The 542,491-nt window shown below is 41.3% G+C and overlaps 5 protein-coding genes, 1 long non-coding RNA gene and 1 other non-coding gene across 20 annotated transcripts; 3 read left to right on the plus strand and 4 right to left on the minus strand.

Annotated features, from left to right (window-relative positions):
- The first annotated feature begins 25,424 nt into the window (after positions 1 to 25,424).
- On the plus strand, positions 25,425 to 84,032 carry LNX1 (ligand of numb-protein X 1). The gene is made up of 10 exons (XM_035547737.1): positions 25,425 to 25,516; positions 50,703 to 50,944; positions 52,536 to 52,691; positions 61,318 to 61,520; positions 63,442 to 63,813; positions 68,701 to 68,849; positions 74,366 to 74,541; positions 75,912 to 76,128; positions 82,963 to 83,121; positions 83,897 to 84,032. Exons 1-10 carry the CDS (start codon positions 25,425 to 25,427, stop codon positions 84,030 to 84,032), a joined length of 1,902 nt encoding a protein of 633 aa, XP_035403630.1.
- A 1,472-nt stretch (positions 84,033 to 85,504) lies between these two features.
- Positions 85,505 to 130,692, minus strand: FIP1L1 (factor interacting with PAPOLA and CPSF1). 7 transcript variants are annotated; one of them, XM_035547759.2, is made up of 18 exons: positions 130,388 to 130,692; positions 129,719 to 129,758; positions 127,235 to 127,292; positions 124,397 to 124,500; positions 122,150 to 122,214; positions 121,013 to 121,120; positions 119,992 to 120,122; positions 119,637 to 119,705; positions 116,897 to 117,006; positions 106,808 to 106,901; positions 105,615 to 105,768; positions 105,149 to 105,172; positions 100,385 to 100,411; positions 99,795 to 99,849; positions 97,989 to 98,044; positions 90,645 to 90,849; positions 86,550 to 86,687; positions 85,505 to 85,828 (listed from the first exon to the last, which is right to left on the minus strand). In XM_035547759.2, the coding sequence occupies exons 1-18, from the start codon at positions 130,467 to 130,469 to the stop codon at positions 85,681 to 85,683; spliced, it is 1,668 nt and encodes a 555-aa protein (XP_035403652.1). In that variant the 5' UTR covers positions 130,470 to 130,692; the 3' UTR covers positions 85,505 to 85,680. The 7 variants fall into 7 exon arrangements, with proteins under 7 accessions (XP_035403652.1, XP_035403642.1, XP_035403667.1 ...); XM_035547749.2 differs by having other exon boundaries at positions 90,645 to 90,870; positions 130,388 to 130,691; XM_035547774.2 differs by lacking the exon at positions 105,149 to 105,172 and having other exon boundaries at positions 130,388 to 130,691.
- A 3,315-nt stretch (positions 130,693 to 134,007) lies between these two features.
- Positions 134,008 to 331,270, plus strand: SCFD2 (sec1 family domain containing 2). Of its 2 annotated transcripts, XR_007708235.1 has the most exons (10): positions 134,008 to 134,752; positions 140,201 to 140,369; positions 169,268 to 169,395; positions 187,324 to 187,499; positions 221,179 to 221,428; positions 312,866 to 313,011; positions 317,012 to 317,146; positions 325,016 to 325,135; positions 329,623 to 329,774; positions 330,525 to 331,270. XR_007708235.1 is itself a non-coding variant. In XM_035551480.2 (9 exons), exons 1-9 carry the CDS (start codon positions 134,023 to 134,025, stop codon positions 329,713 to 329,715), a joined length of 1,947 nt encoding a protein of 648 aa, XP_035407373.1. In that variant the 5' UTR covers positions 134,008 to 134,022; the 3' UTR covers positions 329,716 to 331,270. The 2 variants fall into 2 exon arrangements, 1 of the variants encoding a protein (XP_035407373.1); XM_035551480.2 differs by having other exon boundaries at positions 329,623 to 331,270.
- Positions 331,271 to 332,792: 1,522 nt separating this feature from the next.
- Positions 332,793 to 336,230, minus strand: RASL11B (RAS like family 11 member B). Its single transcript, XM_035551494.1, has 4 exons — positions 336,032 to 336,230; positions 335,891 to 335,947; positions 335,242 to 335,318; positions 332,793 to 334,407 (listed from the first exon to the last, which is right to left on the minus strand). The coding sequence occupies exons 1-4, from the start codon at positions 336,153 to 336,155 to the stop codon at positions 333,940 to 333,942; spliced, it is 726 nt and encodes a 241-aa protein (XP_035407387.1). The 5' UTR covers positions 336,156 to 336,230; the 3' UTR covers positions 332,793 to 333,939.
- A 29,084-nt stretch (positions 336,231 to 365,314) lies between these two features.
- Positions 365,315 to 367,928, minus strand: LOC118250512 (uncharacterized). 2 transcript variants are annotated; one of them, XR_007708236.1, is made up of 5 exons: positions 367,903 to 367,928; positions 367,429 to 367,587; positions 366,543 to 366,653; positions 366,030 to 366,135; positions 365,315 to 365,595 (listed from the first exon to the last, which is right to left on the minus strand). It is a non-coding gene; the product is annotated as an uncharacterized LOC118250512 (long non-coding RNA). The 2 variants fall into 2 exon arrangements; XR_004779472.2 differs by lacking the exon at positions 367,903 to 367,928 and having other exon boundaries at positions 367,429 to 367,690.
- On the minus strand, positions 366,260 to 366,377 carry LOC118252409 (small nucleolar RNA SNORA26). Its single transcript, XR_004780127.1, has one exon. It is a non-coding gene; the product is annotated as a small nucleolar RNA SNORA26 (small nucleolar RNA).
- A 4,580-nt stretch (positions 367,929 to 372,508) lies between the features above and the next one.
- On the plus strand, positions 372,509 to 403,831 carry USP46 (ubiquitin specific peptidase 46). 6 transcript variants are annotated; one of them, XR_004779477.2, is made up of 12 exons: positions 372,509 to 373,823; positions 374,731 to 374,852; positions 384,474 to 384,554; positions 385,419 to 385,632; positions 387,307 to 387,536; positions 391,157 to 391,233; positions 395,215 to 395,298; positions 395,584 to 395,781; positions 396,270 to 396,348; positions 397,333 to 400,780; positions 402,280 to 402,342; positions 402,432 to 403,794. XR_004779477.2 is itself a non-coding variant. In XM_035551750.2 (11 exons), the coding sequence occupies exons 2-10, from the start codon at positions 374,772 to 374,774 to the stop codon at positions 397,432 to 397,434; spliced, it is 1,146 nt and encodes a 381-aa protein (XP_035407643.1). In that variant the 5' UTR covers positions 372,509 to 373,823; positions 374,731 to 374,771; the 3' UTR covers positions 397,435 to 397,482; positions 400,678 to 403,794. The 6 variants fall into 6 exon arrangements, 4 of the variants coding, with proteins under 4 accessions (XP_035407643.1, XP_050566425.1, XP_035407667.1 ...); XR_004779474.2 differs by having other exon boundaries at positions 397,333 to 402,342; XM_035551750.2 differs by having other exon boundaries at positions 397,333 to 397,482; positions 400,678 to 403,794.
- The last annotated feature ends 138,660 nt before the right edge of the window (positions 403,832 to 542,491 follow it).

Genomic DNA, 542,491 nt, shown 5'->3' on the forward strand with positions numbered 1-542,491 from the left:
TAGGTACAATCTAGTGTTCAATGAAGTCAGTGTGGGCTGAGGGAAACCTGCTTCCCCAAAGGGTTTTTTCCCTCGTTCTCTTACAAAAAGGCAGGGAGCAGCGTGGTGACCAGGCACAGCTTGATGGCCGTGGGCACTCATGCAGCCCTGTTTGCTCCTAGAAAGGCTCTGCAGAACTTCATCGTCTGAGCTGTGCGAGAAAAGCAGCTGTCAGCCGTGCGCAGATGTTAATGCATTTCTTCCCCCTGTGCTAAACACATCTGTGTCTCTTCAGAGAGTTTCCATCACTGGTAAAGGCCAGAGCTGAGTCCTGTGACTGCAAGGTATTGCAAGTTTCTGTAGACCACAGGTCCTTGATAATTCGTGCCTGCGTGCTATAAGTGGAGTCCTTGCACGGGAATTTAAAATTGCATTTGCTGAATTATGCTGCAAAGCCACCTGCAAAAACAGAACTTCCCAACACAGAAAGAAGGATGCTGAATGCCATTATTTAAATAGCAGTGCAGATAAAGAGTCCCAGCCTGTGTCAGCATCCCACGGGTCAACACAAAATATCTCTGTTGGTTTTGGACCGACTACTTGCCATGGAGCAAAAACGTGCGCTGGCTTGTAACTTATTCAGTACTAAACGAGGGAGAGATTGAATAGGTGTGGCAGAGGACAAAAATCTTGACAACTAGGAACTGCCACAGCTGTATTTAAAGTAACAACACGCAGAAGGGGGCTAAGAAAGTAAATGTGGTTTGAATTCACCATGTCAGGAACAAATTAAAACAGTGTGGTAAAGTATCCAAAGAGAAATGCATTTGGAATTGCTTATATGCTGAAGCTGGGAGTCTGGGTAATAAGTAAGAGGAACTGAAATTTCTCGATAATGAAGATAAATTCAACATAATTGTCTCATCAGGTTTCAGAACCAGAGGGGCCAGAATGTGAGAATATTGAATAAGCTGTTTAAGAAGGCTAAGGGAGATAAAAGAAACAGTGTGAAATGAATGACTTTTTGTATGACCCAGTGGCTTATATCTGCCTGACTTAGAATCAGGAAGTGCAGGACCTTAAAAATACAGTGCAATATGCTGATTATCACAGCCCAGGAGCAAGTAGGGGTGGGAGGTTGTGATATTATAAGTCACTGAATTGAACCTGAAGACAGGATTAGCTACTACCACTTGTAAGAAAGAAAACTGTGCAATTATGGGGAACTTTATTTTGGAGATTTGATGAAGATTTCATTTGTCTGTCTGTAAAACAACACTAGAATAGCATTAAATACCAGATGATTGTTCTATAAAACAAATGGTGTCTAACCTGGCATGGAAGAATTCAACTTTTGGACAGGCTGATGATAGATGTTGTTAAGAGAACATATGTGGCAAAAGAAGATGAAGTAGAAATATGTTTACACGTGTACAAATGTGTTTAAATAGGTAAATGTTTGTTTATGCATATCTGTACATGTGGGTGTGTACGTATCTGTACACATCTACAGATGTATATGTGGGTATGAATATACACAGTACTTAAATAAAGTGTATGGCTATATATTGGAAAAAAAGGGCTAGAAAAGGAGAGATAGATATCAGTTGATATTTGTATGTTATTAGGTATGAAAGTTACTAGCAAAGACTAGAAGAAAATCTATTCTTGGCAAGTAAAAGCTGTTCTGAAAGAGTAATGTTACATAAGGAAAAAAAACGTAGCAGTTATGTAGGCCCAGCAAGGGTTGAAGTTGTTAAAACTGTTCTTAAGAAATGCTTGGATGGCTGAAAAGTTCATTACAGATTTCTGGTTTACGTTTGGAAAGAAACAAGATGATGTACGTATATCATGTGAAGATGATTAATTATTTTCCAGCCCATCAGCAATTAAGAGAATGTCAGATAAATCTACTTTGGGATAACAACTTTGAACCAGTAGACATTGTATAACCTGCAGATACGCAGCCTAAAAAAAAAAATAAAAAAAATAGAAAGCTGAGGAATTGTCTGACCCACTGATGTTAATTTTTAATAAATTTGGGGGTGTTTGAGAAATCTGCTAAGACTGAAAACATGCTCATGTTTTGCCGATGGTCTAATGGAATAAATGGGATAATTCTGATAACAGCAGGGCAGTTAGCCTAGCTTCACTTCCAGGAAAGTAATAGACAAGCTGATATTGGAATTTAAGTAATAAAGAACAGGAATATTATTAGTGGCAGACAATGATGTTTTTATTGGATAGAGGTCTTGTCAGGTAAACTTGGCTTGCTTTTTTTTTAATGTAAAATTACCTGTTTGGTTAGTAAAGTAACTGTATAAGCACAATAGATCTTGAAAGGTGTTCAGCTTGACATTTCTGAATATTTTGCTCCAAAATGAACCATTTTGCATCCTTGCATAAGCATATGTCAAGCAGCTGAGAACTGGTGTATCAAAAGCAAAAATATATGGGGTCATTAGAGCAAGTGTAATGCATGTACTGGTACCAGATGCAGACACTGGGTGGGAAGAGACCTTTCAGCCAGCTAGGAAATGTGATTGATGTGTGATTGATGTGTGATTGATGATGACAACCTGAAGCAGTGTCATCAAATTAGCAATAACTTATCCATGTGTTTTTACAAGTACAAAGGATTAATTCTCAGAACAAACTACTGAAGAGACCAGCAGACTCCCCACCTTTCTGGTCTTCAAACCAGGATGGCACACTCTTCTAGAAAGACTCCTGATGGGGCTAAACCCGAGGCAGTGGGATCCATAAAAGGTGCAGAGCAGGGGACAGGCAGCCTGTGACATGTAAGAAGGTGGGCAAGATGACCTCCTTCTCTGTTCTTGAACTCTAGGAACTCTTGAACTTGAACTCTAGGAACAGCTCCTACAAACCTTTCTGGGAAAGTCAATGCAAGGATGGACTGTGCATGCTATGTATCTGAACATACTTTTAGTATAGATGCTTTATCTTAAATGATTCATTTATTGTCTATAACAAAGTATGGGAGAATAGGTGAGATGCAATTTTGTGCCAGAGACTTCTTTCGTAATTCCATGTGAGCAAGTCACTTAACTTCTGTGCCTCAGTTTGCCCCCCTCAGAGAAAGTGAACCTGTTGCTTTCCTCTGTCCCTCCCTCCATGTCTGGTGGTAGAGAAACCTCCAGAAGGTACTCTATGCAAACACGTTCTTCTGAAAAAAAGCACAGGTAATCTGAAAACTGGGGGCTGATGTTTCTAATGGATCAGGGTGCTTCCATCTCACAGAAGGCATTCACACTACCTAGGTCAGCAGTCCACCCGTGCCGTGAACTTTGACAAGATAAATGTAATTGTCCCGGGATTGGTTATGCAATGAGCTTGCTTTGCAATTTAACTAATGAATGTGCTGAGAGACCAGATTAATCTTTTAACTTCAGCAATTTCTCCCAGGGGAGAACATACAGAGCCCGGCTATCTGTAATAGTATCCCCTCACAGCAGCCAGAGTGATTTTGCCACTTGAACATTTGTGTTGCTTATGTATGTACAGCTCTTGTTTTCACAGATTTTTTGAAGGAGGTGGAAGGACCGGGGGCTTCACTTGAGATCACACAGCTGGGTCTGCAGGCTTTCGCAATCATGGCCCATGCTGATGGATGTTATGGGAGCTCTTTGATGGGATTATTTTAACTGCTGGTATGGCTGGGTTTTGTCCAGTCATGCCATGCTCAGTTCTGTGCTCTCTCAGCCTAGGACAGCTGTTCATTTCAGAAAACAGTAGTTCTAAGTCTGATGCCATTACTCGTTCACTAATTGAGGACAAAAGATAATTTTAATCCTACGGTCTTAACTACTTCATTATGTTAATGTTCTCCTTCCCAGGAGTCTTCTATAAAATTTAAAGGTGCAGCATACAGAAGAGACAGTAGATTTCTATGACAAGTGAACCATGACTTCCCAGAGTAACATATAATGTGTAAGATCCTTGCCATCTGTGATTTGCACCACGTAGGTCAACTTTGGAAGTCAACATCCAATTTAAACTGTCACACTGCAGAGGACTGCTAGCTTAACATCAGTGATTAATGACTGTGGAGTCCACAGTCTGATTTCCAAGCAGACTGTCAATGGCACTCAGTAATCCCAAGAGAGTCCATAGTACAAGCACTTGGCAATCTTTCCCTTCATGTTTTGTGATCCAATTCACAGTGCTGATTTTCCACAAAGAGGAAATGAGGACAAGACTGGACATGGAAACACTGGCCTTCATTCTGGAGTCATTTCTAAACCTGATTTTTTTCCCCTGTGGATGGTGGCATCCCTCTGGTATGCCTCTACACACCAAGGCATAGATTTGGTGCAATCCCATGTGAGCACACTGGATCAGATGCCACTACATGTGCCCATGCCAGATGTGGATGTGACCTGCCATCATGTACTGTAGGGAGGCCAGCTTCAGCCCAAGGGACCCCGTTTCCTCCTGACTAGTCTGTCCTTACCGCCCTGAACTCCTCATGCCCTGTCGCATGACATCCTCCTGGTCCCCATGCCACCGTCCATCCATGGAGGTCATGTTTTGCCATTCTGGGGACACCACAGAGATGCTCAACAGCACTGGGGATTCCTTGTGCACTTAAAAAAGTCAAACGCAGCTCAGCTTTGTGCCAGATCTGTAGGATCAGGGATGTAAGGCACTGGAGACTGGCCTTGTATCTCCTATTTGCAAACCATCCACTGGCCAGCCCAGAGCAGGGGCTGGAAGAGGGGTCAACAGCATCTGCTATGTGCTCCAGTATCATGGGGCTTCAGAGGGTGATGTCCATGGAAGGCAGCACGTGTGAAGGAAACAGGGGATCTTTTCAGAGCCTGACACAGAAGGTATCCATTACAATATTATCATCTAACATTTGATTATGACAATTTTCCAATGCACGCTTGCACAACACGTACTGCAGTGTACACTGAAATCACTCAGCTGAAGTAAATAAATGAGTAAGCCTAATACAATAGAGTTTATGGCATGTTGTTCTCCTGGAAATAATTTCAGCAGCAGTGAAGTATGGAATATCTGCAACTGGAAAGGCCTGTCCTTACACCCATTTTTGCATGGGTTAAGACAAGCTGCTCAGATTTGTTTTAAAATACCACAAAGCAAAATATTTGCCTCTTTTTCATCTGCAGTGTATGAAGCTGTACCAGGGAATAAGAAATTTACAAAGTTGGCCAGATCTGTAAGACACTGCTGTTATTTTGATGCAAAAGAATGAATCATATTAGGAAATACTCCCAATTTTTTATGTTGTTGATGAAGAAGCTGTAACAGAGCATTTAGCCAGCTACAGGCAAAGGAGAGAATCTTTATGTTATGTAGTAAACCACCTGTAGCTGAGAGGAGATCCTCCCCAGAGGCTGAAAGACATATTCATCAGAGGACCTTCCACCTAAAGGTACAGCTCACTAGAGCTTTGTTTCAGAGCCAACACATAAGTCACCTTCTGGGGAAACAACTACCTATGTGGTAGGAAGCATTAATGCCATCTTCTAGAGTAATGACTTTGGAGAGGAATGGGTGCCCAAAAGGGCTGTTTGGGGGAGCAAGGGAGAGCCTTTCTTTTAACCAGAAGCTTAGAGAGTACGGGAAAGAAAATAGGAGAGCATGTTGAGAGATGGGAAAGACCATTTAAGCAATCCAGCAACTCTGCCATGAGAACAAATGAGTTTGAACTGGCCCTTGGTCTGGAAACTTAGCAAAGCCTAGTTTCTAAAATGGAAATGAAGTCTGAAACTGAGAGTGTCTGATGTGGTCAACCTGTGACAGCGAGGCGCTGGGCCTTCTGATCAAGGCGATCAGCCTAGAAGAGACCTCCCACGTGAGGAAGGATTTAAACACATGCCTTGCTCTGTGGGGATGGATTTGCTAATGTTTAAGCTTCTGTAGCTTCAGGATATTTTTTAACAGTAGGTTGCATGTGCATAGTTCAATCTTGCAGACAGCTGACACATGGGGCTTGGGTACCTGGCCTTGTGACTGCTGTGGGCATCTGGCCCCATGAGGGCCATGTCACTTCACGTTGCACCCATCACAGGGCAGGAGCAGCAGCACTTCTACACAGTGCCCCAGCTCCAGCTCGGTGCTGCTGCCCAAACCCGAACTGAGCACCACTGGGCTGGCTCCTCAGGGACCTATCTCATATCTTCTCCAGCAGCCTCGTGCAGAGGTGCTGTGCTGGGCAGGAAAGGCAAACGTGACTGCAAGCAAGCGTCCGACAGGCTAAGAGCATGACTGTCATGCTCGCTGGTAGGACTTGACAGTTCCCTTGATGATTTCTTAAAATAAATATTTAACAAGGGATTTTATAATCACAAGTAGCAAGCATGCTTTGAAAATGTTTGAAGGGAAACAAACTTGCATAGAATGAATTGGAGGCCAAGACCCAGTAGCCATAGATGTTTATATCAGAGGCTAGGGATTTCCTTCTGTCTTTTCAGCACACACTGGGCTTGCCTTCTTCAAGTCCATCTCCAAAGCTGCCTTGCTTCCTGAGTAACACTTCCTTTCTTAGGGGAAAATGCTTATGACGGCTGAAGTCATTGCATTTATCAGTGATTCATGTAGCTGGGAGATCAGTGCTTCTTTTCATCCACTGGAAATATTGCATTTTTGATCCCACTACCATCATAATTAACATTCATACTCAGCTGTTCATAACCAGGTATCTGTACACCACCATCTTATCCCTTCCTTAGGTAGTTTTTCCCTTGAAAATCACTAAGGCTTTAAGATAGTCTTTTTTTCCCAGTGTTCAGAAACTTAGCAGAGCTTATATTTCCAGCAGCTGATTCCCTAGTTTACAAACTGCTCTCACATGGTTCACTGCTTCACCACTGACTCCAAATGTGCAGGAGCAAGGTGAAGATCCAGCTTGCAAAGCATGAGGGTGGGCCCTGGGTTAGAGCTCTTCCTGCTCCAAGGGGAAAGCCAAAATGAATCTTTTGTCTTGAAGCAACTTTTAAGACAGATCACTGGGCTCTATTAAATGTGAACCGAGTTGATTGTACGGCTGCAAGAAGAAAAGAAACTCAAGGCAAAGCCAAACTGAAAATGGACTTTGGTATATGCCGGAAAGAAAAGCAAAGGCTTCAAATTACATTGTTGTCTGAGCAGCCTGCACACGCTTATCTTGCCTCCAGGAGAAATAATTGGGAGGGTGTGGTTCTCTAAACCTTGAATTGCTCAGGTTTATGCAATTCAGCTTTTCTTGTTGCCTCCTGTGATGCCACAGGCTTCCCTGTGAGACACGGCTGGCCACCGCTCTCCTCCTGCAGGGAGCGGGCTGAGTGGGATGCGGCACCGCTGCCCTGCCACCCCTGCCACAGCCCTGTGACCCAGCACCAGCGGGACTCTGCCAGCAGCCCAGCCAGACCCGTGAGTTTAAAGACTTGCATTGCTTTCTGTGCTGTTCTCTCTTTCAGCCTACAGGTTGCTCCAGGGGAGCAAACGTGCAAGGAAATTCTCAGGCAAACCAAGCAGCCCCCTTTGGGCAGCGGGGAGTGGGTCTGCTTCTCAGCCTGCATACTGGGAACTGCCACACAGCAAGGCAGAGACAAGTTTTATTGCCTCTGCCACCAGTGATTCACTGTGCCCATAATGTAATGCAGGGATGAAATTAGCTTGCCTGTATGTTGCTGCATTTGTTGGTAGCTGGTGTTAGGATGCTGCTTACTGGTGCACTAGATTTGCCATGCCTAATTCATTGCCTCTTTCTTAGCTAGATGTGTTTGGTTGTCTGTCTTCCTTTTGCTAAGAATCTGTGTCTTCAGGAAAATATGTTAAAATCTAACTGATTACCCAGGGAGAGGTGTTGTTTGCATTGCAGAAGCTTTACCCCAGTGTTCTATTCAGCCTCTGGAAACCCATTTCTCCCCCAGGTTAAACTCCAAGAAGTCTCATTGGAGCCATGGGAGGCAAACCAAGGCTAAATTTAGCTTAGTATCTTTAGCTTATGTTCTTCTTCACTTATTTAAGCTTATAATCAGTTCTTAGCTCAAATTGTCCTGTCATCCAGTACTGATATACACAATGGTTGAAAAACTGTATATATGTGTGAATATATGTAATTTCTGACAAGTTTCCTTTCTACGGATGAACCTGATCATTTCTGTGAAAGCATAATGCATGCACAGACGTGCCAACAAAGAGCCCAGGGCTGCCATGAGGATACATGGACATCCTCACACCCTGAAGAATATACTTGAAGTAATTGGCAGACTAGACTGAGTGCATAAATCAGTAGGACTCATTCAAACGTTTAGAGCTAAGCACATTTTGAGGTGTTTTTAATGAATAGGGATGGACTGCTTGCATCAAGCTCATGGGTGCTTTGATGTTTACAAAGGAAAACAAAAAAACAGGAAAGTTAGACTTTATGATGCCTTTATGATAGGCACAATAGACTGGTAATTCATGCTTTCCCCAAATGTCCAGCACTAGGAAAGGGTTCCTCCACCAGCAGGAAAGGCAGGAATACCTTAGGTGACTGTACTGAGAACCACACGATGCAGCTGTTTTCCCCCAGTCTCCTATAGAAATAGAGCAGAGCACAAAATCCCTGTTCATCCCGCCCTCCAAAGGGCTTTTTGTTTGCTCATTCAAGTTCAAGCAGAACACATCAAGGCAGCTCTACCACTTTATCAAAGCAGCACTGCCTATTACCTTCTGTTGTTAGAAAAACAAAGGGCTTTTTTTTTTTTTTCAACTGACAATGATTTAAAAAAAAAAGGCGGAAAAAAAAAAAAGAAAAAAAAAAGCTAGGATTCACCATCAGGCATTTGGAAAAATTGTTGCCTTGCAAGGAGTGGTATCCTCAGTACTCCAATCCACTTTCCTGAGACTGAAAACTCCTCTTAAGAAAGCAATCTGTTACTAATTTACTATTTTATGCTCTTCCACCCCAAACCTCAGAGGCCATGTATATTTTCCAAAAATATAAATTGAATCAATCTGGAGAAACTTGTCTCTTTATTATCTCTTTCTTGCCACCTGAAAATAGTCTTCCTCCCACTGCTAATGTCTTTTATTTGTCTGTGGTCCTGTACAAGTGTCCTCCCCACCTCTCACGAGTTGTTTTTTGGAAGGATGTTCCAAGCCCATGTGTTTGAGCGTTAGCTGCATCAGGCCTTCATTGTAGCACAGACTTGGAAAGAGGAATGTCCCTGGCTCCGGGTTGTGATTGTCTATCAGAATTGAATTGTCTTCTGGAAGAGGTTTGAAGGGGCTGGCATCTTCCCCCAGCAAAACTTTTCTTTTGCAAATGCAAATAAATCTTGCTCACAGGATGAGATGACAGATTAGCCTCATTTCGCTGCAAACCAGGAAATCAGGCAACATTATTTCCAGCAGGAAGGTAAATTACTGAAGGTTTTCCAGATGCGAAGAGTCTCCTCCAAGCTGGCTGCTGTAGGGCTGCTGCCAGGTATTTCTGAAGCTGTTGCTCCTGCCTCTGCAGCCTAGCCTGCCTGGCTTGCAGAGGCAGAGGGAGGGCTGCAGCTGATTTTGATGGACTGTTTCTTGTGGCCAAAGCTTTTTGGGGATTTAAGGAGTCCCCTCTCTGGTTAAAATGGCCAGATTCTGGCATCATGCAAGACTGCCTGGCTTTGCACTTGTCTGGGATGCATGTCCCCCTCTTCCACTGAAATTTTTGCTCTTAGAAACTGGGATGTGCAAAGGCGCAGCTGATTTTCCCCAGGCTTTCCCCAAAGTCTCAAACCGAGTCTTTAAAAAGGTCATTACAGGAATCATATGAATCGAGGGAACTGAACACAGAAGCAGAAACTTTCACCTTTGGTAAAGTTCAGGGAACAGTTAGTAGGCAGCTCCGGTCAGGTGCAACTGCCTCTGACTGCATGCTATTGCTGTCCCTCTGAATAAACATCAATTAGCCCTTGACAAGAAATCAATGAGCTACATGCCCTGAAACTTCCTAGCTGCATAGCAGCCCCTGGCAGCACTCTCCTTGGCCCTTGGGTTTTACTTTAACATACCTTCAGCATCCTTCTTAAAACAAGGAGTCTTAATAAAATGATGTTTTGCATGTGTCAGCAATTTCTTACTAAGGGATGGCAGCTACTTCTCTGCCTGGACTGATACATCTTTTCAGAAAGTGGCTTTTCAGAATGCAAGTAAATTTTGATCTGATTTTGGATGTTATTCTCGTTCACTTTTTGCTTTCCTTTCCTACAGATACATGGTATAGGTACCATTGAGACACTGATTTTAAAAAACGTGGGTGATGTTGCTGTTTTATTTGCTGTTCTCCTTCAGAGATGGTTTGTGCTTGTAGCTCTTTGTGCTACATATTGAGCAGTACCAGTCGACACAGGATTTCGCAAGCAGAGCTTAGTGCTGGAAAGCAACTTGTAGCATAGCTTTGGCTTTTCATAGCTTCAGTCTGAGGAGTCAGCTAATCATACTACTGCTATTTAGGAAATAACATAGTTTACATCCAGGCAAAAAAAAAAAAAGGGTCTGAGGCACTGAAATAGCTATGACTTGTAGAAGGAATTTGAAATAATAACCAAAAAAACCTTTGCCTGCGTGCATGCAGCAGATCACATCTGAGCACGTGGCACGCGCTAGCAGGAAGCAGGACACTCTGAGCATGTAATTCCTAATTGGGTTCTCATCAGGGCAGTAATCAGCACACGAATAGTCTCCACACCCACCAGACTGGTTCTGGAAGCAGATCTAATTCAGCTGCAGACTTAGCTATCTTCCCCTGGCTGGTGTCACTCTCGTGTCCTGGCTGACAAAACTTCACAAGCCTCTTCATTTTAAAGAGAATGTTACGATGCCATCAGCAGCACACGCATGTTAATTAGCAGTGGACTTTACGGCGGAGTTCCCATGAAGCCCAATTAAAACAGTGATGAATCAAGCCCAGTGAGTAGTGCTGTGCTCAGGGATGTTGTTTCCCAGCACTGGGCACAGGAGGCAGAACCAGGCTCTGGAGGACATGTTTTGGTAGCTGAGAGCCCAGTCACTTGTAATAAACAGAATTTATTTGCTGAGACATGTGTTGGACAGGGATCTTAGTCATTATCCTCCTTCATGCCAAAAATTGCCCTGGAACAGCAACTATTTCACAACCCTAGCTGGAGAGCTGCTCCCCCTGCCCAGATACCTCGTGTTTCCCCAGTCCTTCCCATGTGGGATCCAGTTATATGCCTCAATGCACAGCTTACTCCCAAAGGCTCCATCTGCATGGGCACTGTCAGCACCACTTAATAAGAGAGATAAATGAGTGAAAGACAGTAAGCTATTTGTTCAAGACCCAAAAATCTACCAGCGTTAGGACAAGAGAACAGATAGACCTCAGTAGCTGGGCTGCTGGGCTCAGCCTTTTCATCATGCAATACGTTTACCCATTTCAAGCAGTGCATTACTCTTAAATGCAAAATTCAGCACTCTGCATTGCAGCACTTGCAACCTCATCTGAACTTCTTCCCCCTGAAATTTCTGTTTCCAGCTGCATATTTTGTGTCTGCCCATTATTTAAGGGGCTATCTCTGGGCCATGTCACTTTCCTAAGTTGTTGACATCCACTTGTTGACTAGCCTACTTGGGTAGTCAACAGGTTTTTAGTTTGTTTGTTTGTGGGTTTTTTTTGGTGGATTCAAGTGGTGGAAGGATGAAAAAAAAAAAAAAAGAGATACAGATATAATTTAAGTTATAGACATTTTCACATTTACAGGTTTGTATCTTAAATTATAGATATAAATACTATAGTTAGAGGCAACATAAGTAGAACTACAACACAGACGATTAAATCCTTACAGGTGCCTGTTCATAAAGTAGAAGATGCAGTCCAATGACAAATCTGGGGTATTTCCATTAGATCACATCTAAGACCATCCGTGTGACCACATCACTACATGAAGACACGTGCCAGAGGCTGGGCATCACCACGGGAGCCCAGCCCTGCAACCTGGGAGCAGCCAGCTGCCCCTTCCCTGCTCACCCAGCCATGCTGTGGGCTGATCCTAAAAAAAGGTTCCCACAGGGTGTTGTGAGAACTCATTAAGTAGTTTGTAAAGCATTAAGGGACTCCTGGATCAGAGGAGCAGCTCTAAAGGCACAGGGTAATTAAAGCAGTGCTTGCTTTATTATACGTTATTAGCAGGGTTATCCATCATCTGTTCAGCACTTTGTAGTTATTAAATGTTATCTCATGGTCACATGTGAGAAGATGCTGCTTAGTCTGAGGGTGGCAGGCACTGTGGCTGTGGGAGGAAGGTCTGGGTGTCCTTGGCTGGGGATGCCCTCCCTTGCAAACTCGCTGGATGATTTGGAGATGGGGCTGACTTTTGGATGCAGTTTTGCTCCATGTTTGCCATGAGGTGGAAACTTGGGCTTCTGAATTACTCATCTGCACAAGCCTGAGCATTTTGCACATGCCTGAACTGCTGAGAGTGGTTCAAATAGTAGATACAGTGGCAGAACATGTCTCTGCAGGCTACAGGGAACATACAGAGACCCAGGGGACACTGGCCTGGATTTATTCCACCCCATTTCAGGCATAACATAGAAGTCACTCTCTCTGGCACACAGAGACATGTTCATCCCAGTTAGCACCCTCCCTTAAGTGTGCTTGAAGTTAATCAGCATCAATATAGGTAAATGTCCCCTTTCCCATTGCTCTCCCCCATGAGCCCATCTGCCTGCCTCGCCTCCCTGCCTCACCCCCCGCTGTGCAGCAGGATTGTGCCCCACCGTGCCAGGAGAGGAATGAGAGGAGAGATTAAGGCTTATTATGAAGCTGTATTAAGTTAAGACTTTCACTTTTCCATGCATTTTACTGATAAAAAGTTTGTGTTGGCTGAGTTATTCTCATATCACAAAGCCATGAGTGAGTTGGACAGGTCATTCTTCATTGTTACCAACAGAAATAATCATACAGCAAAAACGCAATGGATTTTGTGCCACAAAAGAGATAAAAACTACTTTAAAGCCTTTCAGAAGGTGTTGTGTTTGCATTTATTTATTTAGTTATTTTATAACCGCTCTTCATCCCACAGATGGGGAAGTCTTTATTTTATAACCGCTCTTCACCCCACAGATGGGGAAGATTGCTTACTTGCTGTCTAAACACCCACTATTTTCAAAGCATGGGAAGCAAAACACTTTAACCAGGACAAGCAGAACTTCTCTGAGACTAAATGGGCACTGCTGGCAACCACGGTACCAGCCTCCAGCCATGCCTTCCACCTACCCCAAGCACAATCACACCCTTTCCCCCATTGCCCCTGCCTCTTACCCCATAGCCCCTTACCCCTTAGCCCTTACACATGAGCAGCAGCTTGCAGTAGAGTTGAGGGTCCTTTTCCCCCTGACAGACCACGTCACAGGGAGGTTTCCTGTGCTCTTTCAGCTGGGCCAGCCTGGAGAATAAAAGGAAGGGCATGTAGTGCAGGAGGTGGCATCTTGCTCTTCTTGAAGAGGCTGGGTATAGTTGGCCTTAGGAATGTTGCAAAAAAGTGCATTAGCTGATTAGAAAGCCATAAAACAAAAGGCATACCTAGAAAGAAAACTTTTTTTTTTAGGTAGATACCTCTATTAGAGGTATGGGCCTTCAGAGTGCCTGGGCTGTCATGCGTGGTAAAGCATGAAAGGTCAAACAGGGGAAGGGAGAAAGAATGAGGTTTTGGGATTGCATATCAGGGGTTCTGTGGGCAAATGAATTAGTGACCACTGTTCCCCTGTGGCTTTGTCTAATATGATGTAACTCCAACATTATCTTTTCTTGAGGGCTGGGTATGCAAAATTCCCTTGTCCTTCTTGTCATACTCTGGTATCCAGTATGATTTGGGTTCGTTCTACAGCCTTTCTTTTTGTGGGAACATTGCTTCTTTTCTCCTACCCAGACAACTATTCTCAAGGCAATGGTGATAATTTGAATGGTGATAATGTGTAGGGAGGCTTCTGCCATTCTGTCAGATTTGGCTGAACCTGAAAAATAGATCCAAAAGATATTGGGGAGCAAAAGAGCGAGATTGAACAAGGAGACTCAAAGAGAGAGAGAGAGAACGAGTGCAGAACCGCCCTATTTCTTTAGGAAACATGGTGGTAGCAATGTAATTGCCCATGGGATTAACAGCAGTTAACATCATGGAGTTAACACCAAATTCACACAGAAGGTGCAGAGGTACAAAGGTAATGCATTTTATTCCAAATTTTGCACTTTATTTTGTGATTGCAAGGTGTTATGTCTAATTGTCATGGTGTACCCCGTGTGGGTCCATACACACCAGGGGCTGGGCTGTCTGGCTTGAGGAGCACTTTGCTGGAGCACCCCATAGCTCAGGAGTGGTCTGCAGACCCACATTTCCTTGACCTGAAGCAGAGGAGGAGCATGGGCAGGTGGGTGTCCCCCATCACAGAGACACATCTGGGGCAGGATCCAGGGATGAGCACCCTTGCACAGTTCGCACGGATCGTTGTACCAACTCCTTGCTACCAGCACCTCCAAAGACAGCTGGGGCATGTGGTTATTCAGCCACACAGGTACAGTTTTATCATTAGGTCAAATGCCTGAAAGCAAGCTTGTGGTATTCGTGAGACTGTCTTGCCAAAGCCAGCTGGAGCAATCAGCCAAATCGGAGCGGTAATGCACCTTTTGTTACATAACTAGCAGTACAATTTTATAATTTAGGATGTGAAATGCCGATGGCATTTATTATGTCAATTAGGATGAGCACATGTTTAGGAAGCACTTTAGGAGTCAATCATAATTGCTCGCATAGTCTTGCTTCGACTTCCTTTGGGTAGGCAGAACGTGTGTGCCCAAGAGGCAGTTACCCACAGCCCGTCAGTTCTGCTACAGCTCCCCTTTGTACGTGGAGCCTGAGCTTGTAGCATAAAGAGTTGGTCCCAGCCTGGGTTTATCGAACTTCAAAACAAGCAAGGAACTGAAATTATTGCCTCCACCAACACACGACTACCTGAGACATGCTAGCAACAAGTCTTCTCTGAAGTACTACCAAGGTAAGCTCATTCATAGGATGCGTTCCTTGTAGTTTGGGAAGAATAACCTGCTGACACATGCTGCCTTACTCAAACCTTCCTTTTACTCAATCCTTGTCCAGCTGTTCCTAATATTCTTAAATTACTTCTGGGCTGAAATTTTTCATTTCAACATGCTGAGTAAAGTTTTGTATCCGTGAAATTGCCAGAAAGAGCAACTCAGGTTTGTGTGGGCGTGCGAGAGACAGGCAGACAAAAAGGCAGAATATATTTCCATACATTCCAAAGAAAAGTTTCAGATTCGTAATTCCACAAAAAAAAAAAAAAAAACTTTTTCCAACATTGGTTTATTCTGTAAATTCCAGCATGAGCCACAGAGAAAACTATCTTTTCAAACAATCTGGTTCTGGTTTTTGAAGTTATTGTGCATGCAGGCACAGTATGACATTCCTGTTAGGTTTCACAGCTTGAGCTACAACTTAAAAAGTGGTGGTTATTCACCTACTGCATTGTGCCTTTGGATTTCTGTATTCAGTTTGAAATGACTTTCATCGCTGAAAGCTTTGCAAAGTGCTTTGATGGTTATAATCTCTGAGAAGGACTTTTTGACTAATAATAACTTTGAAAAATCAGCTGTGTAAGAGGAAAGGTTTTGGAGTTCCTGTTGGTTGTCTCAGAGATAGTCTGTGCTGATGTGCTGAACAATTACAATTATTTTCCTCTAAGAGCCACCTCTAACAGTCTTTCCTATAATCTCAAATTCTTATCTGGTAAATCAGTACCAGATCTCTGACTCATCTCCAGCTACTGACTTTTTACCTGGAGGTATGCATCTCACCTCTGCCCATAACAAATCTCCGCTGGAGATGGTTTGCTACTGATTACACATCAGGCAGGGAGAAAATGTTGTGACTTTTCTATGGGTAGAAGAGATTTAAAAATATGGGAGAGAGAGGAAAAAAGAGGAATATAATAATACATGTAGGATGAAGACTGGTCGTAAGACATGAAAATAAGCTTTTTACACACCTAAATGGTTTATGATTTTCCTATGAACAAAGTTTCAAATCCAGGCAGGCTGATTCACCCCATTGGTTTTAAATGCAGCTATGCCAAAGATAGTGTAAATTGTTATATGAGATTCTCTGTTCAGATCTTTGGAATGTGAGTTATTGTCTTTTTGCATGGAAAATACTATATAATATATATTACTGAAGGATGGGCCACTGTTTGATGGTTTCCACAACGTTTATCTAGTATTTTGAAAAAAAAGGGCTGCCCGATGGCCTCCGAAATAAGTACTACCTTTCACAGTGAAGTCAGTGTAACCTATAAAAGAGTTGAGGAGATGCAATTAGTGGCACAAAACACAGTAACTGGGAGGCCTGCTAGCAAGAAGATGGTTTGATGAAAGATGATGAATTACAACAGCATTAAAATTTCTCTAACTAAAGGCAAGTAGTTTTACATGAGCATCCAACCTGCTGCCTTATTATAAAACCCTGAATGAGAAATAGGCACAGCGATTTTGCAGCCTGGATTCTCATATGAGTAGCAAGGGCTAGGCTCTCTGGCATATTGCCGCAGCTAATCCTAATCCTGAGTAACCTGGGAGCTCTGAACTTTTGCTGGAGGGCAAAGGAGGATCTCAGCTCCCTCCTGGCTCTGATCCCCAGTGTGGGTGAGCCACTAGATGGGGACAAGCCCCACAGCTTCTGACCTGCCTGGGCTCAGCCACTAACAGCTGGGCTGAGGCGTCATTAAGGAGTTAACTCTATTATGGGGAAAGGTGCAGTGTTATGTGGCTCCTTTTCATCGTTAAGAAGCAAGAAGTCCACCTCAGGAATCTCAGCAAAATGGTCTGAGTATTAAGAAAATGAGGTGCTTGCACCTTTGGAGTGGTTTCCTTATCAGCCTGCAGAGCAGCCCATCTGGCCATATAGTGTCATGCTGACAGCCTGTTACTCTCCTGTAGGGGATAACACCCCATGCTGGGGTAAGAACAGCAGGATAACTATGTTATCATGGTCCAGCTCATGAGAGTACGGCAGCTGTCAGTAATACCTCTGCCTCCTACAGCATGATGTGAGGGAGACAGGGCACAAAAAGGAAACCTCTTTTAATCAGTGGATATAGTATTTGTGCATGTGCAGACAGTACAAAAATAGAGCAGGAGCATTAATATGTGTCACTTAATTACACACACATATTAAAAGAAAAAAAACCCTAATATTTGGCGATCTTGCTGTGCCATTCATATTCCCTTCCCACACTGGCTGCCCTTTCCCTTGACTCAGAGGATTTTGCTATCCCCAAGCCACGTTGCTTGAGCTACTGGAGCTAAACCCCCTACCTGTTTTGCATCTTACCTCTGTTTTGTAGTGATGCCTGCTCACTGCCTTGTCTTCCACCATTCCAGATACGAGCCAGTTGCTGCCCTTGCAGGCTCTGTGTTAGTGTTTCTCTGGCCTTTAGGTGCCTGTTTATCCCTCCCTGTGCTAGCTGCTTCCTCACTGCCTTTCATCATTCCGTACTTTCTCTTTCAGCCCTGCTTACTCATCTTGCAGAAGCTTCTTCCTCCTTGCACTGTGCTACTTCCCCATGCAGCACCCCCAGCTGCTGGGTTAATGTTTGACGGGGCGGCTGATGGAGCTGGTGCAGCTCAGGAGCCTGCTTCTCACTGCCCTGGTGGTCTGAGGGTAAGTCCAGATTTAAGCCTTAGCTTGCTTATACCTGCCTCACGGGAATGGGACAACTTCAGGCTTGTCTGCACAAGTGGATGAAAGGCATTCTCTGTGCTCACTCTGCATTTACTGCCCATGCTTTTTGTCTGTGTTTCTTTTGCTGTTCTCTTAAACACTTCTTGTGGCTGTAAATTCCTGAGCGCTGAAGACCCATAAGATGCAAACTCCTTCAACCTGGCACAGTGTGTTGGATAAGTTTTTAAAAGGTGTGTGACCACGATATTGGCTTTCACTGTGGTCACTGGGAGTTGCCCTGATGGGAAGAAAACAGGGACCTGAGTCGTTGAAAACCTCTGTCACGGCAGTGAAGCAATAAATGCTGGTATCGTCTTCTTGGACACGGCACCAACACCTCTAAAAGCTCCTGCTGTCAATCACCTGTACACTCTCCGCACACATTTCTCTGTCTATAAGCTGAGGTGATGTCCTCACCCTGCTGAGGCTGCCCATGGTGTCAACACTGACACACTGACACCACCTCGCGCCCCCCTCCCCCCTTCCCTTCTTATCCTTCCGCAAACATGGACCTTGAAGAAGACACTTCCAACCAGGTAATAATTGTTGTTTTTTTCACTTAGCTATGGTGTACCATCCACCTGTATGGGGTTCCTTTCTCAACGTGTGTTGCTTTATTCATAGTTAATGGAAGATCAGCAGATCAACTTTAAATCCTCTTTTCCTTCTCTTCTGCATAGCTCAAGAAGAAACATTAGCACAGCTAAACACCAAGGCTTTAAGCTTCCTAAAAGGATATTAAATTAATTATGTAGCTTTGTTATGACAATGCATAAATGTTTTAAACACAAACGACTGCAATATATTGCAAGCAACTTCTGCCTCTGGCCAAATTTGTGTAACACCTCCATTCAGCACCCTCCATGCTAACTCTTTTGGTGGTATAGTTGCCTCCCAAAGGCTGACAGTGATTATTTCATTGCTTGTGTACAGTAATTTGAGAAGGTTCTTCATGGGTGAACACTGACCAGATTATTAGCCAGAAGAGGCTGATAGATTTTTTCCTTTTGAATTGAAAGGAACTTATGTTATTATGTAGTCTAAAATTTCTAAATTGCACAGGCCATAGGACTTGAATTAAGTCCTCCTAAAAGTTCAATGCCTGTTATTAATTAACATGGATGTTTTTGTTTCTCTGAGCCACAGCAAGTATTTGTAATTTATGTAGACCTTGTAAAATTCAGGTACAGTTCCCAACACCTGCTCTTTCTCATTAGTGACACATTATTAGCGTGTCAGGTCCATAACGAGTATCTGTAAGGTGGCCGGGGGGGTCTGGAAACTTTGAAGGACATAACATAGAGCAGGACTTGTGCAGCTTTCTTCTTGTCCCTGTTGCTTTGACAGTCACAGTAACTTTCTCTAACACTGTAATGCAGCAGATGATCAGCAGCTCTGGAGTCTCTGCTTGTGAATCCTCTTTAAAGGGCAAATGTGTTGGGTCTCCCCTCATTTCACCAGGTGTGAGGCATCTCAGATACACATTGTTTTGCCAAGACTTAAAAACCAATGCGCAGTAACCTCTCTTGACTTGCTGCTGATGCTGTGTGGAAAGCTGTGTAGTGTTTCATCCCTGCCTGTGCCTGCGTTCTTCCTCCACACCCCACATGCCAAGCGAAACACTGGCAGGTCCCCACAGATATGTTTTAAATACCCAGAGAAACAGGTAATAAATGCAGCCTTAAAGAGCCAAGAAATCAGGGGCCTGTCACCCTCCTGAACCCAGGATCTTCCAGCTAAGATGCTTGGGCCACAAGGCTGTGTCTTTGCTGCTGCTTTTCCAGAGTAAGCACACGAGGCCTGTTGTGCAGTATAGCCTACATATGGTTTGAATTTTGTGTTCTGTTAGAAGAAATATTCCACCTTGCTGCATGCCAGCAATGCCATGGATATTTCAGGGATGGCTCTGTCACTCAAGACCACTAGATGCAAAGTGGCAGCGACCAGAGCCCCTGCATTACCTGAGGTAGCAAACCCCTGCCAAATTTCCCAGCCATTTTAACTACTGCATTGTTAGGAATAGGCTGGATCTAATTCCATATCTGCTAAAGCCCATGCTGACCTTCTTTTTGTGTGTGGCAGCAGATCCAGGTGTGTCTTCTGATAGTAAGAGAATGAAGTTCATAAAGCAGTGCTATTTTCATCATGTTCTGTTGATTTTTACTTCATTTTACTGCTGCTCTCAAACCCACAGTCCCACAAACTGCATATTGCCGTTCTTGCAAGTGGTGAGAGGTTGTGACTGGCTTGTTACTTCTCAAACAACTCTTTGTGTCTTCTCTCTTATTGGAGCTTGTCAGTACTTTATCTGCAATGATATCTTTTGTCTTTTTCTTGATTCATTTTGCCATGTGTCACCTTAATAAAGCCAACTAATATAGTTTTTAATTCCTATATTAAGACAGAAGGTATATTTGTTTTCTGCACTACATAAAGATGTCATTTTCTTCACAAAGTTCTCTATATAAAGTTCTGATGAATATTTTTACAAAGGGGAACATTTGCTACAGTGTAGAGTATTTTAAATATTTGCAGGAATTCAAATATGTGATGATTTTAATTCAAATGAAGCTACTGCTAAGCAGGAGACAGAGTGTATGCAGACCTTAGTCTTGCAAGCAAAAAAAACGGTATTATACAGCCACTTAGCATAACAGCTATATAAGAATAGGATCCAGCAAAGCATTGAAGCGAATGTTTGACATTCAAGCATCTGGATAGAGTTAGTGGGGCTATCATTTTACCTATATGTCAGAAAAACCCTGCCATGTTGATGTTTAATTTCTCAGGTTTAGAGCCCACAAGCTTTACATAAAAATAAGGTTTGTTTTTATTTTAAATGAAAATGTGCTCTGTCATAGTCAGATTTTTTTTATATTCTTTCCCTCATTTGCCCTCAAACGTGAGTGTCTGAGGCTGACAAATTGTCTCAGCAAATTAAGTCAAGCTGGAAGCAAGGGTACAGTGCTACGTTAGAGCAGCAAATAAGATTTACATTTTCAAGCAAGAGTAGTAATTAGGCCATTGCATATTTTATGTCTTCATGTTTATTTTCAAAGAGATAGATCAAAATAAGCATAGATGTAATGAGACGTAAGTAAGTGCTTCAACGAGCAGTCAGGGTTCATCAAGTAAAAGCTACAAATTACTGCTCGGTTTTGCTGCCACCCACAGTGTTTACATCTTTGAAATACCAGCAGGCAGGTGCCCTGGCCAGAGCTTGCTCGTCAGCACTGTAGTAAGAGAAATAGTACAAATCTAGGCCTGTAACTCAAATTATTAAGTGAACAGGCTTAATTTTTGTTCAGTGGTTTTGAAGATCAGACAGATCCATCACTGCTGTGTAAGAGGATGGTCTGGAGAGTCCCAGGCTCTAAATCTGTATCCTGCGTCTGTGTGCACAATGTCCGTGTGCTCATGTGGGCTAGGCCTAGGTGCTGCTTTCCCCCTCTGCCCTGAGCAGGTGGCTTGGGCAGTAATCATTATTCTTACCCATGTTTCTGCACAATATTGCAGTGTTTGCCTATGCATGATGCTGCTTTTCCAGCAGAAGTAATGTGACCACTATAAAAAAGTCATGTGATGGGAACCATAGTTATATGCTAATTTAAGGTTTTCAAACCTTACATGCCAGCAGTATTCTCGCTGTTCTGATGTCTTTCTTTACAGTGAGAGTAGTTTTGTCAGTTGAGCTAGACCTAAAAGCTAAAAAGTTCACTGGAGTTCACAATCTATTACTTTTCTCTTCTTTGCTTAATCCTCCCATCCCAAAGATGCAATGCTTCCCTAAAAACTCCCAGAGTACTTTATATCCAGGTACATACCATAAATACACTAAGAAAAAACAATCCAGAACATAATTGTTTGGCTTTCTTCCCCACAGATCTGATGGCACGCAGGCCTTGCTGCTGCTCTCACGAATAGAAACCAGGTTGGGTGCTTCTGTCTGCCCTCTTCTGAATTGCACCAGTTCTGAGTATGAGCCAGAAAGAAGAAGAAATGGAGGAGAGGTCCCCGCCGCTCTGTGCCACCTGTGGCCAGGCACATTTACCAGAGGAAAACCACTTGTACAGCTACACGGAAGAAGTCGATGACGATCTGATCTGCCACATCTGCCTGCAACCTTTGCTTCAGCCGCTAGACACGCTCTGCGGTCACACCTTTTGCACCGCCTGCCTTACGAACTTCCTCTTGGAAAAGGACTTCTGCCCCATGGACCGCAAGCTCGTGGTTCTCCAGAGCTGCAGGAAGTCCAGCATCCTTGTGAATAACCTCCTGGACAAGCTAATGGTTAGCTGCCCTTTCACAGAACACTGCTCAGAGGTTGTGCAGCGCGGTCACCTCGAACAGCATTTCCAAACCCAGTAAGTTTTGGCTGAGAGGTGGTGGGTTTTTTTAATTGCTCTGTCTTTTACTTATCGAGAGGAAAAAGTATCTGCAAGTAATGCTGATTAAAATAGACTTAATGTATAGAAAGATTTATCAATTTCAGTCCCCGTGAGCACCTATGCTATTATGAGTTTAGAGCTGAATTTCTATTTGACAATATCTCACTCTTTTTTTAAAATCAAATCCATTCCAGGTACTCCATGCTCTTGTTAGCAGTTCTGAGTGGATACCTTGTGGTTAGCTGCATAATGGAAGCGTGTATTTAGTCATCCGAAGAGATCTGCCAGTTTGGGGAAGCTGAGCTACCATGAATATTTTAGTGGTACATTACGGCTTTTGTAATTGCCCTTTCTTCAATCCATTTTTGAATCGCAAATGACCTACATGTGAAGTAGAGCAGAAAATATTCCAGTTTGGTCTTTGGAGCCACGGACTCCTTCCTTCCAGGTGAGCACCGGCCCTGCACAGGCACCAGGGGCCTTGCACAGGCCCGGCCTCCCCAGCATGGCATGGGGGAGCAATGCTCACCATGGTCACCTCCCCAGGGGCCAGGACACCCTCGCTGAAGGAGAAACAACCCCCGGGAGCAGCTTTGTTCCTTTGCAGGGGGAGAACTGATGATGAATGATGCTCTATTTGACAGGGAAAAGCACGTGTCTTGCGTCTTCAGCCTTCCTTGCAGCAGGCAGGAGTGACGAGGCACCTTCAGGGCTTTGATTTCCGACTGCCTTGGTGTAGCCCAGATAACAGCATCTTGAATCCAAGGAGAGCTGGGGTGTAAGACATGCCCTTTTCTGTGGCCTTTATCTGTTGTTCAGTGAAATGATTTCCCCTCTGGTCCGCAGGTGCGACTCACGCTCCTAGGTGAGGAATTTATTCAACATATTCACTGCTTATGTCATGGTTTAAAAAGTCGATCATTTTGCATCTCTAAAACTTAAAAAAAAAATAAAAAGGAAAGAAAAAAAAAAGAAAAAGGTGGTGGCAGCTGTGCTCCACAAGATTAGTTTTCTGCTTCTAGAAGAAGAAATTAGCAAAGTTCCCTGCGATTTTCTGCCTTTGTACAGTAATTCTCTGACATGCCACAGATACAAATCTGAAAAGCAATGCAGGTAAAGGGACTGACAGTCTGCTGTGAGCTGCTGTCACAGAGATTATGTTGCTCTACAGATTACAAAGATAAAATCTTCAACCCCTAGTGCAAATACCTTCCATTGTGATATATATAACTGACTTTAATAGATTTTAGATCCTTCTTTTTGACTTCACTTTTTCTTGAGATGACAGATCCATGACCATAAAATTAATTAGAAAAAATATGCAGAAACAAAGAAAGGGACATTTTGTTTTCTACACAGAAGCCACACAACCAGCATAATTCCTGGCTTCTAGTGTTGGACATGTGCAAATCTCTCCAGTGTCTTGGCTTCTCTTTCTCACAAATAAAGGTGCCCTTCACAAACATGCCTAGCAGAATTGTACTGTTGTGATTGGTGTTTTAATCCTGTAAAAGTCCAGCAAGTTTTATTCGAATGATAATCACCAAATGTCAGTGGCCTGGCAGGATCTCTGAGTTCCTGATGAGGCCTGAGGCCTACCAGGGCAGGTTTAGTAACACATCTCCACATCCTCTTTCTGCATCTCCTCCCTTGTGCCAGGCTCTCCCCACTAACTCCCAGCCTTGAAAACGCGGAGCAGAACTGTGGTCTCCACGGCCATTAAATCGTAAAGCCTCAAGGTAGCACATGACAAGGTGGTGCTACACAGCTTCTTCTGTGCCACCCATGACCACATTTTCCATACTGAGGACAGTTTGGAGGGCTGAGTTACCTTAAGGCTAGAGGGCAGAGGCATATAAATAATAGGGTACCTTTGCTGCTGAGGGTTTCACTAAAAACCATGAGTCTTTATGGTTTAAGCCAGTTGAAGGTTTCACAGAGTCATGCCTTCACTGGCATTCCCACCCAAAAGAATTAGGAGGGACCCATAAAGGAGATTTTTGAAACCTTGTGTTTGCAGAAACAGTGCAGTACATTTCATTTTTAATGTAGCATTTGTTAATAATCACCAAAGATATTTTATGCTTCTGCCTAATTCGATTCAAAGAGGAGCAGAGAAGCATTTCTTGCCACCCCACTCCCAACTCACGGCGGTGCAGGAGAGGAGAAGGGCACTGTGCTCTTCAGGCACCAGCTGCAGCATGCCCAGGCACAGTGCAGGCTGAGCTGATGGGGTTCTCTTAACAGTGATGAATCAGTAGACAAAGTGTCTGAATTCGCTGATTAGAAACAAATAAATAAATAATATTACAGCAACAACAGCCTGGTGCCTTTGGACAGAATGGCTCAGATGCTGGCTGAAAAAAATCTCAACTGAGCATGATCTGTGTTCCCAGTGAAAAAATCAGACTCTGTTAGAGTCACCAGGGCAGTTGGCAGTCCCCATGTTTCTTGCACAAATCAGTCTCAGATCATTCCTGGTTCTCAGAGAGAAAATGAAAGCTTGCCCTGTTCAGGGGTGGGGTCACTGGTGGGATGAGGTGAGCTTGCTGGTTTTTATGCTTCGTAATTGAAGAGAGGATTTGAATTTTTTTAAATCTCCAGTTACCACAGAGTAGACAACTGAAAGCATCCTTATTGAAAATGTTTGCTCTTGCATCCTGAGAGAGAGAGAGAGGAAGAGAAGAGACATGCCCTTGGCTTACTACATGATTTATGTTTGCACAGAACCATCTGACTGGATGTTGAGAATTCAGACCGCGATGCAAGCAGCCAGCAGTTGGCTGCAATCCTTTGTGGTGTTTTACTTTAAAAAGGTGTGGTCTTCTGCTGTAGCTCGCTTCCAAACTCCACGGGGGGCACATTTCCCCCGTGTCAGACAGCTACACCCTTCCGTGATGCAGTTCAGCTCGTAACCCATCTGCTCGTGGGCAGTGATGTAAATGTACCAGCTGGCTCCAAAGAACCACTCTGAATCCTGCAGGAGGCAGGTCTCTTCCCCGAGCATCGCTCTGCTCTGCAGCATAAGTCACTGTCTCGCCAACCATGCTGTGCTGTCCCTAAACCCTCACATCTCCCCATCTGAGAGTCAGAACGAGTAATCCTCTTACAGGTCAATGATTTTGCAGTGTAGCCTCGTTTGTGGGATTTAAGCTCGATTCATAACGTGCTCCGGTTGCGTTGAAATGGAAAGGCTCGCTTAGAAGGGGCTTGGCTGGCACGACAGCTTCACGGTGCGTGTCCCACCAGCACAGAGCGAGTGGGAAGGAGGAAACCTAGCAGCAGTGCCAGCCCTGGACTGGGAATGAAGGCTCTCCTGTTACTGGTCCTACCTTGGCTAAGCCCTGCAAACTACATAGACAATGTGGGCAACCTGCACCTCCTGTACTCGGAGCTGTGAGTACGCGCAGTCGCGCTGTCCTCGTGCTCTTTGTCTGTCTGTCTCACCTGAGCGGCGGGGATGTTCTCACCATTGTGGGGGTCTGTCTGTCTGTCTGTCTGTGCCTGGGCGTATGTGCAAAGGAAATCTCACAGCATCTTGCCAATAGTCTGAAAGAAGGCTGCGAAGCAGCTGCTTCACATCCCAAGGGCTAATAATAGTAATATGTCCCCCTTGCTTTCTGCTCCCGAAGTGTGGAAGCAGCTAGGGTGTACTGAGTGAAAGAGTTTTTTTATCCTTATCAATGTGCTCTGCTGTGCTGGCGTTTCCAGGGGTTGTTGGGTTTGTTTTTTTTTTTCCATTTCCGAATCTCTGTTTCTTCTGTACTTGCCAAGAATAGCTTTGCCTGGGAGCTGGGCATAGAGGAGGGCATGGTGCTGGGCACCCCTGGTAGAGCTCTCACCGTGTGTACATGCATAATGCTCTGTGTGTAAATCTGCATGCCTGTAGCAAAACACTGAGAAGCCTTTCACCAGAAATAATTCACTGGAGACAGGAAAGAAATTTCCTGTATTTGTGCTTTTGCCCACAGCAGAATGTTATTTTCTCTAGTTTAAATGTAGCAATGCATGCATATATCTACAAAAAATATCTTAAAAATAATTCCCAAACCCCACAGCTGATCTTTCCAATCCATAAAAGAAATATTCTGTGGTATCATCTCTAACTGACACTAGTTTAATCTGTGCCTGAATGTTATTGTAATGGTTAATGGGGCCTTTATGAATAGAAATACATATTTGTTCCAGTATGTTTTAATCAGTCATGTTTTGTTTGTGATTTAAGAAATTATACATTCTGAGATCTTCCTTGAGATAATGAATGAAATGGCTAATTCTGCTCAAAAGTCAGAAATGACTGTGCTACGTCTACAGTGGGAATGTTTCAGTAACAGTTGTGATTAGTATCAATGAGACTAATTTCCAGATGATTTGGTCTCTGCCATTACACAAAAAAACAGAGTTTTGCAGAAACGGGAAGTCCCCTTTTGAAATGCTCGTGTGATATGCATGGTAGCTATTAATAATTTAGTCATTCTTTGTACAACCGCTCAGGATTTCTGTATGCCATGGGTGCTTTCAAACATTTAATAAACCTGGTTTTGAGGGTTGCAGCTATGCCCTCATTTTAATTAACTGGCATTTTGTTAAAGAATGTTAATTAAAAAATAGAGTAAAATAAAATAAACCAGTGAATCCAAGCAGGCTATAGGAGCAATCAAGCTCAAACAGAGCAGATGAACACTTATAATGGAAACAATGGCATCTGGGACATCTAGTTTCCAGGAAAACAAACTGATGAGATTAATCAGAGCACAGGCGCACGCACAGCTTCCTTGCTTTTCTTGGGGAATTCAGGTTCACTGACTCTCCCAGGATAAAGGGTTGTGATGCACAGTAGCTATTCAGCTCTTATTTATTTAGCCTTCTAACCCACAGAGATGCTGTTCTCATGGATGTAGGCAGTCGGTCTTAATTGAGCGGGTGTGGGCTCGGGCTTGGACGTGCGTCTTTGGGTGTCAGCAATGGGAGGTGGAACGTCCCCGGACCAGTGCCAGCCCTGGGTGCTGCCCCATGCCCTGCTCACCGCCCCGTCACCAGCCAGGGCGGTGGGCAGCAGGATTCGCTGGGGCTGGCATAGCCCAAAAGGGCGCCACATGGTTTGAGCTCATTTCAGGAATCTCTCCTCCTCCGCGTGAACTCTGGATGCTGCACAAGGCGCTGACGTACTGATCGGTGGGACGGACACAGGGTACTCTAATAGCAGTGGTTGAGAGAGGAAGAGGGACAGTTTCCAGTCCTGTTTAATCAATGTATACGGATGTTAGGACCTACAGGTTGTTACTTTGGCTAATCAGGCACTCACATACAGGATATTTTCCATGCCAAGTTTTGTGAGACAGCGTGGGCACCAGCATCCAGGACATGGGGACACAGCTTTGCTGTCCCAGTCCTTTTAAAATGCCCTGAAGCCTGCAGAGGCACATCCATAAATCCCTCCCCACAGGCAACCAAAAAACCCCCACCATATGTAGCTTATCTGATGGCTTTCCTCACTGCTCAAAGCCAGACCATAGCAAGCAGAAAACCTTTTTTTCATTATCCTACTCTCTTTGCGTGCTGGCCAGCACAAATACTGGCCTTGGTCAGGACTCATGATTTGGCTGGCTGGCAGCCACCAGAGATACCAGCCAGGGGAGGGGGCGGCAGGGCTGCAAGCAGCCTGGGAAGAGATTTGGAAAGGTGGGGGATGTGGTTGTCATCACCAGCATCAGGGCAAGAGGCAGAATAAGGGTGCTGGGTTCGCATCACCTTCCCTCTCATACAGCCCCTCTCTTTTACCCTGTTCAAACAGAGGTTAGATTATTTGTGTTGTGCTGTGGGCGTTTGCTTTGGTTCGAGGGTATTTAGCTCCCTAAGTGCAGAACAGGTGGTTTGGGGAATAGGGACTACAGCATAGCCCAAAGCCTGGCAGGAGATGAAGGCTCTGGAATTCATTTAAGAAAAAGGCTATTTGAGGAGAGTTGAATAGGAGAAATGAAGTTGGGGAAAGGCTGTGTCAGACCCTTGCATTTCAGCTGTGTGCCATGCAGGGAGAAAGAGACGTGTGTGTGTGTGTGCGCGTGTTGCAGTGACACTTGGTGGGACAGGTGTGGAGTGCTGATAACTGCAGGTACGCTCAGCAAGCAAATAACGTGTCTCCTGACACTGTTGCCCACACGAGAAGCACTTCCCTGGCCATTGTCTGTTGTGCCTCCTTTGCCCCCAGCACAGATGTCTCTCTGGTCCTCACTCTGTACCAAGCTGTTAATAGCAGCCCTGGGCAAGCCAGGGTGCTCCCTCCTGTGGGATAGTCCATGGCAACACCTGGCAGAAGGACATGAGAAATCTGTGTTTTTGTCCCCTCCTGAAGTCCTGAAGGAGGATGTGGGATGTAGCCACACCAGCCCAACATCTCTTGGTATCCGTGGGGTCTGCAAGACCCTCCAGATCCATGGCACTGCCCAGGGTCTACGTCTTCTCCTTTATGTCCCTGTAAAGCAGCTTCAGCAGATACAAAGTCTCTTTCTTATCTATATAAATAAAATTGAGGGAAAGCAGGATGCGAGAGCAGGCAGTGAGTGACCTCACCTTGTCCATCCGAGGACTTCTGCCACATGGACAGCATGGGGTGGTGTCCAACCTAATCCCCTTCAGCACGTGGCCCTACTGACCGAGTGGCCGCCTGGGCAGCGTGCTCAGCACAGGTCCTGCGCCAGAGAGCCCGTGGCAGCTGTGTTTGCCATTCTCTGAGGATTAAACAGCCCCTTGCCTGACTCAGGGCTGCTAATACACTGGCTGGAGGCACCCCACTAATTTAAATCAAGACTTTTATTTTAAATCTGTTGTTAGAGCAGAAGACACAGCCTAACTGCTACACCCACATGCAAAAAAAAATCCTTCTTTTGTGTCTTACTGCTCTTGGGTTTTACATGAAGCACTCAAAGGAATCCCACCAAATTAACGGGATCAAGTTTCCCCATATAACTTTTATGTGATAAAGGCTCTCCTACATTTCAAAACAGCACTTTGGCTGGAAGAGACAGTAAAATCTAGTTTCTCTGTTCATCCAATTTAAGAGGAGGCACGAGTGCCAGCTGTCTTCTAGTGTCCTTGGGTATGTCTGGTTTTTGGTAAGCACGATGTAGCTCAAGCCATTAGGTGAAGGAGGAATTCCACAGTGAAAAACAAGAGAGGAAAATTATAGTATCTTTTAGAAGGTTGCTTTCAATTCAGCTAATCCCCTCAAGGCTCCTCAGGTTCAAAGTCAGAGCAATACTGCATTTACAGAAATGGCCAGAGCAACATTTAAGTACTGACCTTAGAAAATCCTCCCACACGTGGTGGCTTTGCAAAGCCCAGTGGGGAAACGTGGGTCTGGCTTCAAGCCTGCGCTCGGGAACTTAGGGAGGGCAGGGTACCTTGGTCAGCTGGGCTGTGTGTGTTGCTTGCAGTATTTGGGGCAAAAATGATAAGGCTGGGACACCAGCCTTGTGTGCTAGTCCTCTGCGAAAGCCACGTGCTGCCCTCCTTACTCAACGCAGATCTGTGCGTGTGAAAATCTGTGCCAGAGCTAAGCCGTGAAGTTAATTAAAACTGAAAGTGTTGGTAAGGAATGCTTAAAGTGAATGGAAAGATTCTTGAATGAAAATGTAAGTGAAATGTCTGCAATATCTGCATTAAACAGACAGGACAAAGCACATTCAGATGAAATGTGAAGAGTCCTTTCCAGTAGAGCTGGCTGCCCCTGAGGAAAAGGGGGCAAAACCTGCTGTACTGTTCTTAAAAGATGGAAGGAGCTGTAGTCCAGACTCATGGCATTGAGGCACCCAATATGAATTTGTCTAGATACATCAGGTGCTGTATTCAGGAGTATTTGATACAGACTACGCTGCTGGCATAGGAGAAAAAGCAGTTGCCTCCGTTGAGCGTGACTACTTGAGTCCAAAGACAAGCTCCAGAAACCAACCTTCTTTGAAAGCTTTAAGAATTGGTTGATTCTGCCTGAGAATTTTGTGTGCAATGAAGTTGGCCTTCCAGTAATGCTTTGAGAAAGGTCGTGCTTTATTCCTTACGCACGTGCATGAAGCTCACCTTTCCTCCTTCGCAGCCACCTACACACACCTGAGATGAGAATTAGACCTTGCACTCTGCTGGCATGTTTTCCTATGGCTGGAGCCTTCTCACACCTTTGGAAAAGCCTGATGCTGGCCAGTGTCAGTCCCAACAAATGAGCTTCGTTGCCAAAAATAAAACCTGTGCCAGCAGATAAAGTGAAACCATGCCAAGGTGAAAAGGCAGTGCAATAATTATCGTTGGCAAAAAAGTTTCTTTTCATGAATGAATTATGCCTCAGTTATGTCTGAATTTTGTGTAGGCTGCTTGAAAGAAGTGTGCTTACACTCTTTGCCTATGTAAAACAGGAGCACACTTGGGGCAAACCTTATTATCCCTCTCTGAGACCAGTTGGGAACAGGCATCCCACTTTCAGATGCGGCCAGAACAGGGAAAGCACTGGGGCAGGAAGGGGCAGGGTGAAGGGAGTTGCAAGAGGTCGGTGGTTGCACACAGGCAGTGGACACTCGTTTCTCTTCTGTCATTAAGCCACCCTGGCCGTATGCTGCAAGTTTGGCCGACCTCCACATCTCTCTGACAATTAACCTAGTTTAGCACTGGCACTGGCAGCATGACAAGGATATTTTTCCTTGAGCTATTTCTCTGACAAATCTGGCAGAACTGGGCTGCCCTGTAACGCAAGGATAAATGCCAGTCTTGCAGAGCTCTAGTGCCCATTGTAGATTAAATCCTGCTCTGAATACTGGTTCAGGGATCAGCTACAGCACAGCAGGGAAGCAAACTTGTAGGTTTGAGGGTCTTGTCTTATTTTTATTTATTTTTTTAGTGTTCTTGACTTGTGGGGGAAAGCTGCCTTCAAGGTTCCAGTCAACAGAGCAGCATTTTGTGACCTGCTCCATGAGCAGAGCCATTGCTCAGGAACTAGAATTGATTTTCTGCATCTTGGCATGTGACTGCATGTCCAGACTGGCCCCCTTCAACACTGTAGTGACCAGGTGGATGAGGATGCCAGCAACACAAGACACAGAAAAACAGATTTTATACTGACATCACTGACAGTACTGGACTAACAGCACAGACGGTGGGTGTCAGCATAGATGGCTGCTTGGGGCTTCATATTTTAAAAGGAGGGTCCAGCCTTGTCCCTCTGCGTTGGACTGGTACCTCAGGAGAGGTATCTGTTAGTAAATGATGTTTCATATAATGACTAAAACCCCACTGTCATTGAAGGATTCCTGGCTTGGAGCTGAATCCTCTTTTGGGATTAAGAATATGAATTTCATTTTACACCATCCCTAGGCCTTGGCAAAGTTGCAGTTGACGAAGACTGAATATACTCAGTGAATCCTTGGACTATCTCTAGAATATGTTTTATGCATTCATATGATTTATTAATTGACAACAGATTCTGAATACAGATTGAAGCAAGTTCAGGAGCAACCTAGTGAAATGACTGGAGATTACAACAGATGCTGTACAACTTTTACACACACACACAAAAAAAAAAAAAAAAAAAAAAAAAACAGTGGATTGTCTGTAACTTCAACATATTTTACAACATATCCTCCCAATATGAGGTAAAAGAGGCTGACTGTAACAGTGAGGAAGTTGAGCTGTATTTCCAAGAAGTTCTTTTCTCCTTTCTTCTGAATTTCTGTTGGCAGCACTATCAAACTTTATTGATAAAGTCTTGCGTTTCTCAGCACTCTAGACAAGCAAACAGATTTGTGAGGATCACACATAACAATGACCCTATCTGCCCTGGTTTTCATTCTCTCTTCTTTCTGTTAAGATCCTGGACACTTGGGTGATGAGGAAATAATCACCATTGACTATTCTGTCCCTGAGGAGTTGTCCTGCTCCATGGCACTGCTGTGATACATGGAGACAAGTTAAGAGAAGAAATTTGCAGTTGCTAGAGCCATGTTGATTTTTTAGTTGCTCTTTCTCACTTTTATTTGCATTTACTCACCAATTATTATCTACCTAGGTAATGTAAAATAAACAATTAAAAATGTCTTTAGTGGTATACATTTCAGGTAAAAAATTCAGTCATCAATGTATTACTGTAGGAGTTTTCCTCTCTTGCTCTACTGAAGTCACATTGGCAGGAAACAAGAGTTTTAGCCAGCAAGTCATTTTATGTGCACATATTGGGAAACTTACACCTCTCCATACATTGCGCATTGCAGTCCCATCATTCACTAGACAGTGTGTAATATATTCTTAATGTAGAATTTCAATAATTTAGTAACCTCTTAAACAGAGAAAGAGGGGAGTATGACCTGCTCTGAGGATCATATTTTCCTGTCTCTTCTGCAGACCTTAGAGAACTGATAAGATTAGTAGACTGATGGCCTTGTTATGGTTAGTGTTTTATTAATAACAGCCAGTACTAATTTTGAAAGCATAATTAAGGGTATTTTCTTTTCTCCTCTCATATGTGATAAGCACTACTCTTATATATTATTCTTAACATTCAGCTAGCACTGATAAGGTCCTGCTGTTCTTTTACCTTCCATCGCATGTAAAACAAGTAATGGAGTGGTTTCAAAAGAGCATCCGCGGAGGCCTCTTCACTTGTAGATTTTATAAGTCAGTAGTACAAAAGGCCATAAAATGTCCCATGTAGAGCAGGCTTTTACAGCAAGGAGATGGGCATGATTAACCAAATCTGTGCTGGAAGACCACTGGAAGCAGAGAATACTCTGTACTGCTACTACTATATGAGGATGTGTAGGCCGATATGGATGAGCAAGGCTGTTTCGCTCAATATGTACAAGCATCTCCTGCCAAGAGACTGAATTACAGTCCGAAGTAAGTGCTCTCTATGAAGAGCACATGTTGCAACACCGTCCTTCTCCAAACAGGTTTTGCAGTGGGAACATGAATCCCGAGAGGTGGTCAGGACTTGACTCACTAGCTCCAAAGGATCCAGGCCACCAGTTCTAGTTTGAAGATTTGGCACATCTCTCCTGGTTTGTCTTTACATCAGGAAGATGACAATGCAGGAGAAGGGGTGAATACAAATTCTGTCCCAAATGCAGTGTGTACATGCTGGTGCTTTTGTCACTGGGATCGGTTGCAGGGGTGAGCACAGTTGAAAGCACCTGTTGCTGTTACTTCGCCCCAACCCAGACCATGATGGAAGCATTTATACCAGTAATATTAGCTGAGTCGATAGAAATCCTGAGGAGATTCTGCCCATGGTGCCTGCTGTGTCATGTGAGTCAAAGGTATGGACATACAAATGTGCTTTCCTCAGAGCCGTGTCTGTGTACTTTTCTTGGTGCCAATTTTAAAAAGTCCCACATTTACATTTTGCATATCTTGATGAATTTTAGTGGGCTGAGTGTGCACCATTTCTAGCAAGCCTCCTGCTTCCAGTTTCTTCCCTTGGAGGGGATTGAATTCCAGCACATTCGTGCTTTATCCTTCCAAGACATGAGTGTAATGAAGTTGGACAGTAATGGTTGCTGCATTTCACTTTTTTTCTGCTCTGTCCCCAGTGGTCTAAGCATCTGTAGGTTTGAAGGCACTTACAGTTATGGTCTTTGAGTTCAAAATAAATCAGAAGAGAACAGACCAAAACAGGACAGAGCATTTAATAAGATATATAGTATACATATAAACTTGCACTTAATATGTTGAGCTGACAAAGCAAATAAATGCAAAGTTTTGCAGACTTGCCTTTTTTGTAATCTAGGCTTGAATAATAGTAACATGACCCAAGTGAGCAAAAGAAATTTATAATGGGAGGCCAAGAACAAGTAACCGTCTTCTACAACTAATGAACTGTAATCCATACCAGAGATTTCCAAAATGCATTTGTTCCTCTTCCACCTACCTCCCAGCAGAATCAGCCTGTCTTCCTTCCTCTTTTCCTTCCCTTTCTTCAGCAGATGCTAAGTTATATCCCTCATACTTTTGCTAACTCAGCACTGGAGAGAGGGAAATAGCTGCATTCTTAGGAAGAAGATGCATTTCACAGACTTGTGATAGTCTCCTTGCTTTCTGTTAAGGTCTGCTAATTGTTGTTCAGATCTTTCTGTGCTTCACATAGCCCGTGCTTTTCAATGTCCCCAGCAAATAGAGGTTGACAACCAATGCAAAAAATACCATAGTGATTTTGTGCCCTGTGGTGCTTTACAACACCAAGAGAACTCACAGCTGACAGCATGAAGGTTTTTTGTCTGTGATGAGAGCTTGGTTTGCCTGCATGTCAGGTAAAAATAACAGTTTGATCTTAAATAGGTGCTTATCTTTTTGCAGTGTTACATAAACTCTCTTGGCACCACCTGACAAGTGTGAATTGGCTGCATTTACCCTATATATGTTTTGAGAGAAAATGCAGGTTTGCAACCCTTTATATTTGAGTCTTTTGGTTCCTTAGACATGACTTGTAATGCTCGCCAGTCTCTGTCATCACCAGTATCGGGCTGTGCTTTGGTTTTGTTAACCATTTTTCACCTGACTGCTCCTGTCTACCCTAAATCTTTGTCTTTCCTTTGCTACCTCTAAATTCATGTTTTCTTTACACCTTTGCTCTTTGCCTCTCCCACAACCTAGCAATGAACTGTTTGGCAGAGCAGTAACCACGGATCAAGGTCAGCAAGGAAGTATGGCTTTAAACACTGCATTGTGTGATGGCAGCACCTATCTCCTGCCTGGTGGAGGGAAGAGAAGCAGAGACTAAGAGAAAGCAATTGAGCTGGTTTAAAAATATAAGACTATCTTCGACACAGGCTCTATTGTAACCACTACAATAAATACACAGAGTCAAGGTCAAATAAGGACAGATGTTGCTGGCCCTGGATTTAACTGTGGCAGGTGAATAGAGATCACCCATCCATAACCTCAAAGTCACTTGACAAGTTCAGGGTATCAGTCCATGGAGAGACAGTTCTTCCTGGGCTGCCCTAGCCCTGTCCTCCTCGTTGAGGTGATGGTGAGGCCCTATCCGCTCTGTTCTGTCGTCTCCAGTCTCCTGATGCCTGTGAAGGGGCTATTCTCTTGAGGGTGCTGTCTTGTTCAAGAAGAGTAAGAAGGAAAAGGAAAGAGAGAAAAGGGCTGATTGGACCAGCCAAGGACTTGTGTGGCCAAATGTAATGGTGCTGAGCATTCTGAGCCATGTGTCTTCTGTCTCCTCGCACTATTTCAACACTGCAAAACTCTGAGCTGGTTATGCTTCTTATTTTAAATTTATGGATTAATGTATGAGTAAACTGTGAATTCAAGCTGTGGAGCTTAACGTCAGGAAAACATGTGGATCTGAAGGCTCAAAACAAAGAAAGCTTTATGGATTGACCAGGTTTGGTGACACACTCTTTATGTTAACTCCACTTCAACAGTTCTGGTGAACTTTAAACATTTACCTGTTAGACTAAACATAGGTTAAGCCAGGCTGTGAAATAACTCAACTGTAGAGCTGACATCTGATCAAAATCTTATCTACTGATCTTCTGCCTAGCTGAATTACCACCTGGACCAAATTCCTTAAAACAGTTACACACTGTCCTTCAGAAACCACTAAAAACAATGAAAATAAAGTAAGTCAAGGAAATAGGGATTGTAATATACTCCAGTTCCTCTTACCTAGTTAATTTGTTTGGTTCGAAGACCGCATTTCTAGTTGTTACACTATCTGCTATTTCAGTAGTCAGAGTAGTCAGGCAGAGGAACCTGTGGAGGATGGAAGAAGAAGTGAAAAGAGCAGTACCAACACGCTTGGATTAGTTCTTTACAGATATTATTCCATTGACCATTGACTTCATTGACAAATGACTCCTGACTTTCATTGGAATGAACTAGGAAGAACAAGGTTTTGTGTACATGGAGAAATATTTGTTTTTTACATACCTAGGGAGGTATGGAGTAGTAGAGATCCAATTGTATATGTACATTTTTGGGGAGGAGTGGGTGGGTGGAGGAGCTTCTAACCACTCTGATTCACACTACACTGTTTTTAACAGAAACAACATGTTTAAAAAACAGAACATCCCTTGAGGATCTGTGGGTGAACGAGTTGAAACAATACAAATAAAATGTCATGGGCTCCAGCTTCTGCAATCTCTATGACAAAAAGATGTCCAAAAAAAACACCCTGTGTGGGGGCTTCATCAAACCTCAGACTCCACTTTCCTGTCCCTTATGACAATGGTAGCTGCATGACAACAGATCTTACAAAATTGTGACTTTCCTCCTGCTTTTTTTTTGTTTGTTTGTTTTTGTTTGTTTGTTCATTTATTGTTGAAATTTATCTTCCAGGCTTGGCAGACACAAACTCCAGAAAGTCCCTTTTAAAGAGGATGTTTTCAGGAGAGTAGCAGGACTGACAATAAAATAGTGACCCGTATGACCTCTGCGTGGTCAGGTCTCTGCAGCTAAAGCTCAAGAGTGGGGGAAGGTTCCCTGTTTGTCTCCAGACTTGAGCCAGTTCCTTGTAAGAGTCGTCCACATCACAACAGAAGGCTTCAAGGGGCTTAGGGTTAAGGTTAAGGAGTGGGAATATGTAGCTAAAGGCTAGCCATGGATCCCAGATCCCTCTCCCCACACCAATGGCTGTACATAGAAATGGGGATGAAGCAGTAATTGTTTTTGCATCTCTGTTTCACCGTGATGTCCCAGGCAGAAGGAAACAGAGTTCTTCTGTTGGTTGTAGGGAATTGATATCTCAATGTTTGGGTCTTCATTCTAAAAGCTTCTGTGTGTTTTTGGGTATTTGGTTTTTTGTTTGCTTGTTTTCCCTCTCCTTCTCTTTCTGGCAGTGCTGGAGAGTGGGATTTGTCTGGCACCATATGACACTCCTCCCTCCCTCTGTCCCTATCCTCCCACTGACTTGGGGAGCCCTGGGTACTGAGGAAGCCAGGAGGCAGCCCCAGGCCTGCCCAAGAGCCACTGTGGCTTCAACCTACCATAGTACAAAGAGCAAAAGAAGAAAAGGAGACTCTGGAAAGGGCACTGAGGAGAGGGGAGGATAACAGCCACTTCCCTGGCAGGGCGACTGTAGGCAGCACAGCTGTTCTTTTTGGAAATGTCAGAGAGGAAGAAGAAAGTGTCAAAGGAGTTGTCATCAGCAGACAGCACTATAGGTGTCTCCAAAATAGTGCTTCGCACAGTCAAAATCCTTTCTTGAAAACACTGCCCAGGAAGCCTGGGTCTGACTAACTTTACAAATAATGAACACCACTTTAAAAACAGACACGTAAATCACAAAATCACTTAGGATCCAATTTCTCTCTGATGAATGAGAGCACAGGAGTGGCTTTGTGCAGTCTGCAGCAAAACCAGCAAAATGATGTCCCTGGGTTCTGCAGCACCTTCATGGTGCAAAATGTGACCTCAGAGACTTTTTGAAATCCTCCTAGTGTATGCCCATGTAGTGAGCCATGGCAGCTTCTTCTTTCAAGAAAATGCCATTTTCTCACTGATCCTGAACCTGCACGAGACACAGCTGGCCAAGTGACGCACCTTTCAGTGACTTGGGTTCTTTTGTTAGGGATGCAGCCAGGAAAGTCTGCCTACTAATCAGGAGACCTCTTTTTCCCTCTTAAGTTTATTAGAACATTGTTGTTTAAATTATACTTTAAACATTCTGATTAACAGAAAACAAATTATCAAAGGAAAACAAACAAACAAACAAAAAGATCTGTTTGTCCCCCAGAAGCAAAATGATCTCTTGACTCACTTCCCTGTGTTACTTATGACCATGAGCATGAATCTCTGTGCCTCAGTGTGCCTGATTCTTTGTGGGTTGTAGAATGGGCAGACCTGAAAACAAGACATAATTGTGCTGATACCATGATTGTACACAACCACTGTCTAGTGTGAAGAAAAGAGGTCTGGATGCAGAGTCTGGAGTTACAGGGTGCAGGGGCATATGGAAATGAACGTCTAAAATGGGCACCGAGAGGTCCAACAGTTTCTACTTGGTGTCCAAAAAAATGGGGGCAGAGAAGAAAGGGCAGATATTCTCCTGAAGAGATGCTCTGAGCACACAAGAAAGTTGATCTATAATAAAGCCCATAAGCTGCAGCTGATCCATAATAAAGTGACCGTGCTGCTCTTACTCTAGGGCAGCTTCTCTGGTGAATGCTCTTATTTCAAAAGAGGGATGTCTCCAGGGAAGCTATTCTGGGATGTGTGTTTCTACACATATGATTTACATAGTGTGGCTAAGGTATTATTCCACAACCACTACAGCAATCATGTATTTCCCTCCTGCAGACAACCCCTTAGTAAGCAGCACCATCTCTGGAGGCCTATGTGGTTGACCTTCGTGGAATGGCTTATGTTCAGTTTTGGAAGGTCTCCTTAATGCCCATGTCGAAGTACTCAGCAAACCCTCCTGCAGGATGCTGTGACATCTTTAAGTATCTTTTAAGGAAATAAGAAAATAATTAGCTGTGAGGCTGTTGTTTTGTTTACAGTCACTAAATTTTTAGGTATTTCTTTCCCTTTCTTCCTCCTCCTCTTCCCTGTATATTGCACCCTTATAAACACACTGTGCTGAGTGCTGAGCATCTGGCTTTGCCCTTCCAGGCACAGCCTGTGTTTCACAGACATTTAAGGAGTTCTTCAGCCTTCAGAAGGTACAACAAGCTAACAATAGATAAACCACCAAACACTGGTCTGAGGCACTGCAAAAAATACTAAAACGAAGAGCAATGTCTCAATTGCTAGTATACACAAATACATTACTGATTTTGTTTAGTCTGTCTAGGTCAACATTTCTTTTTATCCTTGATGTTCATGTCAGTGTGGTGGTGGATATTTTGCAACCGGAGCAAATTTGATTATTGTAGCTGTAAGATTATTCTGTGTTACAAAACTGGTCAGTTTGGCTGGATTAGCCATCTGCATTGACAGGCTGCTGGGGTAATATCTGCATGAAGTGAATAGAATTCAGTTTATATGTGTCTGGGTGCCAACAAGTCCGATGCCCCCAGCATGCAGCCGTCTGCCAGCGATGTAGATGTCCAGCTGGAGATCCTGGCTGTGGGTGATAGCCTGGGTCACCTTGAGTCATGACGCAGGTAGTGTGTCGCTGTGAAAACGAGCAGGCGATGAGGCACAACACGAGTGTGCTGCTGGAGTTCAGGCTGCCAGCTCCCTTCTCCAGGACCAGGGTCACCTCACTTGGAAGAAGGCAGGCTGTAATTATCCCCCTTTGGAGCCGATAATGAACTGACATCATTTCCTACGCCACCTTGGTTTCCCTTCAGGGGGGCCGTCATCACAGCTAACAAGACCCAAGCCTCCTCGACCTGTGACGTTAACAAAATCACAGCCTGCGCTGGAACGGCCTCGGGCTCAGAGGCTGGCTGAGTCACCGCAGTGCCACAACCTGTCACAGAGCGTTCACAGCTTGGATCCGCTTCAAGGCAGCCTCTCACATTGCAGTCCGGGCCCTTTTTGTAGGAGCAGCAAGGTCAAGCAGGTTGTACCCTCTCTTAGGACAGCAGGGGCAAGGCCACCATCCTGGACTGCCCAGGGGAATATGACTGCAGCTCATGCTCAAGGTTCAGCTCTCCAAACCTGCTGCCCAGGTTTGCCCATGGTGTTCTAGGTGCCCAGCTGCATGCATGAGGTTTATATTTTAATTTCTAAAGCAAAAATAGTTATTCGGGCTTCAATATTGGAATGCATGGCTGCAACAGTGTAAAGGGGAGAAGGAAAAAGCAGCTTCCTAAAGACCATTTTGGGATTTTTATTCTATTTTCTGTGTTTTAACAGAACAAGTGTATAAGTTAACGTGTTTTGTAATGGGACAGTGTAAAATAACTGCCTCTTAGCCTGAGTATTTCTTAAAATAATTGAATAATAATAACGAAAATAAAATGAATGAAAACCATGCAAAAATAGCATGCCATCTGAGAGAGCAGAAATGACAAGGAAAACTTGAAGAAACCTATGGTATCTGCAAGCTAATGAATACGATGAAGCAGCAGTCTTATCAGCTTGGGCTAAAAGTGAGATAAGGTGCAGAAATGATTTTCTCCTTCTCTTACTTGCCTTGGGCAGGGAATCCATTTTGTGTTGTTGGCAGTATGGTACCCACTTATGAAGGCATCTGCTGTCATTAGGGAAGTCCAGGGTTGGATCCCTGCTCCCACAATAGCTTATGCATTATCTCTGTTGATTCACCACTTGCACCCTGGTGGTCTAAGAAAAGAAGACAGGTTTTTTTGGAGAGGTTCTCAGACTGTTTTCATCAGAAGTATTTCTGATACTTCTGTTACGAATGGTGATTTGAGAAAAATATTTTTTCATAATTTTACAGCACCATATAGTGAGCATTTCCTACCATGTGAGCTTTCAGAGGATTGTAAACAACATTCCAGCCATACTTGTACTGTGGCTGGATACAGACTTTCTGGAGTCTTTAAATGCTTTTACAGTGTGTATTTACTTTAATGGAAGGGTGAAGTATCTCACTGAAACATCTCAACATCTCATATTCACCTCAGTGAAACCATAAAGCCACAAGCAGTAAGGACTTTTGCATGCCCGTTGGGTTTGGGAATTTTTGTTCTGAAAACCGGCTCCTAACTTCCCTTTGGTCCATCTTCTTCCAGCCTTATTTGCAAAGGGGAGGACTGCAGAGGTAGGGTGAGCAGAAGTCAGGATGATGATTCTCTAGTATGAGATAAGCAAAATGTACTGCTGGCTGTTATCCTCACAGAAACGTCATGTAACGAGATATTCAGTCAACAGTGTGACTTGTGTACTTCTTATGCCACTGTCAAAACCTGTTTTGGTTGAAATCCTGGAAACTGAGTTGTGATACAACAGGAAATGCTTTCCCCACCCCTACAAGGAGACCGTGTTTTTTTTAGGGTTTTATGTAAGGTGATTCATGAGTCACATGCAGTTCACTTCTTACAGGAATGACTCCAAGTCCTTATTGAATATCAGACACTGAATTTGATAAGAGGGGAAAACTACTTTTTTAAAATGGAAAACATTTGTGACATCTTATGACGCATCTTACGATGGCAAAGATGTTTGTTCAGCACTCAGATGGGCACCTGACAGGTGTTTTTTTCTACTTCTGAGAAGGCACGTTAAGACCTCCTTTTTCTGACCTTCCCCAAGAGGAAGCAAATTTCAGAGAACAATGTTTACCAAGATGTGTTAGTGATGTAATTTAGATATCCATGCTGACCTAAAAGGAACCTTATGTGATTTTCGGGTCGCTGAGAGGCAAGTGCCACCACAGCCAGACCTGTGGGTCACCCTTCATAGCATGTTCTGTCAATAAGAAGGTATAAAGACAGCAATCATTACTTAACTGACTGCAGCCTCATTGTTTCTTGTAATTTCAAATTCCAGTGGAGACAACATTAGCAAATCCAAGCCTTGGATAGAAACCACTTTGAAACTGATTGCAGTGTTCACCTTTTGTTATTTTACATCTAGAATCTTATCTGCATGTATCACTGCTTTGTGCCAACAGAAGCCTCAGCCCTGCTTGCTTGTTGAGTCTGTGGCATAGCAGATATTGTAATTAGTTATATATTAAAAAAAAAGAAATGCGTGTTAAGTATACGTAAATGCAAAATGTCTGTCTGGGAGGCACTACTGTCTGTATTTGAAAGAATCGAGCTACACTGATCTTGTCATTCCCATATCATCAACCCTGTTAAAGAACCAAAATCCCTGGTCCCATTGCGAGCATATTTTTCTCACTGCATCATAAATTTTTTATAGTATAGGTGGGGATAATAGGAGGTGAAGGCAATGCAGAGATGCTAAGTCCCAGGAGACTAGTTATACCTGTTGAATATAAACCAGTGATCAAAACACTGAATAAACATGAAAAACACATGAATCAACAGAACCGGTGTTTATTCTTGGCATTAATTATATGGGTGTCCATATAGTTTGAAAAACACAACATAGAGGATTGTATTATGAGTATTGCAGTGCCTTAAGAATCTCTTTGGCTTTACACTTGTCATTTTTACCCCAGACAACTTGATTTCAGAAGCATTAGCGTTTCTTTTGAAACTTCATACAAATATTGATTTCTCCAGGCTCATTTTATTAAATCAGGTAGATATTCAATGATCCTTCTGCATTCTCATTGTGTATCATCTCAATTCCTACTGTAAAAAGATTTTATTACTTTATTAGTACAAGGCAAAGTCAGTGGTCAGGATTTCCTGCAGAATACCAGTGCCACTCTTTGAGCAGCCTTGGGTTAGACATGAAGCTGACAGCTGCTGATGGCAAGAGTTATGTTACGTTCCACATACCCAGCTAACACCCCTTGCGTGAGATTGCTCCCTCGTGCGTGCCATCTGTAGGTAAAAAAAAAAAGGTACAGGTATTGATAGGCAGCTAAGTTTTCCATAAATATATCTCTTGGGGTTGTTTTGAGTTTATATTTTTCACTTCCTTTTCACACAATGTTCCAGTTTTACCCTTCTTAAGGGCAGGGGAAGGCTGAGGTTTCTTAAGAGTTTTGCATAGAAAACAGTGCAATTCTGCAAGGTGATGAAAGCACCTGATAAAGTTTTAATCGAGCTCCTCCAGCTTTGCTGAAGTCGAGGAGTTTTAGGAACTTTAGGATTTTAGTACAACCCTTAAACAGGATTAATGATGTGTTGTAAGATGTTGAATGCTAGAAGCACTAGAAGCCATTGGCAAGGTTTCCAGGCTCTCACTGTCTCAAAAATGCTGTTTCCATTATGCTGTGTCTTATTTTCCCTTTCATTTTGCTCTGAATGTCCCACCCATGTACTCATAGGTTCCTTGCTATGCTGGTACCAGAGCACCTGCAAGGAGCTATAGGTAGTATGCTACTCCTCTGTTTCCCTGGTTTGTATCAGCTGGTGTAAGCAGCGTGCATAAAATATGTTTAATATTGTTAGATTACTCTTGGAGAACTTTGGTATTTAATTGAGGAAGTTCAGTATAAATAAATACTGCAGTTCTTTTGCATCACACGAGACCATTGCGGTTCTTGCTTGCTGCTGGCCAGAAACTTCCCTGTGACCAAAAAATGTTTGTTTACGGTAATCTAGGAGCAAATAATAACTAATAGGCTGACTGCTGTCTTTCATGATGGTTAATTCCTCATTTTTTATTGTTCATGGTCTACTTGTGTTCTACCTTTAAAAGCAGCACAAGAGCTACAGCAGTGCCTGGGCTGCATACCAGCAGTGCAAGCATGCTGCTGATGCTCTTGTGTGCTCACAGAGCACTCCTGGCTTGGGCGTGGGTGGGGAAGGGGCAACAGAAGGCTAAGGCACAAATTAAGTTGTAAATTTTAGCTTCTGTGAAGTAGCAGTTGTGTTAGGCAAGACGCACGAGCTACGCTAATCCCTGAAAGAAGCCAGCATTTCCAGCCCGTGTGCTGACTTGCCCATCTAAGCTGTTGCTAGCAGTTTACGGCTCCATTTCCCTATGTGTAACACAGCTGCAATTTTCTGAAATGGCTTAAGACTAGAATTTGAAACAGTGCTTGAGTCTTGAAGAGAAATCAGGATGACTGTAGTTTCAAAATCATCAGCGACAGAGTAATGGCCTGGGAGAGGTGTCAGGGGAGAGAGAGACCGTAATCTGGACCAACAGTTTATACACAGCCCAAACAACAATGGGGATCATTGCACAACTATCCCAGCCATGATTTTTGCCCACAATTGCAGGCAACTTGTCTTGTTTACCTGTTCCTTCCAATTCCCTGTTCCCATGACAGGGGTTAGTGGGCCTTCCTACATATTTCATAATAGAAGTTAACGTTGGTGGTTGAAATGCAACTTTTTGCTTTCTAAAGAAAAGGGGTTGAAAATAAGCTTAAACATGACCATATGTTACATGACACTTTGGTAGCATGAACACAAAATTCAATCTTTACAATTCACTTAAGAATAAAAATGTGTTCCAAGTTCTTTCAGCTGCCCTGAAACCTAGTAGGAAATCTGGAGGCTCTTCCCTCAGCATAAACAGTCACATTTAAAATGGGAATTTGGTTCCTGCTGCAGAGAGCAGAGTGCTTGTTTAATTTGTGTCTGGCTTTGGCTGTCTGTTCCCTGTGTAGCCTTGGGAACTGTGGGAATTGAACTCTCGTCTCTTCTTCCATTCTTCATCGATGCAAGACTCTTTAAGGAGACTGTACCAAAATCTCTAGCCTTCCCTGCTCCTCATCCTCAGCAACTAAACCTTAGGAATGGGAGCACATCCTTGTAGCTGATGGCAAACATAGGCATTATAAACAACGCTCAGTATGTGTTTTCTTCATACTCTCAGAAAAGCTTTTTATTAATCTGTTGGAACTATAGGTAAAGAGTCGTTTGTCTCATGGTACACCCAGATTCATACAGAGTAGCTGATGTGGAAGAGTAAATATACAGCTCTGCCTGCACACGTTCCTTATATAATATAAAAATATATTTTTTTTGACAGCATCATAGTGCAAGAGCATTGTGAAAATGACAGCCCTTCCCTGAGGTCAGATCTTTACGGATAGGACACAGCACAACATTAGGCTTCACTAGTAAGGTAGTTTCAGAGTTTGTTGAATTATGATGGCTCCATTAAAACAAAAAGCATGAAAAAAAAAACACTAGGAAACTGTAACAGGTATGATATGCGAAGTTAAACTGAAATAATAGATATTTGAAAGGTTTTTCCTTTCTTGTGGGAAAGTAGTTAAGCTAAATAGCTTTGGCTTAAAGAAATAAATGTTATGAGGATCTTTATAAATATTTATAGAGTAGTAATGCAGAAATATAGAACGACTAAATCTGCTATGTGTTTATACTCTAGCAAAGGTCTCTGGTTGACAATAGAGAGGGAATAATATGAGAACATCTCTCTGACAGCCAGACAGAGAAGCCATTTGCCTCATATGAGCTTCTGTCATGGTTATCACCGTGCTGACATGGAGAAGAGCTGTGTTTATGGAAGTGTAGGACAGAATAGCTCATCCTCAACCTGCTGGGGGCTATGGGGATCGAGTCGCCAATACATGCCTCCTTTCCAGCCAGCGCTGATTGCCCTGCAAGTGCCCCAGGTGTTAGGAATTGGTCTGTGAAAGTGTGCTTTACATACATATGTGCTCATACAGTGTGCTGTGGCTTTTGTTTATATGGTTATTGACACATTGAAGTGAAAGAGCAATAGTAATCAGGACAATTTCTCACTTAAGTTAGATGGAAAATGAGCATTTTTTCCCCAAAGAAATGGCAAGCCTCTGGCACTGCGATGCAGGAGGCCATCAGAGAGCACAACCAAGTGCACAAGTGCCAGGGCAGGGAGCACATAGCACCGCAGTGGCGAGCATCTGGAAGTGTTGCTGGCATTATTATGCAATTCAGGTGCAGCTGCAGGAAACAGTCTGTATCTAGTTATGTGCTTAGAAATGGTTTTTGCAGCCTTACTTTCAGTGAGTATTGGTTGGAAATGGTAACCCAGGAGTTTAAGCATTGCTTTTTAGACTGTTCATCCCCTTCCTTATTGAGAAAGGTTTAGTGGAGGCAGGACCTTCTTGGCCATACCTGGTGGTCACAGTAGCCTGAGGAATGCTTCTGACATGAAACAATCCTTTATAAAAGGCAGAAAAGGCAAATCCATTAAAATAAAATTTATGTACTTATTTATGAAGCTTTTCTCATATGCAGAGTTCACACAGCGGTTAATCCTTGCAAGAATGCAGAAGTATCAAGGAAAAAGGGTTGTTTCACCACACTGTACTGCTAATCCCTCATTTCCAGCAGTGATTTTTATATATAGCAAGAAGAGGGTTTTGGTATTCAGGACCAGGATTCACAAGAGACAAATTTCTGAGCAGAGATGATACAGCATCGTTGGATGCAAGGAGCAGCAGGGTTTTAGTCACCTTCCTATTAAAGATGTTGATGGCCTCTTAGGCACTGGTATAGTTGGTCTGGAAAAGAGATTATACATTTGCAATCTTTTAGCTTAGATCCATGTGTAACTCTGGAGTTGGCTGGAGTTTATGTACCTCATTCCCCTTTCATTTTTGGTTCCAGTTCCTGGTGCACTGTTGGCATCAGAAGACTTGCCGTGAGTTCTGCCTGCGAACTGACCAAGTCTGCTCGCTCGCTTAGGCTGGAGTTTTAGAAGGCTTTAGAGTTTGGGCATCTGACCTAAAATCCATACAATTGGTATTCGGGTTTCGTTTGGACTGCAGTCACTGCTGGTACACACACTGCACAGTTGGCCCCTGTGGGGCAGGAATTGCCAGCACCTCTTTTCCCATGAAAGGCAGGAGTTTGTCACCAGATTCACGTTGCAAGGTCTCAAAAGCGAGGCTATCAGCACCAGGTTATCCAAGATGCTCCTTGCTCATGGCCCTCAGTGTCCCCATCAGCCCTTCCAGCAGATCATTTCAGGGTACCAGAGCAGTCGGGGAGGGCTGTGTGATGCAGTCGTGGTGTGATGCACATTGTTGGTACTTCTGATCCAGGGTTGTGTCAAGCCCAAATTACAGAAGGACAAGACTGCTTGCAGCGAGGGCATAGCTGAAACATGCTTGTCTGCCCTAATCAGGGCTTAGCTTCGGATCAGCGATGACAGCCCATTATGCAGTATTTTCTTCTGCTGGGCAATTGTGAGTGCTTTGTATACATTATTCTTAATTGCACTCAGACAATGTGTCTGCCTCCGCTGCGCTAAAACAAAACAGTACCAAAATATGAGCGGGCTGGAAGCAAGGTCAGGCAAGCACGGCGGGAGCTGGGCAGGGAGCGCCGCTTCTCTGTTTGCCTGTGCCAGAGCCAGCTCTCCAGCGCTGGCTGGCTTCCCAATATGCTCCCCAGAGCCACTGCCTTTCCCTGCCTGGGCAGTCAGGTGTGAGCTGGGGCAGCCTGAGAAGTGATACAGACAGAAAGCAGCACGTTTGTAAAAGAGAAAATATGTTATAATTATATTTTTTTCCCTGTTATTTTCATTCATTTATATCACTAGAAGTGAAAGATCAATATGGTTCCCCTTGTTTATGTTTTGTCTTTATGCTTTGCTCCCGTGTCAGCCTGGGTAATAGAAATCCTTGTGGTCAGCTTCACTTTCAGGCCCTCCCTGCTCTGCTGTGTGAGTTGGGGACGCTGCAAGGGAAAGGCATCTTTGTTTTGAAACCACTGCTTTTGTTTGAATTTGCAAATAACGTGGACATTTTTCTGTTGGCTGTGAGTTTAACTGAAGCTTGTTTTTACAAGCATTAGGACCAAGTTAAGGCAGACATGTGGTTTTGGATCCCTTTGCTCCAGCACTTGGGATGTGCTACCACTGGAGATGGGATCGCAAAATCCTCCTGCATGCAGAGCAGGGCACAGGCACGGCAGTGCTGCTGCCTGCCTTGGAGCTGGACAGGTCTGCAGCCCCGGGTGAAGGTTCAGCAGCCACCATGGCCTTCCAAGAAAGCTCACGTGAGGTTTTGTGGATTTAGGACCAGAAGGGAGCTGTTATGCTGAAGCTGGTTCGGCCTGGGTTTCATTGGAGGTCATGGACAGAGAGTGAGTGGAGTCGTGGCTCCACTCCGCCTGGAATTTGCTGCCGCAGCAGGGGGAAACAAGTCCTTCCCCGTGCAGAGGACAACCATCGTGCAGCCAAGATTTCATACAGTGTGCTGCTGCTTGAAAAAAGAGGTCATGCAAACAGGAAACAAAAACAAAAACAAAAAGTCTGAATTTCCCATGCATACCTAGTGACACTGCTTTAAAGGTATAAGCTGTGCAACACACATTTTTCATGTCTGTTTTTATCTCTCACTTTTGGACTTCAATTCGTTTTGATATCATATGGCTGCATGGAATTCTTCTCTGTCCAGAACAACTGAGAAGCAACATAAATCTGCAGTTCACCTTGGCCGCCAGACAGCGTTGGGTTCACTTTACGACTGGCCCATGTTAATCAGGTATCCTGCTCGGATTTCCATCCCTCTCTTCCAGCTGTAAATCAGGCAGCTGATTAATAATCATAGCGAGGGAGATAATTAGTACTGGCATGTAGCTGTTTTATGGATCTCTCTTTTCTGGGAGCCAAAGCCAACCATATGGAAAAATGTAGCTGAGACACTATAAATATGATTCCACTTAGACAGTTGTCTCTTTCTGTTTTCTGTTATCACAGCAGTGTCAGCACAGGGAAAACAATGAAAGTGAAAAGATGCTGTTGCAGATTTTATTACAAGTTTGAGGAGTTTTTTTCATTCTTCAAGGACACAGTATTAATCTGAAGAAAGAGGGCTTGCTTTGTGCTCATTTATGCTGCCACAATTATTTAAGAAATAGATTCAGTGCTCATGCTTGAAGTGCTTAGGTTCTCTTTTAACTATTTCTAACAGAATTAGAAAGATATGCTTTGTGCTTTGTGCCGTGATAAGTTGTCTTCTCCAATAAGCCACATCTTAAACTTTGTCAGCCCTCTCTGCATTCAAAGTCTTCTGCTCCTTGCATTTGGACTGCTGCTGCTAAATGTAGTGCAGTCAGCAGCAGCAAGAAAGGATTTCACAGAAAGTGAAGGCTTCAGCAGCACCATGCAGATGGACACCAGCAGCAGCCGAATCCTTGCAGGTGGAAATCTTTGTGCAGAGCCTCTTCTGATCTTCGTGCTAATCTTCATACAACCCAACAACAATGGCAAAAGATCTGCCTTTGAGGACCCATTCAGTGGGCTGGTGCCCTAACATAGGCCACTGAAAATTTACTGGCAAAGAAAATAAATGGGGAATAGGAATATCTCTTACTTTATTCTGAATCTTTGCAGGATCTCTGTAAGGCAAAGTCTGTTTTTGAAGAACAGCAAACAATTCACCCCAAAGCCATTTTCTTGTGTTTGTTTTGTTGTGGTAGAAGCAAGAAAGTCAGACCTCTTTCATGGGAGAAGGAATAGGAAAATGCCTGCTGAGGTGGAGGCAGGAGAGCTCCTCCCTTCCTTTTCGCATTATTCTTGCAGCCTTGTCTTTGAATAGGTGCCCCAAATGTTTTCTTGTTGGCCTTTCGAAATAGTTGAGAAACCTTCTCTTCCACGAAAGAGTATTTTCTTTTGAGACTTGTCTTTTTGCTTGTTAAAGGGTTTAGAAATAACTTCTGTCTCTGCCATTCCCATCCAAAGATTAAAGCATGTACACAACTCACACAGCTGCATCAGTGTGATACAACGTTTTTGTTTTTTCCTTTTTAAGAGGGAATTTTTCAAAAATGGTATGAGGTAAGTGATGGTAAATCATAATTTAGTGCTAAAAAAGTTTTTAATTAAATCCTCTCTTAAAAAGCCAATATTGTAAGAGAAATGAAACTGCTGCTCCAAAGCTGACACAGAGAGCTCTGTGACTCGTCCTCGTCTCATCTTTCTGTCCCAGGAACCGCTTCCATAAATCATTTCTCTTCCAAGGCCTCTGCTCAGCATACTACTCTTTCTTCTGACACTTAACCCACTAGCGCTGTGTACTGTATGTATTATGCATTGCCTTTTGTGCCTGCCGTATATTACGAAGAGCTTTCAGTCCCCAAGGGTTTCTGCATCTATTTCTGTGAGTTCATCCTGCGGGGCACTTTTATGAAAGTCATCAGTTCGCTTTTGCTAGGAAGAAAGGGATAATTGTAACAGCAAGTAGGCCAGGCTCATTAGATCATGATTAAAAGGCTGATTCTTTTTTAATGCGGTGAATGAGGTTCTAGTGGGTGGGCACAGGGTAGAAGTGGCGCTGGAGATAAGTCACAGGTGCTGTCTCCTTGGGCCACTCTGTCTCTTTTTTTTATAGCTTTAATTAAGTACTGAACCATGCAGAGCACAATGACCTTTAATTTTCTTGAAGTGACTTTCCTTAGGAAGTCTTGATAAAGAAATGCCACCTGTGGTCCCACACCTGCCATCTGGGATGATCCCAGAGCAGACAGGTGAGGTTACAAGTCAGCTGTTTCTGGGAGCACGGGCATCTCTCCACCAGAAATGGAGGATTTTGTCACTGCCGAGTCAGGATGTAGGAGCTGGATTTTAATCTTGAATTATTTTACAGCTGGCCTTGAGCTCCCCAGACCAGGAAAATTGGAGGGGGGATGAAGGAGCGTGGTGCTGGGCTCCTGGTGCCACAGCCCTTGTAGGCTGGTCAAGGAACAGGCCAGAGTCAGGTGCCTTTTATTTCACCAGCAGAAATAAAGAAGCTGTCAGGCCTCACCCAGCTCTCCTTCATTAACCAGAGGCAAGGGGGAAATTACAGGCTGTAGCCCTGGTGCAACGAGCCACTTGCTATCCCTGTCCTTTTGGCCCCACAGTAACTAATTATACACGGGACTACAGGCGAGGCTGCAGCTCTCTTTCTTCCCTTGACCAGCAGTAGACTTTCCATGAAAATCCAGCTAATTTAGAGGACAGTTTCCCTTCTTTTTCATTGTATAACGTGACAGGATGGGCGATTTTCCTTGCTGGTCAGTGCCCATGTTTCCTCATCCCCTGTGACATTCGCAGTTAGCACTTCGAGTGACCCTGCTAACTGCGGTAAGCAGGCAACACTAAGTGCAATTCATTCTCACATCTCCCTCCCCTCCCTTCTCCGCAGGTGCAAAGGGGCATCCCACTACGGCCTTACCAAGGAGCGGAAGAGGCGTTCCCAGGACTGCTCCCCGGACCACGGCTCCAGCCTCACGGTCGCTGCCCTGGGCCCTGAGCTCTCAGCAGCTGCGGCCATCGCTTTAATGACGGACGAGCCAGGGCTGGTGAACCCAGCTTTCAGCCCCACCTCGGAGGACGGCCAGTCGGGCAGCAGCCCCAGAGACCTGTACCGCAGCAACCGGAGCAGGAGTAAGAATGCAGGATAAGGGTTTCGGGGCCTGGTGGCCTCTCCCAGCACTCATTTTCTGTGAAACATATGTTGTTGGAAGGTTTAAAAAATAAGAAAGAAAAGAAAAAGTGATAGTGTACACTTTAATTTTACATGGCTTGTCAAAATGTACGTTCAGTGACCCAATGTATTTGAGGTGAAAAACAAATTTTCTTGCCCAGGGGCAGCATCAATCTGAAGACTTGCTGCATGCAGGCAAAGTACAAGTCTTAAAAAAGATTATTTAGACAAGTCGGCTCGGTTGGAAGAGAAATGGCATGTGTGATATATCAGGGACACAATGCAACCGTGTAATGGCTTCACCAAAACGCAGTGGCCCAAGTAACCCCCATAGACCATGTGATGGGCACCTACCCAAAAACCCGTTGGGAACTGTGATTGGCAGTTTCCAAGTATTTTCAGAAGAACAAACTTTAAGAAGCACCTGAGAGACTGGGGAGTGTTTGCTAGCCTCCCAGAGCAGTGCATTTCAGAGGTCCTGCTGAAATAACCACAGGCAGGGACAAGATGCACCAGGAGATCTTGCCTTAATTCTTTACCCTATGTCAAAGTACATGGCTCTGATGAGACCTGACCAAAGTTTGATTTGGAAGTGTTAACAGTGAGATCAAATCTCGTATTTGAGGTCTCTGAAGCCAAAATTATGTTGCACAAACCTTGTGTTGCACCAGCTCTGTGCTGGGATGAAGGATGGTGAAAGTTTAGAAGAGCAGCACTATCCCCTTGTGCACACAGAGCGAGAGAGAGAGATGGAAAGGGAAGGAGCAAGAACACCAGGATGAAATTAAATCCCACCAGTTTTATTGAGTTTAGAGGCCACGGTCTGGTTTGAGGGAATGTTGTGTTATTAGATTACAATGTTTGGCTAACATGCAGAGCTCAAAGAGACAGAACAGTACCAGCCATGAAGATATCTTCAGCAGGATGGAAAGGAAAGCGAAATGTTTTGAAATGATTATGACTTTTTTTTTTTTTTTAGTCTTGTCTTACCCAAGTTAGAAGATGTGACTTGGTCCCACCTGATGATCTCTGAGTTTTTGACATCAAACTGCTAGCTGTTTTTGGCAGCTTTGGAGGCACTGCAGGGTTTTGAGGCAGTAGTGGGTTTTTTATTCAAGAATAGTTTTCAACAACGACTTCCGGATTTTTATTTTTATTTTATTTTTTGTCAAACTTATATAGCTTGGCAAGGGCAGTGTTTCTTCCTTTTATATGCATTTTTCACTGGATTGCAGTTGATTCTGCCTTGATCAAGGCTTATTCTCTTCCAGGCTGCCATGCACACACACTTGCAGGTACAGGTTTATGTGTGCAGCTGGCAACGCAGACGGGGAGGTGGCAGTCTTAGGGTGTGGGACAGTGGTAGAATAATTGCACCTAGATTCAGGTGGATGCAATCTTGGAGAATCAGCTGGAGTCAGATGAAACACTGAAGTGCAAGAAGCCTTGTCATTGCTGTCGTGCCCTGTCATATGCAAATGGATGCGGAGATGATGTGTTTTTTGCATGGTGCTGCTGAAATGTATTGATTCATTTTTCCTGCTGTTGCAGCCCGTCACTTTGAACGCTCCACTATAAGAAGCAGATCTTTTAAAAAAATAAACAAGGCATTCAGTGTTCTTCGAAGGACTAAAAGTGGAAGCGTGGTTTCCAACCAGGCTGACCGAGAAAGGGAGGCTGTTGGGAACTCTGCTGCTGGAGAGGAAGGTAATGCTTTGTTCTCCTTGTGTTATCACTTAAAATGGGGCAGGGGACCCTGTGCATGTGGGAACTGGCTGACTGTGATGACATGTCTTTCATGTGCTGGGGTGCACATGATTTAGAAAGAAAAAAAAGCAGAAAACCCAACCTTTCTGTATTTTCTTCCTTTAAAAAAGCTGTTAGTGAATGGCAGGGAAGAAGAAAGCTGGACCTGGGGGACCTCATGTAGGGCTATGGTGGTAACTGCCCGCGTGCTACAGCCAACCCAGTACCTAAGGCATGGGACCCACGCGTCTGTGTCCTATTACTGGAGCTGTCATTGATTTGCTCTATCATTTTGTTTAAGAGGTTTCGCCAGCATGTTTCTGTTTTCCCCCTAAAGCAAATGGATCACAGTGATCACACAGTATGGGAATCTCAGGTGTTTCTGCTAACGTTTATGAAGCACTGGAGATTCCCAGTGGAAGGATAATAGGAAAATGTAAAACACTGTAATTATTCCTGGACTTCTGTAGGATCTTCAGTGGACAATTTGTATTGCCTCAGCCAGGCAGGTGATGAAGTAAGACTGTTCTGCTCTTAGACAGTGGAAGAGGCAAGTTTCTCTGACGTATGTCAAGGATGAGGGGTCTGGCAGGCAGTAACACGTAGCGTTTGGTGTTCTCGAATCAATAAGCAAACGTTACTAATTGCTTTGGACCGTAATTATGAAGCCAACATTAGCATTCATACACCCAGAGGAAGTGATGATAGAGTAGGAATCATCATCTTAATCAAGGTCTTGACTGAGTTCATTATTCCTTTGCTTGACGCCTCAGCACCTCACCTCTCTCCCCAGATAAAAAGTCCAGGGTAAAGCCTCTAAGAAGGCAGCAGATCCAAATTCCCTTTACTCTGTGTATCATACTGTCATTGAAACACACAGAAAATAAGGACAAAATGCTGCCAAATGCTGTGTTTGGGCATGGAAATTGTATGACTGCTTTCTACCTAGGCTTATAGTTGACATCGCTAATAGTTCCACTGAAAGTTTGGTTTCATTTCTAGAGACCACAGGGGTGATATGGATGCCAGTAACACCTAGCTCGGTCCAGATGGTAGCAGAAAGAGGTGTGAGGATGATACTGGTCTTTACATTTCCAGCAGAATGAAAAGCACTGTTATCTCCTTTATAAGGGATATAGAATGAGGCCCCAGAGTGGTGATCTCTCTGTCAAGATTATCATTCTGTACTCAATTCTGTTTGTGGTGTCATTCTTCTGCACCAAGCATGCCTGTAAACTTCCAAATACGTCCTACCACACTGGAAAAACCAGGTAGACGTGTAATTATTTAATGAGCAGTTACTCTTATGCATGAGATCACAGAAGCTCGGTACCCAAATGACAGTATTAATTACACATGCAAAGAATGCATTTTGATTATGCTGTTCTGGAATTTGGTCTTTAAAAAATATGCAAGCAAGTTGCTTGCAGCAATATAAATACAACTTTAACAAGAATTTCTCTTCAGTCCTTTGCAACAGGTTCTTTGTGCAATGACATCTCAAAGGCACTCTCTTTTTGTTGGAAGAGGAAATGAATATAATTCTTTCTGTTGCAGTTATCATCGTCCTGCCAGCCGGGTGCTGGAAAAAAGCAGCCCCATGTGTCTATCTTCCCATTTCTGCTCCAGTCTCCCAGGAGCTGGGGTCCTCCCATGGGTGGTGGGAGGTCCCCATGCTGGGCGTGAGAGCACCAGTTCCTGCTGCTGCCTTGCCCCATGTTTCCCAGGTTCGTGGCTGACAGCACACCCTGGCCATGTTTCTTGCTCCAGGGAATCAAATGGTGCCTCTCCTCCTCTCTGTTGACTCATCTCCTCACCAGGTTTAGTCCTGGGCAGAATAAAGCTGAGATTGCACCAGCCTGACAGTGAGCATCAAATGAAATAACCCTTTCTTGCTGGTATAAAACCCACTTCTTGATAAAGCAGCTGTCAGATCAGCTGCCAAAGCTCAATGGTCTCTGCTTACACCTCGTATAGGCTGTCTGTCCCCCATTTTCAAAATCCCCTCATCTTAGTTCACGTCTCCACTTAATATGTTTTGACTTAATATGTTTTTCAAAAGAGCTCTGAGAGCAAAAACCATAGTGCGTACCTGTGTGTTGGCCCCAGCATCAGCAGCACAGGTGGATTTCTGCTGCCACATCACTTTTTTGCCTACTGCAGTGTGTGTAGGTGCCTCTAATCCGAAGCTGATATCTCTGCTGGGCCAGTGCTCGATTGCAGTGTGACTGTGAGGGGTGTAGGACAAAATCATCATTCCTGATGTGGGAGGAATGGTGTCCAAATAACCATGACTGTGCTTAACTTAAATGCTGAATGCAGAACTGGGTTTGGAAAACTCCTTTGCTACCCAGGGACACTGAACAATATATGCAATGGCAACTGTATTTCTATTTACAGCAGAAGAATAGTTACATCCTAATGCTGACTTATTACTGCAGGTGATAGCAGTCCTTTAATGTGAAAATGACTTCACGTTTTCCATTTGCAGCATGTGGTTTGGTTTGTTTAAGCAATGTTGGGTACACGCAGTTTGGATTTAAATGATACAGGCTTTCTTTGTTCCACTGTTTTAATGTTTTAGTGATATTTTCAGTAGAAATCATTTGTTGTCCAAAACAAAGAAAATGTAAAAAATTGAATGAAAAGTGCTAACAGTGAAAAGAAAATGTTTTGGAGAAGAAGGTGTTAAGATTTTCTCATCTTTAATAATTTGGTCATTTGAAAATGACTCAAGCAAAGAAGCATCAGTCTGCGGTGTGGCATCCAAGCTTGTGACATTTACCTGAGAGTAATCTCACCAATAGCTCTCAGAGTTACACTAGATGATCTCTGAAAGTCCCTTCCAACTGAACTGTTCTGTTCCATTCTGCATGTTCATAGCTCTCCAGGTCTGAAGTAGAAGTTAGGGAAGTGTAAAGGAGATCATTTCATTCTGAGAAGTGAGAGACAGCGACAGGGACATCCTTCCGGCAGTGATGCATTTAAGACATGATATCTTTTGACTGGATCTACTAGTGTAAATGACCTTGGCAAGCCACTTAAATGATAAAATATCTCCGAGCAAAGACTGCTCTGGTTTTGCTATGCTTATTTGTATCACTGTGCTCTTAGTTTGGCATCACACTCTTTAAATTCACTTCCAAGAAAGACTATATATACTCTTTACTCAAACTGATCTACAGGCATAAGCTGTAAACCAGCTAGCTGGTTAGGAGGAAAGAACTGGGGAATGCAATTGCAAAAACCTCTATACAATTTTACAGTAAAAGAGAGCCATACTGCTGTTTTTTGAAAACATTCATTAGTTCCATTTTGCACTCCAACCATTGTAAAATAAATTGAATTTATGATTGCTTGAGGATGTCAAATGCTGTTCAAAGTCAAACTAATTCTTCATAGTCTCATGGTTGATGCAGAGCTACCATCTGTTATTGCTTTGCTGCAGACAAGACCCAGGCAGCCCTGGCAGGCAGTGGTAGGCTCACAGAACAGCCTCTGCTGTTACCTGGGTGCACCTCGTGCCTGCTGTTCAGCCTGGGTCCTGTTGTATTTTGTGTGTGTATATATGCATGTATGTATATATACGCATGCATAAGATAGATATTATAAATACTTATGTGGTTTGGAAAGGTACATGAAGAAAAAGAAGGTAAGTGAAATGCAGAAGGCTCCAGGTACCAGTGTCTTTTTCAGCCATTTCATTGCAATAAGTCTCCTAAAGTGCAGAAAGAAAAGCAGATAACGTGGTCCAAGGACAAGACAGCATCCTGACTTTCCTCCCAGGAAGGCTGCACCCTGCAGAAATGCTGCACTGCTCCTGTTTTCCCCAAGTTTGGTTCAGTTTCAGTTCCAATTTCCCCAAAACAGCTGTTGGAAGTACTGCACAACCAGCTGAAAGCACTCTGCTCTAGGGTGAAGAGCCAGGCAATCTCCAAATGAAAAAGATTGGCTCCGTAGCATTTCCTCCATTGCAGACAGATAAACTGATAAACTTCACCTGCTGTAGATAAAACACCCACAGCTCTTGAGACACATTCAACTCCACAGCAGTTTCATTTTAGTTCTTTCAGTAAGAGGAATGCCCAGGAGGAAGGAAAGGCATTACAGCTGGCATTGCCTTCTACCTGCCCCCTGCATCGGACCAGCATCCCTGGAGAATTAATGGAAGGGACTAAATCAAAGGTTGCTCTTTCCAGGATGATAGCAAGCCACTGCGAGAATGAAATGCTAAATGGAAACCAATTGGAAAGGAAGAGTTGCAGAACTAAGTCCCACACCTGTGCAAGTGACATTCACAGACAAGTATTTTCCAAGGACAGGTTATGCAAGTTTCATTTAAATTCTGGTGACCAGATGCCAGGACACAGGAGGGTGTCCCTGCAGAGAGCCTGATTTGTGGAGGTGGGCTGCAGGCATGCGAAGTTCTGCCGACTTCAGCTAGCACCTCCATCAGTCAGACCTTCTGGTCTAAGCAAGAGACACAAACTGTGTTTACACAGTGAGCTTTGATTAATCTGGACCCAGGCGTCACAGCAAACACTATGCAGTGCTTTGTACTGTGCAGTGCTTTGTCAGACTGGATGCTGGGGATGGAGGCAGAAGTTGTTCTGGTGGCAGCACTGCCAGCAGGAGCACAGTGCACGCGGTATTCAGCTGAAACCCAAGCCCTTAAGGAACTCTACCATTAAGTGCTGTAAACTGTGGGGATGAAATATTAAGCAGACTTAAAAGCTCATATTACAGACTTGTGGTGAACATAGTAAAGAGTGCTCGGTGTCCCGCGTTGTACCAGTCAAGCAGAGTTTAACATGTAAAGCTAGCCTCTCCTATGCTATTTGTTACTGTCATGGGACCTGTGGAAATATCAATAAAATTGCACGCTGGTATAAGGAAAATATTACTTGAGGAATAAGCACAGACAATATTTCTGAATGCAGATGACATTTTGTTATTATTGACAGATTCAGAATGCTCCATACCATTCCCGGTGACAAAAACACAACACTTGGTGGGAAAACCTGCAAGAATCACCAAAAACAAGACAGAAAGTTTACTGCTTTCTAGATTCAGCAGCTCTTCGATATTTAAGGACTGGAAATATAAAATGGTAAAGAAAGGTATGCAATATTCCAGGGTTTTCCTGCTCTGGAAAACCTGTCAAAGCAAATAGAGAACTTTACCTTAGAGTGTAAGGGATGGAAATGGGGTGTGTACAAACCAATGCTCCAGCCCCACAACGGGCTGCATATGTGTGAATAGTACAAGCCCTCAGCCCGCTGAGAGCCCCTTAAATTTGGTGGGGCCTGCTGAGGTCCTATTCAATGTGTGCAACCAGGTGCTGGAGCAGGACCCAATTCTTCTGGGTACAGTACACACATTACAGAATTTCAAGTCAAAGTTTTCCAGGCACATCGTCATCTTTAAAGAGGCAAGGTAGGTTTTGATGAAACCACACAATGTACAGTTTGGTGAAAAGGTGATCACGAGTTTTCTTATTCAAAAAATATGTATTGGTGTATTTTATACATTTAATTTGTCAAACATTAATTTTTCAAAATAAGCAGTTGCCTTTTGCTTATGACAGTCTAGGTTGGTGATAATGTAAATATCGATGTATATGTCTGGGGTGGAAATAAGTGGCAAATCTTTAATGAAGAGAGTGAACATTAAGTGATCATCCAGTTATTTTGGTTGCTATGCCCATCCGAGGAGAAAATGGTGCAATTTATTAATTATATTCAATAAAGAACACAAACAAATCAAACAAAGATATGAGGTAAGGCAGTATATCTTATGAAAAGAGAAACCTGGTGACTTGCACACTGGCAAGAAAAAAGCAGTGGGAAGATTTGTTTTGCTGTAGACTGCACTCTTGAGAAGGAAATTAGTTATTAAAAATTCTTTCAAAGCATCTGCATAAAGTCCTATTGAAAGTCAGCCAAGTGCCACTGCAAGATTTAATAAACCAGTAAAAGCATTGCTCAAGAAGCAAAGAAACTTACATCAGTTCATATCTTGTGTAGGGTCTGTTCACTGCCACAGTGCTCTGATTTTTTTCTGGGGTAACTAGAGACTGCTATAGTGCGAAAGTATTAACAGCTGGTTCAGTCCACAGCTCTCCATGGTCAAGAAATGTGATGGATAATTCCTGTAGAAAAAGTTTTCAGATTGAGATACAGGAGAATGAGCGTTCAAGTCAAAAAAATGAAGTTTGTTAGGACCTGAGGAGAATCATCGTGCAAAGGGAAACAAAGAACTGCTTTGGTAGTTTGCAAAATATATGGAAATATTTATTTATTGCATTTCTATGCAGATAAGAATAGTGGGGCATCCAGACTATCCTTTGTATTGTTACAAATGTATATCCTCATAGTCACCCTGAGAGTGTAAATGTACACGCTTATTCTGATGTGGGGACCCTCTCTTTGCCAATTTTTGAAGAATGCTTGTGTCTCTAATTTTAAACACCTCACTTAGATGCTAGTTAATTGGCTGTTTTTTCTTACTTAGCAGTGGAGGAAGTTAAGCACCTCCTTTGGGTGTCCATGTTCTATATGGGATGACAGAGTGACTTGATCCCCAGATTAGGCATTTGGGTTAGAGGCCCATGTGAATCCACCCTTGGGGCTGGAGAGAACCAAACAAGCTACAAACTGGACAAGTAATGTCCAGAAAATAGAGGAGTTGGGGGAAAATATTGTGCCTTCCTTTCTGGAAAATTTAATTTGCAGGCAAAACTGAAGTAGACCAGTACAGGCACAGAAGCTGTTACAAGAGTGTAAATTAAATGGATGCTTGGAAATTAGGCTGAGTAAGGCTGTGTAATTATCTAGACAGATTTTTATTAGCTGTCAACTCTTTATAAAACCACAAAGTCAAAGTCTATGCAACCAGTAGGTGCTTTTCACAGACGTGGAGGAAGACAGCTTCCCGCCCTGAAGAGCGTATGGTCAAAGAAGCGGTAAGGGGTGTGATGTGGTGTTTTTTAATGTTTTTTTTTTTCCTACTCTTTCTTTCCCCTTGATCTCTCCCAAATCCTTTTGGTGTATTTCTGTTTTGTTGCCTGGTAATTCTGTAGTAGATAATATTTATTCTATCTCAGATACTGCTCTATTATTTTTCATTTAACGTTTTCTGTTTGATTGCTGTCTGGTAGCAATCACTGTATTTTCATTTCTAAAAAAGGTTATTGAAAAAAATATTAGCACTTAGTTTTTCGACGTACAGGTTTTTCATATAGGCTCTGGCTTGGACCCTCTTAGCAAAAATTCAAAAGCTTTCTCTCATGTGTGTAGGGCTCAAGACAGTTGAATGTTGCCACACTTGTACTAGATAACTCACCGGTGCTTTTACTTGAGCTTCACTTGAAGTTGAACGTGGATTAAAATTGTGACTTGCCTTAGAGGAAAGAAAGTATTAGCAACGTGCTGTGCAAACAAACATGACAGCTTAAAAGTAGGGTTTGGAAGAGGATACTCTCCTCTGGCACATTACAAATAGATAAAAGGACCCCCTCACACCATTAGTCCCTCTTTCCCACACCCAGATTGCCAGGGCCAGCTGAGCAGTTGGCATCATTCCCTTCTACCCCACAGCTCCATAAAACATGAAAAATAAAAACCAGGGAAAATGTTGTTCTTCTTCCAAGTGAGTTGACTGTTACTAAAAGCAGAGCTGCTCGTCCTCATCAGTTCAGCAAGGCGTTAATGTGTTTGGGTTAGGCATAGGACCAGGCCTGTGGAAATACCACCCCATCACAGTGGGGTCTAGGTGTATTTATTCAAGGCCAGAGAGATCTGCAGTTACATTTCTCCAGGCCATGGACAATGATGTGGAAATGTCACCTCCTGTGTTAATGGTAGCAGATGCGTGCTCATTTGAAGTTCCTTTTCTCAATCAGGTTTTAGGATAAGCCTGTGGTAGATGTGATAGAGTTGGCTGGCCAGCAGCAGTAATTTTGCTTGTGTGTATACACTTTGGAGATCTATCAGATCTTCTGAGAACTTTCCCTCCCTGTATGTATTGTGGTTTTCATACAGACCCCTTGCAGTAACAGCCAGTTATTGCTACTTCTAGAATTCAGCAGTGGTGAAAGGAGAGAGGTCTGATAGGGAAAACCACTGTTTGCTTTGGTTGCCCAAGAAATCTTGCCGTTCTGTTAGCTGGAGGTTAAAAAGAAAAAAAAAAAAAAAAAAAAAGGCTTCATGAGATGTCACAAGCCAAGCACTCTGGTGACTAAGAATGTATTTTGTTCCTTTAAAATATATATTTTTTATAGTATAACTGTTTTTGTTGTTTTATTCTTTTATTAATCACGTATCATCTATCTGGATTACATCAAAGGCTTGAAGCTGTGTTTTGTGGAGAAAAGAGGAAGCTTGAATGTATTAATTAAAAAAATAAATAAATCCCTTCAAGTCCACTAAGCAAACATATGCATCCTTTCCTCACTACTTAGTATAAATCACATCCATGCATAAAACTTAGTTTAGGTTAATGGACAGGTACTTGAAGTAGTACAGTACATGTTTTAATGAAGCAAAGCTGTGATGTCAAATAAATACCTTACAACGTGCATTTCCAGGTTTTCCCAGATTGTATCACCTGATTCCAGATGGTGAAATTACCTGCATTAAGATCAACCGAACCGATCCCAATGAGAACCTGGCCATTAGGATTGTGGGAGGCAGTGAGACTCCTTTGGTTCACATCATTATACAGCATATTTATCGTGATGGAGTAATTGCCAGAGATGGAAGATTGCTGCCCGGAGACATGATACTAAAGGTACAGTACTATGGAGGTACAAGAGAATAATAATAATAATAATAATAACAACAATAATAATAATAATAATAATAAAGGTATAAGCTTTTTGTCCTGTTTCTACTGAGCTGTGGGCTTAAATCTCACATAGTGTGGTTTCCATTGCCTTAAATCCCACTTACACCAGAACAGCTGAACCAGAACCTGATCTGGGTTATGTCCTTTCTGTGTCAGCACCACACGGTGTGAGACCCTGCCTGTTCTGAGCTGCAAGTGTTGCCCCATCACAGTCACAGGTGAAATCTCTAGGAACAAACTTGAACGGCATTCAGGCATTAGCTGTTGGCTGCTACTTCTGCTCCCATTTCTATAGAAATGTGTAACAGATGAACAAGAATTAGGCCAGATGGTTAAAAAGCATGTGTCTTGTGAGCTGTGGCTTCAGCAATAGCTTTTGAATGAGAACAGTACTCTCAGCTGCCCCATTGACTCGGAGCTCTGCAAGGATGCTAAATTATATTCATAGTCCTTGGAAGAAAAGAGTGATAACAGAAAATGCCTGTTTCTTTCTTTACTTGCTCTGAAGGTTTGATGATGTATATAGTTGGAGTGCACAGGCATACTTAAAGTGCAGCTCAAGCAGGTACACCTCAAGCAGCTTAAACCAGTTAGCTCAAGTATTGCTGACAGCATAGCTAAAGATGGCAGTGTGTTTATTCCAATTGACTCAGCACAGGTTTCCAAATTACAGGTAAACATTAGAGCAGACTGCTCTGCTCGTTGAAGGCTGATGCTGCCATGGGTGTACTGCTGCATGAGTGTTAACCAGGTGGTGCCTCTCAAGGGGGCTTCTTGTCCAGTTGCCAGAGCAGAGCAGCTGAGCTACAGCACCACTGGGCTGCCCAGGGATCCACCGAGGAGCCCTGGCCATTTCAGTTCCACGCTCACGTCACATGTAGTACCCAATCTGAAGTTAGTTCAGCTGCATCAAAAGAGGTGCAGTCCCCCGCCAGACCACAGCGGGGACAGCCCTGCCACGACCACACAGGCGGCTTGCAAAAACAAAGCCGCGTGGAGCACTTCTGTCTGTGTTGGGGAACACTGCCGCTGCACTTTGGAAACATTTCTTAATATTTAAGGAGTTCAACCTGAGCAACGTGAAACTACATGGAAATAACTTGTGTGAGTCAGGTTTTCCAGCAGTCTTGCAACTGGTTTTCATTTAGTGGTGATAAAGTGCAATGACCAGTCACCCTTATACATGCAGGCATGACAGGACTGGCTGGAAGCTCTCTTTTTTTTTTTTTTCTTTTTTTTTTTTGAGCTAAAATAAAGAAGAGGCAGTTTTGCGGTTTTACTGCTGTCACAGTTAAACCTTACCTGGAAAACATTGAGAAGCATAAAAAGCCTGATTCTCCAGTGTGATATACCAGCACAATTGCTAGCTAAATATCCAGGACATTTGACCTTGTACTTGAGGCTCTTTTCTCTATTTTAGTTAGAGATTCATTACCAGGGCACAATTTTTTTTCTGTAACTAAAACAGTTGGGAGAATGAAGTACAGAAACAACAGGAAAGTGGTGGGAGTGAAAGGAAAGGCTGGCAAGGTGATTTGAAATCAGAAGCTAGTGGAATAAAACCAAGATATATGAAAGGATATTGGAGCTTGGGGGAGCACAATAATAAAGCTGAAAAATAACAGTTATGTCTGGAGACTATCAGAGAGAGAGAGGAAAAAAAAAAAGGCAGAAAGTGTCTGTACAGTGCGTCCTTTCCTTGGGGAAGACTGCTCTGCAGCACAAACTTGGCCTCCTGCACCAGGCAGTTTGAAGCAGCGCACGTCACCTTGTGTGAAGACATCTGTGTAAATAGGCCAGCCGCCTCCTTTGCCAATTCAGATTAGAAGGCCTTTTGCTGATGATTTACGGCTCTCCCTTCCAGGTGAATGGCATGGACATCAAAAACGTGCCTCACAACTACGCCCTGTCGATCCTGAAGCAGCCCTGCCACGTGCTGCGGCTCACCGTGCTCAGGGAGCAGAGGTACCGCTGCCGAAACAGCGGGCTCGCTCTCGAGGCCCCCTGCAACAGGGACGACAGCTTCCACGTCGTCCTGAACAAGAGCAGCCCGGATGAGCAGCTGGGCATAAAGCTGGTCCGCAAGGCCGACGAGCCCGGGGTGTTTATCTTCAACCTGCTGGAGGGAGGCGTGGCGGCCCGTGACGGGCAGCTGCAGGAGAACGACCGCGTGCTGGCCATCAACGGGCACGACCATCGGTACGGCAGCCCGGAGAGCGCGGCCCACCTGATACAGGTCTGTCAACGAGGCTTTGGGAACAATTTCTGAGCCTGGCTAGAGCCAAGCGGTGTGTTTTTATTATCTTTTGCAAAATTAACGGGTGTGCATTTCGGGGAGGGAAGGAGATGTGCCAGGCTCAGGTGGGAATTTACACCTGTGAAATCTCCCTGGCGTCCCTGTGGGTACAGGGATGAATGTGGCCATGTGCCATCTCCCAGGGATGCCTTCTGCAATCAGCTCACCCAGGGGGCTTTGTGGTAATGAAAAGGCCAGTGTAAATCCCTACATACTCTGTATCAGCAAAGAGTGCCTTCTGCCAAAAGGCAAACCAGCCTGTGGCCCAGGCTGGGTCCTGGCCCCCTCCAGGTCAGATGGGAACAAACCAGAGCAGGTTAAGGCAACCGATGGCAAGTTTTGGGAAGAGCATCATCACTGTGTAGATGCTTCTTGCCTATATCCAGTATATGGAAATCCAGATGTTTTGCAAAAAAATAATAAAAAAAAAATTGACCTGTTTCCATATTTTTTATAAATCTCTATTTAGACTCGCATGGAAAACTATAAAGGGGTGCCTCTGTGATGTGCTTAACAGTCTTACTACAAAAGTGTCGCTGTGCCTTTCTCAGCTACAGAATCAGTCAGCTTCTGCCTAATTTCCCTTTCAGAAATATTTTCATTGGATTTATTTCTTTACAGCCTACCTTTAAAAACAAACAAACAAACAAAAAAACTTCAACACAAAAAGCAAAGCCAAGAATCTTTTGTTGTTTTTATTTCTTATTTATAGCAGTTGTTGTTATTGTGCAACTTTTCATTTCATTTGGAGGGATGCAGAGTGTTCACATGTTGAAGGATTTCATGTGCCTCAATAGCACGATGTCAAATCAGGCTGGATGCTCCCCATTTCAGACAGGTATCATCAGGGTAACACAAGCCTGGCTGGAAGAAACATTCAAATCAATGTATTTTGTGGAAAGGATTTATCCTTTAGCACAGGTTCACAGATGGCTGTAACTAAATTTAATTGAAAAGTTTATGGCATGGGTATGGATAAAACCATTAGCTCGTACGCATGCTGGGAGCAGGGGCTCCTAATCCCCCTCAGGCAAGCAGGCGTGTCCTGTCTGGGCAACAAAACTGCAACCCTGTACATAACACCAGTTGTTGAAATGTTGGTCCAGCATCTTTCTGGATTACATTACATAGATCACTAAGTGGGAGCAGAAGGTGGTGGGGGTAGGGGATGAGAGGGGTGCTAAATCCTCCAGGGGGAAGAAAGCCTGGAAAGAAAACCTTTCTGAAAAATTGGTATTCTTGGAACAGTTCTTTATGGCTACAAAACAAGGCAACAGTGCTTCATAAGCAAAAAACACATGCAGCGTAGACATGAAATGGAAAGAATGACTTAATGAGACCATTCACACACAAGTGTTTGAAAACACTACTAAAGCTCTTATTGGGTTCCAAAGAGTGGATGTTATTTATAATAATGCTTGAAATGCACACCAGTCTCTGGGAATTTAAACAGCATGCCCATCAAAGGGGAGCCTCAGGTTTCCAAACAGCAAGGATTACATTGCACTGATGTGAGCTCTATGAATCACTTTTGTCTAATGCAAAATTCCCAGAACCTGTGTCTTTTTTGTCATGTTTTTTCATCAATTATCATTTGCCTTTCCTGTTTCCATGTTATGCCAGAGAAAAGCCGTTACACTGAGGCCACAAATGTTTTGCATTTGCTTCTTACACGACATGTTTTTTTTTGTCCTCTCATTTCTTGACAGTACCCTGTCTGTGGAGATCTCAGCGTGTGTCATTCACAGCACATTAAGATCTTCAAATTAACAGTGCTGGAAGCTTCAAATATGAAATCAGTTTCCTTAAAAGCAGAATGAACCTTCTCTGATATGATAAAAGGTGGTGGTGGCTTATTATGCCGAGCATAGCTGAGAGAACATCAGATTTCTGCAGACTCTGATTAGTTTTGACTTCTAAATAGTGATTAATTGAGAAAAATCTGATCATTCAGGCCTGTAGCAATTATACATTAGCATAGGCAAAACAGCTGATAATCAGGAGGTTAGGCGTCTGGGTGTTTATATGCTCAGTCACAAGAACCGAAATGAAGAAAACGTGTAAGTGCTAATTGGGAGCGTGCACACATCGTAACGCCGGGGAGCTCGCTACTTCCCATTTGCTGCATCATCTTTAGTCATAGCCTTGTGTCAGATGCAGCATTTTTAATCTAAAGGTGTTTCTGTGCAGCCTCTCCATGCCAGTGGCCCTGCCGGCCACTGTTGTGCTTGGATATATGCATCTCCAGGGGAGGTCACAGTGCAGGTAACTGGAGATCTTCTCAGGCTGCATTACCTAAACCAGGGAAAGAGCTCCCAAAAGCAGAAGCAGAATCAGGCTGGTGCAAAAGAGACCTCTGGAGGTTTCCAAGCCAAAGCTTTGCAGAGCATTCCCCACTTTGAGCTTGATTTGTTTTGGCCGTAACATGAATTTTAATTCTAGTGGGCTGCTTCTGCTATTACCTGTATATGGGATCAAAACAAACCTTATTTCTTTAATTCTTGCTTCAGCATAAAGAGCAGAGATGGAATTGTGGGGGGAAAAAAAACAAGCAGTAAAAGGGAAGGAGGGAGAGAGATCAGGATGAAGCAGCAATTAATATCCCGATCAGTAGAAATGTTAATGGGTTTGTATATGGAAGTATGTAAATACAAAAGCTAGTGGTCTTGTTTGGATAACTTTTTAAAACACTCCGGACTTCTGAGAAATTACTCAACTTGACTGACCTGGAGACAAATGTGACATTGCAATAGAGACTGTGCTGAACTTTTGCTAGTCGGTCTACAGGGAATTAATCACATTTACAACCTCCCTCTAAATAACCAATTTTGAGACTAACCATGTGGCAGCAGATGAGTTTTAAACAGAAGTTGCGTAAGTTGAAGTTGTTTGTTTTAAAGAAAACTGTATTTTCATGGGGGTCATATGCCCTTAGGAGGTTTAGTCTTGTATTGTTCAGTTATATTTCAGCCATCCTACAAACTAGGAGCTAGGGTGGTTTCATTTCTCCCAAGATACATCAGTCAACTTTTGGGTACCAGATGAGTACCCAAGAATACTGGTCTCAGAGTTCAGGATTTGATGTTATGTAATAATAAACTTGGTAAAAATACCTAGCAAGTTATTTTTTGATATGTGCTCATGTACCAAATGATGAAGCTGTGGAGATTTTATTTGCTGGTGGAAAAACCTATTTTGCCCCAAAGTACTGGTAAGGTAACAAATAAATATGAGATACCGTTTTTCTGGCAAATAGCATGGGCTGAACACGCAAACTTCAGGCTTGAAGTTGGAGGATTGGGAGAGGTAGTTTTTTTTTTCTTTTTAAACTGTAGTGACATTTTCAAAAGCGCTTTTAATAATTCTCAGCTTGTACTACTGAATACAGCCTCAGAAAAGGCAAACTGAACTATAAAAATGAAAATCCCAGGGGCCTCCTCTAGCTTCTGTTAATTGTCTGTGGGAGATTTGATTTCAATAGCGTTAACTGGAGCTGGGCTTGGTTTCCAGCTGCTTGTTCAATGCCAGCTTTCCTTGGAGCTTCTCCCCAGCAAGCAGGGAAACAGCGCTAGCAAGCATCTCTGGGGGTCTGATGCCCCAGGGGCTCTGGAGATGTTTGCAGGGGTCTCCACGTTAGATACTGAGCTGTTCCTTGGAAATGAACTGCAAGCAAGCAGACAGGAGTCCCTCTAGAGACCAGTTTTTAAGAGCCCCTCCTACCTGCCACAGCACTGTGGTCCCTAGCCTGGATAGAGGAAGATGAGAGGATGAATTTTTTTATCTTCTGGGTATGCTCCTATAGCTTTGGGGCCTTCAGCTCGGTCTGTTGGTTTGCCCTTATGACAGGTACCTGATTTACCACACTGAATTCCACTCCCTCTCAGCTTGGTTGCTGCACCACTGTTGTCTTGAATAGATTTATGTGCACCTCTCTGAGGGGAGAGTTAAGCCTTCTAGTGACACAGATGACCTCACAAGTGCTGGTTCAATAACAGAAAATCACCTGTACACAGAATTAACAAGGCCAACATAGGCATACACACAGAACCTGAAAGCAACAAGCAAACATAACTCACTGGAGGCTTTGCAGCATCTCCTAGACATGCAAGTACTGTGACTCTGTTGTGCAGAAGTATTTTGAGCTCTGATTTCGGGTTAATTTTTTTTGCAGTTGCTGTTCCTAAAGTGAGAGTTTTGGCTACTGTCCCACCCCAAGTTCCATTACTCTGCAGGCTTGTTTGTGTCTGCTCACTCTCTCTCTCTGTGCTCTGGCACAGTGGGATTTTTACCTCTCCAAATGGTGCCACATCCCTTTCTTTAAGCTGCCTTACATCTGTCATGCCTGTTGCAGGCAGGTGGGCTCAGCTGCATCATTTATACCCCACTTTCACCAGCCGAAGCTGGAGCCCATCCCTCGTTATAGCACTAGCTTCAGGGAGCAGCAGCTCCCAGTGTCTGTTTCTCTCCTGTGGCAGGCAGGCAGGCTGCTGCTCTGTGTTGGTGCACACAGGTGAGCACAAGGACTGCTCGGTGACCCCACCACCATGGGTGGGATCACTAGCTGCAGCCAGATTTGGGGCAGACAGGAATTTTCAGAGTTAACACCAGATTTTCAAGTTTTAAGTAGCTGGCAGTAAATTTTTATGGATTTTATTAACCTGAACTGCTTATAAAGCTACTGCTTTATGTCACTGAGACCACGTGAGAGGGAAATCCCAACCAAGCTTAAATGGGATCTGTGTTTTGTGAGCCATCCCTGGTTGATTTACCCGGGATTATTGTGGCAGAGCAGTGGAATTGGGATTCACCTTGTACCTCCTCCCGCAGGCAAGTGAGAAGCAGGTTCACTTCGTGGTGTCGCGGCAGACCCGGCAGCAGCCCCCGGACATCCTGCAGGAGACGGGCTGGAGTTACGGCAGCAGCCCCCAGCCCTGTCCTGCTGAGAGGAACAACCCCTGCAAGGTGAGGGCACATCCGTCCTTCTGTCCATGGGAAAGGGGGACCTGGTGGGCTGCTGGTGTTTTGGAGACCCGCAGTGGTGTTTCTGGATCTTGTCACTGCAGGGAGATGCACTCCAATGAAAATAACAGGTTTGTCTGAGGTTTCTCCATCTGGAGCAAAGCCTGCAGGCTAAAAGCTTTCATAGATCAATCTGAGATTCCTATAAGCTTCTTGAAAGTTACAGTTATTATTAGTCTGTTGCTTACTTCTGAAGATACCCGTGCTATGACCCAGCTCTAAAGCTGCGGCTGGGAGGTCCTCTCTCTGGCCATGGCAAGCGCAGCAAGTTTCTGGTGGGTTTGGTCACCAAACATGCTGGTTTGGGAGGCTTGTGCTTGACTGTGCCACTGCTGTATGGCCCCAGGGGACATCATCTTTACAGCAGAAAAACAGCAGGAGTGACCTCCACTGCGAGCACCTGGGGATCCAGGTCTTGTCCTTGGGCTGAGGAGGACAGGGACAGAAGAGTGTGGTCCTGGTCCAGGAAATGTCAGCCTGGGACAGAAGGGATTTAGGAGCTTTCTTCTGTGTTTTAAAAACTTGTCTGCATTGAGAAAAGTGAATCTGAATCAATTACACTCATAATTTTAAGTAGGACTACTGCCACTTCAACCAGATTAAGCTGTTGCATGGAGGTGCTCGTGATGAATGAAAGTGGCTTTTATTTAACACCACGGGTAATCACAGCAGATTAACCATATTTTTACCACATATAAGAATATCCATGCAGGAGCTGAGTTTCTTTATTTCACTAAATTTCAGTCATATGCCTGGTTAATTTACATTAATCTCTCTGAGTGTCACCATTATGCAAAACCCTCATGAGCTGGTCCATACCAAGGGGGGCATGAGCAAGGAAGACAGCCAGGGCTGGATTAAATCCATCCTGCCTGATGGGCAGCCAGAAGTGTCCTTAAAGAGACTTTTGGACTGAACCAGCTGTCAGACTGGGCGTGCAGCTGTCAGCCAGGAGAAAAACCTTGCTCTGCATTTCACAAAAGCTTAAAGACGCCCATTCTCTGCAGGTTTCCTTTTGCTTTCTCTCTGTTGTTTATTTGTTTGTTTTAACTATATTTATTTGGTGGTTTTTATGTGTAATATATATATATATATCAGTGTATCTTTATTGTTAGTTTTGAGACTTCATGGAAAAACAATCCCAGCCCTTGGTAAGGATTAACAGGGGTTAAACCATGGAGCAGAGCTGGTGCTGGGTAGCTACTAGCCAGTAGCAAATAGTGCCCAACTAATCACGCATCTGCAAAACATTACTTCCTAATGAAGTAATGATTTCCTTAGGGAGATATGTGTAGGACAGCAATTAGGTCATGATGCTGCTATATGATTTCTCGTGATGCTTGGAGCACCTGCTAGCTCCACCACAGAGATCTGATTAATTGATACCACGTGTGATTATTTGGCAACATGGCTTGTTTTCCATACACTGCCCCAGATCCCCATTTTCTCTTCCTGTACCAAGAGGTATTGGATGAAAATTGGTAAATTCAGTGTTATTTGGGGGATCGGTGAGATTGAAAGGCCACTGTTGACCTTGCAACTGTCCCCCTGAGGCTAATGAATCATCTTTTGAAGAAAAGGTTGTGGCTTTTAGGGGGATTTCCAGTTTGCCACAAGACATACACACTCCATAAGCAAGTAAGCGGGCAACCTGCTGTGGGTTTCTGCCCAGTGCCACAATTTGGGCACTTTCCAGGGAAGATCAGAGACAGAAAAGAAAACTGAGCTGTTACCATCTCGCTTTAGGTCTGTGTGTGGGTACTGGAGAGCTTATATCAGAGAAGATGCTCTGGCAATAGATCAGTAGATCAGTACAGCCAGTGGTCATGTTTTGCTTCAGGCCCTGTAGCATTTTGGGCTGATGCAATCGCTACTGGAGTGTTATTTGCCCTTTTATAGGGTACAAGCATGTCAGTTTGAATATCTCCAGCTTTTTTTTTGCTGAAGGTTTAACTGAACATCATTTGCAATTCAAGATTTTTAAACTCCAAGCTTTGGCAGACTTAAAATGTTATTTTTGTTTTTAATAGGCATTAGAGCAGGAGTAATGCTTGCAGGCCTAGGGTCTGCACAGTGTCCTAACACAGCACATGCTCTTGCTCAAACACAAGGTAGCGCTCACTACAGTCAGGGGAGTTTGCTATGTGTGTGTGGTTTGGTGAATCCGCTGCCTGCTGCCATCAGTGGGATAGCTTTATTACGTGTGGTTGATAGACAGATTGCTAACTGACTTGGATTCTGAATAATTTTAATTGTGTTTCCCCCCGCCCCTGACCCTTAGGTGATATTAGCAGGTCAGGAATCCTCTCTTTGAGGGAAGCAGCTCTCCTGTGCACAAACATGGGCTGCAAGCTGCTCACAAGCCATAGCTGCCTTCGGTGCCAAGAATAAACTTCCAGCAGCCGCTTTGTTCAGACGATGGCTCAGGAATCGCTTTTGGCCAAGCCGTTGCCCTCCCCACAACCTGCCTCCATCTGGAAGGAGCGAGAAGGCGGCTCCCTTTCAGGCCAATGCCAATGGCAATGGGCCACACAGTCAAGAGCAGGGAGAGGAGGACAGTTTGTAATGGCCACGTCCTTCTGTAGTGGCAGTGATGGGGGCTGTATGGCGTGCTGGGAGACTGCTCCCATACGGGGTCTCGTTAAGCTGTTCTCTGGTGTGCAGGGATACGGGACGTCCAGCCCAAATTGTTGTGGCTGCTGCCTGGATTCAGAAAAAAAAATATCAGAAACGCTTGCTTGTGTAGCAGAGGTTGTTGAGCAGGGCTGTAATGCAGAAATTGGCCAGATTTGATTTCTTTGAAGTCAGTGGGAGTTTTGCCATTAATTAACTAACACTTATTTTTAATTGGAGCTGTTTTCTTGCTCCTTTTTGACAAATTGCCAAGCATTTAAATGAGTCCATTGCGCTGTTGCTTGAGCAGACGATGTTCTGTGACCATCCAGGCAGGTTAGCCTTCAGGTGAAATGCATCTTCCAAACAGACGCAGCCACATCCTTTGCCTGCAAGGCACACATCGTGGCTTTGATGCTGTGATAATCTGCCGTAAATGTTTATTTTACAGTAAACATACCCCCCAAAAAAAAGAAAATGTAAAAAGGAGAAGATGAACTGTTATGTTTTTCTTCTGACCTCTGAGTTCATTTCAGAATGACAGAGGAGGACAATTGTTTGGGAGAGAATGCACTGAAATGCAGTCACTGATAAACACTGCCTTTTAACTGGCTTACTCATTATCAGCTGTACCTCCAAGAGAGCTCTACGTGTGTTTACTGAAAAAGGCTTTACTTTACTTTCATCATGGCCTTCGTCTCAGCCAAGTTGCCCTAACTCCTTTCTATCTGCAGTCATGTAAAAAATGACATGCAGAAGAGTCACTTCAAAGAAAACTGATCTTGCATGTTTCAGCATACAATTACATGTACTTATATAATTTTTCACTGAAATATAACAGGAAAATTTGTCAGCACCACTTTGAAAGCTGCTTGTCTCTGCACTGATTCCTCAAAAATAGAGCCTTAGCTGATTTATCAGCCAGTGTTTTGGGGGTCAGAGACATGATGGACATAGTAAAAGTAACAGGATTGCTCTGAATGCTCAGGGTTGCAAGCTTACTTACAACTTCATATTTTCTTACAAAATTTCATACCCACATATTTGTGAAAATTAGTAGTGCCCCTATTCCACATGCTGCAGAAAGTGCCTGCTTCTTGGTGGAAAGGCATTCCTTTTCTAGAGGAAAACGGACAATGTTTTGCACAAACACGGATGAGATGTTACTTTTAGTTTGCACAAAGTTAGAGCTACCAAGTTTAAAACCTGTAAGCCTTGAAGATGAATGTGATCTTCTGAAGGATTAAGATGACCTGAACTAGGACATTTAAGTTCTCTAAAAGAGAATGTTGTAAAGCCTTCAGAAATGTTTAGGTTCGGTTGCAAGCCATAAACCCAATTACTCTGACACAGTGCCAGTGCTCTGCAGGTGGTATGTCCAGACAACTGTATCAGTTTGCTTTTTGTCCCACTGACTAAGACAAGATCTTTTTTCATGGAATTCTTTGCCTTTTTGTTCCTGAAGCTCTGTGGCTTCCCTGAAAATTAAGCTGTTCCGGTACTACGTATAAAGAAGCCCTCCATGTATCCGTCCCCACACCACATAATTCCCATTGACACTGTTCTTTTCTTACTTCCTATTCCCATAAAAACCTCTTAGTGCTGTCTTCCTTCCTTCCCCGTAGTCACAGTGGGAGAAGCCGTGGGCTTTCTTGCTCCTCTTTCTGCACTGCTGGCCCAGGAACCGAGGTAGAATGTCTTTGTGGGATCTCAGATTGCTTAGAAGAGATTAATGTGGCTTTAAATGAGATTTATAGATTCTTTTTGCATACTGTAAATGTGAGGTCACGCTTGTGAATGAGAGGGGGGCAGGGGGTTACATTCAAAATGTATTTAGCAGCATGTCTATTCTAGCTCCAAGAGGGTTTCTGCAAGAGGGACTAGGATCTTCAGGAGCTGGTGCCAGGAGCACAGCTTATGAAATGCCTAAACAAGCCAAAGCAATTAACATTTAAATCCAGATTTTGTGTAGCTCTTCTGCTAGAAATGGATGTGTTGTAAAGGTACCATTCAGTCCACAGGCTGTGCTGAAGCTGTGTTCCCTGTGCATCGCAAGGTTACCCGTGAGTTTGTTTCACCCTTGCTCAGAGACTAGCTCGCGTGGCCAGTGGTGTGTGTGTAACACCACTCTCCATTTGGAGACAGGAGCAAGAGGATGACTGCCCTCAGACAGCAGAGGTGGCTCTCATGGAGTGACCTTTGAAGCACAAGGACTAGGAAGAGCACCCTGGAAGCTATCTGTCTTCACTCTGTAAACGTCTTTCTCACTGAAATACATATACTTCTAACATGTTCTAGCCAATATACTCCTTAAACAGAAACATAGAAATTTGGAAGAGTAGATGAAGACTGTCTTCTCATCTGTCCCAAGATCTTTATTGCTTTAACCCAGGTGTACCGTTTCTCATAACTATACAGGTGATGTTCAGATTGCAAGCAGGAAGATAAAGATGATAAACTGATAGTTAAAGATATGATGGTGACATATACTGGTGATCTTAGTATCAAGAACTTTTTTTTCTTCTTTTTTTCCTTTTGGAAAGTTGTATTCTTTATCTACATTTCAAAGACCTACTCCTACTTCTCTTGGTCTCATTGCTAAACTGCTTCTGAGTTCAATAGGAACTGTGCCTGACTAAGGTACAGGTTATTTTGGCTATACCTCTGACTCCACAGAGCCTAAGCCCTGGGAAAGTTATGCCAGCCACCCAGACTGATATGGCAGGCAGTTGTAAAGTGCTTTGGTGTTCCCTCAGTCCTTCCCGATGAATATTTGCTTCAGTAGAAAATGCCTAAGCTGTCAGGGAGGTCCCCATGCCCACTGCGTGTGTTTGTTTTGTTTTCCCCATCCATCACAGAGCACCCTTCACGCTGTCACCTGCCATGAGAAGGTGGTGGCTGTCCGGAAGCATCACACAGAGTCGCTGGGAATGACAGTAGCAGGCGGAGCAACCAACCGGGAATGGGATTTGCCTATCTATGTGATAAGCGTTGAACCAGGAGGAGTTATCAGCAGAGACAGCAGGATAAAAACAGGTAAAAGCCTGCTTTAATTCAAAGGCTTGCTTTGAAAAACAGGGTGGTAGTACAGAAGCATCACACCCTGACACCTTCAGCTGTCCCAGAGATTTCTCTTAGGAGATGACAGATTAGAGGGTCTCAAGTTAGCTACTAGAAAAGGTATTATACACAGCGGTAACCATCTCTGTGAAGGGAATATAAACATAATGTGGTAGGAAACAAAATCATTTTTCACAGGAAAATGGGCTTGCACCACCATCTCCTAACTACTGAAATCTTTGTTATGCAACTTTCATAGTGTTGTGGTTTTGGTGTTGTTTTTGTTTTGTTTTGTTTTGTGTAAATTTTTGAGCTTGTTGCCGTATCATTTATGAGTTTTAAAAGATACAAAGGAGCAGAATTCCTGTCACACATGAAGCAATGTTAATGCCTTGTGGCTCAATATCATGTCTAGAAACATTGTCTTCATACCTTCATTTGGCTCTTGACGTAACACAGCATGTGGAGACACTGATAGCTTCTCCTCCTCCATGTGAATAAGTCACTGAAGTAAGATGAGGAGCACATTTTATCAGCATTTTTTCAGGAACTGGTAGAGAGCACGGGAATGGTGAAAGATCCCACTGTTCTCGGAAGCTATGTCTCCAAGAGCCTGCACTCAGCTTCACCCAAGTCACTGACCAGAAGCTGGAGCAACTTCCTGAGTGCATAAAAGGTTTTTTTGCCCTGCTCCTCAAAGCACCGAGGCAGTTGAAACTGGGGCAGAAAAAGTCTGGCCCAGCCCCTGGAGCCTGCAGCAGCATGCATATGGATATCCCCCTCGCAGGAGCTACAGTTTCTAATCCAAACACGTATGACATGGCAACAGGAGCAAACCAGCAGCTTTTCCCCTCTCCTCCTGCTGAGAAATAACTGCCTCTCAGTGGGTTGCATTTTCCAAAAAAATATATATATTCATCATGAGGCAGACACCCAGCATGGAAAATTCAGCCTGGTTAATTTGATAAAATTAGAAACAAATGAATACGTGATGTTATAACAGCGCCATAAGCCTCCAGGGTTTTGAGCAGCCTTTAGACTGTTGCCTGCCTCATCACAGCAGACCATGAGGAGAGGTTAATGTTCACTTAGAGATGCTGGGATGACCAGTGAGCATGGTCCAAGGTCTGAGGAGGATGCAGATGGGGTGCAGCAAGAGCACCCTGGCTTTAGAGTGGGGTGTCCCCCTGCAAGGACAGTCACAGCACCTACAGTCAGTGGATTCGACTATGCCATCAACAGTCTCATCAGGCAGCAAGATCTTGGCTCTGGATTTTTCTTGTTATTGCTGGGGATGTGTCTTAGAAACATTTCCAGAGTGTTTTTAATCACCCATTTCATCACAGGTGACATCCTCCTGAACGTGAACGGGATCGACCTGACGGGGGTCAGCCGGACGGATGCCGTTGCCCTGCTGAAAAACACCAGCTCCTCAGTGGTGCTCAAAGCCCTGGAGATGAGGGCGTGTGATGGCCAGGAGGAGAGCAGTCGCCGTCTGCCCCCCGAGGCCACCGAGAGCAGCGAGTGGTCGCCTTCCTGGGTGATGTGGCTGGGGCTGCCCCGGTAAGTCCAGCAGCCCCGTCCTCCCCCTGAAGGGGAGTGGGAGGAAAGATTTATGTTTTCTGGCAGTCCTTCTCCCTTTTGGCTTGATTCATTGCACTGACGTCTTAATTAAATCCAGGCTCTGTCAGTCTTTCCTCTAAATACCTCCCTTTTGTAAGTGGGTATGTGTACATGGAAAAATAGACACGCAGATCCTCTTGCAAGGGAGGGAAGTATCCTGAATTGTTCCAGTCCTGAAAACTTATCTGGCACATAGGGAGTGAAAGGAAAAGCTTATATGGATACAGGATCTTGTTAAACCGGGGCCTTGGCTCGACCACCCTGCAGAAGGCAGAGCTGCCCCTGCTGCTGCTCCCTAGCTGCACAGCCCTTAATTCTCCCTCGCCAAATGCTGCTCAATTGTTCGCCTTTACCCAGAAGTTACAGAGTGCGTGCAGTTGGCCAGTATCTCCAAATCACTTCTCTTCACCCCACCCCTGACTGAAAGGAGTACATTTGTCACATCCAGGAAGCAGCTGTGTTGTTGTTTCAGTAGGGATAATGAAAGCCACATCACATGTGGTGAACTTCTCTCCCGCTTGGTGCACGCAGCAGATACCTGCAGCTTCAGCGACATTTTGTGAGGTGTTAACTGAGGATGTGCTCTGAGTCTGTGGATACACAAAGCTAGCATCACTCCAGTGGGGAACTGCCTTCCCCAGCCTCAAGGAAAGAAGAATTCAGCCTACTAGCTATTTTCACCCCTATTCCTAAAGCCAGTATTGTCTCAGAAAATCTCTTTTTCTTCCATGAAGAAAACAGTCTGCAAAATAGGTGGGCTTTTGCTTACAGGCACAGATTCAGGACATGTCCTCGTTCCCTGCACTTGCAGAGCAGGTTAGATGCTCTTCCTCCTTCTGGCCTGAGCCATTTTGAGCTTCTTCACTTTGCAGCAAGGTCTGCTGTGATGGACAAACGTGCCTCACACAAATGTGTTTTGGGACCTGGTATGGAGCTAACAACTGTAACACGTGCTCAAGTGCTGCAAAAGCAGAATGGCTGTGTGTCTGACCACCACGGGTGAGAGGTTCTTCCTCCAACGGAGAGGCCTAGGTTTTTATTTCTGTGAAAAAGCAGTGAACTAATGGCCCATAGCTTGCAACCCCAGGCAATGGTGAACTCTTTCCTAGTGTCCCTTCAGAAAGGCAGGCCTAGCGAGGTCCCCATTCCTGCTTGCTGCTTTTGCGCTCCTGGGCGTGACAACATGAAGGCAGGGGTAACGTTCCCAGCAGAGAGGAAGCAAGCAGACTAGGCCTCGTGGATGCTGAATTCTGCAGTGCTGAGTCTTGCCTTCAGTCACCACCCATTGCTAGATGGGCATAAGCAATTGCACCCTGCCTATGCCTCGTGTAACCACAACTTTGCTCTGCTGTACAGACAACCTGAGCTGCCTGATCTTCATCTCCTACCCAGAGCCACCCAAAGGACGTATTTCCTCAGTGAGGCGACTGAGATGTATGACACAACTCCACAATGCTGCAGACTTGCACCCAGTTTTCTCATCCCTCAGTACAGCTTTGAAGTGTGACAGGAAAAGGGTGGCATTTTTTTTTCCCCATTTACAGGCAGTATCTAAGCTCGCCATATCCCCCTCTTCCACGCCTGCATGTGTGAAGCCATTCCCACCCACTCAGTCTGAAGGAAAATTAGCCCCAATGTCAGCAAGTCTGAGAACAGGAAGCTGATTGTAATCGTATCCCCAGCTGCGACGCCAGGCACAGTGCGGCCCTTCTCTGCCAGGCCCAAGCAGGGGATTAATATGCCAGGCCAGCACGCGGGTCCGACCGCCAGACTGAGACAGGGACCAAAACTGATCAGACGTGACAGTGACAAAGGTGTGCCTCATCCTTGGTAGTAGCTAGCTGGTTGACACAGGGCACAAGGATCAGATTTGGATTTGCTCATTGCATACAATCAGAGCCTTCATTCTTCCCCCAGCGTGAATGCTCTTACCCTCGTACTCTTGTACTGATCCTCCAGGGCCCACACCAGACATCTGGAAGTCCTTCAGCAAGTTCCCTCACTAGAACGTGTGTCATATTAACTCATTTCCCCCCAGTCTGAGCATTTAACCTTTCCCTATCAGTCCTTGAGTTTGCTTTTGGCAAGGATCACAGCCCAGTAGATCTCAAGGTATTTCCAGAAGTCTCTCAGTTTTTTTTCCAGGCTGCTACAGAAAGTGATTCTCTGTCCACATACACTTCAGACAGGTCTGTCTTGGTAAAGGTTAAGGTGCTTCAGTTAAGGTTGCCTTGTGTGCAACTGTGGGGCAGGAAGGCTGATGATTCACCTATCTTAATTAAAACCACGATGATGACAGTAAAACCATCCCAAATTCCAGAGGGACTGCTCCAAGGTGCCTGAGTCTAAGAACAATCAATACAGCTAGGCTGTAGGAAAGGCTATCACTACATAGGGTCACGTAAGGTACTTGTGAAGATGGATGGGGCACACCTACATAAGAAAAACTGAACAAGTAGCAAAGGCAAGATTTCTTCCGTGTTCAAAAACAGAGTTTTGATGAAAAATCTCATGAAGCACGGTCCTATAAGATGTGCTGTCTGAGATGAGATAAGCTAAACACTAGAGGATACCTACAGACCTCCTTCCACAGCTGATGAAGTGGCTGCTATTGATATTAGTCTGTTTTCTATGTGATTAAAGAACGGTAGCTTCCTTACTTTGGAGGCTGGCATACTGTAAATGCCTAGTTCTGTACTAGTAGCCTGTTTCCCAGGGGTTGAACACGTATTACAGAGATGGACATAGACAAGAGGCACACAGTTTTAGGGAATTATATTTCTGAATCAAGTCAGTAGCAGCAGAATCATCTAGACAGGTTATGGGACTCCTCGTACCAAAGCTCAAAGCCTTGGAAATGCTGTCTTGCACAATTTCACGTTTGTGGAACTCACTTGAATTTCGGTGATCTTACAATTGGCCCTGGTTAGTTTTCTATGGTTTGATAGTACATAAACAACTCTTCTTTCTGTAGTACAATCCAGTGCAGGGTGGTTATAAAATAGACGCACATGTGCATCTGACATCTGTCAAAACTTGGACTGCACAGGCACAGGGGGGCTGCGGGCTGAGAGGCGGTAGGAAACAGTGATGCAGAAACTTAAGCATTCCAGCCTGGAGCATTATTTCAGGGTAGCTAATTTAATTGTTTGTTGTTGAGGAAGACAGGTCTCGTTTATTGTTGGAGGGAAATGTTGTTAAGCATGCACAAAGAAAATAATGCGTAGCAGCTGGTGAAAAGCATTTCCCCAGCCCTGTGATGTTTCTTCTACTCTAGCCTGGTTTCCCGCTCTCCTTTCTCTCTCTTCATGTTTCCTTCCCCCAGCTAGCACTTAAAAATACTTTATAGATCATCCTGTCATAACATTTACAAACACTAGTACTTCACATGAGTGCTTTTGTTCATCTGCAAAGTGAGATGAGAAAGACAGGGGTAGGCCGGAGTCGTTCTGCAGACCAGGGGTAGAACTGGATCTAAAACGTGGACTGGGAGGGAAACTCCCCCAAATTTACTCTGTCCCAGTTCTGATGGGACTAATTCCCACACATCTCTCCAGTCCTCTGCCAGATACTGTAACAGGGCAGGAGGGGAAGTGTCACGGGTTTGAAGTCTGTTATTGCTGAAGTCACATTGGCTTTGACTCCCAGAGCGTGAGGCTACTTACCCTTCATGAAGGGAAGGAAGGAACTGTGCATTTAACTACTTGTAAATAGGCAATTTCAAACTTCTTGTGCAACAGTAATTGCTGCTCGGCTGTAGTATTCCTTCAGATAGGACCCTGTGTCTAGACACTGCTTATCCTCAAGGCTTGAATCTGTGACAAGTTCACACACAAATTACTCCCCGTCCTCGGCTTTCTGACTGCTGGAATACTTACAGATAGTGGCAGAAGGCCGCAAGCTGCTTTGTTCCAAGACAGAAGATGGTTTGCTTTGGACCACTCACAGTGTAGTGGGTTATGGCAGTTATCTGGGTCAAAACACACAGACTGAGGAGGTTCATTACCACAGAAAAATAATCTACTCAAGCACACTAAGCATCTTTGGATGACGCAAGTACTGTTTCATTTTCTCTCTGTGGCACTTCTGAGCTTGTCTTGATTACTACACAGCTGTAAAGAGCCAAATGAAATACCTCTCTTCTGGCTGCTCTTTGCTCGGGCAGACCAGGCATCCCTGCTTGCATACAAACTACTGGAGCAAGCAGGAACAGCCTGATACGTAGCCTGGCAATGCACATGCCTGGCTCCCAGCATCCCTTCCACATTTCCAGCAGCACTAATGCGTAGCTCATGTATGAGCTCATGTCAATCTCCAGCTATGCCCAAGGTGATGGGTTGGTCCTGACACACTGCCCAACACCCCTGGCTGACTGGGGAGAAAATAGGAAGAACGAGAGGAAGAACTTGTGGGTCAAAATAAAGCCAGGGAAATCACTCACCAATTACTGATGTGGGCAAAACAGACTTGGGGAGTTAAATTTAAAATATGTAATTACCAATTTAGGTATTAGGATCCAAAGATGACAAAGTTGTAAACCCTTAGGGAAAGCACCTTTCCTCCTGCTTCCTGGTCTCTGCTGTCCTTGCTGTCAATGCAGCCTACAGCCAGCCCCTTCGGTCAGGCAATGGGTGGCACAGGGGGTCAGGGTCAGGACATGGGGGTCCATCCCCAGAACAAAACAGCTGTGCTGATGACAGCTATGCTGATAAGGTGGTTTCAGGTCTGTTTTCAGGTGAGTGGGAGTAATTTCCTGGTCTGGCTTCGGCAGGTCCCCGCAGAGCTGCAAAGTAGGAACATCACCAGATGATCAGAGGAACACTCAGTGTTGTACTGGCAATTAATTCCAAGGTTAATCAAGATACTGGAGCTAGATGTACCCCATTCATCCTAAAAGAGATTAAAGTTTTATGTTCTGTAACATCAGAACATCACTTTCTGATTCAGCTTACGGTGCAAGGGCAATGGGCAACTGAAAAACAACCATCATATTAAGAGAAAAGTATTTTGGGGCTTGGTAATTAGGTACACCACAGAACAATGATAATGCTAGTAAGCCATGTCTATTTTAGTTAAATCTAGCATGCTCTTTGAAAAAAAGCATGCATTTATGCCTTCCAGACTGATGGAGACCATGTAGCGAATGAGGTTACAGAAGGTTGTACAGGATGCATGTAAGCCTCCTCTTCACTGTGTTTTCTTCTCATGTCTTCACCTGCTCGACTATTTGCTTCCTATGGCATCAGAATTTAGTTTATCACCTTTCAATTTTGGTAATGTCCTCTTATAATGTGGGGCAGCAGAGCCCCCTGCCCTGCAAAACCAACACTAGGTAATAGCACTACCGGCTGAATCCTGGCATTGCTTGGTCATGACCTTGGTAAGTACCATCAAACACAGAAGTCTTAAGTGATTTTGCACATTTAAAAAGTCCACAGATGGTAAAGTAATAATGCCTGGCTGCTGAGGAAAGAAACAAACGTCACCTGTTTCTTACATTAGCAGCCAGTGAGTGCTTGTTCAAATATTATATACCTACCATCCTGGCAGCAGGTGAATATTTGTAGGTCCCGAGGGACTAATCGAGTATTACTATAAAATTCTGCTCTGAAACAGAGCAAAAGTATTATTTGACAAAATGTAAAAAAGCTAGACACATTAGTCTTTAAGATAAGGTTATTAATCCTTCTCCAGAAGAAGGGTCAGCTGTTTCTCAGAAACCTGAGGCGTTCCTGAACGGAGCTCAGAGCAGTTGCTTGCTGAAGGCCAGCCCGACACTTCAGATTTGGAACAGTGAAAGGGTTTTCAGGCTTTTCAGTCATTCCTGGGCAAACAGATAACAATGAGTGGGTTAAGTAGTGGTTAAGTAGTAAGGACCGAAAATACTGTTGCTCTGTAACTAATGAAATTATATATTTGTTTTCTGGTTGGTTAGGGAAAAAAAATAAACGGATGTTCAAAGTACTCAGAGCCATATGCAAAGTGTAGGAGTCTAATTACGATACTACTCTCACTTTCCCATATTTGTTGTTTCAGATAAGCTTTGAATTAACATAATTTACAATATCATAAATGTAAAAGACAAAAGGCAGGAGAGGCAGATTTCACCTTACTTACCATAAAATACTGCTAATTGTTAGAGTGAGGACAAGCTATCCTCTCAACAGCAGACTCACTCCAAAGCACAGACTGAAACGTACGGGCTTCTCTCATCTTCCATGCTGCAACTTACCATGCTACTTGACAAGAAAAGCTCAGGATTCCTACTTCCAGGGGTATTCTTGCTTGAGTGACCGCTGAGATTTCTGTAATTCTGGTGCAATGCATTGGCCTTGAAATTTTTGTTTTAGATTTGACATGCACCACAGTCCTAGATGCCTGGCTACTTTTGACACAATTAAACACAACACATACAAGGCTCTTATCCAGAAGATAAAACAAGTCACTGGATTGTCTGAGGCAAATGAAATATAGTTTCTGGAACTACAGCTTACAAATACTAAATGCAGTCTCAGTTAAAGTGTTTTTCTTTGTCACTTTCATGTAAATATTTTAAAACCAAGATTAGCTAGTAATTCTACTTCTAGCATAACTGGCTGTAGAAAGCAGCATTACAAAAAAAGAAGGAAACTGTAGGTGTTTACTACTGTGGGGCTTTGGTGTTTTATCTCTCTGAAACACTCTACGAGCATATTAAGAAGCAGATGCATCGTTAATGATTCATCCAAATTCAAAGTTAACCAAAAGACATTTAATTAGAACGGTTTCTTTCAGGTATTTGTACAGCTGCGAAGAAATCATATTACGAAGAAACACATCCGGAAGTCTTGGCTTCAGCATCGTAGGAGGCTATGAAGAACACACTGGGAACAAACCATTCTTTATCAAATCCATTGTTGGGGGAACACCAGCATACAATGATGGAAGAATTAGGTAATGATAACTGTCTAATAAGTAGCAGCAATCAAGTAAGGCTTTCATCTAGATATATTTTTAAGCAAAAAATAAAGCTTACTTGAACACACTTGTAAGTGGGGAAAAAAGGAATCACAGATAATTAGGAAGACAAGCATGCTTCATATTAGTGCATTAAAAATTTATAGTGAGCTCAATGCAGTACAGAATTAAGCTCTGTAAATAGGACACAAGTGCCCTGAACTTCAACAGATTTACTTTCATTGTAGAATGTTTTTAGATGTCTAACAGTCACTAGTGTAAGTAAAAAGATACATCAGTTTGAACTATTTCTGGGGTAGTGAAAAGAATGTCAGCACAGGGAATCTTCCCTATGTCCCCAGCTCAAAAGAAACAAAACAAAACAAACAAAAAACAACCCAAACTCAACTTCCCTGCAAACACCAATGTAATTTAAGAGAGTAAAATGCAGGATGGAGGAAATGTATCAAGTCTTAAAAATATTTTGTTTAGAATATAGCTCATTCACATCTGAAAGCACTATATCCTATTTTCCTTCAAATATGTCTAATTAATTATAGTTACAAAGAAAAGGAGGGAAAAAACAGGGAAAAGCGTGAACGCCAAACTATTTTCACCTGTTCTATTCCCTCATTTATGAACTGTGGTGAGCCGAGAAGGAATAGCGATGCTCACTTATACTCCTTCCCCACAACTTAAGGGCACGCTTTGTCATTTGCAAATAAGAAGTCACCTTGTTGAATTTTCTCCTATTTACCTTTGTTTTTTTCAGATGCGGTGATATCCTCCTTGCTGTCAATGGCAGGAACACATCAGGAATGATGCATGCCTGCTTGGCGAGGATGCTCAAAGAACTGAAAGGAAAAATTACTCTCACAATTGTTTCCTGGCCTGGCACTTTTTTATAAAACGAGTCTTCACAGAGAATACAAGAAATTTAAGAAAGAAAAAAAAAAAAAAAAACGAAAAGAAAAAAAACAGATGTCAGCCATGTTTGCTTATTGGGGGGTCAAATGCGTGTTTATAACGAAAAGGTTTGGGAAATTTCAACCTGCATGTCAAGAAAAGTCGAGCTAAGGCAAAGCAAGGAGACATCAGAGAATCACTTCAGAGTGATTTAAGCTACAGACTTCGTTCCTTCCCCATGTTCTCAATTTTTTTGTGTTTTGCTTTATTTTTTTTTTTATATATATATATATTTAATGCATTGTAATAATCATGGAATTTAGGGAGCAGCAACTCCTGCTCACTCACTTTATTTTGATTTATAAAAAGAAATCCTCGAATAATTTATGGAAAAATTCCTTGCAGTTTTTCCAATTGCAAAAATCAGGTGAAGATTTTTATCCAACACACGAATAGCACTTTGATTATGTGTACTTTCTCATGGTCAGCATGAAGCTGGTATTTTCAAGACTTTCAAGTACTGTTTGTTAGTCTGTAAAACTGTGAACTACATTTCTAAAATTATTAAAAATAACTGTAACTGTGTATTTGTACAGACATTATTTTCATCCAAAACCAAACAAATTGGTCTCCCTGTTGGCTTCTGACTAATACTATTTAATCAAGGATTTTTATATAGAATATAGAATGAAAAAATTCATATAGAATTATCATTTTCAAATAACTACACTGCACCCTACTAATATCATCAAGCACGCTGATGAGGCAGTGTAATTTCTGCAGGACTGCCATGCCAATCTCACAACACTGTGCTAGAAAGAGGAAATCTGAAAGCGATGACGGACTTGTTACTTTTTTCTTAAAATAGTTCTTCGCCTTTCTCTGCAAATTACCCTTGTTTCAGTCTTATTTTTTCTCAAAAGCTAGCAATGTGAGGAGGCTATGTTCGTTCACCTTTATCGTGTTAGTAACAGCTGTCCCCCAGAACAAAAACTAAAATGAACTTTCTCTTAAGCCCCTGAAAAGCAGCAGGGATGATTATCCAGCTTAAGTCTTTCTTATGCACCCACACAAACCAGACATAATTACCAAGTGTATGATCACCACACTCAGTGTTCCATTGGACTAAGAACAGTCAGCACCTTTCCCCCCTCCCCTAATTTTTTCATTACACTTTAGTATGAAGTTCTTGAAGAGTCTGCAATTTCTGCCTGTCCCTGCAGTAAAGGATGACCTTTTCAAATATGATCTCCAAAAGCTATGTTAAACTCACACTGTTCCAGATGTTGGTGTATAATAAAGTGAATGCACACTGCTTCTAAAGCCAGCAAAAGAATGACCTTCCCACTGGCTTATGAAAAAAGGAGACAATTTAATACAAAGAGTTTAATCCCTACATATGTTGAAAGAGCATAAGCCTCTAGATGCAAGATATTTTCTCGACGTTTTTTAAGACAAAGTCAGTCCAGGAATCTTAACATGAAAAATTTATTCTTTTATTTTCAAAAAAACCAACCAAGTAACCTTCGATTTCATACTAACAGAACAAGATTAAGAGCAAATTATTTTAATACCCAGAAAAATAACAAGATTTATAGTAATCTATTTCCGGCACTAATATATATGCAAATAGGCAAAAATCACACAAGCCTATTCGACAGGGGCAGCTTCAGTGTTTTCCTGTTCAGGAGCAGGTTCACTGCTGGCTTCTTTTCCTTCTTTGCTTCTTTTAGATTTTTTGTGTTTGTGCCTTCTGTGGCTGTCCCCTTCTTCACTGTCATGGCGACGTCTGCTGTTACTAAATAAAAAGAGGGAAAATATACCTCAAGCAATTGCATGAAACTTCAGGCCCCGTATAATGACACAGTACAGAAAACCTGCCTTTGCATTCGTATTTGAAAACAGGCACCTGCTTCTGTTCTGTCCCATATAGTACCTGGATGTCAGAATCAAACTGAATTTTTCATGTAATGGTACATACCTCTACACATCCCCAATTTTTTACTGAGATTTTTGAGTAATTTTCCACATTTGTAACCCGTATTCTAACAGCAGTATTATTAGCAATGTCACATCACTACTAGCATCCTTAAGATTCAACATTCTTACTGATCCTCTTCCCCTGAATTAACCTTTATTTCTAACTGAAACAGTTGAACCATTTCTGCAGAGTGAACATAAGGGTTATTTTACTTACTTTGTAAGAATCATTAAATTCTTGTGTTAACGCTGCTGAACGTCAGCTTCACTCTGCCTCTTTCTGACAAACCACTTTACCCTTCTTTCCCCAAATTCACTTTTGATCACTAGCTAAGACTGTCACATACATCAATCAATATGCAGTTACCCAAGGCCAACACTGCTTTTTGTCTGTCCACATTTGATATGGCAGACTTGTTCCAAGTAGTACATCTAAGTGTTTACAGCCTTTCCACGAAACTCCAGTTTGTTTGGGGTTCTTCTAAAAATTTATTTTTTTAAGCTGGTAAAAGTCTTTCGTATCCTATTAAAAATCAAACCTTCGAGATGACTTGTGTCTAGTCTCTTCTTTCTCTCTGTGTCTTCTCTCTCTATGTCGGTCATCTTTCTCTCTGCTTGTTCTATGGCGGTCATAGCCTCTTTCTGCGTAGTCTCTATATCTGTATCGTTCTTCATCGCTGATTAAAAGAAGATGGTCTTTTCAGGACAGTAACACTAAACAGTATATATACATATATATTTAAAAATAAATTCTCACATGCTCTTGAAATAAATGACATACATCTTAAAGTTGCTTCTGGGTTTCTAAACAAAACCCGCAACGTATGTTAAAGGTATACTAAAGCTCTTTACCTTAACCATAGAAGTCTAGTATATGATATCATTTGGAAGAGGGATCGTTTGATAAAAATGGAAGGCAAGAAGAATGCAACAGTGTCCCATTAAATTTATACTGGAGTTATCAAGAAGTTAGCTTAAACCCGTATCTGAATAAAGTACAATCCTATGTAAACTTCAGTAATGTCTTCAGGTTAGTGTGTGTAATGCTCAACACTTACCAGCCTACCTTTTGACTACTACAAGCCAATTCAGTAAATTAAATCCTATTTTTGGTACCACTGATCTATTTCCTTGTATCTGCTTCAAGAAAGGAAACACTAGGTGCAAAGAAATGGACAGTAAAATATGCTGTGTTTTGGGTGGCTTTTTACATTAATTTCTCTACAATGCCAATGCTGTCCTCCGCTCCTCTCTGGGATTACTGCCCTGGGCTGCCCTGCCACAACGCTAGTAAGAAAATTAGATACTACAGGCTATACAAGAATTTCAAGCCTTTAATTCAGAATCTGTTTTCATATTTTGTCTTGATAAAAAGGACAGTTCTAAGAGTTCAGTGAAATTTAAAAAAAAAAAAAAGAGTAGTAACGGTTGTTAGCTAACACCACTCATGCTCTGCATTAGCACAGCATGAAAAGGCACGCTTGATCTTTTCTCTACCAAGAAAATCCTACCCAGATATAGTACCCAAATGGAATTTAACAACCAGACTTCAATAAAAATTAACTAAGACTTCACGTAATATATAAATAGTTGCAGTAACAGTGGTTTGGAAGATCCTTACCTAGTCCTAAAGAAAGGTAGAACATAACCAAGCTTTCTGAGGTAGCAATTACAGCAACAATCTAGATACTATTAAGCTGACAAAAGTCAAGTGTTTCTTGCTTTTCTTCATGTTTCTTTGCCAACATTTACCATAAAATGAAGTCTCTTCACGAGTCCTTGAGAGCAGCAGAACCTTTAAAGTTCTGCAGAAAAAGTCAGACAGATCTTGCAAGGAGAACAGCTCACCTCTAGAGATTTCTCATGCCCTGCAGCAGTGAGGATTTAAACCAAAATGATTTTATCTGCCATAATTTGGACGTAGTGGCCATTTCCCAGGTAAGAACGTTACATCAGTGATCATTATAGCAATGCATAAAAACTCAGAGAAGGGGGGGAGATGTCTGAAGCAACAGCACCGGTCTTTCTATGAAACTTTGTATAATTGTATCTTGAAGCAAAATTCAAGAATTAAAAATTAGAAATTTAGAATAGTGTAGAGAAGCATCAAATAAAACTCAAACTCCTAATTTTCTAGGAGACATTAAAAATATTCACATACCAAAATCAGGAAACTACAGCTACTGCTAAGGAACTCAAAGTTATGACTTATGACTAAGTAACACGACTGCATTGATTAACGACTACATTAGTACGAAATCCTAACTGCACTTACAACCACACATCTGAGAGCAAGCTGATCCTCAAAAGTACACTTGTGACAGATCACAGGATGGCTGAGGCTGGCAGGGCCCTCTGGAGGCCACCTGGTCCCAGCCCTGCTCCAGCAGGGCCACCCAGAGCTGGCTGCCCAGGACCATGTCCAGGCGGCTTCTGAAGATCTCCAAGGAGGACACTCCACAGCCTCTCCGGGCTGCCTGTGCCAGGGCTCCATCTCCCACCCAGTTAAAAAGTTCTTCCACTTATACTTTTGTGATAGCGGCCCAGATGTCACTATCGTTTCTTAGATTTCACAGACCTCATAGCTAGTGCAGCTCACGGCATTTTGATGTTTATTGCACACAGAGCGCTGAGTCCTGCTCAATTTGTAGTCCACCTGGACACCAAGTCCTTTCCTATAAAGCTTTTTTCTAGCCAAACAGACCCTGGTCTGCTCTGCTGCACTGGGTTATTGGTTTTCATGACCTCAGAAATATATTTTTAAATTACTAAAGAACCACCATAAAACAGTAAGCTATCAATCAAATGCTGAACTTTTCATTTTCAGTAGTAACCAACTGATGTGAAACTATCAAAACAGAAACAAAAACGTACTCTTTGCAGAAGGGATCACCATCAGAAAACACAGCCTTTTCTCAAGGGAACAGAGAATGAGATACATTGTGAAAACGCACAATTTCATCTGAGGACAGCAGGGCAAAGGTGGCAGAAAACACAGAAAACTGAAGGTTCATTTTTAAACCACATTTCAGTTATACTACTGGGGTAAAAATAATCTCATTTTTTACAATTTTAAGAAATTCACTTTTTTTTAAAATCTCAAAAAGAACTGCTAAAAACATATATGGCAATAATTTCTGAGCAATAAAATGCTAAAGACGATCCTTACTCCAAATCTCACAACAGTATTTCTTAAGTTTAAACAAAGGCAATTTAAATAAAAGCAATGCATCCGTGCTGTCTCTAGAATAGCTCACATTCTCTTCCTTCCTTGCAGCTTTTTTGAGTGCACAAAATTGAAAATAAACCTTTTTTAAAAAACAAAAAAAAAAACACAGTATGTCTGCATGTTCTGTCTTTCTTAAACTTCCCCCACCTTCTCTGTGATTCCCAACCCAACTTATGTGAGTTAAGGGCCTCCCATTTTCTTACACGGCCATGTGGCAACAGCTTTGCTACAGATGGTGGATAATTTAGTCACATAAAAAAGTCGAGGCCTGCTCTTCCCCCTCCTTTGCAGATAACTCTGGCAGCAGCACAGAGATTTCTCTAGGCCTGGAAGCTATTAAGGTTCATTTCAAGCACCCTTGAATGACCAGGCTCCTTTCTGGCCTTCAATCAAGCTGTCTGAGGAACAGATGTTTAGATTGGTCTTGAGTTCCCAAAAACTGACCCTGTAACACAGCACACGCATGCAGGAGAGGACATCACTGCAGTAATCTCGGCGTGTGCCTACATGGAAAAGCAGCTTTCTCGCGCCCAGTTTGGGTCTTTAGTTAACAACCACCATGCATAAAAGTCTCATCTCTCAGCTGAAGTCATGTCGACTCCGGGTGTTCTCATTCCCCACAGTATAACGCCATTAGCAAAAACAATCAGCCCAGCAGCTAACGTATATTCCCCACAAAACTGAAACTTAACGAAAAACACTGAGAAAAGCAGTCTAGATGTTCACCCCCAAATACTGAGCAAAGTAAATACAGATATGTCTATATCCAACAAGGCAACGTGAATCTGTGGAGTCAATAGCAAGTTCAACATTAAACGCTTTGTACATGTGCACATGAGCCACAGAACAGTTGCAGATTTTTTCTTTTTTAAGCAATTAGGATTGAAAGCCTGAAAAACAATAATTATCTGCCTGAAAGCGAACAAAAAAAGGTTCTTAACCTTAAAGTAAATTTTTAAAACGGTAGGAGCGATTATAATCCAGCTAGCGCTAATGACTAAACTACCCATCTTAACGGCTAAACCCAAGAATTAAGGTACAATGCTGTACCACGTTGCTCTTGGCACTTAAATGGCAACTAAGGTTCATTTAACACTTCCACGGATTTTTGTAGAACTGAGGTCAAAGAGAGCTGACTATGTCACTCATACACCGTGTTTAAATCCCACCTTTAATCCATAAAACACTATAACCAGCTTGGACGTTCACCGTAGTTTTGGCACTTGTGTTTTATGTTTAGAAAATCAATTATAGTTTCCAATTGAAAAGGGGGGAGGGAAGGAGGCCACACCCTCTATTTCTTTGGAGTATACAGCTGGACACTAACCTTTAAGGCTGAAATACACCACATAACATGGACACAGTTAGGAGCAGAGTTACAGCATGCTTAAGGTGTTGCACCAACCTGTTGAACACGCTTGGAGTCGGACTGTGATCTCGGTCCCGTTCTCTGTCTCTGGTCCGTTCTCGGTCTCTGTCTCGGTCCCGGTCTCGATCCCGATCCCGATCTCGAGATCGCTCCCTCTCCCGTTCCCTATCCTTCTCTCGCCGTGCATAGTAATCCCACTGTTTGCTGCTATCCATAAGACTAGACCATGAAGGAGCAGAACCTGCAAGGTGCGGAAAGGTGACTAAAGAAAAAGACGCTGGTATTAGAAAGAACAAAATCAGATACCGTAAGAAAATTGCAATACTACTTCATGCGTGAACACAGACGGTTGCTAGCCTCCTTCAATGACATTTTCCAAGCTTCCTCTTTCACATGGAAGTTAATTTTGCACAAACCCTGCATTTTTTCCATGATGCTAATAAAGGCCTCTGGCACTCATTTAAATACTCATTACGAAGATGCAAAGAACTGGGTTACACATCACAACACGTCTAAATCCCTCTGCACTATATATACACACATACATATATATTTTTCCTAAGGTTTGCTGATAGAATCTGATTTCATGTCATCAAATGGCTTTGTTTTGGGGGAACGATAAAAACAAACAAAAAAATGCTTTTTGAAACTTAGTGGCTCTGAAAGCCTAGTCCAGAAAAACTGGGAAAAGGATACTTCCAACTTTCTCTTTAGATGTTATTATGTTTGTATGTTTTGTCCTTCAAGACCACGGTATTTTAAATATAACATTTTTGTTGCTCATAATGTTCTCGTTCACTAATTCATATTGCACAGTGCGCTTTGCCACCCTTTTCTGATTACAGAACGTAACCGTAACTTTAGAGGTCTCGTCCATAAATTCATTCTGGGAAGAAGAAATAACACTCCTACTTATGCTTCGTAAGACACCATTTCCAAGGAATACTCAGCACAACCACTATTACTACTAAAACATAAGTTTCAGAAAGTGACGTACATTGTTAAAAGATGATACACTGAAGAAGTGGAGAAGGAAGTCACAACACAACGCTGTCCCACAACCCTTCTTGTAACCAGCACTGGGAGAAGGGACATGATTCTCCACTGCTTCCTGCCAACTCAGCTGTACTAAACAGCTCCTCATCTTAATGCCCCAATTGTTCTGTCTTGCTCTTCCCCTCCAGAAGCCCCAAGGACACGTCCTATTACTGAAAAATAAGGGCTGTAGTATTTAACTGGAAACAGCACTCTCTAGTGGGCTTAGAGTACAGAGGTCACAGATTCTCACTTTCTGCTTATCTGCTTTCCTGCCGAATGATAATGCAGCCTTCCACAAATAGCCTGAGTTCCACTTCATTATCAATAATATGAGAACAATATTCGCTTGGCTCCACAGCGTTATAGAGACGTCGATATTACAATTAATGTAATCATCCGCTGAACAACGCCATCTGCATTACTGATGCTGTATTTAATTACTCCCAAGCCATAAAACCAATGTGTTCTCCGAACAGCTCTGCTCAGACTGCCTTGCCTACCACGGCTGGGGTATGCCTACCCAGCAAGCTTTGGCAGAAGCTTACAGCAGCGGTTTGCCAAGTGTCCAGAGGAGGAATACAAAAGACCTTTTGAGCAGGCAGAGCAGGAAAAAAACACTTCATTGTTAAAATACATTTGCAAAGAAAAGCATTATAATTCCTTTAAAAAAGCATTTTTATGAGGTTTTGCTTCTAACAAAATGCTTGACACTGGTTCACTTCAGGGCTACAGAGAACATGAGGAGTTAACAGAAAAAAAAAATACCCTAACACAACAGTTACGTTGTTCATTATATTGCCAAAACTGAAATTCTTCTAAGGAAAGCAGCCAGAAATAGCAAAAAACAGCTGGACTTTAAAGACTGCTAATTTCCTTGACTTGCCACTATGTCAACAACATACGTATGCTCTACGAGGCTTGAATACACTGGCTGACAGAATATCCTGGTCTAAAGTACGAACTTCAATTTAACTTTAAATGTACCACAAAACAACTACTTTTTTATTCAGGATAATATAAACTTCCACGATCGATTTGGGTTACTCCCTCACATCTGCAGTAATTCTCATCAGACAGAAGTATGTCACTTCCACCCCAATAACCTGAGATTTGATACTCTGAAAATACATTTTATATCTAGAAAAATTCATTTTATACCTAGATTTCCACCAGTAATTATTTGCAACACACAAGGATTTCAGGGAAGTATATTTTCTAACATAAATTGGTGTTTTGGGTTTACTATTTAGAATCAAGTAATTTGTCACTTTTAATATCTCTGTATGGATTCTTCTAATCATTTCCACAAAAAGAAATACAATTTTTTTCAACGCTCTGTTCAACATTTTTATCAGTGATGTGGATGCAGGAGTAGAATGCATCCTCAGCAAGTTCACCACTGATACTAAACCGGGAGGTGCTGTTGACTCTCCATCTGCGAGGCCTCTCGTCCCTCCAGAGCTGGACAGATTGGAGCACTGGGCCATCAGCGACAGCCGGAAGGAAATGTTTCTTTACCATGAGGGTGGTCAAACACCGGAACAAGCTTTTTAGCAAGGTGGTTGATGCCCCATGCCGGCCAGTGTTCAAGAGATGCCTAGATACTGCCCTCAGTGATACGCTTTAACTTTTGGTTAGCCCTGACGTTGGTCAGGCAGCTGGACCAGATGGTCTTTGTAGGTCCCTTCCAACTCAACTATTCTACTCTAATTCTGAAGTTTAATTCTGATTTTATTTTTAAACCACAAAGAGAGGGAACTTGACACAGACAGTCAATAGTTTTGCAGATGGTGTAAAAATTTAAAGCTGCATGGTGGCACATAAGAAAGTATTAACACATCTTTGTGCCTCAAAAAATACTGTCTCTGGAGCTGTTTCTGTAATGCTAAATTTGTTGCATGTTCACAATATACAAAGAACATTTAGAGCACAAATAAAAAAAAAAATCTTCAGGAAAAAGTAAACAACCATTACCAGTACAAGTTGCTTTACCAGCAGACCAAATGCAGTGCATCTATTGACAGATCAATGAAATTCAAAGATCTGATGGCAAAGGTAGCACTGATTCACGAAAGGATTTAAAAACAAACTGAAGAAACTGCATTTGATGCAGCAGAAGAGCACAAACACAAAAACTTGCAGCTGTAAGAATATACTTAATATTATTATTTTACTACGCCACGTTCTTACTGAGCTTACAGTCCAGGGCAAAGACATTGAAGCATGAGATTAGCAATTTTAATAGGCACAAGAAAGGCTAGAGCCTTAATCAAGACTGGTGTTTTTGCAGTGCGTTTCCTATACTCATCTTCCATCACAATTCTGAAAAAGCTATCAAGCACACTGACTGGTAAAAAAGATAACAGGTTGGAGATTCAATGGAATCAAGTACTAAATAAACATCCTTCGCAATTCTGACATAAAATGATCTGTACCCTACTGCACCACCGAGCCCCCAATTTACCTAAGTTCTGACACAGTGAGAGCACTGGTAAAATAGGGGAAAAAAAAATCATATGGGCTAGGGATCATGTAGTGAGACAGGGACTGTGAGGGGAAGTCTTCACTGAGAGTACACTTGCAACAGCAGCTATCTGCCACTGCGCCTCTAAAGATCCAGAGTTCTGTATGACAGACACAGTTTGAGACAGACAACTTGCTTTGTAAAGCAGATAGGAAAGCTTTGGCTGCACTAGGGGTGCCAGATACATTGGGAAGATAGGAGCAGCCAATGGCAGGAGGCACTCTCGTTGTTTTCATTATGGCAAAAATATCAGCTGAAACCAAGAAGAGAAAAAAAGCCAAGTATTTAAAGCTTGTCTAAATACAGCATTTTATGAAATATTCTGAAGTAGTAACTCCAGAGTATTACAGCGGAACAACTGTTCTATATGCTCATATCCTGAATTTTTCCTCCCAACATTAGTTTGAGTATTACTAAGATATTGCTACTTCACTTAATATAGGAGGTAATACATTGTTTTCCACAAGAGCCCCTAACTTTATAATTGTACTTCAAATATTTGGTGATATCACCTGCACAGTTCCACCTTAGAACTTAACCACTTACCCCATCAGAAGTTTTATAGAGGTAGAGGCCTAACAAGAAACAAAGATTATTTTTAGGAAGGTGAAAACTAGAGCAAGAATGTGGTAGAGAAGGCAGTTATACTCTGAATTGTGAATTAACTGTTGACTTGGGCTGTTTTTTTTCCTACCTCCTGCCAAGGCCCGTAATGATGGTAGAGGTATCTTTTAATGTGAACTTATAAGTTCAACACGAACATACTGCTTGTTATGATAAGGACCACTAGAAGCACACAACATATTGCTATAAGAATTTATTCCTTTCTTCTCTGCAATATTATCTTTTTTTCTCAATTACAATTAAACTTCTGAGTTCTACGAAACTAATTACTCAATAAAACAAGTGGCACTACAAAGCCACATTTCTCTTTGATTAACCTCTCACACAATTTGACTCCTTACACGTGTGGGGTATTTCAGGTTCTCATTTCGATTTGGAGATGTCACTGATACGTCAGATGACTTTGGACTTTTAAAAACTTCTGTTTCTTTTCTCAACTTTTATAACCTTATCAGAAGGGATATGAAGAAAGATGTGAGAAGGAATGAAACTCATCTGCTAAGCAAAGTAAGTAAAAGCTCATGACCAAAATATCCAGATGTTTTATCACGTATTATTTAGATTTGCTGTTTTGTAGTTGGAAGTTAATTCAAGTACACCAAGATCCCTTGTTTACTCAGACATGTTCCAGAAGCTGACAGCACTACAAGTGCTGTGCAGATAGGAACTGTAAGACCAAATAACTGTAGTAAATCAGGAAACACAAAGGAAAGTAAGTTCAGACCAGATCAGTGTTAACTATCCTGTGGGAAACTGTGGTTAAGCACACTCGAATAACACCAGAATTTGTAACGTCAGCGGGAACATTCTCATCTTTGCAAACAAGACTGAATGAGTTAAAACCTATTGTATCTACTTCTCTCTATTTTTCTGCAACAACTGAGATCAGCTGAGGAGCTCATTAACAGCCACTATGTATGAGCATTAAGAAACCAGGGATGGCATGCTTTTATAACCAACTAATCACACAGCACAGCGATAAGGATCATGTATATGGGTCTTCAAAAATGGAAATCAAACTCAGCACTAAGATTTGTCCATGGGTATAAATAAAAAAAAAATACAGCAAGGCAAATTTTTTTTTTTTTTTAAACTAGGTAGAAAAACCAAATACCTTCCATGTCATCATGCCTTTTTTTTTCCTATAGAAAATGCTTTAATGCTACATGATGAGGGGGAAGGGAGGAAGAGGAACTGACAGAAACCCTGACTTAAAGGTTTTTAAGAAATAGATCTAATCTCTGGGGAAAAATTCTTAAGTTAATTGCAATAATTTGAGAAAAAACTTGAACAAGAAAGACCGCATTACATGCTACTCCTTAATTACCTTTTCTGCCTAATTTTACAATCAATATTCACACCTCTCAATCAGGAAACATGTCTAACTTGTCTCACTGGAAGAGCCAAGAATACATCATACTTCAGAGGAAAAAGAAGGAGAAAATATAAAAAAAAATTCTTAACACTGAAAAGAAAGTGAGGCATGTATGCCAATATTTTGATTAGATCACATCTGACTTCTATTATGGACCTTTGACTAATATCTCCTATCAGCTATGTTAAGGAAACAACAAAAAAAACATTGGTTGCCCTCTCAGACCCACAAGTCCCTCTAACTCTCAGCCTTTTTCTCTTGTGCTGCTTGATCTCCATAAGCATACAAAAGCAAACATCAGTTTTTAACCCTGCCAAAGAAACTTCACATTCTATGTCAGCATGATCATGATGACATTCATCTTTTGTATATAGATACTGAAACAATATAACCATGCCAACACCCTGAAAGCCAGCATAAAAGTTAGAAATATTCTTGTGGCCCTGGCAGTAATTGACAGAATTACAAATTCTAACAAAAGAGATTCCAAAGTGAAAAACACAGCATATTAGATGAATATTAGATGCAATGTACATACTAATGACCGACCGTAAGACTCCTTTCCTGATGATACTGTGCATGACATTACTTGTTAAAACTTCAGCAAATTAGTCAACCAGGCCATGTTAGTTGTCTGCCTCAGCTTTACTTTTTGCTACGATTTCAGCAAAACACAGTTCAGTTATTGCTAAAAAATAGTTAGCATAAAGCAGCTGTTTGCTCACATCAGGAATTCTTGAAAAACATAACAAACTTCCATGCATGAATTTAAACACTTGAAAACTGATGATGTCAGAAACCCCTCGATGTCAACAAAGTATCATTTGTTACTCCAAAATCTGCTCCAGCTCCAAGAAATGACCAGCCATTCACAAAAAGTCATTTATATCTACATATATCCTCTGAAGACTTCTCGATATTTGGGAGCTACACTATCGGAACATTTGATCTGTGCTGAACGTTTTGCATCCTGGAACTGGACAGAACTTTCCCTACAAATTCTCCTTCCAGCAGCCAGAGTCTATAGGAAACAAAGAGCAAGGAGGCAGAAAAATCATCAGGGAGAAAAGGCACCAGGCATGGGGCTGGATAGCAGATGCTCTGAAGGCAAAAGTAGCAATTGGCAACACGCTCACTTCACCTTTTGATTTAGGCTAGATGAGGAAGATTGTATTTTAGTATTTCAATCACTCTTTTGGCTCAAGAAGCAGAGCCATGTGCTGCATAACAGCATCTATAGCATAACAGTGCTACAGAACAGGAATTTCTATTTCAGTTCACTCTTACTATAACACCAGAAGATGATGTTTTTCAACTTCATTTTTTTTCCTATAACATTAATCAAAAATGAAAAATTCCCTTCTTCAAGAGGCTAGCTAAAGATTATAGTATCTTAGACAATTTTTCGAAGGAGAAGTATGTCACTCAGATTTTTCAGTTACTGGTACTGCTGGTTAAAATTCTGACAATATCTCAAGATAGTACTTGCTCTCCTTCTAAATCCTACCAGCTCTTGGGAAATTCTCCCTGACTTCTCCCTCTCCATAGTAAGATGCGTTATTTTTTAAATCTCAATTCTGCAAAATAAAAAAGCAGCATGTAAAGATATCCAGCATACAACTAAGGAAAACGACAGTGTTAACGAGCAGCTGGTAAATTCACAACAGTTATCTATCAGGTAAAAACGGTGGGCAATGAGCTTTCAGAAGGAATTACTGAAAAGGACCTGTTTAGACTCTCAGCTGAAATCCTGGTAAGCCTTTCAAACAATCTGATAGAGTGCTGATCAAAAATTTTCAAAGCCAGCAAACGTACTCACCACTGCCATACGAAAATGCACGAACAGAACGACTGTCATAGCCAGAGGAATGTCCACTGTAGAGAAGAAAATACATGTAAAATCCAGTTTTATTATTAAAGCTAATTCCATTGATAGATATATACTGTTGTTATTATTTCACTGAATTCTTACCATCATACAGACTAAAACAAAGTATCTTTTATAAGTTGATTTAACTCTTCCATTTTGAGCATTAAAGCAAGAAAGCAGTCTGTCAACAAATGTTACTTCACTTTTTAATACCAATGACAACAGCATTCTCTCACCTCTTCTTAAAATTAAAAAGAAAATCAGTATCTTCAAAACAAGTATTAAACATGAACTCTTCTTTGTATTTTCCATTATATTTTCTTTTTCAAATATTGTTCTGTATCTGTGCAGAGATAAGCGATCTCCAATTGTCTGAAAGTGCTCATTTGTGAATGAAGCCATTCTCACTCTTTCTTAAAAAGTAGGTATGGAGCATATCTATGAACAGGTGGACTTCAAATGTGTAGTTCTATAAATAAAGTATTAAATTGACTACATATTTTCTATGCTGACTTCTCTCACAGGTAGCCAACTCAAGTAGGCAAAAAACAGGAAGGTTAAAATGGATGATATGTGCACAGGACATAATTCAAACATACAATTCTTTGATGACTTTTAGCACTTCCTACATAGCTTGGATGAATTATCTTTGCTGTATTTAAACTGAACGTTATTTCTGTTCTTCAAGGCAGCGCAACATAAAAAAAAGTCTGGGGTTAGTTTAGTTTAAAAGCAAAACAAATATAGTAATAATGAAAGGCCACTGCAACAGTGCAACACTTAAAGGTGTAAGATCTAGTTCCCATGTACTAAAATCAAGTGGATTTTTTTCCACACAGTTTCAGAAACTATATAAATATTTACTTAAGTAAACACAATGACTACTGCTTAACTGTCAGAAGCAGCAGTCACTCACAACAACTGTCACTAGGAAATAATAAATTTACTTTCATGCACATCAAATGCATTGTTAGTTTTTTTCTAAATTAAATCAGATGAGGATTTTCTCTGAGATTTACCATCATCATCCTGTAGAGTATACGTTAACAGAATTTTCAATTTCAAAGGAACAGATGTGTGCACCTTCTTCCAGTGAAATCCAAAGGACTGGCAAGAGGCTTGCACCATCTTCTTAAGTGAGCTTTGTATATGACCTGGTTTTGGCCTACAGCAAAATATAAATATTTTGAGGGCTGTGCTGACCACTTTTTTGCTGTTGTTTTGGTTTGGTTTTGTTTTAAGGTACATATATATATAACAGGTATTGAAAAAACACTATTAAGCCTATTAAATCCGAACATTTACAAGTAAAGCAGAAATAGAAATTTGGATTCTGTAGAACTCTGACATTTCCGGTAGCTTATGAGGGTGTGAATGTGTGGCCAAATTGTTTATTTACATTTATATAAAAGGATATGGTAGCTGTAAGGTGAATTATAAGGTTCACCTAAATAACTCTTCAGACTACTAAGGACTACAATTGTTACCTTAACTTTGTTCTTAAGTCTTGGCACTGATACAGTATCATAACTCAATAAAGCTAGTAAGTGGTCAAGGAACCTACTTAAAACAACATTAAATGTCAAAGATGTGAGACTAGTAACACTTCTGGAAAAATACTGTAAAAATCAGAAACTGTCTTCCCACAGATAGACAAAATCCACCGGATAGTATAAGAGTCCTTCCTAATATCTAATTTACTGCAGCTACAGAATACCAATATATTGCTTTGTAAGATTTCAAACAGATAATCACCTTTCTATCGTGGGTATGAGGGAAGGTGGAGGACCGCCAGGTGGTGGTGGAAAGCCTGTAGTAAGTAATCGGGGAGAATGGGGGTGGTAGGAAAACATAGAAGAACTGGATTAGGCATGCAATGGCCAACACATTTCAGAGAGCGTAATGCAAATCATTATCACTTAATGTCTAAATAAGTTTATTTGGTCAAACAGATATTTCCAGCTTAACAAACGCAGAGTTCTAAGTATCAGCAGTTTAAATTAAATACGTCATTCTTAAAAAATACAAGAACTGAGAAGCATAGGAAAATTCCTAAGTAGCTACCAATACCTTATAAACAAAATCACAACTGTTTTATGCGTAACAGCAAAAACAAATGGAAAGAGAAGAAAGAAGCAGACTTTCAAGAAACTGGCAGATAAATCCACTTGCCAAGAACATTTTCATACTTTTCTGCCTTGCATCAAAATAACTGAGCATACATCCACAACTTTATATTTATAAACTTTTATCTACATATAACTAAAAGAAACTTGATAAGTTGTACATCAAGGAAGGTGTGGTTTTTTTTACCCAAATGTGGAAAAAAATCTAAGCAAGTTTACCTGGTGGTGGTACTGTTATTGGTATACCTAAAAAGACAACAAATAACGTATCAGTTATAGTAAATGTTTATGTTTATCATCTGTAGGTCTAAAATCAGACTGAGCTATCTCAGCATACATGATCAAGAGGAATAACTTATTTTCTGTGTTCTTGGATTAAGATTTCACATTAATACCTACCAATACGCTTTTATGCGAGCCTTGTGCAACCTGCCTTCTTACATTACTATTCTTAAGAATCTTATTTAATTAGAAACAAAAATAATGAAGAATGACTCTCTGTAAGAAGATCAGAAGTAAATCCATAACCCTAAAATGTTAAGTATCCAGAAAGAAAGTAATACTCCACAGAACGTATCTGCTTCATTTTATATTCCATAACTAGATGAAAGGAAATGTAATCGGCCCCTGACCTTTAATAGCTTAGTATAGGAAATACAATGTCCACATGGACAAAATACTATGGCAACAAGAAACATTACAGACTTTTCAGTCAATGCCATGCCAGACTGCAATTAATCATTCAGTTGCTACTTGGAGGGAAAAAAAAAAATGTAAAGTACTCTATTTTCTTGTAAATATCTGGGAAGGGAGCATCCCTTAATACATGCACATTCAAAAACTGTTATAACTCTGTTGGTTTTCTGCACATTTAAAGCTTCACTTCTAAAGCAGCAGTAGTTTGAATTTAATTTCACATGACTCCAGACCATCTTCTAGAACACTGCATTTTTTAAATGTAAATTTGTAAGAGGCCAGAAGAAACTATTGGTAGTTTGAGGTAAATCCCATTTATGCATATTTCAGTAAGTGAATTAGGCAATTACTGAAACATTACTGAAACAGAAGTAATAGTTAACCTTTCATAAAGTCCCAAACAAGTTGTCTCTTCCTTCTCAACTCTATCAAAAAACTCCATTTTGCATTAATTTGGATAAAACACAAGCAAATAGAGGAGCAGTTCGAAGTGGTAAGCTGGCAGAGCAATATTAATCAAGAAACTCATAAAACAGTCGTGCTCTCTGAACTCTTTCAGTCCTTATTATTGAGAAAAAATTGAGAGCACTTTGATTCTACTAGACACTACAAATCACCAACTGAAAAGAAAAAATGTGTGTTTTTCTGACAGATCTAAACCTTTTCTCCTTCCTCCTTCCTTCTTCTGAAGGGCCAATTCCCTTTTCTAGAAGAGACCACTACTCCTCTTTAACCTCTCCCTGAATGAAAGAATATTCAAGCTGAGGAAGAGTGATCAATTTCACTGATTTCTGGTGATTTCACTGACATGAATTCGTATCAGCATTAGTCTTAATAGTATTAAACAAATTATGAAATAAAATTCTTGCCCAAACATGAAGGTGTAAAACCTCATTTCTCAGCCAAAATTTAAATCAAGTGATAATAAACCCCAAAAGCAAAACTTCTAAACTGCAGCAACCATTAACTTGACCAGCACGCAAGATTTCCAGTGTGTACTACCATTGTTAAGAACACTGGAAATCACATAATAAAGAGTTTGAAAAATCTACTTGAAAAATCTGAAAGAGGAAGACTGGGAACACAAACTGTTGCGTAGCTTAAGAATTTTCTATTCATCTTTTTTGATTAACTGTCCATCTTAAAATACTCTTCATGAGCTTGCAGCATAGAACATATATTAAAAAAAAGACAAAATTACTCTAGCAATCTTGAGAACACTGTTCTCAAAACATTCTCTCAAATTAATTTATTTATTAGCTATACCTTATGTTAAAAATATCTTTAAATTGCTGCATTAAAAACAGTATGTTGTTAGCACTGAGGATGGCTCTTAGCAGCATGCACAGAATGGCCTGGATAGGCTTCAGCTAATACTCAGTAGAGAGGATGAAAATCTGATTCAACAACTAATATATTCCTCAGAAATTCATCTTGGGCAGAAATACAAATAAAAATCTCAGCAAAAGATTTCAAGCCAAATGAAAAAATTCACTTGAGAGCCATTCGAACAAAGTTTAAAGAGACTAAATACAACTGATATCCGACTGGATGTCCAAATAATTTTAATGAATTGGTTAATTCAGAATATTATACTGAAGAAACAAAGGCATTTTTTCCTCTAAAATTTTGATGAACTTTTTAAAAATCTTGATTAACAGTTATATCATTTTAAGATGGAAGCTAATTTCCTCGATGCTATCAGAGTGAAGTGAACATTATCCTATATTCCAAGTTAGCAAGCATTACTATGAAGATCTAAAAGTTTGGTTTTCCCCTTGCCTTTTTCACTACAGAAGAAGGTGACAGAAAACAATGAACAAAAAAAATCGTGAACTTCAGGTAATGGAAAATTCTCTTCACTACTTTGCCTTTTATTAATGCAGTGAAAACATATTTGAGGTATGAAAACATACTCGAATCATCAGCAGCCAATTAATTCTTTTTAGAAACAAGAAAAAAGACATCTTGAGTCACTTCTTGTAATGTAGGAACTATACTTGAGTATCAGTGTAAGAAGGAAGCTTAGCACAGATCACCTCACTGCATTGCAGTACCACAAGGATAAGCCTGGACAAAACCTAAGTATTCAGAGGTGCGTCAGAAGCAATCTAAACGGCATCAGCGCAGAATTTTACCTAACGTGCTCAAATTTGCTTTCAGGACACTCTATCCCAATCTACCAACTCAAGGCTGGTAAATATTTAGAGAACACCAAGTAGGTTTTACTAAAGGAAAGCAATGACACATGTGCTATGCTTGCTGAGTAAGGAATCAAGCATGATAATGCTGCCCTGACTTCACAACATTTTTGCAAGTTAGCTGAACTGTGTAATAGCCCACAGCTACGTAGTACAACTTAACTCAGTAAAAACTTCTTTTGTCAGGCTAAACTAAGCCAAATTGTCTCTTACTCATCACAAGATAAAAGAGTACACTTAGACTATGGGCTGAGCAGCCGTACAGTTAATTGCTAAGCTTTGGTGGAAGCCTAAGCAGTCAAACTTCCCAAAACCATGCAACACAAGTTTAATGCTTCACAGTAAGTTTTTCCTAATCTCAAAAATACATGTCACACAAAAATACGTCAACTGTATGCTTAAACCACAACACATAAAACAACATTTAAACTTGTTAAGCAGGCTGTTAAACAGAGGCATCCACATTCTTCTTTAGATTTACATTAATCCAACATCGCAACAAACCACGAAAACTAAAACCAACACATTGTTTGCAACAGCCACCGATCTCCTAGCAGTACTTGAGAATTTTCTGGCTTTGGCCATTTGAATAATTCCAGGACTCATTCCTCAAAGAAGATTTGAATCGCAAGAGTGAATGAATTCAGAACGAGACCTAACTTCAAAGGAAGATCCTTTTTCAAAGGGGCTTTTGGAGGATGTTTTATATTTGGAATACTTAAATTTTCTGGCAAGTAGTCCCAGTTTAATATTCGGTAAGAATGGGCTTTCTTCCCTCCTCCTCCACTGAACTTAGGAGGGATGGCAGATTCTATTTTAGGAACAGCTTTGAAGATAAAGAGCTGGCAACAGCACAATTAAAACACAGCCCTGAATAAACTAAATCCACAGCTCTTAATCGTTATTTTCAAATCCACTTGAGGCACGGAAGGATGTTGAAGGAGACTTTCTGAACAAGTGTATGTCATAAACCCGTCTGCAAAACACAAGACTAAAGCTAAACCTGCTTGCTAGATCTGTAACATGTGTGCATTTCTTTCACCTTTAGAAAGCTCAACAGGTGAGGGGTTTGATAAGAACAGTACAGCACAGCTCTATGACATTGCTGCACCAGGAGCATTCGTGGTAGGGGGTGAATCCTGTCTGGTTTTAAATCATATGCAGCTTTTCTGTGCTACAATTACAATTATAATAATAGTTACTTCCTAAAAACCTGCAAAGCATTCCATAATCAAAGTTTTAAATACAGTTTAATACTAGTTAGCATTAGGATTACATCCCTCTCCATTCTATTCCCTCAGCAATAAAGAAACTTCACAAAATTGCCAGAGCAGTAGCATATTCTCTCTTCAGATATCGTATTTTTACATTTACGCAAAGTAACTCAGAACATTTTAAAATATTTCCCCCTTCTGTACCCTAGGCTGCATCATTTTGTGCATAATGATCACTGATGAGAGCCAGAGCTTGACATGCAGCAGGAGTTAATAGTTTTTAGATCACCAGCAAGTGAACAAATCAACATATTCCATGGGAAAGGATTTAAATCCTATCGAGTCCCACACAAAATCACTGTACAGAAATAATATTGTTGCTTCCTTGCTTATACATGAGAGAATTAACAAAGACGCTTTTAAAAGATTCCATAAGCAAATGAAAAAGCAAGAAAACGTTCAACAAGACTTCAGTACAAGTCAAGAAAAAACACAAGGAACAAATGGAGAAAACAAGGAAAGGGGCTCCAAACGACATCACCTCTTATGTAACAAACCCTTCATTTTCCTACTCAGATACTTCCCGAAGTTTCTGCATCTATCTTGACTTTTCACTTTTTACTTTTTAACTTAAATTCCTTAACAGGACAACACTCAGGTAGCTGCACGAGTTGCACAAATGCCCTTGATGCGCTCTCATTTTAGTAAGCATCAGTAAATTCCAAATATTTAACAATGAGCAGAGTTTTCAAAAAGCTTTGATTTCTCTAAGATTCACAGACCCAGAAAGCTGGACAAAAAGATCAAGTGCTAATTAGATCTTTAATTAAAAAAAAAAAAAAAAAAAGATGCAGCACAAATGCATTTCTTACCAGACTTCCAAGAATTCAGAGATACTGTGAGGGGAAATAGGAATTAAAGATTCCGTTGGTGTTTGGACCTTAGACATCAGAAAATCCAACTTTTGACACAAATTCTTGTTATGTCATGCTTTTAGTTCAAAGGTTTCCAGAATCATTTGTTAACACGTACCTCTCAATAGCATTAACAGTATTTGAATCACAGAAAAGAGCTTCTCACTTCAAACATTCTCAAGGACACAGGAGCCAACGTTCAGTATTTAAGAAATTATTGACTACATGTGGCTACTCTTACTGAGAAAGTAAAGACATCCATTTCCATTTCTGCCTTGCAGGTATATTCGTGAGGAGAGTACAACGCAAAATTCTGAAATTCTACACACGCAGTCAAATCTGCACGGCATGTGCTGTCTTTAATTCACTATCATCAAGCATCAGTCTCTCGTTTCCCATATTGCATGTGGTGCAGGATATTTACCTGGTGGGGGAATCAGAGGTGGAGCAGTACTGACAGTTGGAGGGGGTGGGAGGAAAGGAGGTGGTGGAAGGTGGGTAGGTGGAGCTCCTGGAGGGAAAAATGGAGGTGGCTTGGTAAAATTGTCTACTTCAGGATTAGATCGTTCTGAAAGAACCTGTAAAATATCAAACTATAGTTACAATTGCTACGTAAAAAGGGTAGAAGTCAGGTTTCCTCTTTTTCCTACATCAGGAATATATTACTTATGCACCTAAAGGGCCATATTCAGACAGTTTAAATTCTACCTCAATCCCTGCGTTCAGTATCCCACACTTGCTAAGTACCTCTGAGGGCCACTAGGGTACAATGAACGTAGGATTTTAGAGGGAATATAGGCCATCTGAATATGGCCCAAACCATCTTAAATTTGTATGTAAAGCAAAACATTTCTTAAAAAATCAATATAAAAGGCATGAAAAAAATAAGATTTTAGATTATTTAAAACACTGTGAGAAGCTCAGCTGCAAAACACACTGATGTGTTTTCAGTATAAGCACTAAAATCCATTATTATTTTCATTGTTTAACCTTAACCTAAGTTGGCATGGAAACGCAGCTAGAGCACCAAGCAAACGTGATTGTTCTCCACAGGTAGAGTCACAAGAGGAGAAAGTGTGTTTGACCTTAACACATGTAGTTGTTTTCTGAAGATAATCCAAGCCCATAATGACTAGTATTATAACTTACGGTAAAATACTACTATGTATATTTAAAAAAAAAAAAAGCACAATCAACAATTTACTCCTTCAAAACATATGTCTAAAGGACTATTTCTTCAAATGTGTATCAAGAGATTTTCAGCATGTGTCTGGCAGGAATAGGGGCGGAATACACAGTCAATTTAAATATTTATCTTTATCATATAGTAAACAAAACTTTATCCCATGCGTATCTAGCAGAGACGGTGCTGTCTCCTGGACTGTAAGTCTGCAAGATTGTTTATTTCCTTCCAAGTACACTAAAACATTTATCTTTAGAGATATATCAGATGTTTCATCTTAATGTACTTCAATTAACCACCATAACTTTCTTCCTGAAATTAAAGCTACTTCTCTCTTTCTCATTTATACACATTGGAGCGTTTTAATCAGTAGCTAAGGTGAAAGCAAAAATGTCTTTTAGTGGAAGATAGTGTGCAAATCTGCAGTATAAAACCTGTATGTTGCTGTTTTCATTAGCACGCCGTCGTCCTTCCACCCTGCTGATAGTGATGGTCTGTCCAATCACATCTATTGTGCCAGACAATCGCCTGCAACACAAGACAAACCAGAATCAACAAGCAGAACTAGAAAGAGAGAGAAGACATTGTTAGGGACTTCTCTTATTCTGAATGCCACAAGTTCTTTCTCCTGTACAAAACATAAAAGACTTTCTGAAGAACATTAAATATGGTAAATTTCATGAAATATGCAAGTGTGTAGAACAAAACAATGCAGCAGACACTCCTGTAGGATAAAGGATGACTGTCTCCGCATTCTCCTTCCATCCCCAATAAGAAAATAAACCTATACTTTTGTCAGTGATGAAAAAAACAAAACAACAAACATAAGGAATAATACAGGGAGATCACCAAAAAACATCAGTAAGGAGAGAGCATATTAAACAAACTTCTTAAAAATCTAAAGTAAAAAAGTTAAAACTAATCATGAAAAATAAATTTTAAACTGCAGAAACCATACCAGAGGATTCCACGGAAGACCAAATGAAGGTAAGTTAGGAGGCAGAAATAAACATAAGCCAACTGTTCCATGCATACTATAGATATTGCAGCACATATTGAAGAAAATCACCAGGCATCCCTCTTGTCTCGGAATATACAGTATTGCATCAAATTCAAAGGAATGTTATTAGACCAGTCATTCATACTTCTGCTCCTCAGATTTCCAAATGCAAAATGTCTCTCTACAAAACATTTGCATAGCTAAATGCTGTGTTCACCTTCATTAAAGAAGCTGGCAACGAAGCAGCAGAAGACTCACCTCAGTCTCCCTTACAACCCAATCAGGCAACATGTGAACATAACACACTGAGAAGACCTACCTTAGAAGTAGCTAGCAATGGATTTTTAGAGAAAGAAGGAAGGAAAAGTAGCATACATATACAGACTTTCCCTCCCAGTTCCTGCCAATCAAAAATTTAGGGACTTCCTATGCAACCTGAGCACTGCGTTTAATAGTCCCTCATTAACTTGCATTTGCACAATCTCTTTTGAACAAACACACTTGTGCTTTTAACCTCCAGTGATGCAACCTGTTTCAGCTATTGTTTCTGTGTTTGGTGCCCTACAGTCCTTGTGCTAAAAAAAAAAAAAAAAAAAAATCATCATCATAAAAACACCTGTTCTCTGGCACCACAGCGTTCTTGGTACCTCTGTTGCATCTCTTCACAGTCATCTCTTTCCCAAGATGAACTAATCCACACTTCTACTCGTACACAAGTGACTCTAATTATTTAGTTCTCTTTTTTGTGCACCTCTCCCACTTCTACTATAACCTTTCTGATATGATATAAACAGAACCACAGATAATATTCAGCTCTCAGTGCAACACAGCTTTACGTACTATTATAATCATTTTTCTCATTTTGTTCCCCACTGGTCACGATAACTACGATTCTGTTTGCTATTTTGGCTAACACTGGAAATTGAACTGACATTTTGGGAAGTGGCAACAATAATTCCATGATCTCCTTCCCAACTGGTAATGTGTAGAGCCTACGACTACAGATGATTAGGGCTGATTTCTCCAACTCCTTTCCCCCCTTCTTTTTTCTCTTATATTTATGAACCCTTATAGATTAATGATTTTCTCTAAAAATAGCTGAACTGCCTTTAAGTCACCTGCATTAATAAGAAAAAGAACAAGAGCTGATTCTGCTGAGAAAGACTACAGATGTTTCCTTAAAAATACATGTGTTGTCCTCTGTGAATTTTTTTTCCCTATTTAAATGTAAATACATAAATAGACTCATGGGTTCAAACTTGGAAAGAAAAGAAGCCTAAAATAAGTCATTGTGGTTCTTTCTAATAAAAAGAAGTAATTAATCTTAGTTAATATTATCAAAAATCCACTATTTTTTTCTTCCCTCAAGTTTTTCATCTGCCAAGTACTGTTTAAAAGCAAGCTACTTGTATCTCTGCAAACAAGATGGATGCAAGCCTTGGTCTGCTGAACAAACTGTAGCACTAATAACTACAGAGGGCTAAATTTCTCCCCCAGTTTCATTTTTTTCTTCCAAATATATTTTAGAATTTCCAGATACACAAGTCAGATAACAACTACGTCTTCTCCACTTCCTATCGATGCACGTTTCACATTTCTCAAAGTCACAGATGAGCTGACCGCTCCTTGGTGCCATTTCAATTTTCCCACACACGTTCTCATTTCTGCTTTGTAGAGTTCGCAGTATTTTATTATTCCAATGATGAAAATATCACAAACTAATACAATAATTAATAGGCCAACTGTGACAAACAGAATTTTCTTTACGTATTGATGAGATCATACAGATTAATACGTGTATTTCTAACCTGATGTTTCGCTCTCTTTTTTAAGACTGTCATCAGAAGTACTGATGTACAAAAATTAACTGCTCTGGTAAAGTAAGGATAAACTTCATAAAGGCCTGTTAATTCAGAAACTTTGTATTTGGTGCCACATTCTAAAAGAAAAGAATCCTAATTTGAAGTAGGAGAAAGGTGATTTTTTTTTCTACGGATGCACTAAAAAGAGTAAAATATAGTATAAGGATGAAAAGATGTGGCAATCCTGCTCCACCAGGAATGCTGACCAACATGTCAAAAGCCTTCACACCAGGATCTCATTTTCATCTTCACAGCAAGATTTTGAACACCTCGTGCCTATTTCCTGATCGAGAGCAAGCACTGTCTTATTGTATTTTTTTTTTACAAAGCGATAATGCCACAGGAACAAACTCAGTAAGTCTTACCTTCCTCTTAAATTTTTGACTTTGTTTTCTTATGATAAACATTTTTGCACTGTCTATAAAGCAGTTATGGCTATAACGGATCAGGAAAACCTTAAAGTTCTTATTTTATACAATCATAACAATTGCTGCAGTAAATAGCAACATACAGACCACGTGAATCAAACTAAGGAAAATGGAATACAAAACTACCATGGAAAAAGCAGTATTTTACTACCAATTATAAAAACACTTTTAAGTAGAACTAAAAAGAAGTTGAGAGACAGAGAAGAAACCTGGAGTACTGGCATCAGTATGTCAGGAAATCTGCAGACATAAAATTATAGATTCTAAACCAGACCCTCTTGTCTGGATGGCTATATATGAAAGGCCATATACAATCCTTTAGTTAGTTTTCATTTGAAGAACTGCATCTTATTTAGAAAAAAAACACAATCTGGAATTTAAATGTTTACTGATAGAGTTCATGATGCCTGGTAAGTTATTCCAATGAATGCTGGAGTTAATTTGTGAATTCTTGATGTAAATGTATCTCACTTCAGTTTCAAACCAGTCAACCTATTGAACTTATTCTTGTTAGACTGAAGCTGTTCCTACTACAAAATTCTTAACTCCCATTATGTACTCACAGTCTGTTAAGAGAGGTATCTTTAAGCCTGAAAGAGCATCTGAGTTCTTCACCACACAGCTGTCAACTGTGCATTATTATTTTTTTTTTGTATTTAACCTTTCAAAGCAGAATAAAAATGTTAAACTGATGGTAAAGACGCTATGGCATTCCATGGGACACAAGCAATACCATTTGAAGCATAATCAAGTCTCTCAAAATCTTCAATTAATCAGCCACTTGGGAAGATTCTCAAATAAAGGATTCTAGCTGCCAGACCAGAAAACAGTATGACAAAGATCTGAATGTCATCCCTTATGACTAAAACCTGGTTTCTGTGACAATGTGGAATCAGTATTTTGAAGATAGGAAGAATCTAAAGTATAGTTTTAACATACCTGTCTGCAGCCCCAAAACAATAAAAATCCAGAAACCTAGCTTTACAGAATTTAAAATTCTAATTTGTATACAGAAGCAATAATACCCATCTGCTTTGCAGCCCACAATTAATTTCTAAAAGAGGTTAAAAAACAGGATGCACTTAGGTCAACTCCATTAGAAAACAAGGTATAAAATTACACTTCTAATGGACGAGAGAAACAAAGGTACATCAGTGCCACACCTATAAAGAATATCACAGTAAAGAAAATTGACAATATTTATCAACAGCAAGATACAGAGCAAGATGAAAGACTGGGAAAAGCTTTTAGAAAATTTCAGAATAGAAATGCAAAGAAAGAAAGGAAAAATACTTCTAGTTTTTAGAAGAGATGCTCCTGATTCTTATTTTTTTCTAGTAGTATAGTTGACTACTAAACAGATTAATGCAAATAGCTGGGAAAACAGCTGAAAGTTCCTTGGAAGACTGCACATTGAGGATGATCCAAATGCCCTGTCGACAGTGCTCTGCAATATTTGGGTTTACAGCTCCTGGATTTCAAAGCAAGCTCATTAAGCACAAGAGTTTGGAGGAAAAAAGAGATCCAATGGTACAAGAGTCCGACAACACATCCGCAAATTACAGTGACGTACGCTATACAGCAGCCCCTCAAAGGATAATACAAGTTGAAGAAATTCTCTGATCCTAACGTCCCAGCCTAGAAATCAAGGCTTCTGGATTGTTTCAACCTAAGTGCTGAAATAATCAACACCCGCTTTCCTAATCCTCCCCAGTTGCCGTTTTACATGGTAATCCAGCATGGCTGTACTTTGTCTGGATTGTTGTTTTAGTAACTAAATTGCAAATGCAGGTATTATAAAATAATTGCTAAACCAACCACGTTTCACTAAAACAAAATAAAAAAGGACAAGTGAAATTTTTGTATAACAAGAAAACTTTGTCTCATTCTTCAATCTGACAGCCCATTTGGTTTCAGAGTTCTAAGACACTGCTTTTCCTCCAGCATCGATACGTTATCTAATTATCTCAAACCTTACCCAAGAAAACTTCCATTTTACCTAGCTTTAGTCCCTTTTATATGTTAGGTAAGTCTCTTCTAAAGCAAGAAGTCCCTTGGATGACTCACTGCTTGGCTTACTCCACCGTTTTACAGGGCTTCCACTTGGTAGCAAGGTACTTCAAATTAAGACTCGCCCTGTCTTCCACTACTTGCACACTGTCAGCAGCTCCTGAATCAAGGCTGAAAACATGCAATGGACACCCACGGAAGAGTGCTGGGCATTAAAGTAATATGTGCATCAACACCAACACTGCAACAGTATCAGACAGGAGTCTGATGAGTATGCCTATGCTCTACTCGTTCTCACTGAACTGGTGTTTTACAAATACACAGACACACACTTCCTGATGTCCATTGTTCTATCCAACAGCCAGAAGATTTCATTTCCTTAATGAGGGATGAGTTCAGGAATTTGCAGTCATACCATGAAGTTGACAAAGTCTTTATTTCCTAGACTGCAATAAGATTGCACGAAGTACTCTGTTAGAAGAGCTTGAGATCCAATAAAAGAAGGGGTATGTTCATTTGCAAATGGAGCAGACGACACCTCCGTCAAAAACTTTTATCTTCACTTACACAGAAGAGGCATCTGAAGCATCCAGGATACAACAGCTGAGCAGCTTTTTAAGACGGGCCAATATGAAGCCTTGGATCTTGACTAAGTCATAGCAAACTGGCACGTGGGGAAATTTCAAAGACCGCTCAGCCAATTATTACCTGGCTTAATGATAAGAAGTTAAACAGGCATTATTAGGTTTGTCACAGTGCTATCTGCAAAGAAAAGAAAGGACTTGGTTCGCCCCTTATACAACCAGGGCACCTGGGATACAGACGCAATCCCAATGGATACACCCGATCATAAAAGGCAATCCACACGTGTGGGACACACACGAACCCACAGCAGAGTTCACGCAAAGTACAGCTTAAAAGGGACATTCCAGCAACTCAGTGCATGATTTCACTCTAATTAACAAATGGTTATTTATGAGCTATTCACACTATGAAGACTGCCCTCCCTGGAGAATTAATTCAGAAAGCTATCTCTTATGGCAAACAGAGCTTATATAGGTTTTACACAGCAAAAATAAATTGAAGGGGGAAAAAAAGCAATTTTCTAAATACATAGCTTCAGAAATCAGTTCTTATCTCCACCACCTGTAAGGTAAAAAAAAATGAACTGTATTTTGAAATAACACTTTCCAGAATTCAAAAGAAGTCTAACTACTGGATGCCACTTTTATTCACCAGACTACAGAACTAAGAATTATACTAGACTTTAGAAAACTTTCCTCCTATCTTCCTTCTTATCCTGTTTATGCAATTTGTTCTTTTATTTTCCTCCTCTTGAGGACACTCTCAACTTTTTTGAGCTTATTTACTACTGATGGATATAAAAAAGCAAACAAATTTAACACTATAAGCAAGATTTTGATTTTTATATACAGAACAGACATTTCTTCAAAATAATTCAGTATCTATTGGAATTTTCATCATTAATCTTGCAAGGCCAGCTCATGAAACAGAAGAAACCTGTATTTTTTCATAGTAATGACATATCACAAATCCATTTTCTATTAAAAAATCTGTTTAGAGAAAGGCCCAAGCACAGAGAACGCTGAAGAACTGGCTAATTTCTCTAAAAGCAAAATCCATCTACATGCAATGTACTCTTTAGCAGTAACCCAAAATAGCATAAATAGGAGTTAAAAAACCAACAATATCTGACAGAACCAAGTTCTATGATAAGGAGCTGTTCTAGATATTACAGTAACGAGAAAATGCCAGTTTTTGCATCCAGCTTTTAAATGAAACTTCTACTTATTCCTCTGCTACTAAATAAATACTATCTTACAGGCCCTGACAAATGATGTAAAGACAAGTACTGCTCTACAAAACAGCAAGATATCTCAATGACCTGGCTAGTTAGGACAGTTTTGAAATATGTCAAATTCTCTTCACAATCCATAAAATGTTATGCTCAAAAGAGATTCCTTCAGTTTTTAACCTTAACAGTGACCAAGCATAAAATAAATCTTAACTGCATCTAGTGAACAAGCATTCTACTCGATACTATGTTGCTTGCGTATGATGTGCATTTACTAAACCACTGCCATTATGCTCTAACTTCTTCAGGGTTACACAACACTTAATGCAATTCAGCAGCCCTAACTACCAAAAAATCAAGACAAGAGGTTCAAGTTTCATTCCTAAACAACCAATAACTCAGATTAAGACTGTGATTGTTTATAAACTCAAGCACAATTTCTCAGACTTTCACAGTGTGAACAACCACTGAATTTTTCTTTGAATAAAACAGGTAGGAAGCAATTCTAGTGAAATAGTAACTTTTATTTGCTGGTGAGCAATAATTCTATTTTGTAAAATGCAGCTTTCGTATTAGTAATGAATAATATTCCTGATAGACCTTTGAGAAATTTTGAGGATGGGGGCCAAATTTAGATTGCTATCGTATGTAAGCATCTACTAAAATGAAAAAAAAATGGACACAAAAATATTTTAATGCTTGTTTACAAACAAACAAACAAACAGCAAAAAACACTATCTGTCCTCTGACTTCCCACTAAAGGGAAATATGTGCTGCAATATCTACATGTTAAATTTTCCATGACGTGATGTGGCAGCCCTGACTAGTAAGTGGGGAATTAAAATGCTAAATCAGGACCATGCCCTGATTATTATTTTTCTTACCTTAATTTGGGTGATTCGGCCCTCCTATATCGTTCCTGCCACTTTCCGATGCCTGAACTGGCTTTTCTGGAGGCAGTGCTTGTCTGTGACTGAGAAGAGGCGCTGTTTCTGGTGAGATAAATTGTCTAGGTCTTTCTTTTCTTGTCTATCTTTCCTGCTCTTTGAATTCCTCTTCTCCTCATTCCCAGCTCCTTATCAATTTCCACACCAACGTGACTATATCCACTTGCACCAGTTTTCCCTCCCTTTCACCAAATATATCAACTACTGCTAGAAGCTGAGACATTTTACTGCTAGGTGAGAAATGCTTCTAGCGATTTCACAACAATGCTCTACTGCATGGCATAAAGGCAATTACTTTAAGTTATCATAGAGCTGAATTGTTGAAAAATTTCTGCCTACCTAAAATACGCTCTTTAAAGAAAACAATCCGATCCCATCAAACACTGCCTGGTTATAAAGAAATCAGTAATGCAGTTTTTATATACAGAAAACAGTAATGGTATTCTGGAGAAGTCACTTGATTAGAAGTATATAATCCATATACTCTAACAGTCAAGACATACTCGCTGAGCTAGTCTTACACTTCTGAGCACATCATTTTCTTTCAAAATCTCTTCTGACCACTTGGTAAACACCATCTTCTTAACACAAGAACGTATCTTAATCTAATGCAGCCGAAACAGCTGATATCAAATATGGGAAGAAGTCAGCTTTGCCATTGTAACCACCTACAATTACAGTACTCAGGCTAAACGTATATAAGATTGTCTATTCTAACCACTGGAATGCACAAATGATAGAACTGGAAATGTTCGTCTTGTTTCCTCTTTAGCTATGCAACAGACCAAATTGATTTACTGGCTTTGCACTCTTAAAAGAAAGCAAAGGTTGGGAAACCTATACAAGGTAAACTCAGTTCCTGGAATAAAACAAGACAAGCCTGACATTTCTGAGGAAAAATCTGACTAACAACCAGTACACTAACTTTGAATCTCTAAAAAATCTGAAAGACTGTCACTTAAACTCGGAATTGCTAGCTTCAGGCAGGAAAAAAAAGTAGCAGATAAAGGTATGGTATAAAGATATCTATAGTAAGATATATTTATTCTATATGACAAAGATTTTACTTTTGAACTCTATACCATGCACATGTATGACCCTAAAGTATTAAACTTTTTCACAATAAAAGCAAATTTCACAGAATCACAGTTTACACAATGCATTCTTCCCAAAATTTAAGCTTAGCTGTATTTTAATATTCCAGTCAGAAACTACTTTCTAAAGAGTTCAGAGATTTCTCTGTCCAATAGTGAGATGCATCAAGACTGGAAATCCTGTAAGACCTGTACTAGATACAGACTTTGAATCATTTCCCTGTGAACATAACGTGCAATTTTGAGAACTCCGTTATAACACCACAAATTAGAAGCAATTCAGAAAAGAAAATTCAAAACATCATTACAGGATCAGTACAAAGTGTGGAAGACTTATACTACTTCTCAGACAAAGAAAAAAAATATAAAACAACTAAAATCTACTAAAAACCTAATAGGTCAGAAAAAAATTTAGGCCAGCTGGAGGGGAGTGAAAGGGAAATGCAAGCAAAAGGATCAAGTACGACTCCTCCCCACCAAGACAAACATATTTGGGTGTTAAACTGAATCAAAAAGGGTGGAATAAATAAACATGAGTGCCTGAGTTAGTCAAGATACTTATGGATGCTCCACTAAAAGCAAGTCACAGACACTAATCTTTAAATTGCTGAGAGCATACAACCTGCTCTACTTCCCTTGCCATGACGTACAATGCAATGACTTTTAATTCACACAAAAACAAAACTCCTAAATGAAATCACTTCATAAGTAAAGTAAAGCAGAAGCACGGATTCATTCTCAGCTAAGTGCCAGGTATCAAGTAGCAGCAGCTTACAATTAAGAACAGAACTTATTAAAGCCTGGGGCTGGGAGAAGGAGGGGAAGAAACTCTAATAAAGACATTATCCTCCCATTTCAAAGAAAGTGCAGTAAAATATGCAAATATGGAGAAGCTAAAGCTACCTTACGGGAAGAAGAATGGATTCCAGGAATCCTTCCAATTGTTGAAGTAATAGTTGCCTAATGCAATTTTGGTTAACTGAAAAGGTGTGTTAGCTAATACCCAAAGCTACAGAGGAAAAGACACTAGCTGGAGACATTTTGTTGGCCAATCTCCTTCTACACAGACAACATGGTGTCATACATCAACATCTGGATTTTTATAGCTCCCTTGTAACTTGGTCCTGATGATCTTATCCCCTCTCCTTCTACTTTCTATTTTCTGAACCGACAAGAAGGTAGCATGGTATTCCTGTGTAAAGGTGATTGAAAGCTAAAAGTGATTAGAATAGCTCGCTCTTCCTACCACTTCTACCTATTACAGAAACATATTCTGTCTTCTTCCTACAAAAATCATGAAGTTGAAATACACAGAAGTAACAGCATAAAAAGGGTTTTGGTCTTGAGTTACAGCTGTCTAACTGACCTGTTTGTTGGAATTCCTGATTTGAATAAGGCAGGAGGAGATGTGAAATCAGCTTTGGTCGACTGCACTGCCAACTCTTTCTCCAAATTTCCAGTTCTGCCCTGCTGTACCTTCAAAATAACGTTTTATCATTAGTTTGTTTTATCGTCAGTTTAACTCAGAAGTATAGTAGCCCCAACACTCAACACAGCACATAGCCAACACAAAAAGAAAGTCCAACCTTAATCAGATTTAAAAAGAACTAACACCTTTGCACAGCTAATAAAATACTATATCTTAAAAGACTATATAACTTAAGTACTGTATTTAGTATATATAAGAAGCAATGTGCCAGAGAACAATTTATTAGCAAAAATCATACAGTTTTAATATTTATTTTCAACTTATTTGATTTGGACGTGAACAACAGACCCAACTGATTTTCTTGGAGAATTTCCTGTATGAACAAAATAACATCTTAATTTTTAAAGATGCGAAATGATTAAAAACAAAAACAAACCAACCCAACTCCATAATCTTAATGACAGAATTATCTACTACATCTTCTACCCAACAGTAAACTATGAGACAAGAAAGCAAAGCCATTCTGTCTGCTTTACTGACAAGATCATCTAGTAACTCCTTAATTTCCCAGTCATACCAGGAATAGTCACCTCATGCTCTGGATTATGCCAACATTACAAGGTTTTCCATTAGTTTGGATTAAATACTTTAAAAGCATATTGCTGTTTCTGCAGTACTGCAAAATTCCATACAGACATTATTAAAACTATGCAAGAGCTTTAGAGCAACTACTTCAAGTACTGTTTGTCTTCAACAGCACATCAAATATGAAAGAAAAACTTACATGGGTTAGCATTAAAGACAAGGCTGTACAGGCTAAGCTTTTACAGACACTCCTACTGACTGGATCAACCACACAGCCACAAATATTTTATTTATTTTTTAAATAAAGCGCCCTTCCAAGTGAAAACAAACAAACAAACAAACGAAACTATTTTGAAGCTAGTAGCCAAAAACGTATTAATCGTTAAGACAACTAAAACCCCAACCTTTTAAACTTAAAAGGAACAGTCTTTTAACAACACTCACACACAGAAGTAATCCTGAAACCATAAAAGCATTTTGCATTCATTTAACTTGGATGTTTAGTTATCTAAAATCCCTGGTATCTTAACAGTTTCATAAGTAGCAATAAATACTAATTACTGTATAGAGATCCAGTTAGATCATTCATGATATAACATCATATGGACTCTGTTCTCACAGCTTTTGTAGGCAAGCAAACTCTAAGCTTTTGCAGGATCTCATTTCTAATCACAGACACCTCTGTAGCAAATCCACAAAAACACATAAGTATTTAAGATGCCTTAAAATTTGAATTAACTTCAGTATCCAGAAATATGAAAACCTTTTAATATTAAAATATCAGGTGCGGTTTAAGTACTTACATGAAAAAATATGTAAGATTTCTATTAATTAATGAGTAACTTGAAAATGTAGGAGATAGTTTTTGTCAGTTATAGAAGATTCATCCAAACGATGTGAGACTTCGTATTTCAGAAGAATAGAAATAATTATTAACAAAATACAAATTATATGCACATTCCTTGTAAAATGCATGACAAGCTCTTTCTTCAACTCCTGCAACACAATTATCTGTCCTGTTTCATCACTGGACCTCCAGAAACTCCAGAGAGTCAATACTGAGAAAGAAATAGGGGAAGCTTTGGTTTGGAATACTTATCCTTCTTCCTTCAGGACAGAAGTTCAAAAACATTTATTTGAGAGTACGTTCAGTCATCAGCTACAATGAAAAATCCTAACTCCCACTATCCAGCATTTCCACCATTCCATAACACTATTATTGCGACAAATGAGGAAGGCAAGTAGCCCCACAAGCTTCTGATCTGTTCTTGCTAAGATAAAGTTAAAATATCTGGATGCCCTCTAGTAGTATATGAGGGGAAACAAATGATACCAAAAATACCCGTCTGCAATTAAGACTTCTGTTACAGGAGTATACAGAAGAAAGCAACAAACAGTTCCAAGTTAGTTTAATGAGAGTTCAAGAACAAAACTGTCTGCATACTGAACAAAATAAATAACCTCTGTATTTTAACTTTAGTGTCAAACAAAAGAGTATTTTAGAAAATAAGAAGTCGAAAGCAATGTTCAATTCTAAAGATAAATCCTGTCAAACAGATTTTTCTGCTCCCTGCAAATCAGCATTTCCTAATGGAAAGATGATATATATAACTTGATTTATGGTTATCTAATCTCAAAAGGACAACAGGAAAATACGAAAGATTGATTTCCACATCTCAGAGTTGCCAAGGATAAGTGTTACAAAACAAAATAAAAGCTACAAGGCCAAAGGAAAAATAAACATGCTATAATCTACAAAGCTTCCCCAGCACATCTGTGCAAATTCTTTAATCTGCACAAACAAATGCGCTACATCTAAAAATAATAAACCACCGCATAAAGAAAAATTAGTTTCGCTAGGAAATTTGTTAGTGCACCAGGCCACTAACCCACATGCTTGCAGAAGGATGACGAACAAAGCAACACTTTTTACTCAGCATTTTGTGACATATGCAGTAAGTCACCGATGTAAGATGAGAGTTTGAAATAATGGCTGCATCCTTTTCGGTTTTTCTTCTATCAGTCTGTGTTGGCATGGGAAGCAATACTCGACAAAAATGAGAGCAACCAACAAAAGTTTACTAAAATTCACCTTAAAAAGATGGTATCTGCCATCGAGAATCTCTGCACTTGGTGTTACTTCCATAGCATTGTCTTCAGCCTAAGTTAAATAACACATTGCCCATTAAGATACCATACAACTCTTAACTCATGGGCCACATTCTGAGTAATGGTACAGATGCGATCTAGCTGTAGCTAGACTGTGACACTACCCACACAGATTGCCAGAAAAGCAACACAAGAACATTCTAGGCTTAGGGGTGGGCAGTCAGGTGCAAACTTTACAACAAAAGCACTGAACTGGGCAAAACAAGCTTATGACACACAAGCAGCTTTACAGGGAAAAAAAGCGTGTAGAATACCACAAAAGAAGTTGTAGTAATTACCGTAATTTTATTTGTGGTTGAGGTAACTGGTAAAATTTCAAGACCCATTCGTATTCTCTTTTGTTTTTCACAGTAAGCTTTCCAGGTATCTTCATTGAACCCATAGTTGAAGTAATCAGAGAGATCAGCCCCTTTAAGTAGAAAAGCACGAGTTTTTATGACATTGCGAAATTCATCTTTTCTTTTTCCTAACCAAACACTTATCTCTATTTACAGATTCAAAATGGATTAGGTATTGACCCAAAGCCACGCTATTGAAATGTACACTGTATTTGACTCTTTGTTTCACTGACTCCTAGTTTAATTTGATGCCATTAAGTACTTCTATTGTAAGAAGGATTAAACATAGTCAAACGTTCAAACACCAGAATATTATCAAAGGCTTCTTTTTCTGTTCCATTCTGAAGACACTACTTGCATTGCCAATGTAGTATAAAAACACTAAAATAAACTATGCACAGCAGCAAGAGATACTGCCAATAGAAAAACACACAGACAAGTCTGGCCTAATGATTTGAGCCAACTGGACAATATACATGGGAGACTCATAGGAAGTCCATGCAGTACCAGCTCCTTCTTCAAGGCTTATGGATGTCTGTGTACAAACACAAAGAAGCACAAGCTGTTATGTTTCGCTGAGCTGCTTGCTCAAACCTGCTAAAACTATTTTTCTTTCTGCTTTATCTTCTGTAATATGGCACAGATCAAGAGCAGTAACACCCACAGACATACAGATTCCCAAGGAGATTTCAGCATATACGTGATTTTTTTTTTTTTTAAAGCCATGTCCTACAGTCTCTTTTTGCTGATATATGTGTGGGATGCATACTAAGAAACATGGCACACCCACACACTGTGGTACAACACAAAGGCAACGGGTAACTTACCAGCTTTTTGTAAGTCATATTGTACAGTACCTTCTAGCTGTAGGGTAAAAATTCCTACATGCAGTAAATAGGAATTATTATTAAAATAACCTTCTAAATACATACATATCAGCTAATATAAACTATAGCATTACCTGGCTTTCTCCAAGGTTTATCTTCAAAAGAGTCTAAATCTACTTCCAGAAGTGGCACGCCATTAATACTCCCTGGTGCATCTAGATCCACCCCTTTAACTTTTACACCTGTGAAGAAAAGTTAGAAAGTTAGAACTTTGTGTCACTGCTAAGAAGAGTTCTAACAGTTGTAACATTTGAAATAAAAATTAAAAGCCAGATTTATTCCAAACAAGAAGTTTCAGAAAGGAAGGCTATTTCCTTCATCTGAAACAATTGTATGCTTTCAGAACCTCCAATGTCCCCTATGCATCAAAATCACTCTTCATGCAAAGCCATACAGACAACAACATGTAAGTACAAAAACCTGAATTCAACAGATGACTATTTAAAGAGTCCACTCATTAATAACCCTTTAAAATGAGTTTTAAGCACAGAAAGCTTTACTGTAGTCCCACAGTTAGAAGTGAACACATTCTCTCCACCTTGAACTCCGATTTTGCGTATTCCTGTAAACACACGTACCACAACTTAACTTTATGAACTCCTGGATCGCAAGAATCACTTATTTTACACCACCAGGAATACCTCTAACTCTGCTGCTCCTTTTACAGGTAGCCTATGCAAACTAGACAATTTACAGATGGATGATAAAAAGACTATGACAGGCTTCCTATGTATCAATTTTGATAGTTATCAGCTTAATAATATTTATGCCATTAACCATGGATGATACGCAAATAAATTGTTCAGGAAACAAAGACTAGAGAACTATTTGCATAACTACATTTACTTTAAATAATGGCAGTAAATGCCCGGAGAACCCAACTGTGTAAGATTGCCTGATTAAGAATAAATAATGAAAAAATAAATTATAATTGTCCACTCTCTGCAAAGAATGCCACTCAAGAGAGAAAAAAACACGTACATAGAACAAGGTTTCAGATGCACTTAATGAAAACAAAGCAATAAGCATTGAACAATTTAAGAACGCTAATAATTTTATATTTGTCTAAGTCTGTCCTCACACTAGAACATTCTGCGAGAATTCTCTAACTAAACAAATACAGGCCAAACAAGCAAACACAGACACAGACTATGCATTGCTACTGATTTTTTTTTGCATTTTTAGTAATAGCATGGTGTAAATTTTCTTACCAGAAGAAGATCCATAAGCTCGTCCTCCTGTCTTAATATTGAGATTCACAGGAGCTGCTCCGTAACTTAAAGAAATTAAGAAAACTGAATTAGACAGAGAAAACTGTAAACCAGAAGAAAATATAAAACAAGAATTAGCTAGATCCAGAAACAAACTGGACCCAGGTTCAATCACCATCCTGAATCTCTAGCTTTCCAAGCTGGTAACTGTAAAAGTAAAGAGATGAGCCTAGGAGCAAGAGAGAGTACCTTTCTATGCTCAGTAGCAACTTCTCCAACTAATAAACAGTTGTGAAGCAAGTCCCAGTCACTCTTCCTGAGTTGAAAGGGTAAAGACCTTGATAGAAACAAGAATGGACAGGACCAGAAGAAGAGAAAAAGGAGAAACGAAATTCATTTAGGGATACAGATGACACTCTGGGGATTAGGGTAAAAACAAAAGAGAGGGTTTAGACAGATCCTTTGCTGCTTTCATTATTATTTCATTTAATCTGTACAAAAGTGGAAATACAAGCATTTCTTTAAGATGTCTGAAAGGCATTTTCAATGTGCTTCTAGCAATTATCTACCCATGCGACCAATAGAAAAATATATGTAATTTCACTTTCAAAAATACTTGAGAGGTTTCCTCATAAAATGCACTCAAATCTAGGCACTGAATTGATTTAACTACCTTGGGAATTACAATACTGTTCATTTGGAACAGTAAGAGCTAGCTTTCATTACCACTTAATGTGCAAAATAGCTTATCCTCATAGGTGGTATCAACCCATAAACATAACGAGATTAATATATAGTTTTTCCATGCAGTTTTTTTCATTCTACTTTATGCTACAAAAGTACAAAACTGACACAAAACATTTCTTTTTCTGATCTCCCATGCTGTATTGGTACATGATTTTCTTATTTTTTTTTAAGCAGTGGGTGACTACTGTAAGAAAAATAATTTAATCCTACGAAGGAACTTGCTGTAATGACATTAAGATGAACAGAAATGATGAGCTTGTTTTAGAAGACTGCCCGTTTCATGAATTTTCTGACCAGTTTGCCCAGAAAAGATTTTTCACAGAACAACAATTTCAATATAAAACTTTCTACTCGTATTAGATATTGGAGCATCTGCTAATTCTTTTCTGAATTAGTGAATTTGCTGATGCTCCTTCCATTAAGGATATAAATTTAGTTCTTCTTTAGTCTCACAGAATTTGAGGTCACTACCTACACGACAGGCCTACTGCAAGTTACTGGAAACAGATAAAGAATCAAAAGAACTGCTATTTTTGACATCACTTTGATTTGCATAGTTACTTTAGGATATGATCTACTGAAAGTTTAAAAATATTATGTTTCAAAAAAGAATGCATTACCTGAATTCTAAAGCTAAAAATACAATAATATATGATTCAGGCCTACCTGCACACCTGTCTTCATTCTAATTAAATCAAAAAGACATCCTAGTAACTTTTAATAACCACAAGTACATTAGGATTGCCAAGACAAACAGGCAAACCACTTCCCTCATAACACCTCAGTGTAGCAAAAAATATTACTTAAGTATTTGGGGTAAAATTAACACTCTTCAAAAGCGCTCAATGAAAAACAAGCCCTTTATCAACAGCAGAAGGAACATGGAGCAATAGCAGTAGCAAAAAAAAAAAAAAAAAAATATTGTATGATACAAATCCCTAACCCATGATCTTGAGAATTCATCTCTAGAGACTAGCAGCTGCATCCTGAAGTACATTAAAATCTTATTTCAGAACATCAATAGGAATTGAAACTAGAGAGTTCTAATTAGAACTGCATCCACAACAAATAGGACCAAGGACAAATGTTTCTAATGTTCTCTGTGCTTACCACTCTACCATTTGCAACAAAAATATCAATGTCACAAACAGGAATAGCTATGTTACCTAGCATTTTCAGCTAGGTAACATAGCTATTCCATAATAAAAAGACAACCCTCTAGTTTACAAATATTTAATGCAATTATTTCTCAAAATCTGAGAACAAAATTTAAAGGAAGAGTTGTATGAGTTAAGACAGACACTTCATTGACTTCTTTTTACTTTTTGTTTGTTTGTTTTGAGTCACTTTATGATTACAAACACTTTGTTAAAGAGCTGAAAAGAATACATTGAGGCTACCTATGCTTAAAATTTGTAATTGACTAGTATTAAAGAGCCTGAATTAATAATTAAATGTAATCTTTAAGGCTCCTCCAGTTAATATTTGCAAATAACTTACCTGTACTGTGGAGCTCCCGTTTTAATATCCCCTATGGTGACTTGAACATCATCTTCATCATCATCACTATCACTATCACTGTCATCCTCAGCCTCGGTCACCTTCTACAAAGGAAAAAGTAACTTAACTTGTTTAACTTGCAGTTAAAAAAATAATCCAGACAAAACTACCCATTCTAGACATCCTTAACAGAAGAGAATTCTCCATTTCCTAGACCTCGGGATAGAATACCATGAACAGAAAAGTTAGGCTCATCTGTTTAAAAGCTACAAATATTGGAAATATCTGGATCAAAACAGGAAAGTATCTTCAATATTAAGCTTTCGTTTTGGAAACATGACATTTCCTAAATAAGCATAAAACTGTTTCCACTATCTTAATACCTTCTTCCCTCTACCTAGCTCATACACACCAGTTCTACTCTTATCTCATCACTTAGGAAAGAGCTTAATTAAAGGTATGTGACACTAGCTTCTTGTTGTCCTCAATTATATATCCAGAGCAACTCAAATACTCTTGCTGCCCTTCTCTCAACTTTTTACAGCTGAAGCAAAGGCTTTATGGCATGAGGGGAACAGAACTGCACACAGAATTCAGGGTGTGACCGAAATATGAATTTATGTAGTGAGAAAATTGTATCTTCTGTTTTGTTTCCTAATCACTTTTGGCTACAGCCCAAAATTTGACTGCTTTTTAAACTCCAGACAAGTACTTAAATGACATTTTAATGGATCTTTCCACATAGCTTAGCGGCTTTCTCATAAGTGGTAATGATCAGCTCAGAGACCATCAATGTACTCATAAAGCTGTTTTCCCTTCCACGAACATCGCTCTTCTTTTTCTGCATAGAATTCCAACAGCCATCTATTAACCACTCAGTTCTCCACAGATGGTCCTTGTTCTTACTATCTTGAGTAACTCTGTAACATCGGAAAACTCCTGGTCCCACAACTTAACCACTTTACCAAATAATTTATAAACACGTTGAACAGCACAGGCTACGTGCAACACTCCAGAGAATCACCAGTGGAGGTGACCTTCTGTCGCTGTGAAAATGGAACCTTTACTTCTACCCTCTATTTTCTCTTTTACTCAACAATTACCCATGCTGGACTTTTGCTCATATCCTGTAGCTCATTAGTTTTCTTGCAACAGTTTTCTTGTTGAGGAACTTCCTTCAAAATTTTTTCATCAGCCAAATCACCCCTATCCACGTCCCTGTTGAATCCTTCAGCAGGAGGCTAAACATACCAAAACCAAGTGGGTTCTGTCCAGGTAGCTTGCAGTTATCCACATGCAGCTGCGCTCTAGCCCTAATCTAACCATCTACTAACTTGCTTCGTACATGATTTGACAAAAAAAAGCAGTTGCATGGAAGGTAAGTTGGAGTGCACTTCATCCTTGCTATACATTAATATAATTTACTTAACAATGAAGCGTCCAATCAAGGGGAAAAAAAAATAAACCACTAATGCTTTAATCAGAATAGATTTTCTGTAAATGACAGATGAAGACAGAAGACAGTCTTTCAATGCCCCACTGCTGAGAGAAAGTTCTCCACTCCCTTACGTGGCAGCCCACTCAGTAGTGAGCCATTACAAACACATCAAACAGAAAAAGTTTTGTCTGGAGCATGTACCTTCTCAACCAAAAACAATTTCACTCTTAAACAATCATTTCTTAGTTCCCTCCGCACAAAACTACTGACTGTTTCTTATTCAAGCAACTTAAAAGCCATGTATTTCTTCTAGGTTGCTGCTGACCCTTAATGTTCACTCCTTCCATTTTCTGATTTTACCACGATGTTCCCAATTTGATGGAGATGTTCTAATGATATCCTAATAATGCTATTTTTTTTATAGGTGAAAAATACGAAGATATGCAAGTATAAAAATAACCCTAAGGAAGGAAACTGAGCCAATGAGAACTTCCAGAAATATTTTAAAATTAAAGCTACAGCCCACATACAGTATTAGGATCAACATGAAAAACCTCTGGTGCAGTTGCAATAAAAAGCTCTTCAGTTTGAATATGCAGGTTTTTTCCTCAACTTTACGTAAGACTGAATATCTTTCATAGAGTATTTGTCCTACTGAAGACAAATACAGTTTAGAAAGAAGCCAGGCCTTGAAAATTGCACAAATATCACAATAAAGTTTTTTGCACCACTTAAGAGAATTATTGCAAGCTAAAGATCCCCATGAAGTACAATTAGGGGCTTTTTTTCATAGGACAGCCTTAAGTCATTCCCATTCACAGTAAACTGAGGCCTTTTATTAACTTTGCAACCATAAATCTCACTTCTTGGTCCTTTCTCTCATCAGAAAAGTGTAAGACAGACTAACATACTGAACACTGAAGACTCCTACCAAACAAGTCTGCTATGTTGTATCTAAAAGGCACTCATCATTCATCTTTTGATCCATATTTTCACACTATTCTGCAAATGTTTGTTATTCATCATGTTCAAAAAAGAAAAATGACCAGAGGATTTTATTTTCCTATAAGCAAGAAAAAATGAGTATCACTTTCAAAAAGATGCCTTTGGGAGAAGACAACTGTCTTGAAGCACCAGTTTTAACCCCCCAAAAATGAAGTACCATTTATTTATTTTCTGTAAGTTAGTTTTGAAAAGTGCACTGTAGCTGGAAATTGGATTTCCTAGCTTATTAGTTTATACAGAGTGTCTGCAGATAGTGTCAAACACCTTTCACAAAAAAAAAAGGTCCAAGGCATACACTTATACTAACTCATTTAATTATAGGTCCCAGCCAAATTACGACTACCCATTAAATCAGAACAAATTGAAGCAGTATGTCAAATACACGTTTAAAATACCGTTTTCACAATGCCATTTTCTGCGGCTTCCTCTTCACTTCCAGGTGGGGGAGGAACACTTAAACAAAAACAAACAGGAAAAAAAAAAATCAAACTAGTTATTTATTCACGTTATTCCACACACCAACTAATGGTGAAAAAGCACTGATACATCATTCTGGAGAACAGAAAAAGTTCAACGTATCTTTTCAATTAATTTGAACAAAATTCTCAAAGAAAATAACTTTATATCTGCAGACTATCATTTGGGTCCCAGAAATCACATGAACTGGATGTTTATAGAATACTTTAGAGCAATATGGCGCTATACCGGATCCTCTTTTGAAATCAAAGTGAAATATTTCATAACATGAAGGGAGAATAACAGGTGGTTTTTTTTTCCCCTGCAGACTGACACTTTTCAAAGACATAATGGAAAAACACACTTAAATACCCATAGATAAGGTAGTACTGAATCAAAACTTCCACATCTGCACTGTAAGATTTTCTTATACCAATAAGAATGGCTACAATTCAATAATGAATTTGACAATATTTTAACTGGAGATTGAAATCTGTAAAAATTTTAAAACTACTGGTTCATCTAAAATGACCAGCACTGTCAAATTCACGCAAATGAGTTGTCTCACTAGACGCTTACCTACTGCTCTTTCTGACACAGCAATATTTTATTTTCCACAGTTCCTTTGACTCTGTTCAAACGTTGCGTCACAAACAGCAGTGTAAGCAGGAAGCCATTTAAAAACAATATTCTTTCACTGACAACATATTTTTTGGACTCTGCAAAGGAGCGAGCAACTGACAGCTTTTATTAAAGATGAACTGGAAGGCAGAGAATGATTTTGATCCTACCATCTGTTGGCAAAATACCCACTCATGAATGAGTGTTACACCAAAACCCAGCCCAACCCGGACACAGCCCTGGGACTCAAGGTTAACCATGTAATTTCATCACCGAGTAAGATGACAGGCTAGCTAACAAACCTGAATAAAACCTCACTATTTTTATGTATGAAGAATGCCAAAACTGAGAGGCCAGAGACCAAACCTTTTAATAGGGAAACTGCTGCCACGCCTCCGGAATTCCAAACACAGCCCGTAAGAAACATAAGCCACAATTTATTCCTCTTTCCGGTCCTTAACTATGTACCCAGGCCAACGACCTAGACAGACTCTATTGACCAGAATCCAGAGTAAAACACCACTAAGGATCATTTTGTTTGCCATACAAATAATTTTCTTAAACAACAGTACTACTGACAAAAGGTGTAGTACTACTGCCCAAAGGTATCAGGTCAATAGAAGATAATGAAACACAAGGAATCAATTCATATGGAATAGCTTCCAAATAAGGAGCGAGTTAAGTTATTCCTTATCCTAGAAAAGAGGTGGTTCAGGGCAAATGCAACAGAGGTCTGAAATAAATTTTGAGTGACATGGAAAAGGGTGAACAGGAAACAATTCTGTTTCTTATACTACGGGAATCAATGGAAATCAAATATTGCATCTAGTAGCAGTTCCAAAATGGTATCATACACAGTCCATTAGTGGAAGGCATTACTGCAGTAATGTGCCTGTCAAAAATCTCCATCAGTTCAAAAAAAGCAACTGCGCAGGCTTATGGACACGAAGTCCAATGAGGGTTGCTAAGGCCAACAGTTCTCAGTGAAAAATCTCTGCTGACTCAGAAGGCATCTATAGAAAATAACAATGCGTGTGTTCTTGAACTGGTTTCCCCTTTTTTTATTTAATTTTAGCTTACTTTCACAATCTGCAGTTGCCATAGTTTATAAATTGTGAGCCTTCTCTCATTCAGTGTGAAATACCAACTCCCACTTCACTCAGTCCCTGTTACCAAATTCCACCAACCAACCTAGCTAGACTTTCAAAGGAATATCTTTGTGCTTTTTCTCATGCAGTTCCTCATAAATCAAGCAGGCTTCCCTAAATACTTTCAAAGCTTTTTCTAACTTTCTTTCAAAGACTCATTTACCAATCAAAAAATGTGTTATGGGACCTGTATATCAAACTGGCCAGTAATCTCATTGCTTCCTTGTATCCTTTGTTTTATAAATATACTCAAAACTTTTTGGGGGAGACTTTTATTTTGGAGTCTTTTATTCTTAATTTGAAATCATGTAGAAACTCACAATGATTATAAAAGTAAAAAAAACTGATGGCATTTCATAAGGAATTGCTGATATCCACGTAGTATCCATGAAGTATCCACGTAGGACAACATCCACGCAGTTGAAAATTAAAAACACATTCATATTCAAGTATCACAATTTCCCAGGTAAAGTCATTTTACAGAAAAGCCGAGTCATTTCAGCAGAAAAAACGTACTACCTTAGGGCTATTTTTAAAGACATCAGTGTGAGTGTTCAGGTACCATGGACTTTTAAAGCAGCTGGGAAGAAGACTACTGCAAATACAACTTATGCGCAGCCACACCACTGGACTTCCAGTTGTGAAAATACTCACCTAGTTTTTTCTTCTTCTGGTCTCTCTGCTTCATTTTCATCTACGAGATGAAAGAAACACATAAGACGTGAATAAAAGCCCAGAGTTACCACTGCAGCAGGTACCTTGCCAGGCAGACCACTATGAACTTTTCAGTTACTACCCAGGACCACAGGAGACCCCCTCACAAGGTGTTACGGCACCACTCGGGCAGGTAGGCAGGCAGACCCCCCCAGCCGTGCTCCACACTGACAGTTCCAACGCAGAGCTTAACTCCCAGCCTTGCCCACTGTCTGAACGCACGGGGAGCCCCTGAAGTTGCAAACAAAGTTTACCCAGCCCACTTTCAGCCTGCCTCGCCACGGGAGCCGAGACCCCCGGCGGGGGAGCCCTGGCGGCGCTCCACAGGTGCGTGGAGGCCCCAGCACTCCTCAGCCTTCGGGGCCGAGCACCCCCGGGCCGGCAGGGCGGAAGGGCCGGCTGGGAGGAGGGGACTGAGCGGCCACGGGGACCCTTTTAAAGGGCGCTGAGGGGGAGCAGGGCCGCGCTGAGCCGTGGGCCGGCCTGGCGAGGCGGAGCACGCCGCGGCCTACCCTCCGTGGTGGCGGGGGGGCAGAGGGCCAGGCCGGCAGTGCGGGCCGGGGACGGGGGAACCAGGGAACCGGGGACGGGGGTGCCGAGGGTCCGTACCGCCGTAGAGCCACTCCTCCTCCTCGTCCCCGGCGCCCCCGCCGAGGTCCGCCGCCAGCCGCTCCACCTCGCCGGTAGACATGGCCGCCGCCCGCGGGACGCGAGCGCCCGGGCCCGGTAGCGGCGGTGCGGCGGCGGCCTCCTCCTCGCCGCCCCCGGTGGGCAGCACGGCCGCGGGGGGCTGAGGCGGCGGCCGGGGAGTGCGAACGAGGGCCGGCGCGGCGCGGCCCTTCTTGCCGTCCCTGCCTTCCCTTCCCTTCCCCGCCGCCGCCGCCGCCTGCTCGGCGCTTCCCCTCCCCCGCCGAGTGAGTGACACGCACAGGAAGCGGGCCCGGCCCGGCCCCGCGGCGCCCTGGGCACGGGCATGCGGGGGGCGGCCCGGCGGCGCCAGGCCGGGTGGACGCCGCTGGGGACGGCGCTGGGCACGGCCCGCAGCGCTTACGGCTCGGGGAGGCCTTCCCGGGCCGGTCCCCGCCGCCGGCACTCACCTCGGTGCTGCCCGCCCGAGAGCTGCCCCGGCGGCCCCTCGCCTCCCGCTGCTCGCGGTGGTCGCCAGCCCCAAGCGCCCGCCTGGCTCCTCGCTGGGGATCACGGGCAGCCTGCCGTGGTCCTCAGGGACATCCTCGCCCGGCTTCAGAAGAAGGACGTGGCCGAGCATCCTTACTTTGCAGTGTCTCGCTTCTACTAGCTGCTGCCGGGGGAGAGCGTAACCACAGGATAAACACACAGTGCTGCCTCTGCTCTGTGCTGCCCTAGCACTCGGCTCAGGGGCTCTCAGCCAGAGCTAGTGTTTTAGGCTTAGCAGCTAGCTCCTTATAGATCTTATTTCCTCTGCGAAGCGTCTGCCTTTATGAACGTTAAACTCTTACGGAGCTAAAAATAGCGAGCTGTGACAAAACGTCCCAGCGTGTAGCTATGCGTTTCATGAAGAAATTGCCCTATTTTAAAGCAGTGGGAAGTAGCAAGCCATTTGTATTGATGTTCTCACTTTCCATCTGTGAATGCTGCTTAACAACTTCAAGATTAATTATGAAATGCAAGTACCAACAACTGTGAAAACCAGTTTTGACCAGTTTTGTGTACAAATGGAGTATTCAGCACCTTAGGATGGTTGTGAAAACTAAAAAAAAATACCCCTTTTTCACAGCAGGACAGCCTGTGAAGAACTGACTAGATAGCTTGACTATATTATAAGCATACCAAAACAGGGTGGGAGAGCTTCTTCTTTGAATTGCCTGTATAGAGAACTTTGTTTTAGAGTTTCATATGTGGCATGACATTTCACTAAAGTTCATGTGAATAAAATACCTTCTCAAATAAGATTTTTTTTTCCCCTGAAGTTAATTTAAAATGTCTGGATATCATGTACAGGTCATGGATAATAGGGTATAATTATCATCCAATAGGGTTTTTATGTAATTTTATTTTTTTTTAATATATATACCGGTGGAATCAACAAAGATGTTTTTGGCCCCAAAAAACATTTGTAGACACTTATTTATCATAAAGCAAATTTGTGTTACAGTACTTCTTACTAGGCATCAGTATTTTTCTGTTTTCATTCCTGTTTTACTTGGTCATTTCATACACTTGATGTTAGCCTTACATTAAAGGAAGCAGTAGAACTCTGTATTTTCTTTCCTTTGATTATGCAGATTCAAGAAAGATGAAATAAAACAGTTTTGTGGGAAACAACACAAAGAGAAATCAGGAGAGGTGCAGAGCATAAAATCTTGAAAAAAAGAAACAACAAACGTGTCAACACATCCTCAAAACAGTTTTGCTCATAGCAAGTCTTTAAGTAATCACATGGAGCTAGTGGTCACATTAAAAATCCACCTGAAAAATTATCCTGAGCAGCTTGAACAGTGGAAAGCTTGCACAACAAGGCAGTGTCCCAACAGCTGTGGCCAGCCCTCCACCATTCCCAGGAACCTCTTTATCTGGCTTTGACTATGGCTGGACAGAGAGGATGCTCTGCCCCTCCTTCCTGCGTTGCTTCTGAGGACAAAGTGCTAGGCTGGGTGGCCTTCTGCCCTAAAAGATAACAACTCCCACTAGTCTCAGCCTCTGGAAAGAACCTTGCAGTTTCTCCTCACTGCTGCACAGAAGGAGAGCAGCAGCTGGGACCGAAAAACAAGGTTTTCCCCAAGGCCGAAAGTGCTAAAGGCTGAGGATAGAAGAAGGCCTCTTGTGAGCTGCGCAAGAGTCCTGACTCACAAGTTACGCTCCAGAGACCCACAACAAGACTCCAAGTTTACAGGAAGCCTTTAATACTTTTTTTTTTCCCTAACACAGTGTAGTTGTAAATTTGTATGTGATAAAATAAGCTGTTAAAAGTACTTACATACTTTTTTTTTTGGTAATGTAACCACTGTGCTTTATGCTGATTAACCTCATTTTGTCTTCTGGCTAGTAATCCTTTTCTAAACACATGCAGAACCAGTTGCAATCTGTATGGTATTTTTAAAGTAAAAAGCTATTTGTTTTCTTAAAAGAGCACCTGCTTTTTTGACCATATAGCTGAAAGAAATTAGGAATAATTTGATAACTCTGAAGAGTAGGACAAGATGAACCATATGTAGCTTTTGTCTGTGGTACTCAAGCATAAAGTAAAAGCTCAGATACGTAAGCTCTGAGATCAAGGGTCTGAGAGGAAGATAGTTTAGCGTGAGCATGAACGCGTTAAGTCTGTTTGGAAGAGGGAAGAACATCAGGGCAGGAGAGTGTGTAGAGCAGGTGGAAAGAATTTAATTTCATGACTGGAAATCTAGCGAACCCATGTTAGCTGTGCTCCCCAATGCCACAAAACCAGCTGAACCAGCAAGAGACTCAAGTACTTGACCTAAGAAGTACTTTGAGTACTGTGTTCAGTTTTGGGCCCCTCAGTCCAAGAAGGACATCAAGGCCCTGAAATGTGTCCAGAGAGGGGCTACAAAGCTGGTGAAGGGCCTGAAGCACAAGTCCTGTGAGGAGCAGCTGAGGGAGCTGGGGGGTTGTTTAGTCTAGAGAAGAGGAGGCTCAGAGGAGCCCTTATTGCTCTCCACAACTTCCTGAAAGGAAGGTGTGGGGAGCTGGGGGTCGGCCTCTTCTGACAGATGACTAGTGATAGGACTAGAGGGAATGGCCTCAAGTTGTGCCAGGGAGGTTTAGGATGGAAATGAGGAGACATTTCTTCTCAGGAGTAGTCAGGCATTGAAACGGGTTGCCCAGGGAGGTGGTGGTCACCGTCTCTGGGGGTGTTCAAGGAAAGGTTGGGCATGGTGCTTAGGGACGTGGTTTGGTGGGTGATAGTGGTGGTAGGGGTGTGGTTGGACCAGGTGATCTTGGAGGTCTTTTATAAACTTAGTGATTCTGTGATTCTGTTCTATGAAGAGCAGCTCAGGCAGCAGACAAACTTATTAATTATCATTATTTATTAATCCCTTCTCCTTCGTCAGCTGCTGTACGTGTAAGCACCCCACCCACTGCAGCAGTGCCGGCCCTGCGGGGCGGTGTGGCGCGGTCCCGCCCCGCTTCGGGCAGCCAGCCCACGGCCGCCACGTCAACCCGCGGCGCCGGCCGGGCACGTGCGCGGCGTTGTGGCTGTCAGCGCCGCCGCCGCCGGTCCTTCCCCCCCCTCAAGTCCCGCCGCCATGTCGGCGCTGCCGCGGGTGTGCCGGCAGGCCTGGGAGCCCGTGCTCGCCCGGGCGCGCGGGGCCGTCGTCTTCCTGGACGCGGCGGCCGCCGAGGCGCTGCACTGGGGCGGCGGCGGCGCGGGCGAGCTGCTGGCGGCGGGGGCGCTGGCCGTTAAGCCGCTGCCCGCCGACGAGGGGGCAGCGGGGGGGGCTCCCCGCGCCGTCTTCGTGCTGAGCGGGCCGCTGCGGGGCAGCGCTGCCGCCGCCGTCCGCGCCGTGCTGGGTGCGGGCGCCGTGCGGTGCTGCGCCGTGCTGTGCGCCGGGGAGGCGGAGGGCGGCGGGCCCGGCGAGCTGGAGGAGGCGCTGCGGCGGTGGATGGGCCCCGGCGGCCGCGCCGAGGCGGTGCTGCGGGGGCCGCCGCTGCTGGCGCCCCTCACGGCGGAGCTCGGCCTCCTGCCCGGCTTGGCAGCCCTCGTCCCGCCGCCCGGCGGCCCCCGGCACGGCGGCCCCGGGGAGCTGGGGCTGGGGGCGCTGCCCTCGGAGCTGAGGGCGGCGGTGAGGGTGCTGGTGGGGGAGCTGGACGCCCTGTTCGGCGCCATGGGGCTGCGGGAGGAGAGCTTCGCCGTGGGGAGCCTCAGCAGGGTGCTCGCCGCCGAGCTGGCGAGCTACGCCCCGGCCAGGAACAGGAGGAGGATGGCCACCAACAGGGCCTCCGTCGTCTTCGTGGACAGGACGTTGGACCTCGCTGGTAAGGAGGCCAAGCGCTGGCGAGGGCTGCCATGCTGGCATACCCGGATCACCACACCAAAAGGCTACTGTGTGGTTGCACAAGTGCTCGTGGCCTGCGTGCACGTGCACCATCATGGGTGGTTGCACGCCCACTGTTGCCCCACAGCAGGTTGTGGAAACCAAAAGTGAAGCAGAAGGCTCTGCAGGTCTACTTCTGGCCCTTTTGCTTTGCTGCAAATAAGAGACCGTAGCTAGGCCTGTGTCATTCCAAGGTGCGAAGGAAATGCTCCGGTGGGTTCAGCTTGTGCCCTGTGGATTGCTGCAAGGCGTGTGCCAACGTATCATACTTGTCACCCACAGCATTATACCTGTCTAAGCAGATACACACGTACACTTACCTATACCTATATGCCTCAAAGAGTTCATATATATACAAATATATATTACTGGATGCTGTGCATTATACTTTTTGAGTGATGCAATGGCATGTAGCAGGCATCTTTAACTTGGAAAACATTTCAGTGAAAACAGTACAGAACATTTCATAAAACGCTTCAGGAAGTGAAAGCATAAAAATGAAAGGTGGTAAATTTAATACTACTAATTAATGCACAATTCATGCAAAAATTGAGAAGTGCAGAGAGTGGTGTAAGTCTACTGAGAGACTGTTGGAAGGAGGCTACTTAGTACTGTAATCAACCTCTAAGGTTAGTGAATGAGGTAGTGTTTTAAGCTGGTAAGATGTGATATCAAAAGGGCAGAAAGGGGAAGTGTGATTAAATGACTTGCCAGCAAGATGCAGGGCCAGTGGCCTGGCAGAAGTTTGTATCAGGCTCTCACTTGTGGAATAGCCCTGTTTCAGAGGAAACAGGAAGCTCAGAATAATTTATACAGGAGCAGCTGCATTCGCTTGCTCCATTGTACTGCGTATGGGCCTGCTGATGTTGCAGTGTGTGCGGACTGGTTCTGTTTGCATAATCTGTAGTAACTAATTGAGGTCAAAGTTTTGCCACTTGACCTGTAGCAAGTGCATGGCACTATGTTGCACCTGCAGCACATCTATTTCTGAATTGTCTTCACTGCTTGAATTATAATTGTCTAAAACTTTGCCACTGGTGCTGTCCCTGGTCTGTGTGCATGCGTAGTGCTGCTTCAGTTTGCCTGCCTGTTTTAAAGTTCATGACTTCAGCTTTAAGAAGCAGAATAAATCCTCCAACTAGAGTGGGGCTCTAATAAATTGTACTGGTTAAGTAAGGTCAGAGCTAACTGTGGTACCTTAATTCCCCTTCATTTTTCTTCTCTGGTGTTTGCATCGCTAGATGTTTACCTTGTGACATTATATTCTAACCCCATCTTCCTTTCATATGTTTCTCAGTCACCACCTTGCCAGCATTCACACCTTTTATGCAGCGTTTTTTCTAGCTTGCCAGAGTGTGTAGTTAATGCAGTTTTGATTAAGACCTCTCACGTGAGTGTCATTGCAGCTTGTCTGGAAGAGGTATTTCAGTACCTTCAGCAGCAGCACTTCAGTCTTCCCCAGGTACCTTTATGTGTATCGGTCAGAATCACGGGAGCTTTTCCCCACAACCATACAAAGCTGCGTGCTCGGGTTTAACTTGCTGGATCACCCCCCTTGCTACCAGCCAAGCAGCAGCTTTCCATCACACCTCGAGCTGGCTGTAACGCGTTCAGCCTTTTAAGGGGTATAAAGAGCAGAGCCCAGCCCCCATCAGCAAAGTGTAGGTACAGTTCCTGGGAGCAGCCACGTCGATGAGAGCCGTGATGTGCCTCCAGTGCCGTACTGCATAATAGCAGGGTGAAGAGTAATATAAGAGTGAAGGCTAACGCAGGCCCGTCTCTTTCTGATTAAAGCCTGGTTCTGATTAATAGCTCGTTGATTACTTTTGCTTCAGACTGTTGGCTTGTACTTGTCAGTGGTATCTTTTCTTTCCTTCTATCTGTCATGTTACTGATCTGGATTGTTTTACTCACGCGCTTCTGATTACGGCATCTTCCAAGTTGATGCGTTGGTGTATTGATGCTACTGTTGTCTTAAATGAAACAAAAAAACATGTTTTATTTTTCCTTGCTGCGTAGGGTGAGGCCTTGAAAGCATAAATACTGAGGTCTGTGAAGTACAGTAGTCCCCCTTTTATGAACGAGGTTGGGGTTTTGACACAGAAGGCAGCAGATGTTAAAACGGTTATGGTTAGTTGAGGTTGTAGGCTTCAGCTGTGAGGACTGATGGCAGCTGAAAATATTCAAGTGCTGTAAAAGTGGCACTGTGGGTCAGCGTGCAGACTCTGCTGTGATGTGGTTTGTAAAGATTCTGTTATTGTGAAGCAGGCCCATGACTTTTTATAACAGGTTTTTAATGCTTCAGATGTTAAATGTGTTGTGGTAGCTCCACGGAGATACGCAAACTACTGGAGTGAGTTTTGCATATTGAAAGACAACTGCAGGTGCCTGGTCAGTGCAGGGGACTTGAGAAATATGTGAGCCTTACGCAGATGCTTAGGTGTTTCTTGGCTCCCAATTTACTACTCTTTGCACATGTTCCAGTAGCTGTGAGAGATGGGGAACCTGTTGTATATTCATGGCAGCACTCCGATGCTGCTGCGCTTGCCTGCGGGCTCCTACCATGGGGCTATGAGTGGTATTCTGTCGTGTGTCCCTCCAGGATTCAGTAGCGGGATAAGTAAATGAGTACTTTGATGTTCCTCTGTCTGTACAAAGGAGAATGTAGTTCTCTGTTTTGCTGAGGCAGAAGGATGCTCTAGTTTGCCTTGAATGCCTGCACAGTGGTTCCCAGGAACATGCAGGCTCTTTTCCAGCACTGTTGAACTAAGCTTAAGCAAATGCTGGATTAAAAAAAAACGACAAAACATTGCAAAGCTTTGTAACTGTGACTTCCAGTGTCCAGCTTCTTTCAAGGGAATAGATGTAAACGTTTCTGCTTTCTGATATTTTAAACCCTGTTCTCACTGAGATGATGCACTGCCCAAGAAAGTTGCATCATAGGAACTTCCCACTGAAGTTCTTCAGTGTAAAGTCTTCCTAGTGGTCATCTTGCTTGGGAAAGCATCAGATGAGTGTGCAGCATTGAAACAGCACAAAAACTGAGATGGTTTTGTCCTTGTGTTTTTCCAAAATCACCAGTCCTAAACTAATCTTCAGTGAGGTAGTTAAAGCAGCAGGTTTTAGGAGGGCTTGATAGTAGGGACAAGAAATGCTTTGCATACTGTTTTGGTTCACACTGATGCATATTTAAACTTTGATCGAAGGAAAAGCCCCTGGCTTCTAATGAGCCACAGAAATTAGCTGCGTTAGTTATTGGCTAGCGAGCAGCACCTCTGTAGGAGAACTCCTCGTGTTTGGTGACTGACTTCCAAGGCTTCCTGCAGCCCAAGATCTCACGTTGGTCCTGTGACATAAAAGAGGGGCAATTGCACCTTGAATATGCTTCTTTTTTTTCTCTACCAGACAGTAGAGCCAGCAGGAGAGCCGAAGAATTTGAGTATAAATGGTGTGTTATAGGGCTGCTGGTGGGCTTAGGAAAATATTTTGTGTGTGCTGTGGAGGGTTTTGAGTTCACGGTACAGTTGGTTGACTTTGGCAATTGTGCCAGCTGCAACTCGCATCAAAGGTGACTTGTTTCAGTTTGTCACTCTGGTGAGAAGACAAAGTAAAATTAGAAAAGCTTGCTCTGTCAGATTTCCTGTATCCTCAGGGCTTGAGTGTTAGCCAGGCATGTGGACTTCTGGTGCATTGGTCAGATAACCTCTCCTTGCCACTTTAACGCCTGATATGTGTGTGGGTTGGCAGCATTAAAGCTGCCTCGAACCCTGGTGGTCATAAGAAGCTGCTGAGCACCCTCCTGACTGTCCTCGCAGTGATGGGGAGGGAGGACGGGAACCACTTCCAGTGAACGTGGGTTTACTTGGATTTGAGGTGTCGCTAGCTTCGTTCGGTGTCTTGTCTAGCGAAATGTCACTCGTGTGAGGTAAGTGTGGAGAGGGAGGCATTGCTTCCAGTCCTTCGGGGGGTGAAGGTTTAAAGGATTGCCGTCTGCTTTCCATGCCTGTACGTTTGCGGGCGCTGATAAGTGCAGCATGGCTGAGAAGGGGCTGACCTCGTAAGAGGAAGCTGGGGGTTTTGGAGAGCAGATGGCTCAGCGAGCTGCGAAGACAACCCGGCTCATCTCATCTGCAGTTCAGTGGTCTGAGACTGCCTGGGGATGGTAGAAAGGAAAGTTGCTGTCGTTCTGATTGACTACAACAGTCTCTGGCGAAACAAACTGGTAATTCATCCGGCTGAGCAGCCAGGTGTCCCCATTCCACTAGCACCACATGCTGGACACATGTGCCTTACTTGCCTTCCGCAGCTGGAGGCACTGCCAGCATGCAGCTTGAGTTTACTTCTCTTCCCTTTTCATCCTTGCTTTTCCTTGCTTTTGGAAATGATCAGAAGTGAGAATGGTTAGGGTGCCTCATCGGCAGACTCCTGTAGAGTGGGACCATAGCCTAAAAATCTTTTTACTGCCCCTCAAAGGTGGGTTCAGAAGTCTCTGTTACTTCTCTGGGTAAAGCCAGAACAATACTGAGCTCAACACTGGTGTCCAGCGCGGTCTGATGGTAGCAGGTGGGCCATAGCTAAACTTGCAGAATACTAATACCTTGGACTTCTTCCTGACTTAAAGGCGATGAAGTTTCTATTTCCCTTCTCCAGCTCTTTCATCCATAGCATGCATCGTGTTTTTCTTGGGCTTGGCTCACAGGCTTAACATTTTTCAAGTTGCTTGTAGTGCCTGTGTTTAGAGTCGGTGAGTAGAAGGAACAGCATGTGTATTCAGGTGAATCGAAGAAACATGCCAACCTCCTTTCTTTTAGTCATTTCATGTTGGTTTCACCTCCGCTGCCCTCAGTCTATATAGGACAGAGGGCCTTGATGGTAGCATGTTGTTGGTGATTTGTTGATGTTAATGTTATGCCTGCCTATCTGTGTAGCTATGTATGCAGCTTGCGTGCAGCCCTTTTAAGCACAGCCGTATTAGTTTAGGTAGAAAAGCGTAGTTTGCGTGTGTGCATGTATATTTAATTCTTTTGTTTGCCAGCTTTTTTAGTAACCATTGCAAATCTCACTTTAAAAATTTCTTATGCAGAGTAAAGCATTTTGCATATATAAGTGCAAAAGCAGTAAAGATCTAATAGCTATAAAGCTAAATATAATTTATGCCTTCTAAATCAATCTTTTGGAAATGTTATCAATACTTTAAACTTCAGCCATTCCAGAAATCAATTTTATTAGGAAAATAACTTTGAAAAGCTAAACATGGCCTTGATATTATGACTACCGCTGTCCTTCTCCCCAAAACATGTGGTTATTATTTTGCTCTCAGTTCCTTGTGTTTTTGTTTTTCCCTTCTATTTATGTATCTGACCTTTTTGGGGGCTTTTTCCCTTCCCAGGAGCAGTTGGTCATCACGGCGACAGTCTTGCAGAGAAGATACTTTCTGTGCTTCCCAAGCTTCCTGGCCACAAGGCGGATGTGATGGTTAATATGGTGGAACTTACCGCGCTGCAGACTCCAGACGAAGCTTGCAGTATAATAGCACCTGGCTGCTTAGCACAACCAAAGTAAACATTCTTCTTTTTCTTTCCTTTTTTTTTTTCTTAAGATGTTGAATATGTTTTGTTTTTTTTTTTTAATGGGGAAAATAAAGGGAACAGAACAAGTCTTTTCTTTTAAACAAAACAAACAACAAGTTTACAGCAGAAACCCATCTGGTCCTAATTCTGCTGGAATATAATCAGCATGTATGTGTGCATTAAGTGAGTGGGCCATGTAAGACTTTCAAATGTGGGAGCTTCTCAGGACTTTTTTAGATTTCAGTTGTTTAAATTGCTGTGATTACTGTAATAACCCCAGAAATTCTTCCTTGTGACGTTTCTTTTTCTGCCTAAGTAACAGGTCATACAAGCAGGTAGATCTTTAGTGTGGTTGCCTTCTCCCATAAGCATCTTTGTAATTATAAAGTGAGCTGCTTGCTGAACTCGTTAGAATACCTGTTAACTTAAGGTTTCATCCCTGTTTTCAAACAAAGTACCCATGGAGAAAGAATTAGGCACAAACTGAGGTATACAGATAGCTATATGAGGGCCTGTTTTTTACTTAAACAAGGACAACCTAAAAGCAGTGACTTTGAAGAATTGGTCTTTGCTATATGTAGTTTGTAGCTAAGACTTTGCTTGTAATGTGCATCAGGTTTTGATGTTTCACTCTCTAACTTTAGTTGTCCAAATTGAAACTGTCCTGCAGTTTCTGTTACTATGCATAAACTAGGAAATACAGCAGGTGCTGGTTTTGTTGCATAAGAACAATCTTGCTCAGCAGTGCTCTAGAAATTCATGCAGTGCAAAGGAGAGATTAAAAATTATTTTGCTATAATATTCTCTCCATATAGTAGAACAGTAGTTCCTTTGGTTTTGTTTTTCAAAATGGGTAATCTAAAGTAGTGCCAGTTCTTCTGTTTCAACTTCTTTTGGTTCTTCACACCTGTATTCTACTAGGTCCCACACTCCCCCGTGACCACCCCAAAAGAAACCAAAACCAACACATTTAGAGAGGACTTTTCACTTTCTGACATATGGTATTTATTTTCTTGCCGCCTCTGGATCCTTTGTCATCTTCCATCTCCCTGGACTGTAACTGGGTCCGGTTTCTAAGTTTCACATTGCGTAACTGTCTTCCTCGGGAGCTGAAGAGGAAACATTTCCTCATATAGGTGGACTCAATTGTAAGTTTCTGCTGAGGTGACTAACTTTAATAAAATTTGTTCTGGTTTTCTTTTTGTTGGCTGCTTTCCAGCTGATCTCTGAAGTTGAAGTGAGATGTCCTTAAGATCTGTCTACACAGCAGAAATAAAGAGGTTGTTGTCTGTGGTAGACATGCTGTGATAGCTGTTGTTTGTGCTAACTGATTAGCTACCAGAAATAAAGATGATTTCTGGCAGTGTGGACTAGGGAAAAAAAAAGAGATTTATTGCCCTAAGGCTGTTGACCTGCACCACCATTCCGTTATTCCTAACATTATCTACGTTGAACTAGTGCTAGTACGCCTTCCCATGCTTAAATTATGACTTCAGTCTTCTCTGTAGTCACGTTGTTGTATCAGCCTGCAGAGTTTTATTTTGTTCTAAGGTGGCTAATAATATGTGCTAAGGTTTATTTATCTATTTGCTAGCTAGCAAATGATGCCTCTGTTGAAAGTACAGTTAGACTTAACATCTACTGCAAAGTCTGCTATGGACACAGGTGGTTAAAGAACAAAGGAATTGATTACAAGTTGCCCACCTGCAACTCTACAAGTGAGGCAAAGTTGAATGGTAGCAACTGATACTTGGTTCCAAGGCAGTAGTGTCATTGCCACAGCAGTCTCTAACAGCTTCTCCCAGGTAAATCATCGTATAAAATCTGTTATGCTGGAAATATTTAAGAATATGTTAGACAAATATTGATTTAAATAGGATTGATCTTGTCTTGAAGCAGGGCAAAGGGACTGGGTGACCTTTCAAAATCTCTCCTGTGATTGATTATTGTTTGCAACTGAAGTGTTGCGTGCCTGAGAATAGTCTCCAAAACAGAATGTGGCTTTGTACTGTTCAAAGCTGTCTCTTTCACTTTTTTCTGACTATGTAGTGAGTAGGAGTATTTTCCAATTTAAAACAGGCATTTAGAAATCAGCTTAAGCCAGTTGCTGTAGAGTACTAGAAACAGCATCTGAATGGGTAGCTGAAGGTTGGATCTTCCATTGTCTTTACCAAGAACTGCATCCTAGTGTTGGATTATAAACTTCAGCATTAATCATCTTTGCTAGCGTGGAATAGGTGAAGTTCTTCTGAAGTACTGAAATGGATTTAAAATTCCCACCACTAGGTTCCTATGTCGATTCCATAAGAAATTCCATAGGATGCTCTCAGTTCTCCTTCAACATAGTTATTGGTGTTGGTAGCAGGCTGGGAAGCATTTCTTGTAATTGGAAACTTCAGTCTTGATTTATATCTGTAAATGACGCATGGCAAGGAGCGTTCCCTTGCTTGTAAATTTTCTGTTTACTCTGAGTGAAAGTGAGAGCACCTTTCCTAGCGACAGCACTAGCAACATGAGCTGCACCCAGGTGGAATGCAGGGGGGCTCTTTTACGTGAAACTTTGTGATCGTACTGGCCCCATATTGTGGCATTTCACAGACTCGCATATTCAGAATATTTTTTAAATGTTTTCATTATTTTCTTTCAAGTTAATATTTGAGCATGTTGTGGTGGGGAGAGAAAGAGGTCTGCTCCCTCCACACAGCTTGCTATATTTAACTTTTCTTGTGGAATGCCTCTCCAGCAGAAACATCTGGGCTCAGTTACAGAGTTAGCAAACAGAATTAATGAATAATTTATGGCTGGTGTGGTGAAATAAAGCAGGGTTCTTTTCTCAAATCTGAGGAAATAATGGGCTTCTTTAAAGATTTAGATGAAAATGTAAATGCCATATGCTGCTGAAGTTATAGTACTTTGAAGGTGTCCTCTTTGTGAGGAAAAGAATTTCTTTCCTTCTAGACCTAGATTACTTAAGGCTGCTAAGACTAATAAAATTAAAAATCTTGTGGAGTAATTAATTGTTTGCCCTACTGTAGTCACTGATAGACTGTCACTCCATTGTGAACGTTTGTTTAAAGTTGTGCAGTTTGAGAATTGTTAAAATATTTTATTCATTTTTATATACGGATCGTAGAATCATTAAAGTTGGAAAAAACCTCCAAGATCATCTGTTCCAGTCGTCCCCCTACCACCAATGTTACCCACTAAACCATGTCCCTAAGCACCACATGTATATATATATATGTAAAGAGTGAAACCATTTATAGACGTAAAACGGAAGACCTCCACTCTTGTTCGGAACTGTTGATTTCTGATTTAAAAAATGGTAGCGTTCCTGTCCTTTCAAACAACTGAGGCATAATGGAAGCAGAAATTGCAGTGAACGCTTAATGGCAGAGGTAGAGTAAAAAAAATTACACAGATTGCAGCTCTCTTGCTGGTCTTTGTGTTTTGAGAACCCATACAGTGTTTTTGGAGGCATTTTTTTTTTCTAACAACTTTAGCTGAACTTCTGACTTGAAGCATACATACAGCGGCTTCTAAAAATCATCTGCTTGGATGCACATCAAGCTCTCTGTATTTGAATACCACTTTGTCCATTTTATAACACCTTAGTACACCTATGTTACGTTTTTAGGATTGATACTTTATCACGTGGAAGCATCCTGCTGCCAGTAGTGCTTTTATTGCGGTGGAGGCCTGCACCGTCCTGTTTTCCCCATCTCTCACGCTGGGAGCCGAGGTGCTTGGACACTCCGTGGTTCCCTGAAGCATCAAGTAAGGGTTCACATTCCTGCATCCTGGCCACAGGTCTGTGGGATGTGAGAACAAGAAGTGAAGTTACGTGGTACTGAATTGTGGGCAACTAAGTACGCCTGCTCTTTTTTTTAATATACTTTTTTATTACCCAGGAACGCTTTTGATGTGCGCTCATATTCTGCTGAATAAACCAAGTACTGAATTTGTTTATGCATGTTTCAAGGACCTGCTGAGTAGAGATTTCTTGCCTGCTTTTCCACTGTAGTTTCCTTTTCTCCAGGAGTTCGTAAGCCTCTCAGAATTCAGTGTGGTATTAAAATCTCATAAAAAGACCACTTTTTAAAATTACAATATATAGGTACTTAATGCAATATGCAATTATTGCAGAGAAAGAACCACTGGGCTCTTAAAACAAGCGTTTTTTCCATGGAAATACAAAACTGTAACCTAGCGTGTTTCATGTTGGGGCTGCTATGCCTAAAGCAATTTGATGGGCGGTACAGTTGAGGTGTCTAGGCACTTTTGACAAAGCAGGTGGAGCTGCTTAATCATTTGAATTTGTACTGGGGGGAAAATAAGTTCAGAATGAGATGATCTTGTTGATGGGTGTGATTCAGAAAATATCCTTACGTACGCCAGATGTTTGAAACAGCACTTGCTAGATCTTTCTTTGGGTCTCTGAACGAGAGGTGCAAGGAGAGGTGTGCTGAGGGGGAAGGAAGTTGGTTAAAAATTAGAACGTTAATGTGAGACTTTGAAATTTTATTACTGGGTCTCAATCAATGGAAGTTGAAAGCACATACTCCTGATCCTCCTCACTTTTGAGGTATAGCACTCCAATTTTGGACCAACTTTAATTTACAAGTACTAAAAGTTACAAGTTAGAGCACAAGCAGAGGAAAAAAAACCCTGCTCTAGCTTTGTCTTTACACTTCTGCCTGATGTGATGCTGCCGTGCTCTCCTGGTACCATGGGACTCAGGAGACGGAGCACAGAGGAGCAGCTGGAGGTCAGGGGACTTGTCCCAGGTCTGCTGTCTACTCGCTGTGTGATCTTGGTCAAATCGCTTCTTTTCTTTCTACTTCTGTATTCTCTTCTAGTCCTTGTCCAAGAATTTTATTTTTAAACTGGTTAAAACAGAATTTCTTCAGATATAAGTTTGCAAAGCAGGCAATCTGAGGTGGCAGATGGGGTTCTGGTCTTTGGGAGGGTACAAAGAATGGTGCAAATGATTGCATGGGGAATTAAGGTGTCAGGAGGAGCAAAGGCAAGACCTCAATTTCTCCTTTCTTTGCTGCTGTGCTCTTCGCATTCATACCTGCAGCATACTGAGGGGAGAGGACTGCTCCCAGTTACGGCCACCCTTGCTCTCCTTTTCCCTGAGCTGGTGACTGAGCTGGTTCTAATGACCTGTAAAACACACAGTATTCACTGAATAATCATGCGTGGTGTGAATTTAGCACGAAAGATGATTTTTTTCTTGTGTGGCAAAGAAAAGAGCAGTAAGAATTAAAATTGGAAAGAAGATAAAGCCTCCTTTTAGTAGTTTTTTAAATGGGTGATTCTGTTCTTTTATTTTTGTTGTTTTTACGTGGGACCAAGCATCTAAAGGATATCTAACAAAGAGAGCAGTGTTTTTCTCAACACTGAATTAATTATACACTAAGCTTTTTGGGGGATGGTTCTTAGATCTTTGTAGTGTTTTGAATCTTAAAGCATTTCTTTCTTTCATGTCAGCTGTAGATATTAATTTGGGAAAAAAAAGGTTTGCATGCATAAGTTTATAAAAGCTTATAATAAGAAGGTAGTTTGGACAGTGTTCTTCTTGAATGAGCGTAGAGTTTATGGCATAAATTAGAGTAGATTTCCTTTCTGGGATGTTAATATTAAAGAGGAAAAGTTAATGCTGCAGTAAGAAAATCCAGACGACATGAGAATTGCTTCACATTCATTGAGACCCCTGCAGAGGAGGAAGGATAAGCCAAAACAACGGATGGCAAAGCTCTTTAAAGCAGGGAGAGGGAGAGCTGGATGCTGTAAGCTGCTGCTCGATCTTCCCCGGTAGGTTGGTAGGGGTTTGGCAGCGGGGTGCTGCTGGAGCCCCTGTGGGACCCCAACCCGTCCCTGCCCCTGGGGCTCTCCTCCAGCCTGTCTGCTGCCGGACACTTCCCCCTGCCGGGGGCTCCGCGCTGCTGCTCGCCCCGTGGTCACCCGTCACTGCTGTCCGCGCTCACGGAGCTCTGCTCTGGAGGATGGATTTGAGGTTCAGCTTCTCAAAAAAAAGGCCCCCGAACCAGCCAACCAAAACAACAGCCAGCAATGCACCCCGGGTGCAGCCTCTTCCGAGCTAAGTTTCTGACCACGGTGAGCAGCGCTGTTAGGGGGAAAAGGAGGTCTTAATTGCAGGATTTATGAAAAGCAGATACTGCCTCAAGCAGTTAAGGAGAAAAAAATAAAACTTCTTCCTTGACCAGTGACAGGAGAAATGACAGCCCAGCCGTGTGCTTTCCTGCTGCGCCCCTGAGGTCCATTTCCAGGGAGACAAACTGGCTTTATAAGTTTTTTCTGTTAATGCCTTTTGCCTTTTTAGTAATCCATCCGTGAGATGCATCTCCAAATGGTGGATTGGGAAGCAGGAATGCCCAAAATATAGCACCCGCCTCCACCACCTCATTCCTGTACTGGCAGTCTTCCTGCTGACCATTTTATTTTACTCATATGGGCTCAGCACACCCCTGAACCAAGGACTATTCAAAGCTTCCCTATTGTTTGAAATTTCTCAAGGCATCTTGTTGGGAATAAAAGCCCTGGCTGCTTCAGCTTCTGGGCTTTGTCAGTCAAGACAGGCATTCCAGGAGGTGCTTTCTGCTCAGTTTCAAACCAGTCTGAATCAAATGAACATAATTGACTGTTGCCACAGGATAAGATGAACAAGCTGATAAGATTTATTGTATCTTACAATAAATGTGTATATTTGCCCAGATCCTTTCAACACAGAACCTCCTTGAAATGGAAAAAAAAAAAAGGGAAGGGTAAGGGGGGGGTGCAAAGGATGGAAAATTCGAGGAGGAGGTCAAGTTCTCTGTTTTGCCTGGGCTGTGTAACGTACAGCGTTGCCTGAAGACCACACTGCTGTTCTGCTGAGCCTCAGTTGCTGCAGTAGCTAGTTTGTTGAAGTAACCAGCGGAGGAATCATAGGAAGATTCTTTATATCCAGGCAAGATCCTGCCTAATAGGTGCCACGTTTTTTAATTGCCTGTTATGACAGGCCTCTGGAGCCTTAAAAGTTATCTTCTAGATAAGAGGAAGCTTGAAGCTTATTTTTCCTTCAGATAAAGAATGATTTGGGCTGACAAGCTCTCAGCATCAGCTGGGCAGTTCTTCCTTATCTGTGCCTCTGAGCACACATAAAGGGGTTTTGTGGGGGGCTGGCAAGCTGGACTGCTTGAGTTTTAGTTACTTTTGCTTTAAGGATCTTTAACTTCATTGTATGTCTGAGCAACCTAGGCTTAGTAATGTAAATTTTCAACCAGAATTCCCTCCTTTTTTTTTTTTTTTTTTTTTTTCCCCCTGGGCCCTGTAACACTCGCATAGCCATACTCGGAGAGAGTGCAAGGATCAAGGGGCTTGAGATGTGTTTACCTGTACAATCTGCTCATTGAAAAGAGCAAAATTGAGAATTTTGTGCTTAATTTTTCAAAGACATGTTCTTCTAGAGAAGGATTCCCCTAATGTAATCTCAATATAATATGTATTTATTTGAATAGTGTAAATCCCATCTTTGATTTTTCCTTTACCCATGGAAAAACACAATAGCTTTGAGTAATCCAGATGTTGTCCAACATCAACAGCTCTCTGAGTACTCTCATCTTCAGCTGGTTAGCACAACAAGGTAGTAAATGTCTGTAAGGAAATTCTGTGAGTACAACCATTAGACTGGCTTATTTGCTGACTGTTTCCTCATTAGCATTGCTCTCTGTTCTGCAGTTACATTCCTTGCAAGATGTAAAGGAGGAAAAAGCTCTTCTAAAAAGAGTAACCCCCGATGCCTGCAGTCAGAACAGAAGGGATGGAATTTTATGTTGCTTAAGAGTAGTGTTTTTTGGCAGCCTGCAGCAGTTCTTTTAAAACCAGCATCCCTCCCTTGTTACCTTAATGCCAGTGACTTTTGTTTGTGAATTTTGCGAGTTTCTTATTCCCCTGTGTAGGTCTGCGAACTGCTTTCTCTTGGTGTCGCCACAATGCGTTTTCCTCCAGATGTATTTGCAGCTCAATAGCAGCAGGAAGACTGTCTGTTTAAGTCGACTTTATGAATCTCCAAATCGGGCTCCAATCTTTTTTGTTTTATAGTACGAAACAGTAACTGTGTCTTTGGCTGACATTGTGAGATTTTTCTAAGACCAGCTCTCACTCTTCTCGGCCAGCTGCCTCCACATTTGCCTCCTGAATGACCTCAACAGTAAGGTTTTAAAATGCAGTGATATGCATTGGTCTTTTTTACATACTGCGGAATTACTCGTTTGCTGTTCAGCCATAGTGTCAGAACAGAGAATGACTGAGTGACCTGGAGGGGTATTTTAGTCCATCATTGTCATGCTGTAAAGTAAACCCGCTGTATTTTACAAAGGGGAAGAATGCGATGAAATAGACTGATGAGAGGAAGAAATGAAAACTTCTCATGCTGATGAGGAACCAATGCTGGCAGCAGGTTTGGTTGCAAGTTTTGAGTATGTGGTTGAGATTCTTTCAGGATTCCAAACTTAACATGAAACAGGAACCAAAGCTTATGCAGGCTAAAATTTATGTGAACTATTTACGTGGCAGAGCTTAAAGATGCTTTTAGTCTGGAAAGGAGGTAGTCTGAGCACAGAGAAGTACTTACTTGATTTTGTGCAAGTAAATGCTGATATAACTATTGATTTTTTTCATAACTGATCCAAAAACCTAGCCCCCTGTACTGCTGCTCAGTGCAGTTACTTGAGGTGCTTTCCTTTTGTAGCCTCCCCATAGTTTTGTGTTCCTGAATTCTAGCAGACCATTAGGTTATTTCTTTGCCCCCGCTTTTCATTATGCTTTTTCCAGTTCATTTGTTTCTTCTCTGAGATCATTCTGTCCCAAAGGAACGTGTACTTTATGAGGAACTTAGGCAATCTGAAATGCTTAGCACTTCGGGCAGTGTTGCAGTCAAATCAGTTTCTGTCTGTGTTTTCCAGCCAACCCCCATGCTTTTGCATTCCTTTTGCCAGGTGCCTGCCTTAATCCCATCTTTTAAAAAAAGTCGTTATTTCCAAAGAAGACCTTTTCCAGGTGTCCTCTGAAAAACATACAAAATCATTTTTCTGGGAAGTTGCTTTTTATGCATGCAAAATTTGGATAGGAAGTTAAGACTTATCTAACTTCTGGAAGAGAGCTGCCTTCTCACCACATTGCAAAGGTGTGCTCTCGACCTTTTCAAGGCTAGCAGAGGATTTCTTGTTTATTAAGGTTTGCTACTATCCTTTGGCTAGGGGTTTTCTGTTTCGCTTGTCTGTCTGTCCACTGTGAAGAAGGAATGCTTGTAGGTACCTGCTGTTGCACAGGTGTCCCGGATCTCGCTGCTGTTGGAGTGAATTAGCATTCCAGCGGTCTCACGTCTTTGGTTTGCAATTCATAGTGTGGAGCTCCAGTACACACCTCTCTCTGTGCACCTTGTTTTCCTGAAGTGTAGCACCTGAGGTGGGATTTTGCTGCTTTTTAGCTGCTCATAGTTTCAAAAGCAGTAGTGAAAATTGACCGAACCTAGCCAGTTTTTATTCCCTGCTTAACAGTGGGCCAGAAGTAGTCGTTCTGCAGACCTTGAAAGATTGTGCTACACTGACTGACACCTAATTTCCATAGGTGGTGAGTATGTTTTCTAAAATGATCATGAACTAGGAAAGATTTCTGTTCACTGTGGGAGATGAAAGCTTTATGATCTTACCCAAATCTCTCCATGGCTGTACTTATTTAAATAAGCAACCAGAAAAAGAAATCCATTTTGAGCCATTTTCAGTAACTGGGAACAGCCACAGAACACACTGAATGTGTATGCTTCAGGTGGTTTTTTGAGCTACAGTTACCCTGTAGAAAAGGAAAGTAACCTTGACCAAAAAAAAAGCCTAGGGTCTTATTAATGGCACAGGAGTATGCCATAGCTTCAAATGCTCCTTGCACGGGTTGGAAAATACTATTAGTTATATGTTTGGTTTTGATTGAGAGGGAAGAACATGGGGCAGTGTGGAATTAGCACCCAACATACTTATCCAAGCCCTTTTTAGGAAGAAGATGCAGCATGGATATTGAATGACTACAAAAAGCCACTTGAAAATCCAGAGATTTTGGATTAGGACAAAATTCTGCTCTCTTTACTCATTCTGTGGTAAGCAGAAGTGTATCAGGGAGGGGGGGTGAGAAGATAGCCAGAACACTGGGTGAATATGCGCAGAGTAGACAGAAGTCCTTATCTCGTTCCCTGTGACAGACCAGCCAGAGTATGGAAGTGGTTAGAAAAATGAAAGCCGAAGGCTGGAGCTTTATTCTTTCTGACTAGCCGTCAGTTTAGTTTTTGAAGACTGGAATTGGCCATATTAGGTTTGTGTGAGATCTGAAGAAGCTAGCTAGGGCTGTAGGTTTGGATAGAAACTATGACAAATATGCTACTTTGAAGTAAAAGAGAGGAATAAGGAAGACGACTAGGGCCAGGCCCTCATTTAATCTAAATTTACTTCACCAATGTAGCTAGCGTAGAATCTGGCCCTGCATGTTTAACTAATACGTCTTTAAAATATAAGGTCTGTTTCCGATTAGTTTTTTACTATTTATTTTGGGTCTCTAAGTCTCTATTGGAATACTTGTCCTCAACTCATAAAGAGAGTATCTTTGAATGTTTTAACAACTCTGTGTCATGATTTCATAAGAAATGGTTTTTGTGGTAACCGAGTCACTTATAGAAAAAGGATTGTCTTGCCTGCTGTTATGAAGACATTCTTGTACATTAAACCCTCGAAATGGCATTGAAGCCTACAGCCTAATGAGTTCTTAGTCAAGAGGTTGCTTATGTAACTCTAGGTTTTTTGGCCAGCAAATGAAGGAGGGAAGGAGGTCAAAGGAGACTACCAAGAAGCAGCTTTGCAAATTAAAAACATTGAGGAGAGGGAATTCCTGGCATTCCATGGTATCTGGGTTTATTTTCTTACATTGCTCTAATAAGAAAAACACACTTCAGGTATGTTCTTGGTAAATGTTTTCACTTGTATCATCTATCTCTGCTGCAAAAAGTAACCCAAAATGTATTGGCTTTACATGCCTCAAGGACATCCATTGGATAACTAACCAGTGCATCTGTAAAAGTAGACTTGGCACTCTTATGCAATCCCTGGATGTAGATTCAATTGTCAGCACCTCATTACTAACTGTTCTTTCATTGGAATCATTTTTATTAAAATAACCTTGTGCAATAGCTTTAAAACACAGAACAGAATGCTGTAAAGTAACCTATTATGTTACATGTAGTATTCCCGAGTAATGCATGTGTTGTAAGAATCAGACTTTATTTTTAGCGTAATTCATTTTCTTTGTCCAAAAACTAAATTAAAATCCCTGACAAGTAACTCTTTAATATACACATTTTAAAGAGTTGCTTGGCAAGAGTTTCGATATACCTTGTATTGTACAAAATCCTACTCAGAAGCTTTCAATTAACTTGATTCATACAGTAACTCGGTCTGGCATTCTGCATAAGCTGTCCTGCAGCTTGTAGGAATGAAACATTTTACAGAACCAGTTCACTGGAATAAAAAGAAGCCAGCTGAAACTCAGACAGGACTGATGGTTGTGAACATTAGGAAGTTTTAAGAAACCGTATGCACATTTTTCGTTCGTCCCTCTGCAGAGCCTGGCCACTGCTAGAGGAGCAAGAATGAGTTTTAGGGTAATACTGGAACTGTTAAGGTCTGCATTATTATATAGCGACCAGGAGGGCTGTGGCATATCTGGGAAGCCTTTGAATGTCAAGCTTATTTTAGTGTGCCAGCAGCTCTGCAATAGAATGATGTTGTGCAGGTGCCCCCACAACTATCCTTCCTCAGCTAGCAAAGGATTCCTCCTTAAGGTTCCCTAGGGTTATTTTAACTCAAGGCAGACAGTGGAGAGACAGTGGAGGTGGGCCTTTAAAAATCACTACATGATTCTTTTATCTTCTGTCCCTTTCTTTAGGTCTTATTCTTTCATTGGCCACCCCAACCTTTTCTGTTGCTGCTGCGGCCGATGAGCAGTTTAAACCTGGTAGCTGTTTCTTCACTGGGAAAAGTCCTGCTGCCTGTGGTTCTGCCTGGTGGAGCTGGAAATCAGCTCCCTTGCTGCTCTGCTTTGGCAGCTTTCAAGGTTTAATTTGCAAGGCTCAGTGAGGGAAACCCTCTGGGTGCTATCACAGCCCTCTGCCTTCTTCAGCATCTGTGACTCTGTGATTCTTTGGCTCTTTCTGAAAGCATTGCATAAAATGGCAGCTTCCTTCTTGGGATAGGTACATCAGAGCAACTCTAGCTTCTCTTTACCTTGTGAGGTACTGTATATCCATGTTTGACTAATTGAAAAACAGAGTGGGGCAGGTCACAGTAAGCAATTATCCTTCCAACAGAAAAGAATTTCACTCTTCAGTGATGGCTAGTGGTGATTCTTTTGTTTATCTCAAAGGAAGCAAACTGGCTTCAGTGTTCATCTTGGCGGTCAGTTGCTTTGTGGGCAGTCCTCCCGTTGCTGTAGCGTGCTCGCTTGTTTGGACCAGCCTCTCTGTAGGTGTTGGTCCGGGGTCTAAAGATCAGTTGCTGCTTCTGTTTATGAATGGTGGTGGACAGGCAGAATAACCCATTTCGTTATTCTACCTGGTGATGACTTCACCAGCTATCTCTACGCAGCTTACCCTTCTGGATGAGCCTCTTTGAGAAATCTTCCAAGAATATGTCACTGGCTGGGAAGGAAAGGAGGCATTATTCATAGACTTGGTCCCATGCTGAATCAAAGCTGAGGAGCTTAGTCCAGAGTACATGGTGAGAAGTGAGAACACTGCCAACTGTTTGGAACTGGAGCACATCTTCGCAAATCCAAGTGCAATGCATAGCCATCCAGTAGTTGCTTAAGAGCTGCTTTAGCATTACTTGAATAACAGGAAAACTTTTAGGGTGGCTAAAGGCTTTGTGCCCTGTCATAAATGCTCTTCTGCATAGGTGGCTGGTCGGAAGCTGTTGTGGAAGGGAGAGAACTGTACCCACTGGTTAATGGATTAAAAATGTTAACAGTATGTATTACGTGTTGTTAAACAACATAGGGAACAGATGGGGGTTAGCAGGATAGAGTTAAAAATGGTTTGAAGGGTACTGACCACATCTTAAGAGTTAGGACTCTGCCTAGTAGATAGTTACTCTGCTTTTCTCTTTGCGCAGAACGTGTTCAAAGTCATATCTGTGTGCAAGATAGTGGGATTTAGCATCACAAGGATTAGTAAGACTTAAACGTCAGTCGGCCTCTGTCAAAAACAGTTCTACACTCTGGAGATGCATCTTGCTTGCTCATTCTTCCTCTCTCTGAGTAATCTGCCAGCTCCCTCTGCTTAGGGTGGCAGCAGAGTTAAAATGATCAAACTTTGTGTTAGGTAGGTACGCTCACAGTAGATCAAAAAGAAGATGCCTTAGGAAAGATTAATAGAATCCTGTTTTTATTAGTACACTTGACTTTCAGAAAAGTTTTTGAGATAATGCAGGTTTTGAAAGAGAAGCACTGAAATTCATATGCTTTAAGACAACCAGAAGCACTTGGTTTCAGGATAATAATCATGCAAGATTATAGACTTCAGAAGTTCTTGAAGTTGGTAAGTAACTGTCATAAAAGGGCTTCAGACAAAGACGATGTTCTGTGTCTCGTTGGTTCAGTAGCCAGGCATAGCTTCTGTTTCCAGACTGCTCGCGTGACTAATGCTTCCCTCTTGCTCACGCTTCAGCCTGGTGCGCAGCAGCAGCACTGTATGGGTTCCTTCCTACACCTCTTATCTTCCTGGATGCACCTTAATTTCCTAAGGACTTGCCTCAGGGTAGCGTGTTTGAGCGTTAGCATCACGGCAAAACCATACTACAGTTCACACAGTAGTCATATACCTGTGTTAAACAGCCAAACGCTTCTTGCAAGATGTCACTAAGCAGTAGATTTGTAGAGTGTGAATGAAACTGGCTTCCAAAATGTATTTAGGGAGAGCCTGGTCTCTTCCCAGCCATTTCACACTAGTGCTGTTGCTTCTTCCAGTTCAGCAGGAGCAGCTTTACTTGTTTGGAGGAACTCTCTTCCCCACAACACATTTGAGAGCGGATGAAGAAATAATCTTGCAGCAGTATCAGCAACCATCTGAAATTGCAAAGCTAAGTTTGTTCACTTGCGTGGCTCACAGCATGTGTACACTGCAGTGTTATAGTAAATGAAAGTTTTCCAAAAGGAATGGAAGCTTTGGTGTTCTGGTCAGTGAAGGGTTTATTAACCCAAGTCAGGCTCCTAATAGTTCTGTAATTTGCAGACAACAGAATATTATGGATTTAAGCACCAGTTCTTATTCTCACGGGGTGGTTTGGAGAATATGAGGGGTCCTGATCTAACTAGATTCTCCCTGCAACATTAACCTCTGCTGAGTTCATTATACATAAATGATGTACTGCACTTGGATGGCACAGTACCTCTCGGGGACAATATATTTTGCCCCGTTCTGTCGCAAATGGAAATGATTTGGTTTTGTAGCTTTGTTAATGTTGGCATGGGTAGCCTGCAGAAGGATTACTATTTGAGAGGTAAGTTAGTCCAGGAGTTGCAGAGATGTTGCCTGATGTTTGGTCCACAAGCAGACCCCTCTTGATCTTAAGGCCTGTTGTATTTGTAAGGCTCTTCCTTGCTCTCAGTGCTGCTTGTTACAAATTTATATATGTAACATAACTCATCACTGTTGTAGGTTAACAACAACAATCAGTGTGGACTTAGATTTATGTTGCTTGCAGCAGGGTAGTTATACAATATTAAAGTCCAAGGGTATATCTTTATTCCATTTACAGGATATTTAAGGAATTATTTTTCTACTCATTTTGTTGATTATATATAATTTTCTAGAAAGCCGCAGTTAGTAATTTTAAAAGTTATAAAAGGAATTACTAGCCATTCTGTAAATCCTCTAATTAAGAATTCTAGCTCAATAGCTATATGGAGCTAAGAAAGAAGAAAAGAAAGTGCAATTTAAGGAAACTACCTTAATGTTTTGCAGCGTATAGTCCGGTTGGATGCTCCATATTATATTGCTTCCTTATGTTTCACCTTTAGTTGACCTTGAAGTTTACAGGTTCAAGTGGATATTAATGATCTTGGGAATAGCTAAAATAAACAGAACATAAAGGTGATGAGAACCCCTAGCTTCCCAAACTATTTGCTGGATTGTGTCGTTTTAGTTTTAACACAGGAAAGTGCTGTATTGTCTGTGTAATTAGATGAGCCATTGTAGAAGTGCTGTCTAAAGGATTATTGAATGTGACCATATCAGTTCAAATATAGTAGATACTCTTGCAAAAAAAAAAAAAAAAGCACTGAGTGTTTTCTAGGAAATTTTTCAAGTATCTGTTACGCTTTTTTCATTACAGAACTGTTTTGATATTAAGCAGTATGGACGTTCTACATTACTAGTCTAAGTGGGAATTGAAGAAGAGGATTAGATGTCACTTAATTTCCTTTTCAGATACTGGATGTGTGTGCGTGTACGCACACATACATGCTGACTTTTGTTCTGGTAAAATATGGCCCACTGATTACTCTTCTGCTGTCTTGAATTATTTTTCTGTTTTGGTTTAATGCACGCTGGTGTCATTGGTTTATACTATTACTCTTTGATACTGCGAGAGGCAATGAGTTGCATTGCTTTACTTTTGTGTAACATCATTCCACGGGCAGCTGCATTGTCTCATCTGCGTGGTTATTAGCAAGTAAAGTTGTTCTGTGTCATGGATGCTGAAGTATGTTAAACTTTTTGGCTTTCTGAAGCCAAAAACCTTCTTGTGTGTGTATATAGATCAACGTGAAACAGGACTGTGGTTAAGATGCTTGTCGTTACAAGTTTACTTGATGCTTGGGTTGAGGAAATGTTTGATAAAACTTAAGACACTGGCTTTGTTGGTGGGTTTGGCAAGTTACAAACCTGCTTCAGATGGTGGTTGACCACAGCCGTCAGACTTGTGTATATCTATTTTATAAGTATATCCATCTGTAAAATAGATATGTGAAGGAGCCAGAAATGTGAGGTTTCTCTCTCTTTCCCCTCCCCTCCACCCTTTTCCTTTAAAAAAGGCAAAACATGGAATACTCTATTACTTTTCACTTCGGGGGAATTTTTTCCTCTTTATAAGTAATTCGTGATGTGAACTAAAGCCATGACAACCGTTTAATAATTCTTAAATTTTACTGTAATACAGCTCACTTGTGGGACCAAAAATATGTCAAATTTTAAGAGATTGATTTACTGTCCATTATCTGTAAAGTGGGGGAATTGGAGGGGGGGGATTCAGCCCCTCACAAAGAGCTCTAGGGAAACAGAGCAGCTTATGGGGCAGTTTGGGACTGTGGTGCTGGTTGTGTTTGTAAGAACCTTCTGAATTGTTTGTTTTCAAGTTCTCCCATGCTCCACTGATAACAGAGAGCATATTTCTTTCTGGTTTGGAGTATAGTGGTCAAGGTTTTATTGGAACACAATGGTTTATAGGAAACATAGTGGTTTTGCAACTTAAAATTACAATGTTGTTTTAAAAGCTGTTTTGAGATGATTCTTTCACAATTCTTGTTTGTCTTGAAATGAGTTTGTAATTTTATGTATTCTTAGCTTTTTTTTTATTAAAACTTTTGCTACTATGCCTGGAAAATCATGTCCCTTGCTTCACATGCTTCATTGTAAGATGAATCACTGAATGTCATGAGGGCATAATACTAACAAATGCAAATTCTTTGCTATTCCCATTTGTCTTAGTTATTGCTCATGTCTGGTGAATCTTCTCCTAAAGGTAGTTAACAGCCTGCTTTATCATCCTGCGTCTGAAAACGTTTGCAAAACTTAGTTACCTTGAATGCATTTGCAGTATTGCCCTAAAGTGTTGGCTTCTGTAGGCATGCCTTTTTTAAGCTAAATTAAATTATTCGGAAATAGTAACTGTTCCCTCTTTTACTGCTGTTTTAACCAACTTACCCCTATGTGCACTAGATGACATACTGTTTGTTTTGAGCCATACCTTTCTGATAGTAACCTTGCATGTTCTGCGTGTTGCGTTGAGCCAGCCTGGTGAGAAACCAGCAATGAAAGAAAATTTGGGATGTGCTTCTCGAAGATGCTCAGCTGTGTGCCTGGAAAGCCGCCTCCCAGGGCAGGGTTTGCTGGGTGCTGGCTGCCTGCTGGCCAGGGTGTGAGATGAAGTGGGTTACCTGCTTCCCCGTTGCTGAGCATGCTTTCTTGGGGTGTATACTTGCATATAGAACAAGATGCAGTGAACTGACCAGTAAACTCTTAAAAGATATGTATTTACTAATAAAGCCTTATACTTGTTAGTATAAATACGTATTTCAGGTAGTCCAGAGAAAAATATATTGTAAAAGTTTGTGGCCAATCATCATTTTTGCTCATGTGCTTTAGCTTTGGTGGCTTGCAAGCTGATTTGCAACAACTTGAGTATTACCTCAAAGCTGCCTTTAAAATGCCTGGCAACTTCTGTTTAATCTGTTTGCTGGTTTAAAATAAGTGTTTTTAAATAAATTGGTGGCAAAAGACTGTTAAAAATCTAGTCTATTTTTAATGATTGTTTGCTATATCTGTAGAATATTTTTTCGTAAATACTTATGTTGCTCGTGTCATGCAGAAAAATAATGAATTATATAATTTGATGATCAAGTTTGCTAACATTTAATAGACAATAGTCATAGAGGACTGTGTTCTTTGTAAGAATGCTCTAATGGTACAGAAGCATTTATAAACTAAGGAATACTCCTCGTTTGGACGTAATACGTACCAAAGTATATCATGTAGGCAAGACTTCTAGTTCTCTTTTTGAGGAGGTTCAATAGTTTGCAGAAATGACAATATAGAAAACTATCTTATGTAGTCCATCTGATTGTAGAACAATTTATTTTGTGCTTAAAAAGCTTGTGAATCACTGAAATATCACCTGAACTTTGTGTAATAGACTTTAATTGACATTAATTTCTCATGGCTTCTTCCATCAGTTAGCAGAATAATTGGTTAGAAACCTCCAAAACAAGCTGCTATTTGAATTTGAAGGAATTGCAGAATATTGTAGTCCTGGGTTATTTGTAGATGTTGTCAGTGGAAAAGCCAGTCTCTGCATGTTTCCTGTGTTTTTGTTTTTGTTTTCAAATCTAAATCAGTTATTCCATTTGCATCATAAATATTTATACATAGAGGCCATTCCTCCTCTTCGCCACAACTGCTGTACTGTGGAAGAGCTGAAAGAAGAAATGCTAAAATCTTCAAAAGTCCCATGTGAAACTGATGCAGCAGCAAGTCTGCTTATCCTGACTCAGTTATTCCTGCAAATGAAATTTATGACACTTCTCTCACACAGTGTAAATAATGTGGGCATGCTTAATTATTTAAAAATATTTTCATAGATTGGAAGAGTGAAGTTTTAACTTAAGCCACCTATTTTAATATGCAAAATGTTTTTTCAACAAACTTGCTTTAAGCGTCCCACTAATGCACTGTTTTGAGAAGCTTTTCGAGTTTTTTATTTTATTAATTCCGACCGTATTTCATCAGCATGTGATGAAATTCAGATAAGAGTTTTGATCTAATTTTTCTGATTGATATTGCCTTCAAATAGGTTGCTCTCCACTGGAGTGGAGTATACTAGTGCATAGAGTTAGTAATAAAAAATTTTCAATCTATAATTACATAGTGTTCTGCCTTTTGAAAATGCTGTTTTAAAGAGAAGTCTTCTCTCACTGTGAAAGCCAAAAATGTAGTTTTGCCTACTGAGCATATCCAAGATTTGCTGTCAGTTCTTTGAAATCCATGGCCAAAATTAGTTTGGATGAACCATATACTGGCTTGCTTTGGGCAACACAGAATCACTGTGTGGATCCTCTCAGTTTAATCAGCAAAAAATGAGCTAATGCAGATCATCTTGGTTGTCTGTCTCATGGATGCTAATGTTAGAAAAATGCCATATGGAAATTTAGGAACAGCTAGAGCCAGTTTTCTTTAAGTGTAAAAAATGGTCTTCAAACAGTACTGCTATGTAAATGTTTGCAGTTCTTTGGGCGAAGGACATTACATAGAAGTGAATTTGTGCTCAGAACATCCAAGTACGGTATGTGGTGCGGTGCAATGCTCAAACTAGTTTTGAAGCATGAATGCTCTTGCATGTTTCTCCTCCTTGCATGTTCTGCAGTCTGATGAGCCTCAGCTAAGAGGTCCTTCCCAGATGTTCTGCTGAATCTTCTCCCCTTGCCTTCACCCCGTAGTACAGGAGTGAGGAACCCCAGGCCTGCAGGTGCACCTGCAACCTTTCCACTTTTTGCCATATATCTTGTTATCAATCTGGAGTAAGTCTGCCAAGGCTGCTTAAAAGCCTGCTGTGCTTTTAGACTTTTCCTGTCTATCCATCCCATCTGCTGGAGTGAGCTGCATGAAGTTGCTCACTCACTCAGGTCTTTACTTCTACAGCTATACATAAAAGACTTCTATCTGAAAGTTCCTCTTAAAAGGCTTGGTGTCACTTCTTCAATTAAGCAAACTGACCTCCTTTAGTGAGCTGACATTGTTGGCTTAAAACACCTATAGCAATTTTTTTGTGATCCCATTTTAAAATATTTGTCACTTGAGGTTTATTATTTTTATCCCTGGGCCTCCTGATTTTTTGTTTTGATCAAAACAAATGCTGTTGGATCTCTCTGACAGATTCTTACCGGTTTTGTTTTGTTTTGTAATGTGATTATTACTTTAAAATTGTTGTTTGCAGTGTAGAAAAAAAGGTAGCTTCAAATAAAACCTTATTCATCGTTGAAGCAGAAAAGTTGGTGTTTTATTAGCACTCCCCATGACCTTTAGTGAATCAATTGTTTTAATCAATCAAATTATGCTTGCATGAGTTAATTAGTTAACTTGATCTTGATGTGACACAGTCTTCCTTGAGTATATGCAGAAAGGAGGGAGAGGAACGACGGGTCTGTATAAACACCACATGCAAAGGCTGAAGCTATCAGCCTGCCATTAGCCCTTTATCTAAGAGGCTCTTGGCATATAAATCAAACAATAACTTCTCCGTTTTGAGTCCGTGCCAAAGAACACATTCACAGTTGAGTCTAGAGCAGATTACACCCACCGAGTGGCTTGAGGGCTTGGAGTGAAACTGGGAAATAACCTTTAAATTATTCAAGAACACATTTATGCTCTTTAATGTTGGCTAGCAGACTTCTTTTTTAGTACCATTTGCAAGTTCTAATCATAAAAAGCAGCGTACAGAGGGCAGTTTAACAAACATTTAAGTGAGGATTTGAGAATAATGTTTTAAGCTGAATGGCTGTGAAGAGATTGACTTTAACAGCAATTTTGTGTGTTTTGCCATGTCGCAATGTAATTACTAATCTGTGGTGAGAGTGGTAATATCCAGTGATCCTTTTGCAGTTTTCTGCAGCCACAATACCAAGATTACATTAGCTTTCCTTTTATCGTACTGTCTTAAGGTTATGGCAGATTGGAAAAGAGCTGAAGTTCCCACTGTCTGTGAGCTGCTGAGCACATTTGCCAACCGTGCAAAACGTTTGGTGGCAGAATTACCACCTGCTGTTAAGAGCCATTTTGAAACTTCAAAAACTTGTCACCTTTCTTCGAAATAAGAAGTATGGATCCCTTCTGGCATGATAAACCCAGGATGTGCAATTTACCTCAAAGCAAACAAACAAACAAAACATTGTGTGTTTTTTGTGTTATTCTTAGAAGAAGGCATTGCTGCATGTTCCATTGAGCACACGTTACTTAGAAAATGGAGTGCATCTACTCTAGATTTGCAGAACCACAGACTTAACTCCTGAAAATACTGACAGTTGTTTCTGTACAGAAAATTGTAGGTAAGTTATTTTAGAGCTACTTTATCCCTTCCAAAACCGAACGAAGAGCTGCTGCTTCCCCCGCAGCCAGCTGTGTCAGGTCAGCATCCCGCAGCCCCGCAGCATCCTCCTGCAGCGCAGCGGCTGCTCGGGGCTGGTGTTTTCAAAGGGGGGGGGCCTCCATGCCTGGAGCAGGGCACAACCGAAGATGTGGCCGTGTCTCCTTCCCTTGTCCTGTTGGCTTGTGTGCCCAGGAACGTGTAGCATGTCTGGCATGGCCTTGGCGCAGCTTGCACCCTTTCTGAAACAGCAGGGGAACTGGAGGAGAGATGATGTCCCCCGATGCACGGCCCCTCGCTCCAGGATCCTGCCAAATTGTTGCGTCTTATCACAGTCTTGTGCTTCTCTTCAGTTTATCCACATTCAAATGACATATTGCCAGCAATCGGGTTCTCCATTGTGGTAGCTGTCTTCCAGCAACCACGGTGGTGTTTGCATTAAGTGTGGGTGCTGCATCTCCTTAAATCGAATGTGAGTTACTGCAAAGGATATGTTGGCAGCATGCTTGCTTGGTTTTGGGCAGCGTTGTGGTCTTAATGAAGCTCTAATTTAATCTTTACTGACTTTTTTTTCCCTCCTCACTTCCCCTTACGAAAAAGCTGTAAAGCTGTATAGACATACAGGGAAAGTTTTGCTGATACAGTAACCGCAGAATCTGTCTCATGGCGAGAGTATCACAGTTTTCCTTGTGACTTTTTTAAAAACCGTAGAAATACAAACATGACCAGTTTGTTAAGCTGAAATGTTTGCATTTGCAGCTGGTTAATTTTTGAAGCCCACTCAGTGTTGTTTTACCTCATATACTCAAAGCATGTGTCAGCAAGTTGCTTTTTGAAATCCTGTTGCCTTTGCCAGGTGCAGAAATAACCGCATTCACTAATTCTCTCTTCCTTAACATCTTGCTCATATGACATCCTCCACATCTTAGTACTTGCTGTTTCTGCTATAGGCTGTGCTTTCACCTGATCCCAACCTTTTTAAGAACAAACAAACAAAAAACAACCCACAACTAACCAATCAACAAAAAGTCTGTACAAAACCATCTTTGTCTTTCTTGATTTCAGCTTCAGAGGATCTGGTAAGGAAATTGGATGTAGATACTACCTTCTCGGTTTGGCTTTTAAAAAGGTTGCAGAAGAGAATCTTCACCTGCTTTTCAGTATGTCTGTGGACACTGCAAAGCTTGCATGTAACTGAAAGAAATTTTTTTATGGCAGTGTTTAAAAGGAGGAAAGAGGATGACTTGAATTTGTCCTGCTAGGGAAATCAGTCCAGGCAAAAATCAAGTAAGAGATAATGTAGGTGTCAATTTATTCTATCCTTCTTGACTCAAAATTAGATTGTATTAAAATAATTTGCAGTAGTTTGCCAGAGACTACAGATGTGGCTAATGATTTCAGTGATTCTAGTATGCTGCTTGTACATGGGTGTTTCACTTTTAGTCTTCATTTGGTTAAATATAAATGCTGATCGAAGAAATGTATCACAATACTAATATTATAAATACTAAATGGCTAACGAATGGCTTATTTGTAGATCTGAAAACAAGGCTGTAAGTGGGGAATGCTCAGTCATTGAATGGGCATATTTTCTGGTATGGTCTTAATGATTCTTGACCTTCTGCTCTGGTGTTAGTGATCTGGAGGACCATATTTTAATAACTTACTGATAACAGACAAGATCTGAAGCAGTAAGAAAGTAAGTATCCTTCTGTACTAGTGGTGTGAAGCAAGAGGAATATCATTTCAGCCAAATTTAAGATTGTGGTGGTGTGCATTGGATACTCAAGGGTCCTAAGTGTCGCCCGCTTTCTGTCCTTGCCTTTAGGTTTGCCTCTGCTGTGAGAGTTTGTTCTCCATCGACTAGTCCTTTGATTTCACCAGAGTGCTGATTTCAGCTTGGTGGTAGTACATGCCAGTGCCACCAGCCTCCCCCCGTTCTCCCCAGATGTGTTCAAGATGAGTGGCTTTGAGAATAAGCCTGCAGACAGTCACAGATAACCTTGGTGGTATTGTCCTTGCAGGGCAGGACTAGGTCAGTTCAAGAGAATAAATCAAAGTTATCTTAACAGATGCAAGAGTAGGCATTTGATTGCCAACCTGTAAACGTCTAGGTCAAGCAAGTTCAGGGATCTGAGCTGTGTTCAAAAGTAGTGGTTCTTTCCCATCTCACTACGTAGTCCCGCGTGGAAGGTGTTACTGCAGCTGAACAGTGTTCAGGTGGGAAAGGGAAGTTCCTCCACACTGGGTGTCACTTAATGTAGCACACCATCACCAAAAGAACTGCTTATGGTACTGCACCCTTGTTTCTGCTGAAGTCTTGAGCTTTTTCACCCTTGCACTTCCCTACCAAGGAACAGCAGATTTTATTGAACATTCTTTCAGGTATTGCAAATTTGAGAAGCCAGCTAGTCAGTCACTTCAGGGCTAACTTGTTCTAGTCTTCATTTTTATTTTTATTTTTCCATCTCTCCTGTCTTTCATTAATGAAAGAGTGCCTCTGGAGGCTGCAAATTGGAGCTGCTTTGAACCGCCTGCTTCTCTCTTTGATCAGCAGAGAACATCCTAGTCTTTCTGAGCCGCTTCTCATCAGCAGATGCTTCCTGGCACTGTTGTCAGCTGATGTCTTATTTTAGGATTTGGATAAATTATGGGTCTGAGGATTTGGTCCTTTTTCATCCTTTGGTCCTTTTTGTCCTTTATGACAGCTTTGAAAACTGGCACACAAATACCAGAAGTAGGAAAGCTTAGGGACGTTATTTAATGGGTAGTATTGGTGGTAGGGGGACAGTTGGACTAGATGATCCTGGAGGTCTTTTCCAGCCTTTATGATTCTATGATTTTTAGATATGTAGATTTCTCCATTGTCTTTTGTAACCCTTTTTTGGTGGTGGGTGTTGTTTTTTTTTGAAGTCCAAATTATTTTCAGCTACATTTTAATTACATTTAGCACAGTGGATGGCTTATTAAAACAAATTCAACATTTATGTGTGAGGGGAAGGTAAAAATTTTCAGTTACCAGATGTCTATCAAAAATGTTGCTCGATGTATATGAAATAGTCTATGTATGTCTACCATGGATTTTCAAAAACTTAAGCCATATCTCCGAATGTAACATAATATATTTGTGTAATCCACTTCTAATTTCATTACCAGATACCTGCCACACTTGTTCATATTATATTCTGTTTCCAAAGGTGGCTGCTGATTAGGTAGCATGACCGTAATTGTAAACAGAAGGAACAGGAGGGGGTCAAACCGTTTGAGTGAAACTCTGTTGGTGAAACCGATTAGTGGCAGAGGCCCCCAAATTTTAGTGCTCTCTTCTCATTGTCAGGCTTGCTGTGCCACACAAAACATTTTATGATAGAGATGCACAGAAGTGTGTGCTGTAATATTTATCTTTCGTTGTGAAGTTTAATCTGAAGGGTGATTTGGAATTCCTGATTGTAAATTCCTGATAAAAAATCCTGATAAAATTCCTGATTCCTAGTGTAAATGTATCTAATTAATTTTTTCTTAAGCACAGCAGCGTGGCTCAGACAATACTTCTAAAGGTTTTGTAATGTATAATATATATATTTTTTAAGTCTACTTAGTTTCAGAAAAGTGCTTCCAGAGTGCAGTGGCTCACCAGATGATAACACGTAAAATCAATAAATAACAATCCTCGGGAAGTAAAGGAATGCAACAGGAAAGAGGAATTTGAATTGGGGTACTGGATCCCATAGAAATCCCTGATTATAGCATCAATGTTGTCAGATTAGGGCATTTAGACTAATTACTGGAACTGCAGATGGGAAAAAGAGGAGGGGAGGGACACCGTGGCAAGAGCTGGAAGGGCAGTCGCAGACAAATGTCTCACCAAAAGTGGAAGATAAGATATTACTGTTTCCGAGTGTTAGAAATCTCAAAAAGGAAAATGTGGTAACTCCTCAGATCAGGCAAGCAGTGGTACCAGAACCCTTTTCTGCATCCTTGTGACTCGTTCCCAGCAGTCACTCCTTTCTTGTCACTGGAATTAAAGAATGGGCAAAGCAAAGACCCTTCTGTGGAGGTGTAAGAGAGGGGAAGTGGGAAAAGTATTTTCAGCAGCAGACATAAAACTGAATTTTTCAGTGCTGATTCAGATTTGTTCCTACTTAAATGCTTTTGCTGACCGGGTTTTTCTTAAAGTGGTTATAAAAGGTGACTAATAAAAAAAAAAAAAAAGAAAAAGGCAAAACAGAAAAGCTGCTGGTAAGTTGGTCTTGTGCAAATAAACAATCCATGTTTTAGCAGTTTAATTTTGAAAGTCTGGTAGTGTTGACTCAAGGGGCATATTTTTTTTCCACTCATTCCTTTTTCTAGTTTGTACTTCACTGAGTCATTCCCATGAGTCACTTCTTAACAAATTTTGTATAAATTAAAACAAGATTGCATTCCGACTAGCATTTTCAACTAGTTCCTAGCAAACTCCAGCTGACATTTACTGTATGCCGCAGTGATTTCCAATATTTGTTCTGCCATTGAAGTAACACTGGGGGAAGTGAGTGCTCAATCTTTATGCCAAGCTACTGGTAGAGCACCTATCAGGCTACAAACATACCTTAAAGTCCTGTGGAGCTTTGTGATGGGGTTTGCTTAAGCTGTGTGCCATGGGTGGAGTTCCCTTTCATAGAGAGATGTTTCTGGTGTATTTTTTTCTGTATTTCACTACCGTAAGGCAGCCCTGTAAACAAGTAGCTTCTTTATTTATGCAAAAAATGCTGCTTATCATTGTGTCCTTGACTAAAAGAATGGTATTTTGAAAATGCTAGGTGGGAGGACAAGGTGAGTTCTTCAGTTGGTGAAGGATTTATTTTTTTAAGTGTGGGATTTTACCTATTTTCTTACCTATTTTCTTTAAGTTTGGATCTTACCTATTTTCTTGAGCTTTTCAGGAACAGGCAGTGTTAGGTATGGGCTGGCTGCTTTGGAGTACTTTTAATAATACATTTAAAGTATTTTTTTTTTTATCTTCCTGTAGATTATTACTGAGAGTAGTGGTCTTGAAGTACATAAAGCCTTTGCATTGCACTTCTTGTATTTGCATGGATCTCTATAAAAATCTGTAGAGATCATTCCTCGTTATATTAATATTAATTCTCCTAATGTGTACCACTTTAAAAAAAATCTAAGTAGTTACTACTCAAGTTATCAAAGCATTATTTGTACAAATATATGAAATGACTTTGCCATCTCAGATACTTTTCAGCATGCTAGTGTTTAGTCAAACTTTAATCAGTTAAAAAAAGACACTGTTGGCTGAAGTAATTTGCCTTTTTCCTAATGATATTACCAAAAATGGTTGAACACAGGAACACTTGCTTCTTTAGACTGACCTAGTCACTTGACTACATATGAGAGCTCTTAATGTACGTGGATCTCATGCTGTTTCTGTATTATACTACCTGTTATACCTAAACCACTAGGTATTCTTCAAAGCAGGAGGAAGAAAAATGTCTACAGAAACTCAATGGATTACACAGAGATCCAAGCATACACAAGTGTGGTTGACCCTCATCTACTTTTATGCTGTACCACAGTTATTTTGCTTCTGGCTATTTTTGGTGTGCTAAAGCAACCCTTGGGGATCATGTAAATTTAGGTCCTTGGGATTAAAGAAAGCCTACTGTGGCTAAAGAAAGAAAAAAATTTTACAAAGTAAAAAATAAGTCTGCCCCCTTCCCTCCCTTCAGTTTTGTTTAGTGCATCAGTGTGACTCATTCTTACATTTTTTTAAAGCTTAAAATAATTAGTCTATTACTTTGGAGGTATTTTATTGTTTGTACTAGTAGCACATGGACGTACCAGCTGGAACAGGGTCTTGTAGTAGGGGTTATGCAAGGATGGTGCACACTGCTTTCAGAGACCTTGCAGTCTAAATTGACAAGACTGACCAACGCTGGTGAGGAAAGGGAGAGCAGCAGACAAGGACGACAGGGAGAGAAGTGGTGCATCCTTACAGCGTTCATTCCTCACTCTTACCAAGGTGTGTAGGTGCTTCTCAGGTCGAGGCACCCAAACTTCACTATTTGCTATATATTTTTATGAAATCTATGAGTGAGAAAGATAAGACTACAAAAACTTGTGCAAAAATTTGGAAGACTTACCTTAGTTTCCCTTTTGTTGTTTGTTTTCTTTTGTTTTACAGTCAGCTCCTGATGCCTGTGCTTATGTGAGACTCTTTGCTTATATTTATGGTGATGAAGAGAATTGGGAAAATGAGAATGGGCTAAAATCTTAGAGAACAGAGACATTTCTTTCAAATGGGAAAAATAAGTCTCTCAGAAATGAGCTTCCTGCTGTTTTAGGCCTGATTGCTGATTTTTATAGATGTGGATTTGGAAGTGCGTGTTCAGGAAGGGATTAGTTAACAGGCAAAGGGGCGGCCTCTTGCAATGCAAAGCTCAGGCGCTTGTAAGTGACAGCGAGGCGTGCCCTGCGCTTGTGGTGTGAGCAGGGTCAGCAGGCTGCATTAGCAGCGGTGCTGGGGGGTGGCACTGAGTCAGAGTAATTGGGTATATAGTGTCTGTAAAAATAGCATGCCCTAGGATCCAGTACTTAAAGGAGATTGTACTGAAGAAATGTAAAAACCGTGTTAGGTCATTGATCCCCTGATCTGCTTTGTCAGGGTTCTGCTGTACGAGGTGCTTTCCTCTTTTACTAAATTCACCTTTTAAAGGTGATAGGTATTCTTCCTGGCTATTCCCCCCCCCCCTTTTTTTTTTTTTTCTTATAACCTTTCTATTTATCTTAAATTTTCCCTTTCTTAAAGTACGGTAATAGGATGACATTTGTTCTTCCTACTCCTTTGTGGTTTGTGCAGAAGGAGGGTAACTCAGCTTCCTTCCCACAGTCCTCCCACCCACACGGGCCTGGACAGAGGATGTGGGTTCTTGGGCTGACAGGAGTGGGGCTTGCTGCCCCTCTTACCTGCTTTGGGAGACGGTGCACGTTGCTCAATACAGCCATGACATTGCAGTAGAGCATATACACAGCTGCTCTGTAGCAGGTATCAAATGAGTTGTTGGGGATTTTATTTTCTGTGAAACAAAGTGTGTTTTGGCATATTTATAAGCATGTTGTGAGTTACATCAAAATGTATTCGGGAGTTAAATGTCTCCTGGGGAGAAAGCAGAGGGGAGTTTTTCCTAAGGGGGAAAAAAAATCCACACTTAATCCCAATTAACTTTAGCCTCAGGCAAGGGTTCTTCCTCCTTTTTCCTCCCCCCTCCAAAGAAAGCACTGAATTCATTCACAACAACAACAAACACAGTGTCCTGGAAGAAAGAATACTGACAGGGTAATGAGCGCTGACCGGCCACACAGATTGCTGTGTGTCTTGCTTAAACTTACCACCACTGGCAATAAAAGGAAATCTGTAAATACAGGTACCGTAAGGATAGTTGCACTCTCCTGTGGATTATTCATTTCATATTAGGAGAATCAATGAAACCCAAAGTGACGTTAGTTTGTGAAATCATACTAGCAGCCGTCAGCACTGGAAGTATTGTTTTTGGGATTTCAGCTCTCACGGGGAAATCACAGCCCATCTGTAGTACCGTCCTTTCCATGGCTTTTTGATATCTGAAGAACTTTGGACTGTTTCTGGTATTCTGGTAGTTAAACAGTAGTGGTTATAGTGGAGCTAACATGCTGGTTTCAGTTTATTATATGTGGATTCTAATACTTTTTAATTGGTAATAAGAAATTCTAGATTTTTGCTGTTAAACTGTAACAACTTTTGCTAAGAAAAGTCAAGCTTTTATATTGCATTAGTTTTGCTTGTATCCTGCCTGCCTCAGAGGAGTTGCTAAGTAGAAGCACTCATCTTAAAATATAAATGTTGTCTTAAGCTTATTCCATTATTCAAGCAGTGTTTAGTGTAACCCTGTCATTTTCTTATAGTGATCCAGCTGCCAAAGCTCTCTGGGAGTCCTTCATGAACCTCAAACAAAAGGAAGCTGTGATGGAGGCTAGGAGACACCTTGTGGAGGCTGCGAGCAGAGAAAATTTACCTATTAAGATGAGCATGGGTGAGTAGTGTGACATCCCCTTCCCAGCACAGTGGTAATGTGGAAGGTGACAGCTGCTCTATGTCCGCATAACCCTCTTGGGGAAAACTTATCTCCATCCCTGCCATTGGTTTTGGGTGTGTATTGTGGCTACCACAGAATCTTCCTGGTACAGAAGTGAGAAGCAAATCTGTGCTAGAGCTCAGGTGTTGTCTTTTATATACAGCAACATTAAAAAGATAAGAACAGTTGTGAAGCAATGGAGTTCTATGAAGAAAGACTTTAAAGGCATGAGAATGGCCAGCAAAGCTGCTGCTTTGTTCTGCAAAACATGAGAACTTGGGTATTCTTAAAAAATCAGCAGGATACGTGCCCTTGGCAAGCAGGAATTGCAAATAGCAGCTGATTTGATGAAATTTTTGCAGATCTTCTCTATAATTACATTATGTAAACCTGATAAACCTGAATTCTTCAAAATAACAGATATTGAATGTAAATAAAAACTTTTAATAACTTTTTAAAGGATGTTGTTCTCACTACATGCCATACTCAGTGAAATGCAGGAACTGATGTAAAAATAGGCTTATTAAAACAATTATAGGGCTCTATACCTTTTTTTTTTTTGTATTTCATATACTCTGACTGTTCTATGCTGAACTTTTCATCAACAGAGAAAGGTCCTCATGGAATAAAAGTAATCGGCTTTTATCCGAGACTCTAGAGACTACTGCCAAGATATTGTAGAGGAATTAGATGTACTGCCAAATTGTAAACTCTTAACAACTATAACATTTCGTATGTTGTATGGTCTTTACAAATACCTAGAGCATTTATTCAGCAGATTATTAATCAGAAATACTAGATCTATGCAACAGTAATGATGTAAACTGTTTTAAAGAAATGGAGCAGTTGTGAGAGGGCTTTTATAAATTGACCTGGGGGAGAGAAGGCAGACAATTTTTTAAATGATAAAATTGTTTTAAAGCTTTCCCTGATAATGTATCTGATCATTCACTATAGTGACACTAAATGTCTTCCTATTTCGTGTGCGTCTGAAAAACAACAACAACAAAATGTTGGAATTCACCTTTGTTTTAAAAGTAATTACTTCCCATCTTTGAGACATAATCCCTCTACCAGCTTTGCTTCATTCTGTGTGAATGACTAGATCAGCCACCCTTTCCTCTGTGGCCCTTTCCTGTGGTACCCATTGCTGGCTCTAATAACCCTGATTCTTAGTCATGTTGGCTGGTACTTGTTTGATGGCAGCCTAAATATCAGACGTAAGTGGACCCAGTGTAGTGCTATGTAGAAACACTAAGAGTTGTTGTTGAAACAAGTTTCTGATGCTGTGATTCCTGAAACTTGCTTTTGTCTGGAGGATGCAATGTAAGTTGAAGTGTAGATATAACGTACCAGTCTTTATAGGAGTTTTACTTTGTGAATTATTTTGTACTAGAATCATAATTAATTTTTAACTTTGTAGTTAACTTTGTAGATGAACTTCAAAGGGAGATACAAAATTCAAGGCAGTTTTGTAAATGATAAACAGGGATAAAATGAAAAATATGGAAAGGAAGGCTGCACAGTTACCAAATCACAACTTCTCATTGAGCATAAACCTGAAACTCCCTCCAAGGTGTCACTTTGTCCAGTGGCACATATTTATTAATGACATGTTGGACCAGAGCTATGTCTTTACAGTGTTCATTTCTCATCTGTTATGCTACAGAATATCTTAAATCTGTTGGAATGCTGGAAATTAAGTTGTTTATGAGTTGTTTCTTTTGCTGAGAAGGAAAAGTTCAAGTGGCCAGTTCTAGTCCTGATTGTTGTGTTCAGTCAAAAGGCTGCTTGCTTCCACTGTGATTGTAATGTGAGGCAGCACTGGCTGAAGAGAGAGGAAATCATTTCAGTCTTTCTACTCTGTGCTTATCCTTCAGTTTTTATGATTTTACCTCAGGTTCTGCATGTATCGGATGATCTCGGTGGATTGCATGCTGGTTTTCCTGATACTTAGGGTATTTTTTTTTATGGTCCTAATATTAAATGTCACAGACATTTTCTAGAATAAAAGTTGCCTCTTACTCTCTTTACTAAGACCAGCTGTGTTAGATGGTAAGAGTATTTTGCTTGCTGCCATTTTTTTGCTGGTTTTCCCTCTGGAAAATAAGGAGTGAATTACATTTGAAAGCAAAGCTTTAAATTCCTTTCGGTGTAGCTGAGCCCTCCTGCAGTGGCCACCTGCCTGAAAACTGCATCATGTGTGACGCTGGCAGAACGGGAGTCCTGTGCAGTGGTGAGCAACTCGATCCCATCCTGTTTCCATATTTTCAGAGCAAGGAAAATAAATTCTATTGTTTTCTGGGCTTTGAGAGGCTCAGAACTTTTCGCATTTCTGAGGTGTGCCTGTGCTTGCCCATGCTTTGCCTGCAAATAACGTGCCTAAGGCCCAGCTTTGCTCTTTCTCTGCTTGGCTGCACATGGCAGGGGCTCTAACGATTGTAGGAGGATCCCCAGGTTAAGCTTTTGCTTTCTGGTATCTTATGAATGTGTTCTCCTGAGATGGAAGGAGGGTGGAACTGAAGAGACCTGCTGTTGAAGAGGATACGTCTACCCCCATCCCCAAATATCTATCCCAGGCCACTGGGAACTCCACTTTCTGTCATCGAAGTCAGCAGAGATGGACATACGAGTTTTGAGGAAAGAAAAGAAAGAGAAATGAAGGAAATCAGCAATTTTAGCTGTGTTTTTCAAGCTGAGTAGATTGGAGTGCTGTTTTCAGATGTTCTAGATTTACATTATCCCTTCAATTAGTTGTATCCACCAAGGCAGTAGTGTGGAACGTCTGGAAATCCTATCAACTACTTAAAAGCAGTTCAGTGTAGAAGGAGGTTGGCTGAAGATAGGAATTGCAGAGTTGGCAATGTTTTGTTGAAAATTTTGTGGATGGACTCTTGGAGCAAGTCCAGCTTCAAATGTAAGGCGATCTCCAAGTTATTCATAAACAAAGTGGGATTTTCTCCTTTGTTGTAGACATCTTATACTTGGGTTTTCAGGTGGCCAATTATTCTTATACCAACTTCAAGGCAGACTTGCATCTCCTTTCTTTATGGAGAAGGAAAGTGGAAAGTGTACGTTTCGTGTCATTTTCCTTTGCATGTGAAAGAACATCATTGCTATCACAAACTTTAGTGAATGACACCAGCAAGTAAGCTATTCAGAACAGTTTGTCGCAAGCATTCTAAAATCCTATATTTTTCTTCAAAGAAGAATTGCAGGTTTTGAAAACAGTGTAACAGAGGGTGACAGAGCAAAGTGATCATCCACATAACCAACTAGAACATAAAACTGTGGAACAACTCAGCTCTATCCACAGGGGACGAAACCTGAGTTGTATATCTACGCAAGGTGTTTGGGTTTCTGAGGTCAAACCTGGAGAAGTCAGGCAAAGCACTGTTCAGAATTCCACCTAGCACAAAGGCTTTGTGCTACATGCAGTTTACATCTTCTTTAATCCGTTGCATTCATAAATGCATACCATAGCTATATGGTTTTTGAAGACAAAATGTGCACTTCCTGTGCAGTTTACCGATGCTGTCAGTAATGACTTTAGGGCAGTATTTGCTTGGTGTTGCTTGCTGTGGGCATGCTGTAGTAAGTGGATCTAAGTTTTGGCAACAGCCTTTTAACCCTTCCAGCTAGCTGCATTTCCCAACACAGAGAGATTGCATGTAAACAGTAGGTGGAGCTGTCTTTTGCTGGGAGTCCGTTTAAATAAAGAGGCATTAAAATATTTTTGCATAATAAAAATACTGGTATTTAAAGAAATTTATTTAAAGAGTTAAGTTTGTTTTTCAAAAGCTCTTCGGAAGACAGTTTAGAAGATCATTCTAGTAGCCTTCTGGTGAGATTTACAGCATTGTGCTAAATTCAAGTGAATTGTAAATACTGGGAAGGGATTACTTATGCTCAGCTCTTTAAATAAGTGACTGTAAGGAGTTCCACTCTGAGGCAGCAGCCTGGTTTGCAGTACAGCAGAAAGGTTGCTGGTTTTTCCATTCCTCTGCTTCCCATTCCCTCCTTCATAGGTCTGATGCATATCTTAATCATCTTCTGAGTGTGGCAGTCCATGAATCTCCTGTTGAAAGCTTTGCTATTAGCATAGTATTTGGCAGCAATAAAAACTTTGCTATAAATGTTCTTCTGTGGTTTTAGAAACACCCTTGCTCTTCTATTTGAAAGGAGCACAGTAAACCGTGGTCAAGCCTGAATTCCTTTATTGTCTCTCTTTACTGGCATGGAGACTGATGAAAGTCAAAACAGTGGTATGGTAACAGAAACAAAGTGCTGTGTGCTGTTACACGGGGCCTTGTTAATAGAAGAAAAGCCTTTTGATTTCTTTCCATTTGAACTGTACAAATACGGTTTTAAAAATCAAGCTCACTACAAAATGAGCAAAACCTCTGAGTTCATGAGATAAAGAAGAGTGCTGTAACTTTCAAATGGGCCGGTATGTGTATGGAGTGAACTAATGGTAAAACTTCTTTGGGTAGAAATGGGAAGATCCTGAATTTTATATTGGAGATATGAAATAATATTTTGAGTTAGAAAAATACCTTACAGCGGAAGGGAAAATGCAGGGGAATATCTTATCTTAAAACATAAAAAGAATATCAAATGTGTAATTATTTTTAAAAAATAATATATATATGTATATAAATTGTGCTTGACTGTAATGGTATCTAACATGTTGCTTATTGTTGACAAGGTCAATGTAACAATATTCAAGATTCAGTACCATCATTTCTTGGACTAAACTCTAGGGATAAAAGCTACCAGTGAAGAAAACGAGCCATAATAAAGTAGATAGGTACATTGACATCTTTCAGATAAATCATCAAGTCTGATCTCAGATATCTAAAATCCACCCTGGCCAACCATTAGGCCAGTGCTGTGAAACAGACAAGGAGCGAGGCAATGTCAGCCTTGGGTTTGAGGCCTGTATGTAGGAGGAGAAGGCAGATGAGTATTGCAGGGCTCAAAGCAGTCTGTGGGGTGTTCAAATCCCTTCTGCAGTGTGTCACTGGCTAAGTAATAGGTACCTGGATAACTGCTGGCTTTGTCAATGTTTGGGAGGCCTCTCTCAAGGCATCTTCATGGGATGGGAGGGTTCCTGTACCAACTTGACTGAGTCAGGGCTGATACAGCCTGCAGAATTCTTGCTGGGTCTCGCCATGCTGCTCCAGGGACGCACTGGTGTCCTCAGGGCTTACCCCAGGGAAACGTGAGGCTGTTCCTCTCAGACCTGAGTAAATTAGTCTCCTTTTTGCCTAAGCAAAAGTAACGGAAGCTCTGCAGTGTGGGACTATCTAGCCAAGCAGATTTGATTTTCCAGCCTGCTGCAATACTGAGTTCCTGATTTCTCCCCGTAGTGCAACTCTAAGTGTACTCTTGACCTAAAGCAAATGTTCCTAATTTCAGTGATGGTCAATGGAGCAGATGTTTTGTTGCATCATTCACCCCTGGAGGCAGGAAGGCTTTTGCTTCTTAGAGTGCTAAATGTTTTTTGAAGAGTTTGAAGTGTTTCTGAAAGTTTTAGATCTGTCTGGGGGGGCTTCCCTGTAGGCCTTTCCATGCCCAGGGGACAACCACCCTTTGAGTACAGTGGGGGGGTTAAGCTGTCCATGGTAGCTCTAGATGAAACAGCCTTTCTGAATAGTCACCACCACGTAAAGACCTGTTGAAAGAGATTGATATTATGGCTGTTTCACCTTACAGTGTTGCACTAGGATGAAGTTCACAGTTTCAACCCTGTTGAGTGATCAGTGTTCACCTTGCTAAGTAGATCCCATCTTCTCATAGTCATCTGGTTTTGCCAGTGTAGAGCAAAGATGTTGCTCCAAGTCCCAGATGTGCAAGTTTTTGTTTGTTTGTTTTAAGTAACTAAACTTTTCAAGTCATCTCTAACTCATTAGATGTAACAAAAAGGATGAAGATATTCCTGCAAAGGAAGCTCTTTGGTTTTGAGGATGTGATCAAATAGCTGAGATGTAGAGATGTTCAGAAGCAGAATATCTTGTTTTTCATCAATAAGCGACTCTGCATTGGTGTGTACTGCTGCTTAGAAGCATCACCAGCTGGGGAGCACTCTGCACTAGATGTTAGGCTTCTTTCAAATGCTTCATATGTTCTTACTGATTGCTACTGTTTCTACAGATGAAAAGAGAACTGAAAAATTGTGTAGCAGATGTTGAAATATTGTGCTAGTAAATAACATTTTAATCCTCCTTTTTAGACTTGTGCTCAAACACTGGAAATAAGTAAAAATGAGAGGCTATCTAATGCACAGTTACTGAAGCTTACTGTTGTTGTTTGCATTTATTTGTTCAAGAGCCTGAGAATCAAAAAGAGCTGTATTGCCATGTTGAGACACAAACGGTGACTCCTTAATACCAATGAGCTTAGAAGAGAAGAAATACTGAGGATGGAGCAACTCATTATATTTCATGAGGAAGAAGAAAAATCTAAAGTAACAAATGGGGCAGTAGGTAGGTGAAGGTTCTTACCCAGCTCTGTAGATCTCAGAGCTGTTTAGACAATTGAGACGATTCTTTTTTTTTTTTTTTTTAACAACTTGCTAGTTTCTTTTTTTCTGTCTCTCACCGTTGTGTCTTCCTTCCTTTAAATAGTCTTTCAGGAGGTTATGTTCCTGTATGATTTGGGGAAAACACCACTTCTCACCTACTGTTGCTTGTGCATTTTTTGGTGCATCTTTAATGGCAGAGTATCAATTTGATCCATAAAGTGCATTTCTATTTTCAACATTAAAATCCGTCTTATTGAGCAGAGAAGAGGAAAAAAATGATAGAACATCTATGGCATTTACACATCCTATCTGGAAGAGTACCTATAAAATACCTTATTGTCATCTTCATTGTTGATACAAAACAAATGGGGAATGTGGAACCCTACTGGGTTCTCCAAATACAACAGTTACACCTTATGGAAGTGGTTTCAGAAGTGGTCCCCGGAGTCTTTAAATCCTGCCCCCTGGCTAAAGGACACATCTCTGATTTAGAGAAGGAGACTGAGACAGATAATGTGAAGTGTTTCACAAAAAATGAAGTAAATCTTAACCAAAACAGGTTGGCAGAGATGTTTTAGTTCAGCATTGAAATTACTCAGAATAATATTCAGAAAAAAAAAAAAAAAGCATTGTAAAGGATCGTATACTTCCTTTTATTGCAATAAGTTTATGTGAAGGCAAAATTTGCCTCTCAGTATTTTAAGGTATTCCTTGCAGGTGGTGGTAGGTGGCGTTTTGCTCTTCTTCTTTAGAAAATAAGGAGTTGTTCAGACTTGTTCTGAGTGTTGTGGTGTTTAGTTGAAGGTGGTGATTTTTTTGTTTGTTTGTTTTTGTTTAGTGACTATTGCATTAGGTGAATTTACCTTAAAAGGAAAAAAGAAGAGAGTAATATTGGTACTTACCACATTTATTTGAAGTTAAATGAAAATGTTCGAGCTGACTCTGAAGTATCAACTATCCTGTTTTACCCTAAGCTCTTGTTGTATACTTCAGATTTTTATTCAGTCACTTAATATTCTTTAAGAAATAACAGTTCCTAGGTTAAGTTTGTTTACGAAGTTTCAGTAAAGGTATTTTTGTCTCTTACTGTATTCATGTCTTTGTTTAGTGAATAACCTACTGTATGCTATATAGTCTCTTGTAGTGTAAGATGGGTAACGGTTCATGCCCTAATAAAATTGTAAAGAGTGTCATATTTGTGTCTTATACTTCATTTGCTTTGCACTCCATTGCTATGAAACGGTTAGCAGATGGAAGTGAAGCACAAAACCCTGTGCAGTGATGTGAAACAGAAATATGCTGGTAGTATGTTATCTTTGATTAAATTACAGTTGGCACATGGATGCAGAACTATTTGGCTAACCCTAGTGTTACTTTTTTATGAAGGGAATGTGGTGACAGTGGTCTTTCTATGTGTCTGGAATTGTTGGATAAAGTTTATTTTAAAATTTAAATTAAAATCTTTGTTACAGACAGTAAACCGAAACACTTACATTTAACTTGTAGCCAGGTCTCCTTTCATGTCTGGTTGTGATTAGAGTTGAAGATAATTATTAAAAATTTAAAAGAAAACAGAACTATGTTGCTCTTGCAGGAGTTCTGCAAATATAGTATTTCATTATTTATATTCTTTGTTAATGTAATACTGCAAAGCTTATATAAACTTCAATGTGAAGTCTTCTTGTCGTAATGAAAACACTGTGAAAAGCTACTTCAATGTGGTCTTTCTCTGGAGAGTTTACATAATGTGCACAACAGGAGTAAACATTAATGATAAACAGATAAACATCCGTGAAGTTTTGAAACAGGCTTTTAACATAAATGCACATCGTTATTTATTTTTTAGACTATATATCTTTAAATTGTAAGGAAATGACTTTGTATGTTAAAAAGCTTATGAATGTAAATAGCATTTATCTGCAAATGTGTCCAGTTTATTTTCGGGCATGCTTAATGGATTATCACAAATGTGAAACTCCATTCGTAATACAGCCATGTTCTACGACAACTCTTGTCAAAGGTTTTTACATGACTGATTTTAAGATCTTTCTGACCACGGCTCGTTACGTAACTTCTTAAGATCACTTTTTAAATATACATTTTGAGATATTACAGTCAGATCACATAATTGCCTTTGAGAATAATATAGGTTGTTCGTTGATCTAATTAACATTTGAGTTTTAAAATGTAATAGAAAAGAATGTAGAGGAAGTGTAATTGTAGTTGCATAAGCTGTGAGTTACAGGTCTTTGAATTAGAAACAAGTGTTAATCCTTTTAAGTGAATTAACTTTTAAATAGATAAAACTGTGATTTTTAATTTTTATTTTTGCAGAAACTAGTAGCTAGTATTGTTTTGAGAGATACTGTAAGTAACAGTACTTCTTAATTGTCTGGTATCTGTAGTGAGCAACAGAGTTTCTAACATTAGTCTAAACAACTTTTACATCAAACAAACCCAATTGCTTAGGGAAAGTTGAATGGCTTCTTTCAGTTTTTGATAGCCATTACTAATTAGTAGGTATACATCTAAAAACAAACTGATATATATTTATTTATTTTATGTATATATAAAGGTGCAGATAAAAACATAACACTTGCAAGTTACCGATTAATGATGCCACTACTTGAAAAGAAGCAATTGAATTGCTATCTTCTGTTCTCTGCTAAGATTTATTCAATATTTTTGTTTAGATGAACACCTGAGATTTCTTTTATTTACTAAGCTTTTTTTTTTTTTTTGGCTGATGTTGATTTCTATTATATTTTCTTAGTCTTGAAAAGAATTATGTAGATAGGCAGCAAAAAAGAACAAGATGTGTACATTTGTTCAGACAGGTATATCAAATACAATAGAACTGTGACATTAATGGTTATACAATCCCTAAATTACTTAGAAAACATTAAAAATAACAGTGATAACAGAAAAGAGGAATTGAGTTTTACTGTTTGACTCAAACTTAAATGAAGTACACAACAAGTTAGAAAATGTTAATGTGACAAAAACTTTGTGGTGTTTTGCTTTAATATAAAATTTATTGCACAATGGATAAGATGCTTTGTGTATCTGAAAATGTAATGCTGAACTAATAGTTAAGTGTGTTACCAAGTGCTTTGGAAATTATGGGTTTAAATTTCATCATCTGCATGATAGTATTTACAGTTTAAAAAATCCACGTACTTGTAGACTGTATGTTTGTGATGATCAAGAAATTGTTAAACAGGAGGAGGTCCTGTAGGACTCTTTGAACCTGGACGAAAACCCAGAACACTCTTTCAGTCCAAGAAATAGAAATTTACTTTAATTGCTGGTATTTATATCTGTGGGGAAACAGACTGGTTGGAAATAAGATACAGCTTGCTGTACATGTGTTCCATGATATCTTAATAGGGTGTGTCAGCCACAATGACTGTGTTTTTCACCAGCAAAATTTATCCTGGATATAGGATTGGGAGATGCCAGTTCCAGCATGTGCTTGGCATGCAGCAAAGCCATGTGGCACCTGCATTTTGCTGGAGCTCTGTGGCAGTTGTGGATATCAGCACTAAGTACTTTGTCTCGTGCATCTTTTGAGATGACAGAAAGGACTTCAGCATTTATGCTAAGAATAGAGCTGTCAAGTCAAAAAATGAGTTTGTGGGGGGCAAACTTGAAGAAAATAGCTGAAAATGATGTAGAGCTATAGGAGCAAAGCACCGGTGAGAACAGCCCATACCGAAGGATTTAAACCAAAAATACAGTGTGTACTGGTGTGCTTGCAGTTCTCTTAAGTGTCTGACTTGAAGTGGAACATGGCAATATAGTAAAACTGGGTGGTTTGCTGAGTGTTTTTTTTTCCAGCATAATTTAGCCTTATGATTCAGTCTTACAAAGGATGACTAGTTACACAAGAGACACAGTGAATTACATATGTACATACTCATACATCATCTTGTTTTCCATGCATATTTATTTGCTTACTGCCCAAAGTGATTGTTACGGTATTCTCAGCTGCAGAAGTCTTCCAGAGATCATCAGAGAAATAATCAGTCCTGTGAATAACGTACCAAAGAAGAACAATGACCTCCCTCTCACTTGAACAGCAAGCCAAGAACATGATGAAGTACTCAGTGTCTGAAAGCATAAGTCTTAGTGCTAAATGAGGATAGGTACAAGCCACCTGAAATCCTTTGGGCATAGTATTTTAAGACAAATAAGTCATTTCTTTTCAGTGAGAAGTTTAAAGCATCCAGATGATTCAGCCAAATTTGCAGATTTCAAGTCACTTTATGGTTGCAGTGAACTACTGTTTTCAAGGATTACTGTTTTTCATGTCTGGTGACCTTCTGGCTGGGACTTGGCCTAGGGCTTTGTGTTACTAAACATGGTGGAAGAGGTGAAGAATAAGGTAATGCAGTATGACCATGATAGTCAAGATTAAGATTAGTCCAAGATCAGTCAAGATTAAGAAATGGCTTTGAGAAAATCCGGAATGCCAGTACTTAACTGAGTGTTATGTCAGCACTTGAAAGTTTAAAAGAGACAGCTACCCCTAAGATGCTTAATTCTGGAAGATTTTACCTACTCATTCAAACAGTTCTGAGATTTGTTTTGGTGCTTAGGAGGGCAGCTGGGAAATATTGTAGTCAGCAGATAGAAATGGTTGTTATGTTTTTGTTTATACTGTATTAAGTCAGAAGAGGATACTGAATGATAGAGTATGTAAAAAAAAAAAAAAAAAAAGTAATAATGGGTTCGAATGGCCATGCATTTAAATACAAATCTCTGAATGATTAAAATGCAAAATTCTTAATTCATTTCAAGACACTTAAGTTGTCAGTCATGTTTGTCTAAGCATTCTGAATGTGCTGGGAAACTGGAAGCCCTAGATAATCTAGGAATTGTAAATCATAACTTGGGCCCATACATAGGCTTCTGCATTCAGGTGCTTAGAACTGAAAATCGTGATTATTAGAGTGCTTTAATTATAATTCTCCCACTTAACTGATTGCTTTTTGTTTTATGTAAAAATTTTGAAAATAGTGTCAGAACTGATAGTTGTTTTCTGTCAGTGGTAACAGTGATGGCAGCAGTTTCCACTACCACAGAACTGTGTATGTACGTGTGGGGTGAAGTGGGTTTCTGGTCCCATGCCTCCTTCAGCTTAGTGACATAAAGAATTCGAGATCTTCAGTTTCTGAACCAGGCACCCTCACCTCATATTCCCATACACTCTGGCCCCACAAATCCACACTGCAACTTCCCACTCCAACCCTTTCTCCCTCATCCAAGAATTCACCCTTCTACACCTATGTCCTCAAACGCCCTGGGTCTACACACCTTCAGATGTGTGACAGGCAAGAGGCCTTGCCTCCCTGAAGGACCATCACTCTGCTGCTCCTGCAGTTGTGAAAGAAAGAAGGCTACAGGTGACCATCAGCCCCAGAGCAGAAGGGTTTGTATTTGTGGGAGATGAGCATACGCTGTTAGAAATAAGCCTGTCACATCTGCTTTCAGTCTGCTCTAAGGTTTAGTGCTCTTCGGGTCCGGAGCCTTCCTTTGGAGAAGTCAGACAGACAGTATCCCATCCTGGCCTACTTTCCGTCTCTCCAAAGAAGCAGGGAGTACATGGTGTTCTTCTCACTTTTATTAGCAATTCAAGGACTGGGTGACTTTTGAAATTAACTAACCAAAGACCGAGACTGAATTATTTTCATGGTACTTGCTGTTAAAGAGTGATATTGAAATTCATGAAGAAGTACAAAAACATGTTGTGTTAATAAGAATAACATCTGGAAATTACACCAACGTGGAGCCATGAGGGGCGTCATCTGTCCTACTAAATTGCTCTCAGTTTGCAAAATATCAAACTCCCTTGGCAGCGCTGTTGCCCAATTGGCCTCATGGATTTTGAGATCTTTCTACATTCCTCAGGAGTATCTGGCATTGGATGTGAACAGAGGCAAGCTACTGGGAAGGACAGATCTATATTCCTAAAACTATGGATAAAAAAACAGTTTATTTGGAATTTTTCAGCCTTGAAAAAGTCTAGTCTGTGAACATATGTGTTCCAAGATAATTTCTTATTCGGGGCTCTGTCAAGTGAAAAATGGACCTCAGCAGTAGTGCTTCAGCCAGTGAAGCTCGAACAGTGTTCTCGCATGAAATTGAACTAATTTTAAAGCTATGCGTATTTGGCGGTTCCTGTAGTCTTGGAAAAGCATCCACTTATTTATTTAATTGGTCACAAAATGTACTTTCCTCTTTACTTGTTTTCTTGTCCCTGTGGAGATAATTAACTAAGTGTTAGATGAAGAAAGAAGGACTGTATGTTTGGAACAGCACATTGGTATTTCTGACCTTTGCTCTTTAGACACCTCGTTCATCCATAAATCTTTATGTTAAAAAAAAATACTTTGGGATACTGAATTTTAAAAAAATTACTAGTAAATCTATCTTGAAAAATAATTATTTTTTGAAGTGATGCCTGCATTATACTACATACGCTGCAGCATTAATTTTAGGTGGAAAAACGTCATAGTGTCGAATTGTCTTGATGTCTACACATGCAGTTTGTCTAGTTCACATTTTGTTTAACTTTTGAGGTGAAAGTCTGTCTGTCCCACTCTGGCTACTTTTACTACTGAAAGCCAGACTTTTGTCAGATCTTTAATATGGTAAATCGCTGGTAATTTCTGCCTCAGTATGTCTAACTTAAACGATCAACGGTACTAGCAGTAGAACTGCTGCTTCCATTCAGTCAGAACACATCATTTGTGAATGTGGTATTAACTGTGTATTTTCTATGTGGTATAGCGTTGCATATGTTAGTTTTCAGTGCTGCTATCTTCATAATTAACAAAAAAATCATTTGTGTTGACTGTTACCTTTTTTTAATATAAGGTACCACTTCTGTAATTTAAAAACTTGGCAAACTGCTCTGTAGTTCTTTTGGGATCTGCCCTAAATCTGAAAAGTTGGAGGTGGAATTTGAAGTCTGTATGTCCCAGTATGTTTGCAAATCAATTACGTTAGGAGTGAAGGTTTGAAAGGGGGCCATTTGTATTGCATTCAGTCTTGTGAGCATTTATGCAACTGCTTGTTATACACCTGTCAAGCCCTACCTTAGAAAAAGCTAAAATTGTTTGCCTCCACTCTTCTTTCCAGCACTGGAAAATCGATTGATTCAGCAGTATGCTTGTTAATGTCTTGTGCAAATAGATTCATGCATTATTTGTACCCATTGATTTTATTACCAGAGTTGACCCTTAATGTAACCATTTTTCATATTTTTTTTGGATGAGGAAGCCTAGCCATTATTAATCTCTTGTGTCATTTCAGGTTGTTACTTCCAATTTACAGCAGACTACAACTCCTAGCCTCAAAATGCATAATCTTGTACTTTGAACTGTTAGATTTCATCCCATGTATGTTTTTCCAATACTAAAAGCAATCCAGCTGTCCCTTCTGTTTTTCTCTGTATTAGTAACGTTTCACAGCCTTGTGACAGCACCAGATTTGGCACTGTTTGGTACCCAGATCTGTACATGTGTGCGCACACAGTCTCGTTTTACCAAGCTCCAGTTAAAATCTTTTCTTTTTGTATGCCTGGTACCTTGCCATCTACTTCTGGAAGTTTCTTAGGTATATTACAATACTTTTAATCCTAATCTTTCCTCCGTTAAATATGTTTATATTGTAGTAAATACTATGCTAAATCCACGTGAGTTATAATTAATTCATTTGTTCTGTCTAGAAAATAGGTTACATATCAGTTTGACATGGTATTCTTTGATAAATGTACCTTATCCTGTTTTCCTCTAGAATGTAACGTGTGGTTTTTTTGAATGCTTGTCCTGAAGTTTTTCATACTGCTGTCATCAGACTAGTAAGGTAGCTATTTTTCACCATTTCTTAAATATAAATATTTTTGTTTTCTGATCTAGTTGATGTGGTAGGTTTAATATGAGTCTTACCACTGGCTATTTGTTTATGTGCAACTTGCTTCAGAACTTGCTTTGCTTTACCTGACTTAAACTGTGTTTTTTTTTAAGTTCTAATATGGTAACCTTGTTGAAATGACCTCATCGTCATTGGCCATTTCCCACTGCACTGTGGCATGAAACCCAGGGCAGAATAGTTGACTTATTTCCTGGGTCATGTCTTGATCATTGCATACTGCCAACAGAAAACAAACCTTTATTCTCTTTCTTATTTAATCTGTCTGTGTAACTTTTATGGTTTATCACATTTCCTTTACAAGCTCTGAACAAGCTTGGCTTCTTTCCCTGTGTTTCTTAGTGCCTAATTCTAATCTTATAGGATTTCCCTTAATTCTTTCATTGTTTTAATTTGAATTAATTTGGTTTAAACTCAGTTAAAACTATATCATGATAACTTTATAGATTTTTGCTTCTCTAAATGGTTTCTTCATATACAAGCCTCGCTGGTCTTCATGGGTAAATCTAAAACAGTCTTAGTGACTATTTATAGAAGAAATCTGTTTTTTTGCATCCAGTAGTGTTTGGGTAACCACTTTTATTTGTCATTGTTTTTTTTTTCTTTATCTTGGAATTTCATGTTCCTGATCGAGACAATTTTCATGAATTCAACATTATCCCAGAAATCCCTGTATGTATCGATGTGCGACCTGGGTTCTGTAATACTCTCTAGCCCTACCCTGATGAGAATTGTTTTTGTCATCCTTTCCCAAGTGACAGGATTGGATCCTATTATATCCCTGTTACCTCTTCCTTTTTTTATCCTCAGTTTATCAGATCTCTATCGTGCAGAGCTGCCTCAGCACGCTCACTTTCAGCGTTTCCAGGAGAAAACTGGCTCTTCAGTAGTGAGGCTGGTACCTAGTCCATCATGTTTCTGTGACATCCAGACTTCATTCCTCCTGTAACATCCAGTCTCATTCCCTACGCTATTTTAATGGTAAAGGTTACTTCTTAGGCAGTATGGAATCTTGGTGTTTGTGCAAGAAAGGTTATCAGTCCTTTAAAATCCCTTAGGGGAAGTTGAAGTCATACTTCTCTTTCTTCCCACAATTTGGAATTAAAAGATGACCAACTACAGCGTAACACAGTCCTCATGAATCAGACCTCTGTGCCCACGCAGACATTTGGACTCTGTGTAGGTGTAGGGTCGCGGAGCATGACCACAACAGAGCATGAAGAGGAGGTGGGAGCAAGGCAAGACAGCATTGCTGCAGTCCCTTCTGCCTGTAGTTGCCATCTCCTGCCTCTGAATCTCTGGATTCGCTTTAGGAGAACAAAAGAACAGTTGAAACATGAAGACGTAGTTGTCATCTGTCTCCTTTTGATTTCATAGGAGTTGTGTACTACATAGCAAGACAAAAGGACTTGAAGCAGCAGAGGGGCTTTAAAAAAGAAAGGGCAGCAGCAGAGGGGATGATTGGGGTGGGATTAGATTAAATTTAGTCTGGTTTTGGCTTTGTGCTGAAATCTCCCCCTGTGAGCAAGCAGCAGGGAAGGTGGTGAGGATTTAGGCCTCAAAAAAACTAATTTATTCGCTGAGTACCACCAATGACTTTCTTAAATTCCTTTCCTCGTCTACCGGAATAGTTATATGCATCAAAGAGCTGTCCAGGGAGATTTCTGTGTAGAAATTGGCTGGAGCTTTTGAACCCTGGATCTGAGCAGTTCCATGGATATTGTAAATATTACAAATGAGATGCTGGACTCTTCGATGCCAGTAAGTTTTGTTAATGACTTACTAAGGTCAGGATTTCACTTATATTTACATGTGTTGGACCTTCTTTTGGTGGTATTCTGAGGGTGGGAAAGTATTTCAGCGTTTATCTAAAATGGTGCTGAACTGATCCTAGGCTGATCCAGTGATGCATGTGGATTCACTTTCACAAGGAACAACATGGAACAAAACTCCCAAAATTATTTTTTAAAATTGAAATCAGAAGTCTTGAAACATTTTTACCGTTGTGTGTGAGGCAACTTCATGTTTTCTCAATTGAAGCAAGTTATCAGTTTTTGAATATGCTGCTATATATCATGAATGCTAAAGGTAATAATGCAGTCATTATCAAAGGTATGCTGCAAGGCCTCATGGGCTGACATTTTCAAATCACCATGTAAATCTGCCTGACACAGCTTTAAAAGAAATAAAACAAGACTGAAAGCTCCAGTGTTTAGTCTAAAAACACACATGGCAGTGGTTGCTATTTTAGCCTATGCGGACTAACCGTAGAAGCCTTTTGTCAGCTCTCGGGCCTACTGAGCGGTGTCAGCTTGATTTGTGTGTTAATTTGCTGACTTTTTGGTTTGATGCTCTCCGTTAAAATTCACATAAAGACCTTGTGTGTTTTTGTTTTATTTAGCAGCTTTCCCTAATCTAAATGCTCCTCCAAAGACTGCCTGTGGTAACACTGAAGCTAAGAGAAAGCGCTTTCAGCATCGATTCGCTGGTGGAGTCATTTATTCACCACTTATATGATGCTGAAAGGATGGCGGCAGATGGAGAGATTTGTAAATTGATGAAATAACCAAATGCACAGAAGAAACACAGTGGTAGTCTTACGAGATCTTTCCCTTATGAAAAAATACCAAATAAAATGATCAGAGTGGTGTAAGACATGAAACGTCTAGCATCAGCCTAGCCGAGTGCCTTCCTGGCACCAAAGCTTGTTCTGTTTAAGGGTTCTCGTCACTCCGTCTCACATATCCCTGCTCTTTAGCTCTGGTTTGCTTGAGGAAGATGACTTGTTACTGGCAGAGGCTGCCAGAAACCAGGAAACAGCCCTGGCCTGGACTGCGGTCCAGACTTGCAATTAGGATGGTGTTTTGACACCATTTTTCCTTGTGTATGGATGGTGTGTGTAATCACCTGTCATAATTTTCCTAGGTTAGATGAGACATTACAGGCGTTCCTCTTTGAAAATGAGCTCGCAGGGGCATCAGTGTCCCCTTCTCCCTGGAGCAGGTGAAATGTCACTTCTAAAATACAAATTGAAGAGTTTAGATGACATTTTAATGTTAGTGGAATAACTGCTGATCCTGTAGTGTTTCTGTGGCCTGAATGACTCCCCTTATGTGCTTTTGTTAAGGAGAGATTCACAGGCCAATGTAGGGGTGCAGGAGTTGTTTCTCTTCAGATAATGGATGAAATTAGGCAGCGTTTACTGCATCTCTTAAGCCACAATTTGTGTATGAAGCATCCCGACCTATTTCTGCCATCTAAAGCTCCCAGTGAGTGCAATGAGGCTAGGATCTGGCCCATAGCGGAGAGAGCCTCTAAAGTTCTCTATAACTGATTCACTGTCATTTTAAAATCTAGGTTCACATGCAGCTTTATCAGTATTTGCTACCACTAAATGTTGTGTTCTGGTTTCTTGTCCACAGGTAGAGTCACCCCAGAACAACTGAGCTCATACATCCAGCTTTTCAAAAATAATCTCAAAGCTTTGGAGAACCATTGTGGTCTTCTACAGCTTGTGCTGGCTACGGTCCAGACTTTGAAACACCCCCAGATTTCCAAATGGGACAACTTTCTAGCCTTTGAGAGATTACTTCTGCAGGTATGTACTATGTCAACTTTTTTTTTTTTTACTTAAGTAAAAATGTTATATTTTTTTTTAAATTCCCATTGAATTCTGTAGCTTGTAATTTTTTTTTATGAAGTTTGTAGGATGTCCTGTTAAAAAAGCTGCTATTTATCCTTAGAATGGAAAAGGAATGGGAACTTAGATTGTAAATCTTTTATAGTTTTGTCTAGGAGTAATTCTAGAAACAAAAGGCTAAACGTTAAAGGTGAAGTACATAAAACCATCACCCAATTTGGATTGTTTATATCTATATGAAATTTCAAGGTTATACAAATTTTAGCACTAAGATAATGATGATTATTACTACCTGTCTGAAGACGTTTCCTTACTATTTGAGTGTAAGGCTTGTGTAATTTACTAAGCAGATGTAAACACAGTAGCAAATTCCATGCACAAGAGAGTGGGATTTCTTTTGCTCACAAACACCATCTCTCTGTTTCTCCCACTGCCGTGTTTTTGACAGCATCCTGTTGGTGGCCACAGTAATATTGACATAGCCTCTTGTATTACACTTGGATTTCTCTTGGGAAATTAAGAGCTAGTGGTATTTTGAACTCTATCCTAGTAACCTTTGGAGATGTACTGAACAAAGGAGGAGTTTTTCAAAGAACCTATAGAGGTAATTTTTGCAAAATTAAGGAAAAGCTCAACACTTTCCTGCCCATGCTGTTTCTTCTGCAGTCGCGTTGCAGGAACCATTTTGTGAAATCTTAGCAAGAAGCAAGTCCTCACAAGGTAACTTGTAATGAAGTTAGAGTCAGCCTTAAATAAGTGTATCATGTAGAATTCAACAAAAAATAGATATTTCTTTGGTATAGATTAACTGCCTTTGTCTAGATGTTGCAGACAAACCAACAACCCAACCTTTCATGTGATTTCTGGCAGCAGTACATAATCTCTGATTCATTGAGAAGACTCAGACCATGCTTTATAGTTCTGTAGTCAGTGAACGTTTGGGACGCTCAGGGGAGAAAAATGCACAACTTTAGTACCAAGTTCTTATCTATGTTAATAATAATAAAAATTAAACAAAAAACAACTATTCTCTTTTACAAAGACTGAAATATTTTTGAGTAACATAAGCAGCCTTGTTTATTTAAAAAATAAAACTAAAAAACCTACATCAGGTAAAAGGCATTGTTGCAGCCATTCTTTGTTTTGTCTGGATGGTAGAGCATGGGACTGACAGCCCATAGTCCACTTCTTTCTGTTGCAGTGACTCATGTCACATAGCTGTCTTTTCTCAGAAGCTGTGTAAGTTCCATCCATTCCAGTCCAGCGTTAGAATCAAAATAAAGCTGCAAGCTCAGCATTGTTTTCACAAGAGCAGACAACTGCCTATAAAAAACATGCCTCAAATCAGCAGGGAGTGGGAAAAACAGAGGTAAAAAACAACCAAACTATATGTTTCATAAAAAAAGAAATGTATAACAACCATTTGTAATTGTAAACAGCTTTAGATAATACCCACTGCCTTCCACACATCATATTAAGGTAAAGTATGTTAGCCAAAGCAAACCTTCTAGGCTAACATAATTGTTGCTTAAGAACATGCTCATTTTCAGTAGTTCAAGCAACAATTATTTTGAAATACACAATCTGTACAGCATGTATCCTTTTACTGACTATTCTGAAGATGGAGTCTGAGATGCATTACCTGTTTTTGAGGACATGGCCTGTCCCTGATCTGTTGACAGAGTCTTGTAGGAAGAGCAAAATACTGAGAGACCCAGAAGACCTCCGATTTTTATTTAAAAAAAAAAAAAAAAAAAGCCAAATGAAAACTATAACATTATATTGTGAATGGTTGGTACATAGCAATCGACACTAAATTTAATGTCGTGGTAGCCTATTCCAGCAGGACTACTGAGAAATTCTTTAGTAGAACTGTTATGTTTCAGATATTTTAAAATAATAAATCTTAAAAGAATCTTCAATATGAAGGAATTGTTTCAACATGAAAGTAGTACTGTTGCTATCCTATATTGGAACCATGTAGAAGACAACTGTTTATGAGAGATCTACTGGGAGAAATATTATTAGACTTTGGGCAATGTAGGAATTCTAGATTTTTCCCTTATGGATGCATGCCAGACTTCAGCTGATGCCAAAGAAGATAAGCCAGTATAAACAGCCAGTGTTAGGATTCTCAGATTTCCCCTCAAAATAAATTTGCATGTTTTTGGAATTTCTCTCATTACTGAATCTCTCTGATTGGCCTCCCAATTCTCTGCTTAGTCTACATTGTGCTTTTCAAAAAAAAAAAAAAAGACAAACATAAAACACACACACTGCTGACATTAAAGCTTTAATCTCTTACGCTGAACAACCTCTTCCATTTTCCTTCTCTTTTGAACACCTTCTTGATTCTTCATTATATTCAGTGGATATTACAGGTACTCAGTTCTAAACAGTAGATGTAGAAAGTAACCTACTTCCGATATTTTACCATAATTAAAGATCTGTAACTACATTTTTAGATCTGCGATGTCTTGTACATATCTACATGCTAGCTACGGAGTGGTCTTCTCCTTAACTGGGATGGATGAGTGGTCTGAGAGCAAATTTTGATTTTGATGGGATTATGGCCTTAAGGGAAAGTGATTCATGTGCTGGGTTAAGAGTAATGCATCAGGATGTTCCATCTTGTCAATCACAACTTTTTCCTGTGTTCTGCTGCTCAATCTTGCACATTATGGAGTTCTTACTACCCAGAAGCGTAAAATGTTTTGTGAATTAAAACAGTATGCTTCATTTACCAAGAAGACATAGTGTTTTCCTTTTCTTGAGTTTTTTTCTTCTCTCTGAATAGTATTTTCCTTTTCTTGAGGTTTTCTTTCCTCCCAAATACTCCCTATGTGACTGCCTTGTTTTCCTTCAAGTGAGGATTCAAACTTTAGGGAGATAATAGAAAGTAAGAAATAGTGTTGTCATTCCACAGTTTTCAGCTCTGTTCAGCTATATCCCCTGTTCTCCTCAAAATTATGACTTTCATGGAGGTTTATTTAGCAGTAGAGGCCCATGAAATACAAAAGCCAAGAAGAGGAGCTCTCTTTGAAGTTGAAACAAAATCTGAGAGTAGAAATATTTTTGTGTGTCGTTTTTAGCATATATCATTCACAGATGCACTGAGCAGGGATTTCCACCTCCACATTCAGTATAGAAGTACCCAGCAGCACCAGACAGTGTGAATAGGGGGCATGATGTGCCCCAGAGGAAGTGCAGTTCCTCGGTAAAGGGAGTTGCTCTGAAAGTCCCCCAGTGGGATGCTGCCTCTTAGAACTGGCTGCATCCTTCTGGCATAATCTTGCTGTCAAGATTTAAGAGTAAAATACTTCTCGTACTGAGTAGTATTCTATTTCATTCTATTTCATTCTATTTCTGTGATTCATGAATAGCCCCATCCACTCAAGTCCCAAGGTTGCGGGGCAAGCAAGTTTATCAGACTGTTTCTAAAGTGTCTCATGGGGTACTTGAAATGTATTTCCTTCCAGAGAAAACAGACCTTCTCCAAGCAGTGTGAAATTCTACTACTGTCCTCTGCAATGAGACAGGAGAGGGAGGATTTAATTTGATTACAAGTTCCTGTGGGTTGTAATGAGCAAAGACATTCTGCCACAATAAAAACTTTACTCTCAGTACTGTCATTTCTGCATGGCAGCAAATTCTGCCAACAGGTCTATCAGTTGGAACCATGTGCCAGCCAAACATGTTCTACATTTAGTCCTTAGCTAACTGCCTGCTGCATGTTCTTACATACAAACCTTTCCATTAAGCTGAGTGGATTTAAATTGCCAGTTCTTGTGTGTACTGTTCGGATCCCACAGTAGAAAGTTCTGGTGTAGATGCCTACATAATTGTTGCTTTCCATAACATATAATGAGTAGTAAGAACTCAGACTGAAAGAAAAATGTCTTCTACAATATTATTGGTATTCTTTGCTATATTCCTTACAAACATTTCATACTTTATCAGGCAGGTTTTTGTTCCAGGACTATTGAAAGCAGAGAGCTATTTTGACCAGAAAAGAATGGGGAAGGGGTGTTTCTTCTTTAGGATGAAGACATTCTGGTTTTTGAGATGTCTGGCTAAACTTCCTTTTAAAACTGCAAATGTACCAGAACCATTATATTTAAACAACTGCGTTGCTCAAAATAAGGAGGAGATTACTAAATTCTTTGTTGATTGTCATTATAGTGTTAGGGAGGGGATTGTTGCTTCTTCGGGCTTTTTTGTGGCAGAAAGATGTTATACCTGCTGACCAGCAGCTCACAGTTTACTGGAGAATTAGATAGCTTCAGCACTTAGGGGGACACTCCAAAATGTTAAAAGTTTCATTCCATAGGTGAAAAAGCAGAGTGTAAACCGGGGACTACATTGCGTTGGTTGGCTAAATGAACTTTATGGTTCACATCCAGCTAAAATTCTTCCAGCTTTCACCTCTTCGAATTAACTTCTCAGAATTAAAGCCCTTTGAATTGGGACCAAATCCCCTCCAAGCTTTGACTCCTTTCATTGTCTGAGGTGAGTGCTTTCCTGAGCTAGCCAGTGGTTACATAGCATTTCCCAGCTATGGAACCAGAAATGTCATCAGTGAGTTTGGAAATGAGGTGTTTCTAGTAGGACAGCATTGATGACACTGGTTTGACATGACGATGCGTGCAACCACCTCCTGTTCCTCTTGGACTTGACCTTTTGTTCAGCCTACCTAGTTCAATAGTGTGTTACTGTTATATTTCTAGTCTCTGTCAGGAATGTTGACTGCTTAGAAAAACAGAGTGTTGTAATGTCAATTTGCAAGCAATGATTTGATTAGATCTTACAAGATGGGCTGTCACATAACTGTATCAAATTAATTCTTAAGCATGAATTCAGTATAGAACAAGAGATATCTATCAAAGGTATTAACTTCTAAAGTTAACTTACTTGGTTTTAAAGGATGAGTTGCTAATTATTATTTTTTAGATAAGTTTGTTTGTTTTTCAAATCTGTGCTATCATAGGAAAGAAAATGTAACGATATATCAAAAGTATCCAGAGTTTTTACTAGCTTCTGGTGATAAAATAAGTAGGTCAAATATTCTGATGGTGGAAGCTACATATGCATACTTACATGGAGAGCTCCTGACAGGATAGTATTTTCATGTTTAAATGTTCAAATATAATTAGATTTGTTTAATTATAGTTCTATTTTCTCTTTTTTGGTGCTGTAAAATTTGTCAGAAGACTTGTTTTTTGTCCGTAGTGTCATGAGAAACAGAAAATACAGACTTGTTTTTAAGAGAAACAGAAACTTCATGCCAGATGGTCATTCCAATGTTTTTATTTTTCTGTTGGCTTAAAGTGGTTATGAGGTTAATAAAATGACATCATTTTTTCTCCTATGAATATTAGAATGCAAACTCAGAAAAGAGGAGTGGAAAAAAAACGGCAATACAGCTGAATATTTCAAATTGCAGTTAGTGTTTCAGTAGCAAGATGTAATAGCTTGGGCATTGATAACCATTCTGTCCTGTGTCTTGATTTTTTTACTGTCTTTTACAAATGCAGTGTAGGCAAGATGCATTACTTAATCAAAGATGACATTATTATTTACTTGCATTTTTGGATATTGCACAATATGATAGGTGTTGTTCAAATATGCATGCCTGCACAGGACCCTGTGCCAAGAGATTTGGAAGCTATAAGACGTCTAGTAGATTTTCCCTGCCCAGAACTCACTGGAGGTTTCAGACCTCTAGACTTTTCTAGATGATAGTTTGACTCTAAACTGGTGTAAACCAAAAGCTTAAGCATAGGCTTCAGGGCTGCTGAAGCAAGCAGATTGATGCAGAGCAGAGAGGAAATAGAAAAGCTTTTGGATTAATTGCTCTTGCTCTGCAAAAGTGATTCATAGTTCAGCTGTAGTGGGAGCTTTATTTCTGCATTGAATAGATTAAGATCAGTAGCATTCCTTGTTATTATTATTTATATTGCTTTAGTCTACATGTAATTTATAATTACGTAGCTCAACTCAGCTCAATAAATTGTCTTTCTGGTGGCCTACAATGTTGGTCGATAAATCTTTTTAGAAGAGATATTTAACAGCATTTGGAAAGAGGATCCATGACATTAGCTGTCTGTAATTAGAGATATTATTCAAAGGGAGAAAAAAAAAAACACATAGTCAATTCATAACATAAAGCTACATATGGAATGAATTGCCTTGGTGGGAGTCTTGCATAGTGCCATGCTGATAGCAAAGGTCATCCTCTGGAATTTGGTACTTTTTTGATGAGATTGCAGTTTGGACACTGATACCAATTGTGTCTTACACAGCTAAAGGATCAAGTATAATTTGTTGATAACGTCTGAAGAGAAAATAGTCCTTCAGCAAATACCTGCGTAAGCCTCCAAATTATTTACAGTAAGTTCTTACTGCACCATCTGTTTGTTAGGCTTATTCCATTTAAACTGGGAGTCAATTCCAGAACATGTAAGCTCATTTGGATTCTGCTTGTATACATGTCATATTTTTAACTTTCAAAGTATTTTTTCTACATAAAATTCACTTCAAACTTCATGGTCTCACTTAATAACTGTTATATAGAAGCCCCAAAATAGTGTTTCTGCCTCGTATGCCTCTCAGTTCATTTCTTTTACTTGTTCAATGCCTTTAGTGTTCATGATACTGTAAGTTGTTTTTAACTAAAAATCAATTAGTTGTGTTTTTTTTTTTTTTAAAGCATTTTTTTAAAACAAAGTTGTTGGAGGCAACTCAGTGATACGGCAATACAGGTAAATCAGTGGCCTGAATTTGTGGAAATGACAAGCAGTTTGGAGTGTATCTGGGTTTGTGCATCACACTTGGTATTCTATAGCAGAGGAGTTTGTTGCTTACAATTTGTATTCCATGTTCTCAGGGAGGTCAGCTATGGACTGCTTCCCAAGCTCGATGTGCCACAATTAAGACATTCCATCTAGTTTTGTTCAGAATGTATGTATCCTTAGGTATTTTTATATGTATATTTTCATATATAATTATTTGTAATTATATAAAATATAAAATATTATATATAATATATCATTTATATAATATACTTCCAGTTACACTAGCTTTCTGTGCATAGAATGTTCTTGGCAGACTACTTTGCAAACAAAATAAAATACAGGTAGGAATTGTTTTAACATTAAATCCTTTTAGAGTGAACAGAAGCTATTTCTACTGACACAATGTATTAATCAGCTGAAAGAAAACTGTTTAAAGTTTTTCAAGCTCTGGCTGACAGGGGGTTAAAATATCTTAAGTGGGGTTACCATAGCACATGGGAGTTAAGAATATCTTTTTGTATTCTTGTCAAAGAAATGTGTTTGTGTTTGGTCTGAAAAATTGCAAAGTATTGCCACTGTGGCTCTCATTTAAAAAGCAAAAACCTCCCTTCCTCATCTTCTGAAAGAGCAAATATTTTATATCCAGATAAGAGTCACGTGAAGACTCTAAAATTAGCATTTAATAAAGAAGTAGCTTTCTTAAGTGAATAAACATCCACACCAATAAAACTTAAAAAGCCTAGTGGGGAGAGGAGGCTAAGCATACTAAGTCAATGGGAACTGTTAAGTTAATATTCTGTGTACAAAGACAAAACACTTGCTATAAAAGAATCCTAATATATAAATAATTGTAATGGGAGCCGGCTCTTGGGAGGAAAAAGAACAACAACAACAAAACACAAAACCAAAAAACCACTACCACTCTCACACATACGCATGCACACACAATTTTGTTAGAAGTTTAAACAATTCAGTATTTTTTCTTGCCAGTTTTCTTTTGAGATGCATGTTGGAATCCCATGCCTGTTGGTATCTGTAGCTGTTCTCTATAAGGGTAGGATGACGCTCAACTTGGTACGAACGTTTGACACTGGAGACAGGCATGGCTCTGCCTGTCACTTGCTGTTCTTCCTCCTCTGTGGTTTTTCCCCTGAAAATGTACTATTAACTGTTTACTTGCTGTAAATGACATTAACCAGGCCAAAAAGCAGATGCCCTCAGTCCCTATCAGTATACATGGGGGAGCTACAGAGAGGTGTAATACCAACGTGTTGAAAGAGTCACCATTGACTGTTACATGGATAATTGTGCTCTGGGATGCAAAGCTTCTGCTGTGTGCTCCCCCTAAGGCCTTGCTTTGCAGTTTTGTTCGTCATGACACCCATGTTTTTGGATAAAAAGATTTGTTAAGTGCATTTTTTCCCACTCAGCTTGTTACGGTCTAGGTTAGAAAAGCAGGATTTTTTTTGAAGATTATATGTCAGCTTTCTTAGCTAATACTCTTAACTGGATTTGGCCCCTACTATTGGTTCACAGCAGGACTGCATTTTTTACCTTTGGGTTTTGTCTGTTCTTGCTAATTACGTTATAGTCTTCAAGGAAATAAGCATTGACTTATTTTTACAGTCCAGGTGAAATCAACACCACAGTGCACAGCACCTTGTTGTTAGACCTTTTCTCATAGGATCTGCTTATCGTTGTGGTTGTTATCTCAAGGGCAATACGCAATCTCTCATCTGTCTTATCTGCAAACCAGTTTGATAGTGCCAGCACTAGAACTCTCTGGCTTTGAGTGAGATTACATTAGTCTGTCCGCTTAGTTTTCCTCATTTTTTTGGAGGATATACTTGATCATTTCCTACGAACTGTCAAGGAGAGCGTGGAGAAATAACACAACCAAAAATTAATGAAAACTTTACAGTGGGCGATATCCAAAATTAACAGTGGGGCTGCCATGTCGCATTCTCTCTGTGTCTCCACCTTAATGAGTTGCATATATCCCCTTCCCCTGGCGCACACACTTCCTTGGATCACAGACATTCTGGGCACATTGTACACGCACGCCGAGCTGTTTTTCCCACACTCTGGATTGTCTGGGCATAAGTCAGCCCCGCTCTGGAAAGTGGATGGTCCTATTAGCACAGTACTACCCCTAGCTGTAAGCCTAGCCCTCTTCATTTGTCTTGTGTCCCATAGAATATGCTAAGGGATTTCTCACCCAGCAAAAAAATAAACTTTGATGAGGCTTGATGTGCCTGTGCAAACATGTTCTTAAGGCTGCTGCCTTCAAATCACAGCTCTTACGCCGTCTGCATCATCCATTCTTGGTCATGAAGCTCGTTCTTCACTGAAAGCAAACAGTAGGAAAGAAAGTAAGTTCTTAATTTGATTTAGCTTACTTGATATGGAAAAATACAAGGTGGTAGTTGCTGGAGTTGTGAGGTCAGCAAAGGTTGACTGGGGCTCAGTCCAGCTATAGAGCCACAGCATAGCTCATGTTATAAACTGTGATACCGTTGCTTGTAGGTGTATAGACTTGCTTGATGGATCATTTGCTCACTTTCAGTAGAAGGCTGGCTCAGCCCTCCTTGTGGAGGTTAGAAAAGCAGGTCTTGTTCAGAGGCACTGTGCTGACTCAGTCAACAAAATTGTAGTGGAATTTTACCTATGCAAGAGGTGATGATGAATCATTTCTAAAATCAAATCTGGCTTGTCAGAGGTCTGCCTGTGTAATACTCATTGCCTTGCATCCTCTTGGAGATGACTGGTTACCTCTGCTTGAGCAAAGTTCTAATCCTAACTCTTTCCTCTTGGAGAGGTGTAAGATACTGGGATTTAATCAATGTGGTTATTTCTGCCTCCGCTTTCCCACAGATTATGTGTAGAAATGATTCGATACTAGTATGTGTTTCTCACCCACTCCTGAGGTTACTTGGAAAATGGAGGGAGAATTCTTCTAGTGGTTTCCTTTCTTCAGATTTGCTCCACACCATGCCTCTTCAACTAAGTTACCTTTTGTTACCCTGAAATTTCAGTAGGGACCTTCTCGATCTAAGGCGGTACCTCCCTGGGAGCCCACCCCTTTTACCCCACGGCACTGTCTTCGAGTACAAGAACGTTAAAGTCAGCATGATACAGGCCTGCAAAAGTGGATTTATGCTGGAAGCTGTCTGCTAGCCATCATGTTCCTAGTTCAGAGGAGCAAGAAGGCTCATACAAGGCATGATAGCGTAACAAGACTCTTGCCTTCTTTGCCATCACCTTCCCCAAAAAAGCAGAAAGAAATACTTGCTCTGTACCTCGAAATGACCTGCATTTGCCTAGTATAAGGCTTCTTTAGTGTTGTTTTCTCTGTGGTTACTCTTTCATATATTTTTGTGTAAGAATGTTTTGTTCATAAAATGTGGTAGGCACAGGAGGAAAAATGCCATCTCTCTCTGGATGCGTTTCCCCCATCCCACAGCGTTTGCCTCTGTGCGTCTTTAAAACAACCAGAATATGGTTTTGTGAGTGTTCTCGTGATCTGAAGTAGTCGTGTTGCCTGCAGAAACAAGGGGCACTGTGAATATGTGTGACTTGTATGATATGTTCTAATGAAGTCCGACAGCCCATTTGTGCAGCTGTGTCTAATAAGGCATGAATACAGTTGACTGTATTTACACCCTCACACTCTGTCTGGAGTACAGAAATACTGCCCATTCACACAGGCAATTCAGTATAGAAATTTAACTTGGACTATTGATGGGAAGTATTTCATAATTTCATAGCAGGTTAAAACATATGGTTGTAGTTACAACAAATAAATGGCTTAGTCCATAAATCATTGCCATTCTGCAGAACTGTCCGGTCAATGTAGGTTTATCCCTCAGGAGAGTGAAACGTAGGTAACAGATAAGTAGTCTGGGCCTCAGCCTGGGGAAGAGAAAACTTTCAAAATCTTGAATTTTGAAATTCAGAGATGTATGTAAGAGAAGAGGAATAGGTAATGTGCCAGAGATGAGAAACTCACCAAATATGACTTAATCCTGTCCATCAGTTTCTCTTCTGGTATTTCTTCCCTACCCATGCCCAAGTCTAGGGAAAGTGAAATAGCTGCTAAGCTGCAGGCAGAAAAGCCTTCAGATACTCCAAAGTTTTGTCTGACTTACCCTCTCTTGCTAGTGCTGCCTTTCCTTTATGGTCGAGAAGGGTTGTTCTCTGATAAAATAAGGATTTATTTTTTTTATTATTATTTTTAAATCTCTAGTTGACTCTGAATTTCTTAAAGCGGTATTCTTCTGCCACAGAGGAACAAAGATAATGTGGTTAAATCTGAGAAAGTGTAGACAGTGTATGAGGTGAGGTTACCAAATGCTGTAGCTATTAAATGTGTCTGCTCAGAGCGTTGTTTTTCAGTTTTCAATAGGAACAGAATGTGATTAAAATAAAAGTTCCCCAAGAGATGCTGGTGTGGGTCCTCAGCTGCTTGTTCACTCACAGAAACTTTGAAAAGGGCTGGGGTGTGCTTGGTGAGCATACTCCCACTGGTCTGATTTGTATTACTTCTTTCATTTTGAAACTACCTCTTAAAAATTGTTCATTTGTGGTGCATCTGTTTTAACAGGCATGGTTGTGAGAAAATTCGGAAAGTTTCTACTTGCAGAATAATAATAATTAGGAAAAAAATATCTTGGTATCATGAAGCACTACCCAAGAATCATTCTCTATAATTAATAGTACCCGCAGCTGGATGAATTATCCTACCTCCCCTCCGTGTAGGTTTCTGCCCAGTCTGTAGATGGATATTCTGTCCAGGTTATTTCGTTTTTGGAATTACTCAAAGAAGTACTCAGGGAGCCAATACACAATGCTCAAGCACCCTGTATTCCACGGTAGCTCTAGAGAGCTCTAGAACAACCCAGGTAGCACCTTCTCTGGGTCATCTTATCTGCCATTTCTCCAATGAGAGATCTTGGTGAGAGGTTTCATTTGCCAGAATTGTTAGAAAATTTATGATGCTTCTCCACTGTCCCTGGGGAAAAAATAATAATAATAAAAAAAATGCTGCTTGAGAATCTGCCTACTGCAGGAGGGAAATAGTCCTCTGCATCTTTTCACTGCATCCACAGAGATGGCAGCAGATGCACCAAGAAGTAAGCTGCTACTTCAAGGGAGCGCCAGTCACTGATGCAGGCTAACAGTTTTGCACTGTGAGCATATGGGTTTAGTTCCATCTTGTTTGTTGCAGGGAAGAGGTTGAATGTACTGAAAGCACGTGTGCCAACAATTAATTGGTAGGGGGCTGAATGCATTCGTTGGCAACCAATGTGTACATAGGGAAGTCCCTATGCATTTCAGGGACCATAACAGATGAGAAACATACAAGAAGGATGCAGAACTTCAATGTTTTGCTTCAGGTTCTGATTCTCTCCAAGGTTTGCAGGCTACACTGATGAAACTTTCCTCTCTGAGTTCAGCCTGCGTAAGGCTATCAGTTTGAACTCCCAATGTTGTTAGCATCTGCAAATGGTTTGGTTACCTCTGTGAAATTGTTTCCTAGCATATCGCTGTGTGCATTTGTGTTTTATCCATGGCCTGAGCAAGATCTCTTAGTAGTGATCACTGCTGGAAAATGAACATACTCTTTAGTATCTGATATGTGGACTTAGTGCAGTAAAGATAAGCACGGAGCGGTGTGCCCTTTCTCATGCTGTTTCCATTCTGTAAGGCAAAGAGGAGACAGTTCTGAGATAGAGTAAAGCACTCTTGCTGGGATCTAGTTATCTTGTCTTTTTCCTGCGTGTACTGTTCATAGGAATTTTATTTTCATAAAATATGTAGAGGCAGAGGATACCTTTAAATCTTCTAACTCTTGAATGCTTTCAGTAAGTAGTGGCACAGGAACTCAATTTCCCATACAAAAATACAAAAGCTAGACTGCTGTCTCACACAGGGAGTAACATATTTCACCCAGATGGGCTCTCAGATGACAATGGAAACAGCAACTCGTGGATGACCAGGTGACCTGTTTTTCTGTCTTGAAGAACTAAAAATAATTTACATATTTTTGTTTTTAAAACATTTGCATGTCATCTTGGTGTGATTACTGGCACACGTTGTATTGATTAAACTTTATTGTCGCATTATTCTCTTGCATTCAAGGGCCACATGTGCTTCACATCTGGTGAACATTCAGAGGCCTTTTGAAAAACATCCCCACATTTTTATTCTTGGAAATGCTTATGACAAATATCACGCTCTTGCATCTGCTTCTGCTATTGGTTGCAAACAGGATGCACTAGTCTGGGCCTACCGTCCAGTTACAAAACCACCAAAGATAACATAATACGTTTCCTATTAACCAAAGTGATTAACAGCCTGATTATCGGTGCTTGTTTGTTTCTTGCACCAGAATGACCACGTGTCTTTGTTCTGCTGAAATCACAGTGCATTGTACTGCACATATTTGTCTTTATGGCTACTTTCATTAGACTAGGCAATGCGGGAAGAAAACTTCTCTGGTTTTTAGGAATGAATAGGAACGCTCTTTCTTCTATTTATTTCTGCTAAAATATAATTTTGCCTTTGAGGAAAGTACGCCTTAAAAACTACCGCATGGTATTCGATTTCCAGTCACAAACAACTTAAAACTCTTTGGAAAAAGTTGACTGTTTTCCTACAAATCCTCAGTACTGTTCCGGTTCGTTACATTGCTCAGTGCATTTTATCATGTGACCACATGACTGTTTACCACACTTCATCACGATGACGTTGCATTTAACATGAACCTCTCGTGGTGTGAAATACACTGATTCTGAGCACCATCTGGTTGGAGTATACGGCTCCCCGTACCAAATCAGTTGCATGCAAAGGAGATTGCAGTCTGCTTTTCACACATTATTTATTACGTAGGGCAAAGTTAAAAATTGTGATTAGCATCTTCTTACATTTCACCCTTAGGTGCATATAAAATAAAATCTCATTTGGAGGTACCTAAAGCCAAACTCAAACCTGAAACATGTTTAGTTGGGCTTAGAATGAAGGAGAAAATATTCTCCTGACTCAATAATGAACTTCATTTCTCTTTTGGGACTTGACTTCTGACATAGAGAGAAGGCCAAAATAAAAACCAGAGTAAGCGAGGGCCCCGACTTAAACCTGCTTTTAATTAAGCCTTGTAAAGAAGCTTTTCTGCTAAAACTCTCAGGTTGAAGAGTTCATGCAAAAAAAACTCCCCGTGGCTTATGTACAGCCAAAGTGGGGACATTCAAACACACATTTCTGAACAGTTTCAACCAGAAAAAATGTGAATAAGAAAGTCCATATCATTTGCTTAATGCAATTTTTAGAAGGCCGCTCCTTTTCTAGTAATCTTCTTTTTTTTTTTTTTAATATTCTGTGTGTTTCAGTTTAAAGTTTAATGCCAATACAAGATGTTTTGATATTAACAAACATGAAAACTAAATTGCTTTCGTTTCCTTTTTTCCTAATTGCACATAAATCTGACCTAGTTCAGCTGGACACAGAGTACGCTAGAAATGTAATACACATTTCAAATCAGACCCCTTGTGCCAAGGCAAAGGTCAAAATAATTTTCTTGTTTGTTTGTTTTTAAATGGATTAAATAAATGTAGTTTTACCACAAGGAAAGCGATAGTGCCCATTGCTCAAGTATGGCTTTTAAGTCCACATTTAAATGGAGTTGACAACCCTGTATGGAGCAGCGGAGGGATTATTTCAGAAGTAAAGTTCGCATGGTTTCTGGGCAGACATGTTCATTGTGCAAGACTTCTACTAGACTGCTTACACTATCAAACCCAGACAAGAGCTTATAGCACGCTAAAATAAAGCTGTGGCTTCAGTGACAGGCTGTAAACAAAAAGGGGCGGGATACGGTTAATGGCAGCACTATAGTGCTAAAGAAAAATAAATAATTCCCTTTTACTTGTAACTGGCAAGAGCCCAAATCCTGAAACATCATCAATCATCCTTGATGACTAGATGAGATCATAAACCAAATGAGGAAAAATAAACTTGAATTTAACTTAAATTGTGATTGGCACAGTAGAAATTAACTCCCCCCCCACCCCCAAATGTTTTCTTCTTCCAAAACATTTCTAATTACCGCCCTTCCCAACTTTTCCCCACCCATTGCTGAACTTCCAAGTGCTCTTTGCTGTTGGAAGATGTCATCCTTTATCCTTCTATGTCTGTTTCAGAATGTGCTTTTAGGTTTTTTTTGAGAAGCAAACTGCTTTTGCATCTCTTCCAAAAAAAATTTTAAGTGTAGTCTTCATATTATAAATACCGAACATCACATTATTCATAATCTCATAATTCACCAGTCTACCAGCTGAATAATGTAGCAGGCATGAAAGGCTGAGAAGCTAAGGATATTACACAGACCAGGAGAGCTATTTTAACAAAAATCTGTTGGGGAAAAACTTCCTGAGAAATATAAGTAAAGTTTCTTTTTCAGTTCTTCACACATCTACAAGTTATTATGAACAAAATACTTTATGGAATAATTACATACTGTCAGGAAAATTGACTTGATATTTTAATTTTTACAGCTGTTTATATTTTGCACTGTGATTTTTCACAAATTTTCTGTATAATATCCCTTGAGAGAGAGATTTGTTCTTCATGATCTGATAGCTTCAAATTTAATAGTTAAGTTCTGGAAGGTTGGAGATCTGGTAGAAATAACACTAAAATTCCTCCAACAGTATGAAATCCCGATGTTGTGAGGTCAGTTTTGAGGCTGGCAAACTACAACTTTATTTAAAAGATAAAGCAGCATGTCATGAACGTTGCAGTCACACAATAATCATTACCTATTATTTGAGAAGCATAAGACCCTTGGTTGGGAGAATTGGTTTGAAACTTTTTTTTCCCCCGAAAAGCAATAAGCAAGGAAATTTTGTACTTCCAGATTATTGGTTTCAATTTAGTGCTTGAATAAGAGGCGTTGTTACATCCTAGCTGTTCAGTGGCACATATGAAGTAAGTTGAGAATGTCAGTCTGGTTCTTAGGGGTCTAATTGATGCCAAGTTGGCAGAGATTGAGTAGGAAAGGAGCTTGGGCTATCCCCTAACCTCTTGAGCTTTTGCATACTTATTTTATCAGTTGTGTAGATAAAGGCTTTTGCTTCGCCATATTGTCAGTCTGGCCCTTTCCCTAAGATGAAAATAATGAATATAATTATGTAGCTGTGGGCCTGGGTTCAGCCATCCACTATGATATTGGATGTTTAAAGTGAAGCTTTGCTGAAAATTAGCTGAGAATTGGGAACAAACTACATGAGTGGTGTTTTAGATAGATAGTATGTTAGTTTTTAGTCCTTAAAAAAAAAAAGGCATAAATGCTGAGTTAGGATTGCTATGGTTATTTAGCATCGAAATGAGGGACTGCTCATGCTGATTCTATTTATTTATTTGTTTACGTGATACAGTTTTGGGAAAAAGCTATTATAAGCTATTACAGAAAGTTATAACAATGCCCCATTATTTTATGTGGAAAGAAGTTTGTGAGCTGAGAACTTGTGATTTGAGAGGAACATCTTTAGAAGGCTTACTGCTGGTTGCAGTATAGGAGGGATGCAGCCAAAATGGTATTTTAAATTTTTTCAAGTATACACATTGATTTTTCTTCCTGTGTTGGCTGGAGGCTCAGCACGTGGATAGATGTTTATCCTTTTATATGTGATCATGTCTGTGTAATCATTCTTTCCAGAAAGTGGGGACATAAGTAAGAAGGATTTTGAGACACCCAGTGTAGGTTTTGTAGATGTGGGGGTTTTGATGGTAGTTTGTGAGCACACAAGTGTTTGAATGTGGCAATTGCAGACTTTGTGGCAGTGCCTTGCTGTTTTCAGGAGAGGAAACACTGCTGCCATGCACTAGGATCATACGGCTCTTTTGGGGCCACAGTGTTCCTCTAAATGACAGATAGCAGAAGATGAGGTGTAATGTGTTGTCCTAGGGTGTGTTGTTTCAATTCTATTTGCCTAAAGTTACCACATTAATTTCTCAAGTAGTTAGAAATCAAGAGTTAAAAACTTTGTCTTCTTATTTCATGGTATTTTTCAATGAGATTGGTAGCCAAATTGTGGCCAAAGTTGAGAATGAGAACTAGCCAAGTGATTCTTTAGGACCAGTTCTTGATTATTTTTCAGTTAGCTCAGTATTTGCTAGCCTGCACTGAAAAAGCGGGTATAAAATAAAAAGGCTGTACAGTTTCAGAGGAAAGTTACTCACTGCCTTCAGATTCCACCAATACCTGGATCTCAGGATACAGGGAAGTTTGGACATTCCACTAGTCCCAAAAAGTTCTCGAATGAAGAAGTGACTCCTGTCATTGTTCTGGCTTTGCCGTCATCAAAGTTGCCTTCGTTTTCTGGTTTCCATATTCAGAGTTTTGGCTTCAAAGCTTATTCTGAATATCATGGCCACCCCTGCACTCTTTGCAGAGAATGGCGTGAAATTCAGCTTTTACCACTCACTGTTTTCCTTATGTTTTCATTATTATTGGTTGTTTGGTCGTTGTTCGGTTACCTGCTAGTTTACTCTCAGGTTGAACATTTTGCTCGTACTGTGAATTTGTCATTGGACTGTACAATTTAAGATGAGGATTTGCCTTTCTTACCAGGATTTTGATAGCTCCACACCAAAAGTTAGTGGATCTGTATATCTGGAAAGATTTGGCGGACCATGGTATGTTCTGGAAGACAAGGTAAATAATGAACGCAGGCATCTTCCATGAATTCAACTTTTTAGATCAAATATAAGATACTGTTGGTTACTATAAAAATCTGGAGATTTAGCAAGCTGGGTTGTTTTTATGTTAGTAAAAGCAGTAAGAATTAGGGGTAACTGAAAGATTTTAGAAAACTCTTTTGGTTTGCATTTTTTTCTTTTGGTAGCAGCAAGTAGTATTCCCAGTGTTCTTCAGTTTGCCGAGCGAAAGATCACAGAACTTCAATGAGCCACTCTTCTCCTTGTTCCTCTCATGATCCTCAGGGAATCAGGTACTGGGAGAAGGATGCCAGGAGCTGATTCTGCTGCAGGAATGAGGAACACAAATCACTGTTCTTGGAGTATTCGTCCACTCAGTCTGAGCGTCCAGATCTGGCAAAGAAAGTTAGTTGGCTTGTCCAAAGGGAGTGAAAGCCATCGAAAGCAGGGAATATAATCTTCGTAGCTTCATTTTCCCTTTCTAATGCTTCTGCCAAGGATCACCTAAGCCCCAACAAAGTTCTGCTAAATAGAAGAAAGCTGCTGCGCTTAATGTATATGTTTGCCTTCGGTGGCTAATGGAACATTCACGCAGCATATTCAGATCATCTTTCATTTCAGACATGAAGTACATAGTGACTTCTGTTTTTTCCTCGAGGAATTTGGTCTGTCAGGGAAACATCTGGTTTATGTAAATGAGCGAGGAATTCTGTGCATTAGAAGATGATTGCAAAACACTATCTATGGCCTCCGCATCGGTAATTCAGCTACATATTGTAAAAATAAACATTTATACAGACACAAATGCTGTCGCTTTTTCAGTCGTAGGTTCAGCTGAGCATGTTTTCCTCCCGAGAGTTAGGAGAGAAGGAAAAGGGCAGGCAGAAGCGGGTTCCCCTGGTAATTTAGCAGCATAAACCCACAGGGGGCTGAGGGCTGGGGCAGGCTGGGCCTGCGGCTCTGCCCCGGCGTGGCAACGCTGCCACCTGCAGGGGCCGGGCCGCCATGCCGGGTCTGGCACCGGGTCTGGCACCGGGCCTGTCACCGCGGTTGTCACCGGGGCTGGCAAGGCCGTGGCCCCCCGGGCCATCCCCGCGGCCCCCGGGCAGCCTGGAGGCCGGGCTCGGTCGGGGAGAGCGAGGGCACGGTGCAGGCCGGGCATATAAAGGGGTAGTTTCATTTCCTGCCTTGGGTTTGTGAGAGCGGGCATCAGCCCCGCCGCCCGGTCTGTCAGTGTAAGGGGATGCCTCCTGACCTCCCTCCCAGCCAAATGCAGGGGTCTACGGGCATGTTTTATTTTATTTTGCATAAAGAAAGCTAGAAAATCACGAATAAATTCACCACTAAACATGGGGAAACAGCTTCTGTGTTAAAGTTTAACTTTTTAAACTTATTTTGGTGGCATTTCTGTTGCATGTTTTCTGACGTGGAGCAAAACAAATCAAACCCCACTTATCGCATGAATCATTGTTAAAGTCAGCAGCAGTCCTCTGTGTAAAATCTACCAGTAAAAGCTGGGAGGATGGGGATTAGACCTGGAGCACGTTAAATTAGTTCCAGTCTATCCCGGAGTAGGCTCGGCATTGCTTGCTTAGGCAGGCAGAACGGAAACAGGCAGTTTATAACAAGGCTGGTTTAAAAACTGCGGGGTTCATTTGAAAAAGATTTATATCCCCCACTTATATAAACATTACAGACGTGGGCTGCGAGCGGGAGGCAAATCTGTATCGAAATCTCTTTAAGAGCTTTTTCATTGGGAATAAAACGGACAGCGTGTACTCTTGTTTGAAGATTGGACAATATTTTTGCAATCATCTTTTCTCAATGCTCTGACTAATTAAAACACAGCTTGGGGTGGAACAGCAAGACCACCAACCTGTAGTTTGTTTGGGTCTGACAAAAGTGCCGATGGGCGAGGTGATGGGATGGAGGGAAGTTATTTGGAGACAGGAAGAAAGATTGTCCTGAGACTGGTTTAGTTTTTCTGTTGTGATAAGTCTAAAACAAGTGAAATCTGAAAGAGAAAAAACACTGGCTAGATTTATCTGCTCCCCACCTGCCTTTCCCAGCGGATGCTGCAGTTCTTAAAGAGTCACATGGAAATCCCATGGGTTTGGGGCTCTTTGTGAGGAGCTACCAAGCAGCGTGTGGTGAAGGGCTGAGTGTTTGCCCCAGTAAAACTGAGAGAGTGGCTTCAGATGTGAGGGTCCCAGCTGAGGACTGGAGCAGCTACTCACATTGTAATATCTGGGAGTAGCTTAATGCGACAATGTTAGTTTTGAAAGTTTATATTTAGAAGGATTAAACATACATTAGTGTAGTAAATATCTATTTTTATTTTTAATTGTAGCACACGATTTTATTTCTAGCTATTGTAATACCATTTTACTTTGTTTATGTAGGGTACATGTCTTAAGAGTCATCCAGATCCTGAATTTAACAGAAAGTACTTTTCATATTTCATTTTGATGTTAATAAACAGTGTCTAAAGGAGCTTTGTAATACTATTCTGCCTTCCAAAATAGGATCCAAGTCTCAGATAAATGACTTAAAGTATTTTGTGAGTTGTAATATATAACCAAGATCCTCTGGATTCTCTCATTCAGACTGTAGTTTCTCATGCCTCTTCCCTTTTGCTGCTGTGCATCTCCATATGGGATATTACTTACGCCCTAAATGTCTGCTTCTCTTGTCCTGTGAGTGGACTGAAAGAGGGCCTGTTAGAGAATCGGGAGCTTTCTGTATTGGGGAAGGGGAGAAGAATTTTCTAGTAGCTGCCAAAAAAGAAATTAGTGTTTTTCGGCTGTTACAGTGGTATGGCTATGCAGCGGGACAAGCTGTGTGCAGCAAAACTTGGCAGCGCTCCAGCTTGAGGTGTGGGGCACCAGATAAGAACAATAGAAATTACATTGAAGTGATATATTTTCACTCTTGCAAGAGATTTGTGCAACAGAGACTGTGAGGTAGCCAAACATACCCATACCAGCTATTGAAAAGCAGCTTGAATGCTGCGGATGCGCCAGCTAAGTGGTTACAGTGGGCTCAGGCTGTGCCTGGGCTGCGTTGCCACCAGCATACCACGGCTCACGGTATATGTGGAAATCATTCACTGCACTGAATGTCGTTGCTTGTACCTGGGCATCAGCATCAGCCCATCCAAGCACTTGAGTTGATGCTCGGTGGTGTGAGGAAGTGGCCTCTGGTCACAGGTGGAGGACGAGCAGGAGGCTTGCAGTCATGCATGGAGGTGAGCACTGGTCTTCTGAGTCGCAGCCTGGTGCCGGGCTGCTAGGCCATCCTTCCTTTCTCTCCTGCCAGAAAGCATGATGGGGAACTAGAAAATACCTTGGCACCTCAAATGTCTACCATTTACAACTGAAGTTGTTTTGTGCCATTGTACGCACACAACACTTTTTTTTTTTTGCCTGTTATTGAAGTCTGAATTATAAGCAATGTAATTCAGCACATCTTAATATTCTCTTTGAATAATTAAATAAATAGTTAATATAAAGATAGGAAACATGCAGGCTTATCTTTAAGGCTGTTGTTTTCCTGGTTAAAATGGCATGGTATATGCATCTCCCCAGAGCTTCAGAGAGAAACTTAAGGAATCCTTCCTGCATGAAGCAACTAGGAAGTACATACAAAAGTAACCGAAAACTTCTAAAGTCCTTAAATGTTTGGAATGCAATGCATGATTTAAGTGTTTTTGGATATTGGGACCAGATGTCCAGCTCTCCAGTCAGCTCTCTTTGCACAAATGTGATATCAGGAGGGAGTTACGCTGACTCAGGCGCTCAGCCGAGTGGGAGGGAGATCCCAGAAAGCCAAGATCACTTTTCTGCTTGTAGCTCATGCTGGAGGAACGGACGGGGAGGAGCTGTGGCAGGAGCCATCCCTGGCAGTCAGGATGCCCCTCGTATGGCTCTTGCAGCTGGCAGCTGGGGAGAGCATCCCGATATCTTCTCCATGCAGAGCAAGGAGCCAGCCGCAAAGGCACTGCTGCTGCCTGCCAGCTGAGGAGAGGACACATAGGCCACGTGGCATCGAGCAGCATGACAGAAATTCGGATGCTGGGCATACTTTCTAATAAGCAGTGTGCTAGAAGGTCATATAACCATGCACAAGCATACCCAGCCCCGGGAGTGCAATCTGGTCACCACTGTGTGTGAATACCATCCTTGAGGATTTCTGCTGAATTAAGGAACTGAAAGAGCGGCTTTTATGTAGTACAGTTAAACTTTGCTTAAAGAGAGGGAGCTGTTGGCTTCGAGGGGAGGAGAAGATTTCTATGATGGGATGAGAAAGTTAACAAAAGAATGGGATTTCAGAATTTTTGCACCATAGCACTATGATGTTGGAAAAATAATCACCATTTTATCTATGCTTGGATTTCACTTGATGTTTCATACTTGATGTATAATCAGTAGTTATTGAGGCTGCTGCTCTTGTATAGGGGGAAAAAAAGTACATCCGTACTCTGACATGTCGCTGTTTTTTCTGCCATCTGCTGCTCTCCGGAAGATGATAACCTGACTACTTTTTAATGGCAGTGGAAAACTGGAGAGGAGAATTAGGGCTTGAACCTGATACGTTTCATAGGATGAGATGAGATACAGCTGCGTATTCTGAGCTTGTTTCATTTTCCCATTCTAAAAAAGAGCAAGAAAAAGCTCTACCTTGTACAAATCAAACCATAGTGAGCATCCTCCAGTGAAGATGTCCTGTTGATGAAAGATTCCTTCCACACACAAAAATGGACGGGGAGGCTCATAAGTTACAAACCTACTCATGCGCGGGACATCTGCCTTTAATCACTATGAAAGCCCGAATCCTGTTTAAAGCACGGCGAGCCTTGTACAAGGGCTAGAAATGTCAGTAGTCTATTGTGATAACATTTACTGTACTGATTAACAGCCTCGGTGCCCTGCAGTGGACTGATAATCTGCCTTCGCATGTCTTTGTGCTGCCGTTCTGTCTCCTTCCTGTGGGCTGAGCAGGGCGTGCAGGCGGAGCACTGGAGCTTTCTCATGTACAAAATCTGCCACATTCACATATTTTGCTTTGTGGTTTATGTCATATATTCTGTCTCTGTCTATCTGCATACCAAGTATAAAATATTTTAAAGACAGTGTAAAATATGGTGAAGTTAGCTGGTGTTTAAATTCCTATCTGGAAAATGCAGTAGTGTGTGATCCAGCGTCTGGTCTCATATGATCATCTCATATAAGTTGCTGTTTTACATGGCCATCAACTTTCTTGACTCTTAATGAGTTTCAATTCCTAACATTTTGGTAATTTCTGGTAGTTTCTGGCAGGTATGTTTATTTTATGATAGCTTTTCACTAAGTTTCTCACTGTTTTTTTATAAGAAAAGGGACGAAACAAAAGGGATGGAGGGAGAGAATGCTCAGATCTACATCCATTTCCGTTGAAAATGTCAATAAGAAGTTGGATTCCGGGGATACTGTGAAAGGGGGCATGTTTTGGCCAAAGTAGTACCTTTATTCAACATATAATTGGAGTACTATCATCTCTAAGATAAAAACTCTCAAGTATATGCTTGGCCATAACTTGGTTGGAATTGTGATTCATCTGATGCTTTGGCACAATCTGACTAGGCATTGATTCTTGTGGTAATAATATATGATACATGTCGTGATGATCTGTTAATAGCAAACTTCTAGGGGCAGAATTTGACTAGATTTGTTAAAAAAAAAAAAAAAAAAAAGATAATGCATTCACAAACAAAAAAGTCTACAGGAATATTAAAACAGATTTCCTTCGAAGGAGCCCAGACAGTAATGTGGGCTCCAAAATCCTTTGTGTTTTTCACCCATTTGAAATACACTTGTTTTCCTGTATTACGTTTGTGCCAGGCAATCTTGTTTTTTTGTTTCTGGTACCAGTGCCCACCACAGACAGGCCCATCACCAGAAGTGTGGAGGCTTCCCTGAGGAGTTGTGGAACATCTGAAGTTAGCCTGGTGTAGGAGTGAAAGATGATACAAAGAACAAAGGGCTGAGAGAGAAGAGGTGCCTCAAAAGGCAAGGATGTGGCACAAGATGGGGTTATTTTGGCTGTCAAGCAGTCTCTTTTTATAATTTATTGCTCTGACAACCCTCACAGCATGTGTAGCATTTCTGTATGTATTACCTTATCCTTTCTGCTATTTCAAAATTATTTTTCCCTCACAGCCCACAATTCTTTTCACTGCTATTAAGTACTGTGCCAAAGAGTTTATGGTTTATTCACGAGATGCATTTAATGCATAGTGTTTTATTGCGTGAGACCACTGAGTTTGTGTTTTCTGCTTGTCTTCTGTTCGTTGACCCTCTGAAGTCTTTCTGAAATATGTGCACCACTTAGAGGTTCTCCACAAACTTAAGAATTGAAAAATCATGGTTTCAGCATCTGTTGTTCCTCCTGTGCCTTTTTTTTTTTTTGTCTAGTTTAAAGAGTTCCCTCATACTCTGAAATTTTCTTCTGTCCGAAGAGTTTTACGTAAATTAAAGATGTAATTCTTCCTTTTGATAAGGTAGCTCTCTCTCTGGAGAAATTCATTCCTGTGGTTGTTCTGTAGCTCTCTTTGGTATTATCTGTGGTTTTCCACAGCTTCTTAGAAATGTGTGCTCTGGAACTGGGCACTATATCAGAATTACTCCTGACAGTGCCACATACTTTTATTTCAGACCTGCTCCCCTCCTTTTTGGTACTCTCTTGGCTATGTTGTGCTTCATAGTTTTGTTAGTCCTTTTACCATGGCTTTGAGCTCAACATGTCAGTTCTGGATCAAAGATGTAGCTGAGCTACTTGGCTTTTTCTTACTATATTCAGAAGCAGCTGCCTGCAGAAGATAGGGGAAAGAGGACAAGGTTATGTGATACTCTCCGAGGCTCAACCATTTTGAGCTCTGGAACAGATGTGGTTTTTGCATATTTACTAACATTTGACAGAATTATTTTCCCCTGTGAGTTTTCCCGTATTCTTTCTGAACCCACGTAAAAGTTTTGCAGCGCAACAGCCTCTGGCAAGGAGTTCCACATTGCAGCAAATTGCATGAAGAACTACCTCTATTTGGACTGGCTTTTGCTGGTTCTTACCAGCTTTGTTTATTGCCCCTTAGTTCCTGTGTTGGAACAGAGTGAGCAGCCAATCCCTACCTCCCTTCTCAAGTCAACTCAGGATTTTTTAGCCCTTTTATATCCCCTGGGTTATCCTTTTTTCTAGCCTTAAGGTTTCTAGCTGGTGATGTGAGCAGGGATTCACATTCTTTTCTTTGTCCAGAGCAGCCCTCAAATCTTTTTCAGTAACCATTTTCTAGGACAGAAAGCCCTTCTTCTGCAGATATATTCTGTCTGTTGAACAACTAGTTTGGTTGTACTATATTTTGCTTGATTTATTCCCCATTTATTTGTTTTCTGTCCTGTGGATTCCTATCCTTCATTTTGTACTGTCTGAATGCTTTCCCATTGTTCTCTTCAAAGGTGATGTGGGTTTTAACCTCCTAGAATATTTTGTTATCCCCCTGCCCTTTTCTCAGCACTGAACCCCTACCATCTTCTGGCATTTTTCCCACTATTCCAAGACTTACAAAAACAAACGACCCCAAAAACACACACACGCACCCGACATGCATAGCACCAAGACCTTTCTCTGATGCATATTTTATCCTGACTGGGCACATACTGCTTTTTCATTCTTCTGACACAGTTTTCACTGTGCTGATTCATGTTTATACTGAACATGTCTGTAGAAGCCATCAGAGCTAAAAGCTTTTGACTGAGTGGGTTGGAAGTTTTCCCTTTTAAATTTTTGATGAGTCTCGTATGTCAAACATGCAGCGATTCAAGTAAAATTGTCCTTATACTTAAAGATCTTTCTCTAATAAAATCCAGACTTATTATCATTTTTTCAGCATACTGTTGCTGAGCCCCCATGAATCCATTAAATTATCTTAACACAGCTGTAGACTTTGATGATTTCCAACCAGAGACAGAAAAAATGGACTTTATGATGTAATGATACATCGCCAGACAGCATAACTCCCAGGGATGAGGTGATTTCTGTACTGTGGAAGATGAGATATCAATGGGTTTATTAGAAGCTTTTGTGATGGCATTTGATTTTTCTCAAAATGTATGTATAAGTCTTGCAATTCTGACATAGTAATCAGCAACTGAGTCTGCCTGTTATAAAACAGGAAAAAAAAATGACTGAATAAGTTGCAAGGTTCTTGAAAATGGGAAATTTCTACTAAACACTTGTGGTGCTCAGTAAAGACAGGTGGAAGGTAGAAAGGTAATAAGAGGAAAATTTAATTTTATTGTTCAAAATACGATTTCTTTCTGTGTCTTAAGGAAATTTGGCTAAAGAAATATAGTGGAATATGCTTCTTTGGCTATGGTATATAGGTGGAAACCATTTGCTTAGGTCATAATCGTGGTCTAGGGAGTTGTTGGCTGAAAGAACTGTTCTGGGCTTTTCCATTGTTTTGTTTTGTTTTTCAAATCACAAGGCTTGAACAGCTTGTTTAAAATATTTTTGGTGTTATCACATACTAGCTGTTAAGTGTCAGTGGCATGTTTTTGGAATTATGCAAGACACATGTTAAAAAAATCTCTGACCAGAAGAGCTTGCAAAGCTTTTTAAAAGCTTTATGTTGTAAGTTAATTTTTCTTGCCTTTGACTCATCACTTTGTTTTGTAGCGAATGCCAACATCATGTACAGATATTCAGCAGGTATAAATTGGCCAAGAACTGCTGATGCCTGTAGTACTAACTGATAGACACCAAGTAAGAATCTGGCCATATGGCAGGGTATTGAAGAAGTCATCCAAAGAGCAGGTGATAATTTATATAATTTTCTTTTATATCTCTTGGCAAACCGAAACTCTAGTTCATGTAGCCCTTAAGCCAGCGCTGTTGCATGAGGAAGCAGTCCAGTGCTTGGCCTTCGTGGCTGGTGGAAGCATGTCTGTGGCCAAGCAGTAAACCAGATCAGAGGACTGGTCTGGGCAAAACGTTCTGTTTTCATGCACTGTCACAGAAACGCTTCAGCTGACACAAAAGGAAGAGGCTGTTGTGGCGGGCAGAAGACAAGAATGAAAGAGAATTGGGAGAGTGTGTGCGTAGGATGAATGTGAATCCGTGTCTTTGGCAGCGTGGGCCAGGTTAAAAATAGCTTTTGAAGAGCTTACTGGTTTTCTTTTATTTGCTTTTATTCGTTTACATTAGAATTTTAAGACTGTCTAATATGACTGCCTGGAAATTGTCTCTGCAGTTTTGAGAACATAGATCCTGGGGCTGTGCATAGGGTGGGTGGTAAGGGCAGGAAAGGGACAGGAGATAGAATTGGCTCTGTAGGAACATTTCATTAAAGGCAGAGAGGTCCTTAAGAATAGTGACAGAGGAGACAAGCCCCTGATGCTTTTTTACTGTTTCCTGTGTCTCTCACTGTTAGTTTAGTTCTTATTTTTCTCAACTGTTTTCCTCTTTATTTGCATTCTTGGTGGATTTCTGTCTTCTATTGAGTGAATAGACAGATGCTGCCATTAGAGGAAGATGCAAGTCACTTGGTATTGACAGGGGCAAGTCTTAAACCTAATTTGGTCCCCAACAAAAGGGAATGTGATCATTCTCCCTGTCTTTAATGACTTAGTTCTATTTTTTATGTTTTTACTGTAAGTGGCCATTTACTGACAGCATGCCACACCTCCGCTCTGCTGTGAGTTCACAGGATGCTTCATCGGCCTTCTTCTAGGGCTAAAGTTTGCTCCTTCGCCCTGAAAGGCAAAACTTGGTCAGCCCTCCCTTGCTGTAAACGTAAGTTTGAGACTAAAACTTTCCTGGCATCCCAGCTCACTTCCTGTCAAAGGAAGTGTACAGCCAGTGTACCTCAGTTATCAAAATGATTGCATCCTCTTCTTAAATAGGCAGCCTAAGTAATTTTATGTTGCATATTTTGACATTGACAAATTGACTTCAAAGATCTTAATTTTTTGTGTTATGTTGTGTGTTGGTTATTCTTCAGTCATACCCTACAAATATTTAAAGAGAAAACAGAGGATACATTTTTATCAAAACCTACTTAAGTCAAGAATTATGGTGATTTCTAGAGCTTTCTATGGAAAAACATAATTTGCACGGGAAGATCATATGTACTGATTTATTGTGTCAAATTACCAGTCACCCACAGTCCATTTTTTGAAAAAAGAAATAACTGAAATGGTTGTTTTAATGGGAGTAGGGAGTACAGAGATCTCATCCATACAGGAACTACATGCAGTTGAACCTGAATCTGAGGTGACCGACCTCCTACAACAGCGAGTAACAAACTGCAGCTTCTGAGTTACGGCAGCTGAGCACTGAGGGCAGCAACTCCTTGGCTTGGCAGCGTCTCTGGTGTTTGCTAAGGTGATTACTGCTGCAGAGATCTCATCCCATCAAAGGATCTGAGCTGTTTTTGCATACCCATGTGGTCCCTCAGCGCTGTCACTTTTAACAGCCAGAATATTCACCCAGGAATCATCTGGATAGCAGGGAGGCTAATGCTCTGCAAGCCAAAATCCCAACACACAGAAAGTCAAACCCAGGTAAAACATTACAAATCAGGTACAGCAACATTAGAAAGCTGCATATCACACAACTCATGAGCCCTGTTTTCTGTCCTAAATTATCAATACAAGCAGCTTTTACTGAATAGGTCAGGCATCTACATGAGATCTGAGTGGACCTGCAGGGACATGAGGTAGGATAGTTTAAGCCTTCCCTGAAAAAAAAAAGTTGTTTTATGTCTGCTGTACACGTTGCAAAGCCGGAATACGATGCCTCCGGGCCAGCTCCTGCACAGGGCGTTCCAGAAGCGTGGGGCAGTAAATGAGCCAAGAGTTTCCGCTGATCCTTCTGCTGGTTTTAAATACAGCTGGGTTTGGGGGTTGTTTTTAGTTTTGTGTTTTTTTTTCTCAGATAAATTCTTTGCTGTTGTAAGGCCCTGTGGTTCATGTTCCAAAAAAGTCTGTTAACTCGTGTGACCTCTAAAGGAGTTAAAAATGTTTTGCTTCCTAAACTGAAAGCCACTAGAATATTTACATAATGAAGTAGTCTCTGAAGATTTATCTCCTCCATCCTCCTGGATTTTAAAAGAAAATAAATTCTACTTGCTTGAAGTTGATCTTTGCTTTAATTTTTTTAATGATGTGTTGAGGACAGTGGGCTGGATGGGAAGGGATTACGGTGCCTCAGTTCTCTTCTCAGTTTTGTCAGGGACACATGTTAATTCAAGTAAACTCTGATCCTCCTCTTCTCTTCTTCCTCCTCTGTTTTCTATTATGTAAAAGATGTCTAATGATACATATTGCTTTAGATTCATACTCAAAGTAATGCCTTCACGGAAATGCAAAACTGAGTTTATTACACTTCCTCTTAATTCCTGTCAATTCTTTAAATCACATTTTAAATGTCGATTTTGAAGTGCAATACCACGTTCACTGCTTAAACACTGAAAAGTGATTGTTGTGCTTTCTTTGCTATTGTCCCATCTGCCAAAACTCAGGCCTTTTGCAAAAATCAGCAAACTGATGTCAGTTCATTTACCCTTAGGGACAGTAAATTATTACACAGCTTAAGTTATAAAAATAAATAACTAAGGAGGGCGGAGGACAGACATGGAAAACAACAGAAATCTATCTCAAACTCTCCCTGGATTCTGAAGAGTACATGATTATAGCATTAAAATGTCCAAACAATGCAACTGAACAGAAGGCGTTAGAGCTTGAGCCTTAGCTGACTGAATTAAGCGGTGTTAATGTTTTTATACAGCCTTTGGAAAGCTCCAAATTGACCTGTTTCTCGTATTTTTATTGGCTCCCTTGATGATAGACAAATGGGGCTAACCTGAGGCCAACATAACCAGCAGGAAATTTGGGTCATGGGTAGTTACATTTTTGAACCTTGTGTTTTAGGGTTGTTCAATCAGGGTAATTGATTGATGGTTCCACGGTGCAGGGAGCTCCTCGATCATCGGAGGTGGCCGGATAATGACAATCTGCCAGTGGGTTTTGTTGGAGGCAGATTTCCCAGGTCCCTGTGGAGCTGCGCTCTGCAGCGAGGTTGCGAGTCCCTTTTTTTTCATGTGTGCTCCAGTCCAAGCGGCCTGTTTGTACAAAATAGCCTATTAAACTTGGCAATTGTATTTGAAGTCCTCTGTAGCGCCATTTCCCAAGAGATAAGGAAAAAACATTCCGGAGAAGTTCATACCCCAAAAAGACCCCGTGTGCGTTCCGAAGTTAACGGCTTATTATATCTCTTTAATTTCTTTTTCTTTCATTTTTACTTTGAAGATAAGAGGTGGCAATTGTTACTTTAAGTTGTTGAGTTGTAGCCTTCCCCTCAGTAAATCATCCTGAAAGTTTAGACCCAAATCTTTTTTTATCGTGTGTGTTTGAAAGTTTGCCTGAGATGCTGAACACGTGTGCTTTCAGGAGCTACCAGCTCCTCAAGCAGGAGCTGAAAGTGGGCTGGCTTTTATGACCATGTGCCTGCCCACTGCTTCGTGCATTTGGATAATTTGGGCATGCAAAATAGACTGTATCCTTTTCAAGAACTTGTCTTTCGTGTTGCAGGAGTATGCTAAGAGATATCCAGAGATGGGGTGAAGTAGGAGGTTTATGTGTTGAGGGGGGAGAAAGGGAACAGACAATGTGCCAGTACCAGTAGGTGGTGGTCAGTGATATATGACACGGGGCTTGCCGTTACGTGAAATTTAGATTGATACAGATTGAAGTTTGCTATCTATTCCAGAATAACTCCAGCTGTAGGTTAATTTTCAGTTCTTGGTGTTTTAGGACTGGTTGGGCTTTTGTTTGCTGCAAGTGGTTTCCTCCAAGGAGTTGCGTGCTTGTTTCGTCATTCTCCATTTTGGCGTCTGCATGACCTGAAATCAATCACAGGAGCAGACAGCTGAGAACTTGTGTGTCCAAATGCATCACTTTTCATAAAGAGATCAGGTGTGACTAAGCTGAGGCAGGTCTCTGATGAAATGGAGGAACCAACAGCCTTGTCTTGAGGGTGGCCTGGCTGACCAGCACCAAACGCAGCAGACTGGCTTTCTGGGCAGAGCAGAGCCGGCACTTGCTCTAAGTGTGATTTAACTCTCCCTGCCCAAGCACAACACATGGTGCCAAGCCTCCCAGATTTCTAAATGTTCTTTTTTTGTTCCCAAATGTTTTGACTAGTGGAGCTTTGTAATATACTGCTTCACGTCCAAAGTTGCACTTACCATTAGATTTAGCATGTGGGTTGTTAGAAAATTCTTCTCTAAGGCATGTGTTGGAATAGCATCATGACATCTGACCACATTAAAGTCCCTAGAAAGGTTGGTCCGTGGCAAAACTTGTATCCATCACAGGAACAGGGTGGGTCCCAAAGCTACCAGAAGTGGTGTTTCCTATAGCACCATCAGCAAAAATAAAAGGGTTTTGAGAGCCTAACTCCTGCTTTCTCTATGACTGAATCTGTAAAGGACCAATGTAAGTTAAAAAAATGAGTTTATGAGATGCCTTTTAGTGTTCTAAGTTTGTCAAAGAACAGAGAAAACAAAATACAGCCAAGGCCAGGAGCCCCTGAAGAATTGCATGGAATATGGCAGGGGACAAAACTTCCCCTTTGTGTGCTCAGGGTTAGGCTCTGAAATCCCTGACCAGCTTAGAGCTAATGTTATGTATGCAGTTAAAGGCAATTGCATGATTTTGTTGTTGTATGAACCTGTATTTCTCTCTGTTTGGTTTGGTTTGGTGGTTTGTTTGTGTGGGTTTTCTTGCTTTCAGTGAGTCTATTTAAAATATATATTATTGGCTGTGGTGCCTATTTACCGTGACTGGGCTGTTTGAAGTCAGTGCAGTAGCAACCGAGAACAACTGTTTGCTATCTAGATTCTTTGGCTAATAGGACATTCGATGTTTCCCTTTACGCTTGAATCGATCCCCACGTTTTTATAGGGAGCTGCTTGCTGATCGCAGGGCGAAGGGCATGGTGCGGACGGTGGCGTTGCAGGAGACCTCTGAGGTCTGACAGGTCACCGCTGCCCCCTGAGGACGGCTGTGCCACTCTCCTCCTGCATCTCCTGCTCCTACTCCTCGCCTTGTGCTGACCCTGCTCCGAACCTCAGCCCACCAACGAGGAGCAAACCAACTCGCAGAAGAAGGCGAGCGTGTGGAGATTTCACGTGGAGGTGTGCTGCAAAGGAGGCAGTTCAGTGGTGTGCTCCGGTATGTGGCTGTCTTGAGCAGCAGAGACCCACGTGGTGGATCTAAAACCCAGCCCCTCTGTTACGTGATGTGGATGGCAGTGTGGCACTTCATGGGATTTGTGTCTGAAGTCTCCTTTTGACAACCACAGAAGAGCTGTACAGACGCTTCTTTCTCCTCCCACTGAGGTGAGAAGAAGCAAGTGCAATTTCAACTCCCGAGCGCCTAGGAAATGTCAGCATAGGCGCAGATTTCCCCTCCTTTTCTCTGCCAGACTTCGTCTCCTCACAAGCACATTATGATGATCTCTTAGCCTCCTGCTCCCCCCTTCCACGTAACCTTTGCCTTTTTCACCTGACAGCCTGGATGTGCTGTGGGAATGAATCTGACCTACACAGCAAAGAAGGCTTTTTCGGTGGGAAGGACCCCTGCAACAGCAGCAGAAGCTGGCAAGTGTGCTGTGAAGGGGGCAGAGGGAGAAGAGCACACACAAGGCAGGTGATCGCTGCCCTGGAGAAAGGCAGCCTGTCCTCACTCCTGTCATAGAGGTCCTCTAAGAAGCCATGCCAGTCACTTAAACCACGCGCTTCATGGGTGGTTCCCTCTGTTTCTAATTTTCTGGGTCTCTGACCTGAAAGCACAGGGTCAGGTTTGCAGATGTGCTGAGAGCTCCCACTAGCAACTGATGTCCGTGGGAGCCGGGCTTTGAACTCTCTGCTCAAGTACAAAGGCCAAGGAAGAGGCCCAAAATGTAGAAGACATATTTGACCTTGGGCTTTGCCATTTTTATCCATACTGAAAAGAGCGATGCTCCAGTTCTCTCATCCTGCTGGTACACGGAGAAGATCTAATCATTAACAGCTTTTTAAGTGCTAAGATGCTGCTATTGGGAGTGCCTAGGAAAAAACTTCCAGGAAACTAATGAATTTGCTGCCTGAGCAGCAAATAAGTCCAGGGACCATAAGCTGACAAATGAGAATGCAAACATTGATCAGTGTTTCATTAAATGAGCACTGCCTACTCCGTATGCTGCATGGGGCAGGAGTTCAGCAGGGGAAAAGCTTGGCAATGTGTGGCTAGAGACTTCCCAAAACTATATATAAGGACACAGATTACTACTGCACAGGTGGGCCTAATCCTGGCTAGCTGTTGATGTTAGCTCTGCATCTAAGCAACATTCCCTCTTGTAGTTTAAATAACACAATTTTTGTGTACAGTCCTTGCAATCCTTGAAATACGGGGTAGTTTGAGTCTATGCTGCTGACCAATTTCTAAGGCCCAGTTCTGTCATCCTCTGCCTGTCCTGCAAGGTGCCATGGCTGTAGCACCAGAACCAAGAGTGGTTTGGATGCCTAACGTGGAGCGCTTCGGTGTCTCTTCCTTTGGGTGGTACTGGTCCTTCTAGGCAAATACTCTGAGAGTGGCAATAGCCAATGATATTTAGGGAGTACACACAAATCTGGACTTTTTCTGCTGTCCATTCTCCGTGAACTTTCCCAGCATCTAAGTCTTTTACACTAGGAATGTTGGAGGATGCATCCCTCACCAGTCCTTTCAATGTCCAGTTATAGACCTGTCATCCAAGAATTTGTTTGTCCCATTTTGAAGTTGCTCATTTGGTCTCCACAACATCCTATGTGAAGTTTTGTACTGCAGCACGTGGTGAGCAGTAGGTCTACACTGAGCTTATTCATTGCTTCTGTCATTTCGTAAGCTTCAGTCGTAGACCGCCCTCAGCCTTCTCCTTGACAAGCTGAGGAATCCTAGCATTTTTAGAATTGCCTTTCACCCAAATTCGTTGCAGAAGTAGTAACTCATGCTGATGCGGGCCAGGAGTATGTCTGATGCTAACGGATAAGCCCTACACTTTCTGTTTTGCAGAGTATCGGAGAGTCAGAAATGCCCAGCGTGTTGAACCAGTTATTGACAATGATCAAGTCTTACAATGAGAGGATGCCGGATGACTATACCTGTGAGGACTTCCTTGTCTTGCTGGTATACATGTATTCTGTCGTTGGAGAAATCAAAGGTGGAAAAGAGCTGGACAAAGCCGAAGAAGAAGTGAAGAAGGCTCTAGCCAAGGCTATTTGTGATGAACCAGAGCCATCTCCTTTGTTGCAGAAAATTACAGGTAGGATTCTGCTTGTGTGGTGAGAGCTTGGATGGCGATGAACATGGGAACTAGGAGGAGCATATAAAAGCAGCTTGACTCGCCTGTGGTGCAGAGGGTATGTGAGTAAGCATGAGGATTTCCTGTAGATTTGTTCCATCTCTGATGTTCACGTATGCCAAATGCTGACAGACTGTACTTGAATAGTGCTGAGTCCGATGAAAGCTCTACAGTTTGTCCTTTTTGTTAGAGATTGGCTAAGTTGGTGTGTTTTCGTAAGGTAATCTTTTCTACAGTTTCTTTCATTGATCAGTGTAAAGTTGACCTTGGAAAGTCAAAATTAATTCTGGAAATGTGTTCAGTGAACCACAGTTGTTTTGTGAATACTAGGGTCTGGCCTGTCTGGCATAAAAGAAGAAATGTGTCTAAAACCAACATCGAGCTTTTTGCTGAGACGACATGAATGTTGGCCTTTAAAAATAGCACACTAAGCCTTTTTTTAGGTGAGCACTCAAAGAGTAGGAAAGCCTTGACCTCTTGCTACCAATGTCACATGTGAGAAAAAAATATTGTTAAAAAAGTTCCTTAAAATGAATGAGCTATGGCTCGAGGGTGGCGTATCTGAATGGCGGAAGAGATCTGTCTTCCTGCTGTGGGTTTTCGTAATGTTTACTAATAGTGAACAGGTCATTGACCAGGTCACCTTTGAGATAGGGAGCATACAAATATAAATCAAAATGATGTAAGGAGCTTAGCATTGAAAGCCTTTGCCAAGAATTTGCCTAAGTGGAGAATCTCAAGGGCAGTAGAATAAAAGTGCTGTTGGTTATTCTGATATTATTCTCTGTGGACACTTCTGCTTCAGAGTACAGGTGTTCTCTGACTGGTCTGCTGTTGCTTTGAGTGTAAAATATTTTGTTAGAAGATTCTTACTGTAGAATGGGCATTTCAGCCATATTTGCATTGTGTGGTTATTTTAATCACCTTGCCATGGTGCCTGCAGTCTGTAGCTATTCGTGCCTGGCAGTTTTTCATATTTTTTTTTGACTTTTACTCTCCTTGTTTTCAATATGTACTGCACATCCTAATCCACTACTTGGCGTTTCAATTGCAACTTCAGCGGTGTCTTCTACAGGATAAGGTGCAGTCTAGCCCCTCACTTCTAAATCTCCATGTTCATATTTTGCCTTTTTTCCTGTGATCCTCAGTGTTTTGAATCACATTTTTTTTCTGTTGCGCCTAAGTGGAGGAAGATCTGAAATCTCTAAAACTTCTGTCCAGTACCAAAGAGAAGCCACATTTCTACGTACATAGAGGCTTCCATTGTTGCTCGCTGTGGTGGTCTCAGTTTATGTATTTGCAAGCACAGATGGAGATCAAAATACACATTGTGCTTGTGTTATGTTACATAACCTGTCAATATTTCCATAATTGATGAACATACTTTTGTGTTTGATTTCCAATATACATGCTTCCTGAGTAGAAAAATGAATATCTGGGTTTTCTTACTCAGCTTCCGTGGAGATGAGCAGGTGAATGAATGTTTCAGCGCAAAGTTTCTTTAGTTTATGAAATAAAATTAATTTTCTGTTTTTGCACAGTTGATGGACTGTTAGAAGCATAGTGACTGAAGTATGATATTCACGTTCTTATGCATAAGTATTTGCTCTGCTATGTGGGACATGGGACTATGAACCTTCAAGTTTATCAAACTTATGGTTTGTATGGGCTGCTTTGGAAAATTTTGATGTTGGAGAATAGAAGGGTTATTTCATTTTTTTGAAGTATTTGTGGTGAGTTGACTCCAGTCAGCAGCCAAGCACCCACCCAGCCGCTTACTCTTCCTCCCCTTACTCCCAAGCAGGATGGCATGAGAAGACAGCAGGAACAGAAGTGAAAAAACTTGCAGGTCAAGATAGGTGAAGGAAAAGAAAGGAAAAAGAATAAATGAAAAAAAGGCAATCACTCACCACCTCCTACAAGCAGACTGATGCCCATCCAGGTTCCAACCTGTGGCCACTTCAGGAGCTAAAACCGTATTGTCGTCTTCTTCTACCCCAGTTTTCATTGCTGATCATGACATTATATGGCATGGAGTATATCGTTGGCCAGCTCAGGTTGTGGCAGCTGTGTGCTGTTCAACTTTTTGCCCACCCTAGCCTACTTGTTGGGGAGGCAGAGTGGGGGAAAAGGAGAAAGCCTTGACACTATGCAAGCACTGTTTAACAATAGCCAAAACATTCATGTGTTATCAATACTGTTTTACCCACAAATCCAAAACACGGCACCATGTCTTCACTGCTGCTGTGAAGGCATTTAACTCCATCCCAGCCAGAACCACTTTAAAATCTTAATGGACGGTTAAAGCCAAGCATGTCATTGTTACATTACAAGGTTAACTGCATAACACAGAGCCAGGATCCTTACAACCTTCAATTCCTGTATCTGTGTGTAGCAAAACCACATCTGTGCTTTTTGCACATGTAGATGACAGTATTGCTCCTTGCTTTCATGCCTCTTCCATTTATCAGCGTTCTTTGTTTTTACATCTGATTTAGAATGACAGTTCTTCTGACATATACATAGAAGAGGAAAAAAACATATTAAAACTTGTTGTCATGATCGAAAATAAGGATTGTCTTGGGGAGGGAGTTACAAAATGGAATTTCTAGGAATACCCCTTTGGTAGTTTCCAAGCCTTTATTCATCCAACAGCTTGTTTTCTCAGTAGGAGTGGAATTTGCTGAATTTGTAAATTGCTATGTTTGCTGAACAGATGAATTGAGAAGACTGACTGAGAAAACACGAGCAGCCTTAGACCTTCTTTCACGTAACCCGTATGTTGCCAAGCCTGTGTTCCACATCCTGCTCCCTTCTGAATCTTAGGCACCTTGCTTGCTGCTTCAGAGTTAAAGCAAACTGGGTTGGGAGCAGCCCTGAGGAGAAGGACCTGGGGGTGCTGGTTGATGAGAAGCTTGACACGAGCCAGCAATGTGCGCTTGCAGCCCAGAAAGCCAACCATATCCTGGCTGCATCAAAAAAAGCGTGGCCAACAGGCCAAGGGAGGTGATTCTCCCCCTCTCCTCTGCACCTGTGAGACCAATATAAGAAGGACATAGGCATATTAAAAACGAGTCTAGAGGAGGGCCACAAAGATGATCAGGTGGCTGGAACACCTCTTCTGTGAAGAGAGGCTGAGAGAGTTGGGAATATTCAGCCTGGAGAAGAGAAGGCTCCAGTGAGATCTTATAGCAGTCTGCCAGTGCCTAAAGGGGCCTCCAGGAAAGCTGGGGAGGGCCTCGTGGTCAGGGGCTGTAGCGATAGGACAAGGGGTAATGGCTTTAAACTAAAAGAGGGTAGATACAGATTAGTTATAAGGAGGAAATACTTGACTATGAGGGTAGTGAGGCACTGGCACAGGTTGCCCAGAGAAGCTGTGGGTGCCCCATCCCCGGCAGTGCTCAAGGCCAGGCTGGATGGGGCTTTGGGAAGCCTGGGCTGGTGGGAGGTGTCCTTGCCCATGGCAGGGGGCTGGAACTGGGTGGTCTTTAAGGTCCCTTCCAACCCAAACCATCCAGTGATTCTGTGATTCTATGAAATCCAAACTGGATCTGTGTACCGAGCACCTGCAAGCTTTCTTTCACAGCATAGCAGGAGTACTTAATTTGTAGCGGGGCTGAAAGATGGGGAATAGATGACAGAACCAGTTTCCCCTTTTGGTACAGTAGCTCAGCGGATATAATGCCAAGACATCATCTGCTTCCAGCAGAACGTGCTATGAACTGCACACCCGACCGTTCCTGTTAGCAGATAGAAGCTGGCCTATTGTCATGAATTCAGCCCAGCTCTGCAAGGCAGCAGCAGCTGTGGACCTGTGTTGGTCCTGTTCAGGACATACGGTGTTCTCTCATTATTTTACTTAGTTGGAAACAAGAGCAAAGCTTTGTTGCTCTTAAATGGCCACAAAATTGAATTGGACCAAAATCTATTTCAATAATTCTTGGAATCTCTCATTCATGATAAGAGCACAGCAAAATGTTCGCGATCTCTTATTGTGAGAGTTCCATCGAGGGAAATGAGAGGATTAATGTTAAATTGGACTTGTCAGGACAGAAAGCTAAGCCAGTATGCTGGGTAGATGCAAGATATGTGCCTTGGCTCACTCATCGCCTTCGTGTTCCCAAGTGGGCCTGCAGTTCCTGAGCATTCACTCTCCGTTCTGCAGTACATCTGCTCTTACTGAGTGGCTCAAAGGAAAGCGGAGCTGCAGGTTAAAGTTTCAAGCGCTGCTAATGATGTATGATCGGACAGTTTTTGTTGTAGTGACAGATAGCAAAATTCATTTTTGCCTTTAAAAAGGCATACAAAAGTAATACTATTTAGGCTGCAAAGCCAAGCACTTCAAAGTTGAGAAATGCCAGTAACTCCGTTTCCCATACAACCATTATTTGACTCCTGTGTGCACTGTAGTGCAGTCTTCAATTTCATGATTACATAGTGTATTTTCTTTGAGCAATTGCTGCTTTCACTGTATGGACTGAACACCACAGAGAACCAGAAAAAAAATATAGCTTCAGTTATTCTTACACATGATGAATAAGTACTGTTAAAGTGCTCTCCATGACTCTCCGTGTGATATTCAGCAAGTACCTTTCACTGGGTCTTAGCTTGCAGTCTTTGCTTTGTGACTCATTTTGGAGCATAAAGAAGAAAAGCATTATATACGTTTTCAGGTACTAGTGATTACATTTCTTTGAACAGAGAGGACTTTTTGCGCTGCTTCCTCATACACCTTGTGCCTGATGTCTTGGCTTCAGTTTGGTCCCAACACTGTACTAAGACTGCTTTTGGATTCTTGGTCAATTTAAGCTGAAGTTAAAAGCCATATTCAGCTGTGGCTCCTCACTGCTGCCTTAGCCCTTGGCTTTCCTTTTCTCTGCAAAGCACGTAACGTGTGCAATCTTGACAGATACACAGTTCTAGTTTCTTTTGTTGATCACACTGAATCACTTAAAAATAAAATGCAAAACCCTTATAAAGACATTTCTGTCCTTCATTAAGGTTTTGAGGTCATCAGTCAAAATAATAGTTGGGTTTATTTGAGGTGTCTTTTATTCACGTTATACTTGTTAAGTACAAACTTACTTATCTTTCCGGAGCCTGTGCCTGTAGGAAATTTCCAGTGATGTGCCTGCCTCACAGAACTGGTGCAAACTCCCCCAAATGTGTCTCATCGGTGCACACGGGGTTGTTTGTACTGTGTCTGTTTTTCTGTTATTGTAACTGGATTAGTATTTGCAGCAGTGGAAAAGGAAGGGATTCTCAGAGCTGTTAGCCTGTCCGTATAGCTGGACACACTAGATTTCCCAGAGGTAGCCTAGGCTATTACAGCACTCTGGAGAATACGCTACGGTGCAGCACTTGCGTAAGCTTATATTGTGAAAGATGCATAAGCACTTGCAATTTCCTGGTTTTTGAGTGTTAGGCTTTTCAACCTTATCGTTGCCTGAACATATGTTTTCCAAAATATATATAGTACATCAACATTTGCATTTACACCTTAGTTCATTGAAGCACTGAAAAAATCTCCTAACTGTTAATTAACTTGAAAATGCAACGTGTTAGTCACCCAGCGAGATTTAGGAATATGACAATATTTTTGCGTGCTTAATAATATAAAAATCTATTGGTGGTGTTGTGTTTGATGGAACTGTTAAATAATACGTGTTGTGGTAGACTATCTTAATGCCTTGGGTAATAAAACTGAATGTAACAGTTCCAAGATTTCTCATGGGTGTAATTTACCACAGACATATGTTCTTCATCACAGTTTCCAGCAGAATGTTACAGATTGGAGGGGAAACAGAATAGACCAAAACATAATGGATAATGATGCTTTGCAACAGAATGCTGGATTCGGGGACATTTTTGGGGGGTCTTTTGGCAGCTGTTAAAAAAAAAAAAAAAGATGTAAAATATCCCCTTTATTTTTTCACCTGATCTGCTCGTGTAGTTTTGTAAATATCCACGCAGAGCCGTGTGCAGCTCAAAACCCATCCAAAAGCGATGCTAATAGACTGAAACTGTATGTTTTCAGCAGCTCCACTCTGTCTCCTCCATCTGTGAGCCTCCGCGGGAGCCCTGCGGAGCAGCTGTGCCACGGGTGGCGAGCTCTGCGGGGCAGCGAGCAGAGCCCCCTCGAGCAGAGCTGTGGCTCTGTGCCGGGAAGTGCCAGGTAGCAGCATGTAAGAAGTTTTTTTTTTTTTTTAATTTTTTTTAGCCCCGAAATGGACTTCTGGACTTTTTTCCTTGTCTTTTCTAAATTCTGTGTGCTAAAGTGTGGATGTTGCCTTATTGCATTAGAAGCATGGTGTCTCAGCTGGAGTATTCTGCTTCCATTCACAAGCTACCTGGTGGCATCATTACCTTACCCCTAGCTTGGCCCAAGTAACATGAATCCTAAAATCAATACTTGCAATAAGCATTTGCGTTCCTCGACAGGGACAGCCGGTTCTCTCAGAGATCAGAAACCCTCGCTGCTGTTTGGCTGTGTTCTTGGCTTCACTGCTATTTTGAAGCAGCAGCTTCCCAAACCCGGTTGTCTGATGGGTAGGTAGCTCCGGACCTATTTCCTTTGCTGAAGTTATAATGGAGCCCTTCTACATGTCATTGAATGTGCTGTCCCCCTTGTCTAGGGACACAGGAAACCTCCCTGCCCCTTTTTCACAATGCAGAGGTAGCTCGGTTATTTGCTAGTCATTTCATCCCTCCCCCAGCATTCATGCAGTTCGTGAAAATATCATGAAACTACCGTTGTTTGAAACCATAAAATCCAAGGATAACATCTGTGTGATTTTAAATTCTACATGATTTCAGAGTAGTTGCTTTTATCAAGAGTATTTCCATAACGTGAATAGTTTCTACAAGTTCAGAGAAAAGCTGGCCCAATCACTGCCTTGTACTGTAGCTTATTTCCATGTAATCCATGAGTTTAACAACAGAACTGATAAAAGAAAAGTCATGACTTAATGGCAACCTGTAGACAAATTAGAGGAGAATTATTCCAGTATTTCAATGTAGTATAGGTATTTATACTAAGAAATATAACTGGCTATATTTATCTAAAACAAAGCTGCAACCAAATTGTTTCTTGTTATGATTTGGGGAAAAAATAGAAACATCTAAATTAAAAACCGTCCCTTCTGAGTTTTCAAAGAAATGGAATGCAAGAAATTCAAAGTTCTTCTGTTCTTTATTTTGAAAATTTAGAAAAGTCTTAAGCTGTGCTGTCTTCCAGGCCTTCTCAAGCTCCCATTTTGCCTATTCACACTCCAAGAGCTCCACGTTTGTATAATCTGCGTAGAAAATAGGAGCAGTGTGCTAGCAGTGCTGGCTCCTGCCAGGGCAGTCCTGCCTGCCCTGGGCACAGGGCTGGTGTAAGGACTGCTCCTTGCTTCCAGGCGTGTGGGGGAGTCTGGCTGCAAATAGGTTAGCAAATAGGGATCAGTTCTCCACCAGAGCTAACGTTATAAACTAAACTGTTTATGTTAAAAGTTCATAGAGTGGGTTACGGAGGGTGGGGGAATACCTCGACACGTCGAATAGCTAAACATTTTGAATGTCCAGACAAGCTGCTCTCTGAAATACCGATTAGCTCCTTCATGTCGCTGATGCTAAAGGGTCATTTTGAAATCGTGACGAAGACTCTTCCCAGCAGGTTCAGCCACGGTTGTCCGTGTGTGATTACGGGCTGTGTGGTTCAGGTTCTTTCTGCCATGCTGCCTGTCCCCGGCAGTGGGAAGAGATGGCTTTGCACCGTGCAGCCCTCCCAGGCTAGTGTAGAGATGAGGCCAGTTCCAAAATGTGAGTTTGTTGCTCAGGATACTTTTTTTTTCTGCTGCCCCAGCTGCTTTTATAGACACCTAAAATACCCCTCCCTCTGGCTGGCAGGGTGTGTGTGTGTAAAGCTGAGCATGAAGATGACCTCCTGGTATCTCTGTTACTTTCTTGATGTCTTTTGGCCATGATCCAGTGGAAAGTATTTGTGATGCTCAAGTCCCAGAGGATGGTGAATCGGACTTTGTGGCAGGCTGACTACCATTTGTCCTGCCAGGAGCACCAGAAAAACAGGAGAAAAGCTGCGTGGAGAGGCTGCGTGAGAGAGCTCCTACAGTTTAACCCTGAGATGTTTCCACTGCTTGAACGTTTCAGTCCTTTGCTTCATGATAACAGAGCAATTGTGGAAAAAATGAGTATCTCAGGATACGTGAAGTGATATCTGATTCATTCAACAGTCAAAGAGATTCTCTGCCTAGGACCCTTGAGCGCTCTAAGACCTCTGTAACTTTCTGTTGTGACCTTTTTCAGGGCTTCTTCCCATTTCTGTTCAAAACCTACAAACATCATATAGGAGACAAGCAAGCTGTATCAGCTGTTGCAGACTTCAGGCTTTGCAGTGCTGCCTGGCTGGATTCCTGGGTTATTTCTCGGCAGAGGGCTCGCAGTTCCCTGAATCCCATGTGCTTCAGTGCTCAGGAGCCCTGGCTGCCCCTGGAGACGGGGAGCAGATCCCACAGCTCCAGTGCTGGAGCGCTCCCCGCTGCACGAACAAGCGACGCGGAGAGGAGCCTAATGAACTGTTCGGGAGACAAATTGTTTGCGTTAGCATTCCAGACTAATTTATATCTAAACTTACATATGTGTATATTTTGCGTGGCTTTAAAAAAAAAGAATCAGGCGTGTGTTAAAAAGCCGTAGTACTAAAGGTGAGAGAATCAGGCTGCTGGGATATTTTGTTTGGATTTCACAGCGCACGTTAAAATGCAGGGTAGAAGACAATCCCGATGGAAGCTCAGTGGCCTAGCTTTTTCCCTTTTTTTTAAAGCTTTCATATGTTGCCTATTTATTTTGTCTTCAGCACCTGGTCTCAGTTGGCTCCAAACAGGATAGTAATTTTCATGGAAGTGTTTATAACATGAAGTCTTTTTTTTCTTTTTTAACATGAGACATATGCCTGCAGCTCTGCAGGCCCCTGACTTGTTGCCAACTTAGCAAGACAGCCAACTGAAACAGGAAACTGATATGGTGCAATTTTCATTAATGATTTATATTATTTTTCAGCATGCAAATCCAATAGCATTTAAAAGATGCTCCTAACAGTGAATATCTCTTTGCTTTAAGCTTAAAGTGAAAACAGAAGCTGCTTTAGAATTAGGGAACTTTTCAAAAGGTGCTTGTCTGTGTATATGGCAAAGTGAAATTCTTTTTTTTTCCTTCTTTCCTTGCAAGCCACCTCCTTGCAAAAAAAAAAAAAAAAAAAAAACAGTTTTGGCATATTGTAAAATTATGAGTAAAGTCTTGCTGTTTTGCAGAGCACACCCAGCCTGGCAAACCAGAAATGGTGAAGTATTAAATAGCTGTCAAATTAAATGAAAGACAGAAAGACAGAAAGAAGGAAGGAAGGAAAGAAAGAAAGAGAGAGAGAGAAAGAGAAAGAAAGGAAGAAAGAAAGACAGAAAGGCAGACTTGTCCGTTCCGAGCAATTCCGCCCTGTTCTCTTGATTCCTTGAAGCTGCATCCTCTGGCAGCACACAAGGACAAACAGCATTGCCTCAGCTGGGACAAGGAGCAATAACTTTCAGCTTTAGGTATTTGTAGTTGTTTTTGCCAGCGTGCTCGTGGCGATAATTCTGCCACGCTTTCCATGATATTTTATCGAGGTGAATTCTGCCCTTTGAATTTTGGGCAATCAACCTCCAGGCTAGCAATCTACATGTATTTTAATGATAATGCAATACGTTGAAATATGGTATGTCAAGAAGCAGTCGAGCCCACATGTAAAATGGAGTCATAAGGCTGTGCGTTATCACAGTGTGAAGCCAAAGAAATCTCTTGAATAATTGATACAACCCATCCTTTATTTTGCAAAACTATTGTTGTGCTGTTTTTCTTAATATCTCAACAGCAGATCCAGGAATATAATATTCTAGAATGTAGCAAATAGCTCAGCAATTTATGACTTTAAACATGCATCATTTGCCCATGCAGCTCACTAGTCAGCATGCCCTATTCTTCCCTTCTTATCTCAAGCTTTTGGCTCTGGAGGTCTTTTCTTCATTTGATCAGTATAGTCACGATAATTTGCTTTTACATGTACTGTAATTAAGGGTCACGTACCGCCTCTGTATAAATCAGTGTGAAAGCTTACAGTGCTCCTCCTGCTTACAACAGTCCTGAGATCAAGCTTAAGGAACAGATCAAACTATTGTGGTCTATAGAGCAATGCAGATATAAGGGGATAGGCAGGATTAAATACTTTAATTGATCTGTTAACCTTGCTAATGTAACTTTCCCATTTAAAAACCTCCCTTAGAGTTGTTGTTAGTGCTACAACTGTTTTTGTTTTCACTAACATCTAAATGTTGTCACACAATACAGAAGTTCGAAAGCACAACCTTGTTTAAGTGAATGCTTTCTCACAAATCTCTTCTTATGTAGCCAAGCCCTTGCCATAAACCTAAGAGGTAGATCTGTTGTGGCCTTGTATTTTAAATCAACATGGAGAATGTGCTCTCATATTTCCTTTCTCCTTATTTGTTCTTGTTTAGTTTTAAATTTTATAGTTGAATAAATGTCACCTCTGCTGGTTAAAGTTCAGGTCGAGTTACATTTTGCTGTGACCCTTCTGCTCTGTTTTGCAGACGCTGGGACTGTGGTCTGGCAAGGCAGGAAGGTTCGCAGATCATAGCCTAAGGATTTTTTTTTTCCATTCTTTCTTGGGTATCCTTTTGTCAGGCAAGGAAAGTAATCTTTGTAAAATTGGATTGAGGGAGTTCTGTCAATTAAGAGTTTTGTGTAAATAACAAAGGAATGTTTGTGTCCTACATAATTTTAGAAAGCATTATGCATCACTTAGGGTAGTTTAGAACCAGATGTCTAATTCTGTTTTAATTTCCCACTTTATTCATTAAAAGAAACATTATTGTAGAAATACTTGCCTGATGAGAGGTGGCAACAGCCAGTCATAGCCAATTAGACACATTTATTTAATGAAAAGCAATACAAATATGTATTTGACTTGCGTGGAATTGTGTTAAAGTGAGGAATGCATGGATATAGGTCCTGGACCTGCTGGTTTATTCAAGTGTACTTCTTCAGGCTTAGGTTTCTGCTGCTGCGTTTGCATGTTTGTTATACAGACCTGTGTACACCATGTGTACTCATGCAGCCCCAAGACTTTAAAAAGAAAAAAAACAAAAGTCAGAGGAAGCAATTAGGGAATACAGAGACATGGCAGAGGCACCCTCATGTTAGCTTGGAGGGGGTTTCTTAGAATGGAGGAGGTTGCAAATGAGAAAAACCTAATATAATAAACACTTGGAAAGAGCCTTGCTTCTAGTAGCCATGCCTCATAGGTAAGAATAAGGTGTCACAGAAAGAGAATCTAACTCTCCAGCTCCTTCATCATCTTTCTGCTTCTGCCCCTTTCTGCCATGATCTCCACACTCTCCTCATATTCCCTGCAAGTCCTGTACGCTAAGGGAGGCAAGAATCCTCTGGCAGAAGAAATGACACGGGCTAATCAATTGCATCCATATCTTAATGTTGTCCATGTCAGGGAACCAGAGTTCTGGCATGCGTTAACTGTTGAGTGCTTAATTTCACGAACTCGCTCTTGTTTCTTTGATGCTTTCAAGCTAATATCCCGAGTAAGCAAACAAAACACGTACAAGCTGAAACAACATTTTGACTGTAGAGAATGATATTATTTTACTGGCAAGTTCCAATAACTTGGCTGCACGGCATAGCTGTCTGCTGCTTGCCCAAGTGAAGTGCTCAGGGCAGTTGCAGGTTGGCTTCCAAGTGGACCTGCCTCTTCAGCAGGTAAATGTGCCGGGTGGCTTTTGCAGGTATTTGACAACAAGAGAGTACTGAGGTTTATGAATAATGGATTGATTGAGATTTTCTGCCTATATTCCTTTAGCTTCTTTTGTCCCTTCATGCTATAGCCCTTTTCTCCCCACTATCCATCTCATATTCCTCCCTGTCCATCTTTTTACTTCTACTCCCGTTTCCTGTCCACTGCCGCAGTTCTTCCCTCATCCTCTCCATTTCCCGCATGGATCCAGTCCCCTCTTAGCTTCCTGTTTCATTCATGTTTTTTGTCTACCTCCTCCTAAACCATTTGCTCTCCCCAGGCTCCCACCTGTAGTAAAGGTCAGGTTGCAGAGGCTGGATGCTGCTTTATTTCTGTTTGTGATTATTTATCTGTGCCTTTCTCTTCGCTTCACATTCTGTAAATTCTCCATTCTTCAGAAATGATCTTATATTAAGTCCATCTCCTTCCTTTGGCACTTTCCTTGTCTAAAGGATATTTTACTTCTAGTTAATGGCACCTGAGTTACATTCAGGGTGGTTCCTTCTCATTTCTTCTGTCTTAGGAAGCATTTTTCTGTGCAGAAAATACACATTTACATGGCATATAGTTCAAGAAAGAAGAATATGTAAAAGAGATAATATATACTCGTTTACAGCTGATTTTATGAGGCGAGAAGTGACAATCTTTGTTATTTTTCCTTCCATTTTCCATCTGCTTCTCCAGCAGTGCCGTGTTCCTGGCAGATAGATAGGAACTGGGAATGCCTCATGCTGTTTGTTTTGCAGTAAGAGGGGATTTCTGCCCATTTTAATGCACACATCCCTTCCTTAACATGCTGCCTCCATGACCTGGGTCTGAGGTGCCCATCTTGCGTGTTGCCTGTACCAATAACTTCTTCCAGTTTCTTACTTGTAACAGTAGAAGGAACCGCTTGGTTTGTTTTCCTTTGTAGCAGCTGTTCATTTTGCTGGATTTAATATCTGTTTGACTCCGGATTATTCACTAGTATCTCTTTTCTGGTTTCGAGGAGATAAACCGGGATGAGTCATAGAGCACTTATTCCCAGAGATAGCTTCAGCAACAGAAGAGGGACCGTGAATACTTCAGGCAAAAGTACTTGATATTGGGCATAAATGGTATGAAGGTCACTGGTTTTTGTTGTTTTTCTCCCTGCCTAAGTAGATGAAGTTCTCTTCAAACAGGCTGCAGAAATACCAATTAGTGTGCTTCATTCTGAAATGTAATCAAATTTAAAATGTAAAAAATCCCTCTCGGCTACAGTACAGTCGGGGCCCCTAATTATGAAAGGCATATGTTCCCCTCCATCTTTCTTCCCTCCACCCATGTAGATAATCGTCCTTCTAGAATGATTTCTTCTTTGGAAAAATCTTTGTGACGTTCCACTCCTGCTTTGCTCAGAGCGATGCTGTTATCTGTGCATTAGTTTTATGTCGTTGGATTCTCGCAGGATAATACACAAGATAGTTACCCTGATTGCTTGCTGTTTCGTGTGTCATCTGTGTTTTTGGAATATCTCAAGGCCTGTCAGTCTTCCGCTGGGGATTACATCATTTGGGGGTCTCAGCCGTTCTGAAACAAAAGCATACTTCAGTGGTAAGATATGTATGCCCGGACACTTGGCAGTCTTTCAAGACTATAACTTGACACGGAGTTAATCTCAGATTCTTCTATTCATAGTAACTAAACAATTATTTCCATGCGCCTTTTTTTTTTCTTAATGAAGGGTTTTCTTTACAGATGGTAATTACTGACATAAAATACATTTCCCTTTTTATTTCCAGCCACTGCAGGATTTATTCCAAGGTGGTGATTTTGGTTTCTGCCTAGCCTTTGAAAGTTTTGGCAATGCTGAATTTAAATTAATAATTGTTTCTGTAGCGGTGAGCCTGATCTTGTTTGAAATGTGCCAATTTCTGCATTATTAGCTTGCCTCTCTTTCTGGGGCAGACCTCTGGGGAGAAAGTTACCTGCACCTGCCCAGCTACCTCATCCCGTATCAAATTATAACAGCAAATCACTATCACAAATTGTATCACCCGTCACTTAAGCACCAGCTGTGTCGTGAAGGTTTCATAAGGGTTTAATTGAAACACAACTTGCTGCACTGGGGTGAATTTCATCATAATACAAAAGAGTATAATATAATACACAACGTATAAGAATAAAAACAGCTTCAGAGCTGGTACGAGAAGAATGCTAGAAAAACCAGCAATGCAAATTGGATTGAGAATTTGCTGTGTGCAGACTCCATCTAGACTTTGATGTTATTCCTAATATTTTGTTAGCTTTAAAACACACGTACTGTATTTAACTTGCCCTGAGGAAAACCTTCCTGCCAGCCTGCCACCTGGGCACCCATTTGGGGCTCCTGGCCGGTGGGTCAGGTGCCAGCGTCTGCACCCACAGAGGATCCGAGCTTGTGTTGGGCATAGCTGCAGCCGAATGTGCTGCCCGCATCGCTCTCACAGACCCACTAGGGAAGGATGGAGCTGAAGTGAAAATGCCTGCTGAATATTCTCAGCATCATCAAAGTGTCTTATTTTCCTAAAATGTTATCTCATTTAATGTTTTTTATCGTATCTCCCTAATGTCAGAATTTTGTCTTTCCATTTGAAAGAGGAGTGAGGCATAGAGTTTGAGTTACTAATGTGAACTAATAACAACTGAAGTAAAATGTAACTGAACTAATAATAATAGTTTATTTAAATTTGGCATATAGTGGAAAAACACCAATAAATAAATTACTGTTGTTGAGGGTATAGGTGCGGATCTATTCCTATATTTGATTCGCTAGAAAACTTGTGTGTTAACTTAACAGCTTGCAGGAGGTAAGGTTTCCTCATGATTTTTAAAAGATTTTCCTTTAATATGCAGACGTTTCATTAAAAAGAATGAAAAAAAGAGTGGGTGGGGAATTTATGCTCTTATTTCACAGAAGATGCAGACATCATGAGCATAACAGATGGATTCTTTCTGTACGTAAGAAAGCATTTAAATAAGTGGAAGGGGAATGTGAAAATGTTCTGGGATTTTTTTAAGCCTGGAGCTTTCCAAAAACATCCCTTAAAAAGATTTTCTATCACCTTTTAATTTATCACAGATTAAAGAAATCATTGTTCCTCTTAATTACATTTTTTATCTTGTATGCAAGAATTTTCAAACATAAAGAGATGTGATGGCCTTAATTCATACTGTCCAAGGGACACTACTGCCAGAAGAGCTCTTTCTAAACAGTTAAGCAGAATTGTGCAAGCTCTTACTGCTGTTGTTTAAGTACTATGGCAAATCTGATTTCTCCTTGGTTTGCATGCAAGTCATGCAGTCAGATATCTAAGTATGTGGGTCATGCAAATTACAAGTTTATTGAAGGGTCAGCGTAGTTATCAATGGCAGCTGTTCATAGGATCCTTAACAATGAGTTGAAAATTTATCTTTTGATTTGAATGCTTCTCACCCCTAAAAACATTATGAGGTCTCAAGAGCATTACTATTTTTGACTAAGTAGTGGTTCAGTTTACTTAGGCACCAGACCAAAGTTCATTGAAGTCAATATAAATTCTTCCACTTACATCAGCATGCTTTGGGTCAAGCCCTTAATAAACTGTTGTGTTTGCTATCCAAGCTAGAAGAGGCTACAGAATAAAAACTGGTGCTGTACAAACCAAACTGGGTTCAGCAATAGCCTGAAGTGAAAATCCTGGTTCCAGTCAAGCCGGTGGAAGATACAAAAACACCCCACAAGAAGAGTTTGGCTGCATAGGAGCAAATATCTACAGTTACCTTTCAACTAACCCACGCATGGTAAAAATGACCAATTTGCCCACACAACAATGTTAGTAATGAGATCAGGGTGGGCAAGGGGTTGCTATTAAGGAACAAAATGCCATGTAAAATTGTAGAGTGTTAGTGCTGATCACTAGGAAGTATTGGATCATCTTTTAATCTTTTAATTGTCTTTTAATCATCATGATCAAACAATGACTGCAGACGTTTTTGCAGACGTTTGTTATCTAATACAAAGGTGGTGAAGATGATAGTAACAATTAAGAAGCCGTGCATCAGGAAACTTGAAAATACAATTGGAATTGCAAGTTAAGTAGTCTAAAAATTAGTAAATCAGGTATTGTACTGCATGAAAGTTTCAGAATAAAGAGAAAAGGAAATATGTGATGTTATGCAACGTTGCTCCGTTAGAGAAAAAATGGTTGGAGAAAACAAACAAAAAGGTTGTATTTAACCATTTCACATCATTACATAATAACAATAATCCAGGAGAATTTTCAAAATGTTTCTGTAAGTAGAGAAAGGCAGTACCCTAATACTGAAGATATTCCAGACAAACAATAAATTCAAGATAGAAAGGTACAATACCAAAGGAAAAAAAAAAAAAAGTAGGTGATTTTGAGGCTAGATTTTAAGGTGAGCATCTTCAGTCTCCCCTCTGGAAAGGCTTAGAAAAGCAGAATTTTCTGCATTAAATGAGGGTGGTTTTCGATGGGTTTGTTCAGGCTCTTAATGAACATCACAAGAGGAGTGTTCCTAGGGGTGAAAATCATTGTTAGGTAGAAAATTTTAGTCTGAACTGAGGGATGATACAGATAGTAAAGTGGAAAGATCGTCACTGATGGGTCTGAAAGTGCAAAACCATTTACTCACTTTTGTAGGGCAGAAATGTTAGCCTTGCGGGAAACCTTAATTATCGTAAACATATTTGTCTGCATGATGAATTTAGTTTTACAACAAGAAAAAGCATGCACTGCTTAAGTGTGATTGTTATTAATTTCAATTTTTAACTGTCTAAAATACACACTTTTTTGAATTATCATAAGGAAATGGAAAGAAAGAAGTAGATATTATGCTAAATTGTTGTCTGCTTTCCAGTTTTGTTCCATACTAAATTATTCCCTTGATAAACTGGATAAAAAGTATTTGTGCTTTGGACATTTTATGATTAATCTGCCTCTGTGTTTACATCTGTGTTAGTAAAAACAGAGCTACTGCTGAAGGGTCGAAATAATCATGCTGCCTTATGCCTGCGGTCAATACTCCTACCTCTGCATACATTTTTTCTGATGTGCATCAAACGTGATGCAGTATGAAAGGCACAGCAGTACGAAATTTTCATTGTCATGAGGAAAATTGCTGCTAAAGGACTTGCTAGGCAAAGCGTTTTGCTTACATTTTATGGAGCTCGTAAACAGAGGTGCCTTGATGTTAATGGTTAGTTATGCTATGTGTCTGAGATGAATTTCGGATGGTAGAAGATCCTCAGGAGGTGGTAGGTACTGCTGGCCCAGAGGTGGAGCACACTTAGGCTCCATGGCTACGTGATTTTTTAATTTGCTTTACAGTCCAGATGATCGAGCTGTTTTTCTAAAGAGCTTTTGAACATGATTCACCAGTTATTTTGAAAAGATGGCCATTGAAGGCCCTTCAGTACAATTTCGCAGTCACTGCTGCCAAGTGCTCCCTTGCAGTCACAGGTTTGGTAGAAATTGCTCCGGTGGTATTTTGCAGATGCTCCCAGGCGGATCTCAGCTCGGGTTCCTGGCCGCTAGCCGTACAGCAGCAGGAGATCTGAGCTTCGGGCTCAGCAGAGAGCAGGAGCCAGGCTGTGGGCTCTGCGTGCCCCCGCACAGCTGCCTTGGGTGGGTTGCAGGGTGACTGAGGTGGGGATGTGCAGACCCAGAGTGCTGGCTTTGTTTCCCCACCCCATTTATTAGTAAAGAAGTGAGAAGGGAGTGCTGCTGGTCTGGAAGTCGTCATTATCTGAAGCTTTGCATGGGAATAGAGAGAAGGAAGAGAAGAAAATGGTACTCCAAACACTGTCTTATCCAGTGGCTCCTTTCATAATTTCCTTCACACAATCAATTTGCATTCTTTTACAAGCAATGACTCGCTCCTGTTTTTTCTCTACCAAGAGAAAACAGAAGTAAGAAGCTTTTCTTTTATGCCTTTAGCATCTTCCACACTTCGTAAAAAACATAAGATTTTCTTTTTAGAAAGGCATTGAATACAAGCTTTTGTATGGCTTTTCGACCGATAGCTAGGATTGTTCATGCAGCTTCATAGTGTATGTTCTCATTTATGAGTACAAATGATGGTTTATTCTGATAAAGTTGCTCAGTTTATCCAGACAAATGCATACACCATTATCAAGCGTCACCATGAAATCAGCATGAAATAACCAGTGATTCATTCATGAAATAACCAATGATTCATTCATTACTGTAAGTATTAATAACTTCATGTAAAATGTTTGGCTAGTTTTCTTCAATAGCTGCAAGAAAAAAAGTGTATCCTTATGCAGGATAATTCAGCAGAAAAGATGTTTTTGTTCATGGGTCTAAGGACAAGAAATGAAAAACTGGCCTTTTGTAGCAGTTCCCATGCAGGGTGGCGTACGGCAGCATTCTGTTGGCAGGCGGTTGTTGGTTTTAGCCTGGGTTAGTTCCCTGCTCTGGTTTGCAGTGCAGCTTGTACAAAGCTTGCATCAGCATCCCCTAGGGAGCCAGTTTGCAATGCCAAAGGGTGAGCGGAGAGGCTGGCATGAAAGGAGGGGAGAGGACTCGTAAAGTCCTCGTGGCAGCCAGGTAGTCTGAACATTTGCTTCGTGAACTTTAGTGCCACACAATTAGCACGTTACCAGTCGAATCCACAGATTCCTTAGCTTTCACCAAGGCATCCTGCTGCTTTTTCTGCTCCGTCTTTCCCCTGGCTGTCGAACTGTTGGTGAAATAAAATAGCCGGCAGCCCTCTTTGAGATAGGAGAAATCTCGTCAGCCCTCCTCCAGCACCCTTCATCGCTTAGTTCGTGCCTTTTTGGTCCTGCAATTTGTGTCTCTCTGTAATAGTAGAAACACAGCCTAATGAATGATCGGCTCTGGTGTTTGATTAGGCTGAATCCCACTTCCCTCCCATCTCTCACTGTCATTTGTCTGCAAGGGCCCTGCTCCTGTCTTCATGCTCTCTCCTTTATTCGCTTTAATCTAATCTGCCTCCCTGACATCATTCCCCTCTCTGCCTGCATGGCAGCCGGGCGTGGGGAGCTCCCCTGCTCCCCGGAGGCTTGTCTCCTAGGGGTATCTTCGACTGCAGGAGGCCCCGTGTCACGGTTTGTGGATCGCACACTGCCACAAAACAGACTGCATTGTTTCATTTACCCTACAGCACCCCACTTTTAACACATGATGCCTCCAATAAACACAGCAAGAGGAGAGCTAGTTGACAGCGGTACCTCAAGGCGGGTATTCCAGGTGTCCTGCACCTTTATACTGCGTCGTGCTTGTGGAAGTTTTATATTTCCACCTCAGCAACACAGCTCCCAGGCTATCGGGTTGCCATAAAGCCATGCCACAGCACTGAGGATGTGCTGGTGAGGTCCTTGCTGTTTATTTTCCTGCTTAATTCTTTTTAATTAGTAACTGTTGGTTACGCTTCTTCACAAGGGACTGTTGCTTGTACACTATATTTAGACTGATGTGGTAAATCAGGAAGTTATGTAGTATCTAGCCATGTGTACAAATACAAAGCTGAGCCTCTGGTTGTTCTCTTTTTGATAGATTATTTTTTTTCTCCAAATTGCATCACTCTGGGTACGATGAAATTAAGTATAAAAATTGCAAACAATTCATTTTTAGTCAGTTACACAAAGCTTCCTCAAAAGTGCCAAAGACATTTTAAAAACTGAACTCAAAGACATTTTGATAAATGGAAATTTTTCCAGTTTTATTATTAACTAACAGATTGTAATGTCCTTGAAGCTTTACTTGACTAGACCCCATCCACTGCTATCTGGTTTTTATCCATAAATTGGAAATTGGTTCTCAGTATCTAGCAACCAAAGATTTTCCCAGCTTTGAGTGAACAAGCCTTTGAAATGGGCTAGATGAATAAACTGACTTAAAGAAAACATTCCCTCTGCACCTGCAGAAGAAGCTGCCGCTGCCAAAAGATGACTGCTTCAAAAAACTTGGATTCCTAGGATTTAGCCAGCGATTCCTGCCAGTTCAGTGCTTTGATGTTTGTTACAAGTTCAGCAGCAGAGGCATAGTAATGTGGGTTATTATGTAAACATAACCCTCTGGAAAAAGACTAACATAATCTCCATTTGAAATCTTAATAAGCACAAAATCCAACTTGAATAAAGCAGTTTGTTGGTGGAGGCAGTTTTAATACCTGTTTTCTGTTCACGTTCCCGTCTCTGAAATCAGCACGTGCTTTCTATGCGATTCCCTGTCTGCAGGTAATGGAGGTCCGGTGCCAGCAGAGCGGTATTCATTTGAAAGAAAAAAAGATAAACCAGGGAGGGAAGCATCGCTTCAGTAAGTCACTAGGGATGTAGGGTGTTCTTCCAAGGTTTCTGGAAGCATTTCAGAAGGGAGCAGTTGGGTTACAGCAATATGTAGCTTACTGAAAACAATTACTGCAGTAAAGAATGGACACAGTTGATGGCTCACCTAACTTGGAAAAAGGCGTAGAGTTATGAATCTTGCCAGCATGAGCAGCAAAGCGCTGAAAACAGAAATGGAAAGGACTAAATACTATCCAGGAGAAACCAGCTGCCACGGGCTGGTTGGTGGTTCTCATTCTTTCATGAGATATGGGGATGGTTGGTGGGATGTGTGGGGAGAACTGCTGGGGGCAGTGTCCTCCTCTGGGGCTCCAGCCCCCTGTAGATAAATTTCTGCTCCTTGATAAATGGAAATTTTTCCAGTTAATGATAGATTGTCAGATTGTAATGTCCTTAAAGCTTCCCTTCACTAGACCTCTTCAGTTGCTATCTGTTTTTTATCCATAAAGGAGGTTAGCAACCAGAGAGGGAGAATTGGGAGTAGGCTGGTGGACGTTCTCCCATCACGAGGGGATGAGGAGGGAACTCTTCAGTACATTGTCCTCTCCACTTTATTCTGCTTGGAAATGGGAAAAGATCATGATAATTTCCAGGCAAATCTTAGACGGTTTAAAAGCAGGTTACAGTTCTTCACTGTGGACAAATGAAAGGTGATGAGCACTGGAAAGAACTCATGGCTATCTCTTTGTCCCATAGCCAGTGAAAATGGCGGCTCTCTACATTGTCTACATTTTTGTGCAGGTGAGAGATTAGCTGTGTGTTTTCAGCCTGCACAGCAGTTGTCATTATAAATGAACTTAATATTTTTTTGGAGGGTGTTATTTTGTATAAATTGATATTTCAATTTACAGATGAAATCCTTCTCCCCTTCATTATGTTCAGCTCTTGTCATAAATTAATAGAGATGGTAGTGGGACGAAGCGATGGGAATTGGATAGGTGAAAGATCATGCAAAAAAATGAACGCTGGGTAGAAAAATTTGAAAGAGACATGGGGAAAAAACAAAGTCTGAAACATGTTTTTATATGAAGAATTTTGTTTAAAGTTCCAGTTTGCCTGTAGTGTCGAGACACTGAAATTACAATGCCAATCAGTTTAAATGCTGTCAATGGAGATGTCATTTCAATTACTACCTTTGTGCTCATTCTCTGATGTGAACCCAGGAGACGAACACACACAATTGCATGTGTGCACATACACACTTTCGTGTATCTCCATGGAAGTGCATGCACTGGAAAGTCCACCCGTGCCTGGAAGATGATTCTGCAGCAAAGGCAAGATCTAACACTAAATTCCTTTCTCGTGCTCGTGCATGAGCAGGCTTTGCAGGACTGTATCTCAAACAGTCACACTGCAGGGAATACGTGCTGGTATTTCAGCTGGTGGGGTATCACATTTTAAGACAGTGCCCTTTCAGCAGAAAAAAAAGAACAAATACCAGAGGGGGGAGAAAAAAAAAAGAGTTAAATTATATTAGAGATACAGATGAAACATATTCTATTAGTAATGATGATGTGGTAGAATAGAAATAAAAGTGCCATATTTCACGATTGGACACTTCAAAGGATACTTCTCTGCCAGTAATCCTCTGATCTGTTTCATGTCACAGGTCACCTAAACAGTATTTACAAACCTTCTGGCTGGAGCTCTGCTTCAGGATTTAAGGTGTTGCAACTTTTTGACATCAAAAGTTCAAGTGGACTGATACTTCTCTGAGAATGTGACATCATGGTTAATTTTTGTGTAGACTAATGTTTATGAATATGTCTCCTCGAGACCGATGGGAAACTTCCTTGGAGAAGGGGGGAAATTCTCTCTCCTAATAGCCATGTGATGAGTTTAGGCTGTGCCTGGTAGTTCGCTGAGCACTGCTTCCAACATGCCCAAAAAGTGAGGAGGACCAAAGCCCAAGGTGAAGGGCTTGGCTTAACCACTGACCAGCGCATCACTGGGAAACGGGTGGGAACTCTGGGTTCCCATTACATCTAAATGTGAATGTGAATATTCTCCCCCAAAGTGCTTTGTCACCTGTAAGAGTAAAATACCCTAATAATTGCTGCTGTAATTTTGAGTGTTGGCTGAACTTGGATGTGAAGTCTCACTTTTGGCACCAAAATCACTAAGGGACCTGGCAGTTACCTTACGGTACTCAGGCAGCGATGGGTTCTGGTCCCAGGCCAGCATCATCCTGGGTTCTAGGTGGCCTTTTTTCTCCTCTCCAACTCATGAAGGTTTGGAAATTTTGTGCTGATGGGAAAATTGCTAGTTGCTTCAGTTAGATGGGTCCCATCTTTTATTCTCTCCCCGGAGTAAGTTTACTTTTTATTCTGCAAGTTGTCGGTGTAACTCAAGCAGTTCCTCGCAAGCCCTTGCAGGAGGAAAGCTGCTTTGTGAAGCCTGAATGTTAGGCACGTTTGCAGGCATTGATGAGATTTTTTTCATGCTTTTCTTCCTATTGGTTTTTACAAGAAAGGAGAGCATATTCAAAATATTTCCCCAGCACCAAGGTGGAAAGACCAAGATCCTAGGATCACAGCCGAAATAAATCTGAATATTGTAGTCTAGCTGAAGTAGGAACGCCTAGTTGCTTTGTCCATGAATGATTTGAAGGAAGAAGGATATTTTTTCAAATCTGTTTAATTAAGATGCCTCTTCAGTTCTTCCTTATCATTCATTTCAGTAGTTTTTCAGAGGCTTTCAAACCAGAGCTACACAGGGCTCTATTTCAAGTGCACTGTAAAGAGCTGATAATATAGCCTCTGTGGCTGGGGCACAGAATCTTCCTTATATAGCTTTTTTGAACAGAATACACTTGTTCTGCAACAGATCTTGTGTTGTTTATTACTGATAACTATTCTCAAGTCAGTATAAATGACACTTCCAGATAACTTTCTTCCTCCCTGATAACAATCTGCTAGTTTATACCACTTTCCAGAAGCGTATATTTCTGTTTAGTTTTTTAGGATGCATTTAGTGTTTAGTATGGCCAAAGTAGTAATTCTTTCAGTATCTGCCAGCTAGATCAGTTTTGAGAAGAGTCTCTTCAAAGCAATGTCTGTTTGGAATTGACTTATTTATGTGCAGTCTCTGTTCCACAACAAAACAGTCAAAGAAACTAAGCATCGGTTCCCAGTGCTTAGAAGAGAAGGGGTCTCAGAAAACAGGTAAGATTTAGGAAGTCGGTGGTAACAGCTCTGTGTTTTGAATAGCTGTGTACTTGTACACATTTCAAATTTTGTTTTTAAAGCTTAGGTTTTTGAACAAGTTACTGAGAAATGTGGAGATGGCAGTGGGGTGTGCTGCAAGGGAAGCGGTCAGGTCGCAGGGAGGCTGGGAGCAAAGCTCTTCGGGGATCACTCTCCAGTTTGGGGTCCCATTAATGGCTTTAGCACAGGGAGTAGGGGAGTGCTCAGGTAGGTTGCTGGTGATCCAAAGCTGCCTGCACAGGGGAAGGTGGGCTATTGTGCAGAAAGAAACTGCAGTGTCAAGGACTAACAGAAATAGGGCTGAATCTTATAGGTGAAAATATATGTTGGAGCTTATAATATATGGGGGGTGGTTCTGAATGACAGCTTGTCGTGGGCACATGTCAGGGGAATGAATTACAGCAGGGCAGAGGTGGCATTAATGCTGCTGAACTGGGGCATGTGATTTCCTCTGGTTCCGTTTGCCCATGTGTAAGAAGAGTTGATTGCAGATAAGACAAGAGCTTGTTGGGTGCTAAGGAAGGAGTTGTTGGATGCTAAAGAGGTGTATGGATTTTACAGGATGGAGAAGAATGCTTTGTAAGAACAGGGAACTGACCAGGAGCATCTTAGGTGGGGACACTGCCTAGTGTGAACTACACACCATAGCTAAACAAAGGCAAAGAGAGGTGGTGGTTGCTCTCAGTAAATATACTTGTGAGGCAAAGAACAGGCAAATGGTGTTGACTGCATCTACCAGAGGACAATATTAGTATAAAAACAGATAGGATAGCATAAACCTGATTATTAATAATGTATAGCATAGCATAAACCTGATTATTAATAATATGGGAAGCCAGTATGAAGTTTCTAACAGTGGAGTAGTTGCCTTTCTGACACACAAAGGGAACACAAATCCCCCTCTTGCAGCCTGTTCTTCAAACAGAGCTCAGTAAAGTCAGACTTCACAATTCAGTGGCCTGCAAAAACAGTACAGTAACGAGGGACTGACAGTTGCCAAGGAAGACTTTTCCAATCCTTTTTGTTCCGAAGGTGTAAGTTAGCTAATAGGTACTGGAAAGCCAAATGCCTATTGGGAAGCTAAGGTAACTGGTAGTTTAGAAGAGCTATCATTTCTCTCCTGCCATCGCTTTCAGGTATTTGAAAGTATTTTCTGATCTGTTTTCTTTTCTAAAATGGCATTTACCTTTAGAAAAAGACTTTGTCCTACCTGTTTGGGGAAAATATATCATGTTGGATCTGGCAGCCCAAGAGAGGTAGGGCTGCTGCCTTGCACTAAAGATGTATTTCCAGTAGCTACCTGCACACAGACCACATGCATACACCCATATCCCATAACAAGCCCCGTACCCCAAGGCAGCATACCCCCCCTCAGCCCAAAAGGTGCTCCTCCAGCACTGACTCATGGTGATGGGCTTCATGCCTTAACACTGGGGATCTTGCAGGACAGCCCTAGGATGGGCCTGGACAGGCTGTCCCTTGCTTCGAGTCCTTGCTTCGAGTTTGGGTTCCTCACCTGCCTTTTTGCCCCTGTGCTCCTCTGGGCTTGTGCGGATGGGATGGGATGGGATGGGAGAAGCTGGGCAGGGTGTTATCTGAGCTCCCTCTCCTGCCATCATCTCTCTGTGCTCCTTTTTGGGTGTGCAGATGAGCTTTTACTGCATAACCTAGCAGTACCACGTTCAGTCTCAGTCTGGTAGCTGCACACCATGGATGCAGGCTTAGAGAATGGCAGGACTGCACAGAAATAAAACCTCCAGCTGGACAGGGGAGAGCTGGAGAAAGTTGAGACCCACACATAATACGGATGATGTGATTCAAAAAGGAGGAACTGTTCAGAACAAGAGCATGGGAAAAATTAAACTTGACAATATTTTCCCAGCAGGCTGGCAAATAAAACAGGAGGAATGCAGAATGGAAATTTCTGGTTGATGGCAAATATCTTTGTCAGAAGATACTGGAAAAAATTAAATGCAGACATTCTCATCTTGGTAGGCCTTTAAAGTGAATAAAAATACTCTCTTCATTCTCAGCTTTTAGGTAAAATGGTTTGAAATATTACTTAAAATACAGATACAGAGGTAGATGGAAGCAAGTTACGTAGATCATTCTCTTATCTCCCATTTTTGCTCATCGAAACTTCCAGTTTAAGTAAATGGACATACACAGATATTCCTGTGGGAATTTTCCTTTAGTTACAACCAGTTCTTTGCTAGGTTGGAGAGGGTAGGTCTTCTCTGTGTGTTTCTTGACAGAGAGCCAGCTCTCATATATCCATGAGAACTGTTTACATTAAAAAATCGCTGCCCAGGTACCCGTAATTAAATTTATGCTGAGTTTTTGAATAGCATGTATTGATGTGTTCACCAGAAGAATCTAAGGCAATTTCAAACAGCAGAGCGTTTCCCACATCCCCTTCCTGTTCCCTGGAAATTCAGAGGAGGCTCCATTCCCTCTGCCACAGGCACAGAGGAGAAGGACTCCTGGAGTCTTCTCATCCCTTGTGGCTTCAGGCTTTGTCGCAGAAATTCATGCTTCCCGGCCCCTGCCCTGCTACTGCTAGCAAATGGCAATTACCTGTATTTTTCTCATGCATACTATGAAAATATTTTGTGCATGTGAAAGCGCCTGCTCAGAGGAGGCTGGCTGAAAGTTACCCACCAGCTGCCGGTCTGGTCCGCCCCCAGGGCTGGGAAGGAAGATGTATCTTCCATATATTACCAAATGTCAGCTGAAGTGGTTTCAGCAGGCTATTCACAGCAACGGACCAGAAGCAATTCAGATGTTGACAAGTATCAATGCTTTATAAGTTTATTCAACCCCAGGTTGTGCTACTTCCTCTAGGAAACTGGATTAGCTAATCAACGGGACAGTGCGTTCACATCCTGCAATGCAACGTGCACAGGAAGTCTGTAGGATTTCCCAAAGCCATGTTGGTCTTCTCATTCAGACTTTTGTTGCTGGGGTCAAAAAGCATGATCCTCGGAGTGCTTTGCTGCACTGCAGAGAGAGCATCACACAGGTAATCTGTACCTTGCACTGTGCTGTTGCAATGCAGTTAGAGAGACCCAGTCAAAGCTGATCCCCCACTCAAAACAAAAACCACATACTTTTTATATTTTTTAAAGTGAACCAAGTTCTCTTACTCTGATGCATATCTAACAATGAGCTATGAGCTTAAAATAAAGAAGAAATCTTACAGCAGTGCATCTTTCACATTGGTTTCTGAGCTCTGGAGAGCTTTCTACCATCGTTTTTTGCGTCTTCCTAGAAGATTCTCCTTGAAAAAATGTTTTGAATCAAGATGAGAAGGGTCCCTAGTTCATATCATTAGCAAAATTCTTAGGTTTTTCAAATCTTTATTACAAATGCAGTAGAAAAAGCTTACATCCGTAAGTCAGTAGAGCAGGGTATGGTCACTTTAATATGGTGGCATTCCCTATCAGTGCATATACATTCTTCTGTTATGTCTTACTTGGAAGCAAAAAGGAAAATGAAGTCCTTTTAGCATAATTAACAACACTGCTGCATGCAGGGAATATAGAGATTCGACCAGTCGTTGACAGAGCCTCAGCAGCAGCTAGAGATGCTTGTTACAACGCACTCCAAAAGATGTTGCTCAGAGTGGCTGTAAAGTGAGATGAACCCAGTTAATTAATCTGCAGAAGTGGTTGGGAAGGCTCCCAAGCCTGCTCTACCCACTCCTACCTTCACAACTCCGTCTCCTAAAAGGACGGTGGTGTTCAGCCTGCCTTTAAGAACAGATGCTTGGAGTCTGTGTTAGTGCCAAAATCTGTGTAATTGGGAGCTCTTATCTTAATGACTTAACAAACTGAAGACTTAACAAGTACAATGTGGAGCAGACCATGAGAACAAGCTGGGGCAAGAGAAAGGAGTTTCAGCACTCCCTGGTGCCACCCTCTTTCCCAGCAAAGCAGCAGTAGTTGTGCAGCAATAATTATACAGTGCACTTATGTTGTGCATGCAGAATATCCTGGCATGTCCCCAGCACGTTGTTTTCTCCGTGGCTGGGCTGCACAGCACGTGCTGCTGCATAAAGTGGTGTGTAACTGAGCTTATTTTTACTGAAATATGGGAGCCATGTGTGCATGTGCCTCTATTACGTGCTGTGACTGTGCAGCATCATCCGGCCAGGGCTGCTCCAACTGCCTGTGCCATCCAGCGTGGTGATCCTGTGCCACACAGCGTGGGTTTGTCACATGCTGGGGCAAGAGATGTGCGCAACAAGGCAATGACAGTGGGGAACACCAAGTTTGAAACTTTTAAGAAGTGTAAGTCTGGAGTTTTTCTCCTCAAACTAATCATAGCTGGGCTTAACTACACATCCGTCTGTAAAGCCCTGTAAGGAGGCATAGCTGTTGTAAATACAAATGTCTTTACAATTCTCATTTAATGGTTAATGCCACAAATCTGCAGTATTTTTGAATTGGTTCCCCACATATTTAACTTCTAAGGGCGATGAAATGAGACCTTTGCAAAGCAGCTTCTCAAACTGTAGCTGCTAGAGCTGCGAGCAGCGATGTCTGTGAGGCACACCATGCCGAGAATGTCCTGTCGCAGCAGGGGAGGTGGCTTTGCAGAGAATTGGGGCATTTTTTAACTATTGAGGTCACTTGACACTGCTGTGCAAATCAGCAAAATCGTTTATTAAAGGAAACTAAGAAATATTTTTGTGAATGTAGAAGTTAATCGTCTGAGTGGCTGCAATAAGAATTAAAGATCAGAAGAGCATTTTTACAAGGAAGGTAAAGCTTGTGAATAATATGTAATAGAATTTAAGCCCCTTTGAAGCTTGGATTGGGTTTATGGTTTTTTGTTTTGTTTAACTTAAACAGTGCATAGCTTTCAGAGTGGTTAAAACTTTCATGGAAATGCAGATATTTTAATATTTTTTCACTCTGTAACTACAGAAAATATTAATCTATTTTCTTTCTGGTTCGAAAAAAAGAAGTATTTCAGCTTTCTGAAGTAGGTGTTCTCTGCAGAATGGGCGCTGATGAGAACCATACACAGAACAGGAAGTTCAAAAGACAGGGAATGGCAGCCGAGAGCAGCCCCATCTGCTTTGGAAATGTATTACTGTACGGTGGAGGCCAAACCAACTGACAAGACACAGTCATAATTTATGGAGAGACTCTGAACTCTGGCTGTTCGTCAAGCTGACTCAAGGAGTCTGCTGCTGGACCTGATGAGCTAGCAAGTATCTAACATAGATTTGTGCTATAATAAATGTCAGATACAGAGGCGTTACTGAAACAAATCGCTAAAATATTAGGAGAAAAGGGGACTGTACGTCGAATGGCAAAAGACCCTAATGAAGGAGCCTCACTAATAAAGACTGGGGAGCATCGGAACGCCTTCTTTTTAAAAGAAAAGTGGGGTGGGAGCAGTCTATGTCCCAGCCTTGAAGCCAATGACAGAGCTCTCACCACCTGATACGGAGCTAGGGTTTCACCTGCTGTGTGCAGTATCCCGGTGTACTTCTCCATTAATTTATTTCACGTTACAGAAGCTGGGATGGTTCATGGGTTTGTGAAATAGTTTCCGCATCTGCCCGTTTAGTACAAGCTCCAGCCCCCAGGCCAATGAAAACATTCCCAGTCCTCTTCAAAAACGCGTATCAGGAAGGACAAACAATATCTTTTAGCCTAATAAAAAATGATCGGGATGACTCTGTGCTTTTTTACATTTACTGCTGTTGAGAGCTGGAAGTTCAGAAAAAATCAGCTGAAATAAGTATGGATAATCTCATAGCCAAGGCAGGTTGGCTGCGTTTGTTTTGTCTGGTGTTTGGGCGTGTCCCAGATCCTGTCATCGTTCTCAAATATATTCGTTATGGCATGTTAGAAGATTACCAGAAGGAAGACTTCTTTCCCTGACAGTCTCGTATACATGCTGTGTGCAGTCAACAAGTGGAGATCCCTGTGCCTTCCTCTTCAGTTGCCCCCCTATCTGACTTCAATAGCAGTGAGCGATCGGCTGTCATCTTCAAAAGTGTCGTGACTCTCCACTTAGCTGCAGGCTCTTTTTCTATTGCAGAAATGCTTTCTAAACATAGGCACTTCTCAAAACAAAAAATGAAACAAACTCGTAGTAGGAAGCCTGTCTGGAGTCACTGCTTGGCTGCGTGACACACAGCAAGAAAGGGAGCCACATGTTCCTGTCTGGAAAGTGATCAGTTGCATTATTCTAAGCATTAAAATGTGTCTGTATGGGTGCATCTGTGCACACGGAGGCACGCATGCTGCCAGAACGTGCTGACAGTGAAGTTTCCAGGCTCAAATGAAAAATAGATTGTGTACACAATCTTTCCTTTACCAGGCTGAGAATTTCATAGTCTGCCCCTTCAGCTTTAGAAATATTCTGTTGTGATCCCGAAAGCAGTCTTAGAGTGGTTTACCAATGCTTTGTATGGCCTCTTATTTATAGTGCTCTAAAATGAAGTAAAAAAAAAAGTGAGTACGGTAATTTCCTATTTTATTTATCATATTTTATGTAGTATAAGGGCAGGATACGTATATCTGCACTTATCTATATAAAATAATACCTTCATTACAGCCCTGTACATGTGGATATTCTAGGGAGCTGATATTCTTACGGTGAGTCATAGCCATGCACCACAGTCATTTATCACCGCTCTGACAGTCTCACCTGCACGCTGGCCATTAATCTGCTCTCCAAGAACATCTAACATTACCATCCCCAAGCACTTTTGCACAGCTTCCACGCACAGAAAGGAAAAATAACCCTGGTACCAAAATGCTTTTCTTCCATCCTTTCAAAGGTGAAACTTCCTCTGTAAGTACTCTCAGGTCTGAAATGAGCCACGTTCAGTCTAGAACTGTGGATGAAATTGGACATCAATAACGTACGTGATTTTTGAGAGCTAGCACTTGAGCAAGTTGGGACAACGGGCTGTCTTTCTGCTGACCTAGGGATGACATCCATCCAGGCATGTAACAGTCTAGAAGGCCTTGGCAAAGGTGGTAGGTTGGAAAGGAGCAAAGTCATCTTTGAGGCCTTGGTATCTATCTATCACCTTGAGTAGGGATTGGAAATGAAGAGGAAGCCACTGAAATTATACACATGGTCTGCAGCTTGACCCAGCCTGTCCAGCAGCAACCTGCACAAGGCTTTGGGACCTCCTGAGGTTTTGCTGGTGACAGTAATAGTGGTTGCTGCAGCACTGAACCTTTGTGGGGCTTTGTCTCTCTGTCTGAAGAAGACGTAGAAGGACCCTACAAGGACACGGTGCAGCACGGACCACGAAGTCAGTGCGCAAGCACAGACCCATACTGTCTATCCTGCACTTTTTCTATCACAATGTTCCCTATTGTCTACATAATAGCAGCCACTTAGTAGGCTTCTGGAGTTAGGTCCGATCTCACGGTGAGCCTGGTGGAGAGAGCAGTAATGGAGCAGCAGGACAGTGGTTATGTTCCTGAGATCAGGCTGCATTTTTCTGTCTCTGTTAGGAATTTATTTTTGTCAGTAACGTTTATTTACTTAATTACAGTTTTTCATTTCAAGACAAATATGCATGCTTACTTCTTTTCTTGGCACTGGGAAGGGGAGAAGGGTCAGATATTTTACAAATGAGCAGCCAATTCCTAAGTGCTGCACTACAAAGGTTACTGTGCATTTTTACGGCATTTGATACTCATTATGCTGTACATGATCTGTTCTTTCCATGAGGAATCCTGCAGATGTAAAGGCTCACACTATGACTGGTTTAATTAGAAATAGTGTCAAGAAATCTGGCACCTTTTTTATTCTTTGTTCAAGTAACAAATGTTAAACACATGGACACCAATTAATTCCTGGAGCAATTTAACTGATTTGAGTGGCGTTACAACAGGGGTGATTTAGCTTATGACATTAATTTCGAATGATTTTTGTACTAGCTTCTCAAATTAGTCTTGCCATCTGAAAATCTCTGGTCAAGAGAGGGATAGCCTGAGATCTGGGAAAAGCACTATCAACTATACTTCTGCTTGGCAAGTCATTTGCTAGGGAATTTTCTGAATGTTCTTATTTTGTTCAGGTCTAGCATTGGAGAAAAAGGAGAGTATTTTTATGAATCCCTCTTTTATGGTTGTTTTCCTCAGAGAGTGACAACTTAGCAGATTACTGAGCATCCTTGTCTGCAACTATGGTTCATGCAAATTGTCAGCTGAAGTAGCTTGCTGCTGTGAGATACGGACAGTAATGGTTACAGAATTGGGCTCTTCAGCTTCAATATTGTCAAAGAAGCTGGCGCAAATAGTAATAAGATCATTAAAATGTTTTCATTAGGATTTGCTCTGAGAAATAGCCATTTCATGTGCCTTTGCTGCAAGTGTTAATTTGTATGAGTGTCCATACTCATTTCCAAGGTGCAAAATTAGCAAATGACTTGGGGAATGAATCAGTAAAGCTATTGTGCTCTGTGAAGAAGTGAATAAACCAGCTATTTTAACCCCAGCCTAGGCTTCCCCTCTCGCGGGTTTCCTAGCGGATCCTTTTGAGATATATCTGTTTGCAAAATAAAGCCACTTTTTATGCTTTTTAGTACTTGCTGACTGTTTGCCAAGGAATTCTATGAAGTATCTGTGAATATAGCCTGAGACGACGCTACACTGCTTCCCCTGTTTCCTGTGCTGAATGGCCAACCCCAATGCAAAACTGTAATACTACTCAAGGTAGGAAGAGTGAGCTGCCAGAAACTATTTATCACTTCACTGGCTTTGTACCATGCACATCCGTCTGAAGTTAAATTGAGGTTATAAGAGGAGTTTTCTTATGCTCCAGCTTTGCGAGTGATAGTATCTTGCATAAAGATGAAAATAGAAGGTCAGTGTTTAGCCCTTAGATGTTCCTATTCCATGAGGAGAAGATGGAAGTGATAGAAAATTTGACTCAGACGCCTTCGGTTTCTGACACCTAGGGCTAAAATGTTAATCTGCCAGTAACATTGATGAGGTGAATGCTTTTTTCTAGTGGCAGATTTCAGGATGATACTTTATGTACTAATAAATAAATGGTCAGGTTTCATGTAAAATTTTCGTCCTTGTTGGATATTTTAGGAGGCTTTAAAATAATACTATCTCCTATCTTATTCTATTTGATGTTGCTGTTAGGGAAAATTAAGTGACTCCTTTTTTGTCTGTACAAGCTCATTTTAGACATTGTAGATATCCTAAGCTAAAAGTAAAACATTCATGATATCCTAGGGCAAAGCTTTGGATAATTCTGAGTAGTTCAACTCTTTATAAACCCATAAATCAAGGTGAAGATAATTTTAAGAATTTCCTACAGTAGAATGAGAGCTTATGTTTTGTGGTGTTTCTCTCTTACTCAGTGTCAAGCACCATGAATCCCGTGATACTTGAGGATTCTTCTCGCTTCAGCACATCCAAAGCAGACGTGCATCTTCATTATCTGTGCTGCTTTTGTTTTGTTGGTAATGGTTGTGCCATGTGTTGCTTTCACCTGGGAAAAAAAAATGAACCAAAAAACCCAACAGACTTTACTTACAGAAAGGCAACACCTGAGATGCTGTATGCCTTGCTCGCTGTGACAGCAGCTGACTGATGGTGCATGCCATGCTCTAATGCATCTTCAAATCAGTAGTTCTAGCTGTTGCAAAATGTCTTTGTTAAGAGATACTCTTTGTGATTGAGGCTTTACAGCCTCCCCACCGACTGCAGCCTGTTGAGGTTTAAGCTGTTCCTTTTGAGCAGCCTGCTGCTGATGCTGATACGAGTGTTGGCTGCCTCTCGCGTGGGCTGGAGCGGGACAGGGCGCTGAAGCCGACCACCCCGCCGTCTGAAGACAAGGAGTCTGAGAGCACAGCTCGCAGCTCGGGAGCGATTACGTACTGGGTGACCTTCCAGCCACTCCACACGAGGCGTCCAGTTTCCCAGGCTTTCTCCAGAACTTGGCAAGGGCTGAGAGTTAAACGGATGAGAGGGTGTGATGGGAGACGCTGAATTTGGGACGAAGGGAAGCAAGGAAGGCTTTATTTCTAGACCTTGGGAAGCATGTGTGTGTAAGAAGCCTTTACCAATACTTTGTGTATGTGCCCAGAGCTTTTAAGTGGGCATATTTTAAATTAATCAAAGTACATTGTTTAAGCAACCTTATTTGTATAACCAAAATTCCATCAAGCAATCAAAATTCACTTGCTCTTTCTGTAAATTTACGGCAACTGCAAACTTATTTATGTTCATGCTTTTCTGAGCATGTCAAAAATACTTAATATATCACTTGAAAAATGTTAGTGCAACAACTATGTTTTCTTTTTTATCATGCACAAAAATGTATGATAAAAATGCCATGGAGGGAAGTAATTGATTGCTAGTCCATGCTGTAGAGACTGACTGACTACACAACACCCTTAAGTAATTAAATTGCTTTAACCACAGATAGCTGGGCCAGATTCCTTTGCATGATTCCTGCCCCCCACCCAGACTTCATCACTTGATTTCGCTTGATGCCGACCTTGCTGTAAGCTAAAAACACGCAGATAACGTGTCAAACTCAACTTACAGTTTTGTTTTTGCTTTATGGAAGAGTTGCTTTTAATCCATTATTTTAATGTTTGTGCTTAAAGAAATTCAAAAAGGTCATTACTTTTAGGACTTTGATGTGTTTGGGGGTTCCTTTCGCAAAGAAATGGTGGTATTAAAGCTACTCAGGCAAAGGGGCCTTTTTCTGATAAAAATCCAGTTCTTATGATTTCCTTCTTGGTTTTACCACACATTCCCTTTTCCTTTTGAATTTTGCTCTTACAAGGGTAGCTAAATAAATACAGTAGCACAGAAGCAAATAGAAAACATCTGTTGTTCTCATTCAGGAATTTAGCGAGTCAGGTTTTGTGAACATCCAGACTCAGCACTTTTACATATTTGTAGAATTTTCTCTAGTTTAAAATTTTTATTGTAAAACATACACGTAATACTGTTAGAAGTCTTGACAGTGTGCTTTGTAAATGCCAAAGCTGTACAGGAATAAGAAGAAGGTGGGTTTTTTGTTTTTGTTTTGCATAGCCTGGTGTCTGTTTCTGCTAGTAGCCAGTACAAGGAAAAGAAAGACCAGCTCTTTTCGGAGTGATCCTTCCCTGAAATGCCATCCTGTTTTCCAGCAACCAGAGAGTGCTGAGCTGGAGGTGGATCTTGGGATGAGAACAGCAGTGTAATGGAGATGGATATTTTGTGATTTAGATTTGACAAGGTTAAAGGATATTTGAAATAGATGGGAGCACAGACTTTTTACAGGAAATGGGTAAGTATTGTGGCTTAAAAACTAGGTCACTACAATATAGAAACTTTTAAAAATATGATGTTCTGATAATGAAGTGAAATGATTTAACCTAAAGTATCAGGAATGACTTTCTCCATAATTCTTCAAGTTTAAAGAGTCTTTTTATGCTAATATGGCCTCTTTTTTTGTATCAGCAACGTCACTGAGAAAGTTCTCTTGGTGTCTCTCACTCCGTCAGACCATGAGCTTATCTATTTTGTTTCTATGGCTTTCTCCTTCTCTGCATTCAGAGCCCTTTCAAAACTTAATTCTGTACGAATCTGGCGTTTGAGACATATGTAAGTATCAGCACATTACCAGAGATGGATGTCATTACTTTCTTCATTTACCTGGTGTTCCCACATCTGTATCTCCCTTTGCTGAAAACTACTTCAAGTGCTCATTAATTCAAACCTGTTACATCATCTGTAACTTGGCAGCCTTAAAGATAGAAGACTTACTCACACCTGTCTTCTTCACCTGTAAATTGCTTAAAGTAGGAATAAATATTTCATCTACCAAAAAGTAACTCTTTATAGAGCTTATTTAAATCCTCTTTACTGAAAGCTAAGCAGCTTTTTCCTCCCTAATGCCAATGTGCATTTTCTTGTAGTCACCACAGAGATGACGTGAAGTCACAAGTACTGTTTCAGTAGTCTGTAGACAAAGAAGAAGATCCCACAGTACCTGTGTCTTGACCTGGTGAAGTCTGCAAAGTGTGAAAATCAAATTACTCCAAAGACTCTTTTTTGGCTCCAGGTGAGGGACGTCCAGATTCTCTTAATCTAATTTAGTCCAATACATGCTGGACCCCAAAAACTTAGAAAATACAAGGTGGTCTTTTACTACATATTCCTCCCAGCTTTAAAGTATATGTTGAAATAAGACTAAAAAGAGTGCCATGTATCAGAAAATATTTTATGCTAACAGAAACAAAAAATAAGCATATTAAAACACCCAGATATTTCAGTCTGAATTGTTGAAAAAGGCAGTGCAGGCACTATTTGGCAATAGTTTGAAACATGGAAAACTAAGTATACCCAATACACTGTGTGGCTTTGAGCACTGGAATGCTACCAACTATGATACAGAGAATACCAACCATTTTCTGTATCTAATGAACTACGTGGGGAGCAGTACCTGTTCAGTGAGGCCCACCCATAAGAAGGATGCACAAGTCTTCTGTGCTTTTGCTTGTACGTGCTAATTATTGGCTTTGACATGCATGGTATTCATTATGTTTTGGCAAGAGTATGAAAAAGGCATTTTGTTCTGAAAATAGCTAAAGAAAGAGGTGGGAGGAAGAAAATGTTCTTTTGTAATTGGTCCAGACTGAACTGGGAATCCACCCCCCTCCATCTCCCACTTGTGCAATTTCAAATCCTCTGCCTTTCTAGGTCATTCAAGCAAGGTCAGAACAATTCAAAGGAGCTGTGCACTTTGCAGTTTGAACATCATATTGGCTTCAGTCTTTTCTGTTACATATTCAGTATCTTGGTTTACACCTCTGCAATGGTTTCTGACAATCCTATCACCTGAAAAGTCTTGCTTACAGTGAGGTTGGCAGCTGTGCTCCAAGGAGCTAGCTTTTTTAGTCTATGGAGACCTTTTTGTCTCTTAATGTACTTTCTCAGACTTCTAGCCTGGTCCCAGTTTAAGATTTATAGATGGTGGAAATGTTTTCATTCCTATCAGGATGGTAACTTACCTTTTTAAAAACCTTTACGTATTATTTTCACTTGATTACATAGAAAGCTGGGGCACAAAGCCTACCATTAGACATGGTTTTACTCTACTTTTGGTGTTTACAGATTTAATGAAACTGAAGAGAGGCTACAGCTTTGCTCACCTACTGGAATGACAACAGCAGCAGATGGTTGCTGATCTCAAAGCTTAACTTACAGGCAGTTTTGGTTAAGTCCCAAAGTATACGCTATTGATGCTGCATAAGTAGTAAGTAATGATGATGAGCTTTCAAGTAAACAGCACCATTTCCATTTGTCTTTGGAGCTGTCATCACATCATCTGAATGTCTTAACACATTAATCTCTCAGGTGGACAGGTACGTCAGTCTGGTACAACTGGCAGATTCTTAACAGGAATAAGGTGGTGTAGCTCCGTGTATCTATAGAGCATCTGTGATGTTTTAATCCACCTGAGAATGTATCCCATAATTTGGTTAAATCTGTGGGTCCCTGTATGGTCACCATCCTTAGAGAATGCTGCCATCTACCATGAGCTGAAAAACATACTCACCTCTTTCTTGTCTCAGTTTAAGGGCTCCATTTTTGTTGGTTTTTAAAGAGTTAGTGAGACTGAGGATTCTCCTGTGAATCATCTCCCCTTACTAATGAGAAAACCAAAACTATTCCCCCCCTACCATGAGAGTTCCTCTAGCAGGAGGACATGGCTACATCTGCCTTGAGATGAGGGGTTTCAGATATCCCACCTGCATCAGGCACGCATCCTTTTGTTCATCCTGCTCCCTGTTATATTTATTGGCAAAAAGGAAGGACTGCTCTGTAGGAATTTTCCATCCTTCGTGGCCACAATTTTATATTTCTACCTTACATATATATGTCTAGGAAAATTAGTGTCTTTTTTTTTCCTTTCTTTCCCTGCCCAAATCTCTGTTTACAAAGAGGAAAAGAAAATCTTGCTTTATCACAAAATTACCCAGAGAATGGATGTACGCTGGGTGCAATTTTGGGCTGTTGCTCTTAAGAAGTAGGGACAGAATTCAAAACATGATGAGGAATGACTCCATTGAATTTAAGTGACTTTTGCACCTTCTTTTGCCTTCCTAGCTGCTGGACTGTTCTGGGGATGGGATTGTCCTCTAGCATAAGTGAAACAAGCGTGGCCATACCTAATTTAATGCAGCACCTGCCAAAAGGAGCATGAAGTTGTTTAGCATTTCTGCATCAGCTTCTTCTTCTGCCAGCATTTTCTATATGCCAGCAGGTGTGAAGAGGTGCCTTGGAGGGCAGTCTTACAGTAATCTGTCACAGTTTTGCACCAGCACGTCTTCCCTGAGAAAGTGAAGAGCTGTAGGACTGCCTCGTGCCACGTTAGTCCTTTACATGATGCCAGTGCAGGGAGGAAGGTCTCACCCTCTTCTTCATGCCTGTAGGATGCTGACAATATCCAGCTAATCAGTAACACGTTTGGATTTACTCAGTAGATGCAGGATTTGGACTCAATACTTCCCATCTCACACCCCAAAATTCTGTACAAAGACCAGTGGTTGCTTTCATCTCATTGTGCACATGCAGATGGAGACAGGGACTGTGAGGCATCCAAGAAAACAAAGGGAATGGTGACAAAACCAGGGCTAGAAACAGTGTTTCCTGACTCCCAGGCTAATTTCTGGAGCAATGATTTTGTTTTCTCCCATTCCAGAACTGTCTTACAAAATTGTACCTCCTATGCCATCCTCTTAATATACTAAGCAAAAGTTTAATTGAGTCCTTTAAATGATTTTCCAAGCTCAAGCAGGTCTTCACTGTGGGCAGTGAAACTTCAAAGGGGCAGGACAAGTGTTGTTGCTGTACCCATGCTTATCAACGTGTCAGGTTGGACCAAGAACATTCTGTAAAAGTTATTCCTCATTACGACAAATCCTCTAGTTAGATTACAACATTGACAAATTTTTACCAGACTTTTACTGCCAGGTTCACTAGGAGCACATCTGGAACCATTAGAGGTTGCTGCATCTGGCATATCATGTTCCTGTTCCATTTAGGGCTGGTTGGTCATCCTGGGGAGAAATCCTAGCTGCAATCTGATGTCCTTCCCCACCAGCAGCGTAAATGTATTGCCCAGGCTCCTTGTCCTCTGTCTGACAGACTCAGTTAAGGTCCGTAAGTTGAATTAAGGATGCGTAGCAATGATCTGTTAGTTAGCTAACAGATCTGCTTGAGGGGTGCCTGTGTTAATGTGCACGTGTGTGTCCAGAGAGGTGAGGGGAAGGAGAGCCATGCCCCTAAGTCCCGGGTTCTGTGCACCACAGGAAAAGGAGGCTGACAGGACCCTGAGACATCCCTCAGTGCCTCTCCCTGACCCAGGGCAGGATCAGTGCTACCTAAACCACTCCTGCCAGATGTTTGTTTAGGCAGTTTTTAAACTGCCAGTGAGAGTTTCCAAAACTCCCCTGGAGGATCAAGCGCTTAACTCCTCCTACTACACGAGTTTCTCCTAATATCCAGTATCTTAAATCTTCCTGCAACTTAACCCTAACCTCAGTGCACATAGAAAAGTTGTTTTTTTTTTTTCTGTTAGCTAGAGGGTGGCTGAGAGAAGTATTTGAAAAATGCTGCCCTGTCACTTCCTTTCTTGTCTGCCCCAGACTAAACAAATCAAGGTCTCTTACGCTTTCTTCATACATCACGCTTGCTAGCTCTGTGGTGATTTTGGGTGCTTTGCTTTGGACTGTCTCCAGGTTTTCCACGTGCTTCTTCACAGTGGTCAAGGCCAGGGGCAGCACCGCAGCAGAGCCGTGTCACTGCAGAGCAGAGGATAAGGTGATTTCGTGTGGCTCCTACGTGATGCTCCTGCCTGTAACTCCCAGCGCCAGGCATGCTTTTCCTGCAGTTGTGTGGTGCTGTTCATAAGCCTGGCCTGCTCCTGCACTCCCATTTCTAAAGACAGACACTCTGCCTGCCTTCTGCTGGTCTTGGAAAACTTCAGCCGTCGTCTGTGCCGCCTCAAGGAAAGCCTGTAATGGGTCTGTGATTAGTTCGCTTGCTTCTCGAAATTCTCTCAGGTGCAATTCATCTGGCCCAGCTGACACGAAAACATCTTAACCTATCTAGTCTGTTTTTCCTCTAGTCTGTCTGTGATCATTTTAACCATCTGATTATGTTATCTTTCCTAGCAAAGGCTGCGGCAAAAGGGCATCACACCCATTAACATTCTCAGTGATACCTGTGGATAGACTTCCCTTGCACTGAGCAGTATCTCTAATTTTCATTGTTATCTCCATGCAATTCCTTCCTTCCTTTCCCCTTTTGACTTCTTCCTTCCTTCAAATGTTCTTCTCCTGTACCTCTCAGGGGACATCAAAACCACCTTTGTGCATTTGGATTTTGCCCCTATGTGCTTGTATTTCATCTCTAGTAGTCAGAGCTGATTTGTGCTCCCCATGGCTTCTTGTCTCTGAAGCAAGTGAAGACCTCATGATTTAGCCATCGGCTCTCTTTATGTTCTAGGTTTTCTACTTTATAGGGGCAATTTATGCTTGTGTCTTGTTACTGTTTTCTTAAAGACATAAAACTTTCCTGATATCTTTTCACCCTGTAGTTTTGATTTGGGTGTAGTCTAGTATGCAGAGTTACTTAGCTTTTTGAGACTGGTTTCTTAAATATAGTTCCCCCTCTGTTCTTCTTCTTTCTCTTCTCTTCCTGAGATAGATGAGGATAGTTGTCTGAAGGTTTTTCATGTAGTTCTACAGCCTCATAGCCTCCAGTGCCTTGCTGTGGTACCGTGTGGCTGACGCTGGGCAGACAAGGTGGCTGAGCACCCTCCTGCCAGGGCCCGACATCTCGTACAGCAGGTCAGCCTGAGATGGAGAAGAACTGCAGAGGTTTGCCAGGAAAGCAGACTTGTAGATCTGGGAATATTGGCAGATCTGTGCTTTACTGGAGAGTGTGCTCATAATCTCAGGCAATCAACAGCTTGGTTATTGGAGGCTGTCGGTAGCAGCAGTTGTGTAAAGAGGAATATTGTAGTAGGCTATATAAAAATGCTAAAAGTGGAACATAGAGGATACAGGCTGTTACAGCATTTTAAATGTATTTTAGGTAAGATTTCTTTATGTAGATTTTTTGCCATCGAGATGAAAAAATCCAGAAAATGAGCTGTTTGGTTTGTAGTCTTGTTGTGCATGAAAAGATTATCCTCCATTGCCTTGTTTGCAAGGGAGATGGGTAATAGTTTGATTGTTAGCACTGCTGATAAATGGATGCTGAGAGGAAGTGGTTGTGCCTGGCATTCTCTCTGATGTTTTATCCTTTGTATTGCCCATTCTTCAAATCATTAATGCCTTGCTTGTGTTTGCACTAGATGTGAGGCTAAGGCGCCAAACACGCACAGAAACATGAAGGCCTGCACATAACCACAGGCTGTGGATGAGCACTGGGGTGTGCCAGCAGAGGAAGTTGGGCCTGTATTGCCCATGGACACAATGTAGTAGCATCTTGTGGGCAAGCTCCAATTGCCCCAGATTTTTTTTTTCTAGAAAACAGTGGAAACCCAGCACTGGGTGGAGGTGGCTTGAGATTGACCTTCCGTGTATGACCTGGGGCTGAGCTCAGGGGGTCCCAGGGGCAGCAGTAGAGGTGCACAGGGTGCGGGTAGCCCTGTGCATTGCCCACAAGAGCTCACCCTACCAGAATGGACACCAGCACCTCAATGCCAGCTTTCTCAAAAGCATTTCTGGATACCCAGGCTTCTTTTTATATAGGTGGATCAAAGACCTATCACTCTGCCGTTGCGTAATATTGGTCTTGTAATATTTGTGGTCTTGTGTCCTGCAGCGCCAGAATTGCTAATTCTTTGAGGTGTGGATGGTTTGCTCTTGGATACATGGAGCTGTATGGTACAGATACAGCAATGATAATGTTGCTTCTCCACCCATGAAGAAAAATTTAAAGTTTAAAGTTTAAAGTTTGTCTCTGCATAGTGAACTTGTCTGAACTAAAAGTAAAATAGCCATTCCCCACTGTGCCTTTGCCATGTATGCACTGGGATACTCACTGCCTACAACAACCTCTTCTTTCCTTTACCACAAAGTAAGAATCAACAGGGAAAACTTTCAAAACTGCTCTGGCATACATCTTCCAGAGATGAAGAAAAGCTGGAAGTTTCTTTCTTCTTTGCTTCGTCCAGACACAGCAGCAATTTTCTGACCATGAAAAGGGTGTGTTCTGGTACCTACCCAAATTTAGAAGGAATGGCACTTCTGCCAGTTGCGTCTGTAAGCTTTCAAACATCTGAGCAGCAGAAGAAACTGCAGCTGAGAGCAAATGCTGCAAAACGATGCTGAAAATGCTCTCCGAGTTCAGTGAAAGTGCTTGTTCCTGTTGGGAAAATTCTGAAATGAATTAGCAAAAACTCGCAATGAAAGGGAGTAGCTTTTGCATGCATATCTGAAGCGATGATGGCATGCAAGAGACAAAAAAGGACAGTTTAATCACTGTCTGCTAACCTGAAAAAATTGCATCATGGCTAACATGTGGTATGTCATTTTGGTGGCTTTTTTTTCTTTTTCTGTGCTTTGAAGAGAACTTTTTGGGAAAGGAGCAAATATGTGACAAGCAGCATATGCAAACTGTAAGGTGGAAGTTGTAAATGAGTAAGACCACATTTGGAAGAGGCAGATGGTGCTTTTCTTTATCATATGGTAGCACTGGCAAAAGAAATGTTTTGGAGTTAGGGAAGCGGGGAGGCCAGACGCAGTTCCTAAATGCACGATGATTTATTTGTAGAACATGCAGAAATGCAGGGAACAAAAACATTAAACAGCCCTTGGAGACGTGCATGAACATGATACATTTACATGTGGTTTACACTGAACTCCTGGCAGCTCACATGGGATCTTTGATTATGAAGTCTTGGTTTGGCTGATGACATCTCCCAGCATCTCTTGTCCACATTGCCAGTTTCTCCTTCTCTGGTACCTGTTCAGCTCTTGGTGTGATCCCATGTCAGCCAAAACTGTGCATTCAAAGCCTTTATCTCTGCTCATAGTATTTGTATTCTGGTTGTTTGTAGATTAACCTTCAGTCAGCTAGACATTTATTCTTGATTAACAGGTGCAGCCATATGCCTGAATGGCCAAAAGCCTGGATGTTGGGCTAGCTTATCTTCATGCTGGAAGGAGGAATAGCGCAGTCCAGGCATATAAAATGGATAAAATCTCATCGTGTGCTCAGAAGGAATATATAATGAAAAGTATGATTTATAAAAATTATCTGCTGGAGGAAATAACTTTCTGCAACTTTGTATTTTTATAATTACTTAGGCAGCAATTCATGTCTGTTACTACTGATAATACATAATCACAAGGGCTTTTTGAAGAGCAGTGCAGCAAGAGAATAATTAAACCTAATTACCATTTGTTTGATTGTTATGTTGTTCTAGGGAACTTTGTTTTTCTGCTTTTTATTGTAGCATAAACAGTAAATCTTAAATCCTTTTAGCTGCTGAGTGTCTGAGTATACAAAACTAAAATTTTGTAGCAGTACATGGAAGGTATACGCTGCACAAAATCCTTTCTAGAATATGGGAAACAAATGCTTAGAGTTTAACAGAAAAAAAAATGCAAAACATTTATGTGAATATAGAAGGTACTTTGAAAAAATCACTTGTCTTTTTTTGTCCTGCAAAGGTGATAAAAGTGCTGCCATTTCACAGCCTCCTGGAAGGAGACAAAGCAGACCTTCTCACTTGACAGGGTAAAAATAATCCTGCTACAGCTACAGTGAGAAGTGCAGGATCCATAAGCGTGACAGACTCAGGGTTGTGAAGAAAATCTGTTTGAAAATAGACAAGTCCTGCTCACAGTTATCTTAAATTGAATATCTTGAATATTCAGTGTTTTTGACTTTCACAGCATGAAAAGATTAGCCCTTGCTATTTTTCTGTTCCCTGATGGAGAGCACGTTTGTTTGTACTAAGTACGAATCAAGGGGAGGCCTGAGAGGAGACTTAGGAAGACAAACGCTTTTGAAAACTTCCTCTGTTCATGGCTTTGCAGAAGATGAGATGCTGATGACATGCTCCTCTACAGGCAACAATCATATTAAGTCGTAGACCTCAGAGGTACACCTCGGGTTACCTTGACCTGTCTCAGTAGCAACCCCGATGGAGCAAGCAGCGTCCCCCCTCCTTACCTCTCTTTGTCACCCCCTGCAGACCCCCATGGGTGCTGTGGTGACGCCTGCCCCCTTCCCTAGGCACCCCGGCGGTGTCTCAGGCCTCAGCCCTGTTCTGAGAGCCGTTCACCATTGTGTTGGCTCGCCCTTGCTCTTTGACAGCACAAAACACATTTCCCTCTTTCCTAGATTTCCTGTGGCTGGCAAGCCTTTGGTGCCTTTTGCAGCCCCAGCTTGAACTGATTTTATATTCAGCACTGATTTGGCAGCAGTGTTGGCTGGATGGGGCTGTGTGTAATGATCCTTCCAGGGCTGTGCTGGATGAATGCTGAAAAGTTAATCCGTTTACCTGGACTGGAAATGCGGAATTTCATTGACCTGCTCTATATTGCTTGTAGAGTAGTAAGTTAGAAAGTTGCGTTTAAATGCTAGGAAATGTGCTTAAAAGTCACTGTGTGTCATGGGCTTAATTAAAAGAGAAGTGTGGGATTTTGATCATACTGGGAAATCATGCAAGAGCTGGCCCAGTCAGGAGTGGATAATGGGGATGGGGAGGATCAAGAGAAGAATCCAGATACATCACTGAGGCTGTGCCAGGTACAAGTTGGTGAGACCAGGACTGCGGGTGGTAGTGAAGCATACCTCCCCGTCTCCTTATTCAAGGAGTGGGGAGTATTTCAGACAAGCATTTTGCTTTATCAAACTAGAAATTACCTTTGTGGTCTTCTTTCTTCTTCATTTCTTCCTTTTCATTTCTTTTCCTTCTCCCTTATCAACTAATTAGCTTTATTAAGTGTGTCTTCTCATCACTTCTATATGAGTGCTTTGCCACCTTTGCATTGTTCATCCTCAAAGCCCAATATTTCGGCTTCTCCAGCAGGCCCAGCTGGCTGTATGGTGCCATGCTGCCATCGACTTGGGTACTTGAGGTTCTTTGTGTCGGAGACTTTTCGGGAGATGTTACTTAGCCATTAATGACAACAGCTGAAAACAGGGAGATTTCAGTTGACTAAGTAGTACAGAATCAGAGTCTTAGTTTGCAGATGACTGACCTAAAAGATACCTTCAAATGGGTCCTTTGAGCTCTCAAGTTTATTTTTGTTTCTGTGCAGCTGGTGTACATGTGTTTCTTTAAGACCACATGTTAAACTTCTCATGAAACATTAGAAAATGCACTGTACATCTTACGTAGTTGTTTACCAAGTCTTAGTATCTTTATTCCTCCAAAAATGAAAAAGTACTTTTTTACCTAATTTCTCATAATAGGTTGGCCTGTATTTATTTATTTCGTTTAATGAAAGGCAGTTAAGTAACCTCAAAGAAGACTTCATATTTAATAGACTACAGTTTATATCCTTTAAAAGTTCAGAACAATAAGGTTGTGTGTTGTGGAGTTTGTTTTGTTTTTTTTCCAGAAGGCCTGGAAGCAGTAATTGAAATCCTGAATCCACTAAAGCTGATGGCAAATTTCTCTGAGCTCAGTGGGACCAAAATTTCTTTCTTTTTTCCTGGCCTGTATTTCATGCCAATCATCATCCTTGATGGACTGCAGGAAGTTGGAAAAGCATTCATAATGAACACTTTGGTGGCCACCATACTACAGAAGCAGTCTTACTGTAGGTCATGAAGACTGACAGCCTAAAAGAAATTGTAAAAATTGATGAACCGAAGATGTAAACAGTTACTAGCAAAGACGCTTGGCACAAGCTTAAGCAGTTCAGACATAACTATCCGAATATTTCCTCCTAGTGCAGCCATTGCTTGTACCGAAATTGCCTTCAGCTAAGCTTTGTCTGAAGCTGTTACATGGTGAAATTGATCCATGCAGCTTCTGCTGTATGAACAAGGAAATCTTTCTGTGTGTTTCAAGATGTCTGAGATGAGATTTGAACTACTTCTGAAGCTGTTTGTTTGCAACTTCTCATGATAGACTAGCCAGTCAGTTTTGGTATCTCAGAGATGAGAGCTCAGAGTCATGCAGAGTTATTTTCCAGAAGAATGTATTTCTTTAAAAGCGAAACTATGTAGGTAGGTAAAGCTGTGTTAAACACTCTGTGAGCTGCTCCGAGTCTCTGTATTCCACTGTACAAGCTTCTGTGCCCTTGAGCTAAGCTAACTGGTTAGTTTCCTGATGGTCTCAGAAGACCAAAAAAAATAAAAAAATAAGAAAATAATACTGAATAATTATGAAGAAAAGTCAAGTACTGTATTGTATTTAAGGTGAGCCTCTTCATTTTGCAAGTACGGTAAAGGTTGCGCCCCTTCCATAATGACACTCATTCAAACTACATCTCTGGTAATGTCAGTCAAATTCTCTGATTAGTTTATAAATTAAAACGTGCATTTAAGTTTCTCGTAGTTAAACATAAACCAAATCTTGCAGAAAGGAGTTTTTGGAGAAATCAGTGTTGGAATAATTCACATCAAGAGTTGTCTTTAATTAAGCAGCTTGATTGCTGTTGCTCTGATGTGCTGCACACCAGCTCAACCGTCGGTGCTTGAAAGGGTCCCCACAGCATTGTTGGCTTTTGCTTCACTGCTCGTTAAGGCAGTGTTTCTGGGGGAATCACAAGCTCCTAAAGCCCCAAGACATCATGACAAGGGGACTCTCTGTCTTCCCTCTCAGTAAATGCCAATCTTGCACAGCTATTGCCGTCAACTTCCAGTTGACATACTAGGGGCCAGATTTGCTCTTTGATCTTAAATGTTCTGTACTGCTCCAGAGGTCCCCTGACTAACTATACGCTTTTTCTTAGTTGGGGAACATACACCATCTGCTTTGATATAGCAGTGAATATGCACATAAAAATAATGTCAATGTATATATGTTTGTAAGGCTATTATTGCGTATCTTCAAACCACAGAAATACTGCATATGACGTTAATAATGCATTAACATAGAAATGTTTACAGAATATTAATAATGAAAGACAAGGATAAAATAATTGCAGGGATTATGCAGTTTTCTTCAAATCAAGCATGGTAAATGATAATAAACCTTAAATTCAGAGTTATACTCACCCTTGGAAGTAATCTGAGCATGTAAACAGAAGCAGTCTTAACTCCCTTTGGTAATGGCATGAAATGAAATTGGGGGAAAAAAAGAATCCTTAAAAATAGGTTTAAAGTCAACTTGGGTTTGCAAATGCTCTAAGTGCAATCAAAAGTAGCATGGAATAAGAGTAGTGCTGAGTTACAGTTGTTTGAATGCTTAACTATGCAAGCATTATCTAGTACATCTGGATTTCTTTTAAGTATAACCTTAACTCTGATTTGATTCTACTTTCAATCTGTTTTCTTTTGGCAAGTTTGTAATATGTCAATAAACAAATAGACAAATGTCAAGATCACAGACAGGGGGACATTGAGCACAAAGCTAGGGATGGAGGGAAAGTCATTGCTGTTTCTTTTTATAATTTCTGGGAGAAATATTACAGGTGTGTGCACAAATTTGGAGAAAGTATTGAATACTCAGGAGCTTCTGCAATTCTTTGCATCCCAAAGCAAACATTTATGAGCCAACTATTACAATCAAATGGACAAAAATGAAGCGGGATATACTACAGTTTTCCCACTATTTCATTGTTTGGTTGTTGGTTTGTTGTTTTTTTTTTTCTTACTTTTAAATTTCATAGACTTCTTTAATGTTTGAAGAATATGCATAGAAAATCTGCAAGAACAGAGTAGAATTTGGTTGGTGTGACTTGTGCACAATGTTTTCATAAAGGAGGAGACTATTTTCAGATTTTAGCCTGTGGGTGTCTTTTACAGAAGAGATTGTATTTCTAGAAAATCCTTTCTGTGAAAACTGCAAAAAACTGTTCAGTGCAATCAAATAAAAAAAAAAAAATGGAAAAAAAAAAGAAAGAAAAAAAGGAAAAGAAACAAAAGCCCAAACAGAATCTGTTTCTGATCATGTTCATGAAATGTAAGGTCTGATTGCAACAGTTCTTGACCCAGACACAAACAAACAGTGCTTCTCACTTTAATTTAATTTTGGGCTATGGCTGGAGCACCACCTCCACTAGGGAATATAACTCCCCCCTTGCTACAAGCATGCAAAGTAAAACAGCATGACTGCAGAACCACCTAAGGCATGGACCGTACTGCATCTTGAATGGCCTTTGTCCTTATCGCCTTCGATATACACTAGACAAGGCCAGTAGCTGGTTACTTGGTGTCACTCTCAGTCTCACCAAACTGAAAGCATATAGTGTGTGTCTTAAATTAAACTCAAGAGCTTTGAAAATTATAGTCTTATAAAGTAAATTCTTCAAGCTGATCAGACATAAAAGCATGCATGAAAAATTCCTCACATAAAAGAGGGAAAACCAGCAACTGAAGAGCTAAAAGTGTTGTGCGTCCGCTGGTGGAATATGATAGTTGGGACCTGCTCCTGCTCCCATCCCATCCTGTAGGATGGGTGGTTTTCCCCGTACTTCTGTGAGAGCAAAGTTTGTCCCACAGGAGACTCTTTGTGAGTGATTTGATCAGACTTCAGCTAGGATTTGGTCATGTCTGGTGGACCCTGAAAACAGCAGGTTTCTATCCACTCTTGTTTGTTCCGTGCTGTACACTTACTAAATAGCCCGCAATATATTCCTAGGCTGTTGTGTCCGAGTGCCTTACAGAAATCAAGATAACGTAAACAGGGAGCAAAAGGCATTTCACGGGTTGGTGTTCTGGCAGGCAGGGTTAGTTTGTAGCCTGCATTTTCCATTTTGGGGAATACCTGAGAAGGCAATGAGGGTGTTTGTACTCCATCCTGACGGCCAGGAGATGCGTGGCAGCCCCTCTGGCATGGGGTTTCACCTCTGCAGGTGGCTGCCACATGTGTCCTGTCCCCCGTGGGGCATGTGCCATCCTCCCCGCAGGCTCCCACTGCGCCTGCTGAAGGCTGACCAAGTGATTTTGTAGCAGCTCTTTGGGACCAGCACAGGGAACGGCTTTGCAGAAGGAAAACGGTGCCTTGGACTTGCGTAAGTGAAGGTGCAGCGTGCTCTTCTTGAGCAGATGGGTGCCGTTCCCTTATTTTGGAGACCCTATTTTAGTTCTGCCTCCTAAGGGAAGTCTTTCTCTTCCAAACCATCCTTAAATAAGTTTTGAATTGCTTTCCAGTATTAGCCAGTCATCTACGTGGTTCCCACCTTTCAGCTTGCTTAAATGTTTGGAGTGAAGCCTTTCTATAACATGATTATCATAGAAAATTTCCTAGGAGCAGAATTACTTATCTCTAGTCTCGCTAAGTCATGATTCTTGAAAATGCCTGCAAACCTGTCATGTCACAACAGAGATACAAAACAGTTTTACCTTGGGGTAAAATTTGCATTTCCTGAGCAGTGGTAGGAGATCTTTACTAGCTCTGGGATGAAAACAGATCTCACTTGCTTCGTTGTTTTCCTTCCCATCCTCGGTAAGCTATGGAGGAGGTTAGTGCTTCTCAGCTGGACTTGTTTGTACTCAGAAACAGGGAAGGAAAGGGACATTACAACCTATGGGCAACCTATAGAATTAATTGATTTTAACTCTGTTCACTAATAGACAAAAGGAGGGGGAATGGTTATCTGAAACCTCGGTCTGCCCAGCAATTAGAGAAATAAATGGGAGAAAGCTATCAGATTTTTCATGGTAAAAAACACTCTCACTGAAATCTATGACAGCACGCTGCAAAAATTGAGTATCTTCTGGAATTATTATGACTTTTAAATGATCTTTTTTGCTTCTTTTATTTTGTGAAGTACTTTTGGTCTACTTTTTTTTCCCCCAGAAGACCATTCACAGTCCAGAGCCAAGTTACCAAGGGAATATCACCTTTCATATTAATATCAAAAGAATGAAATGATAGCAGTGCTTCCAATAGCCAGCAAAACTTCCTTGAAACCCAAAAACCCAAGCTCAGCAGCACATGAAGATTCATGTTTTTACATGGTGCTGTCCTGTGAGCCTCCTTTATTTCATACCCTGGGATCCTGGCATTCAGCTGTTTAGACGGGATTTGTCCCACTCGGTAATGGGTTCCAGCTGCTGTCTTGGCACCGTTCGTCAAGAGGTGTCGCTTGGTTCCTATCGAGGAATTGCCTGTGCCAAGCCGCCTCGCAGGAGAGCAGGCTATCCGTTGCGTCTCTTGGCACCGAGGTCTTTATTTTAGCAAAATGAGATTGTGATGATTTACACCAGTGGAAAGAAACAGCACTTTTGAAGGAACCAAACTCTATTGTGTGAGGTTTCTTCTACAGAAGGAGCAAAATATTATGCAACGGGCATTCTTTTATTGTTTTTCAGTAAGAAATGGAAAAAAATATACAGCTTTTTGTCAGATGTGCTGAGCACACATTGAACTAGAAGCCCAGTTTTGCATTCCCAAAAGCTTCAGAACACAGCTGTACTCTTCACAACAAGTCACTGCAGATTTACCCTCACAGTTTTGTGCTGAGAACATCATATTTAAGCACACACCTTAGTGTGCCATATGTGCCTCAAGTAATAGCAAGTGATTAAAACAACATCTTTATCAAAACATTCATGCGGTGATGCATTGCTTTGGTAAGAAATTCCTATGCTATTAAAAGATTATTTGAAAGGGAAATGGTTTATTGAGTTTTTTGAATTTTCTCTCTCCTAGAACTAATATTTTAAAGTTAAATACTGAACTTGGTTATGGAAGATTGTTTCATTTTAATGGTATCACAGGGTTTATTTTAAGGTAATTTCTAAGTTAATTACAGCAAACTACATCTTCTGGTATTCTTCCATTTGGTATTAACTGTAATAAAATAGTGGGTTTATTTAATGGAAAGGAAGATTTTCTTTTCCCTGCCAGCCAATGCAGCACATGCCAAAGGAAGACCAGCTCAACGTTTTTGAAATCTGAGAAGAAACACCATTCACAGTTGTTATTCCATTACCTCTGTCATCTTTGTTTATCTCCATAAACAAACAGGGTATTTTTGTTTTGTTTTGTTTTGTTTTTGAGATTGAAGTTGAGATTCACTGCTCACAGGGCTTCATATAGAAAGAGGTGGTTATTATTTATGCAACATGAATACCCACCAGACCATGGAAACAGTGCCACGCGGGGACCACGACACCCATTTTGAGAGCCAAATTTTGTTTTTAAGCATGATATGACCTATAGGTACTTCTACAGATCAGCTATAACTGAGAACAAAATTTCTCAGTAACTTCTGTCCCCAGAATTAACATGAAATCTCATTGGTGTAAAAAGTGGCAGTTTGGTTTTTTACCAGCAAGAGTGGACAAAATAAGCAGATAAATTGGTCCAAATTCAGGATGTGCATAAAAACAGCAAACTTCAAGCTCAAATGTGATGAGAATAAGAGTAACAAAGAGTAGTAGTATGTCAAAATCTGAAGGGAAGAGCCTTTCCCTCTTTATTCTTAACATAGCCTGTTGAACGTTTTGGGTGAGAGAAGGCAGCCTACCTGCCCTCCTCTGCCCAGGGGCTGTACGAGTGGCTTGGCTCTTACACAGCCAGCTGCCCCTCACTGCACTGGTGCAGCACACCCAGAGCCCCTTCGCTTGCCCCAAAATAAAGCACGTTCCCAGCTGCAGCCAAACACAGGGTGTCACACTTTTATCTTAACATAGTCCTGTTGAACATGTCCTGCTGAAAGCCTTTGCCACCATGCCTGTTATCCTCGGGAAGACTGAGGTCAGCGAGATCCTGCGTGGTGGTTTAATGTACGGGCACAGCGGGTGGAGATGGCTGCTCAAAGTACACGGGCTAGTCTGAAGCAACTAGCCATGTCTCCTCGTATTAGATGTGCTGTCGGTGCTCAATTGGATGAGGGGAAGCTCTTGTCAAGTCCCGTCACCGTGGATGTGGCTCGGATGGACGGGGGCTGCCTCTTGCACCCCAGCACCCCTCATTGGAGGTGTGGGAAGAGCGGCTCTCTGCTTGCTCAGCAAGAGCGTGTCACGGGGGGAGGCTCCGGAGACGTGACCTCTGTAGCCTCTGCGCAGCACATTGCATTCAAGCAGTAATTAGCAGCGGTGTGGAACTAACTTGGGGAACGCAGGAACAATGCCGTGGCCCAAGCTACTGCCTTTTTAAATTAAATCAGTGTCTGGGGATAGTTACCGACTTGTCTCTTCCTCTCCCCCTTCTGCTTCTTCCCTCCTACCCCCACTGCAGTATTTCTAGACAGTGTTTTAGCAAAGGTTGCAAATAAAAACATTTTTCCTCTGCTGCAGACACAACTGATTATGGGTATACAATGATAATTATATTTTTGTACTGAAAGTGAAACACTCCGCTCTGTTATCAGCTTTGTTATCAGGCCTTACAATTTTTATGGGATAGTATTTCTGTAGTATTAGCAGCACTGTATATGCAATTGAAAACTAGATGCAGTAAATTATGGCTGAACACCAGCAGTCCAAAGGTTAATTTGATTGTACAAGTACAACCTCAGAGTTATGCATAAACATATGCTCTACATACTTATTAACGAGCAAGGTCAGACTGGCATGAGTTTTGTTATATTTATATTTCCTGAATATTCTTCAAGAGTTTACATATGATCTTCAGGACAGATAACACAGAGATCTGTTTTCAGGAAATGCCTATTTTAACCGTAAGGAAAATAGCAGGATTGAAATTGTTAGCTTGAAGTTTGCCTGTTTTTCAGTTAATGGAGGGGTTGATAGGGGTCTGAAAGAGTGCCAGTAACTTGTGGTTGGCATCACCCTCAAGGCTGTGTGTGTTTGGGAAAGGCACAGAGAAGGAAACCTGTGAACCCTAAAGCATTTGCAAGTCGTAATCAGATGTGCAGCTGCGAGGGGAGTACATCAAAGAACCTCCTCTGTGCATTTGTATTTCAGTGCAACTGCCTACAGCTTGAGACAAGGCTCGTTCACAGCACCCACCTTTCCAAAATCATGGTTGGATCATCTCTCTCCTTTATGCCAAAGGACCTGGACAGCTAATGCAGGGTGAAGTAAAGCTCCTCGGTTACATTTCTTCTACTGATTTAGAGCATTTTCCTGTGATCACTTGCTGTGGGGTAACCTTACTGGATGAAAGGATAACCTTGCTGGATGAAAGAATCCAGCCTCACATTTGTCTTCGTGTAGCCTCAGAGTTTCTTTATCATATCTGATTTACGGCGTTACTACATTATTATAGCTTGGCATATTTAAATCCAGTTTAGTATGCACACAGCTCATTCAGTCTAGGTCTCCTTGTGTGCTTAAAATTTGGCAGCGTCCAGGTGCCCTGGTGGTTAATTTTGATGAGCTAACACAGAAACCCATCAAAGTGAAGATAAATTATACTCTTTCTGCCAAGAAGTAGTACCTTGGTGAATTAAAGCTACACAGATTTTACAAGCAGTGGCCCTGCTCCAGTGTTGAGTCCAGATACAAGGTTGGTGCCCGAGTGGTAAAATAAAATTTGTTTGCAGAGGCAGTTCTCAAAAGTGGTTGTCCGCAAGGCTTCAGTTGCAAATGCTACAGGGGAATACTGCTTTTCAGATACCTGTTCCCTACAAACTTTCTCATATAATTCGAAATAGTAATAATAATAATAATAAAAATAACAGATGTCCTCAAATATCTGAGGAATATTTTTGAGTAAATCTAGACTTCTCTTCCTTGAGAGAAAATGGTTGGTGGGGAATTATCACTGTGACTGGCATCCTGTGTTGCAAGGGACATTTGCCCCGTTGTTCTCTCTGTACGTTGGTCAGGTTATGGGACTGCTAAACATGGATCCTATCTGTCTGCAGGATGTGGATCCTAAAGATGACATTTTCACTAATCTGTTCTTCATTTTTAGTGTTTTGAGATGCTTGACATCAGCGTGTTGCATGTGTAAGAGCGAGCACTTAGGCATTGCAAATGTTGTCAAATATCATTTTGAAACCCCCTTGAAAGGGTTCAAACGTTTATTATAAACTGCATCTCCATGTTATCCTTTCTGAGCATGGAGCACTGGCATCGGTTATGCTTTGTGATACAAGCCTGCTCGGGTGGGTGTGAGAAGTATGGAAGGCAGAAAATGGGGTCACCTCTGTGCCTGCAAGCCAGGAGCAGGCAGGATGTGTGAGCCGTGGGCAGGCAGCTTTCTGCTGGGGCAGGGGAGCGGTTAATTTAATTTGGGAGAGGAGGCAGCAGCTAGAAAGCAAGTGGTTCCATATACTATCTCTGTTGTTATTGCCAGTTCAACTTAATTCAATTCTGATAATGTCGACAGATCTCTCTGTACAACATCTTTGGGCCGTATGCAGCTAGTCTGGCAGCTCCCCCAACCCAAATGGGTGTCTGGCACTATCCATCATATTGCTCATGAGGCTCAGACAGTGTTTTATCCAGAATCCTGTAGCAGCCTCGGCATATATACACTACCCAAAAGTAGATCTTGCAAATCTGCAGTGGTCCCGTTTGTACCACCATTGCTCCATGTTGGCCTTCAGCTGTGTCATCATTGAGAATTTGGGCCTATGCAGGGCACTTACCAACAATTTGAGACATATAGACATCATAGAGAATAGCATTACATTTCTTCAGTGCAGCTGCTCCTGATTTTCTGTGTTCATGTTAAGGGGAGAATAAAATATGGCTGTAGAAAAGCACTGCTGAGATTGTCCACTCCCTTGCTCATCTCCATCAGCAAATAGATCATTCACCGAGGGAAGAGGAGAGTCTCGGTTCTGCTCTCCTGGCCGACAGCTTCAAATCTAGACAAAGGATTGATCAATCTTCTGTGCAAATGAAAGACTATGTATGATTTAAAGAAAGACTTGCCTGTTGGCAGGAATATTCAGATGTGTCAGACTGAGACTAGGCTCCCTTTTTTTTTTTAGCCTTCTTTAAAGGTTTTACATTCTTCCAAAATATCTTTTTCTGATGCACTCACTGTGTACCAAGTCTATTTTTAATAGACATGCTCCACCTATATCACTCTGTTGTCTTCATATGTGATCCAGAAATGTTTGTATGACTAAATTTTGGACATTGTATTGATTTCCATGACAACTGACTGTAATATGGTAAACAAAGGATTAATTGTTTTGTTGTGGGATCAAGCAGATGAGGAATTTAGATCACAAGAAGGAAAAGTGAACCTCCTGTGCAAAATATACAGCAATTGCAAAGGGAATATAGCAAAGGAATAGCTAAACATGTTTTTCTTTAACTAAACCTTCTAATTTGTCCAGCTTGTTCCAGTGTGAAAGTCGCTTTCTGAGAGAAGATAAACAAGAATATCAGTTAATTCCTTGTGCAAGGCTAAAAAGCTTATCTCATGCAGTGGTCAAGCTTCTCAACTTCAACTGGCCAAACATCTGCAGTCACACAAAGGCAGCTGTCCTTCGTGACGTTAGATAAACCCACACATCTTGTGCAGGGCCTGTAGCAAAAGCCAGCAAGAGTGAAAAAGCAGGCAATTGCCTCCAAAAATATCACTGTGCTTCTATTTGTGAGCACACAGTGCCTTCTTGTGGGCAAAAGGCATCACTGCTAGATGGAAGCTGTAGCACAGCTGATGTTTCTTTTCCCCTTCCTTTTTGTACTTCAGGCAACTTGGGGAGGAAACCCAAGGAATGTGGAACGTGAGTTTGGGTCACGACTTGCAAACGCATGTGGGGGCATCGAGTTTGTCACACATCACAGCTTCCCATAATGAAAGCGCTCTTTAGAAGCCTCCAGAAATTAGATGAACGTAAGGTTTGGCTTTCACAGCACCAAGAAACGTTTTTCTGTTTGGTTTAGTTTTGTCCAAGAACAGGACGCAGTTTCGCTCAGGGACAGATGCAGCAACCCCTTGTCAGGTGACGACACACACACATGTGCACAGACGGATGCCGGGCTAGTTGGGTGGGACAGAAGAACACCTTCTGTTGGAGGGTATTTACAGGCCTCTTTTCTCCTCACAGCCAGATGGACACAACCATGGCCATCTTGGTTACTCGCACCGATGTCGCCAAGTGCCACGGGGAAGCGGCTGGCTGTGGGCTGAGGCCTGTGCCTCCCTGAGGGGACACGCAGGGCCTGAGGAGCAGGGGGAAGCTGATGGCCGCAGGAAAGGGGTGAATCCCCAGTGCCCCCGTCTCATCGTCGCGTTCTTCTCGTAGCGTGTTTGTAGTAAATGCTGGACGCTTCCTCTTCAGCAGATCCTGAATGTTTGCAGGACTGAACTGCAAATGTGTTTATTGCTGAGATGAGGCTCGCGTATGAAGTCGGTTCCTGACTTTGCAGCTTCTTTCGTGCAGCCAGGATCAGGCCAAGTGTGGTGGAGTGCAGTCTCGTGAAGGCCTCTTCCTGTCATAAATAAGATTACTTTCATTTCACTTGTGGAGTGTGTTATTCCTCAGAGTAATGAATTTCCTCTGTGCCTTTGAGCACATAAACATGGTTTTCATTAGGTTTCTATTAAAAAAAAAAAAGAGAGGTTGAGTAAAATTAATAAGAAGGCTATTAACTCCATAAATGCAGATCTGTTTTTACTGTATAACCGTGTTGGAAGTAAACAGCTTCTTCTCCAATGACTGCAAAGACTGCAAATTGCATAAAATGAAATAGTTCTGCAGAACTGGGTTCAGCTTCCAGAGAAAAGAAGGAGGTGGAAAACATGACTGTTCAGAAACTAGTTTCTTAGGGGGAAAAATAGACTCAGATTAAATGTAGACAGACAAATAGCCTCAGGCGTTTTGCTTAATATGTAACGTGTGTGATAATAATAGTTTTGAGCCATATATTTAGAACTAGAATTACAGCTAGGAGTTGGAGTATTGCTCTTTTTTTTCCCTCACCAGATACATCCCTGCAGTTTTCAGAATAAGGAATAGTGACATTTGCAAATATTACTCTGATAGACCCTGTAACTCATAAAATTTTCATGTACAGTTTGTATTTGTGGCTTGAGATCTCTGTCAAGTGGTGAATCACTACAACATCATTGCGGTTTTCTTTTTTTTTTTCATGTTACCAGCATTTTAAACATGGAAACAAAAATCACCATGCATACAAAGTAAGGTGTTTTCAGAAGCTCAGACCCTTGAACTGCTGCTGTGTCTTTCCACTCTCCCAGTCAAATATATAGTAAAAGGAGAAAAATCAGTAAAGTCAGAACACGTGCTCCTTGCACTCCTCTACCTTAATTTTGCTTTGAAGAATCGGGGTCACTTTCTTGCCCCTCAGATCCTACACAGTAGATGAAACTTTCTCAGAATGAAGTTGCTAGACTTTAGCAAAACCTCAGTGCCAAGAAATACAGCTTGGCAACTAATTAAATTTCGAAACATCGCCAGCCTATTGTGAGTAATTTCATATTATACTGTAGACTGTTTTAAGCCTTAGTTTCCCATAAAATCAAAATTCTTGAAAATTCTGGTACATAGTTTCCAATTTCATTCTGCTTAGGCAAATTTAATGTGAACAACAACAAGGCATCACATGGTAGTCATTATTCATAATGCTAATAAAAAGACGGAGTCTGCCAAGACTTTTTGCTTGAGCATAGAAAAACAAATGTTTCTTTTGTATATCAAATAGCTGTTTTAAAAATAAATTATCTTCTTTTTCATTTTTCTTCTCAGTATTTATATCCCCGTAATTCAGTAAGGAAAACTGCATTTTACCTGAGAGTCTTTTTTAGTCTGATGCCAAACCTTATCATTATTGTTCCTTGTTACAGTGCAAGTGTTGCACTACTGTTACTGTAACAGTGCAGAAAGTTTTCATTTAAAATGGTAAGGATAAAGTTATTTAAAGAGCCAGTCTCAGTTATGGGTGAACATTGTTGATTGTAACCTCAACAGCAAAGAAAGAGAACTCTGAAATACCGGCACCCATTTCCCTTCGCTGTCAGGCAGGAAATTGTTTGGGGCTTTTGGGGGGCTAAGAGAGATAGGAGGAGGTGGTGTGAAGATAGAAAGCACTGCACATTAAAAATTCTGTCTGGCTGTTTAATATATTTGCTCAGTAGTGTGCTGTTCCCTAATCAAGCCCCCGTAGACTGTAAATCATGGCCACTATGTCACTGTTTTGATTGGAAGCAAGAATTGTACCATGGCAAACCTCTAGGGACAGCAAATTTCTGCAGCTGTGGAAAGCTGGAACTATTTGCTGTTATTACTAAAGGAATCTCAGATTTTTTCTTTTCTTTCTTTTTTTTTTTTTTTAAACATAAAGATGTAGTGAAATTCATAAGGTGTGCAGAGATATAGTATGAAGGTTTTATAGCAAGCATGGCCTATAATAGTGCTCTGGTAATAGAAACTGAATTGTACTAATTGTCAGAACAGCAAACATGTATGATTATAGCCCCTTTCTCACGTCTTGCCTTGTGCATCTTAGCAAAAAATGTATGTAAACGAGCATATATTATTTCTAAATATATAAAATGTCAATCGAGTATTTGGGGCTTCAGTAGCATATCTTCCTGTTGAATAAAAACATAGGTTTTACTTCTAGAAACATCCTGGAAATTTGTACTATAATTTTGTTTTCAAGAAGGTGTTTAGAGTTTTTTGGGAGCACTGACTTCTGAACTATAGCCAGTATAAATGGAGACTGAGGGCCGAAACGTTAACTTCTCCAGAAGTGCAAAGTAAATACTTGAGTTGATTTATATACCGTTTATCACAGACAGGTCTAGAGCTAGATGATAGCTTTCCATTAGAATATTCTCTTAAAGATACTCTAAGTGCTTCCCTGCGACCAAACTGAAGGGCTGCAAAGGAAATGCGTTTCTGACATACGTAAATCCTCTATCCTATGTGCATGGCCTTCTTGCAGGATTGATTGTAGTATTATTCCCAGATGCCCTGATCATATGGTAGGGCTTGATTAATTAAAGTAATAACGTAGTCATGCAGGGATTTTTCTAACAGTAAATCTGGCACTCTGGTACACCAGTCTGAAAGAGGGGGAAAGCAGAGGAATTTGGACGATAGCATGCGTATTGACACGTGGCTTACACTAGCTCATAGAGCGGGTATGAATCAAAGTGAAATATGAATGCGGAGAAAATAACTCCTGTTGGACTAGAAGATGGGCTGATCATATTTAGATGTCTGAAATCATTCTTTGTACTTACTGCAGAGGATGGTGTTGCAGTAGAATGTATCTCAGATTCCTGCTGATGTTTAATAGAGCTCCTCTGCTGCATGAACGTGTATGTCTCTTGGCCGCTGCTCTTCTCTCTTCTCTATGGCTTTCCCTGTATTCTTTGCACCGCTTCACCTTTAAAAACAAACTGCACTACTTCTGCAAGACTGGCCATAATAAATACAGGTGGTTTGGAGAAGGGGTCAAGAAGGGGCAGAGGAACAAATCCACCATTCCTGACTGTACATGGTCTTGAGCCAGATCTGTAGGGTTGGCACAGAACTGAGCTGAGCCTCAAGTGTGGGGTCATCTGCACATAGCCTATCTCAGGGCCTTTCCTGCAATGACACGCATGTCATTCCAGCACAGAAACCCCACCTGAGATGTGTGTTATTGTCTGCAGTAACTGCAGGTAGGCAGAATTTGTTTCTGCGCTTTGGGTGTTCACTGCCTTTTCCAAATATATCAGAGATAAGTTTGCACACACTTACACTTACCACTCCCCATCTTTGCAGCAAATGCTGGTGAGACCGATGGCTGTTCCTGTGAATTTCAACTAGCAAAAAGAGGGCTCAAACCACCTTCCTGAGAAATGCATTGTGAATTAGTTACTACAAAGTTGTTTATGTAGGGTAGCAAAGTGAATATTGAGGGAAAAAATATCCTAAATCCATCTCGTGGATGTCCTTGTTGTAGCCTCAGCTATCTCTGTGTAAGCAATTATTGTCTCTCTCCATCATTTTTAGAGCCCAGATTGCTTTGTTTTTCTTTACATCCTTCCTTTCCATTCTGGCATCACAGTGAAATTTTACCAAAAAAAAACAGGTTGGACATGCTGGTGGCATTCCTAAAACACCCCTATGATGTCAAAGTTAAATCCCAAATTTTGTTTGCCATAGAGAAATAGATCCCACGGTTCTTTCTTGATTTTGAACTCTCTGTTGTGCTTTGCCAGTGAGCATATTGGGTGCTTTATCTCCTGTTCAACTGGAGTTTGTTGTGAAATGTTACCAAATGCAACCACTCTAGCAGTGCAGCATATATTTAATAAAGCCTGCATGCTTTTTCATTATGAAATAATTAAAATATTTTGACATCACTCATTCTTCGTAGTCTCATACAGTAGCCCAAATACTAGGTCATGTCCAAAATTCTTCAACAGAGTATTAGTGACCCAAATCAGCACTGATTATTTCATAGTCTTATAAGTCACCCTAAGAATATCTAACAGGAGAAAGCCGATAAAATATTATGTGTACTAACATAGAGCCACTTTTAATTCAGGAAGACTACCCTGTAATGTTATGTGCATATTTTATCTTAAATCTATTTGTTCATTTATTCACCTGATGTTTGGTTTATAGTGCCATTTTCTGATAACACTTTTTCTCTTGCAGGTCTAGTCTTTTGGGGAGTTCATATATCACTTGGCATGGCTGTCAAATTATCTTAATTTCATGCACATTTTGTAAAATCAAAAAGAAATTTTAATCTGTCTTACATGTATGGTGTATGTATTTAACATTAAGTACACAGAAATCAACTGTCTGTCCTGTTTGCAGTAAAGTTCTTCAGCTACGCAGCAGAGTTGGTTTTCCCTGTGCTTTAATAAATGCTATTAACTTCAGTGCCAAAGTTCTCCAACCCTAATTGCAGGACACAATTTGGACAGCCTTGTTTTGGACGTCTGAGCCAGTTGGATTGTCTCCTGCAGTCGCTTCATCCTCTACCTAGTGGCACCCGTAAGGTACAACCACACGCAGTGGCGTGGAGTTTCCCTCTGTGGCTGAAAACTAAATATCTAAGTACGGCTTCTCTTTGTAGGACAGTATGACTAGCAGAGGCTCTAATCGAAGAGGAACACAATTACTGTTTGGAAGACTAGGAAGATACTCAGAATCAGCTGAATCTATCTTGGACTTGTTGGACTGTGCAGTTACCTAAATAAATATGATTCCCCCTTCTTATTTACTGCTGTCTATTGCAAAATCCCTTGAACATCTAGCTGAGTTTACCCTTGTGGCTTGCATCATATTTGCATCCAATGCATATTTTTAAGTTAGCATTTTGCCTATTTTCGGTATGAGTGGGGTTTTTTCCCCTATAATTTGATTATAGGTGCATTGGTTCTCAAATGTTAGAAACTATCTTACTGTGTTTTGTTTCAGCTTCTCTTTAAACCTGTGTGATTTCCTTTTCATTTTTTCCCCATCTTGTTTCCAAAGGCATTAGTAACAAACTCCCTTTGAGAAAAAACATGGCTGGGGAAGAAAAGTACTTTTGATGGCTAAGGCCCTTGTGTTCAAACGATTCCTGCCTACACTGTGGAATCCATAGATACTAGAGATATAAAGGAGAGGGTTAGAAGATAACTAGGACCCCTCAGGCTTGATATGTAGTCAAAGAAGTATTGTTTGGGAATGACTTAAGGGGAAGCAGAGTGGCTAACATTTTGGCCCCGGTCCAGCTACCGCTGAAGCTGATGGCAAAGTTCCCACTGACTTCAGGAGAAGCAAGAGCAGACCTTTTGTCTGGTGAGGACAAGCCTATGAAAACACAACGCGAAAGATGACAACCGTGCAAATTGGGAAAGACAACTGGCTACAGATGCCTTATGTAGAGGATGCCTTTGCCTGTGTAGGGGAGATTGGCAGGAGGGATGCGTTTCATCCCTGGTTCCTGGGCAGTGCCCAGCTGGCACGTTTTGGAGGAGGCAGGACCCCACTATGCAGGTAACAGCAATTCCAAGGGCACAGCTTTGCGTCTCTCCAGGTGAAGTTGTAAGGGCAACTGAGAATTAACCAACAACATAGGCACTGTTGCACTGGGTAGGAAGAAAGACCTAATGAGCCTGGTAATCTCTTTTCTGTAGGGGATTATAGAAGAGCAGCAGAACTGGGCATGTAAAGCACATCCCTGGTACACCATCCCAACTTCCCTAAATCAATAGTTCAGATGCTGTTTAGGCATTATCTACATTTCAGAATGTCGTATTTAAAGACCATTAGGGGACAAGCAGTGTTTGCTCTGTGGACAAATAAAATAACCAAATAAATAACCAAAGTCTGAGCTCCAGCTTTTTACAAACTGGAATACCAGATCTCTCAGGGGAAGGAGGCTAACCTCACGGGGATGATTTAGAAGACACTGTGTAGCCTTGGAGGCATAACACTTCCCGTTATATTGATGTTAACAGGTCTGCAAACTAGCAGAGGTACTGTAAGGCATCTCTTTCAAGGCCAGTCCCTGAAAAAGGCTCTCTCCAGCTCTTTCCTGCTGTCACGTGAGTCACTGAAGGCGCATCTCTCAGGTATAGTGGCCAGCTCCCAGGACACATCCAGCTTAGGAGTTACAAAGCCAGTGCTGGGCTCTAGCTTCTGGGTTGGATTTGGCCCCACTTAAAGGCGTGCATCCCCTAATGAGCCTCGACAGCGGTGATTGGCAGTCCTTGAGGTGAAGAGTGAAGGCTTTGTGCAGATGCCTTCATCTTGATTAGGAACCAGCACTGGGGGAAAGAGCAAAATCCACAGAGAGGAAAGCACACCACTAGGAAAGTCTGTGAAGGCAAATAAATATGCAAGGTACAGAAACCAAGGGAAAAAAAGGACAGAATAAAAGAGGTTTGACAACTGTGTTGGGACCTACAAATGGGCCACATCTGTTCTGGCAGTACCCCAGGTAGTGAACAGGTCTGACATTCACAGAAGAATCTTTCCCCATGCAAAGATTGGAGAGGTGTTTGGTGGAAAAGCTGCAGTGTAAACTAGCTGCGCTTTCCCTCGCTTTATGGTCATATGGTTCCCATTTATTGGGTGGAATTGAATAGCTGCAGACTTGCCACTCTCGGAGGAAAGAGATCGTCTTACTTACTGTAAAAATCTTGGGGGCTCTTTTCCTTGGACGTATGAGAAGGACATGTTGGCCATGACCTGTGAAAGCTCGCACAGTGCACAGCAGGAACTGCAAGGTGGTTCAGCTTCAGTGCAAGTGTGAATGAAGGGCATGTGTGGGCGCAAATAACATTCAGCTGTCGGGGCATTCTTCCCTGAGCAGGATCAGCCCCGGTACCCTGACATCCACTCCATACCTTGCACAGCAGAAGGTCAGAAACAGGAAAAAAGAAGGAAGGAGAAGGTGTGTGTGGGAAGAATGCAGCTGAGGATACATTTGTCTATGGAAGATCCTTGGCATGAAAATAAGGTTTTTCTTCTCTCTGCCTTCTTCAGGTGCTAGCTGCTGGGAGAAGTCAGCTTGGTGTCCACTTGGTGCTCATGTAGGCAGGTTCGGGTGCCTCTGTACTTCCTTCATTCATCACTGCTCTGCTTGCCCCATGGCAGGATTGGGACTTTAAACTCCATCTGCTGGGTTTGAACTATTACCTGAGAATCTCATTTGGCAGAATAATAAATCCCTATCGCTTGTGGCTGCAGGGGACAGGTTGAAAACAGGAACCCTAAATGTCCCAAGGCCATGTGAACAATGAAAAGAATTCAAAATCTAAAATTTCTTATGGATTGTTGAAGCCTTTTTCAAAATTTCTGAATGCTTGGAACTAGTGAAAATGTGCAGGCAATTCTCCTTAGCAGCATTAAGCAAAGTAAAGCCCTAATGCTCTTTATTTGATTACAGAGATTTTGGAGGGACAAGTAGTTAAGTGAAGGATACCATTTAGCTGTCACCAACGACTGCCTATTCGAGGGGTAAAATGGATGGCTTAAAAAAAGCTGTATCTTTTGTGTCTCAGGTAGAAGTAAGTCCTTTCTCCAAGCCGATTTCTCGTTGTGCTAAATAATTAAGTCATTTTTGTGTTCCTCAGATTATTCAGAACTATCAGAATTAATTTTTTTTCTTACTCCGTTTTTGACAGTCAGTCTTTAACTGAGCATTTCTTCAAAGAACACTATTAATTTTCTTTTATAAATGATTAGGCTTTTGTAGTATTAACTATGTCTCATAAATGCTCGACAGTGAGAGTAAGGAAGGAGCCAGCAATCAATTTTCTATAGCTGACACCCTCCATGTAATATACTTGCATTTCATAAACTAAACCGTAATGGATCAGTATGGAAAACCCATGTATAGATTACTAACTAGTTAAAAATTAAGAAACATAAATTATAAAAAAGCCACGAGCAGGGTACCAGAAATAACCATAGACATTTATTTGATGGTGCCTCAATTTCTCCAGACATGCTGAAGTGTGAGATTACTGATTACCTTTGCCACTTCTCTCCCATTTGGACTGCGGAAAAAAAGGTTTATACAGAGTAGCTACTCAATTTCTGTCCCAGAGGTGAATGAAACATGAGTGGGGAAGATAATATTAGGAAATTGCACCACTGCTCTCAGATTTCTTTGGCTGTATTTTGACAGCTGAATTAACTTGAGTTATCTGTGCTCCAGCTTGCTGAGGAATGGCCATCCTGCAAAATCACACTGGAACTGCCTGAAGTAGGCGATCAACAATGGGATTGCAGAGCTGCACACCAAGGTTCGGTTGGACACACAAAATATTTTACCTTTTCATTATAGCTGGAGGCAAATCACACGAGTTAAGAGCACCATGATAATGTTTTTCTTTATGGATGGAAGTCTAGTTAGGGGTGAAATTTTAGTTTTGGTTCGAGTTAATTCTATACTGAAGAGAAGTGCTTTGATTCTTGGTTGTTACCATGCCTCTGCACTGCAAATCACATCAGTGCCACCCTCTTAACACAGGATTAAGAGTCTAATTTTTTAACCAGTTGTGAAAACTTTATCCACCATTATGTGTGTCCACAAATATTTTTTTATAGAAAAATTGTTCTTAGCACTTTAGAGAAAGATATGGTTTTGAAAAAATTCCTTCATCCCTCCCTTTTCTAAAGCATGTCCTAGCAGCTCCGGGAGAAACGGCTTCTGGGACCTAATGCTTTGCCCCTGATTCTTTCTGTTGAAGAACCAAGCTCAGTGCTGCTTTTGGAAAGAAAAATCACATTCCACATTCTCTGTTTACATGTCTCTCATTTTGCCATGGAAAGAGAAAGGCGAGTTGTGTCTGGCAGATGAAGTGATACTGGAAAATTAGCGCTATATTTGAGAGTGACGTGAAAACCGCTCGCTTCAGCCAGAGCCCACCAGCACATAGGTGCAGTGGAGATGGAAGCTCCTCATGTTTTAAAGCATTGTGGAGCCCCCAGGAGCATGTATTTAACACAGCAATGGAAATGTAAAGCCATGAACTCAGTGGAAGTTCAGATTGTTATTTTTGTTATGTAGTTACTTTAATAAAAAAAAAAATAAAAATTTTTTATCTTCATTCTGATAAAGCCTTGAATTTCCCAGTTGAGACTTTCAGAAGGGAATCTTTATCTTTGTGTTCTTCAGCATTGGCAAAGCTGCTTGTCTCTTATGTCTAGAAAAAGTTTTTTTTTCTGGGGAGAAGTCTCAACTGCAGACAGCCTAATTTGTTCTTGGCACATCCTAACATTTGCATTGCTGTGGGGGTCAGAAATGTAATAATTCATGAATGTATCTGCTGAGCTGGGCTCAGTTAGTTGGTCGTCTTTTTTCTGCTTTTCCAGTTGCTTTTTGGGAAGGGTAGGGGCAGAGCAGAGGGTCTGGCTGTACGTGTGTTGTGGCTCCGTGCCTAGCAATGCCATTGGAAGGAGCAGGTCACAGTGCGACACTTCACTGCTTTCTGCATGGATGCACATGAGGCTTGGTAGGAGAAGCCTTACCTCTGGCCCATTGGTTGTACAAGCAGAAACTGCACTCCACTTGCTTGCATTTAAAATGCTTTCTTCCGTTCTTTACCAGATCTACAGGAATTGAACCATTCTCATTTGGGGCTGGAGCTTCACACCCTTGTGCTATCAGAGATTGCTTCTCTAATGATGCTTCCTCCTTGCTAGACCCTGGCAGAGGTCAGCTACGGGAATATGAATCCCTCTTGTCCAAGGAAGGTCAGTCTTTGGTCACTGTTAGAAATGCACTTTGCTATGAATTCAGCCCAGGGAGCATCTGAGCCCTACTGGGAGAGATGAAGAGGCTCTAAGCCACAGTGCTGCGCAGGCACCCAACCATCTCAGATGGCTGCTGTTAATGTATTGTGAGGTCTTGGGCAGGTCATTTAATTAGTACCTGCCTTGGTTCAAACAAGCTACCTGCAAAAAGTAGTAATAACCTCAGGTGAGAGCTAAATGCAGCGATTCAAGCTTCATAGAGCTCTGGCATTTCAAAGCTGCACCTAAATGCTCAAGGTGCAGTGTTTTCAAGCCACAGCTGTATATTTTAAAAGTACTTAAGATTTGGCCTAAGTGTATTTTGACCAAACACAGTAAGATACTTACTTACCTATTCTCAAACCCAGTTTGAGCATCCTAGCTACTTCCAGGTGTTAGAGCAAAGATAAGCAAAAGAGATGCTGAAAAATATTTGAAACAGCAAGGAATTTCTGTTGTCTTTGTTCCCAAAAGCAGCTGATCTATTTTTATTCCTCCATTCCAAGAACATGCACTTTTTGAGGAGAAATTGGATAAAGAATTTACTGTTTTGACAGAATTACGTGAAACTGAAGAAGGACTTCGGCATGTAAACAGCAATCTTCAACTAGAGCTGTCACTGATGGCTCTAGCCATAATGAAAAATAACATTTAATGCAAGTGAGGGTTCATTACATGCTAAAACTTTTTGACATCCAGACTCTAGCATCATTAAAAGCTCATTGCTGTGACTTGCACTACGACCTGATATATGAAGCATGGTTCCAGGATAGCTCAGGTATACAAAGAGTGTTACTAAAGTCATTAGGGTTAAGGTATACCTTTCCTACTTCTTTCTGCCTTGTGGGTTAGGGTCTTATGCTGGGCTTTTTAGTAAACAATATGCAATTGTGGAAGCATTAGAGCAAATTCTAGTTTGGTAAGATATTTCACTGCTATTATTATTGAACATAGGGAAAGTCCACAGAATGCCAGCGTGTCTTATTTGCTGTCATCGACAGCACAACCATTAAAATCTTGATCCATTAATATTAAGAAATACCAGCTTTTCTAACATTAGGTGAAACCTAATGTTGTTCAGTAATAGTTCAGTTTCTCAGCATTGTGTACCTGTATGCATGCGCACGCATCCAGACATTAGAATGGTAAGAAATCAAAGTCCAGGAGTAATGATATGAAACCTATTAGGTATGTGTATATATATACACACACAAATAGCACTAGGCAAGCAGAAATATTGTTTCTTTCATGCTGTTTTAGCATTTATTGAAAATAGATGGCCAAGGGGCTTAGAAATGCCCTTCATTTATGCAGTGTGCTGATAATTGTTTCCACCTAATGAGATGCTTTAGACCAGCAGTTGGAGAGTCCTAAATATTCTGTGCCAAGGCAAAAATCACCTGCATCAATTAAAGTTCAGGATAACCTTTGAAGTATATCTTAGGGGCAGAAACAATAGAGTGAAGGTTAGAGAGTTGGGATTTAACAAAGAAATGACAGTCATACAGAATGACATAGCTGAAGGTGTCAAATATAATTAGTCTTGTAGTGGTAATAAACACCAGCTAGTTGTAAATAGTCTGGGAGAACAGTGAATTTAGAGTATCTGACTCATCAATTTTAACGCCATAGAGTATTCATGTCATAGATTACATCAGGCATTTAATTTATTTGGAATGTCTTGCACACCATCATTCATTTTGTTTCTTTATTAAGAGTTTTGCAAAAGTACACCGATAAGAAAAGAAGAGCAAGTAAATCGGTAGAAATGCAGAGAATTCCATACAACTGAAATAACTACAAAGGAAATTAAGAAGGAGCTTAAGCAAGAAAATGGCAGAGAGCAAAAAATACATATTTATACAGTGAGCAGCAGAACTGCTGAATTTGTATTTCCTACAGATTTGTGTCTGAGGTCTACAGACATCTTCCAGTCTGCAGTAATGCCAGCTCCTCCTCGATGCGTGCCATGTACCCTTGCCTCCCAACAAAGTCCCTTGTTTCACCCCCCAAAAATGATGGGAAGCATTCTTGTGTTATCTAAGAGGCGTTTTCATTCAGTTAGAAGCTGTGAAGTCTGACTTGGTGTGATGCAGCATAGAGAACAAGGGCTGATAGATCAAAAAGCAGACATAACAGCACGCAGCAGAAGTAGCAAAGCTAGGTTCAAAATTCCTGGTAATTTTCATTTCCCATTTATTTAGGCATCTTGGCAGGCACGACACAATCCTCTCAGATTGTTTCTGGTTAGTTCAGCACATCTCTGCCTTAAATCCTCTCCTGGAGTGCAAGTCGCACTGCCTGCAAAAGCTCTGTGAAGGAGAACTAATCAACTGCGAGCTCCCCTGGGGCTGTGACCTCTGTCAACAAGCTGTTTATGATTCCCAGAATGGATTCAAATGGATACCAGTTCTTCCTCCGCTGTGAGAAGCTGTTGACATGGTTGCAGCTGATTAAAAAAAATCCCTCCATCTTAGGAGAGAGTGAAAGTGAGGCATTGCTTTATGCTGGGACCCTTCAGGTCAACACCTCGCTCTTTGAATGAAGGCATTGAGGCCAATGTAGCCTGGGACGTGCTGGCAGTGCCTGCCCCGACCATAGCTTCTGCTAGATTTTCTGCAACCAGGACAGACAGACAGACATGCAGAATGGTTTTTCTCTCTGTTTCAACGTAACGAGCAATATGATAAATGTATACTGATCTTTTCGCAAAGGAAGGAAGGGAATGGACACAGCGGGGGAAGGCTGGGGAGGTTTTCTTGCTGCTTTTCTGGGCAGGATGTCTTTCCCAAGACAGCAGAGGTCACTGTGCTCATTAGGAAGAAAGCAGTGAAACTGTGAGGCATGACCGCTATTTCAGTCCTCAGTTAACAAAGTCAGTGCCTGTCTTCCTCCAGAAAGAAACTACTAATTGAGATTAGCTTTCCTGTAGGAAAAAAATAGCATCTTTTGGCCAGCAATGAATACAAAATCTGCATTTAAGGAAAATCATCTAAATTCTCACCTCCACTAACCTGAAGAAGCTGTTAAAAGGAATTTGAGGTTGGGGGCCCTGCAGATCAATCTGCATGGCCTGGAGGACAGGAGGGAGTGCAACACCAGCCCGTCTGTGGGCAGGTTTTGGTCTTCTTACTACAATACCAGAAAGGGTTTTAATGGCAAGTGCCATTTGCAAGGAAACCCCGGGAGGTTTTATTATTGTGTGTGTTTCTCAGGCGAGGAGGACAGTGGTTGGAGTGAGGGATTTGATGGCATGCCCTGAGGTGTTGGTGGAAGTGTGCTGGTGCCCATGCAGCCCTTGTGCAGACCCTTTCAAATGTGCTATGTTAGAACTGAGGGTGGCGTAACACAGGGGAAAAAAAATGGGGGAAAAAAAGGAGAAAATGTGAGAAGTTTGTTTTTTCAGTTGAGCTTTTCTCCTCTGTCCTTGGCATGGTCAGTTCTGTATAAGTTACTGTGTGTATTTTCAGGTTCTGTCCCTTCTTGTCATTGCAAAATATAGGTCCGTTTTGACAACTGACATGAAAATCATGTTTTCCTGCTTTATAGGAAGAAATACCGAACTGTTGTTTGCTTGTCCAACTGCTGATTTTCTGCCTAACAGCAGAGGCTGAGAACTGAGCAGGAGAGGGCAGCAGAGGAGTGTGTGAGCACCCCGGCGGTCTGGGCAGGACATTTCAGCAGGAATAGGGCACTTGGAAGCACATTGCATCTCTGCTGGCAACAAGACAGAAGCCCTTAAAACTCCGTTTGGTTTCTCCAAATAAATGTTTTTGTTTCACAGGCACACTGCAAATGAAATTCAGAATTGTTTAGTGGCTAAAACTCAAGAATGCTGTTATTGATGTTGACGTGTGGGCTTTATTTATTGTGATAAAGAGAGGACCACTTATGTCAGCATAGCCAAAAACAAGGTAGCAACTTTTGTTTCATCTGAGGCTAAACTGGAATATTGGTTATGTGTATTCAGATATCTTTCCTGATCTGCAGTATAATCAGTCTTCCATGGGTATATGTCCTTGGATTTGTGGCTGAGCAGGAGCAATGCACCCAGGCATGGTTTATTTTGGAGGCAATCCCAGCATGTAACATGAAATGAGGAGAGCCAGGTTTGCCCTTTGCCACAGGACAGCAACTGAGCCTTTTCAAGCAATTCTTCTGTAGAACAATGGTGTTGAAATGGCTCCATAATCACGCACGGCTCAATGAGCACATGAATGGGCGCCCTGTGTTCCTGTGCACTCTGCCATCCTAATTACCCCTGCCTGCTCCTGCAGGGGGTCCCCTCTGAGCTCTGCCCTTCTCTGCCTCCCCACCAAAGCAAGCTCTTACAGGCTGACTCGTGTTTGCAGGAAGATGAAGAAGGTGGCCTTCCAGGCAGGAGGAAATCCCTCTTTTCCCTCCAAAAGCATAGAAACACAACTTAAACAAGCACAGGGCCAGTTCAGTGGTGGGAGTGGGAATTTGGCAGCCTGGTCTTCTGGCACAGAAGACACACTGGACCAGAGTAAGGTGAATTGGTCAGCTGAGCCAAAGCATCCGTCCTACAGCCTCTTGTTTGTCTTCTGAGATTGACTTGGGTGATGCAATCTTCCTAGAAATCTCTGCGTTTCTTGTAATATCAAGCACTACATTAGCACAGCTCAGAAAGATACAATTAGCTTGCTTACTAACCTGGTTTCAAGAGCCTGTAAAAAAAGACTAGATCATTATTTATGATAACACAGATCTCGTAGGGGCCACTGTGCCCCTAGATGCTGTCCAAGCAGTTGTCAGTACAAGCTCGAGGGAAGCGTCTGCTCCTTAAAACCCTCTAACATCTGTACAGAAGGAGCATGAGGGTTCATCTTAGCTCATCATGCCTCTACCCAGTTGTACCCTGCTAATTATGAACCCCCCAAAGTCACGGATGTAACATAGAGAAGGACTGTACCGAACCAGCAAACAGACCATTAAAAAAGACCCTACTGGACACTAGCTGCTGCATTTGTTTTGCAGCCATGGGTATGGTCAACTGATGTAGGTCTTTTCTGCTCATGTAGCTGAATGAAACTCCCCCGTACAGTATGTGTGTGGAAGGAAACAGTAGGCAAAAGAATTTGTGTTGTTTGTGTGTTTTTTGTTTGTTTGTTTTTAAGGGGAGATGTAGAGAAGACCTGATTTAAATAGCAAAATAATAGGATCTGTTTAAAAACTGACCTTTATGAGTCAGTCCTTGAGCAAAACTCTGCTTTGCTTTATGCATGCTTATGGAAAAAGGATGACCTAGACTCACTCACAGTTTTTTTTCTTTCATTCTTTCTTTTTCCTTTCAGAGCCATCCTCTCAGTATCTCTTCCCTTTCTTGTCCTAGCAGTTCTGAAATATTTACTTCCACCCCATTATCTTTTATGGTACTTAGCAGCGCTGTCATTTGTTATTTTTAGAGCTTTTCAAACAGCAGACGGTTTCACTGCAGTTTTGCGTGTCTTTGCTGCCTACTAATGTTACTTTAATTTTTTTTAAATCACGTAGGTCTGTGTGTATATTATGGGACTTTCTATCTGGGTGAGTTAACTTTCTGTTTCCCTTCTGCTTATTCTCCATACACATAGTTGGTGCTGAGGTTCTAATTCTGGCCCTGTCATCTGAATTAATTGTTGGGGGGCAGTTTTGGTTTCGTTTCATCGGAAGGAATTCGATTTGTGCACTCCACGCTTTCTCTGCAGTGCAAAAGGAAGCACAGTCAATGAGCAAGGGGAAGACTCTCTTCGAAACTCCAAATCCAACCTAACCCCAACATAGATGCATCTGGTGGGACTTAAATGCTTACACCATAAAGGTACTTTTGAAAGTGAGTCAGAATTATTTCACGACTTCTCTACAGGCATTTTTGAACAGAACACACAGAGTAATGCCTGTAAGAGTGGTCGTGCATGGGTATCTGGAGTGACAGCAACACCAAATGACTGTTCTATCTCAGCTGGTTGGTTGTGAGATTTTTTTAAACAGTCTTTAGATCTGTTAGATGTTCTTAGGCTTGAGGTTTGAATAGCACAATAAGAAGTTTTTTTAGAATAGAGTTTGTTTTGTATAAAGTTTTCTTTCTAAGATGACAGAGATGGTAGATAAAGATGTATTAGAAACGGATATTTTGTGTGTTTTGTGTGTGTACTTGCCAAAAGCCATGTCCTCATTTGATTTCTAAATTGTTCAGACTCAAGCATTGGGAATTTACACTCAGATCCCAAATGCTCTACCCAAGTGGATTTATAAGCATAAAGAAGTCTGCTTGCACAATCCTGACCTCTTTTTAGCCTGCATAGATTTATTGCTAGATGTACTGCATCTGTAAACTTGACCTTGGGTGAAGAAAGGAGCTCTCTTGCAGTGATGCAGTGCAGCTTGCCAAATTAAGTAAATTCTCGATTTGAGAATGCCCTTTCATTTGTTAAAAGCACGAATGAGCATATGCTGAAATGTTAGCAACTAACAGATAATGGCCTGTTCTGCAAGGCATTCCTATTTACCAGCTTTTTGCAAGGTATCTCTTCTAGCACAAAACACACAGTTCTTGACTCCTTTTATTTTTATTTTTAAGTGGCCTCCCATTTGCAAACCTCTTTGTAAGTAGCAAAAAGAAATTTATGAGACTTGTTCTGTTAAAGGAGGACAATCGGATAGACAGCTACCTTTAAAAAGCCTGCCACTCCTTTGGAAACTTTCCTCTTTTCCCTAAGGCCATGCATTGAACTTCAGAGGCCAGAAAGCAGCATTAAGGCCAGGAATGGTTGTATACAATGGCATGCCCCTTTTCAGTCTAATGAATGTGTAAAGGGATCATTTCAAGTAGTTTATAGAATTGCGGGTTGTATTTCTGTTTCTTTGAAGTAGCTTTTCACACTGACTTGTGCTAAAATTCATGCCTTCTCCTTAGGGCGGGGAACCTCCTAGACAGGTCTGTCAGAGCAATTGGCTTAACTCCTTTGACTGGAAAGATATTGCAGTATTGAATTACCAAAGGGATTTCTCTAAAGAAAAGAGAGAAAGAGACTTGGGGAAGGAAGGCATGGGCTGCCTGTCCTAAAAGGGTGACCAAATAGCCTTTGCTTGTGCTTGCAAAGAGCTGTCTGATCACACTGCACAAGTACTCCTTTATAGCTTGTAGCTGCTGAGGTCCCTGAAAAGATGATAAAAATGTGTTCAGTGTTTCCGTACATCATTTAACAGCGGTTGTTGCAGTTACTGGATGGTTAAGGTGCAATCTGGGGGTGGGGATATAAAGGCCATCGCTGTTGAGAAGTGATTCAAACCATGAAGAAAGTGTGAGACTCCCTGTTAAGCATGGGTGTTAGGTGACACTTCACACCTCAGGCTCTGTTTCAAGGTGGTTTAGAATATCTTGTGTATATAACTTAGAAGTGAAATCATACTAATACAGTGATTTTACATACCTTAATACAGTGTGGAAAACTTTAATACCCCTGCAATTCATTGGCCTGTCTTCTCTCTTGCCCATGTGATAATAGATTAACCAAAGCAGAAATAGTCCACCCATCATTTTATAATGGAGGATCTTAAAGTGAGGGGAGGAAATCCCACCGTTAAAACCAGAAGGAACCCCAGACGTTTATTAGAACAAAGGCTCCTATGTGTTATTACTTGCATTGTCACTTCTGAAAGAGTCAGTAGCGGTGTACTGTTCAGAAGAATTTGACCCACGGCCTTTTTTTAGCGCATCTATTCTGTTCTGATACTAAGTGCATGGTCCATCAGTTGAATAAATCTGCCTACCTGTATAAGTAAGCCACTCTGTAGCCATTGCTGCAAAGAGGCTCGGTCAGCTATTCAAAGTGCAGTGTTGAGTGATCGGATCTGGGATTCTCTATGCATTCAGGCTCTCCACCCACACAGCAGGTTGGCAATCAGATCGTTCTTACCAACCACAAAATAACCTAAATTCAGCCGTTAGGGATGGAAAGATTGAATCTGGACACTTATCTTGCTAAAATCTAAAATAACATTTTTGGTTGGTCATTGAGAATACTCTGGATGTTCCATGCACTTCCAACATCTCAGATTTATATCACCAGAGCTCTGATGTGTGTTTTTTTTAGTGAAGTTCAGCATTGCTGCAGTATTGCTCCCTGCAAAGCAAGGCACAAAATGCATTTTCAGTGAAAGTGGAGTGCATCCCACCCAGTTCCCTTCTTAAAATATTTTCAATAGTTCTAAGATGCTTACATTTTGAAAATCCTATTGTAACAAAGCTACGTATTGACAGCCATGGAAATAGCAATTGCTGTTTTTAACGTTAAGTAGGGGAACCTAAGGCAGCAGTAGTACAAGCTTCGTGATGCTTCCCAGCATCCCTGGAAGATCCAGCCTATCCCGTGTGCCAGTTTAGTCTTCGGTTTTATTCTGATCAAACTGGGTTTGAGTCTTTTTTGCAGGTAATTGTAAAAGCAAAGAGGGTTCACCAACTCAACGTGACTGGAGTTGTGGTTCTTCTGTAAACAGGCATGCCTTAAGAGCAGTGAGTGCCTGAAGAAAGGTACTTGTGCCATACACTGACTCTCCAGAGATACCTCTTCTCCAGAAGTCCCTTGTCTCCTACATCTCCATTTGCCAAAGGAGCTTTTCTGAACTGGTTTTTGCAGAGCAGATTGGTGCAACATTTTGAGCCTAATTAACTTGTGTTTAAACTTTGGCTCTAGTACTCCTGGAACTCTTTAAAACTTCTGCCCAGGTTTACTGCTAATCTCCTTGAAACATAACTAAGATGATGTCACTTTCAAATACTTCATTTTCAGTAACTTTGCATGGATTTTTTTTTCTCGTAAAGATGTAAAAATAACACTCTCACTTTAACTTACAAGCCAGTAGAAAGATTGCCAGCAAATCGAAATTAATATTCTCTGACAAGAATATGAGTTCACCATGTCCCACAACTGCTCAGTCTTCCAGGGTTTCATTTGATAGTGTTCAATGCGTCTTTCCTAAGTGTATTTCCGTTGAGCTAGAAGTCACTGAATCTCCTATAACATCCAAGGAGCTTACATGTGCACAGAGCTGTGCAGATTTGGGCCTTGCAGCCTGTACATATTGCTCTTGGCTCACAGCGTATCTTCGATTCTGGTCATCCCTATGTTCCCCGTCCCAAGGGCAGCAGAGCAGCTACTCACACTGAGGAGCTTCTCGTGTTAAGGAGGATGCTCCAAGGAGCAATAGATGCTCAGTCTATCCTGGTCTTCAACCCAGCACTTACTGCCAGGGCAGACTGGGTGGGAACAGGGCCAGGCTCAGGTATGCTGCCTCCAATTCTTCTCTTATGCTTTGTAGTAAATGTCAGCCATGTTAGGTCCTATATTCTAAGCCTTATGTGTCTGCAGTGGTCTGACTTTTTAATTTATTTTTTTTCCCATTCCAGTATTTTAAGTCTCACTAAAACATGGAACCTCTTCCTCTCCTTGCACAAGACTCACAGACTGGTACTTCCTGACATCTGATTCTTTCAGAAGCTGCTCTCAAAACTTCAGCAAGAACAGAAGAAACATTTGCCCAAAGAAAAGGGTTCTCCTCCTCATGCTCAACCCCTTTTTCTCTGCTTACCTCTTTCTTTCTCCCTTGCATATGCAATTTTATTTTTATACAAACCATTTCTCTGATGCACTACTCGTTTTTACTGACTCCCTTTCTGTAATTCCTTCCATATGCTTATTGTCCTTTAAAAGTATGGAGTGAATGATTTCTACTGAGGTCATGTCATTTTGTTTGCATTTTTAGTAAACGTGAAGAGCTTGATTGGAGCCATTTAGGCATTTCAAGTATGAATGTCTTTTTCCTGAGTCTTCTATAAAAACAGAATGCTGAATTTTGCAGAGCTAGCCTGGCAAGTTCAATAAACTAAATAGGCATCCATGTCATAAATTTATTGATAAGTGCGGTTGTTTTTTTATAACATTCCTCTGTAGTTCAACAGCTTACTAAACATTGAAAAAAAAAAAAAGAGCTTTCTACTGCACATTTTCAAAATGGGCTTAATCTTTTGGCAGAGCCTCCTCATCCCTGCTGAGTGCCAGTAGTAGCCCACCCCTTGCTGTAGCTCTGTGTCTAACCCCATGGCATCAGTTCAGTGGCTGAGCAGCCATGGCCTGGGTGTAGCCAAGGAAGTGGGACAGGCTCGTGGTATTCAGTGAAAGTGGCACATTTTTTGCTGTCTGATCACTGTTAAGAGCTGGGAAGTAACAGATCATGGCTTCTCACTCTATAGCAATGATGGATGGACTGCTCTGTTAGCACGACGCCTTATGAAAGGCTGGAGTATGTTTGGCAAGAGCATCCTTAGACGTCTTAATTGTGAAAATCCAGCAAGGCTTAACTGAGCATGTGTGAGTGATGAACTTTCAGAGGTTTATAGCTCACCCAGGCTGGAGGAAACTCTCAGAGGAACAAGCAAATGCATGTCCCTGGCTCTAGGATAGGGCCATAGCAATACACCACATCCCTGTTCTCTAGAGTACAGGCAGCAGGAGGTGTTCGGAATATGCTTTTTCACAAATACCCTCTGCCTCCTCCTTCCCTCCATTCACCTAAGCTTTCTAAACAGTGAGGTGGTGTATTTAGTTTTCCATGCTGCCCAGAAGGACCTGGTGCGAGTCCTTCCCTGTGAGAGCAAGTCGCAGATCCTACAGAATCCCATCGGCCAGCCCCGTACACCAGGAAACCTCCTGTCTTTCAGAAGCTCAACACATACAACTAGATTCGAGCCTTCTGCTTTCCTTTCAACCTTGGCTTTTTCATTCATTTGTCTCTGTGGTGACCTTTCCACACTTCTTCAGTGCCAAAGCAGCTTGGCTTATTAGGGAAGTGAAAGAGCTATGCATCTGTGGTCTCCGATGGCTTTACTGTTCCTACCAATCTTTTCCAACAGCTAGAGAACTTGCTCAACATTTATGCTTTGGGAGAAGGAAAGAGAATTGTAATGACTTTCTGTGGGGAAAAATATTTTCATTTCTATTAGAAACCGATTCCCAGCTTTGAGCACTTTGTCATTAGCGGGTTGTAAACCTCTCAGACAGCCTGTCCCATAGCTATCCACTGAGCCATTTGTCAGGAGAGAAGAATGTGCATGGTGAAATTGGTCACTGACAGCCTGCAGCCAGACTGAACCACGCTTTTAAAAAGGCTGCCAGACATTTCTACACTTTTAATAGTCAAAATCCTACATTAGCATTTATGAGAACGTTTATATAGCATTTGGGCAATTGCATGGTGGTGTGTTTTCTTTCCTAGATGTAGTATTAAATCTCCGAAATGTAAAAATTAAGTGAAATGATCAAGGGTCTATATGGAAAGAGAGCACTAGGGAGGTGTCAGAACACCACCAAACCAGGCCCCCTCCTCCTTTCCAGGCAACCATATCATCTCATCTCACTTATAACCATGTCAAAATCCACCTTGAAACTGTCATTATTTCCAACTTCATCCAACGACTCTCGCACAAAGGCTCTTTCAGGACCTTGTTCCTTTGATGGCCGGATACTTGATTTTACTTTTCAGTTTGCATATCTTCATTCTTCCTCTTGCTGAGCTGAAAGGTCCCACTTTTTCCATATACAAAAGATTTCTCATTTCTGTAGTCATGCTCACAGGTCTTCTTTACACATATTCCAGTTTGAAGTCACGTATCACAGGAACAAGTGACCAAAACTGTTTCTTTTGAAGCTTTATCCTTTTTACAACGTCTGTATATCAACAGGAAGTATCCCATCTGATGAGTTTTGCATGCTTCATGTGGTGTTGGTAGCCCAGAGTCATCCCTGCATCACTTAATACCAGATTCTTCTCTTTCTGTTCTTCTCCACTGCAGTCCCAGCTGATGGAGAGATTTCTTATTATTACCCACTAAGTTCATGACCTTGGTGAGCTTTATCTCATTTTGCATTGCTGTGCTGTTCTGGTGTGCCTCATTTCTGTTCCTTCAGAATTCGTCTTGTATAATATTTCAAGCTCCCTCTGCCTTCAACAAGACCTCTTAATTTCACCATTAGCAGTTTCAACATCAAACTCCTGCTACTTGTGCACAAGTCAGTAATAAAAACAGCATGACCAGTCCTCACGGAACTCTCCATCCAGCCCAGGCTGTTGTCTCTCCTTCAGCCTGTTCCAATTCTTTTGCTAGGTCCCATCTCTTCACTCCAAACTAATTCTCTAGGTGGCACCGTATCAAATATTTTGCTGAAATCCTTGACTGACCAGGTTTCTGCCAGCTGAACAGTCAGTTATCTCACCCAGAGAGCTGCATGATGAGCCTGGCTATGATTTGCACTTGTCAGCTTTTGTTCACCCTTTTCATTCATTTTTAGCACTCAGTTATTCTTTTCTTCAGTATCCGTTTGAACTCCATGCCTATTTAAAAAGCAAGTCACTAGACTGTAGCTGCCTCTGTCATTTATTCCTCTTGTCTTACATTTATGTACCGTATTCTGCAGTTATTCAGTTTTTCAGTCTTCAAGTGAATGCAAGTGGGCATATGCAGAGAAATGCCTTGCAAACAACACTGTGGGGGCTGCATGTTTACAGCCTCTGTGACTCATATCAAATTTGCTCAACTTACAACTGCAAATATGTTTTTATAGCTGCTAGTTCTGCACAAACACGCTCTGAAAGCCAACCTGAGTCCATTTTGGCTCACAAATCGGAGCTTCAGATTCTCCTGTTTTTCTGCTCAGTCAGGATTTTAGTTGGACATTGCTTCATGCTGCTTTCATCTGGCTCCCTTTCTCTAGAAGGCTTCTCTGTGAAGACAAGGCCCTGAATTTTGACTCCGGACAAGCTAAAAGAAAGGCTGTGTAAATAAAAGCCAGACACAATAAATACACAAATATTCTGAAACATATGAATGTTTCAGAATATAGGAAACATTCCTCACAAATAGATTACATTCCATTTATGATTCTCAGGATAAGAATAAGGTATAATCTAGCTGTTCTCTCTGTACGTTTTCCCTTCTGTTGTGCTGGCATAAGCAGAAAGTAGGACAGCTTATTTATATCTGCAGAGTAATCATTGCTAACTTTGAGTGTACTGGGGACTGGTGGTAGCATCTATTCACGGTTGTTTTTTAGAAGAACAGAACAGGCCTTATTTTGCTTGTCATACTTCTTCTGGCCTTTAGTTTGATCCTTTTTCTTATTCCAGATTGCTGTTAGAATCATCCAGGTTGGAAAAGACCTCCAAGGTCAAGTCCAACCATCGTCCTGACCTACCGAGTCCCATCACTAAACCATGTCCCTCAGTGCCACGTCCACACCTCTCTTAATACCTCCAGGGATGGGGACTCCACTGCTGCCCATTCCAACACTTGACTACCCTCTCCGTGAAGGAATTTTCCATCAAATCCAATCTAAACCTCTCCTGCACAAATTGAAGCTGTTATTTCTTCAGCTTTTTCCCTGTTGATGACGTGGGCCTTTTTTGGAAATGGATATTGTTTCACAGGCAAAGCTTTCTGAAGTCTATCTGCAGTCAGAGAGATTCGTCTTTCCCAGAGAGTCCTTGGGATGAGATAATGAGTGTGGACCACGTTCCTTCCATTTGTTTTTCAGATGGCTAACACTGTTAGCGATGAATCCCACTTCAGAGTATTCTTTAAATGGCCACTAATCAAAACAAAACAAGTGCAGCTCTGCAATAGCAGCAAAAGGTCCAATTAAGTGCCTAGGAGTGCAGGATGTTACAATAAATTATGACAGGAAGATTCAAGACCAGTAGAAGCACTGTAGAAGCTTAAATGTGATTTCCCATTTAGTGCAGGGGAATTGCTGCTTTAACTTATTTCCCTCATTTTTATTTAGTTATTGGGGCTGTTCAGCCTCGGTAAACAGGGAAAATACCTGTGTACTTTCTGAAAAAGATACACTGAAAAACAGCATATTTTCCAGATGCCATATGGAATAACTTAATATGTTGTTTCTAGTTCTTTGGTATGTAAAAATCTTTTTTTAAAAAGAGAGAAAGGTCCCCATATGAGGAAAAGAACACCTGATTACATTCCAGATAACTGAAGTAGTCGCAGTTTTACATCTGAGGCTGCTAAAAGCTTCTTGAACAAAATGGCAGGGAAAGTCAGCATAACATTGGCTGAGACTGTAGTGGTGCCGTTGCAGAGTCTGTTGTAAACAATATTTTACTTTCCTGAGAGAGAGTAGTAATAAAGTATACAGGGAAGCTTTATCTTTAATCTGTGTCATTGCTCGGGAACACAAACACTTTCTAACTCCACGGTAGTTGACTCCTGAGGCGAGGTTCGCTGCTGCGTGGAGGCTGCTGTGTTACTTGCCTGATGCCTTCACACCACAGGTGAGTTTACCCAGCAGAAAATATGGTTTTGGGTTACCAGCTCCTCGCCTCAACAAGCAGCGATGGGGCAGAGAGAGGTTTTGAGAGCAGCCAGCTGTTGTTATTCAGAAGCACGCAGCATTTCCACCACAGAAGTGCCCCCGTGTTCACCAAGCGGCTGGCAGAGTGCAGGCAGTGCATGACTGTATTTCCAAGCACTTGTGATATAGCAAGAGCTTTGTACAAATTGATGGTTTTCTTTTAACACTGAGAAACAGAAAGCCCATAAACATGTGTGGTTTCTTGTGGTATGGGCTGAGTCTTGGTAGACAAGGGTTTCACCACGGCCTTCCACCAAAGCAGATGGGGACATTCAATAACTAGGGCCATTTTCATGATCCAAAACTGGGATGAAGAGGCAGAATCCTGCTCATAAATAAATTTACTAAAACGAATTGCAGTGCCCAGGAGGTGACATGAGAATTGTTTGAATCAGTATCTCCTCTGCCATCCTCTGGTTTGTCGTCCTCCTGGTACCCTGCAGTTTGTGGGCTGACCATGTCAGGAGCAGGGGAGGTAGCTGTGGCCTGAAGCTCAGGTGTTAGGTGTTTTTATGGCCAATCTACTCACTGGAACCCTGCAGCTGCTCTCCAGATATTTGTTGGGGTCACATATGTACCTTTTCCTACTGAGCCATGCCAGAGCCCCAGGTGCCCACTTAGAGAAGGCAGCATACAGCGCGGTGTGGTTTCAAGGCCTGCGTGGAAGTGTGAGGCTTCCTGCCTTCTCTGGTCGGTTTTATGCAAGAAAGAACCGTACAGGCGAAATTCAACAAGCCATTATGTATGCAGTCCCAATTAATTATACTTAGTAGTGAGTGAGGCAGCACAACACAGTGAAAGGTTCGATCAGGTTCAATGCTGAATTTGAATATGGGAAGAAAAGCTGAAGATGTGATTTTTCAGTGTTTACATTCATATACGTCCTCATACAATTCTTCTTTATGCAGAAATTATTCATTGAGAGCAGCTGTCACAAGCTGATATAAGGACTTCAGGACCAAAATTAGTAAATATTTTACCTTTCTGAAATGAAAGGTGGTTATGATAGGCATCTCAGGAGTACACAGAAGTGTGCTAGAAAGAGATTGCTGTTCTGAACTGTGAATGTCTGATTTGTTACAACAGAATTTTGAGTAAAGATGCCTGTCTTTACTAAATAATGATGTAGTAGGAGGCAGCTGGCCGTATTTGTACACCTGAAAGTCAGACCTAGGGATACCTCACTCTCCATATGTTTCAGCTCGTGCTCAGTGCATCCAGCAATAGGATTCTCCATAAGAAAAGGTCATGGCTACTTGTGGGAAAGGGGGCAAGGAGCAAGGCTAAACTGTGGTGTAGTGCTTAGGAAAAATATAAAGTTTATTTCCTGATTTTCCACTTTCAATTCCTCCTCTCCACTGGCTTCACTACATGTGGTGCATACATGTGGAAGTGTGTCTATGTCTACTGATCATATTGAGAACGTATTAGATTTATTATTATGAATATTTCTATCACAGTTATATGATTGCCAATGTACAGACAACTTGCAAAGGACAATTGTTGCCTATATCCTGGTGGTCTCAAGTCAAGGCGCCTCTGAGCTGCGCTTGCACAGTCCCATGGTAGCCAGCAGGATTGTGCTGTTACAGATCAACCTCATTGCTAAATTGCTGTTGTCAGTCCTTCAGACTTGATTAGTTGATTGCATTTACTAAGCTCTTTGTTTCCTAAAAAAGAAAAGCAAGCAAAAAAAAAATCCAGTTAATATTGAAATTGCATGTCCTCTTTCATTCTTAGGCAGGCACGATTTAATGAAAAAAAAATCCCTATGCTTCTGCTGTATGCTTGAAGCATAAATCATGTTACACTTTATTCTATTGGCAACAATAAATAAGCAGGTGTTGAAATTTGATGACAATATTATGAGTGTTTTTCATTATTTCTTTTTCCTGGAAACATTGACAATTTATACTAAATAGAAATGACTACAGATCCCACACATTTTCTATCATTTGTTGTTTCTTCAAGACTGTGTTCAATCTGTGTTTCCACCAAGCATACAAAATGTCCTATTTGTTTTAAAGACAAAAAATGTTGATTCTTAAGTGCTACAAGAGAAAATAGAACATTTATAGACCAGTTTCACAAGCTGTTCAGTTGTTTGTTAAGTAAAGTAGCACAATTATTCCTGAATCTAAACCAGATTGTTGAACCCTAGTTCAACAAAGCACTTAAGCACTGGCCTAACTTCATCCCATCACACCTTTTAAGTTGAATGTGTGTTTACATTTTCTGCTAAACTGAGGCTTCTGTCAGCATCTTTTTTATCTATTGCACATATTATGAATTATTAGCTGTTTTATGAATATGAGTTTATTCTGCTTAATACTGCAGGATATTTCCTCCTTCCGCACATGTGCTTGCAGCACGTACTGCTGATCATTTTCTTCATTAACTGATACTTGCAATCTGCATGACAGTGTGCTTTTTAGTGAACAGAAGGAAAAGAATAAAAATGAGCATCCCTTGTGTAATTTTTTGGTTTTGCTCTGTCTTAGTAGCGGCCAGCTGCAGCACAGGCAGACCCAGAGAAAGGAGCAGCTTGGCACGTGATGTAGTTGTTCATACTTTGGAAAGCAATAGTGCCACACTGGTCCATCTTCCCATGGCAGGGTTTCTTCTCTTCTTTTTCAGATCCTTTCCACAGCCTCACTTCTTTTATTTTGCTTTTTACTCAAGACTATCCTTTATGCAGTCAATATGTCTCTTGTATAACAATAATTTCCATTTAAAAATTAACATAAAGTGGGATAATGTATGCAGTGCTATCTGTATAGCTTCAATTCCTTGCTGCTTTATTGTTGTTCTTTCTGCACATGCTTTTTTTGTTGGTTGTCATTCCTTGTTTATCCACAGATTGTTAGATGTTTGGACTGGACTGTGTTCTTCTGATCTCTGCAAAGTGCAGTGCACAGTTTCAGTGCATTATAAGAGCAGATGAACACAGGAAGACTTTTAAATCATTTAGATGAGTCAGCGTTATCTGCTTTCATAAAGGGAAAAATCTTGTATAAAGGTACTTTTTATAGGATGTTGTTCTTACCAAGATGTGAAACATTCCCAAAAGAAGAAGAATTATCCTTTGAGACAGTGCTCCAGTGATGACTTCAATTGAAATAATTTTACGGTGGGTGGTGAAAAATATAAACAACCATTTAAACAAAAGCCGAAGAGAGAAATTTGCAAAGGCCTCTCCTGGTTTATTTCTGACACCAAATGGATTACTGTTTTTGCACAGATATTTCCATGAAATTCATGAAGAGCAAACGCCTCTGCAAAATATGTTTTTCCTAATCTTATCAGAGCCATAGTGCTCATTCCAAATCACATAGTCACCTATGCTGGAGGCTAAGCTATCATCTAGCTTTTTACCTAGACACAAAGCTTTCTAATATCAAATTCTGCTAAGGTGACAGACAATTCAGCTTGCTTTTATACCAGAAGCAAGTTGTTCATGATTCATAACTTCAAAGATTGATTCAAGCATTCCAAGTACACGTGTGCGATGTCGTGCTTTTCAAATAGACAGCTAGTGGGAAAAATGGCAGCAGTTTTTCTCTGTGTATTCTGCAGGGGAAGATCCGGAAAACAATAACATTGCATCAGGTCATTTGTTCAGCAGATCGATACAGTGATTCACCAGAGACAGGTTTTTGTCTCCAGCGTGTCTGTGTACGCACGAGGTGCCACACAATCGATCTGGTAACACAAACGGAAGCTGTCAATACACTGAAACACGTGTGCGCCTTGCGTTTTTGACAAAGTTGTGACGCTTCTGTATGAGAGAAGGAAAAAAACAGCCCTAGACATTGTGAGAAAGAAGTAGGCAGTGAATGGCTGTGCTCTAGAATGGCGGTGGTGCTTCCAACATCGCCCCATCCGTGGAGGTGCTCAAGGCCAGGCTGGATGGGGCCTTGGGCTGCCCGGGCTGGTGGGAGGTGTCCCTGCCCATGGTGGGGGTTGGAGCTGGGTGGGCAGAGCATGTCACCTTGCACTGCTTGTGGGAGTACCAGAGAAGGCATTGCACAGTCTGCTACACAGGAAACTGTTCTCTCTAATGCGCTGTCAAGTGCTTGATAGTTAGAAAAAAAAAAAGGAAACCCTTCCTTCCTTCAGCCACTAAAGGGTATGCCTCTGACTTTTCTCCTGATTGGTTTCTGCCCTGCAAACCACAGTAGGTAATCATTGTGGCTCTACTTGCCAGCCTGCCCTGGTGTGAGCCTGCAGCTTCCTAAATCAAGTCAGCGGCTCAGACAGCTGAGCCTCTGCCTGAGCTGCTCTGTGGTGTCTGCAGGATCATCCACCTACAGTTGGTGGCCATAAACGTTTTAAATAGTGTTTGAAAATCAGGCACAAAATAAGAACACTCTCCTATTGTGTCATTAGCATATGCCATGAATACATACAGCGCTGCCAGTGTCACTGGAATGCATTTCAACAAAGGCAGCCCTGTAAGATGCTTCGCTGAAATCTGGATCAAAAATTAACAGAGGAGTTACCAGAAAATGTCCACTGATGCTGGGTGTTACTTTTGGTTACAATCGCTTTGCATATTTGTTTCAGAAATGAATGATTAGTGACAGTGCGTAGTAGGACTTCTATTTCTCTTAGAGCTGGGATGGTGAAGGAGGGGTGAAGGCTGGGTGAAGGCACACCTGGATGCTTTCTGTGATCAGGATGTCAGAAGTGAGCACGGTGCAGCTCAAACAATAAAGGTTTCTTCTGAAGTTACAGTGAAGCTATGAATTCTAATGCCATAAATTAACTTTATCACTTGGGAGAGCTTATTGTTAAGCATTTTTTGTTCTGACATAGTTACACTGAACAAGGCTTTTACTCTTTCTTTCATTTCTCTTCCAGTTGGGTAGTGCAGCATTAGCTGAACAGTACATAAAGTATATCAAGAACAGTGTGTCATCTGATAGATTTTGTGCTTGAATTTCAAATATTATAAAAACTGGAGATCCGTGATATTTTTGTTTATGTGACAGCTTCATTTCTTCCTACCGTGAACTCTGTAAACTTGTTACAGCACATTTTTACCTGCTGTTAGCATGAAAGCAGTCATAACAGCATAGATTAACACAGAATTGACACAGAAAAGCTTTCAGCCTTTTCGTGCTCTCTCTCCTGGAAAAGAACTTTAGAGTGTTTTGGCTAACAACGAATCCTAAAATTTAGTTTCAATTTTAGAAGGTAAGAAGTGTCCTTTTGGAGAAACAAGGATATTATTCTGTTCATAGTTACATATTTAAAATAAAAGGTATTTAAGGGATATACAATAATTCTGCTAATTTGAATAAAGGAGAAAATAATAAAATTACAATCTACCATTTAATGCAGCTTAACCACCTATTATCCTTGTCAGTTTTCAGATGGATTTTCACCTGTTGTAAAGCAAATTGGGTAAAGAGGCCTTTTTGAACAGATAATTATACCTAACATTAAAATGTCATTGGTTTTGTCTCCCTGTTAAAAGTATTGTTTTTCTTCAGTAGTTGATAAATAGATTACAGCTATTCACTTTAATTGTGATCCTACATCTCTATGCAGTTATGTTATTGTAAAGCTGTTTTCACCAATTTAAGCTCAGTGAGTTCCAATTTGGCTCAGATCTTATCGACGATCTTATCTTATCTCAGATCTTATTGGGAAAGAAAACATCTCTTGGACATTTCTCCATTACCATCATTCCTAGGCCAACACATTGAAACAGTCTGATGCATTTTAAAAAAAATTTAGGTAGGGTGGTAATTTTCTGAAGGAAACATTTTCCAGTCATTTCTGCAAGCCTGCCTTGGCGGTATCAGGAACACACAATCCAATTTGGCTGTGAAAGCAAAAAAATAACATTGTTGGTATTCTCTTCCATTGTCCAAGCTAAAGAAGATCGAAAAATGAAACTAAAACACTGAAAGACTCATTTCACTTTGTTGTTGTTTTAAAAGTGTGATTCCTTTTAATCAATAGAAATAATAAAAATTTTAAAATATTAAGACAAAAGGAGAGTAAGCTTGCACAAGCCTGAGGAGATTTCAGAGTGCAGGTCCTAGGGTGGTATTTTCATAAAGTTTTATATCATTTTATATAACCTGGAGTTTTCCTAAGTTCTTGCATGAACATTAGTGGGAGACCTTAACAGACTTACAGAACATTTACTAGAGCTTTATTAACATGTGTGGTGTTTTAATTAAGATACGGACTACTTGAGGGAGCAACTGAATAGTTCCCTAATGAATTTGTTGCATTAATTTCCTTCAAAAAGCACATCAGAGCTTAACTTAAATTCCTCCTGCAATTAATTTATGTAATTTATTCTAGTAAGCACTGTAGTTTTTCTGTGTAATTGTTCACAGAATTGACAGGTTTAATTTCATGTAACATGAGAGCCTCCAGTACTGAGTTTGCAGTATTTCATTAAAGTTGGTATTACATGTTGTGCTATTGAATTTTGGCAAGAAGGAGGCAATAAAATACTCCTATAAAACAGAAATGTCCAAGTGACAGATATTGAGGCCAAAATTAAAACAAACAAAAAAAGTCTCTCTGAAGGTAGATCCTAAATCCATATTTGATCACAGAGGTAAGCAGCCAGGTTTTTATGAGTGCAGCTTCAGAGTTTAAGATTCAGCAAAGTACTCAGTGATTCTCATGGCTTTTAACCATGCATCAGCAGGAGTGCATGGTGCGCTCACCTCGCAAGCCAAAGAGCAGTTTCAAGCACAGCTTCCAAGACTTGAGGCCAGCAGGCTCTCCATCCATGTTGGCGGCTCTTAGCCCAAGCTATACCTGGCTTTGAAACCTCTCTGCTCTGCCAAAGATGGACCAAATTGGGGGTAGCTGCTGTTGGCCTGAGCTGTAGCATGTTCAGCCTCAAGGACATGGTGCTCCATATCTAACCATGCTGGTGCCATCCCTTCCCAGCTGATGTGCTTCTGCCCCCCTGTGCCAGCAGCACCAACACATGCCTTTCCTAGAGCTCTGCCTCCAGAAAATGGACCCTTTTTAAAATATTTATAATTTTAATCTATTTTTTTTTCTAAGTGCCTGTTTTCTTGGGATTTGAATTCACTGTGCACGCTCTCGGAGATGCCAAGGATGGAGGGAGCACAAGGAGGACCCTCTCTATCCCCAGATGAAGAGACATGCCATGCGCTGTGGGGAGGCTGTCACAGACACTGCTGTGTCCCCTCTGGATGCTCTCATCTCGAGGGACGTTGAAAACACCTCTCTTCCTTAATTATGCAAACTAAAATTCTGATTTTTCACGTTCTGCTGGTGTTGCTATTGGGAAATAGCATCACCCTCGCGTACTGGAGCATCCTCCCTTGTCTTCCGGTGTGATGCTCAGTTATTAGCTTCCCACTGAGACCCAGAATTAAGAATAAAGATTCAAATTCATTGCAGAATCCATGAGGAAGAAGGGTGAGAGGAGAACCACACAAATGTCATCCTAGTTTGTGTTGTTATACTTTTTTTTCCCGTTGCAAAAAACAACCATGGTCTGTTTAACTATTCGCATTTGCACCAAATTTTCATAATGATCTTAATGTGTGCATGTATTAAAACTATTATTAAACATATGGCTGTGAGTATATGTATACATGGCTTTAGATTTATCTTCTAGAAAAAGAAGGGGCCCATTATTATACTAGCATCTGAAGTCTAAAAATGGAAGATTTTCATTAGTTTAATATCAGTGATATATTTTGAATTCTGACCCTCGAGGAACCCTATATCTCTGTTCTTTCTCTTTCTTTCACTGACAGCAAATTAATTCTACATATCTAGAAAATAGCTGGCATAATGCAATCCTGATGCTGGATTTTATCTTCTTCAAAGAATCGATTTTCTGTTTTAGGACATGCTTCAGTATGTGCTGCTAAAATGGCTTAGCTACTCTGCCAGCTCTCTTCCATGGTTCGCAGGGTTTATATCAGTTTATTTTTGTAAATGGGCTGTAGCGAGAGACTAAGTTAGAGAAAGACTAAGGTAATACCAGTGACAGCCTTACAGTATAAAGCGGGGTAAAGCAATAAACTTTGGGCTTGCCTAAATTTTGGATTTTGGATTTCATGGGGTCACAGTGTCTGTGTCCTCTTCCTAAACTCTGTTCCTTCCAATTTCAGAAATCTGTAGAAAAATGAGTTTGATTCGGTTTCTGGTGTCACCACAGATTGTAGAGAAGAGCAACTCCTTTCTCCCTTTTCCAAGCTTCTTGTGAAAACAGTTTGGTTCTGGTTCTAACAGCTGTGCTGATGTTTAAGCGGTGATGCAAAAGTTGAAAAGAAAGTCAAAAATAAGGGCTGGTAGTCTCGTCGTGCTGGCAGCTTGGGGTGGTGTGACTGTCCTCAAGTTCAGCGCAAGTGGATGGCAGCAGAGCAGAGGCAGTATTGGTGAGATCAGGCCCTGTGTACCACAGCACCAGCTTGTTTTCCTCTTGGGGTATCGTCAAGATGCTTTAAAATCTTTAATCCCACAGTGGCTAAAGGTGATTGTCTTTTTCCTACAGCTGGGCTACTTTAACCCTGGCAGGAAAGCCATGTCCAAGCATTTCATTTAAATGCCTTTTCCCGTGTATAATAGGGCTTGGGATTCAAAGAAATTCATTCATGCTTTCCCAACGCCATTTAACTTTCTGTGATAAAAGCAGTAACAGGAAGAGTTGTTTTAATTAACACATGAGCTGTGCAGTAGCTAATGTATTCCACCTCCTCATTGCTGGAATAGGAGCATGTTTCTCAGTAGCATTAAGCAGGCAGAGGCGAGGGGTTGTGCTCCAGTCCCCATATGCACACACAGGAGAGGTGTCAATGGGAAGGGATTTGCAGCCGTTTGTCCAAGGCAAGCTGCAGGTGTTCTCCAGGATGGGGAGAAACCAGGGCAGAGCCAGTCCCCTCGCTGTATTAATCATTTTTTAATCAAGCTAGCTCAGCAGGTATGTATACCATAACAAGGTTTCCTTATAACATCACAAGACAAGAATTAGGAGGTAATTATGTATATATATGTGTGTATATATATATATATATATAACTTTGCTTGGTGGCAAATTTAGTTCTTGGCTGGATTGGCAGAATATGAGCTTTTGGGCTGAAGAGAAGGACTAAATGACAACTTGCCACTTTCTTAAAACCAAAGGTGCATTATAAACATGAATCTTTTCCTCTGATTTTAAACAGTAAGAATATGTACCAAGTTATGCTAAAGAAATTGCAGGTGCCCATAAAATGAGGCCTTTATAAATGTCTGTATTTGAAAATAAGTGAATGTTAAAGCCAAGAAAATATTTTTACTTTATGTCCTTTGAAAATCAGGCTTGTACAGAAGAAAATCATGGTGACTGACTTGTAAATCTATCTTCTAATTTCAGGCGTATTTAGTAGAAGGAGAGAGGGGATCAAAGATAATTAAGTTCCAGCAGGGCTCATGGAAAGGCATGCAGAAGGGCAAGGGAGACCTCCTTTCCTGCTAGGAGAGGGAAAGGCTGCGGTGTCTCTCCAGCCTGCTGGACCTCCGAGTGTGTCTGCACAAACTGTACAGCAGAGCCTGAGCTCCAAACAGCATTTCCCTGGCAATGAGGTTTGAGCAGGCTGCTCTTTGCTGAGACATTGCTCAAGAGCAGATTGGCCCTGTAACAAAACGGGACGCACTGGGCCAGACAAGGGTAGGAGCATCTTAGGGGTTTTCCAGACACAAAAGCAAGACCGTGTCCACTGGAAACTGCCCTTTGGTTCCAGGAGTGGGGAATGACAAGCTGGTTGGAAAGTTCTTGGTAGAAATGCTCTTGTTAAAATAAAGAGAAACGGAGAGAGAGAGGTGATGCCAATAGGAGAAGGAAACAAATATTTCTTGTAATGAGAAAAATAACTGTAGAGCAAAGCAAAAGGCTTTTAAATGGTCCAAGAAGATGAACTATTAATAAGAAAGGAGAAGAGTGTCCAAAGCAAAGCAAACTTGATGTGATTTTTACTTTGCCTGAACTTGCTCCACACAGGGGACTTGCGTTCACTTGCAAAAGCAAACATGCCAGAGGGGGGTTGGCCAAAAGCACTGGCTTCTGCTGAAAAAGGGTTGAAAAGAGAACAAAGAAAATGTAACTGAAGTTAAATGGAAGCTGCTTATCTCTAATGTGGCTAAGACAGAGAAAGCTTGTCTCCCGGAGAGAAGAAAAATCTAGTTATGCAACAGTGAGATACAGCTCTTCATTTTATTTTTTAATTCGCAAAATGCTTCATTAACATGAACTATTAAGTAAACCCTGCCTCTGAATCAGGAGCCACCGGTAACTTTCCCGTCCTCTGATGCCCGTGTTTTCCCATGGGTAGGTGAAAAGCACATTGACAATACAAGACCTTCTCTGAATATTTTTGGCCTGTGCTGGTTATAAATATAAACCACGTTTCATGACCTCAGACTTTATTTTTAGGGCTCCTCAGCCTAGGAGGTGCTCAGTTTCACTTTTTTCAGCTGTTGGACACCATTCGCCTACAAATTAACTGGCACGAGACTGCTTGCAGGAGCAACCTCTCTGATTTCAAGAGCATTGCTAATGTGACTGCATTTACAGAGTAAATTTACAGAGTTTACAGAGTTTATGAAGTAATGAGCTGCTGAGTGGGGTTTTGTTTTCAGTGCTTCCACAGGCAACATGCAGGCTCCTCTGCAAAATGAAAAACTAGGTTTTTAGTCAATCAGATTATCAGAGCATGCAAATCTTGCGCATACATAATAACAAAAAATGTTTCTATGGGTTATTTTGCACTCATAAAATAATAAAAAAAAATATTCAAGAATCCTGACCAAAAATACACAAGCGTCTGCCTTACAATTACAGCACAGGAGTCACTGAGATTCTCTTCATATTCACTTTGTTGCTTTTTGGGATAGAGTGGCATACATCTGCAGTAGCCTGGCGTGGTGTAGCCCTGCAGACGTGCAGTCACTTGCTTTTGTTGTGTTGCACCAGCGGGGGATCTGACTCGGAGTCTGGCAATGAATAATATTCGGACAAATGAAAGCTCAGCCTCTAATCACCATCTATTAGACCTATGTATAAGAGTGTATGTGTGTATATACAGGTGTTTATAAAACATATTTGCCATACAGAATGCTAAGATATGAAAGGCAATCATTCAGATTAGCTTACTATTAGCACTTCCCAAAAATTGTGCATGGCATGCTGCGGACATGCTGTATAATAAGCCACAGAGATTCTAGAATGTAACAAGGTTAAATTAATTTAAAATTTCCTCCCAATTAGCCTTTTCCTACCGCTTATTATCAAAATGCTTGAAAGTTTCTCACTCACTCAGCTCCTTGTTTCCTTATTACCTTAGGCTGTGACTCGGCACAGAACCTGACATCCCAGAAAGCCACGGATGCGGTGGACAACATCTTTAAGTCCCTCAGGGATATTGCGAGAGCTCGAATGCACATGAAACAGTTTAATTCCATACATAACCCAGGCAGCAACACCCACCAGGCAAGTGGATCTTCTTTTCTGTGTGTATGTCGTTTCTCTAGCATACTGTCAAAATTACAGCTTCACAAACATCATTAACTTGGCTGATGTTCTAATCCCATATGGGTTCTGCCCACGTGGAGCATATTTAAGTAGAGGTTTTGTAATTGACTTCATCATCAAGAGCTTCCTCAAGTCCTTCATTCAAATTCAGGCATAGCCGTGGCCATGTCAATAAAGAATTGTCTGATGAAGAAATCTGTGAAAGGCAAGACAAGGTCACAATGGTGCAGGACTAAGACCCATCATAACTGATCCAAGCAGGATGCCTGCATCCAGACAGCAGCTATATTTTTGTGTATTTTCTCTCCCATATCTGTAATTTGTGAATCCCAGTCCCATTTGTGAATAGGTGAAAAATGCAGCTTTTGTTTATAAAAAATGAACACATGAACTACTATATTACTGTAGGTCATCAGGACTAATTTACAGTGGTTTTATCTCTCCCCATACCCCCTGAGGTGCTTAACTTTTTCAGTTAAAAATAGAGAGTTTTACAGTGGAAAGCACATACGGTGACTTAGAGAGAGACTGTAAAACTTGATTCCAGCCTTAAGCCAGAAAAAAATCCTTCCAAACTCATAAGTATGCTGCAGACCAGACGTGGTCCAAATTAAGCATTGCTTTATAACAAGAGGAATCAGGAGTATTGCAAAATGTCGCTAGAAAGCTGAGGTGGAGAAAACCTGTTCCTGAGGTCTCCCAGCACTTATGACCAGTCTGGTGTCTGAAATGGGGAAAATGGTTAAGCATTTAATACAGGTCAGTGTGGAGGCAGTCAGATGATAAGAAAACGCTCTCTAAAAGTTTCTTGAAGTGTAATTAGCACCAGTATGTTCTTTGGATGTAACCCAGGTTGTTTGCTTAGGGCTGAGTGCTGGAACACAGCAAGAGATGCATTAACAGCTTGCAGCCCCAAGTCTGGCAATATAGTGGGTTTAATCATCTTGAATAGGACCAACCCTCTGCTGAGAGCAGTTCAGGAGTTTTAGAGTAGCAGAAATAAGCAGGCAGTACATTTTTTTCTGCCATACATTTCTTTACAGTTGGTCGGTTGCTTTTTTTTTTTTTTTTGACTGGCAGATGTTAAAACAGGGGTTGCACACAGCAACTTGGCTCATCTGAAAGTATTGCCTTTGTCATGACCATACACAGTCCCTCCCCTGCACAGTGCTGTGGGAATGGCTTTAGCCTACAGATGCTTTTGTGCTCCAGCTGTTAGGAGCTGGGAAGCCTCCATTTCTTAAGTCTCAAAAAAAGGTTTCTGTACATACGTGGAATTGGGTAGCATCTTAGACTTTGTGTAGTATTGAAGTTTATATTTGTACATAAAATGATGAATGGATGTTTCTGTCATGTTATCAAACCATATAGTGTAGTGACTGTACAAGAGGAGAGTATTTATTTTGCCTGTTATTGTAACTACTGTTCTTCTCCTTCCATCTTGATCTTACATATATGCATTCCTTCCTTTCTTTCTTCCTTCCTTCCTTCTTTCTTTCTTCCTTCCTTCCTTCTTTCTTTCTTTCTTCCTTCCTTCCTTCTTTCTTTCTTTCATTCTTTCTTTCTCTCTTTCTTTCTCTCTTTCTTTCTTTCTTTTTCTCTTTCTTTCTTTTTCTTTCCTTCCTTCCTTCCTTCCTTCTTTCCCTTCCTTCCTTCCTTCCTTCCTTCCTTCCTCCCTTCCTTCCTTCCTTCCTTCTCTTTCTTTCTTTCCTTCTCTTTCCTTCCTTCCTTCCTAGCTAAAATTTTGATAGATAAATGTCAAATCATAAAAGATCTTGAAGAATCGTGAAACTGTCAAAGTTAAAAAAAAAAAAGGTAAGTGTTTGTGGTACCTTTAGTATCTGTGTAGCCAAATCAAATCATTTCGAAGGGGACTAAGTTTTGATGCTGAAACTTCAGACATGCAAAATCATAGCACATTTTTAACATCTTGCCTTTTCAGTACATAGTTATGACTGAAGTCAGATAATATTTATCCTTTAATTTTGTACAGTAAGGCTCTCTGTTTACGGTTTGATCTTTGTTCCAAGTATTTTATTTGTAATGTCTTTCTGTTCCTCATCTATGAAGATATTAAACAGATCTTTATACGTAGGACTTCATGCCTGCATGTATATTTTCAAACAGTTGTTTATTGCATGACTAGATTTGACACAAAACTTGGCATGTTCTACTGAAGGATACTGCAGCTAATGTCTGCTGTAATTTGCTTTGTTGGCTCAATTAAAAATATGCACATGTGTTGGAGGAAGAAATAGATGAGTTGTATAAATCTTTGTTGACAGGATCATATTCAAAAAGTACAAATTTTGTTTCTCACTGTAGACCGTTGGATGAAAAGCATCTCCTAAATTACTTCAGAAAATTTAGTTTCAAGTTGCATAACCAAGTGGCTTGCTTTTTTATTTTCCATCCATTTTTATGTTTATCTTGCACGATGTTTCTTGTAGATATCCTCTCTACAAAATGAATGATGTTACATTTGATTCCCTTAAGAAATCCAGGGATGATGCGTACCTGGACTAGTCCCAAAGGAAAACAAACATACTAATTTGAAAGCTGCTAATTTTCTGAGGCTGTTGTGCTTCCTGAAACTATTGTGGTTCCGTTGCAGCTTTGGCAAGGTTATAACAGCAGCAAAACAAAACTCCATCTGCAGACTGAGTAAGGTTGAATTTTCATTAAAGAGTATCTTTCCCAAGTCCTTAACATTCCTACCTTAGAAAGCTTTTCAAGGTGTCAGAATGGTGCAGACCTTGGTAAAGGAATGCAGAATTTTCTGGACTACTAATCCGTATTCAGCACGTGTTTGTGGACCCTCAAAAACATTGCATGGTCAGTGCTCAGTTTGGTCTGAGCTGAAATGGGAGTCCCAGCTCACTTGCTGGGTAGATGTCTGGGTGGCTCCGAAAACCCCACTCCTTTCAATGTGCATCTCCACATAGGATGGGTAACTGACCTCCAGTTTTTCCAGATGGGTCTGTGGAATGGTATGCGGATGACACTAATATTTGTGGTGTCATCACCCATTAATATTGAATGCCATTTTGCTTGACTCAAATGACTTAATAAATTCTCTCCGTACACCTCTCAACTCTCCTAGTTTTGATGTGATCACCCTCTTCTTTCCTCCTTAAATATACTTTCTTTTCTTACTTCATTGGTCTGTTGTCAGAATACAGACTCCCCCCAAAAGGCTGCCAGGCCCTTTGCTATGTTTTCCTTTTTTAAGGGATAAAAAGCCCTGAAGTGTCTTCCTGGATGCAGATAATCTGTACCTTTACATGCCCCACTCTTCCTGGTCATTAACATCTCTGATATTGGTGGGGTTGTTTGGCCTATTTTTCTTGAGACTTTTGACAGGTGCAGGTATTATGTAGAGTGAGCTGGCTGTAGAAGCTGAAGGACTGATAGGACTCCTTAGTTCTGTACTTCCATAAGGGACAAACAGGTGGGTTGGCCTCTTCACAGCCCTGTTCCATGATGACACGACACCTGTGGGGAGACAGGAGTTGTCAGGGAGCAACCCTTCCTGAACATCCCTATTAAAGTGTTTGTAAAGTCATTCCAAAGAAAATGAGACCTTCTGGATATATGATGGGCAAGAAAGTGTCATCCGTATTACTGTCCCCTCTTGTACTACCCCAAGAAGCACTCAGAGAAACTAGAAGCCTGCCTTCACTCCTTGCCTCCCCTTACTCATCTGATACACACAGGGCAGAGAAAGTGTGGGGCTGTCTTCCCATCTTTTCAGCGCGATGCTATGCTGCACACCATGTGTTGTCAATGTCACAAACGCCATTGCTGCTTCTGTATTTTTTTAAACGTCTGTCAGTGATTTCCTTTCTATAATAAATATTTCTGTTTCCTTTAATGGAAGTAAAAAGTTTAGAAGAGAAACTGCTCTTGCATCAAGTGTAAACAGCTTTACTCACAGTGTGTTGTTCTTTTTGCGCAGGCTTCTTACAAACCACTGCTGAAACAGGTGGTGGAAGAGATCTGTAATCCTGATCGACCTGATCCTGTTGATATTGAGCATATGTCATCAGGCCTCACTGATCTCCTTAAAACTGGATTCAGCATGTTCATGAAGGTAAATAAGGCTACCCAAGCTCATCTGTATGATTTTCCCAGGGTTACAGCATCATATGGCCGTAGCTGACTTTATGTGTTTGCTTTTGTTCTGAGTTAAGTCCTTACAGAGGGGCTGGGAACAGCTTGAGGCACCACATGCAGGTACAGAATAAATGGGTGTTACCGCCTGAAGAATGGAGCAGACTGGACACGTAAATAAGGGTGATACTAGACACCTAAATAAGGATAATATGTCTGGGAGGAGTCAATGGGGCTTCAACAACGGGATGTCCAACCTCACGTAGCTTTTGGAGCTCTTCAGAGACATCCGCAAGCAAACTGGTAAGCCAGTGACAGTTTATATAACCACTGTGGATTACCAAAAGGCGTTCCACAAGGCATCTCATCAAGGAATTTTATGGACAATAGTAAGAATAAACAGTCAGGTCTCACAGGGGAAGAAGACTGTCCAAGGAGCTCCTTATTCTGTACTTGTTCTGTAACTTGAGAAGGTTCAACTTGCAGTGGGGAGGAAGGAAGGCTGATAGGTCAGAAAGTCCAGAGAGGCTGTAGATTCTCCATCTTTATAATTTTCAAAGCTTGGTTGGCTGTACAAAGCCCTGAGCAACATGATACAATTTTGAAGCTTGCCCTGCTTCGGGCAGGGAGCTGGACTAGATGAGCTGCAAAGATTGTTTCCAACCTCAGTTGTACTGTGATTCTATAATTGAAAAGAAAAACAAGAAAAACATTTCCCTATTGTGTAAATGCCTGCTAGGCCTTTCATGCATCTAAAGACAGGTGACAGAAGTAATTTTTATTTTTGTGATGGTACTATTCTAGAACCCGTTATCAAGGTAATGTAATTTTTCTGTTATTACAGGGCAAGCTAGTCTTGAAGACAATATCAGATAGGTCTAAATACAGTGCCTGTTTTCAGAAACCTGTGCCTACTGCTGAAAAGGATTTTCAAAGTGTACTTAGCAGGGTTACTAAATAGAAATTCTCAGCTCTTCAGAGCTTATGATAAAGCCCTGAGACAAAAGAGGATAGCTATAGAAATAGTGACTCAGTGTTGTTTCTATTCATCTATCAGTATTGAAAAAAATCATGCTGCTGCTCCAAAAATAGGAGAAGAAACAGATGTTCTGCCATCAAATAGACTAAACAAGCTGGTGCACACACCAGTGATTTTTTAAACGATTGGGTTTATGTACCAGTAACTCTCACAATTTTATTTTTTTAAGCAAGAACATAGCTTGTCCTTTTTTTGACCAAAAAAAAAAAAAAAGGCAAGAAGCAAACTCCGTAAAGTTTAGATATATCTAAATATTTATATGGAGACATTGACAGCTTTGGTTAGTTGGCTAGTTTCATGTCCTAATCACAGAGTTCCCTGCTGGACCATTGGTTGAAGTACTAACATAGATGAAAGGAGCAGAGCTTGTAGAAGGCGAGGATTAACCAAAATCTGAACAGGTGGGGGGGTACAGGGAAACAGTGGGAGAGGATCAGTCAGCATGACCGCCAGCGTCTCTATTTCTGTTAACTGCATGATGTCAGAAGAGGAAGAGGAGGAGGAGGAAGCCTTGTGGAGGTTTGCAGAGAGCTTCCCACAAGCCAGAACAGAGTACATGAAAAAAATGCAACATGTATTCCTGAAAATTTAGCAAGTGGTTGGGGGGGTGGGTGTACTCTTTAAGATGATTTTTCTGCAGGAAAAGGTTGACTTTTCTATACAGATTGAGGTGTAGACAAGCTGACAACTCCAGCTCTCTTCCCTCTCTCTTTCTGGTAATATGGTACAAATACTGGATGCCGTTGTGATGTGCATCTGCCTGTATCTGCCAGAACAAGGGTTTTGTACCAATGGTCGCATGACCCAGGCAGGTGTCCACTGCAACAGATTTGAGCTCAAAGTTCAGGCATCCTCCATCTTTTCCCCTCTCTCCTCTCTTCAGACACAGACACAGACACAGACACAGATTTCTAGGTTGGAAGAGACCTCAAGATCATCGAGTCCAACCTCCGACCTAACACTAAGTACTCCACTAAACCATATCGCTAAGCTCTACATCTAAACGTCTTTTAAAGACCTCCAGGGATGGTGACTCCACCACCTCCCTGGGCAGCCCGTTCCAATGCTTAATAACCCTTTTGGTAAAGAAGTACTTCCTAACATCTAACCTAAAACGCCCCTGTCGCAACTTTCGCCCATTCCCCCTCGTCCTGTCACCAGGCACGTGGGAGAACAGACCAACCCCCACCTCGCTACAGCCTCCTTTAAGGTAACTGTAGAGAGCGATAAGGTCTCCCCTGAGCCTCCTCTTCTCCAGGCTGAGCAAGCCCAGCTCCCTCAGCCGCTCCTCGTGAGACTTGTTCTCCAGACCCCTCACCAGCTTGGTCACCCTTCTCTGGACTCGCTCGAGCACGTCCATGTCCTTCCTGTAGCGAGGGGCCCAAAACTGAACACAGTACTCAAGGTGCGGCCTTACCAGAGCCGAGTACAGGGGCACAATCACTTCCCTAGACCTGCTGGCCACACTGCTTCTTATACAGGCCAGGATGCTGTTGGCCTTCTTGGCCACCTGAGCACACTGCTGGCTCATATTCAGCCGACTATCAACCAATACTCCCAGGTCCTTCTCGGCCAGGCAGCTTTCCAGCCACTCATCTCCCAGCCTGTAGCTCTGCTTGCGGTTGTTGCGCCCCAGGTGCAGGACCCGGCACTTGGCCTTGTTGAACTTCATACAGTTGACCTCAGCCCAGCGTATCCAGATCCTCCTGCAGAGCCTTCCTGCCCTTGAGCAGATCGACACACGCACTTAGCTTGGTGTCATCTGCAAACTTACTGAAGGTGCACTGGACGCCCTCATCCAGATCATCGATAAAGATATTAAAGAGGACTGGCCCCAGTACCGAGCCCTGGGGGACACCACTTGTGACCAGCCTCCAACCAGATTTGACTCCATTCACCACAACTCTCTGGGCCCGGCTATCCAGCCAGTTTCTGACCCGGCGAAGCGTACGCCAGTCCAAGCCCCGAGCAGCCAGTTTCTTGAGGAGAATGTTGTGGGGAACGGTGTCAAAAGCTTTACTGAGGTCAAGGTAAACCACGTCCACAGCCCTTCCCTCATCCACCAAGCGCGTCACTTTGTCATAGATGGAGATCAGGTTCGTCAAGCAGGACCTGCCTTTCATAAACCCATGCTGACTGGGCCTGATCGCCTGCTTGCCCTGCAAGTGCCGCGTGATGACCCTCAAGATAATCTGCTCCATGAGCTTTCCTGGCACCGAGGTCAAACTGACAGGCCTATAGTTCCCCGGGTCTGCCCTCCGGCCCTTCTTATAGATGGGCGTCACATTGGCTAGCCGCCAGTCAACTGGGACCTCCCCCGATAGCCAGGACTGCCGATAAATGATGGAAAGCGGCTCGGCCAGCTCCTCCGCCAGTTCTTTCAGTACCCTCGGGTGCATCCCATCCGGCCCCATCGACTTGCGCACATCCAAGCTCCTTAGCAGGTCGCCAACCATTTCCTCATGAATAGCGAAGGCCACATCCTGCTCCCCATCCCCTTCCACCAGCTCAGGGCACTGGGTATCCAGAGAACAACCGGTATTGCCGCTAAAGACTGAGGCAAAGGCGGCATTAAGCACCTCAGCCTTTTCCTCATCCTTAGTAACTAGGTTTCCCCTCGCATCCAGTAAAGGATGGAGATTCTCCTTAGTCCTCCGTTTCGCGTTGATATATTTGTAAAAGGATTTTTTGTTGTCTTTAACGGCAGTAGCCAGGTTGAGCTCCAGATGAGCTTTGGCCTTTCTAATTTTCTCCCTGCACAGCCTCGCTACATCCTTGTAGTCCTCCTCAGTGGCCCGCCCTTTTTTCCAAAGATTATAAACCCTCTTTTTTCTGCTAAGCACAAGCGCAACTCTCTGTTGAGCCAGGCCGGTCTTCTTCCACGCCGGCTCGTCTTTGGGCACGTGGGGACGGACCGCTCCTGTGCCGTTAAGATTTCCTTCTTGAGGAGCGCCCAGCCTTCCTGGACTCCTCTGCCCTTCAGAACCGCCTCCCAAGGGACTCGGCCAACCAGCGTCCTGAGCAGCTCAAAGTCAGCCCTCCGGAAGTCCAATACAGCAGTTTTACTGGTCCCCTTCCTGGCCTCGCCAAGAATAGAGAACTCTACCATTTCGTGGTCGCTCTGTCCAAGACAGTTTCCGACCACCACATCTCCCACCAGTCCTTCTCTGTTTGTGAAGAGAAGGTCTAGCGGGGCACCACCCCTGGTAGGTTCACTGACCAGCTGCGTCAGGAAGCTTCCCAGGCTCGTTTGCCAGATGACAAGTTCTTTGGTCTATATGATTCACATCAGTGTTTCCTGCTGGTCTTCCTGTGCTTATAACTTGTTTTTGTTGTGCCAGTTTAGACATTTCTGTTTACTTTTAGAGTCTTTCAGCAACACACAGTACCTCAAGTACCTGCATCTCTGCTAGTAAGAAAAATACTTATTAAATGTTGTAAGGAATATATAACAGATGACCAAGTGAACCTCATGTTGGATGAATATTTCATGGACATCATCACTTACCTCACAAATGTGTCTGTCCTAGTTCATTTAGCTAGTAGTTTGGCTTGTTGACAAGTGCTCGATTACTACACGAATGAGTTTCTGACCAGCCTGTGTTTCTGACACAAGAGGAACTACTCCACTTACTGCACCATCAGCACTGTAATTATTTAATGAGCTTCCTTACATTTATATTTCTTCCTCAATGCGTGAATATAAACGCCAACTCAAATAAAGATGCCTTGGTAAGCATTCTTCCTTCTTCCTTCGGGCTCCTTTGCTCCGATGTAATGGGGTTGTTCCCGACAGGCGATGCACTGGCCTCTTCTCTGCTGTGCCAGTAATGCAAGCAGCCCTTACACCAGCACACCTTTCCTCCTGACCTGCCTGCTCAATGGTGTGTAAAAGGTTTTACAAACCTTCTCCCGTGGTGATTACAGAGTGTGGGAGAGCAAAGCCAGCAGCGCGGCATCAGCAGTTGACCAAGTTTTGAGTGTATCTCTTTATACGTCCTCATCACAGGTAGAGGCTTTCAGGGTTTTGCTCTTTTCTTACTTAGTCATTCTCATCGCCTGAGATAATGGCAGCAATTTTTTTTAATGCATGGCTTTTTGAACTGAAAGTGCATTTCACTTGGGGATTTTTGCAAAATTCAGATTTTACAGTAAATGAGATTCAGAGGCCTCAGAAATGTCCAGGAACAAACTAGCTTTAGAAGGACTGCAGAAGGTGCGTGTTGCTTTTGTTGCAGTCCATTCCAGCTCTTCTTCTGTATCACAGAAGTGAGTTGTGTTTAGCTACACAGAGCCAGTTCCTTCAGAAGAGAGCCTTGGGTGGTTGTATTATCAAACAAAAAAATCTTGGCAGAAACTTACATTCTTAACACAGCCAAATATTTTGTACCCAAAGTATTGTCCTCCTTCAAAACACTTGTGCATAGCATAACAAAATTACAGATTCCAAAACCCTTTTCACTGCAATTTTAATTTAATTTAGAGTTTGCATGCCTAATAGTATTTTTAATATGCATTTCTGGAATTTGTGGTTTGAACTTCGGTCTTCTGAAAAATAATAAGTTTTATATAGGCACCATGTGTTTGGATCTCGGTTTATTTTGACTGTAGGAAATGATTTGCCAAGACATTTTCTCTTAGTATTGCCATGAAAGCTTGTGTTTTTTCATTAATGTACTTATGCTGGGTGTCCTTTCAGTGTGTCCAGCATGTTTGCTTATACATGTTTGCTTATGACAAGTTTGTTGTCACCAGGGAAGTTACTAAGAAAGAGAGGCTTTGTTTAATAGCAAGCTCCTGAAGTTCAAGCTCTTCACGTAAGTCTTGGATTTTTCAGGATCTTCATGAAATGGAGTGGAGCAGTTTGCTCTGGCAACAGTGTTAAGAAGAACAAAGAGCCATGAAAAGGAATAGAGCTAGAATAAAGCTAGTAATTTATGTCTTATCTTGAAGTGCCATAGCAGAGGATTTTGTTCTGTCAACTTCTATCTTCACTGTCTGTGAGCAGTTATTTCTTTAGCCGTGTGTCACTGCTTACAGCAATTAGGGCATGGAATACTCTAATATTTCCGCAAGTAATCGTTCTACCTGACCTGTTTTATAAGCAGATATTTAGGACTTATTTAACCTCCTCATGGTATCTGTAATAACAGTGGACTTCTTTTCTCTTGAGATTGACAGTATGTTATATGCAGATAGTAGTAATCTCATGGGAAAGTAATTAAAGAGTCTTCGTAAGGTCTGGTATATTGATTTAATTGGTCTGTTGGTGTAATTGGACAACTGCTCAATATAGCACAACAACTGCAGGACACCTTGCTGCATATCAGTACATATGCCGTTTGTGACATCAGTTGAATGAAGATGGCTGGCAAAGTGGGTGCAATTAAGAGAATAAACACCCAGTACACAAATAATCAGCTCACTGATACATTTATCTGAAGTTTTTTTGGACTGGTTTTAAACTCCCGAGGAGTTCAAGAGCTCACTGCCTGGGGAGCAGCATTTAACAGGGAGCACAGTGTCATCAAAGGCCTGGAGAGGGAGAGTGTGCAATCCCCCCATGCTTGCTTCAAAGGGAAAAGTCTCCTCTGAAGGTTTCCAGTCAGGAAGCAGGACAGAGCTGCAGGACAGAAAATTGCCCAGAGACTATAGGGCAGCCACAACAGGGCTCAGAAGAGCCATTCCCCAAGGAGCTGGAGCCACAGGGATCAAAGGTAGCTGCCACGGTGGTGAAAGCAAAGGATCTGCGCTCTGCCCCAGCAGGGCTGATTGCCACTTCCATTCCGTCAATGAATGCTGCCGAAAACCTACGCGTTTGGAAGGGGAGGGGGCGGAGAGTCTAAAAAAGAGCAAATCAAACTGTTCTCACTGTCACTTTTCAGAGCCAAACATTTTGAGTGTTTCATACTCAAAGGCATGTGGTGTTGTAACGAGAGCAGTTGCCCGGGCTCCATTGACATCCCATCCAGAGGCTCAGCGAGGAGCAGAGCAAGGCTCTATCAGGGTAGTGTGTTTATACAGGAAAGAAAGAGTGCTAGGAAACAGCAAAGTCGTCAAACTTTGAGAAGTGGTTAAGAGGCAACTGATGTAAAGCAACACATTCACATTTAAAATTAAAATTTGGCTTTATGAAGTCTTAACGGCTGAAATGAATGTTTGTGCCATTTTAATGAAAATTACGAAGAAATGAAACAAGTATTTTGTTTGAGCTGAAGTTTCTCCAAATGAGTTACAACCCAATCATGAAAGTAATGAAAACTTTGAAGTGAAACAAGCTAGAAACTGATTTTATGCTATAATGAACATGACTTATTTTCCTTGGATGAATTGTAAAGGATTATTCACTGGACTGGTGAAAACACATTATTTATGATTCTTTCCATTACTGACATAAGGCAGGGATTCTTGTGCAATCAGGCTGGACTCCTTGCTTCTACCAGGTAGTAATTTACCCCCAATTCCTTAAAGCCTTGTATCTGTGTGCAAACTGTGCACCTACGCAAATACTCTCCTCCCGCACTGGGAAAGGAAGGAAAGAAATGAAGAAGGGGTGGAGGGAGAAGCCCTCAGGCCTCATGAGAAACTCCTCTAGATTTCAGTGGAAGACTCATATCCATGGAAATGGTTCATTATTTTTTAACTGGTCATCATTCCCATTGATTTCCCATTCAGCTGCTATGGAAACCAGCATTCCATGAATATTTCTTTCTGAACTTCCTCATTAGTCTTCCTCCGGCAGCTCTAAGAGCCCAATCACTGCTGAGGTGGACCGAGCAACTACAAATAATGCTTTCTTTCATTTTACAGGTGAATCGCCCTCACCCTGGGGATCATCCTCTCCTGATCATCTTTATGGTTGGTGGAGTGACAGTCTCCGAGGTCAAAATGGTGAAGGATCTGGTAGCCACACGCAAACCTGGTACCCAGGTAGAAACAGCTCAAAGTGTTCCTATCTGAACAAAGATTAAGGAAATTCATGAGATAATGTTGGCAATAGCACTGGTACCATACCTAGACCAAGCCACAGCCGCAGATACAGGAATGGCGTTAGGATTTTGCGGTGAAACATCTGTAAGCAACAAGTGTTCAAGGTCCAGGGATCTGTTTTTTTGCATGTTAAAGTCACCACTGAAAGTTTAAACTCAGGCTGGAGACTTCTAAACAGACTGGCAATCTTCTGAAAGAGCTTTTTCATGTCTCAAAAGATTCATATATTGTAATTCTTCATAAACAGAAACATTTGCTGTATAAAAGGCCACAGGCTCTCTGGCAGCGTGTCTACAGGGCACAGTGCAGGGATGCTCAGAAGGAACCTGCCAGGGGCCTGCTTACCATCTAATGACTTGTCAGTGGTGATCCTCCAGACAAGTTAATTAGCATTGCAGAGGAGCAAGATAAATTAGCCTGGCTAGAGCAGTAGTGGTCAGGGTTGTGTACCTCTGAGTGTTGAACATACCACCACTCAACTACACCACGGAGCAGTTAGGGCTATCTTTATAAGCCATCTCAGGCAGAGTCAGAAAGTGTTGTGAATGGAGGCTTAAAGTGAAAAGGTGCTGGATTTAAGGGTCTATGCATCAAAATGTGTAGCCTCTATCAGAATGAGAAAAATAAAATAGTTTAAGCACAGGAGTTAGGGCAGAATTGTCCAGCAAACTGTGCCTCTGAACCTTCACAAGACTTTGTCTGTCATTCCTCCATACCAATAAGTGACTTGACCCTTTCCTCTGAAATCTTAACAAACAGGATCAATATCTGAATACACCCAACACTGAACCTCAGGCCATTTTCCTTCTGTTCCACTTTGGAGAGTAAAATGCCATCTGCCTTCTACAATCAGGTGCACAGGTGCAGCACCTTTGAGCATGCCCATCCTTCTCAGTATCCCTGCTATTGCTTATGCAGTTGGTTTTTTTCCTGCCTCCCCTCCATGCCCTCTGTCTCTTATTGTCCACTTTTAGAGGCAGACAGATGTCGCCATTAGCTGTGAAACAGACTTCAGTTCCTAACAGGAGGTGCTGCCTTGAACAGCACCTACACTAGATGCCTTGGGTGGCCTGAAGCAGGTGATGTGGAGAAAGCCCTACATGTCTGCTGCTCTTGGATGTGCTGCTGGATGCCTGGAGGGAGGATGGCTCCTGTGGTGAAGCTTCAATAGCATCTATGCATCTGGTCTTTGCCTTTCCCACTCTGTCATATCAATGGAGTAGGGAGGGAGAGGGGGAGGATGGATGGGCTCCAGCGGTGCCTAAGATGTTAAAAATCACTGTTAATTGGGGAGGAGTGTGTAAAAGAGCAGTCAGTATCTGCTGAGCAGTGCAGATACAGAGTAATCCAAAAACTGCACAGAGGTGCAAGGAGTGCTGCGTATCCAGCTGCATCATAAACACCAGTCTAGTTTCCAAGATGGCTTGTAAACATCTTGTATGCAATTCCTATGGAATGAAACTTTGATTAGTGAGAGATTAGCAAAACAGAGCGAACCAAATGCTGCACAGCCCCTGGGTTAGACATGTGCTTCCCATGTTTCAGTTGTCTTTGCAAGGCAGTCTCAACCAGTATTTCGCAAGACTGAGTACAGTTTTTCATGATGTTTTTTTCATCTGATAACACATTTCTTCCCATTTAGCCTATTGCTAATCTCCTCAAAAGAGTGAATAAAATTCTTTCCCCCCTTGAACGGGGACTGAGTTGTGACACACTGATGGACAAGTTAATCCACACCCTAAATGCATTTAATATACCCTGAAAGATAAGCGCAGGGTTAACAAGCTGGTGGAGAACTATGCAGCAAGACTTTTGAGGAGCCTTCTGGACGGAATTGAGGCTTGGCAGTGGTGACATGGGATCTGGTGTTGCTTTGCTTTGGCTTAACCCTGGTGACAGGTCACTCTCTGAGGCAGATTCCTAAAGAATTTCAGGCTTTTACTGCATCGTGCCCTTTGTCCAAATGCGTTATGTTAGAGGTGAAAGGACTTCAGGGGACAGCCAGGAGGAGGAAGAAAAAGAAGAAAAGAAACAGTTGTGGAAGTCTCTCGTATAGAAAAGTTTATGAGTTTGCTGGATTTACCTGGATTTCTGCACTACAGCTGTGAATGTGTGCCACCTGTTTGGGATTATTCTCTTTTCAAAAAGCCAGGCATTTGTCTAACTTGAGCCAGCATTTAACAGAGCTTTTTTGTGGCGTTCAGGCAATCAGCTTCAGACATCAGGGCAAGGGGGGAGCATTGGCCTCACAACTCTGTTCCATTCAGACAAAGCACTGACATTTATACTAATTATTGGCTCCGGGAGAAATGGAGAGACGTGTGGGTACAAAAATAAAGAACTGAGCAAAGTAACAGAAAAACTGGCAGGAGGCACTGGTTACTTCAGCAGTTCTTTGGAGTTGAGGCAAATGACATTTAAATGTGGAGTAGGAGACACGTTTCCATCCAGAGAACTGTTCTGCATCTGAATATGAATGACAAATTTATTTCTCATGAAGAAGCACAAAAGAAAATAGCACTTTCCATGCATCATTTGTTTGTGGATGGCACTGAATAGCCTCCCTAGCCTACTGAGAAGTATCCTACCCTAAAAGGAAAAGCTTACCTTTCCCCCCCACCCTTTAATCAAGAGAGTGAAAAAGGGGAAAGAGCATGATGTTTTACCCTCCTTCCTCCCAACATGCACAAGCATGTATGCTTGTGGCTGAGGCACGCAGATAAACCCGTGGAGATTCACCATCAGATGTTAACTGCAGCCTTCCCTCTGCTTATGGGAGCTGCCCATTGCAGGGCAGGGGGTCAGGCCATGATTTCCTGGCTCCTCTACCTTGGCTGTCAGCAGGAGGGTATCCCTTCACATAAAGCATCAAGGACAGGCATGTTGTACTGAACAAGAAGGTCTGCAAAGGAAACACACTGTCCTGAAGAGACCTGCCTGGAGAAGAGACAAAAATTTCGTATCTGGGCAATTGGGACCTCAAGAGGAAATCGTATTTATCTGGCCATGGCTATTGTTGATGTTTGGCTTGTAGACACACAAAAACTTGGGTAATGTGTCCCCTCGTGTTTTTCAGAATTATACTGCATTATTACAAGATGAGCACACACCGTGCTACACTCTGATGTGTGCACAAAATAAGCAAGACAGCGTCAGCCTTTGGCACCCACAAATTACAGAGACAGCTTTTCAGCCATTGTAAGAAGAAGAGATAATCAGTGTCAGTTTGCTGCAGGTTGTGTGGGAGGATAAGGGAAGGGGAGAAGTGAGGGGGAGTCTATCATCAGTGCAGATGGGATCTGTAGTAATCTAACTCCAGATTCCTTTCATCATTTGAAGTGAAAAGATGAAACAAAGAAAAACAAGAAGTTGAAATGTGGTACTACCAAATTCTAAACTGCACTTGTGTTCCAATTCTTTCTTTCAAATCCCCTGGTATGTTACGCTGTATAGACTACACATTTGGGCCGTATGATGAAGAGCATAAATGATTTGATAACGACTACAGGAGACAGGCACGCACATAGTCAAGGTTGGTGATGCCTGCGCTTCCTGTCCTTGGATTTGCACTGAAGAAGCAAATTCATTTTCAAGTGAGCTAGTAATATAAACCTGCTCCCATGTCCCTACCCACTAGCCATTAGTCCTGATCCTGCAAATGCCACTGAATTGGGGCTAAGAGCTGTGTCCTTTGACCCTGAGTTAATTCCAAGAGCGTACATGCTCCCTCCTTGCTTGATAGCTCTGCCCTGCAGAGAAGCCTTCACACTAGGCACCTGCATATTGGTTTTCACTCAGGAGAAACAGATAAGGCGTGCATCTACCAACGTGTGTTGTAGTGAGTGACAGTTTCACTCATCAGACCCATCTCGGATTAGTAACTCGACCAAACAAAAGCAATAGTATCCCAACAGCGTCCGAGGTTGAGCGTTGGTTCAGAAGAGCGTGTCTTGCCCACAGGGACGTTTCTGAACATGGTCTGTAGGTCCCCCAGTAGCCGCAGCAGGCCAGCAGCACTTCTGTAGTGCTTGCCTTACCTTAAACAGAGGAAACAGCTGCCACCCAAAAGGGCCTGTTGGCAAAACCCCGTGCTACAGGAGAGGAAACTGCTGGCTGATCATCTGGTGCCTCACAGCAAACACAATGGCAGTCACAACAAATCGCTGGGTAGGCTGCGGGTAGAAATGACTCAAAGCACACATTCATTAAGAGTACAATGCCACCAGTCATTATGCTCCGTAAGTGATTTAACTGCAGTCATTAGCAGACGGCTTCATTGGGCAAGCTGCATTGCCCTGTCAGTAAACACCAGGAACACACAGCGGGCCTAGCGCTGCGTAACGCCAACAGTTCATACTCACATCTCATTAGTGCTGCGATCAGTCCCCTTAATTCTGACTTCTTGTTTCTTTTCACCCTTCTTCCAGGTACTTGTGCTCTCCACAGCACTCCTGACACCGCTCGATGCTGTCGAGCTGTTGTTCACCACAGACCATCCCCAGCCTGACACCGATATCTGACGGGGGAGGATTTGTGGAGAAGAGGAGCGACTGCCTTGGCTGGAAGCATCAAATCCCTGGTCTGTCACTATTCCCAATAGCCTTCCAAAAAACAACATGGCCCCTGATGCAGTATCTGGCTGCAAGGGAACCTGTGCAGCTCCCAGGGGGCTCTTAAAAATAGTCCATTTGTCCAGTGAGTAACTCCCCACTCCTTAAGGATCACACAGTGTGGTGCTGAATCATCCCCCACCACTCTGCCCAGGCGAGGATGATTGCTTGTAATAATTCCCTAGAAAAGGAGCAACTGAGGCTGAATGTGCCCTCCCTGAGCAGTACTTTTCCCTGCAGGTAATCCTGATGGTTTTGTGGGAGTTGCTTCTGGTGGCAAGTGCTGCTGAGGGAGGAAAAGGCCAGTAAATCCACCTCTCTGTCATGCCTGCCTTGCAAAAGATGTGTGCCTTATACAGCACAAACAGCCTCTGCTCTTATTTTGTCCAGAGAGAGGCCATGGAGCGCAGCCCCAGTTTAGCCAGGAGAGCAGCTCCCAGTCAGGTGATGCTCTCCCAGCCAAACTGGTAGAAACAGAGCAAGAGAGCAGCAGAACAGAGGGATGAGTTACACAGCTGCTTCCCTCGCAGATTCCCATTTCCTGCTCTAGTTTACCCACCCACAGTCCTAGGAGAAAAGACTGGTTGTGATGGCACACTGCTCTGTAGTTTAACACAGGAGGACATATGGGCTGTGACGGGTTGATGTTAACCCTGGAAGAATCTTCCTCTCACATTCATTTAAAAAATAAATTTAAAAAAGTGTATTCCCATTTTCAGGAGGCCACAGGGACAGATTCTTGAGCTGGATTTCTGAACGGCGTGATTAGAGAATAGCTTTTATTTTTCATTTATGATCATGGAAGAGCTGCTATCAAATTCAGTTATGTAATTTTTCTTCACAAAAATTTGATACAAACTAGGATTAAAAAAGCATCAGCCAGCAGAGATGGTGATTGTGTATAGCACAAGGACTTCCAAGTTGCGACACAAAATGGTGGAGCTACGAAGCCACATCCTCTTGGTTCATCTGAGGGACACTAAGGCTACAGCTTGCACTAAGAATGAGAATGTAAAATCCTATGTGAAGTTTCACTCTAACATTGCATTCTTTCTGATGCCAAAAGAGTAGATTAAATAGGAAGTAGCTTTTTAACCTTTGTTCAGTAGCTAGCTTAAGTTCTCTAAAATGTTTATAATAATCTTCAGAAAAGGCTGCATTTTGACTTAAATTCACTTTTGAGTGACTAGAAGAAAACAAAGGACCAATTATAAAGCATGGACAATGTTGCCTCTATGAAAGAAATTTATAAGAATGGCTACAGAATGGAACTTTGTGCTATAAAAAATTAGAAATATTGTGCAGTTGCAATGTTAAAAGCTCAAGACATATTTTGAACAGAGCAACTCAAAAGCAAACAGCCTGTCTCTGTTTCTTTTCTCTTTCCTTCTATACCATTTAATCTTAGAAGACAGATGTTTTGTAAATTATGTAATCAATAAAGCAATGCTCTTACAGTGCATAAGCTCATTCCTTATCTCTTTCCCTCCTAGAACACAAGGCTATGCATGCCAGGACTGCATATTCATGCAACTCCTTTTTTTTTCTGCACTATTTGATTGCCCCCAAGAACCAAAACCTTCTGCCTTTGGAGGTGTTCTGAAGGGGCTTCCATACTCTGGCAAGTTCGGGCACTCGCACCTCTGAGCTGCTGCTGCTTTCCTGAGATAATGGAGGCTGGCATTTGTGGTCTTCTCTCCCTCACTGGTCTTTCACAAGATGCTTTCAGGTCTCTGACTTGGCCATCAGGAAATGCTCTATCAGGTACTGGGAGGCTGAATTTAAGCAGACTGTGGTGCTCTTGCACATCCTATGGGTCAAGCAGCTCCTCTGGCTGAGGCAGTGAATGGTTTTCCCTTTGGAGGGATCTTCTCAGCCAGTGGAGCCACAGCTGTGGTGATGGGTGCTGGGACGCAGCCACCGTCTCGTACTCAGTAGCTGAGAGCTGAAAGCAGATGGTCACAAAAAGCCTGCTCTTCTTCTAGACCTCTGGAGTGGGGTCCTTTCAGTGGCCCCCATGTGATAATTAGCTCCTTATTTGTAGAAAACAGCAGTGGTAGCTATACACAGCACATGCTGGGGAAGAGGCCAGGGTGATGAGTGGTCTCCTACCAGCCACACGTGAGCAGGAGCAGCACAGAAGAGACTTTGCTTGGGCAGGTGCAAGCCCACAGCAAGGAGTGCCTAAGCCCTCTGCATGTGACACTGAGCTGTATTCATCAAGTATGGAGCAGCGAAAACACAACGCCACCCTTGGCACACGGGACTCCTACGGGAATAAGCAAAACAGTATTTGTTTATAAGCTCAGACCGGCTGGGCAAGCTGTTGTGTTCGCAATTCAAGTCTTAGGTTACTTGAGGGTGGTAGCTCATGTCAAAAAGCTCACCACCAGCAGGACCTCACCAGTGTTTTCTTACACCAATTATTACAGCTGTGTGCTAACCATGGGGGAGCCAGTGTGGCAGCCATGCTAGTCACAGCACAAACATCCTCCTCCAGGAGAGCTCACAGTAAAACCACTTTAAACATTAAAAAAAGGTTGAAGGCTTACAGTAATTTGATTAAATTCTTCATTGTCATACTAACCTCTATACAACGCTGTTGTTTTCCGCCTTTTTTTTTTGTTTTAAAGAAACTGGAAGTTCCTTAAAACACTGTTTAGCCAGATGCTGACCTACCTTGCATCATTATTTTCTCACCAATTTTTTTCCACAAGGTGATATGAAGGATCCAATTTTAATTTGAAGAGTCTCCACCTTTTTTCAGTTCCTCTCCTAAAAGAATTTCATAGAAGGAAGTTGTAAAACAGTTGGGAGAGCTCCCCCCTGCAGATTATGCTAATAAAGCAACAGTGTAGGCAGCAAAGGCCTTCTTACAGTTTCTGCAACTTATGTTAACTACCCTGAGAAAACAATTACCACACCTCAACACTTCATTGACTACTATTAACTGTTTCTCACAAACAGGAAGAACGCACAAGAAAACATGCAATTCAAAAATTTAATGTTGAAACAGGCAGTAAGAATGAGAAGTCCACTCCCTATGAGGAGTAACTGTACACAAAATAAATAAGTTACAGTTTAAACAAAAGCACAACTGGCTTTTTAAAGTGCATGTGTGTAAGGCCTTTAGCCTGTGAACTCCATTGGCTCAACGTAAGGAAAAAAGTCAGCCACATGTGTTTAAGGATGAACAGGGACTGGCTCAGCTCTGAGCACACTACCAGCTTTCATTGCCTCAGGCCAGCCGTGTTTCACATGGAGCCCAATCACAGCCAGGTTCTTTCTCTGCCTCGCATACACCAGACAGAGAGAGAAGAGAAGTGTCTGACATTGGCAGCTATAGTGGACTATCACTCCAACTCCAGGCTCATTCCTCAAAAGCTCTGTGTCGGATCATTTAGTCTGGAGAGTATTTTTCTGGACAGCAAAAACCTACCTTACTGTTATTTGGTATGTTTACACCCTGCGCACAATGGTTTTGCATACAAAGTCTGGTCAAGTTGTCAGCAATAACGTAACTAGTGAAAAATAAAAAGGACCCTTTGTTTGCAGTCTTGATACCTAGTTATGTCCACTTATTTTACACTTATTTTTACAGAACAGTTTTATGCTTGCTTGTTTTGAAATACAAGGGAAATAAACAGATCTACTGTGCGATAAAATTAAACAGATACATCATGCTGTCCTTCATCCAAGTGAAAAACACAGTAAGACTCGAGTGGTTACTTCTGAACAGTGAACTGCAGTTCAGGGTGTTGCCCTGCTCAAGTACAAGTTGAGAGAGTTACAGCTAAAAGGTTGTCTCTGCACAAACATCAAGCCAGATCTGTCCCATTGGAGAAAAGGCAAGCTGAAAGCTTATTTCATATGCCGGAGAGTTCCATTTCCAAATGAAAATACTTGTTCTACAAGTCACATCCTAGAACTGTTGGAAGAGGGTTTACTGGATTTTTTTTGTCGTTACTCTTTTCCAATCTGCCACTGTTCATTTCAACAGCTCTTTGCAGAACGCCACCTGACCCATCCTTCTCTCACAATGCCTTGGACCCTAGACATGCCAGCATTAAACACCCCAGGTCTCAAACTCGGGAGCAGCGTTGGGGAGACCAACGCCTCCGCTTGGCTCTGCTGTCACACAGAAGTGACAGTCCTCACTTTGGCAGACAGAGCTTGCTTAAACCTTCTCTTCAGATCCTGCATGTTGGGTGATTTTGGCCGTGGAATAAGAGAGGTTCTCCTTCTCTCGGGAGTGCTGGTGGTTTGCTGCTTGCTGACTTCTCTGCAGAGGACATGGAAGGCATTGAAGACATCGTTGTAGTTTTCACTGACAGATACTTCGTAGAAAGTACAGCCCAGCATGTTGGCCAGCTGAAGTCCATGCTGAGGCTCCACCTCTTTAACATGCAGGAGATCAGCTTTGTTTGCTACGATGACAACGGGGACGGTGTTGCCTGGGTGCAGCTGTCGAACGTGATGGTAAAGGTGACTGAGTAGTTCATAGCTCTTATAATCTGTGATGGAGAAGACGATCACCAGGGCATCTGCCCAGCGAATGCATCGGTTCAACTGCTCATTACAATCCAGACTGTGCTCGTGGATCTGAAAAATGAGTGGTCTCAAATTAGAGAGTTGAAGTAGCAAAAGACTGAAGGAACCTGTCTTTACGAGTCTGTAAAGCTAAACAGCATTTTACAGTTTCAGACACACATATCTGCATTTCACATTGTAAGTACAAACTTAATCTGAGCGTAGTGAATAAATACATATGTTGATTCAGCTGTAAAAAGCTGGAATTTAACACTGGAGTTTGCTACACTCACATGGAAAATTGACCTGAGTAGTTCTGCATGCAGAGAAAGACTTTGTAGTTCCACAGAATGGGAAATTAACTGGCTAGACAGTAAGTCTGGGGAGGCGAAGATACGAGCTGGAAGCATTTAGACCTGGAGTGTTGCCCAGTTCAGAAAGGCAAGAATCCAGCATTACTCAGGTCTATACATTCAAAACTTCAACTTGTAACATCCTAATGAGTACAGCCCCAACATATCTGACTTAACTTTCTATCATACAGATTTATGAATATTGTTGGGCAGTAGTCATGACTTTTTTTTCCTACGTATGTACCATAATTTTTCCGTCTAATGTTCCTAATATACAGGAACAAGACACTTAAGTAATTCAGCCACTCCAAAGTAATGGGCCTCCAATGTAGAAATGATTCACCGAAACAGCAAGCTGTTTTTTGCTACCAGTATACTACAGGCACCAACACATCTGGCTTGGCCGGTTAAAAGCCAAGTTGCGAGCTCTCCTTCCCACACTGACATGGATAGCAAAGTATTTTCCAGGAAGACCAAACAAGATGTTGCACACAGAGGGATGTGTGCCCACAGACAGCTGCTCTGGTGACCCGCGTTGCTGTGCCTAACTCACCTGAACTCCTGGGGTGTCCTGCACTTGAATCGCCAACATCTCTCCATCTATCTGGATGTGCCTGCTGTAGAGATTACCTGGCAAGAACACCAACAGGTTCACAAAGACAGTCACAAACACAAGAGGCAAGTGCTGCTTTTGCTGCCCGTTAGTCACATAGGGAGGGATGGAGCCCTATTTACGAAGGGAGGGACCAAGGTTAGGACTTTTTTTCCCCCCTCCATTGTAATTATGTTACTAGGAGCCTGGGGTTCATGATTATTTATGGTATTACTAGCAGCCTGGGATTTAACCCATCCTCATTTTGAAGCGTGGCATTTAGCATTGCGCAACTTGCGGCTTAGTCACCCCTCATGGGCTGCCTTAACTTCCTAAAGGTAAAGGCTCGCAGAAAGCTGTGTGCTCTCAGCACTGCTGCCCTTCTGAGACTTCTCCTGAGGGTTATTTACAGCTTTCCCAGCTGGGCAGATCTGGTGGGTTTCTCGGGCTTATTTGCCCAAGCATGTCCCCCCAGGTGACCTCCCCAGCTCCCACATCACACTGCCACAAGCCCAGCATCCCCCCCATGAACCCGGCGCCGCACAAAGCGGATCAAGCAGCAGCTCAGCACCACATTTCCGACACAAGAACCCGGCAGCGGGGCGCCCACCTGCGTTCCTCTCGTAGTCCCCGATGAAGCGCCGCGTCAGGAACCGCACCACGAGCGCTGCGGGCAGGCACAGACAGGCGTTAGCCGCGCTCCCCTTCCTTCCTCCCCTTCCTCCTCCTCCTCCTCTTTCCCCCCCCTCACCTGTCTTGCCCACGCCGCTGCCCCCCACCACGGCGATCTTGACGAGGCGAGGCCGCGCGGCGGGGCCGTCCCCGCCGGGCGCGGCGCACTCGGCGATGGTGCACATGCCCTGCGTCAGGCGCATCGCGCACCCCGCGCAGTCCCCGCGCAGTCCCCGCGCAGCGCAGCCCCGCGCCCCGCCGCCGGCCCCGCTTTTCCCGGCCCACGCCGGCCCCGCCCCAGCCCGGCCCCGGCCCCTCGCTGCCGGCGGCCACTCACAGGGAACCGCCGGCCCCCCTGGAGCCGTCCCTCCTTCTCCTGGGCACGCCCCTCGCTGTGAGGAGGGAGGCCGGGGAGGGAGGCTGCGGGGGTGCCCGCCGCCGCCGGCAGCAGCCCGACAAGTGTTTCTGAGGGGCTCAGCCTCGCCGTCCTCCCAGGCTGACATAAAATGGCGACGTCTCGGGCTCCTTTCGGGTTTTCTCCCTGTCAGGGTGTGTAAAGCCCCCTGCCACCCAGGGTGAAATACCACCCCGGCAGGAGCTGGCAGACACCAGCTGGGGCGGCTGCTGAGAGATGAGGCCTCCAGGGAGAGCGCTTCAGCTGGGCCAGCTCAGTTCAGCTGCAAGGCACAGAAATAGTGGGGGAAAAAAAGCAATTAAAGCATGTATATGGCAGTGGTTAAAGAAACAACAGAAGATGATAGCGAAGATGGAAAAATATAAGTGAGAGGTGGATGGGAAACAGGGTGGTGCCAGCCTGGAAGCAGGGAGTGGTTGACCACCTGAAATACTTACTGGCCTTAGAGAGGGTCCAGAGCAACAAAATGGAGCAATAAAACCTGTCCACGTGTGAAGCAAAGCCTGCCCGGAGAGAGGACAAAATCACAGTCTGCATTGCGGAAAGATGGACCTCCTAGTAAAGGTCACCAGATAACAGCACTAATTTTGCAAAAAGAAGGAAGAGACCCAACATGCTTGCGTCAAAACCACAGCAGGGAAAGTGTTAAAAGAGAGTCGGGGTGTAACTGGGACTCTGCTGGTGGCATTGGCCAAAGACAGTCAACTTCACAGCAAACCAGCATTCATGCAGAGCTTTCTATGAGCTGCAAAGTTACATTTGCATATGGGAAAAGATATCTCAAATATAATGAAGCAAATTGCTGCTCCCTTGGTAGCTGCTTTCACAGATATAAATGTTCGAGCAGACACTATGAATAACAGCTTGGCTGGATGCGGGGCTGGACACAGTAGAGGGATGGATCTCCTTGCCAGCCACCAGAACAAGAAGAGATGATGGTGTTTTAGGTCTGTAACTAGCAGCAAGGCCACTAAGGTCATAGAAAAAAATAAAAATGCTTGATAGATTTCAAAGAGATGCAGTTTAAAATAAATGGATAGGTAAAAAATAGATCTAAAAAAAAGGCATTCTACATCAAATGGGAAAAGAGAGAAAAAGTCATTAGAAAAAAAAAAAATTAAAAGGGCTGATGGACTCAAAGACCTGAATATAAAGGAAACACTGGACTTCTTTATGCCAGAGCAGCAGAAATGATGTGGATGTTGTACCTTATGCAAAGGGGAAGGGTTTCACAGAAGATCTCTTGACAGCTTGATAACTAAGGTCACTGGAAAGCCTACAGGTAGTTGTGAGGAAGATCGCTCACCTAAGAAAGTTTTGTCTTCAAGATGGGGAAATACAGAAGGTAAGCAATGACAGATCGAAGCAGGTATTTCAACACAGGAAAAAGAAACAGGGTTGCCATGCAGTGAGAAGGAAAGAATACTGAAAGATATGGGAATAAATGGGATAAAATGAAACATGGGATTACATGAAATGTTGCTTCAGAACAATATCTTCCCATGATACAACTTTGCTTCCCTTTTCTTTAAAGAAAGGAAATGTGTTAGATCTATTCCATTTGGGTTCAATAATACCTGATGGTGTCCAGACAGGAAACGGTTGTTTAAACAGAAGAATGTGGGATCGGGAGACAATGACAGAGGGGTGTTTTGTATGGGAAGTGGCAGACTGGAGGAAAGCTGCTCTGTGGGATTCATCAAGGCCTCTGTCTTCCTCCATATTTTCATTATAATGGTGTCCTCCAGAACATGAATATGCTAATGAAGCCTACAGTGGGCAGAGCTGGGGGTCATCATCAGTTCAAACAAGGGTGGGAATAATACATTGGAGAAATTGGATGCCTCTTAGAACTAGATTAATGAAAATATAATTAAATTTGATAACAGTCATAGCTTGCAGAGATTAATCACAAAAATTTCTTCCATCAACTATGAGATCAGTGCTTGGAAAAGAAAGACTAGTTAATCACAAGATGAGTAGGAGCCGTGTAAACAGGCAAATATAAACCCAGTTATGTCAAATAAGTTCTTTCAGAAAATATCTGAAATCTGAGGTGTGGTTTTGTCACCCAGTCTCAAGTGTATTCGGTTTTGCAAGAGAAGGAAACTGGGGCTTGGAAAAGGAGGACTCAGGAAAGCCTACTTAAGACCAGGGGCCAACGTCAGCATGAGAACAAGTGAGTAGAAACTCATTTCGGCAGTCAGAGTAGCAAAACACTGCACCAGCCCTCTAACAAGAGTGGCAAGAGCAAAATCAAACCTAATCTCTTTTAAATGGGGACAGAGTTTATGTAAGGGATTATAAAACGTGGTTGACTGCGGTGGCAATGAGATTGGATGGTCAAGAGGTCCCTTCTTGGGGCCTACAGAGAATACTCTAATGCCACTCCATAAATAAATATTTGGGCCTACACATAACCATGTGTGCAGCAGTGGTGTCTCAAATGCATGAAGAGGTATGGTAGCAGGGGAAATCAAAAAGGGTGATGAAAATGAGACGACGCCTTGATAAACTGTGAGCGTGTCAACACTATGCTCCATTTTATGAATGAGATGATTAATTAGAGACAAGCTGAAAGTGCCAAAGTAAGCAGAGAATGGGATCTTCCCCCTCTGTCTCAGAACAACAAAAAGCAAAACAAGTCAGTGAGACTGAGAGGCAAAACTTCTGGAAACGCTGGGATACAAAACATATTTTTGTAAAATACGTAATTGAACTCTGAATTAATTGTTACGGGAAGGTACTGGGATAAAAATAAGATTAGCAATATACCGAGAAGTATATTTATAGATTATGAGAAAATGCAGTTTTACAATATTTTATGCTAGCATAAGATTCGTAAGCAGCAGTAAATAACTTTCCTCAAGTTTTGAACCAGTTGCTTTAGTACTGGGGACCTGATGGAGCTCTAGCACAGCAGGGACACACTTCCTCATCCATCAGTCTTTTAAATTCAATTCAATTCTTATTAAATTCAATTAATTACTACAATTTAATTCTTTATCTTTAATGCAGTTTAACTCTTACGTCTTCCTCGAAGCTATGCAAAGTGACTGCTGTCAGAGGCAAGGTCTTATAGCCTGGGTGGTGACAGGTCAGAGCTGGAGTGACGGCACACTTCCACAAGTTAGGGACGCATTTCTATAAATTGTTTTGTGCCGTTGTTCAGTGAGTAAGTTTACATGCAGCTCACATGTTTCAGAAAGACATGAAGAAACTTCATTATCTAATTGGTAATTAAATTCTAACACATCTTTAAAGAAACAAGTGGCCTGGACAAAATGTTCCGAAACACATGGCTGCTCGTTCCAGATAAGTATTTACTTTCCAAAGCACCGTAGATTCTTTGGTTTTACAGGAGTGAATACAAGAAATATCCCCGTGCATGGCACAGTGCATGTGTGCCAGGCTCACAAAACGCAGAGTGAAGTCGACCAACCCCTGTGGAAAGCCCAGAAGAACAGGGCTTACCCACTGCACAGGCACAGCACTCTATCACATCGCCTTCCACGAGCAGAACAAAAGAGGGAGGGAGCAGAGATATTAAAAGGAACTGCATAAACAGGAAAACGACTTCTCGCTGCACTGGGAAAGATCATCTGGCCGAGAGGGAGATAGGATCTTCATTCCAGGGCAGAGAAAGTGGGGGAAGGGAGGGACACCCGCCGTGCACGCTCACCTACCCACATACCCCACGCCGTTTCTATAGCAGCACAAGAGCAGACATTTTTCTCTTTCCACAAGAAAGCCTGATTAATGTTCTGCAATTATATTAGTCTGCATTTTAATCAGATTTTATCTTCTCTTGAGCTTGCATTTCTTTTTTCCTCATTTCCTCCTTATGTAACCTTCCCAAACTCTCATCCAAGAGCTGAAAAGCTAAGGGTTTTCTTCTCCATTTGGGGCTGCCCATCTGCTGCCAGTATTATTTTTTTGCGTGTGCTGGTTTGTGCCCCCACAGTACAAGCAGCCGATCTGCACACAGAGTGCTGGTTTGATCTGAAAAGGGAGCGAAAAAGCCCCGCTGACGGAATCTCTTGAATTAATCCAAACCCTAATGCTTCATTCAAAAATGTGTATGAGAACGCTTAGCAGAATTATTGTTGGCCATTTTAGGAATGCCTTGGGGTCCATATTAAGCCATCTAAAAACCTGTGGCAGCCTAGAAACCTGTGACACCATCTGCAAGCCCAATCTTTAGCTTGGTGGACTCATCCCGCAGAAGAAGCATCCCTAAAGCTGTGAAGAGGGAAGGCAGCACTCCAGCAGCCACCTCTCGAGATCTCGGTTGTCACCTTCAGGCTGGGAGCAACTGGCCCTGAGCATCAGACATGGACTGGGCTGGCCTCCTTCTGCAGAAGAAGATAGGAAATCATCTGGAAAGATACCGAAAGCTTTACATTTCTAATACAATGTCTTTAGCAAGAAGGATGTATATTCAAGTCATGCCTACGGTCTACAGCAGAGTTAAGATGAGTGAATGTGTAGGTTGCAAAGTCAAAGGCAGAAAATATAGGAGATGCCAGAAATAAGATTGCCTGGGCAACCTTAACTCATCCTCCTACATGCATATGCATTTTGTTACAGCCTTAATTGCACAACGTCGTACCGTTCCACTGTCTCCTGTCATACTGGCGGCCTGCCTCTTATTTGCCCGTGGGAACGGAGCGCCTAAATATACTTGAAGATCTGGTTGTTATTCAGCATCTCTTTTAAATCCTCGGTTCATCAGCCTGTGGCGCAACGTGTGAAGTATTCCCTTAATACAGGAATTACAAACTCCTTCCTAGGCTTGTCGTGGTGTATAGCAAAGTTAGGAGAGAGAAGCTCAAGCTTTAAGGGGACTAGGCTGCGTAAGTCATATATGCCAATTAAAACCCTGACAGTTGCTGCTTCCTCTTGAGATACCTAAATGCTCTATGTCCTAAATTTCCATATTCTGTTTCGCCTGAGGCCAGAGCCCACGGGTGATGCTTTGTGAGGGATGTGTTTTAAGGTAGTTGAATGAGCAAGCGCTGCTGCCTATGAGGCGGCCTTAAATAATTTTTATCCATCGAAGTTTCAGAAGAGTCATTAGCATCCAGACAATTATCACGCAGGCAGTTGACCGCAGATAGGCAGCCAAACGTTGTCAAAGAAATGGCATTCATTTTTATTAGCGAAAAAAAAAAAAGAGAGACTTTGGAGCTACTGCAACACCCAGCATTTTAATAACAATCCATTTTTCAACAATGCACTGCCAGGATGGCTAAACATGCATGAGGATTAAACACAGGAAGCTTAAGAGCAGACTCTGTCAGCTCTGTTTGTTTTCTATAAATCCCTTTGTGATTATGATGAACTGCACCATAACAGTGAAGGGTAATTTAGTGTTATTGTATAGATGACTCATGTAGTCTCTACGGCTTGACAAGAGCAGGGCTTTTTTTTTCTAAATAAAGCAGTCGGTCCAAAAATAGAAGTAACACTCAGAAGAATGCAGCTCCTGGAGGAATTACAAATTCCAACCACCAAAAGCACAGAGGTTGGTATGCTGGGGCATCTCTGCTGAGGATATTGTGTGAAAGCCATTAATGCTTCATCTGGAATGTAAATCTGGGCCGTCCAAATGGGATTTAAGTATTTCAAGGTAGGACTTCAGCTCCTGGCCGGAGCCAGTTTTAACCGGCTGTGCAATTTTCATGGTCATTTTTATATTTGCTTTCCTGCTCAGAGCCCAGAGTTATTTGCCCTGTGCTACCTGCAGCGCTACGGCGTGGTATGGCTGGAATGGGTCCCGAGGCTAGGAAGGAAATGGGGCTCTTGTCCCACACACTGGCTATCTCTCCTCCTCTCCTTATCCCTGGTAGGGCCTCTCTGGCCAGCAGGCTTTGGGGTAATTGCTCTGCTTGCAGACCCAAAGGTGACACGGCCACTGCAGTGGATTCAACTGAACATTTTAGGGCTTAACGCCACCTTTTTAATAGGAAGAAAAGTGCAGATTCCAGGCAGAAGGAGAGCAGTTTCACTTGTTTCTTATGCTATGCCAGATCACTTTGTTTCCCAGCTTTTCTTTGCTCCCCAAAATATCCAGGGACTTCGAAATGAAGTGCATTCGTTTGCCTGAAATATCCTGGAGATGGGTTTCTGTGCCTGAACTGCAACTTACCTTTCCCACAGTACGCCAATCCATTAGTCATGGTTTTGGTTTTACAGTGAACAAATTAGAGAAATCTCCACCGAATGAAAAAGAAAAAACCTAACAGAGAACCACTTATTTTTCAGCTTCTAGTATATTTAAAAACCAATAGAGCACAAGAATGAGGAAGAGGTGAGCTGGGAGCTGTAAATGTAGGCGTCCAGGATGGGCTGTGCCAGAAAGCCCAGTGCACTGACACACTGTAGGAGTTTTATCCAGCTGCCTGGAATCACTTGTAAATCAAGCCAGATTGAAACTACATCGTACAAAAGAGCCCCCACATGTGATGGATCAAGTCAGCTGGATGATGGCAGAGAAACTTCCAATCCAGTTCTGAGAGTCACACTGCTACAGAACTGCTAACTAACCAACCAACCAAAAACAGCAACCAGAAAGTCTGAGGGAAAGGTATGCTTCTTAACAGTTGGTTTTGGAGAACAGGCAAAAAGATTTTGTTTGTTCGAGAAAGAATTCTGATCAAAACTGACTCGTAACTCAAGATATTTCAGATTGCTGAAATGAATACTAAGAATCAGCAGCATTGTTCTTGGCATAAAAGAAAAGCTTGCTGAGAGCATGTCAAAGACTCTGTGTACTAAGTCAGGTTCAAGAGCAATTCCAACTACAATCAACCGCTGAAAAAAAATGTCGGTGTTGCAATTTAATACACATTGTGCTTTTTTTTACTGAGTACCAGGAAAAGAATAGCTGTATCTGAAGGTCTAAGTACAAAGAGCAGTAAGTCTCCCCAGTAGTTATTGTCAGCATCTCTCCTGAATTACCATGGTCATGAAGGTGAAGCTTTTGCGCAACAATGAGTAGGAGATCCAGTCAAATGAGATGTACCTGCATGCCACCTAGCTATAGATGGAGACACCAGCTGACCCTGCTTAGATTCACACATTCTCTCACTTCTTGGCCTCTAAAACAGCTGAAACGTCGCAAACTGATAACAGGAATTCTAAATGAGAAGTAGAAGAATTTTGCATTAATATTACATGCAGTCATGAATAAAATATTAACACGTAGCCCGAATGTTTTCCACTTGTATCTGAGCAGTAACTGCAATCTCAGCTGTTTCAAAATATGTATTCTTTCAAAATACCAAAAGGCAGTCGTACATAAAAGATTCGTTCTCTTTTGGTGTATGAATCAGCCATGAAAGAACTGAAGTTGCAATTCATTCTCCTGTCTGCTCAGCAAGCAGCAGAACTACATTAGTACTGATCTGGGACAGCTGATAATGTTATAATTAACCTTGAGATAAAAACTCATGGAAAAAAAAATATAAATCGGTGCTCAGTAAAAATATTCTGGAAAAAAAAAAAAAGAGCAACTGACTGAGACTACAATAGAGCATAATTTTCTACTCTACTCATGCAGTATTTTCTAAACCAACATGTACATTTATTAACAAATGTCCCACTTTCTTTGACTAGCAAATCATTTGACTGCCGCAGTAGAAGCATTTGTTCAGAGTTATAATAATCAAGTGCATTTACAGAAAGTTAACATTTTTTTTGCAAGACTCTCTGGAAGCTGTATCTATGACAATTGAGCTTAGCATTTTTTCCTAACACTAGAACAGACTGTCCTTTAGCTGGTAAAGAAACAAGACAAAAAGCAAGGATATTTTATTTATCATTTCTTATTCTTTTAAATAAAATACAAAGGCAAATTATGTGAGTCTTGCTTTGTGTTTCAGGCTTGTAGTTTCACTTGCACTTGAGAAATGCCCAATATTTTGGGGGGAAATCTTCAAAAATACAAAAAGAAGACTGCAACGAGTAGAAAATGGAAAACCAGTTCTGTGAAGGAAACGAATCGCAGCTGGCACTTGGGATGGGAAGACAGAAAGACACCGTGAGGAGGCAGGTTAAAAACCTCATGGTAGGACTTCAGAAAGCACATGGGCAGCTGGAGGTGGAACAGGAGAGCAGAAGAGATGATAAACCTTTCCCTTTTGCTCACTTCAGCCCAGTCTCAGTGCATGTCCACATCCACAGGTTACCGAAATCACCAGGGCTCAGTGGCTTTGGCTCAGGACTTCCAGGAGGCAAGTGTCCCCCTAGATCTGGGGTGCCCAAAGTTAGCTTGTTTGGGTGCCAAAAGTTCAGCTCCCACATTGGCGGCATCCCTCCAGGCTTCGGGGCCTGTTCGTGGAACGTCCACTCTTACCAGGGTTGTCTGTTTTTTCCCCTCTAAATGTCTTCTCACAGATTTTCCCCTGGCTAATTACCTGTGAGTCTGTCATCTTGCAAGCCTGGCGTCTTGCTGGTGGCTCGTAGGTGAAACCTGGGTCTTCAAGCGTGGCCTTGCTGGGGGCTGTGTAAGAAAACGGAAGCATTACGGGTGCACGGGGCTGTCGAAACTCCCAAGGGGAGGCTGCCAGCAGGGGCGACGAGGCTGGGTACAGAATACGTCCAATTTGCATTTCATCACATATTACTGGAGGTCATGTACTTCATCTCTAGTAAATGAAGCTGTTATTACAAGATGAAAAGCCATACACTGTCAGGCTTGGTTTTGGCCGCGATGCAAGGCTGTTCTCTCAGGAGCCGAGTTGCTGTGAAGCAGCGAGGGACACGCTCTGAGTCACTGCGATCCAGCAAGTGCTTCTCAACTGAGTAGCAGTTGTTTTTCTTAGAGTCTCCACATGGCTTTTGTTCGCCTGCCAAATTCAGCTGACTTGTCCTGCCTTGCAGCCCTTTGGGAAGACAGAGCAGGCCTAGCTGGCAGAGTCACAGCTCAGGCAAGCTCCTGTCAGCTCACGCGTACTTCAGCCCAACGGAGAGGATACGCTGCAGGTAAAGATATGTGATATCTTTCAAGGAGACAAGCGGAAATGATATGTGCCCTGTCATTAAGTACTAGTGGGCTACGTTTCACACTGGTTCTTAAGAGATCCAGAGTAAGATTAGTGGGACAATGCCAAGAAAGGCCAAACAAGGCCTCTGATGCAAGAGCCATATGAACGCTTGGGCCAGGCCCACTGCTCTGGGAGGTTCCTTAGGCCTGCTGCTGACGTCTTTCTGCACACTTTCTACATACTCCTGTATTCAGCCAGCTTTACCAAGAGGAAACAAAAATAATATTAAAAAAAAAAAAAAAAGTATAGCTGATTTCCTAATTGCAGAAAAATCAAGAAACCACTTTATGCACAGTCCCAGAAGCTTATTTCCCTTTTCCCTTCCCCTCTCCTCTCCTTTCCCATCCACCAAATCTGCTGCTAGGCACTGAGGTGTGTATGAATTGTGGACAGTGTGCATTTCCAAAATATGCTCTGCTGCTCACCTAGTTATAAAGTATGTAGTTAGCCCTTTTTAATGGACAACAAATAGTGAAACATTCACATAGTCACTTGCTGTAATGCTTGCTGTAATTTTCTCTTTAGAGGGCAGTGGTGGAAGTGCTGCCCATGACTGCCTAGGTGTTTCAGTGCTCATCCAGAAAGCAGCAGACCTACCTTCAGTGCTGAGCTGATTCAAATCCCTATCTTAACCCCTCTAGGAGTCTCCTCCAGCCACTGGACTGCATATTTCCATGGAGACATGGCACTCCCTGCCTCTTCCCTCAGAGCAGAGTCTTGGAGAAGAAGAGAAACAAGCTTCAGAGGGCCAGAGAGAGAGAGAACAAGCAAGAAGGCAGCTCTGTAAGTAATCCACAGCACTAAATATTTGGTGTGGGGGGGGAATAGAAATCTGTACTTGTTTTTTATAAAATAAAGAGGTCTTTGGTCTAAATTTACCTGACAACTATTGGCATTTGCTACCTCTTCACTGTAAGAGGAGTTTAAGCGATGTATACTCCCATCAGAGCTGTGAGAATAAATACCACGAACAGACCCCCTCTTGAAAAATAAAAGGTTCCTCAAGTAAACTGGTCCAATGGCTCTTGCTGGAATACCATATCCCACCTGAGCAGAGACAAACTAATGACTCACTAATACTTGTAGTTGGAAAGGTACAAGCTGTTTTCCTGTTGATGAAAGCAACCTCCCCTCTCTCACTGTAGCACAAACTAGAAGTAAGCCCGAGTCAACTTTTATTGTTATAATGAATCATGCACACTGTGGCGACTCTTCAGACCTCCCAGTCACGTCTCAAGCCCTCTTGTGCTGGGTGAAATAAGGGACGGTCAGAAAACCAAGGAGCTTCCCAGGTCAGTCCTGTTCTCTGACTCTTACAGTCACAGGTTAGCCCAGCAGTGCTCTAAGCTGGGGCTCTAAAACTGCCAGCTCAGCAGCCTAAAAATAACCAGCTTGGGGGTGAATTTACTAAGGTCATGGCCAAGTGCATGCATTTCGTGGCATTCATTTTCTACCCCCTGCTGGCTCTGCTTCTGAGAGCAGCAGGGGATAGAGAGTCACAGTGGTCCAGACCTCTGAGAGGGGAGCGAAGGTCAAGTTCAATTACCCCTTAATTGATAAGCATGGAGCCAACAGCTAGGATATGAAGACAGGGCAACATGCCTGTGTGTGTCCTTCACCCCAGGCTTGCTGCTAATGCTGGCCTGCCTGCTAGACATGTTTAATGCTGTAGGCTGATGCTTTGTCCTTCATTCTCATGTTTCTCCATCAGATTTTTCTCTTTAATCCATTTTTTCTGGGTATCTGGGGTTGTCTTTAGACATTAACCAAGACACTCAAACCCTAGTTTTCCTTGTACCTAAAACCTGAGAAGTTACATCTGAAAGATCACTCGGTTAAACAAATTAAAGTTATACAGAATAAAAAGTGTTTGCATGTCTTTCCAAACATCAGTGCCTACTCAGCACCTTAGAACCCAGCATACAGAATAAGGTTTATGTCAGATCTTAAATGGAAATAAAAATGTTTTTAAAATCTGTATTCAGCAGAAAGAAATATTGCTCTCCAGTAAAACTAAAAGTAAACATTTTGCTTTCTATCTAGCTTTACAAGGACAGGCAACAATAAGGTGGATGATCTTTTAGAACTAACCTTTTGTCCTCGAAGATATACAGCATAGTGTCATGGGAATACAGAGGCAATGAAAGGCATAGAATAAATGGAAATTTTATCACTGAGCAGTTGCCGAGTTGCACATTTTAAAAGTTTCTTCAGAAAGATTGCTTAATCAAAAACAATAAGGTAGGTTAAAATCCCAGCAAAGTCTCTAAACCACATTACAGGAACTAATGCGTTAACCCTGGAAGTCTGTTGAGGTTGAACTTGCAGGGCATGAAGTAGCCTTGCAATCCTTTCAGTTCACCATCTTTGTAGGTTAGACCCATTATTGGTAATAATTCCTACTGTGTTTACAAGTTGGTTAATCACTACAAGACAGAAGTTGGTTAATCACTACAAGACAGCTTGAATGCAACGGAGAACTGGGAGCTGGGGAAACTTGTAGGACGAATTCCTGGCTGACAGTTAACAGATTTCAAAATGAACAAGCAGCAAAAGTAGGGAACGAGGTCAGGCTGCCCGGTCCAACTACCCTACTGACTTGCTGGGACGGGGAGAGGAACAAACATGCAGCACATAAGATACTGGGGCTGGTAAAGATAAGAAATACTTGTAACTTGCTATTAAAGTGTTTGGTAGCTGTTCTACCAACTTTGATGTCATACCGAAGTTTTAAAGCATATAAAGAAGGACTTTTTAGAGAAATGTGATCCCAAAGCCTCTGAAACTGCTCCCACATAAAAGAGAGAGGTAAAATAACATAGTAATGCTCCAGTTACAAAATGCTAGGAGGAAAATTACAGGCAATTTCAGTCCTGTTGCTATTTTCTTTACTGCTTTAAAGGAATGCAGTAGATTACCTGCATTAGACAGGCAGGCTTAGAAAATGGTTCTCTTTTACAGGCTGCTATAGTCTCAAAGACTTTAATGCCTTTAGAAATGTCTACACAGCAAAATAAAGGACATGAAATAGAATGGTAAACCTCAACAAAATTTTATCTTGCTATTACAGATAACAAAAGCAGCAAAAGCATAGCAGGTAGGAAGGGCTTTCTACACCAGCATGCGTCTGTAACATCTGTGCAGAGCCCCAGGGGGGTTGTGTTTGGGTTGCTAGTTTGTGCTCCAGTCTGTGTCAGTCCATCCCGTGTTGTGTAGGCATGTTTTCTGTCTTATAGGCAGAACACACATGTAGACACCAATGCCTAATTAGTGGAGCTCCCCCTCGCCCAAATGAAAACTGAACGGGCTGGGGTCAAAACCAACTTCATGCAACAGCCAACAGTGTCACAGACAGTCGGCAGAGGCTTGGCTTTGCATAGCAGGTTCATTTCAACTGCTACCCAGAAAACGGGACCTGCTAAGAAATATCTGCAGGGAAGAAACTTTTCAGAATGGTTCAGCCTATTGCCTAATTTATTTCTAAACCTTCCCATTGACATTATTAGCACTATTACTTGCACCATGGCAGGTGCTGCACAAATAAGACAAAGGAATAGGGGAGTAGTTCCCTCGTGTCTGGGAAGGATTGAGGTGGATGCCACTAATTTGGGTTACTGGTCACCCGTACGGACTCTGAACAAGAAAGCAGAGCATAAAATGGCACATCAGTAAAACCAGAAGTGGCAGCTTGCTGTGTCTATGCTTTGCCAGCCCAGTGGCTACCATATTAATTGGATTGGATTGGATTGGATTTTTTTTCTCCACTGAAAAGTAAACTGCTTCTGTCAGAAATCAAACCTACACACCTTTCTTCCATTTCTGACATAACAACTTGTCCAAAGGAAAATCAAAAAACCTTGAGGCAAACATTGAAGACACTGATTTCTTTCCACTTTGTTTAGCTGAAAATGATCTGACCAGGAAAAAAGACTGCTGATCTGATCTTGATTGGTCTTGATCTTCCTTCCCTGACCTGCTAGTAAGACCATGTATGCCTTGATTAGTGTTACTAGCTCAATGTGCAAATTTCCAGTGGAGTTCAGGAACACGGGAGAGAAGAGGCTTACCTGATTCCACTTCTTCCAGCTGTTTGCCATTGCGATGGCATGTTCAGCCTGTGGCCATTTCAGTAAAGAAAAATCATACCAGGCTAACGTGGATACTAGAGATGTGTATCCCTACCCCAAAGCTCTGGGTGGGTTAGTTTCACCAAGAGGTAAGGTGCGTGTTCATGATGGTGACAGACACACCTTTAAATCACGTCTGTGTAAGTCAGTCCCGTTACATGGAAGCAACACATACACATGAATGGCTTTCCATCAATAACCTCACTGGTGTACATTTTCCTAAAGCAGATAATGAAAAAACACGCAGCCTTCACAGCTGAGAAATACCCTCATCTTTTCCTATTACAGAACAATAGCAGTAAAAGGGACCCAGACAGGTCACACAGCCCACCCTGCACCTCCCACCCCCGGCAGGAACAACTAAATTTAAACCATCTATCACAGGAACTGCTTACTATACTTCTCTTGTCTGCTCACACATTCTTTTTAAGCCAACCGTACCCTTTCTCTTTCAATTAAAAGAGGATGGATGATAACTTTTTTCTCAGTAGACTTCCTGCTGTTTCTCTCTTTTTATGCACTATTTTTTGCCGGATATTTTTCAAAGTCAAATGCCCTCACTAGAAGTCCTTGCACCTTGTTTTTGGAGCTATAACTGCTGTTGGAGATCGCTGCTGACTAACGGGTGGAGACTGGGATTAATGTCGTTTTTATAAGAAAAGCATATGCTTGCAGGAAGTTATGGGGAATATATGTATTACAGTGGGCTTTGAGACAGGCATTATGTAGATGGTACGTTTTCTTTTTCTTATTTAATAACTTCCTTCATTTTCTGGGACAGATTCTCAGCTTGTGTAAACAGTTTCACATACAAGTGGCCCATGCTGGCTTACACTAAGCAATAAGATGGCTCTCAGTGTTGACTGATAGCATGCTTGGGCAACCTTAAGTGAGAATTTCTCTCTGGCTTCAGCTGCTCTGTACACCACGGTGTTCACCAAGAGGCGATATAAACCTGTGGGAATACACAGGTTTGTTTTTAGTATGCAAGGCTGAGAAAACAGCAAAGATCCCCTTTCCATTGATGAAATAGAGATTTTACATACAAGATGCTCTGACTCAAAGGCATATTTTGGCCAAAGTGCTATGCTCTGATGGAACACAGAAAAGTACAGACCACAAGAAATCAGCTTTGATGAGCAAATGGAACATAAACACAGTTATCACGTAATTATGTCCCTGTCATTCTGTGCTGCAAAGTCCTGGAAAACCCTTGAAGAACGAGAGCATGAACACAAAATAGCCATTTTCTTATATTTCAAATGATGCAGAAAGAAGTAACAGCCTATCCATTTCCACCGTGCAGTTTTTTAGTGTTTCTGAGCAGTGCTCGGATGGTAAACACTTAATAAAGGGGAGGGGAGGAGAGGAAGTCTCCTGCCCGTTTTCTCCTCGTATGTATAAAACTAATTACTCTGCCTTAACAAGGGGAACTTTGTTCTCATATTTTCCAAGTTTCATTCCAACCCCTGCAGCTAATCATGACCACGGTCACTGATAATGAGTAGTAAGTTGTTGGAGTCCTCCGAGCCTGATAGGTGCATTCCAGCCTGCATGGTGTAGCTGTGCTTCTCTATACGTTATTGTTCACAGATGGTAGCTGTCAAACCCTGTCAGCTTCATATACACATTCAGAGAGTCACATCCGCATTCCTGGAATTTATGACTGCACAGCCCTCACCTTCTAAGGCCCTTAATTCAATAACATGTCACGTCCCTTCAGTCTCACCCTGCTCTAAAATACTTTCACCCACTTACAGGCCTTCCATTTAGGAAAAAAACCTACTGAGTTATTACAATGTAAATATTTTAATAGAATAGGGGGGAAAGCCTATCAGGCTTTAAACAGCCCCATTATTACATTAAGATTGATGATCAGGAGCTAATGGAACATTTGCTTTAAAAGTTTATTTAACTACAGGGAAAGTGGAGCTAGATATGTATGTATGCTGAGTGCCACATTGCTGAGTCGTTGGGTAACAGCACATAACATGGAGAGATGTGTGCAGGAGCTTCATCTTCCAAAGGGTTATTGCTTAGTTCAACTTTGGCCAATATCTAAACCCCATGCAAAATGAAAATATGCATTAATGATTTCGATTTCATCTTAAAAGCATTTATTTTAGATGAATTAATATTGCACTTTGAAGACGGAAGTCAGACCGCCCTGCCAATAATAGCATGAATGAAAAAGGAGAAACTTCTTCCTTTGTCCAAAATGAGTAGTGTAGATAAGTAAACAGAGCAAATAAGGCATAAATAGTAAATAAAAGGCAGATTTCTTTTTCCTTTTTTTTTTTCTTCTTCAAAGATGTTTCTAGTAACACAGACAGAGAACATGCTTGCTGAATGTGCCCCCCCTTCCCTGCTGGAGTCTTCTAGCCAAGCTGCAGCTGGCTTAGGGAAGGCAATCTGCAGAGGCACCTTCCCAGAGTTTTTGCTTTTCCAGCTCAGCTCCCAGTGTGAATCAGGGCAGCCTCGCCCTCAGACTGTGATCGTCAGTACTTGTACCCGGTCACCTCTTGGTTGTGACCCTGTCCTCTGCAGGAAGAGCATTTATGCTGAAGTGTCCAGGGACAAAAGCCAACCTAAAGCTGCAGTAGACAGGCAGCCCACGGGCAGCAGCAAGCCACCGGGCAAACACCCACCTGGCGGTGAACGTTCACTAAAAGGTGAAGTGGAAACACTTCTTAAAACAGAGAAAACTCAAACTGCCCACAGAGCAGAGATCAAAAAATAAAATTATATGTACGTAACTCTTCCCATCCCACTGTGTTCTTAAAGACAGGCCCTTACTGGAAGGCTTTTTTTTTCCTCCAGTTTCATCTCTTCCACAAACCAGGAGCACGCAGGCATTGCCCTGCTGCCACCCGTGTAAGTGACTTGGCAGGGGCTCACTGTGTGTCACCAGTAACTCAGCAGAAACTCGAGCTGTGTTGAAAATTAAGGTCATCTCGTGCCACGTACTGACTGGAGCAAGTTTTCCTCCTACACGTCTTTCAGGCTAAAGTCACCCAGTTTGCTGCCATGAATAATGCGGCAGGACAGAGCTGGTCTTGGAGAAACACTTCAGTCACACCCCACACCCCAGTAAGAGGAGAGCTCTGAGTAATCTGATAGGGGTCACTCTGAAGGCGAGAGGCGATGCTGGAGTCTCCCCTCCCTCGTTAACCTTTTAAAAATAACCCCGAGACTCTTCTCAGTGCCCCTGGTGGGAACTGGTGCCACCACTGAGGACATGCAGCACACCCGCTATGTCACTTTTACGGCCAGCTCCTCTGCTACGAGCATCACCGTGAACCCATTGTTGTGGCAGTGATGTATACGCCAGACGAAAGGTTTGTGAGACCATAACTCATCCAGAGCTCGACGTTCTGGGACTGCCACAGCGGTGACCTTGAGATCATCTCACAGTGGGGCTCCTTTAAAGGCTCCCCCACACGAGAGCGCGTCCTGCCAAGGTGAAGGTGCGGCATGGGTCAGAGGCTGGCTCTTGAGAAATCTTGGGAATAACATTCCGAGAACATCATGTTCTGTTGTCTTCCTTTGCCTCCTGTAAAAGGGTAGCAGTTAAATCACTGCACAATGTATGAAATGATACTTTGGTGCTAGCAGCAAGCAAGCAAAGAGCGGCGCCAGGGATTTAACTCAAGCTGTGATTTTAAATCAATACATTCTAAGAGAAAGCGTGATAAACCAAAGACACCTGGGAATGTTAAGGAAAAAAAAAAAAAGGAACAAAAATACAACTACCCCATTAGTAAAACATTAACAAGGTGAAGAATGTTTTCTAGGAGTAGCTAGGCTGTGATTTCCAAGGTTCCCTCTGTGCCCCAGGTCTTCTCTGTAACTGGGCAAGTTGTGCGCAGCCTGCCTGTATCTCAGGAGAGACTAACACATTCAAGACTCCAAAACTATTCAGATATCACAGTAAAAGTGGCTGCAAAAAGGCCTGCGTTATCACAGGTCTGGACTCGAGTCAGGAAAACCTCTTCAGTCAGGAAAGCACTTCAAGTCACCAGGAGATACGGTCCACTCATGGTGACAATTCACCCGTGCTCTGCTGTTTGTCTCTCCAGAGGGCAGAGGCAGAAGGTTGTGTGAAAGCTATTCAGTAGCAGTTTATCTGCTTTTAAATTATTGGAAGGGGAAGAAAGCAATGTATAGGCTCTGTTTTTTTTTAAAAAAAGGTCTTATGTATAGTTTTTTTCTGTGCCAAGACAGCACCTTCAGTCTGCTCTGCATAGTCGAGTGCTGCAGGGCATACAAGGGAGAAGAGTTACACACAACTTGCTAACAGAGCCATTTCACATCACTAGATGTGAAATCTGGCAGCCAGGCCAGTTCTGGCTCCTTACTGATTTCCTGATAACCGTTCAGCTCGAGCTATACGGGACGTCTGAGAAAAATAACCTCAAGGAATGATCTAGTCTTCCTAAGAAGATCTGTCTGCATCAGTCAGCCGTCTGAGCGGAGGCAGCCACGGATATCAGCTTCCCTTCCAGGTGTGTTGGTCTGTCGCCGGGGGCATCTGATGAGGAAGCACGGCGTAATTAGGAGAGTGAGGAGAAGCAGTTAGTGCTGGTAGTGCTTCAGTCCCACCGCCGTGCTCAGGCCAAACTGCTGGTCGGCGTGGTGCTGGGGTAGGAAAGGCACTTCTTCTCTCAGTGTGTTTTCTTTAAATATCTCACCAAAAGGCAGACTGCCTGGCCACAGCAAGCATGTACAGAACACAGGGAACGTGGCTCGGACCTTAGCTGATAACTTAAGTGTTAATATATGACGAGTAATTACAACCCATACCCAGAAGAAAGTGACAGGATAAAAAAAGACTTTTGAAAGGCTGGTTATAAATTTTTCTTAAATTTTCAAATGGGGAAAGCTATTACTGCAGTCATGAGAAGAAAAAAGTCATCCTCTGTGACTCTTGCTTTGGATGAAGGATGGGAACTTTTCCCCCCCTCTTCATCCCAATCAGCCTCTGTGGCAGGACGAGGAAGCTCACCCTGTACTAGTGCTGGGAACAAAAGGAACAGTTCTTGTCTCTAGTGCTGATGACCTAATACCATTCACAAGCACTGCCAATTTCAATCAGGAACGTGAAAAAGGTACAAAGAAGTGTAGGCAGTTTGACTGAGCTGATACGCCTACTGAAAAGGGCCTCTGGTACCCTGAGTTTGCACGCCGCCAGCCAGGACAGCAGATCAGCAGGGACACAAAGGCAGAGCAGGCATCCTTAATTCAATTAAGCAAGCAGGACTTTTGTCTTCCGCCTAGGCATTACAGCAACAAGCGTACCTAGGTATTATTTTTAAATACAAGTGTAATTCGAACATTGCCAAGCCAATTAGATGGTTACCAGAAAGGTCACAAGCATCCTCAAGAATAGTGCACATTGACCCATTTTCTACTAACAAAAAGCCTTAGAGGTATGACTTTTTGGCACTTTGCATTCATTTATTTTCATCTCTCTGTGTTTTGCTATCAGCTGAAAATCATCTCAAGTGTTAGTTACAGTGCGGTGGTGGTAAGTACCTTGCTCTCAGGCTGGAACAAGAAGGAAAGCTTGATGATGTTCTTCCCATTTACTTGCTAAAAGTTGAATATGTAGGAAAAAAAAGAAGTAAGAGGGAGGCCAGTACAGTCTTGAATACAGGTGGTGAAAGATTAAAGCCTAATGGTTTCAAAACCCCTTTAAAAATCGTTCTGAGAACAAAACGTACTTGCTTTCCTCAGTATGCTGAGAGATTAAATGAGTACAAAACAGTGCCTAGGCTGCCTGTCTCCATAATAAAAGACTCACCAGGCTCTGGCATAGATCTGCAGTAATTCTAAATCGAGATTGATATGGTTATTATTAACAACCATTTAGCAAACGTCTCAGCTATCAGGGTGGGTTTGTGGGTTTTTCTTTTTGTTTTTGAGTTACAAAATAAAGGCAACGAGGAAAAAGCCACTGCTCTTCTCTCCAATCCCATCTGAACAACTTCACATTCCTTCAGTGCTGGCTGATAACCCTTTGCTGGCTTTAGTGGTGGGTTCAGAGCCTACACGGGCTCACAGAGACCTTGCTGCAACCCCCTGGATAATTTTCTTTCATTGCCCCTTTGCTTTGTGTAAGGCTGAGATTTTCAAAACTGAAATACATGAAGCTTAGTTTTCAAAAAGAAGTTTTATAATAACTTAGTGTATTTTTCCCTTAGTTGATGGTACAATGCAGTGTTTTGTTTTTCAGTAGCATATGCTTTTCAGCATTTCACCCCTTGTCACCTGCTTTTCACCTGCTTTTTTTTTCCCCTTTCAAGCCAGCCCATGATTTCACGTGAACAAGGCAAGTGATTGGATTATACCCTGTATCCTGGTTTTGATATGCTAATAATATTTCCTTCACAAGACAAAAAGCCTTTTTGTTGTGATTAATTAGGTTTCTGAAACTTATATAAGACATTTTGCTTGAATCTTATCATTCCTGGGACTAAAGGAAGTTCCTTTTCATGTTGCTCTGAATCAGGCTAAACCTACGATAAGCTTTCGCTTGGTAAAAAGCAGCTCTGTTACTCTATGCAGAGAATCTAAGAAAATACTCTTCATAAATGGAACACGAGTACATCTGGAAACAAAATGGCACTTTTACCTTTGGGTAACTAAGGTGTTTGGCTGTTGTACAGTGGGTACCATGAGGCAATGGATGATACAGGAAATAATTCATTTTCTCAATGCAGTAAAATCCATTATTTATAGAAGTATGATAATAAGGAGATGTATTTGCTCCTAATTCCAGCTACTTAAAACAGTCACAGAAGATTGTAATTATCACTGTAATAAAGTCATTAATGCCAGAAATCCCGCACTGCTGCTGGATGCCCAGTACTATGGAAAATCGAGTCCCATAGGACATACCCAGGCTCCTATAGCATAATACCCCCCACAAAATTAGGTCTAACCAGATTGGCTTGCTTACTGCAAGAAGTGTAAATGCAATTTTACCATGTTCCCTGTGGGCTTATTTTCTATGTTTCTCTGTGCTACACCAACAAGGGCTGATTCTATATAAATTACAGTCAACTTTTTTTTTTTTTTTTACATTAGTTATCACATCCCTTTAGGCTCATTTGTAGCTCCAGGAGAGAACAGAAAGCAAACTCCTGAATGAGGGCACTGTGCCCTGTTTTGCCATGCAGCTGGCTGTGTGCAAACCTCCACTAGTACGTGAAGTGTAGGGAAGCCCCATCCATTTCCATTACCTCCCTCTTCACCCCCAGCTCTTTCCTGAAGCCATAATGCCCCACAGAAGCTGAGCTGGCTGGGACCTCCAAGAGAGGTCCATATTACCCTTGGTTTTTGTTTTGCTTTCAGCTAAATTAACAGCAAGTACCTAAATGAACAATTCCTTTTCTGGACAAGCTGCCTGCAAACAAATTTAGGGAGGAAAGATTACCCAAGGTTAAAAAATCTGATGAGCTTTTAAAGCAACATTACTGAGTTGCTATGTAACATGCTTAATCATATGCCTTGTGTTTCGCACGCATTTTTAGCAGGTTATGATTGTGAACAAAGTATATGTTAGCCTCCTAGGCTATCCATCTACAGACACTGATAACCAATGACTGGTACTGAACATCCCACCTCTTGCTACGTTATAGATCAGAAATGTGAAGTGTGTGAAATGCTTATGATTTTGATTTATATATACTATCAAACAAGAAGAAAGACTAGCTTAGCTTCAATGCAGATGAGGCATACTGAGATTTACAAAATGCCTGCACTTTGTTCTGTCTTTGACAATTTCATATCTGCTCTGGATAAATTTTGATCACAACTAATTCTCACATTGATTTTGTGACTTGTCATATGTCAGTGCTTTCTTGGTGGAAGAGGCTGCTGAGATTATGATGCCACAAACAATATTTAACATTTCTCAACCATGGGGCTTTGAACTTTTTTTTCCTTTTTAATGCATTTATGGGACTGAAGAAATGAAGTTTTCAACAGCAGGTAGCATTCATTTTGTGGTGGTTTTATTGAACCATTTCAAACCAGAGAAACCAAACCTAGCTCTCCAGGCTCCTGAACAAGATGTAAAACACAAAGCACTAACTTCACTTTCTGCTTTCATTCTTCAGAAACATTCATATAACCACACCTATGCCTGTCGTCAATCCACTCCAAAAAAAAACAACTTAAATTTGCAGTGGCTTTCCAGTTGCAAAATAACGTTCGAATTACAACACCCCTGTATGTTTTTTTCCCCTCAAATCTAGCTCCTGTCTATTAAAATAGTTCATATTTGCATGAGTGCTTGCATCTTGTGATGCCCCTATTTCATGACACAAAGGGCACAAACCAAGCCTTCTCGACAGTCTACAACTACATTTGTGTATTTTGTATTTCTTTCAATGCCTACAGGAAAATAAACTTTTTTCCTCTTGGCTTCATGATATAAATATGGTATCACACTATCAACATCTTCAGTGTGGCAAATCAAAATTATTTTGCTGAGCTAAAATTGCCCTGCCACCTGAAGTTATTAAGGAACACCAGTGGTTTTGACTTTAGTAACCAGCTTTTCAAAAGTATTAAGCACTGGACAAACTTTCCTCTATCAATGCCAACAATGAAACTCTAATTTCAAAAAGACTGGAAAGAATCCAATTCTGGATACTTCTGAAACACCCTACCCTAAAAATCCTTACTTGAAATCACTTCAAAACATGCAATTTGTAGAATCTACCATGAGAAATTCTGCCAGAATGGATCTGAAATGCAGCTGAGAATACAAGCAAACAGATGATCCATTTCATATTCTTACTTGGAGCTTTGAAAGCTGGCAACTAAAAAGAATTTACTTGGAAGGAAAAAAAATCCTCTCCATCCCCTTGTCAATACATGAAATATTCACCTCTAATTTATTTTTCCTTGAGAAAATGGCAACAGCGTTTTGCAGGTTGAATTCTGTGCAAAATCTTCTCAAGCAGTCCAGCTTGTACTCAGATGTCAAGGCAGTAAAAACATATAAACTACAGAAGTCCAACAGAATAAAAAACAGAACAAAGGTGTTTAAAACACAGGTAACTACTTTAAAGATGCTGATTACAAGGGACTTTTTCTCTCTGTTCCCAAAATATTGGGAAGATGTGAAATAACTTTCTTAAGGCAGACTCAGTAACAGCACAATTACTTTAAGTAAAATCAAGAAGTGATGAAATGTCAATAATTCACTGATATTCAGAATTCAACTGCAGAAGCCATGGTGGAAGGACAGATCACTTTTATGGAAGAATAATCATGATTCTTAAAGAGAAAACCAAAGGTAAACTGTATGAGTCAAGCTGGAAGCTTATGACACCCTGCTGAACAAGATCAGAAATGAGTTCAGGTTAGCAGCATGAGGATGAAGTGAGAAACGGTATAAATAACCTGACTTTATGTAACCCACACCCTTCAAGGCCATGCCAGGACACCTGGTAGCCCAGCACAAAGCAGGGCTGGTGAGGTGCTGAGACAACACAGAAGCACAACTGAGGACAGGACCTCAGATCATGTTAGACATCAGTCTCAAAGCCACTTAGATGTGTCTGAAGCCCTCATTGATAGGTCTCTAGTCAGAGAATGCTGAGAGCAGCTCCTCCATCACACTGTGGTTTACCTGGATGACATCTTCTAAGAAAAATGGAACAACTGTAAGTTTTCTTTAAAGATTCAACGATGGTAGTACCCTCTTTCCACATAAAACAGGGTTACATGGCAACTGTTATTCACTACATAACAAATGCGGTATCTGCTTACAGTTTGTTGAGAGCAGCACTGTAATTCATAGCATTGTGAAGCAGTGTGAGATGTGTGGGATATTTAGGAGGGTATATCTTCCCTGTTTTTCTTTACCCTTTTATTTCATATCTAGAATATACCAATAACATGCAGAGAGCACTGGTCTGATAACTGAAGCTGCAAACAATTAGTAGTCATAATTCAAGTCAAGAAGCAAAACCATCAGCCCCTCTCTAAATGCCATAAATAAAAACACTTGAGTTCTCAGTGTTTTGTGAGGGATTCTTGGTATGCTTTTTATTTTAGCAATTTCCAAAGAAAGTGAGAAAATAGTTCAAGGAAAGAGTTTATAAAAATATTGGACTACAGATTATATAGTGCATAAGCCAGGTGGTGCTGAATTCATTACAGAATTATGACAGCAGCAATCATGTTTTCTCTTCCCGCTCACCTCAAAAACATGCATCCTCTCAGGCATGAGAAGAAAAAATGATGTTTTTGGTGATTTGAAAAATCAGTTTAATGCTGTTGGAAATTGTAAGTGTAGTCAGAGTTGCCTGGATAGCTACAAGGCAGAGCTGATATTTTCCCCTGTCTTGAACTTAGATCTGTTTTGTTTAGCCCCTCTAATTTTGTATCTTTAGCATTTATTAAAGTCTGTTGCTTCACCGTATTCTCAGTCAATTCAAGGTAGTTTTTTGCCACTTCTGAGAAATGGTAACAACAAACCTCTGATACTATGGTAAGTCTATTGAGTGTTCCTAAATTGGTTGAAGGAAGGAAGCTCCATGATGAGCGAAAATTATGGCTCCTGCAGAGGAAAATTGCAGCCTGAGGAGCCTGGGAAGAACAAGAGACTTGGTGTCGAGCTTAATAGGACCAATCTGTAGGAGTACCTCTAGTTCTGCCTCCTGCTTTGACTCACAGTACCTCGACATACTGCAGAGTCTTGGCTCAAGTCAGGTGAGAAGGCATGAAATACTTACCGTGAGTCAAAACAGATACATCAGTAAAACATTAATTTGGAAGAAAAAGCAGAGGTAACCATAAAATACATCACCCTGTTGCTTATTTGTATGATTAGGAGAGCAGTTTCCTTTAACCACAAGATGTAGTAAATGGGACGTCATTCTTCAGGTCAGACCAAGAGCACAGACTGGACCTTCCTCCATCAGGGAGACTTCTCAGCCTCAACAAGATGCAGGGGGGAACCAGACCACATCTGCACCACTAAGAAGACAGCACCTACAGTTAAGGTACCTGAAACAGGGGAGGTCTCCCTACAGCAAGTAGTGACGTAGCAGCATCTTTTTGCATACAGCCAAGTGCGATTTATGCCTTGCCATCAATTACGGACAAGCAAGGAGTGCTGTAGTCAACTAAAAGGATTCCATAAAGCCTTTTTCTAACTGGCTGATACTCAGCTCCAATAAATACACTCATTATGCAGTATGAGAAGCAGCAATGACTTGAATCCAGGACACATTTAATCTCTTCTTATAGTTCTTAAGGTTGCCTTTAAATCATTTTCACATTACTATTATTGTAGAGACACATGATAGTTAAAACATTTCTATTACATATATGAGATCATTGTACTTTTTCCCCCCTCTTTCTAGCTTTTCTTGATAGCAGGTGTGCATCTAGACTGAAGACCAGATTTCTTGTAGTGCAGAGCACAGATCCTGGTTTGTTTCTTTTTAATTTTATTTTCTGTTTCTTTTTATCTTTTTTTCTTTTATACCACACAAGAAAGGGCAGAGACCATAACCAACCTGTAAACTGAAATGGTGACGGTACAGTCTAAAACAGCAGTTTTGAGGAAAACCATGGGTAACTGGAAAAAAACAACATAATATACCACAGCATAAAAGCAACCCTAGAAAGCTTGTGCCATACTGGACCTGAAATCAGTATCTTGAGTCTGGGTATGTAGGAGATAGCACATTATTTCTGGAAACAAACTTCATCCTTCTGTATAGTTTACTTGGCTTTGTTCCTAACAAAGTATGCTTATGCATTTTAAGTTTACACTTTAGAAAAAAGAATGAAGCAATTAATCTAATAGGATTCAGTACTAAAATCCTGTGGACATTACTGTTAGCAAACTTTTCAAGTAGTGTGCAGATAAATTGCAGATAGTTTTTTTATAGAACTATTTTCTTCCACTTTCTGTACTGCATGAGATAATTTTCTATTTTTAAGGGACAGATCATGATATAACCAAACAGAAGCTGAGATTCATCCTCCTACATCATCTGTAATAAGGCTCAATGGCAGAAGCACTAATAAAATCTAAACCAAATTCCTTTATACAACTTCAAGTTCACCTTCACTTCTCAGGAGGAGGACAGAAAAACACTGACTCATAGGCCACATACCACCTCTGCTTTGGTGTGCAATATACTGCTGAGAAGGAAATAAGTAAATAACAAGTGACCTCACCTGCTACCACATGAAACAAACTAGGGACCTGCATCTCCTGTTGCCTCCAAACCCTAGAAGTGCTAAAAGCTGGAACTCCCAACAATTTTTCATCCTCTGGTCTTGTGCACACTGCTCTTCCTAGGACTCTGCTTATTTCCAATTACTCCTTCTCAGGAGTTTAATTAATTTAAAATGTATGTTGTGGGTTAAGTTAACTTTGTGCCTTAGAGTAAGTACATACATACAATAAAATCTGAAGATAAGTCATTGTTCTCAGCTTCTACACTTTAATCTGAAAGAGTATGAATTTTCAGTATTATAGTGTTCAGTATTCATGCATTGAGTCAAAACCATAGAACTTTGATATCAAAGCATGTGAAGAAATCTCTGATCTTTACATCAAAGTCCACTGAACAGAAGAGACCCTCTTTGCAGCAGCGAATGTCAGTGAAGGTCGTGCAGCTTTCACCTTTACATAGATAAACAAAAGTATTGATGTGTTGAAGAACCCAATGCCAGTTGGTTCTGAAGCCAGATGTAGAAAGTTTTAAGAAAATGTGTTCTGTACGTATCTGATATCTCATGAATACAAAAAGAAACTCCAGTTTTGTAGGAAATGCCTGCTTGCATGGATCCAAACCAGAATGCATGGAATACACACTCATTGTTTCTTAGGCACAAGTGCATTCAGCTTAGATCCTCACCCTACGGCTATTTTGCTGTTTTTCACTTAAAGAAGTGCCAGGATTAACCAGAATCTAGGTTTTCCAGCTGCAGAATCACAAACTTACTCTCACTGGTCTAACAAATATATCTTCCTAAATTTTAAATAAAGGTTAAATAGCTTTACCAAAAGATACTAATGAGCTAAAATATGAGGCTAAAGCTCCCCCAGAAAGAATGAAAATCCTTATTAAAATCTCTTTCCAAATCAGACCTAACAAACTTTTGAACTAGCTGCTCACATTCCAAGCAAATCCTCTAAATGCTTAAAAAAGATGAAAAACAAAAAACACCATCAACAAAAAACAACCCTATTACTAAACGAGTACAGATGTGTATTTCCAGGAAAAGACTTACCTTCCATTCTCATGTAACAGAATCTTTCCTCATCTCTTCTGAACAAGGTTCTCCACTGTTTCCTCTGTAGTCTTGTTCTTGTCCCCTCTTCTTCCTCCTATTTAATAAAAGAACCTCTCCAGCCAAGACCATTTCAGACTCCCTTTAGAAGTTATGTATGACTGTTGTGCTGCTATGTATGAGGCTACACCCTAAGCACATTGCATACTTCATCTTCATCTGCATTTCCTTTGATCACCGAGTCTCAAAATCGGTTGTAACAACTTACTAAAAGGAACTGACATAGGAAATATGCTTTCAGCTGTCTGCTAAAACACTAAATACAGGCAAAAACCTCCCTTCTCCTGCCTGACCAGGCTATCTTCAGTCTTGCTGAACAAACTTAACATTCCTGCAGATTTAGTCAACAAAAAGCCAAAGCAGCATTCTTAAATTTGCAAACAATAGTCAGAGTAAGCAGAAATGTACAGATTAAAAGCTATGTAGTAGCTCTCATCCATCCTTATTCCCTCCCCAGCTCCTCTTACAACCCCTAACGTACAAACCATACATACAGAAGTTTATATAATGACAGAATCTGTCTTGATGCCAACTAGCCAGAAACGAGGCTAGTTAATACTGATCTGTGATGGTATAAACCAAGCTGTTGACTATTCTCCAACAAACCTGACTTTTTTTCCCCCCATTAGTCTTCACTTTTCCAATGACTAGAGAAAAACTCTAGTATTACAACCTTGCTTAAAGGATAGCATTCGCACAGATCAGCTCTCTTCAGTGAACTGCATAGCCTCAGGCATACAGCCCCACAGAGTGGTGGACAGGACAAATGAGCTGATTTAATCATTATCAATTTTTAACTTTATTTGTACGGTAATCCTAAACCCTTTGGTTGCTTCACTGCTTTAACATGTAAGATACCAACAAGAACTTGTCTGAAATTTATTAGAACAAATTTGTGAATAAGGACCAAGTCATTAGAATTCAATGATACTCACCAAGAATAAGACATGCAAATAAAATTATCAAATGCACACTGAAATTGAAAAATGTCTCAAAAACAAGTCTCTGAAGGAGTTAGTAAGCACAAAGCCTAACTCCAAAGACACTGCTTTAAGCCTTCAAACAGATCCTCCAAGGGCCCTACAACTACTACGAAAGGATCTTTAGAGTGCACAAGTCCTTAATACAGAGAGAAATAAATGGCTAGTTTTCGGAAGTGAAAACATTTCAGAGCTGTTTCAGCATTGATGTTGAAAAAAAGTCAACACAAACGAACTGCAGTGACTCTAGAAGATCTTGATTCTGTTGAGAACCTTGCGGACAGAAGAGCAGATGGAATTTAATGCCAGTGTTTGCATGACTGGTTAATCTGTGAGGGAAAACTCCAACCCTAAGCACCATGGGGTACTTCTACTTCCTTCAGAAAGATCTGGAAGCGTAGACAACTCACTGAAATCACCAACCCAAGCTATCAAACAAGATTAATAATTAAGGAAAATAGAACACTTTTAGTAACCTATCTACAGTGTTTAAATACAGAAGTGAATCAAGAGCAAGAAAATCTGTATTGGGCAGAATGGATCCAGGGCATGAAAGCACATTCACAAAGACTGGCTAGACTAAGATTTAGTCCTTGAGCATGACTGGAAAAGATAGATGTCTATAAGATGTCTGACAGGAAATAGTCTTTTCTCAGGACTGAAATTAAGACAATTGTCAACTTAATATAGATTTGAAATACTTTTTGGATGTACTTGAAATTTAGTTTTCTTTCATTAGTACAGTAGTCCAGATGAAATTAAAACATTTCAGGTAAGCCCGACAGGCTGTGAAAAATGGATCACTAAATAATCACCCCAATTAAGATATTTAAGCAAATAACTAGAAATTTTAAAAATAACTAGAAATATACTTCCTGCTAGACAGAGTTCTAATCTATCCAAGCATATTTAAGAAAGTTTGGCCCTTAACCTGCACTAATTCACTGACCTGCATGTCAAAAGAAATTGCTTAAGTTATTTCTGTCTTAAATTCTTTCTTGTACATTCTACAGAAGCATTGGCTAGTAGTAGAATGCATAGAAATTACTATTTCAAATTTCATGTTGAAGTCATAATTTTTGGCCCAGGCAATACAAGTTTTCAATTACTCAACAATATTGATCCTGCTCTTCACAGATCTTCAGACTAGTTGTTCTTTACAAGGAACATTGCATCAGACATTTTCTTTTGTGAATTTAAAATAGGCAGGTAATGGGGTTCCTGAAGAGAACACATCTTTAGCAAGTTTGATACAATCTATTGACTAGTTGAACAACAGGCAAATTACATACAGCCTAAGGAAATAATTCCAAAATTGGCCAATTCATCTAGATTTTGCATTTTCAATTTTAGAAAACCAAGATCAGACATTCAGAAGAAAGCCTTTTTCAATGAATTTGCAAGTTAAGCCTTTAAACAGGAAGCACCTAGATGAGAAAACTTCAGAACACAAGCTTCTGGTAGCATCTTTGTTTTATTTCAAAGAATCCACACAGACACAAATAAGTTACAGAACTTTAAGAAACTTCAGTTTCAACCAATAACTAGATTCCTGTTTAAACAGTCATTGAAGATGTGTAGCTGTAGCCATTGCTTATCTCAATTCCACTTTCAAGACAACACATTGCAGAAGACAACTGGAGTAATCTTGGGTGAAGTCAGCAGTCATCCACTCAACAAATCATAAGCTGATGTTTAATATCAATTCTAATCCCTTGCACATGCTGGCTTTCTCTCTATAAAAGAAAAGTATAATTTCTAATCACCATCATACACACAAAAGGACATGTATATACTACTACATTCTAGGATTCAACTGTACAACCATGCTATGTGAAACTAACCTTTTAACCTTTAAGTCAAAGGCATTTCTCAACACAAATCATGTCATTTGTACAGGACAGGATTTTCCATGCCCATACAATTAGTACAGATCCCAGTCCATAGAACCAGCTTGATATGAAAAAATGGATCCAATTTCCTCAGATGCTTTCCAATTTAGATTGGCTAGTCTAAAGTCAGTTTTAAAAATTCTAGATTTCCACACAGCTTTCTAGTGGTCCAAGTTTGTTTCTTTTTTTTTTTTTTTAAACACTTTCAGGCAGGGAATAATGTCAGCTTTTGTAGGTATGGAATTCTGATAAGCTTTTTTTCTTTTTACACTACATACCTGGAGACCAATCAATTTAGAAGGAACTCTTGACTCAAGTTGTTTATCACACAAGCTCATGAAGTGCATTCTAGGCAGTCAAGCAGTACCATCACACTTGAAAACTCTGGAAATATATGATTAACGTGGAACAGTTAGATAACATTATCATCAGATGACAGTTAAAGTCCTACAAGCCACTTTGAATGCACTAGAGTTGATTCAGTAACTTTCTTAAGTTCAGTGGTTTCATATGTTCCTCTCAACATGATCCAAAGAAGAGTTTCAGCCTCACCTCTGGGTTTGAGAGAGAGCTTTTATACCCCTCTGTGTTGGCCACTTAAGACACTGCCAGACTTAAGAGGGCAAAGCTAAAAAGGGGAGTAAATTACAATACCATTTTTTCTTATTAACTAAGATGACCTGAATTTACCATTTACTCAAAAGAGATTATAACTTACTTGAAGCTTGTCAATCATCAAAAAGTATGATTTAAAATGGTCAGTAATTATCTTTACATTAGAGTGCACTTACCTTCTTAGCAGAAGGTATTATCCATTCCTAAGTAGTCCTGAGCACTGCCTCCAATTTAGGTGTGATCATCCATATCTAGACCATTTCAAACATGATATTTCTAAGTATCTCCTAAATAGCACAAAAATACAAAAATTATTCTGGTATAATTTTTACAACATGCCTAATTAGACCTTCTTAAAGCCATATTCCAGATCTCAGAGTCACTTATTTGAAGTTATCAAATAATATTGAGAGCAAAACATAAATGATTTAATCTATTGAGATGTTTTTCTTTTCAGATCATTTAAACTAACATAACTAAGTATAACTAAGTATAAACTAACATAACAAACTAACATAACTAAGTAACATGCTGTTCTTTAGAAAAACAGTTTTTAAAGCCTAAATTGCTTTTAGTGTTGACACTTCTCGGCAGTAGAGTTCTACGTTTTAGAGAGATCACTACCTGCTAACTTGTTGCTACTTTGTACATACTTGCTTATACCTTATAACAAGTCATAGGCAGAGCTCACCAGGGATGTCAAAAGCTACTGTTACAACACTGTAGAAGATGGAACCAAAAACCTAAGCAAGCTCTGAGTTCTGCACATTTGAAAAGCCATTTTATTGAGTGAAGTCATTTATAATACCTACTGCATCAACCAAACACTGCAGGTTATCAGAAAAAGTGTCATTTTCTTGATGAAGCTTATAAAACACACTATATTGGATCAGATTAACAGTCTGTGGAGCTCTATTTAGTAGAGAACAGAAGGGGACAAACATACACTAACATCCTTTGATTCTGGTGCGGTCTTGTGCAGACTCAGGAGGTGGATTTGACCTTGTGGGTCCCTTCCAAGTGGGGCCATCGGATGCCCCTTCACCAGTGCATCCTCCTTACCTATGGGTGTTCAAAGGGTAGACTCCAGACCCCAACACTCGAGGCCCATGGCGCTCGGCCTCCTACCCACACAGAGCAGAGAGCAGCCTTCAGGGGCTCCCCAAAGCCCCGCCGACACCTCGGGACGCTTTCTGTCGCCATCCTCCCCACGGCCCAGCACTACGGAGGGAGAAAGAGAGAGAAAGGGGTGAGCGCGGGGGGTGAGAGGAGCCAGTGAGGCGGAGGGAGGGGCGGCTTGTGCCTCACGACAGGATGCAGGGCGGAGAGAGCGGCTCCGCGCTGGGTTTCTGTGAGGGAAAGGCGCTCTATCCCCCTGTGTTGACTCCTCGGAGCACAGCCACGCTCCGAGAGGGCATATATGAAGGGAAGATATATTTGAAGGGAAGATATATGTGAATGGCAGACGCGATGCGGCCCCACCCCGCCCGCCCCAACCTCCCCCCCAAGATGGCGGCGGGCAGGCACCCACGTTACCACGTCTGCGTCTGGCAGGCAAAGAGGGCAAGCAGCCCTTCCCCGGCCCTTAAATACCGCCCGCCTCTCCCGCGAGACCCCTGTGCTGCTAGCTATTGGTCGAGCCGGCACACGTGACTCGCACCGCCCCTAGAGAAAAGGCGGGGGGGGGGGGGGGGGGGGGGGGGGGGCGGGGAGCGGCAGTGGCTGTTGGCTCGCCCCTCGGGGCGGCCGTTAGAGGGGGGTGGGTGATGCTGGCTCTCCTTGCCTCCCACTGGGATAATTGGCGGTGGGCTGCTTCCCCTGGCTTGCCGCTGCCTGGGGCGCTAACGCTCAGCTCTGCACAAATTAAAGATCTGCGGATCTCTAATATGCCCAAATAAAGGTGTCTTTGGTGTGAGATAGCAGCTGCACGGCGGTTTTCAGAGGCTAAATGCAGCTGATCTGTGTATAACCCCCGTAAACCCTGCCTTAGGAGGCTTAGGATTTGTCTGCAAGGATAGTGAGGTAAGCCTCAAGCCCACACTAAAGCCCACACTAATACTGGTGTTCCAGCACACCACTAATGCCCTCACTGGTATCCTCTCTGGCACATGCAGGTCCCCAGAGCATGGCTGGAGTTCACCGAGTGGTGTGGTGGCACCAGGCCTGCTGCCCTGCGAGTCAGCACACACCATGTCCTGGCTGGATGCAGACTGCAGCTGTGCCGCCTCAGCCAAGGTGTACGGCCAGACTGGCACTGCTAAGAGGTTTTATGGTGAGTACAAGCAGGTTAGCATGAACCATGTGTTAGTAATTGGTAGCAGAGGTAGGAGATGGGAACCATGGCATCTTGGTTCCCACAGAGTTCTGAATTCATCAGGAGTTCCTGCTTTGCACACAGTGGGTATACTGCTGATATTTCATAGCTTCCTGTCTCAACGAGAAATGGCACCTCTTGTCTCATGCTGAGTTGCCACCTGAACCTACCTGCCTACCCACAATGTGTGGAAAGACAATTACAGTTTGGCCCACCATCTCTGAGAGTTTTCTGATCCCAGAATTTAAATTATAATCGGCAAATCTAAGTTAGTTGGTTTGATTCAGCCTGAAACTGACCACAAGCAGTCACATAGTTGCAACTGAGGGATAGTTCTAGATATTTTCTTGTCACTTTTAGTTACCTTTTCTGTCTATATCTTGATAGTTGCTTCAAGACACTGTTGCAAATATAAACCTTCTGTGAATACCTATACTGTCAGAACCTCAGGATTCAAAAGAAGTTTTCATGACTGTAGGTAAGACATTCCTTCCCTGGGTATGAGTATTTGGAGTCGCCTAGCTTCAGGTTATTTCATGTGGAGTTCTCTGTGATGACTTTTTCTACAAAGAGATAAATCAAATCAGTCTCCCCTTGTAATGTAGCCAACAGGATGAAGTGGCATCCAGCCTTTACGTTTTTACCATCCATGCCAGTTATCATGGGAGATTGACCAGCAAACACAGAAGTATTTTTGGGGACAAGGATAGTTATGGACATTTGTTACAAGAACAGTACTTAAGATTCAGGTACCTATGTGCTACCTTTGTCCCCCTCGGGTCACCTCTTGATGAAGTTGAGCCATTACTTTTTGCTAGTGTGAGGGGTTAGCAGGTTCTGCATGTGCCCAGGAAAAACTATCAAGCACCTGGTCAACCATGTCAGCAGACTGTTAGGTCTGATTATAAGACCTAGGCACCTCTGATGTAGGCAGTCATTGGGAAGAGTATTTGGAGGTTTGCATTTTGAACTTTAAGTGACAGCTATGGGCCTGTGTTATTTAGTGGATTTAAAGCTGATTTTGTAAAAGTTTCTCTGGTGATCTAAATCCAGCTGCTCAGGTCTTGAAGATTGCTGCTCTAATCATCAAAGTCTCTTTATGAGATGCATGAATTTAATCTCAAGGTCATTGATACTTTGATATTTGATACTTTTCTAAGCTGTCAGAACTTCATTTGTTCAAAAACATCACACCAACCTCCTTAAAAGGCACAATTATTACAAATGTTTCATTTCAATTTCACTGTTTCTATTCACACTGATATGAAGGAAAACCAAGCAAGGAAAATCTTGGATGTGATCATCGGTCTTTGCTGATGGATGTCAGTAGCTATCCACATGGTAGATTTGGGACCTGACCAAGCAGCCTTCTTTATTTTATTTCTTTATTTTTAACCTATGTGTCCAATGCAATAAGACTGTGCCAGAAAAACAAAAAACAAAAACTGTGGGATGCAATTTAATGGAAGTGTAATTTGATTAATTTATGCCACAATTTACATAAAATGAAAGGGCTATTTTAAATTCATGCTCAAAATAGACTAAGTGCCACTTTCAGCCTGTCTACTGTCAAAATATCCTTTGTGGTTTGTTCTCAGTGTGTATGTTAGTTAAAATTAGAGCCTGTAGAATAGAACAAAAATAATAAATAAAGTCTTTGGAGAAGAGGAGGGCAAGTCAGACTTGTTATTTCCTTTCCAGAGGCAGAAATAACAATACATTTCTGTTAGAAATGTTTTCTGTTATTTTTCCTCAGTGAGTCTTTTCTTGTTTGGTAAATTACCTCCATGGCTAGAAGATTTGGTCATCTCTTTCTAGGCAACACTTAATGATTAAGACTCACACAGTGTTTTTCCAACTGAAAGCACATTTTGTGTAGGTAAGAAAAATGCCAGTAAAGTTCACTGGTGAACTTGCTGAAGTACCTTATAAAGAGGCCATTCTACAGGCACCTACCATATGGAAATACATGGGGAATATTTTAAATTGAGTAATGTGTAAGGGAAGATTAATATTTGGTAAATCAGTAAACCAGTAGCCTAATATATAGAAGTTCTCTTATTGTTGCTGTTCAAAGCTCCTAACTCATTTTTTTGAAATGTAATTTAGCAGCAGAAAAAAGCAAGAGTAAGATATTATGAGATAATCACACCTCTAGGCCATTATCGAGCAACAAACTGACTGTAAAGGCCTCAACTGCCTGCTTGTAAATTAAATTGTTTAATGGTTATGACCATAGAACTGTGAACTATTAGCTCCTTTTGTCTACTCAGTAGGCTTCTGGTGTATTTGCATCTATCTTTTGCTGTCTTTGGACCTTTGAATCTGATATTTAATGGCAAAAAAAAGAAATGGAGTCAGATGCTGTAAATGCATTTTTTCTTCCGTAAAACAGGACTTTTTGAGAAAAAGGAAGGGATAGTACTCCCTCTCTGCCAGCTGGTATAACATTTATATTAGCAAAGGTAGGCTAGATTCACAGATGAATTTAATGTAAACTTCTATCTTCTATGCTTTATATTTGGTAGGTAACAATATGACTTGCTAAGATTCTATAGATAATGATTACCGTGTTTTAAATTAAAAAAAAAAAAAAACTCATAATTTGAAGAAATTGGTAGAGGCAGCTGTAAAGCTGATAGTGTCTTTAAGAAGAAAGTTGGGGCTTTATTGGACTAAGGGCCACCCCAGACCCCCTTGCCATCACACACACACATTTTCCTTGGACAACCATGTTTTTTTTGTGGGACTACAACCTGCTCTTATCATTAGAACTTCAGAAGTAAATAGAGTGGCTTCTGTTGACCTGCTGTGAAGCATGCACCATGGCCTCAGTCCATGGGCTGCAAGCTGGCATTTGGCACTGTACTGAAGTTCCCAATCTGTTCTGCAATGGGGGCCAAGCTTCATGGAAAATTTCTGTTTGTAACATTAGGAAGGGATTGTCGTGAGATTTACTACTGTCTTCTCTCTTTTTTTGCTTTTTCTATAGGAAAGCACAATTGTTTAACTTTTAAGTGGTTCCTACTTGTATGAATTCCTATTACTTTGACAGAGTCCCAAGAGCTGCTCTTTCCCACTGAAGTTAATGCTGAACTATACTAAAAGCTGATGGCCTTATGTAGCCCAAATAAGGTCAAAATGATCTGACCTAATATTTATACAATGTATAACTGACTGTCTTACCTTGCAGAAAAATAGGAGAATGCCAGATGTTTTTGTGTTTTCAAAGAATAAAAATTCTATACTATAAGAAGAACAAGTGGCACTGAAGTTTCTTTTTCTCAACTGAAGTCAACTTAAAAATTGTGGTCTCTGTATTCTGAAGGGTTTGTAATATCTGTCCTCGTTTGTCCACATTTGGACAACTCACTGAATTTTTGCTCCCTATTTTCTTTGTAAATTAAGCTAATATTAACTTGCCACCCAGTAAGTTGACAAGTCTGAGTGAATGTTTGCAGAGTAGTCTGAGACCTTCAGATGGAAAGTGCTAGAAAAGTCCAAGCCTCGGCTAGCCAAAAGAGGATATTTACAGTAGGTACTTACTTTATATAGTAAAATAAAAAGTTGAAGTGTATAACCAGTTGAGACAAAGACTGATCTAAAAGTAAATGCAGAAGGCATTTTTTGACCTTTCAGCAAATTATATAAGCGCTCCCAGGTTATAAATAGCCCTTTGTTTTCCCTCTCTTTGTTTAACCCTCCGAAGAAACACGGGGTTAGTTGTTTGTTATGAAGAGAGAGGGCAATGCAGTAGAGTGGAAACAATTGTTCACTGTTCTTTATTTATGCAGTTCCTCTAGTGTTTGCAACTAGCATTTGTTGCTTTACTTAGCACTTTTTTATCTTCAAAACACTACAGAAATAAACTTTCTAGTCCTGAAAGTGACAACACCAGCAGAATACCAAAGCACTCACCCCCATTTCAAGTGAGAAAGTTTCTTATTTCCTGGTTGGATCTGTGGCTGAAGAGCAAAAAAATGGTGCTAAACAATCATTAAACTGGCACACTTCCTACTTTTATTATGAATCCTCTAAAACTGGATGAAATTATGATGTTCTGGAGTGATGAATTGGGAAGCGTAGCCAAGCACAAGTGTGCCATGCTGCCAGGTGCTGTTAGGAGCAGAGGTGCTTATACAGAAGTTAGCAGCTCGCTCCCTGAATGATTTCCTCAGCACAGGGCAGGAACAATGTACAGGCTTTAAGTTTCTGCTGAAAACAGTGATATTTCTAATGAAAAGAGGAATTCCAAAAGGACGCGGTGTCCTAGGTGAGTGCCATACTCACCTCTCCAAATTCGCCATGTGGCCACAAGTTAGGTAACTAACATCCTCTTACCTCTTGTCACAAGTGTAGGTCTAATACACTCATGCTTTTTAATACACAAATACCTTGGAGAAGAGCATGGGCCTGTATTTACTGGTGAGGAGATGAACCGAGACATGAACAGCGTTGTATAAATGCCATGAACTGTACACTTGTGAGCAAGCACTTCAGCAGTGACACGCATCACGGTATGGACACGGTCCCTGCACAACTTCTGTGCCGGTGCCTGCTGGCTGCAGGAAGGCACCAAGTTATGCCGCTATGGAGTTTGCAAGCTCCTGGGCTCCCTCGTCCCTCCGGCTGGGCGCAGACAGCAGGTCCCGGAGCGTCGCGGTGCTGTCACTGTCACGGCCGTGCCGTCCTGCCCCGACTCTGCCTTCGTTCCCTCACACTGCTGCCTGCCACTGAGCCTTCCCTTCCCCTCCCTCCCAGCGGGCGATGGAGCGCCGGGCGAGGAGGAGGAGGAGGAGGAGGAAGGGCGAGCTCGGCGCAGAGGCGCGGCAGAGGCGGGAGGAGCGGGGATGCGGCTGCCGGCGCCGCGCTGCTGAAGCCGCCGGCCCGGGGAGGCAGTAAGGGGGCAGGCAGGCGGGGGGCAGGCAGGTCCTTCCCCCCCCGGGGGCACACGGGGTGCCCGGGCTGTCTGTCCCCTCCTCTCGCCTTTCTCCCGGAGCCGAAGCCGCCGCCGCCCCCTCTGCCTCCGTGCGCTCTTGCCACCATGAGCGGAGCCGTTTTCACCTCGTAAAGATGGCGGTGCGGGATCGCTGCAACCTTTAGCCCGATGACTGTCAGAAACATCGCCTCCATCTGTAATATGGTGAGTGCGGCGGGCGGGGGGGCAGGCCCCGCTGGGGCCGGACGAGGGGGTGTCCCCCCCCGCCCCCCCCCCCAACCCGGGGGGGCGCCGGCCGAAGGAGGGAGGCGACCGCATCCCTGCCCCCGGTAGCGGGGGGGCCGGGCAGGTTGCCCCGGGGTCTGCCCGGGGTGAGGGGGCCGCCCGAGAGCGGCCGTGTCCCGGGCACCGTGCCCCGGGAGGGCCGGAGGTGCCGAGCCGCTGCGGGGCTGGCCCCCCCCCGACACGCGTTGGAGAGAGAGCCGCAGCCTGCCCTTCCCCTTCCGGCCCTAATAACGCTGCTGGGGAGCCCCCTGTTCGGCTCCCAGCCCACCACAACTCTGTCACCCCTTTTAATTCTCTCGGGCAGGCGCCCCGTGGTCTCCTGCGGCCACGAGGACGCAGAAAATGAGGATGGTTAGGTGCCCCATAGCAGGCTGTGGGTCCGGATGCATCAAGCCCTGTTAGGAAGCCTTGGCTTTTGAGCTGACATCAGGGCTTTTCTCGTGCTGCAAGAGGCACTTATCTTTCTCCAAATCAGCCTAGGTAATCAGGAGGGAATATGGAAACATTCATAGTCTGGTTTGTTTTGTTCAGACTTTGTCACTGTCACCCCCAGGAAGAGTTGACAGGACAACTCCTTCACTGTGCTTCTGTCAGATTTTAGTCCCGGCTCTACAGACTTGGAGCATCTGATTGGTTTTAGATTTTCAAAACTTTTTGGCGGCGGGACAGCGTAAAGTTTGTCAGTCAAATGTTTACCAGCACTGTGAGACTGTAGTAAACTTTCCAAAGACGTGGGTGAGCGCTAAGCACACCAATGCAAGCAGAACATAGGCCAATTTCTGCACGTTTTGTTGTTTTAGTCTGTATTTTTCCCCCTTATTTCCAGGTTCTTCAAGAGCAGCTCCACGCAGTTGCCAGCTTCCCTCCATGTGGTGCCCCAGCATGCCCTGTGCTGGCGATGCCACACGTAGCATTCGCCTGCCCTGGAGAACGGAGCCTACCTCTAGGGTAAGGCGACGGGCACAGCCCCAGAGGGGTCAGCAACAGTGGTCTGGGGGAGGGAGTGCAGATCGTGAGCCCGCTCCCTTTCCGTATCAATGTCAATTTTTCATTGTTCTTAACAACCTCCAGTCCTGTGGGCCAGCAATACTGCAAAGAAAGGTTTAGGAAACCGCAGTACAGAGGAGACAACCTGAGCTCGCTCACCTTCCTTCCGGGGCAGGCTCCAGTTCTATTGCTAATGAACGGTGGCTGGGACGCCCTGCAGACCATGTAAGAGAGCACCGCATGAAGGGCAGCTGGAGACTGTTAGATGGTCGTAAGCCTTTAGCATTGGCATAAAGTACTAGGAACTCCATGATTTCCCTCTCAGGCTTCAGGCATGCCCTTGGATACACTTAGCTTCGCCCAGAGACTGAACAGACAGAGCGAAACTGATGGGGTTGTTCTAATGGTGTGCTGCTCAGCTGTCACTGCCATCATATCCCGCAACAGTGACATCTGAGAAATGGGGAGACCAAAGGGAAGAATTAGAGTCTCAAGCAAAAAATGCACACGAGCTCATAGTTGAAGACAATTCTGGCTCGTGGCACTGCTACTGTGACAGAGGGTGAAGTTGGTTTAACAGCAATGATGCTCTGAAGTTGCGTGTTCCTTGGGTTCTGCGCACTTAGCTTTTAGAGATGTTGTGTTATGCTGGTCACATTTAGTGTTTTCTGCATAATCCATGGGGTTATAAAGTTCTTTTAGGATAAAAAAGCTGAGATTTTCAGGAAGTTACAGGAATTTGGGGTTTGAAGGTAAACATAAACTGTTGGAAGTATTGGCAACATTGCATTATGGCTCCTCTGAAGATGAGCCCACTTAGATGAAGTGGTGGACTTCAATCCAAAGGACTATAGGAGGAGCTGTAACAACCCCCCATAAGAATGGGATTTTGGAAGTTCAGGGTTATATAAGCAAACCTTTTGTTTGTATAAAACCATATTTTTGCAGTGCTAGTTTGATTTAAGGCATCTGTTGAAGTCTACCAGACAAAGATGTTAATTTCCAGATCTAGTTCCTGTAGTATAGCATGGTGCTTGAAGAACTGAGCTACTTACAATCTGTGGCCTAAGAAATAGGCAGCATATTAGGTTGCATTTACCATTTAACTGACTGCCTGAAGTCTAGTATCTCAGATTGTAATTTTGGTCTCCTGAAGATGGCAGAGATTCAGTCTTGCAAGAAGGGTCAAAACAAGTGTAGTAAAAGAAAGTTTTTAACTTCCAAGGATAGTTTTTAACTTGCTTGCAAAGGAGATGTAGTACTATATATTCACTGGAATATACTCAGCTCTCATATGTTGAGGCAGACGCAGTAGGAGCTAACCAGTAAGAAAAACAGGTTTATACCTTCCACTTGGCACAGGTATATTCAAACCACTCATTATATATATATATATTCATATATATATATATTCATATAGTGTATATTCAAACATACAACTTCCAGACTTAAACAAGATTACTTTGTTGTCTTTTCCCAGTTTTGTCCCCCAGTTATAATTACAATAGAGTTACTGACTTGATTAACAAGACCAAAGAGCTAAAATTTACTCTGCTGGGGTGGAGGTGGGACGAAGGCTCCCTGCCTGAAGGAGTTGGAGGCACTCACATGTGGGCTCAGTGGCCACCCTCACTGAAAACGGGGATCTAGTTCCCGAGATGCTCCCCTTGCCTTGCAGACACTTGGAGTGTTCATCCACTGGGACTGTCCACTAGGCTGGCCGCAGCAGGAGGCTTGCAGCAGGTAATCAGCGGCTTTTAGGTAGGACAGGCGCAGCAGATGTGAAGAAGCATAAGACACATTGAAGAAACCCTGTTAGAAGGAATATCAATACCCAGTGCCATGTAGCCCTTGTAGGCTCCAGGCATAAACTAGGGATGTGGTTTTAGTCCCTATTACGTTGTAATCCTCTTTGGTATTGTTTTCGTGAGGTAACCCAGAAAACTCAAGTACAGAATGCTGGTTCAGAACTAGAGAGGCATGCTGTCATTTTAAGATTGCTGCTTACCGAAATCCCCTGCAGTATGCTTCTCTGTTTATGAGCTGCTGATACAGCCTGGAGTTCTGAGTTAAGCTCGTGTGGCAGCTGTGGCCTGGGGAACATTACTGTTACAGGCAGTGAACAACATCTAACCACTTCATAAGGTACTGGCATATTTCTACAGAGATGGCTAACAAGCCCCATGGACCATGTTTCTCCTAAATGCCTGTTAGTGTTCTGCTGAAAATAGATATTAACTTTCCCTTTTGTAATTTTGTAATAGTATTTCAAATAATCTTATCTGCATTTCAGAGTGCTCTGTCAATTTGATGAATAGTACGTTTTAAACCCACTCAGATCTCTGCTGCTTCAAAATATCATTTGAGATACCTCACAGTTGCTCCTGTTTTATAGACATCCTTAGAAAAAAAATGCTGTAGTTTCTCACATCAGTTTTCTTCTTTATTAATTGGGCTTTCATGTCACCAGTTCTTCTCATAGTCTTTATGAGTTTCATAACAATTGGTGCTTTTCTTCAGGTTCTAGCACCAGGATTATGTGAATACCTGCAATTTTCAGCTTCCGTTTTTAAAAATAAAAAAAAGTTTCTAACTATCCTAGAAATGAGCTGTAGAGAAAAACATAAAAACCCCGGAGTCTTTACATTCAGGAAACAAACAGAAATAACTCCACTTGTTGTTGTTGTTTGTTTGTTTGTTTTAATGTCATGCTTTTAGAAATTCATTGTAGGATATGTTTGGATATGGGGCACTGGCAGAATGAGGTATCAAACTGCTGACAAAGATCTGGAAAATGCTTGATACCAAAAAAATAAGACACTACTTTAAAATAGGTTCTGCTTCATACAATAACAGTGTTCTTGGATTACAGAATTGATCACTGTGGCTTTTAACTGGATTTATTCATTTGGACAACTCATGGCGTATATTTCTTCATGACTTTTAAAGCTGCTTCTCGCTGAGATTAAGGCAGAATAATAACTGTCAAGACAGTAAAACAGCTATCTGAAGATGTATTAAGATTGATAAAGGAAAATTTTTACATCTGAAAATATTAGTTACAGGCAGTTCAAGCAATGCCATTTTAGAAATAATCTCAAGAGAGCACAATTTCAGTATGACGTACAGAAAACATAGAAATGAAAGTATGAAAAATATAGGGAACGTGAAGTCTAATTATTGTAGTATCTTTATGAAGTAATGAAAAACTTGAGAATATGGCTGACAAATGGGTACTGGGCTGACAAGCAGAAAGCGTGCATTCCATCAAAGGGCAAACAAAAGTCCATGAAAGATACTTTTTGTATTAGACAGAGGAGCATATGTGAAGTGGGAAATATCCTAATATACTGTTTGCAATGTATAACCTGGACTAATGACAGAGGCTTACATGCATGCATACTTCTTTCATGGCAAAAGTGGTCTTTGTGTTGTTCATACCAGTTATTTAGAAGATGATGAGCTCTCTGGGGCAATTAGTGAATACAATGTGTGTTTTACAGTGTTAGTTTTTGTTTTGTTTGTTTGTTTTTCTGTGCATATAGTCTTTGGCTTCAAGTTACTGAGTATGCTCAGACTTTGCAGAGAAGGCTGCTGTTGATAGTTTCCAGGCAGCCATTGCTGGATATTGTATGCTGGGGTTATTTCACTATTAATGACCTAATAATAAATTCACCCAAACTGTCCTGGGACAATAAAGTTCCTGACTGTCCTTTGAAATTCCATCTGATATACCTGAGTTATTTCTGGCCTATGTCTGTCTAATCTGAAGACTTCCAGCGATGGTGACTATGGGCAGTCTATCCCAATGCTTCAATGCCCTTATGGATAAAGTATTTCTTAATGTCTTACCTGAATTTACAATACCATAATATGAGCTTCCTACTTCTCATGTTGTCCCTCCTTGAGATCAAGAACAGACTAATTCATTTCTCTAACAAACTTGATGTACTTGAAAATGTTCTTATGCCCTGCCTCAGTCTTTTTTGTCTTGTGCAACGCAACCCTGTTCAACACTTTTATACAGGTTCAGTTTTCTCTAGCGTTAAGTTCTCCATTTTTACTGCCTTTTTTTTCGGACTCTCTCCAATTACCTTTGTCTCTGTTGAAGCCTGGCACCCAAATCTGGACACAAGGTGATGTCTGAAGTCTTACCAGTGACAAGTTAAACAGGAAAGTTAGTTCAAGTACTTTGAAGGCTCCTGTCTGTAAGAATTTCATAGTTATGTCTACATATTTTTTTTTATTTTTAAATAGCACAACGTGGTTGATGCTTTTCATTTACATGATACGCTATAGTCTCCAGACACTGCTGTTTGTTTATTTGCTTGTTTTCAAAAACTACTAGTTTAGCTGTTTCCCATTCTGTTCAGGTGATTCATCTCTTATGTGCAGAATCTGGTACTTGTCTTAGCTGAATTTCAACCATTTTCAGAGCATTTCTTTAATGTGTGAAAAATCATTTTGAATTCTAAGCCTGCCATCCAACATACCTGCAACCCTCAAAATTCATGTTATATTGAGATTTAATGAAGATACTCTGTCTTTTGTCCTCCAGGTTATCAAAGAGGCTGGTGCAGCTGTGATGAAGTCTAGAAGGTGCCTTGCCTTTAAAATGCTCTGAGGCACCACACATGTCATCTGGGTGGCCCAGACAAAAGTGCTGTTGAAGAAATTATAGGCTGTAGGAAAACCTCAGCCTCTTTTTCACTTGTGAGGCCATGCTGAGGTTTTGTGTTCTGAAGAAGGAAAATGGCCAAAAAAAAAAAAAAGTTACTGCTACTCATTCCAGGAAAAGCCTGAGTGCCACTAATCCAAGAACAAATAAACTGGATATGGAGACTCATGAGAGAATACTGAGTTGCAGTTTGGTAAATGTTGCCTAATTATGGAAACTTTAAAGGTCAATATTTAAAAAAAATCACTTACGGATTTAAATATTGAACTTACAACACTTCACTGGAAGCTAATATCCGATACTTGTTCTTTAAGGTATATAAGACTGAGTGCCTTAAAATCACTTAAATGTTAAATCACAAAATGTTTAAGTGATTTAGGATTTTGGGTCTCAGTTTTTTTCTGTTTCTTGGTAACAACACAGTGAAAGAGCTGAAGTTATTTATGGTAGATGCAATATAAGCATCTGTGATTAGAGATGGTTCAATTTATCCAGCAAAAAATGAATTTGATGCCTCCTTTCATGCTCTTATTATTTGTCTTAACGAACTGAAAACTCTAAGGAAAAATGCACAAAGGCAATTTATTTAGGTACATTGTTTTAAAACACGTTTCTTTCAAAAATATGATCATACAGTGTTTTTTAAGTCGGTCAATATCCTTTTACTATTTACTATGATCCCCTCTCTTTTTCATAGAACCCTCTCTTTCCTCTTTTATCTCTTGGCAACAAAAGCTCAAAATAGCTGTGCTGGAGGAACAATTAAACGTTTCTTCAGGGGAAAAAAAACAACAGCTAATCTGGTTCAATTAAACTATTTCGTGCTACTTAAAAAAATAATTAAAAAATGTTTCAGGTTTGGCATTTAACATCTATGAATATGGAAGGAGGTGGGTTTTTCCAATTATTCACATATATACTGCCAGGTGTGATCTCTCTCACTCTTCTTTTACTCTTTTTGTGTTGCTTCTGGGAGCCAAGTTTGGATTTTCTTTATTGTTGCTCCTCCTTTCCAGTTACCCATCCTTGCCATTTGTTGGTCAGGAGGCCTTCCACATCTTTCATTCCCTTCCTTTTCCCTTCCTTCCATATGCTGTGTCTTCCAAAATTCTGAAACTCAGGCTGCCTGGCCCTGAAGCCATTTCTGTTTTTATTCTATTTTCTTTTCTACCAGTCCCAACATCACCCTTAGTTTGTTTTGAGACTTCAGCTTCTCCCTTTAGGAAACAACTCTGTTTCTAGCACTTTGCTCAAATACCAAGAAAAAGAATATCTACTTCACAGCTGTGTATGATCTGAAGCCCCTTTTTGCCATCTTCTTTCATTGACCTCTTGTTCTTTATATATTTGTTAAATATCGTTTTTCACAGTTCAACATTTATGTGTCTTTTCTTACATTTTTTAGATTTTCTTGTGAACGAGATATTTCCTGTTATTTCTTATTTGAATTTTCTTGTTTGATGGTCACGTATGTTTCTGTTTATTGGGTGAATACATACTTAATAGCTTTTCTACAGGTGACGAAGGAAACCTCCTAATTTCTTTACTGCATTCTTTTACTTTTAATTAAGCACATACAGCATTTTTAGAAAGTTAGTGCTGTATTTATAGCTCTATCACAATACGAAGTCTAACTTGCTGTCTTCTGGTAAGCAGTAGCTTTCATTTTGGCCCTATTCCATTTCTCATCCTCCATAGAATAATTGTATTTAGCTTATTTTGCTACATGTGATTTAATGATCTAACCTGATGTGGTTTTTTGTTTGTTTGTTTTTCCCTCATGCACTATTATTTTGTGTACATGCTGACGTGCAAAGGAATGGGAGAGTTTTTTACTTAATCTGCTTCATGTGATGCAAAGCACAAGTTAAACTCTTAGCATCATTATCAGAAATTTCAGTTGAAATGAAAACTGGCAGACTTATCCCTAGGAAAGCCTACAGCAAAATAACAAGAGGAGAATAAATAGGTCATATGGCCAGAACGTTTTTGGAATGATGCTATGGTAGAAATCTTGGTTTAGCCCAGACTGCCCCATGCTTGGCTATGTCTCCAGCTGTACGTCTTCGCCATTGTATAAGGTCTAAATGGTGATTGTTGAATTACGTGACAAAGCTGCAGAGAAATCAAGGATCACTAACACCACAGAATCTGTAGCAGGAGTTTCTATGTTGACCTAGTTCTTATTCTCATAAGATCTGGCTACCACAGTCACTTTCTTGCATTCCCTTCATTCATGTATTATTTAAGAAGCAGTTATACCTCTCTGTTATCTCTATACCAAGATATGAATTTATTTAACAGTCCCAGATCTTGGTTCATTGGCATATTTATGTGGGCTCTCTCTCTGTGACTGCACTGCCACTCTTGCTATTTTTTATGAAATTACTGTAGATTCAGCAGTGGGAGGATATTTCTCCTACCTGAAGCACAGGACTATTTATAAAACCATAGAGAATGGATTGCATTAAAAATATTTGAGCAGGTATTCACTAACTGAATTGACCAGGATAACTTGCTGGGACTGGGAACAAAGACAGTCATGCTCAAAAGCCACATTAAATAGTTATGATTGATTATTGCTATAGACTGACCACTACAGGCTAACGTTTTTTATATTTGATGCGGTCAGTTTAGACTGAGTTCTGTATCACATTTAACACGTCTCTAATAACATTTTTTGCAGTTTAAACCTGGCTTGGGTGCATAGTTTCTGGTATACTTCAGTTGGAAAAGATGAATTAAATGCTAGAAAAGATTGGTCCAAACCGTCTGGCATTCTCTGAAGTAAGAAACCTGGCCCTGGAGAAAAGTAAATGGGTAATGTAAGAGCAACTGGTTAGCAGAGCAGTTGCATTCTGCTTGTCTAACAGCATACGCTAACCTGCAATTTATAAAAGAGTAGGCAGTTACTTTTTAGAGGCATTATTCCCCACAATTTCTAGAGGAAGATTTATTTTTTTTTCAGCATGGAAAAATCTTCCTGCAAAACTGAAAAAAAACATCCATTTTATTCTTATTTTAGGACAGTTAATTTGAATGCTAAACATGTAGTTGAAGAAAGCCTTTGCTTTGACTTGAATTTTCCACAATGAGTATTAACATGACGATGGTTTTCTTCAGAAGTTGCATTAATATTCTGTATTCAGATTTTTCTTGTATCAGGCAAGATTTTGAGGGTATCAGCATCTGTTTGCTTCACTGTTAGTATCAGATAGGCAAATGTCTATCAGTTTCCTCCCTCTCAGGAAGTCAGATGCCTTGCTGAATCTGTGCATCTTTGGCAAGGCTGTCTCTCCAAGCAAAAAAAATTATCTTCATGCAGACCTTACTTAATTATCACACTGTCATCACAGTTGAAAGTAGCCAACAGTTGCTTTGTGTGGATTCTTCCTTTTTCTGAGTTTCTCACTGAGGCTTAGTGGAGCCCAGTAAGGACATACAGCATATTCCTTAAGCTTTGCCTTCTTTTGATGGGTTGACATGAAATAATAATCTAATATAGCAAGCAGTGCTAAGCAGTGTTGATGGTAGGTATGGTAAGGAAATACAAATTAGACGTAGGGAAGAAGATGGGGAAGAAACACCTTAATTACTGAATTTGTTTACCAGTAACTTTGAAAATTTTAATTTATGAGCTAGCTCTCTGATCCAATGTTATATTGAACAAACCTTAGGAACACAGTAAATTTCAGAGCACTAGGAAAAAAATGCTGTGTACGCATTTTTGGTGCATAAAAGGGTCAGAAGGGACCTATGTAAGTATAATTTGATCTCAGCCTCGGAGAAAACCATCAAAAAGCTGGTATGGGAGGCAGCTGGTAAAGAGCAAAATGATAATGATGTTTTACATGTTGGCATCTTTGCAGTGGCACTTTACTTGGTTTTATGAAAGTCAACCAGCTGTGCTGTTCTTGTGCAATAGAAATTACAAAGGCATGATATATTAATGCTTCACACTGCAGAGCGTGTTCAGTAAGGAAATAACTGTATGATGTCAGTAAAGCAATTATCAGACAGATTGAAAACTGGCTAACTGATAGATCTTGAATAATTGTACATAGGAAATGCTTCTCCAAATACAGCATTTTTACTGAGGTCCTACAGGGATCTGTATGTTTATAGAAGGAAAGGGGTGATGAGACTGGCATTGACAGCAATCTGGCCTGCTTGGTAACCTAAACTTGTTAAAAATGGGCATTTTAATACAGCAAAGCTCCAGGTAACAGACACAAAATTAGTGATGGTACTTACAGACCCGTAGCTGTGAAAGCAGCTTTGCTGTTGGAATAGCAATACAGCCGAACGTAATTTGGTACACCGAGGCAGTGACCAGGAGGTGTAACAATGCTTATGCACCCTTCAGTGTTAGCTGGAACAAAATGGCACATAAACGATGCTTATTTTTAACATTTGTGGTGCTGTTACCAGAACTGGGTGCTGTCCTGGAGCGCAAGTTTTGTTAAAGGTTGCTGACAAATTAAAAGGGATTCAGAGGAGTCTCAGTAATGCTTAGAAAACCTGCTTTACATCTAAAAACTGGTTTATCCAAGATAACTTTAAGGGATTTGCTTAAGATCAACAAGTATCTTTATGAGACAAGAGGGTAATGGGATCCAGCTGCTCGAGTACAAAGTAAAAATAAGGGAGGAGGGGGGAACCGCTGGTATGGTGACCTGTTCACTTCAAATCAGCCATCACTAGAGTGTCCGGGTCAGGCCAGCTCCACTACCTAGAACGGCAAATATTTTTGTTGGCTTTGGTGACTGTCGTGTTTGGCCATTAGTAAGACAGGGTCAGCTTGGCTAATTGTAAGTGGAAGGAAAAAATGCATTTCTTGATGCTGTCCATGACTTTATTTTAGAATCTTAATATTCTACATTAATTCTTCCCTCTTTCTTTAGGGCACCAATGCCTCTGCTCTGGAAAAAGACATTGGCCCAGAGCAGTTTCCCATCAATGAACACTACTTTGGACTGGTCAATGTAAGTACTATTCTCAATAGACTAACCATATAGAGAACAATGGTTTTGATGTTGTTTGAACTTTGCTTTCTTTTTATTTGTTATTTTTTTTCCCTTCCCCAATCCTGCTCTAAGGCAGGACTGCCTTCTTTTGAAAGAGTGCTGTTCATGTTCCAATTTTAGGCAAAGTGGGTTTGCAAAATTGTTTCAGATGTTTTGAAGATATTTTCTCCGGGGGAGTATGAAACTAGTTTAGTGTTCTATGAGTGTTTTCAGTGGTTAGCACTTACACTTAATAAAGCTGAAAGTCTATTTCAGTTATAAAACATGTGGGACAGTCTCTTTCATTTTTGCTAGGAAGTGATGGAAGTATGTACAGGCTTAGATACCATGATCTGCATCAAGAAATCTCTTAGGAGGAGCTTTTTTTATCTGACTAAAGAGAGAATGTGTGAGAAAGCTGTTTAATCACTTGTTTATTCCCATATAAATCAAACAGACATAGTAATTCTTTCAAGTGAAAATATTAGTCATTTTGCTACTAAGCAGCATGATGTAGCCCAGCCAGAACATATTAATATATGGAAACAAGTTTAAGGGAATCTACTACAATAAATATATTTCTTGCAAGTGGAAGAAATTTTATATCCTAGTTAATTTAGAACACCAGAGTGGTTTTTGTTTGGTTGGTTGGTTGGTTTTCTCTGTCCAGTGTCAGATGAGGGTGTGGAAATACATTCTTACAGCAACTGCATGGCAAAATGGCTGGTATGTGGCAGGGACACAGAAGGCAGATGTTGAAGTAGCACCTAGTTGAAGTTGAGTGTAGTAATTAGGTTTTTTTGATGTGCAGAGATCAAGATTGTTTTTACTTTTACATGGCAGTTCGGGAACACCTGCTACTGTAACTCCGTGCTGCAGGCATTGTACTTTTGCCGGCCGTTTCGGGAAAATGTGTTATCATACAAGGCCCAACAGAAAAAGAAGGAAAATCTCTTGACTTGCCTGGCAGACCTTTTCCACAGTATTGCTACTCAGAAGAAGAAAGTTGGAGTTATTCCACCAAAGAAGTTCATATCGAGGTTACGAAAAGAGAATGGTAAGTGTGAAACTGGAATCCTCTTAGACGTTTGAAGGTTGATCGAGAAAATTTAATTAATGGCCTATGTGGTCATATTAGTCAGATGTTCAGGTTAAATTTGTAAATTGCTTTTAGTGCTTTGTTTTAGATATTAATATTTTACTATCTCTGTATATAATAATATGCTTGAAATAGCCATACCAGCTTTCCTGAGTTCCCAGAGGTTTAATGCTGCTTTCACAACATGGTGGTGGGACAGACCACACTGAACAGTGAGCTAGGACTGGCAATAGGGTGGCATTCTGCTGCAGGTCTTTTTATTAATTTTAGTGAGAAATATTGTGGGCAGTTGGCATTATGACCTGGGAGGGCTACAGGCACACCAAGTCCAAAACACAGTGGAGTACAGGTGACAGATGTGTATGGGGGGTGCATGTCAGCCACTGCTCTTGTCCTTAAAAGCAGTGGGCACATCACTTTGTGATGCATCGGGCCCTTTCTGAGCATGAAGTTGGCAGCAGCATATGCCTAATTTTGTAGTGTTACTTCCTTAAGGGATGCGGGGAATAGCTTGGAATAAGGAAGCCTGCCACACAGTTTCATTTTGGCCTGGATTCATATCAGTGTGGGTGGCATACTTAGAAACAAGGGAGCTTTGAATCTCAGACAAAATACGAGTCGAACACCTGGAAGAAATTGCTCACCGGTGACAGGCTATAAACGGGCCGACTGTCCATTGCAAAGCAGGCATTTGGAAGTGTGACCAAGTTAGCTCTGAGTCAGCTAGTGATCAGTGCCTCCACACTGCTGGGGATCACTTCTGGGGACTGGATCTTGTGTTTTCAGCTTTTCTGAATCAGGGCCAGCCTCAGTGTACATTAACCTGCTCATGTGTCCAGGCTAGACACTGCAAAGTCAAAGGCTCTGTGCAATATTTTTTGAGGAAATCCACGTGGGCTTTTTCAGGAGCAGGGGGATAAAAACACACATTTCTTGGGAACATAAATTCTTTTTTCTTCAACTTGGGGGGCAAATTAAATTAAGCCTTCACTAGAGAGGTCTGTTCTACATCACCACGGAGATATTCTCTCCTCCTCCTACAAGCATTTTGTATGGAATACAATAAGTCCATGCTCAATAGACTTGTGTGTGAAAAATAAGCTTTGTTAGATGGTGTTATTATTACTGTTCTTTGTCAGCATCAAATGTCTTTGTTTTCCCCAGCCATGTGTCTTACTGTCCAAACTCAGTGATGTTCCTTAGTGTCTGAGTGATGTGGAATATATGGGTGGGAGTCAGTGCTGCCTAATACTAAGCATCTAGTCTAGGGAATTAATGTTGGTCCCCTCTGTAGTCATCCAATTTCTCACACCCTTCTGAGGCACTGAGAGTTGGCTGAGTTGAGTCATCATCCTGCTTTCTTCATTGACTGTAGTGAGAGCCTACACAACTAACTAACAAATATGAGCCTAACCTTATAGACAGCTGAAGTTAGGTTAGAATTGAAGCCTTCCCTCAAAGTAGCCTCACTGAAGGCAACGTGACTGCAAAATTGCTTTTTCTTTGTCATGATTCTGAGTACTTTGCTTAGCAAGGACCAATGTATGTATTTGGAAAGAAGTAATGAATTTAGTTTGCTTTTTTGAAGGAACAGACATATTCAGCTTTGGAAATCTTGACTCTGTTCTGCAGATCTCTTTGACAACTACATGCAGCAGGATGCACATGAGTTTTTAAATTACTTGCTGAATACCATCGCCGACATTTTGCAGGAGGAGAAGAAACAGGAAAAGCAAAATGGGAAACTGAAAAATGGCAACATGAATGAAGCTGAAGAGAATAATAAACAAGAACTCACCTGGGTGCATGAGATTTTTCAGGGAACACTGACTAACGAAACTAGATGTTTGAACTGTGAAACCGTAAGCATTGGGATAGATTTTTTTTTGGTTGTTGCCCATTAATAGATAGATACAATTTATATATATAAATATATGAATCTTTTCAGACATCTGAGAATTGTGGATTTTCCTGTAGACTTTACTTCTTGAAGTGAGTATATTCTTTTCTAAAATTTTTTTTTTCTAGGCGTTACTTGGCTAACCTATGCCAAGTCTTGCTGTCATAATACCTATCTCTACAGCTAAAATCCTTGCTAGGTAATCGGTATACTTCTTTATTACTGTGATTTCAGGAGAAGATATTTGCATCATTATCCCAAGAACCAGTGAAAAGTTAAATGGATTTGTGTTAATTCATTCCTAAGAATGTGACTGACATACAGAGAGTTTGTTATTAACAAACCGTATGTTTTCTTGTATCTTCCTAATATTTTTAAAAGGATTCTGTCAGCTTGAAGTTTCTTATGTTTGAAGTACCAGTAAAAAGTAGTTGTAGTTAGTAAATCTGATCACAAGTCCCCTGTAAATTTCTGTGGTTTCCAATCACGCATTCCTACTTAAACAGGGGGGAAAAAAGAAAAAAAGGAAAGAAAAAATTCTCAGTGGGGCTGCTATGTGACAGACCAACATAGACAGTAGTAACCTGGTTTTGGGGTTGAGTAGTGAAACTGGCTTTCCAAAAAGGATGGAATTAGCCTTATCTAACCTTTGCTATTTAAAAGGTAGCTGTCAAGGATAAACTGTTTTTCTCAGCTCCTTCTGTGATGATAGAGATTACAAAAGAGCTCCTTCAGGAAGTTCTCTCCATCTGTCTCTAGGCTGTTTCATGAGATAAAGGTTTGAGCAGTATCAGGTATTCTATCTACTCTTGCTTGTTGTACAGCTGTTGTGCAGCTTGCTTGTTCTCATTCCATGGTGCTGAGCTGTTGCAATTGTTTCTGCAGCAATGCTTTAAATTGATCAACAAACTGATCTCGCCTAAGAATGATGTGTTTTTAACTCAGACCAATATTGCTACCATGGACTTTATCTAAAGAAAACACAGCTTTTTTGTTGAGATTACCTGCCTGAAGATAGAAAGAGGTGCCCCGAGAAGGCATCTTCCAACAGCAGGCTGAGGTTAAGTGTCTAACTTCAGACAGCCCAAGTTAGGTGACGTAAATCCTACCCAGGTCATAACAGATATCTAAAAGAACATATTCTGATATTCTTTAATCATAAAGAATAGCACTGTTCTCCAAGAAAATACAACTTCTCATGAGATTTGGTTCAGTGACAAGGAAGAGTGGTAAAGTGGTAGTCAACATGAGAAAAGTGGTTGTTGGACCAAGTCTGGAACAAGATTGTTTAAGTGAATACATGAGAGAGAGATCGAAAATTAATTATTTAATCTATTTCAATTATGAAAACTCAAGTAATAATAGCAAGTTAAGTGGAAGGGTAGAACTATTTTTTTTTAACTGACAAGCTTCTCTAAACAGTTGTGGCCTAATTCTAAATTAATATCCAGTGTTTACACAAGACAAATTGTGCTAAGTCAGGATGTGTCCTTGGGTAACAGCAAAACTGCACAATACCCTATCTGTAATTGCAAGTGACCAAGCTTTATGGAAAAAATAGCACTGTAGGAAGGCTTGTCCGCAGCTTCCTGTGATTGCAGAAATACTGTTTACTACTCAGTATACTTTTCTAGTTCATTATATATATATATATATATATATATATATATTTTATTACTGTATCTTGAAATCTTTGGAAAACAGTAAAATGGGTTAAAAGGTACCCCTTTGCTAAAATACGAATATATTGTGCATGAAGAATCATTCAGATTCCAACAGTTCTTATTCTCACAAAGAGTGCAGTTTGAATCTGATTTTCTAGATACCTTTAGTTATGGTCTGTATTATTCTGTAATTAGTCTGTAAACATTTTATGTGCTGAAATCAGCAACAAAATTCCTAACTTCCTTGTGGTGTTCAGATGAAACACTGTATTTGCCAAAGCCTTTTCCAAGTATTTAACCTCCTTGATATGCAGTGTGGCTGTCAGAACTTCAGTTCCAGCAGCAGAGACACAATGTTCTCTGAAGTTTTGTTGCTCTATCTTTTGAGTTCTAGCTATGTGTTTATACTGCAGTTGATTGCTGCCAGTTTTGTGGTTTCCTGTGCTGAGTAGAATCATGTCTCAGAGAGGATTTTTGTTTGAAGAACTGCTGTTCGTTTTATTTGGATGCACTTTATGCCTCTGTACATCCATGGTAATATCAAAATTAATCCTGCTAAAGGTGTTCCTCTGGATTCAGGGCTGATACGGGCTGCACTCACTATGTTTATAGGATCCCTGACATAATGCAAAGATGAGCTCAGAGCAGTATATAACTTCCACATACATGGGCTTGCATTGATCTGAGCATGAGTGACCTGGGTCAGAACAACAGATTCAACCCCTCACTGAAGTTCTTGATTTGAACTTCGCTATCCTGTGTGGTTTGGTTATTCTAAGGAAATGCAGATACAGGAACAGAACTATGGACTGTTCATGCAATATTTTATAAACAGAATTGGTTGTTACAAATAAGACTAAATTCATGCAAAGTAAGTAATTTTGCTACAGTCTTGGTTTCTGTGATCTGAAAAAGACACGATGGCTTTTCTGGATTTTCAAGGCCTTAAAAGCCTCTTAATGGATGAAGAGAAAATCTCTGCATCTTGAAATTCAATTGATAACCTGTTCTACTTCATTCTTTAATCTGCAAAAATATTTGTTTAGATAATGAGGAAGTTTTAGTATTCTCTAAGATTTGAGATGACCCAAAATGGGATCTTTTACTTGCAGCATGTTTCCAGATCTGTTTATGTCTGCCATTCCCGAAATATTCCTAGTTAATGTTTTTGAAAACACCCTTTATCAGATTTTTTTCTCCTCTTGTTCCATGTAAACAAAACATTAGCAAAATCATAATTACTTTGCAAAATATTAACACTTTGCTGCTTTTACCTGTAACCTCTTATTCAATCTGGTCAAAATTATTGATCAGGAGCAATATTCAAAGGGGAAATGCAGGTCTGTCAACAAGAAACACAGTAACAGGCTTTTAACTACTGACTGTAGAGAAAACATAAAGTGGTTGAATGACACTTCTCAATGAATGCCAACATGAAAAGTATCGCTGGAAAGTATCTTCTCTATGTCCATAATAGCGGATATACTTATGTAGGGTATAAAGTGAGATTATATAATGTAGTATGTTATACACAGATAAATAAAACTCCAGTGTAATAAGGAGCTGGGCTGCGTTGCATAACCAGAGAACATATGTAACAGCGCAGTTACAGCTACCATAAGGGATGATGCTCTCCCTTTAATAGACATGAAACTGCAGCCACTGATCCATGGTCAGTGGTTTTGGCTAAGTGGAACAGATGGAAGTTAAATGATATAAAAGCTGGATTGGTCAGGTTGCTAACCTGACAGAATGAATACAGTCACGCTGAACTAGAGAAAAAATTAAGTCATTGAAATAAATTACACAATTTATTTTGAGAAATCGATCCATCTTCAGCACTTGCACATAGGCATAAACAGCATTTGGATGTATGATTTTTACTAAATCTGTTTTACATGTATATTCTTTGCCACAGGTTAGTAGCAAAGATGAAGATTTTCTTGACCTTTCTGTTGATGTGGAGCAGAACACATCAATTACACACTGTCTAAGGTAAATGAATGCATCTCTTTGAAAGATACGTCTATCTGACTTTGTTAAATTTTCCAAGTCTAGTAAATACAGAATAGAAAAGTAGAATAACATTGGTTTTTGAGATTTTCCTAAGCAGAAGAAAACTACTGCAGACTGGATGTTTCCTCTAATGACAAAATACACATTAATGGATTTTGTTTTACTCTCACTTTCAGTGCCTGTGTTTAGAAGAGAAAAAAGATTCCTCTCTCGGGGAAAATAATTTATTGCCTTGTCATCTGGAAGAATTGCTGCAGAATAATAATGGCTTCAAAGAGATTTGTGTGTGCTTATCTTTAAGCTTTTAGTCAAGTGCTTTGTTGATTAGGACTTATGTGCATATTAAAAGTCAAGTGTATGCCTTATAGAATGAGTGCTAGAGTCCCTAGAGGGCAAAAGGTTCCAAAAGGCTACTTTTCTGCCATGTAAGTTTCTTGTTTTATGTCTCAACCTAAAAATACAATGAGAAGTCTTTCATTCTAAGTCTCAGTTCTGCTCTTAGTACATGCTTAACTGTTAAATACTTCCGAGATCAAAATAAATTTCAGGTTTACATGGATGATTATCCTGAGAGATTTAAAATATATGGAGTTTTGACATTGATACAAAAAAACGATATCTAGGTTTAAGACAATGTATTGCTGATCAGAGGTAATGATTATCAATTGGCCATATTACTCTTTCAAGCTCTTTCAGTGGCTAACAATTTTGAACTTGCATTTAGTTTTAGCAGTTGTTCTGGAACACCTAGGAGATGTTGCCTGACATCTCACACCAAACTGAGATTTACAGAGAGAGAAAGCATATGAGGTACTAACCACTTCCTGAGTTAGAAAGCACTGATTTCTCTGTAGATAAAACTGTACTAAAAAACAATTGTTACATTTTGAAGTGCTAGATGCAGTAAGTTCATTCCATCTCAGTTTCAGTTCAGTCTCCTGTAGGATACTGTAGAAGTCCTTAGCCCTCAAGTAGGGATGCTTGTCCCTTCTGTTCCAAAAGATCTTTTATCAGTAGTAGCTCCATTGCATACCTCCTGTGTACTCTGGGCATTAAAAAAGGGTTGCTCCTCTTCCTCTTAGCAGCAGTGGTTTATATACAGAATGTCATCACTCTTCCTAGAATTGTGGGTTTATTTTTTATTTTTTATTTTTTATTTTTTATTTTTTATTTTTTATTTTTTATTTTTTTCTTCAAGTTAAACAGCCTAAGGTCGTTCAAGCATTCTTTCACAGATCATCTTCTCTAGGTCTCTGTTCATGTTCATTACTCTTCTGCATTCTCTCCAGTTGAACCTCTCTCTTGAATTCCCCTTCCTGAAGTGCAGTTGCCTAAAACTATGCACAATATTCCAGCAGAGATCTACACAGTCCTGAAATGTATGGATACCCAAAAGTTGTTTATACACAGCAGTACAGCATCTGCCTTACTCCAGCAACATGCCATGCTATTTGAAATCTATCCATTGTTTCTTCTAGAAATAAATGGAAGAAATAAATAGTTTCTTCTAGAAATAAATGAGTTATCACCTGTCATCTCTTCTGATTGTCTTTCACACTAGAAACAGGTCTACCTCTGTTTAGAAAACATATATTCAGTGAGACTATGGATTTCCTCTCACTGCTCTACTGCATTATTCATTATTAAACAGGGTGTAAGTGCTTTTGTGGTTACTGCTAATAGGAATGACCAAGTTACCATTCTTGTTGTAAAATTCACTATATCCTTTTTAAGATAACTGCTCTGCTGTGACTTTAAAGCTTTAAATACTACTGCACTGAAAAGGCAAATTAAAGAAAATCTCTGCAATATAACATTTCAGTAAAACGAATTTCTTTGCCACTATGGATGAAGGTTCTTTTCAGTTACTTCCATAGCTATTCAGATCGAAAAGATCCAAAGAATACTAGCCTCTGGCATAGTCTAACTCCACAGGGTAGACAACTGGGCCTGAAGCAACAAAAGTTTAATAACATACATAGTACATTTCCATTACTTTTATTTCCACTAGGAGTTGCAAAGTTTACCAGTCCATTGATCCTAACTGTTAACTAGTCTGCCTGTGCTTTTTTTTATTCCACTAAGAATTCTGTCATCTCTTAAAATAGAAACTTTATACTATTTATGCATATAAACAACTGAAAGCATCTTCTGCACTGTAGCATTGAGCTTGTAGAATGACTAGAAGTGTGGGAGCATATAGGGTCAATGTTGAATTAGTATGTCTTGAGCGGGTGTAGTTAAAAATTCCCTTTTCCTGTTAAAGTACCATATAAACAGAATGAAGATTGGCCCATTCCTGGAACAGGAGATAGCTGGAAATGTCTTGAAACTAGCTCTGCAGTTGTAGAGAAAGGTTCCTCAAGCCTGTAGTTCTTGTACATGCAGACTGCCTGAACTCCAATGATCAGCTGTTTTTAACTGTGAAACATCTAATGCTGAAAATTCCTGATTGATGAAACAACTACCAAAGCTGCAGTTGTAAAGGGCAACAAAAACATCTAATTTTCACCTGCATACCTCCCTTTCCCCAAAGGAAATAGAGCATGAGAGATCTTACTATAACTATCAATCATAAAGAACTTAAACTTGAAAATGGAAAATTCCCACAAGTTGTGGAAGTAACCTAATACCCATGCCCTGGCAATCCATACAGTCTTCTCTCCCATCTCTCTCTCCCATCTGCCCCTGTGGTGATGATGCCAGATAAAAATAATCGTGAGGAATCCTCCCCTTGCCTTTCTAAGAGGAGTCTGGAGCTGCCTGCTGTGAGGGGAGGCTAACCTTGCAGGCAGCGTAGCTTCAGCCTCTGTGCACATGGGCTGCAATGGCAGAACGAAGCTTATTGCTGGGACTGAATTTGTCTGGAATTCAGAACTCTGTCAGGTACAACAACGTAGGTGCAATCAACAGGACAGTTCTGTTCTTCAGAAACATCTGAATCTTTAAGGCCTGGTTGGACAGGTCCTTGGGCAACCTGATCTAGTCAGAGGTGTCCCTGGCATGGTAGGAAAGTTGGACTAGATGATCTCTAAAGGTGCCTTCCAACCCAAACCATCTTGTGATTCAGATACATCTATTTAAAGCTCAGAGTCGCAAGAAAACCTGTGTGTCTGAAGTGGAAGATAGGTGTTTATGTCTGTATTTACAGTTCTCAAAACACCTGCTCAGCTGTAATGTAACACTTGAGGTGACAAAAAAATCACTGCCATTTTTTTCCAGTTAAGTATTTTAGATACCTAAAATTGTGTTCCCAAGAATATTAGCATGTTGACTATAGCAAATCTTTTCTGTGAACAGAGCAGCATTATCAAGCCAGGTCTTCCTCTGCTTCTCTCAATTCAGAAGCTCAGTCCAGAAACATTTCTAAGCATATTTACTTGATAGGTATTTAGGAAAACTGCTATAGTAGCTGTCACTTTCCTTTTTAGACAACAAGAAAGTATAATCACATAACTTCTGGATAATGGTTCAGAGGTTAGAGGATACAGAAGACTGAATTCAATTTATTTCTTCTGCATAAGAGGATTCAAGCCTATCTTACAGAAGAACACCATAAAATGTGATCTATTTGTGAGTGACTGAAGTGCACTTGAAGATAGTCCATTCTGCAAATAATTTAAAAGGCACTGGATGGATTGAGCAACTACATTGAACTCTAGGCAGCCCCTTGACATGTAAGAGATGAGGATGTAGATCTCAGTTAGAGACACCTGACCTTCCCCTGTATAGTATGTAGGGCCTCAGCACAAAACACAGGGCTGTCACAGCAGTCAGATACCCCTAGTCCCTTTGCAAACCCCAGTATTGTTGATTTAGGTGCTATAGAAAAGTGGATGTCAGTGGAAACAAGATTTCTTCATGTGTGTCTTTTTAGGGTTCCAGTTCCACAGACCAAGTGTGGTACTGGGGCAAAAGTATTAAGAACCTTTAAGAACTGATGACTGTATTTATTTACAGAGACTTCAGCAACACAGAAACATTATGTAGTGAACAGAAATACTACTGTGAAACTTGCTGCAGTAAACAAGAGGCACAGAAAAGGTAAGCAAAGAGTAGGGTATTTCACTATATCCCTCCTGGGCTTTGACAAGCCTCCTCCTTGAAATTCATTGTGTTTAGATTGCTTGCACCCCAAAGGCACACTCTCTGGGGGCCAGAGGACCTACAGACAGTTTCAAAACTATCACAAGTTTTACTGTAGATGCTACTGCTAGTAGACTAGTGTTACTTACAAGGTGCTTTTTTAATGCAAACATTTACTCATCAAGGAAAGAGTGGCTTTGAACTGGGCAGGTCTTTATCGTGTGCACTCTAATGGTTTCACAGGATGCGAGTAAAAAAGCTGCCAATGATTCTTGCCTTACACCTTAAGAGATTCAAGTATATGGAACAATTGCACAGGTATACTAAGCTGTCATATCGTGTAGTATTTCCTCTGGAGTTACGTCTCTTCAACACATCTGGTGATGCTGTCAACTTAGATCGGATGTATGACTTGGTAGCTGTTGTTGTTCACTGTGGAAGGTAAGACACTTTCATGTCTATCTCAAGCTATTGCTTTTCTCTAGCTATTGCCCATTCCAGGCGTTTGTCAAGGGCAGAGGCATGCCTGACAAAATGGAGGGAGAGTGGGAGGGGGGACATACACCATGCTGCTGCACCAGCTTGCATGTATCTTGGCCTGAATCTCTTAAAATATTTGCCTTAGCTGATTTCTGCTATGAGCAAATTGTTAAGTACTCTGTAGGTTAATTTGCAAATGGTTGTAGAACAGATGAAGACAACACATTTAGCTTTTAGCTGATTAAGTCACTGCAACAAGGCAAAAAGGGAAAAGAGAACATTTCCACTGTACCACCACAGGTGGGTTTACTATGTTCTTCTTAACATGTATTTATAATTCAGTCTGCTTTAATATAGACATGTGATTTATCAAAATGGAACCAATAGTGCCTTCTAAAGTTATTACAGGTTTTATGATTTTTATTTTTATTTCTTGTTTTGCTTTTTAGTGGACCAAATCGTGGGCATTACATTACTATTGTGAAAAGTCATGGATTTTGGCTCTTGTTTGATGATGACATTGTAGAGGTCAGTATGCTGAAGGCCACAAGCATAACATTTGTTTATGTTCTCTTCTCAATTTGGAATTAAAATTCTGATCCAGATCTGGGTATAGATTACTACTCTGCGAAGTCACAGCTTGGTTGTAATGTGACATTTAGCTCAGCTCAGTTAGGAAGTAGGATTGCAAACAGAATGATTAATTGTGCAGTTTGTACCCTGTCAATGTCAAAGGGGGTTGTTTTATTTCAGAGCAACATCAAACATTTTTAATATCAGATTTTGAGAGTTTAATTTGGAATGTTCTCTCTATGTAATAAAATCAATTTAATTCATTGCAGGAACTATTTTGCAATCTTTGGCAATAACACTAGGCAAAACTGGACTGGTTAAAGTTAGGTTTGCTGTAGGATTTTAATTCCTGAACAACTGGGAAGTTATGAGAAAGTCTGAACTCTGTAGTCCATCTGGGATTGTCTGAATGTAAATTAGAACAAGGTCTGGTCCACAACTATCACAGATTCTAAGCACAGAACAATTAATTCCCAAGCAAACCCTTTATGTCACTCTGGCACCTGACAAAACTGAGGTCTTGAGTCTTGTTTCCCAGGTTTAAATCCATTGGAGTAGAGTAAGCACTTTGGGACCACTGGGAATGGTGCATATCTTGAAGAAGGTTTCTGTCACCTCTCAGAAAGATGAGGTTGCATGGTCACATTCATGCTTTTTGCCAGTGTTCACTACTGCATTCAAAAGAGTCTCTGTTACTAGAAAAAGCCTTAATTCAGTTAGGTTCTCTGAGACAAACACTTCTATTGACTTCATGAGTGCAATCAGTAGGATTTAGCCCCTAAACATTACCCTTTCAGAGCCTGAACTGCAAACAGAATTTGTTAATTGCTCCTCTGAAACATATAACTGAATTTGTCTTTTGTTTTTACAAAGCCATTTAATCCATGCTTGGTATTTCTTTAACCTAACTGTACATAAACGATTCTATTTATCTTGCAGAAAATAGATGCTCAAGCTATTGAAGAATTCTATGGACTGACCTCTGATATATCAAAAAATTCAGAGTCTGGTTATATTTTATTCTATCAATCAAGAGAGTGACTTGGCAAACTGTGACAATTGCACACCACAATGCTGCACGCAAAGAAGGTGATGCCCCCCCTGAACCAACCTTTACAATGACCACATCTTGTATGGTTGAACAATGATAAGTCTGTCTCCTATTAAACAGTCCACGTGGTATTGACTATAACCATTCACTTTTGACATGCAGAACTTTATTTTGGCGAGGGGGGTTAGTTTGTTGTTTTTAAGACTGATTGAAAATTTAATTGCAGTCAGATTTTAGTGGAATTTATATGGACTAACATTTACAGATAATAAGATCTGGATGTCAACTGTTAAACCCAATCCAGCTAGAGTGGTATTTTATATGGAAGTGTTCATTGCATTTAGGGCAAAATTGTTTAAAGCTTTCTAAATGACTTTGGGGTGTTTTGATTTACAAAGCATTCCCTTAAATACACTCTGACATATACTTACCCAATTTAAGTGTATGAAAAAAAATCTGCTTCATAATGACTGGAATTGTGGTTGCATAGGGGATTTTTTTTATTTATTTTTTAACATGTTACTCTCCCCTGCAAAGATATTCTTCCAAAATCACTTAAGCTTTGGGTTTTTAAAAACTTTCAGTTTATAACTTCAGGCCTAACATTCACATAGAGGGAGTTAAATTGCAATGGAACAAAGTAATGCTGTATATCCAGTCAGTGTGCTAACCATGCGATAGTACAGCTAGGTGAGATTTCAGAACTTAGAGAGCACTGGATGACACATATGACACAGAGATAAGTAACATTTATAGAGACTGGTCTTATCTTTCTGTTGAAACAGTATAATAAAGTCCTTACTTGATTTAGTTTGCGGAGATACCAACACTGCGCACGTACAACATATCCACCAGGACTGAAATTACGCAGTCCTGCTAAATGTGTGTTGTTGGTATAATACATAAGACAGGGCTTGATCCTGTCTTTTCTGAATATCTGTAGGTCCCATGTACATTTCTCAAGAAGAAGTCCATTTCTTAGCAACGTAACAGCATATAACAACCATTAATTTACACACGCTGCCATGTATATGCCATTGCTAGTGTTTTAGCCATATGTGATAGCATTTGGATCACCACAATAGGGCTCTTGAGGGTCTGATTTTAAAAATATCAAAAGGCTTAGTGCAACTGTTTCTGATTTTTCTGGGTGAATTTGGCTGGCAGTAGTCATGCACTGGTTAATAAAACTGCTGAACACACATACTAGAATTTGGCAAAAAAAGAATGTAGAAGAAAGTGTCAACAGGGTATGAGGAAAGATGGAAAGCAGGATGAGGCAGTGGTAACACCGGGTTAGCTTGCTTGGTTTGACACTCCTTTATGCAATGCTTGAACCCCAGTAGCCAAATACCTATTCCAATGAAGTCAACAGCAAAGAAACTCCTGCTGTCTTCAAGGGGACTGAAAGTTGGTTCCAGTATTTACAAGGAAATTTTCTCATCTCACAAACTGTATTTCTGCTTGTTATACTTTATTCACTCTTGTTTGGTATTTATTAGTCAATGTTGCTTTTGGTACTTTTCTTTTAGAAGCCTGCCTACCACTTTATGGCAGACACTGTTTCAGAAAATGGCTTTAGAAGCAGAGCTAAATGTTATATTTTAGTTTTCTGTAGGAAAGAGAAAAACATTTTTCATTGTAATCTACTGTGAATGTGGAGTATCTTTTTGTTGAATAACAGTGAAAATGAAATACTAGCTTCTACTGTAACACCAGCTGAACAGCTGGATTTATCAATGGCCATTTTGTAAACAAAGGAAACATAGCACTTTACACTGAAGGAGAAACAAAAGTGGACTTTTCATATAACATTATATGTGGTTTATCATGTTATACCAATACAAGAAAACACGTAGAATGTAACCTTAGAGTACTGAGGTAGGTGAGTAACAGTAGAGGTCTGCAGAGATCATTCACATGAATGAAGGTTGATATGCAGGCTAAAGACAAGCATAATTGGGATGCAGTTGTTGTCCTTTTATTGATGATGGAATGAAATGTTCTGTCTGTAACACAAAAGACAGACATCATACAGGAGACCGGCTCTCGCTGAGGCCCAGGAGATTTTTCCACTGAAAAGCTAAACCTGCATATCCTTCTTTAATGGATGTATTTATGAGCATTCAGAATTGCCACATTAAAAGTATAATAATCACTTGCCTTTTATAACAGGAGTGTTTCCTGATTGTGAATGAAGACACTCCAGTTCAGCAGTCATCAGTATTGGTCCAAGAGTCTGTACTTTACAGTTTACTACAGAAAATTCACAGGGCATTCTTCAGTTTTAAAGCAAGCAACAAAAAATACATTCTTAATGTATCAATTGAATGTTTGAGGCTCGTGTTTGTATGTAAAGTATTTTTGCGTAAAAATAACTTTAAGATCAGTTCAATTTTAGGAAAAGTTTTTCATATTTGAATTAACTTATCTGAAAAATGATTTTTTAATGTTAATAAAAATGAAGTAATATATAAATGATCAAGTATAGGATACTAATCTTTGCTTTTCTCCAGCTGCAAGACAGCTCTAGGTTGTAAAACATACAGATAACTGTTGTACATTACTGCTTTTCATAAAGTGTGAAAACTGTGTTAAAAATGAATTGCCCAACTCTTCTGTTACAAATGAGAAGAGATGCGTAAGATTTATGAGAAAATATTGTACAGGTACTTATAGCAGGAGTTCGAGATCACATCACTGGTATCTCACCAGTCAGTGGTTTGACATCAACTCTGAAAATCGTGGAACATTCACTTTATGCTAATGCCAGCTAAAGTAAGGAGCATTTTCTTTTGATTCTAAATAAATAAATAAATAAATGTTCTTCAGTCAGGAGAAGTTCTATCTATGTCAAATTAAGCACATTTTGCAGGATTAGGATTGTCACAGGAACAATATTACGATGTAAAATATTTTAGTTGATTAAAAAAAAATGTAATCCTTTCTTAAGCTTATATATAGATTTCCAGTCTCTTATGAGAAAAAATGGTAAAATGTCTAGGACAATCAAAGTTTTTCAGTCAGCCTCTAGAACATAAAAATATAGCACAGGTGTCTATGAGTGTCCTGTACTTCCCTAAAATGACTGTTTTTATGGTTCTGAGTGTATTAGGCCTAATGACATCTGAAGTTCTCTACTTGTTTCATGTGTTGTTACCGAGAAGTTTATAAAACTTACTACCATGTTCTTGCTTTGAAAAAGAACACTTTTGTCCTGTGCTGTTTTTCAGGTAAACCCGATGAAGCACTGCAGTGCTGATGAATCAGTTATCTTAGAGGATGAGCTTAGACCTCAACTTCAATGTTCCGCAGAACAGGCTGTCAGGATTTTATGTAATTTCTATTTCTGGGACACAGCAGAGGGAGGCAGAGAGGGAGTGATGGAGGAACCATATCGGTGAAGCAGAACACCATGTTGCAATTAAGTCCCCAAATTGCTTCTGTCAATTCAATTTTAATAATTTACAGTTACCACAGAGCAGCAGATAACATCTTAAAGATCTTGTTCCTTTAGCAGTTGTAGTAAAGGAAATAAAGCAGTAGGTGTTTCCTTCACATTAGAATGAATAAAGGTATTAAAGACTTAAGCTGAAATTAAAATTCATGTTATGTGGTGGGTCCTAACGTGCTACCACACCTGTCTTTTATCTTCAGACATTACATTTAATTCTCCCATCTGTAACAACATCACCTACTTGGGACTGGAGCTGACAACTTGCAGCTGCCAGTGATTTGATGTCTCTCAGCAGCAGCCCCTTCTTGATTTATCACATTTTCGCTGCGTGTGGCTGGCAAGTTTGAGCAGTATCTTATAGCTAAATGTGTGCTAGTAATATTAAGAAGTTTTGGATTTATACCTGTTCCATGTTAGAACTTTTATCAAAGTCTGTTTTAATTTATTTCTCTTTTGTTTCTCTGTTAATGTATTTGTATAATAACTTACGTAGTTAATATTATTAGTTTTCTGTTTTAATTTTTACATACTTTAAGTTTTTAAATGTAACCAACCTAAGCACTTTAAGCATCAGTGTCAATCTTGTGAAATTCCAATCAGCTTAACGCTTTGCTGTTGTCTTTTTGCTTTTGCAACCTTCTGCTTGTGATGCAGCATCTCTAGTTACAACCCAATTTCCATTTCTATGTTTGTAGTCCTAGTTGGGCTGTAAATCTGGGAAGCACAAATTTGTTCATATGTATTTGTTCATATTGCTGTGGAAGGTGAGAGGGCAAACACACTGTAAACACTGCAAGGATGACAAGGATGCAGTATTTATAGTGTGTCTGTCCTCTCACCTTCTGTAGCAATATGTATGTGATGAATTGCACTTACACCTCAGATTTCACAGCATTTTTTGCACTCTATCTGCAAGACTACAGATAAAGAATGGAATGGCTGCAATACTTCCTTCTGTTACACAGTTATTAATGACCATAATTTAGAAAAGCTCCACTTCTCCCAAGAATATTCTCTTTTACCAAACACTTACCTGTCAATCAACTGATAATGCACATAGTGCTCTATTTGCCATTTTACCTGTGCTCTGTGCAATCTCAAACATGAGTAATCTTAAGAGCTGCATTTATTCTTGGCCTTCATGTGAGTACAAGCAAGGAGAGCAATCTTTCTGTATCTTCCTTCTCTCCACTTGGGCTCATATAAAGGAAAGAGGTAGGATACATGCTAGTAAAAAATAAAATAATAACACTCCATCTATCAAAGATGCTGAATATTTCTTGCAGAGCAGTGTTGATGGTAACTATATCAGAAAATCACTGACTTTGCTTTGTTAGTGCAAAACTAATTGCAAAAGGTTGTTGTTAATTTATTTTAGACATTGTACTCTCTTCGATCAATGAAAAGACCAGGACTTTTTCCTGTTGCTGCAGTTCTGTTGGTGAGGTGTTTCTTATCAATTTAACATGGCACTGAATATTTAAACAGCCCTTGGCAAGCCTCAAAGACACCCTTTTAATTTCTTTCCAGCTAATGTGCATTACTTTGGGGAGATTGCTTGAACCCATCCACAAGAATGATTTAGATTAGCATTTTTGCATACAAGGTCAAACAACACCTACCAGGTATGTGCCCACCTGATGGGACCAGCTGGGCTAAGCCCACACCTTTTTACACACTAATGATTCTTTACCCCCTAGGAGGTTTGCTTGCTGGCTTTGCCTGGAGGATTTAATATGAGGCTGCACATAGCTCCCTTTATTCACGCTCTCAGAGTTGCTATAATTCTTTAATAATTCTGCTTCACTGGGTTATCAGGGCTGGGACCATTGCACAATGTAAAATAAATTAACTTGTGTGTGCCATTTACAATGGGCAATTTAACAGCTTAATGCTTCCGATGAAGGCTGTTACAGGTGGCAACTTTGCTGTATGAAAGACTCTTAAAGAGTGATTTTTTTGTGTTAGCTTAGTAGTTTGTAGGAGGAGCTGGACGGCACACAGCATCTTAACTCTCAGCTTACCCAGATGAAGTCAGTGCTCCATCCCCTAGATAATCCTAACCCTTCTCCTACGGGTTCCAAAGTGGCAGAAACAAACCCTCTGTGAAGACACCCTGTAGTTCACCACAGCCTGCCACAGTAGATAATTAAGAAATATTTGCAGCCCTTCTCCCCACAACCTCAAACTCTCATTAGTAGGAATACATTCCTCAAAGAAGCTGTGCTCAAACATCAGCTTTCTATTATTCATGGTGTTCGTATCTGCAAGCATCCCATGACACTGTGTTCAGATACTGTATTATTTTCTAGTCCTTTTCTCAACTCTCATTCTAACCCTAAGCAACTTGAGGGCAGCTGTGTTACAGATTCAAGTGTTTATCGTGGAAAAAAATTCCAGCTTCAGTGACTTTCATTAAAGAGCACTAACAGGAGCTCTGTAACTTACCTGTGACTCTTCAGGAGTAAAGTCAGCATTATTGTATGAATATGAGTGTAGAGTAGTGGCGAAGAAGAGAAGAAAAAAAAAAAAAAAGAGGAGGAAATGTGGAAAGGGCTGTTTTGTCTGAGGCTTTGGATATGTATATCTGTTTGTAAATATGCAGTCCCTACCTACCTGGTCAAAAAGGTGCAATCATAGAAAAACTAATTAAGTATTTTGTGCTAGTTTTTTGAATGGAGTAAGAGGTAGTAAAACTATTAGGCATACATCTGGGGACACATAAAATACTGAATTTCTTGTAAAGGGTACAATATGCCGTGTGTGTGTACAGTTGAGTATCTGCTCTTTTTAATCATGTACATGTAATTAAACCCTGCGCTATCTGCAGAACTGTAAGATAAACCTCATGTTGGATATTAAGGTTGTAACATAAGAAAACATATTTTCTCCTGTTAACATGTTTATATTTTACATAAAATAAACTCCCTAAACTGATCTTGTTTCCATTCAGCTTGCCTTGAATTCAGCTGGAGCCAGACTAAGGCTGAACATTGATGTTAGGTGTTGCACAAAATGCTTCTGAGTGCAAGGTGCCTGTAAACTTACCGGTGGGGAGACTGTTGATGCTTGCTTGTTATTTCATGTAGTGGAGTGCTTCCGTTTTGCCACTGGGGCTAACTGCCTCTGAAGTGTGTCAAGGGAACGCGTTTTGCATGCAGGCCGTGAGTTGTCTTGGGGGACTATACACACAGCTGCGTGACCGAGCTGCACCTAGTTAAAAACACCGCTGACCTTGGCAATGTTACTGAGAACAAGTAAAACTGAACAGAATAAAAAGCAGCAGGAATTGAGCTACGTATTGCATCAGGGAACAGCAAGAACCCCAAGGCCTTTAGTCTGGGGTTTTGCTGTGGCTACTGGAGCAGGAAAGGGTCTGTCAGAGGACTGAAAGATTCCTGCAGTCTGCTCATTTTTCTGAAGTTAGTCATTAGCAAACACAATTTACTTTTTCAAAAGTGAGGAAAATAAAAGGCCGGAGTTTCTTGCCCTTGTCTAAACGGATTCCTGCTATTCCTTCAGAATCCTTTAGAGAACCAAAATCAAACATAGCTGTCAGACCGTATGCTGAATTTATAGGTAACATGCCATAAGATTTATGGCACATCAGACTATCAAAGGACTAGGTTCAAAAACACTTCACATCCTACAACACAGATTTCCTCCCAGATAAAAACCTTGAAGCTCTTTCACATTTATTCTTGGGTTATTAGAACATAAGCCTTAAACTAAAGGATGGGGAGACAAATTTAAAATACAGGAGATGACAGAAATAAATCTCAAATCTACAATTTAAAAACATTTTATAATGTACATATAAATAAGCCAATAAAAAAAAATCCAAGAACTATGTTCAAAATCACTCTATGTGGGCTCCAGAAGAATTGCTGTCATTTCAGAAATGCATTTTCCCAGGAGCTGTATGATGCTTACCTATGTCTCTGTCCCATCATTTTCAGCATGAGTTAATCATTTTTAGATTAGATTGGGTTGTGTCTTGTGTACCAGATAAATAGAGAAATGCTAAAAATATAATTCCATCTTGACTGAAAACTCAGTTACGGTAGGAGAAAATGATAAGTTTCCTCATTTCAATACACTCACCAGAATCAAAAAAAGCAAGTAATTGGGCATGACCAAATATACTACATGGAAGACCATGTTTCTGAAGATGATGATTTCCTTGAATATCTGTGTGCAATTAAAATAAATAAATAAGGAAGAAAAATGAAACAACCCTTTTCAAGATATAAATATATATATGGTAACAGAACATTTCAATCCTCAGTTCTGAAAAATGTCCCTCTTCACTTATTAATCTTATATCGAATAGCGAAGGATTACTCCATAGCCTTGTTGAAGTTCACTCCTCCTCACAGCATGACTCATTTGGCCACTGCTGTGACCAAAGAGCTTCAACCTTTCCTCAGTCTAAAGAGGTTGTAGCCATATAACCTTCTTAATGTCTCTGGGGAACTTGTGTGGTGGGGGCTGTGGGGCCAGAATCCCTGTGAACTGGGTCTTCCTGGATCCTTCCTCCTGGGGCACACCAGACCAGCGATGGCTTTCTCTGTTCCACCTGAGCATCTTCCATACACGTTTTACTCAAGTTTGACTTTCCAGCTACACATGGTGCACAAGTTTTTTTTAATTATTATTTCCAGTACAGAATTACTTTTCTTTAGATAGGAAAATGCATCAGCAGATCTAGAGAAAAAGATAAACAACAGTACTCCCCTGCTTGAGGTTGTTCATATGGTGGTATGTCATCTGAACCTGGGAAGGAATCCTTTGATGAATCAATTCAAGATCAACGCTATTTTTAAGGTATTTAAGGTATTTTAAGGAAGGTATTTAAGAGGCATGTGGATGTGGCACTAAGGGACATGTTTTAATGATGGGACTTGGTAGATCAGGTGGACTTGATGATCTTGAAGGTCTTCTCCAATCAAGATGATTCTATAGTCTATGATTACAGAATGATTATGTATAGTCATTATATATGATTATAATATCTATATATCGTTATGATTATATATAATCTATGATTATCCTTTAGATTGCATTTCACACACATATGGGGAAAAATATTCAGATCGTGCTCCAGAACAGCAAAGGTGTTGAAAAAGAAGATACAGTTTTCACCCAACAATGTGATAGAGACCAAATTCTACCATCAGTCTCATGAGTGTATCTTTGAAGAAACTCCAGACAGGTCTACAGTTTTATAGCAGCATTAGTAAAATAGGAACTAGAATAAAGTCTCTTCCAACTTCCTCACAATGTTGTTGGTGTGCAGAGCCGTGCTTCCTATGCAGCAGTAAGGGAGGGAGATGTGTGGAATACTAAGCTCTGGAGAACTACAAGTGGCATTGTCTCTGCTTTCTGAAAGCATGATTCAGGAACACAAACAGAATCTTACACTTCATTTAGTTGCTAATCATATAATTCTCATTGTCATTTATGAAGCTTTTTTTTTTTTTTTTTTTTTGGTCTTCAATATAATCTACCAGCCAACTTTTCAACACTTAATTTTTTGAATATTGTATACACTGGGGGATGTGTACCAAAATCCGTATCTACTTGAGATACCTACACCTTGCACTGAATCTGGGCACCCCTCAGCTAGATAACTTTAAATAGTAGGAGCATGTTCACCGGCTCCTCAGCAGGTGCCTTAATGACCTATTCACTCCTGGATGCAGTTCCAAGTGCAGGACTTCCAGTACGTGGCTCCAGTATAACCTGATCCATTGCAATCTCTGAAACAGCGTGGCTTGCCTGGAATGCGCTGGGGCAGCTGAAGTTACTCAGGAAGTTTGTCATGACAGCATTTTGCTTTCCAAGGAACGAATTAGTGCCCCAGTAATTGTAAATTATTACACGCTATCAGGAAACATTAGGGAAAGCAAGGATGATGCCATTTATTTGATTTATTTCTCTTTATCCTGGATATTTTACTTACATTTTCAGATCAACAGAAGTATTCTGAGGTAAGGTCACTGAAGTTTTGACTGTTTTAATTCCTGTAAGGTGAGTAGTTCAGGCAGAGCCTAGTGTTGGCTAAGACACCAGAACTGCATTCAGTGGCTCCTCAGAAGCTGCATTTGAGAACAACTCCCCCTAAGGTTAAGCAGAATTTTTCCCTGACCTTTAGAATGATGGGATCTTTAAATGCCCAAGCACAGGCTGCTAATTCTACTGTTAACATACATGGGATAGCATATATGGGGATGTTTTTCGGCCATACTACATCACTATGCTGCAACATAGTTTCAACATTGAATTAACCACACTTTTGCAATAACATACTAAAAGTAGTGTAAAAGTTACCTTTTTTTTTTTTTTTTCCATCGCCATCCAACTGCTAAAACCACTTGTAATGTTTTTACCCTTAGAGGACATTAACTGATCCTAAATAGTTTCCAGACATAGGGCCTTCAACTCTCCAGGGCTTCCCTCTTCAGAAGGAAAAAGCTCCTTGTCGAGTCTGAAGAGGAAAACGTACATTGTGACCAGACTAGAGGTTATGAGTGTTCTTCTCTACCTGACGGCCATGGTCTTCATCATCATTTTCAAGACCCTTCACATTCCCTCCAGTTTCCGGTATGATTCCCTGATCTTTCCCTCCATCTTCTAATTTATATTATGAAAATCATCTGCCAATAGGATTGGTTTTATGTGCTCTAAACCACAGGAAGATCTGTTCAACATTGTATTAAACTGTATTTTTGCCACAGCTCAGAGAAAGTGGTGCACGAAATCTAAAATCTCTATCGAATAGCAATGTTCCACATTCATACTAATCTAATGTTCCCAAATGCAGTTGCAAAGGATGAGGAAAGGACGTCAGTTTATCATAAAGCAAAGAGCACTGCAGAATACAGACTGTGCACAGGCATAAACACCCCCTGTGTAGCTGGTACCTTTAGTTGTCGTGCCACTTGTAGAGAAAATGTATCTAAAGGATGTGTTCCCTTCATACACAGCTTCTCTCTCTCTCACTCTTGTGCAATCACGCCCAGCCTCCAGACACCGAACCGAAAAAAGAAATGTTTCATTCACCGTGCTCCATCTACAGTTGGAATTTGTTTATCCAAAGGCATTTTATTCAACATTGTTGTAAAATGAAAATAAACCATATTCCCCAGGCAACACATTTTTTTATCATGAAACTCTGCCAGCCTGAATTCATGCAACCATTTCTTAACAACAACAACAAGAAAAAAAAATAAGGTGCAGGTTCCCTGGCACAATCTGAAGTGATGTTCCACCCCCGTTTTATTGCTTGCTTGTTTGATTTTTTTGTTTTGCTTCATTCGTTTGCTTGTTTGTTTTAGCCCATAAACCATGATGTTTCTTTATTTTTCCTGTTACTCCTGTACTTTTGGACAGTGTCTTCTACTATTCTAGCTGTCACTGAATGGACGAGTACCTAGCTTCCCATTTCCTGAGTGACTGCAATACCAGACCACCAGCCATTCAATATCCTGTGATATTAGATGTATTCACAGGACTCATGCAGCCTTCAGCAAAGGATGTTCAGGCAAGCAGTAAGGTCTATAGACTGAACATGTGTTTGTGATTTCTAATCACATCACTATCAAGAACTCATTGTATTACACACAAATAATACACCCTCTCATCTAGAAAATAGGAATGCCAACATTCACCTATCTCAGAGATGTATGGAGCTTAGGTCAGAGGGGTAGAGACTGCAACCTCAATCACTCCCATATGTACAGTAATTAGGTTGTAGCTGTTTTTTTTTTTTCCTTTTCAGGAAATCATCTGTTAATAAGTTAATTCTGTTAATAAACGCAGCACTCCCTTCAAGAGCAGAGAGCTTCAGACAGCAAGATTGGCTGACCGTTATTTAACAGGGGAAGAAATTTATGACAGCATCAACCAGCTATCCAGAGGTGGCAGGAATTAATTCAGTGATACAAATATATTCCAAGTTTGTCCTGAAAAGGCAGCATTACTGAATTTTGTTTCCAAGCAACATATTTCATCATTAACCTAGTCTAAGTCAGTGGGCAAAGATCAGGCCTGGAGTGCGTAATAGGTGACCTAGCAAGGAAAGTGCTGTGTGTTTCTTCCGATGTGCTGTCTTTCACAATGACTGTATCTGGAGATTTCAAAGGAAAGGGGGTAAACCCTACTGCAGACAGCTATGAAATTAAAGAATGTCATTTCCCTCCAAAGAATAGAAAGAGTCCAAGCAAAAGAAACCTCCTTTCCAAACTTACTCGACTAATTGTTGCGTTTTTTACAGATAGGAATTAGGGTAATGGGTTATGCACTGAGAACTGCCTAGTTCTTTACATATTTGCTTAGCTCATTTCCCCTCTGAAAGATATTTGTAAAGTTTTGTCTCCCAGAGTAGTTTTCCATTTATAATAAGATGCTATCGTGTTATTTACAGTGTTGCTTATTACAGATGTCAGTGCTTTTTCTCCTCTATTTTCAGGATCCAGCCAAACTGCTGCTCCATTTCTTTGGCAGAAGATGATGGATAACGGCAACAAGAAATATTCAGCAGCATGAAATGAAAATAGAATGAGTTGAAATCATAATGAAAAAAAAACAGTATATTTGTAGTATATATACTACATATATATAAGTATATATGTATATAAGTATATAAGTGTATATATAGATATGTGTATATATATATAAGTATATATATAAGTATATAAATATATATATATACTTATATATATATGTATATAAGTATATATATAAGTATATAAAGTATATAAGTGTATATATTAATATATTAATATATTATTATTATGGTATAGTCTATTATAGGGAAATATTTATATTATTATTAGCTCCGCAATTTATTTTCTGTAGTCTCAATAAATGTGTTATGTTACTTGAATATTCCCAGTCTTCCCTATTTATTCTGCTCTTTTCTTGAATGGATAAGAAGAAACCAAGTTATTCCATTTGCAGGAAGGCACGTTTCCTGTGACAAGTAGAAAAACTTCAAGCTTTCCCCCCTTAGCTAGAAAGGACAGAAATGGGTTGTACACCAAACTGACGAAATAGCTTGATAGCATTGTAAGCTGGTTAAGCCTTAGCAGTGTCCTGACAGAGAGGAAGGTATTTGAGCCAAACCGCTACTCTCTGTCTAATTTTATCCACTGAAATATTTTCTGATGGGGCAATAAATCTGATGACAGTAAAATTGCACACTAGGTGAGGAAAGATGGGTTTCATCACTTCGGGCTTTTCACCCCAAACTAGTTAATTTTGAATAGTAAAAGCAATGATAATAGAAATATTAGCTACGGGTAAAGAAGTGTAACACAAAGCTGTATTTCGGGTCAGATACAGGGGAAGGAAAATCAGTGATGTGAAGGACCTGACAAGGGCATGGGATCCACACAGCAGAAGGGATCACTCAAGGATGGCTTAAGGAGAAGACAAAAACAGAGCCGGAGAACTTAAGTACATAATTTTTTTGGTTTGTTTGTTTGTTTTGGGTTTCTGTTGTTGTTGTTTTCTTCTCTCTAGTGGGCTATTTCATGCTTTTATTGTTTAAAGTGTTTCCCCAAGTCAAGAACAACCTCACTCCATAGAGAAGCAAGTCCCTGGACCAGAGGCCAGAGTCTGGAGCCACAGGTAAAATGAGTCTGGAGGGTGCAATAGCTCTGCAGGTGTGTGAAGCACAGTGGGAAGAAGCTATATGGACTATTAGCAGGAAAAATAGAATTCAATGTAGAAAAAAAAAAAAAAAAAAAAAACAGGTAAAACATCAGTGTATTATCCCTTAATCAAGGTGGCACAGAGAAGCACCAATAAACCTTTGGATCAGGTTTCCAGAAAACTCACATGCTGAGGTTGGAACAAATCCCAGCAAGCATGCAGATATCCTCAACAGTTGCTGTGATGGACTGATGGTTTAAAGAGCTGCCATTTGTTTTCAATGTTCGTTGTTATCCTACTGGGCACCAAGCAAAGAAAAGGCATCTACGCTCTTTCAAAAAGAAAATTTGTGGAAGCAAATGTGAGTTTGTGTGAACATTAATTTCTGGTGCTTTCCAGCTACAGTGGAATCTTCTGATTTTGTTTCCTCCCCACACCCAACAGGCACACAAGCATGTCTCAGCAAGTGATGGGTGACTGCCCCAGATATGAGCCTCAGGGTATGCATCCTTGTGCTCCAGAGCATCCCACAACGCCAAGGAGAGCACCAAGCCTCATTCTATGGTCACTTAACATATATATATATATATTCTTCACACAAAGTGTACCCAATTGTTTCACAACAGCAGCTTCTCCTCCTGTGTCTATTTCCTCTGGACTATAACACAGATATCAACCAGAATAAAGAAGCTGCAGTAGGAGAAAACTGTGATCTTATTTCTCTAATGCAGTGTATTTCCTTGGCAGCAGATATCTTTTGACACTGCTCTCATTCACATTGGATCTGTACTTTCCTAACTCTGTGAGCTGCTGTTAGCACTGCTTTTCTTCGTCAGAAATCCGACCTGCCATCCTTCCATACCGGGAATGTAATGAAAAGCCAAACAGAGCGACCCCCCGTGCCTCCAAAAATCCTAATTGCCAGTGGATGAAACAAATCCAGGCACTGATGAGCATGATGTAATGAAAGATGAGCTCAAAACAGAACACCACATCCAAGTAACCCCCAACTGGCATTAATTATCATCATCTAAATTCATGCAATATTTGATACACATGAACAGATGGGAACGAAATCCCAGCTTTTACGTGCGACGACTCAATGTGCTCTGTGGCATTCACTGAAGTCAACGTGAGCAGTCCTTGTCCTGCTGCACTGGGAAACTGGCTGCGACTGCTGCTAACTATGCATCCATTAGTTTTAGGTGTACATATAACACTTGTAGCCAGGTGCATATTACTATACAGAAAATACAGTGTAGAGAAGTTGGACCAATTCATGATGAATTTCCTGAAATTATAAGTATTCTGGCAGTTTTGCCTGTGCTTTCCACGATAGTTTCCAGAAAACATGAGGCTGAAAAGACAAAAAAGTGCCAGGTTTCTGGAGGAATTATCAGCTCCAGAAGGAGTGTGGCTTGTCATGAAACAGCTGGGCTTGAAGGTCAGTAATTTTTTCCCCCTCATTTAGAGTACCTGACCATCATCTAAAGACTTGTACAAGAACAACTTGTATACAAGGAGCTTGAAGAGGAACAACTTCCATGCTTTTTGGTTAAGGGTCTATTTGATGGAGGGCTCTGTTTGGCACTGGAAGCAAATGGAATTTAGAAAAAGCATGTACTAAACCTTAAAGAAAATACTCAAAAACATTTTCGTGCTGCCTTTCTTCTGATAAAAAGACTCCAACTCTTTCCTGCACGTGTCTCTCATCAGTGTGTCTTTTGTCTCTGCAGCTGTCAATTTCCAGTCTCCAGTACCACAGAAAGCAGAAGGTAACAGTTAAACTAAAAAACATGCCTATTTTTTAATTACTTTATGGCTCCTTTCACATGAATCACATAGATCACTTGCATTTAAACTGCCTAACATGTCTCATCCTAAGATCATTTACGTGCTTCTCTATAGCAACACATAAAGGAGCAAAAGTTTTTGTTTTGACTGTGTACATAAAATATAAACCCATATTTTATGGACACTGGCATAATATCTAGCCACTATTTCCTTAATTAGTCATTTTGAAAAGGCTGTTACACTCTTTCAGAGCAATAAAAGGGGTAAGTCTTAGTATCCCCATGAAAACGGCTGGATGCTCTTCAATAGGCAGTTTGGGGAAATGTGAGTCTGACATTCCCTTTCCAGGACCATTGAGGTTACCTCTGGAAATACATTAGCCTGGTTTTCAACTTTACAAAGGTGAAGTCCTTGATGCAGTAACACAACACCCCAGTGACCCATGGGCAGTGAAACCCAGAGCTCAGCGTGGTCCCTGTCTCTCTCATCCACACCCTGGGCAGTTCACCCTTCATCCCATGCCCTCTGGCACTTGGGACCCTGAGATAATTACCCAGGTTGCTTGTTGCACCCCTTGTCACTGTAGCCATAAAGCACCATTACAATAAAGGTCTGATTACGTGGCTCTGGAAAGGGCTGGGACATAAGTTGCTTTATTCAAATGTTACACCTTAGTGTAGCTGTTTGTCTAAATATCAGAAAGTTGTTTGGTTAACTGGTAAATATGATTAATTGGCAAATATGTATTTATAGTTAAATATAGTTAAATATGTTTAATTGGTAAATATGGTAAATTTATAGTTTAAAAAAAATCAATGCATTCAGACTATATTTTTAATATCCACAGTTCCCATGTGGATTTTAACAGCAACTTTCCCTGCTTTAAAATTCATAATAACAACTGTCCTTCCTCCAGTCCCACTCCATAAATTCAAATTCGGCCTGTGATCGTTAGAGCCCTTCCAGAGTTAAATTGCTGGTAACTCCTTACTTATTCAAGTGAGAAACTCATCGTATAATGAAAGCTATTAAATTAAGAGTTCTATTAATGAAAGCTATTAAATTAAGAGTTCTTTTGCAGCCCTGTTGTATCTCAGCTGATAGAGTATTCATAAAGGAAATAAATCAGACCAGCTAATGGGACAAAATAATCAGCTAAAATAATGCATACAGATTGTTCCTGTTTGATGCTTGTTTAAAGGTCAGGCCAGTGTATACCCTTATACTCCATTACAACGCCCTGCATTCAGAAGTCTCTCTCCTATACATCCACAAATTTCTACCTCTTCTATTTGAAATTTGCTATGTAAAGTTGCTATCAAGGTCTTTCATTAGAGTTATCTAGTTCTTACAGCAAGGAAGAAGGTTTTTCCTGGCATCAGCATGTGTTGAGTTCAGAGCTTTTAGCCTTGTCTCTTTTGCTCTGGGCCTGCACAGCAGCTTGCTAGTTCTGGCACACATTCCCAACAACAGTAATTTGTGACAAAAAGCTCTGTAGGTACCTAAGGAATCAAAACTTCTACGGATATAGACTGGGTAGATCTACTGGGCCATGAAAACTCACTGACATTCACCAAATTGAAACCACTCTACAACCTTAATTGTTCCAGTCTTCTCTGAACCAATGTAGTTCTGATTTCAGACATGTAAGTTATACCTGGCCTGGGGGTGGGGAGGAGCAGCCATATGAAACGCTCAGTAAGTTACCCATAGACTGTTTGAGTACATAATATTATGGGAAAAAAAATATCCTCTTCCTTTTTTTTTCCTCTTTTTCTTTTTCTGTAAAAAATGATTACAGAATTACCAAGAAGAGAGAGACTCAAGTTTCTAAATTATACATTCATAACCACACAGAAAGCTGTAGCTCTGTGTTTTTCTCACAGGCACTTGTACAAAGTAAAATAAGAGTCCTACTTATCCCTCTCTGCTTGATTGCATGTAGATGATGTGAAGATTATCTGTACTGCATACCTAATGTAGATAGTTCTTTCTTCTGTTTGTAATAAAGCATGAGATGGGGTTTCAAAAAGCACTTAAGGTAGAGTCACAGCTTCTCTTCATTAACGCAGGCTTGAAACTCCCACATCAACAGGCTTTTTATATCGCCACTCCTGTTTCATGTGGCAATAAGCTGGGTTGTATTTGGTAGGTGCACATACAGGGAAAACTCTGACCACATCCATCTAGAAATAATCCCTGGCTTTTATAACTATTACACTGAATCATTAAGAGATTCCTTGCTATCTTTTCTAATCTTCATAAGCTAGGAAAAAGAAATAAAATCTGAATTGTTCATCTTTCAGAGTAAACTTCCCACAGGGCTGAGGGTGTTTGGTTTGTAAGGTGTGGGCCGAACACTGAACAGCCCAGCTGTGAGACAGGGAGAAAGAAGCCCTAGTGGGAAGCAGAGGGTGGGTGCCATGCAGGGGGCTTCCCTGCCCTGTGCAGCACCCATGAAGCAGCTGCAGCTGCTGCCCACATCAGACTAAGCAACTGTTCCACCCCCCTTGAAATCTGGGACAAGATGTTGGAGGGAAAATAAACGATACGGCTCCCCTCCCCAAGCAAATTCAATCATAAAAGCCTGATGTGTTCAGCACTGAAAAAATCTTGGCTGCAGAAAATTAATCACCTAAAAAAAAGATAAGGATGCAATACCAATCTAACTAAGGATATCAACTGTGATAGATCACTGGGCATCTTTGTCACTGGACTGATTTGAAGCATTTTAACTTAAAATGCTTTTTTACAATGCATATTGGTTAATTTGATCTGGGTAAGGCATTCCTCCACTGGAAGGACGACTGAATATGTGTCATTGTGCAAGCGTCAGTAACATATTTCTGCTAATAAGAGTGGAGTAACATTAAACAACAGAGCAGAACAAAGTGCTACTCACTGAAGTAATAAGCCTAAAGCACTAAAAATATTTTGATGTCATGTTTGGATGTTAACATTTAACTGTCAATATCAGAGTCAAAAAAAGCTGATAAGAAATTACAAGGATACCAGTATTTTAGAGACTGGGAAAGAATCTCTCTTTGTGATAATTTTTCTTTGTCTTTTTCTGTTGTCTTTTGTGTCACTCAAAAGCATTTTATTTATTTATTTATTTATTTATTTTAATTTGAAATCAAGACCAGGCTGCTACTACAAAAGCATTAATAGTTTCTCTTAAATACTAAACATTAGAAATATTTTTTTGATTTATGGTGTTTTGTACTCCCTTGATCAGCAGTGATATAGACTGTAAACTCACTCATTTTTCTCTGTCAGGTGGTGCAGGGTACAAGGAGACTCACAGACGCAGCGTTAGGGTGACACAAGAGCCCTGCTCCTGGACACCAGCCTCTTTCAGATGAGAAGCTTCTGCTCCATGGGAGAGCCAGGCAGCACCAACAGGAGACACTAACAGGTCCTGAGGGACCTGTGGGATACTGGGTTTTATTTATTTATTTATTTATTTATAGCTGAAGCATCTGTAAAGGTTGGTGGATATTTATACACCTGCAGAGATGGGGCAGGGGACTGGAACCACACAACTATCAGCAAAAATAGCCCAACTTCACATTTCCACCAGGCCTGGCAGCGAGATTCAGGAACGTTTATTTACACCGAGTGCTATTATTAGAGATTGTTCATACAGGATCACTCATGAATTTAGTATGTGGAAAGGATAATAATGTCTTTTTCTGTATCTCCGCAGAACATGTGAGCACACAGTATCAGACAGAAACTGGAGAAGTCATGGAGAAACAAGGCAACTCGTGGGCAGCATAAGTGGAAAAGAAAAGCATTCAAAAGCTCCTCTTAAAAAAAAAAAAAAAAAAAGAAAGAAAAAAAAAGAGCCAAGAATCAGTTGTGGTTTCCACCTTCACCAAATACAATTAAAACTCAGCTGAATCCTATCCATGAGAAGCACACTACATGCGATGAAATTTGTTTCACCCATAAACACAATTAACTGAGGACGTCAACATGAATTTATCTTACATAGGGCCGTAAAATATATTTGCCATTATTTGTTTCAATTGTTTTGATCTTTCCTTTTGTATAATCTACCTAGATCTACTCCAGTGACTTTGTCGCTCTGGTTTTCTTTCTTGCACAATGCCCAGTTCTCAGATATACAGACTGTTTGCAAATACAACTCTCTGTAGCTATTTGTAGGAGACACTCACTGTAGTATCTCTTTAAAAACAGTTTTGTTTTATTAAGATGTCCAAGTGTCACATTTCTGTATCAGTGCAATTATCAGCTGACATTGTTTTTACTTTTAAAATACCGTTTCCAAGTTTATCATCCCACTCTGCGACTTGTAATTCTTGCGGATAAACATGTTTCAGGTCTGTGATGGTATCCCTGGAGATGGTTGCCATAGTGCTTCGCAGGATTTTATTTTTGCTCATTCCTCAAAAGCAGGACTTTGGATCTCTGTGGGAGGCCTGGGACTGCACTAGTCTCAGATTTTATTGGCTTTGCTATTCTGCCCCCACTGGGGAATAAACTGCTCAGACGTGTCACTGTCATCTTTACCATATTCCATCCGCCCCGCTCAAAACGGATGCCTCAGGCCACTCTCCCCATTTCCATAGGACCTTATCACATACCTGTTGAAGTTCTCGCTGGTTTCTACTTAGTTTCCACCTGAAGCACAGATTATTCTCTACTAAAAATTTCAGACAACATTTTCTAACATCATGCACAATACACTGAGTTTTTAACATTTTGGTTATGTATTCAAAAATACTTAAAAATAGGAAACAGCAAAACAACTGTGATTCTGATTGCCTCAGATCTTACGCTTTCCATGAGCAAGCACACCTGTCTCTGTCCAGGTCAGTCTTTCCTTCACTTTGATAAATGCTTTCCCCAAACCCTTTAATTCCTAAAAGTTTTAGAAAAAAAATGCTCAGTCTCATTTCTATGAAATGTGACTATCAGAAGCAATGTCAGTGGCAATCAGGCACCCAATATCTTTGGGAAGCTGAGCCATGCTGATCCATTTGAAGTGGCAAGCCATTTCCACTGTCTTTGCTTTTGTTAAAAGACACCTTTGGCAGTGCCTTGTCTAAACAAAGTAAAAACTGAAGGATCTTTTCATGCAGCAGAAACAGAATCTGGTTCAAACTCAGAAAAAGGTTCTGGTTCAAAGTCAGGTGTTCAAAATGTGATCTCTAAAGGGGATATTCATGTAACAGATGTCACAACAAAGCCTCTTCTCACAGTAGACAGAGCAATCGTTTTAAGTGAATAAGCACAGATATACACATTTTGTACACATTTTATATAACACATTTGTACACGTTTTATATAAAATAGCAACTGCCTCTCTTCTGCAGGATTTGCATCTTCAGCAGTATGGAGGAACAGAGAAGCATAAATGAACTCTCTGTTAGCCATATTTAACTTTTGTCTTGTAGTTGAATAAGTCTTAAATTTAGTATACAACATTCAAGAGATGTACAGGATGCAATTGAAAGATATCAAGGAGGAGAAAGCTTCCAAAGGAGCATGGGCACAGGGCAGTGATCTTCCACATTGCCTGCACAGATGTTCAGGTATGCTAGACAGCTGGTATCATAACAACTTGAAAAGCAAGTGTTTTGTGACCTTAGACCCAGTCCTGAGCAAAACAGGTTACGTGAACAGCAGCACTTGCCCAAGCAGGATCTTGCCTGTGGCGTGGCAGGATGGAAGTGATGGAAAGGGCACAACAACATCAAGCCAACCAGAGCTGCCTGGGAAGTGGCTTTCTCCGGCCCATGAAAGCCTAAGATCTCAGAGATTTTCTGTTCCTAGTCAAACAACTTTTGAAGCTTTTCTAGTTCGTTAGGCAGTAAAAAAAGTACAAAAGGTTCTTCTGGGAAGACTCATGACCCGTGCTACCCTCCATCCCACAATAAAATATCACTCATCTCCCTGTGCTTGCTCAAATTCAGCAGTGAGCAAAAGGAGTCAGACCTTTGCCCACTTCGCTTTCCCAGTGGTACCTGGGAGGTATTGCAGCTGCTGTAGCATGTTTAATTTCAGACCATCTTCATCCAGTGCACTCATTCTCCTTACAGAACAGTAACCAACCTTTATCTGCTGAAGAAGAAAGGAGGTAGAGATCACCTGCCTTCAGCGTGTGTATAGGACAGCGTGCCCTGTTAGGTTTCCAGAGCTCACAGAGCCAGCTGTTGACAGAAAGCTGCTCTGGGTCCTGCTCTGCTTCATGTTCCAGCTGTGAATCTCTGGCATTGGCTTATCATACTGGGGCAGAACGGGGCCAGTTACTGTGCTTATCGTGCAGGTCAGTCCGAGCATGTCTACATGATACACAGCTGCGCCCAGCAAGCTAAGCAGCCAAATTAAAAATCCCACCAGTGTACCAATGAGCCTGGGTGAATATACCCTGTTGGTTAAAATGACTAATCAATTCGGGTAGCTATACACAGCTCCAGTGCTGTGACAGAAACATTCCCTAGTGGCCGACCAGGGCAGAGTTTAAACCGAAGAGAAAACACAGTGCCAATAAGTCAATAGGAAAACACAGTGGGATCCTTTCACAAGGATGTCAGTCAATGTTCATCTACTTCAGGTTAAAATAGAATCTCTCTCATAGTGACCTAACGCTTCTTGTTCCAGTATCTACCTCTGTATAAACTTGCATTGTTCAAAACGAAATTCTAAACTTTCCAGAGAAGCAAAAGCCTACATCTATAAACACATCGTAGCAGATTTATTGTTGGACCAATTATATTATGTGTGTCTCTTAGAAACACCCAATAAAAAATTATAAATACTCCGAAGAGGCTTTAAGTACGAAGGAAATAAATGGACCCTGGGCACTGGAAGGAGCTAGATGTGGTACAGGCAGGCGCCGGCTGAGCTGCCTCACATACTTCTCCTCACATCTCTGGGCCTGGCCTGCAATTCCCTTCCTTCCAGGGGCAGGATCCCCTCGTGTCACCCCTGCGTGTGTGCCTGTGTATGGCCAGGCCACCAGCCCCAAAATGTCTGCTGTCAAAGAGGGGCATGGCCTGAATAGATTAGAGACCTACCCATGTACGTGCATGAGTGCATACTTACACGCACATACCATAATAGCCTCGGGGATTTTATTAGCTGGAAGAGAAGCAAAGCTGGTGGAAAGGAGCAAATGACGTGAACAAGTGCATGGTACAAAGACAGGGCAGAGAGCTGTGAAGAACAGAAAGAAATGGGCCACGTATGGCCTGTGAATGGCAGGTACGTTCAGAGACAACCCGAGATAAATAAAACAGTCAGAGGTAGCAGGCGGCAACACAAGCCACAAGAGATGACAGCACTTATCCTGTGCTGTCAACCAGTGAGTGGTGAAAAAAGATTGCACTGGAAGATGTGGCAGATGCTCAAGTGGAGCCACTCTCCAAAGAGCACCTGGCAGCCCCAGGAATGACCACAGCACCCAGCAAGGACAGCCGGGAGGTAGGAAGAGGCAGGGCTTTTGTAGGCAAAAGAAAGCAAGATCCACCAGCAAGCCCTGTGTCACAACCAGAGAAGCAGCAAAAAAAAGAAAAAAAGAAAAAAAAAGCCTGGGCTGCTATGGAAAACATGAGGAGAACGAGGACTTCCTTGCAAAAAAAAAACTCCTCTCTTTGGTATCTCCTTTCTTTTGCTGTCACTAATGCAGTTGAACATTCTTTGAAGCTGAAATAATTTCCTTCATCCACTTTTTCTCCCCCCTGCCCTTGTTCTTAGCCTGATTGAATTAACAATTTAAATTAATTAAAAACAGACTTGTCTAAGTCAAAGCTCTTTTATACAATGTGTTAAGAAGAAATATGCCACATGGTTGTAGTAGTTTCAAGTTTAAAGGATTTTACCTTTCCAAGCTCTGCAGATTTTCCCTATTGAGAATGCCAATTTTATGTCATTGCAAGAGTATCTTCAGAGCATAATTGTCACTAAACTTCATTCCTGCTTTCAGGAAAAGACTTTGATCTTCCTGACTCCCCTCCCATTTAAGTGAATACTTTTTTAATGCAAGAAATACCCAGTTGTTTTTCAAACTATTTACATTCTTCCTTTTCAAATCTGTTGTCCTTGTCCAATAGGATTTCTACATGCTCACAATTCTTGGGATATTTCCTCTGTATCAGTCTATTTCAGACTGAATTGGCACTGGGGGGAGGTGGGGGTATGAAATTCTACACATATTCCTAGCAATACTGGCTGCACTGTCTCTGCTTACTGATCTTATCATAAGCCTTTTACTGTTTCTATTTTATCCTTCAATTAGACCCTTCTTCAAACCCATTCTCGCACATTCCTTCCCTAGGTTGTATAAAAGAAAGGTCTTTAATCTCTCCTTTCCTCTAATTGAAGCTGTCCTTCCCTGTGTGTTTTCCAGTGGAATGCTCTGGTTTTCATTAAGCGATGTCAGCAATACTCTGGTTGCTGTTCTTTCTGTTTAATGTGGTTTTGCAAGAATAATAACAACTTTTTGTCTTTCCACAGAACACGGCAAGAGAATTTTAATTTATTAGCCTCATAAAAGAAAGCACTGCAGTACTGATGCTTTTGGAGATCTAGGCTAAGAAAAAGACAAACTTCTGTTTCTAAGTCCCAAATAGGTATCCCGTTACTGGGAGTAGCTGCCTGATTAGACACTGACACACCGATACCTTCCAACTGCAACTGGAATAACTGCTGGTCAACCCTCTTAGGTAAACACCATGAGAAGGTAGAGGCAGGAATGAAATGGGGAAAGGCTCCCTGGGGCACCTCATGGTGCTGTGCAGGGGCACAGGGCGCTGGGCAGGTCACAAAATCTTGATGCAGATCTGCATGGCTGGAGGAGCTGGGACTGGCAAATCCCAGCAATAATTCAGTGTAAAGCGAGGGGAGATGTTAATCATTCAGATTTTGTTTGCACTGGAAATGCACTGATTAGCAGCCACCGAGGATCTGATCAGATTAAAGGAAGACAAATAGTGGCTGTTTCCTTAAGCAGGAGGTATGCCTCCAGCAATTAGCTGAGCTCCGCTATTATCCACCCTCCAAGGAGCTAACTTTGTCTCAAATAACATAATCAGCGATAACAGAGCAAGCTCCTAGCCTGACTTGAATTAAACGGGTAAGGTTGCCAGTGCTTTTGTGGTGTGCAGTTTCTTAGGATCACACCTGCAGACAGCCAAGTTTGCTGTGAAACAAGTGATGAAAATGAAAACAGCATACACAAATTGTGCTGTAAATAGCACACAGCTGCTGGAGTAGGGTAATACCTGCCTTTCTCATAGTTTGCTTTTGGTCAGAAAGAAAAAAAACATAGCAATTAGTGCAATTATTGTTTTTGAGTGGGAAGGGAAGAGAAAGCAAATTGAGGAATGAAAAGCAATTAAAAGCTTCTCGAGATATTTTCTGGTGTTTGTTCTTTCCTTCTGCTGCAGTGCCATTTCAAAGCCAGAGCTTAAAGATACGCTCGGATTGGAAGCAGAGACCATGACAATGTTCACAGTTTAATCAAGCTCAGTGTCACGGTGAGATGTGGCACAAAAACAGCTGCTTCTGGCTTTCAGGATTCAAAACCACTGTAACACCTACAGAGTCACTACCCAGGCCAACACAGGTATTTCGAACTATTAAGGTTTGTCCTGGAAACCCCCTTACAGGTTCTTCAGATAGCAAGGGCTCTTGGGCAAATGAAGGATTAGCCATCTTCCCAGACCTTACTCCTATTACCAATTCCCTTCTTTACAGGTCTATAAATATTCTGCATTTTTCATTTTTAAAGTGTGTGTAGTGAGCAGCTTCCCCACCTGCCAAACAATAGAAGTATCTGGCAGCCTTAATGGCTAATGAGAGCCCATTTCTCCACCAAGGCTGTTCTCTCTTTGCTCTCAGGTGAAGGGTGTGCCTACAAGTGGGAACCCACACAGCTACCAGGTGCCCCACATCATTGTGGATTTTGGTTCTCTGTATTTGGGAATGTCTGCTCCCAGTGTTAAATGTTTAATATTTATCTGAATGAAAGCTTTTTACTTTGACTTTAAAAGATTAAAATTTTTGAACGTTTACAAAATTAAAGCTATTAGACACAAAGTAACTTCTAAATGGTAAACAGAAGAGTTACGTTTGGGAAATGGAAAAAGAACTATTTCACCGTTATTGGAATACTTCATTGACTCTTTTTAGAACAATGTTTCACATAAAGAAATACACATCAGAAAAAAATACTGTTACCAAGCAGCATTTTCTGATCAATGAGCGCAGTGGTCAAAATTTCCTGTTCAGCTTCAAAGTGATATTTGATGATTAGCTCTGATGAGTAGGTCCCCACAAAAAATAATTTGGAGCCAGAGACCTTGACAGAGAAGGTATTTATGGAAAGAGCATTGATCATCAGAGGATCTCAGGATTCTGAGTTTGCTGCTCCAGTTCTTGACTCATCTTTTTCAACTGTTTTTTTCTTGTTTGGCAGGCAGCTCTTGTCTGTGTTTATTCAGTCAAGTCCATTTCACTTTTCTGAAAGAAGATTGTGTACAGCAAGTAGAGCAAGACCCCCACTTCCTTTCTTCTCAGGAAAAGTAAGATATAACATCAGTCATCACATTTTTATAAATGAAGCTTTTTGTATACCATGCACCACCAACTAATAGCTTTAATTCATGCTGCATGAGGATTAATCTCTTCACAAAACCTGATAATTGTGGTTTGTGTCTGCAAATTTTTAGAATAAAAGACATTCCACTTTAGCTCTTGCTCCCTGTCAGTATCACTCTATGATGGAATTTCCAGACGGCTATTTTAGATACAAAATATTGTGGGTTTTAAAAGGAGCTTTGTCACACATCGTACCTAAAAAAAAAAAAAAAAAAAAAAAAAAAGTGTTGTTTAAAGACCTACTTTCCTGTGAGTGTATTGGTATGATTTTATTCAAAAGTTATCCAGTAAAGATTTTCATGATTGTTATCATCTAATAGGATTATGAAGTAGTATGAAAAAATTTAAATAAACCAGCCTATATTAGTCATCCTCTGGCCTTAGCTGCAGACCAGATTTCAAATACCTGAGTAATTAAAGCCAATGACAGTTTTACTCAGTTACCTCAGTTTTGACAGTTATGCACTTTAAGACTTAAATTCTGCTTAAGTCTAAGCAGTGGTTCTGTGTTTACAAAAAAAGTAATGCAATACCTCCTCTCCTTTTCAGCAAAACCTGGGTAAAATGCAGCACTTTCTATCCACAGCAGAGGATCCCCAGTGCTGGGATATGACTGTCTTCTGTGCTCCTGCTGTAAGCAATGCACTACACGGAGGACGCTTCTCTGAGACAAAGTCTGCTGCATTTTACCATCACAGGTAGCTGGGCTGTGCAGTCTTCACTGAGACATCACCTTTACCTGCTGAGCATTTGTGTTTTGTTTTTCACCTCAGTCATTTTTTTCCTTCCTTCCTACCATAGGTTACACTGGGGAGATGTCAGGCAGGGAAAGAAAAGCTCTCTCTGGATTACTGTGATTATGAAAGGAAATAAAAAAAAATAAAAAATAAAAACATAATGAATAATGTAAATTTTAACTGGAGCTAATGAGTGTGCAGTGCAATTCAGGAAGCAAGCAGAGAGCAGTGGGGGCTGCTAGCAGTTTGGCAGTGGCTACCTTTGTGTTGACCAAGAAACTGTAATTTTCCAGGGGACATCTGAAATGACAAAGCAGCTGAGGTGGGAGGTGTTAATTGAGAAGAGCCAAAACTAAACTCTAGGATTTCATAAAATTTTCTGTGCCACAGGGACAAGCAAGGAATAGTTAATTAACAGTTTAGATTAGTGCATGGCATATACTGTATAATATGGCCCACCTGGAGTGATTTCACTAGGCTCCAGTCCATGTGCCATGACATATGTATTTCCAGGTGACTATTTTGGGATCTTCAATCATTCTTTAATTTTTCAAGCTGTCACCAGGCATGTGTTTGTTTTATTGCAAACGTGCCTATGACTGATGTTTGGATGAGTTCAGACAGAGTGTATCAAGCTCTTTTATTTGGAAGAATGCCCTTTTTGTTGCAAGTGGCCTCAAGCATCACTCTCAGTCTTATCAAGAACTACCTCTTTTATCAATGTCATGTAGTGCACCTTTGGCTCCCTGAGACAGTGGCTAGAGATGTTTAACAACTTTCAGTGTCATCATGGTTATTCATTTTGTCCCAGTGTTCTGTTGTTAAGAGTCCCATCCTTCATAAAAGAAAAGAAAGAAAAAAAAAAAAAACAGGGAGAAAAGCTTTACCCAGCTCGTCCTTTTGGATCCCACATTCGGGGCTCTCCAGACTCGCACATTTGACACACAGTGCCATGGTGCCATGTAGCAATCTCCACCCAACTCCGGACATGGCAGGCTGGAAGAATCACTGTCCTCTCCCTCACTTTCTCTGCTGCTCACAGAAGCCAGCTCCTCTCCAGCTTTCCAGTACTTCCATGCAAAGGGATCTCACATCCCCACTAGGCAGGGGATTCAGGCTGGGCTGATCTGTTTCCTGAGAAACCAAGGACAACCTTCCTAGTCCTATTGCCTGAGTGCATAAAAACCAAATCCAGGCTTTGGTGGACAAAAGCAAACATACCACACTTAATACAGCTTAAATATGATCTTGTTCTTCCTTTTAACTTTGTCTCGCTTGCAGAGTCTTGAAACCATCCTCATTTGTACACCAGGAGCTGCAGTCCACGTCGTGCTGCTTAGCTCTTCATGAATGGCTTCCAGATGTCTGACCAAGGCTGTGTGAAGAGTTCAGTAATCAGGAGACCCAAACAGTAGGGTCACAAGGTGCACTGTAAAAAGGCACGATATATCATACAAGCTACATCTTCTTGCCTCATTACTTTCTTCCATCCAAAGCTGCCAAATATTAGGCCCATATTTAAACATTCACATGTCTCTCTGTAGAAAACATTTTCTACTGCATCTTCTACATTACATCTCAAAGTCACAAACTGATATTTGTTCTTATCGTACTGTGTGTTTGATTCTGGTCTAAAACACCTACTCTGTCAGGCTATTGCCTCTGCCATATCTGTTATGTGCTGCAGTGAGAAGCCCTCTGTTTATCCAGTTTTACACAGTTTCTTTTATACCTCACTTATGGAAAGTCATAAAACAGAGGTTGAAACATGAAAGTAGGGTGTCATGGTTAGGTTTTCCCTTCAAAATCCACTTTTAACTATTTCTCATCCTTCTTCACACTACTTGGAGTAACCATTTTCAGGACTAGGCATTGTCTGACCTTGTTTTCAGAACACTGGGAAGATGAAATTTCCTGATCTGAATGGAAAAGGTTGGCTAATATTTTGTACATGTTTTTCTTTAGGAAATAAGTAGTACCAGAAAGTGGAAATAAAAGATGAAAGATGACTTTCAATCTAGTTCTGCTGTGCAGCATGCCAAATTTCAAGATCAGCTCAGGTCTGCAACAGCAAGCACTGACAAAGGCTGCATTTTAGCTGTCTGTGTTTACATGACCACTAATTGACAGCATGATAGTGAACTCATTACATTGGGGAAGCTGGCAGAATCTGTTTGGATAATCCATTTATTCTAATTTTCTTGTCAATTGACAAGGAAAAAGAAAAAGGAAGCACACACCAGAAAAACACAATAAGATTAATTTGCAGGAAGGTTGGTTTATATATGGTAGGATGATGCAATTATGGACAGTTAAATTTTAATGGCCCCTCTCGATGGCCATTCAAATAAAGTAACACGGTCCACTGACTCTTGTCAGAATGAGCTATAGCCAATGCCAAAGTATCATTTATCTCTGCATTTTCACTTTCCAAGAACAGGAATTTTAGTGTTTTATTTATTTAGATGTCATTCATTCTCTTATTTTCAAGCTGATCATACCTCTACATAAAATGTCATCTCTTGTCTTCCATCATAACTCAGGGCCAGAGGGAAGCAGAGCCTGCTAGGAATGTGGTAATCCTGACAGAACTCATCATCTGTGGACTGTGAGGCATGTGGGAGCCAAAGCATTTGATGGGAATATGCCCATTACACCAAATTTTCTTCATATTACTGTCAGAACTCTAGTCTGCCTGCTGCAGTGTGCTCAGGCAACCTATTTATGAGCCCATATCTACCGAATGACCCTATCAGACAGACTGCTACAAGGCCAGGAGCATCAGAGCTTTCAGGCTCTCAGCAAGAGCAGCTGAAGCTGTGGGAGCAAGAGCCCCAGGTCACCCCAGTTCATGGCAGTCCTGAGATCTTCACACCCAGGGCTGCTCTTGCAGAAGGACTTGGACTCAAAACTTATTCAAGACATGCAGCTGCAGAACAAGAGCTAACAGGACCTTCCACCTCTTTGCCCAGGATACCAGGGAAAACCTTCTGACAGAAAGTGGGTATCCGATCCTTACATTAAATATCTGTTTCAAAGGCCACTCCAGTTTCTGTAAATCCTACTGCATGTGCTTATTTTTTGCTTTCAAAGTAGGTCTCATGGTTTTTAACAGGACTGCTAACATACATCAAGTTTCTTATGCCCTGCAAGAATGAGCCCTTTCCCCACCTGTCTGCAGGAGCCCAAAGACCAGACCTTTATGGTTAAAAAAGCATGGTGTACCAGGCATCTTACAGCTTCTTAGCATCATACCACAAATTTAGTTTTGCTACCATACACACAATCAAGTTGCACAGACATATTAATCATATCTGGAGGTACCCATTTTGTTTGCCTTTTAAATAAGACAGCTGATAACAGACGGATTATCTTTATCCCTGTGCACAATGCCATGACCTTTCTGGACTGCTATATAAATATTTAGTCTTTTCTTTTGGCATCCACTCATTTCCTGTGCTTCAAACAAAGAGATTACTAACTGCAAATACATTTGAGATGAATGCTCAAGTAAGAGTAAACTCATCGTTCTCTTCAGCAAACAGAGTAGAAACCTGACAAGAACAAAACCACTGTAGTCTGAAATGTTCACTACTGACTGAACATAGGTTAGGATCGCTATTGCCATTTATCATTGCCCTCTGGAAAACAAGACCCATGTCTAAGCAATTACTTCCTGTCACAGAACTCATAATGCCCTTCCCTGTGCATATTCATAGCCTTCTTACCACCATAAAAATTGCAGGCTTTCATGTTGTATAGATTTGAAAAGCTGGAATGGCCTTGTGAAGGTAAAAAGCCAGGAGGTATTTGGACAGCAAACCATATCATGTCATTCAGACCCACTTTCTCCACTGGGTATTCCTCCCACAGTCCAGTTTGATAGCCCCATTAGTAAATTTAGAACAACAAAAGCACAAAAAGTCAAGCACAAGGCATTCTGGCCTTGCTTTAAAAGGCCATTTTTCCAGGCAGTGGGCCAGATTCACACCATTAGCCTCCTTCCTGGCCTTTCCAAGTGACAAAGAATGCTGCTCACCGGTGATACTGTTACTAACAGTTGTGACCACAGAAGAGGAATACTTGAACAGATGTTAGAAGATTTGGTTGGTTCTGCAGCTGTGAACCCCTTGCTAATGCATCATTTCATAGAAACCTTTCCATTTTAATTGAAGACAGATGGCATGCTGAAAGGGGCCATGTCGGTCTAGCCTAATAACACGAATAAAGCAATAATTATTTCCTTCTGTGTTTTTTTTTTTTTCCACTGTTTCAGTGTATTTGAAGCTGTTACTGTATTTGCTGCTTTGCTCTTTAGTGTATAATATGAAATCCCTCAGAAACAGAGGGTACTCCAGATTGGATGCAGCAGCAACAAATGCTGCAGACACACTGAGAAACTAAAGAGTCCTAGAAATGTAACAAGTGCTCCCCTTTTTTTCAGCCAAAGCTGAAAGGAAAAAAAAAAAAAAAAAAAGAATAAAATGGACATTTTCAGAGGAAATGGGATACTGCTTTTCAATCAGTTCCTTACCAAAGTAAGACTGCAAAATTGTTTGCGTCCTCAAAGGTCACTTTTCTTCAGATCATGAAGTGGGGCACTTGCAGAAGAGCTTCAAGAGCAAAGAGAAGCTAAGAGAAGCTTTTCATAAGTAAAAGCAGAAAAAAAGTTGAAGTCAGGAAAAATTTAGGCAAAACCAAATAGAAACAAAACAAGAGGTAAAAAAATGTATTATGATGCACAGTAATGCAACTAAGACTAAATTATGCCTGTTAATGATGATTTAGAGTTATTAGTAGTTGGGCGAAGTCAGAATAATACAAAATATACTGCACAGTACATTATTAGAGTGGAAAAAGCGGAACCAGCTATCTTGATATTTGTTATATTTCATGCAGCTTTGAATCATATCAGAAGTTTATGATAAGACTTAATATTTTACCAAGAGAGCGACATTCCAGTTCCAGTGTTAGGAGGAGATTTGTTTTCTAGGGGTGTGTTGGACCAATCAAGAATGTGTAAAAGAGACAACTCCTTACCAGTGTTACAGAGGGAGGAAAGATAATGCATTTGCACTGATTCCTTAGGTGTGTGGCAAGCACTGAGGCAGGCTGAAGAGAAAGGGGGGGGCCAGGTGGGGAAGGTGGGAGGTCTGCAGATAGGGGACTGCAGCTGGAGATATGAGGGAGAGGTTAGGAAGCTGCAAAGGGTCAAGGTAAAGAGGGAACTTCTGAAGAAGCAAGGAAGCTGTGAATGTTGAGAGAAGGTGAAAAAATACCCCATGTTGGGTGTTTTGCATGGGAAAGCCACTGCCTGAGTAATACACCTGTTGACCTGAGGAGAGGAAAAGGGCCAGTGACAGTGAAAACCACAATATATACAAGCATGATTTGACTGTTTACTTCCTTGTTCTGACTATAGTGAGCAAACAAATTTCTCTGTCCCCTCTTGACCTTACTACCTTATCCCTAGCCTGTGTCCAGAAGGGTCTTCTTGCCTTTCAAAAAAAAAAACAGCTTCAGAAGGCCTTGAGCTTGATCTATTTTTTTTAAGTATCTGATTCCAATAGTAGGTTTTATATAACTGTGGGATCTTTTTTTTTTCTTTTTCTTTTTTCCCCAAATAAATGCATCAGTGCTATATTTCTTTCTGTTTATCGCCTGCAGCCTTGCATATGTGAGAAACCACAGATATCTTCCCTTTCGGAGGAAAAATCACTCAAGTCTGTATTAGCTGAAAAACATAGAAGTACACCAACTGTTGAGGCAAAGGCTTGAGCTGCTTTCAACTGGAAGCATAGAAGCAAACCTCCAAACTGATTTATACAAGACTGCTGCTTTCACATAGGTCTCTATAGAGAACAGGGGGCGCAGCTTAGCATGATGACTCGCAGACCATCTCCCATGGCACCTGCTAGAGCAATCCCAATAGCACACTGAGCTCCGGGTTGCTCGCAGGGGTTGGTAACCACCATCTTTGTCTCCTGTGGGCAGCCTGAGCTCTTTTTGCTTTAAGGCTATTCAGCCACAGACATCTAGAGTCAAAGTTCTCCTAGGACGGATGTTACAGCCCTTTCAAGTTATGGTCAAGAGAAGATAGCAAGGTCCCTCTACACAGCAGATATATGTCCTTTGAAGAGTATGCTAAATGCTAGATACACACTGCCTCCTGCCAGATATACCATCAGTCACCTCAAAGCTCATCTCAAAGTAGTTCCTACAGTCAGACCACATAGCTGAAGCCATAGGTTATTTTTATTGGCCAGAGATTATGTCCTTTGTCATCACTTTCATACTCTCCTGTCACTCCTCTCTCCTCCTACACTTGCTCTTAGAAGTTACATTGCCAGGTGATGTTAACTTTAAGTGTTAGAACTATGACGGTGATTAATACATGAGCAATTCTGTCCATCTCTTTGAAATAAATTATAAAACTCTGTTTCTTCTCCCCTTTAAAAAGTAAAAAAATCTCATTGTTTCCATTTTTCTAAATACAGTTTTTCCTCTTTTTGCCATCATTGTACAATATGCTTTCTGATGTAACATCACTTTGTACACAGATGTTCTATGTCAACATCCCATGAAAGCAGCATTCTGTAACTTTAACATCAGTTATTCCAAAGTTATCTCAATGTCACATCAGTCAACTACTGTAGATACAGCAAAAATGATAATGTTGCATTACTTTGTTCTGCTTTCTTACTTAAAACATCCTCCAATTGAAATTGCACATTGAAAATGGCCTAAGAAACAACAGAAAAACAAAAGTTGAATAATTACATATTTCTCAGGACATGAGGTTAGAGGACATACAAAATTTAAGAACAATGAGTAGATAAACAGTATGAAAGTTTCTTTTCCAAAGCCTTGCAAAAAGCAGAGAACAACCTTCAAAAACAGGCAATGGAATGAACATAAAGTAATCCTTATTCTTAAAAGGATAAAGATTGCTACAGGATTATGAACTCAGACAAAACAAGAACAAAGCTTTCTTTCTGATGAAAGACACAGAAAAAAAAATAGTGATCCAAGAAGCATCAAGGGCATTTATCTAGATATAAACCATAATTATTGTAAGGGCAAAAGAAATCCACAATGCGGATGGCTTTCATTATTATTACAGTAGTGCCAATCTTTGTAGGAAAGCAAAATGTAATTTCAATATGGTATCATTACTTTATATAGGGACTATGGGCTTAATATAAACTTTTTTTTTCAGATGGAGAAGAACTAGAACAATGATGAACACTTTGAGAAAAAACACTGTGAGATTTTCCACAGATAGAAGACATCCTTACCAATCTAAAGACAGTATTGACAGTCACAAAACCTGGCTGTAATCCTCAGTTTTGCCTTTGCAATCAGTGTGTGGCCACAAAGAGGTCATTTCATGTCGCTGTGCTGGAGCTCATTATGAGAACTGGTGATGCACTGCTTGCCTTCATTCTGGGGTTCTCAGTGGTTTGGTATAGGAACAAAAATGTCTTATTATAAAACATTTTGGTTGATGAACTCAAATTTTAGTGACAAATTAAGAAAAGTTTTGATTTCCTTCATTTAGCTTCATTCACTATTTTCTCTACTACAAATTAATGCTCCCCTTCTCCAGTAGAGTACAAAACTAATTTAAGTGCCATTGTCTTCAGAGGAAATGGGACTAAGGCCTTCATGGAAACTGCGGGCAGTATTGTGGAAACATTGGAAACTACCATGGAAACTTATTCATGGAGGGCATAAGAAGCAGAAAGAGTTAGTCATTTTTGAAATTATGTAATTTGTAAGGTGTGTGGTTAGTTCTGGCAGTGAGAAGTGGGATTCTTTAACAGGCCTAATGAACAATGTCAAATTCTATGCTTAAATATTTAATGTGATTTAACTGTTCAAGAGTATCCTGTTGCAGGTTGTCTGGCTTTTGAGGCACATGAAATCCCATCAGACTCTGATGCATATAACGTTACACCCCTAACAGAGCTGTCAGCATATGACACAGATGTCAGCCTTCTCTTGGGGGATCTCTATTCAGAAATAATTAGTTGGTGGCATCAATGCTTTAAAACAAAGGAAAGAACCCAGATAAGAGATGCTAAGTGATTCCAGACTTTCTGATAATTGAGCATGCACACAGAGCTTGAATTTAGAGAGGACTATTGGAGGTGTGTCCACAACTTTAGGTTCTGCCTCTAACCAGCGTGTTGCTTGAACTGCTGTAGAAATCTGGTTGTTTGGTTTACAACATAGGGGAGGTATTCTCAGGTGATATAAGCTCCTACCGTATAGGAAGATTGTACTTTATATCATCTGAAGGTCTGTGGAATAGCAAAGAGAAGTTTCCAATACAATTTCATCATTTTTAGGGAGTCTAGTGAATGGAAATTTTGACAACGTCACTTTCAACGTGTGAATGTTTTTATGAGGCTTTTCCCCCCATCTACTGTACTCCAGGCTGTTTAGCAAGATTAATACCAGGATACATCACTTGAAAAATAAGTATGGAACTAGTCACAACTGCCTGCAGCATTAGGCAGCCACCTCTCTTCTATTTCACAATTGTTTTTCCTGAAATTTGCCTGGAGACATAGGAAGACTAAATACCTAGTACTATTATCAAAACAATAAAACCTCCCCTCACAGAAAAACCACTGATATTTCAGACTCAGATGTGCTAATGAGTATAAGAAAACTCATGTTACATCATGCTGAGACTCTAATAGAAATTAAACTATTCCTCATCTTAGCTTCATTGATCTGTGCTTTGTAATCAGATGAGTTGATATTTTTAGCACATACATGTCTGATTAATAGGCGGAAGTAGTCTACCTGGTAGATAGTATCGCTAGGGATACAGTTGTAACAAAGGGGAATTTTCTTTAAGATAAACCATCAAAAAGCCTGTATCCCTCATAGTTTCCATTTATTCCTTTCTCCTTAAAGGCTTTAGTGTGTTTACACGCAACATTTTTTCTGATGGTTTGGTTATAAAAGTTGCTGACAGTAACATATACTCATCTTTAAAATTACAGTCCCATTAAAGACATTGAGCTTCAGTTATTGCTTTCTGAAAGTTTCTTCTACACTAGTCTAGTTGTAGAAAGAAGTCTTTTCATAAATGAAAATGAACCTCATTGTTTTGACAATCTGCAGTAGCATTTCAAAAACAATCAGTGTCCTCTATTGAAAAAAAGTAATAACTCAGTCCTCAAGAGAACTGATAATGGCTTAAGTGAGAAAAAATATGTAAAGTTGTCTGCTGGTCTAAACTGATATGGTCTTATTGAACCAGTCTACTTTACAAAAGGTAAACTTATTTTCTGCACATCGCATTATTGCCTCTTCTATAGTGGCACCTGAAATGAAAATCAAGGTAAGTGACAAAATAAAATTGCAGGTAGCTTTGGACTTCAAGAGACCATTTTACCCACTTCTGTAACAGCACATTTGCTTATTTATCTTGCAAGAACTTTGCTGGACTTCCAGTGGGTCATGCTGGCACTCAACAACTAGTGTATGTATGTGATGGCAGGATTTTCATAGCATATGGCAAGGTAGACGAAGTATCTCCACTACACAAAGCACATTTGCACGGTGGTGGGTGCATTACCAGCCTCCCTGACATCCATGGCATCATATCAGATCAGTGGTTCTCCCATTAGTGTTTAAGAATCATAGCAGGGACTTCTTGGTCAAGACAGGAATTTCCCAAATCTGATATAGAGACTGATCTGCCCTCCCTTCCAACACAAGAGTGAGCAAAACAAAAAGGAAGAGTGGTGACATTTTTAAGTGTAGAAATAAAATTATTTTTAGAAGATGTTGAAAGCAACAAAAATGCACTTTTAGCTTTTGATTTATTACTATCATTTGCTTGCTGTTCACTTTCAGCATTCACAAACAATGAACAACACTGATGTTATCCCGTAATAAAAATCTGCATAAAATTAAAAGAAAATAAAGCTTGGAGGCCTCTGTGTTTCCTTTACTTGGAGCTGTCAGAGCAAAAGAAAGCAGAAGGCCCTATTAACCATGTAGTTATGGAGGTAGTAAGAAAACAAGGGTATATCATTATAACATGTTCTGATGCTTATAATTGGACAGTAAGTCATTTTCTAGGAATATCTAATTCAAGAGCTTCAGGATACATACTGCTGTATGTAAAAATCTAAAATCCTTTTTTCCCTCTATTTTAATTAGTGCAGTTGCTTTGCACTTTAAAATGAGTTGCAAATCACCATCAATTATTAAAATATGTCAGCATTTTCTACAGAAAAAGATTTTTCTCACAACAGGTAAGCAGCTAGAGCTGCAGGTAAGTGTTGATCTGAGTCAAATCTGTCCTACAGTGAGGCCATTTGCCCTGATACATGGGCTGAGAGAGGAAAACATCATGTGCTTCTAGAAGAACCAAATAACAGCCTTTTTTCTACACAACAGTTCCCTCTAGGAATTTTGCTAAGCCTACTAATTCTTGTCCCTTTATGAGCCAAAGGTTGGGTGAGCACCAACCAGGGGAAATATGCCAAATGATACCTGCCATCTGTGTGGCAAGCATGGCGTGGGACAAACGTAGAATATACTGCCTGGAAAACCTGAGCCAAAATTTCAGTGTTTCATGTAGGTTCTGTGGCCAATGCCAGGGAGCTAAATGAAAACTAAAAAGGGCCTGAAATCACTGAGTGATCATCTCTTCCTTTTTCCAAGCTCAAAACTAAAAATAAAGAATGGAAATTTTGGCAAAAATCATCTGATCTGCCTGTTTGACCTGTACAGGGTGGGAATGGAGAACTTGACCCAGTAATGGGCGCTCACTCTCTCAAGTAAGTTACAAGCCTATGAGCTGTAATATGTTTCTGCACACAAAAGCCCATTATAGTCAGTGGAAGCCCATCAGCCAAAATCCAATATTCCATGTAAAAGCAAAGCCAAATTCCCCCCTAGAAAACCCCTGAGTAAATGTACTTAAAACAAGAGACAGCCTTGGAACAGGAGAATTGAACTCCTACCTAAGAGCTAAACAAAAAACTTCCTTCTGGCAAGGAGGCTGGGACTGCAGTAGCAAGTGCTAAATCAATATTTCTCCTGTTTGCCCCTTGTGATGTCTCAGAACACAGGCACACTTGTTCCTGAAGCACCGTCCTTGTGCAATTGCACGTGACTGTACACAGCTCTGTTGCAGCCTTGAGGAAAGACAGCCAAAAGTCAAGCACCAAAGTAGGAGTCACAGAGAAACATACACAGATATTTCTCAGTTCAAGTACCATTGTCTTCCTAACATTGTCTCAACCACTCAAAGTAAGTAGTTGCAGATGAACAAAAGCATCCATATCCCAGCTGGCAGGTATCTGCACTTACTGCACTTTATTAAAACATTTATGGAGGAGCAGCTTCCAAGAAGACTGGGTCTATCACAGAAGCAGCATATTCATCTAAGGTTACCTCAGAGCCCAGATGTCATCCAGCTCGATCCATGCCTTGGAACCTAACTGTGGCTGCAACATTTATAATTCACAGAAGAACACCGTAATTTAGTCTGGCTTTTTAAAAAATATGCAAGAGTTTTACGTGCATGCTGAAAACTTACAGTAGTTACTGATAGCCAAAGCTTCAGAAGGCCTTAATCTACCTCATTCCTTGATTGAGAGGCCAAGACTGTATTGTTCAATGCCCACCCTAAACTGCTTCTCAGAGGCACCTTGTTCCCATATTCAGCTAGGTCTAGAGATTTAGTTCTGGATATGGATTGGATGGTTGGGTGGGGTTGTAGTCATAAAAGTTATTTCTGGCTCAGTAGGCTGATCTCTGCAGCACCTCTCCTGGCCGCAGGAGTGGGATGGGCTCCCCTGCAGGGCCATGCAGAACAGAAACCAGGCCTTAGGTGCTCCTGGACTTCTTCTGGATGAGCTTGCTTCTACCCATTCACTGAAGGGGGAGATCTTAAAGTGGTGCTTCCTGAGATCACACTCTCCACTTCCGTGGAAGGGATTAGGCCTGCCAGAGAGCAACTCAGAAATAGAGGACAATTTGCAGCTTTAGAGACTTACCTCTTTTATTCAACTCACTCACAGTCCTGCTCCACAGCTTGGTGGAGACAGCAGATCCTGTCAGAGATACTGTGTTAGCTTTGTTCACCAGAAAGAGAGAGAACGACGTTACTGTAAAGTTTCACCAGTATGTGGGTCCTAATTCAGAAAACAAATACCTCCATAACTGTAAGTACTAACGCAAAATATCATTACACTTCAATGAAAGCATAGCTTTAAGCACAAAAATGTTGGCTATGCAGAGCTGGCGTACCAAAAACTATCTCAGGTACCTATTTCTGAGAGGCAGTAACGCTTTTCAAGAAGCCTTCATCCTACAATTTTCTGGAAGTGACCAAAATAGCTGCATTAAGTCTGATGGCTGTGATGTTCACCCTGCAAATCTCATGTTGCACAACCCCTCAAATACTTGTACTTTATACTCAGCGTATTACTGCCCTGTTCCTTGATGCTGCTTGTTGCAGGCAGACTCTAAGATGAAGCAATTTCTGTATTACTTTTAAAGAGATGCTGAAGCAAGAGCTAACGGTACAGTCCCATGCATCGATTATTCCCCTGACCCATTATCACTATGTGAATACTCATAACTCTAATCTGCTCTGAGCTTCCTGAGAGGCTACCAATGTGTTGCCTTTGTTTGTACAAAGTTTAGCTCTCTCCTGATAAGCTCCTGAATTCTATAATAAAACAGCAAGAGCAAAATGTACTCTGGAAGGTGGCCTAATATAAAGCTATGGCACCGATTTTAAATCACAATGTCACTGCCTTTTTGGAACATTTTCCCATTCTAATGTGCATGTCAGCTGTGATAAAAATATTAAACAACAAACTTTAAACTATTTTGGTGCTCTGATGAAGTGTTTGAACAATATAGCCAAGTCAATTTAGCTACATTTTATAATAATCAGTAGTTTGGGACAAATTATAGAGTAAACATAGCAAGTCTAAACCAAACAAGTGCTTTTAAAGATATTCTAAATGAAAACACATTTAAGCCTATTGTTATTGCTTTTAGTACAATCACCATGGAAACTATATGAAATTCACTTCTAATATCCATTTTTTCTTAAATGCTTTGTGTTGCCTAAATGATACATGAATTTGTGCATAATTGGGTTGGTATTTTAATGGTCAGTCATGGAACAGAATGTCCTTCGGAACATGCTATAACTGAGATAATTGCTGCATTTACTGTATGTAAGTTTATGCCAGCTTCATTATGAAAGAAGAAGGGAGCAAAACTTTTAAAATATCAATGTATGTTCTGGGTTACATATACCTCAATTCACTGCAAAATATTAAAATTTCAACAGAGGAAGGCTTGGTCAGACTCACCCCTATAGTAAACACAATTAAAATCAACACAGTTACATTAGAAATGAATTTGTTTCATTAACTTCAAGACTAAGACATAAATTTCCAGGCTGTTGCTAGAAGCATGACCACATTCACAATTTGGTGAAGACTGGGCTGGTGAAGAAGTGGGCTGCAGCAAGACAGAGAAGTCTCAAGCATAACAAGTGAGTTATGACAGGTCTGAGTGTGCGACCAATGAAGGAGGCATAAAGCTGTGTGTGGATGCCACCATGGACAGACAGCAGAGGTCAAGTGAAGAATCTCTATACAAACCTCATCTCCTTAAACAAAAGTGGCATCTCAGGCATGTGAGAGATTCATTTTCCCTATTTCTCTAACAATTAGATGTCTATTTTGCTTATAGGTACACCATGGCAAAGCAGTGGCTTTGGTAGTGCAGATTTGGAGGCAGGCCAGCAGAAACCAAGGCAGAATTTTCAAAGAACAATCTTTAAATTAAAAATTGCAGCATCGGCCCAAGGAAAATGCACAGTGATAGAACACGCACAGTTGAAAACAAAATTCAAAAATACATATAAATTCTTCTCAGCTGGCTTCTTTTATTAAAATGCTTGAAATTTTAATTTGAATGTGTAACCATCTGTCTCAAGGATAAGCTCAATATAAGCTTTTATTCCAATTTACATACATCTTACTTTGCAAATGCTTCCTGAAACTCATGCTAAGCAATGCACAGAGGAAGCAATGCATTAATCTTTCAAGGACACAGTACTTCCTTGATGTTCCTTTTGGTAAAAGACCCAGGCAATGCTGTTCAAACTGCTGCATATTTCTAAGTTCCCCACCTTGAATCCGTTTCTCTGGGAGCAGAAAAGGTCAAGTTGCACAGTAGAATTACACTCTCTAGTGGTGAAATCCTAGCCCTCGTGTCACTTCTTTGTGGCTCCATCATGTTCCCCTTGTTCTCCCTGCTCATTCAGGAGATTAACAAATAATTCATCTGATGCATGTTGTTACCAGGAGCTATTTTTGTTGAAGAGGGTGCAGTTACCAGCCTTTCTCAACCTAAAAATTAAAATGGAAACATTGAGACTTAGGAAAGAAAGCTTCAACAGCTATTTCTTCACCATATGCACCTGTTGAAGGAGATGAATGATCACCATCTATATGCATACACACAGATATTTTATAAAAGAGCAGTTATTTTATGAAGGATTATTTAATGCAAAATCTTCCCCTACTAGAGAAATAAGCACACAATTGACTCAAATGCTGCAGTTAAATGACCAACTGGGATGTCCTCGTAAGGACCATCTATTGTCCTGGTAAATGTATTCTTTGTTCATGAGAAAAATGAAGTTGTCATGTTTAACAAGCTTGAAATTATCCTTATAGCTACCATTTATGGTCTCATCCACAAGTTGTCCAGAGGCATGTTTATACCAGAAGTAGGAAACCTGGGCCCTACAGACAGCTTGAAACTGAATTTCGTTTGATTTGCTGCTGTTTGTTACATGTATGTAATTACAGCACCTAGAATAGTCCTCAGAAGGACAAGTTTTCCTAAATTTTGCCTATGTAAATACCTGAAAGGTACACAATCATGTCATGTTTTTGTCCACAGATGAAAATGCATGCAGCTGCATCCTGAGGCAGTTGCAGAGAGAGATCATAAGCTTTGCTGACTTCAAGGAAATGAGAATACCTTCCTTATCACCCATTTATAACCTCTGTGAAGTATAACCTAAGCTAAAGAGCCCACTTTCAGGAATACCATAGCCAAAAGTCCTACAATTTCATTCTGTATCCTATCTCCCTTTGCACAACTCTACCCCCTGCACAACATTTAATCTCTTCTTTGCCCTGCATTTAGATGCAGATCACTTTCTGTGTGGAACTGTTGTTTTCTCCTCTGTTGATCTCCACCATGGCCTCCCAGTATGCAAGAGTTTGGCCACAGAAGCACAGCCACATGAAAAAGAAATAAATAAATTTTGGAATGTGCTATCATTTGACAAGGGTAATCAGCCTGTCCACTTCTATGATATTTGGCATCAGATTGCTTGCCTGGACATTCACTAAAATCAGGAGAGATTGCATTTTTAATGTAGTGGTAAATCTGTTTTAGCAAGCAATTTTGCCCAGTAGCAATGGATCAGCAGAGGGAAGCAGCTGGAGCTGTGATGTATGAAGTTCACGGGTTTTAATGTAGACTGTTCACCTGGGCCAAATATTCCCAGTATGTGTCTGGTTGACCAAAATTTGGTTGAGACTCTAATGGACATGAGTTGCACAGCTGGAGCAGAGCCTCCAGTCCACTTTCCTCTGAAAGAAACCTGTTTTACATGCACCAAAGCTGTTCCACAGCCTGCAGCAGCACATGTTGGACTTCACACAGTGCAATGGAGTAGGTTTGGTACACATCATGGAACGGGAAGGAACGGGTCACACGGTTTAGGCTCATATAAGTGTCAAATTAGTCCATGATGCAATAAAAACTCTCTTTGATCCAGGGCATTTCTTTTCCCCAGTTTTGAACAACTGAAAGAAGAAAATGGGGAAATGACAGCATGTAAGATATGCATAATGAGCATTCCCAAATGAAAAGCTTGATTTATTGGTACATGAAATTTTCAGTATGTATGGCCAGGTGAAATTTGATGTAGTGAACTACAGCAGGCTGTGAGGCCAATGTGGGGATGGTCATTTAATCATGTATGGGCAATCTCAAACATCTGTACCATTTGCAGCACAGATGTTTGAGATTGCCCATACATGATCAAATGACCACCCTTTTCCCTTGTGGGGTATCAGCAAATAGCATACACCAGGATCCGTTCCTATTTTTTGGTTGTAATAGAAAACCTGACCACAAAATATAAGGCCGGAATATCACAATCTCATTTTATCCAATACGGCCCTGTTCTGTACCGTATATGGATCAAGATCCAAATATCAATGTTAGATTCCATTCCTATTACAAAATAAATAAAAATCCAGATTAGAAACAACAATTTTGGCGGTACAGGCAGGGGAGAGCATGAATTTATATCTGAATTTTGCAGCTGAGATAAAAGTCAAGCCTTTATTTTTCAAGATTGTGAAGTTCAGAGTAATTAATCCTTTCTGTGAAACCCATCATTTTCTTATCATGAAATCAATACATTGGCTCTCATCTTACTTCTGACCCTGCCACTTAACCTCTTCATATGTCTTTCCTGGTGTTTTATTTTGTTTCACTAGCTATCGTTCTGCTTGTTTTAAATCTGAACGGAGGTTTCAGAGCCCTTGAGGGGAAAACTTTCATGTGTCTTCCTGAAAGAGCATGGGCACATCTGTTCTTTTTGATATATTGATGTAGGATCAAGAAACTTCCATCAGAGTTACTTTTGGTTCTTGAGGAGAGTAAATGGGCTCAAAGCATGTCCTTGCCAGTGCTGTATTTGAAAACAAGAGGGAGATTTGTCATGTCAAGTGCAGATGAATACAGAACATACCCTTCAAAGCATCTTGTTCTAAACCACAAACTGCATAATCAATACAAAGTGTTCGTTTATCCTGCTATTTGTGCACAAGCGTATACTTAGGCTTGAATAACTGGATAACACGGAGACCATATGCTGCTCCCACTATGTCAGCAGTGGTTTTCTTATTGATTTTTGAAATCTGCTTCAGCATAATCTTACACTGTATTAGACTATTTGGACAGTTACAGCTGCCCCATGCCCTCATACTTCACCACTAGTTTGATGCAAAAATAGCCTGCAGTTGAGTGGTACCAAGCCAACCTGTTCCAGCCCAAATGCAACCAATCTTTTTTCCCCTGATGCTTGCACTCTACCTCCTCTAAGCCTGTTGTGCTCTGGGTGCTCCCACCTAAGTCCTGAGGCCAGTGTCACACACCAACACTCTCCAAGGGTGCTCCCACCATTAGCCCATCAGCACCCAAGGGGCAAACAGCAGCAGGACAGCTTTGCTATGAAAGTCCAAATTACAGCACTGAGGTCACTAAGCCAGTCACTATGAAAATTGCCCCAGTCCAAAAGGAAGCTTTCTGCAAAGGCTTCAAGCCAAGGCAGCAGGGCAGACAGCAGGGTGCCAGCACGGTGGGGTGACTAATGGAGTGGCTGCAAGGCTGAACAGGAAAGCCACAAGAGAGAAGACAGGATGTACTTCCCAAAATAAAAAATAAGATGTTTTCAGAGGCCACAGTCACAGAAGTCTGATTGTAACGGTAGAGACTGACAAGGTTTCTAGGAGTCCTCAAGCACGTTATAAATGAGCAGAAACGAACAAACCCATTTGCATTCCTGCTGGAAAGCAAGCTTTGAGCTTGTCTCTCTAAAGGGGAAAAGCTAATGAGCTCCCATGCCTCCTGTGTCACTGAGGTTGGAATTATGACAATATCTATACCCAGCACTAAATGCACAATAATTATTTCCAGATGTATGTAAATGTGACTGTTTTTTTCCACATTAATCTTTCACACAGCTTATATATGTTGTAGAGCTCAGATGTTTACTTAGCATTCAAATTAAACATAAAGGGATTAAAAAAAACTGTCTGGTCTGTTAAGCTTCCTTAATATGGAGCTGATAGTATCTGCCTAACACTCTAGCTTGCTTTTATTACTGAAATTACTAGGATTTATTTAACAGTCTTGCTTTTTTTTCCAAGGCCTATACTTTTGCCCTACTAATTCAGTTCCCAGTATCCCTACACAATGAGGTGAAAATAACCTCTGCATTCTGATGCCAGTGGTGTCACTTGTGTTTTTCATCACACATCCCCGCAGTATTTTATTCCTGGGCTAACTCCTGATGACTTTGAATGGAATAGATGGGTCTCTTGTTCTCTGCATATGGCAGCATTAATGCACAGTAAATACAGAAAAGTTGGTTTCCTTTTGCAAAACAAACAAACAAAAAAAAAAAGAGCGATGCAAGGGATGTTAACTGCACCAGCCTGGATGACCAAGCCGCAGGAGGCAGGGGCAAGCTTACATCTTGCCTTGCCAACAAAACTACCCATGGGGCATGCTGTGCCCACGTCAGCTGGGGACCTGGTGCCATCCCTTGCTCACCATGTCAGCCATCCTTCCCCATCCACCTGGAGGGAGGCACTTGTCCTCATGCCTTCATGGAAAGACTTTCTAGTAGTGGGAGATTTCAGCAGGGGCAGCCACACCATCAGGAGTGTTCAGACCACATGCTATGCAAATATATGGAAATGTGAGGTTTTTACTGAGCAGTCAGGCCAGAGAAAACCCTATCAGAGATGAAGTCATCTCCAGCTGTTCCTATGTCTGCAGAATGTGTTGTCTTTTGATATTCAGACGTAGAGGCAAGATGCACATGGTATTGTCAGATACCTCTCTGCAGGTATACCCCCAGCTTTGCTCCGGCCCTTCAACACTTGTCAATAAATGATGGGTTTTAAACACTAGACATACCACCTTGCTTGATCGCTTGGCAATTTTTGTGAAGTGCTGTCATTTGAAAGTTAAACATGCTGTTTATTTTTAGAGATGAACCTGACCTTTACAGTCTGAGCTGGATTTCAATTTCCTCTTCACTTCTGGGGAAGTCCAATAGCTTAAGGTTTTCATCCCTGTTGTAAGCAAGGTGTCATGGTCAGCTGCAATATTTACATGAAGCCTGTGTTCAAATAGTGAAACTTTCCCCCAGGAGTCTTTAGATCTGGTAGGGTTCGGTCCATGTCCATGATATACAGTAGATCAAAAAGAACATATATCATCTAATTCAAAGTTTCTTACAAAATACAGACTGATGTTGCAAATCTCTCTCATTAATAATCAGATGGGTGTCCATGAGTTTATTCATGTATAGATCATTCCTGTTCGTTAGTGTCTGCGGACTCTGACTAATGCTTGGTTCTGTTTATCTTTATGGATCCAGCTCCACCAGAGAAATATCTACACTAAACACATCACTCACCAGATCACTTTATCTTCTTTGAATAACACTAATAATGGGCTATGAGTAGCATAAATAATGAATATGGAAAGAGACATGCAATTTTCCACAGCTCTCACTGAATTATATATCAAACATTTTATCAAACAATCTAACTGTTAATACTAAAACAACAGTATTGTTTACCAGAAAAGCTTTCTTTGCACATGCCTTTTTAGGACAGGCAGTAACTAGATACCAGTGGTTTTTGTTTCTCACTGCTCCCTACCCTGCCAAGTTCAACTGCCAATAGTTAGATGACTCCTCAATGAGATAAAAGCAAGAATACATAGGTGATGTGATCACTCTTCTGATTTTCCCCAGGCGAGGGGAAAGCTACCTTTGCAATTCCCTTATCAATAAATTACATTTCCCTGAGCATATCTTTGGGGGGGGCAAAAAGCACTCCTGTTTTTTTCTTTGATAACCAACATGAAATTGAAAAAAAGGACTATGTATGTACCCATACTGCAACTGCTAAAGCCCCTTCTGATGGCCCTGGGGTCTTCCCGGTGTACTGCCCCCAGCAGCAGTAGGATTGCCATCTCTGGCAAGACCAACCCCTTGGAAATACTTGGCATCAGCTCCCTGTTTCAGCTCTCATGGATAAAGAGTTATTTTTCCCTTACATCTCTCCCCAAAATTTTGCTCAGGCAAGACTAACACTTCAAAACAACCAGTTTTTACTCATATTTTGTGTGATTCATATTTCACTGCTTCTTTTAGTATTGTAGGCTATGTGATTTTGCATCAACCACTAAATATGTAAAATGGAAATCAATAGCCAGATATTTCTTGACCTGTAAAATCTTCAGCATGTCTTCAGAAACCTCCTATTTTTATTTTTTTTCTGTGTTGTAACTGGTCTGTTTGCTTTCCTAATAAACACTGGGACACTGAGTTCATTGGGATGTCTCAGATCTTCCTCTGCATCAAAGCTTTCAGAGATATCATGATCATTATTACTATCCTATGTTGAATAATCAGAGAGGTAAAAAAGTCAAATTGTCATATAGCTAAATCCTCTGCTCTGTCAGAGACTCTGAAAATTTTAAGTCAATCCATATTGCTTTTCTTTTATTTCCAGACCACCCACTTGCTCTTTTGTACTGGATTTCAGTTACTTTTGTTATCAACTCTAATTTATTATAGACTACCTAAAGAAAAGTCAACATTTAGTAAAGGCCATATTTTCCCAGTTATAAATGGAAAGGTTTCTTCCTGTGTTTATACAATCATATTTCTCTTCAGTATATAAAATGATTTTAGGGAGTCTGACTAATGAAAGTTTGGGACAGGATAAAAATAAACCTTGATGGGTTTTGCTGCAACCAGCTACTAAGAGGTTTGTGTTACTTGGTTCTTTTTTTTTTTTTCCCTCCTGCCAGCTTCCAGTTTGCAGCATGAATCTGAAACATATGAGTAAATACTCAAAAACGTCCACTGTGGTCTTTGATGCTTGCATCTCAGGAGTGTATTCAGCTTTTCAGCTCAGAGTCACGAAGGTGGTCTCTTACCCAAGGTGAATATAGGAAACATCCCCTACTTACTAGGTAAAATGATGGATTAGCATTATGAGGGAAGGCTCCTTATTTTACTTGTATTTCTTTTAAACGATATTTTTACAGCATTTGATTCAAGGCAGTAGATCTCTTATCACAGCATTCCTGCTATGGAGATGAGAATTATAGAGGGCAAGGCAAAGAAGAGTAAGTCTCCTTACTCCCTTCGACTCTAGTTTAAAGCCCTATCTATCAGCCCTGCCAACTCCTGAGCAAAAACCCTCACCCCTCTCTGAGAGAGGTGCACCTCACTGCACCAAGCCTGTCTGAATTTAAGAAGAGATTGGACTGTGCACTTAGTCACATGGTCTAAACTTTTGGGCAGACCTGTGTGGTGCCAGGAGTTGTACTTGATGATCCTTATGGGTCCCTTCCAACTTGGGATATTCTATGATTCTATGATTCTAAGTATTTCAGGAATTATTCTTCACAGCATTATCTCATCACCCACATTAAGCTATGATGTCTTTTTCTGAGTAGGAGGCCTCGTTACAACTCTGAGAAAGCACCCAGAGATGAGGAATTGCACATGTTCTCATCTACGACCGACCTCCATTCCTTGAACTTTGGTTTCAAATAATTTAATCAGGTATTTTTGCCAAGAGGCCACAGCTAGTGTTCTTGTATTCTAATTGTTACAGTGGGCTGCAAGAAGCTTGTGGGTTTCACTTGTCCAAAGTCATGGGAAAGCCTTTCAGATGACTGAAGCTCTCCTTAAGCCTGAAGCAGTGACAGTTTGTACTGGTGGGGGATTTGTCTTTCTCTGTATGATGAATCAGTCTTTCACTACAACTATGGGTTTATTTTCCTTTCTTAAGTAGAAGCAAGTAGTTAAAGAGAGCCAATCCTGCATGAGAGCAGTAAGAAATGGAAAGTCAAGTCCTCTGCCACAAAGAGTACAGTAATACTCAATAATTCAGGTATTATGGTTAGCCCCTTTCCCAAAAGCCCATTCCAGCCTGGGTACCTCATCTGGGGCTTCCCACAACAACAGGCGAGCTTTGTGGGACTAATTTGTTTCCATGTTGTGGATATTTGCCTTCTAAGGATGGAGGGAAAACCACAAGCTCCCTTTTCACTGGCTAATTGATATTAAAGACCGAGCTCTAATCAAATGGTAACAATATTTAGTTACAAGCCACCTGGGATGACATTTGAACCAGAAACCTCGTAGTACAAATAACATCCAACATCCCATTTGTCTTCTCCTATAGCTGGCCAGAGAGGCTGAAGGAACCTGTTTCCCACAGACATATAATCACATTCAGGAAACACACAGCCCAGAGCAAACACCACTATGTTTTGCCACATTCGTCATCTGACACACTGCTTCCATCAGCCAGCACCAGAGCTGGGCAAGCCAGGCTGCCAGGGGGAGCTTGGTGAGCTTGCTCACACTGCTAAATATGCTGTCTGCGGCATTAGCCTTCCTCTAGTTAATCCCTTTTGTTCCATCTGGGGAACCAGTGTGGTGCCTTCAGGTAGTCCTCTCTGGTTTCTGATGATTTCAATACCAGTTTGACACACCGATATCTCTGGGATGATAGGTGATGGGCTCTGCTGTGGGTGAGTTTCATTCTCACTTCAAGGGAAAAGGTTGAAAAACTGCAGAGCCTTCCTCTTGAACACAGGGTCTTCCAAAGACCTCACAGGAGCATTAGGTGACAAAATTCCCTGCACAGCCTGTAGGCACAGGGGCACAGCCAAACAAATTCCTTGCGATGTCTCAGTTTTCACCTGCAGCAATTCGGTGGCTTCTTCGAAAACCTCCTTGCTTTGAAACTACTGAGGGATTGCAAGGAATGCAGCAACGAAATCCAGCAGCAGATTGAGCAAACAATCACTTAGTGAAGGTGTTGATAAATGCTTTCTGCAGAGTCTGGAGCCTTTGTTAACTATTCAAAAGCGTCTTTGAAAGAATAAACAAAGGAAAAAAAACAAAACCAAAAAAACCACAAAAACAAACAAACAAACAAAAAACCTCAGTCTTATATTTCATCCCCCAACTTTCACTGGCTTTCTTCTTCCCATAGCAGTCTCCTGTAACTGCACAGTAGTTTCTCAGTCTCTTGATGGCTACAGGCTACTGAGCAGGCTGAGCTGTCCCTGCCTGTGTGGAGGGCACCACGTGGCAGCTGTGCCCCTATCTCCTCCAGCAGCTCACTGCCACCGTGTCCCCTGGTCTGCATGCCCACAGCAGGTTCCTGCCTCCAAGGGAGCAGCAGCAAACATCCCCCAGCATTCCTCTTAGAGCAGCTCTGCGTTTTTGTGACCCTGGAATATGGGCAGGAAGGAGGGTAACCTATGAAGCAGAAATTGCAGAGTTGCTCTGAAAAGAGAGGCATGAATCAATTTGTAGCAATAGCTCTTTTAGCTGAGCTTCTCCAGCTCTGAGATGAAGAGAAATGGGGTCAAGCCCCGATGTTTTGCTGTGCTTGATTAAATACTGCCCTACAGAAACAGTTGTAAGAAAGAAATCAAAAGCATGATAGAGACATGCAAGCCATTGATAAATAGGGCCAAGGTCTCACCAATTCTATTACCTTCCATTTGACCCTTCTTTGTCTCATTTTAGTTCACTTACATTGTCTCTGTGCAAATTCTGGCTGGGATAAATATAGATGATAATGGAATAGTAATAAAAATAAATAAAGACACATCATCATCTGTTTTATATCTTCTGGGCTAAAATCTTCTGATCTACTTAGGATAAAGCTTATTCTGATTCCAAAGCTCCCCTTCAAAATACACACAGTAATTTATTACAGTCACAGCCCTAAGAATAAGAGTCCACAATCTCACTGGAATTTTAATTGACAATTGGGTAATGGTCCAGACTGCAGGTATCCGGGAGACAGCATGATACGAGTGGAATTCAGCTCACTCATCTATACCGAAACCCACTGTACATTTTATGAAAGTGTGTTGGCATTTACGCCTGAAGAACTGCAGCATAAGCACGGTTGCCTCCAAGCTGGCACCTTGTTAGGGAACAAGCTAGCTATAAAGATAGAAATCATAAGAAACTAGGTACAATGAGCAATGACTGGTTTTAAATAATCATCTAAATTTTTCTCTGGCTATGGGGTCATTAGGGGTAAAGTGGAAAAAATGCCAGCTAGTCCTAAATACAAATGATCAACAATGTCTGAGAAAAGCTGGCTAGACATGTAGCAGTCTTGTTTACAGCTCAGCCTTCTTTGATTTAAAACCCGAATTAATTTGTAAATGAGTGGTCTAGTTTAATCTATTGCCCTTCCAAAATACAAATCGTGGCATGCAAAGATGATTTCAGCCAACTCAGAAACTCAGTTACTTCCAGTCATTCATCAAAGCACTAATATTGCTCTTTAATCAGGGCTAGAGCAAAGTTTTAAGAGCAAAGCATTAGCTTCACACACCATTAGCTACGAGTGCCTCAGGCTGTACATCAGATGCTTGATCAAATGGCACTCATGTTGTCCCATATACCAGAAAATCAAGGCTTTAAATATTACCTTTCTTTGAGAGAATCTTGCCACATTTGACAAGGTCATGTGTATTGATATAGTCTATTTGAATTTCTACAAGGCATTTGATTTAGGAGTGCATGACATGCTGCTTAAAATTATTTTACGCAGAAATAACAGAGCACACATTAAAATAGCTAAAAACTGCCTGATTGGTGAATCTCGTCATGTCTTGACAGAGATGTATTTGTCACTGAGCCCATTCCAGCCTGGTCCACAGGGACCAGTCCCTGAGGCAACACTAATAGTTTATCAATCATTTAGAAATATAAAATATTTGCTCATGGTGTTCCCTGTAGATTAACATAAAAATGGTAGGATAGCAGACTGTGGAGACAGCAATCTGAGTTTCAAGGTGAGACGGTCACCATCCAGACTGAACCTAGGACCTGGGGACACAGATAATAGCCACAGACTGGGAGACAGAGTTGTGATAACAGCCTCGACAGGCACATTGCTGAAGGTAATTGTCCCATTGCAATGCTACAACTAACGGCTACCATAACCCTTGGATAAATACGAAGGGAAATAAGAAAGAGAGGTAGGAAAGGGAATCTGCTCCAGTACACAGCATCAGTAAAACTGCTGCAGAGAAATTCGTTCTCTCCCTGTGCTTATGCACTGAGAAGGATGTAGGAATACAAGTAGGAGCACAAGAAGGTCACAGCAATGTTTTGAACATATCCAGCTCCTCAAAGAGATATGACATACCATATAAAAGATTTATGATAGTCTGGGGAGAAAGACGGTACAGGTTTACTCATGCTGGAAAAGACTTACGGTTTGAGAGCTGAGCTTGTGTACATGAGGCTATTTGTATTTTGGAACTGCCTGGAAAGGGAGCAGCGAAATCATTACCAAGTGGGCAAACCAGCTCCCCAAACAGATGAAGAAAGTGGCATTTAGAGATATCCTAGGGCACTCAGCCTTGTCCCCAGCTGCAGGTCCAAAGGACTCTGGAGTCCTGCAGCCCCAGTGAACAGAGATCAGCCAGCATCTATGCCTGATCCAGGTGCCCAAGGACACCTCTGGTGGCATCTCACCCTAGCAGGTTTTGACATTAGATCAGACACTGCTCCAGAGGAGGTAGCTAATCTGCTCTGAGAAACCCCATTGGAAGAGATGAGGGCTGGAGGGCCAGCATGCTCACCCATAGCTTCTCCTCCATGTGGCCAGGGCTCTCTCTGTTACAGAACCCTTCCCTATGCCCAGCTTGGGCATCCTCAGCCTCGTCCTGGCATTCTACACTAGAACAGCGGCCAAAATCAGATCTTAAGGTTCAGGGCTTCTGCTGGCCTCCTGTGTGGCTCAGGAAGGCATTTTTCTGGTATACAATGACTGGACCACTTGTTAAGGTGGCCCAGATGTGGACCTGGGTCCTGCTGTGCTGATCTCTGTATAGCCGGAAGTGTTGGACTTTTTCCCCTCACTCCAAAGCCTTGAATCATAGCAGCACATGGAAAAAGGGATATGATAAAAGAAGACTAACAGATAAAACCTACAGCTTGTTTTACTTATCTGCTCAGGCTGCAATTGTGTTAGATTTGGGATCAGAAAGGAATTTTCTTCAGCTTACACCGACAAGGATCAGACATCTCATCTGCTTTCTCCCCAGGGCACGCAATTTAATCTTTAAGGTCTAAAAAGCTTCAACCTAATGTCTTTGGACTAACACGAAAACTGCTAGGCGAAAATGTTGAAGTCCCTTATATAAAGACAGTCATAAACTGCTGAGCTAGTTTTTCTCCTTGACCATAATCTCTATGGGATCAGTAAGTTCTTGGAGTGTAGGTGAGCTGAGATAGGAGAAAAATAGGAGAGACAAAATATATGATTCAGATTTTAAAATTATAAAGAGAATAATGTCAGCCATGTGCACACCCAAGATACAAAGCAAATAAATGTGTAGTCCTGAATTTTCAGCAGAGAGGATGCTGGGTGTGGAATGGAGAGTTTAAGATAGCTCAGTATATCTTGGGCACTCTCCACTAAATATACTTATTTTCACATGGTCCAATGCAATGCAGCTCCACTCCCAGAAGGGAGTCCACTCAAGTAGTGAGACTACCTGCTGATGTGGAGTCAAGACTTCATAAGCACTAGTGCCAAGCTTGTAAAGTTCGTATTTGACAGGCAAACTTTCCTTCATGGTTTCAGAAATGCATAAACACAGAGGTCTGTAAGAGAAATCATCTTGCAGCATAGCCGTCTAGCATTTAAAAATAATCATTTCCATCTTTCGTTTTTATATCGACCACCAACTGTTTCATTCAAAACCACTGACATCAGTAGAAATTTAATCACCACAACGCAAAGACTAGGCACTCCCTGGATTCCTCCTCTTTCTCCATAGACATTTTATTTCTTGTGTTCTGCCATTTTCTTTTGGCCCCACACCACTCTTGGCACAAAACGGAAGATCTGTTCATCATATTGCTAAAGATCTTTCATCATCTTGCTAAAGAAGCCCAGTCATGGATTAGGACCTCATTGCACCAGGCTCTGTATAAAAATGGAATGAAATTTTGATATCTAAATTAGGCTTTTGGTTGGAAGCTATTTGCAGTCTTGGCTCTAAAAGGATTAGCTTCACCTAAACGACATGGAACAGTGTGAGAGAGATGTCTATGAATTTGTCTTAATGTTACAGCACTGAGGATGTTTGAGTAGCTTAAAAGGCCTATGAAAGCATGCCATAATCTGGGCATTACACTGCCTTGTAGCTCAGATGGGCCATGGGACAAACCCCACATCACACCCAAGGCATGTGATGTTTTTACAGCCAAATCCTGTTTGCATAGTTTCCTTCTTTTATTTTAGGATTAGGACTTCTGCTCTTCAGAAAAAAATAAGTTTTTTTGTCTCTCTTTTGAATTCTTTCAGGCATGAATTACCTGGAATGCTTACCATAGCTCCCTGCCCATGCTGGAATGCCCTCAGGACCCAAAGAGCTTCATTTAAATGCCCCATTAATTGCCCTGGGGCTTTATTTCCCAAAATTATGGTCTTGCATCCCAAAGAGAAAACTCTCACTAGCCTTAGCACTGTGGCTTGTTTTGGCAGAACAAAGTAGACAGCAACAACTATTCTGAAAGGAAGAATCAGGAATTTCAACATTTAATCTTCAGATTTTTCAAAATGTTCATCAAAAAAATATTTTTATTTCAACCTGTAATGTGAATGTCTTACATTTTAATGTAGAAAAATTACATTTTTTAAATAGTTTTCTCTTTCCTCTTTCTGGCATCCTTGAGATATTGACAGACCAGCAAATGGCAAACCTTGCAGTCCTCTTTTGCATCCATGGCATTTAGGGCACACTGTGGAGATTAAAGAACCCAGCTGGGGATATATCCAGAAATGACTTCCTCAATTCTGACCCATGCACTGTCACACTCAGCACTCAGCCCCTTCATTCAAATCTGCTCAGGGAAGAGCAAATGAGATTTGAATATAGGGAAAAAGATGTCATTTGAAAATAGGGAAAGAAGGACAGACTGCTGTTTTAATTATAACAACAGCAAGAACTTCTAGGAGTCATGAACCTCCACTTCAAAACCAGATATCTGAAACAATAGGGGTTTTTCAAAGTCAGGCTTGTGCCATCATTCCCCAAAAAGAGGAACGTTGGTGTTGGGTCACTTGAGGAACTCTCATGGCTCTTCTTTTGAGAAGTTTCAGGTGTCTATGAAAAGAGGCAGAAATACCAGAGAATGAAGGCAGCAAAGACACACCAGCCCCAGACAGATGCAGCGTGTCATCCTGCTAAATCAGAGAGAGCTTTAGGATTAAGGGCTAGCTATGATTGATTTGTGAATGTCAATGTATTTCTACAGTCAGGATTTTTTTTTAGGTGGTGCTGATTGTGAAATAGCTCCAGGCTGTTCTATAACACCCGAGAAATGCCAAGAAAAATTACACAACCCAGTACTAAGTCGGTAATGGAGACTCGCAGAAACTCAGATGATTTCCTGTTCCCACGGAAGAGACAAAGAAGGAGGACAGAAAAGAAAAAAAATGTGCCCTGGTAAGATGGAGACTAGCTACCAGATCACCCAGGCAGGGTCTTTGCTGAAGCTGATTTCACTGGCTAAAATGAATGGTTTTAATACAAAGAGCTACATCACGTTTTAGGAAAAATGGAGCAGGACATGCAGATAATTTGTTATTTTGTTTAGATCATTACTGATCCCAATCTGTCTAAATAAAAGCTCGTCTTAGAAAACCCCTGTGTCACAAAAACTGTAAACCATGATCAAATGTGTACTTGAAAGTTAGCACATAGGAATGACTAGGAAGAACACTGGAAAGGTTGAAGAAAAAAGATCATATTGGTGTCCGCTGGGTCCAGGAGAGATAACATAACAAAGGACAGATTCACAGCATGGGCCCAAATACAACATCCCAGGTGAGTTTCCATCACTGGCTGAACAGACCAGGAACTTTTCTGGGTAGAGAACTATTCCCCTATTTGATCCAACCCATACTCAATTTATGGGTTCTGCATCAGGGAAGGTGTCTAGATTCCACATTGTCCTCTCAACCCAAAAGGAGCATCTTATGGGACTCTGTTATCAGTTAGGTACCCATCTGGGTCAAAAGAAAAGAATGTCAAATTTTACATTATTGAGGTTCTGGGAACGCTTTTCAAGAATTGCATGTCTGTCCCACATGCCAGCCTGTCACACCGATTGTCCCTCCCTTGCTGTCTGCATGTGTGTTCATGTGTTATTCCCTTTGCTTGTTAACAATAAGCCATTAGGTAATTGAAATGTTCCCCTTGTAAAACATTATTCAAGTATTTTCTGCTTGATTTTAAACAAAATCAGACTGAAATGTAGCATAAGGGTGTTAGCCCATGTGCAAAATGCTTTATACTTGAAATATAGCCATTAAGATGTGTTTATGATGATAAAGTTGCATCTTCATCCCCAAAGTTTTTAGTAGGATTCAGTTATTTTCCAAACAAATTCTCCAGGACAGTTCTATTTATACAATTCCCAATGTACTCAGCATTGCTGTATCTAGGCATCACTAAGAAAAATAAGTCTAGGAGAGTTAATTCATTTTTCTTAGGTAAGTGGTTACAAGGAGAATGAGTTTCTCTGACAAATATTTGGAAATTTCTGCTCTCCTGATGTTAACATACTGCAGGAAAAAGAAGCACTGAGGCAGTCTTATTGCAGAAATCAACTTAACTCACTAGGAGACAGATTATAGCGTTGGAAAAAACCTACAAGATACACTGACCACTTCTGGAAACAGACCCGCAGAAGGTGGTGGGAGGAAAGGAGTTGCTAAGTAAATGTCAGCTGCAGGCAGGGTCAATAGGAGGGAAAGCTCCAACACAGCTCTGCAGAGCCGTGCCTGTGGTGCAGCCTGACTCTTCCTGCTGCCACAGTGCTGCTCTTAGTAACTGGTCCAGTACGTCTGGTGACAGCATCCACCACAAGGAAGACAACCGAGATTTGGGAGGAGACACAAAGGTCTGGGTATTTACATGTCTCTGGTTCCTGAGGTGCGGATGAGGGGAATCCAAGCCTTAATTCGCTTTGGAGTGAGGCACTTTGGTAGGAAATCAATCTCTGTGAACTCCCAGGTGGGGAAAAGGATTTTATTTTATTTTTTTGTGCTAAGGGGTATTTTGATGTCTGGGTGACATATTCTGGAAATTTACCAAGCGGCAGATCCCTGCCCTAAGTGAGAAGACAAATTTCGGCAAGTAATCTATAATATGTGCTGTGAACAGTGAGAGAAAGAAGCATTTTGTAAGCTGTTAATTGCACGGGATGATGTTACAGTGTTATGCCTAAAGGCAAGGGTATGATACATTTTCCTCCAGCTCACTAACAAGCACACGGGGGTTTTCACTGTGCAGCGATACTCCAGGGAGGGAATAAGGAGGGAAAAAAAGTAAGGAAAATATCTTCAACAGTGAAAGAAGCTAGTTTGGCAAAACACATCCTGCAGTATATTTCAGGGATTTATACACAACATTACAACAGATTGAATTCAGTGAAAATTCATCTAGGGCCAGTTTCTCTGCTCAGTAGCAGGACATGGAATGAAATTTCCATCCATAGACTCTACTCATGTGTTTTGCTCACCAGATGTGTAATTTAACCTGCAGTTTTACTCCCAGATTTATGAGAAGCATTCACTACTGTCTGAGATGAAGGAATAAAACTTTCAGGCTGTTACCTGCTTTATGTTAGAACCCTTTAATGGTAGAAATTCTTTTCTAATTTAAAATTACATTTAATTTCCACTACTTACTCTAGATCCCAGAAGTCTTTTGAAAATCACAACTACAGTGAATAACGTGAAGTGGAGCATGCCTCCATGATGTGGGGCTTTGGTCAATAAACCCTGCAGTTTATTTTGTTTCTTTATTTATTTAGATAGATAGATGATTTCTCCTTAGAAGACACAGTGCTTCAAAAATCTACTTAGACCATTATGTAAAGATTTCCAAGCAGAGATCTAAGAGATGGATAACACGGCTTTGCAGTGCCACTGCTGTGCTGGGCCACCTCCCCAGAGCCAGCAGCAGCTCCCTTAGCTTGGGAAGGCTCTTGTCTGCTCCACGATGTCCAACAGTACTGGAAGTAGGGCTAAACTACACAAAGATGTTTGTCACCTAGCATTTTATTGCCTTTGTCTCTTAAAGTGAAGATCTGCCCATGGTTTTTGTACAGAGCTCATCACCATGGAGTGTAAGCAAAAACAGTCTCTGTTAGGAGCCTATTTATAAAATGGTCGTGGTTGCTTTGACTTCAGCATGAAGTCTGCCCTGGATTTTAGGCCCAAATCCCACTCCTATGGAACTAAGCAAAAACATCTCTTTCAATCAGACTTTTTAGACAGAAATTGGCCCTGCTCTACATTTTACAGTTCTTGGGCTGTAGTAGGACTGAGTACAATCAATTTAAACAAAGAATTTCATTTGACAGTGAAATATGGAATTAATGTGGAAGATAGTCCAGACTGAAGGTGCTTAAACAAAAAATAAAGAACATTAAGTAAGAATGTAAAATAGTTTCACTGGATTGAACTGAAGGTCTATCTCACCTGCTGCATGTCCTCAAAACCTGCTCTATCATGCTGACTACTATCATATTATATGAAAAAGATGGAAACAAGTCTTTATAAAAAGCCACAAACTTAATTAGGCAACCATGTTTAAGAGGAGTGAAGTAATTTCTTTTTTTCATTTTCGGGGACCTCAAACGTAAAGCCCAATCTGAGAACTCCTGACCCTGCAAAGAGCGGTGCCCAGTTGGTGAGCTGAGACATTGCACAGCTCACACAAAGATTTGGGGATGGACCCCAGGACCCTGGGACCCCGGGATGGGGCTGAGCTCCTTTCGCTGCCCCTGCCTGCTGCCGGCCCATGCCAGGGTTTGGCCCCATGTTCAGCAGTGGGGCAGGCTGCCTGACAGCAGCTGTAAAAAATAAAGCATGCAGTACAGCACACTTGTCATTACGTAGAAGGAGCAATGTTTAGAAGTAGCTGATTTATGAGAACCCGAGCTAGGATGATCTTCTTGGGTTTTGGTGAAACTAGACGAGCCAGCTTCACTCTGCTACATGTTTGTATGACACTGCGCTGTCTCGGTTTACAAAATTAAAAAGAAATTAAAACCACAAACCAATAAAAAGTGCTCTCTTCTTCTGAAACATTTTTGCTGAAAGTTAAGGTCCTTTCATACTGTTTTTCATATTCTATCTATCTCCTCCTCCATCACCGCCACACACTTCTCAAGTCCATCTGAACTACTTGCCATGTTCCTCTGCCCCCACAGTGTAGGAACAGGCTCTGCTAGAAGGCCCCCAGCTCGACTGCTCTCCCCATTATATAGGAGTGAGCCTCCCAAATTGTCCTGCTGGCATAAGAAGTCTCTGTAGCATGAAGATTATTCCAAATTTTGCAAATGCTTGTTTAGTGCAGACATAATTCCTCTGACCAAACAAGCCTAACGATATGAACAATCACCGTGTTAGAAATCACATAGTAGCCGTGACCCTTTCTCTTTGTCCTTCAGCACAATACATTTCCAAACATACATTTCCTTTCAGAGATTTGTGGAGTACAGGAGAGAAGGATTGCAACTCAGCAGCTCTCCTGGTTGTGTAAGAAATCACTTATTCAGAGTTAAGCAAGTGGCACATTTTGCTGCCTGGTGAATGCTAACCATAGCTAATTTCAGATTTTTATAGCTCTTCAACATGAGCATGATTAAATGCCATATGGCGCTCTTGTTAACCAGGCAAAGTGTCCTAAATCAGCATGATTTCCTTTCAGACCTGCTTGGAGAGGCCTGGCTGGCAAGGCCAGGTTGCCACTTAGCCTGGCACTGGGCAGCTCACCCTGCCGGGGCCAATGCAAGCACTGCACTGAGGGAGCAAATATCAAAAAGTGGGACATGACCCACTTTATGAAACCATCTTCTCTGTCTCTTGCTGCCCTCTGCTGTCTCAAACCTGGGCAGTGCATAGAGGGCTGTGAGCCCCTGGGGAAAAGTAAAACAACAACAACAAAAAAAATCTACATCTGAAATTCAGCCACGCAGACAGGAGAAACCAGACACGGGATCTGAAAACCTGACCGCCCTGAAAAACTCCAATGTTTCTCCCTTGTGGGAATTTATTCACGCTTTTTTGGTGCGGGACGTCTGATGCTGGGTGTGATGTGTGAGCCACGCCGTGCATAGGCTTGATGCTGTGCAGGGGTCTGGGAAGGAAGACCACACAGGAGCCAAGGGGCCTGCAGTCTCTTGGCAGTTTGTATAAAATCCTACATCGCAATTGTAACCGTTTCAAAGGTTTTTTAACACAGCAAATATAGATGCATCCAAGAAATATAAGTGAATCCAACAAGCTCAGCCGTATTACTTTCACCCTTAGCAATTGCAATCAAAGACAATCTGACAACCGCATTCTTTCAGCGTGCTGAATTTCTCGGGTCAGCCACCTCTTTCCAAAAGTGCACTCTTTATACAGCAATGAAACTTCTATCCAGACCAGAGCTGAGTCTTTTAGGGCTATTTCTAAAACACTTTCCAAACGCATTTGTAGACTCAGAGTTCACAGGGGAGTCCTCCCCTCCCCTTTATTTCAGGTGACGCTTGTCCTCCATGCTCCATTATGAGGAATTTTATGGCTTGCACAAATTGCTGGGGTACTCTGTAACAAAATGTGGGTTTCTTTGAAGGCTCATTTTAGTGCATGCTCTGTTAGTTGTGTTACAAAGCACCATTGAGCCAATACATTTTGGGGAACATGCAAGTAATATTGGAGGTCTTGGTGTAAATACAGCTCTAGTGAAAGGTTATTTTCACCTGTGCATTGATTGTGCCAAGATTTTTCTAAATTAAAAACAAACAAACAAACCATGTTAGACTGGGACTGTAACTCAAGCTACAATATACCCAGGAGGCATTTAAGACTCTCCCCGAAAGACTGCCCACTGTAGTTCCTCGCAACCACATATCCTTCCTCCCAGCAACATTCTTACTAGTGGGATGGCATTGGGAAATAAGTGACTCCTACAACAGCACCCACAGACCACCAAATACCTAAAACACTCTCAAGCACAAATGATGAATCACCAGTTCTTATTCAATAATCTTGGAAGCAGTCATTTTTTCCCATGTGTCTTTTTCCCCCAGAAGTTGGATTAGACACTGCAAATTGTGTGGAGCAGTTCAGGGCAAGGATATTTTTTATTATTGTTTGCAACAGTAAAGAGTAAAAATACCTCTTGGCAGTTTGTTCTCAGACATCCTGCAGAAATGTGGGAATTTTACAAGGAGGAAAGAATATCTGCAAGAAAACCATTGTTGTCCTGGGTGCCAGTGAAAAGGACTTTCAGTCCTGGACCTTCGTTTTACAAGAACTACAGGAAATCTGGTTTAGTCCTTGAGGTGTTGGAGCCTTACTGTCAAAATCTGTCATGTTTCCTCCTGTGGATGACAAGTGCATCCCTGACAATGGGAGAAAGCGAGAGATTGTTAGATGAGGAGGTTTTGTCACTTGGGCTGTGAACTCAGAGAGGAAAGCTTAAAACCTGTGAAGCAGATTGGGCTGTGACAAAATGCCTGGGGAAGGAAGACTAGGGAAGTAAAGGGAGGAACTTGGTGGGCAAGAGTTGAGATTGAAGAAGCCAAAGAGAGTAGGAAGACTGTGCTCTGAGGACACACTTGCCTCCAGAGTCCCTAGCTTTTTAACTGTAATGTAAAAGCAAAACTATCCCCCAGGATTTTCTAAAGAAAAACATATAAATGTACCTGAAGCCCTCAAACACACCGAAGGATAGCACACAAAAAAACTAAGAAACTAAATGTTCTCTTTTCACCCTGGACTTTGACCAGCAGGCAGTGCTAGTCTAGTAGACATATACCATACATGCAGCCACCTGAATAAAAGCAAATATTGAAGCACAGCTCATTGATTTGTCTGCCAGCACTGAATGAGACAAGGCTGCCAGGAGAAAGGAAAAATTATGTCTTGTATCATAATGTATATAATACCTAAGAGGACTGAATTGCTATTACATATTTAATCTGGCATTTCCTAGCTTTTGAAGGTAGAATTTTGCAGCCTGAATTATAATACTTTCCTGTATCTCATTTAATAAGCAATAAATATACGGGAGAAGATTTGAATTGGAGCTCCTGAGATTTCAGGTCTGAAAGGAAGGGAGGTGCATGAGATTTCTCCCAAAGCTTTGGTACTGCAGAGCCAAACGAGTGATATAAAAACAGCATATGTAGCTGTAGAGGCAAGCAGGCTTGCCCTTGGAGCTTAGGCTTTTTATTTTGTCTTCATAGTGGTTAGCACAAAGTAGCCTTGGCCTTTAAGTACTGCTACAACACAAATAAATAATAAACATTTGAAGAATAAATACTACCTTGACCCATTACTTACTGTCAGAGTTTATTTTACGTGTGGTCTCGTTCTTTGCTCTGGGTTTCCTATTTGCTGTGGAGCTTGCTGTTGTGTTTGTTTATCCCAGACAAGAAGGACCCTATATGAAAATATGCAACACCTTAGCATTTGCAAAAGAATATTGCAAACAGAGCAATAGTCCAGGGCAAAGTCATTCACATTCGCACATGAATCATTCAGATCACTAGCTGGCCCAGTATTCCCTGAATGAACATAAGTTGCTCTGCAGAATTTATTCTTGGCCAGCTCTTCTTGGCATATGTACCTTGACAAAATAAGAATGAGGTTAGCCAAGGTATCTATGCATGGCACTGCTAAAAGAGCAATAAAACGTAATATAGATGATTTAGTGGGCCATTTATTTTAACATGTACATTTTTTTAATGCAAATGGAATGGCACTTCGGCTTGCATTTCTAATACCATGCTATCCTGGGCTGCTTTATGACTACCATATCCACTCTGTCGCTTCAGGGGGTTTGGCCCAGAGATCACTTTGGTTTTATTGTTATTATTTATACATACAAACCTGCAAAGCATAATTCATGCTGAAATCAATGAGACCATGCATGCTTGTGGATTCAAGTCTCATGTCTTTCATATCATGTTGCTAAAGAAAAAGACACGAAAATATTCTGGAGTGAAGAGGAATGAGGAGGGATGGTGAGTTCCTCTTTTTTAATGTTATGAAACAGATAAGAATCTCACCATTCAAGAAATAAGGCAAATCATTGAGGCAAAACATCAAGCTGTCTTGCAACATGCTGGAGCTTGTTTGGAAGAGCTGCTAAAATACAAATACTGAACGCTTAAGCGGTCCCATTGTTTGCTTGTTTTTATTGAAATGACAGAAAATGGAAAAGCTGATGCATAAGCACATAATTGTATCACATAGATGGTGAATGATGATGAAAACCTCGTCCTAGTAGGAAAACAGGAGAATTTCTTCTGTGAGGAACATAGCAACAAAATAAAAGTTTTTTTCCTTTTTTCCTCCCACAATTGAGGGGAATGGATTTATTCTAAGCTGGGGGAAAGATGGATGCACTTCTAGTTTTCTTGTCCCAGCACTGTTTTGTGCATGGGATTTATGCACCCTTCACCACGCCTGGGTAAACTGGCAGTGAAGCTCCAATCATCTGTTGCAAAACGTGATGATCACTAGGAGCATCGCCCTCCCCATGTGCAGTGCCTGAGCATGATATGGGACAGTGAGAATGGACCTAGGCTCTTGGCCAGTGAAATACAGTTTGGGTGATGAACGCAAGCCAAGGCCGTAGCACATTTTGCCTCTTGGTGCTGTATCTTGCTTCAGGCGTGTCTTCCCAGGACTGCTCAGGCAGCCAGCACATGCCTGGGAATTGCAACAGGGCTGGCGTAGCTCTGCCTGCAAACGTACCATGCTCGTGGTTGCAGGGGCCCCAGGCACACAGGAGAATGGGGAGGTGCAATGTTACCTGGGTACTTCCCTTTGAATGCTATCAAGCACCCAAAAAAAAAAAAAAAAAAAAAAAGAGGGGGTGAAAATACTTTCTTAAGGCGGTATTTCACTCAACATAGGCTGCAAGAGTTCTCTTTACGGGCATATTTCCAGTATCATTCTCTGTTTTCACGTATTATTTACAACCCACCCAAGTTCTCCTTTGGGGAATGATCCTTTCCATGTTTGGTCCCAGTCCAGGGATGAACTATGTACGATATGTGGAAATCTTTGGAAAATTCCCTTCAGCTATTTTTGAGGTACAGGAGTGTGAAACAGAACCCCCCAGTCCTCCCACCCAAATATACACTTTTTCAGTTTAAGGAATTTTACTTTAATTCCACTCCCCTCCCCTCAATCACTCAGAGTGTCTGGCATATAAAAAAAAATAATAAAACACTAAACCAACAGTTTCTAACCGAGTTCCCCAAGGATTTCTCATAACAAAGTCAGGCTAAGAAAATATGAAGTGCTATGAAACAGACTTTATATCACTTGTCTTTAATCAAAACTGAAGATTTACACATGATGGCAAAAAATGACAGTGAACAAAACACAAGTCTTTAGGTTTCCACCATAAAGTCTGCGAGAATCTTTTTCCATTAAAGAAACAGCATTTGTTAATTGTACTCTCCCAGCTCACTTTGAGTTTTGCTGTGATGGATAAAAAGAAAATGGTCCAGAAATGTTTTTTTATTATTATTATTTTTTTCCTTAACTATAATTTAACTGTGAAGGAAATGGAAGGCATACCTTTTTCCCCAAACTTTTGTTTGTTTGTTTACCAGTAATATTTAGCTTTAATCTTCAGTGGCTTTAGAGTGATAGGGAGAAGCTATTTTGATTTAAAATCCATAAAATAAATCCCTGGCACTCCTGTGAAAGCAGATCACTGGTCCAAAATCAGCTCCTTGATCTTGCACACACCCGCTTAAGCTGGAATTCCTCTAGATTCACACCAGCGTTTCTGAGATCTGCATCTGGCCTTGGAGATTTAAGCCATTACATTGCTGGAGCTTGATGTTGATGCTGGCTGCAGTTCGGTTTAATTTAAAGTAAAAAGATAGTGTTTCAACAGCTGGAGAACAAACTCCAGACAAAGCATACATGATGTTATAATTGCTCTCCGTTATACAGTGGAAATCAGCTGTAATGCTGCTCTGGAGGTGAAAATCCAATTTTCACGGAGTTTTGGCTCCGAGGCCCAGCCTTCCACTTTCTCTGTTTCAAAGCCAAGCAGGGCCAACAAAAGTGCCAACGTCCTTCAGCATCACCCAGACAGGGGGTTAAGGGAAAAGCTGATTCTAGAGCCACCGGGCAGGCAGGCCGGGATGGAGAGAGCCAGGTGAGACTCCTGCTGCAAAAAAATCAGCTTTTTGGTGTTACTGGGAAACGCAAGCCCCCATATATTGACTGTCTAATTCCACCACGGGGATCTGGTAGGATGAAGCGGTTTTATCAGCTGAAAAATTAATCACTGCCTAATAAGAGAGAAGCAGTATCAGTAGCCATTTGTCTTCATTTCCTTTCTGTGACTTTTGTGCTCATTAGTTAGATTCTAAATCTTCCTCCCCTTTCAGATTTGTTTACAGCATCTGAGAACTAGTAAAACCCTACAGCAGACATACCAATAATATGCTTGCCAAAAGCACTCTCACACTAATAACACACATTTTCAGTCATGTATTTGTTTTGCCAGGTCCTTAACTCTCAATTTTTGTCCAAAAAAGACAGTGGAAATGCTGAGGATGTGTCAGGTCTCACCATATGGTGAAAGACCTGGATCCTGTAAAGCATTTTATCAAAGTAGCGACCTCATGGAGGGTGCTCTTTCTTTTCATGCATCCATTTGTTTTCAATGTCATTGTTTAAAATAAAAGAGGGGAAAAAAATTGCACTGGATATGTCAGAACACATTGTGTTTCTGTGCCTGGATACCACTCCTCTTTTCTGCAAACAATTTTCTGAAAGGTGTTTCTGTAGAGTTTTCTAAATAGCCATGGACAGCTGGAAATAGTAGTAATAACCCTAAACCTTCTCACTTGATCTTCAGCCACAAATACCATTGCTATCTATCAAATCTACACATGCCCATAATGTTTCCATTTATATCTAACTCAGAACCAAACAGGAATCTATTTTCTATATGTAGCTTAGACGTAGCCTGAAACTATTGGTAGAAGAGAGCTACAGAAAGTGCTGATGCTGCTCAAATCCTGCCATTCGGGCTGTTCTGGATCTTCAGACAGAGAGGGAAGAGCCTGTGGTTCTCCAAGCACCCTGTTCCTGGTGGGGCACCTTGCACCACAGCTCAAGGAGGTGTTACTGAGCAGCACCCAAACCAATAAATGCTGCCAGTATTGCTCAGGTCAGTCGTGGGGCTGCTGGAGGTGTGGGAGATAAAAAGAGAAAGCCAGAGCAGAAGCAAGGGTTGGTGTTGGAGAGGAAGCAATGCAAGGAGGACAAGAAGCATCTACAGCAGGCAGGGAAGGAGGGCGTAGCAATACTGCCAAGGTGGGGGAAGCAAGAGGAAATACAAACGAAAGCAATAACATGGAAGTCAGGCTGCAAAAGCTGTTGGGAACTACCTCATTAGTCTGATCTTCTGCATGGCCAGAAAATCTGCAGGCCAACATCTCTGCCTGTCATTCCTGTACCTGTCTCAACTCACTGCTGCTCATTTCCACTGCCTCAAAAAACATTCATTCTTGACTTCTAGATACCCAGCAACAAGGATTCATTGTATAAATTTCACTTTGAAAAGGATGCACCATGTTTCCAGCATAATTTTGTCTGGGTTTGGATTCCAGAGCTGAGGTTTACTTGTGCTGTTATAAATCTTGAGTCATCTATTCTCAGAAAAAATAAGTTCCTTACATAAGTATTTTGAGACCAAGATAGAAATCTGTTAGCTTTTTCTTCAGTCTCTCACTGCAAGAAATAATTCCAGATTGAATCATTCCTGCAGTTTTCTTCCAAAACTCTTCCAATTTGCCAATATTCTTTTCAAAAAGCAGAGATTCCAGAAGAAGTCAAATTTGGTAAACCAGAAAAAGAATAAAACCAATTGTATACTAAAAATCCTGATTTTGGTCTAAAAGCCCAATACCCAGCAAAGTTCTAGGTGCTCAAATTGTGGAAGGATACTGGGATAAAGACCTACTTCTGACTCTCACTATATTTATACATCAGAAATTGTCTCTTGGTGGGACTGAAGACCTTATTCAAAAGAGATATTTTGAAATCTTCATCGTAACTATGTTTTGTTTTGTTCTTTCCAATTGAAGATGAGATTCTTATACAAGCAAATGAATGCCAAGATTGCTTTGGTCTCAAAGGAGAGACCTAATCCTGCTGAAACTTCACTCCTTGGCACAATATCTATTTAAACTTAAATGGAAAGAAAGAATCAGCTAAATCTTCTCGGATAGAAGTCTTGGATGCTAGGCTAGTCCAAAGAAAAAGATGATTATTAACAGACTGACTTTCCTATTTTGAGGAGCTAAGAAGCCTTAATTTTGGTGATTTCCACATACTATTTGTGCATGGAATATAGACTTTCTTTTCACATTTATTGATTTATTGTAGTCCTGCAACAGAATAATTTTTGTATATCTTGTCTTTGAAAGAATCTCATATTTTTCTAATTTTTTATTATAGAAAACTTTAACAACTTTAGGATGTTTCAGCAAAAGACTGCAGTGACCTTTAGACAAATCTCCCCTTTGCTCTTTACTTGTTTTCACACCATTGATACAGTGAGCTGACCATTTCCTAGAAGCCCACAAGTGACAAAACTGGCACCACAGCAATGAGCTCGGTACCCCGCCTTCCTAAAGCAGCCCGATATCTTCTGACATCTGCAAGCAACCCCTGAGCAACTGCTCAGAAGGCCTAAGCCCAGCGAGAGGTGTACGACCCCTTCACCCTCAGACATCTGTAACATCTCTGCGAGGGTGACGCAATGTTTGGCTGGGACCTGAATGCAGGGCTGAAGGACAGCTGAAGCTGCGGTGCTGGGAGGAAACAGCTTTGAAAGCAAGCCAAAGCAAAACAGCCTCCACTGTCTGAAGGTGCACACGTGTAACTTGTGTTAGAAGTGCTCCTACTCTCCAAAGGCTAATCTTCCCCACTGCAGGACCTCTCCATTTCCTTAGAGACTCAGAACACTACGATGGCCAAAAGCCTGAATTTTTTATATTCACCACTATCATTGCCCACCAGTGCTGGAGAAACTGCCTTAAGTCTACCGAGCATCCTGTCCCCTCGCCTCAGCTTCAACTGTCTGGGAACACAATGCTACCAGTATAATCCCTGGGTGCATGAAGCACTGGAAATGCCATACCCAGTAGTTCCCACAGAAAGACTCTGACAAACCAGCCTGTTCTTCAGGGATAACTGAAACTTACAAAGTGAGTTTGTAGAGAAGACAGTGCTTTCTGAAGGGCTAGCTGAGAAGAGGGGATTTCTCAGAGGCCAGCCCTGCTTCAGAAGAGTCACTCTCCTTCAGCTTTTATTCCCCTCATGAACATATGTTGATATCTGTATTTTAAAAGATAACAAAACAGTGCCAGGCTACTCCATGCTCACCCCAGCAAGGAACTAATACCATAATTCCAAATTCTATGAACTGAGCTAAAATTACCTATACACAACAGTCACACAACTTAATTAAGAACTGGAATGAATACAGATAGTGTAGCAACTGAAATGTTACTTAAATAAACAAGTAATAGAGTAATGAACTATGAATATGTTTTAGATGTTGACTAGGACTGTCATTTGGGCTCAAAATTGGCTGAAATGGCATGCTTCAGGAGTAGTGATCAATGGCATGATGTCTGGTTGGTATCCAGAATAAGCAGAGTCTTCCCAAGATCAACACTGGGACTGATGTTGTTCAGAAGCTTCTTCATGAACCTGGATAAGACTGAATCCACCCGCAGCAAACTTCTAGACAATACTAAATTTAACATTACGAACATCACAGTTTCAATCCACAAGGATATTGAGAAACTTGTGGAATAGGAAACGCCACAAAGCTTAACAGAAATATCTGCACCTCAGTCAAGGTAGCCCTTCACCTCAGCACAGTCTGTGAACTATGGGGTTGAGGATAAGCCTTTCTGAAAACAACCTGGGCGTTGCAGTGGACACCACTGCAGCCATGTGCACAAACAGTGTAAAGCAGACCTCTTACTGGGCCGCATGAGGAAGAATACAGCAAAAAGACGGAGGTAAATTTTTATTTCTCCCTCTACTCAGCACTGGTCAGGCTGCACTTGGTCTGCTGTATCCAGTCTGGGTACTCCTAGTTCAAAAGAGACAAGCGAAAAAGAGAGAGGAAACAGCAGAAGGCTGAAAATTCATACTTAGGAAATTAAATACAACTTTGCAATGAATGAAAAAGAAGTACAGTAATGCTCAAATGCATGAAGCACATTTCTTCAAACTTTGTAAGCCACAACAACTCTGAGGAAGAACATCAAGTTTATGGCTAGAAGAAGCACAGAGACTGCAACCATAAGACGAAAGGACTTTTGTTCTCTGGTACAGCCACAACCACAAGTGCTCTGCTTTCAGTGTTTCTCAATGCTGTGGAGAAACAGTCCAATTTCTCATCAACAGTTTTATTAGCACTTGGGGTAAACTTTCTCTAAATGAGGGTGAACACGGCCCTTATAGCTCTTGGTTGCAAGAACCAGTTACGTTCATTATTCAACCAGGTAGCTGATACAAACATAGTTTTTCTTCCAACCACCAGCACACACCACTGTCCAAAAGAAAGGCACCTGCAAGACACATGGGTGGAAGGGTGTCACTGGCCATTGTTTTGTGACCAGTTGGGTGTTTAAGAGAGACACAAAAAGATCAAAGGAAGAGACAGATGGTGGCAGGGAAAAAGCCAACAGCACAGACACAACAAGGCCAGGAATGTGCCTCCGAGAAAAGCTGAGAGAAAAGGGAAAAAGAGCTTTTATGCTGTTTAATGGAAAATAGACTTGAGCTGTAAACAGAGGCCATGCCTCTTCTGTGATTCTTGCTGTGTTAAGAGGAGGAGGGCTTTGTGCTGTCTTTGCTATTAAATCAATTAAATAGGATTGCATCAGAGAAACCTAATTTCAGAAAATATTGATTTTTCTTCCTAGCTGAAACAATCTTTATGACCCACGATTTTTATTTAGTTATTCATCCATCTTATATAAATTTATAACCAGTCATCTAGGAAAGAGATAGCATTGTTCTGTTTAACCCTAAAACAGTGCACGCAGCACTCAGCAGTCAGTGAGCTGTGTTTCTAACGTGCCTACTGGTGTGATACTGGAAGATCTGCAGTTCAGGAAGGTTTTAGACAAGCTAGTGATACCGCCAAGTAATGGTGCATGAACCAGCAACACAGGGTAGAGTGCTGGTGGATACAGTGTTGAATGCTTCTTTCCCATATTGTTCTTGTTTTGTTTTTGTCAGAGGTAGTCCTGAGGAAATGCTGGCACCTTCAGACATGCAAAAGTTCCAAGCCCTCTTTCTTGCATAAGCCCTCTTATACTGACCGTCTGACTTTTTGCACTGAAAAAGTGCAAAAAAAAGTACTGTTTTGCACTAAAAGTGAAAAAAGTGCTCTCTTCCTATCTGGGACATTGAATAAACTGGGGACATTGTCTATTTCCCCCTTTACACACCTTCTGCTCTACTGAATGTCCATGTACCAGGCTATTGAGATGAGAATTCAGAGGAATTTGTAGCTGGCAAGACATACACATACAAGACTTCAGCATGCACACTCTGCACAGAAAGGGTGCTGCTCTAATGAGATGAGCAGGTTTCTCTGGACTTTCCACAGGACTTACTTTTGCTTTATTTCCTGCAAGCTGTTCAGACCCTGCTCTGAAGACAGTATCATTCATATCCATATGGGGCTTTCAGTGAGCGCACAACTCCCTTACAGCTGAGACCCTCACAGTTACCTTCCTGCACAGCATCACTCCGAAGTGATGGGGCTTGGCGGTATCCCTTCAGACAGGAAGCTGCTGCGTCCCAGGAAGATTAAGGCCAAACACAACCACGTTGGACACAATTTTAAATCCCCCAAATCAGATTTTTGGAATACTGTTTTGTGTTCCGAGCACCGCTCCCACTGACTTCAAGATGCAGCTGTGAAAGTTCAGCACGCCTACAAGTCCTGCACCAAGAATAAAACTAATGTAAAACTATTGACAGCTTCTGAAAAGATTGGCTCGAGTGACTCAGCTATCATCACATGGGAGCTATGTGACAGAAAAAGGGACAGTATCCAATTCTCCAGGGTAGAACATCGCTCCCTTGCCATATGCTCTTTTCCCAAATTCTGCCTTATCCTCTACACTGCCTCACATTTCTGGGGCCAAGGAAGTGGGAAGGGGTCCTATAATGTCTATAACTGTACAGCCACGATCAGTTCCCAGAACTTTCCATATCGCTCACAGAATAAACCCCACAACCTTGTCATGAAAGACAATCTGCAAATACACAAGAAGTACCAAGCTTTGAAGCTTTAATAATATTTTCTGCAGTTGGCAAGTATTTTGCTTGTTTTTCAGAAAGATTTAACAAATTCCCTTGTGTGGCATTGTGCTTCTATTCACAATGGCCACCAGGAGGTAAAAGGGGTCTTTAAATCCCCTTCACAGATCTTCTCTATTTGACTAACAGCATGACAGAAAATAATGATGGGTATCAGAGACCACCACCAGAATCTGGGACAAGCACCTTGACCTCCTGTCTCACTTCTCCACCAGCTGGCTCTCAAATCTCCCAGCCTTGTTGGGTTCTTATCCTCATCTTTGCACTGAGACATCCCCTTTTCTCCTCCTACAGATGCAGCACCCTTGACAGATCTACCACTACTCACACAGTCATAGTTTCTCTCCTCAAGTGTGGGCTTTGATTTGAAACTCCTCACTTCCCTCTGGACAGTGGCTCTTTCCCCTTGCAATCACAGGATTGGATTCAATTTCCATGTCATTTAGGAGACAGCAAAGGGACCAAGATTGAGAATCTCCCTGTACCCGTTTCTGTGGCCTGATCTCCATTCTCAGCGCTACAGCCTTTTGTGTATTTGAAGATGCACCACATCTCCCTCTCTCATCCTTCTCTTCTCTAACCAAACCATCACAGCCACTCAGTCTGACTTCACATGCTCCAGCCCTCTGCTTTTTCCTCTTCCTCTTTTCAGGACCAGACTTATCCAGCATACACACATCCCGCACAGCAAGAGGAATCGAGAGGAGCTCACGCATTCCCCTAGAAAGTCAAAGCCCCACTATCCAGCCATTCAGATTGTAATTTGGCTCTGTCATTTTCATAGCAAAAGCAAAAAGTGCCTTTTCTTAGAAAAGACACCCTTATTTCCTTATTTTCAAGGTTCCATTTCAAAACAGGGGGGCACTAGGACTGCTTTTAAAAGTCTTCAGAAAGTCTTTAGTCAACAAAAGAATATTTTCTTCCTTGCTTCATTCTTAGCACTATGTAGCAACTTTACAGAAAATTTCCAGGAGGAAAAGAAATCAGTCCGAAGCAGACCCTTAAAATTGAAATGGTAAATGTTCCACAAAATTGTAACTGACTGAAAAACAGGCAATATGTCAGGAGACAAGAATAGGTCTATCTGCACTATGAGTAAAAGCTGGCTGCATAAAACCTTGCATTGTGTCTCCAACTCCTTAAACACTCAGTATGGATGATAGCTATGCTAATATGAGGCATTAAAAAAAAAAAAAAAAAAAAGATAAAGTATTAAAGACTGTATTAAAATTCTCACCCAAGGGAATTCACAATTTGGCCTTAACACTGGAGTATTTGTTGCCTATAAATATCATGTGCTTCTTTACCTCCTGCCCCACAGTCCTGAAACATGAGCTGTAGCTTGCAAAAGAAAAAAGGCACCTCTACAGAGTAACGCTCTCTACTTCAGACAGTTGCTTCCAGACCGAAAAACACCCAATAATCTCACTTCCTTGAGCTGCAGAGAGGGAGAGGAAGGAACTGCAGTGACAGCCATTTCAACCACCTCATCAAAGACTGCTAATCGATCCCCAGCATTTGCAGAGGTTTCTGGCCTTGGTCCTACGAGAAAGGAGGTGAGGAAGGAAAGCAGCCAGTTTCTACAGGTTGCAGTCCACGTGGGTTAATGCACTTCTGAGAAGGGAGATGCCTGGGAGGACACCCTGCAAGTGGGACACAGTGTACGTGATGAATATCCCATAAAATACAGGCCCCGCAGTCCCTAAATGCTAAATGCCACAGTCAGTCTTTGTCTGGGAGCGTTCTGTAAAATGTGGTTGATTTTAGACAAAGTGGAAGGCAGCCTGGCTGTTTGCCTGCTGGTAGGCCTTCGTTTATCACCTGTGATGGACACTTGGGGTCGCACACTGCATGGCCCCATGTCTTCCCATAGGCACCATTCCCCCACCTTCAACCCCAGCCCCGTGTTTTCCTTTTATTCTCCTTTCTTTTCTTTCAGGCTGAGGAGGAGCTCTGTAAGAGGTATTTGTTTTGGGAAGAAGACTGCTCTGGAGTTGTTAAAAAATAACTACGCAGGTTTCAACAAAGAGCCACTTAAAAGAAAGCTAAAGAGGTCTTCTTTTTGTTTCTTTTTTCTCTTTCCTTTTTTTTTTTTTTTCCAGAAACCAAAGTTGATGGAAACAGCTGGAGACTGCAACTTGGAAAATCGAGAAAGGAAGATGAATCAAACTTCCTGTTTTTCCTCTCCTACCCCAACCTGCAGGGGACGGGGGTGGGGGGTAACCTCTTCAGACCCTTTTCAAAACAGATGGTGGATTCCCAAAAGGTTCAGGTTTGGACATTTTTTTTTTCAAGCAAAAATATCAACTGTGCTTTTGCACAGAGCTGTGGGATCTTCAGCTCAGCTGCAGCTTGCCACACATAAGTAAACATATCAGATTCCACTACCAAACTCTGATTTGCAAAAAAAAGAAATGATATTAGTAAACCTCAATCATTAAGGCTGATAGAGTTGTTTTTATCTCCCTGCCACAACAGAGTTTTCTTACTTTTTTACAGGAGCATTTTGTGATTAGCTCCTGTTACGCCACTCACCAGTTCTACGATTTATTGACATGAAAACACAGTCATGAAATTTGGCTTCTGAAAGCTCATACCCCAGATGATAGGACCTCATTCTGCATCATTTCCCTATGTCTTTTTAGTTATCCCTTTGGGTGCACAACCTGAGACATTTCAAAGCTTAGGAAGATAAAAAAAAAATATTGAAGTGTCTCAGATAACACACCCAAAATACATTATTATGGTTTATATGGCTTAGGCACTTCATTTAGCCACTTAGCTTATGACAGTTAATTTTCATTAATTTCTAATGCTACCGTGAATGCCCCAAATGACAATGTCTCAAGATATCTAACATATTCTGTGACAAGATTTTTATTGGGATTTCCTCTTAATATCTACATCAACTCTACCTCTAGTTCAGTAACCCTGTTACTGAATTCTCACTTTGACAATTAGCATGTAAATTATGTCATCCCACTACATTTCATTAGTAAAGCCAGGCATATATTCAAGGTAAGAAGCAGCTATGAAGGTTGATTTTAAAATAGAATAAAAATACAGTTACCATCATATAGAGATTGTGTGTCCAGATACAATATTTCATAGTAGTTGTAGGCAATCTCACTTTTATAGGTTCTTCTCTTTGTTATCTCTCCCAGGAAGCACCTGAAGCTAAATAAATAAATAAATAAAAATAAAAAGTGCTGTTTAAATTTTTAGGGTACAAGACTATGGTTTAAATTATATTTAAAATTTTAAATAAAGTTCTCTTTTAAACCCCACATATGTATATAAGTTCTTCAAACTGCAAAACATCCAAAAGAGATGTAGAAATTCCCAGGAAGTCAGTAACTGAGATAGCAACCACAAAGACAAAACACATTTGAATGCTGAGTATATATGAGAGAGCAAGGTCATCACCTGTAGCCACAATCTGCAGTGGGGAAGAGATAAAATCAATACAAGCTGAGGAACTATTCCTTATGTTTTTCCATTATCCACTAAACAAGCATTGCTTTTCTGTTCTGCTGCCAAGGATGTCTTCTAGTTTAACTCTGAAGATTGAATCCCCATGCATGTCTATATCTAAAAGTCTGCGATTGTTATTTGGACCCTTGGGTCTTAAAATGTTTCACTTACAGCCCACAGCCAGGCAAATTTCATCCTTGTTTCATTCAATCATATATACTGGCTCACTATTTTTTCCCCTTGCTTACAGAGCTCAGCTGGCCTCAGCTCTGGAGCTGGCTGGACATTTTTGCTGATCAGCTGCCAGATATTGACAATTACGTGCCAATTTCATTTTTCATATGAAAGAGTATTTTAGGAATAAACTTCTCGTTCACGTTGTTATTACATGCACTGGGAGGAGTGAAGGAAATGGCAAAACAGTGTCTCTCACCTTCATGTATTTAAAATCCCTTTTGGATCTGCAGCAGATGGCAGGAGCTGCTCTTTGCCATCTTCTTGTTGTAGGATCAGTGGGTGTGAGATATCACTGAATCAAAGAGCTTTGGGACTGAAGCCAATTCCCTTGGGGCCCACAGCCCTTGCCAAACTTCTGCCTGTGGCTGGGACACTGGCAGAGCTGGACACGCTCTGTTTGGGCCTGGAAGCCCCCCTTGATGGCAACCAGCGCTCCACTTCCCTGCAAGCTCACGGACCTTATCATCTTTCCCCTGCTGAGGACCTGGCTCTGAATCGTTCTTCTCTCTAAGGAAAAAACAAGCGTTTTGGTTTACAACTTTGGGTTTCAGGGCTGCAAAGGACCCCTGCTGCCCCTGCCCTGGTGAGGGAGCTCCCACCAGATAAGCAACCAGCATGAACAGACGGCTGCTGCGCTGACCCTATGTGCACTTGCAAACAAGCAGCAGACAGATTATAAACTCCCCAAAGTATTCCTCTACGTTCAGGCTCACTTATTTCACACAAGCACGAGTCAACATAGAATAACCAGAGCATGGCGTCACAGCAGAATTTTAGGCTCATCTCTCTCTACCCCAATATGCTAGCCGGAGCAAGATGCACACTCACATTTCATCGTGTGGCAGGGACCATGCAGCTCTTCCCCAGCCACATCAGGGCTCCCGGTGCACCGAGGGTGCTCCCAGCCTTTATGAGCCTCACTGAATTATTCCTGCCGCTCTTGGGACCTTCAGGGTGCTTTAAGCCGTGCAATGGTAGAGCAGTGGCTTGCATTGTTCTCCTGCATTTAATTTTTATGTGAAATTTTGGTCTGGAGCCAATCATATAATTGGAGGCAGCTCAACATTTCACATAAAAAATAAATTAGAATATTATTAGAGTACTACACAGACTAGGCACGCTTGCTCAGTGGTGTTTTTCCACTTTCCTTGAAACAAAAGAAGAGAACACCACTCACACATCAGATACGGAAGACAGTCACTATTTTTAGCAGTGCAAAGCAAAAGGTTGCTTCCAACAGCAGCAGGGTATTTTATTTCCTTGTGTGGCACAGAAATATTGTTTCCCTGACTGCCTAACCAGTTATGCTGAGCACAGCAGTATTTGTGATGTTCCTCAGAAAGTGCACCAGTGTTGCTCTCCATCTTGTCAATACGAAATCCCTTCTGTGACAGTGCTTCTATGGGACTGACAGGCTCGTCTTTAATCACTAAGCCAGAGCTAATGAGGTAGCAGCCTGGGGCTAAGCTGAAAGGTTGATGTGTGATTTGTCTACTGACTGGACTCTGATCGCTTACAAGTAGGCTGGATGTTGCTCTAATTTAAGTCTGTTCACCTGTCTTTGAGCAGGGAATTTAAACCATTTCTCATCCAGTGCCAGTCTTGGAATAGCATAGATGTTCAAAAAATGAACTGGGAAGGTGGTTTCTGACTCATTCGAAACTTGCATTCTTTGGTAAATCAAATTCGAGGAAATCTCATTGTGTTGCCATATGTTTATTTCTCCGAAGTCATCCCTAAGTGCATTTGTTTTGGAGGAAGTTCCCTTTCAGAAGACACACAAGTGAGTCAGTCCTTGAGGGAGAGCTATAAACAAGTCAAAGGTTTTCAATTATTTTCTGCAAACAAAAATTACACCAGACAGGAACATATTTCCCTAAGGAAAGGTATAGGCTTATAAGCCTAAAGAGAAAATGCAAATACATGGGGAAATAAACTGACAGATTCCCATTACAGCCTGACTGAAAATTCAGTGAGCTCAATGAAAATATACTCATCAAATTTAATAGGCTTTGATATAAGTCTGTATATTTTTTCTAGATATGGATGTAAACCTGTATAATTGAACAATTTTTTTCCATCATTTCAGGACAGGACTTACTGCTGAACTTGAGGAGATACAGCTTGAGGAGAGATCAGTATATTCTCATTTTCAGTGAGAAACTTCAGGAGGGATTTGGGCACAGAAAATTATATTGATGTGAATGCCAGGTTATAATGCAATGTGAACAGAAACAGTTAAAATAGTCGGCAGGACGATCCTTCAGATAACTTCAGAATAATAAGTTAACATTCAGAGAATGAAATGTCTGATGATGACAGAGACTTTGAGATGACAAGCATCCTGATAAATAGTGGGAGGATAAAGAACAGAGGGATATTTAAAAAGCTAGTGCCAGGTTGTGCAGGGAGGATTATTTCCCCATAAAGATGTGATAAAAATACTAATATGCTGTTATGTTTATGTTCCCTAATCTCCTAATCAAGAAAACACTGAGTACTTGATAATCAAGTATAACAAAGCATAAATATAGCTGGCTTCAACTGCACGCATAGGTGCTGCACAGACAGCGAATACAGAGATAGTCACACAGAGCAGCTCTTACTGAGTAACTCCTCAGTAATGCACAAAAGTGAGTTTGGGACACAGAAGAGTTGACCCACATGCCAAAACTCATCACAGCATGGTTGCTTTCAGCATGTTCATCATACTGATGAGGCTTGGCTTGAGCTGCAAGAAACAAGGGCTAAAAAATGAAATTAACAAAAGACAGCTGGGGAAAGCAATGGCTTTAAAGCTGTGGAAACTGAATAAAGGATGTTGTGCTCACCTTGAAGGAGTCAGGATGGAAACGGAGTACATATGCACCACTGATCTCAGTCCCACTGAAGTTAACTGCAGTTCTGATAATCACCATGGTTAGCATGTCCAAAATACACTCTCACATCTCACGTTTGAAATTCTCTTTGTTTTCCATCTCCAGGAATCCTTAACCTTTTCTGGCTTATTACAAGAGACAAAGCTCACAACCAGAAACTCACGAGCCACAGTCCTGCTGAGGGCCTGGGGTTTGGGTGCCCTCAGTCCCACTGTCCCGGTGAGGCACCCAGGCAGGGCTGGGGTGGCCTTGCAGTCCCTGAAGGGACTCCAGCACACTCTGGGGCTGATTGCGGTGAGGTGGTCTTTGGACTGCAACAAGCCAACAAGTGACTTGAAGCACAGCATGTGCTCTTCCAGAGGGTCTGGCCAGTGTTTCAGGAGAATGAGGTTTGTCAGAACCTCCAAAAGGTGATTTCATGGGAGAAAATAGGACATGCACAAGGAAAGCATTTGGCTTCAGCTGACAGAAAGGATAAAGTTTCTGGATAAAAGCTTCTAGGGGCTCCAAAAATAATTATAAAGCAGAGCCAGCTCAAACCTCAAAATCAGATACAGGATAAGAGGGCTGCTGAGGCCTCAAAACAGGTTCAAACGGCACAATTTGTGAAGCTTGGCTCACATTAGTGGGTTTAAGTCGTGGGTGGAGATGTCTGATCACCACAGGAAACCTCATTTTGGTTTTGTTTTGATTGACATATTCACAAATTTGGAAATACCAGTCTTACACAATTAACAAGGATTACTACAGTCAATAAAACCTGGTGGTCTCTGTAATGTATTCTGGATCTTTCAGGCAGATCAGAGCTATTTCAGAAGAAAACTTTCTCTTTTGCCCTCAAATGGAACAGCTGCATGCAGCTATATCTGCCACTAAAATTGTGTTAAGCAGACTGCCTAAAGGGAGATGTCTAAGTCCCGTGAAAGAAGAGGAGAGGAGAGGAGAGGAGAGGAGAGGAGAGGAGAGGAGAGGAGAGGAGAGGAGAGGAGAGGAGAGGAGAGGAGAGGAGAGGAGACAGAGGAGAGGAGAGGAAGGGGACTAAAACAAATGTTAAAAAAATGTATAGCGAAGTACTGACAGTGAAAGGACACTTGTTTTTAAAAATGGATCTGACGTTTGTTGCCTTTCCTGCTAGGCACCATTTAGCTAAACATTTGGAGGTCGCCCATGCGAAAAAAAAAAAAGGTTCTGCTTACATCATTAGTCACCTCCATCTGCCAGCAAACAAATCCCACTCAGCTGTCTGTTGAGCCAGCAGAAATGTGGCAGGGCTAACAGTTTTGTTCTTGAAAGAACCCTGATGGTGTTTCCCCATTCAGGCTCTGTTTTGTTGGAGTTCAAAAGGATTTGCTGGGAAATATCTGGGAGAGGAAGTATCAATTTCATGCCTGCAGATTAGAATTCAAAGACTAGATTTGATAGGCAGAGTTACAATGGGCAGACAAAGGTAACGATAAAAATACTAATCACTTAAATCAGTAATGACTTCATTCACATACCTCTCTGACCAGCCACACACCCTGTCCCTTGGATTGTTGGGAACAGGAGACTTGCATGTGTCTATAATGGTAGTTTATAGTGGTATAATTTATATGTGGTATAGTTCTTAATTGGAAGTTTTAGTTAGATAGTTTGATGCATTGTGATAATACCAAATTGACTCAGCTGTAGAAGGTCCACAGTTTTCTAATTCAAAACTCATACCTGATGTCCTTTGTTTACATTTATAGTTTTGGTAAGGTAAAGTATGCAACACATGGGAGTATTTGCATGTCTTAATGTTACAGAATTTGATCTGAAATCATTACTTTTCATGGTATCATATTAATTTGTAATGGTGTAATCAGCAATTGTTTTATCAATGGATTTTCTCAAAACTAGTTGAAGTAACCTAAAGCTTAAAACCCAGATGAATAAATGTAGTAAACTATAATTAGCATGACGGTATTTTAAGCCCAAAAGAAGGATCCAAACTGTGAGATTCAAAGTATTGGTGTTGCATATGAGGACGTATTACAAAATTGATACAAAAAGATCTGTTTATGTCTAATAACAACCAAACAGATGAGGGATATGATGCTGTTCACATACACCTTGGTGCAAGCCTGAGATAAGTGCAACGATTCCAGATTTCTATCAGAGTTAGGAGGCAGAAAAATGCTGAAATTTTTTTTACTGTCTTTCTGATTTACTGGAACTAAAGGACTCTTTCACTTTCTTAGGTGAAAGGAAACAATTTTGTCATTTTTTTTCTCAAAGGCAACCGTCCCAAAATATAATTTTGAAACATGAATTATGGTACATCACAATTTCTCTCCATTCTACTATCAGATTCTAGCCCAGTGATATAAAATGTTTGCAAAGCAAATAGGATTTTGCTGGTTTTCTGCCAATCGTATAAAATAACCTCTAGAATATTTGTATACATTATGACAGATCTTTTTTAGTCTTTTCTTTTCAGTAGATTCCTAAAAAGACCATTAGTTTTGATGACTAATTAATTTGTACTTTCATTCCAGCAGGAGCCATGCTGTCCACAGGATTTATTTGGCTTAAAACAGGCTTTAGGAAACTGTTTTCCCTCTTTCCCAATGTTACTTAGTAAGAAATATCTTACAGGAGAAATGCCGTCACAGCTGTATTGCGTGTTTTAAACCCGCAGATAACCAAGTTAGAACAAGAAGAATCAACCTTTTCAATGAGAAATACTGCAGGATGCAATCCTGCCACACAGTCAAGTATGTCCTGGACCTGTAACTGCTTCTTAATTCTGCACCACAAGAAAAAAAATAATACCTAAATAAAACAAAACAAAAATCCTCTAGAGAAGCTGTGCTTTTCCCATGATTTATTCCGCTATTGTTCAAGGCTTCTTCCAGCTGGGAGGTAGCTGGCTGCAAAGTTTTGAACTCAGTGGGAGTGAGACATGATACACTTTCTAAGACAAGCACCATCAATCATTTCAATCAAGCAGATATTTTTAGATCATTAAAGGCTCTGGAAGGTACATTTTCTGAGTTTCAGTATTGCTATACCAGGCAATTTAAATATTTTCAATTTGAAGACATCAAACACAGCTTTTATAAGCTGTAAAGGTCTGGTAAAAATGACAGAAGATGAAAGCAGGCAAAGTATATTTCAAGATAACATTGGTGATTACTCAAAGTAAGTTGCCCAAAAGTCCAAGACCAGCAGCACAGAAAACATCCACCAAATCAGAAGCCGGCATCCAACTCCAATGTAATTTTAAACTATGAATAGTGGTTTTAAGGGGACAGTTTTAAATATTACAGTAAAATGGATTTCATATTTAGGCCTCAAAATGTTTGATGTCTCTCTCACTTAAACTTGAAATCCTCATGCTTGAAAATGACCGGTAATTAATTTTGCTGTATCTCTGTTTGTTTGACAAATGTAAATGCTATGCTCTGTGGAATTATAAGTGGCCATTTCTGCTCCAAGAAGTTTACAGTGTAAGAAGGCAGCACAGAAAATGTTGTATACAAACAGAAGTGCTGGAGCTAGGCCTCTTCATTGCTATTCTAGGTCATTCTCATTTTTTCAGCCTAGTTTCCGGAGGAATCCTCTTCTATTTGCTTATGAGTCTATTTATAATAGGTGACCCTTTCACCTCACCTCATCCCAACAGCTTTGACTGGTTAGCCAATACCAGAATGAAGTTGCTGGTAGCTGGTGAAAGGAGACAACCACCCAGAGGACAGAGTCCCTCTCTGACCTCATGCAGACAGAAGAATGCCCCGAGAACAACCCTCAGCGTAACCCAGAACACCCTCACCACCACAAATGCAAGAGCTAACAATAGGACAGGGAGCAGAAAAGCAGGAAATTTGTCTAGCAGATTCCTTTGTCTTTTTTTTTTTTTTTTTCCTAAGACAGTCCACCATGGCAAGTTATTTCTCAGGCAAAACCAAGAAGCTCTAAAGTGCCAGATTCTCTAAATGTCAGAAGTCAGAAACTGTCTTCATATTTCCTTTGTGTTGTCACTCGTGCAATTCCACGCCACACTGATGGGCAAAATTTACTTGATAAAAAGATGGTATCACCTAAAATAACACCACCCGTGGCTCAGCAGCTCTTGTATACTTTGTAAAACAAATGTTAGTAATTCAGCAGCTCTGCAGAAAACACCCTCTGCTTAGAGTGGGCATTCAGCAAGGTCAGAAGGAGAAATTGGTGAATAGGGCTTAGGAATTGATGTGGTGCAAAGGCTGACAAGTTGACTCAGCTTCTCAATAATTATATATATGGGAACATCTTGCTTTTTGTTTGGCTGAGTATCCAGATTAAAAGATAACGTGACATTTCTTGTAAGATTCTTGATGCTTTTCCTCTTATTTCAGATAAGAGTACAGTAAGAATTCATGCAATCGAAGTTTCCCAAGCTGACGCCCAAATTTAGTTAAAAATGGAATTCCCCTTTCTCAGTCACAACAACAAAAAAAAAAAAAAAAGAAAAAAAAAAAGAAGGAGAGAAAATAACATAAAACTTATGTATAAAATTGCAGTTTTGCACCCTTGCACCCTCACTGGTGCTATCTATCTGCACATGTTTTTCCCAAGCTCTAACATTAGAGACCAGGAGCTTTGAACACTTTGGCACATCTGTTGAAGTGAGGACATTCTGCTTTGTCATGCTGAGTGACGGAAGCCCGTTGTTCCCCTATGCCCAGGAGCTATCCTCCACATTGGGAGGGCTGTACTTGGAAGAAATTTGCACCAAAAACAACATAGCAAGCAGCAGATGTTTGTGGAAAGAAGTTAAACAGGTGTCAAAACCAGCATCCCAAGAATGATAGGAAAACAAATGAAGGAATATGAGATGTGAACATAACATACCAGCTTTCTAATAAAGTACCACCTCCCCCTGCCCATTGTGGAAAGCCATGAGTGTTATCTTCTGTTACTACGTCTTTTGATTTGTAATGCATCAGCTTTCCTAATATATGGATTTCAAATTGGTCAGCCAGCATAAAGGTTCTTTCGCAATGTATTGAAAAAAAAATCAAACAAAAAAGCTTTCTTCTTATATATTTTTTTTTAAGTATGCTCTGCCTTTTTCATCAGCTTTGCCCTACAGATAGCATGTCAAATGAGCTTCTAAGTCAAGAGAGGCCAAGTGTAAGAAGTGTGACTAGAGCAGTTCCAGGGAAAGGAGCCCCAGCCCAGATGTACATCACACCCTCTCGCCAAAACCCGCCCCACAGCAGAGGCATTCACTGTTGCTTCACACTGGTGCACTTCCCAGCTTGTTGCTCCAAAAGAGAGAAGCTCTGCAATGCCACTTTAGCTCTTGTAAAATAAAGTAATAGCTACATTAAAATTTTCAGGGAAAAGGCAAACAAATTTGTTGCAGCCTTTGGAAGGGAGTCCAAGGCAAGGAGTGTTATTATGTTTCACATTGCCAACATAGCCTAGCACAGACAGTTTTGGAAGTATTTAAAGAATAACAGAAATTTGAGATCCTTTTCTTCAGCTCAAGCTCTTTCCTTAATAAGGTGCCATATCCCTTCCCTTACTTCTCACTTCTGCAGATTTTTCTCATGAAAATCCTTGCTTTAGGCTGACTGGAATAAAACTCTCGGGCCTGCTCCTGCGCAGGGTGTGACACTGCTGGGTTTCCAGTAGCAGCTGTGCACGAGTCTGCCTCGCTAAGACCCTTGCAGAAGAGTTGGGCAAGGCCAGAAGAGAGCAGTGACTGCCACTGCACATGATGCACGTTGATAAGGCTGTGGAACCCGCGGTGTAAATGAAGCAGGGACTGAAGGAAGTTTTACAGCCAGTGGTTTGGCAATTGTAACAGAGAAACAATGAACAAACCCACGGGGGGAAAGTCTGTGGTGGTCCTCAATCTGTTTATAATATAGAATTCTTGTTGGGTCTTATTTACAGTACGAGGCCTTGTGTGCACCAGAGAGGTTTTGTTGGCTTGCATAATTACGCTGGCAAAAGTTTCCAGCATAGACATCGATTTATCACAGTCCTAGCATTCAGATGAGCATGGCATCCCACCAAAAAGTGTGAGGAGGCATAAGAGTGTTCATAGCCACATCTGTACAAGCTGCTTCATCCGCATGCCATGGAGACAATACAGTGCAAAGTGGTCTGAAAGCCTTATTTCACTCAGGGTCAAGGAGAACCAAGGATGTGGGTACAGGGAGACAAATGGGATGGAAGAGTGTCATGTGCATGTGGGACACGTGTTGGAGTACTTGTGTACAACATTTGCACTGCCTCTGTCTTGAAATGATATAGGTGTTGATGAGTAGGTAAATGAGTATCTTTATTCAGATAAAGGAAGGAAAAAAATAGTTAATGTAAACCCAATATTCTTGACCAGCCTTTTTTCAGTAGTTTCTGATAGTGATCCAAGGACTGAAGCAGACAGTTAAAAAAGGATCTGGAAAAAGATAACAACTCTCATCCCTCATCTTCTGAACTTACATTTTTTTCCTTGCAAATGTTTATTATAACATTAAAGTCTCTCTTTCTCTGTAACCACTTTGAACCTCACAGCTACAGAGTTAGGATCCACTGAAATGGGAGAGGACAGTGGACTAGATGCCATGTGAATTTAATTTAAGACTATTAGCAGTCTCCATCATTAACCTCTTTGCATACCCCTACTCCTCATTTCAGGCGAACTTGCACAGTATAATTTATAAATATTTTCAAAAACAACTTCAACTTAAAACTGAAAAAACTATATGTCATGGTTATCGCCATTTCAGCTATGACAGAAAACGAGTCTTTGATATGACGCCTAGTTCTCATGGGCAGGATCTGAAACTGTGGAAGGTTTCTTTGGACTATGGCATCTTTCAGGGAAGTGGACCCACCTGCTTGATTCCTGCTGCATCCAATTCCCATCACTTCGCTATAGAGTTTTTCAAAACTTCTAGAAATGTGTGTACAGTTGTGAAGACTTCCTTAGATGATTTTAGAAACAGTTTCCTTCCCTCAGTTTCCATTTGCTACCATATTGGATCTATTTTAGTACATTCAATTAACTTCCCCTCATAACTGCTTGGCCATGATTACAAGTGAAAAAACCAATGTTCAGAAAGAGGTTGTTGCTTCACCCAAGACCAAAGGGCTATAAAAAGCTGAATATTAAGCAGTATCTGACTACATCTAAGATGAGGGTATCTTCTCCTGGTATAGCCCCAAAGGCTAGCCTACAAATGCCAAATAATAATAATTAAAAAAAAAAAAAAAAAAAGGACCAGATTCATAGCTTTCACTCTATGCCTGGGGGATCTAGGTGATCCCACAACCTAAAAAAATATATAGTAATTATGTAAAGCTACAAACAAATGCTTTCCAATGGCCCCCTGATATGTGCACCTGCACATTGCACCAAAAATGGATCTGATTCTAGGTTGCTACTTTCCTAAAACACAATCTTGCACCTGGAGCAGGCCAGACTGGAGACCTGGGAGAGAATATTTTATGAGACCAGCACTATTTCTAAAATCAAGGACATTTTCATAGACATTTACAGTCAGGCTGGAAAAGGGTTTGGGCAGACAGCCTGTTCATTGAGTATGACATGAAGACGGTATCAGGGATAGTTTGGAGGCTGCAGTCACACTTCTCACGCTGCTTCTGCTAATAGGCCTGGAAAGAAAGAGACTGAAGTACTGTTTTCCTTTTGTAGTCTTCCTTTAGGTATTGCTCAGTGTTCATACTTAATATATCCCCTTCAGCAACATAAAACACTAAGTGAAATTCAGAGGGAGATCCAAGCAGAGTATTTGTATCTTCACCCCTCCTGACCCAGCTCTCAGCAGCTGGACAGTCACTGACCTGGTGCTCCTCCTCCTCACCACTGCCCCACTGTGCATGCTTTGTCCAAGAACGGAGGCCACAAGATGTGCCAAGCTTTTCTCTCAGTTGCAATTGATGCCAGGAAGGCAGAAGAGCTCCAAGAGGAGCAGGGCAGAAGGAAAGAGCATACACCAGTAGGGAAACCAAAATATTGTGTTATTCAAAGCCCGCTTGCCTCCACTACTTCATGCAGTGGGCAAGATGCAAACAGTCCTCACCTCACTCACAGCTCTGGAAGCTAATCATAGCCACAGAAATTTGGGAATGAAAGGGTGATAAATCAGCATTCCAGATAGATCATTCTTTACTAAAGGAAAAAAAAAAAAGATAAAAAATCCAAAATAATAGAGAACTCCTGATAGTGTAAAGCTAGCGATTTAAACCAGGACACTCTTCATTCTCTTTCCTGAAGAAGTTGTTCTCTCTCTTTATCTAGCACATGTTAGCTTTGGATATCTGAGCTAATTCATGTCAAGGCCAAAACATGGCCAAATGCCGTATCCTGGCTGCAGTTCTTTTTGGACAATAGCGAGATATTTTATTGCATTCTAACATTGCTGTACATATCAGCACCTGTTGTATGTGCATATTTTAAGGTTTACGGTTTTATTGTTTTACTGTAAATTTCCTGCTCTTTCTTTATTGAAAGCAGATAGCTGTGATTTTTCACGCCCATTTTAAAAATACATGCAATGCTTGTCACATTTTAGCACTTCATATGCAAGCAGTTTCAGCTTCCTGTCTAAAAATCATCCTGCAGATTTTATCAGCATGCAATCCCTCTTACATGTTTAAAATGTAAGTCTGCATTCGGTCCACTGTGGCTGGTTCATTTTTTATTAGAGTTTTGAAAAGAGACATTCTTTGGTGATATTCACTTTGAGAAATCATGTGGGGTTTTTTCCTGCTATTTTTCCTTACATAACTCAATGCTTTTGACAAGAAGACACTTAAGTGACCAAAAGCTGATACCATTGAACAGAAATACTGCTCCAGAATTAAACCTGCCATTTTATAAAAAAAGCTCTGTTGTGATTTGTTCCTATTTTAAGATAAACTGACATTGTATTAGCATAATCTAATATGTGAATATGCTAAAGTGCTAGCTATTTCCTCCACAATTTTCAATGATTAGTTTTAGACGTTTCAGTGAAATGAAGACTTCTGTTTAATAGAAGGAGCTGAGCAGACCCAGATTCTTGTTAAAAATAAAGGCAGAAGATCTATTTCTCTGAAATGTATCATTGGGCTGCTGACATGTTCCATGTGCCGATGGCAAGGATCCCTATCCAACATGCAGACATGATAAAGATAAAACACATGAACCTTTGGCAGTAGAAGGAAAAGGCCCCATATAGTTTAATACCAAATTACTAATACCAAAATACCAAGAAAGCCTTTACTAATACTTGTAAACTGCCTTCAGCTAAAAATGAACAGCATAAAGATTATCTCAAAGGAGTGCTTTAAAGGAAATGAAGCTCAGAGGCGGAGAGAGAAGAAAAATATGAACCTGCTTTCTCGTAGCTTCTTGAATTAAAATCATCCTTTCCACAACCAAAAAAAAATTTGCAATGACACCTTTGCAGAGACTCCCAACCACTTATTTCTACCAGTCTCTTGAGCAAAGCCTCCAGCTCCAAGCAGAAGGTACTATCCCAATGGCCACCATTTATGAGCTCTTGCTGCCATGTGCATTGGTCTCCACGTTGCAGCTTAGTCTGAAAGCATCTTCCCACCGCTATTCCAACCTGAGCTAGGGCTGCTTTCAGCCTTCTCACCAGCAGCAGCCCACAACATGATGAAAAAAATAGACTTTAGGCAGATAGCTTTGTAATTGTTTCAATAGTAACTTGCCAAGGTTAGAAGACCCTAGAGAAAACGGGACAGAAATTCAAACACGTGAACTGATGAATGACTTCTGCTCTCCATCCAGGGTAGCCCAGGAAAGAGGAAAAGAAGTGAGGAAACCATGAGTGGCTCTCCTGAGATTTCCCATGATGGTCCAGCACAGCTGCAGCAGTACTGGCCTCGAGCTGCAGTGAGAGCCCAGCCACGTACCTCCCACACTCTGCTGCTCCCAAGAGAGCAGGAGGAAGGTAAAGGAGCACATCATGCTGTCATGAAGCCTCCTCGCAGACACTGTGGCTGTCGTCCGGTGGCCTGAGCTGCTTGACCAGTGTGGAAATTTAGGTTATTTGACAAGATACATCCAGCTTGGATGACACTTTTTTTTTTTCTTGTGCTTTCAGCTGGGGACTCAGCTATACATTGTGGGTGCCAATATGAAAGACTACAAGAAACTTTACAGGAAAACCAAGAGCCCTACACTTGAAAAGGGACAGTACTGACTGTCCTAAGCAACAACTTAAAAATACAATTGGGACAGGAAAGACACAGCGTGGGAGCAGCCTGTCATGAATGGCTCTATTTAATGCAAGGGAAGAACCGAAAATAAAGATTTCTAAAATAACCAGGTCAGACATTCCCTGGCAGAAGACATCCCACAGCATGCTCCCAAGACGACCCACAAGATGATATGGGCTTGGCTCCCTGTCCAGCAAGGAGCAGCACTTGCTGCCGGGGCTGATGGACGCCACAGCAGGGCAGGGTGCAAGGGGCAGTGATGGAGCTGCTGGGGGAAAGAGCAGGTTTCTGTCTACAGACACAGAAATTGGATCGACTTACCTGAATCCAGCTCCCATTATCAGGAAGAAACACATTCTTTTCTTCTGACTTTACAACCTGCCCATTCTTCCACATGCATTCATGAGAGGGAAGAGTTGTGGGTGAATGGATGTGGTTTTGTTTCTTAAGCTGGTCTTTGTCTCCTTAATTCCCTTGCTTCCTTTTCAGAAAGAACATTTCCCCCACCTTATTTAAGACTAAGAAGCATAGGAAAACCCTCTTTTCAAACAATGCTTTTGGCTACAATGCATGTATTTTGTAATTACATTTGTTTCAAATCCTGTCCAGCTAATCTGGTTATATCCTGAGGCCATTTTCCCTGGTTATAGCTCTGAAACAAATGATGATTTATTTTCTGGTTGTTACTTAAATGCATATAGATGTGCTGTTCAAAGAGCCTCATTTGTCATTATTCAGGACATTCAGCAATCAGGCGCAAGAAACTAATCAAAGTGGCTAAATGATGTCAGCTGACTACAATATTTTTTTTTCCCCAAACTTTTATGCAGTGCTCTGCAGCTGTATGTAAGTAACCTTTCTACTGGGAATTGATGTCTTCTAGGGTTTTGCATTTTGGAGGAACATGTGCTTGGGGACCTCACCAGCTGCCTATGGAAAAGCATTTTGCTCCCAAAACAAAACCATATGTCAGGCCAAGGTAAGGGGAGCATTTGAAAAAAAGAAGAATATCTTAAAAAGTGATGCTGAAAACTGTCAGACAGCTAGCCATGCACTGAGGGAGGTGGTAGCAGATGAGAGCTCCCTCAGAGCAGTGGGGAGGCAGGGAGCCCTGCAAAGGGCTGGATTTTCGGCATTAACATGTGAGTGCAAGAGGGGGGGAACAGAACCACAATTAGCAGTCTGGCAGCAGCTCTGTTTTGACTGAACAAGGCCCCGTGGAGTTTTAAGCAACGTGCAGGCTCTGCTTGCCCACAGCTTCCCTCAATGCTGCTGGCGTCAGCACTTCACACTTGAGAACCTGGGGCTGTGGGCAGCTGGTAGCCAAGAGAAGGCTGAGAAACAGGCATTCAGATCTATAAAATGTTCACAAGGGCAAAAGAGAAGAGAAGAGACTGGAGAGGAGGTGTCCTTCCAAAGGCTGAGGTCCGGCAGGTTGTTAGCATAGCCCTGTGACACTTGGCACTGAGCAGAGTCTGAGCTGGTGGCACCTACACAAAATAAGCACAGCAGTGTGCAGGTGTCTGAGCAAGTTTTGAGGGGGACAATTCATGTCTCAATCAATTTACAAAAGAATTTACAAAAGCATGTGCAATGGCTTGTCCATTCTCCCAAGCCTGTTTTCCTACAAATTTTTCCAATGTGTGTCTATGAAAACTGTATACATCCAGATCCTATACACCCTGCTTATTAGTCATGCTCTTTGGTGATGCTATTGCAACACTGAATATAACAGTTATCACTGGTTAATTATAATCCAAATAAACCACGTATTTATGTAGCCTTTCACTCTGCAAAATGGGCCAAAACAAGAGACAGACTGTTACAAGTCTGTCATGTAATTCATATATGTAAGTCAGTGGTAGAAACAGCAATAAACTTAACCTGGATCCTGTATCTTTCTGAATACATACAGAACACCAGTAGTATTAGAATAAAACAAAAAACAATAATATATAGACATTGCTTTTTAACCTGGCATTAAAAGAGCAACATGAAGGTGCTTCTGGAAGGAGCAGAAATGAGTACAACTTGCTCTGCTGAAGTCTGAAGTAAATGTGTAGTAGTAAAACTAGACATCTCCCAGAAGACACACACCCCAACACCTGACTTCAGGACCTAGCACCTCCTCAGCATCCTCACTTCCCCAGCACTGCACCCTACCCTCCACGTCCAGCTGGTCCATTTCTTACCCTACGCCCTGGAGGGACAGGCTCCCCACCTGCTCTCAGTCTCTGCCTACACAGTGCTTCTTTTTCCAATCTGTCTGCCTACACTTGAAAGAGGAGACACGAGGAAGATAAGTATACATCACCAGTCATATCTGACCATGCTACAGAGCAAACAGTGTGAAATGGCCATTACAAATTTCTGGCACCATCCCTGTAGCCTGAGCCCAGAGCATGCGACGCGAGGTCTGTCCAGCACAGGAAGCCGTGAGAGGCTCCAGCACACCACAGAGATTTTAGTTGCTAAATTCTAACAAGCTTCTTCTGAGCATGAATAATTTCCAATATTTTCAACTGTTTATAACTTGGCAAAGCATGAGTGGATTTTCCTTGTAGGACCAAAAAGCACATCCCTGACATAAAGGCAGCTCCCGTGCCAAACCAAGAGACTCTACTGCAAAGCTTCAAGGCGCTCGAACTTCCCAAAGAAAAGGTCACCTAACCTTTTTTAGCCTTGGAAACCAATGGATTGTTTACCCTTAGCCTTGTTCTCATAAACAGCAAAACTCCTTTGACTGATATTTTGAGAAAGAAAAAATCTGCCCAAGGCATGGAAAATTTGCCGAAATGAAGTTTTGGAAAAGATGTGGAAAACGAAAACCAGAGTTTCACTGTGAAAAATAGTGAGCAGCCTCAGTAACAGGGCTGCCAGCCTACCTAGTGCCTCTGCAGTCTTAACTAAAGAGCTTGCTTGACAGTGATGGGATAACTGGGAGCCCTGCCATGGGCTCCCAATACCTCTGCACCCAAAGCCTCAGGCTCCCCTGCAGGGACACATGCAGGTGAGTTCCCTGTCCCCCCTCCCAGGCCACCCCATCAGCTGCAGTGACCGGGATGGGAGCATTTAGCAGACACTGGTTTGGGAGGTGACTGTCACCCACAGCAGAGCATGGTGTTTTCCCTATAGAAGATACCCTACGCCACAAGTGGCGCGTCCCAGCACAGCTCATCGGCTAAATAGGTAAATTTCTTTCTTCCTCCACATCTCCACAGACTCTCAGGGCCTTAATATGCCCCATAATGTATTCCCACAAAGCCTGCAATAACTCACTTGTCATAATACACCAAGGACACAGGCCAACAAAAGCAGATTTGTGTTTCATCTTACATTCTGATCTCTGCAGTTATGCTAAAAGAAAACAAATTGAAACGCAGAGGCCCTTCTTTTTTTCTGGAACACGTTTGTGGTTTATTATTACAATGAGCTAAACAGGCCTGGCAGAAACATGTGATCTACATGGAGCAAGCTTTCATGTGAGCCAAAAGACCACTTCCACCATTTAAAAGGATGAACAAAGATCAGATCAGTTCCAAGGGGTGGCAGAGGGAAGGTGTGAATCTCAAAGAGTTAAGAGTCTTTTAGCAAAACCCTTTACAGGAGTAATAGAAGAATCCAGCAACACTGTCTTCTGTGTTTCCACAAAGTGCACAGATCAGTCGAATCGTTTCTCTTTTCCCAGAAATAATCAGATCTTAGATTAAAGTCACATACAGTAATATAAAAATCAGATCACATCATGGAAAAACATCTCTTCCATATAAAAAAACCAACAAGAAAAAAAACACTTGTAAAAACATATGGACTGAAAAAGTTGGCATATCTGTGCATATTTACTTATCCTGGCAATGAGGGGAAGAAGCAAAGCATTTATAATCATTTGTTCTTTATTATACTGTTATTTACCACTTGCACTGCATCCCAGATGATTATTGTGCTTTTTGTAAGTTAGCTATCTGCTGCGTTCCTACTTGCATCTATCTGCCTTTGTAGCTTCCTCGTCATCTGAGTTTCTTCCTTGTGTTCTTGTACATGCATTATAAATATTTTTCCCTTTTTTTTTTTTTAAGGTAGTTCCCCACTTTTTATTATTATTATTATTATTTTTTCAGCTGAAGGAACTGCACTTACCTTTCTTTTTAGACAGGCCATTCAATTCCTAGTCTTAGTGCATTGCGATAGTCACATAAGCTATATCTGAACATACCTGACAATGAAAAGAAGCAACTGCCAAGAAGAGACATGCTTCCAGGTTAACAAACACGCACACATGCTATCTATAAAAGTATGACAGGAAGGCAAAAAACCTTGCCTACCTATGGTGGCAAGGAAGCTTTTCATTCATTCTCTTGGCAGGCTAGGCTAGAAGAGTTGTCTAAGAGAGCTTTTTCCCAGCTGTGGTGTCTGAGAGCAGCCATGAAGTCACATTCGCATTGAGGTATCCAAGAAAATATATAATGCAGCCTCTTCAGGGAATGTGATAGTCACGGTCTGGTTTTCAATGCATTCCTCTTCCCCAGCCCGCATCTTTGTCTTTTCTGTGTTGATCTTCAGCCACAATTTTATATATATGAACATATCCTTTTTCCCAAAAAGTAGCAGTTGATTTACTGTCCGTATAGGGATTCAGGCCACATGTGGCATGGTTACACAAAGTCCTCTGAGCACATGCAGAATGCATGGGTGTACTTAATGCCTTCACCTCTCTCAGGTTTCTTTCATTCACAAAAGGTTTGCCTGCTCCTCCCTGCATCTGTAGCATTGCAGTATGGTAGCACAAGGTCTGAGGAAAGAATATTTAGAACATTATCAGAAATTATTCACCCCATTAGATGTCAACACAGTGCAAAGACATTGGAGGAGAGAAATTTGCAGCATTGTCATCACTGATCTCCTTTATGGCATGCAAGAGACCTTTATGCGTGCCTTTTCCAATCTGGTTTGTTAATAGCTGACATAATTAAACCTTATAGGTACACTGTCCAGTGCATATCCTGCAATTCAGAACAAGTACAAATATTAGAAAATATAATTAAATGCTATATGTAGAGCAATATCATGTAGATATATTTTATATACCTGCCAAGATAGCTTAATGAGAGGTCCTCTTCTTTACAAAGAGATATAAAGGTGCAATTTTGATTTTTGACTTGGTTACACAATAAACTGGAGGAAGACAGTGACATTCATATTCAAGGCAGACTTTGGGTTTTAGTCGGTTACTGTCCTTTTTGCAATCACAGCAGAATTTTTTTCTCCATTATCTCCAGGGACTGTCTAGAATTTCAACACAGGAACAGCTACTGGCAGCTTTATTTTCCTGGACTCATTTTGCATGCTTTTTTTAAATCTAACATCCCTTTAACTGGCATCTTCAGAGGCAGTTGGGAAATGGAACTCAGGGCTTTGCACTATTTCTCCATTTTTCTTATTTACTCTTAGCAGGACTAACAGCAAAGCAATAAGGATTCTGTTTTCAGTCACTGGCTGTTGTACATCTACAACACTGTTTGCTCCCACCAAAGCCCCTCTACCATGAGTACATACTCAGGAGCAGCAAATTCTATGGGCACAATCCTCGGGAAGCCAGCTCACAGAAAATATCTTCATGGGATTCAGGAGTAGTCTCAAAACTACCAAGTTTAGGCTCTTACTAAACGTGATGGAGGGGATGGTCAGCCACTTCTGGTTTTAGATTCTGGTATGCCATATATTCCAGGATTCCTCTCCTGCAAATTACAAGTTGTTATGGTTATCTTCTATCTACAGGACAGATATTCGGACTCTTCATCTTAGTTTGGAAAATGATATTCAATATGTGAAGAGTGCCTCTCATATTGAAAGAGATCACCCTCTTACTGACATCTCTTAACTAGTTTCGTTTACTCAATACATATAAATTCCATTCTGGAAACTTAAGGACTCCAAATATATTCTTACTGCTTTTCATCCATGCTATTCTTAAGAAAACAAATCATGGCAAGAATCCAATTTGTAGTTCAAGTGCTGGAATATATTCTTCCTAGATATCCTCAGTAGACCTTCTTATCAGGTAAAAAATATCAACTAAATCTTCCTCTAACTCCCAAAACTTTATTTTGGATAGTAACACATGAAGGAATTCATCTCTGTTTTAGTATGGTCAGTTTGGAACAATTAGGAGCTAGCTAAGAGAAAAAAGAGATTTTATATACAAACTTTAAAAATGTTTATGTATGAGTATGCGTCTACATGTATGCATGCACCATAAAAACATGAAATTTAACTTCTAGAAGGTGGTTTTCACAGCGAGACCTCACATAATCATAGGATGCCAATAGGGTCTAGATCCTAAAAAGGGTTCAGGGCATTGTCCTCGCAAACTAAAAACTCCCAAGAAGAAACATCTGGTTTAGTGCAAACGAAGTCCAAGTGCAACAATTTATCCCCTACCCAGAATACTGCTGCTGGTTAGGATTTAATGGGTATTGTGGCACAAAAGAAGAAAATCTTCTTCACTTCCCACAAAATCATGAAATAGTAAAAATCTTCAGAGGCAAATCAGGGCTTGTAGAAATAGAAGCAATTCCATCTTGTCATTGAAGCTACAGTTACGCAAGTTAAGCTTGAATTGGATCTTTTTTCATGAGTAATGGAAAGAAAAACAGCCCATTAATAAGATGGAAAGGATGAAAGTCAAATTTACAAAACTAAAACTCATGGTAGTTCAGATAAAACCATCTTATTTAGACTAATAGTAAAGAAAAATACATAATTACAGCACCTATTGACTTTTCAAAGCTTTTGAAGCATTTTAGCCCATCACACAAATAGTCACATTCTGGTTTTAATCTCCAGTATCCCCATCTGGAAAAGGATGAGCCACCAAATTACAGTCCCTCAGAAGTATAATACCTTTTTTACACTCCATGTGACTGAGGATGCTGATAAAATTATTCTGGAGGGATAAAAAGGAAAAAACTAAATCTTTCCTGCTTAATAAGATGAATCTTTTCCTTCGTGCCTTTTTTTTTAGAGAAAATTGGTCAGAGGGGTTAGAAATGTGTTGACAACGGATGCACTGAAGACTATGGAGGTATATAAACTCTGTGTGTAAACTCCACAGCTATTAATTTAGTGGTGTTCTTAATCTAAAAGTCAGATTCTCACCAAAATCTTTAGATGTCATCTCATGTGATTACATCCTGAATCAGATTGTGTTCACTGCTATTACCTGAGATGAGAAACTTCAACTTTTTCCCCACTCTCTCTTTTTGATTAGCCTTGCACCACAACTTCTGCCCACTTTTAGTTAAAGCAGTGCATGTTTATACATATAAATATTTAAGTGGCACTTCCAGTGCTGTTGTTATACACCCATCATCTCTGATCCTTTGGATAAACCCAAGCAGAGGGTAGGACACTGCCCCATGCATACGCAGAGCCACAGTGCCACAGTCTTTCCCTGCAGGACCCAGGACCCATTTTTTATGAATCCATACCAAAAGCCAACAAAGGCCATGCTTTCCCATTGCACTTTGCTTCAGCTGTTTCCCATCCTGCTTGAACTAAGTCACACTGGTGCTAAATTACAATCACTTACCTATGTTACATACAGTGACTGATGGAAAAGGTCAAGTGAGTCCCTCTCCCACCACTCAGCCTGCACCTGATCCCAGTCACTCCTTCTGTACCTGTGTATCCAAAGAAATTGCTCTAAAACCCATACAGAGCAAGAAAAACATCAGGTTTTGAAGCTTTCTCATTTGAATCACATAGAACATCTCTCTTTATACGTGACACATATTGTATTTGCGGTTCTGAAAAGGAGGCGTTCACTTTGCAGGTTTTAGGTATTTAAACTGAGCAAAATTCAAAATGCATAAGGTCTGAATATGCAAATGGAAAGTGAGAGGTGTTGCCAGGGGCATTTCTGAGCAGCCCTATTAGATGCTTAAAATTTGATTGCAAATTCTCTACCCAAAAGCCCCTGTGTAAAACTGCATTTCTAAATATATTGCTGTAAAGCCAGTGCAGGGTCTCTCATTAAAATAAATAAATAAATAAATCATACAACAGTGAGAAGAAATCTTCCAACAAAATGTTATAAGAGGGGCCACAATGGCATTTTTATTAACATTACATTTTAAAAGTAATAACATAGGCAAGACACAAAACCAAACGCATAAATGGATCAAGCAATAACTGTAAATCACCACTGAGGTTTCTTTTTACACAGCAGTCTCAGGCAGGAAAGACCAGGACTATCTGGAGATCGCAGGAGTTAGAAGTCTGTGGTTTCTGTGCTGCATTATCATCGCTCGCAATCGCTAATCCAACAGCAAACATACTCTGTACAGAAAATCTCACTCCACACAAAACTTGCTCACGCCTTGAGAGCTTTCTCTAACAGTTCTGAGGCTTAGCAATGCATCCAGCTACACCTAAAGAAATTCATTTTCTTCAGCTGACCAGAAACAGGTTTTATCTTTAAGAGGTTACACTGACAACAGGTGAGCCCCTTTTCACTTGACTGATGCACAGGTCAATGTCTTTCATCCCCACACAGCAGAAGAACTATTTGGTTGCTGCTTCTAGCTACTCGAAAGCTGTGCACTGCAAATTCACATGGCATAGGAAAAGGCTGTGCTTCCCTGCTCTTTCTGTGCATGAGGCACCAGCTAGCAGAACACATGACCCAAAAAATCAAACCAAGGGAGAGGAGCTTCAAGGCAGCTCTCCTGTCTTAAAACCCAACTACAAATGTCAGTGCATGAGTCAATATTTCAGCGTAAATACCAGGTGGTGACTCACACACAGACTTTCAGGGTGGGATTAAAGGTGAGACCACGCTACCTTACCAAAGATCTTCACTAATGAAAAGGAAGCCCTGGGAGGACAAACCAGGGAATTAACTCAAAGGAGGTTTCAGAGCAGTTCCAATTTAGTCTGCGGTAACCTGAAAATCAGATCTAGGGAGAATTAGCAATTCCAGGACATGGTTTTGAGGAGCTATTTATTCTCCTGAGCTCAGTTACAGCCAGTCAATGGCTGTCTCCAGGCCCATGGGGGAGAAGATGGAGAGGATGGTCCCTGCAGAGCTGTCCACACCTCTTGTTTTCTCAGCTTTCACACTTCTCCCCAGCACCAGATCTCCTAAATGGTGTGGCAATTTATGATGCTAAATCAGGTATTTTATAAGACCACCACAAAAATTACACTCTTTAGCTGAAAGGCCCTTAATATGCGTTGTTGCTGACTTGTAAATATGTCACAATTCTACCAGATTTGAGGTTTTTATCTTAAATGCCTAGCCCTGGAACCATGCAATGTCTAAAGATCTAAGTTTTCGTTAGGAAATATAAATCTCTAATCCTCATGATGAAGAGTCCTCTTTTCAAAAGTTCAGAAACAGAAAGCAAATTATAACAACCTTTTAAAAGTAATCTTGAATCAATTATAAATACTGATGCTGATAACATAGAATCTGAAATTAAAATATTATGATTCTTTGAAGAATGTTTCCATGCGACTTTTATCTGTGAAACATATTTCTTCCAGTGGAGTGGAAATACATACTTGCTTTTTTAAAATAGCCTGTATTCGACTCCTGTTCCACCTTTTTAATGTTACTGCTGAGACATGTATACAGCAATTCATAGACAACAAGGAAGCACAATCATGTAGACAGGAATTCAAGACATTGAGTAAATGAGATGTATCTATACCCGTGTTCCTCAGGCTCTTTTGACTTAATACTGCTCTAATTTTCCTGGCAATATTCCTGCCAAAGGTCGCAATCTGATTCTTAAAGACTGAATGTTGCACAAGTCCCTAGCAAGAATCAAGTGTTTAGAAATATGGAACTGCTTCAGAAGTCTTCATGTTTGACAAGACATGCATTTTTTTTCCTTCGGAATGTGTTTTTCTCCCCAGGGTAGGTACAGGCATTAGCATATAAAATCAGTACATTGAGTGTGAACTTTTGTGATGTTTCCAAAGGGGATTTTAATGCCTGTAAAGTATTCAGATACATACACACTTATGCACAAAGCAGTGACCTGCCGATTTGCATTATATACAGTACGTAAACAGAATTTTGACAACTCATTGATGCATTGAACTGCAGCCAGGTATACGAACTGAACTGTGCAGCTGCATCAGCGAAGCAGCAGAACAGTAGCCATGAAGGACAAATTCTCTTCCTAAGACTAAATTGTGTTGTGGAGACTGGGGCACAGTTTTAGGTGAACCTGCACATACTTCACGGTAGTTCTGAAGAAAGCTTTAGGCATTACTATGACAGCCTGTATTGCTCGTGATAAAAGCCTTCAATTTGCACCAACTTTACCCTGTTGAACCTTAGGATTCATCTTAAGAATTAAGGATGTTCCTGTTTACAGAAACATCGTATCTGATGTTTAGTTCGCATGTACGAGCTTACCAACCGCAGCAGCTTTCATTTCTGCTGAAGCAGAACCAACCCACTCACCTTCCACAAAATTTCTGCTAGATTTCCCTAAAACTCAGAGCCCAGCTCCATCCAAAGAACACAAAGGCACAGAAGAAAAGGATTTGCTGATGAGACTAAAAGCAATTGCCATTTTCCAGGGTGGCAGAACTCCTGACAAAAAGTCTACTTCCATTTTCCTCAGAGGGAAGTAAGAGGGAAGTCTGACCCAACAGCATGTTTACTATTTCATGCAAACAAAAATAAACTCAAATGTCTAATTGTTTTCCTTGGGCCCTGTCCAAAGGGTTATGCAAGTGCATAAAACAGTGAACAAACCCCCTCAGCTATATCTTCCTCTCCAGCTGAACCACGTAGTTTTTCTGACATCTAGTGGCGTGTAGCAGTGGGTCTTTTTCTCCAGCACTAACTGTGTGTTTAGAACCGAGCTACAGAATTTTTGGCAGGATGAGGCCTTCAGAAGAGCAAACTGTATAGGACAAGCTTTGTCAGCCCCAAATTCACCCCTGAAGACAGCATCTGCTGCAACAGATACTGAGGACTCATGGGGCACAGCATCAAATCCAGACAATGCAAAGGGTCCTTCTGGGGTTTTTATGAATGTTTTGCTTCCAAATGCAAGCTCTGAGGTGGCTTGCAGGCTTCCCCCCCACCTTTAAGCGCAGCTGCAGCTGGTCACTCCATGCACCCCACTTGAAAAGCTGTACTATTGCTCTGGAGATCTTTTCCTCAGCTGCTGCTGGATGGGTGAGTGGAAGATGCAGATCCTTCCCAGAACTGGCTCCGTGTGAGTTCTGGGCATTCCAGATACAGAGCGAGTGTTGCAAAGAATTCAAGTGGATTTTTCCTTTCTCCTGGAAGCACATCTTAAGGCAGCATCTGGCCACTTTGCAATAGTATAGTTAATTATTCCTTGGGTACTCCAAGCTCAGTAAATGCCCGGACTTTTTAAAAAAAATGAACTATTGAAATGCAGCCCACTTGAAGTTCTGGGATTAATACACTGTATCAACAAAAGTTGCATGGGGAATGTGTAAATGACCGCAAAGAAATTCTTCTTCTTTAACATTTAGCATCCCGTATTCCACATGTTTCTCATGGTTTGGACCCAGTCACTTCACCAGGACTACACATACATGAGTAAGTAATGCTGCACTACGCAAGCAAGTCTGTAAAGAAAAACAGCTGGTGCTGAGGACATGATGTCCACACAGCTCCTGGCTCGAGGCGGGTCACCATGGAGAAGCTCAGTTCAGCTGCATGGACAGGACAGCTGCGAGTGGCTGCAGCACAAGCAGAGCTCCCCTGCTGCACACCTTCCAGTTTATCATTGTCCTAAAGGAACGCACTTCACATACTCTGAGGCTAAAACACTAATGCAGATGTATCTCAGTTTAGTTTCTCCATGCATGAGCACTCTCCTTCCCTGAGCATCAGTCATCTGTTTGCAGCATGCCAGGAGGCTGAGCCGGCTGTGCTGCTGTGCGCTGCACGCCTGCCCCTGCTCGCACCAGGTACTGGCAGCTGCACAGCCAGCTCATCTCATCCACGTGCTCGCACTTCTGCCATGGTATTGACCTGTTCTATAAAATGCTTTCAATTTTACAGATTTAAAAAAATTTAAAAAAGTCAGGCTGGAGCTGTAGTTCTCCAGCTTAAATATACATAGCCAAAAATTATCCCTTCCATTAGAAAAAGCACTGAGGATAAGGAAAGACTGAAAGACAAAAGAGTGCGTGAAAGTTCCCAGAAAGACGGCCCTCACTACATACATTACTGCCAATCAGTAAGATAAATGGTGGCTTTGAATTCCCCTGTCTAACCAGAGGAAAACCATGGTCTGGCTTTACATGAAGCTTGTGTCTCCACGTACTCCTGCAAGACCGTGGCAGAGATGGCTCTCTGCCTTTCTAGCCCTCGTTCCTTTCTTTCTCCCTGTTCTTTTCTAGCAGCATTGCACTGTTGAGCTCTTTCCTTCCTTTACAAAACCAAATGGAGAAGCAATTCCCTCCTCTATTACTCCTCAGTCACTGCCCGTTACTAAGTATTTTCAGGCAGAACTAAAGACAGATTCTGGTTTTCTTAGCCATAAGCAGTCCCTCTGTAGTCAACAGAATTGTTAATGCAAAATATTTCCAAGATATAGAGCTAGAAATAAAGGCTTAGCCTTTAAACAAGCTCCTTAATTTCTCCTGATGCTGGTTTATAGTTTCATTCATAAATGATGTTGTTTTACTTTTTCTTTGCTTTAACACACAAATACATGACAAATGAATATTACAGTGTGTTTTTTTTCTCCTAAGACAATATTCTGCTTGCGTTATTACTTTATTTTAATCTGTAACCCATATGCAAGCATGGAGTGCCTGACAGACTCCCAACAGTATTTAGGAAGATTTTTCAGAGGAACAATGCTGATGTGAGCTTGCAACAGGATAGAGCACCAAGAATCACCTCCTTTGTGAAGAGGTGATGATTTAAAGGCTCCATTTTGGCATACTCAAAGCGCAGGAGAGTTCTCATCAGTATTCCAGCCTCCAACAAGATGTACAGATGGTGCAGAGGGAATTACAAAGTTTAGGAATTCAGACAGTGTTGCGCACATGAAATAGAGAACATACAGTACTTCATGGAGTGCATGAGGAGAAATCTTCCTTCTGAAAGAGACCTGTCACCCTGACAAAGATGTATGGTCTGTATTGCACAAATGTCTGCAACACCACTTAAAAACAGGAGATTCAATGACCCCTGCAGTAGTTCTGGAGAGAATGCTCTGTCTTACTTTTCTTACAGGGCCTGATCCTGCTCTGCCTTGTATCACTGCAAGGCAGAAGCCATTTGCCTGAAACACTCGGTGTTAAAGAGAGATTTTCAAAATCTGAGCCACACTTTCCTTCTAAACAAAAAACTGCTAACTGCCAAGCTTGCAGCCCCTCCAGTTCAACATTCTTTCAATGAGAATTGCAGTTATCACCTGGGCTCCAACATCCTCATGGACAATTATAAAACTCTTCCCCAGCCAGCGCTGCTATCCCAATCTCAACAGCAAGCAACTAATTTATGCCTGACACTGTGACCAAAGTATCTTATATGCAAATGGGAAAATGAGAACTATCTTCTCCCCATTGTAAAAGCAGCATTGACTATTTCTGTAGTCTTCTGTGAGCATACTAATACTACACCCAACCAAATCACTTGTAAAAGGATTAGCAAATGAGCACCACTACCTGGAAGTGAGAGAAATGTAGGAGAGAAACATAAAACAAGAAGGCATGGATGAAAAATGACACCATTTCTTCTAAACTATGTATCCCAAAATATGGGGTGAGGTTCATCCAGGTGTTGGGTACTCTTAGCTCTGGTTTGGCTGAACAGGATCTGAATAGGTTTGTGTTTTTATTCACGGCCCTTCCTTAAAACATCAACTTCTCTGTCAGATAAATCTCTGCAAGAGAATGAAAGTTAAGAGCCTGCCTGACTGCTAAACCATGGTGCCAAGAAATATGCCTCCCATTAACTTTGGGACTCTTGAAATGACACCTATTTGAAATGGACAGGAAATTTAAACACTTTTTCCAAACACTTTTTTTTTTCTTTAGTATCCTACTGAGAACAATTTAGCCTCAGATGCTGGAAAATCCATGCTTTATTACAAACTGGGAATTTTCTTTGCATGATGAGTTGCTTTTGCACACATTAACTGAGATTTCATGATTCCCAGTGTAGCAATTGGTCTAAGCAAGCACCTGCACAGCAAGATCTCCAAATCTGACCAGAGCAAATTATGCTTATTAGTTGGGTATTAACAGCTGAAGTACAAACTGTGGAACAATCAATCCCACTCAGATCCCAATTTTAAGGAGCTGGGTACTATTTTAAGGTTTATATTCGATAACATGATTCTAGAGTGAGCTGCCATCTGGGACAGAAGTCAAAAGTCTTATATGAACAGATATTAAGTCAAACAGTTATGCTTTTTAGCAAATTCCTGTAAACACTGGTCAAACAACAACAAATTAACCCTAGTCCCTCTAAGCTAATTGAAACGATATTACACATTTATCATTTTGGACCTCATCTTGTAATGTGATACTGCTTGCAGTGGGTCTGCCCCAGTGTAGTATAATTGAGTTGTGATGTTAATAAGAAAAAGACCCTTAACTTCACCTGGGTTGTGTCTTCTTACACTGGGGCTAAATTTCCTCTGTGGATTGTTCTTCATTTATAGGCAACATGGTAGGCCAGGGTGAAGAAGATGTGTATCAACACTGCAGCTGCAATTTAACTAACATATTTATCAGGATATGGAAAATCACATATTACTAAATGTTGACAGAGGTGTGTGGAAGAGGAAGATACCTGCTTTGGAAGATATCATAGGAAGCTTCACTGTGGGTATTACCCAGATCATGGCAGTGAAATTGGGTCACGGTTCTCACTGAATAGCAATAGGAGTCTCTTAGCATTTCAAACATTCTTCTCTGACCCCTTCTATGTAACCCTGTCAGTGAAAACAGGAGCAGAGTGCCCCCAAAACATGCTATATCCATTCAAAACTTGAGGCCTGTTGGAGCACAGTACATTCGCCTGAATGGCTCATTGCTCTTCCCCAATTAGAGGATGGACATTCACACTCAAGCATACAAAATCTGCACTTGATCTTTGCTCATCTGTAGCAAGAATAAAACCCTGCTGCCACCAGAGTTAAGGAAATACTTTGCTAAATAGATGTTTGTGGTCCATTCCCAGCAGACTGGTGACAGCGTAGCAGTGGCAGTGTACCCAGTGTGGCTGGTTAACAATAGGGGCAAGACCCTTTTTTCATCAGGGCAACCCTACCACGACCCACCCTGTTCTTTGACACTTTTAATCCTGCAGGCATCTCAGACAATAGCACAAAGATTGTTTTCTACCCTCAGCCTTGTTTTCAGTCTGCTGTATCCCCTGGTAAGTAATCCCCGTTTTACCTTCCAAAAAACACAGATGAATGTTAGAGCGAGCTCTGGATAACATATTACCTAATGCTGTTCAAGGCTAGGAGAATTACCTGCTGGAAATTATCTGGAAGGGTCTTAATGAATACCACAAGGTTTCTGCTAAACAGACATCCTTAGCCAGTCTAGAGAGAATCTACCTTGGATCACGATTAATTGCTTGGATTTCATAAGGTGCACCAGATGTCAGGGTCAGCAAGTCCTCCTGCTGCTCCAGGAACGCTGCCAAAAATATCGGCTGGCTGTATTCCAGGGGGCTGATTTCATGCGGCAGCAGGATAGCAGTCACCAGTTGTCCTATAAAGGTTTTAATTCCAATCTGATTTTTAAATGGTGAGAACTATAGATAAACAGGAAACTGAAGAGTTGGGTTTTTTTTGTGTCTGGAGGGACACACACCTACCAAAATTAATTCATGCATGGCAAAGGATATTTAAGATCCTTCAGCCAAGGTATGGCATAAACACTGGCCATGAAGAAAAACAGACTGGAAAGTCAGGAAGATGTTTTAATTATTCCCAATCAGACATGAATTAATGCCTTTGACTGTCTTTTGTCTGCTTGGCGAGTTCATTTTGGAAGCCTCAATATAAATTAATGCAGCCCTTTAACTGTAAACTCTCCTCCTGCCTGAGGTCAGCTCTCATCAAGCTGGTGAGTTTCCTCACACTCTTTTCTTTTGGAGTGACCACTGGACTTTCCCTTTCAAATCTAAAATCTAGTAGGATCCTACGGCCACAAGGCCAAGGCAGAGGGCCTTTGTGGTTTGTCCAAGCAGGGGCTGCTCAAGATGAAGGACAGGGAAAGATGTTGGTCCAGAGATATCAAGGGGTCCCACAGGCAGCAAGTGGTCTCAGTAATCCTTCAGTGGGGCTGAAATGCAGCTCCCTGGGAGGGCTGGAGAAGCTGCCCACCATTTCCATCTCAGCAAAAGGTGGTGGCAGCTCAAAGCAGCGTGAGGCAGAAAGTCAGGTAGGATCAACTGACCCATTACGACAACAGAAAATTGTGTTGTGTTTGCCTACTTCACCCAAGAGTAAGGACTTTTTCATTGTTGTAGTTCAAAATGAGATCACTTAGGTCTCAACTTGCATTCCATATTTTGTTAGCGAAGTTTCTGGAGGTGAGTACAGATGCCATCAGATCAGTCTTTTTCTTGTATCAAAGTAAAGCTCTTTGTGGCAGAGAGAACCTATTTGATGTCATGTTTTGGAGGGCAAAAAGGGCTTAGGGTAAAAAGAACAGCATGAATAGGTTAGATAAAAACATAGGATGCACGAGCAACATCCAGAACAGCTGTATGGAATTCAAAGAGCCAAACAATTAATTTCTACAGCTACTTAAAACAGAGTATAAGAGCATATGAGGGGAAAAGGCTAGAAGGGAAGGGTGCAGAGGGCTACTGATATTGCTGCTAAGACATTTTTGCAGCATTTTAAAACAATTTTTCTTGAATTAAAACCAATGCAAAGGGAAACAAGAGACTCTGTCCACTGCTACCACACGCACAGCCCTAACAGCTGAACCCTATCTAGACAGCTCTGGCCAACTGAGACAAATTGTTCACCCCAGACATCCTCATAATTTTTAGCTATCTATTCCCAGAGAGTATGTCTTCAGTGCTTCAGGCTGGTTTACCCCTGGAGAGCTTCAACTGTCTGTAACTAAGTTTGTCATTGGAGAATTTGCTGTAGGTAAAATAAAGAGGGAAAGATGCTTGAAGAAAAATAGAGATGCCCTCACTGGAGAGTTTACTTTCACTGTGGAAAAGTCATCCATTTCCTCCAATGTTCATGACTCATTTACGAGACTGAATTATTTTTAGTTTAGGTGGTTGTTAAAGATGGGATTATAGGAGGTAAATGTATGCCTGAGTGCTATTCCAACCACTTTCCTTGACACTGTGAATTGATATTGCAGGCTTCATTAGATGGTTTGTACTCTAATGGGTAGAGAGCACTGTTAATAAACATATGCTTTATACACGGCCTTCCTGATAGACTTTTTTGGCTCACAAATGATTGACTTTAAGCTACTTGATTCTCTGAAAAACATTCAAAAATATCCACTGCCTTCTCAGCTGAAACAGGAACCTTCAATAAATTAGGTCTCTGGGAAGGAAGGAAGATGCCAAGGGAATTGAATATTTCACTCTATAGTTACCTAGCCTCATCAAGCCTGTCTCTGTAAATTTCAGTAGACATCAGCTGATGGGTCAGTACCAAAAGGATATAAAAAAATAAAGCCTGTTATCTACCCCGTTAGAAGGAAAAAGAAGTAACATTTATAGTGCTAAAGAATCACTATATGACTTATGACTCAGAATTTTTAACTACTTCTACATGGGCTTACTATAGGTTTTGAATATGTTATTTTAGACTGGTTGTCAGAAAAATAAGATTATGTGTGCTCTATATAGAGCAAAAATCATAGCAACTAAATTTCACCATCAGGTTAATAGAAATATTCACATATGTAGGGTTAATCTGAATTTCTAACATCTGGCTTTCCACTAATTCTTGCTGTTAACTTTTTAACTTCACACTTGTTTGCTACTCAATCAATTGTCATACTGGCATACAAAAATAAAGTTGGAAGAAACCTCTAGAGATCATCTACCTGACCTTTCTAGGGTAAATATATATATAAATTAATCTGATTAGTTGACTTAATCAATTGATAAAGTGATTGGAATGTATTATTGCTTAGTATATGTCAGGAGAGATAAATATGTAATTAATGCTTATGAACTATTTTACTGATATAATCTTTTATTATATAATCTTGCATTTCTGTAAATAAGATTACAAATTAACAGTTAACAAATATTATAACACAGCTCTCAAATCTGCCTGTCTGTAATGGCTGACTATGACTGAAGAATCCAATTCACAGCGATGCTTTCATGGACTACCTTTGGTACTCCACTGATCACAAGTTCAAGAGTGACAGACAATAATTCTGTTTTAGTCCATACTCCTGCTCCAAGATGACACCAACAGTATCTGCCCTGTTTCCCAAATTGGTACAAACAATCCTATTTGTTGACTGATCATTCCAAGTAACAATAGTGGTATAAATATTTATGCTAACACCATTTCAGAAGACTGTGATCTCTCCTTTATAGGGCAGGACCAGCAGAGTATGGCACAAGACATTTGGGAAATCCTGCTGGATTTCTCAGCAAGTTCAAGAAGCATCTGCAGGCATCGTTTTTAATTCCTGCACCAGTCATCTGCTGTCAAGGTTGATACCAATAGTATCTGTAGCACTGTAATTACTTGGACAGCTATTACGTTGAATTTTTGGATAGAACAGCAACATGTAATCATGCACATTTAACGAAGTAATCTAGATTATAAATCTCAGGTTCAGAAATACACCATTAAGACTCTAGATTTGAGAAACATTTTGTACAGAACACATTGAAATTACCGTGGATTCCCAGCCTGTAAAACCTGTTAGTCTTCACATATGCAGAGCTTCAAGGCAATCTGTTTTGTTCAAGTTTGCTTTTAAAATATTTTAAATTGATACATTTTTAAAATAAACTGAGGTATGATAGAAGGGATTTGTAGTGAAAATTTGAATAAAGACTTAATTTAAGATGTCTGCTGCCAAATGATTGACACCATAACTAGGAACAAAATGCAGCTGCACAGTCTCTCAGCGGCAACAAAAACTGAAGTCATAGTTCTAAAATCTGATGGAACACTGTCATCTGGTGGCAATTTGAAGAGAGCACAGACAGACTCTAATCTGTTTTTTGTTCCACGGGCTTCTTCCATTTGAAGAGGTTTATTTTAATAATCAATTAATTTACTTCAAATTATCTCAATCTCAGCTCAAGGTCTGGATTGTTCACATCATTAAAAAGGAAGTTTGGCACCACAGATCCTGCAAGTTATGCCAGAAATAAGTTACCACAAATTACGACTCATATTGGAAGCAATGCCTTAATATTTCGGTTCTGTAGACTATCGCAGGCTCCTGCAGCAACTCAGCCAAGATTTCACAATAGGCACAGAGCAAATTTGTGCAGAAAGTTCAGAGGAAGATGTGGAAGTGATTAGAAACTTAACAAAATGAAAAATTCACATGCTACATGCAGGTTGTATCTTATTTAGCAAATGGCCGAGCAGGCATCTGTCTTTGCAATTCAACCAGTAAGTGTAGCTGGGAGAACTCATACAAATGTTTTTAACCATGAAAAAAACAGCTCAGCCATTTAGGTTTTCTAATAGCATGGAGATGTTATCATTGGAAACGTTTCTGGATTATTTGTCAGCGAAACCAGTAAGTCGCAGTTAGGATTTTTAATATTGGCAGAGAATTTTGTGATCAAGTATGTGCCTGAATACCTGCTGTTGAGAAAAGCCCTAGGGCTGTACAAAGCCCCAGGCAAGTACAAGCCCAAAACAACAATGTGTGAGCCAAAGCCAGTTTTAGGTCCATGATTTGAACAGAAATGCATATGGACATTTTGCTACTACATTTAACCACTCATTACTGGAAGAGAACAAAGCATTGTCTGTATGATAGGAGCTAGTAAGATTCCATATCATCTGTTAACACAACTTTGTGATTCTCTATAAGCAAGAACAAGAAAAAAAAGGTCACACCTAGAGTTCCTTTAGAAATGTAAGCCCTAAACCTACTAGTTCACTGCCTTCTGTGCCACTGCTAAAGCTCCTGTATGAAGGATCCTAGCAAGCTGTGGGAGTGAATGGTGCCCTTTATTATGTTTACTGAAGTAACTCTGCAAATGGTTATAACACAGGGCAAGAGGTAGTGGCTCTCACTGGAGGATGTAGGGTGATGTAAGTGCTCTGAATGCATCATGAGCAACTGCAGCTCTAACACAAATTCAACTGTAAATAGGGAAGGAAGAAAAAACATTGAATTGTTCCTCATCATACTTAGAACAACATGGAATCAAGGAGAAATAGAATAAACAGGACCAGACACTCAGCTGTGCTGAGCAGGGAGATGGAAGAGGACCAGGTAGCCACAATCCAGCCAGCTCCATAACGTAAAACCGCTTGAGGACTTACAGGAATGATGCACTATTACCTGCAGATTTATTAAAACAGGCTTCAGTTCTTAAGCATTTGCAGTTCTCCCTTGCCACGCCAGAATGGACAGGAAAAACAACTGTGGTAGAGCAGAGCAAGTGTCAAAGGGTTGGTCTCTAGGTTGTTATTGCTGTAGGACAAATGCTGAGGTTCTTGTTTGGCTTCTATTCAAGCAAACTTTTGCTGCCATAGTTTTGTGGGACAGACAGAAAGAGAACTAGATAAATTAGCCATACATTTGTATTTTAAATTTCTGGCCTTGACCATATACACAGTCTTGTTTGCTGACAACTAAATCCCTTTTGGAGAATTAGGCAGTTATCATTAATGGTCTGGTCACAGCAGGGACATGGGATGAAGGAGAGTTATGCAGTTTATCATATGATACTGCTCTCTACGGCAGGACAACCAGAGTATTCACTAACAAGAACAGCTTTAGAGACTTGTATTTAACTTTCCCTGATAATACTGAAGCTGATAAAGTTTCGGAATTAATTTTTTATATAGGGTACAGCTTAGTTATTATGCATCACATTTAAACAACACTTCAAGACTGAATGGAATCTGATACTGGTTATTGTTTGCTCTTTGTTTAAGCACAAGATTCATCCTTTGTCTTCACAGTTAAGCTGTCAAGGCTGCCTATAAACTAAATTCACCAATCCAGAGGAAGCTGTAGCATCCTAACAGCCATATCAAACTCAAAATATAGCTAACAAAGTTAAATGCTAGATGAATTGCTGCCAAAAACAACAGTAATAGCTTCCATTTTAAGTTTACAGATAAGGATTTAGAACACGTCAATGTTGGTTGTGATAGGATGGACTTCAGTCACTTTCAGTTAAAAATACAGAGGGAGGTACCTCTGTAGATCAGCAGCAGGAGATGCAATGTCTTTCTCTGAGGTATTCCGTACAGAAAGGAGGGGGGTTGTTTGGTTCCTGTGCCCCCCTCTTCAGCCCTAACAGCCAAAGCTGAGTCAGTGCAAATGTTAAGGACCAAAGCCAAGCAGATCAAATTCCCTCCATTTCCTAGTTTATTGCTCTAAGCAAGGTTTGAAATAAACAGTATCCTTTTTATTGTTATTTCAGCCTCACTGGCACTGAGTAGTCTGCAGGCAAAAGGAGGGAAGAGCGCAGAGAGGGGTGAAATAAAGTGCATAGTTGTAATGCACTGATCCTTTCCCTTCAATGTTATGGTATTATTTGGTTCTCATTACTGACCTGTAATTTTCCACAGTCTCCTAGGGTTTTCCACCACTGTTCGAAATAACTGGTTTACAGTAGAAACTGCAAATTCATTAAGGCCGATGGTCATTTCTTATTCCTCAGGGAAGGAATATTTTCAACATACAAAGGTATTATTTGTCTCCTGTTCTTGACCTGGATCACCCCCTCAGGATCTGTTCTTCTACCTACACAGGAAGGATGACCAGCCTTCTGGAAGAGTGTTTGCCTATGCATCTACAGGTGTTTGTGGGAGGAGCAGAAAGCCAGCTATACTCAGGTATTACCCTGCCAAACATTACACTGCCTTCACTACCCTTAGCCAGCTCCAAGTGCCCATGAGTAGCACTGTAAAGCAGGGGCAGACAATGCCTGAAACTTGAATTAACAATCCCATGGCAATTAACAATGCCAAAGCAGGCAAGGTTGCTGGTACTTTTGTCTCCCCTGCCAGTTTTTCAAGTGTCCCCCTAGCTGAGGATTGGGAACTAAGTATGAACACGCATAGAAAGACCTTGAGAAAGAACAGAGAAGAAGGAATGAAATCTGCATGCCTCATGTTGCTGCTGTCTTTTTAATCCTTGAATAGGATGGCCAAAGAGAACAGCTTCCTACAGATAAGTGAGAAACTGGGAGTAGTGGAAAAATAAATCAAAGAGGAATAGAAAAAGTAGATTCCTACCCCCACATAGATGGAGAGGAAAGAAGATTTATTTAACAACTACCTGTGTTTTAGATAATGTAGAAACTACCAAGTTGCATTAGCATCAGGTGAAAAGAAAGCAGTATCAGCTGCCATGGACAACAATGACCATAGCAGCCTGTTTGTGAACAGGGGGCCAGAAACATTTGGGATTGCTCCATAAACAATCTCATCTCCCTGACAGCATCAGTAACTGTAAACAAGGTCATGTTGACAGGTCCTGCTACTTCTCCAAACTGCGCAAAGTTGCTACACATGCAATAGTTGTTTCTGAAGGCAAACTAGTCAGTGGTAGAGCAGCGTTTGAGAGAAGATATGCAGGAGATGAAGGAAAACATAAGGGAACCTACTCTTCCTGGAAGAAGAGTAATAGGCTGGTATAGGCTGGTAAAAGTCAGGAATTTGTTCATAGCCATACCCCAGACACAGATGATGCATCAGGTAACTTAAGGAAAGCATGTGTGTGAATTGGCTGGAGGTTGTGTTTTGTTTCAACAAACTTGGGATACACAGAAGACCAGATGAAGAATACTTCATAAATGAGACACAGGAAGTTGTTCAACAAACAACATTTTCTTGCCTCTGGCAAGGAAAGACAGTGAATGATACTTTATATGGCCATAATACCGATGTTAGTACAATCAAGAAACAAAAGGCGCTCATAAAACTTAGGAAAGCATCTACTGTATATTTGATGACAGCCTAAAAGCCCTTGCAAATGCCAAGCTAGCAATAGAGATCTGGTGGACGTACTAATTTACAAAAACTACTTTCACCTATGTTACCAGAAAGAATGAGAAAAATATACAGAGTAAAATTGAGTTCAGCACAGACCGCACAGAAATTAACACTTTCAGCTGAAACACATGAATTCAACTTAATGACATTGAACTGAGATCAAACCAAGAGCCACAGAGCAGATATGAAAACAATAAATAAAAATACACCCACTCTTGAAAGTTGGTGAAGCCTTGCTATGCCAGGTTGTTTTCTAAGACAAAGCCATGTAAATTAAGAAGCTAAGAAGTGAGTTGCCTACAGGACATCAGTTGCTTTTATAGATTTTATTTTTCAACATTTTGCTACATGACCATTTCATGTAGACATTGTTTGCAATCTCCACATATCTTAAAGTTAAGAATACATTCATTGCCAGAATCACATTGCTTTATGATGGTTTCTTATTTACATTTTCTGAAGTAAGGGCAACTAAATGCATGATGCATCTATGGAGTTCATCACACTATTAAACACTAGTTAAACATCCCATGAAAGTACCAACATCTGTTCTTGTCAGGACTGTAAACATTACAGTCTGAACAGCCAGACCTAAGTCTTGGCCCTCTCTTCTTCCAGAAAACCTTGCCACAGGTTAGTTGAATAGAACAGTCATATGTCAGATGTGAAAACCATGTTAAGCCATATTAATAAATTTGACACTAAACTGAGATTTCTTTCTCTCTTCTTGACTGTATTAAGAGTCATGACAAATGACACAATTGCTGTTATTGAAGCTAATTTAACAGCAGTTTTTGCCTTTCAAAAAAACTGAAATTTTGCTTCTGAGTTAACTTCTTTTTATTGCGCATTTAAACCATTTAGGCAGTAGGACTTTCTTTGATCACATTGAGCTTTTCACATCAGAGGGAGAAAATATGGTTGGTTCTGCCAGAACTACACCTTAGCTGCTTCCTATTAACTGTAATTTACTTGCCTCCAAGAGGTGTGTGTGTATATATATATATATATATATATATATATATATATATATATTCTCTGAAAGAAGATCCTCCCAGCTGTTGAACTGCAAGAGTACATATTTATTCTTCAGGATGGGCTAGCTAGGTTGTCAGGTTATCTGTCATCTGAGGCAGCAACCTGCCACCAATACAAGCACAGGTGTATAGCACATCAGAAGGCCTTAGGTCCATCATTCAAAGATGTGGCAAAATAGCCAAATGAAACTGACACAGAAGCATTGCCCTCATCCATCAGTCTCTCCTCACAGGAGAAGCGCTCTTGCTCAGTCAGCTTGGTGGCTTACCCCACACTTGTTCCTGCTTATTAAAGTCTTCCTTGTATTGCTTGGGGAGGTAGAATGTGAAGCAAAACTAGATGAAATATCCAGATTCGACTGAACAAGTGTGATCAGGCTACGCTGCTGTTAACGCAGCCCAGGATGTTGTTGTATTTCTTTGCTGCAATAAACACTACAGTTCATGCCCAGCTTGCTCTCCAGGCAGCCAGTACCTGGCTCATGTCATTACAAGGGTTTCTTGTTTCTGAAGGCTATTTATTGTTTGTCTTTCTTGATCTTCATAAGGCTCAACTTTCACCTGGCTTGAAAAAAATAGTTATCCAGTTAGAGCACTCAGTAGCAGTGCTTGCATAAGAGTAAGTTTTATGAGTCTTCCTGCTGAAAAATAAACCTCATTTATACAAGAATTCCAAAAACTCTGGACTCAACACAGAGAATGCACTTCTTTGGAAATTCCCCTACTTCAGGCAGGCATACAGTTAGTTTTAGAGCTGCTTTTGTAGGGAGTGCTTCCACTTCTTTGGCAGAAGCAGATTCCAAAGCTGTTCAAATACTCATTACATTCAGAAGTGATAAGCAAGAGTCCAGTATCTATTAGTTATGTACCCCAAGAGACTATACATTCAGAGAGGCCAAGGATTTTTTTGTTGCTTCCATTTAATACTAACTATAGCATCCTGTATCCAGTCATGAGTATCTCATGCCTGAGAACACTACCAGCTAGCCTGGAGTGCTTCAGCTGTGTGCAGTTACTCCATAGCCATCTAAGGCCATGGAGGAGCCAGGACAATCAGTCCCCTACACACTAATTACTGTGCAAAATCACTTCATTTTGATGTAGTCATTAATAGGTTCCTCCAGGAAAAAAAAAGTTACATTTTTTCTATAGCGTTAAACGGGGTACTAAGGTACTGCATTTGTCATCTTCCTCATGAGGAGGATTTTATGACTTGATTTAGGTATTGCCCCTCAGTGCTGGTGTACAGCCACCTAACTCACAATTGAAAGGTTTCTCCCCACCATCCTTTACTTAGGGACAACAGCTATGTCTTAGAAAACCATACAAAGCTAAATCAGTTTTGTAGTCTGACTTAGCCTGCTGCTCCTGTAGTGCCTCATATTTCGGGTGCAGAGGTCTACTGTGAAAGTATGCCTCTGCAGGAGAAAGCCCCAGCAGGAACTCCGCTTCTGCATTGTAATGGCAGTGGGGAGCCTGTTGAAAAAGTCAGCTCACTCCATGAGACATTTCCTCACACAGTGAGGAAGTGCACTGTCCTTGACTGATGGTGCAATTGCACAGAAAAGAGTGTTAGTGTCTCCCCATGCAGGGCAACCACATGTTAAAACTTAACGAGCTGCATCTGAGAACAGATAAGTTTATGGGTTGGCTAGATATGAAGACAGCTACAATCATCAATATAAAGAGGCTTTCAAAACAACTAAGTTTAATGATTAAGTGGCACTGAATAATTCACAATGCACTGGACAGAAGGAGGAAGCAGGAGTGTCCCAACACACAGCAGGTCCTTTGTCATTTCTGATCTCTAGATACTGATCCAGGAGAGATTCAGGCTCACTATATTTAGATCTCAGACACATGATGCTTAAGCTGCCACATGCCATGATTAGGGTCAGGAACTTCCAGAAATCATTCTTAAGTACAAGAGATATATGCATTTAATCAGTTCCTTGACAGGTTTCATAACATTGCACGACTTATCTGTGTGGTTCATCAGTTTCATTTCTACAATTCACAGCAATTAAGTTAATAACTTGGGGTTTTTTTGTTTGCTGTTTTGTTTTTTACTACTTACCATATCCTGTTTTGAGTACTTTGCTTTGACTCTTGTGACTAAGCAAATGAATACTATGATCCTGCTTCGCCCCCAGGAAAGTGAACTGCAGCTCCATAATTCTAGCTTTCGATGAGATTTGTACAAGATGTTTGGAGGAGTCTCAGAGAGAACTCTATCATAATTAGCATTTTTTATTAGTCACATTGCAACCAGCCCTTCTAAATATTCACTTCAAAATGAAAGTGGCCTTCTCCTCTAGGAGCCCTTAGCAGACATCACACCATGTCCTAGCCACAAGCCATGAGGAAGGCAGAAATGGGAAGGGTCTGAGTAGCACATCCCCCTTTTCCAAGGGAGGGAAACCCAAGCAGAAAGCTTGAGAAGAACCAGTCCTTAGGGAAACAGATCTCACTTACGGATGCTTGCAACTTAAGAAATATTACCTCATCTTTTGCAAAGCCAAGCATAATCCCAGAATGTAGTATGGGAAAATGCAACAAAATTCATACTGTCAGAAGATCACCTATTTAGTCAATTCAGTACTATTAAGCAGTTATGAGTAGCTGAGAATGCTGTTCCAGACAAAATTTGCAGGGGATGCTTATTAATGCCCTTCATTGCAGAACCTCCATGCTGTTTGACATCCCATCTGAATGTCATTGATTGTACAGAGACAGCCTTGTCAATGCCCTGAAAGGTTACAGTGATTTCCTTCTTTGCCATTGTCTGGCAAAGATTAAAAGAGACAATATACAAGATGAAGCTTTGCTTGCCTGAAAAGCCCCCATGAGATATTTCCTGTCCTCTCAAACCATGGCTGACCCTCTGGAAGCAGAAACAGCATAATAACTACAAGTCAGTAATAAGCTACATCCAGGGATGAGGCATTGAATAATAGGGACTTTTGGCATTGTCAACTCAGGCCTCAAGAATACTATGGTTTTCAATACATCATAACATCTTTACACTGTAGAAGGTAAAAGTACTCATGGACATAATTTTACAAATAAGAAAACAAAGGCACAAAAGTGAAAATGTTTTATGCAAACAAGGAAAAGGACACAAGACTGAGGAGTTCACCTTCAAACCTCTGCTTTTGGCATTTCTTGAAAACAAGTTAAAGGCACAGTGCCATGATGCCCTTTCATACAGAAAATAGCAGCTTGTGCAGAAGTCAAGTTTCTGCAGACCTCCCTAGATAGGGCCATGTTTCAGTGCGCATTGCTAGAATAACTTATTTCTTATTCCCCGAGCCCTTTGCTTATTTTTTTCTTCTTGTTTCTTTCCTCTAATATCAAATTAAAAATCAGATCCATTTTTTACTATCCCATGTTATAACAGTTAACATTTCTGCGTGTCCTTTCAAAAGGAGGCAATATTCAGCAAATACACTGCACATGAGTCCCAAAAGTCAATCCTCTCAAGGCTTTCAAAAGTTACTGCAAATTTAGAGAACATTATGTGAATTTTTTCTTACACATGGGAATAGCAGCAGCAAAACATTATGGTATCCCAATAGACAATTTAAGCATTTTCAGCTTGGCAACTTATTACGGTTTGCTTGGACAACTCTATCCTAACCACCTCACCCAAAGTATTTGATTCTTGTCATGCTGATGATATGAACTCTGATCTCAATTCTGCTGGTCACTCTGCACCATAACTACACTACAGCTGTGACAAGAAGCAACAAGCACATGTGCTTTTCAGGACCAAATGGTGTCCAGATGTGTTTAGAGGTGCTTGTGGAGCAGTTGCTAATCAAGCTTCACTTACAGAGGCTTTATTTCTCCAAAATTTGTGCAGATTTTATCCACTAGAGTTACAGATCAAAACTCAAAAATCATAGGCTTGTGAGGAATTATGAACACAGTTAAGGAAGGATGCTAACTGCACTTAAAGTATGTGATCTTGCCTGGTAACATCCAGAAGCCTCTGCTGCCAATTGTATGCAACTCTAAGAGGAAACTCTAAGGAGAAATGCATCCTAAAGATCACGATGATCAGAACATAGCATTACTATTGTGATAGTAAGGAGGATAAACTCATAATACACAGCTCTTAAAAATGAGCAAGGAGAGGAGTAAAATACAGTACAGTGCTTTGAAGCCAGGTTCGAAAATGGATGACAGCTGGCCAGCTACAGTTCAGTTTGTGGCTTGTTCAGCAGGTGTAAATCATTTTTCCTCACCTTTTATAGTTTCCAAGGAGCTGCAGCTGGTTTCTGAAGCCTTCAAATTGATCCAGTCCATGAGAATTGAAGCCATTCAACTTTAAGGTGTATAGACTCGAGGCTTTGATTTCATCTGGCTCAGATCAGCTGTAGTAGTACAGGTTTAATTAGCATGCAAGTTCCTAAGGGAAATAAGGCATTTTATAATTCTTATTTCATTGGAAACTGCATGCCAGATGCTATGGAAATCTATGCCATGCCAAAAATAGGAAAGAAAACAAAAGAATGATAGTTACTACGATAGAAGATTCGGATCCTGGAATTACCTGCTTTTGTGATTTCAAATAAATTAGGTATGCACACTCAGTTTTGTGCAAACAACTAAAACAGTTACTTTTCACTGATCAGAGGTTTTCTTTAAGGGCCATTTTACCAAAGGCCTGTATGTCCCTTATCATACAACCAAGAGCAGAGCCAAACAGCTGTGTACAGCTCACATGAGCTTTCAGGACATTCTCCTGAGGATGAAAGGTCCTGTATCAGATTCTCTCAGCTGGCTCCGTATTTCCAGTCTAACTTGTCAGACACTGACCATAGCACAGGGGTACCCCTATATCATACAAGGAAGTCATCCTGTCCATGATATCAGGGTTCACAGATGCTAAGTGAGCAGGGCATTACTATTTGCCTTGTTTGAGAGCATAGCCATGGAAGTCTCATCCCTCCACTGAAAGACATCTACACAATAATCTAGCACTAATAGCCAGAGGACAAATCTGTCCTGGGACATCTACATGCATAATTTCTTACCCTGCTTGGATGTCTATAAGTGCACAATGAGGTCCTGAAATAACTCCTCTCCTGGCCTTGACATACTTTATTGTCCAATACAAACAAAAAAAAAACTAACAAGGACTAGCTAAACAACTTGCAATTCTATTATCTAGAAAGTATCTATGTGGACTGGAAAAAGTAATTTGGGAAAAAGAAAATCATGGCTGAGGCTGTCTTTATCTTCCTCTTATTACAGAGAAGCTCTTCAGAGTATTTAATGTGAATGTGTTCATTTGATTCAGAGCATTGAAGTATTTTGCCCAAAATGCATACTATAGGAAAGCAGAATATTATAGCCTATGCTGAAATTGTCCTTGGTATGATTTTTCTGTGTTTCTAAGCCAAAAAGCTATGCACACACAAGTTTTTAAATAGGTTAAGAGGAAACAGTATAGTCCGCACATACAGAACACCTGTGTTGAGCTACACGCTCTCAGTGCCAAGAGAAATTGCTGGTCATTAAAGTATTATGTATTCCCCCTGCCTGGGGAAGTTCACAGTACTAACAGCCATAGGGATATAATGCACTGCTACCCTGAAGGAAAGCTTCTGCATAATTATGCCCCATGAAGGAGAGGCTAACAGCTCTCACACTGAAGTGTGCTAGGAAAGACATCTCACCAAGACACGTATTTGTCAACTTTCCTTAGGCAACTCCAAATGGCTTTTAGCATACAGACATCTAATTGATATTAATTATGGTTGGCACCCAAACCTGATCCAAACTCACATTCCAGTTCACCTCTGGTTAATTGGGAAGGATACACTTGGATTATTTCAGCAGAGATCACTTGTGTAAAGTCCTGGACTGCAGTGCTGTGAGTACATCTTCCCCTCCATTTCCAGAGCTCAGCCTCCAACCACAAAAGCTAATGACAGCAGAGGGGAGGTGTTGCTCTCTAGCACCAGAAGATATCCATCTGGTGACAGAGGGTTCTTCCAAGCAGGGATCTGTGTAGGCACTAACAACACTTCCTGCAGTTTCCAGCACTACTTAACTTGCATACATATCCTTTCAACCTGTTCTTATCCTAGGCTGTGGGAGTTTGACAGAGCAGGAAACTTCTTCCCTCCACCTCACATATTAGTTATGAAATGGGTACCAGCTGCACAGAAGTCCCAGAATAGGAAAGCATTAAAAAAAGTCAACCAAACACCCAGGGCAGTGATTCTCCAGGTGTGGGTAGCTCCACATTTGTCAGGGTATCAGGCAGCTAAAGCCTACAAGAATCTGTTCCCTGTCTGCATCTGCAACCACTAACACCATATGACAATTACTTGAACACATCTCAAAATCTACTTCCTAGTACTTAGGACCCTTCCTGTGTTCTCCAGTGACAGCAGGATGAGCTAAGGAGATGCTGTTTCATGCAGCAGTTTCCATAGCTGATATTCCTGGCAGTTTCCCTGCCAGTCAAGAAGAAATTTGCTGCAGGACCTATTCCCAATTTAACTTTAACAGAGGATGCCTACCCAAAACGTCTCAAGGCACAACATTCCCTTTCTGCGCCCAGGGGCTTTCCAGAGCAGCCAGGGATAGACTGGAGCATAGCTGGTCAAAGGGAAAGGAATTTGAAGATGTGACATTCCCATGCTACAAGGCAAGTGTGGAAGACAGACATGGACAGCCTGGATGGGCTAGTAGTCTGAAACCAGGCTACACTTCCTGTGTACTGGAAGGACAGAATAAGAGACAGACCACACTTCTGTTTTTCTTCAGTACTTCATATGCTTTTCCTTTTCAGAGAAGAGTATCAGCCTGGATGAGCAGTCAGCCAGGAAGACTAGAGCAATAGACCCTCCACCGCAGCACAGCTGTGTAGCACAAGCTGTTGAGCCTTGCAACAAAAAGGGCTAAAGAAATGTCTGAGGTGTGGGTCATCCTTGCTTGGTTCAACAGCACACCAAAAGCTTGCGGGCACCTAGGGAGAGCTTCCAGACTGAGAACATGCAAGTCAGCCTCAAATGCCCATTAAGCCCTATAACTACCTCACAGCCTACTTTGGTCTAAGCTGCATGAGCCTATTCCAATCCACGTAACCAAAAAACCAACACCACCACTATCCTCATGCCTTGTTACCTGTTGAGCAAATAGTTCAAATAACCACACAGAACTGGTGCTAGCAACTGGATTTTGTTAGCAGTTCGGGTTTACCCTGTTTGTTTGTTTGTTGTGCCCCATGCTCAGGTAGTGCCAAGGGATCATCTCCCAGCTGGTACAAGGGAGAGGAACTGCAATGGTCTGAGAGGAGGTTTGAACATACAGGTTGACAATGGGGTGGGTTCTTCATCTGTATGAGAATAGGCAGCTTTTCTGGAAAGTGAGTTTCTACATCATATTCTGGACAACTACAAGCCTTTGATACTAGTGTGGGAGGTGCAAGATGCATTCAAATGCAGTCTGAAACAATTACTCTCATCAAGATTCCTATAGATTGGGAATTTCACATGGACAAATTCAGATCTTGGTCAGCAATCTAGACAGAACCGTGAACTGTTTCTGCATGAAAAACTAGTTTACATAGTTTTACTTAAAAAAAAAAAAAGCAAGCCTCATCAACAAGACAGTTTCCTTCTTCCTCCAGTACCAACAATGGCAGCCTGTAATATCTAATGTCTGTAAAACATCAGAGATGCTAAGCACCCTCAGACTGTTCCTGTGATCCAACTGTTCACAACACCCTGCTACAGACCTCAATGTCCTCAGCCATTCCTATGTGGGATTTTGACCCTTACATTAAGAGGCCACAGCACACAAACTTGAAGAAGCGAAGAACACTTCTTCACTTCAAGAAGAAAGGACCTTGATTTGCAATAACACTTTCTTATATTAAGGATTCACTTCTTTCACTGAAGACTGAAAACAAGAGAAGTTACCATACTGTTAATTTTAAGGTCACTTATGCAAATATTAGTAAGATTTAAACGGAAACACAGTATGAAAAAAGAAATAAGATGATGCAAGAAACTGGGATGGTAGTAGTTCAAGGATGCAACAGGAAGCAAATAAGTCCCAGAATCTGACAACAAAAATCTCAGCAGACTTTTAAGAGAATTAAAAAAAAATCAGTCCCCATCTAGACTGTAGCCCTGCGAATGCAGCCACAGCTTAGCAAGGGGTCTCATTGCCTTTGTTAGCTGGACATAACAGAAGTGCATGCAGTCCTCCAGTCACAAATCAGTAACTTCTGACTGGTTGCTGCACAGGTGTTATTGAAAGCTCACATGCCTGGTGCACTCATACCCATCAGCAGATGTTCTTGTTTTGTATTGCTGTTCTTGGCTTTGTGATCAGTTACAGCTCCTGGATGCAAGCAATCCTCTGTACTACATAGTATTTCAGGGTTTCTCTTTGTCCCCAAGCATAGCTGCTCTCCTTTTGGTCTCACATTTCAACGGTGAATTCAGCTGCCAGCATAAGAACTACTGAAAGCCAAGACAATCACGGCACTTGGATAGACAGTGTTTTGGTTTAGCCTTATGCTGAGTCTACAAGGCAAAACCTGCTCACACCCTGTTCTCCAAACCTTTGTTAACAATTAACATTTTAAGGAACACCAACATCCTTAGTATTGCCTCTCTGCAGCCTTTCTCCAAGCACTCCCCTTAGCACAGGAGACTCACATCATACAGAACTTCTCACATACTTACATCCACACCCAGATCTGGGACTGGCCTCCCTAGAGCAGGGTACCATCAAGTCATTTCCCTGGGCACTTAGCTGCTTTCCACCTCTAGCCTCCACCTCAGACTCATTGCTCTTATTCCCTCTTCAAAATACCTTTAAGCAGCATACTCATTCCTGACATGGCAGCCCTATTCTCATGTTATAAACACTCACCTGCACACTCTATCTCATAGCTCCTCAATCCAGAACAGCATCTTCTGAAAAATAAATAATAAATAAATAAATAAATAAAATAGACAAACATACAACCTCATCCTTCAAATTACTCTTTCTTTATAGGTCTATCTGGCAGCTGCCTTTTATAGCCCCCATCATTGTTGATTAAATCCCTCTGGTACATGGCTGTGGGCTGAGTGATCTCCAAAGGTGTTCAGCTGCTTGCTGGATGAAGCTCCCCCCTATCCTTTCAATGCTGCTTAGCATTAGAGAAATCCAAGTAAAAGGGGCTAGTTGATGATAGGCAGCATTTGGAGGTGGGATGTCCCCTGCAGTCATCAATTCTCTCAAGTGAGAAAAACTGGCTGTAGGAACTTTGTCCCGGAATGGCTACAGCTGTCACTCATGATTATATTATTTTTCCATCATTTCAGGAAAATAAATAAATAAATAAATAAATAAATAAAATCATCAACAAGAAAACAATTCCTAAGATGCAAGTATGAATACACCTGTAGAGGAATGACAGTTCACAAGACTGCCTCAGTGGAGACAGGTTTATAACTGACAACCGTGATGGCTCTTTGCTGTAGGCAAATGACTGCTGTAGTAACCACAGCACACCTTGTAAAATGGTCCATGTCTGGAATGCCAAATAGGAAAAATCCCAGTTCTGCTCCAGCCATTAATTTCAAAGAGCAAACCAAGAGTTTGGTGAAGTGCTGTAAGGGCAGTCTTGTAGCAGGAGGAATGATATTTCTATTTTCTCAGAAATTCCAGAAATCTTTTAGGTCTTCCTTCCGAACTGGAATGAAGACTCAGAGTATGGTCATTTCCTGCAGAAAGCAGGTGTCATTTCAGAAAGTACAAGAAAGTTCATGCTGGCTTTTCTGGAATCAAACTGAGCAAGCAGTCACCTCTAGCCCCTGAGACTTCTTCCTGCCTTTCACTCCCGGGGGCCTCCCCCAGAGCAATGAGCTCAAAAGCCTGTCTTGGTTCTGGCAAACTTTGCTTCTCTTTGGAGAGCTGAGGTCACATCTGCAGAGCCCTAATCTCCTGTAGGCGCCTTCTATGAATCACGCTGGTTGCTTGAAAATCAGCATCCTCCTACACATTCATCTGAGCTCCAGCACTGAAGTTAAATTAACCTGTTAAGGAGTTATGGGCTGTAACCATCTGAATTCCTCCCTCTGCAGAGTGGAGAGTTATAAATAGTGTAGGAAGTTTTATGTCTTACCCAAGTCCTCTGACTGGCTGGATTCCATGTCCACACAAAGGATTTCTACTTTGGTCTTTTACTCTCTAGGTGTGGAGCTGACATTTCAGTTCTTTCAGTTTTTGCTCCCATTGGCTGACAAGCTTCAAGTTGGCCAGAGCCAACTTCATCTTATTTTGGAAAAAAGCTTCCTGTCCATGGCAGTCAGGCTGCTGATCACCTCATCAGTCCATCCTGCTATTCTAGGCCAGAGGTGTCACAAATTCACTTTCCATTTATCCCGCTATGCCTGGAAGTATTTTATCAGATCTTTCTGGGGAACCTCTAAAACCCAAAGCTCCTTCAATCCAACCTGTGAAGGTCTCAGCTTCAGCAGTAGGCTAAACTACTTTTGCAAATCTTCAGATGTTTCATGTGCCCTTTCCTTCCCTTGGATCTCCATTGATTCCTGAAAGCACTGTCATTCCTTGTCCCACCTCATCTCAATAGGAGTATCCCAGGAATATCCCAGTTTCTTTCCTTGCAGATGGGACTTCATTTGGCAGTAATACAAACTCCTACCACAGTTCCCAGTGAGGGCCTGCATTTGTTTTAAGAATAGCATCTCCTTGTACTCTGTACCTTCATCAGACACTGCAGGTGATCCACACACAGCATTTTACACACAAAGACCACATGTATGGGTGACAGGTGAGTGGGACAAGCAGGCACCTCCTTCTTTCTCTTCATAGGCATCCATGGGAGGAGAGAGCCTATCTGTGCAACAGGGGACAGTGCTCACTTTCTGATGGCAATTTCTTGGTGGTCCCTTTCCAACAGTCACAGACCTCAAGAAGGCTGCAGCCCAGGTTCCTGCTGGGTGTCCACCAAGTGCACCTTCAGCCAGCTGGCAATGCCACAGAGTTTGTTTGAAGAGTTACATGGAGGATGACAAAATATCACTGCATGCTTCACTGTGCAAGAAAAGCAGGGAGCTACAAAAAGTGTGGTTTGGTTGGCCTACCCCATGCTTGATACTGGCTATGGACACAGTCCAAGGAGATGATGCTGCTCTGAAGAAAGCAGCAGCTGCAGGTAAATTAGTGCTCTGGCCTCCAGAAATTTTTGCATCAGTCCATCTGCCTATGGCCTTGAAATTCTTGAATTCTGTTTCTCTCCAGCCTTTCTGAATGTCTCCTTTCTCTCCACCAGTTCCCCTTAGCTGCCTCCTTCTCCCTGTTCTCTTGATCATTGTCCTGTTTTGCAGGTGTTCTGGGCTGCTGCTTACCAAAACCACCCTCAGACACGGCACTCCCTCCCTCCTGCACTTCCCACCTCTTGGTGACCAAGAGGGGAGAAGTCCCATCCTGCTAGGGCCTGTCCACCCTTTCGCCATCTATATCAGAAAGTACGAGCTTGGTCACACTTTCCATGGAGACAGACAGCTCTTGGAATCAGGCTTCCCAGCAAGAAACTGCCAGGAAGGACATGCACATGGCTGTACCATCTGCCCAGCATCACTGCAGGTGTCACCAGGTGAGGAAGGAAGCCAATGGGTTAGGGGCCTGCTCCCAGCTCTTCTGAATCCCAAACCAGATCCCACTGTCTCCTTCCGGACCTTTCTCCAGCCTCTCAGAGGCTCCCTGCTTCCTACACCAGCTACCCGGTGGCCCTTGGACGCGTGGACCCACTGCCCACACAGCGGCTGAGCGCAGCTGAGTCAAACACCTGCGGTTTGTAGGCGGTGAGGGTACAGCACATCCAAGCACAGGGCACTCACCCTAGAGAACAGATCTGTGTCTTAAAAGCCAGAAATACCTAACTGCTGGCTGCTGTAAAATCCTTTTTAAAGCAGCTATGGGGGCCTCACACAGAGACTGCTGGCAAGATGTGAGCCCAAACTTTCAGCCCACTCTTCACAGCACCATGGGGACTGGGAAACACAGGACGGCCCCGCAACAGGGCCAGGCCTTGTAGCAAATGGTTGGCCCCTCATGCTGGAGCCAGGACACAATGCTCAGAGCCCTGAGCTAGGAAATATGTTTGCACAAGACACAGTTGTTCACCGGAGCCAGCTCAGATTAGACGCAAATTTAAACACTGAGGTTATGTCTACACGGTTGGGCAGATAAGCTCACCGGGAGCTGCACCTTCTCTGCTGGCCAAGGGAAACTGCAGCACGTGAGGATCTAAGGCCCCTTCCCAGGAGTGCCCTCACACAGACAGACCTTGGTGGAGCCACCTGGACTCCCTCTGACTCTATCAGGTATCGAGGACCTCCAGACGAGAAGAGTCTGAGGCAGATAACACGGAGGAGGGCAGGCTATCTTGTGATGTGACCCTTAAAGGCAGTGAGGACCAAAATGTGACTCCATCGCACTGAGATGCTCTGCAGAATTTACAGCTCACAGAAATGAGCACCAGCCCCTTGGCTTGCCTCTTCAAAAGTCTCCATCGCCACAACATGCAAAATTGTGGCTCAGCCAGCCAGCCAGCCCCACAAAGGCAAAAGCAGAGGAAAAACAAATTACTCTGTCAGGATCCCATCCCAGCCTCCAGGTCTAGCACGTTATTCATTACCTAGACCCACCACTGCCAAGGGATTTGCCAAGGGAAATGGATATCTCCCTCAGGTGGGAGATAGCCCTCCACAGAGGCTTAGGAAATCATAGATGTTCCCTCACCCATCTACTAAAGGTAAATCCATCTGTCTGGACTCCCTGGGAGTCAGAAAAACCCAACAGCAAGATGCCCAGGTGGCTGCTTGGCAGAGGAGTGGGGACAAATCGGGACCAGGATGAAGCAGACAGGGCACTGGTGAAACTGCACCTTGTGGGCATATGGGCACAGCTGAGGGCTGAGTGAAACTAACACTTGAGCTAAACCCATGTTTGCAGAAATGAGGTTGTCACAGGCACTAACAGAATACAGTATACATTTTTCTGTGGTCTCAATGCAAGACTTAAGTCTGAAAAAAAAACAAAACACAGGAAAGCTCTTGAAATAAGCTTTGCTATCTACCTTTTGGCCAGAAGTTGAGTTGGCATCAGTTATTCAAAAAGAACATGTTTTAGGAAAGGAAACATATGTGCCTAGAAAAGAAAAAAAGGAAAAAAGCATAGGTTAAAAACTTCATGATCTCATTTGGACCATTTTATCTCAGTTACTGGCCTGGAAAGCAGTAGAGAGTCTTTGCTACTGAATGCAGGAGAAAAGAAAAAAAAAGTCTATATATTCAAACAATTTGTCAAAAATAAAAAAATAAAAAATTGAAAGACAAAATAAAATTCCTTAAGCTAAAAGTACTCAAATACTAGAGAATTTTTATACATTGCCTATTTTGGCAATAATTTTATAGCTGACAACACAAAACAGAATATTCCTTAAAATACTCTCTCTCAATAAAATGAGGAGGATTTGTTCCTGTTTAGATCCCCAAAGAAGCATTCGCTATTGTTTAGCAAACATCTTTGTAACTGCTTTTGAACAACTAGGCATATTCAAGGCTTTTATGTCAAATTATTCTTGTCAGATCTTGTCTCTGAAATATCTTCCCTCTCCATATGTCTAGTCAAGAGAGACACAATATGCTGAGATATCCACTATGTTGTTCCATGGGACTAAATTCCCTATAGAGGATAGATTGGTTTTATGCTCCCAGAATCCATTCTTTTTTACTGAGACACTGCAGATTGTTCCAACACATGAAAAGGTCGTATTTCACTTGTTGTATTTTAGTTACATGCATCAGACATGACTCTTGATTAGTTTTTCAACCTGAATCTTTTCTGATGAGTTCAATTTCTCATTTTCTGATTAAATTTCTCATTTAATTCTGGGTTGGAAGATATGTGAGGGAACATCTCCTTTGTTTGCACACTGTGGTGACTATTTAAAATAATAAATTAAAAACAAATGAACAACGAGTGGTCACCAAAATATCATCTGGGGTGGAATCTCCCTTGCTTTGGGAGCCACTACGATATCCCGGTGATTGCATTAACTTACCCCATGCTTTATACCACATACGGCATGAGCATGTCAAATATTAGCTTCATCAAAATTTTGCACAGTAAAGAACCTCATCTGGGCAGCATTTCCTGTATCAAACCATGCCAGCCAAAATGAAACATGAGCTACATCTTGCTGAAGTTTTCACTTTTATAGGTAAAGATTTCCCCATTTCAGTTCTTCTCTCATCACAGAGGTCATTTATGTCTTACTGCTGTCAGTTGTGCAAGACTGGAAAATAATTAACACCTATTCCAATCAAAGAGTTTCCTTCATGAGTTCCCTTTTCCTCCACAAAAGGAGACTCTTCAGGGCTGCCCACAAGACACTGCTCACAGCAGAGCCTCTCCTGAAGGCAGCAGGGCATTTCTGACTGTGCTCACATCCCCTCCAACCCTTTTTGTATGGCATTTTTCTATGATGATCTCCCACCTCCCTTCAGCTGTAGGCTCACGTCTTGTTTTCAAGTGTACACCCTCCCAATACAAAACTAAAATCTCTAGAGACCCCCATGGACAGAAACAACACACATCCCTCCTTTTACTCTGAAGGTCATGCCTGGTCCTGCCAAGCATGTTGGCTACCTCAAACTGCTCCACTCCTGCCTGAAGTTATCCTGTGCTCATGCCTTAGGAGTCTGACACACTTCCTTCATTACCCATCTCTGTCCATTTTTGATCACATCTCTTCTGACCTTTCAAATACCAGGCTCCTGGCCTGCCACTATGTCAGGTGCACTCAGCTCCTCCCTGGCATTTCTTCCCATCTTCTCCTTGGCTAGGTCCACCACAACCAGCAGGATATGGCTGGAGAAGCTCTGCCCGATCATCCACTTTCCTCCAGACACAAACAGTCTCCTTCTGTGGGCTTTCTCAAAAGGGATCTGCTGGCTCCTTCTTCAGATGAAGGGCGTCCAAGCCCACTGCGCTCCAGAAGAGGCTGGAAACACCATCTGTTTCCCCCAGCTCTTCATGACGGGGAACAGGATACAGCCCAGGAGCCTGTGGGCCGATGAGATATTTTTGAGCTTCAGCTTTCTGGTGATTTGCTGTCATTCAGGGGTTCTGGTTGTGATGAACTGCTGCATTTTGCTCTCTCTTGTTGCTCACTATACTAAGTTTTGTGCTATCCAAAGAATTGATGACCTTATTTTTCAGGTGCAGTGACCTCTCCACGGCACTTGTGCTGCTCAGCAACACAGAAAATGTAGCTGCTGAAGTCTGTGGTGAGTTTTATTTACAAAGCTTTTTTCAATCTAAAAGTACAAATAATAGCTCTTTCTCAAGCTCTCTGGCGTCCATATGGCCACGAGCCGCTTCTTCCACGTGGAACTTGCGAAAACCTCATTCCAAAAGAAGTTACTACTTGTACACGCCCTGGGTTGCTGGGAACGGACTGGCCAAAGGACTGCTTTTAGTTCACACTTCAGCTAAAAATAAAGAATGTCTGGAACATTTTTCCTTTCCACTTGCTCTTGATTACTAAGCAGATCAGCTGAGGAATTATCTTTTTCTCTACAGCACCCACTCTAGCCCAGATGGACTACATCTTTAAGCCTAGAGAATGACACCAAAGGATTAAATAACCCATTATTCTTAAATATGAGTGATGTAGGACTTCCAAAGGCATAGTGCCACCTAACTCCATCCCTGTCTCCTGTTCTGGGACACTTCGTTCTGGGAGGGACAGACTCAGAGCCCTTGGGTGTTAAGCAGAGATAATCCATGTTGAATTAGAGGAAGAGACAGTAAACTTCTGAGTGTGAAGTTTACATATCCTTATCAAAAATTCCTTACATAAACCAGATCTATGCCCAGAGCTGTGTCTCAATTCATAGTAAGCCCTTAAGAAAGGATATGTGCAGCTAATGGAAAACAAATGTCTGTTTTGGCAGGGCCTGCAGCCAATGTCAGTTATTCCCCCTCCTCCCCCTTCCCCACCCCCCTTTGCTGAAGAAATAAAGAAATTGTCAAAATGAAACAGGCTGACTGAAATGTTCTGGTTTACTCTTAACCATTTGAGTGCTTCTCTGATATACAACATATGCGAAAGACCTTATCTTAGTGGCTCATGAAGAGAAAAAAAACCTGCTGAAGAAATCATGTTCTTTTTCATTAAACATATAATGTCCTCAGGAAGGAAGTTCAGAGTTGAAAACACAGATATGCCTCATAGCCTGATAGCTTTCAGTAAGACTGTTTTAATTACTGTAGCTTCTAGACTTTGTTTTGCTGGAGTCTGGCCAAAAAACGAACAAGAGTACCAAGCAATCTTTAAACCGTTTTCTAAAGAAAACAAAGCCTAGGGAGAGCAGAATTATTAGCTGTGGCCTAATATCTCAAAGCAAATTAATACAAAGTATGGTTATTGTTCTTTTCTCAGGAAAGAGCAGTACTGTCAACACCAGCGTAGAAAACACCAGAAGCAAATTCATCATCAGGATTATGGTCATTATCTCATATGAACTGTATCAAACCACAAATACTGTTTTTAACCCTGAACACAATTGAGAGTCTGACTTTACCTCAGTAACAACATGAATTCAGGTCCCCACCTGCCTGTGGGTAGGTACATCAGCTTGTACCACAGTTGAAAAATTGGTGCTCCAGAAATTCTGAGTCAGGCAGGACTCTTGCTGAGTTTTACCTTCCGTGTGTGGAGGGTCCGATTCCCCAAAGCTTTGTCTCATCTGGGACAGTTTGGTTTGCAGATCCTAGAAGCTGCGAGCATGTACAGGAGAAGAATCAGTCCTTTTTCATGTTCCATTTATTTAGGCATCATGAAGTTGAAGACAGCTATAGCCTCTTAGCATCAAGTCAGAAAGCATTGTTTAATTTTCTGGAAACATATTGACAATAGAGGTCAGCTGTAGCTGACCAAGTACTTGAGCAAGTATCCTCAAGGCAATATACAGACACAGGAGAAGTTGCTCCCAAATTTGAAGCAAATGGATGTAGGGGCTAGGCATTAACAGGGTGGCACATCACCAAGAGAAGCACCATGAGAGAGAAAGGGATCATCCAGCACACAGGCACAGAGTCACTGGTGCTTGACACTGGGACTAAGCTACCACGGCATTTTCTGGGATAGGTGCTAGAAAACATGGCTTGGGACTGTAAGAAAAGAAACAAGTGTCTATTGTTGGACTTCACTTCTGTTTAAACCAGTGTGCTTTGCAGGCTCATTAAAAATAAGGAGATTTCACCAAAGAAATATCCAATTCCATCATCTATTTTTGTTGGCAATTAATAAACATTCAAACAAATGTTGGCTGTTCTGTGGAACAAAATAATAAAAGTGCAAGAACTAATTTTCAAGGAGAGAAACTGTGGCTGTAATGGAATGAAGACAAACCAAACAGCAGAAGCATTTAGCAAGAAAGGGTACCCAAAGGAAGTAAAATAAGACTCAAAACAAAGGTCGGGGACACTGCAAAAGGGAACTAAATCTATATCTAGAAACCTCTATATATACATAGTAGAACAACATTAAGGCAGGGAGGCATGTTTTAGCTGAGCTTTCCAAACTCAAGGAGCAAAGCAAATCAGTGACATGACCGGCAACCTAACTACTGAGGAACAGATTTTTCCAAGAAATGGAAGAGGCCAGCTTTCATGCCAGTATGGAAGTTGCTAACATGAGTCTTGTTGGAGTGACTGATTCCTCAGGCAGCCATTCCTCTACCTTTACCACAAGGAGCAATCCTGTGTGAAACGATGTCTCACAGCCAGCACAGCCAGCAGTGAGAAAATGAGTCTTCCTGAGCTTTTTGTCTGCCCAAACCCTGTCTCTTTGTTGTGATTTTCCCTCTGCGCTTCAGCTCAAATGCCTCTGTGCTTGCCTGACCCCCCACTGTTTGTCACACCATGACCACAACATGTGGGCTAACACCCCGAGCTTCAGGTTCAATGCTCACCACGTCCTTGTTCTGCCCTTGAGCTCACGCCTCTCCTGGTCTATTTGCTCCTGTCTTCTCCATAAAGTCAACCCCAGCCTGCCTGTCTGCTGGGCTTCTCCGCACATACACTAGCCCTGTGGATGAGATGAGCTGCAGCAAGTACTGGTAGAGCCATGAGGCATTAGATCCACAGAGAAACTAAAGACCCTAGTCAAAAGTCCCCACCAATGAACTGGACACACCAGTGAACTTTGTTAGGACATGAATTTCACAATCTTCTTGTAACCTACAGAGATCCAGGAAGAAGAGATGTGATTGTCTCATCCTAAATAAGGAAAACATCTGCTAGTTTAAGGACACTGTTTGCTAAAAGAGGCTTATTTCTCTTAGTTTGCTATCCAGCCCACGTAAATTTCTGGGGAGATGAACAGAAAAGAGATTCCATCTTGAAGATGTCAACTCTAAAAAACACTTAAAAAGAAAAAGACAAAAAGAAGACAGAATATTCCAGGACAGAATCTTCAGCTCCCACAGTTCAGATTCAGTTTGGCTCAGTATAGCATGAGGTGGATATTAAACAAATGCCTTCAACATAATTTGAAAATTATTTGAAATTTTTTTTTTATTATTTGAAAAAAATTTTTTGTTTAGGAATTGTCCTTATCTCAGATATTATCAACTCTACGGGATCACTGCAGCGAAGACTGATGCGGAAAGAAGAGGCTCATTAAACAACCACCTCATCATTCAGTAATTGCAAAGGGGAAAGTTGTCTTACAGGCCATTAAAAATTTTTCTAAGTTCCCCGGGCCATCATTTGGCCAAGAACAAAGACATCGGAGACCACCTAGGGTTGGACAAAGAGGAGTAAACAAAGCCATTGAAAAAATCGTAGCCTGTACTACACAAGGGTGTTACCCTGGGTGCTGTAGTTCATGCAGTTGTTTTCCATTATGGGATTTAAAAGCAAGTAATGAACTTGCTTTTAAAGCAAGTTCAGAAGATACGAGAAAGCCTATAGCACAGGGACTGAGTCAATAGAAAAGGCTGTGGTCACAGCAGGTTGTAGGACACAGAGTTCACTTTGGAATATCTACCACTTACTACATGACAGGCCTCTCTAACCATCTTTTATTGCATTTAAATTATTACTTGATGATATCTTTGAAAAATAAAATAAAATTCAGGGAATTGTAATCAGCAAGGAGGGAATTTCCAGCATCAAAAGCAAAATGAGACTGTGCAGAACTGGCCAAATTTCCAGCCATATGTTTGTGCAGAGTTTTGTAGTGTTATGCCATGACAGAAAGTTCATCTGGGGATTTTACAGGGTCCTGAAAAAGCTGCACGCACTTAGTGAAAATAGGAGAGCATTTCTCTGGCCACCAGAATGCACCAAAACATTTCTGGAATTTGAAAAATCTCTTATGACTGCTCCTGTCTTGACTTTGTTGTGCCTCAAAGCTTCTAATATTGGACCCAGATGCTACCACATATGGCTTAGGGTCAGTATTAAGACACAAGAAAAAAACAAAAAAAAATAAAACAAAAAAAACCACCTTGAGAGAATGGTGGACTGGTACAGTAACCTAAGACCCTGCAGTTAAATAATTATGCTACCCATGACAAGCATTTGAGTATAGAATGCCCTTGGAACAGCTTTCCTGGGACAATCACGTTCAGGACAAAGCCTCTTTCCCAGCCAGGTCTCTCGGTCTTCAGGAGTACAAAGGGACGATTTGCTACCTGTCTGGGAAAACTGCAGTGGTATGGTTTTAGAGCCACACAATGGCTTTGGTGTGAGCAAGAGCAGCCAGACAGCCTAGGTAAGAACTGAAGGTGCTTTTAGAGGAGGAAAGGACTCAATGGGTTTCTCAAACGAGCATGTGAGCTTGAGAAGAAATGCTTCTTCCTTCCCTTGACAATATTTGTAGAACAAGAAGTTGCTCCTGGCTCCTCTGGTGTTTTCTGGCAGGCATGGGCTACGTCTGAAAATAGCCTCAAACACACAAACTGGGAAGCAGAGACTGACAGCAGCAGAAGTCCTCATGAAGTCCTGGTACCAGGACCTTACATGCATTCTCCCTTTGTCTATGTCTATGCTTTTCATTTTAACAGGCTTCTAAAATTCTAGTGATTCAGAAAACTCAACTTATTTCTGCTCTAATCATTTCACCCAGGACCTAACTATATGCCCCTAATCCAAAGGGAAGTCATTGGAATTCAGATCTGAGTTGTTAGTTCCTGCAGTGGCACTTCTTGGTGGTTTAGCCCTCCCGCTAGCACCTTTGTGCAGCTGCCTTGCAGTGTATTCACAAAGTGGTAACACCAGGACCTCGTCGGGGGAGGTCCCAGTTGACTGGCGGCTAGCCAATGTGACGCCCATCTATAAGAAGGGCCGGAGGGCAGACCCGGGTAACTATAGGCCTGTCAGTTTGACCTCAGTGCCAGGAAAGCTCATGGAGCAGATTATCTTGAGGGTCATCACGCGGCACTTGCAGGGCGAGCAGGCGATCAGGCCCAGTCAGCATGGGTTTATGAAAGGCAGGTCCTGCTTGACGAACCTGATCTCCTTCTATGACAAAGTGACGCGCTTGGTGGATGAGGGAAGGGCTGTGGATGTGGTTTACCTTGACCTCAGTAAGGCTTTTGACACCGTTCCCCACAACATTCTCCTCAAGAAACTGGCTGCTCGGGGCTTGGACTGGCGTACGCTTCGCTGGGTTAGAAACTGGCTGGATAGCCGGGCCCAGAGAGTTGTGGTGAATGGAGTCAAATCTGGTTGGAGGCTGGTCACAAGTGGTGTCCCCCAGGGCTCAGTACTGGGGCCGGTCCTCTTTAATATCTTTATCGATGACCTGGATGAGGGGATGGAGTGCACCCTCAGTAAGTTTGCAGATGACACCAAGCTAAGTGCGTGTGTCGATCTGCTCGAGGGCAGGAAGGCTCTGCAGGAGGATCTGGATAGGCTGGAGCGATGGGCTGAGGTCAACTGTATGAAGTTCAACAAGGCCAAGTGCCGGGTCCTGCACCTGGGGCGCAACAACCCCAAGCAGAGCTACAGGCTGGGAGATGAGTGGTTGGAAAGCTGCCTGGCCGAGAAGGACCTGGGAGTATTGGTTGATAGTCGGCTGAATATGAGCCAGCAGTGTGCTCAGGTGGCCAAGAAGGCCAACAGCATCCTGGCCTGTATAAGAAGCAGTGTGGCCAGCAGGTCTAGGGAGGTGATTGTCCCCCTGTACTCGGCTCTGGTGAGGCCGCACCTCGAGTACTGTGTTCAGTTTTGGGCCCCTCGCTACAGGAAGGACATGGACGTGCTCGAGCGAGTCCAGAGAAGGGCGACCAAGCTGGTGAGGGGTCTGGAGAACAAGTCTTACGAGGAGCGGCTGAGGGAGCTGGGCTTGTTCAGCCTGGAGAAGAGGAGGCTCAGGGGCGACCTTATCGCTCTCTACAGTTACCTTAAAGGAAGCTGTAGTGAGGTGGGGGTTGGTCTGTTCTCCCACGTGCCTGGTGACAGGACGAGGGGGAATGGGCGAAAGTTGCGCCAGGGGAGTTTTAGGTTGGATGTTAGGAAGAACTTCTTTACCGAAAGGGTCATTAAGCATTGGAACGGGCTGCCCAGGGAGGTGGTGGAGTCGCCATCCCTGGAGGTCTTTAAAAGACGTTTAGATGTAGAGCTTAGTGATATGGTTTAGTGGAGTACTTAGTGTTAGGTCGGAGGTTGGACTCGATGATCTTGAGGTCTCTTCCAACCTAGAAATCTGTGTGTGTGTGTCTGTGTGTGTCTGGCTCGGCAAGGTCCAAGATCTGATCGCTCGAATAGTTTGATTTCCTGGGACCTGCTGCCACTCCCTAGGAAACAACAGGGCCTTGAGCTCCCCAGTCACCATTTTCCTGGGCTCCTGGGAGGCCTCCTGACACTCCTGGCAAGCTGCTGGAGGTGCTCTGCGGCCTGCAAGGCTGTGAGCCGAGACACCACCTCAGCAGCACCTCTGGCAGCACCAAACCATCTGTTGTGTTGACAATAGCTGAGTTTTTCATTGCTGACAAGCCTTTCACTGCCCTCGGGCTGGTGCTTTGCCTTCAAGGTCCGAGTGTAAGCAAGCAGAGGAGGGACATGGCTCCACTCAGAGAAGACAAATGCTGGAAGAGGTTTTCAAGTGTTCTGACTCAGCGAGTTTTAGCAACTCTGCCCTTGTCAAAGATACGGCATGGGAACTATTTTACAAATAAACAGATGAACTTATGAATAAAAAATAGTGTACTTATTCATTCTTATAATCTGGGAGGTTTTATGGAAAAGATAAAATCTTTTTTTATTCATGTTGCTGAAACCAAGAAGTCTTTGTTCTTTCACCCCCCTAACCAAAGATAGGACAAAACATATCACAAGATCTCTCTGCATGGTCTTGTGTCTCCTGCTTCTTCCTTTCCCTCTCTCTCTGTGGCCACAAGGAATCCTGCTAATCCACCTCTCTGCATGAAGATGAAGAGATCATTCTTAACAGCGCACTTAGAGCAGCTCTCTAAGAATTTTTCCAGCAAACCATTCACCACAGCCCTCTGAAAAAGGTATGAAATAATCTCTCCATGTTAGTCTTACATTATTTATGCTTCATTGCAGCTATCTCCTTGTTTCCTGTGGACAACATGTTGATTTATTCATGCTGTCAGGCAACCTCCTCTGACCATGTTTCCAGTACAAAACTGAAAGGGAGATTTAGCCTCCTACTCCCCAGATGTGCAGTGGCTCCAGCTCTATGGCATCTGTGTAAACATCAGCAATAAACTTCTGACTCTGAGATTAAAAATGGGGAAGTTTTTCATCTTACCCCATACTCAGACGTCTTGCATCAAAATGTTTTAAAGGCATCTTTGGCATTTTTTGTTATGAATCCATTTTGCACGCTATTCATCAAGGAAGTATGTCCCTGGGAATCTAGCCACCATCAGAGACATCAAACTATACAGACACCCTCAATAGAGGTCAAGGCTATGACGTTCCCACCAGGGAATATGCCAGGGAAGAGCACAGCTCTGAGCTGCTCAGGTACTAAGCAGGGCTGCAGATGGCTGGCTCTGCTGTGGCAGTGTCACTGGTATCTCTTAAATGAGGATGCTGTAAGAGGGGTGTCTTAGGGTGTTTAAATATTCTCAAGTTAGGTATGTTATTTAAGTAATGACAACTACTTAAATGTAAGAAAAAAAGGAAAAGAAAAAAAGAAAGAAAAAAGCAAAAGGGAAGAAAAAGGAAAAAAAATGAAAAATAGAAGGAAGAAAAAAAAAAGAAAAAAGAAAATATCACCAACTTGGTGCCAAGTGATTAGCTTCCTGAAATCAGTGATCTGTTTTAATACTTTATAGGAGCCAAAGCAATGCTTCTGTTTAAGTATATACTCTAGAAGCGGCCTGGAGGAAGGGCACCAGTGGAGCGTGGCTGCCTTCGGTGAGCAGCGCATCATCTGGAAAGCTCTTTTTTACATGAGGCAGGTTCCATTCATTACCCTAATGCCATTTTTGCTCCACTCACTCAGCCTGTACAAAACATGCCTTTGTACTTGGGTCCACAATTTGCTGAGGGGTAAAAGAAGGGGTGCAAGAACAAAAGCAATTGTGGCTCCTATGGGGCAGCCACCACGGCTAGATAGGACAGAGCAGTCTGGTTCACACTGACACCATCATTTTCCTAATTTGAGCTTACTGCAATAGGGTCAGTAGCTAGAATTTGATGCTGCCACTCTCCACCATACAGTTCCCTTTTCAGCTTTTGAAAATACTGGCAAAATTTAAGCATCTGAGCTGAAATTATTTGAGTATTTTCTTTAGCTAAGAGTAGTTTACTCCGACTGCCCTCTCTGCACTCTGAATAGATGTGGAAGAAATATTCGTTTCCCTATAATGAATAATTCTTTGGTGGCTTTGCTGGGAGGCTGCAGAGCCCAGCAGCTTCAGACCCAGAATTTGACCTGCAGGGACTCTGCCAGGCAGAGCTCTGCGTTACCTCCCATACCATGCACTTTTGGCTGGGTTTTCAAGCTGCCAGAAAAGAGGGCTCTGCCTGGGGGACACTTTGGTTCTCCTGCTGCTTCAGTGCTCGATTTTTCAAACACAGCAATATTTTAATATATTTGAATATAACTGCTAGAGCAGTTTTTCATTAAAACCCACTGAAATCACCCTTTTTTGATGATGAGTTTAATCTTTGAATTATTAGTACCCACCAATGAAAGGCAGGAGATTGATATTACTGCCCTTGTTGGTAATGTTGCTGGAAGAAAGCACTACATTAACAGACAACAGATAGACCAAGGGCTGTAGACTTAGCTTGTGTGGTTGTTTTTTTGGTTCAGTAACAGCTGATTTCAATCACTTTTGAACAAACTTCTGAAGTATTTTGTACACCCGGTCAATGTCTCTATAAATATCTTCTGTTTAACTATGGACAAATTATCTCCCGGCTTGAAAAGCCAACAAGGTTTTTTTTGGGAGGGGAGTTGTTTCCTTCATCTATCTATGACAAATAATTATCAATAAGAGATGAAATATTGCTTTGGAGCCCACGCCCAGCTGAATCCCACCACGTGTACCACATAGATATACAGTACCAAATTGCACAGACCTATACAGCTTTGCAATCCTGGAAGAGACCTTCAGCTTTACAATTAAACCATCTGGCTTGCTTTTTGAGCTAAACCTCATAACCCAAGAGTGTCACAAACCTCAAGATAAAAAGAGGGGAGTCTTTCAACCCCGCTTCACTGCAGAAGGGAGTGCGTGTTATCCTTGGGCCAGAGCACACCCTTCACCAGCAGACTGTCCTCCAGAAGGAGCTGCTCCCCATCTGCATCCTATCAAAGCCCAGGATGTGCTTCTCTCAAAGCAGGTGGCTGGCAAGCCAAGGAGGGCATGCAGCTAGGATTTACCTGGCCAATGCTTGGCAAAGCATTGAGCCCTACCTGGTGGGAAACTGCCCCTTTCACAGCCTGAAACTTGCTGCTTGTACCGTCCCAGCAGGAAGATTCCCACCGGGTAAGGGAAGGTGATGTAATGCAGGCAACATCCTCTTGTGACCCCTTTGTGTTTAGTCTTGTCCCCGTCTCCCCTGCCTGTGGTGCAAGACCAAGCAATGTAGGTTGGACTTTCCAATTCAAGCAAGCATTTCCTGGCATGTTTTACTGTAAAAAGGGACCTTTAAAACTGTTGCCATAAAAGCTGATTTGGCTGTGAGCTTTGTTGCATGTTTTATTTGAATGAAGCCGTATCTTCCTCACAATAACCTCTGGTAAACAAAAACCTCCTTATAAATCCTGATGGGAATTACTGTAAGGATGCTGGGGCATTGCACATACCAGCCAAAGCAGAGAGAGCCTGCACAACCACAGCCCTGAACAAATGACCCTAATCATAGCTCTCATTTCCAATGAGAAGTGTGGCTATAGCAAAAAAACGTGGCTCCTGACAAAGGGTTTCATCATTTAAAAAAAAAAAAAAAAAGAACACTACTAGGGCTAAAATCTGAGTTGAAATAAAAGCAGTTATTCTTTCTTAAATTCAAAATACACAGTGTTTTGAAAGTGCCATATCCAAATATCAAGGAATTGTTGAAATCTCAATTTATGTTACAGTTAAACCCAGCTTTAGAACATCTGCCTATTGCCATATCATCATGAGCAGATGCTGCCTTCAAAGAATAAAACTAAGTAGGGGGAGGAGATTTCTCTTTCTCTCCCTCCCGTGTGTGTACATACACACATATACAGCAATCAAGACCAATTGCATTTGAAAGAAAATATGGAGCTATGCCACAGTACCCTGGCATAATAAACACATATATGTATATAGATATCCATTACATAAGGGTGCTACAGCATAGATTCATAACTTTATCACACTACAGTTCCCCTTGATTATACTGACAGTCCTAATATGTTTCAGACAATTTGGCCTTCACTATATCCTGCAGCTGAAAAAGCTTGGCAAGAAATAACTCAGCAGAAAACTTCAATTTTCCCCTACATATACTTCACTTGAGAGGGAGAGAGAGAATTTTGGCATACTATCCAGGTTTAAAAAATAAATTTTAAAAGTGTAGTAGAAATGAAACCAGCATCTTGCTGTTATCTGCTGGCAATCAGAAGCAAAAATATAGTCTGTGTATGTATTGCTTTCTGTTTTCCTCCTTTTAAAGAGGTGTAGGTAAGACAATCCTCCTAGTGAGACAGCAAACAAAAAAGCATACCTGGGTCCCCTTCTTTTAAAGCATAAAATTGTTGTGTATTGGAAAGTTGTTGTGCACCGTCAGTAACTAGAATTTTGCTAATATTATCACAGAGTTGTCTGAGGGATGCGGTGACTGCCAAGCAAAAAGGAACACATCTGGGATATGTCTAGGTAGAGACAGAGTCCAAAAAACATGTGCCTTCATGGTCTATGTCCAGAAGAAGACCTACTTATTGTTACTGATGAATAACCACCCCTTTATGAAAGGTGCAGTTAGAAATTCAGCTATTAGGTCTTCACAGGGCTGTGGTTTGCAGTTGCAAAGAGCTCCCAAGCAGTATTTATATCGTTGCAAGTACTCAAAGGCACTTATAATGACTGTCAGCATCATCTGCAAGAAAAGCGAGTGTGGATTTTGATGTTCGGATTCAGGTTTGGTGTGATGGGAGAGGAATGCTATTTACACAATAAGGAGAAAGCTTACCCCAAATCACAAATTTTCTTTCAAGTGAGACAAAGAAATGATTGTAATTGCTAAAAAGGGGGAAAGTCACACTTGATTCATGTGGCTGCACTCTCTTCGTGCAGGATCAGGGTTTCCCATGGAAATTAGCTGGGTCAGGGAATAGCTAAATCCAGACAATGAGACCACTGGTTTTATCAGCTTGATCTTGTGAATTATGACACCTTCCTCCTTTACTAATGAACCTGCCCCCTCCAAGTGACACAAAACTGCTTTTTTCTTTCAGTGTGATTGGTTTTCATAAGTATGTTCTGCCATGCCATCTTTTGTCAGGAATTCATCTTCCGAAAGAGCCACTACCTCATCATGAATACTCATCATTAATACAAGTACACAGGTAAAGTCATTTGTTTTTCATTGGGAAAGGTATTTGAAGATTTCCTTAATGAGCTTCTGTATGAAAATACCTAGTCTGACCTTTTTTTCTCTCTCATCAAAAAGAAAGAGCAAAAATTAGTGGGGTCCTCTGTGTAGCCAGGTGCACATGCAAGTGGAATATTCTCTGGGCACCCATTTCTATGGATGTCCTACCCAGCCAACTTTCTGAAAATGAAACCTCTGATATACTGAGTGCCACTCTTTAAACATTCCTGGGAAATGGCTTTTCTCTTATTAAACAAGGATTTTTATGGTCCGTGAGCCTGCAGGATACAAAGCTGGGTGTACAGCTGTAAAAATGTCTGCCTCCTGCTCTCCGCACTGCCCTGGCATCTTCAGTGGCAGGAAGGCACCAGACGTCAGGCTGCCAATCAGTCCCCACTGAGAACCTTCAAATGTTGACCAAACACAGGCATAACCAGGCACTAAAATTTTAATAATAATTTCTTAGAGAAGAGTTTGCATTTAATGCCAATTTAGTGCAACAACACCATTAAAATGCTTTAAAGCTCATGCAATGGAGTAGTAGGATTGCCTTTGTCTGACTCTGTCCAGAGCGAAAATAGCCTTGCTAAAAAGCTGACCAGAGGGTTCCAATTATTTCATCTTCTACACGGAAAGGTAAAAAATCCTACTGAAGTCTGACGTTTTTCAGTCAGGTATTGCTATCACTTTGTCTGTTTGTAACAGCGACAAAAGGAAACAGAAATTCCTGTTTTCGAGAGTCTCCATGACACCAATAAAACCGGACAGACTGAAAGATTAAAATGAAAGCCTAAAAAATGATGCAGTATAAATGGGCTATCCAAAAAGACTTTAAAGGTGGTTTCAGAAAATGTCAACACTTCCACATTTTTTAAAATGATGAAAAGCCTAAGTATCTAAAAGCATTTGATTTATACCACACGGGTGTTCTTATGCCAAAAGTGGATATTAGTCGTAAAAATGAGAATAAAAGACACTTCTGTACTCTTAAAGCAAGATAATGCTTTATCTATAGTCATCCACCCTTCCAGAAGCAAGTTATTATACTGTAATGCATTGTGCTAAGAGACACCAAACCTGGAAAACACATCAAATGGCTACAACATGTAAAAAAAAAACAATTTCAGTGATAATGCTTTGCAGAGAGCAGTGAAAAAAAATGACTTCAAATAAAATGCCGGTTCCATGCAGTTGATGACATTTGTCTGTGTGCTAGCTTTGTATAAAGTGAAAAGCAACAACAACAGAAGAATAAAAGCAAAAACCAAATCCCCTAAAATTTTCAATTAAACAGACCCCGAGTCAAAACTTCAGAGCTGAATACTCACAAAGAGTGTCCAAGAAAAAAAAATCCCAACCTAATCTACACAGATGAAGTCAATACTCACTTTCCACTCAGGCAAGACAGTATAAAGAACAAACAAACCAATATCAGTTTGTTATCAGTTTTACATCCACCCAAAGCACCCTATGGTGATGAAATATGGCCGTGCAGAAGTTGGTGCAACTTCACCTCTTGGTCCTGCTACAGCTCTGCACAGGACACGTTCTCCTGCGTCTTGTGCCAGCTGGACCTCAAATACCACCAAATCCCAACAGCACAACTGGATGGGTTCTGTGCAACAGCAGTGAACAGGCACATGTTTATTAGACAAGGAAATAAAAAATAATTAAAAAAAGATTGGTCTGCTGATTTTGAAAGGGTCAGACAAGACAACTTTTCTCTAGGATCAGACATTTCCTTCCAAATCACAGGGACACGACAGAGAGGAGGTCTCAAAGCCCCAGATCAACAGCCGCGCTTTGGACAAGCAGTGTTTGGAGGAACCTCAGCCCAGGCAGATACAGCACTGCACCGTTCCTGGGAAAGGAGATGTTGCTGAAATCTCCCCTCTAGAGACATTGCCACAGGTAATTGCAAATAATGTGTGTTTTTTTTTTAGGCAAGAGCAATAATCATCAACCCTAAAATCACTAAGGCAATATAAGAAGTGTTAAACTGTGACTTCAGCACGGAATACCTGACCTTTACTGAAAGGCCAAATGTTTAAGGAAAGCAGGTGGACCATACTAGTGCTGGCTGCCTTCTAACTGCTAAGAGCTTCAGTCACTCAGCAGTTTATCCAAGAAGCTGGAAGCACTGACATCTCAACTAGACAGAAAAACACCCGCTCCAGAACCACTTGAGGCTTCTCTAGCTTCAAACAAACTTAACTCCTTTCTTATAAGGTGAAGGACGGCTCAGCAGCGTGACGTCTCCCTGATGTGCACAGGATTTGACCATTCCTCTCAGTCGGCCCAGCCCTGCAGATTGCCCTGCTGGTCCTCCTTGCTTTAGGCCAAATGCCTCCTCCTTTGCAGCACCTCACCATCTGGTCCAGCCCAAAGGTACGTCCCTGCTTTATCAGTTCAGCACCTCTTTTCACATTTCACTTGAAAATGCACATGCGAGATAAGGAGAAATTTCTTCCAGATGCCAGGAACTGAAAATTAACAAATCCTTGAACAGACAGAGGTGATATTATGTGACGGGAACACTCTGGGATAATTAGAAAGAGAAAAAAGTCTTCTTTTAGAGGTCAAGGTTTAAATCTCCTTGAAGACGTTTTAAGTATTTAATGTCTCCGCACTACTCCCAGCACTATCTCATCCAGAATTTGTCTAAATAAAGGCCTGGGAACATTTCAGAAATATGTTCTATGTATTGAAGAATGACAAACTGCAAAGACAAGACAAATCAGCCATAAATCCGGACTGGTTCTGGGGTCTGTCCTGTCCAGTCTGTCCTGTCCCAGGCTGTCCAGCTTCTCCTAAGGGACCTGGGAGCTTCTCCACCTCGAGAGACATCAGCTCAGCCTTCCCACCGGTGGGCTGTGGAGCAGAGAGGTGTCCTCCGAGTTGTAGCTGCAAGCTCCATATTGCACACATGGGGCATTTTCCAGACACAGGGCACGTTTACTTGGCTCCTCGCCACCACAACTTTCCATTTACAATGGGAACAAAACAAACGCAGCCCTTGTTCCAAAACCCTCGTGCGGTAAATGCGCACAATTGAATGATTGCTGTAGTGGTAGTGGTTTATGACTTACTCCATTTAGCCTGGTTCTTTGTAGCTGGGTGAATACATATTCGTCTGCTTCATATGAGAGTAAGTCTGGTTCTGATTAGGCTTGCAGAGAGCTGTCAGAAAGTCAGACTCTAGCAAATAAGCCCCTGTAGGTTCACTTGGAAAAGCCCATAAAATGTCTGCTGTTCATTTAAATTAGGTTCAGAAAGAAACACGAACCTGAAAGCTGCCAGTGTTTATATATTTGATTAAGGGTGTTTTTTCTTTGGAGGCAGAGGAGGCTGGGAGAGGAGTTATTTGGGGAATGAGCCTCGTCAGAGCGGCCGTAGGCCCAGGTCCTCGTTCCTGCAGACAAAGCGAGGGACAAGCAGGCAAGGGCAGGCACCCTGAGCTGCAGCGTAGCTAGAGTAAATCCCACCTCTGAACCAAAGCCCAGCAGTGGAGGAGCAGCACAGCTACCTGGCAGTCAATTTTGAAACCATGACAGATGTGGCAGTGGCAAAAACAACTTCTCAACATAGATTTCACATCCATGGCTTAATTGCAGTTTCTCAACGCACCTCCTCTGAGCACATTTGCCTGGGCTGCAGCCCGGATGGCAAAAGAAAAAAAGGTTGAAAACAGCAGGCAGCACTCCTGAGCTCGCCATGTCTGACAAGGTCTGAACACCACGCATTGACTACACATTCTCAGATGCAACTTTAATGTTGGCTCACCAAAAAATGCAACAGCCTGGGAGTGACAACAGCCCCAAAAGGAGCTGTTCCTTGCGTGTGAGTGCACAAAACACCGCCTGCAGGCGATGCCCTGCATCCATCCTACCACTTCTTTGCTGCTCTGCCTCCTCCAAGGAGCTCGTTTCCCATGTTGGGATCTCATTTCACAGTTTTAGGGTTCTCTGGGCATTGAAACATGCTAGTTTAGTTATTGTTGCTGGCAGGAAGGCGGCAAAGAGCAAGCAAGAGGCACTGCCCTTGTTTCAGTCAGACCTTCCTTCGTGCCATGGCAGGGTCAGGCTGCGTTCGGCTGAGCACATGTGTGCTAATTATAGGAAGCAGTTAACAGGCACAAGGAATTATCTGTATCTTATCCAGTGCCGGCTTTCTATTAATTGTTCCCAAAGACTGAGGCTTTTCAGACTTTCGTTTTAATTAGAAGGAGCAGCTGCCAAAAGCAATTTCTCTCAGGCATCTTTCAGCATGCGTTGAAGTCTTCATTTATCTGATATTATTACAAGGCTGGGTTTAAAAAAAATAAAACAACAAACATTAGAAGAGCCCATCTTTTCAGGTTCTGAGAAGTCTCTTGGACAGCAGCTGGGGGGAAAGCTTGTCTCCTGTCCTTGGCTCAGCCACATCTCCCAAGCAGCTTTGCTCACTAAAGGCACTATGATGTGTGTGAGGGTGAGAACAGGCTACCTTTAAGCCTGTTTGAAAACAGGTCAAGGGGATGGCTATCTGCAGGACTGCTTAAAGGCACAGTTGTGTTTCTTGGGTGGTTTAGGGAAGCTTTCTGCAGAGAGGCAATCTGCCTTTTGATCATATTCCCTCTACTCCTCCCTCCCTGCCTGATTTTAGTCCACGAGAGGCAAGGAGCCTCCTGTAAAAGCAAACGGGCAGAGAAAATGTGGAGGGAGAACAACGGGGACAAAGAAAGCATGCTGGATGCCCAGACACAGATGCATTAACAGGATGTTCCAGTGACAATGGCAGCCCCACACAGGTTGCCTGCTTGGCTCCTAACGGTTGCATAGTTCATACGTGATGGGCCAAACCATCCCCAGTATGAGGAAAGTGCCATCTGACCAAGGGAACGCAGTCTTCTAAGCTCTGGGTGGCCTGGGACTTGCAGGGAAACAGCACAAACCCAGGAACATTGCAGAAAACACTTTCACAGAGGTATTTTGTCTATGACAAGTAACATACACATGTTGCAGAGATGGCCACGATGTCCTCTGGAGAATTTAAAATATGAATAGATGTGAATGAGAAAAAAAAAATGTTTCTCAAGAAATCAGAGCCATGTCATGAGTCACTGAAGAGGTAAGGAGTTAGATTTCTTACAAAATATTTCAGTTTGAATTTTAGCTGTTGTTGTAAAGCAATCCAGCCCACAGATTGCATACTTTGCATGTGGAATTTCTCGTATTTCATTCTGTGAATGCTAACAAACAGATACTTTCTCCCCATTGAGCAGTGCTCTGTATTTCAACAAGTTTGTAGTGACATTTTTAGCATTTATTTCTTCTCTTGGAAAAGTGGATGTAAATAGTGATAAATAAGATACTTCCCCTTGTAACTTCAAGCACCAGGCAGCTTCTTGCATTGCTGCCAAGACTGCAAGGTTTGTTGTCAAACTCTGCTCCACCCCATGGTCATTTTCAGTAACAGAGGAACACACCACGATGCATTATAGCATCCACAGACACCGCTGTCATGTTACGTGTGCAAATGGATGGCCTAAGCTCTGATTTTCTAAAACAACTGTGGAAGGCATTTAGAGATGGAAGATCAAGAGTCCACAAAAAAAAGTGTGGTGATGGATTGATGTTCTAGGAGGAAAAAAAATGACTCATCAATTTGAAACAATTGATAACAATAAAACTTATTAATTGGTCACACATACTGAGACATCGATGTGTGGTGGAAAAGATTAATAGTGTCCTTGATCAATATGATCCTATATGGCATTTCCTGAAGGGACACTGCAATGGTACAATGAAACTGATAAACGCCATGATCCAAAGCTCTTGTTGGACCTTATCCTGAGTGCTGAGCACCATTCCCAGCCATCTGGGCTCGAGGAAAATGGATTGAAAGAGAAATACACTCAGGGCCATTCAAGCAGGGTAATCAAGGAAATGAAGAGCCTCTACCTCCAGAGGAGATGGAATCATTTGGCTTTTTAGGACTAAAGAAACAAAATCTAGAGGAGAGATGATTGGTCTCCAGGAACACATCAGTAGGGCAAATGCCAAAGGAGGGAACGAGCACTCCTGTAGATAGAGAGCGATACTGGCAGAAGAACAAAGAGCTACGGCCTGGAAGTGAACAAATTTGGGCTGGGAATCAGAAGAAAACTTCCAAGCATCAGAGAAGTGAAATTTTGGAACAATACTGCGATGAGATTCTGCATGGTGCAAAACAAGTTGTTTTTAAA

The sequence above is a fragment of the Cygnus atratus genome, chromosome 4, assembly GCF_013377495.2.
Source record: "Cygnus atratus isolate AKBS03 ecotype Queensland, Australia chromosome 4, CAtr_DNAZoo_HiC_assembly, whole genome shotgun sequence".
NCBI lineage: Eukaryota > Metazoa > Chordata > Aves > Anseriformes > Anatidae > Cygnus > Cygnus atratus.

Excerpts from the sequence above, each read along its gene's own strand:
- LNX1 (XM_035547737.1), top strand. The coding sequence starts at position 25,425 with ATGAAGGCTCTCCTGTTACTGGTCCTACCTTGGCTAAGCCCTGCAAAC. Across the intron at positions 74,542-75,911 it reads AGACAGCAGGATAAAAACAG|GTGACATCCTCCTGAACGTG; the intron begins GTAAAAGCCTGC and ends ATTTCATCACAG. Across the intron at positions 83,122-83,896 it reads TACAATGATGGAAGAATTAG|ATGCGGTGATATCCTCCTTG; the intron begins GTAATGATAACT and ends TGTTTTTTTCAG.
- FIP1L1 (XM_035547749.2), bottom strand. The coding sequence starts at position 130,469 with ATGTCTACCGGCGAGGTGGAGCGGCTGGCGGCGGACCTCGGCGGGGGC. Across the intron at positions 122,215-124,396 it reads ACGGGAGCTCCACAGTACAG|TTACGGAGCAGCTCCTGTGA; the intron begins GTAAGTTATTTG and ends AATTTCTTTAAG. Across the intron at positions 90,871-97,988 it reads TGCATTTTCGTATGGCAGTG|TCACCTTTCCGCACCTTGCA; the intron begins GTGAGTACGTTT and ends CTTTTTCTTTAG.
- SCFD2 (XM_035551480.2), top strand. The coding sequence starts at position 134,023 with ATGTCGGCGCTGCCGCGGGTGTGCCGGCAGGCCTGGGAGCCCGTGCTC. Across the intron at positions 134,753-140,200 it reads CAGGACGTTGGACCTCGCTG|GAGCAGTTGGTCATCACGGC; the intron begins GTAAGGAGGCCA and ends TTCCCTTCCCAG. Across the intron at positions 313,012-317,011 it reads CAGGCAGCAACACCCACCAG|GCTTCTTACAAACCACTGCT; the intron begins GCAAGTGGATCT and ends CTTTTTGCGCAG.
- RASL11B (XM_035551494.1), bottom strand. The coding sequence starts at position 336,155 with ATGCGCCTGACGCAGGGCATGTGCACCATCGCCGAGTGCGCCGCGCCC. Across the intron at positions 335,319-335,890 it reads GGACTACGAGAGGAACGCAG|GTAATCTCTACAGCAGGCAC; the intron begins GTGGGCGCCCCG and ends TGTTCTTGCCAG. Across the intron at positions 334,408-335,241 it reads AGGACACCCCAGGAGTTCAG|ATCCACGAGCACAGTCTGGA; the intron begins GTGAGTTAGGCA and ends CTCATTTTTCAG.
- USP46 (XM_050710468.1), top strand. The coding sequence starts at position 374,772 with ATGTGGTGCCCCAGCATGCCCTGTGCTGGCGATGCCACACGTAGCATT. Across the intron at positions 395,299-395,583 it reads AAACAAGAGGCACAGAAAAG|GATGCGAGTAAAAAAGCTGC; the intron begins GTAAGCAAAGAG and ends ATGGTTTCACAG. Across the intron at positions 395,782-396,269 it reads GTTGTTGTTCACTGTGGAAG|TGGACCAAATCGTGGGCATT; the intron begins GTAAGACACTTT and ends TTTGCTTTTTAG.